The sequence below is a fragment of the Triturus cristatus genome, chromosome 6 (genome assembly GCF_964204655.1).
Source record: "Triturus cristatus chromosome 6, aTriCri1.1, whole genome shotgun sequence".
Lineage (NCBI taxonomy): Eukaryota > Metazoa > Chordata > Amphibia > Caudata > Salamandridae > Triturus > Triturus cristatus.
In genome coordinates, this window is record NC_140589.1 from 185,348,131 (window position 1) to 185,855,350 (window position 507,220).

The window sequence follows — 507,220 nt, forward strand, 5'->3', positions numbered from 1 at the left end:
TCAGTCTACATGTATGAGTGTTGACGTTTCAATCACTCATGCATTATTTCAATGGGTCCTTCATCAGAATTAGACGGATGCACCATAAGGACAGGTTATCTAAGATCCAGCTGTTTGTAAGAGTGTCCCCCACACAGTGTCTGAATTCTGAGCTTTTGCCCTCAGCTGGGTGATTCATTAAGAAGAAGGGATAAATCAATGGGCCCGTGTAGAATAAAACATTGATGGGATGGTATAGATTCAGGCCCAAATGCCGGATCTGGAAATAAAGACACGCTAATGTGTCCATTTAGTCCTGAGGAAGACCCCATGGAAATAATATTCGAGGAGTTGAAATGTCGGCACCCATACAATTAGACAGGCATTCATTGTAGTTTGCTGGAAGTGTCGTACCTGAATTTTAGAAATCTTCTTCTTTGCTATTTACAAAACATCGTGCCCTATACCAAAACCTAAAATGGCCTACAGAGAATATTGTCTTGACATGAAAATTTCACTGTGAATTAACAAATTAATAATGGCTTTGTTTGCAGAAATGGGCACACTGATGTTGGCATTGTTGACTGCTCTGACTGCTGTGCTGCATCCATCCATCGGGCAGGTATGCATTTTAAGTTCTATTTAAAAGGGGACAGTTGCAAGCTTGATTAAGAAAAGAAGTGTACGAACAAAACAGTGTTAAATGCAGTAGACAGAATCCTCTACCCTTCCCCAAAATGTAAGCATGTTTGCTCTGTTAGCAATGGGGTTACAGGGGCCTGTTTATTAACGTACCAATATGCACATTTACATCAAATAAGAGCTAAGGAGAGTTGCATTCTCTCAAGGTGATGTCAAACAGGAGCACTTAGCTGCAGCCCCAAATAAACAGAAAGGCTGTTCACAAACATCAATTTAAAGGCAATCATCTAGTACATAGCGTTAATGGTTTTCAGTGCTGTGCTAACCGCATGGCTTTAATATAGGTGACTCAACTATGAGTGAAAAGAAAAGACAAGGCTAAAGAAGCCATGACATCCCAAAGGATTGTTTATTAAATTCCCATTTTCTGTTTATTTCTGTTTTTTATCTTTCATTAGGTAGGAATGCATTCATGCCTACTTTTAGAGCCTGCATTGCAGTTGGGGACAGTACATTTTTATTTGCTTCTCCTCTAGACACAATGGATCTGTAACTGAATTTAGGCCAAGATTTACTAACGCTTTGCATCTGGTTTACATTAATTTTGTAATGGAAAACCAACACAAAGGTGCCGATTCCGATCCGGGTAAAAAAAATTGCGTACGACTCGTATCCGTATATTTTCACGTACGAATCGTACAAGTACCGTACAAACAGCGAAGTACGATTCGTACGTGAAAAATACATACGAATTGCGTCGTGAAAATGGTACGAGAGGGAGGCGTAAATTTTTACGTCCAAATAGCGTCGGGAAAAGTGTCCGATAGGGAGCCGGACATTTTTACGTGCAAATCGTAAAACAGAAGTCTGAGCGCGCAAGTACGATCCGTACCGCCCGTCCGAATACACAACCGCATGTAAAAGGCCCTGTACGGAGCGAATGCTGTAGCACACATGTACACGGGTAAACTTGTGCCTGGATACGAGTCGTACAGCCCCCCCTTACCCCGCACATGTCAACACCGTACCCCCGTATGTCAGCACCGTACCCTCCTCTGCACCGTACCCCAACACCGTAGCACAGCCCCGCACCTGTACGCGCCGTACCCCCACCCCCCGTAGGTACACGCCGTACCCCCAGCCCCCGTAGGTACGTGCTGTACCCCCACCCCTGTATGTACGCACCGTACCCCCAGCCCCCCGTAGGTACGGCGCATACCTCCACCCCCGTATGTACGAGCCGTACCCCCAGCCTCCCGTAAGAACGCGCTGTAACCCCAGCCCCCCGTAGGTACGCGCTGTACCCCCACCCCTGTATGTACGCGCCACATCCCCACCCCCGTATGTACACGCCGTAGCCCCAGCGCATAACTTTTTCATTATATTACATCCACATTAAAAATAAAAAGTAGTCTGGTGAGACAGGTAACACATTCTCTAAGGCCTGACTTAAAACCCTGTAGGCTGTAACATTTTGCCAGCCTTCATATTGCAGTGTTATTTAAGACTGCTGTGTACACAGAAAGGGACTAACTTGTTTATTGTGCTCTGGTGGATAATCTGGTTGTTGTTTGTTCAGAATGAGCAGCTGAGGATGAGGGAGGACATAAAAGCACATGGACACATTACTCCCAATCCTCAGTGGCTTGTAAGCCGGGATTCAGGCGTAAACTCCTATCTGTTACTAAATCAGGACTGTCATTTTAGCCCAGTGAGCCCACAAATGAGTATTTGTCTGTGCGATTTTTACCACATAAAATCAGGCACAATATGTGCAGGCAAACTACTAACTAAATCCCAGTGTTTGTGCACCTCAGTACAAGTAACGTTATGAGGCCTTGGTGAAGTCATTAATGCACAATTTAACTGCCGCACCAGGGGCCAAATTACACATACGGCACAAATGCGCCGCATTGGAGTGAATTTGTTGCCCCTAGGGCAGCCAAGAACTCGCCCTGCCCAAGGACAGTGCATTGTCATGAAAAAAAGAGCAGCTGCTTTGAAGCCGCTCTGTGTTTTCACAGTGCAGGTGGCAACCTGTTTGCACTTTGAAAGGGGATTGGAGATTACCTTGCAGGTGTGTGCAGTGAATGACTGCACCTGCCTGCAAGGGGATGTCTGGGGGTCATTCCTCCCGCCAGAGGGCTGCAATCAGTGGGTGCACTGACAGTGCGTCTCCTGAGTGCCTCTTTGCCTCTGCCTCCAGAACTGTAATACGACGTGGACGCAGAAGCAAAAATATGACTTAAATTCCATGGGGCCTCATCTCCATGCAAATGAGGAAGAACTGCAGATGTATGTGCGCCAGCGCAATTATTTTTAAGGAAGGGGGCGCACAAGCGTCTGCGGCCCCTTCTGTAATACCAAAGTGCCCCAGGGTGCAAACACCCATTTTGACCCTGGGGCCTATCTATAATACAGCCCCTAACTGATCTCGGTTCTTACCAAGTGCGCATTTGCCACACGGGATAGCGCAGGGCCCGTATTGAACCCAACCGAATATTACTTTCTCCAAACGTTATATAGGCTGCAAACTGTGGAGTCAAAATCACTGCAAAGTCTACACTGCACTCCATAAAGATAGATATGTCTTCTTTTTTTTGTCTGATGTAGAATCTGCAGAAAGATTTTCCTGAAAAGTACAGTTATGTGCCTCCCAGTAAGACAGTCCAATAGTTCAACTTTCACCACTGCTACAAAGCTTTGAAACACATTGCGAGAATGTGTGCCTTGTGGCTTCAATGAAAAACGCTCTTTGCACTATAGAATAGTATTGTATAGAATGCTATGTGAAATGTTGCCTTTAGAAGTTCTGCAGAGAATTTAACATGTTCGAGGTCTGGACACTCAAAAATATTTTAGTCAGTGACAGACCTGAATGGTCAATAAGGTACTTCGGAACAAGTTGCAGGGCTAGGTATTGCAGAGGCATTTATTACATATCCACTCAGTTACTAAACACAACAAAAGAACTGCCAATTCCGCATCCTGGCAGTACCATGTTGATTTAGAAAAATAATCTTTCATTACTTTGAGAGGGAAAGTGTTTCATGGAACAACTGTGTATATTCATTTAGCATCACAGTTGAGTCCACTCATGGACTAGTCATGGAGAGTTCAACATGGCCTTATGAAAAAAACAAAGCAATACCAAAGGGGATGATGGATGGAGTGTTTGAGCAAATCAAACACTCGCCCCCAGTCAACTGATCTGGGTTTAATCCATCGTTATTCTTTAGCTCACTCCACCACCCCAGTTCAGACATGGCCATATGCAAATCAGTCTGACCCTGTGGCTCATGAGAACAGTGAATGTATGAATGAAATGAATTTTATAAAGCGCACGTAGCTGCCCTGGGGCGTCCAAGCGCTGAGAATACCAACTGAGGCTAAAATTGTTTGAGGAAAGAAAACCAACCTAACTATTAATTAATAAACAAAAGCGTTTTCAGCTGTTTACGGAAAGAACTAAGGTCGGGGTTGGATCTTAAATGTTGGGGAAGAGCATTCCACAATTTGGCCACGTTAAAAGAAAAAGAGCGGCCTCCCGATCTTGATTTCTTTATCTTCGGGAAAATAGCCAGATTGGCAGAGGATGAGCGCAGATGTCTGACAGGCTGATAAGGTGTAATAAGGGGAAAGTTGCTGGGCCTGAGGACCAGAAGGCCTGATGTGCAATACAAAGTGATTTGAAATTAACTCTTTCCCTAACGGGAAGCCAATGCAGTCTCCTTAGGCCGGACTTTACTGATGATCTGCGGGGGATTTGTAGAAGAGTCCGTGCTGCGCAATTCTGTATCAACTGCAGTTTGCGTAGAGTAAAGTCGGGAGCTCCCAGAAATAAAGCATTCCCGAAATCCAACCGTGATTGGATCATGCCCAGAACCACGGTCTTTCTTGCTTCGAAAGGGAGTAGAGGAAGGACCTTCCTGATGACTCCAAGAATGCCGAAACAGATAGCAGATAGTCTTATTGCCTGCTGATCAAATGACAGGGACCTATCCAGCCAAACACCAAGGCTCTTGATGGTAACTTTAGGCACCGGGGCCGGTCCCAAACTGGGTGGCCAAAGAGTATCAATGGAAGAAGGAGCGAGACGACCTAGGAGCATGAGCTCAGTCTTGTCTCCGTTGAGTGTGAGACAAGACTTGGTCATCCAACTCTTAACCATCTCCAGACAGACTGCAAGATCCGCACACACTAAGGATCCCCCTTCCTGTGCCAGAGAGACCACCAGCTGAGTATCGTCCGCGTAGGTAATGATCTTAATGCCATACGTATGGACGATCTCAGCTAGTGGCCTCATGTAGACGTTAAATAACGTCGGGCTCAACGATGATCCCTGCGGGACTCAACATCCCAGAGGCTTACTGGTGGAGGTGACATTGCCCTCATATACCTGGAAGGATCTATCACTCAGGTAGGACCTGAGCCACTCCAAGGCCTTGTCAGATATTCCGGTGTCCAGGAGACGTTGTAAGAGGATATCGTGATTGACGGTATCAAATGCCGCGCTCAGATCGAGGAGGATTACAGCCCAAAACCCCAAAACCGGTCCTAGGATGCTGGTTTCCAGTCCAGGGAAGACCTGGCTTGGCATTTCGGGCTGGATTGTTCCCATGAGGCACAGGGTCAAGACTGATTTGCATATGGCTGGATTCAAACCAGGCACGTCACTAGGGGGGTGCGGGGGGTGCAGACCGCACCGGGTGACACCCTCACATGGGGTGACACCAATCTGGTTACGCTGTGTTGGCTGCAGTGCTGGCCAAACTTTCTCCACTCTATCAATAGACAGCTCTCTGCAGCGCAGTCTCGCCTTTGCTTTATAATCAGGAGAAACCCCTTAGCCGGCTGCCGGGCCAAGATCATTATCCAATTAGGCTATAACGACGTGAGGTGACGTCGACGTTCGAAACACGTCAATCACGTGGCTCCCGCTAGTCCTTCCGGGTTTCCTGCCCAGGGTGCTTTAGTTCCTTCAGGTATGGCTCCTTCTTAAAGATGTCCTTTTTAATCTATGGTTGATCGTTGCGCCTGTTCACTGCCTCTGTTGGTTCAGCCCTGCAGTATCCCCAAGGTACAAGTTTCCACACAGTGAAGGTGAGGAGGGGGGGGGGGGCTGCAGCACTTCAGCGAGATCTCACCGCCCCCGTCCCACACGTAATTCCCAGTAAAAGCAGCTGCCCACTGTCCCGTGGTGGAGCAGCTGCTGAGGATAAAAAACGCCGGCGGCACCCTGTTAGCACTCCGGTCGGGTCCCTTGCTGGCAGGGGGGCTTTAATCCCCAAAGAAATACCCCCACGACTCAGGCCCGGTTCTAGACCCTGGCCCACCCAAACAGGAGCCTTGGCCCTCGCAGTGAGGACTTGAAGGCAGGCGCGCAGCTTCCCGGGCGCGCACACACACAGTTTTAGAGATTATCGCAGCCGCACCCGAGTACTTCACAGGTCTTTAAAAGACCATTTACATGTTAACGAGGCTTTGTTTATTTTTTCACCCCTTCATCTCCACATGGCAAAGGCGACAATGTTCTGCTGCGTGGATATTTCGTTTTCTATGCAGCGCAGGAGAAAATAAGTTTCTTTATTCCGATTCACCTTTCCTGACCCCTGCAGCTGTTTATCACATCAGGCTGTGACACAAAGTTTGACTAATGGAGTAGGTAAGAGAATGTGTTACTATTTAGTTTTTTTTTATGCACAGGCCCAGCAGGACGCTTAAACAGTTTTTATCATTATCATGGCCGATGCAGATGCAGGACAACAATAAGACAATACAAAATGCCCAGATAACGCTGGTGATTAATGATCCTGCTGGAGAGCAATCATTTGTCTGTTAGTTTTTAAATGCAGATGAACTGTATTTTATGTGGAAGCTCAGTAGGTTACTGCCTTTGTCACATCGATCCTTGTGCTACTCGCAGTTCAGAAGTTACAATCCTAACGTAGGACAGTGACCAATGAACTGTCATCAAAGAGCTGCAAACAAACATGAATGGTATACTTACAACTTCGCTTTCTATTTTTGTGACATAGTTAGAACTTCCCCAGTCTTTCATTATTCTGATGTTGCTAAAATGAGTATGTTTGGGAAGATATACATTTGTATCAGTAAAGCTGACCCCCATGGAAATACTCTTTAAATCCTACGGTTGTTTCCCCAGACCAAACCCTCTTAAAATATACTGCCCACCAGTATGGATGACATGTGATTCATACACCCTGTAATACTCATTGGCTTATGTGGCATTCCCTATAGACTGATTTACATACTTGTATGATTCATTGTCTGTATAATGTGTGCGTGGTGTAAAGTACTGACACACACTACACTGATATGAGTAGCGCTGTACAACAAATGAAATGCATATGAGAGAGGGGCTACGTAAAGATGAGGGGCACTTTTGGAGGGTGGCAGTGAGGGAATCCGAGGAGGAGGTCAATAGGGGAGGGGCCATGGAGCTGTGGAAATATGGATTTTTATGATCAGTTATGTCCCCTATCTTGGACCCCAACGGTTCCATGTGTATGCTACAAGTACATGTATGTTCCCTCCAGTTCCAGTTATGAAGACGCAAACACATGTGCGTCCACCGTCAACATGTCCTCTATCAGATCCGCCATGAATGGGCCGGATATTCTATTTCTAAGTATGAAAGGCCACCGGCTTTATATGGTCCATTTACTATATTTTACAGTCCAGGCGAGTAGGCCCTGATTCTGCCATCAAGCCTTTTTCTGCCTTCTGCCTCTGAAAGCTCCAGTCTGAGCTCGCATCTGTATCCATGAACTTTGTCCTACTCCCTGCGCGGCTAACGGTGCCTGACTCGACCTGTCTGCCTGCCAAAAACTGTATTTCACCTTCAAGATTATCTGCTCCGCTCCGCTCCTCATCCAATGCATTCCTGTCTAGTAGTTTAAATAAACATCCTTCCAGCTACCGAGCTAAGGGCCCGGCTTCTCTGTCTTTATGCAAGTAATTCATAGCCCTGTTACTATGGAAGATTTCTGCCCTTGCATCTCACGTAGACACTTAGACGCTTGTACACGCACTCACAGTTAGTATAGAATAGATTTTGTTCGAGAGACCTTTCCTTCTGGATAACATAGTTCTTTAAACATAGGATGTTAGATATGATTTGGGATTAGATTGACCTGACCCCCCAGACTTCTGTCTCCACATGATGAGCTGAATGTCAAGTCCCCTTCACCCCCTAGTTGCACGTCAATCACACGTCATGCTGCTGCGCGCGCATCTCTGCCAAGTATTTCTGCTGACATTGCGAAATTCTTTCTTGGAACCACCCATTTGTGACATCACACCTAATGACGTTTTCTAGTTACGCCTAGTTACACCCATTCTAGTTACGCATGTATGTCTTTTATCTCTGTTATCAACTGTTACGCCTCCTACATCTGTTTCACTGTAATGCCTTTTCTATAAAAATGATTACCTGTCAATAATGTATGGCCCTTCACTTCCTGAACCTCCGTGGTGATGGAATATGAAGACCACAATTCGAATTGTCATTGGAATAAAGCCCGTTCCTAACCTCTAATACCACGGATTCTGCCTCTTGTTTTTCTGAGCTATTCTTATTAATTTTCCGCATCAAATTAAGTACCGGTAATTAAATTATTTACCACAAAATTGGCGCCCGAACAGGGACACTTTCTCATCTCACGCGCCGGCGGTGCGTTGCAGGCCCGGTCTCCTGCCACAGCTGAACGGACAACAAAAACGCGTATCTGCAGGATTTCCTGTGTCTCCTTCCGGCCAAGCGGGGACGACTGAGGCTGCGATCAACACCCAGACGAGGCGGTGAGAAGTGCGAAGTATCCCGACCAGAGCCTAGCTGAGAGAGCAAGATCCGAGGTATACAGAGACCCACCAGGTTCCGAAGTTCCGAGTACAGTCGAGTCGAATCCAGTCCGGTCCAGTTTCAAGTTCCGTTCCGAGGCCTTCCGTTCCGAGCTACCCGGTGAGTACCATTACCGGGGAGGCATTTAACGTGCACATAGTCTGTGCCGGTCAAGACGGGTTTGGGTACACAAATCCGGTCTACACTGTTCTAGCAGTGTATCTGTACTGTTTAGCAGTATATATAGTAATATAGTATGTCTTGCATATAAATAAGTATTATCCAGTGTCAGTATAATGTCAGTAACCAGTTTTCTATTAGTTATCATTGTTCATAAAAACTGTTAAACGTTAAATGTTTTAAATACGTTTTATATATTGTGGTGTGAATGACTGTTCATTATTGTGTTTTTTGTATAAAGTGTGTTCTAGTAATAAGGTCTGAAAAATGCCGCTCTTTTCGAAACTAAGACAAATCAAAACTAGAAAAAGTGTACTCGAAGAAGCTGTTCCCATCCCACCGAGGGACACTCCAGGGTACTTCATGTATCATAAGCATGGCCTAGATGCCGTATTATTTCTTGATTTATGGGTAGATTACACCAAAGAATTACCAGAGAGTAAGAGATGGCCCGCAGCGGGGACCTGGGATGCAGATTGCATCATGAGAGTAGAAGAAGAATTATGGAAAAAGAAAGCCAGACAGTCACAGAAAGATGCCATTGAATTATGGCGTAAAGAATCATATAGACGTACAGAAAAAGCACACCGACAGGAAGAGAAAGGTAAGGAGAATACAAATAAAGTCCGAGAAAATCTATTACTTGAGGAAGGTACCCGAGTAAAATCAGAACAAGTAGATAGACAAAGAAACGCTCTTATGAATGGTATGTATCCTCTTCTGGCCGAAGGGTTACCTAAGGCTACTCCGGAAATACCAAAAGACTTGCCAACCCCATTGTTTCCGATAAAAGCACATCCCAAGGGACATCCCAGAACCGCAGAAGATGTTTTCCTCTCCCGCTATTTAGATGACGCAGCTCCCGAGTATGCTAATACCGCACCACATAGACCGCATGCCGGTGATGCTCATCACCAAGATCTTTCGTCTGTACCTCCGCAACAACACGCTTCGACACACATTCCGACAAGCACATCTGTTTCTACAGCTTTTCCCACAACGACGGTTGCTGTCTCACCCTCAACAAATCCTTTCACGTCCAGCACCCCAGACGGTGCTACAGGAGGTACGACAGACATTTTTTCTACACCACCCAGAGGAAATACATTTTCCCTTAGAGATTTAGCCCTCCAACGTACGCCCAAACTAGCCACTCCTGACATGCTTAAGGAACTTCTAGTAGATTGTAGATATGACCCTGTGCCCGGTAAACGGGACGAAATGCTGCTGTCATCATTACGTATCCGACGAGCTGCAATATATTTAACGAAGTTACCAGGAATGAATACACATTTAGAAAATATATATCACTTTGTCCAGTCAGGGCGAGGCCCTGAAAGTATTAGCAGAGCCATGGAGTACCAGAAAGCGGAGGTACAGGGACAACTGTTACGTTTTCTCATAAACTGTGTAATTAGAAATCAAGACCGGCCTGGGTTAAATCCGGAAGAAATGCAAACACTTGTCACTTGGGGTCGGAATATATCAGAAGGAAGACATGATAAACAGTTATGTATAGTAGCTATGTATCGAAAGATCCGCAAAGAGGTAGAACGAATACACGAAGAAAGATTAGAGGTAGACGCCGCTGATCTAAACAGAGAGGAGGAGGAGCAAGAATCAGAGCAAGTAGACACGATAGCTTATGTAGGTAAAGGAAGACCCCATAATAATACCAGAGGTTTTAACGACCCAATACGTCAAATACGTCCAGAATATAATAGACATTTTCCAAACACTATGCTAAATACAAAATCCCCTGAACACCTATTCCAAGCCGCTGATAAATTACTCCGAGATCGAAGGGGGTACCACGTGCTCGATTCCATGGACGAACAAGAATTAGCCAGGTCAGCAGTACAATGGGCTGACAGTCCCGGCGAATACAATGATGATGTACTTGCACACACGTTTCTGAATCTAGACCCATATGAACAGCGTTTGGCTAGTATATACATGATTCAACACCTCCTTATATTATATAAAAGCCAACACTCCGATCCAGGACCCTTACCTGACATATTGACAGAACTACTCACGAACATATGGAGAGGGTCAGGTACTGATTTGATTAAGGAAATACTAGAATCCCGAAACCAATATTTAAATTTCGTATGCCCAGAACACGTCTCAGTTCCCATAATGGGAAGAAAAATGTATCACATAGATAGACAGAACCCGTTACGCGAAGTGCACCCGATCAGAGGTGCCGACGATAATTTCACACGTGTGTTTGTGTACACGCCTATAACTAAACTGGAATTATTGGAAATGAAGAAAGTAGTACCCAGTCATGATAAAGATCCAGCAGGTTTCCACCGTGAGATAAAAGACATGTTACTCATGGGAGAGTATACCTACCCCGACATTATGAAAATATTAAAAGTCCTATTACCCGCAGGAGTTTATGAAAAACTCAAAGAAAAAGAAAGGGAGGTAGGAGACCAAAAGATAGATTGGACAGCATTAGAAAACGAAGAAAAGGCCCGAGCTGCAGGAGCAGGGCTTGGGGATAAGACTACAGCACTAGCAGGATTACTAATACAGGTATTGCCACGTTTATTAACTACGAAAAAGGAAGACTGGGGTGCAATCTCAGCCTGTAAACAAAAACCAGATGAAGACACTAGTGATTTCTATTCCAGATTTGAAAAATGTTTCAGTATAAATAGTGGTATAAAAGCCAGTAGTGAGTCATATCCACATCTGTTTGTGACAAAATTAGTTGAAAATTCTCTGCTACAAGTCAAGAATAGAGTATTGAAATTCGAAAGTACCTGGCAAGGTAATACCCCATCACAGATGCTACAGATGTTACAATATCATCACAATAGAATTAGAGAAGAACAAGAACACGAACAAAGACGTATGAAAGATACGAAAATGAAAATGCTTGTTGCACAGTCAGTTCCAGCCGATAGTCATCAAAAGGGTGATTCCGCAGGCCCTGCGAAAGGGACATGCAACTATTGTAAACAACCAGGTCATTATATACACGATTGTCCAGTCCTGAAACATAATATTGCTACAGGTAGAACACATGAGAGACCACGTCCACCTAGACAGGATCAGAATCAACAACAGACGCCTCAGCAGGCACAACTTAGGTTAGCTCCGCAACAATTAGCTCCGCAACAGGCAGCTCCACAACAAATTGTAGTACCACCACAAGCGCAGCCTACTGCTGCAACTCAAGCAACAACACAACAAATGTATCAGTATGCACAAACAGATTATCCCGATTATCAGCGATACTCATGAGATAGCCTAGAGAGGGAAGTTGGCTTACCCCTTATTGAGGTTCCTGTAGACCAAGAGGGACCTTATGTACATAGTGAACTATTAGGGGAAGACAGAAAGTTTTTACTTGATACAGGGGCAAGCAGAACAACTATAAGACGTAGTGAAGTTCCAGGGGCACCCCTCTCAGGCTCACAGAATATTTCCCTTGGATTTTCAGGAAAACCTATAATTAATGACGTAACACAACCTCTTGCACTCACAGTAGGTCCATTAACACGTACAACAGATTTATTGCTTACTAAATCATGTCCAGAAAACTTGTTAGGTATAAAAACATTGAAAGCTCTAGGAGCTATAATATGTTGTTCTCCGGAAGGAGTACGACTATTTTTACGTGACTTTAAAGGTCACTACGTATCCAGAGACATGGATCACCGACTGCAGAATTTACCTACACATTTATGGGCACAAGGCCCCACTGATGTTGGTTGCATGAACATTACACCATATCGAGTTACACTGAAATCAGGAATAATACTACCACGAATACGACAATACAAGTTACCACCAGATGCTGTAGGGGCTTTACTGCAAATCATTGACGAGCTCATGGCACAAGGAGTGGTTGTCGAAACTGACTCCAATGTATGTAATTCTCCGATAATTCCGATTCTTAAAAGAACAGATCCAAAAGCTCCACCAGTATATCGATTAGTTATTGATCTGCGCGAATTAAATAAATGTATTGTGCCACAATTCCCCGTGGTCCCAGATATCTCTTCATTACTCACAGCTATTGACTCAGAAGCAACGTTCTTCACTGTAATTGATCTCAAGAATGCTTTCTTTAGTGTCCCAATTGATCCGGAAAGTCAATATTTATTCGGATTTAGTTTAAATGGACGAAGTTTTAAATTCACACGCGCACCTCAAGGATTTACAGAAAGCCCCAGCATCTATAGCCAAGCACTGAAACGAGAACTTGACAGTATCCATATGCCAGTTAACACTGCCTTGCTTCAATATGTCGATGATCTGCTGATCACCGCCCGAAGCGAACCTGAATGTGAAAAAGCGTCACTGACGGTTTTAAAATTTTTGGCTGACAAGGGGCACAAGGTGTCCCCCTCTAAGCTGCAATTCTGTGTCCAGCGAGTTGTTTACCTTGGGCACTCGCTGTCCAAGGAGGGAAGGCAGCTTACATCCGACCGCATCCAGTTAATCGCTAACATGCCACCACCCAAGACACAAAAGGAGGTACGGGCTTTTATAGGCCTCACTTCATACTGTAGGCAGTGGATCCCTCAATATGCATTTCTAGCAAAACCACTCATCCAGTTGACAACACAGGAGGCAGCCACATCGACTGTCCTCCCTTGGACTCCAGAACATACACACGCCTTTGAAAGCTTAAAGAAAGCTTTATGCCAAGCACCAGTCCTAGCAACACTATGTTACAGTAAACAGTTTACACTCTTCGTTACAGAACGCGAAGGTACTGCTTTGTCAGTACTCACTCAGGAACAAGCAGGATCACATAAACCATGTGCTTATTTCTCTAGTACATTAGATCCAGTAGCTCAGGCACTTCCAGCGTGCCTGAAATCAGTGGCAGCAACAGCTTTAGCAATCAGACAAAGCGATGCCATAGTGTTAGGACATCAATTAACAATACAAGTACCACACGCAGTAGAGGTTCTCTTGAACCGCACACAAACACAACACTTGACGATAGCAAGACTCACTGGTTACGAATTAACATTGTTTGAGCCACATATAGAAATCAGACGTTGTAATACGTTAAATCCTGCCACACTGTTACCAGTGGGCGGAACAGATCCATTGGCACATGATTGTGTCGAAGTCATTACTATCACGACGAAACCCAGACAAGACTTGACAGATATCCCTTTGACAGATCCAGACTTGACATTGTATGTAGATGGGTCATGTATGAGAACAAGTACAGGAGAGTTAGTGGCCACTTACGCAGTCACAACAGACACTGAAGTCATTGAAACAAATTGTATTAACACTTTGTCAGCTCAAGCAGCAGAGCTCACCGCTCTGACACAAGCCTGTATTCAAGCCAAAAATAAAAAAGTCAACATATACACAGATTCACGTTATGCCTTTGGAGTTGTCCATGACTTCGGCGTACTGTGGCGAGAGAGAGGTTATTTAACTTCTCACGGTGCCCACATTCAACACGGACCCCTCATTCAAGCCCTATTAGACGCGATTCATCTACCTACTGCAATATCCATTATGAAATGCAAAGCCCACACAAAAGTTACCGATATCATTTCTCAGGGTGATGACCTAGCTGACAGAACAGCTAAACAGACTGCTCAGAATCAGACTCACACAACTGACATGACAAAGACAATAGTTCCGACACCAACACATTGCATGACAGTTAAGGATCCCGCCCTTGATGTAATTGACATACAGACACATGCTACACCAGAAGAAATAAAGAAATGGACTGAATTAGGAGGGATCCAAACAGATCACGGATGGATGACGAAGGAAAAATCTATATGGTTTCTTCCCGACTCAATGGTCCAAGTCATCATTAACACTATACATAGTCCAGCGCACCTAGGAGAGAAAGCTATGCTAGACAGCATTCAACACATTTGGTTTAACAAACACTTGCGAGCCGCAGCTAAACAAAAGGTTCGTACCTGTATGATATGTTGTCAGTTTAATCCAGGTAAAAGCATCCCCGTAGAACAGGGTGGATTCCAAACTCCCGATCATGCTTTTGAAGTCCTCCAGATGGATTATATCCAGATGGAACGATGTCGAGGATTCAAATATGTTCTCGTAGTTGTCTGTGCTCTTTCCCGTTGGACAGAAGCATACCCGGTTTCAGATTACACTGCCCCGACTACTGCCAAACAGTTAGTTCGAGAATTCTTCCCACGGTACGGTTTACCACGTGTTGTCTATTCAGATAACGGCCAGCCGTTCTCATCCGAACTAATGAAACACGTTTCCCTTCTATTAGGGTATCAATGGAAATTTCACTGTGTCCGACATCCCGAGGCAGCAGGTCTCGTAGAACGCCATAATCAAACTTTGAAAATTAGATTGTCCAAAATATGTAGAGAAAAAGGAGTCGATTGGATAGTAGCCTTACCAGTTGCGCTCTTTTACATGAGAATGGTAGCACATTCTCGAACAGGGCTATCTCCGTATGAGGTGATCTTCGGTAGACCACCAAATATGTGGGGGACGCCTATACCCCGTAAAATAACTGATGTTGACTGTAATATGCTGACAGATTACCTGGCTTCCTTGATGTCTGCACTACAATCTTGTCGTTCACAGGTAGCTGCAGCCTTTCCTGACAACACCGAGGTGAAACCCCATGACGTGGTCCCCGGGGACCTGGTGTTAGTGCGAAATTTTGACCGGAAGACTCAGCTGGACCCCAGGTGGAAATCGCCTCAACTTGTACTGCTCACCACGAGGACAGCCGTGAAGATCGAAGGTCGCAAGGGCTGGTTACATTCCAGTCATATCAAGAAATTTCATGGACTACCGTCAGATGTAAACGTCACACCTCGCGTGTCTTCACTGATTGACTCAAAGCTTCCTTTGGTTGAACCAAGCGACAAGGAACTATACAAACTAAAATTACGGTCTAACAAGTCAGACAATTTGATTGTTTAAGTCCTCTCCAAGGTGAATCGGTCGAATTTGTCTCTGACATGTATCCCCTAGACCTGAATAGAGAAAGAAACCGAAAGATGAAGTTGAAAAAGCATGCGTATTGTAAATCACTGCGTAGTCATTGCACAGTGACGTTATTAATTTTGTTTTTCTTAAGTCTTATAATAATCGCTGCAAGTATATTGTTGCACATATATTATCCTATTTCTAAACATGTTTACAATGTTACTGCTGAACATTCTTTTAGTGAATTACCCCCGCATGAGTTGTCCTATAGATTTGCGCTGCGCAATAACACTTTTATTAGTATGTTACATCATTCTCATCAGACTAGTAATGCTACCAATTGTTGGATATGTGGCCGACTCCCTCCCTATCAGAACTATAAGGGAATTCTGCCTCTCTTTCCATATCCGTTTACACACAATGGCTCCTGTGGAGCATGGTTTAGTTTAATCAATTCCTTAGATTCAAATTCAGTAGTTTATCAAGACAATTGGGTATGGGGAAACCTGAACCTAGTTTTACTCAAAGTCTGCTACCCTGACAAGGAGGGACTTCCCAAAAGAACAGGAACTGATCTAGAAAATGAAGTATATGGATTAGGGAATTTTACGCTTAATCTCATGATCCTGAATGTTGAATCCGAAACCGCACCAATTTTGCCCGCTATGTCAGTATTTCCAGTTAAAGGTGAATTGTGTGTAAGAAAGAATGGTTCCATACATATGGGCCATAGTAGATGCACCACTGTAATAGAATTTAGTGATCAAGGCAAGTCTACATTTAGAGCTTCTCGCCATTCCTACTTCGTATGTGGTCAGACTGCATATATACGTTTGCCTCTAGACTGGGATGGTACCTGTTACATCGGATTCCTTTTGCCACCTGTTTTCCTAGCCCCTCCTGATTATCACAGAAATACTCATTTAGTACACAGTAGAGAACGGAGAGATCTCCCAGTTGTCGATTACACTGAGACGGCATGGGAAAAGTATACAGATTTCAATAAAGGTCTCTTTCCCTATATAGGTACAGTTACCAATAGTAAGCTGATACGTAGATTAACTAGGACTCTTGAAGCCGTAGTGAATGAAACTATTTCCGCCTTAGGCAACCTGACAGAGGAGCAGTCTGCGATGAGGATTGTTGTTCTTCAAAATCGTCTTGTCCTTGACGTCATCCTGGCCGATAGGGGCGGAGCTTGTAGGGTCATCGGATCAAGTTGCTGCGTATTCATTCCAGAAAATTCGCCATCTGTATATAAAGCTATAACTCGCCTTCATAAGATTGTAAGCCAGATACACCAGAATTCAGGCACTTGGACTTGGTCCGGGTGGTTCTGGAGCGTGTTGTCAGCCTGGGGATGGAGAGTCCTATCCTTCCTAGGTATTGGCCTTCTCATACTATTCAGTTGCTGCTTATGCCTACAATGTGGACCAGCGATTTGTGGTCTGTGTGCCACATCGTGTATTCCACCACCAAGATTTCATTCATCCCGGAAGAAGAAAGAAGAACAAATGATGCTATATGAACAGATCGATGGATTAATGAAGATTGATATTTCCTAAGGGCCAGTAGGGGACAAGGAGGGAATGTGGAAATATGGATTTTTATGATCAGTTATGTCCCCTATCTTGGACCCCAACGGTTCCATGTGTATGCTACAAGTACATGTATGTTCCCTCCAGTTCCAGTTATGAAGACGCAAACACATGTGCGTCCACCGTCAACATGTCCTCTATCAGATCCGCCATGAATGGGCCGGATATTCTATTTCTAAGTATGAAAGGCCACCGGCTTTATATGGTCCATTTACTATATTTTACAGTCCAGGCGAGTAGGCCCTGATTCTGCCATCAAGCCTTTTTCTGCCTTCTGCCTCTGAAAGCTCCAGTCTGAGCTCGCATCTGTATCCATGAACTTTGTCCTACTCCCTGCGCGGCTAACGGTGCCTGACTCGACCTGTCTGCCTGCCAAAAACTGTATTTCACCTTCAAGATTATCTGCTCCGCTCCGCTCCTCATCCAATGCATTCCTGTCTAGTAGTTTAAATAAACATCCTTCCAGCTACCGAGCTAAGGGCCCGGCTTCTCTGTCTTTATGCAAGTAATTCATAGCCCTGTTACTATGGAAGATTTCTGCCCTTGCATCTCACGTAGACACTTAGACGCTTGTACACGCACTCACAGTTAGTATAGAATAGATTTTGTTCGAGAGACCTTTCCTTCTGGATAACATAGTTCTTTAAACATAGGATGTTAGATATGATTTGGGATTAGATTGACCTGACCCCCCAGACTTCTGTCTCCACATGATGAGCTGAATGTCAAGTCCCCTTCACCCCCTAGTTGCACGTCAATCACACGTCATGCTGCTGCGCGCGCATCTCTGCCAAGTATTTCTGCTGACATTGCGAAATTCTTTCTTGGAACCACCCATTTGTGACATCACACCTAATGACGTTTTCTAGTTACGCCTAGTTACACCCATTCTAGTTACGCATGTATGTCTTTTATCTCTGTTATCAACTGTTACGCCTCCTGCATCTGTTTCACTGTAATGCCTTTTCTATAAAAATGATTACCTGTCAATAATGTATGGCCCTTCACTTCCTGAACCTCCGTGGTGATGGAATATGAAGACCACAATTCGAATTGTCATTGGAATAAAGCCCGTTCCTAACCTCTAATACCACGGATTCTGCCTCTTGTTTTTCTGAGCTATTCTTATTAATTTTCCGCATCAAATTAAGTACCGGTAATTAAATTATTTACCACAGAGCGATGAGGGACACTGTTGGAGGGTGGCAGTGAGGGAATCCGAGGAGGAGGTCAATAGAGGGAGGGGCTACAGAGAGATGAGGGGCACTGTTAGAGGGTGGCAGTGAGGGAATCCGAGGAGGAGGTCATAAGGGGGGGGGGCTATGGGGAGATGAGGGGCACTTGTGGCATGTGGCAGTGAGGGAATCAGAGGAGGAGGTCAATAGGGGGCCATGGAGAGATGAGGGGCCCTGTTGGAAGGTGGTAGTAAAGGTATTTACGGAGAAAGAGGTTTTTAGTGCGGCGCCAAAAAAGACTTTCGCATCAGCGCTGAAGCCGGCCCTGTCATGGCCTTTCTGTTCTTGTTTATTTAATTAGCAGTTGGGTCGTTAGGGCAACTGTGGAACATACTTTAAAGTGCGTGCTAATTATATTTACCGCTATATTCAATGTTTTAAGTTTGAAGGTGATTTTACTAATGTTTTTAGAGGGAAAAATGAAAGTGGAGCCTGATGGTGCCTGATATAGGGCTGGGGCCCAAGGTCAGCTGTGAGATAAGGTGCACTGGAGAGGAGTAGTGGATAATCAAGCCTGTAAGGGAGTGCGTTGCAGAGTCCGGGGTCAGGTGGAGGTAGTAATGAAGAGGGATTCTCACTGAAGGCTCGCAGAAAGGGAGCCTGAGAAGTGTCACTTGCCTGATACTCCCACCTCAGAAACCTCCTCTTCCCATCAAAGGGACATTACATGGAAAAAACACTTTTTGAGAGTGATAATATTTAGAAAGAGATTTGGAAAAGAGTGCGTTTTACTGGGCCTTGTAAGACTAAGAAGAGATAAAGGAGGGCCCTGAAGCAGGCCTGGCTAGACATATATGCGACAAATCGAGCCCGCAGTGGCCCACCCAAATGCACCCTTGGCCCACCCAAATAAAAATTCCTGGAGCCGGGCCTGCCACGACTGTAGGCACCCTATGAGGGTAAGAAAACACAAAGGATCTCACCTCTGGAGATCAGCCTGGCAGAAGGTCTGTATGCCGCCACAAGCACATCGTTCCTGGGTGATTCCGAGTGAGCAGGACAGCTCCTGCACTGGAAATAAACTATTATAATATCAGCTTGGCTGTACTCTGTGAAGCCTGTGGAGAGATGATATGTGCAGGGGGGGGGGGACCAGGAGTGCATACATGCCAACATTTCAGAAGAGCAAAGTGGGAGTTTTTGGGAAAAAATCGGGAGAATATGGCCTTGAATCGGGTTACTGTCATATATGGGCTTTGGAAGTGAGCTGCTGCAGGATCAGAAATTTGAAACGCAAATGTACGTTTTATTCTTACCTTTCAGAAGCATGGCGCGCAATGGCAGGCAGAGAGAGGGTGATGCAAGTGTTGTGCACTGGCCTGGCAGGTTGCTGGCAGTGCATACACCAACCCCCCCTCGTGTGTGGCAGCCGCATCCGAGTACTTCACAGGTCTTTAAAAGACCATTTGTTTGTTAATGGGGCTTTGATGGTTTTTCACCCCTTCTAGAGCCCCTGCATCGCCACTGACTATTGCTGGAAGAATTAGCACGTTATACAATACCAAGCCCTGTCAGCTGAAACGCCGAGGAATCGGGTTTCTGGATGCTTGATTCGGGAGGCGGGAGACTAGCCTTGAAATCGGTAGTCTCCTGCCTGAATCCGGAGGGTTGGCATATCTGCAGGAGTGAGTGACAGCGATGGCAGACATTTCGTTCAAAATGGAAGCTTACACAGATATGTGGCCTATCTAAACCACATTAATAACTTCATTTCTAGACATCAGAAGAAATTTGTTTCAATTGCAATTATGTAAATATGTCTATACATGTAGAATCATGTGTAAGAATGCGTAGTACATGTTATTATTGAAACATAACACTCGAAAAACCTTTCCACAAGTGCACATGTAAGATGTTTACCTATAAGCCTCCCGATTTGGGAGTCCACATGTTAGATAAATCCTGGAATGAGCGCATTTGACCAACCTGAGTTTCCTGTACTAAAGGTGCCTATGGTAGAGTTTACTGTGTTATTATGGATGCTTGTGATGCATTTTTTCAATAGACATCTTTTATTGGTTTTTATCAAAATAACAGTAACAAATACATAAACAAAAGCCATCTCCAACCATTTGACATAGAGAAGCAAGCACATCACAGCTCTTCTCATATAATAACACTGGAGTATTACTCCCAGGTCAAAAGTACGGAATAAGTCACCAGGCATCTGTATCATTAGATTTCACTTTGTCATCTGAGGAGAGTACCTGTAAGCCCCTCAGGTCTACGAAGACATGGCTTGGCAGTTCGGGCTGGACTGTTCCAATGAGGCACAGGGTCAGACTGATTTGCATATGGCCATGTCTGAACTGGGGTGGCAGAGTGGGCTAAAGAACGGTGATGGATTAAACCCAGATCAGTTGACTGGGGCTGAGTGCTTGCAATGTTCAACACTCCGTCCATCATTTCCTTTGGTTTTGCTACGAAGTTACCCCCATACTCCCAAGTCGCTCTCTGCCTTCTCATCACGGCTACATTTTGTTAGGTGCGCCTCATCTGCCACAGCCCATTCAATCACATCCTTCCCCCATGTTTCCACACTGGGACCAGCCTGAACCATCCAGGTAATTGCAACCCTTCTCTTAGCCAAAAATAACAACAGGTGTAAGAACTTATCCATCTCACAACAGGCAATCAACCAGATTCGTCTCTATTGGCATTCTCTCTATGGTCCCGTTATTTGTCAACTGTGTCCACTGGCGGACTCGGAGCAGAGGAGGTTCATGTGGTAAGTCATGAGGGGGTGACACCATGAGTTACCTGCACCGGGTGACACCAGCCCTAGTGACGCCACTGATTCAAACTGGAACGGCATGGTGAGCAAAAAAACGATGGATTTAGGCCCAGATCTCTGTACTGTGGTGAATGTATGACATTGTTCCACATTCTGTCCATCAACTGTTGTTTTTGCATTTGTCACCCCGAGTGGGAAGGGTATGCCTAGACGTGGGTCCCGTGCTCTCCATGCCACTGGAATCAAGTTATCCTGGCTGAAAAAGGGTGAAATCCCGAAACCGGTCCTAGGATGCTTGTTTCCAGTCCAGTGAGGACCTGGCTTGCCAGTTCGGTCTGGACTGTTCCCATGATGCACAGGGTCAAGACTGATTTGCATATGGCTGGGTTCAAACTGGAACGGCATGGTGAGAAAAAAAACACGACGAATTTAGGCTCAGATCTCTGTACTGGGGTGAATGTATGACATTGTTCTGTATTCTGTCCATCAACTGTTGTTTTTGCTTATGAAAAAACATACAGAAACCAGACCAAAATGTCACATCTCAGTACAAATGTTTCAGAGATACGTTTATTAAACGGCAAAAGTGTGTGGTGGTGCCAAATACAGCTCAGAGTCGTTTAGCAAGTACAATTCTAGAGAAAACTCGGTCATCTTTGATAATTTGGGATGACACAATAAAGACAATAGATCTTTTAGCAAAATCACAATTATTGTGAGTTATTCTTTGGGGACATACAGTGAGAGGGACAGTACATGCAATATGCAGAATCCACACGGATGTACATTGGTGGAAGTCTAGTCCGGGCCTAATGTGCAATCTCATAGCATCCAAATTGGAGAGGCCACTCTGGAATCATTAAAGCAGCACAATGTTTGATGCACACGAGAGTGATATCTTTTATTACGAATTTATAGATCCACCTTATCAACTGGCTAAGACCTTCGTGAATTTCAAATACCATAGGGCAATTTATAATGGATACAGGCAAGAAATCATTCGTAAATAGCTACAAATTGGGCTGTGAGATCCGTTTAATAATGGAAAGGGACCATCTCTGAAGCACGATGCTCAGGTCAGTTTTAATGTTGGTAGTGTTGCTCAAATATGAAATTACCTTGAAAAAAATTAAGACAAAAGGGCGTTGACAAAATAGGAACAGTTGGTTTACTTAAACACTTAGGAGCACAGTTACAGAAGCGGGTTTGAAAGCTGTCTCTAAGTACAATTGAACGGAGCAGTATTTTATACATTCCTCTGGGCATCATAAAAGAATTTTGAGATCTTTTTTTAGTAAAGAATATGAGCCTTGTCTTTGGAGTCATAAATAATGCCACCTGATAACAAAGGGTGGTGGGCCTCGATCTGGTGTGAACACAATGAGGGCCAGTGGGTTACATGTCCATATGTCTGTGTGAGGGGCGCAGTGATCACTGCGTGTACTGTGTGTGCTGTGTCCTGATTGGCTGAGTGTTCCTAACTTCAGTGGTTATGACTTTATGGTGTTTTATGAATGTGCGCACCCCTACGGCCATGTGTGCTATATTGAGGCCAATCTCCCTGAACTGTTGTGGTGTTGCTGTGCCTATTGTGGGATTGATCTGAGTTTCCTGTTTGCGCGTTAGTCTGCCAGATACGTGCCAGTCCACCTGTGACCTGTTAATCAGTAACCTCAGGCCTAGGTTCCAGAGCCTGTCTGACCACGTATTTCTGATTTGGGATTGATGGAGAGTTCATAACGGGCGTATATGCGAATGTATCATTGTGCATATCGACTTTTCCAATGTTAACAGTAGTGCTGGTGTTAGTTATTCAGCTGCTACCCCACACCATAAATGAATGATTATATCCAGGAACATAACAGAAATCTTTATTTAGCAAACATCTTATCAGACCTTTATAGAAGTAGAAAGGTTATGATTAATATATTGAATAATAGATGGGTAACAGTGAATAACAGAATTGTTCGAAGTAAGATCAAATAGACAATGAAAGTGAAGTTTGAGGTATCTATGATGTCACACAGAACACTGAGGTGAAAATCTGCCCCAATATTCATTTTTTACCCATCTTTAAGATTTTGTCATGCATCGCCCTCAAAATCACCTGCACCTACGTCAGCTACAAGGAATAAGCATTGGAGAGATGGAGAAGCCATTAATAATATGTCCTCTCCACCCTGTCTCAAATGCAAAAGAAACATATATCAGGCTTCCTGTACCCCCACCTTCAGCACTCCCTGTACTTTCTCTTGCCTTCCTGAAGCTGTGCTCTCTGATGTCCATTGGAGCTAAGAGCTAGGCAAGCTCTTTGAGAGCCCTGTCAGCTTCTTTTTTTTTTTTTTTCTTTTGACACTTATAAAGCGCGCTACATACCCATAGGGTCTCAAGGCGCTGGGGGGGGGGGGGGGTGCCGCTACTGCTCGAACAGCCAGGTCTTCAGCTTCTTCCTGAAGGAGAGGTGGTCTTGGGTCAGGCGCAGGTCGGCATGGAATTTACAAGTAGCAACAGGAAGAAATTATGGGCCATATTATCAAGGAACAGCGATAACATTATCGCCGCTTTAGCGGCAGGAAACGGCTGCTAAAGCGGCGATAATGGGCTTGATAATATGCCCTTGTGAATTCCCATAGAAGCCCAGGTTCTGGTGTGAACATGGGCTTCTATGGGAATTCACAAGGGCATATTATCAAGCCCATTATCGCCGCTTTTGCAACAGTTTTCTGCCGCTAAAGCGGCGATAATGTTATCGCCTTTCCTTGATAATATGGCCCAATATTTGTTTCCCACTGTTGCTACGTCATAGCAGTGAATAGCCAGATTTAGATTCTGATGTTCACTATAGAGGAACTCTGAGAGATGTACATAAAATATAGAATTATAGAGTGTATCAGTGAATAATGGGGATGTTTTTTCACGGGGGGATTCTGAGTGGTATCAAACAGACAAGCTTTCGGTGTCCATGAGGTTCCTCAGAATTCCAAGGTGAAAAACATCCCTGTTATTCACCTTTGAGACAAGTATAATATTATGCTATGTATGGCCCCAAAAATCATCTGCCTCCTCTTTCCACTGAGATGCAGTGACAGATGAGTAATAGGGATTCAAACACAACATGGCTTCTCCTTCCTGCCTCCTACTCCAGCCACCCAACCCACCACTACCTTTGCAATCCCACTTCCTCCCTTCCCAAAACAGTGCCCTCTGCCCTCTACCAGGACAGAGAGCCAGCGCTGCACTGACTGCATCGCCGAGAGGCAATCCTTTGTGATATGGAAACATTGGGTAACAACTTTAGGTACCCACAGTTGGTGCACCATAGCCATGAGTAGCCAGATTTAGAATCTGGTGTTCCTGCTAGTGACTCTGTAAGTATGTTTATAAAACTATGTTCAGGAAAATAATTGAATCACACAGTCTATTCACAAAATATCAGGTCCTGGGTCAAACCGTATGGAATTACAACCCGATATTACAGTAGACATTTCACAATTGAAAAAAAAAGGTTTAGCTATGTTTAGCTGAAAAAAAGGTATTCACAGTGTATGTATGGAAAGAGTGTCCAGTAGAATTACGTTTGTTGGAACAGCAACGTAAATCTGACCAGACCTGTCAGAACAAAAAGCACAGAGAAGAATGAAGACAATGCCCAGGCACACTGAGGGGCTCACCACATTAATATCTGGTCCTTAGTGTGTCCATACACACTACATTTTAAAGAAATGTATGTCAAGAAAGAAAAGTTACAGAATGTTCATGTGCAGGGCAGGGATTGATGACGAGTGGGAGAGAGATGATGATTTGTGTCTAGTAATTCGTAGGTGCCTGTCCACTGTGAGGTTCCCTGTTGGATTTATAGTGCACAGAGAGAGGGATCACAAACAGTGGCTCAGAAGCACTATCATATTCATAATGCTGTTCAATGCGGAGCACAGATAGCGTCAGTGCATGCATTTTCCTGAAATGCTCCTAGCTGCAGCATATGTATTACCTCAGAACAAGTCTGAGTTAATGCAACATACTTAGGGGCAGATTGACAAGAAGTGACGCATCTGTAAAGATGCGTCACTTTCCCTGCGCCACCATGAGAAACCCTTGCGCCACTATGGATGCACCGTATTTACAATACAGCGCACCATGGCTCACGGATTGACAGATGCGTCCGAAATTCGGACGCATCTGTTGATGCAAAAGTTGATGCAAAAGTCACGCATTGCTGGAGTCGTGTCACAAGTACGACGCAACTTCAGCAATGTAAGGAGAGGCCTATCCTCATTGTGCTGCATCACTCCTTACGCTTGCTTCAAGCAGGCGTAGGACTTTGATGCAGTGGCGTCCTAGAAGTGGCACAGTGAAATCTTGTAGATTTCACGGCGTCACTTCTATGAGGCTTTTTTGCGTTGGAACGCCCACCCTGCATACATTATACCTGATGCAGGTATAATGTGACGCAGGGCTTTACAACGTGACGCATATCCCTAGATGCGTCACGTTGTAAATGGGCCGCATTTTTACGCTGCTGCTGCGTCACAAAAAGTGACGCAACGGCGGCGCAAAAATGACGCAAGGCACTTGTAAATCTGCCCCTTAGAGAGCAGAGCTCAGAAACATGGGGCGGCAATTACTGTTCTGTGTTATGAAGAGGCCCTTACGTTTTGGAAATGGAAAGACGAATATACCAAATGTTAATTTAAAACAACTTCAAATACACTTTAAAATAAAGCTATGAAAATAGTTTGAATCAACTAATTGTAAACACTATACATTTATTTGTAAGAAAGCACATCATATGTGTCATGGTCCCCTTATTTATTCTTTGCTGGCCCTATGATTGTTTGCTCTATGCCACTGCTAATCCATAACAAAGAACAAGTGATGGAAGGAATGCTTGAATTACTCTCAACCACTGACAACCTGTCCAGCCGCATTGCTGGCCATCCTTTATTAACCATTTTGCCAAACTAGAGGGACACCCAAGATATGCAAATTAGTCTTGGTCCTGCTGCAATAGGGACAGTCGTGCCCTAAGTGCCTGAAAGGTTTCCTGCAGATTGGCGCACAAACTACCCCAGTTTGAAACCTGAATGGGGCTCATTGTGTTACCCTTTAGAGTAGGCCTGGCCCACAGTTTGGACTTCACAGTCCCTATATGGCCGGATTCACTTCAACATCGACTGCATGGTTTGCTGTGAGGCCCCGGTGTAATCCTGAAAGTTTGGAGCTTCAGAGCTTTCAGCAGGAAGAACCTGAAATCCAAGGCAGTTTCGGTTGCTGGTTGCCGGTTTGTCTTTCAATGTGGATTTGGTCACGTTATGGAGCTTTTCCACCAAAAAGTTCTCACATTTCAACAAACTACTGGATATTCTTACAGAAGGTTTCCTTGAATGTTCAAAGTATCCACAACACCGATCCAGGGGTCTAGAATCTCTGAGATGGTCCTTTGGATGTTTGGACTACAATTCCCACAATGCACCTGACCAAATTCTCAAATGTCCACTGGAAGCACTTCAGGATGGGGACTTCTTGGTGGAGATGATGCATGTAGGCTCAGTTAACCTGTAGCTTGCAGGGAATCCACTCTTTAATCCTCCTTGAAGTGAGGGAAAGTCCTTAGGGCTGTAGTCAGATTGTGCTGCAAGTGCAGTTCTCGAAAGTACAGACCTCTGAGGTGCTGATCAGGTTTCCAGCAGGATAGTCCTTCTTCTCTTTGTAGTATCGAGTGGCAGATCTGAGTTGCCATGCAGCTCTTTCATATTTATGCAATGTTCCTGGACATCAAGCAGGGGGTCACCCCCGATCAATGGCCTGCTTCCTCCAAAGTGTGGCATATTCTTGCCTCATAAAGAACAATTCTTCCAAAATAGACAAATGTTCTCCTTGGCGCATAGATCAGTCTAAGCCAACCCACTAGAGTGGTTAAAATTGCTTAACACTCCCCTACCAGCCTTCTCCTTAATCTAATTATAGAGCCTCCTGTGTGACTGGGTCTCCTCAAGCGTTATTCTTCCTTTGAAGACCAGTTTGGCTACCCCCAGGCTAGTCAAACACGAGAGGGCAGCTGGAAGGCTGGATTTTGGCTTCTTTCTGTGGCAGTTATTATAAATCTAACAGTGGCCAGTGGGGAACAACCTTTACAACGCAACTTTTACAACGCACTACCATTACAACGAATTTTTTACAACGCATAATCCATTACAACGCATGACATTACAACGCATGACACTACAACGCATTTTTAAAAACTACCTTTACAACGCATTCCATTACAACGCATACTACCATTACAACGCATACCATTACAACGCATAATATTACACTATACTATCCAACACTTACCCTACTGATGCACCCCCTGGAGTTAGAATAGTAATTTTTACCCCTATACTATCCAACACTACCCTACTGATGCACCCCCTGGAGTTAGAATAGTAATTTTTACCCCTATACTATCCAACACTTACCCTACTGATGCACCCCCTGGAGTTAGAATAGTAATTTTTACCCCTATACTATCCAACACTTACCCTACTGATGCACCCCCTGGAGTTAGAATAGTAATTTTTATCCCTATACTATCCAACACTTACCCTACTGATGCACCCCCTGGAGTTAGAATAGTAATTTTTACCCCTATACTATCCAACACTTACCCTACTGATGCACCCCCTGGAGTTAGAATAGTAATTTTTACCCCTATACTATCCAACACTTACCCTACTGATGCACCCCCTGGAGTTAGAATAGTAATTTTTACCCCTATACTATCCAACACTTACCCTACTGATGCACCCCCTGGAGTTAGAATAGTAATTTTTACCCCTATACTATCCAACACTTACCCTACTGATGCACCCCCTGGAGTTAGAATAGTAATTTTTACCCCTATACCATCCAACACTTACCCTACTGTTGCACCCCCTGGAGTTAGAATAGTAATTTTTACCCCTATACTATCCAACACTTACCCTACTGTTGCACCCCCTGGAGTTAGAATAGTAATTTTTACCCCTACACTATCCAACACTTACCCTACTGTTGCACCCCCTGGAGTTAGAATAGTAATTTTTACCCCTACACTATCCAACACTTACCCTACTGTTGCACCCCCTGGAGTTAGAATAGTAATTTTTACCCCTATACTATCCAACACTTACCCTACTGTTGCACCCCCTGGAGTTAGAATAGTAATTTTTACCCCTATACTATCTAATACTTACCTTAAATGTAATTTAATATTATGCTTTGTAATGGTATGCGTTGTAAAGGTAGTATGCGTTGTAATGGTAATGCGTTGTAAAGGTATTTTTTAAAAATGCGTTGTAGTGTCATGCGTTGTAATGTCATGCGTTGTAATGGATTATGCGTTGTAAAAAATGCGTTGTAAGTGCATGCGTTGTAAAAGTGTGCGTTGTAACATCATACATCCGTGGCCAGTTGTTCGATTTATCATACCTATCATTTTAAGTCCTTGAATTATATTTTCAGCTCCCTCCTGTCAATATATATAATTAAATCAAATATTCCGATGTTAGTTTATGGAGCTAATTATCTATAATGGGGAAAAACGAAATTGGCATTTGTTCCCTCACCAGGGAATATAAAACGTTTTTAATAATGTCTCTGCTTATAGTTGCATGGTACCCTATCCCTGGGGCACCTAGGGGAGACCTTAGGGGTGACCTATATGTACAAATAATGATGAGCTAGCCTGCCTGCCTGCTGCTCCCTTTGTGCCCCCCAAGTGTTCTCCAAAGTTTAGTTGGCTTGCCCCTTGTTTTGCAATCTCCAGGCCATCAATGATTGTACCTGCATGCTTGCTGCGGGACTCGGATCTCACCCTGCTTGATTTATTTCAACAAGGACTAACAGTCAGCGCAGAGCGCCTGCAACCAAGTATTTGTTCTGCCTTGTCTGCCCCGACATGGGACTCTACTCTTCATGAGTCTGGCAATAGGGCTCTGACTTGATCAGTGCAGGGCTGATTTGCATTGGATGTCCGGCCTTCTTGCTTATGTAAGGTTTCAGCACTTTTTCTGTGTAAACGTGGTTGGGGGCTCACTTAGACTCAAGGAGAGAGACCAAACCAACACAGTGCACCAGACACGTTGCTGGGGCAACACAGAAGCCGGCAGCCACGTCAACTCACCTTACTGCAACAAGAATGTTGCCAGGGAGATGGTTGTACCTCAGGCACTCGACTCAGGATCGATGTATTTTTGGGACAATTCTGGGTCACACAGCCAGGGACAACAAGCCATCTTTCTTTGTGACACACTGCCCAGACAATGTGGCAGCCCTTTGAAGATGTGCCTCCAAAAGCCACACCGCCTCCTACAGGGAAAAGAGCAGCGTGTTCTCCAGCTTCTCCAATCGACGAGGGCGCTCCTGGATGGCCTAGTGCTACACCGCTTATCGAGAGCAACAGCTCCCCAGTGATGGGTGGACTGGTCTAACTGAGAGAAGGTACTGTGCATCAGAGGGTAGTCCTGCAGGGTACTATGAATGCTGGGGACTCGTAGCTGTTACGCATATCTGAGGGGTTAATTGTGCAATAAGGGGACGTTAGCTCAACTGAGACCGCCATGATGTGAATACTCCCATGATAACAACCATATGTCTCCTAAAGGAAGCAACTATCTTGCTATTTTTTTAATATATATTTCTTTATTAGCATATTAAAACACAGTACAGTGTTCAATACAATATAATTGAGAAGAAATTCCTGAGCAACAAGTACATGCTTACAGCTATAGCAATAGCTGACAATCAGTAATGCCAGTAAGCATATAACAAATGACACAAGTAATCCAATAGGCAAACAAGGATATATGGTCAGACCGTTATGGGAATACCCCCATCATCCCCATCAAGGCACCTGAACACCGTACATGCTTCAACCAACAAAGTCTTAATTTCTAAAATGAGGTATAAACTGTTTTTAAAAGAACTCCCCATCCTCCCCATCCTATCCCACCCCATTTAGCTTCCATTTGGTATCACTGTTGCCATTAAAAAAGTCTGTTTCTGATCTGACCACAGTTACGCCCTTACAATCAATTAAGTGTAATGGTTCCCATTAGTGCAGGTGATTAACCACATTCCATCGGGGTCTTTCCACTCCCCATGCCCTCTCTCCACCTCCCCAAGACTGTTCTCTCCAGGGCTTTCCAGTAATGCTTGTGTCACTGCACCCCAGGCCAGCAGTGCATCAGTCGCTTCGCATCTCTGCGCATTTATGTGCCAGCCCACTCAAGCAGGTCTCTTTTCCGAGCCTCTTCTGTCGGGAGTCAGGGTCTGTACCAACTGATCACTATACGCCGTGTTGCCACAGTGAGTCCCAATCCTTGTATCCCCTGCTTAGCTTCTTTTCTGAGTTGTCAGTTATGCTACCCAATACACAAAAGACAATCTGTAGGGGGATGTCCTGACAAGTAATATGGTTTATATGGGTCAGGACTTCCTTCCAATAAAGTATAATAGCAGTACAATGTCACAGCATACGCAGAAAGTCTGCTGTCGCCAAATCACAGCGTGGGCAATACTACTCCCTAGTTTTGTATGTAGAGTGCAGTCTCTTAGGGGGTAGGTACACAATATGAAAAATTTTATACTGAATCTGTTTAAATCGCGTCAATACTGACATCTGTCGGACCCCGATAAACTAACAGAACAAACCTTGTCTGGTAAATGAGGGTGAAGAGTGCATTAAGTCAAACATCAGAAAGTGCAAAAATCGTAATCTAGCCCCAACAAAACAAAATCTCAATGCTCAAAGCTTTCAGACCCCAGCATGGATGTTTAACAAGTCTTTGGGAGTAATAAGTTTGTCACTAACGTGCAACCAGGCTTCCTCTATTCGTAAGTGATGTTAGCCGCCTTAGCACCAGCAGTAGGCAACTCTCCCCACCCCCCCACAATAGCATGCATGTTCTACGAATAAATAAAACACACCACACAAATTTTGTTTGGGTAAAAACTGCTGCAGGTTAATTACATACACCGTTATGTAATATGGTCGGTTATCTTACGGGCGATCCAAGGGCAGGCAACCATCTGGGCCGCCTGCCCGCCTGATGAGCCAAGCAGCACTGGGGCGAACCCCATCTGTGCTGCCCCTTCGATGATCCTCTTCCCGGGTCACGGTCCCTTATTACTCACGCCCCTTTCAGGGCGGAGCATAGCAAGTAAAGGCCCCGGTTGTTCAGGCCCACAAGCGCCCGAAGGAGTAACGGGGTGCCAACACGGTTTTCCAGGGACCTCCCATGAGGCTCCTGGGCTCTGGCACCCCCTATGGTGCCGCACAGAGGTACCCTTCGGTAACCATTTGCTTCCAGATCACCCTGTAACTCCGCCACAGCTCTGGAGATGGCCACCGTCGCCGCCAGAGCCACCCACCAAAACAGCTATAGTCTTGCCCACTAACTCTCCTGTCTAGAGCCTCCTGCAAATCTAGATGAAAGAGAACATCCCTACTGGTTATCGATGCCCCATCTATATCCCAATAGCCCTAGACGTTAGCTTGGATCAGCTGGTGTCTGAAGAAACAAAAACGCCCTTTATGCCTGTGAAGTTGTGCCAAGCACTATTCACCTCACGCCACAAAGTTCCACTGCGTCACATGACTCAGCCCTGTCCCACTCTGGGCGGGACAATTGCAGACACCCTGGCACACGATGCCCCACCTATTTGTTGATCACACTGGCAGCCACCCATCTAGCACCGTGTGTGACTGGACACATGTGTCTCCCATCTCTGGGACAGCTGCTCACATGTTAGAAGACCATTCCTGCCCCCGCTTGCCAGCTTAGGCTATACGGACGAGGGGGATTATGCTTAACCCTGGCACGGTCCCTTTACTTGCTAAATCCATGCACACAGGAATATCCATAACAGGCGTATGAGACAATGAGCACGGCTGCCCTCCAGCACTTACCCTGCATACCTTATTCCTTATGGGAATTTCGGACGCTCAGCTCCCTCTGGTGAAGCTCCCTAGGCCTACCCGCTCAGAGAATCTGTCTGATTCAATACAGGGTGCACTGTCTGTAATCCAGTGCCTAACACTTGATGTGGGAGATGCCACACACTGCCTAGGTCAAGGGAACCTTAAGCTAGCCCTCCACATAAAGTATGAGAAAATGTGCATGCATGTTTAATGCAGGTACTGGAGGATGTAATTTTGCGGTTCTTAAGCTATGGTGGGCCCCTACATAAACCTGCATTCGATACTGTACTTTAGCAGTAGTGGACAATTGCAGCACTTTTAAAACTTCCGTGGTGTCATTCTCCCTTGCGGTTTTAACTCAAGGAGGCTGTACATAACAAGCCAGGTGCAACATTAAAAGGGGGCTAGATCACTGAAACTCGTGGCAGGGGTGAAATATGTGAGTCCCTCCCACTTAGCATTCCCTATCCAATGGCATAGCAACTAATAATATGTAGATGAATGACTGAGCTAGACGTCCTGTACAAACACAATGTTAATCCCAATAAGGGACAGGCGATAGGTTGATTTTATACCTTTCTATTACTTAAGATTTTGGGTCTCCCTTGGTGTTACTCTTCATTACACTTATGTGCTAAGACTTCCAGAGCAGCTGGCCCGAGCTCTGTCCCTTGTACATAGATCTGTGCGCCTGCCCGTTTACAACTTCCCCTCAAAGCTTTTGCACATGCTATAATTGTAGAAGGCAGGGTGCAGTAGTCTAGTTACTCTCCTGAGGCCCCCATGCCCCTGCGCTTGCGGCGGAAATGAAGACTTTGTCATTTTGGATGTGTCAATGTTGTTGCCTGCGCCATCCTCCCTTCTTACTAACACACTATTAGGTGCTATGGATGAATGAGAAGCACCTCCTAGCCAGACCTCAAAATGCCACTCGCTGAGTCTACCTATGAGGCAAAAATGAACTCGATAAGTTTAAACAACTGATGCAATCAGATGTCCCGGGTTCTACTACCGTTGCCAATTTAGTGGCCACAAGAGTGTGTGCCAACACTGTGACTAGCTAGGGCACCATAGCTGTACTGCACGGCAACGAATATACCTGGTGAAGTCAGCGCTGTGCTTTCGAGTGGGAAACGTTGCATTGGCGCAAGAAGGACAAACCTACTATCCGTTAAAACCAAAAGTAACAATACTCGAAGAGCAAAGGTGAACGATTTAAACGTTGCCAAATATCAACACCTGTGCAAACAATGACAACTAGCTGGGTGACCCCTTTCTTTAACTTTTCCAAAGTGACTTACACCAGGTACGAGTTATATCACCGGTCACGTGGTATCCTCCTGTACTTAATTTCACAACCCTTGGACTGGACACTAGGGCGAACCAAGGGGTGGAAAAGAAGACACTGCATCATCCTTGCCCAGATGAGCACTGGTTGCACCATCAACCTCCGTCTTTTAAAATAAATGATCCTTCTGGTTGGCAATGCAAAAGTATTTGCGGAGGACAAAACAAGTTAGTACCATTACATCCGTTTCACCTTCACACTGGTCAGAGTTTGACTCCTTCACACGGGCAGTTCAAATACTGACACCTCACTCCTGCATGTAAGCAGCATCAGCCTCCATAGCAGTAGGCGTGAATTCTTAAAGACAATCAATTCCGTGTACCAGCGGGGTCTAGTGCGAGTCACCAGGGCGATCATCGCGCAACTGCATTACGTTTATATTCAAATTATTAACATTAATTTACCAGGGCCTGCCTGACTGCCCAGAAAAGTATACATCGGCCCGTATGGGAATCGCACCCATGATCTAGGTGTAACCAGCGTCAGGCCCTTACCAACAGAGCTAATAGGCCTCGAATGCGAACCCTCCCCCGCATCTCCTGCCCTGGGCCACAAGGCCACTTCCTCGCGGCCCATCGGCATGCGACAGCTGCTAGAGCTGTAGCGGGGACACATACTACATACCCCAGGCATGGGGTCACCGCTACAAAGCTGTTGCAGAGGATCTGTCTAATGCCCCAGGCAGGGGATGTGAAGCGGGTCGGAGGGGGGGGGAAGTGGCTGCTGCACCGGCAAAATCACCTCCCCAACTCCATACGGCTGGCCCGCGGTGGGCATCGTGCTTTCTGTGAAAACATGCCAAATAGATTCAAACAAAGGCTTCAACATCAGGCTCTGCAACAGCATCGAGACAGCCTTTAAAAGTCAACCACTCATGATACACCTTTGTCGGCAAATAGCTGGGGAATAGAGTCGCCATGTCCTCTAGCGGCCTGCAAGCTTAAAGGCTGAGTCGCGGTGGGCTCTGTGCTTTCTGTGAATACCTGATAGATAGATCCAATATAAAATCTTCAACATCAGGTGCTGCAAGAGCCTCAAGACAGCCATTAACGGTGTTGTCTAGTTGGTACAATGTGAGCCACCCACCTAACTTGGGAACGTGGTCACGTAAGTGGCTTGAACATCTTAGTTAAACTGTTTGCACGACCCGCATCGCAGAGGAACAGTGAAAGGATTCGAGGACAAACTCACTGCACAAAGGCCCAGGCTTGCAGGAGCACATGGGGACAGTCCACAGCGGCGACGCGACCCGCAGGGCAAAGGCAGAAAGCCAGACAAAAGCAAAAAGAGGCAAAAAGTCCACGCAAAAACGGAACACACAGTGAGGCCTGCTCAGAGAGTCTGTTAGTCCTTCATACGGGCAGTTATTGCTTCGGTCCTGCCTGCCGCATTTGACCTTCCCATACATAACACCTCTTACTCCTGCCCCAAGACTTTTCCACGCAGGACCAGGTTCTGAAACAAAATTCAGGCCCTTGATCCCATCTCTACCAGTGCCTCTATTATTGCCGCAGCACTTGAGGCCTATCAGAGCACGCATGACTCTGTAGTCTTGCCGAAGAGGGACTTCACCCCTACCGCAAACCGTGTACTGTTACCCGCGACCCTAATGCCGAGCCGCCATGTCTGCTGCTCAAAAACACCCAAAAGAACGAGCCACGTTCACTCCGCCTCAGTTGCTAGTGGGCAAAACATTGCACTAGGGTGCTAAAACCGGCTCCAGTCACCTGCTGCGCCACAGAATACCCAATCAACCTCCCCAAAATGAGGCACTGCAACCCCATGAGTCGGGGCTGCACACAGACTTGTCCCCTTGGGAGCTCCCTTCCGCATCCAACTCACAATAGGTTCCCTTCGGTGACTGCAGGCCTCCTATTTGTATAATCTTATATCGATATATACCAGATTAATGAGCCCTGCAAAGAATCACCGTCGACCCGCCATTAGTAGTCTATACATTTATACCCTGGCCTCTGTCTTTTGAACAGGGCCAGAACCTGCCTCTTAGTACACAAGAGCGAGTGCAAATCAAATTAGTTTGCCATGGTGAACCAAAACCGGAACGCCTCACTCCGCACCGAGTTTGGGCTCCAAGAGACAGTCCTATTGGTTCATCCCGACCCTGGGCAATCAAGACCACCAAGTCCGGGGTGCCATTAGTCCTAAGACTGGTTCTAAGAGCGAGGACCGAGGTACGCCTTTTCATGAATTTCAGGAGAAAACCATTAAAAGGTCAACTTCCAATATTCTAGATAGGAAGGAGAAACCAAAACCAGCGGGGAAGTGCCACCCGGTGGCGCAAACACCTCATTGCCCTCTGAATTATACATGGACTAACAATAGGTGTATTACCACGTGAGCCCGTGTTGTCATCCCAAAGTGGGGCCCGAACCCATGACCTTGATGATGAGTCGATGCTTAGCACAGAGTTATGTGACAATGAGGGAAAGCTCAGGGATCAAACTCACACCCTCTGAAACCCAACTGAAACCCAACAGGTCAAGTACCATAAGCCACTATCAGGCCCCCTCCCCAGCATGCTATACAGGAGGAGAAGGATGGGCTTGGGAAGTGTTCCTCCACGAACCGAAGGCCGTGGCCAAATGCAGAGAGGACTACCATAAACCTCCCTTACGCATTATACAGACCCGACCCGGTAGCGAAAACACGGTGTGCACCCCCCGCCCGACCGCGAATCCGTGAAACACATGCAGGCAAGAGCTACCTGCCCCGCACGCCATCCCCTGGGGAGGCGGTGTTAACCCTTAAACTGTTCCATATGACGGTCTCCCCAGCCACGACTTACAGATGTCGACCTCGGCGCCCATAAAGCGCCCCCCCCCCTGGGGAGGAGGTGGCGGAAGACTACAAAGCTCAACGCAGTAAACCCCGGACTCACCACGAGAAATCCCCGTCAAACATCGCGACGTGGCACAGTGAAGGCAAACACACCCAATGGTTCCCCGGTCCTCAGCAACAAGCCGCTCCTCGCCTGGAAATCCCGTGAATGAAACACTTATGCCATGCCAGGGCCTCCGACCCCCAAGCACAGCACGCGGCAGAGGCCGGACACGCCGACAAGACAACCGGCCCTCCACTGGGACAGACGCCCCGACAAACCTAGCCACAGCGCCCAGCCCCATAGACTGCGCTCAGTTCTCATGGCCCAGACCACGTGGCCAACCAAACTCGTCACATAGACCGTAGAGGAAGCCCAACCCCCGCCGCTCAACCCGGCCCGGCCACAACACCCCAAGCCCCCCCCCCCAGGGGAGGATGGGTGCATTACAGGGATGATGCGTCCACAAGATGGACAACTCAAACAGACGGCGTGTCTGCCCATCGAGCCACCAGAGTGGGCGCATGATCACCCCCCCTTCACTGGGAGAGCACAGACCGAGGGAAGGAGCGGGTCGCGAGCCCGGCAGAGGGCACCATATCCCCAGAGCCCCTACTCCTATGCTCGCTGCCTTCTCTCCCCACGCCACGGTCACAAATTACTCCTGCGCCCCCGCCCTAAGCCCTACCGACACCCACAGGGACCCGGCGGGGCCTGGTCCTAGCCAGCGCCGAGCGCGTGGCAGAGCACAGGCCACAAACTTGGAGACGGATGCTGCCATGTGCTCCCGGGAGTTGTCCTAACCCCTTCTCCCTACCCCGGCGGCCGCAGCCCCGGCAGTGGCCAGGCTGAGGAGCCTTAACTCCACCGCCAAGGGACCTAAAGTGGAGGGAGGCAGGGGGCTGGGCAATTCACTCGCCACTTGCAGCTCCCAGGATCACCAGGCCCATCTGAACACATAAAGGCCAGCAGAAACTAGATGGCGTGGCTGGTGCCATGGACCGGGCACGCCGCCGACCCCTTGGTCCTGGGTACATGAAGCCTGGGGCGTGCTGCAGACACAGCGCATCCAGCGGGGGGTAAAGAAGCCGCACCAACGCCAGCCGACGCGAGACAACCAAGACGGCATGTCCAAGGCGCCGAAGAGGAAGGCCAGTGGGTTGGGGAGGCCTATATACCCCCCGTTCCTCACGCCCCGGAAATGACGCGCGCTGCAGTCCCTGGCTGCCAGAGTAGGGGCACTCCTCCCCGAGGGGTCCCCACACTTAGAAGAAGGGGGGTGGTCTGGTGCATTGCTGGCACTAGAGGCCCGCCCTCCTTAGGATACCCTGCGGGCGCCTCGGGCAGCCGCATTCTGTGCGTAGCGCCCTGAATAAAATGTGCCAACATGTAATGTAATGAACCGACATCCACCCGCCATAGACACTAAAGAGACCAGTGTGCGTCAAGGTTCAGGGGCATCCGGGTATGTGGGCCGCAGGCGGAGCACTGTGGTCGCAATTAAGGCATACTGTAAGAAGTATCCCCCTCAAATGCAGAGGTTTCCATTGCCTCCTGCATGGTGACGAAATATCCCTCCAGGTATAGGTCCAATAACATTATGCAACCACCCGTCTGTCATTTATCAACAGCCATAAGATCTATAATTTGGGAAAAAGGGGGAGGAAACCAGATATCTAAATCCAGGGCATGTGACATACGTCAGATTACCTGGTGTACCATCTTGTCCCATAGTCTACCCATAAGGCGGATCAAGTGTGGAAAGTGTTCTCAGAGCTCACCACATAGTAACAATTCTCCGAGCTTGTGCTTATTGTGTGTGCCATGAAGTAAGATCCCTCACAATTAGGTTCGCCATCCAGCCAGCGCACGGCATGCTGCAGCTGGGCTGCAACGTCATAGAGCTCCAGATCTGGGACCTCCAAACCCACCTTTGTCCCACTCTCTTAAGTGTTTTGAGGCCTAATCTACACCTCTTACCTTAACGGAGGAGCTCCACTAACCGGGAATCGAGTTTTCAAAATACCCCCTGAGTAATCTTGTACAAAGCCACCTGTAAGACATATGAGCACCGGGGTAATACCACAATTATAATTAGTGCAATTTTACACATCAGAGAAAGTTTATGGTAATTCCAAAATGCACTTGAGGACTGCAGATGACGCAGCACTCTGCCCATGTTCACATCCTAAGAAACGCTGTTGCCCATGTGTAACGTGTGTGCGGAGAAATGTAATCTTATCTGCCTTCAAGGGCAGGCACGCCTCAGGGAGCTGGTCGGTGGGGTGTCTAGTAATAGTCCCAACGGGAACAGGGCCAAATTAGCATGATTATTCCGAAAATTAGAGTCTTCCCAGAATGCCTGCATAATGTGAATAGCGGGCCTGAAATATCAGGTTGTCTGAGATAAATCATGGCATTATCAGCATATGGTGACACTACATGCTCCCTATCGTCAATCTGTATTCCCCAACCATGCAGGGCCGGGCTAAGTCTGCAGGCCAGCGGCACCATCCCTTTGGCAAACATTTTGGAGACAAGAGGCATCCCTGCCTAGTACCTCTTTGTAAATCTATGACCTCTGATATACACAGTCCTGATCGGAGCTGGCCTTTGGGGGCCTATAAAGCAGCTGGACCCACTTAATGTAGGTGCCACCCAATCCCAGGCTGTCCCAAACATAATCCCAGCGCACCGAACCAAACGTCTGTTCAATATCAAGAAAGGCAAGTACATGGGAGTCTCCATTCAGTTGTGGAGCATGTAGCACATGAGCCAGTCAGCGCAGGTTGCGCAACATTCCTCTGTGGGATAAATTCTGACTGATCAATGTGGATCAGTCGTGGAAGATGTGGGAGTAACCTAGCATCCAAGGTGTGACTAAAGATCTTTTGATCCATGTTTAACATGGAGAGTCGTCTCCACCCCGTTTTGGTAGCATTACGATTATGGCCCCCCACAGTAAATCTGGGAGGAGGGCTCTCTCCAGAGCTTCTGCAAATACAGGCACATTTTTATCTATCAGGGTATCAGGGAAGAGTTTATAAAACTCTGCAGGGAGCCCATCGCTCCATGGTGCCTTAACAGACTTCAGTGAGCTCACTGCATTTAAAAATCCCTGTTGCTCCAGGGGTGCCTCCAATAACTCACGTTTTCCTGGAGAGAGACTTGAGAACGGCAACCACCAAGATATTGGCCAGTGTATTAGCTGTAGCTTTGTGCCAGCTTTCCTTATACACCTCCCGCAGACGTAATGCAAAGGCATTATTGACGGCCAACTGTATGTGTGCTAATCAACTTCTAGAATGGGGTGCAGTTCAGTTTTGGACCCTATCAATCGAGCCAGCAGTTGTCCTGCCTTATCCCCATGCTCAACCACTTTCATTGCGTCCCACTCTATCGCTCGATTACCGGTGCTGTTCCAGCTGTGCTCCAAGTATTGGGAGAGGGCCTCCGATAGAGTGGTCTTAAAGGTCTGATCCATTAGAATGTCAGTAGTAAGCCACCACAAGGGCACCCAAGGTCTCTGCCTTTCCAGAGAGTAAGCGACCAACAATGGTGACGTATAGCAGGCCAGATAGTGTGTGCCTTGTACCCTATGAACTGCTGTTGCAGGTATGAAGTAATCTAAGGGACTATGTCTATCTGCCACAGGGGTGTAACAGGAATATAGGAGTGCATGTGGGTGACAGAGGTGCCAGCTGTAAATAAGAGTCAAGCTCATCTTTGTTGGACGAAGTGCCAATGCCATTCGGGCTTGGTATCAAGTCAAGGGAGGGCCCTATCTATCTGGCCATCCAATACACAATTGAAATCACCTGCTAGAATTACTTTAATTGTCGGTAGGACCTGGGCATCTGCTAGCACCTTGCCATGAAAGGCTCCATCATCGATGTTAGGTGCATAAATTGATGAAACAGAGGTCATGGGCATCTAGAGTACCCTCTTATACAACAGATATGCCTTCCCCATCTAGGATCTCTCCTGTAATCTTAAATGACACCACAGGACCTACCTCTGTAAGGACTTCCCTGGCAGAGCCAGAATAGGTCATGTTGTAGATCTGCCCTCTCCAACGTCTCCTCAGACTTTCAATACAGTTTCCCATAAATGTGTCTCCAGAAGGAAAGCCATCACTACATTATACCTGTGGAGGTAAGCATGCACTCTACTTCTTTTCTGTGGGCTATTCAAACCTAGCACATTCCAGGTGATCAATTTATACCTGCCCCCCGACATGATTTATAAGAGCGTTTAGTGTGAATAACTCTTCCCTACTAGGATATATCCCAGGAGCCAGGGGACCATTTCTATGAAATGCAGAAGCTCCACCCCCCGCCCCTGGATTATCAACAGCCACAACATGATATTAAGCAACATAACAAAACAACCCCTCTCCCTAGATCCCATCCACGGGCATTGGTCACACATCCCTCCAGGCACAAACAACAGACACGAGGAAGCAGAGCCAGCCCCAGACTCCTCCCATGCCCCAATAATTCAACTATGTAAGAAAATCATTACAGTATTCAATGTAAATTCTGTCCAGGAAATCTAGACCCACGCAGCCCACAAGCCCAGAAAGAGCTCAGCAATCAGTGCCGGCACAGTCTCTGGATTGTTTGCAGCAAGGGGTGTAATGCATCCATCCCAGTATCATTGCAAAACAGAACAGATTGAAAACATTATCAGCCCCCTTAAGAGCATTGAGAGTTTATTAGCCTCAACCAGAGTCTGATGTCGCTACGTCAACCTTGATACCTGTACCATAAGAGGCAACGGTATTCAACATCTAGCCAACCTCCAGTCAGCCCGTTCCAGCTCCATCACTCTGGACCAGGCACAGCTGCGAGAAGTAGTTCTGTGTAATCAGTCTCAGAGTCCACCTGCAGGGTACTGTAGGTGTGGGTATTCAGCCAGAGACAGACACAATAAGTGGGCTAGGAAGACTTTTATTCAATCTTCTTTTAAGCCAAAACAAAAAGGAAAAGTCAAGGACAGTCCATCCAGTTTTGTGGCTCCTTATCGTTAGGATTTGGATATACTCCCAATGGTTTGTCCTCCACTTCCGGCAGGTTGAGGTCAGGTTATCAAATGAAAAACAAAGAAGAGAGAAACAGCCGTCACTCTGAGATCCTGTAACACTTGCGTGATCAGGGGGAAGAAGTGAGGGAAGAACACCCGAACCGTCACCAATACCATACGAAACGTTTGTGTAATACAAAAAAAAAGAAAAGAAGAAAACAAAACGTTCTTCCTGGGAGTTAATGTCTCAGGGTTCTCCTCCCTCCCCTGCGCTATGGACAATTATGGGAGACCCCATGCGAAACCAACCACGCTCTCGAGCACGTACCTCTGGGAGCCACGCTCCCCATTGAGCGTGGCTGGCGTTCTCGTGGTATCGGATCGGGTCCGGCTCCCGTTCGCGGTTCCTCCCTGGATGGCTGCGTTGAGGCTTCGGTGTTCCTTGCTCTTCGTAGTGCAGCGGGGCTTGATCAGCATCTTCCCTCTGTTCATCGGTTCCACTCTGGCTCCTTCTGAACCCGTAACATCCGTGGTCCCAATACGTGACGACTTCCTCAGTCTCCACATTGGTTAAAAAGGCTGCCTCCTCATTATCCTGTGAGTCTATAGGCGCATGTGACCCCGTCACGTGGGACGTCTGCTCCTCCAGGAAGTGGGAAGGTATTGGATTAAAGGGACCGCTACAATCCTGGCCAAGCGTATCCCATGGCGACTGCAAGAAAAGTACAGGAGAGACATAAGGAGGTAGCTGGTCATCCTCCTCTTCTCGCATCGGGTCCCGGGTGGGAATATCGTGACAGTAGGACTTGGCCCTGTTTGGCTAAAGTCCCTAAACTTTTTGCTTTCCCCCTAGACCTTTTTTCTGACATGGTGTTGCCAACTTAGATGCTTTGGACACTTTGCCACTGCTAATCAGTGTCAAAGTGCAAGTGCTCCCTGTATAAAGTGTAATGGTAATTGGTTGTCCATGATTGGTATGTTTGCCTTACTAGTAAAGTCCCTAGTAAAGTGCACTATGTGTGCCAGGGCTGGTAATGCAAATGCTACTAGTGGGCCTGCAGCACTATTTGTGCCACCCACACAAGTAGCCTTAAAAAGGGAACTCAGGCCTGCCAATGCAGTGCCTGCGCTCAGTTTGTTAAACTGCCAAGTTGTTCTGACAAGTGCACCCACTTGCCAGACCTTACCCTTCCCTTTCAATGCGCATCAGACTCCTCTATGGTAGGTCTAGGGTACCCCCTGGACAGGGTGCTGTGCATGTGAAAGGTAGGACATGTACTAAGCTGTGTATCATGTCCTGGCAGTGAAATAATCTTAATTTCATTTTTCACTGTTGAAATGCCATCTTGCCAATCGGACAGAATGGGGAGGCTGTGTAATATGTTTTCCAGACTGTCTTCCCAAAGGCTTAAGATAGAAAGGTGAAGTTTAGTGTGCCTGAACTCACAATGTAATAACACATCTTTTTATGAAGGTGTTTTTTGCATTGTGTGTTTAGAAGCCACTCTTTTAGAAGTGGCTGAGTTTTTGTGCTTCAACCTCTCTGTGTGTCTCTGCCTGGCTGTGGATTGACTGTCTGGATTTGAAAGCGATAGGATCTGGGGAATGTCTTGACGCAGGGGAGGAGGTGATACAGCAACAGGCTGACCTACATCTGGAGTGTAGTGGGAGGAGAAGCCCCTAGAGGTGAAGAGGCCTGAGTTGGTACCATAAAACAATTGGCCCATCTCCTGCTGAGTGATTGAGAACCCAGACCCCCACTAATCAAAGGAAGAAAGATGTCACTTGCAGGGAGGCACCCAGGACTAGTTTGAACAGGGGTCAGTGCCCTCTGAAACACAAAGTCTTTAAAGCCATGGAGGGGTATAACTATGAGAGATGAAGCTCCTGAACTTTGGAGAATGGCTTGATCATGGAGCTACTTCCTGGTCAAGAGGACCTTTGCCAAGGAAGAATCAACTGAAGAGACTGAAGGATAGGACTGACCCTTGCTGTGTGTTCTTCATGCAGCCTGAGACCTGTGTGTGGAGTGCCCAGTGATCGTGCACCCAAAACTTAAGGAAGACTCAGCGATGCTGTGTTCTTGTGCTCTGTGGCAGCTTGAGATCTTCGTAACTGTAGCAGCCCGGACCAGCAGTCCCAGAGGAGCTGAGTCACCGGCCGAGCCCGCTGTTGCCAAATTCAAAAAGTTTGCATCAGAGGCCCAGCCACTGGACAAGGAGAGGAATGAATGAATGAATGAATTTAGACTTGTAAAAGCGCGAACTTAGCCCAAGGGCATCAAGGCGCTGGATGCAAAACATCAGGAGACGAGAGGAAAAAAAGGATCCTGCTCATACTGAAGGACAACGAAAGAGCCAGGTCTTTAAGGCCTTACGAAATATAGGAGGCGAGCTGTTGCTAGAAATTTCCAATGGAAGAGAGTTCCACATTTTGGGCGCCATAGTGGAAAAGGCTCTGCCACCCCATTTAGCCTTCTTGAACCTAGGAACAATAAGAAGGTTATTGTCCGAGGACCGAAGAGATCTGGTGGGAGCATAATGAAAAACGATCGACTTAATGCCCTCAGGACCAGAGTCATAGAAGGCTTCATGAGTCAGGCATAAGATCTTGAAAATGATCCTATAGTTCATCGGGAGACAGTGCAGAAGCTTAATCGAGGCTGTAACTGAATGATATCTAGGAAGGTTCAAGAACAACCTGGCCGCCGCATTCTGCACCATCTGCAACCGATGGATAAAACTTTTAATAATGCCCAAATAAAGGGCATTAAAATAATCCAGTCATGACGTTACCAAGGCCACAACTGCCTGCTTGCGTGCTTCAAAAGAAAGATAGTGAGAGATCTTTCTAAGAATCCTGATGATACCAAAACAGGTGGAAAAGGTCCTGTTTACCTGCAGCCTCAGAGAGAGAGCATTGTCCACAATCACCCCTAGGTTCTTCCCATGAGAAACTGGACATGGACAGACTTCCAGAGTGGCCAGCCACCAATCACTGGACCAGATTTCCCGATCACTCCCAAAGATCAAGACCTTGGTCTTCTCTCCATTCAGTTTCAGGAAATTTTCCACCATCCAGAGGGAAACTACCTCCATGCAGCTCCTAAAATTAAGGGCCGAGTCTTTTACAGTATGTGAAATAGAGACCAATATTTGGGTGTCGTCTGCATAGGACAACACCTCCAGCCCAAAAGATCTCACCACATTTGCAAGTGGGGCCACGTAGATATTAAAGAGTGTAGGGCTCAAAGAAGAGCCCTGAGGGACACCACACTGCAGAGCTTTAGGGGCTGAAAAAAACTGGCCTAACTTCACCCTCTGTTCACGTTCACCAAGGAAGGAGGCAAGGAGACTCAGAGCTGTACCACCGACACCCATCTCTCGAAGGCGAGCCACCAGCCTATGAGGAGATAAGGTGTTGAAGGCCGCGGTGAGATCCAAAAGCACCAGAAGAGTAGTACCGCCAGCATCGACCTGAGTCCGGATATTGTTAAAGACTGCCATCAAGGCTGTCTCCGTACTATGATATTTCCTGAAACCATGTTGAGAGCCATCCAGGAGATGATGGTCTTTCAAGTATGTGCTGAGAGGGAGATTTAAATAGGCCTCCAAGATCTTGGCAGGGATGGGAAGCAGGCAGATCGGTCGGAAATTTTTTAATTCACCAGGGTCTAAAGAAGGTTTTTTCAATAGTGGTTTAACTACCGCTATCTTCCACAATGACGGGTAAACTCCTTCAGAAATGGAGACATTCATGACTTTCATGAAAAAAGGAATCACAATCTACCGGCAGTTTTTTAACACCTTGAGCGGACAAGAATCTAAAGGGGAACCTGAGTTGACGCGATCCAGGAGCCTATCCGTCACCTCCAAGGACATGGGGGGGGAAGTAAGGAGCCTAGGGGTCTCCCACAAGGGGAGGCCCTCACCAGAGGGAATAGATGTCTGCAATCCAGACCTAATACTGGAGTTCGCTATTTCCAACAGAGCATACATTTCGGAAATTTTAGCTTGAAAGAAATCCGATATTTTGTCACAGAGTTCCTGCAAAGGCTCTGAGGGATCAGATACCTGCGGGGAGATGAGGGAATTAATGATCTTAAAAAGATCCCTAGAGGATTTCAGGGAGGCGGGAACCCTGGAAAAGTATAATCTCTTTGCCTCCATAATAGCTGCCTTATACTCTTTCAGGCATTGCTTATGTCGTTCCCTCTCCGGGGGTTCTAATTGAGCACGCCACAACCTCTCCTGTTTACGACAGCCCTGTCTCAGTATTCTAAGTCTTTCTGTAAACCAGGGAGCCGAAGGCCTTATTCTTGCCGAATAATGCTTTTTGACTGGAGCAAGGAAATCCATTGCTGCTGTCAGAGTTTGAGATAGCTCCGCGGTAGCGGAATTGGTGTCAAGCTGCTTGGCGGGCTCCAACTTATCAAGGAAATGCAAAAGTGCATCCTTGTTTATATGGTTAAAATTCCTTCTTTCATCTAGTTTCTTATCACTCAAGGCAGGTGATATTGAGGCCTGAAAGTATAAATCAAACGGGACAGCAAAATGATCAGACCAGGCTAGGGGGATTGGCTGCCCCACCTTTAGCCTAGGATCATTAGAAAAAACCCCATTGAGGATATGCCCCGCAATATGCGTGAAACTTCTGCCCACAGCAGCCCAGAGTTTCCAAGAGTCCTTGAGTATCCCTACAGGAGGTGTTTTCTAAATGAAAATTAAAATCCCCCAAGATCGTAATGTTGGATCTATCCAGATAAGGTTCTGCCAATTTGCTAAAGTCCTGACTGAAGGATGTCCTATGTCCCGGTAGTCTGTAGTATTAAATGCCCGAAAAGCTTTCCGTAGGGTGAAGATTGATCGAAAAATAGTAAGCCTGATAAGAGTCAGAGGGAGTAGTCAGAGTGTTTATACAGGATTCCCAACCCTCCTCCCCGCCGACCATCTCTATCAAGTCTGGACAAAGTGTACCCCAAAGGGATAGCATCTACCAGGTCGGGGCCTGAAGCATCCGTCGCCCAGGTTTCTGTAACAAAAACCCAAGTGGGCTTTCTAGCTGAAATAAAATCTCTGAAAGCTATTTTGTTTTTAATAATAGATCTGGCATCTAGAAGAAGGCCATGTGCAAACATCTGATTACAGGGAAACTTAGAAGCAGTGATATCTGGGCAGTTCTTACTAATCTGCTTCCAGCTGATGTTGCAACCCATGCATCCTTGGTATAGCTTCCTGGGGAGAAGCTTGGGGTCCCAAATATGAGGACAGGGCAATGCAGCCGGTCGAAGGTTTAGCAAACCCTCTCTAGAGTGGCAACTCCTAGGGTGAAGATCTAAGGTAGGACGGGCAGCATCCCTGGCCCCTGGCACGGTCGTGGCGCGGACAGGGGCAGACGGGCTTGCCTTAGGCGTGCCTTTGGCACGTCAGCGGCGCGTCCGCTGCGCCACGTACCAAGCATGAAATTTAAATAGAGAGGAGCGCTAGAGCGCTAACGATCACCTAGCTCCGCCCACTAAATCAGGAAGAAGCCTAAATGTATGCCGGCGCCCTCCACAACAATCGGGAGAACCCATGGTGGAACGGGGCGCTGGCAGAAAGAAATTAGCAACCAGAGGTGACTCAGGTAATTTAAACACAAGGGCACACACTAAAAACTATTAAAACAAACATAACGTGCAGTTCAATATTCAGCAAGTAATTTTTCAACGCGTCCACTCGCGGCGAGCCGAGCAGGTAGTTTAAATAGAGAGGAGCGCTAGAGCGCTAACGATCACCTAGTTCCACCCACTAAATCAGGAAGAAGCCTAAATGTATGGCAAAAAGAAGTTAGCAACCAGATGTGACTCAGGTGATTTAAACACAAGGACACACACTAAAAACAATTAAAACAAACATAACGTGCAGTTCAATATTCAGCAGGTATTTTTTCAAGGAGAGTGAGTTTGCACCCCCCAGGTAACATGTGTCGACTCCTGGGGCGGAGCGCGGGCTCGGAGGGAGACGCTCTTGACCTCTATTTTGTTCCAGCAGCGCCAGCCTCTTATTCGGCTTGTATCACAGCCCGTATTGCCAAGGGAGTGGCAGTACAGGGACCGGAGTGTGGAGCTGCACTTTTTGATTACATCGTACCCGTGTTGGGGGCAACTGTTGAGAGGCTGACTGCAAGTCAGAAGGAGAGGCGGAGAGACCGCCTAAGGCACAGTGATCGGTGCCTGAGTGTATTACGCATTATTCCATTTCTGCATAATGGAGTACCTGACTGTTGTATTACACATTGCATCATTTCTGCATAACGGAGTACCTGATTAGAGTATTACGCATTGCATTATTCCTGCATAACAAAATACCTGATAGTGTATGATGCATTGCATTATATCTGCATAACGAACTACCTGATTGTTGTATGACGCATTGCATTGTTTCTGCATAACTAACTACCTGATTAGCATATTGTGCATTGCATTATTCCAGCATAATGAATTACCTGATTAGTGTATTACGCATTGCCTTACGACACACCTGGTGGTTGTATTACGGATGGCATTATTTTACCTTGCAAAGTGCCTGTTTGTTGCGTTACGCATTGCATTCTTTTTACATTGCAGAGTGTCTGATTGCTGCGTTACGCCTTACAGTATTTTTACATTGCAAACGTGCCTGATTCTAGCATTACGAACTGTATAACATGATATTAGGATTACAGGAGATTGTTTAGAAGTGCTCATTAATACCACCAGAATTTACAAGGGCTGGCTGGCCTAACAACCGGCCAGGAGGAATATTACAAATACGCATATGTTGGATTTATATCATATGGTCTTATCGTATATCTTTTTATATAAAGTTTATAATTGTTTTTATAAAACTCTTGTGGAGTCTATTTGTGGTGTCATCATTGGGATGTTGTGAGCGTGGTTGCAAATACTTTACATATTTGCCTTGAAGGTAAGCCTGGCTGCTCGTGCCAAGCTACAGAGGGGGTGAGCTAGGCTATATAAGAAGGTGACCTTCCTTTCCCTGACGTTGGAACGCGGGTCCCTACTTGGCCTAAGGTACCTACCTCAGCCAACCAGGGATCTCGGGTGTAACAGGTACCATACGGGAATACCAGGATACATTTACCTCCTGCCATATTCTTCAGATCCTAGCTGGGTGGCAGATGCTGGGCACCTCCTAGATGATCAACATGCCCCTCAGCATCTCTGTTCTCTCCATTCAATGGATTGTCCTCCAAATACTAACCCAAAGAACTCCAGCCAGTCGGCTGCCTCCCAAAGTGATTCATAAAAAAAACACGTTGCCCTCATATTGAACACAGAGCTTTGGCTGTAAGAGCAGACCATATTTGATATTGTGCCCCTGTAAATGTCTCTTTACTTTCATAAGTGATTTCTGGAGGTCCTGGACCCTCCTCGTATAATCAGGGAATATTTGGATGGCTTTATCTCCATAAAGAGAGGGGCCACGCGCACAGTCATGCTGGGGTATTGAGTCCCTATCCCTATAATTAAAGAATCAGGCAATAAGAGCATGTGGTGGTGCAACAGGGCGGGGCACATACACCAAGGTCCGATGCACACGTTCGATGGAGAAAAACTTTAAAAGCCTCTTAGGCTTGAGGTCTGTGGCAATTCAGTCCTCCAGGAAGAGATCTGCCACTGGGCCTTCCAATTGCTCAGGAAACCCAAGAAAGGGAAAATTATTTCTTTGTGAGCATCCTTTGACGTCCTCCAGTCACTCCTCTGTCTGTGTTGTGCTACATTTTAAAACTTCAACCGTAAGCTGAAGTTCTTTAACTTGCTGTTTTAAAGTAGTGACCTCTGCCTTAGTATTAGTGACTTGCTCCAAAACTTTGCGCAGGTCAAAGTGAAGTTAGTTTAGGTCTATGGCCATAGAGTCCATTTTTGTTTTCAGTGCTACTCCGGAGTCCCATAGGGTTGCCAGTATATCAGAGGTGCCCTGAGTCTGGTCATGGTACTCATAGCCAACCCGGCCCTACGGCTTCTCCACCAGAGTGCACAGGCCTCGTGACAGTACATGAAACAATTATTTTGGCTTGGACACCTTTTTGCACTTTGTCCCTCACCAACATGATGAGCCCAAGGTTAGGCGGCACTCAGTTCGCAGTACAGTCAACCAATACGTGCTCACCTCAGCACTCACTTCAGGTATATAGTCAATGCCTGGTAAGGCTTGGACTCTAAATAAAATAAAGCACCGGCTCCTTTGGAGCATCCTATTTTGGCATTCAGGGTAGAAGCCAGTCGCAAAGTCCATGCACTTGCGCTGTTGTAACTACTGGTGAGGTTCCACGAACCGCCTTTTCATCACCTCCAAGGACCAGCTTGCTGCCTATGCACCAAGACAATTTTTCAATCAAGAGGTTTGCTAGCCCAGGTGTGATAAATGGTAACAACATGCATAACGCTATGTTATGCCACCCAGTTATGAGTTTGACTGCATTAGCTTACTTCTGAGTAACTTGTCAAAGGCCTCCGAGTTCATACCCGGGGTCACTACTTGATATCAGGCAATCACAGGCAAGAGATACTTTAGTGAAGGGCCAGAAAAGAGGACACCAACCAAGTCTCCATGGTCCTTTACAGGCTATAGTCTGATGCCTTTAGCCAGGAGCACACTTCATCGGAGCCCTGACATTCCCAACAGCACACACACCACCACCAGATCCCACAATAGCGATGGTCAGTGTTTCACACAGTGGAGGTGTGGGCCGGAGAGTATGGGGCTGCTGCACCCCGGGCTCTTCTCCTCCACCTGGGCTGCTCTGCACTCCAAGTTCGTTCCATGAAAGCCCTGCGCCATGGGACTAGTGTGGGATATCCCTGCCAAGGACCCCCTCCACTCACCTGTTTGTCCAAGGGGGGAGGGCTTGAGAATGTCCACTAGCAGTCAAAGGGTCCCCAGCCCAGACTCCCGAAGTACACCGCAGGTGCCTCTACCATGCCATTTCCATTGGGGGGGCATCATTTTGTGAGGCTAGATGTACCACTCTCACTGCTTGTCACAGTAGTCCAGAGGTGGCTCATGGCAGGTCTCCACTCCTCCCGTCCTCAGGACACCCACAGTCGCTGACTCACCTCTAATGCTTCGCCCAGCCTTTTGGGTATTTGTAGTGATGTTCACCCTCCCAGTGGTCTGTAATGCCGTACTGCAGGCCCTCCACACAACAGGTTGTCCTTCAGCCCACTCCGCATGGTAGGCTGACAAACTACAATTTGACTGCTATTATCAAAATTCAGAAGCCCCACTGGGCCGTCCTGTGTTCCAATATTGTTTTTTCTTAGATGAGGGATGGAGAGGCAGGGATTCTGCAGGGTAGTGTATGATTACATACCTCCTCGGTGGGTGGCGATTCAGGGCATGTGGACTGTGCTGCCACTATTACCGTATCCTGTATAGTAGGCGTGCAGGTGCTTCCATGACCTATGTTCTCATTGTAAGTTGTGTGATTTACTCTGACAGTCTACATTACCGGCACTACTAATGTGATTTTCATTGTTTTACTTTGCCTGGGCCAGAATAACGAGCAATACATTTAAAAGTATATGCACTGTAATGTTGGACGCTTGCCTAGGGTACAAAGTATTTCTGGTTCATGCATAATGGGTAAAGCATTTATGATTCATGTAGGTTTTGGTCTTGTGATATATACAATATACAAAGCATATTTTGATATATAGGCCTGTGTGCAGTCTCTTTTGTGGTGTATTAATTGTGTTGCTTTACACATTACCTCTTTAAATAAGCCTGGCTTTCCTGTGCCAAGCTACCAGAGGGTGACCACAGGTTTTTTTTGGTGTCTAACTGACTTGCCCTAACTAGCTTTGTTGGTTCTGCCTGGCTTAGGTGCATACTCTAACCAACAAGAAACACAATTTCTAATGAAGGTTGAAGAAGTAAAAATAGGGATACACCATGGCATGACCCCATAAAGGTTATAGAGCAACAACCAAAAGCTGTACCTGATGTGTGGCATGAAACCTAGCCACAACAATCACCATCTAAGTTTCAGGCAGGTTAGTGCACTGGAAGCACCTCATAACCAAACTAGTGCACACAGCATGTTTTTATGCAGGAGCAATCCCTCACTGTCCTATGGCACACTTAATTGTTGGAAGGATTCTTTCGATGACAGAATGTTCCTAGGATAGACAGCCTATCAGAATGATCTTCATAAATCTGATGGACAGATGAGATATTGTTGCATTGGTATAAGAAGTATGGGGTAGTACCACCACCAGCTGTGATAGGAGCCATTCATATCTCTCAGTAGCTGGTCTTTTGGGGTTGGCATAGGTCACAGATAGGATAGGTACCTTGTCAACTGCAGCAAAAATAGGGAAGAGGAGAGAGTCCTGTTAGTTTCTAAGAAGAGGTTGTGTTTTGGCTGAGGTAAAATTGTATAGGTTGTTCAAGTTACATTCCTGATTGTCTCCTCTGAGAATAGTGGCAATTAGCATGCACATACCCAGTTTCATCAGAAAAGTCCTGCTTAAGTCTCTTCAGTGTGGTGCTTGTTCTGAATTAATAATTAGATAAATAGGACATCAATAATGAGAATTCCAAGCCAGGACTTGGTGAGCTACTTAAGCATGGACCTGAGAAACTAGTGCAGTGCGTTTGCCTATCACAACACATAAACCTCATATGCAGTACTATGGCCACAAGGACTGTGATCTTCTCTTTTGTATGCATGCCTCATTTGGGATCCACAATGCACTCTTTTCACTTTTTTCACTTTTTCCACTTTTTTATTCATATTTCTATTCCTTTTTCACTTTCCTTTTTTTAAATGATTTTGGGCACTTCTGGCACTTTTTGGATTGTCAAAGGTTATTACTCATTAGCCTTGGAATATTGTTGCAAGTGTTAGGATCTGGTATCCACGCCCCCTCTTTTTATTCTTTCAAATCTTATTTCATTACTTTTTTATTCTTTCAAATCTTGTTATTCTGGTTCTATGTGTCGAGACTTTACTATGGTGCTAGAGATATCTGACACTAAAGAGCCCCCTTTGCCTTAACGTCAATTTCTCCCACCTTTTGAAATTTCATTTCTATCATGTGTTTCAATTTGTGGTTAAATTGCATTATGATATGTCTTTATTTGTTAAAATGATATGTATAATTTGGTGTGTTCATTTTTGGTTGTTGTTGTTATGTTTGGTTCATTTTTGTATTGGTTCTGGGTCTCTTCATTATGATTTTTCTTATGCTTTGTGTTGCTGATAAATTTTTCTATTCTATATTTTTAATGTATATGTATTATATATGTGTATTTATGTCAAGTTTTTTACAATCATTACAGCCCTGATGAAGTTCCCAAGGCACTAGGGAATGAAACGCATTGGCTGTGTGCCGGTGGTTTTTATCAAACAACTTCAAATAAAAAGATTTTTTTTGAATTACAAGCGTGTTCCCTGTCTGACTCCTATCAGAGTGCACAGACCTGGCATCCTTGGTGTGGTTTCCTCTAACTTTTTGCCTTCAAACCTCCTGTTTTTGCTGACTTCATTTTTGCTGGCGTTAAGATTCTGCACACCTTACCACTGCTAACCAGTGCTAAGGTATTTGTGCTCTTTCCCTAAAATATGGCAACATTAGCTTATCCACAATCAAATCCTTAGTAATGCGCACTACCTGTGCCCAGGGCCTGTAAATTCAATGCTACTAGTGGGCCTGCAGCACTGATTGGGCCACTAAAGTGGCCTTGCAAACATGTCCATTACAGAGCTGTTGTGTGCAGTTTTAAGCTGCCATGTGGACCTGGCAAGCTAAACCTCTTGCTGGGCCCTAACCTTCATTTTTAATACATAAGTCACCCACAGAGTAGGCCCTGGAGAGCCAAGAGGGCAGGGTTCAATGATTTAAAAAGCAGGACATGTACCTTTTAGTTTTAAATGTCCTGGTAGTGAAAAACTCCTACATTCGTTTTTCACTACTGTAAAGCCTATATCTCTCTTTGGATAACATATGGATTACCTTATTACATTGTATAAGTGTAATTTCTGAATGGCAGGATACAATTCCTTGTTTGGTGTCTCTAGAATCCTAGTTTAAAATCTTAACTTATGGTAAAGTCAGATTTTAAAGTAAAATCTTTTAAAAAGTTGGTATTTTCTTGCCTTTGCCAGATAGTTTCTGCAGCCTGTCTCTGGTCACATGACTGGCTGTAGTTGGCAGATTGACTTTGTGTATTTCCCCTAGACAGCCACACACAAATTGAGCTTAGGTGTGACTAAGTGGACTATCTGACAGGTTGGGAGGGAGGATTTGGACTCAGCCTCACTTACACCTAAATAGGCTGTGTCCAGTAATTAGTCAGGAACTGGGACAGGCAGGGCAAGGCATCTGTGCACTTCAAAGGCATGTCTCTAGACGTTTCTCCCCACTCCAAAGGCTCAACTGTGTATAAAGGGACCTCAGACACCACCACTTCAGTGCACTTCTGGACCTGTCGATACTTTGCCAGGAAGAAGGACTGTTGTGCTGCTGAAAGGACTGCTACTCTGATCGACTGCTACACTGCTGGATTTATGCTTTAATCTGCTGACCTGCAGCTCTCTTGCCTGGGTGAGAAGAACTGGACCTGCCCCTCTTAAACTGAGAACTCAGAGTGACTTCAAGAGCTAATTCTCTGCTGAGCAGCGCATCCTCGAGCCGGACTAAAGCATCTCCTTGGCTAAGTGATGAATCCTCTAGCCGAATTGACTCTTCTCTGCTTCTGGATGGATTGTGCCCAGTGCAGAAGGTCTGCATCAGCTCTGCAGTCTTCAGAACTGATGGATCGCTGATGGTGCGGTGCATCTTCAACCCAGGTCATCACATCCCACGTTGGCAGCAGTTCGATGACGCCCGCCTCCACATTGCAGCCTCACAGCCCCCCAGAACCACTGTGTCGCCAGGTGTTTGCCGCATCCCTAGTGTCTGGGCTTTGCATCACAAGCCCCATCAAATGAATCCTCGAAAGTGGTGCAACAGTACTTCATATCACGACTGCGCAATGCTTCTTCACCTCCGATCCATGCAACTCTCTGTAATTAGGATTTAAGGTACTTTGTTCAGCAGATGTAATTGGGTCCCTGTAGCTAGTCCATATTCCATCGTTGTCAGCCTGAACTTGTGATTTGTCCTGGTCTGGAATGACCAGATATTCCTTGTTGGTGCTGTGTGCTGTACGGCGCTATATTACCCTAAAAGTTTCAAATTCAATATCTCCAGTTTCACTGAATGGATGTTTGTCATTTTGGTATTGTTTATTTGTTAAAAGCTACTATATTTTTCTAAACCTGGTGTTGGATATTTTGTGTGGTGTCTTCACTACTTTACTATGTAAAGTGTTGCAGAACTACTTTACACCTTGCCTCTCAGTTATGCCTGACTGCTTTGAGCAAATCAACCAGAATATGAATGCACATTAATTTGGGGTTTGCTGGTGCATTACCCTGACTAGTATTGTGTTTGCTGCTTAACCAGGGCTCACACCCAGTCAACCAGTAACCCAATTTTTAACAAACAGGAAATTAAAAGTCACTTTAGGTACAAGCATTCATTTGCACTTATTTCAGCATTTAAGATCCACCTCAGGTTGAATGGCTGTGTCTTTAGAGGAAGGGCATAGAGAAGTAGAGGAGGATTAGAATGTAGCTGTCCTTTTACAGGTATAAAAGAGGCCTCCAAGAGTGCCCACAATCTTTGACCTTTCTCCAGCTACTTATATTTTGTAAGAATACAAAGTCAAAATTCTCTTGTTCTGTAATTATGTCATGAGCATAGTGACCTCCATTGATAGTCAAAATACAAATGCCCTAAAAAGCAACAGGAAATTGTGTGATATCGCTAATAAAAGTTGACTTGTGAAATAAAAATAAAATGCTGTACTATCCTGATGGTCCTAAAATGAGAATTAAAAGCTGTTCCTCATTTGAACTCCTGATTCCCTCTCCTTGGGCCGATTATTGTTGGGTATTTTTGCCCCTATCTCAAGTTCTCAATAGCAGAGGAATCTGTAACTCCAGGGGACCAGAAATACTCCAGATTTTTGGAGACCTGTGGGAATATTATACGGGAGTTTGTATTTTGCAGTGGTTCTCACATGTTGTTGCCATGTATTTCAGGTTACTATCACCATGATTTCAAGTGCCAAGTGCTCTGAGTGAAATACTCCCTTGTGTAAACCCATCGATGGCTGTTACCCACATCATTGGGTTTGCAGGGTCTCTCAGAATAGGAGCTGACAGAATTCAGCCAGATAGGCTATTGATTTTCAATGTCTAACCTGCAATATCTGAGGGTCAGTTTTGAAAACTTTTGAAAAAGCCTCTTCATGGTTTGCTGCAGGAAGGCTTGCGGCACTGCTCTATGCCAAAAATAAGTAAAAGAGACTTTTGGGTTTTTATGGTAATTTTACACTATATTCACAAGTCAATATCAATACCGCCATGTTACATGTACACTTAATAATGAATTTGTATCATTGCTGTTGAATCCAACTGAGATTGTGTGTGAAGAGTCCAAAGTACCATATTGATAGTTAGATTTTACTTGTCCAGAAAGATGACTTAATATTAAACATCAAATAACTTTATTTCATAATATTGAGTTGATAATTCCGTGAATAAAACATGTCAACTTAAGCACTGCACATCAAAGAGTTCACGTTTTTAAATAACGGGTGGCAACGGAGCATAGTGTGCTTTATATAGGTGATGTGTAATTTTACTGATCATCTATTCATTTACAATTCATTTACAATTATGATATTTTTGCAGGATCTGCCACGTTTTCTGGATACCAAACATGCTTTTGTTCAGCATGAGATTGTTAACAAACATAACGAATTGAGAAGACATGTAAAGCCAACTGCAACTAATATGCGAAAAATGGTAATACGGGATTTTATTGTATAAATACAATTGCCTTTGTAATTTAGAACTACAATATTAATTGTCTGAACAAATAATGCATTATATTTCGGCGCTATTATTCTGAATTGTGTTTTAAGGCATCCTGTGCTACTGTGATCCCAGTACTACATATGCATATATGTTTGACACCATATTTTTAAGTCTGGTACACACACCTTTATCTGTCTATCAAGCTCATGTCATCAGTTATAGTCAAAAACAAAGAGAGTGTAATTATGGTTAGTCCCCTTCAACCATTGCTTGTTTTAAGTCTCTTTACATTTTGCAGTGAATGACAAAGGAGTTCCAACATCATTGTTGATGTAGCACTGATCAGAAGTCAAACCAACTTGTTATAGGGAACCCCCCACTCCACTGCTCAGGCACTCTTGGCATGTGGGCTGCCATCTTGGAATGATGTGAGGAAAGTGATTTAATATATGGTGTGGTTGTGCAATCTCACAGTCTAATACAGGCACAATCCCATATCCGATCCAGCTAGGTTCATTCATAACACCTTAGCTCAGTCCTGGGCAGTTGTGGCTCACAGTAGTCAGGTTTTATCAAAGGAACAACTGCAAAGCATAAGGGAGTACCAAAAAAGTTGAATAAGATAAAAAAGCAACAAACACAAATCTGACGGCAATTTATGAACCTCAACGACAAAAATCTAACAGATTTTTCCATTGGCATGAATTTTCAAAGGGACAATAAATCACTGCTATTCACTAGATGAATTAATCCAAATAGGCTGCAAATATATCAGTCTGAATTTAATGAGAAAGAACAGATTATAAGTAAGTCTCCCAGTTTTCCATTTTTACTGGTGTCTACAGATAAATACGACCAGAAAACAATTATTTTCTGTCTGTGTTTATTTTTCAAAGTGGAAAGATAAAGAAAATTGTGCTTCTTGTGAGTGACCCTCCTTGTTGTCCTTCATTAAATCCATACCACCTGTTAAACAGATTGATACACACCGTGGGGATTTGAAAGCAGCATGAAATTCCCTAAATATGGTCTCAATGTTTATTTAGCTAGCAGCTGTCCACTAAGGTTCTAGATTTCACTTTTAGAATGTGTAGAATATGATAACCAAAAGCGAAAGCATACACATTCTAACGAGGTGACACTATGCACTATTGTCACTTTGTCATATGACAAGAATTGCAGAAAAAATCACCACCACAGAGGCAGACCGAATGCATTTCAGAAGCCCCAGTCTGTCTGTTTTATTCCCAAAAGGTCAACTGTACCAACAATGGCCAGTCTGTAACTCCAAATATTCCAGGGCAAAACTATTTAAACCAGGCCCACGCTGCGGGAATCTACAACAAGAACGAGGCCATGAGGCCATGAGGCCATGAGGCCATGGTTGGGCCATGGCAAGCCAAAATGCACAGAAAGTAGGCCCTAAGTCAGTAGTCTAGCTTGGAATGGCCAGTTGTACTCATGTACCAGCTGCACTACTTGATCCCTCATGGTTCATTATATACATGGCAGTTTACAGACATGATCTCACTAGCATGCTAATCAAAGCACTCATAACAAACTAATATCTCTAGGCGTGAAGAGAGGTTGTAGAGAAGATCCCACAATAACATACCAAGCACCACATCAGTTAAGCACCCAAGTCTGCATTTTAATCTGCCATATGTATGTTACATAACTTATAACTTACCTTTTAGCATAAGTAAATCCCACTGTGCAAAGTTCTCAAATAACACTCACCTCAAATAATAATCAAAATCTTTGTCTGGATGAACCAAAACGGTCACTAAATAAACATGTGCTTAATATTCTGGTAGCTTTGCACACAGCAGTCACACTTAATTTAGAGGCCAAGTGTAAAGTGTTTATGCAGTATAATAAATTGAAAGAATAACACAATCAAAATCCTAAATCAATTTAGATAGGTAGAGCAAAGGTAATTAAATAAAATTACACCAAAATGTCAAAAATGCAATACATTGAACCAGAAGGTATTAATTTTTAGCTGGTTGTGAGTAAGAGTGAGTGAGTGCAAATCAATAGCTGGAAATGAATAAGTCACAATGAGTGAGAATTAGTAAGGTTGAATGAGTGTAAATATGAATGGATGCGAGTGAGTAATTCAGAGTAAGAATGAGTGATATTAAGTATAAATGAGTGAGAATGTGACTGTATGAGTGCAAGGCAATGTGTGCAAGTGAGTGAGAATGAATGAGTGTGTGTGAGTAGGAATGAATGTGAGTAAGTACTAGCCTTGTTGCTCTCATGTGCCTGATGGTGGTCCTGGAATATAGTAGTATTGCTGGCTCATCGATGTAACCATGGCAAAATTCTTGAGCTGGTATGCTAAGGTAATTCATAGCATGACAGACAACTGTAACACAATACTGGCACTGACACACTAGAGGTAAAAACTGGCATACATGTGGGGACACCCTATGCAATTCTCTGCCACTGGCATACTGGATAGAATTCTTGGCATAGGGGCGCTTGTTTACACTTATTGCTGGCACATTGCAGGAAATACTGCACTGGCACATTGGAGTTAATTCTTGGCATAATGGAGGACAACTATGGCATTAGGAGAGGGGCAGCAATGGCAAAATGCTGGCCATGACATTCCAAAACTAAAGTTTTTATAATTTAGACATAAGGATCACCCATAGTACATGGGGATCATATGTGGCAAATTTCTGGCACCGGATTATTTTATGTAATGTTTGGCCGAAAAGGCCACCTTTTGTATATTGAGGCACTTATGACAAAATCCCGGCCTTGGTAAATGGAAGGAAGTTTTTGAGGCACCCTTAGCAAATTTTGAAAAAAAATGGGTAAAGTCCTCAAAGGGTCAGGTTCCATTGGCCCAGCACACCACAAAGGAACTTAATTATTTAATGATTGCTTTTTCAGAAGCTATTGCTTTCTCGCAATTTATATGAACATTGTGCTTTTTAATTCACTATTTGGCCCTTTTAATTTTCAACATATCCTCGGGGGAGAACCCCTATAAACCCAACGTGGAAGAGATTTGGCTCACTCACTTCACTTGCTCACTACAATTAAAGGCAAGTCTTATGCCACTAGCTGCCTCCAGCTGGTAAGCACTAACAAGGGTGAAACCCGGTCTGGGTTGCTTGAGTTCTTGTTCAGGGAGGACCTGGACTGGCAGTTAGTGCAGGACTATTCCCATTGGATGAGGATCAAGACTGATTTTTATTCAGTAGATGTATTAGCAGCTGCCCCTACCATGATTAGATGTGAAAACTGCTCCCAGGGCATAGGTAATGGATTGGGCATTTTGGCATGTAGACATGGGTATGAGGTATATGACTCATTTCCTTTCTGAAAATTCAGTTGGGGAGAGTTCAGGAACTTAAATAACTTGAAAGGGACCAGAGTGAAGACTGCCCATTCACAAGTATATCTAAAAAACAACGCAGGCAAAAGATTTAATTTAATCCCAGTGTCAGGCGCGGATCTAGGGCGCCTACCGCTTTTACAGTCAAAGGAGGACTACATCCCCCAGAATCCCCGGCTGTAAGGAGGCGTGGCCAAGAAAGGGTAAATACGAGCGAAGCGAGCCAATCGAGGCGCGTAATACTGGAAGGTGGTTTGAGGCTGATCAGGAAGCTCATCGGAGAGAAGGACGACGCGGGTGTTCGCGTCTAACACCCTTGTGGAAGCAAGTACCTGGCCGTGGCAGAGGTTAGCCGCGAGGTACGCGGCTTCGGGAAGTCAGTTCCGACTTCTAAGAAACTTCACGCGGGACGCTGACGTAAGCGTCGCCGCGTTTCTCAATCGCTGGAAGCAAAGAGGTTGGGAGCAGGAGCGTTCCGTCGGACGGCGAAGGAGACGCATTGGGAACCGGGAAGGAATCAGGTATCTCTGGAACCCGGGAAGGGAGGCTCATTGCGGGACAGTATTGTTTGGCCAGAGGAGCTAGGAGGAAATATGGAATAGGATTACGAGACATTTGTTTATCTATTACTTCCGTTCTGTCGAGAACAGGGGAAGCCCATATACAACGCTACATGAATTCAATGGTGGAGTAGTGACGTTGGGATTAGAGCTCATGTGTATAAATCATATTGGCGCTTAGTAGCGTTAAGGGGAAGCTGATGAGGGAACGAAGGGGAGAGAACGGTCTGACAGAGCATGCTGGTATGTGAGAGGGCTGATCCTCTCGAGTCTGAGGTTAAGGCTCCAGAAATACAGAGTGCATGGCGTGCCTGAAGAGACACACTTGGTTCAACACTTAGTGAGACTTAACTGAGAGTAGGTTACCTTGTGATTGGTTGTATTTTCTTTCATGTAATTACTTTGCAGGACTCCCACTAAATCAACTGTACCCCTTACATTCCTAGTCCCTCGCCTGATTGCCCTGGTACTCTGTGTGTCTTTGAACCAGAGCCGGGGACGTTGGGAGGTGGAACCCTTGTGCTTCATTCGAATCTGCCGGAGCCACAGTGGAACGTGACAGAATTACGCGCCCAAGAAAACACTCCTGTGGGTTCGAATAAAGCACGAGCATGGCGTCGTTAGACGAAGTGTTGCAGGCTCTCCTGTTAGTGCAACAGGAATTGGCCGCCTCAAAAGCAGAAACGGCCGCCCTAAGAGACAGGGTGGATCGCCAGGGTAGAAATCAGTTTGACGCCACTCTGTCTTCATCGCCTATACAGGTGAACGTGTCTCCTCCCATACCCCTGGCTAGCCCGGAGAGGTTCTCGGGGGATCCCCTCAAGATCCAAACCTTTCTGACGCAAATAGCCTTGCATTTCTCTTGCAAACCCGCTTCCTTTCCCTCTAACCATTCACGAGTGGCTTTTGCAATTTCGTATATGACGGGGGACGCCGCCAATTGGGCGGTGCCCTTGGTCAAATACGACGACCCTCTGTTATCGGATTGGAACGCATTCCGTAGCGAGTTCGAGCGGGTATTTGATCGAAGGGCTACCACTTTCTCGGCTGACCGAGAATTGTTAACTCTCCGCCAGGGTAAACAAGATTTGGTATCATATCTGACCCCTTTTAATCGTCTCATAGCTGAAACCGCATGGCCCGAGGAAAAAAGGATGTCCCTCTATTACCAAGGCTTGTGCGATGACATGAAGGACGTGTTGGCCCAGATAGATCCGCAGCCCTCCACTTACACGGATTTGATGAATCTCACGTTGCGACTAGATCATAGACTGTCGGAACGAAGGGGAGAGAGAGTGTATGCCCATGTAGAGAGACCAGAGAAGGGCAGCAGACACGCTGGAACCCCTTCTGAGGTCCAGCCGGAACCCATGGAGGTGGGGGCTATCTGGGCCCCATTATCTAGGGCAGAAAGAGAATCCCGCAGACTAGCAGGGTTATGCATGTACTGCGGCAAGAAGGGACACTATGTCAGGGACTGCCCCATAAAACCCAAGAAGAGCGGGTTCGCGGGTATGAAGAAAGTGGCGGTGACCACGATGCATTCCTCCCTCCCAGACGCTCTGGCTCCAGAACAGAGTGTACAGGTATCTGAACCCAGAGCGTTACAGTTGCCTTCTTTGGCGGTCATAGAATCAGTCGCTTCTGAATCACACGTTCTGTTAGCCATGCGATTGTCGGTGGGAACGCAAGACCATGAGGTCAGAGTGATGGTTGACTCAGGGGCCACCGGGAATTTCGTGGATAGCGGGTTGGTGAAGAGGCTGGGGTTGAGGCGCATCCCGAGAATTAGTCCCGAAACGGTATGGGCGGTTGATGGGAAACCCCTCATTTCTGGGCCTATCACGGAGGTTACAGAAGCACTGACCCTGACCAAACCGGGACCTCTTTGGGATCATGTGGAAGAAGTAGCCCTGAATATCATCGAGGCTCCCCAGTATGAGGTGATTCTAGGGATGCCTTGGTTAACAACTCATAATCCCAAGATAGATTGGAAGAGAAAAACGGTGGACTTCGAGACAGAGTATTGTAAAGAGGAATGCGCTAACGCGCACCGAACACATCTCCTTGCCCTCACCCATGGGTATCACATTCTCACGGCAGCTGAGAAGGAGACGGAACTTCCCGCAGTATATGCCCAGTTTAGGGACGTATTCAGCGAGAGTAAGGCGGAAGACTTACCACCAAACCGCATTTATGACTGCCAAATAGAGCTAATCCCTGGGGCTATCATGCCCTCGTGTAGGGTGTATGCCTTATCAGAGCCGGAAACAGAACATCTGCGAAAGTACTTAGAACACTTTGTAGAAATAGGGTTCATTAGACCTTCCCGCTCCCCTGCAGCGTCACCTCTTTTCTTTATCAAGAAGGCTAATGGCGACTTGAGGACGTGCATCGATTATCGCGTCTTGAATAAAAACACGGTTCGCAACCGTTACCCTCTTCCGCTCATCCCGGTCCTGCTGGACCAGGTGAAGGAGTCAACCATTTATACAAGATTGGACTTGAGGGGGGCCTATCACCTGGTCCGGATACGGGAGGGGGATGAGTGGAAGACGGCGTTCAAGACGCGATACGGTCTCTTTGAGTATAGAGTAATGCCGTTTGGGCTGTGTAACGCCCCAGCGGCATTCCAATTCTTTCTCGATGACGTTCTCAAGGAGTATATCGACAAAACAGCTGTGGTATACATAGACGATATACTGATATATTCCACAGAACGAAGAACCCATAGCACACATGTTTTCGCAGATACTACAGAAGTTGAGAGAGAACAATTTGTTTTGCAAGTTGAGCAAATGCGAATTTCATGTTGAGAAAGTGGAGTTCCTGGGAGTGATCCTGAGTCCTTCAGGATTGAGTATGGCTGAGAGGAAGGTGTCCGCTGTACAGGAGTGGCCTATACCAAAGACAGTGAGAGATGTACAGTGTTTCCTGGGCTTTTCTAACTATTACAGGCGATTTATCTCTCACTTCTCACAGCTCGTCTCTCCTCTTACCCGGTTGCTCCGAAAAGGTCACCAGTTTTCATGGACTCAAGAGGCTATGCAGGCGTTCTGTGAGTTAAAACAAGCATTCACCACCGCACCGATTCTACAGCATCCCAGATCCGATTCACCGTTCATAGTAGAAGCAGACGCTTCTGACATAGCAGTGGGTGCGGTTCTTTCGCAACGGGAAGCGCTGTCCGGCCAACTGCACCCCATAGCATTTCTGTCTCGGAAACTGTCCCCGGCTGAAACACACTACACGATCACCGAGAAGGAGTTGCTAGCTGTGAGAAAGGCGTTTCAGGAATGGAGGCACTACCTGTGGGGGGCTATGCACCCAGTAACGGTGTATACGGACCATCGCAATTTGCAATACCTGAAAACAGCCCGGCACCTCACGCAAAGGCAGATGCGGTGGATGCTGTTTTTTGCAGGGTTTGACTTTGTCATCACTTTCAGACCGGGTTCGGAGAACCGAAAAGCTGATTCGCTATCTCGACAAAATGGGGACCATCCGGCTCGTAGGGAAGTCCTAGAGGCCATCATTCCCCCAGAAAAGGTGATATGTGGGATCAGAGCGGACACCTTCTTGAACACCGTAAGAAAACAACGAACCCTGGTGCAATGGCTACAATGGGAGGAACAAGGTTCGGACCGGCGAATGAAGGGAGGATTGCCTTTTGTTAGAGACCGGTTATTTGTTCCGTCTGTGGCGCTGTAGCACCAGGCTTTCGAATGGTGTCATGAGTCGCTGATAGCAGGTCATCCAGGGTGTACGAAGACTCTTCATCTCCTACAACGTTACTTCTGGTGGGACCACATGAACGAGGACGTCCGACGGTGGATACAACAGTGCGACGTGTGCGCCCGAGCCAAGGGCGACCGCTCGAAAGCCAAGGGCAAGTTGGTTCCCATGCCAACTCCAGCAGGGCCCTGGCAGCACATCAGTATCGACTTCGTCGTGGGGCTACCGATGGACCAGGGATGCAACGCGATCATGGTGGTAGTGGACAGCCTCACCAAGCTGGGTCATTTCATGCCGTGCAAAAACCTACCCTCAGCCAGTCAAACAGCGCAGTTAGTGCTGTCTCATATGGTGAGACTGCACGGAGTTACTGGGGTCATCGTTTCGGACAGAGGCCCGCAGTTCATTGCACGCTTCTGGAAAACATGGTGTACGGCCCTGCAGGTGGAGGTAGCCACGTCAACCAGCTTCCACCCACAGACGGATGGCCAGACCGAGCGTCTTAATCAAACACTCAAGACGTATCTCCGTTGCTACTCCAAAGAAGCATGCGCTTCATGGGTATCGCTCCTCTGGTTGGCTGAACTCTCATACAATAATGCGTGGCATAGCTCCATCAGGGAATCACCCTTTCGGGCTACCTACGGATATCACGCCAAGATTCTTCCGTTGTCTTTCCCCGTGGAGGTGCGGGACCAGCCCGCTCTGGCTGCCCAGCTGCGGGTTCTGGGGAACTTGCACAGGCACCTCAAGAAGAATCTGGAGAGAGCGAAGGGCCTTTATAAGGCATGGGCGGACCGCCGTCGGCAGGACGGCCCGTCCTATCTTCCGGGCGACAAAGTGTGGTTATCCACGAAATACCTCCGCTTCAAACTGCGCAGCATCTTTCATCCTCGCTTCATCGGCCCATACCCAGTGGTTCGTCGCGTGGGTTTGGTGGCGTATCGGTTGGCTTTACCCGCCTCTTTGCGCATCCACCCGGTGTTCCACTGCAGCTTGCTGAAGCCGGCGGTGGGGGCCAGGAGGGTGGCAGCCCCGCCGATATATCGGGATGGACAGTTGGAGTACGAGGTACGGAAGGTGTTGGATTCCAAATTGAGGAGGGCTCGTCTGTGGTATCTTTTGTCCTGGAAGGGGTACTCGGCGGAGGAAGATTCCTGGGTCCCGGCCTCGGACGTCCACGCTCCGGAGGCGGTCCGTTCCTTTCACGCCTGCTGCCCGGGCAAGCCTGGTCTTAGGAGGCGCACGGCGAGGGGGGATACTGTCAGGCGCGGATCTAGGGCGCCCACCGCATTTACAGTCAAAGGAGGACTACATCCCCCAGAATCCCCGGCTGTAAGGAGGCGTGGCCAAGAAAGGGTAAATACGAGCGAAGCGAGCCAATCGAGGCGCGTAATACTGGAAGGTGGTTTGAGGCTGATCAGGAAGCTCATCGGAGAGAAGGACGACGCGGGTGTTCGCGTCTAACACCCTTGTGGAAGCAAGTACCTGGCCGTGGCAGAGGTTAGCCGCGAGGTACGCGGCTTCGGGAAGTCAGTTCCGACTTCTAAGAAACTTTACGCGGGACGCTGACGTAAGCGTCGCCGCGTTTCTCAATCGCTGGAAGCAAAGAGGTTGGGAGCAGGAGCGTTCCGTCGGACGGCGAAGGAGACGCATTGGGAACCGGGAAGGAATCAGGTATCTCTGGAACCCGGGAAGGGAGGCTCATTGCGGGACAGTATTGTTTGGCCAGAGGAGCGAGGAGGAAATATGGAATAGGATTACGAGACATTTGTTTATCTATTACTTCCGTTCTGTCGAGAACAGGGGAAGCCCATATACAACGCTACATGAATTCAATGGTGGAGTAGTGACGTTGGGATTAGAGCTCATGTGTATAAATCATATTGGTGCTTAGTAGCGTTAAGGGGAAGCTGATGAGGGAACGAAGGGGAGAGAACGGTCCGACAGAGCATGCTGGTATGTGAGAGGGCTGGTCCTCTCGAGTCTGAGGTTAAGGCTCCAGAAATACAGAGTGCATGGCGTGCCTGAAGAGACACACTTGGTTCAACACTTAGTGAGACTTAACTGAGAGTAGGTTACCTTGTGATTGGTTGTATTTTCTTTCATGTAATTACTTTGCAGGACTCCCACTAAATCAACTGTACCCCTTATATTCCTAGTCCCTCGCCTGATTGCCCTGGTACTCTGTGTGTCTTTGAACCAGAGCCGGGGACGTCGGGAGGTGGAATCCTTGTGCTTCATTCGAATCTGCCGGAGCCACAGTGGAACGTGACACCCAGAGCCAATTGGTAGACACGCTGGCTCAATTTCATTTAGAGCGGGAGTTGGTCCCAAAGCCAGTTTGGTTTGTTTGCGGAGGAGAGGGCTGCTCATTTTCCCAGACACATCCCTTGGTGGGCTGCCAATCTCCTCCAGGTGCAGAACTGTACTGACATCAGAGTAAAATCACAAGAATAGGAGAAATATATCATATCCAATGGATTTACAACCCAGGGGAATCAGATGTTTATTGGTGAAATAAATTGTATATACCACTCTGGGGAACTCACAGCCAAACTGAAAGCTCACATTACAACGGTGGGGTGAAAGTCTGATCCATATCTAAATACAAGTTTGCACAGGGATAAGATTCATGAGTTGTGGGAAAATTATCCCAACCGTAGCTGTTTTCACGTGACAGACTTCGGCAGGGCAAACCTGCAATGTTTAAACATGAACATTGGTTCCCAGATAACCCTTCCAAGCACAAGAGTGTTTTTAAAGGTGTCTTTTAGCGTGATGCATGATAACTTAATGCCTCTATCACAACAATGGTGAATCTGCTACTTAAAATCGCTTCAGTCCCTACGTACATTTAGATACAAGTTGAAACGTGAATATTGATCCAGTTAACCCTTCCATCCACACGTCTGTTTGTAAAGGATTCTTTTAGCGCAACTCGTCGATAAAAAAACTTAACGCTACTATCACAACAAAGAGTCTGTTACTTACCATTATTTTCTTTGGTGTGTGACTAGACGGGGGACTCCCTCCTATCCACACCATGATGTACTGAGATTTTCCAAATTGGGTAAGTCATGTAGGTATAGAGATGAGAAGCAGACACCTGCATGAGATGACAAACCGATTGCTTTGTATATAAGGTTTGCATGTGCATAATAATCCCACTATTGATTTAGAGAGCACAGTGCACACAAGTTTGGTGAGTATACAATAATAGAGAATACATATTTTCATTAAAATTGTGTTATGATATCTTACAATACTGATGCAAGAAATGTGTTGTAACTAATGACCATCTTTCTATATTTATATTTCAACCACAGGAAGCTCATATTGAACAAGAATAGACAGGTATGAGAGCCTTACGCCTCACCTTCTTTTGAATGAGTTATGCACATAATTTGGCAGGGAGTTTCATAGCCCTGAAGAAGACCATAGACAGGTATAGGCAATATAATTTGGTTAAAACATGTTGGCAATAATAATGGTTGGCTGACTCATTGCTGTCAGCATAGAACTCCAGCGCACATTATCTTTTAAACATATCAAGGGTACCCATGAATGGAAGGATACTTTTGGGTATATCCCAAGATAATTTTAAACCACAGCTGTATACGTGCGTCCTGTTTAAAATAATATCTAAGAACTCCTTTTATTGTTAAATCCTCTGAAGTGGCTCTGTCATACTTCAGTGTGGGGGCCGCCTATGATGCAGCATACCATGAGACGTTGTGGGTGAAGCGACCCCTAAAATATCTTGTTTGATGTAGGACACCATCAAGGACCTTTATTTGAGCTTCAACAATGATAACAGACTGACCCAAGTGCATTTTTGTAAACTATAAGTTTATATTGGAGGACATGCTGGGGGATTTTTTCTCTGTCTCTCCATTTTTGCTTGATTGGGCCTGATTCACATAGGGCCTCCACACTCATGGCAGAGGCCCCACAGCCGACACTGCCTCAGCTCACACACAAACGCCACACTAGCCTGTTGTGTTTGTAGACATACTAGAACAAGGAGAAGGAGGCAGGAAATGCCAAACACTTCTGTAAGGGGAAAATTCCAGAAGTTTTTTCCACTTCACAGAGGAAACCAAGTTAAAAAGGGAACCCTCAGACTCACTCTTCAGTACACCTCTAGCCCTGTGGATATTTACAGAAAAAGGACTGCCCTACTACCAGAGGAATATTCTGCTGCTTAAGGCCTGCCCTGCAGTCTGAGAAGAAAGGCTGGACCTGCACTCTTCATCTCATTCTGACGTAACTCCAAGGGTAAGCCGAATTACCTCCTGCTCTGAGTTACAGGGACACAACAAGCTCTAGAGACCTTTCTTCAACAGCCCAGCTGACCAGCTGTACAGGACGTGCAATTGGACCTGCCTGAGCCCTGCTGGGCTCTGCTGGAGTGAGTTCCTGTTCCCCAAAAAGGTCTTGGACCCTTGGTGTGGCATCAGCTGAGAGCCTCCAAGAAGAAAAGGAGAAATCCTGAAGTTTTAGGCACTCATGAATTTTAACTGGATCATTCGCACCAAGATCTTGCTGTCCATGCCGATTGCCAATGCTAGGCTCCAGTGAACCTGAGTCTTCATGCTACATTGACCACTGGTGATGTACGGCAACGCAAGAGCTGCACTTCACACTATAGTATAGACAGTCCGTGGTAGTCACCAATGCGAAGCTTATGCAACAAACATTAGTGACACCCAACAGGTTTTTTGCACTACAGCTACGATTGTCCACGATGTCCAGCCTGCTCTTCGTGCTACAGCGATGACCATCTGTGACGCTCTTCCTGCTCCAAGTGGCCTCCTCCATCATAAATGGACATCTTTATGCTGGTCCTTAGGTGGTAATTTGTTCAGCAGATCTAACCTGGTCCCTGTATCAGGCCCAAGCTTCAAGGTGGTCGGCCTTAAAGTGTGAATTTCACCCTCTCTCACATAATCAGATAGCTGCAAGGGACGATTTGTGCTTTCAGGTGTTATACTTACCTTAAGTCTTTGAAATTGCATATCTCCAGATCAACTTATTGGATTTTTGTGGTTTGGATGTCTAATAATGTATTAAATGTTACTCTATTTTTGTAAATCAGTGAGAGTTTTTCTTGTGTTGTGTTTTCAGTTTGAAGGGGAGAGGGTCTAGCCTTATGACTGAAGCAGTCATCCTCAAAGCGGGGGAACAGGGTTGGAGTCTCGGCAGGGATGCTTAACATACTGTGATTCTGGGCAAATCACTTAATCTCCCAGAGCCTAACAAAAATGAATGTGTCCGTCTGTAACGAAACTGGTGCTCATGTACAGCGCTCTGACACCCGATATCTACAGGTCGAGTCAGCTCTATATAAATCTTAAAAAATAAAAATACTGTTAGTGTGCCGCAGTAAAACATAACACATTGCCTGGAAGTCAAGCATGACTACTTTTGTGCCAAGATTCGAAGGTTAAGCACAGGTTAATTTAGTAACTTTGTGGTTCACTCAGACAAGAATTGTGGATCTTGCTTTAAAATGGGTCACCTTTCCCTAAACCAACAAACAAGTTTCTCACATCGTGGTCATGGTGAAAATATTCACTACATAGTTCTCACACTTGGCAAAAGGTTAGTTGTCATTTCTTCAGCACTTCTGAGACAGAAAGCATAAGGTGCCTATTTATGATGAGGCCCTGCATTGCCCTGCTGTTTTTGATTTTATGAAACATGTTATTTTATAGCCAGGTTTGTAAAGTAGACTTTATGATTGTTTCACTACTGAATGATGAAATACTGTAAAGTAACTTGACCTTCTGTGGCGTTTTGTGGTGACATTGTACAGCTGCACTACTGCTTACACCAGTGGCGTAGCTAGTTTCAGTTTCAGTTTATTTTATTTGTTTTGGTACTCTACTGAGGACCACAAATTTTATACAATAAAATTCAGTTACATATACTTTTAGAGTTTCATATTAATACAAAGCTAAAAAAGGTTTTAAAAATTTATAAAAATTATAACAAACTAGTTCATTAGGAGGAAATTTGCATACTGTGATCAAATCCTTTACGGTGGAGATACGGCAGTTAATGTATATAGGATACAGATGTTTTGTCCTAGCTGCCACTACTTTTGGGTTAGGGCATATGAATAAAAGATGTTCTACATCCTGCTCCCCTCCGTGGCAGAAGTTACATAATGAAGATCCGTTTGGGTGCCATCTTGATGTTGTGGTTAGCACTGGTAAAATGCCAAGCCTTAACAGGATAATTGATCTCCTTGCTCCGTGCGAGAGATTGAAGTATGTATATTGTTGCACTTGCTTAGGTGCGATTATTTCCGTGAAACTTTTATACAGAGTCAATTTCGCACAGTGTGAAAAATCAAGGTCATAACTGAGTCTGGGGGTGAAACATTTTAAAAAGAGTTTCAATTGTAACGGAGTCCACGTGAGCAACAGGTTAACATTAATCTCAGCTAGTTTAAATACAGTGGACATGTTGCTGAAGAATACTTGTTTCGGAGCGTCACAGTCAAAGGTCTCGATTTTAAGTAGTGAACGAAGAGTTCCAGCCTTTGCGTGCAGCAGATTATATGCCCACCTGATGACGTTTGCAATAGCTCTTGAATAGGAGCTCGTGATAGAGATTTCGATGCGAAGAGCTTGCACCGGGGTGGAATGTGATACCTTCAGCATTTTCCTCAGTATCTTCCCTTCTTTTTGGTCCAGGAATGACCACTGTTTTATTGGAATATATTCCAAAGCAAATGATAAAACTGGAGGTATCTTTGTAATATATACTTTGAGAAGGGATGAAAAATGTCTGTTGCCTGAAGCCACGTATAGTCTTTGAAGGGCACCGGCATGCACCTCGGATTTCCTAGTCAGGTTATTAACCTGTAAATTGTTTTTTAATGTCTCAGTGAAAATCCTACCCAGGTATGTATATTCCTCTGTCTCTTCCATTATTCCGGCGCCGAGTCTCCAACAAAATTTGGTGCTTCTTTTTCTTCCTGAGAAGGAGACTATTTTTGTTTTGGTGGGATTCGGGATTAAGAAGTTTTCCTGGCTATATTTGTTCAGAGTGTCTAGAAGTCTTTGCAGGCCAAAGGGCGTAAGATCTAACATTACGATATCGTCTGCATATAAGAGGGCGTGAATATTATGGGCTGCGATCTTTGGAGGCAGACTTGGCGTTTGTTGCAAGTGCTGAGGCAAATCACTGAGATATAGTGAAAATAACAAGGGGGCTAAGAGACACCCCTGTTTAAGACCATTTGCTGTTGGAATTATATTGGTCAGGCCCTTTTCACTCCCTATTTGCACTTGACACCACGTGTGCGAATGCAGTGTAATTATAATTTGTAATAATTGTTCAGGGATTTTTAACTTCCTCAGTTTTTTCCAGAGTGATGGTCTGTCTACTCGATCAAATGCGGTAGAGAAATCGATGAATGCTGCGTATACCGGTTGGGATTTTCCTACAACGTATTTGTCGAGGATTGTTTGTAGTGTCGCGATGTTATCGATAACCGAATGGTTAGGCCTGAAGCCGGCCTGATATAAGGGGATTAAATCCTGAGAAAATGCCCAATTTTTAAGTCGGTCCAACACTTCGGCGGCGAAGATTTTCCCCGTGGCATCTAGTAATGCTATTTGGCGATAGTTGCCAGCCTGATGTCTTGACCCTTTTTTGAAGATCGGTATTATGATACTCCCCTTCCAGGATTTTGGCACTGATCCTGTTTTGAAGATGAAGTTAAAGAGGGGAGAAAGCATCTTACTCCATCCCTTAGGATCTGCCTGCAAGACCTTGATTGGAATTTGGTCTGGGCCGGAGGCTCCTGTGGATCTCGCCTTTCGGATGTGCGTTTCTATTGAGAACGGGGAGGCGGTTCCGATCAGAGCGTTGTTACCTTCGCTGTTATTCCCAGGATTTACAGCCTCTTCATTACTCGTGTTTGCTCTGTACAAAGCTGTCAGGTAGATTTCCCATTCTTGAGGTAGAACTGGAATGGGATGCAGGGCCTTTTTTGTTCCGGTTTCCTTTGCGATTAATGACCAGTATGATCGTTGGTTGCGCTGTTTTGCCGCAATTTGTAGATCGACCCAGTTTTTGTCCTGTGTTATTCTTTTTAAGCGACACTTTTCTCGTTTAAGTTGATTTTTCAGTTTGTTAATTTCTGCCTGTCTTGTGATTGAGCGGTCCACATATTGCGCTCTGATAAGTTTGTTTAATCTTTTTGTAGTTACGGAATTTGAGGTTTTATTTTTGTTTTTATTCGTTACTGGTACGACTTGTTGCAATTTGTTTCGAAAAAATTGCTTTAAGGTCTCGATAATGGATTCAAAGTTTGTTATTATATCAGCGGAGAATTCTGTAGTTAGGAGATGATTTGTATTGATTAGAGTAGTTATTTTATCTAACATAGATGAATTCCAGTAGAGCCTCCTTTGGTTTGTTTTTGCCTCCACGGTGCTATGTTTATACATTATTTGACTAGGAGAGCAGGTGCTTATCTTCCATTGCGTATGTAATAGCAGGATTGCGTGGTCACTCTCTTCAGTGAAGTAGATGCGGAGATGTGAGGCGGACTCAAATAACTCCATACTGCTGATCATATAATCTAGGATTGAGAGGGTACTATTTCCCCGTCTGGTATGCGATGCTGGAATGTCGCCTTCCACGTTCCCATTCAAACTAATTCCATTTAGTATTGGGAGTGACGCTAATAGCATTTTCCCCCTTTTATCAGCCCTGCTTCCAGTCGGGATTGTCGGCGCCGGTATTTCTAGAACTTCATCTTTGTACCGGTTCGCCCAGTTGGAGATTTCGTTGTTTGATATTTTTCCGTTGAGATCCCCCATTATCAGGAATGGCAGGTAAGATTGAGCTTCGATTATTTGCTGAATAATTTCAAAGGTTTCCTCAAATTGGACATCGTTCTTTGGTCCGGGAGGGACATATACATTGAAGAGTAATAAACCTTTTTGGGGGTCTGAGGAGTGAATCTCCAACCTAATTTTTATACACTGGAATTGCTTAGAATTGGTGTCAACGATCTCTTGAGCCCAGAGATACTCTTCCCTTAGTAGGATAGCTATCCCTCCCTTTGCGTGTCCCCGTTTAGCTTCCTGCGCAGGGGTGTCATAAACGGAATATCCATCCTGGTAAAAGGTTTTTATGGACCAAGTTTCCTGTAATGCCAGTATGTCCGGTCGATTTTTTAGGACTTCCGTCATTTTTTCTGTGGTTTTCCCTGCCATATTCCAGGATATTATCGAAAGGCCGTTGCTAAACGGGTTGAGTCGGGTACTTCGCATTTTTCGTACCGTTAAGTGACTCTGAAATCCATGACCATGACTGGAATGAGTTTGCTTCTTCCTTTGCTTCTGCATCATGGCTCCAAACTTCTCTTTCTCCGTTCTTTACTGAGATCCTTAAATTTTGGTCTGAATTTGAGTTTGTTTCTGAGTCTTCAATGCTGTAGGGAGTTTTGTATTGAATTTGAGGGTTTTCCCGTAAGGGTCCTTTGGACAGTTTTTTCGGGTGGTTGACTGTGGTTTCCTATGTAGGGACCAGATCATAGCCACATTTTTGAAAGGTCTCTTGTTCTCTTAGGATGATCCCTGGTAACACCGGTGACCGAAATGCTACCACCGCTATTTTGGTATTTTCTTTGTCTGGGAATATTACTAAGTCGATCTCTTTTCTTGTTAGGGTTTGTAACGGAGTTATGCGTTGAAGAAGGTTGACTATTCTGCCTCGATTTAGGGGAATGTTGTCTGTTGGAAAAAGCTCTGTTATTTGTAAAAGTTTTGACGATGTTTCTTCCCCTAGAGGGGCTTTTTTGTTGTAATCAACTGGCCCTTTAAAGCGCTCCCTTGACCCTGTAGTTGTTAGATTGAGGTGAAATTCTTCAGCTCTTGGATTTAAAGTGATATATTGTCGAGGAATTTTATTGTCTGTGTTTTCCGCCGCGTTTCGGTGTGTTCCCTTTGTGGGAGTAGGTATTTTTGTGCTTTCTTCATGCTCGTACTGGGATGCGGGGAGAGTTATTACTTTCTGGAATTTGAGTCTACGCGCTTTCTTCTTTTTAATTCTACGTTGCGGTTTTCCTCTTTTTTTCCTAGCTCCTTCTTGGTTCTTCTTGATTTCTTGTGTGTCTCCCCGCTTGTTCACCGTCGAGGATGATGTTTGCCTTCTTTCCTTGGTCGTTCACCGAACCGGGCGTTGATGATTTATTTTTGGTGTTTGTGAAAATAGGATATAGGTTGTGAGCGTCAATTGTGTCTTCTCTGAAGAGTTTCTTTAGGGAATATTTAATTGGTTCCTGGTGGTTATTCTGGGTTCCCTTATTTGGTCTTCCTTTCGTTTGAGTGCCTTTCGTTTGAGTACCGGTGTCGCTTTTTTCCTGAACTTGCAGCATGTTGGTGATTTTATTATCCCCTTTGGTGAGTTTCATTCGCGACCTCAGATATTTTTATGAAACAAATGGGAACTGAAGAGGCAACCAGGAAGTCCTCCAATAAAGCGGTGAAAAGTGGACGGATAACAAGGACTCCCGCAATAACTAATTATTTTTCCACACTTACCAATAAAGACCAAATAGAAAGTCAACTGCAAAATAAAGGAACTAAACCCGAACTTAAGGAGGGTGGTAAAGACATATCGGGAGTATTACACGACCAATCAAGTGAACAAAACCTAACAAACCCTGAATTTGACCCAGAACAAAATTCTAGCCCTTCTGTTATAGAGGAATCCCCTCTGGAATCAGACCTATCTGGTCTTATTACTCCGAGTCTATTAAACATCCAACGCAGTACTGATTGTAACAACTTATGCCCAGAAACAATTGTCAAGGAGGACGATAAGAAGCTCGAACCGCAAATAAGGCCAGAGGAGATACTTACTAGTACACTACAAAAATCCCCGGACCGAACAGTTGAACTCGAATACTCACCAGACCTTTATATGTTTAAATCCTCCAGCATAACTAATCACAACACTCCTGTGTCCAAATCACTCTTTATCTTGCAAGAAATTTTAGAATCAGTCCTCTCACTCTTAGGCCATATTCTGGAGAACTCAGACCAAGCCCTTGATGCTCAAATAGGAATACTAAAATTCCTAGTCGAAGAAAAAAGAAAAAAAGATCACTCCGAGTCAACAAAAACACAAGAAAAGCCAGTAAACCCTCAAGGGTTTACTGGCTTTTCTTGTGTTTTTGTTGACTCGGAGTGATCTTTTTTTCTTTTTTCTTCGACTAGGAATTTTAGTATTCCTATTTGAATGAAACTCGCGAACCAGTGGCGTAGCTAGACCTACTACCACCCTGGGAGGACCCTAAGCTTGCTGGCCGGTTCAGGTAGGAGCGGGGGTGGTGGCCGACGGATGCCTTGTTCTGGGGCGGGTTGGCGGCTAACAGACTTGTTCTCTGGGGATGGTGGGATGGTGGGATGGTGGTAGTCGACAGACATGACTTGCTCACCTCCGCCACCCCTAAAAGCTGTGCCTCCCCCATAGCTACGCCACTGGGTACTCAAAGAGAAATGTGTTACTCTGCACATGCAGGTCTATGACCTCGCACAAGTGCAACAGTATGCTCAAATGGCTTTGTGGTTCTGGTACTTTGGGGCATATTATCAAGCCAGACGATAAAATTACCGCCGCTTTAGCGGCAGAGGACTGCCGCTAAGACGGCGATATTGGGCTTGATAATATGCTCTATGGAATTCCAATTGAAGCCCATGTTAGATGTCCTTCACATCTAACTTGGGCTTCAATTGGAATTCCATAGAGCATATTATCAAGCCCATGATCGCCGTTTTAGCGGCAGTTTTCTGACGCTAAAGCGGCGATAATTTTATCGCTTGGCTTGATAATATGCCCCATGGTTCTCATACTACATTGTGTAAAAGGGGCTTTCTGGCTGGAGGTTCCTGCTCTTCATTATGAAATCAATTGCCTAGATAGTTCAACGCTCTTACCAATTCTGTACAAAGTATTCTAAACTGTGGAAATAAAAATGAAAAACTGCATAAAACGTCAAGTAAGTAAATAACATATTCAGAATCAGGGACTCTTGGTATATTCGGCAAAAAGACACAACCCATTTAAAGAACAGTTAGTCGGTGGAATGAACTGCTAATTATGATGGAGGAAATACAAACGCAAGCAGAGACCAACATGCAAACAATCACAGTTAAAGCATTTATTTAAATGTCTGACAACCAACTACCAATTTGCCAAATTCAAATTGAAGAAACGCAGATGTAGAAAGAACACATAAAGGGGTGCTCGAAGAATACTGCACTGTAAATTAAAGGCACTTTACCCACCCAATATTTGAAAAGGTGTTCTCCTTAAGTAAGCACAAAACCAATAATTCACCACAAATCAAAAACCACTTAGTTCATGCCCAGTGTTTGAAAACAGGAAATTCAAGTTACGCAAACAGAAAACTACTGATGGTGCACTCTGTGACACAATGCAAACAAAATCTCTTCTGCTTTACTAATCTGTTGTGTGGTATTTTATCCGATATTGGCACTGCACAACTGTTACTGTATGTACATTGGTCGTAAAAAAGAAGAGCCATCCAAAACCAGCTCACCATTCTGCAATGTTTTTCTGTAAACTGCTGAAAACATGCAAAACAAACATATGTCTGTCTTTTATTAACCGTTCGAAACCTGGTCAACCCCCTTGTTTCACAGAAAATGTTTCAAAAACTATCTGCAGCAAATAAAGCAAAGGTGTCTCACTGCGGCGAAGTTCTAGTTTTAAGTCAAATTTGGTCTAATTTCATTTAGTGATTGCTGTTGCAGTAGAGGGAAAAAATTCCTTCTTTTTATGCATCATCTTATGAAACTTGACATTCCAAACCTTTCTCACATCTGATATATGATAGCCAGATTTAGTAAAGATTTGCCAAATGGCAATCAAAGTAATAAGCAATCACAAAATTCCTTTTCAATGGAATTTGGAGGAGTCCTTTATGGATTGGCAGGCTGTACTTCAATGTCATTCTGCAACAGCACCAGAGGCATATACTCCTGTACCCTGGTGGACTACAGCCTGACAAATTTAGAGATCTCCACCTGTCTGGTAGAGATCTCCATGTCTTCAAATAACTTGTCACTACAGCAGCTCCCCTGATGGCACTGGACGTCTGATGAGTGGCCGCCAGTTTTCACAATATCATTCAATCAATCAATCAATCAAGCATTTGTAAATGTAAATGTAAATGTAAATGTGCAGGAATTTATATAGCGCAAATCACCAAGCGGTCTCTAAGCGCTTGCTTAGGGAACCCGTCCTGGTATTCCCCTGTGAGATAACCCAGCAGGGCATCCGCAAGGTGAAAGCCAGGCATCCCGCCGCGAGGGGCCCATGTGGAGATTAAGCAAGCTATTGCCCAGAGTCGCAGAGTGTGAACCCATGAATCGAGTATGCACTGGAGCGAGAATTATCGAGTCCATGGACATTTATGGACTCAAGACCCAGCCGAGCCGGGAATTGAACCCTGGTCCCGGGCTGACCTCTGCTTCCAGGTCTGCCTCCTCTAACCAGTGAGCCACACTTCTATAGCGCGCTACTCACCCGGAAGGGTCTCAAGGCGCTGGGGGAAGGGGGTAAGTTACTGCACGAACAGCCAGGTCTTGAGTTGCTTCCTGAAGGAAAGATGGTCCTGGGTCAACCGAAGATGGATGGGGAGGGAGTTCCAAGTCTTGGCTGCCAGGTAGGAGAAGGATCTTCCTCCGGCGGTGGCTCTGCGGATGCGTGGTACGACGGCGAGGGCGAGGCTGGTCAATCGTAGCTGGCGGGTGGGCGCGTAGAAGGTCAGGTGGTCGTTGAGGTACTTGGGGCCCAGGTCGTGGAGAGCCTTGTGTGCGTGGTGAGGAGCCTGAACGTGATCCTCTTGCTGACGGGGAGCCAGTGCAGGTCTCTCAGGTGGCCGGAGATGTGGCTGTGTCGGGGGATGTCCAGGACGAGTCGTGCGGAGGCGTTCTGGATGCGTTGGAGTCTTTTCTGTAGTTTGGCTGTGGTTCCGGCGTAGAGGGTGTTCCCGTAGTCCAGTCGGCTGGGGACGAGTGCCTGGGTGATGGTCTTCCTGGTCTCGGTGGGGATCCAACGGAAGATCTTACGGAGCATACGCAGGGTGTTGAAGCACGATGAGGTGACGGCGTTGACTTGTCTGGTCATCGAGAGGGAGGAGTCCAGGATGAAGCCCAGGTTGCGTGAGTGGTCCGTTGGCTTGGGAGTGGTGCCCAGGGCGGGGGGCCACCAAGAGTCGTCCCAGGCAGAGGGTGATGATCCCAGGATGAGGACTTCCATTTTGTCTGAGTACAGTTTCAGGCGGCTGTTCGTCATACACTCGGAGATGTCTTTCATCCCTTCGTGTAGGCTGGTTCTGGCGGTGGCGGGGTCGTTGGTGAGGGAGAGGATCAGCTGGGTATCGTCGGTGTAGGAGATGATGTTGAGGTTGTGTTGGCGTGCGATGGCTGCGAGGGGGCTCATGTAGACGTTGAAGAGGGCTGGGCTGAGTGATGATCCTTGTGGTACGCCGCAAATGACTTCGGTGGCCTCGGATCTGAAAGGGGGAGGCGGACTCTCTGGGTTCTTCCGGCGAGGAACGAGATGATCCACTCTAGTGCTTTCCCTTGGATTCCGATGTTGCTGAGGCGCTGTACTAGGGTGCGGTGGCAGACAGTGTCGAACGCTGCGGAGAGGTCCAGGAGGATGAGGGCTGCTGTTTCCCCGTTGTCGAGCAGGGATCTGATGTCATCGGTGGCTGCGATCAGGGCGGTCTTGGTGCTGTGGTTGGCTCGGAAGCCGGACTGCGAGGGGTCGAGGGATCCATTCGTCTTGAGGAAGGCGGCGAGCTGTCTGTTGATGGTCTTCTCGATGACTTTGGCAGGAAAAGGGAGGAGCGAGCTGGGGCGGAAGTTCTTGAGGTCGGTGGGGTCCGCTGTTGGTTTCTTCAGGAGGGCGCTGAGCTCGGCGTGCTTCCAGCTCTCCGGAAAGGTGGCGGTGTGGAAGGAGGTTGGGGTGCGATGATGGAGTCGGCCTTGTTAAAGATGTGGAGGGGCAGGGGTCGGTGGGTGATCCGGAGTGGATGGCGTTCATTGTGCGGGTGGTGTCTTCGGTGCTGACCGGGGTCCAGTTGCAGAGGGTGGTGGTAGGGGGCGTTGGTTCGGCGGTTGGGTATATGGTTGGTGCGCCGAAGCTGTTGTGTATGTCGGCAATCTTGCGGTGGAAGAACGAGGCGAGGGAATCGCAGAGGTCTTGCGAGGGTGTGATGTTGTTGTTTCCGGCGCTGGGGTTGGAGAGCTCTTTGACGATGCTGAAGAGTTCCTTGCTGTCGTGGGCGTTGTTGTCCAGTCGTTCTTTGAATGCTGTCTTCTTGGTGGTGCGGATCAGCTGGTGGTGCTTGCGGGTGGTGTGCTTGAGGGCGGTCATGTTGTCTGAGTTCTGATCGTGGCGCCAGGCTTTCTCGAGGGTGCGGCAGTTCTTCGTGGAGTCCTTGAGTTCGTTGGTGAACCAGGGGGCTTTCTTGCTTCTGGGCCTGCTGGGAGGGTTCCTTAGTGGTGCGAGGTCGTCGGCGCAGTTGGTGAGCCACTGGGTGAGGTTGCTGGCTGCTTCGTTGGGGTCCGTTGTGCTGGCGGGGGGGTTCTGGCGGAGGGAGGTGGTGAGCTGCTCGGCGGTGATCTTGCTCCAGCTCCGGCGAGGGATCTGTTGTGGGTGGTGGTGGGTCGTGTTTCTCCTGAAGCTGAAGTGGACGCAGCTGTGATCAGTCCAGTGAAGTCTGGTGGAGTGGCTGAAGGAGATGTGCATGCTGGAGGAGAAGACGGGGTCAAGCGTGTGGCCAGCGTAGTGGGTGGGGGTGTTCACCAGTTGCTTGAGTCCGAGGTTGGCGAGGTTGTCCAGCAGGGTGGTGGTGTTGCTGTCCTTGTTGTTCTCCAGGTGGAAGTTGAGGTCCCCTAGGAGGATGTAGTCAGAGGAGGCGAGGGTGTGCGGGCTGATGAAGTCTGCGATGTCTTCGCTGAATTGTGTGCGTGGTCCCGGGGGTCTGTAGATGAGGGTGCCTCTGAGGGTCGTCTTGGGGTCGGTGTGTATCTGGAAGTGGAGGTATTCGGCGGCGGTGAAGGTGTCGTTGGAGTTGGTCGAGATGCGGATGGTGTTCTTGTGTACGATGGCGATGCCTCCTCCAGTCTGGTTGAAGCAACCTTTTCTGTTATTCAAAGACAAACTCTTAAAGCAGGAGTTTATTTCTGTAAAACAAAAAAACTAATTGTACTGACAACTTGGGAGTTATCTCCCAGGCAGTGGGTGTCATTTTCTTTTTTCTGTTTGGGACCGCCAAAATGTTGCAGCTCCTCAGCAAATTTTCGGGGCCTCATTTATGAAAAGTGACGTATCGCTGCGAGAAAACAGCAATGCGTCACTTTTCAGTGCGCCCTACTTGCAACACCAAGGGGCATATTTAAGAGCCCCTTGCGCCACTTTTGTGTCACTTTTCCCATGTGAAAAGTGATGCAAAAGTGGTGCAAGGGGCTTGTAAATAAGCCCCCAAAGGCATAAGATATTGACGCATTTGCGTCCTAGAAGTGGCGCAGTGAAATCTCATAGATTACACTGTGTCACTTCTATGACCCTTTCTTACTTCGGAACGCCCCCCTGTATACATTATACCTGGTGCAGGTATAATGTGGTGCAGGGGTTTACAAAGTGACGCATCCACCTAGATGGTTCACTTTGTAAATATGGTGCAACAAAGCGCCTTTTTACGCCGCTGGTGTGTCAAATAAAGTGATGCACCGGTAGCGCAAAAATGATGCAAGGGCTCATAAATAAGCCCCTCAGTGCCTTCAGAAGAGCCATGATGGTGGCAGCTTCAGGCATACAAATCTCCTCTAAGCTAGCAGAGATCTCTAGATAGTGTTGGCAGTAGTCTACTAGGGTGGACAACTTTGCCAGAGGGTCACTCTGAAGATCAGGAGATCATGGAAGTTCAAAGGAACTTTTTCCAACTTTTTGAAGCAGCTCCTCTTGGTCATTTATAAGGCTCTCAGGACCTCGAAGACAGCACTTAGGAGCAAGGACTTTCTCAACCATATGACACTAGCTGAGTCCAGTCCATGTCCTGTTGCTTCTAGTCAGTTGGCTGCTACAGGAAAAGTGCCTCTTGCAGCTTTTGATGTCTCTGTAGCGACACAGCATGTCAGCCAACTGACCCTTACAGTCCACTACTTAGCCAAGGTCCAGTCCTCCTCTATTCTTCGGCAGGTCCAGATATGTTCTGATGAGCTCGGTGTAAAGTGCCACTTTATACTTTTCCATTAGCCAGTGAGTTGATACAACTCCTGGACACTCCCTAACCAATGAGCAAAGAGGTCCCAAGGGCAAACCTTCCCCCTTTTTCAGTACATACTGTTTGCTATACTGCAAACTATTTAACAACACCCATTCAACAATGCACCACATGGGTATAACGGGAAATATGGGGCCTTTTTTCCACGGTTACTTCTGTTAGAATTGACTGGGGGTTATAGACATTATCATACCTGAGAAAATGTCTGTACAACTTGGAATTCTGAACAAACAGGGGTTAGAGGAAGAAGTGGAGCTTGACAGGCTCATTTTGAGGTCCTAAATGTGATCCCAAAGCTAGACAATTAGAGGCATCAGGCCCAGCATGTACAACAACATTTTTAAAGAGTTTTACTATTAGGAAATTTGATGTTAAAGATGGGTCGCATAGCTGGCTCCTTCTGTGCGAGGCTTTTTAAAGTGATGTTGTTCACTACAACTATTACAACAAACAAATGATGGACGGAATGCTGACAATGCAGACATTCTCCCCCAGTCAAGAGATCTGGGTTAAATCCATCGTTCTTTTGCCCACTACACCACCCCAGTTTAGACATGGCCATATGCAAATCAGTCTTGACCCTGTGCCTCATGGGAACAGTCCAGCCCGAACTGCCAAGCCATGTCTTCCCTGGACCGGAATCAAGCATCCTAGGACCGGTTTCTGGCTATCAGCCGTCATCAGCCAGGATAGCTTGACTCCAGTGGCGTAGTGAGCACGGGTCCCACGTCTGGGAATACCCATCCCACTTAGGGCGAAAAGCGTTACAACAAACAAATGATGGACGGAATGCTGACAATGCAGACATTCTCCCCCAGTCAAGAGATCTGGGTTAAATCCATCGTTCTTTTGCCCACTACACCACCCCAGTTTAGACATGGCCATATGCAAATCAGTCTTGACCCTGTGCCTCATGGGAACAGTCCAGCCCGAACTGCCAAGCCATGTCTTCCCTGGACCGGAATCAAGCATCCTAGGACCGGTTTCTGGCTATCTGCCGTCATCAGCCAGGATAGCTTGACTCCAGTGGCGTAGTGAGCACGGGTCCCACGTCTGGGAATACCCATCCCACTTAGGGCGAAAAGCGTTACAACAAACAAATGATGGACGGAATGCTGACAATGCAGACATTCTCCCCCAGTCAAGAGATCTGGGTTAAATCCATCGTTCTTTTGCCCACTACACCACCCCAGTTTAGACATGGCCATATGCAAATCAGTCTTGACCCTGTGCCTCATGGGAACAGTCCAGCCCGAACTGCCAAGCCATGTCTTCCCTGGACCGGAATCAAGCATCCTAGGACCGGTTTCTGGCTATCAGCCGTCATCAGCCAGGATAGCTTGACTCCAGTGGCGTAGTGAGCACGGGTCCCACGTCTGGGAATACCCATCCCACTTAGGGCGAAAAGCGTTACAACAAACAAATGATGGACGGAATGCTGACAATGCAGACATTCTCCCCCAGTCAAGAGATCTGGGTTAAATCCATCGTTCTTTTGCCCACTACACCACCCCAGTTTAGACATGGCCATATGCAAATCAGTCTTGACCCTGTGCCTCATGGGAACAGTCCAGCCCGAACTGCCAAGCCATGTCTTCCCTAGACCGGAATCAAGCATCCTAGGACCGGTTTCTGGCTATCAGCCGTCATCAGCCAGGATAGCTTGACTCCAGTGGCGCCACTACAACTATGACACAGCAGTGAGAAACAAAACTTTATTTCACTTCTGTTCTCCCTCTTATTGTCCATTTCATGACAAACAAATTTCCTGGCGAAAAATGTCCCCGTTATTCACAGTTACCTATCGATACATAATTTGTGCTCCTTTTTGTCATCAATTTTGACTCTAAAGATATGTAGGATTACCCGTACAGGTTGCCCACAGCATTAGCAGATTAAAACAACGAATGAGCCTTTGCTAGTGTATTCCTGAATTTCTATGCTTTTGTACCGATATTGTTTCCTTTGTGGGCGAGACCTAACATAAAAGTTTGGTGCATGGAAATTTCATGTAAAATGCAAGAATCGTTTTTTCACTGTGATCTCAATGCCATATTTACAAACTAGCAATAGAGTCTTTATTGGGTGCAGAATCAGAAAGAGTGTTGATTCGCTTTCCTGCCCTGAAGACCTGAGACATGATCAATATTTTGATCACCCAAAATCAGTCCGTATGGAAGGGGCTGTTAACCTTCTAAACAGTGAAGTCTCAAAATACCCTCGCGTGTGCCCACTCGCTAGCCCTGTGAGGACCTTCCTGTGTTCCATGCAACGCAAGCAAGTGAAGTCGAAGCAGTGATTTCTGGTTCTGTGAAGGTGGCCTCTCTGCAAGCGTGAGTGGCGTGCAATATGTGATATCACATCCGGGGTGCGCGAGGAGTGCACAGGGCCGGACTGACTACCGGGCGTTTTGGAATTCTGCCGAGCAGGGGGCTGATTTCACTGCGGTGGGGGCTGATTTTGTTCATGGAGACCTGCGTGTACTTCGAAATAATTAAAGCAAAACGAATTTCGTTCAGTACACGCAGGTCCCCATCAACGAAGTAAGCCCCCAGCTCAGCAGCATTCCAAAACGCCCGGTAGTCAGTCCGGCCCTGGAAGCGCATGCACTCTAGCCACGGTGATTTCACTCATTAAAGCACACAAATGGAGTCCAGTTCCGTATTCTGTCACTTTCATGTGTGCTGCTTCATGCTGCACACATGAAAGTGACAAAATTGCATTTTTTTAAAGGTTTGTTGGTGTACAGGAAGGGACACATGGAAAAAGCAAAAAACGAGGAGAAATAAGGCATTTCTCCTCGTTTTGCCAACTTAATACCAGGGTTTTCCTGGTCATAATTTTGCCGCTGCCTCCTATGTACGTCACATTGGGTGTTGCGGTGGAACGGCCACCACAACATCCACTGCATGCCCCTTTCACGCTAACCATAGCGTGAAGGAGCAGCCCCTATCGTCACCACAACGTCGGTAAAAGTGAGGTCGTGGTGGCGATAGGGGTTTGCACATACATATGTCCCTTAATTTTCAATATATAGCCTTAGGATGGGTCGGTAGGGGCTTGTCTCAGCGGCAGAATGCGCTTATGTCGCCTTTACCAAGGCACTTCGTGGTGGTTTCTGTGTTGTAAGAGGCGCTTTGTGTGTCTTTCCACTTTGATCACGTGTTTTTGTGTGAGTTTTAGAGGATGTCCCTGTATATTGTTACAAACAGCCCTGCCTTAACCCAGGTAACGAAGGTAGTAAAACAGATTCAGAGGGAGGTGGCGTCTGTACGAAGAGCTGACAGAAGGTGGCTGGCATTCACCGTGTCAGATGTTAGACACTTGCACAAGGAGAAGAATTGCTCATGTGGCTTCTGTTTTCTGATTATTTCTGGGCTGGGGTCGCTTATTAAAGGAGGCATTTTTTCCCCTGGCAGGGCAATGCTTTGACCAGCAGAAACCAAGGCCTGCTCGCCCTTTGGGATACAGAACTCAGCCGTGACGTCGTCTTCCCTGGCCAGACAAAAGAATGCAAATGGGACAGTCTGAGGGGCGGGAGACACAGCAGCAGATCCCAGTATCCCCCCTGCGCTCCCAGCATGCTCATGTGCGCTGGAACCTGGGCGGATGCTTCCAGAAGGATCTATGACATGGCAGAGGCAGGTCTCCCCCCTCGGGGTCTGTGGAACTGGGAAAGACGCGACATCCACGTAAAATAAAATTGAATACATGCACACCTGCCTGGAGTTTCTCTTCTGCGCATGGTGCACAGATTGTGATGTCATATAGACGAGGCTATTTTAATTCTGCGTCAATGGGGGACCAAATAATGGTGAAGGATTGATGAAATTATGCGTCAAGAGAAACACAGGATGTGCGCGTTGAGTGGCAATATTATCTCTCTAATATGTCTCTTCAACACATATTGATGAAAAAGATGTTGCACAGCATAGACACCCCAAAGAGCAGAAAGAGGGCGGGGTTCAAGGAGAGGGACTGCAGATGCATGCACTCTCTAGGAGTGCATGCTGAAAAGTAAAAAAGTACATACAGGAGCCTGGAAGGGCACTGGCTACAGGTAGCTAAGTTAAGACAAGGGGGAGATTTACCAAATCTCCACGGAACACAGCGCAGCCCCGCGAGGCTGTGCTGCGTTGCGCGACAGGGAGAGAGCAGGAGAGCGATATATATTTTTATAAGATATAGCTTTCTCTTCCCTTTCCCTTGCACCGTTGCTGATTCCAGCTGCAGTGCGCCACCCACACACCTTAGCGCCATAGCACTAGGGGGGGGTGTGTGAGTCCAGCATATGTTTTGTCCAGGAAGGATACCCTTCCTGTACAAAATACTCTGCCTAGACACAAGGGAAAGCTGTTCCCACTTTGTTTGTGTGTTGCACAGTGCAGCACGCATGCAAAGTCGGAAAAGGAAGGAGAAATGAAAGCATTTCTTCTTCCTTGTGCCTAGTTGAAGAGGGCACAGTTTTCTCACCCTAAACCCAATCTTCTGTATTCAGTAAATTGGGTTTACCGTGAGAAACCTTGGGTGGTTGCATGGAACCGCATGCACCACCCTTGGCATGCCCCCATGGCGCAACGAAATGCGAAGCAGATCTATGCGCTGTTTCGTATTACTTTTATGCTATTTCCAGCACTAAACAAGTTTAGCGCTGGAAAGTAAATTAGGAAAAAAACATATGCGTCCCTTTTGTGACGCAAACACGGTGTAAAATCTTAGCAAATCTCCCCCAAAGTCTATACACAGCTTTGGACTGTCTGATGGCTTAAGTAGTTAAAGAGCTGGAGAAGCACTGTTTTACCACTCTAGACGTTGGTGAATGATTGCTTGTCACAGGAACTTTCAAGGCAAGTGCTCCTCTGTCTGTAAAAGTAGCATCATCTGTTGACCTCTCTGAAGTAAACCGCAGAACACAACAGAATACAATGCAAAAATTAACATAACAGCATACTCTCAACATAAAAAGGCAGATCAGTTGAAAAAGAATGCAGCACTATAACAGCAGCACAACACCACAAAATCACACGGCAGTAACACATCACAAAAACGCAGCACCTCAAAAACAAGAGAACACGTCATCATCACAATGAGACGTCACACAACAATTATTCACAAATGTTCTAGTCCAACATTACTACATTCAGAATCCTGTCTTCATAATATAGTGGTAAAAAGTGTTTGAAGTAAACACTGCCTTAACTTACCAAGGGCATGAAATAGCACCAATTAAAAATGTTTTATGAATATATTTTCATGAAATCCTTGCCATTTTCTCATGTTTTTTTACATTGAATCAGATATTCTACTTCACCTTTATAACTAGAAATATCTTTTGAATAAATGCTCTTAATGCCCAAAATGATTTTACAAGAATAACATATTTCTTTTTTACATAGGTGTGGAACAAAGAAGCTGCAGCTAATGCTGTAAATTGGACCCTTAAATGTGTGTTTGAGCACAGTGCTGCTTCTGACAGGGCAATAAATAGTAAGTATAAACCTATCAGAATTTTAGAGCAATAATATGTGCACTTTAATTTCTTCCTCTTGTAAAATAAGTGGCTTTTTTAGTCGCTCAGTAAGTATAACAAGCATTTGCAATGCAATCAGTCTCGCTTTTGGGACCTTATATGTATTTAGCTATGCAGCACATTAGCCTGGGTGCTGAAACATCTACTGTTGTTTAAGATGGAGGAAAAGTAAGCACCGAACTCGCAACACGCCAGGTATGGGAAAACATGGAGTGAAATATTGCCTTTTAGAGGGAAATGGTATAGTTCAAAGCTCTGTTTGGAAAATGCTTCAAAGGGTTGCCTTTGGAGAGGAAGATGTCCCTTCCTGCAGTAAAACAATCCTGCCTCATACTATGGTGCAAGGGTGTCTGTGTGGTGCACTTGGCTGCACACAGTGCGTTAGTGCACGGAGAGAGCAGAAATGCTGTGCACAGTCCTACTCTAAAATGTTACCAAACACTTCAAATTTTCATGATCCTAACTGACCAACCCACAACATACTGAAAGTATTTGGAGGTTACAGAGGTACACTGAAACATAATCACATGAACGTGCATTCCAAGCATTCTACACAGAAAGAAGTATTATCAGGAACCTTACTGTAGATGTTGCACCAGTTTATATTTCCTTTCAAAATTCTCTCTGTCGTGTATGCACTCATTGTGAAAACTTTGAATATTGGCGTACTTGCCATTCCACCTATGCATAACTAATTCATTTCAAGTATGCTGAACTTTCAGCAAAAGTTGGGAAACATATTGCAATATGCTTGTGAATGCGCACAATGTTTTATTACATTAATGTACACCACATTTTCACTACATTTCCCAACCACCAATCTGACATTTTAGTGGCATAAGTTCAAAACAACGTGTGCATAGTTGACACATGCATTTTGCTGTAAGCACATAGACCTTACCTGTGCGTGTTTTAAGTACCTTAGCAAATCACTCACACAACGCAGGGCTTCAAAAAGCTCTCTCAATATGCCCGTTAATTTCTAGGCTGAAAGATGGGTACAACTGTAGTATCATCACAATTGGTCATCACAATTACTACTTCAAACTCTTTTTCCGTGAAATAGCAAAAGGCAATTGCCTGGAATTCATGTGAGCAATGAATAACAATTCATCTATTCTGCCAGTGCACATGACCTTAAGGATCAGTGTAGATCATTGGCCTGCTGATAAAGGGAAGAACTGTGTCACCACTGTTCCTCTTTCCACAGTTAAACTTTATTTAAGCAACTAGTCTCTACAAAGATTAAATTATAGAATAATTACTTTCAAAAAGTAATGTATTTGAATACATGGACAATGTAATGTATTACTGGCGATTAGAGCAGTGGTTGTTAACTCGTGATCTGTGGGGATTACTCATGGGGCCTGTAAGTGTGTTACAAAATCAAATAATATAAAATAAAAAATAAATAAATAAATATTAACGTTTATACAAATAAAGAAGTAAAATAAAAAATGAAAATCTCTGTTTGACTGTGAATTAAACAAAATATTTCTATATTTGAGCATTTGTGTATACTTTTTTTGTGTATTATTTTGAGCTTCCAAACATAGAAATTGCTTATGTGGGAGGCCCCCGACGTCCAATAATGACTGAGGATGGCAGAGTGCACCTGCCTCCTACTCATGCTAATTTCCTGCGCGAAGGCCAGCGAGATAAGCTGGATTGGTACCCCAAAGGCCATGCAACTGATGATCTTGTACAGGGCCAGCTCCTGCCGCAGCCCCTTGTATTTGTTCTCAGAGGCGGACTCCTTCAGCATGAAGTCCGAGAACAAATACTGGGTGGCAATGGTTGCGATGGCCATGGCAGTGCCTGCCGATCCCGGGGCAGAAGGGATACCTTTGAGCGGGCTGGTTCAGGTTGTCGCCGCCGGGGCACTGACAGAGCATGTGTCTGTCACACACACCTTCCACAGTTCTTTAAGAGCTCGCTGCTCTCGGCCCCCACGTTTTCACTTTCACCTCGTCCTGGCAAGCATTACCGCTTCCCTGTGTCCCTCCCTTCTCCCAGTCAGGAGCTGCCCTGGACTGCATTGCCAAGCCCGTTAACCAAGCACAAAGCGTGTCAATAACGCCAAAGCTCTTCCAAAACATGCCCCAAACAGGCTCCGCCCACCCATCGAGGGAGATGTCAGAGACAAGAAAACATTACCTCTACTTAACCATATTCCAAACAGTAGCGAATCCGAAAGTTTGCATAATTTCCGTCCTCTTATCCGTAGTACGTGGCATGTTCATATCAGACCGTCTTGGTTTTATTTTACGCCTAAGGCTCCGTTCACCATCCCTCGGACAGGCGGGATGCTCAGAACCAAGTAGTGCCACCAAACAAGCATTTGCAATGCAATACAACTCTCATTTACGCAAGACCTGTTGCATTGAATATGGGAGGGTGGGTGTGCGAGAAGGCTCGAATGGGAGTGGGAGATGCGGGGGCTCCAGAAGTCATACACTGAGGGAGGGGGTGGAGGGAGATAGGGAAGAAAATAGAGTTTTGGGTAAAGGGGCCAGTAGCCATGGAAGGATGCATGGCCGTCATGAGGCGGGACTAACAAGCCTAAAACCAATTGGAAGGCAGCATTTAGGACCTAAGCCAATGGGTGGAGAGTGGGCGGAGCTTCCACGAAGCTTCCACGCTATAGTCCATACTCCATGCCTCCAAAAGCGAGCAGCGCATGCGCTGCAACGCTAGGTGAGACCTAAAAACGAAGTGGGTAATTCGAAACATTTATGAGCCCGGGAACTAGGACTGCAGGAGTAGTTTTTTACATTTTCTTAGATGCATTTATGAATCCACACCCATGTTTATGGGACTGTTTAGGTTCAGGCAGAAAGCATTTTGACACAACGCAAAAGAAAGTCGTTTGAAGTCATCATAAAGCATGGAGACCTTATATGTGATAAGTTGCAAAATTACATCTTATAGAATAGCATTCATTATTTCGGTGAGCTTCTAACCTTTCTTATAATGCAAAAACCATATGGTAAAATCATGATAATGTATCTACCTTGTTCATTTACATGCAGAATCTTCCTCCATAGCCCTAACTCCGCCTGTTGGCTACAGGTTATGTGAGTTAAGTGGAAATTTTCACCAGCATATTTAAAGGTTTTATAAAGTATTTTTTTTAATGAAAGGATACTTTCTTATGGAGAAATGCCTTCCTTCACAGTCTCCTGTAGTACGGCAGAGTGTTATTCATTTCCACCACAACTACATATTTTTCTTTGTTCCTTATTCACTAAAAGACTTTACCTGCCGGTAAAGTCACAAGAACAATATACGGAAACTTACACCTGGCATAGATCTCCCTGTGTGCACTGAGGAATGTTTGTGAATCATGTAACACATGAACCCAAGGAACTCCTAGAGGAGGGAACTAGAGGCGCGAGGCATTTGGAGAGAGCTGGCCTTCAAGCTAATATGAATACACAACAGAACTGCTCCTGAATTTTTGACCGAAACTCTCTTAAATTCTAAGTGCTGGCATTTCACAAAAAGTGAAGGACTGTAGTAGTGCTTCCCTGTCTTCAGATGAAGGCCCTCTCTCTATCAAACCTAGTTTTTAGAGAGCGATGACTGCTGATGATGAAGCATGACACCTGGTGGTATGTGAGGACAGTCCTTCAATTTTTGTGAGATGCCAGCATCTTCACTAAGAATTTAAGAGAGTTTTGGTCAAAAATTCAGGATCAGCTTCTGTTGTGTAATATTTGTGAATCCCCGTAAACAGTCAAGCTACAGATGAGCTACTTTTTTATGTATTAGGTTGTATATGCGGCAACTGCGGTAAAATACACAGTTTGCGAATTACATGAATATTGGCAAAGTTACAAATTTATGAATTTCCAATAGTTACTCCTTATTCTTCTCACACTTTTGTCACACCCTAAACCTGGTGCGGAGGATAATTTTTCATACCAACATACAAATCAACTGCTGCTTCTGAAACTATGAATTGAGACTCTCTGAATTAAAAATGCAGGTGGTTTTTTAGAATGTGTAAAGTAAGTCTAAGTGCACAGGAAAATCCATGAACTGGATCTCTTTATTTCAGTCCCCTCCTGCACACATAACGAAAATACTTTTAATCTGGTCATTTGTATCATTATGTTCTTTGCTTGCTATAAGATATATATTCATTAATCAGTAAAATGAGACTGTAATTATATACTTGTTTGCAGTCATATAGAATGTGTAGTTTTATACAGCACGCTCTGTGAATAGATTCAGTTCCACATTTAGTTGAAAAGAAAATTCGAAATCAAAATTGAAAAGTGAAAACAAACAATAATTATCATTTTGAAAACTATGCAAAAAATGCAAAATAGAAATAATATAGATGCACTAAATATCGGAATAAATGATTTAATATCATTCAAAAAAAGGTTCTGCCACCCAATTGAAATGTTATACTTCAGAGGTTTGCAGTTCTTAATGGAGGCCACAGAAGAAGTGCAGAACTGCTATACTTTGTTAAATCTAAAATTTTCTGGATAATTTCAGTTAATTGTGACCTAATGAGTGACTTCTCCTTCGAGAGAAACAACAATAATGCTACCAATCAAAATAAGTTTATATAGGATTATATGTTTAAAGGAGGTGCAAAAAACATCAGCAACAGCTAAATTAAAAGGAAAAATGGCATTAAGGTTTAATGACACATTCAAAAGTAAAACATACCAGTCTCCACTCCACTAGGAATTCCTATAAAGCATTCAGGATTTGGGATCTGCAAGACCCCAAAGACAGCTCCCAGGTATATAGTTGTAAGGGGGGATGGAAAAACCACCACCAGTCCTCTGGGCCTCATGGTGATGCTTGGAGGCCAGGGAACACACTCTCCATCCACAGGTTGTTCCGCCTTTTCCTAAGTTCCTCCTGTGTGTACAGGCTGGTTTCTACAGCATTCACTCTGTCAACTATTCTAGCCCACATTTGCATTTTCTGAGCTATAGTTGTATTTTGTACTTTGGCTCCAAACTATTGTGGCTCTACTCTAATCCTTTTATCCACCATGACAATTCTCTATCAGTAAAAATTAGATTTTGCCTCACTGCCATTATCAAATAATAAACTTAAATACATTTAATAAACCACAAGAAAAAAATGAGCAAGAAGCAGACAAAGCAAAAACAAATCTGACTTTACTGAAAAAGTTCTCATGAACAATATTCTGCTGAAGTGGAATTGCAAGGGAAGGGTCATAGTCTGAATTGCAGTGTGTTTTATAGTGTGGTATTCAGTGAAATAAATTAGCCAAAACACAGCAGGAGTGTGATACTAGCATCCATCCAAAAGCCACAGTGTTGGACTTGGCCCTTCTGGCAGGTTCACCCCTGAAACTTTTTGCTTTTACTGGTGACCTGGTGGTAGTGATTTTTGGTTTCTGCGCACTTTACCTCTGTGTCCCAGGGTAAAGTGCGTGCGTGTAGTGAGGTGGGCCTGCCCTCCCATAGGAATGCATGGGGGAATGTATGTGTCCCTGGTGGTTCCTGATGCGTGGGGAGTGCAGGGCCGAGTTTGGTATGTGCAGACTCGTGTGATTAAATGCTGCGCAATGATGTGTGCGGTGTCCATGTAGCTAGTGTGGAAGTGCCACTTCTAGACGCTGGCATAAATGTGCAGAGACTGCCTGTCGCGTGATTGGCTGACTGAGGTCATGTGATGGGCTAGGGAATCCCCAGAGTCAGGAGGAGTTACCCAGTGGTGAATGGGGAGATCAGCAGCCAGATGGGTGGGAGGAGTACACCTAGGACCTGAATAGGGCTGGGCTTTCCCCACACAATGCTGGCTCCGCCCCCTGTGGTGCGACGGATGACCCTGGCCTGCTCTCTGAATAGGGAGAGGGGCTGAGCAAAACAAAGTGCTCAAGAACCAGTTGCATCTGGTTCGCCCCTCCCCTGCACCTTGAAACAAAGGTAAACCTGTGTATAAAATGGGGCTGTGACCCCAAGTAAAATGTTCTCTTCCAGGATCCTATCTGAATGGGCTGCTGCTGCTGCTGGAGGCCAGGAGGAACCGCCACTTGGGACTGCCTTCCTGCCTGGAGGGCCCAGTGAGCTGGCCCCTGGCCCAGCCTTGCCCCCCTGCCTACCTTCCTGAACTTTGCCAGGACTCTGTTGCTGGACCTTGCTCAAAGTGCCTGGGAAGCGCTATCTCTTTATTTACCAGGGAGCACCTGCATTATGGCCAGCAGCGCTGAGCTGCGATAATTTGCGAGGGAACCCCGACGTAGGGATTCCCCCGCTGTGTGCCCGTGTTTGGTGGCGGGTGCCCACACTGCATTGTGGTGCTCGAGCGGGAGCCTACCCCGCTTTATTGGAGAATTAATATCCCTAGCGGGTGCCCACCCCGCCAGGGACTTTGCCGTTTTTGTTTCATCCCCCTCGCGGGTGCCATCACCGCGATCGAAAATCACCACCGCGGCCCCCGCGAAACCGGAAGTCAGTCAACCGGAGTTAGGACGTGGGTGGGACATCGAGCAGGAAGCGGCGGGAGCCTACCCCGCGCATCTGCAGAGGAAGAAGGAAGCGAGGCAGCGAGGCAGTGAGACTCTGCTGCCCGCCGGAGTGCTGCCGGCAAGAGCGAGAGAGACCCCGAGGAGCGGGAGCTCTCTTGTGACCCATCGCGTTGTCCTGCATCCAAAGAATCCGGTGTGCCTGGAGCCTCGGAGGCTCTCCTGGAGAGGAGCTCCGGTGAGGAAGGCTCCAGCGCGCTGTCCGCCCCAGGAGCCGAATCTCGGTAAGTGGAGCTCGGCGTGACTGGGGCTGGTGTGAAGAGAGACTGAGTGGTCCCGCTGTGCAGGGACTGCTCCCGCATACCCGGGGACAGATACCCGGGGACAGTGTTGATTTGGAGCCCCGAGAGGCTCCTGCTGCGGGGGCATTTCTGTTGTGCCTGCACAAGGCACCAGGGCATCACAAGTATCGGGCGGCCCTGGAAGGCAGCGGGCTGCCCCCACGTGTTTGGGGACAATGGTTAAGAGCCCGGAGAGGCTCTAAACATAGGGGGCCATCTGTGTCATCAAAGAGTCCCCCGAGTGGGACTCCACCGAAGGAGGCAGTGTTCCCGAGCCCCGAGAGGCTCCAACGAGGCCCACATTGTTTGTCTAAAAGCCCAGGAAGGCTCCCACGCTGGTGGGCATTGTGTATTTTAGAGCGCTGGTGCGCTCCAACGAAGGGGCGATTATTGTTGTTCTGAGTCCCAGAGGGGACTCCAACGCTGGCCAATCTTGATATTTAGAGCCTAGGTGGCTCCCGGGCTGCATATTGGATTTAAAAGGCACAGTGGTGCCTAGATTCACTCACAGCTGCCCAGCACTTCGTGGGCAGCTGCAACGTTTAGGTTGTGCCCCCCCTTTACACTTTGGCTTGCGCAGCCTGCGCAGTCTTGCCCTGACTCTGCTGGACAGGGCGTCCTAGCCCCAACAAGGCCAGTTGGCCTAGGGACAGTCACAGATGGTGACTTATGTGAGTTGGGCGCAATTGTGTTGTCCTGCACCTCTGAATGTGTTTTTATGCGTCATGTGCCTTGTTCTTACACCGCTGAATGTATGTTATGCATCATGTGTTTTCCTTCCCTACACCTCTGAATGTGTTGTGATGCATCATGTGTAATGTGCTTATACCCCTACAGGTATTGTGATACTTAGGTGGTTGTTTTTCTCCTAGTACAGGTGGTGCTAGTGAGGTCCTGGTTCCCTGCGCAATATTCTCCTAAGGTGGTTAGGGTTGCGTAGGTGGTACTTAACAGTTACCAGTGGTTACTGGTTGTGCGCTACATTTTCTAATTGGTGCTACAGTGATTATATGTGCTATGTTCTAAAGTGATATTTCTACAACGTGCTAGTTCCAAAAGTGCTTATTCCTGACAGTGGTCCAGGTAGCCCTGTCTTGTACATATCCCCTGTAAATTCTGCCCGTGCCTGTTGGCACATTGTAAAGTGTGTGTTTTTATCTAATGTGTTTTGGTATAATATAAAGGCTATTTTTATATAATACCTTGTGTGGAGTTTCCTTTGTGGTGGGCCTTGGGTGTTGTTGCTGGGTGCGCGCGCAAACGCTTTACACATTGCCTCCGTGATTAGCCTGACTGCTCGTGCCAAGCTACCAAGGGGGTGAGCAGGGGTTATCTTTGGTGTGTAACTCCCCAGCCCTGACTAGAGTGGTGGTTTCTGCCTGGCTTTGGCGCAAGCCCTAGCCAACCAGAAATCGCCATTTCTAACACACAGGAATAGTATAATGTTGAACACATCACGCAATGGAATCCCTCTTTCAGGAATCGCCACTAGGACAACACCAGGACAACTGAGAAGTTTAAATAGGCTTTGCACAATCCCGCCACCCTGATGGAGATGGAGTAATACTAGCAAGCAGAGCAGTCTGCCTCGTCATAGAGGTGAGCCGCTTACACAATGGAAAACACTCTGTGACTGCAGAAAGAGGGTCACCTATCCCTCATCTAAATAGGGTGGGTGGGAATCTGTCAGCTTGATGGAGAACCTGCTCAAGGAAAAACAAATGTGCCATAGAATGGAGAGGCGCAGGAGAGCAAACTACGACACAGCAGAAAAAGGGTTGTATAAAACTGTTGTAAGTCATTGCAAAAACTCATTAGAAACTGCAAAAAGGGTCTATTTTACTAAACAAATCAAGAAAGCTAAAAATACCTCCAAAGAATTGTTTAGGGTAGTAAATTAATTAGCGTCGCTACCAAAGATTGAAGCAACAAAATGTGACCAAAACGTCTGTGATTAGATTGCATCGGCCTTTAAATCTAAAGTTATGGATGTCTACGGCGCTTTTATAGCCACATCGGGCCACAGTTCCACGGAATCTCTCTTATGTGCTGAATCTAAGAGGAATTACTTTTGTTTGTTTTTCTCAATTTCCTCTGATGTGGTAGTAAAACATATACTAGAAGTTAAATCCGGGTCGCCAACTGACCCCTGCCCACCTGCAGTTCTTAATAGTAGAGGTGGTAAGCTCTGAATTTACACAGATTTTTAATATCATGTTCAGCTTAGGCAACTTCCCATCCATATGGAAAGATTGCTCCATTCTCCCCTTGTCAAATAAACCCAATTTAGATGTGGCTAATCCATCTATCGTCCTATTGCCCGTCTACCACTCGCGGCAACATTTTTTGAAAAAACTATGAATAAGCAACTATCTCAATTCATTCAGGACAATGATTTGCTCGATCAGTCTTAGTACAGATTTTGACAGGAGCACAGTACTGAAACTGCTCTGATCAATGCCACTGAGGGAATGAGAACGGATGGACAGAGGGGGGACAGCCACCCTGGTCCTCCTCGATTTATCAGCCACATTTGACACTGTGGACCATCATTTGTTGCAACAGCGGCTGGAAATGATGGGGGTCCAGGGAATGGCATTGACCTTACTGGCCTCCTTTCTGAAGGAAAGGAGATTAACAGTCACAATGGACAGTTTTCAATCAGAGCCATATGTTTACCCTGTGGAGTCCCTCAGGGATCTTCCTTGAGTCCAACTCTTTTTAATATATATGTCGCGGAACTCACCCCTTTGATTTGAAAAATGTGGTTTCAATCTGACGTCCTATGCGGATGACACCCAGATAGTCGTGGCAGCATATAGGAAACAAGTTTCGCCCACCCTACAGTTTCAGAACTGTATGAGAGAAGTAAACAGATGGATGGGAATGCATTGTCTGAAGCTAAACTCTGAAAAGACCGAGGTCATAATCTTCGGTAGTCTGCCACCTAGATGGGACAATCTTTGGTGGCCGGCAGAGATGGGTGAAGCACCCAAACCTGTGCGAAAGGCCAACATTTTAGGAGTGTGGATTGACACCAAACTAGCACTATCACACCAAACTAACGCTATTGTCTCAGCCTCCCACTTCCTGATAAAAAAACTGAAGAAAATCCTGCTTACATTCCTACGGATTCCAGAAAGTTGGTGCTTACTGCACTGGTCCAGTCAAAACTGGACTATTGCAATGGTCTCTACCTTGGTATGCAAAAGCAATATAAAAATAAAAACTTCAGACGATTCAAAATACAGCTGCTTGCCTGCTGGGAAACATCCCCAAGTATGACTCAATGTCCAAGGAGATTCGCAGACTTAACTGGCTCCCAGTGCCTCAGCGAATTAAGTTTAAAGCTCTCTGTTTAACATACAAGGCTTTGAACAACACAGGACCTTTCTCGCTTAGAAATCTCTTTGTCTGGTATCAACCATCCAGACAGCTGTGGTCCACAGGCGTAAGACTGATGAAATTGCCAAGAATACGAACTACAGGTTGGGGCGGCCGAAGTTTATCTTACTGCACTGCAAAACTGTGGAATACGCTACCAGACGAGCTCAGAGGGGCTGCCTCCCTCACCATTTTTAGAAAGAAGTTAAAAACATGGCTATTCCAGAACTGATCCCCTGGTGGTGAATACTGCATTCATAGCACCTAGACACCTTTAGGTATTCGCGTGCTCAACAAGTCTCATTAACATTAACATTAACTTGTAAATGCCACCACGGAGGGACAACGGGAGTCCCACCAAGATATAAATCAGGCCCTATGTCTTGAGTGATTGTTAATGAGTGCCAGAGCTGAAGAATGTGCGGATAGACAAGCTGCTGACATGGAGGCCGAAGGTGCCCAGAAGAAATCAGCCATGAGTCTGAAAAGTAAGCCACAGCAAAAGACTGAAGGACACAAAATGATGTTTACTCGTAAAAAGATGTTGTGTTATAGATGTGGATTTTCATTTCCACATGAAGGTAAATATCCCACCATTTGACAAATATGTAAAGGCGGTGGGAAGAAGAACCATTTTGTGATGATGTCAAAAGCAAAAGAAAAAGCAAGTGCGCCACGGCGTGAAGACAAAATGGCCACCGCAACGTTCCCCACTAAGCCAAGCGGCACCATCAGTTAAGACAAATCAACACTGAACTAAGTCAATTGTCATCTAAATCATTGTCAAAGAGTTCTTCTGTATCAGTATCAAGTGAAAGTGCAGAAGATGATTGTGCCATGTCAATATTTACCCCAGAAAAGAATGCGCAAGTGCTACTGACTGCATGAGAAGAAACATGTCAGTCAAAGAAAAGTTGACATACCAAAGCACCAAAGTCATTCAAACATTGTCCGAAGATTACACTAAAAGTAAATGGTTATTCAATACCTTTCATCATAGATAGTGGTGCTTCGATAAAGATTATGCCTGATGGGAAATATAATGAATTGTCTCCCGTACCACAACTTATATCATTCAAAACTAAAGTGTATACATAGGCTGCCTTGATGCCCCTAAAAAGTCAACGTTCATTTGTAGCAACTATTACACACAAGAAAACAAAAGTGCAAGAACCTATCCATGTGCTTCAAGATACAGCGTCACGCACCTGTCTACTCATTTTCAGCACAGTTGCTGATATGAGACTGATTTCCATAAACTAAAACATGAATGCTCACCATGAAATAGTAATGCAATTCCCTTCATTGTTTCATGGTTTAGGAAAGCTTAAGACTATGACAGTAAAGCTGCATATTAATGAGGATGTTCGTCCTGTAGCTCAAAGACAGAGGAATTGCTTTTCATTTACAAGATGCTGTTGAAGAAATCATTACTTTAGCATGATATCATTGAGCGTTGTACTGATCCAACACCAGGGGTTTCTCCTACAGTAGTAGTGGCCAAAAAAGGGCAGTGAAGGCGCTTACCTACATTTGCTTTGACATGCGTCAGGCAAACACGGCTATTGAGTGAGAACAACATCCATGTTTGCACATATCGCTGACATGACAACACAATTAGACAGGGCAAATGTCTTCTCTAACCTTGATTAGAATAAGGGTTATCATCAGTTGGAACTCGATGAGAACTGTCGGTACTTTACAACCTTTTCCACACATGTTGGTCTGTTTTGATATGAAACACTAAGGGCATGATTATGAGATGGACAGCCGAACCCGTGGTGGAGGTGAGGTGGAGGTCTGAGACAGCCGTACCAGCAGTCCGACCACCATATTACAAACAGGTAGAAGTGCCTACAAGGGATTTGTTTGTACCATTAATTTGGACTGATTCTTGCTTTTTACTTGGGGCAAGCTCTTTTATATATTGCTTGCCAATTAATTTCTTTCTGAATTGTTTAAATTGCTGGTACACAAACAACTGATATGTAATTTAGTTTTCTAATGAATATGGAAACATCAGAACATATCCGAAAATATCAGAAACATGGGTGTGTATTGAAAAAATAAATGTTATCTTAATATAAAATATTGATAAACGGTACTAGTTCTTCAAACACACAATGAAACAGAAAGATGCGAAGGAATACAGATGATTTTTGTGCTTCACAGTAACAATTGTATGCACTTTTTTCAAATCATAATAAGGCAAACCAACACATTAATGACGATGAGTATAGCCTAGCGTAATACTCTACAGAAAAAAGTGCAATTGTCGACGTTTCGGTCTTTGGGCTGTCGTCTATCAGACCATCTTCAGGGCTATAAGAGTTTAAAATGGTAGACCCCTAATAAAACACGGAAAGAAAGTCATAGTTACCGTGTGTTTAGTTTAATTTAAAAAAAAATATATATATATATATCACCCGTGTAGAAAAAAGAGAGAGAAGTGATTTTATTATCAAAAAGTACAAATTGAAGCAAAAGCAATAGTCAGTGCAAAAATCAGTATAAACCCCTCACACAAGTCCAAATCGAAAAGTGAGAGCATCAAAGATCCAGAGTGTCACAAAGGATAGACACTTACTCGAAAATCGAGTTTTGCTTCAATCTGTACGTTCTGTACTTTTTTTTTAAATTGCACTTTTTTCTGTATAGTGTTACTAAAAGCTATACTCATCTTCATTAATGTGTTGGTTTGACTTATTATGGTTTTAAAAAAGTGTACACAATTGTTACTGTGAAGCACAAAACATCTGTATTCCTTCGCATCTTCCTCTTTCATTGTGTGTTTAAAGAACTAGTACGCTTTATCAATATTTTATATAAAGATAAAATTTATTTTTTCAATTTACACCTTGTTTCTGATATTTTCTGATATATTCTGATGTTTTCATATTCATTAGAAAACTAAATTACATATGAGTTGTTTGTGTATCAACAATTTAAACTATTCAGAAAGAAATTATTTGGCAAGCAATATATAAGAGCTTGCCCCAAGTAAAAAGCAAGAATCAGTCCAAATTAATGGTACAAACAAATACCTTGTAGGCACATCTACCTGTTTATATTGTATTGCCCAATCCGTCAAGGGTCAATTGGGTCCCCATTGTACTTTTTATTATTATATTGCAAGTACCGCAATTGGAGCGGTTTGGGACCGCTGCAACTGCCAGGGATCTGCGATCCTTGGCTATGGCACGACGGTCTGGGGAAGCAATCTGCAAGCACCGACATGCATAACATGAGTTTCCCCACTGCCAGCTTTTTCATGGTGGGATCCTGCAATGAAAACACTGGTGTTCGGGAAACAATGGGGGCCAGACAGGGCCCACTGTTACCCTTGTGCACAGGGATGCATGCGGGGGGACATGTTGTGGCCCCATGTCTGCATGCACCCCCTTTCCTACAGGGCATGGACTGCATAATCCATGCTGTCCAGGAACAGCCTTAGGTGCTCCCATTGCGGTACCTTTTCAAGAGCCTCGGAAATGGGACCTCAGCGCTGCCCGACTGCCCAATTTAGCTGTCCCTGTTGTGCTAGTGGTATCCTGGTGGCAGATTACTGACGGAGTGATTCCCTGGTGGTAAGAAGAGAGGTAAATACTACTCATTATTGCCTCACTACACGCATATATTTTTAGTGGGTGAAAATGTATATGTATATGTAGGTTATGTGTAGTGCCCTTGTTTTAATAAATAGAATAGTACACCAACATCACACACACACAATTGAACCCATACCCACAGGCACCAAAAGCACAATACCAACAACCATCACCACCAAATGGATATTTTTTCAAGTATTAATAGAGGTGTATACATTTTACCATGATGAGTTGCAAGATGAATACGTATTCATGACGCATAAAGAATTTGCATGTTATTATTATTATTATCATTTGTTAGGTGGTACAAATCATCCCCGAGGGTATCTCGCGGCACCGTAACATCAGACAACAGTTAGCAGAACTATGTCAGGGTGAAAGATTGAACAACCACGTTTTGAGAAATTTTCTAAACTGAGTCAGGTTAGTACAAGAGCGAATGTATAACGGCGTCTGATTCCAGTGGTGGGGAGCCAGTAAAGAGAAGGAACGACCACCCAGTCTGGTTTTATAAATCCGTTTGGGGCACATTAGTTATTGATCACTACATCTGAGCTGCCGGGTAGGGATATATGGCAGTAATTTATTTTTCAGATAGCATAGTCCCTTTCCTTGCAGGATTTCGAAGACCAGACATAAGAGCTTGAATAGTGCCCAATTTTTTGCGGGCAGCCAATGAAGAGGGCGCAGTAGAGGTACAGATGGGGAACGTGGAGGAAGATTGAGGGCAAGGCGTGTCACAGTGTTCTGTACCATCTGAAGTCTAGAGAAAAGGCCTTCATTCATACCGACCATTAGAGAATTACCATAGTCCAGACGGCACACTATTAACACCTGGTCAGGGTTTTTCTGGCATGTAGAGAGATCCAGTGAAACAACTTCGGTGTATAAGTCATGCACATCACGCAAAAACACGTGCCCAATTTCATTTGCACATGTTTATCCATAGATAGGCCATCATCCAATAGGACACCTAACAGTTTTACTCATTTTTTGGGAGTCAGAGGTGGTCCCAATTCTGGGGGGCACCAGTCTGAGGACCATACTGAGTGGGCTTTCCTAAACAAGAGAATCTCAGTCTGATATGTATTAAGCTAGAGGAAGTTCGCTGTCATCCACGCAGCAATCTTCAGGATACAAATTTTTAATTTTGTCTTAATGAGAGTTGGATCAGTGTCCTTAGTGATGATCAATTGTGTATCATCAGCATAGGAGATGGTATCAAAGCCACATGATCTGATGTGTTTTGCCAGAGAGGATACCTAAATGTTAAAAAGAGTGGGGCTAAGAATCGATCCCTGTGGCACCCCTTTGTCTAAGATCATTCACTTTGAAATAAAAGAGTCAAGCTGCAGTACATGGGTTTGTTCTGATTAGAAATTTTCTAACCATTTTAAAGCGTTCCCACAGATGCCAATCTCCCTCAGTCTTTGGACTAGAATCTGATGGGAGATGGTATCAAATGCAGCTGATAGGTCTAACAGCATTAGCATTGCTGGGGTCCCCTTGTCTAAAGCCAGCTTGATAGTATCTGTGACTTCAGTTAAGTCTGATTTCGTGCTATAGGAGGCATGGAATCCGGACTGAGAGGAATCTAGCAGATTGTCAGCCTCTAGATAGGATACCACTTGGTGATTCACCAATGACTTCAAAATTTTGGAAAAGTAAGGTAGTAGTGAAATGGGTCTATGATTCAACATATCCAAAGGATCAGCCGAGGATTATTTAAAAATCGGTCTGATCCATATAAGAGCAATGTAAAAATACACAAGGCTAAAGCAGATGTTAACACACTATTCATAGCGACACAAATGTAAAAATACTTACCTTTAATCCCTGCGACAATGGAGTGGATTGGCATTATGTTCAGGTTGTAGTAACAGGTATATTTTTACCTCATTTCTTTCTAATCCACCAACTCCAAGTAGGAGGTTTCCTGCCACAGTTTCCCCAACAGAAAGGCACATCATGATTAGCTTGGCGGGAATCTAGTCTGGACTCCTGCTGACAGCTGCTTTTGCCTCTGACGCCATCGAGGTGAGACCCGCTAACATCTAAATAAAGAGGGCGGACCTCCAAGTAAGCAGGTGGTCAAACCATCGAAAAAGTAAGGACCAGATACCGGGAACAGGTTAGTCCGACTGAGGATTGTGCCTTGTGTCCTTAATGCGTGCCGTTGCTTCGCCGTGTGCCAGTTCCAAAGAGGGCTGCATTGCGAGGCCCTGCAGTGAGTTTCATCATACTCTGTTGGTTCTGAAGGAACCCAGAGTTGGCCCAGGAGAAGTCCACTCTGATACCAGCCAAGGGTCCAGTACTTGGAAGGTGGCATTTGGAGATCAGGGCTCACTGTAGTAGAGGCCAGCAGCAGGGCACAGACAGGTCCATTTGAGTGTGGGCAACTGGGAAGATGAAGGACAGTTCTCTGGAGCTAATTATGTCCCAATACCACTGAACAGGGGGGCAGTCATCTAGCCCTTGGAGTCACTCTAGTGTTTCCGGGTTCAAGGAGCAGGTCCAGTCATCCTTCCTCAGGCAGCAGGGCAGTCCTTCCTGCAGCAGAGCAGTACTTCTTCTTAGTCTTCCACAGGTCCTGAGTGGGTCTGAGGATCTGATTTTTCTGCATGGTGCTGCCCTTGAAATGGGAGAAGCTTGTGGAATTTTCCCCCAACAGACGTGTGTGGAATTACCTGCCTCCCTGGCCTTGTCCAAGTTTGTCTAGTATCAATAGGCTAGTGTGAGGCTCATGTGTGAGTAGAGGCAGTGTATATGAAGTACAAGTGTGACAGGTGACAGTTCTGCCCCTCATCAAGTCAGGATAGCCCATGCCAAAAAACAAGGCCCTCTATTGTAATGCTGTCTGGGAGGAGTACACAAAGGCCAACTGCCAACTACACCAGGAATCTGGTTGCTGGTACCAAATTACAATTCCTCAGACACTAAAACATGACATTCCTGTCTGCAACACACAAACGTTATCACACATTAAATGTAATAAGATAACCGAATGTTATCCCATGGGAGAGGTTGGCCTCGCAATATTGAAAAATGAATTTTGGAATTATTCACTACCAGATCATGTAAAACTTAAAAGTACATGTCCTGCCTGGGTTGTGCAGGGCCTACCTTAGGGGTGGCTAATATGTATAAAAAGGGAAGGTTTAAGCTTGGCAAAAGGTTTTGTTTGTCTGGTCGACATGGCAGTTAAACTGCACACACAGGCTCTGGAATAAGAGACATGGTTAAAGGACTGCTTAAGTGGATATCACAATCAGTGCTGAAGGCCCACTAGTAGTATTTAATTTACATCCAGGACCTGGGCACATGTGGCATCCTTTTCCTAGGGACTGATAAGTAAATTAAATATGCTTATTGGCAATGAACCACTATTATCATGTTCAAGTGAGAGGGTACAAGCACTTCAGTATGGGTAGCAGTGGTAAAGTGCACAGAGTCCTAATACCTGCCAAAACAAGTTCAGAAAAGTAGAGGAGAAAGAAAATAAATTGGGGCAAAGACCACTCTAGGGCCGTCCGACTCAACACTAAAGAATGTGCAGTGGAACTAGCAGGTGAGTGCATTTCATAGTACCGACTCTCTACCTCCTTACATACCCTATTAGCTATCAAGTCCCTCATCTTTTTGGCTGTCTCAACTAAGAGGCTGTGTGCACAACATGCCCACCGCCGAGCAAATTTGTATAATTCAAAGACATTTTCTGTATATTTAAAGACTGCCTCAGCCAAGGGGGGTATAAATGATAAGGTTTGTCCTTGCCTGTTTACATGCAGGAGTGTTTCCATGGCATGGGTTCTAGGGAAGGAGATCCAGGTAAGGAGCAGGCTATAGTCCCATCATCGGCAAACTAGATGGACATTTTTATCTTGGTCATCAGGTCTCGCCCTAGTATATTAGATGGGGATGAGGGAAAATATATCAACTGTTCTCTCACACTATTCCCCCTATCTCTAACTCAAGGTGTTCTGTGAAGGGATTTCCCTGTCACCCTTCCCAAAAATCCCTGTATCATTGCAGTGCTTTTTGATAAGGGGGCTGTCCCTACCCTCAGGTGTGATCTGATCTCCGTATCTATCATAAAACTGTATGGTGTATTGTCCACGAGCACTGTGACCACAGGCTCTTCCTCTAATCGGCCAAGGGTAGACAGTAGGGTTTGTGTTTAGGTGCTTCTTCTGCTTCTGGCATTAGTTCCCTATTTTTCCCCTTGGTCACCTGGGCCAACCCTGTAGCCTCATTCTCGCCATCAGGTCCCAGGGCACTGGTGCCCTCTTCCTCACCCTAGCTAGTTATATCACTGTTCAGACCTGCTATGAATCTCCCTGTCACTAGAGTGTGTTTGCCTAGAGCTGTGGGAGTTCATGTTCTCCACGTCACTGGGGTTTGATGGGTTGAATGCGATGGATGGGGTGTTTAACTTTGGCAGCTCTAGCACTGGGCTGGATTGATGCTGGGATTGCCCAGGCCTGTTGGCCTTTTAGACTCTCTTGCCTGGACCTAACAGTTAATTGTTTGATACAGGCCCTCTGTCTCCCTAGACCGGTGGGTTGTATAACCTAATGCGAGTATAGCGGGCATCAGGGAGAGAACCTCCATTCCTGCACATGGCAGGTGGAGGTGCAGATGCCTTGCTTGCTGATTGTGGGGTAGGATTATTGGTCCAGGCCTCCTCGAAGATGCCCCACAGGTCTAAAAGAGTCTCTCTCCTGTCCTCCTGTCCTGTGTTTTTGGTCTGTATGTGTGTCCTCACGTGTTTCAATATGTTAGTGTCAAAGGCTCCCTCTTTTGGCCAGGGAAATTCATGTGCTTAGTGTGTACGTGCCATTCGTGGCAAAACTTGTTATGTTTTTTTATCCTGTGTGGGGAACCCGGTTTGCTTGTGCTTTAGTGGCGACTACCTGAGAAGCTGAGTGGCTTTTAAAGGACAGATGCCCCCTATCTTTTCTGGTTTTAGTGAATCTTAAGTTCTGATCTTGTCATAGAGAAATATATACATGGGATTGCTAGTTCTAACTATGTTTGCACGCAGTTATTTACAGAAGCATCAACATTAACATTTAACAAGCACAAATAGAAATGCATGTGAAGGGTCACAACCTAGAAGAAAATGCAATTGTTAAAACATCATGAATTTTGGCAGAAAATAGCAGACTTTACTTTGATATGAAATAATGATTGTGAGAAAAAAGCAACGCTTTCACATAGCAGTTGGAGACATTGACAAAACACAATACTTAGACAAAATCATCACAACATTGTGAAAAATACCTCAGCCCGCTTGTAGCGCTTGCTAATCTGTGACCAGGGGAAGCCCTGCAAGGTACACAGGCTGATATCTTTTGGTTTGTAGAATGCCCCTGCAACATTCCAGAGGTTAGCTAAAAGGGTCATAGCAGGATGCCTTCTTTGTTGACTATCTGGATGACATCGCTGTCTACAGCTCCAGCCAGGAGGAACACCTGCGCCACCTCCAGGAGGTGGTTCAGGCCCTGCAGCAGGCAGGCCTGAATATCATGGCGAGTAAGTGCCAGATTGGGCAGGGTTCTGTGGTGTATCTGGGCCACCTGGTGGGTTGGAGCAAGGTCCAGCCTCTCAAAGCTAAGATTGAGACTAGCATGGCCTGGGAATCACTTAAAACTTAGGGTGAGGTGAGAGCCTTCTTGGGCCTCAATGGATACTATATAAGATTTTTTAATGGATATGACCCCATTGTTGCCCCCTCAACAGTGCTGACTTCAGAGAAGCAGCCCAGATTGGTGATCTGGACACAGACCTGTCATAAAGCCTTTAATATCATCAAGGAGGCCATGTGTACAGTGCCCATACTTAAGGTTCCAGACTTCTCCAATGAATTCAGGGTGAAGACGGACACTTCAGAGCATGGCTTGGACGTAGTCTTAGCTTTCATCCGCAGGAGCAGAGGTGGAGTGCGATTGAAATAGAAGCTATTGCTGTGGTATGGGCACTGAAGAAGTTTAGACCATACCTGTTGGGACTCACTTATTGGTTCAGGCAGACCACAGACTCCTCAAATGGCTTCCATGCAGATAAGGGGTGAAAATTCCAACTGTTGGGGTGGTCCATCTCTCTACAGGGAATGGACTTTACAATGGAGCACCATCCGAGGTGAGGCCAATCCTGATTGTATCTCCAGGTTCTTCTGCCTTAGTGAAGAGAACTCTCTAGGGGTTTGGTAGCTCTCCCCACTTATAGCTGTGGGACACGTCTTAGACAGGACAGCCTTATGGTGGTCTTCTCCACTGACTTTTGCTTTTCTTTTCCAATTATCTGACCTTGTTTCTGCTTGTATTAGGACTCTGCACCCTTTACCACAGCTTAAATTGTTAAAGTGCTTGTAATCTCTCCTCTAAACAGGGAAATATTGGTTCATCCCCAAATGGCATATTTAATTTCGCTATAAGCCCCTAGGAAAGTGGTAATACATGTAGCCAGGGCCTCTAAAATAAATGCTGGATGGAGCACCCAACATATTCCCCTAACTTAATGATCACAATTTTACAAAGATAAATCTTTCGTCCTTGGCTACCCAGGAAACTGCCCTGATGTGGGTCCCTTGTTCACTTTGCCACTGGATAGAAAATTTAGCCTCGCTGTTGTGGGATGATACCATGAGATTGGTCCCAGGATGCTTGTTTCCAGCCCAGGGAAGACCTGGCTTGTCATTTTGGTCTGGACTGTTCACATGGGGAACAGGGTCACAACTGATTTGCATATGGCTGAGTCTGAAGTGGGTTGGCGAAGTGAGCTAAAGAACGATTATGGACTTAACCTAGATGTGTGACTGGGGGTGACTGTCTGAAAAGTCTCAGCGCTGCGTCCATCATCTCCTAGTGTTTACTTTATTTGCCCCAAGTTGGCAGGGTATGCCCAGATGTGGGTCCCTTGCTCACTTTGCCACTGGATTCAAGCTAGCCTGGCTGATGAGCGGTGTTAGTGCAAAACCGGTCCCAGGATGCTTGTTTCCGTTCCGTGGAAGACCTGGGTTGGCAGTTTTGGCTGGACTGTTCCCATGGAGAACAGGGTAATGACTGATTTGCATATGGCTGGGTCTGAGTTTGGGACGTGAACGGACACACATGGGTCCCTTGCTCACTTTGCCACTGGATTCAAGCTAGCCAGGCTGATGAGGGATGTTGCCTCGAAACCGGTCCCAGGATGCTTGTTTCTGTTCCAGGGAAGACCTGGGTTGGCAGTTCGGGCTGGACTGTTCCCATGGGGAACAGGGTCAAGACTGATTTGCCTATGGCTGGGTCTGAGTTTGGGACGCGAAGTGAGCTAAAGAATGATGATGGATTCAACCCAGATCTGTGACTGGGGTTGAGTGTCTGAAAAGAATCTGCACTCCGTCCATCATCTCCTTGTGTTTGCTTTGTTTGCCCCAAGTTGGCAGTGTATGCCCAAACATGGGTCCCTTTCTCACTTTGCCACTGGATTCAAGCTAGCCTGGCTGATGAGGGGTGTTACCCCAAAACCGGCCCCTAAATGCTTTTTCCGTTTCAGGGAGGACCTGGCTTGGCAGTTCGGGTTAGACTGTTCCCATGGGGAACAGGGTCAAGACTGATTTGCACATAGCTGGGTCTGAACTGTGGTGGGGAAGTGAGCTAAAGAACAATGATGGATTCCACCCAGATCTGTGACTTGAGGTGAGAGTCTAAAAAGTTCCAGCGCTCCGTCCATTATCTCCTTGTGTTTGCTTTGTTTGCCCCAAGTTGGCAGTGTGTGCCCAGACGTGGTTCCTTGCTCACTTTGCCACTGGATTCAAGCTAGCCAGGCTGATGATGGATGTTACCTCGAAACCGGTACCAGGATGCTTGTTTCTGTTCCAGGGAAGACCTGGGTTGGCAGTTCGGGCTGGATGGTTCCCATGTTCACAATTATTGATTTTGGTCCAGCACTGTGTGGTGGAAGGGGCATTGATGCTCTGTGTGCTCTTCTTCACACAAAAATGTGTCAAATCTGTGGCTGTCACAGTCCTCTTGAACCAGTCTTCTAATAACAGGTCCATGGACAGGCCCTCCATTTTCTTTCTGGCAAATTCACTTGATATTGGCTTCATCTAACTGTGGTGTCTTCCTCCATGTGTTTCTTAGATAAGACTCTTTCATACAAAAAAAGCAGTGAGCACACAAATCTAAAGTCTCAAGTTCAATTGTCTTTAGTTTAACTGGTGCTTTGGTGACTCTGTCTACTAGTTTATGTTGTCACTGCACCTATTTTTGTATCTATGGTTCCTCTGGCCTCAGGGGTTTAGTTCTGAACTTCCCTGTGATGCAATTAGTGTTTATCCAGTTTTCAATTGAGTGTATGTCCTCTGTATCAGTGTCTCTCAGCACACAGCTATGCTGGTATGAATTTGGTATGACTGCTGAAAGTTAAGGAATATTTGCTTGCACAGGTGTAATGCATACCATCTTTCTGGGTTTATATTGTGCTTTTATGGTCCTTGTTGGCCGAATAAAGAGCTATGACTGAATGACTGCTCATAGTACATTATTGTCAATGTGGTGGTTGCAGCCACCAAATACCTACAGACAACACTTAATTCATTTTCTCTATGGATTGTGTTAGAACTGACCCCCTTAGCTTGGTACTCCCCCAAACTTTGCTCCTTCACTTCTGTTTTGCTGACTCCGCTCTTGTTGGCATTAGGGCTCTGTGCAGTTCACCACTGCTAATCAGTGCTAAAGTTCTTGTGCTGTCTCCTTCAAACATGGTAACATTGGCCTACACTTAATTAGCAGATTTAAGTTACTTGCACGTCCATAGTAAAGTGGCACCATGAGTACCCGGAGTCTAATAATTAAATGCTGCTAGTGGGCCTGCATCACTCATTATGACACCCACAAGTAAGGCCTTTAGAACATGTCTCAGGTCTGCCACTGCAGCCTCTAGTGCAGTTATAAACTGCCATTTAAATCAGACAACATAGCCCTTTGCAAGGCATAAACCTTCCTTTTTAATGCTTATAATTCATCCCTGTGGAAAACTCTAAAGGCTCATGGGGAAAAGCACAATGTATTTAAAAAGTGTGACATGTGTTTAAGTTTTATATGTCTTAACAGTGAAAAATCTCTTAAGTTGTCTTGCTCTGTTGTAAGGTCTATCTTTCCCATTCACTAGCACTTGGTTATCTTATTAAATTTAGTAAGCAATTACTCTGAACTGGGAGGAAATAAACATATTTTGTCTTTAATTGTGAAGTCGGATTTCAAGTCACAGGTCTGAAAATGACATTTTTAAAATGTTTGCATTTTCCTGCCTCAACCATTTGTATCTTCTGTCGGTGTCCACAGTTACATGACTGTGAATTACTCTGACACCGGGGTTTATGTATTCCTGCCACACAGTCACACAAAGGGGAGTAGGTGTGGAGAGGTTCGGCCATCGTACCAGGAAGGCTGGGAGCAGAGCTGTGAGCTGCCTCATTTAAAATTTAAAGGGTTTGCTTCCAGCAAGCACACATTAGGGACCCTTACACCAGCCTGTTGTAACACTAGACAGTTTCAGTCCTGGACAGGGGAAGGGAATAACTTTCCAGTACCAGATGTGGAGGTAAGACACACAAAGACTTCTATCAGGTAAAAATATTGGACCTCCTAAACCACAAGCAGAACACTTCTGGGCCTGTTGACATTGCAGAAGGGCTGACCTGCGGCCAGAGAACTGCCCTGCTGCTAGAAGACTGCACTGCTGCTGTGGACTGCCTTACTATCTGAGAAGGAAGACTGGGCCTGATTACCTTCCGGTCATCCCAGGCTAACCTGAGTGACCCCAAAGGTTATTTGGAAGACATCCTGTCTACGCTCCGGGGGCACAACAAGCTCCAGAGACCTCCATCTAACTATCCAGCTGACATGCTGCACTGTACCGGTGACTGTACCTACCTGAGTCCAGCTGACCTCTGCTGGAGTTAGTTCCTGATCTCCAAGAGGTATCTTCCCAGGTCCTAGACCCTTGTCTGGCATCAGTTGTGCTCCTCCTGAAAAGATCAGTTAAAATCCTGAAGTTTGTACTCTTTGCGACCATGAGGGGACCTTTTTGTGCCGAGAATCTATGCGCTACAGTAACTGCCAGTGACAATCAGTAACACTAGATCTGCACTCGGCGCTACAGCAACAACAGTCTGTTGAGACTGACAATTCGAATCTCCAGCAGTGACTGTCCACGATGCCCATCCGGCTCTCCTTGCTTGTGTCACCTGGCCTGCTCTTCGCACTATAGTGATGACCATACACAACGCTCTCCCTACTCCTCAATCCCTTCTCCACTGGAAATGGAACACTTTGCACTGAGATTTGGGAAGGTAACTTTTTCAACTGGCCTGACCTGGTGCCTGTATACAGCCCATGCTCCATAACCGTCAACAGAGACCTGTGACTTTCCATCAATATAGCACAACCAGTAGACAGTGTGTATTTCTTAATGCTTTTAGACCCTATAGCTACCCAAAACTTTGAAAATACATATCTGCGGTTCTACTGATATACGTTTTGTTGTTCTGGTATCATCTTCTTTATTAAAATGCACTCTCTTTTTCAAAATTATTTTGGGAATTTCTTGTGGTGTGTTTTCACTTTATTACTGTTTGTATGCTGCATAACTAATTTACACTTTGCCTCTATATTACGACTGATTGCTCTTTGTGATAAGCTAGAGGGTTAAGTTCAGGTTAATTTAGCGACATCGCAGTTTACACAAATATTTTGACACAAATTTGAGGATTTATTTAATTTTTTAGTACAGTTAACTGCTTTAATAATTAGTTGATGGTTATAGTGGGGTATACGCGTGTGATGACTCTCATGCCTGAAGTAAAATTTGACAAAAAAAGGGAGAATTCATTATTCACAATGTTAGTCCACAGCTGGTTGTCAAGGCAGTTAAAAATAAAAACATTTGTTTTGAGAATTTGTTTTTGAACAACAGAAAAGCTTGCTAAGCTGACTCATTAAACACGGTGGACTTTAAGCAAACTTTCAGGGTAAATTACTATCATCTCACACCCTTGCAGTTGTTGATCTATCTGGTAGTCTGTCTTTCATACTAGGACATGGCATGACAGACCAAGCAAACTTCTTATATAATGTTTTTTAAATGTTTGTTATTGTTTTAATGTACTGCCAATTGCCAAAGTGGAAACAAACGATTACAACTATTTTTGATTCAGTTCCAAGGAATTTCAAACAAATTATTTGGATTACAGCTTCCTTTGTCAAATCTCATTAATTCCAATTTGTGCTTTTTGCACCATTTATCACATTATTTTTCAAATGTCGTGGACACTCTCTATTGTCTATTGTCTTAAATCTCTTCTCCTGCCTGGTTATTGTTCCATGAACCCCTAAGCAAAACATGTATGATCATGTATGATGTTGGGGTTCCTATTGGCAGCTGTCCAGGTTTAATTCAGGCTTCTTGTTAGTGTAAAGTTACTCAATGATTGTTTATTGCGGGTCCTTGATTTTGGTACTGTCTGCCTCTATTTGATCATCAATTTTAAGAATAAAATCTCATCCTGTTACTAGTCATTTGGTAGGCAGGTTTATTTGCAGTTTGCTTAATCAGGTCATAATTGTTTTCAATATTGTTGGGTGTAGGTATACCAATACCGTTGCAATTGTGTCCCCATCCCAGGCTCCCGATACCACTGTACAGCAGCCTTCTTTGGCTGTCCATGAATTTTTGACTACGTAATGGATTGCCATCCCTCTGAGCTCAGGGAGAAGCCCACATGTGGCAGTAGTTTGTAGGAGAACTCATAGTGATCAAAGAGGCCCGGAGACGAACTGGTTGTTTTAGATTGTAATGCGCTTAGGAAGAGTCTTCCCTCTTTATTAGAATGCCCCTTAACCTCCAACGTGAGGTCAGTCATGCGGGAAGGTCAATGCAGCATCACAGGGTGTGATCCTGTGATGCACCACATTTCTCCAAAACTTTCAACTGAAAAAACAATTGCTTAATACAGCATAACTTCATTTAAAGTTCAGGCGACCAAAATTCTTATCCCCTCTAAAGTCACTCACAGACATAGTCTTCCAGTCTTTTTGGTTTCTGGATATTAGGTCTTAGCTGGGATGGGTATCGTCGACCTGCCATGGGTGTAAAACCTGTTATTGTTGCTTGTGGTGGCTGGGCTTCTCCTAAACAGGCTGGAGTTGTCAGGAGAAGTGCTTCCGCATTGGACTGTTGGGAAGACCTTGGCTCATCCTCCTACTCTTCAAAGGGCATGGATGGGAGATGTGCTTCTAACATGTCAAGTGCTTGCTTGTGGCACTTGGTGAAAGGTGGTATGTTTCTCGTGATGCAGTCAAAGTTGTTCTTGGCTGTCACCATCGCCCCTTCTTGTAAATGACTAGGAGAGGTCCTGTCGCAAAAGGGATGTTGAAACTTCCTTGCTGGGCACCAGCCACACACAAGTACTCAGCCTCCCCTATGGATATCAGATTCTCGAACTGCACAGGCTAAGCTAGCACTTTGATTTTCCTTAGTCTGACTATGTTATTATGAGGTCACTTTGTTTAGAGGTTCGGTAGCCTATCCATAAGCATGCAGGATATTGTCTCGTATGGCCATGCCAAACAGGACGTCTGCAGGTGCTCTTTGGGTGGTGCTGTGAGGGATGTATCTGTACGTATCAAGGGCTTTGCGTATGGAATCTTCCACATCAGCTTGTTGTTTGCATCCAATGTGGATTGCTTTGTTGAGTGTGCAAATTAGCCTCTCAGCCTCACTGTTAGCATGGAGCCAGCAGGGGTGATGTTCTTATGAGTTATGACAAGAGATTGTAGGTATTCTTTGATGTCCTGGCTCTGAAACAGAGGGCCATTATCACTTTTGAGGGTGATCGAGACTCCAAATAGAGCACAAATCTTGTTGAGGTACTCCACGATAGGGAACACCACCAGCATCTGGTGCCCATCTGGCAGGGTTCCAAAGTCCTCATTGATGTCACACTAGGAGCTGGCACTAGAGCTGTCAGTGGCAATAAGAGGGGTCGATTCAGGGGCTTGCATACTTGGCACCAATGGTGTTGGGCAACCATGCCAACCACCTTTGTGCCCAAGGTGGAAACCAGACTTTCTGTTGCAGGTGTACTTTGGTTTTGACTGATCCCAGGTTTCCCGTTTATGTGAGGGTCAGAATGGCTGTCACAGCAAGCTGGGGATGACAGTTCAGTGGCTTCTCAGTAGAACTACCTGCTTTGTGGCACTGAGTTCATGCCGCCGATTGTTCCTAAGAGCAAAGATGTAGTGTTGAGCTCTGTTATCGTATTTCCCCCGAGGAAATCCTTGCACTTGCTAGACCTGGTTGCTTCCAAGCTCTTTTCGGAGGCACAGGTCTAGAACAGTGTCTCGAATGGGTATTGTTTTCAAGCAGCCACCCCTGTGATCCAGTGTGCCTTTATCAGACAGAGGGCTTTTTGAACCATTGGGCGACAGCTGTGGGGTCCTGGAGAGGTAGTCCGCAGGATGATCACATCCTGGAATGTAGCTTACTGACAAATATTTTTTGATCCATTTTTTGATGGAAGGAGGGGGGTGTGGTGCATTACCTGCAAAGAGTGGTATGAGCAGCGTGTGGGCAGTTATCACCCTAAATGGAAGTCAATAGAGGTAAAGCTAAAATGGTGCCAGCCCCATTTGAAGGCAAGTGCTTACTTTTCTATACGTGCATACCATTTCACATTGTCCGTTAGGACCTTGTTGGCAGACGTGACAGGTAGCCACTGATTGTCAACAGCACGATGCAGTAGGACTGCTCCAATGCCGATGGGACTGGTATCTATCACAAGCTCAGATACTTTTGCAATAACAAAGTACACCATATCAGTGTGCTGGAGGTGCATTCTTGATGACCTGAAATGTGTCATCCTCTGTCCCTCGTCCCATGTCCAGAGGGTGGATGCTTAGGTGAGGTATCTTAGAGTGACTGCCAGGTTGGGAATAAATCTATGATATTTGTTTCAAAGACAGAGAATGATGGTGTGGCAGTCGCTGCGGGCTGTTGTTGCTGTAGTGCAGAAAGCAGATATAGCATTTCCGGTTGTCGCTGGCAGTCATCTTAGCAGAGGGCGGAGAGTTTTGGTGCGAAGAGGCCCATTCACATTTGCCAAGAATCCAAACCTCAGGATTTCACTTGTTCTTTTAAGGAGGAGCTCAACTTATGACAGTCAAGGGTCTAGAACCTGGGGAGGCACCTCTTGGGAATCAGGAACTCACAGCAGCAGAGGCCAGCAGGGCTCAGCGAGGTTGAGTTGCAGGTCGTCCTAGGCAGCAGGTCAGCTTGTCAGTTGCAGGGAGGCCTCTGGAGCAGGTTGTGTCCTTGTAGCTCAGACAGAAGGTCAGCCAAATGACCCTTGGAGTCACTCAGGTTAGCCTGTGATTAAGATAGCCAGGCCCAGCCTTCCTTCTCAGACAACAAGGCAATCTTCTGGCAGCAGGGCAGTCTTCTGGCAGCAGCAGGTCAGCCCTTCTTCTGTGATATCCACAGGTCCAGGAGTGTTCTGATGGTGGCTCTGGAGGTCCAATATTTATACCTGGTGCCAGCCTTTGTGTGTGGGGTAACACTCTGTCCTAACCCTACATCTGGTTCTGAAAAGGTCTTCCCTTTCCCTGTCAAGGCTTCAAAATGACCAGGGTTATAATAGGCTGGTGTCAGGATCCCTGGTGTGTGCTGGAGGCAATCCCTTTGAAGATTAAGTGGGGCATGTCACTACTCCGCTCCCATTCTGCCCAAACATATTCAGCTTTGTGTCACTGTCTGACAAGAATACAAAACCCCCACCAGAGGAGCCATTCACATTCATGTGACACTGGACACTGACAGAAGTTACAAGAAGTTGGGGCAATAACATTTCAACTTTGTAAAAGTGTCATTTTTAGAACTGTTACTTGAAATCTGACTTCAACATTAAAGATTTTCAATTGCAATTTGTTTGAGTTTAGACAGCATGGGCCCGATTCACAGAACAAACTTAAGACAAAATCCTAAACTTAGTACCATTTTGGTATTCACAGAATGCACTTACTACTTCTGGTATTCACAGAATGAACTTACTACTTTTGCGATTCACAGAATAAACTTACTACTTTTGCTATTCACAGAATGGATTTAAGACTACTAACTTTACGTCCGCACTCGGGCCGGAAATTCAGGCCCGGAGGCGGAGCTTCCGGCTCGGAGGCGGAGCTTCCGGGCCGGAGGCGGGGCTTCCGGGCCGGAGGCGGAGCTTCCAGCCCGGAGGTGGGGATTCCGGCCAGTGGCGGAGATTTAAAATCTCCACCTCTGGGCCGGAAGCTCCGCCTCCGGCCCGGAAGCCCCGCCTCCGGCCCGGTAGCTCCGCCTCCGGGCCGAAAGCTCCGCCTCCGGGCCGGAATTTCCGGCCCGAGTGCGGACGTAAAGTTAGTAGTCTTAAATCCATTCTGTGAATAGCAAAAGTAGTAAGTTTATTCTGTGAATCGCAAAAGTAGTAAGTTCATTCTGTGAATACCAGAAGTAGTAAGTGCATTCTGTGAATACCAAAATGGTACTAAGTTTAGGATTTTGTCTTAAGTTTGTTCTGTGAATCGGGCCCCATATATCTATCTGGTCACAGTTATAAGTGAGCACCTTAGGAGTTTTACTATGTTAGAAAATCCAAAACTTAAACACAAGTCCTACTCTTTAAATACAATGCATGTTGCCTTATGAGCCTGTAGGGTTTACCATAGTGGTGAATTATAAGTATTAAAAAGGAAGGTTTATGCCTGGCAAAGGGTTAATTTTACCGGATCGAAATGGCAGTTTAAAATTGCACTTGAGGCTGCAGTGGCAGACCTGAGACATGTTCTAAAGGGCTATATTAGTGGTGCCATAATGCGGGCTGCAGGTCCAACTTCAGCATTTAGTTATCAGATCCTAGACATTGATATTATTGATATAGGGGTACATGTAGCATGATTGTACTATGGTCTTGCAAGTAAATTGAATGTGCCATGTTTAAAGTGAAGAGCATAAGCCCTTTAGCACAGTTTATCAGTGGTAGACTGCACTGTCCTAAAGCCAACAGGAAAGAAGTCAGCAAAACAGGCTTAATTCATACAAACTATCCAGAGTGCCCACCTGGGATCTCAGGACCCTCTGACCAGAGCTCCTACTCTTGTCCTAGGTCTTGTCTTATGGAAATGGACATCTACCTCAGCCAAACATCCCCCGACTATACTGGAAATCAGTTTCCTCCGAATGTAAGCAGAAACAGTATGAATGAAGGGACCATTCATTCAAAAGCCTTCCTCCCACCATATAGTGTGGATACATTTTTCAATCATTGTCAATGGCAGAGACCCACAGTCGTATAATTTGCAATGGTACATTTCTCTCTACATCAGTGAACACCTTTAGGACAATATTTAACAAGGATGGTTAATGAGGTTTAACAAGCAGAGTACATGGAGGGATTTGTAATCCTTTATTTAAAAAAATGTCTTGGGCACGAATTAAACAGAGGATGCTTCTGTATTTTACACTTCTAAATATTTGAGTCAATATGTGTATTTTATTGCTGCAGGTTTAGAATACAGTTCCAATTGTCATAACCAAAAACAGCTAAATAATCACTTTTAATTTAGATGTGTGTAATTACGTATACTGGTATCTCCTTATCTGTCTCTTTAATTTTTCTGTGATGAATTAAGTTCTTAAATTCCAACGACTTCCATTTTAAATTCGTTATCAATTCATCAATTTCGATTAATTGAAAAGCTAGAGTGCAGCATATCTTATACTCTAGGGCTTATCCTCTAGTTCATTCCATAGTTCTTCGATCTGCTAATCATGCATGAACAGCTGACAGCTGTTGCCACAGACCCATTGTGATTTTGATAAATACAAAAGCACTTTAGTGTTAATTACAATACAACTAATGTTTCAAAAGCACTGTTACCTGCTGGATCAGATATGAGCCACAATTTTTAGTTTTTTAACAGCAAAGACAATGTATATTGTCTGCCTATTTGGCCTGGTGAGGTACATGATTTATCTCAATACGTTTTTCTCATTTGTGTCAAAAACCACTATTTGGTCCTGGAGAAGACGAGTTCAATAGCCAGGGAGGGGGAGGGGGCACTTGGTTCGTTTTACAAAAGCAACAATCTTTGTGATTCAGCCCCTCTGTTCTTCCCATGTTTTCAATTTCAACACATTTTTGCCCAAACAATATAAAAGATGTGGCAGCATATTCTTAAAGACCTATCGCCGAGTTAGCAGCACTTTATCTCTGCCAAAGTGGCGATAAATTCATCGCACTATTCACAAGCTGGTGCTAACAGTCGATATCACCAGTTTTTCTGCGATAGCGGCCGTAAAAAACATCGCCACATATGACACCGGCAACTAACACTAATGAGATGCAGAGTAGGCGTTCCCATGCAAAAAGCCACAACAACACCACTTCGCAACATTCTCAACAACCAGCCACATCGGCGATAAGTTCACAAAACATGCGATAAGGTGTGTTAGCAGCAGGGATTTAACACCTGCTCCGACCTGGTGTTAAGTCGGACGACACCCAGCACCATAAAGGGAGCCCAGCCCAGAGCCACACCTGAAGAATAACAGATGCCATGGAGCTACTCATCATGCAGCTCGGAGCCCCAAGAGGTGCCACATCACCTACCGCCACCACCCCCAGGCTCACCATCCCCCCCGGATCCCCGCCCCTCCCCCGGTCTACCACAGAGGCAGCGCAGACAAAGACAGCGGACCTTCAGAAACGCACCAGCCTCACAGACTTGACACCAGAGGATATCATTGCCCACTAGAGGCTCAAAAGGACAACCATTCTGTGCATCCTGACCATCATTGCCCACAGGCTGACGGTCCCAACACAGCAGACAACCAACATCCCTCCGCAGATAAAGCTGCTGGCTGTGCTGCACATGTTTGCCTCTGGGACCTTCCAACCAACAACTGCCAGAGTCGGAGGAGTCTCACGGCCAGCCCTATCCAAGTGCTTCAGACCTGTCTTGGATTCCATCAGGTTGGTAGTGGTACCCCAGTACCTTCACTTCCCACACACTGTGCAGGAACAGCTGGAAACCAAGCAAGGCTTCTACGCCATAGCTGCCTTCCCGCACGTGTTGGGGGCAATTGACTGCACACATGTACTCCTCGTGCTCCCTGCCGCCACTGCACACAATTACCACAACAGGAAGCACACACATTCCATCAATATGCAGGCAATAGTGGACCACCATGGACTCTTCATCAATGTCGTCGCCAACTATCCAGGCAGTGTGCATGATTCCTTCATCTTCTGACAGTCCATCATCAACCAGCGCTTTGAGGCTGGCACCTATGGGAATGCAGTGCTCGTTGGTAAGTACCAAATGAACACACCACATACCTCAACTCCACAATCATGCAACTCACAACTCTGGGAATGCACACGTTACAAACTCACATACAACATGCCAAACAACATGCTCACCTACCAGACACGACAGCACAGCTTACTGTGGTGACCTGGGCAAGCCATGTACACGAGCCATCAATGGCATGGCACCTCAGTCACACAATAGCAGAAAATGGGGAGAGGTGGGAACCATGCATGTGCGAAGGAGGCAAGTGACCCATAAATGAGACTGTACACAACGCCAAGTGTGGAGTGGATGCGCTGGCCAGACTGCAGTATGCAGACCACAGACATGCCCATGTCGATATATACTGCTGGTGTTTGGAGTGTAGTGAACACTGGACACAACCATGTTACCCCAGGCAGTGGGGAAGAGCCTGGAAAGTAGCTCATCACGTCCCCCCCTGCAAGCGTGAGCGGAGTGGGCTGGCCCAGCGTACGCCAGGCCAGCATTGGGGTGTGAATAATAAGCCCGTAGCTCTGAGTGTGGTTCTCTCCTGGAATGGCCAACATGTCTGCCAGGGCGGTGCCTCCCAGCATGCCACAAGACCGACCCCGTGAGCGGCGGTGTCTGTGACCATGTGCAGCTGCTGCACCCCAGTCTGCAGGTCCCCAGACCCATCTTGGCCGCCCCTGCGAAACCAGGCCACACCGCTCACCTTCCGACACCGGCGTGTGTCAAAGAGGGCCACCACATGCCTGTGCAAGCTCCAAGCCCGGGGCTGCAACCTTGGCAGCCTCCTCAGACCATCGCTGTCCTCCCTGAGACAGGCCCGCAGCACTCCTTTTTCGTTGACGTACTCTACCGGCCTACACAGCGGTCAAGTAGGTCACACATTTGGAACTGAGTCTTGATTATACAATGGCTGAGTACACATATTAATGCAAAGTTTAAATCACTATACTCCCTTCGATGTGGTGCCACCAACTCTGTGCATAGCATTCCAACCACACGTGTCTGTGGGCCCTTGCTGACTACGCCTTAGGCCAACACTGTGGTCAAGCACCGTGGGGTCACCTGTGTGCTGCCTACACTGTGGTCCACCAGGCCTCACACCAATCCAATCCAGTCCGTACCAGGCAGGACACAGCATCGTCGCAGGCTGCACACCCACTCAGCTCTGGTGCTTCTTCCTCCATCAACCACAAGTCATCTCCACATGCCATTTCAACATCTTGTGTTAGAGTTCCAGGAGGAGCTTGCTCAACAGTGGTTGGCCCACGCTGACCGCTGCCTCCGGCCTACACTGCGGTCAAGTAGGTCACACATTTGGAACAGAGTCTTGATTATGCAAAGGCAGAGTACACACTCTATGGCTGAGTATATCACTGTACTCCCTTTGATGAGGTGCCTCAAACTCTGTGCATAGCATCCAAACAACACCTGTCTGTGGTCCCTTGCTGACTGCTGCCTTCGGCCTACACTGCTGTTGAGTAGGTCACACATTTGGAACTGAGTCTTGATTTCTGTATGGCAGAGTTCATATCATTGTACGGAAGGAGAGGAGTAAGAGGAAGACATGGTTCAGTCCGGAGGAAAAAAGGATCATCGTTACGGAGGTGGTCGAACACTACCAACAACTGCTCTGGTGCCACTAACTTTGTGCATCGCAAGCCAATGACATGTGGCTGTGTGCCCATGCTGACTGCTGCCTCTGCCTACAGTGCTGTCCTGTAGGTCACACATTTGGACCTGACTCTTGATTTGTCCATTGCAGAGTTTACATCATTGTACAGGCATCATTGCAGAATGCATCCCCTTCCAGCTCTGGTACCACTGACTCTGTGCCCCGAAAGTCATGGACACTCTCTGGTTGGACATTGGTGGTGTCTGAGTATATGGCCTGGGGGTTGTCTTCATCAGCATATAGCTGATACTGACTTGGTGTTAAGAATGAGTCTGTAGTATTCATCTCCATTTTGCCTGTTTCTGCTTGGTACTGCCCTCTGCATCATGCCCTGGAAGAACAGCTTTCACTGTCCCCCGAAACACTCCGCGACATTCACCTTGGACATGGACGAGGACCCGCTCAGCTCTCGTGGCCCTACCTCAGTGCACCGCAAGTCACCGTCCCTTGCGGGTGTGCCGGTTCCACTGCATCCGGGTCCACTAACTCTGTGCAGCTCAAATCATTGACCCTGTCTGATTGAATATTGGATGGCCTCTGGGTCGATAGCCTGGGGGTCGTCAATGCCATGTGTCTGTGGCCCTGCGCTGACCGCTGCCACCGGCCTCAACTGCAGTCCACCAGGGTTCACACATCAAATCGACCTGCCCGGTTGACGCATCACCACAGGAGGCACATGCCACCACCGCCAGAACCACCTCCAACCAACAACTGCCAGTGTCAAAAGAGTCCCACAGTCAGACTACCAGAGTTGCTCACACCTGTCGTGGACGCCATCATCAGCTTGATACCCTGCTCAGCTGTTCATGTGCCACTGCCTCAGTGTACCACAACTCATGGGCCCTTTCTGATTGAGTTTTGTGCTGTGGACAGCTCACGCAGCAATGTCACCTCAGGCAGTGGGGAAGGCCTGGGACGATGATGGGGAAGGTGAGGCAAGTGTAACACACCCCACTGCATCTACAGCAGGAATATCCCGAAGGGACACATCCCTAGACAATCACTTAACATGAGCACGCTCGGCTCCGGTGCCCCAACATAAATGCACTTCGACTCACCGACCCTTCTGATTGCATATTGGGCGACCTCTGTACTTGCTCCGGCTACCACCATGAAGCTTCACAGTTGTTTATGTTATGTTGGTGTTTTTGGTTTCCGCTTAAATAGTGATCACTGTTCAAGTTGTTGCCAGCAGCAACCACTCCATGAGGGCTGGCTAACACTCACCCCACACCTATCCAGCACAGGCGTCACTGTACATGTGACCCTGGCAATAAAAGGGGCCGGGCGCACGTGCCAGTAGCCAGTTCCGCAAACTATCTAAGTGTGCCCATGTGGTCATTATGTATGCATGAGGGACCCCGGGGCTCTGGGCATGGTTAAGTTATGGCCTTGCCAAGGCAGTAACTAATGCGTATGTCCCTGTTGTGGTGTCGGCGTCACCCGTCACGCAATGGACAATGTTGCAATGTATCATGCCCCCGGAGTTCGGGCTCGGCCAAAGCTGTAAATGAGGGAGCACAAGCCCGCTCGGGGTCTGGGATCATACATGCCAACTGCTGTGTATGTTGCTGTTGGAAACGGGTAGCGTGGTGCAGAGCAGGTGGGCCAAACTCCGGAGGAAATGTGTAAAGCATCCACACAGTACACACAGACGACACACAAGGCACACTCCAAAAAGAGACACTACACGAGTTTGTGTAAGAAGAACTTTTGTATTGCAGAAACACAAGGTATTTTTAGTAATCTCTCTACTGCGCCAACCGGCGCGAAGGCAATATGTACATACAGGGGGGAATTATCTACATGGCAGGGCCAATCGGGCCTTCCAGAACCAATGCGAAGCACAGATTGAATAAATGTACGTGAGGAATAAAGGTACAGTCCATCGGCCTCAATCCTGCAATAAAATAAATCAGGGCATAACATTAGGCATTAGTCCGGAACATCTGCAATAAAACATCATGACATCACCATAAGTGTAAACGGCATGAACACCCCTGAGGCAGGAAAGCTGTAAGGGAAAAACCTTAGGCATCCACCTGTGGGCATAAACATAGCAGGCATGAAGCGTTCTCATTAGGGTAACACACCAGGCAACATCCCCTTAGGCATTAGCAGAGGAGTAAGGCATTACTCTCGAGCCTGAACCTGTGGGCATAACAACTAGGCAGAGCTCCTGAGGCAGAACACCAATGATGTAGGCCTACGGGGAAAGGAACCCATTCGCTTTAGGCATGAGCATGTTCAGTAGCATCCTCATCTGCACTAGACATCCCTGAGGGCATAAACATGAAGCCTGAAATGAACACATCCGGTCAGGCATATAAATACTCTACGTGCCAGCTCCTATCAGACGGGGGCCTAAAACCTATGCACATGAACACATTGGAAGGGGCCCTCAACCATGGGCCTAACTCACATTTGTGTAAATAGATTCACACCCCCACACGTTAGCCGTAGGCATGGGAGGAAACCATTGTTGCCTGACATTACGCAAAGGCACGTGGCGTTAGGCCTATTCACATTTACATTGGCAGGAAGTCATTATGCCTAATCTCATTGTCGCAGTGCACGCATGGTAACGCCCACAGTCTTTGCTTCTGACGCTACAGATGAGTTGCTGGCGCCACTGCGCAGTCACCAGGGGACTCTACATTCACGAATACCCCCACACGTTGCAGCTGCGGTAAGGAACTAAAACTTGGACATTGGTGCCCCCTCCTCGGGGGGCTCGGAAAGTACACAAGGTCCCGCCCGGTGCCGCTCCACTCGAGCCCCCACCACACCCGCGGGGCTCTCCTCGATTCACGAGAGCCCCGTCAGCAACGGCACCCCTCCCGTCTTCACCCGGGCCCCCTCCTGTGACCCGGGACTTCAATAGGGAGGGCACGAGGCTCCAGACGACTCCTGGGGCCTCCCTCTTCGCACCTCCGGTGCGGTGTCACTTGGGGGGCACTGACCAGCGGGGTGGGCTCCCGCTTCGGTCTCTCTCCACGGGCTCAGGACCCAGGAACCAATTCTGGCGCGGCTTCCAGGGGGCACGGCCAATGACGCGGCCGGCGCCCCGGTTGCTGAGCAACGCTTGCTCGCGCGTCCCAGGCCTCAGACAGCCCTCGCTGAAGCCGCAGCGGCCCTCCCTTGGCCTCGGGGGCCGCGGCAGTGCACTGGGCACAGCGCTTCCTTTCTCGGCGAACGCCCGCGGCAGCGGTGATCCTGGGCGCCCGCTTCTGGTGCGCTGAGATCCGGGCCGGCGGCGGTGAGTACCGGCAGTTCCTCTGTCCCACAATGAGGGGTAGGCTCCCTCCGACGTTAACGCACACACGCGGGGTGGGCTCCCGCTACTTTATTATGCATAAAGCGGGGCAGGCACCCCGCCAGTCCAAACAAAGCCGATGCGGCGACCCTGCACTCAGGCCGCGGCAGTGACCATCACTCTTGGCGGCAATATGCGGGGTGGGCACCTGCTTCTGCAGCAGATAGTGGGGTGGGCTCCCACTCCGTTTTAAAGAATTTCAAGGGTGCCAGAACCACGGGGTGGGCTCCCGCTGGTTCCCAGACGTTCCGAGGAGGCACTCACGTGACTCTTGCAAATGGACCAGTTCTTCTCCCCACACAGTGCTACCGGGTCATTAGGGATAGCGCTTCACAGGCGCTAGGCAGTCCCACCAGCTTTAGGGGCAAAAGGTAGGGCTCCTCTTCTCCTGGGCAATCAGTACCTAGCGCCGCCTCTGCCAAGCGCTAGATAGAAGGCAGGATAAAGTCAATTCAGCGTAGCGGCCACCAAATATAGCGCTCACCTTGCGCAGGGCATGCGGTCAGAGTCCCACGAGGCGCTTGCTGGTTCCTGCCCCCTTGGTTGAGGGTTTCTTGAGGGGTGGGTTGAGTTGGTGGCTGAAGGCAGATTAGTCAGTCTCTGCAGGCCGTCCCTGGGTTCTCCTCCCGCCGGTCCAGATCAGTGGGCTAGTCCAGTGTTCCTCACACAGCTTGGAAGGCAGCACCTAAGCCCTGTCAATCCCAGTGGTATAGGTCCCTGACTAAGCCCTACCGCCTAAGTGTCCTGCGTAGGTTCCCCCAGGTCAGCGTCGCCCCAACTATGGTTCTCCCTCGCCCTGTGGACAGCAGAGGGGTGCAGATAAGCTCAGGGCCCAGCACACAGGCCCACGTGGCGGTAACCCCTGGCAGCAGGTCCCCTCTCTCTCAGGTCCACGCTCTGACTGAGCACATGGCAGCCCAGCTCCGCCTACCAGACAGTGCCAGAAGCTTCTAGAAGCGTCTGGGGAAAACCGGTTCTAACTGGCACAGGGGGAGGGGGAGAGCACCCTGGGTGCCAGGCTTCCCTCCAAAATCTGGGGTTGCTGGGAAATAACAACTAGACTGTTAACCCAGCTCAGTCACAACCACACAGCCGTGGCATCCATTTTAAAAGTTACATGTTTACAATGGAGAAACTCAGTCTGCATACACCATCGCACAGCATTCAATATTTGCATTTACATAACCTGTGGTTTCCCATAAAAGCGAAAAAATTCAGGGAAAAGGGCCAAGTCCAACAGTCGCCATTACCGCAGCATAAGCCAAAGGTCTACCCTTAACCACATCGCAAGTTCAGCCAGCCATGAACTCTACATCTGTTTCTGCCCTGTCCTTACCATAGGCCTACACACACGTGACTGCTCACCTTCAACGCACAAAATCACAGTGTTGTAGTCGGGCTTGTGGACATGCATAGACAGGCATGACAATGGGGCGCAGTAGGATTACGTGATGCAACCGCGCTGTGAACAGTAGTACATAGGCTTGGGGGGAGGAGCAGCAGTGAGGCTACGTAATACACATTGATGTCACTCATTTGCTACAATCAGTACATGTCAAACAGGAATCACTAAGACACACATATCACACACCAATGAACCAGTGAACCTGCCAACACATCATGCTGAACCAACTATTGACTCATGTCTTGGCACTGTCACAGGTGACCAAGGATATGCACTATGCCCTTGGATGATGACACCCCTCTGAGCCCCGAACACACAGGCCCAGAGGCAGTACAATGCGGCCCACAAACACACCAGGGGCATTGTGGAATGCACATTCGGTGTGTTGAAGTCATGTTTCAGGTGCCTGGACATCACAAGTGGAAGGCTCCTGTACAGCCCAGACATTGTGTGCAAGATGATCGTTGCATGTTGTGTGTTGCACAAAATATGTGTACGCACCAATGCCCCATGGCTACTAGTGCCAGATGCACCGGACGATGATGAGGAAGATGAGGTATGTGGACCACACCCCACTTTAGCTGCAGCAGGAATAGCCCGTAGGAACACCATCATTGATAAATTCTTCACATGAGCACGTCACATTATCACAGTCCTTAGCAGACATGGGACATTACAAAATGAGCACAGGCACAGCATGTGCAAATAAATTCTTTCTTACACACATTCCTGAGTGCATGTCACTCCTGTGTACAGGCACATCACTCTGACAAGTGTAAGTGAAACATGTAGTGATAACAATTTCGAAAATTTGGTTTAGGTTTTGGGGGTGTCACCTTTGTACAGAGAGGCTGTTTGTGGTGTCGTGTATTCGAAATACCATTTCTGTGTGCCAGGGATAGAACGGAATCCCACACATCAGCGCCTCACATGTGTCCCACTAAATTGTATATAGGCTGTCATTTGTGACCTACAATTGACACCAGGGCTTCTTTTGGGGTCAGATATGAACCACCATGATGCAGGGATGCACCCTGTGACTCAAATCCTACAACATGTGCAACATGGACGTAAGGGGGTATCACTGCCCCTACATTTGTACATGCTTTCATACTTGATTAATCATGTACATGACACATCTGTGTGTATTGAAAGGTATTATTCACGTACAGTGGAGTGTTGAAGCCGTCTTAGAACTGGGCCGTGCAGACAACACTTTACAATGTTGCCCCGTGGAGGGTTAGCCAGACTCCTTTAGGGATTGACAAGTTACTGGGAAGGGAAAGAGTCCAGTCCCATCTACATCTTTCTCGTGTGCAGCCGTGGTAGCCATTCTTTGCGCCTGCATCCGCTCTATGTTCTCCATGACCCTCCTTATGTTTCCCAAATCACGAATGACATCTCTGTAGCTACTCTGACTGGACAGTTGTTGTCATCTCTGAGTCATGACTCCAGCGATGCCAGCCATGGATTGTTGGAGGGCGTGAGGCGGACTGTGTGTGACCTTTAGGGAGTGTAAGTGGTCCTTGATGGTACTTCGACACCCACGTATGGCATCCAGTTTGGCTGCCATGAGTTGGAACCCAAGCCGCACCTGTTCAGCCAGCCCCCTCTGGCAGTCTAACACATGGCGTTGGAATGCCATGTGTTCTTCGGTGAGGTGCTGGGAGCCAGACGTGGTGGTGGGTGCTTCCTGCTGTGTGGTCTGAGCAGGGGGTGGGCTCACCTCGATGGTGCTGGGTTGACCTGCTACCGGAGATGGGGTGCGGAGGGTGTCCATGAACTGTTGGATTTCGTCCTGGTCAATGTCCTGGTGGTTGTCTCCATTATCACTGACGTGATATAGGGTCTGCTCTGCAGGAGGTGTTGATTGTCCCTCTGCAATGTAAAGGGGAGATGCAGTTTCACAGTGTATTACATGTATGTTGACGCATTGGTGTAGTTTACATACAGACCGCATGACAATGTACATTGTGACTGTTTGAAGTGAGTTGCCTATTTGATGCAGGACACTGGACATTTGTACAACATCAGGGATCTGAAGTTGTGCTTGTACCTTGTCATCTCACAGTTTTCTGCTATGGAAGGAGTGATTTTCCATTTTGTACACCCATGCGGCACCAGTTGTGTCCTGTGTACTGTTGTGAAAGTGTTGCAGTTTGTACCACATTGTTGTCAATGGTGAGGTGCTCTTATTCTTATGTGTGTGCGCAGCATTGTGGGTGAGTTGCCCCTGCAGCTCTGATTTTGTGGCCCCCTTATCCCTTTCAGGCAGTGTGCCTTTGCCTTCTATGCCTCTACAGTGCTGAGATGTACCAGACTTGGTTATTTAGGGCTGTTGGTCGAGTTGTGACTCTTGGGCATGGTGTGTCCGCAGATGTGTTGTTGACGTCAGGGGTTGTTTGTGCACGTGGATGTGTCAGAGTGTGACCTGCTCCTTTCCGGATGTGGTCCACACTCAGCCACCTCAGTGTCGTGGTGTGCACAATGTCATTATGATTGGCTTGCAGCCATGCTGATCGTCATGTAGTGTCACATGCATTGTCAGTGTGGCTCACAAATGTGCATCTTTGCCAGGTTTCCCCCAGTCCCCCCAGTCCCTGGTTGGTACTCACCCTGTTGATGTTGTGTCAGGTCATGTTGAGCAGTGTCCAGATCCCCAACTCCTGGCACCATGTCCTGACTGATGACTGTGGCCACCATTTTCTCCATGTCATCCAGCTCCTGGTGTGCCGCTGGTCCCCCACCTCCAATGAGCGTTACTGCTTTCATGTTGGCATCAAGTTTCTTCTTGGTTTTGCCCTTGACATCATTCCAGCACCACTTGACCTCTTCCATGTTCCTCCTCAACGCTGCAACTGCATTCACATGGTCCAAGATAGTCTGACATATTTGTGTGACGTAAAATCTGACGTGTTGCCACTGACACGTTTGCGGTGCCGAACAGTTGTTGGTAGTGTTCTATCACCTCCGTAACGATGAGCCTCTATTCCTGCGGACTGAACCGCGTCTTCCTCTTCCTCTTCTCCTTGGCCTTCCCCGACCCCGAGATTCCTTGCTGGTTTTCTGTGGGGCTTGTGGGGTTTGTGTTGTCCCCTGCACTCGGTCCGGGTGCATCCATGGTGCTACGCAGTTTATTTTTTTCGCCCTTTTTTTTTTTTTGTAGTGCATTTTCCTGCATGACGCATGGAATTTGCAGGCCTGTCGCTGGTTATCTCTGATTTTTGTAACGCGATTGGCCACATCGCAACTTTTTTCGCGTTCGTGATTCGCGTTTTTCCTGCATCACGTTAGTTTTAACGCCGTCATTTGGCGCATTATCGTGAGACTATCGCATGGTGCAGCCGGGCTGAGAATACAACATTAACACGCGATAGACTACAATGTGCAAATTTTGCGATAGTTATCACACGTTCTTGAGAATATCCCCCTTAGTTTTCCTCTTGACGAAAAACACCCTTTTGCCAAATTATCGCAACAGGTGTCAAATTTATGTACATCGCACAACCACACAATGCAACATAGACTTCTAAAGGAAACATAAAAAACATTACAACTAAGTTCAGTAAAAAAAAAAATCTTCTGAGGTAAAAACACACAAAGAGGAGAAAAATAGGCTCTTTGTCAAAATAGAAATCAGCACATTCATGAGTTCTAGCATACTGGAATTGTAACTTTGGCAATCACTGAGTATGAGGGGACATTTAGTCTCCAATATTATTCTTGATCTGCTTATATCACTACCACCCATTGAGAATTCTCAGATAGGCAATTTGAAGCTAGCACTATCTGCAGAGACACCCCATTTGTTTTGCCTTCAACCCTCCTCTTTTTTTAACCCTTTTGTATTGGCTTTTAGGACTCTGAACACTTTATTACTGCAAACCTGTACAAACTTCATTGTGCTCTCTCCTTTAAACAGCATAAAAGTGTCTTACATCCAATTGGCACATTTAATGCACTAATACGTCCCTAGCACAATGGTACTATAGCTACCCATTGCCTGTAAATTAAATGCTACATGTGAGTATGCAGCACAAATTATGCCAACCACAGCATTAATTATGCCATCCATTTATGTAGCTCTTGAAAACAGGTCTCAGGCCTGCATGCAATTTTAAACTGCAATTTCAACCTGGCAAAATAAACCTTTTTCCATGCCTAAACCTTCCATTTTAATACTTATTAGTCACCCCTACATTAGGCCTTAAACAGCCCATAGAGCAAGGTGCATTGTATTTAAAAAGTTGGACATGTAGTTTTAGGTTTTGCAGGTCTTGTTAGTAAAAAACATTCAGTTAGAAATGTGGTTACTAGTTGGCTGAGGTATGCACCCAGACCAGGCAGGAACAACCAATCTAGTCAGGGTAAGCTAGATATACACATATACCATTGCTCACCCTCTGGTAGCTTGGCACAGAGCCGTCAGGCTTATCTAAAGAGGCAATGTATAAAGTATTTGAGCAACATATGCACCCACACACACACACACACACACACACACACACACACAGTAACACAGTAACACAATGAATACATCTCATAAAGACTCCACACAGGTTTAGACAATTAGAGAATATTTATCTTATGAAAATAAGACCAAAACATCAGAAATCCAATCAGTAGATGTTGATATATGATTTTTAAAATCTAAATGCAAAAACTGTGCCTAGAAGTCATTAGCTTGCAAAAGGTTACTTGAGTTCTTGAGGGACTGGTGCAAATCCAAAGTTCAGGTCGACCAAGGTGGAGGGCAGGCAAGTTACAGGACCCACGCAGGGCCCACTGAGAAAGTACCTTGGATGGAGCAAAGCATCAACACTGACGGCTTGATGCGTTGATCTTTTCAGGTCACTGCTTTGTTGCCGAGCTTCACTGAGGTGTAGGTAATGCGTAGTTGGTGAGCCGCACAGAGCATCAAAGTCGGGCTGCACAGGCTCTAAATACACTGTGTTCGAACAGCCTTTGCGTGGTCGTCAAATGGCGATGTGTCGGCTCAAACTGGCAGAGTGGTGACGGTGCATTGGTTTTGTAGAAAACAGCTGCAGAATCCATTTCTGAGGTCCAGAACTTGGAGGGGGTACCTGAGGCAAGGGCAGGACTCACTGATAGCAGAGTCCAGCAGCACCAGACTGATTGCATAAAGTATTTTGTGTCCCTAAGACTTCAGAAAACAGGAGGCAAGCCAGCAAGCCCTTGGAGATCGTTTGGAGGGAAGGCAGAGTCCAGTTCTCCATCCAGCAGAGTCAGGGAGCAGCAGGCAAGAGGGCAAGAAGCAGAGAAGCAGTCCTTTCAGAAAAGCAGTCCAGTTAAGTCATTTAAGTAGCAAATCAGTCTTTCTGACAGAGGTCCATTTCAAGATCCAGAAATGAACGATTTTAGGGCATCAAAGACACAGTACTTATATCCCAAAGTGCTTTTCACATGGGAGGTAACCGCAATGCAATTCTCTGAAGTGCACACAGATCCCTTTCATCCCAGAACTGTATGCCAAGCTATCTGTGGGGGGTAATCAGTATTTTGTGTGGGGACCGGAAACAGGCCAATCAAGTGAAGTGTTAGCCCCTCCCTTCCATCCTGCCCAGGCAAGGCCATCAAAATGTTAAGTGGCATTTCTAAAATAGTAATGTCAAATTCAACTTTACCACTAACAAGGATTTATTGTTACCTTTCCAAATATATGAAACATGATTTAGCTACTCCTTTCTTATCAGGAATTACAGCTTAAAAGTGTTTTGAGGAATTCCCAATGCTAGTCTATGGGAGGAGTAGGCCTCAGAATAGTAAACATGAATGTAGCTGTTTTCACTACCAGGGCATACATTAAAAGTACATGTCCTACCTTTCAGTTTCACAACACCCTTCCAATAGGGCTATCTAGGGCCTACCATAGGGGTGAGCTAAGTGCAATGAAAGGGAAGTTTACTGCTTGGCAAGTGGTTTTAATTGCCAAGTCAAAGTGGCAGTAAACTGCACACACAGGCCTTGCAATGGAAGGCCTGAGACAGGCTTGAGAGGCTACTTCTGTGGGTAGCACAATCAGTGTTACAAGCCCACTGGTAGCATTTTAAGACTCTGGGTAAATGGTATACCACTTTACAAGGAAATTACAAGTCAATCAAATATGTCAAACAGGTGCAAATCAACTATACCATGATTCGATGAGAAAGTACATACACTTAAGCACTTGTCAACAGTGGTAGAGTGTTTCGAGTCCTAAAGCCAACATAAACATCACCACAATTAAGGAGCACACGTGGGTGGTCTATTAGTGAAAAATATGTGTCATTCATACGTGTTAACACGTATAAGGAGAGACAAACATGTCTCTCGCCGCTAACCCTAGAACACTATCCTATTTACTCTATAGGAGGTCAAGGGTGGAAGAGCCTACTGTGACATTCTGTAAAAAGAGACATAGGTTCATGGCCTGGTTTTGATGGAACAGGTCCATGAAGGGGAAAGAGAAGCATGCACGTAATTACATATTTAAGCAACTTTAAAAAAAAACAAAAAACGGTGCATTCCTCGTGGGAGGGGTGGAATAGCACCGACAGCATAAAAATGCGCTCTTTCAACCGTCTGTAAACACACACACTCTTACTGTCATCTTCAGTGCTTCCAGCCGTGTCACCTATGCACATCCGCATCGCCTCCCCATCGTTGAGTAATGATGTGAGAGGAGCTGCTTTTTATACTCTCCTTCAATGCCTAATTGCTTGGTGAATATTAGGCTATTGGTGGCACCTGAGCGGGATCCGGTGTATCGCTGGAAGGCTGCCTGTTTGCTTGATTGAGGGCGTTTACCTCCTATACCTCCTCCGCCTCCACAACAGTGGATGTGTTCTTACGCATGCATCCTTAGATGCTAGTAAGATGTTGGTGCATGCGCGCACAGACTCTATTACGCGCGCATGACCGTGTACTATAGAGCACGTACATTACTAAGTGGGGCAATTTAAAGTATCAAAACAGGTCCCTATACTATTGTCAATTATCGCAGAAGGCCCATATGTGGAAAGGCCCAACTACTATTTGTAGGTGCTTCAATCAAGACACTGAAGTGCTTTCATCTGGTGTATCGCTAGAAGGCTGCCTGGATGCCTGTTTGAGGGCGTTTCCCTCCTGTGCCGCCTCCACGTAGTGACTCTATAATGCGCACATGTGCGTATATTATTGTGTACGTGCACTGTCACAGGGTTCCATTCATTATTGCCTAATATCGCAAAAGGGTCAATAATGGAAAGGGGGACGGCCCAAATAATATTAGAAAGTGCAGTGCTTCCGGAAAGGCAGGCATTCATATGTTTCACCATTGGTTGTATTTCCATAAGCAGCGTTAAATGTCAATGTCCCATGTGTGGTGTTGGCAGTTTGCTAATACACGGGTGGTTTCTATATAAAGTTAGACATGTATGTATGGCGTGACTGTTTGGCGCGCAGAGTAAGGTGTGTGTTTAGTGCAGGGTAGGTTCCTACTCAGGCATGACGGTACTTGAATTTATCATTGTTGTATAATAGTCCTGTATTAGAGTCATTGTGACAGTTGTAGCCATGGGATTTCATCATTAAGGCCTGTATCCCATGTACGTGAACTGAATACCTAGCGTTGTTCCCTTATATGCAGTTGTCTGCTGATGTTTACTTTTTGTTTCCTCATCACCTCCAAAACCACCCAACGGAGATCTGATTCAGTGTGATTTGCATCTAGAAAGTGTTTGTTAGCCTGGTATTGGATTTTTTGCAGCGGATTGTACTGCGGTGTTCGTCAATCCGTGTTTTGACTTTCCTTGTCGTCATACCGATGTACTTCAGGTTACACGGACAGTTCAGCAGGTAGATCACATTTTCGGTGTTGCAATTACTGAAGTTTTTAAGTTTCCATGGGTTGTTTGTGCCAATTTTCACTTCTTTTGTAGTGGTGGTAAGTGGACAGCACACACAACTGCAACATGGAAAATGACCTATTGGTTTTGGCTGGCTCCATAGTGTGTTCTGGCCGTTGCCCTCTTCGTGTGAGATTTTAGAGTGTACAAGGTCATCCCTGAGGTTCCTGCTCCTTTTGTAGGCAAAGAGGGGAGGTCCCCACTGTCGTTGTCCACTATTCAGTATCAACCATTTTTTCTTTATGATGCTCTGAACTTTATTTGATGCAGGGGTATACGTAGTCACGCATACCATGTGTTCAGATTTCTCTTTAGGTGTAGTGTCCAGCAGTGCTTCCCGATTATTATTCCTAGCTCTTTTCTTGGCTCTCCTGATCATCTTTTTCGGGTAGTGTCTCGCCAGAAGTTTGGTTTCCAGATTGTCTGCCTGTTCTTGGAATGTTTCTAGCTCAGAGCAATTTCTTTGTACCCTGAGAAACTGTCCCACTGGTAGATTCTGTCATAGAGCTCTTGGATGGTAGCTTTCGTATAGTAACAGGCTGTTCCTATCTGTCAGTTTTATGTGTACTTTAGTGGAGATCCCCTCAGTTGTCATGGTGATATCCAAATCGAGGAATATCGCATGATTCTTCTCGATGGTGTGGGTGAAGTTGAGATGATTATCTCAGCTGTTAACCTACTCCACAAAGGTCGTGGCATCTTCTGATGTACCATGCCACACAATGAAGATATCATCTATGTATCGTTTCCATGTTTTCACAGGGTGGGTAAACAGGTTGTTAGCATTGAAGATGTGATCTTCCTCAAACTGATGGACATACAGGCACGCCATACGGGGTGCAAAAGTGCTGCCCATAGAAGTGACCTTGACCTGATGGTATAGTGTGTCCTCGAACTTGAAAAGGTTTTCGGTGAGGGCCAGCTCAACACACTCCATAATGAAGTGTGTTGGTGTCATGTGAGGCCATTCTTGGTTCAGAAGGATTTGTTTTACCACCTCCAAGGTGCGTCTTTGGGGGATGCTCGTATAGAGCACTTCGATATCCATAGTTATGAACAGCTCTTCTTCGATGTTGGTCTCCAAATTCCTCAGGTGGACTGCTGCACCTTCCAGTTCCCTACAAACTTCAGGTTCCCACCCTTCTTTTTTTAATGTGCCTGCAGAGGAATGCTTTAATGGGCCTTATCTGGAGGAGAAGATTGCTGACCTCAAGCAGGATCTCCCGATTGTCAAAGATATCATGCAGTCCTTTCTACAGTTCTCCATGAAGATGGAGAGGATATGGAATCTACACCCTACATTTGTGAATGTGCATTGCAACACACCTGGAGTCTGCAGTGTTGGGGATGAAGAATCCTTTGCCCGAACCCCAATTAGTTCCAGGTGGATCTCTGGGCATCTGCCTAACCATCACTACAGACCTCATAGGTTTCAGCCCCAGATGTCGGCGGAAGACATCCACGCTCTTCTATTCTCGTATAGTAGTCCGGGGTCTTTCACCTCCTCTAACTCCGTTAGTAACATCCCCGCTATTTCCCCTGACCCTGACTGGGAACTCAGGGTTAATTCCAGATTGGCCATTAAGGAAAACCTACTCCAAATAACTACTGCTCATACTGAAGAGACTAACACCTCCCCTCACATTAATTCTATGATGTTCAATTGCAGACCTGATGTGAAACAAGCTGTTGACATCTCTGCACTCATCTTAGCGCAAGATTTGGACCTACTGATTCTCACCGAAACATGGCTCAATGATGCCTCATGCCCTGGTCGGCCAGGGAAAATGGAGGTTGGCATTGCCTGCATTCATCACTCCAACCTAACTGTAAAGCAATCTCAGAAGGCACCGCCATCTTCCTGTGAGCTACTAATGACAGAAATTTAGAATAAGGGCAAGATTATCTGTGTGCTCCACACGATTTAGCATCCTCCTGGTGACAATTTGATCTTCATAGAGCAAATCATTGAGCTCATTAGCTCATTTTCTGATCAACCATACCAATGATCTCATAGTCAGCTCCTTTAAGACTTTCCTCTCTGATCTCAACTTCTCTCAGTTCAGTAGGGGACCCACCCACAACAAAGGTGCCACCCTTGAGCTCAATATTGCTAGAACCAATCTCATTCAAATGAAAGACACACTACCTTGCGACTGGTCGGATCATCATCAAATTGCCTTCCACATAATAGAAAAGACCACTACCAGAAAGGGACAACCTTTTAAAGCGAAACAATGGTCTTGCAACATGCAGAGACGTCAACACCAATGATCTTACCTCCATCACCATGAATTGACTTCAGCCTCCCCCTAACATGACTAACCTGGATGATCTTTCTGGCATTGCATTAGCACTGTGACTAATATCTTTGACACCTTTGTGCCGAAACAATTTAAAAGGATTCCTCTCAAACAATCCAAACCTTGGTTTAACGGGTTCCCTAAATGACGAATGCCGCAAACGTAGGCTTTTAGAGAGGTCCTGGAGAAACCAGCCGTCCACCTCCAGCCTCTATCAGCTAAGGAAAGTGAGAAGCGCTTACAATAAAAAAATCTGCATCGCTTAAACTCACCATATCAGAGCGCAACTGGACTGCGCCGAAAACAGACAAAAGATGCTATTTGAAATCTTAAAACAACAAGCCAACCATTCTTCCAACCCAAACCTGTCCTCAGTGACTCCACTTCCTAGCGGGGTGGACTTCACAGTGCACTTCTCTGGACAAATTGAACTGGAGCTCCAACCTGTCACTCCCTAGGTGCCACCTCTAATCCTCACCACATCTCCAGAAGAGTTGGTGGTTCCTTCGGCAGTCTCCTTTTTCCTCAACGGTTCTCCCAAAAATGACCCCTCTTGGAATTCCTTTATCCTGCCAGATTACACAGAATTACTCCACGAGATGGCAACTCTAAAACCGGCCAATCACTTCAATGATCCACTGCTAAATTTTTTAAAGACCTCAACTTGGCCATTCTACCTCTTTGGTCGCGGATTATTCAAGAATCTCTACTGCAGGGGAACATCCCTGATTGCCTAAAAATCGGGCAAATTACTCCCATCCCTAAGAAGCCCAAATTGGATTTATCTGATCCCAACAACTTCAGACCTATCACAAACATAATGACGTTAGCCAAACTTCTCGAGAAATGCATCCACAAGCAGATCTGCATCCATATAGAGAAAGTTCAATTACTGGACCTCTATAAATCCCGTTTCAGAGCTGGGCATAGTACTGAAACAGCACTAACGCACATTGTGGATGACGCTCTGAAATCCCTTGATCATAATGTCCCTTGTCTTCTGATCCTTCTGGACCTGTCTTCTGTTTCCGACACCATTAAACATGAAACCTTGATTAATCTTCTACAACGCAGGATGGGTTTAGCGGGAAGGGTCCTAAAGTGGTTTACCTCTTTCATACACACTGCACTCAAAGGATTAAACTCAACCAGCACCTTGCTTCCAATACCCAGGTCAAGAATGGAGTTCCGCAACGATCGGCACTGTCGCCCATGCTCTTCAACCTTTTTATGGCACCTCTCACTGTCATTCTAAACCAGTTTACCATTCATTACCACATGTATGCGGATGACACACAACTCTACTTGAAGATCTCCTCTCTAGATGACATTAAAACTTTAAATGAGGCTCTTTCTCAAACTCAACAATGGCTATCCCAGACCCTCTATTGAATACCCTCAAAACTGAATTCCTGCTGATTGTCCCCCACAATCACTCTGCACCCACCCTGGACTGGCTAAAGCAACTCACAGGCCTTAACTGCACCACTCACGTGGTTGATTACGCGAAATCATTAGGCATTACCGAGGACACATTTCTTAATATGCAAGCTCACATCAGTGCCACTATTAGGGGTGCCAACTTTCATCTTAACACTCTCAAGAAAATCAAACCTTTCCTTCCGACCGAAGACATACAACCTGTAGTACAATCCCGGGTGATCTCATGTCTTGAATATGGGCTGGTGACCCTTTGCGGGGCTGCCTAAACTGAGCTTGGCCCCCCTCACAGCCACTCTCAACGCATCGGCCAGGCTCATCACAGGCTCCAAAAAACATGATCACATTACACCGGACCTTGTGCAGCTGAACTGGCTGTCTATTGAAGCGAGGATTCGTTTTAAAATAGCTTGCCGCACACATAAAGCCTTGCATTATAACACCCTGGCCAATCTGGCGAACAAGCTCGTTCTTTCAGGTTTGAGTTGGAACTTAAGAAGTACATCCACCCTTCTCTTGAAACCGCCCAAATTTAAGAAGAAAAGTACGTACAAACGTGCTTTCTCCAGCCTTGCACCTAGAACTTGTATCGCTCGTCCTACTGAGATTAGAGCCAATCCTTCCACTGCCTATTTCAAGAAACAGGCCAAATTGATTTTCCTGAATGATCATTAAGTGCATCATCGTGTTCTCTTTTACATGTCCCCTTGTTGACAGATCTGACATTTATCCCAACATAGTGTTCTCTATTTATTTCATGTTTGGTTGTTAATTGTTATGTTACCCGAGGGCCCGCACCCTACAGTTTTGTCAATTATTTTATTATGTTGTGCCAAGTTCACTTTTACTTGTTTAGCTGAAGGTTACAGGAAATATTTTACACCTTAGGAGAAATGGATCTAGTGTGGCCCACTACCAGGTCCCTGATCTTGATTGTGTACTCCTTGTGGTGTCACTGTGCTGATCTCTATTGTACAGAGTTTATTCCTGCTTTCGCCGTGTGTACAGCACTCTGATACCCGCATGGGTCATGTTCGCGCTTTATAAAACTATCTAAATAAATAAATAAATACATTATACGTTTTTATGTTGGAGCAGATGGAAATGTAATGTTTGGTGTCTGAGGAATTGTAATTTAAAACTCTCTTTAATGAAAAAGTCGGATTTTAAGTCACAATTATGAAAATATATCTTTTATAAAGTTGCCATTCGTTTATCCTAACCATTTGGTGCCTGCCACCTATTTCCTTGCTCACATGATTAGGTGTAGTTGACAGTTAGCCATTGTTTATTCCTCCCATCCAGTCTCATAGTAGAGGGCCAGGGTGTAAGCAGGATGGGCCATCCTGACTTGACAAAAGGGGCAGAGCTGTCACTTGCACTTCGAAATCACTGCCTCAACTCACACAGAAAGATCTACACACTAGCCTATTGTGACTGCAGACAGACTGGGACAAGGCAGTGAGGCAGGTAATTCCAAACACTTCTGTTTTGGGAAAAATCCACAAGCTTGTCCCATTTCAAGGCTAGTACCAGGTATAAAAGTAGAACCCTCAGACCCACTGTTCAGACCACTTCTCGGCCTGTGGAAGATTTGTTTGAAGGACTTTTCTGATGCCCTGCTGCTGAAAGCATTGCCATGCTGCCTTGCTGCAGGAAGGACTGCTCCTGCTGTCCGGTTGCCTGAGAAAGGAAGACTGGAACTGGTCCTTGAACCCAGAACCATCACAGAGACTCCAAGGTCTAGATGACTGGACTCTTGTTCTGAGCTACTGGGAAATAATAAGCTCTGGAGAACTGTACTGCATCTGCCCAGCTTTCCAGACTCACCTGGACCTGCCTGGGCCCTGATCCTGGCCTCTGCTAAAGTAAGTCCTGGTCCCCAAGAGGTGCCTCACAGGTTCTGGATGCTTGGCTAGCATCAGAGTATACTCCTCCTGGACCGGCTCTAGCTTCCCTCAGAGCCAACATAGAATAGACATAACTTGATGTTCGACCTCATATAGCAGCCCTCGCAGCTACTTCTCAGAGCCAATGCAACGTAATGCAACTCAACACAAGACCTCACATTACAGTCCTCTCAACTGCTGATCGGAACTGACTCAGTGCGATGCAACACCCCATATCAGGTACATAATGTAAAATCCTCAGTGAGACTACCCTGGTCCCTGTATCTCACCTGCACACCATTGTGGTATGGCTGAACTTGTCAGTTCGTCCTGGTCTGGCACAACCAGATAACCACAGTTGGGTCTGTGTGCTTTCAGATGCTACACTTACCTTAAATATTTGAAACTGCACATCTCCAATTCAATTGATTGGATTTTATTTTGGTGTCAAATAATTTATTGAATTGTACTCTATTATTTTAAACTGGAGTGGAATTTTTCTTGTGTTGTGTTTTTACTATTATACTGTTTGTGAGCTGCATAAATACTTTACACATTGCCTCTGTGTTATGCCTGACTGTTTTTGTGCCAATATACCAGAGGGTTACGCAGAGGTTAATTTAATGACCTTTGTGATTCACTTTAACAAGGATTAGAGCTGTTGCTTGAGAAGGGTTCACACCCCTCTCCTTAACCAATAACCCTTTTTTTCACAAGCAACTTGCAAAGAGCTCAATAAATAGGATACTTGTTTCCATTGCTGATGCAAGGTTATTTTGCAGTATTAGCATGCATTTCTGAAATGTTTATCTTATCAGAAAATGGGTTAATAATTTGGGAGCGAGTGATCCTATTATGTTAATATGTTATGTTATGTTATGTTATATCAGCTTATAGAGCGCTCTAATACCCGAAGGTGTCCTGGCGCTATAGCAGAGTGTCTTGAGAGGCAATGAACAGAACTCGTAACCAGAAACGATGTGAGTGCCTAGACTGAGAACAGCCAGGTCTTCAGACCTCTTCTAAAGGAGAGGAGATCAGAGGTGGACCTGAGAAAAAAAGGAAGTTCGTTCCAGGCATAGGAGGCCTTACGCACAAAACTCTTACCACCCCAGTTAGCCTTTTTGGCCCTGGTGATAACAGCCAGTTTGGCATCACTGGAGCGAAGAGCTCTCCCCGGAAAATACCACTGGAAGCGATCTCTAAGGTCCTGAGGTCCAGCTCCGCGTAGAGATTTGTGAGCTATACAAAGGGCCTTAAAACGAACCCGAAGTTTCATGGGTAGCCAATGCAAATCCCGTAGTCCTTTGCTGACGGACACAAATTTGGGAGTATTTGTTAGCAGCCTAGCTGCCGCGTTCTGTTCCATCTGGAGTCTGCTTAGATGTTTATTGTGAACCGTAAGGTAAAGGCTATTGCAATAGTTCAGATGGGACAGAGCTAAGGCGGACACAACAGACCTGAAGCTATCAGTGGTTAAGTAAGGTTTATTTTCCTCAGTGTCCTAATGGTTAAAAAGCAAATGGATATCACTTTATTAACCTGATTCTCAAAGGAGAGCCTGTTGTCAACAATCAACCCCAAGTCTTTTACTTTCATAGCGGGGGGGGGAGCCCAATTCGCTAGGCCACCAGGCTGGGGACCAGAGGCAGTGATTATTCCCGAACAAGATAACCTCTGTTTTGCCAGTGTTTAGTTTCAAACAATTGGCAGCCATCCAGCTGGTGATGGCGGCCATACAGTCCTGGCAGGAAGAGGCTCTAGTTGCTTCAATCCCTTTGTTTAGGGAGATCACGATCTGGGTATCATCGGCATAAGAGGTTAACCTAAGGCCAAAAGATCGTATGAGAGGTGCAAGAGGTTTAACATAGACATTACAAAGCGTCGGGCTCAAAGAAGACCCCTGCGGAACTCCACAGGTAAGAACAAAAGACTTGGAAGAAAAAGTTCCCATGTCCACGTTTTGAGTTCTGTTGGTCAAGAAGGACTTCAGGAGGGCCAGGGCAGAGCCCTGTATACCGGCCTTAGATAGTCGATCTGTTAAAACATCATGGTGTACCGTATCAAAGGCCGCCGACAAGTCCAGCAAAATCAAGATAGCTGACCCTCCCTGGTCGACGGCTTCCCTGATCTCTTCCGTAGCTTTCAACAGGGCCGATTCGGTGCTGTGCCCAGCCCGAACCCGTATTGAGAATGGTCCAACAGAATGTTTGTGTCCAGAAAAAGGCTGAGTTGCGCATTCATCGCCTTCTCCAGGATTTTGGCCAGTAAGGGAAGACGGGATATGGGCCTGTAGCTGTTAGGATCTTTTGGATCGAGATTGAGTTTTTTTAAGAGAGGTAAGATCGAAGCGGTTTTCCATGACATGGGGTAGTGCCCTGATACCATAATGTGATTAAGAAGTGGAGTAAGGGTACTAGTGATAATTTCAGGGGACAGTTTGATTATTGAGGCAGGACAGGGATCTTTCGGAGAGCCAGATTTGCAGCCCAGCAAAAGATTGGCCACCACCTGAGTGGATAAAGGCGCGAAATTATCTAATGTAGGGAAAATGTTGGAGGGCATCAAGTCAGAGCTTGTATCAGAGGGGGGGCCTGAGGACTTATTAAAGGATGAAAAAATGGCATCTACTTTAGATAAGAAGAAGTGTGCCAGAGTGTTGCAGAACTCAGAACTGCTGTGCGGGGTGGGTGTGGGGGGGGGGGGGTGAGAAGGGCAGTAACCGTTTTAAAGAGTTATTTTGCGGAAGATTTAGCTTCAAAGATTTTTTTAGAAAAGTAGGCCTTTTTCTCGGTTAGTAGCAAGTTCTTGTAATCTAGGAGGCGGGATCTGTACCTATCTTTGTTGATAGAGTTATAACCGTTCCTCCATGACCGCTCTAGACGCTTACATTCTGATTTCAACTTTTGGAGAGTCTGCGAGAACCAGGGGGCAGAGGGAGTTCTGCGTTTGGGGAAGCACCATTTAACAGGGGCGAGAACACAACAGGCCGAATTAATCCAGTCATCATAGGCTGCAGTGGCTTCCTCTATGTTGGGGTAAATCAGGGACTGAGATAGTCAATGCTTTACTAAGGTTGAGTGAATTGATATTTTTCCAAGGCCTGGTAGCTAACCCGTCCCTGTGATTTAAGTGGACTTGTGGAGAGGCTGACTGGGCAATATCAAAGGGGATTGCCGAGTGGTCGGTCCAGGGTAAAGGCATATTGCCCACGATTGACAGGCCGGGGGAGTTAGTAAAAATCCCATCCAAGGTGTGGCCGGCCCTATGAGTAGGTCCAGATACCTGTTGCCGAAGGTCAACGGCACTCATAATGTCAACCAATCGAGCTGTTTCGGGGTCCGAGGGGTCATTTAAATGAAATTTGAAATCGCCTATGGCTGTGAAAGATTTAGCACAAAGACCATCTTCCAGCAATAGGCCAATTGAGTCGAGAAAGCCCCCTTTAGTGCCTGGGGGACGATAGATAAGCATCACCTTAAGTGTGTCATGAGGGCCGAACCGCACATTAATAGATAATGCTTCACATGAGCTGTTAGAAGCGTCCTCAAAAGTGGGGCTGGGGCTATTGTGATAAATCACTGCCAAGCCCCCACCTCTCCTTAGGGGGCGGTCCAGGCTATAACTAAGAACGTCGGGAGGGGCGGCCTTCACCAAATCCGGTCCAGACGCATTGTCTGTCCAAGATTCTGTAATAAAAGCCATCTTAACGTCCTGATCTTCAATCAGGAAGGAGCATTCTTGGCTGTGCTTCACTAACGACCGAGCGTTCACCAAAAGGCATTTGAATGGAGAAGCCATCTTAGGTAACTCGGCTCTTGAGCAGCCAGGTGAAAGGGTTTTGATAGGAGCGGCCAGTATTATAGGAAGTGCGCCAGATCAATCTCCATAATGTGCAGGAAGAGTATTAGGTGGTATAGAGGAAGAGAATCTGGGGCAGGGTGGAAAGCCGGTAGCAGGATTGAGTAGCAGGAGAGTCTCCCTAGCGTAAGATCTGTGGTCCTGTTAGTTAACAGCTAGTTTACTGAAAAAACTATTCTAAACTCCTGTGGCATTGGCACAAGCCGCAGGATTTCTCTAAAGAAATGTTTGCAATGTTCTAGCAGTACTAAAGAACATGAAACTCATGAAAATTCACAATACAGTTCCCAAGCCAATTTAAAAAATAAGCAGAATCACTCAACAATGAGTAACTCCAAGTTATTTTTAAAGAACAAGATATACAATCAACTGTTTGTAAAAAGGTCACTTGTTTACATTAATTGATCGACCAGAGATGGTACAATGTTTTATCGTACAGATTAGGGGAACAATTACAAACAGATGACAAAAATATTTATAATCATACAATCATTACATATCTGACAAATCAATTTGTGAGTCGTCCCTGAAGGAAATTAGGATACATTTAAAACAAGAGAAAGTGACAGAGGGTGTCCTGCATACGTGGGGAAGTGATGAGGGCTTGGTACCTGCAGACAGGGAGATGGATAAGAAATGTATTGAGCGAACTTATGACGTGCAACAGGTTGTTGCATGAGAGCCTTCGTACAGAATGGCATAAATTGTGGTAAGTTGTTTGAGCTGACCAAGGTTGACTAGCGGTGTAGGGCAAGAGGCGGGGTAAAGGGGGTGGTGGATAGGTCTGGCTGCCTGTTAGGTCAGGGTGGTTTGTTTGTGGCAAAGTAGTTATCCAATTTGTCACAGATATGGTTAACTGGTGATTTCCAGGGAGAACATTGGAGGATGATATTGTCTGCACCTCTGAGGCTCATAATCCAGTTAAATCAATTTTTAAAGGAGACTTTTTTTTGTATATTTCCAGTTATTCAAGACAATTTTTTACTGCAGAGGTAAGAAGGAGGTCTAATAGAGATTTATCTGATTGTTTTTTAATTTCATTTTTGAGAAACCCTGCAATCAGGAGGGAGACATCTTTTTTAAACTGGCAGTTAAAGAGGCTAGGCAGGAACAGTAAAATATTATCCCAAAATTTTGACAGACAGTTGCAATGGATAATAGGATGAGGTAAGTCCCCTTGCAGTTATAGCAGGTCAGGTCTTGGAGTAGGTGTTGAGAGTGAACGCATGCCTGAGTCCAGTAAGCTTTGTGGATTAACCATAGTTTTGTTTGTGAAATGACAGGGGAGATTTTGCATTGGGTGGTTGAGTTAAAAATATGCAACCATTTTGATTCACATGGAGGGCTCGAGAAGTGTTTTTCCCAGAATGTAATGATATTTTTGTTTAAAGATGAGGATTTTGACCTAGTTTGTAGATGTGAGAAACCTGATGTCCAAATGTATTAATTTTATTGGTGCAGATCGGTAGTGATGGAGAGGATTTATGGAGTTTAGCCTTTGATAAGGCCATTAGATTTTGTAGAATTCTATCATGTCAAAGACATACTTGTCCTGTATTTCCTTAAAGGATAAGGGATATGAGGATTGTTCTAGTTGGTAAGGAAAAAAGATGTCCTTATTAATCCACGACTCATAGTGGAAGGATTTACCTTTGTATTTAATATTTTCGATTGTTCCATAGGGACTCTAGATTAGAGAGTCTGATGCTTGAGTTGAGCATTTTATCCAGTTGTAAGAGAGAGGTTTTTGTCTTTTTAAATATAGATTTAGATTTTAATATATTTAGAGTGTTAGAGGTAAGTAACGTGCATAGATTTTGGATTATAGCTTTTTCCACCGTTAACTAGACTGGAACGTAGTGATTGGGGGTTTAGAACCAGTAAAGACCTTGCTTTGCTGAGAATGCAGTTTGGTATGATTTAAAATTGTGCCTGGGCAGTGATCTTCGCTAAGATTGCGGAGTTTTCTGCACTCCGCACTCTGCAGAGCTCGTGGAGTGCATAAATCTCCGCTTCACGATGTGCAACAGAGTTTTTTACCAGCTTGCGATCGTGAACAGTAAGTTCGCGATAGTGCCGCTCGGGTGGAATTTCTGCCCCAGCGGCAGGAATGCCAGCACAAGCTGCGGTTCGCAGTGCACTCTGCCACTCGCGGAACTACGCGGAGTTTTTTGTAACTTCGCGGAGTTTCCGCAGTGCAAAACTCCACGAAATATGCCCAGGCTTATTTAAAATCAGCCAGGTTTACTCCCCCTAGAGATCTGTGAAGCCTATTTTTTTTTAGGGAAATCCTAGCTTTTATGCCTTAGGTATTTAACTAGCGGAGAGAGCATTATCTTAACCGTTTCTATTCTGCCCCACCAGGTGATAAATTTGGGTGACCAATTGTCTAATAACTTCTTAATCTTTTCTAGGGTAGATTGTTCATTGTGACGTAGTGTATCGATGAGGTTGCTGCCAAGTTTGATCCCCAGGTATTTGATGTAGCCAGTTTGGCAGCTCAGACCAGAAGTTCCTAGTATCTCTCTTGTGCATTGAATATTTAGTGGCTTAACTTCCGATTTATCCCTGTTTAACTTGTAGCCTGAATGACGGGAGTAAGTGTTTATTGTGTTCATCAGGGCCTGGATAGAAGGTTCAGAATTTTCTGTGACGATCAGGATGTCGTCCGAGTATGTTGCAAGCTTGTCCTGAGTGTTATCGAACTCCATCCCAGCAATATCAGAGTTCCTTTTTATGTCTGTTATGAGGAGCATGGCTTGGACGGCAGAACTAATGGCTGACTGAACCTGTCGCTCTGCACAACGAAGAGACACTAGTCCTCCGTTTTGGAACATATCGAGAGCCTAGGTACAATGGACAATGGGCTTCATTTCCAGATATAAAGCAGCATCCTTTGTTGCCTCCAATGTCCGTGGAAAGTCCTGGTAACCACCTCTAATCGCTGCCAACTCTGCCGATGTCCGTGAGAGGCGGCTCACCAGAATGGCAATGCAGTGATTTCCACCCATGTCGCTGGGGACGCCACATTGATCTTTGATCACCTGCATTTTGGTCCGCTAAGCTAAGCGGAACATACTACTGACCACCGTCAAGTAAGATTTGTCAAAAATTGCTTCAAATGTATAGCTTCTACAACACAGTGACCCTACCCTCAGGATCTGCCTGATCCCAAAATGGCGACTTCATTTAATGCAATGATGCACCTTGCGCCCCTGATAAACAACGCGGCGTGCTATGCAGTAATTTGTTAACTCCTAGTTTTTGTTCTGTTCTCCTGACCTTCACTGCTCAAATAAACGAGGTACATCCACAGAAACCCAAGCTCTGCGTTTTCCATGAGGTGGCTCCCTCTTAATGCTGGCCTGACTTCAAAATGGCGACGGAACCGGACTCTTTGGTGATTTGAACGCCAATTAATCCCTCCATGTTACTCACGCCTGATTAACGCCTGATCTATATAGCTATTACACACACTTGGCACATTTATTAAGAGCCCTCATTCTCTTACCATCTCTTGCCATCGCTACACCCGATCTGTAGCCAGGTGGGTCTTGTCACTGGAGTTCTCTTACCAATCTCAAACCAAGCGCATGACGATCCTGGCTCCTCAGTGGAGATCATAAAATGGCGTCTTCAATGGCGGCTACGAGGAAGTCTCAGATGCAACGAGGGCCTTAAATCCTAGCACCTATTATGGCACAGGGTTTCTCAGCCTACACAGTGTCCCTCCATCACACACCACATCAGCCTCAAGAGCCAACTAGTAGCTACCAACCAGCGCTACTGCTACAGTGCTCCCACCCAATAGTCAGAGCTACACAGTGTCTCTCCAGTGTGTATTGTACCATCACACACTACATCAGCCCCCAGAGCCAACCAGCATCTACTTGGTCCTACCTCTATGACTGGGTCTCCTCCAGGTACTGCGTGCACTGTGCTTTTCACCCGGGATGAGTCAGCTTAACCCTTCCCGCCGTTCAATGAAGAAATAATACCGGTCAGTGCTACCTCTACTCATCTACAACCCAATACCAGTTTGTTACTACATTACTGTTCTAAGGTTTCCAGCCCATCTGCTAGTCACCTACGTGCCCTGCATCGACTTGCACCACCATGGTTGGTAAGGAACCCAGGGCTCACTACAAAAAATCTAAAGCTGAACCTTCTCTATCAGACTCACCAATCAAGGTTAAAGAAGATGTTAGCAGCACAATGGAAATGATTCTTAAAATGTTAGTCGATGACCATGATCTGGCAAAATCAACTAAACAAAACACAGACACCATGCAGTTAGAGATAAACGCCATACCATCGAACATGAGCACAATTAACTCTAAAATCGTCGCCGCAGAACAAAGAATTAGTGACATCAAAGATACTGCGTTTCAAGCCAACAAAGAAATTAAAACCTTTCTAGACATTACCAGAAATCTTAAAAGACATGCAGCCGAACATGAAGACTATAACAGGAGAGGCAATATCAGAATTTTGGGTGTCCCGAAGGGCTCAGAAGACTCTGCTGAGTCATGTGTTGCTTTTCTGAAATCCTGGATTCCTCAGATTATGAGTATTCAATTTCACCAAAGTCTAGAGCTCGACCATGCACACAGAGTACCATTGTTTAGCTCATCTACAAGGAAAACGACCCGTCCTATCATTTGCAAACCTCTGAGATACCAGCACACAGAAGCCATTCTTAACTTTGCCCGCAAAAATCACCAGATCTCCTGGAAAGGACAAAACATAACATTTACACAGGATTACTCAAAACCTACCGTCGACACGAGAAAAGGTTTTCTCCTACCAAGGGAAAAATTAAGAGACAAAAACATCCTATTCTCTTTTGCTAGTCCTGCGAAATGTAAACTTTTTGAAAATGGAAGACCACACTTCTTCACTGACCCAAACAAACTAGCAAAACACCTAGACACTCCGACAGCTCAAGATATGGATCTCTCTACCTCTGCTTCGAATAAAAGAAAGACTTGATATCCTTTTTGTATACCAGTTCAGCCTACGATTTTACATTAAAAACCAAGGTTTAGTCGGGTTTGTAAGTTGGTAAACCTTAACACTCTCATGGCAATATATCTACCCAACTATTGCCAACTACCTACAACTTAACTGAACTCCTATTAGCCAAAATGGCTGTTCACCACTTAAACATTTAAGCTGACGCACTTTCAGAACAATGAGATTTTAAAAACGTTTTACAACGTAAAGTGCCATTAAATTGGAAACTGGCAATCAAAGTCAACTTTCAGAGAAGACCAGGACCTTTACAAGATTTCAGGCCAACTGTGTTGGAGCGGGGTCTGTATAACCCTTGAGGGGCAAAGGATTTACCTTGGGCCATTCTTACTTTCTTTGTCAGTTTCTTTAAAGTAGTTAACAGCAGGATACTGAAGAAAGCAAGTGACGAGCTTAGTCAGTGTCTCTTTCTGAAGTTTTGACTCTAATGGATCCACGTTGGCAAAAGCTGATTTTCAAAGTGTTGTTCGGCTTCAAGCATTGGCTCTGGAATGAATGCATCAACTCTCCCTCACTGCAAGTCAAATGCTCATACCTTTTGCAGAGGCAATAACTGATGAGTGTTGCACAGAGTGAGACACATCTTTGCAGTGGTCTTATGGTAGCCTTGAACTCCTACAAAAAAGAGTGGCCCACATTGGCAAAACATAGCCAGCAAGATCATCCCTTTTTCATCAAGCTCTTAAGGATAGAAGCATCTCTCCAGTTAGAACTCTCACAGGGTCCAGTGTAGTTTACTCCAAACTGGGTACCAAGTCTCCCACTAGGATGAAATCCTTTTTCAGCCTTTTGTGCCCCTTATGCAGTTTCAGGAGGCCAGCCACCTGATCCTTGAAGAGCAGACCTTTTGTTCAAGTGGAGAGCTGGACACAACTCTGCCCTCATCATAGGCAAGTCAATAGAATTTTCTTTCTGATGTTTTTTTCTATATCCATTGATGTTCTACTGAGCTACGGGTAGGATGCCATTGTTTCCAGTACATTAGCCACAAAATGATGACTTCCCTAGACCAAATAATGCAGAATTCCCACAAATACTCAACCTTATTTTCAGCACTTTCTATTACCCTTTAAAGTAAGCCTTCCCAGATCCCTCTGTTCAATATAGCAGAATCTAGCTCCCATTCAGAAGCACCATGTCCACATCCAGATCCAGCCCTCTGACAAAACGCCCCACCCTTCTTGATCAAGGAACATATGTCCTTTTGCTATGGGGCAGATATAAATAATTGAGGGAAACCTCTGGATTAAAACCTCTGCATTTAAGCTTTCCTATAGTAACTGTCAAAAGGAGAGCATCTTCTTTTTTCCATTGTGATGTCATCTATTCTGGTGCTCTTCCTTTCTCTATCAATTTAGGACCCAATGACTGCCTCATAACAGTCATCCTGGTGTTAGAAGTTGTATTTGTTTCTTAAGGGGACACCTTTACATACCTTTTTTAGAACGCTAGTTACTCACTTTGACGGGAAAGCAAAAGCAGCAGAACAGATTCTTACTCCCTCCATAAACTTTCCAAAAAGAAGCACATACACATCAGGCCTCTTCAGAGAAAAATATCACCATGGCCAAACAGTGACAGCATTTGGTTGCTATTCAATGTAGGGACATACTTTTCTAATTGTTTAGTTTGTCCACTTTTATACATTAAGCAATCTACTCAGTAGGCTAACTGGCCACACCTAATTGTGACTTGCTAAGGAAAAATTGTAGGAGAACCTTTGTCTGTCACATCGATATATCTGGAGGCTTATGATTTAACTCATACACTTGTGTAGTTGTAGTGTAAACATGAACTGTATCCCACATGTGGCCCGTGGCTTCCACTCCACAGGTTCATTTCCTGAATCCAAATTACCAAGGCTTTAATGAAAAGAACTTTTAAGCATGTTTCTACCATTTCCCAAAAAAGGCATAAACATTTATTCAATGGTGCTTTCATAACACCAGTTAAAACTGATGAAAACAACATCTTCTAGAATGTGTATCCAGAACTAATCTAAAAAACTGACTAAGAATTACTGTATCCTAGGCAATGTTCAGCTATACAGACACTAATCGCATTGAGTCATTTCTGTGCTTTGCCTTCTGCTGACTGTTATAAATAAATTGTTAATAGGTTTTCCAAGACAATTTGAATACACCATTTGCATGTGGTACTCAAATCATGTTCCTTAACAGAAAAAGCATATTTCCAGTGGCATAGCTAGGCACTTGGCCACCCGTGGCGGTCCCTGCCATTGCCGTCCTAAGTCCTCACTAAGGAGCGGGGGTGAGCTGATAAGATTTCCCACGTCTGCCGCCCCCACAGCAAATTCATTTAAGAGCGGGGGAGCCCCCTAACCCAAAACTTGTGGGGACCCTCTGCCCCTCTTGTTACGCCAGTACATATTGCCTTCTTAGTGAAACTGGGGGTACCACATGCTTAACCACCAATGGTTATCGAACAAGAGTAGAAAAGAAATCAGCATTTACTAACCATACAAATAAATAGTAATTTTAATTGGCTCAACCATCTTTCTCAAATACATTTGAAACAGTCATCACAAGCTCACAGTGATTTCACTTCTGATTTATAAACATTTGGCCACCTGGACTAGGCTCACAGATCCTTACAGGTCCTCGTACACCAAGGAAACACAAATAGGCCTAAAACACTAGCTAAGTGACAGAATGTAGTTGAATGAACAGATAAAGTCTCTTAAGTGAATACGATCCATCAGATTGGCACCACACTGTTAGAACTGACATTCTTTGGTGTGGTATTCTCCCAAACGTTTTGCCTTCTACTCTCCTGTTTGCTGGAATTTGTTTTTGTTGGCTTTAGGACTCTGTTTACTATACCACTCTAACCAGTGCTAATGTGCTTGTGCACACTCCTTTAAATATGGTAAACTTGGCTTACGCCGGATTACTACATTTAATTTACTTATATGCCCCTTTTAAGCTGGTAACATATGTACCCAGGGCATGTAAATGAAATGCAAATAGTGGGTCTGCAGCACTTAGAATGCCACCCACTTACATAGCCCTTTAAATCATGTCTGAGACCTAAAATTGCATCCTGTGTGCTGTTTACAATGCCAATTCAACCTGGCCAAATAAACCTTTTGCCAGTCCTTAACTTCCCTGTTGGACCTATTAGCCTTAGGCTTATCTTTCCCCAAACGTTTTGCCTTTCTCCTCCATTTTTTCTGATCTCGTTTTTGCTGGCCATAGGACTGGGCACTTTACCACTTCTAATCAGTGCTAAATTGGATTTGTTCACTTCTTACAACATGGTAACATTGGCATATTCAATTTACTTGTAAGTCTCTAGTAAGTTGGTATTACACGTACCCAGGGCCTTTAAATGAAATACTAAAAGTGGGCCTGTAACACATATATTGCCACCCACTTAAGTGGTACTTTGAACATATCTCAGGGCTACCATTGCAGCCTGAGTGTGCAGTTGAAAACTGCCATTCCCACCTAGCAAGATAAATCTTTTTCAAAACTGGCTGGCACATCATTACGCACCTGTTGCAAGCTGTACATCACATAGGTAAAAAAAACAAGAATCCAATATTTGTCGAAAAAAAACCCATATTTATTCTATGGTCTTCAGTGATTTTCAAATTCGCAATGGAGGTGACGTAATTCCAAGCGTCAAATGTTAAAGAGTTGCCCATACAGGTTTTATCCTACAGCACGATGGTATTCACAGTGCATTCTGGTTAACCATAAAGATATTCACCCAATGCATTTCGGGCATACCTGAGATAAGATAAACCTTTTGCAGATCCAAACTCTCCTTTCTAATACAGAGCCACCCAAAGGTGAGGCTACAGAGTATTTAAAAAGTTGGACATGTACTTTTAAGTTTTACATGTCCTGGTAGTGAAAAACTCTTATATTCCCTTTTCACTACTGCAAGGCTCTGTCTCTCCCATTGGATAATATTGGATTTACCTTGTTACATTTAATAATCTGTTACCTCCAAATGGGAGCAGGAAAAGCTTTATGTTTTGTGTCTTTGGAATTGTATGAAAAATCCTGTTATGCTGGAGTCGGAATTACAATTTTGAAAAATCCACTTTTAGAAAGTTGGCGGTCACCTGCCTTAGCTCTTTTGTGCCTGCAGCCTCTATCTGGGGCACATGACAGGGTGTCATTAACAGTTGGGCTTTGTTTATTCCTTCTAGGCAGCCACTCACAATAGAGAGCTTTGGTGTGCCTAGATATGACATCACTGGCAGGATGAGAGGAAGCAGCTGGGCCCTACTTATACTTGAATAGGCTATGCCCTGTCTCCACATAAAAGGCTGCATACCCCCTGTAGTTAGTCTGGAGCCAAGATTGAGAGGACACATGTGCACTTCAAAGTGATACCTCTAGAAGCTTCTCTCATTTCAAAGGCAGAACTTGGTATAGATAGTGGACCTCTGACACCAACTCTTCAGTACACTTCTGGACCATTGGAAGACTCTGACAGGAAGAAAGATGCTGTGCTGCTGAAAGGACTGACACTGTGCTGGACTGCTGCTTCTTGCCTGGGTGAGAAGGACTGGACATCCAATCTGAACGCAGGTCCACCAGAGTTACACCAAGGACCTGTCTCTTGTAACCAGCGCCCGGACTCTGCAACTATTAGATCTCCTCTTCCAAGTTGTGCCTCCCCAGTCCTGGACCCTGGAAAATGGGCCTGAGGGTGCTCTGCCAGCCATCTGTGGACCCAGCAGAAGCAACACAACTCCTCTGCTATGCAGCACAATCCGGAGCAGAACCAATGCATCGCTCTGCTGCAAGGGTTCTCTCAGCGCACGGACACTGCATCAATCTCACAGCCCATATCAGAACTCCCACCTGTGCAAAGATTTCCTGATGCAGGCCCTCACATTGCAAATCTCTCGTCGCCAGCAGTCTTGACAACAACGCAGGTTCTCACATCACAGCCTTACAGCCCTTGGGAATCGATGCATTGCCTCTAATGTGAGACTTACCCTTGACATCGACCTTCTCATTGCAAAGCCCTTGTCGACAGGGCCCTTGACGAGGATGCAGGTTCTCACATTGCAGCTTCACAGCTCTTCAGAACCGACACATTACCTCAGCTGCACAACGCATCCTCGCTGCGGGAACTCACAATGCTCCAAAACCAGGATTTAAGGTACTCATGTTCAGCTGGCCTAACTGAATCCCTGTAGTCGGCCCAGGACTTGTGACTTTGTACCACTCCCACGCAATCAGATATTCACAGTTGAGTATACTTTTTGGAGATATTTTCAGTGAAATCTTTAAACCTTCAAATCTCCGGTTCAAATGATTGAGTTTTGTCATCTTGGTCTTCTTTTATTTATTTAAAACGACTCTATTTTTCTAAACTAGTGTGGATTCCCTTTGTGGTGTGGTTGCACTGTGCTACTGTTTGAAGTGTTGCACGAATACTTTCCACATTGCCCCTGAATAAAGCCTTACTGCTCTGCACTGGCAACCCGAGGGTTGATCACAGGTTAATTTGAGGTTTGCTTGTGACTTTATACTGACAAACATTGTGGTTCCTTCCTGAGCAGGGTTGCGCCCCACTCAACCAGTAAGTAACCTAATTCCGTACACTCCCTTTTAATACATATAAGTCACCCCTAAGCGGGTGCTATAGAGCCCCATAGGGCAGGGTGCAGTGTATTTGAACAGTTGGACATGTACTTTTGAGTTTTTTATGTCCTGGTGGTAAAAAACTTCCAACTTAGTTTTTCAACACAGTGAAGCCTACCTCTTCCATCGAATAACATTGGGTTGCCTTCTTACATTTATTGTATGCTAAGTTTTAATTGAGAATGGATAGAAATGTCATGTTTGGTTTCAACAGAATTGTAATCTAAAACTGTTTTTATGAGACACAATTCATAAAATGTCACTTTTAGAAAGTTGGCATCTTCTTGTCCTAAATATTTGGTGCCTGCAGCCTGTTGTCCTCGGCAAGGAAATATCAAAGGATGTATTTGAGTATTCCTTCCAGACAGTATGACAAAGGGGGACTAGATGTTTATAGGATGGGCCATCCTGCCAGAATGGGTAGAGCGGAGTGGTTCCCTGCACCAATTACATTTCAAATGGGCTACCTTCAGCATATTGGCAAAAAAATTGACACCAGTCCTTTGTCATCCTAGACCTGCACAAAATTCATCCTTGCATCCAAAATAGACGTAAGGAGGCATTCTTGCACTAAGGACTAACACTAAATGCAGCAGAACATGATTAGCAATCAGCTACTCGGCTCGCTAAATGTGCGCTAGCAGTAGGATTTCCCCTCAAATTATGCAAGCAGGAGTAATTGTGCAATTATCGATAATTCCACGTCTGCCAAATTTCAGAATTCACTTTAATCACTCTGACATAATTGAAATTCCACACAGGCCTAGTTCTAGGAGATTGGTGAATTATGAACAATATATAGTTATCACTTTGTGCGATCATAACTGCCATGAGCGATACCATCCAAAAATATTTTAGTGACTGTGAGGGTTCTACAGGCAACACCATGAATGAGAGGTGGTAAACTTGTGTTACAGGTGCATTTATCAGAATGTTTTCTGGTGCGCGGCCTCTGTTGTTAAGAGCCATGAGCAAGCTAGCAAATATCATCCATAATTGTGAGATCAGATTTAAATCAAACCCTATAATAGATACAGTGCTCCTAGCAAAGAGAGCCAAATATGCCTACCTGATGGAAATTATAACCTGCTTGGGTTATTGCTCTTGCCCAGCATACGGCACTACAAGATATATAATGCAGGGATATTCCTTGCAAGGTTAAATTCGAGCAAAACCACCATCAGGGAGCTAACTGGGGTATTTCTGAGAAATGCACCCCCTAATATGAGACAGAACAACATTACAAGTAGTATTTAGGGTGTCCCTGTGCAGCCCGAAATAAAAACAAAACTTTCCTCAGCAAAAGATAACAATAAGCATCCACTTAAACAGGTAAACGAACAACAAGCAACATATTTCAATAAAATGCTGACTCTGTGGGGCATGCTTTCATTAAGCAAAACTTAACATTTTGTATTTTTTAGCATCAGGTTGTGGAGAGAATATATTTTCCTCAAACCAGCCAACCAACTGGTCAACAGCTATTATGGCCTGGTACAAAGAAGTTGATAAATTCACCTATGGTACATTAACTGGACCATGGTACGACGTTGGCCATTACACACAGGTAGGGAAACATTCTTCTTTTACTTGTTTTTGAGTTCTGCTGTTTCTAAACATAGTGAATTAAAGTAGATCTTAGTGGACGGGAAGCTCAAATTGAAATTACCTAGATTTAACCATGACTTCTAAATCTGTCGATGTCAGAAGCAATCATTTAACTCACTGAGCCATCTCACTAGCAGATAAGATGTATTTGTTATGTTATGTTATGTTAAAATTATTTGTAGAGCGAACTTATATCATACAGTTTCTTGGTGCTAATTATAGGAAATAGCCTGAAGCACGTTGATTCATTCACATGCTATAGAGAACAGCCATGTTTTTAAGAGTCTCCTGATTTGAAGATAGCACGGTAAGGGTCTGGTATACAAATACAGTGAGCTCCAAAAATGAGTGGCTAGAACAGTGAATCTGGCTCCACCTAATCTCTTCCTTTTAAAGGGTGGGATAACCAGGAGGTTATGGTGGAATGACCTTAGGGTTCCAGGCAGGGATATACCTCTGGTTGAGGGTGGAGCCAAATTCCGGGCAGGTGCCATGCAGGGATTTAAAGATAAGACACCCAATCTTAAATGCACTTCGTTGTGTTACTGGTAGCCAGTGCAGTTCCCTCACTAGGGGAGTGATGTGGCACCATCTACACTGATGGTAAATGTAGGGATTTGTTAGGATCCGACAGCTGCAAATGTCCATATATTTTTGATTTGCAAATCCAATGAAATTATCAAAATCAATTCACTAATGGGTTTTCTCTGTTTGTATATTTTATATAAACCTGAAGTTAGAAGTAATTGAAGTGTTCTCACAGACCTCTATTACATGTTTACTACTTCACTTAGATAGTTTTTTCACAATGGAAGTTTATATGTTGGAGTTTCCAATCTAGAGCCTATTGTATGTACAGAAAGGTCACATATAGTGGGTGGAAATTGCAGTTTGTGCCCCATTATAAATCACAGTGAATGCAGGGATGGTGGCATACAAGGAACAGCAAAACACCATCTTCACGTTTTCTTTCCTACAAGGAAAACATTTTGCATTTTTAAAAAAGCAGCCGTAATCCACTACAGGGATAGGTGCTGCTTTTAAAAATAAAATGTTCTCCGTTTGGAAAGAGATCAGCGGGCGCCTAAAGTGGTCACAAAAGACCTCTGCATGTTCTCCCTGGTTCTGCCTGAAATGATACATACATTTTCTGTTTGTTTTACATGGAGATGGAGTGTTCAATTCTTTAAAGCAAATTAATTAATTGATTTTGGATAAGGTAGATCATGTACAGTAGTGCAAAAAATCCAAAGGCCTAATTCCCAAAGGTAAATGTATACGTTTTTGTAAGTTTAAGAATGTTTGCTATTCACAAATGGATTTATAAGTAGCATCTTTATGTGCGGAGTCTCCACACATAACATAACATATCTTTCAGCACATAAAAAGATCAATCAATTAATCAATCAATCAATCATCATTTGTATAGTGCAGCACTGTCACCCCGGGTGCTGTAGATGCAACGTCAGAATAAAAGTAAAAAACGAGCAGAAAGAAGCACAACAGGTCAGAAACAAGCATTAGTTGGCAAAATAATGGTGAAGAAAAGGCAAAATAGAGGGCAGGAGCGAGCAGAGAAGAGGCAGAAAAATTAGTAGAAAATCAGCGGAGGCAGCACAACCCAAGGCACCAGAGGGTAACAGACTGCGGGCAAGCTGGACAGGAGGACCGTTGCAGAGAGAGCTGGCATGAGGACCAGCTCATGGGGTCATGCTGTGGCCTTCATTAAGTAGGTCCTGGGAGGAGGTCGGGGCACTGGGTGTCATCAGTGATGTTCTCAGTGATGTCACTGACCATGTCATGAATGATGTAATATGTGACGTCATGAGCAGTGCATTGCGAGGGCGCAAGTTATAGTTAGCTGAACTAACTATAACACCTGAATTTCTATGGTTTTGTACGAGTGAAATGTCCAACTAACTATAACGTTTCTGAAACCTATGGTTTTTTCAGTGAATTTCTGTGTTTTTTTAAATGCTAATTTCTAAATATAACGTGCTTGAAACCTATGGTTTTTTTAGTGAATTTCTATGTTTTTTTTAAAATGCTAATTTCTAACTATCACGTGTCTGAAACCTATGATTTTTCAGTGAATTTCAAAGGTTTTTTAAATGAAAATTTGTAAGTCTAATGTACCTCAATCCTATGTTTTTTAAATTTTCTATACATATATATATATATATATTAAAAAAAATTGTGAATAATTTTTAGTTAGGAAAAGTATATTCATTCTTTTCTTTTTTGTAATATTATACAGTAGTCGAGCACCCTTCGCGCATCCTACACGATGGCTGGCGCATTCTAGTAGCCATTTTGAAAAGTCGCGCTGGGGTCGCGACTTTGGTGTAATTTGTAAAGTATGAAATATCTCTAAATTAATTATAAATAAAAGTTTGCCTTTAAGTGTTTGTCTAAATTTATTAATAAAAGTATTTTTAAAGTATTATTTTCAATATAATTTCGATGAAAGTAAAGTTACGAAATGCGCGGTGTAGCCACTTAATGTGTGCCACATTTCCCCACGCGTATTTCCGGGGTCGTGCCGTGATCTCGCTGAGATCGAGCCGTACTTTTAAAGTTGAAAAAATTACTATAGAAAGTTTGAATATTATATTAGACTGAACAATTTTGCTACTATACTTATTAAAAGTTTATAGAAATTTTTATTTATAGTGTATATTGATATATATGATTTTTGCGGGTGCGTGAAGGGTGCGTGACGAGTACGTCAGCAAAAGAAAAAAGGAATTGGATTGGTTGAAATCAATTTCATTGTTAAAGAGGGAGGAACCATCCTTCTGATATTTCCCTTACTTTTTGTCCTCGATAGACAGAAGACCTGTTTGTTGCTTCTCTTTATATTGATATACCATTTTTGTGTGTTTGTTTATTTTTAATACAACTATGGCTTCTAGTTTTGCCGAAGTTGATCCACTTGCAGTAGAGGAGGAAGAACAGATGGTGCAGCAGAAGAGGAAAAGAAAGGAAAGCATTGTTTGGTCCTTTTTTAGTGTACAAGAGGACCTGCGATGGATGCCGCTTCTGCCTCCCGTAACCTAGAACGGCACAGTACGGTCAAACTGCGGTGGGACGCAAACTCGTTGTCCTCTCATGGCTCTGCTCCACACTTCGGGGAGGACGCTTTCCATTAGCTGTGTTTTCTGATGACGTGTCACGCCGGCCACGTACAACAACAGAACTCCTTTAGATCTAAACCGACTCTTCCACTCTCTCACTGGAAGTTAAACCAGGTCACGCGAACACTTTCACAATACAACAGCCGGGAATGCACTTTTCGGTAAAAAAACACATTCCTTCCTCCTAATCAAATAAAAGACTCACTGAAGAACAGGGGCCAGCTTCGATCGGTAAACAGCTCTTAAAACGACTTTTTTACTTCGCAATACCATTACAACGCATGCATTCCCATGCATGCGTTATACATCGTGAAGTAATTACTACGCATTTTTTTAGAACGGATGGTCATTTACCACGTATGCCTTTATAACAAATTTCATTGTAAAGATATGTATGGTAAATGACCATGTGTTCTAAAAAAATTTTGACAATCCACATCGTTGTAAGGAAAAATAGGCTGTTTCTTTTCCTCACAATGACATGCACCGCCCCTCAGAGACAATGTGAAGCAGGAACCACGAGGAGTGACAGGTAAGGGGGATCTGGCATGGGGTGGGGGTTACTTTTCTAGGGTTTAGGGTAGTGCAGTGGAGTTTGGGTAGTGTAGGGGGTTGTGGTGGGGGTAGTGTTTTAGGGTTTAGGGTAGTGCAGTACTGTTTGTGTAGTGTAGGGGGTTGTGCTGGGGGTTGTGTTTTAGGGTTTAGGGTAGTGCAGTGGTGTTTGGGTAGTGTAGGAGGTCATGCTGGGGGTAGTGTTTTAGGGTTTAGGGTAGTGAGGTGGTGTTTTGGTAGTGTAGGGGGTCGTGCTGAGGGTAGATTTAGGATTTAGGTTAGTGCAGTGGTGTTTTGGTAGTGTAGGGGGTCGTGCTGGGGGTAGATTTAGGGTTTAGGGTAGCGCACTGGTTGTGTAGTGTAGGGGTTGTGCTGGGGGTAGTGTTTTAGGGTTTAGGGTAGTGCAGTGGTATTTGGGTAGTGTAGGGGGTCATGCTGTGGGTAGTGTTTTAGGGTTTAGGGAAGTGCAGTGGTGTTTGGGTAGTGTAGGGGATCATGCTGGGGGAAGTGTTTAAGGGTTTAGGGTAGTGCAGTGGTGTTTGGGTAGTGTAGGGTGTCATGCTGGGGGTAGTGTTTCAGGGTTTAGGGTAGTGCAGTGGTCTTTGGGTAGTGTAGGGTGTCATGCTGGGGGTAGTGTTTCAGGGTTTAGGGTAGTGCAGTGGTCTTTGGGTAGTGTAGGGGGTCATGCTGGGGTTAGATTTAGGGTTTTAGGGTAGTACAGCAGTGTTTGTGTGGTGTAGGGGGTCGGGTTTTAGGGTAGTGCAGCGGTGTTTGTGTAGTGTAGGGGTAGTGCGGAGGGTAGTGTTTTAGGGTTTAGGGCAGTGCAGTGGTATTTGGGTAGTGTAGGCGGTCGTGCTGGGGGTAGTGTTTTAGGGTAGCACAATAGGGTTTGGGTAGTGTAGGGGGTCGTGTTTTAGGGTTGAGGGTAGTGCAGTGGTGTTTGCGTAGTGTAGGGGGTCATGCTGGGGGTAGATTTAGGGTTTAGGGTAGAGCAGTGGTGTTCAGGTACTGTTGGGGGTCATGCTGGGGGTAGTGTTTTAGGGTTTAGGGTAGCGCAGTGGTGTTTGGGTAGTGTAGGGGGTCGTGTTTTAGGTTGGAGGGTAGTGCAGTGGGGTTTGCTTAGTGTAGGGGTCGTGCTGGAGTTAGATTTAGGGTTTAGGGTAGTGCAGTGGTGTTCGGGTACTGTAGGGGGTTGTGCTGGGGGTAGTGTTTTAGGGTTTAGGGTAGCACAGTGGTGTTCGGGTAGTGTAGGCGGTCGTGCTGGGAGTAGTGTTTTAGAGTTTAGGGTAGTGCAGTGGTGTATGGGTAGTGTAGGGGGTCATGCTTGGGGTAGTGTTTTTGGGTTTAGGGAAGCACAGTGGTGTTTGGGTAGTGTAGGGGGTCATGCTGTGGGTAGTGTTTTAGGGTTTAGAGAAGTGCAGTGGTGTTTGGGTAGTGTAGGGGGTCATGCTGGGGGAAGTGTTTAAGGGTTTAGGGTAGTGCAGTGGTGTTTGGGTAGTGTAGGGGGTCATGCTGTGGGTAGTGTTTTAGGGTTTAGAGAAGTGCAGTGGTGTTTGGGTAGTGTAGGGGGTCATGCTGGGGGAAGTGTTTAAGGGTTTAGGGTAGTGCAGTGGTCTTTGGGTAGTGTAGGGGGTCATGCTGGGGTTAGATTTAGGGTTTTAGGGTATTGCAGCAGTGTTTGTGTAGTGTAGGGGTAGTGCTGGGGGTAGTGTTTTAGGGTTTAGGGTAGTGCAGTGGTGTGTGTGTGGTGTAGGGGGTCGGGTTTTAGGGTAGTGCAGTGGTGTTTGTGTAGTGTAGGGGTAGTGCGGGGGGTAGTGTTTTAGGGTTTAGGGCAGTGCAGTGGTATTTGGGTAGTGTAGGCGGTCGTGCTGGGGGTAGTGTTTTAGGGTTTAGGGTAGCACAATAGTGTTTGGGTAGTGTAGGGGGTCGTGTATTAGGGTTGAGGGTAGTGCAGTGGTGTTTGCGTAGTGTAGCGGGTCATGCTGGGGGTAGATTTAGGGTTTAGGGTAGAGCAGTGGTGTTCGGGTACTGTTGGGGGTCATGCTGGGGGTAGTGTTTTAGGGTTTAGGGTAGCGCAGTGGTGTTTGGGTAGTGTAGAGGTCGTGTTTTAGGTTGGAGGGTAGGGCAGTGGGGTTTGCTTAGTGTAGGGGTCGTGCTGGAGTTAGATTTAGGGTTTCGGGTAGTACAGTGGTGTTCTGGTACTGTAGGGGGTTGTGCTGGGGGTAGTGTTTTAGAGTTTAGGGTAGCGCAGTGGTGTATGGGTAGTGTAGGGGGTCATGCTTGGGGTAGTGTTTTGGGGTTTAGGGAAGCACAGTGGTGTTTGGGTAGTGTAGGGGGTCGTGCTGGGGGTAGTGTTTGAGTGTTTAGAGTAGCACAGTGGTGTATGGGTAGTGTAGGGGGTCATGCTTGGGGTAGTGTTTTGGGGTTTAGGGAAGCACAGTGGTGTTTGGGTAGTGTAGGGGGTCGTGCTGGGGGTAGTGTTTGAGGGTTTAGAGTAGCACAGTGGTGTTTGTGTAGTGTAGGGGGTCGTGCTGGGGATAGTGTTTTAGGGTAGCACAGTGGTGTCTGTGTAGAGTAGGGGGTCATGCTGGGGCTAGTGTTTTAAGGTTTAGGATAGCGCAGTAGTGTTTGGTTAGTGTAGGGGGTTGTGCTGGGGCTAGTTTTTTAGGGTTTAAGGTAGCGCAGTGGTGTAGGGGGTCATGCTGGGGGTAGTGTTTTAGGGTTTAGGGTAGTGCAGTGGTGTTTGGGTAGTTTCTGGGTCGTGCGGGGAGTAGATTTAGGGTTTAGGGTAGCACAGTGGTGTTTGTGTAGTGTTGGGGGTCGTGCTGGGGGTAGTGTTTTAGGGTTTACGGTAGTGCAGTGGTGTTTGTGTAGTGTAGGGGTTTGTGCTGGGGTAGTGTTTTAGGGTTTAGTGTAGTGCAGTGGTGTTTTTGTAGTGTAGGGGGTCGTGTTTTAGGGTTTAGGGTAGTGCAGTTGTGTTTGGGTAGTGTATGGGGCCGTGTTTTAGGGTTTTGGGTAGTGTACTGGTGTTTTGGTAATGTAGAGGGTCGTGCTGGTGGCAGTGTTTTAGGGTTTAGGGTAGTGCAGTGGTGTTTGTGTAGTGTAGGGGGTAGTGTTTTAGGGTTTAGGGTAGTGCAGTTGTGTTTGGGTAGTGTAGGGGGTCATGCTGGGGATAGTGTTTTAGGGTTTAGGGTAGTTCAGTTATGTTTGGATAGTGTAGGGGGTCATGCCGGGGGTAGTGTGTTAGGGTTTAGGGTAGTGCAGTAGTGTTTAGTCAGTGTAGGTGGTCATGCTGGGGATAATAATAATTAATAACTATTTATTGAATGATTAATTAAAATCTTACAATTCAAGAATCACCAATACTCAATCACTAAAACATATCTATACAAAAAAGATCATAAAATACATTAAATACACAAGTTCAATTAATCATTATTACAATTCATTTGTTACTAATATAAAATTAACAATCATTTACAGTTATAAATTGATTACTTTTGTGCAGAATCTCATATGCGAATGATGCTCTAACTGTCAGCAGCTTCCCTTCTTAATAAGCTTCAATCGTTAACTTTCAACTTCTTTCTTATAAGCGTAATAAATGTAGTGAAGTTCGCAATCATTAATATATCCCTTGGGTTAAAACAAGCTAACAGAGCTTGTCTACATGATCGTATCCCTCTTTCATTAAAACAGACTTTTACATATCTCTTTCTTTCAACCTTCAATGATGTACAAATGAAAACCAAATGTATAATGTTTTCTTTCCATCGGTTACATAGTCTACAAAGAGTTTGTTCAGTTGGTCTCATCCAGGGCTTAGCATGTATTAGTCCCGGGAGACTACCAAATCTTGCAGTCATAAATACGTTTTTTATTTGGGTTGTCCGTGATATTTCTAGATTAGGTTGCACTTTAAGGGTAGTGTATTCATTCACCATCATCCAGGCATGTGATCTTTTAATAAATAACTCCTTATCCTTTAAAAGTGATAGATGTTTTGTTAGTCTATTAATTAGTTTTTTAAAGGATAGTGGTGTTGTTGGTATCTCCCAAAACTCGTGCGCAGATAGTTCTGTTAGTGCAATTTGAATGTATGTAAAAAAATGAGAACTTTTGTTCTGTTGCATTTCTTGCCAGAGTAGACAGCTCATTGGATTAAGAATATTATTTTAGATTTGTTTCCACACCTTTACATCCTGGCCCATCCTCGCAACTTGCTGATTACAAAAGCCAAATTCCAGTCAGATCTGGGCTGCTGATGCGTTAGTCGGCAGTCGAAACATCATTTTAAATGTTTTTGTTATAACATTGTTCAAAAGTAAAGAATCCATACCAAAAAGAACCTCACTTCCATAAGTAAGACTCGGCATTAATTTTGCTTTTATAACCTTTAGTAGTGGCAGATAAGTTGGAACACCCAAAGAGCAATGCAGTGAACGAAAAGCCGCAATCAGGCAATTGCTTCTTTTCTTCAGCTCATTTTTGTGTTGACAAAAGGAACCCTTCTCATCAAACCATAATCCCAAATATTTATATTGTTTTACTTGTTCAAGATGCCGACTTTGTAAATACAATTTTTGCTTGCTGTGGCTCGATGCCCTATTGCAGACTACCCTTATTTTTGTTTTTGTTTCATTTATCACCATCTTATTCTTTGTAGAATACATTGATATTTTATTTATAAGTCGCTGCAGCCCTATCTTTGTTTGGCTGAGTAAAATCACATCGTCAGCATACAATAAATGTGAAATTAGTTTATTAGCCAATTTTGGTGGGTGAGCCAACTCATCGTCCAGTTCTTCCATTAGGTTGGCTAAAAATAGATGAAATAAGTACGGTGCTAATACGCATCATTGTTTTAGACCTTGAGATGTCTTTATTCCTTTTGATCAGCGTGAACCATCACCTAATCGAACCCTTGTCCAGGTCTCGGTATATAATAATTGAATCGCTTTTAAAAGGCCAGCGTTAATCCCGTAATTTTCCAACTTCCTCCATAAAATGTGTCTGTCTACACAGTCAAACGCTGATTTAACATCAACGAAACATAGATAGACCGGCTGTTTTTTCATTTTGTATTTTTCCATTAACATTCCAAGTGTTAATATATTTGTTGTTGTGCCTTGTCCTTGTCTAAATCCGGATTGGTTCAGGGGAATTAATTGTTTTTCCACTGCCCATTCAGTTAGATCTTTTAGAAGAATTGAGGCAAAGACCTTAGCTGCGATGTCTTGCAGTGTTATTAATCTATAGTTAGCAGGATGTGACCACGCGCCACTCTTATAAATAGGTGAGATTATGGAACCCCTCCAAGAGGAAGGGATAGTTGATGTTTGCACCGCTTGGGTAAATACTAATGTTAAGTGTTTGGACCATAGTAAATCATTCTCTTTATAAAAAGCAGCTGCAATACCGTTCGGTCCAGGAGTGCCATCAGTTCTCTGTTTCTTTATAAGTTTGGATACTTGACTTTCCGTAATAAGAATGTTGGTATTCTTTTCGTCCTGTGATTTTATCAAATTATTTATACCGGGGTTCCAGTCCATGCTTGTGTTTATATTAGAGTTTAGGTGTGAATGAAGGAAGTTGACCCACTCTGACTCAGGAATAGCAGAGGACGTAGTTGTTCTACTAGATCTACTTAAGTTGTTGATTAGAGACCAAAATTCCCTTGCATTGTTCTTTTTACTGGTGTAAAATGCCTTAGCCCAGAGTTCTTGTTTCTTTTGCATTTTCTCTGCCCTAATTCGTTTTCTTACTTCGTAATTTATTTTCTTTAATTCATCTCTGTAAATTTGATTCCCTGGGTGTTTCTTAGCCAATCTCAAGATTTTGTTACGATCTTTTTTAATAGGTGGCGTTCCGAAGACAATTTGACTGGCGCCATTGATTTTATGCCCTTATGTTCTTTATTTTGAACTTTTTATTTTTGACTTAAAACTAATTTGTTTATGAAGAGCGACCATTTTTCGATAGCATTCAGACCCTCTTCATCAAGACAGGATTCATCCATTATTTTCGATGTTACTGTGATCGATTCTTTAGTACTTTATGTCCAATAAAGTTTCTTATAATTTACCGTGTTTATATCTCCCTGAAGCGTCATGTATTCTCCGTGCCTTATACAGTTTAATTGTAACTCTAATATTTGTTGATTGTGGTCACTTCCATACAATTCACCGATCTGGTAGGATGAAATCTTTTGAAATAGGTTTAATGACGCTATTGTATAGTCTATCCGTGATTTGTTACCCAAGGCTTGATAAGTCCAGGCAGGTGGTGTATCTTGCGGAAAACGTCTGTTTAACACCCTTAAACCAAACGCTTCTAGGTCTTTTAGAAGGTTATTCCCAATTTTCCCTTTCCTCTTTTCCCTAGCGTCTGATGTAAGGCAGGGACTTGGAATTGCCCATATATAGTTCTGTTCTTGTATCTCTTCATCTCTCACATACGACCATAACATATTCATATTAAAGTCACCCGTAATGATGACCTCAGGATGCATGTCCTTTTCCAGTTGCTGAAGTATTATAGTCGACATGCCGCTAACCATTGCGTTTGGGTAATCTAGGGGGTCATGCTGGGGGTAGTGTGTTAGGGTTTAGGGTAGTGCAGTTGCGTTTGGTTAGTGTAGGGGGTCATGCTGGGGGTAGTGTTTTAGGATTTATGGTAGTGCAGTGGTGTTTGGGTAGTGTAGGGGATCGTTGTGCTGGTATTAGTGTTTTAGGGTTTAGGGTAGTGCAGTGATGTTTGGGTAGTGTATGGGGTCGTGCTCGGGTAGTGTTTTAGGGTTTAGGGTAGTACAGTAGTGTTTGGGTAGTGTTTAGATGGTCATGCTGGGGTATTGTTTTAGTGTTTAAGGTAGTACAGTGGTGTTTGTGTAGTGTGCAGCACATGCGCTGCGTCGCTAGGCGAGACCTAAAAAGCATTGCACCAAGATGGCTGCCAACACTTCTAGTGTTGGCAGCCAATTAGAGCCAAGCTTGTGCTTGCGTAGTTAGGTCCCACCCAGACATATAAAGATGCTTTTCCTTTAATATCTCAAATACTACTGAACGGATTTACACCATTTTAAAAAAATGGTGTAAATGTAGCCGTGCCTAAAGTTTCCTATGGGAAATGCATTTTTCGACCTCTTTTTTTAAAATTTCTCAGGAACTACTGAATGGATTTACACCATTTAACAAAAAGGTCTCTTTCTGAACCAAGGGCTACCTTTATGCCAAATTTGGTGTAATTCCGTTCAGCAGTTCGAGCTGTAGCCATGTCTAAAGTTTCTCATGGAACATAACATGGAAAAAACACGTTTTGGGACACCCCTTTTTTCTCGGCACCCTGCTAGGCAAATCATCCCGAAACTTTCAGGATAGGAGCTGACTGGAGTGGGCCATAGGTTTTGAAAACTTTGTGAAGATTCGTCAACCGGCGCCAAAGTTATTGGGAAAACAAAAAATGCTTTTCCTATGGAAACTGGGTCCTAACTATAACTATCTACTGGCGACCGCCTACTAGTAGGTAGTTATAGTTACAACCTAGTTTCCATAGGAAAAGCATTTTTCGATGTGCTAATAACTTTGGCGTCGTTTAACGAATCTTTATGAAGTTTTTCAGAAAGTTGCACTTTGTTGGTCAGCTCCGATCTTGAAAGTTTGGGGGTGATTCGTCAAGTGGGGGTTGAGAAAAACGGGGGCCCCAAAACGCGTTTTCCCTATGTTAATTTCCATAGGAAATTTTGCGACTAGCTGGTAGAGCTTGGTTCAGAAATCGTCCTTTTTTTTAAATGGTGCAAATCCGTTCAGTAGTTTTTGAGAAATTCAAAAAATAAGAGTAAAAAAATAAATTTCCCATAGGAAACTTTGTGCAAGGCTACAGCTGAAACTACTGAACTGAATTACCCTGAATTTGGCACAAAGGTAGTGCGTGGGTCAGAAAGTGACCTTTTTTTTTAAATGGTGTAAATCCATTCAGTAGTTGCTGAGAAATTAGAAAAATAAAAGTTTCGATATCTGGGCGGAGCCTAAGTCCCGTGCACGAGCTTCACTGTGATTGGCTGCCAACACTCCAAACCAGGAAGTGTTGGCAGCCATCTTGTGGCTTGGTAGAAGTGAGCTGCTATAAAACAGAGAAAGAAAGGTAGAAAACAAGAGAAGGGGGCAGAGTAGAAACACCCTGACCCCCTAGGCCTGGTCAGGGGGTCCCAGAAGGACCCCCAGGGCCCCAAAAAGTATTATTATTTTTTTTAAATCAGCATAATTCGCGCTGGGGTCGTGGGTTCCCGTGTTTTATTTTAATGAGACCCCGGGGTGGGTAGGTCCAAGGGCATTTCTTAAAAAAAATAGCGAGGGCTCGCTGCGGCTGCGGGTGCCCGCTGGGGTCCCCTTAGACTCGGGGCTTCACTCATGTCGGGAGGGGGTTGCGCGTCCCCCCTCCTGGAGCTCTCCATCTGCTTATAACTTTGGCGTCGTTTGACGATTCTTTATTAAATTTTCCAAATAGTTTCTCTTTTTTGATCAGATCCTATCTCGAAAGTTTAGGGGTGATTGGTCAAGGGGGGGGGGCTGAGAAAAAAGGGGGGGGGTGTAAATGTGTTTTCTCAATGGATTTTCCATAGGAAACTATAGACAAGGCTACAGGTCAAACTGCTGAACGGAATTAGGCCAAATTTGACAGGGAGAAAGGTCTTGGTCCAGAAAGCGTAGTTTTGTTGAAATGGTGTAAATCTATTCAGTAGCTTTTGAGATATTAAAGGGAACAAAATATATATATCTGGTCGGTGCCTTACTCCCGAGCACGAGCTTGCCTCTGATTGGCTGCTAACTCTTCAAAGCCGGAAGTGCCCTCTGATTGGCTGCTAACACTTGAAACCAGGAAGTGTTAGCAGCCATCTTGTGCCTCGCATCGAGTGAAAATATAAAAGAAAGGTTCCAGGGCAATTTAATATAGCGTAGCTCAGTGTAATGATGATTTGGACGCAGTGAAGGTTTAAGATTTATTAACAATAAAGTAGAAACAGGTGAGCGCCAGGCAGCACGACTTCCACTCCAGGACACTAGTAGGAAGATAACCCTTTCACGCTCCCTGTGCCCAACATCACCACTTCAGAGGTATGCCTTTAGAAGCCAGTCCGTCGGCTCGCAGCTGTCTACCTTTGCGATCTAGTTTGCTGCTGTGCCTGTACCTCTGCGAGCTACTATGCTGCTGTTCCTTTAGGAGTGGACGGCTCGTAGTTCTGCCTCTGTGAGTCGAGTGGACGGGCCACAGTTGTCCCTCTGCGAGCCTGGGTATGAACTGTTCATAAGTCTTACTATATGAGCATTGAAAAGCCATTTTGTGATTCAGTCCATCAGCTGGCATCTGTCCGAGGCATTTCTGAAAACATACCGGAACTCTGTTTTCAGAGATACCCCTTTCATGCTGCCTCTCCCCACATCAGCAGGTAATGCACCCTCTTCCCACATCACTAGCATACCGTCAACAACCTTTTAGGGCCCACAAGTCTCCCTCTGCGAACCACTGGTCGGCTCGCAGCTCTTCCGGTGCAACTTCTCGGCCCGCACTTTTACGAGCCAGGCCGCCCGTTTGCAGGTCCCTGAGAAGAGATGCAATGAAGGCAACAATGATGCAGGTCAGACACCCAACAGTACTCCGACATCCCCCAGCAGCAGCTGCTTGTCCGCCATCCCCGCTCACCCCCCACAAACAAATGTGTCAGGAACGTGATTAAATGTGGAGCCTAACAAATCGGCTGGTGTTGCAGTTATATTAAAAAGATGCTTGTGAGGTTGGACAAATAAGAATCTTAGTCATGTATGGATTTACATATAAAACATTTTATTAAAACAAAACAACAACAAATAAAACTATGTGTGTAAAATATTTTATTAAAAGAAATAAACAACAAATAAAACTATGTACAGACACGGCATGTCATCCCTCAAAAATTTGTGAATCACAGTCTGCAAGATAGAAAGCAAAATAAGATGGTGCGTTATGCACCCAGCAAAGGAGAGAGAAAGAGAGGAAGAATAAGATACAAGGGAGATAGAAAGAGAGAAACAGTGTGAGAGAGAGGAAGAGAGAGAAAGAGTGAGAGAGAGAGAGAGAGAGAGAGAGAGAACGAAAGAGAAAGAGAGAGAGGAAGACAGAAAGAAAGAGTAAGACTGAGAGGAAGACAGAGAAAGAGAGAAAGAGTGAGAGAGAGGAAGAGAGAGATACAAGGAAGAGAGAAAGAGAGAAACAGTGTGAGAAAGAAGAGAGAGAGAGAAAGAGAGCGGGGAAGACAGAGAGAGAAAGAGAGGAGAGAGAGAGAAAGAGTGAGAGAGAGGAAGAGAGAAAGAGTGAAACAGTGTGAGAGAGAAGAAGAGAGAGAGGAAGAGAGAGAGACTAAGTGTGAGAGAGAGGAAGAGAGAAATATTAAAAAAGAAAGAAAGAAAGAGTGAGATACAAGGAAGAGAGAAATAAACAGTGTGAGAGAGGAAAAGAAAGACAAACAGTGTGAGAGAGAGGAAGAGAGAGAGAGAAGAAGTGAGAGAAAGAATGAATGAGAGAGAGAGGAAGAGACAGAGAAAGTGAGAAATTGTGAGAGAGAGATAAAGGAAGAGATGGAGAGGGAGTGTTGACACTGGAGAAAATCTTCGCAGCTCACCTTTGTGTCACCGGTGAGTCTCCAACCATGTGCCGGGACATACCCTCAAGTGTAGTTATCTGAAAGACAGTATAGAATTAGTAATTGCAGACTATATACAACTGCACACCTGTAATTCTCTGTTTCGGCTCTGCGCACCCAGGCAGCTGCATCCCATCCACTTCCACTGCCCAGAGGTGTCTAACAGCCGCCGCGCATCCAGGGCCATATTATCAAGAATGGCGATAACATTATTGCCACTTTAGCGGCAGGAAACTGCCGCAAAAGCGGAGATAAGGGGCTTGATAATATGCCATTGTGAATTCCCATAGATGCCCAGGTTTGATGTCCTTCACACCAGAACCTGGGCTTCTATGGGAATTCTCAAGGGCATACTATCAAGCCACTTATCGCCGCTTTAGCGGCAGTTTCCTGCCGCTAAAGCGGTGATAATGTTATCTCCGTTCTTGATATTATGGTCCCCAGTCTGCTGTAGCCCATACACTTACACTGCCCAGAGGTGTATAACAGTTGCTTTGCACCCAGGCTGCTGTACCCCATGCACTCCCACTAGACCGGAGCTGACTGCCTGCCGCTGAGCATCCAGGCTGCTGCACCCCATCCACTCCCACTGCGCAAGCAAGCCTCTCTGCTCACCTTCTGCCACCGGCGTGTGTCAAACAGAGTCGACCACGTGCCGAAGGAACCTCCTCAGCCTCAGTACACATGGTCAACAGAGCTAACAATTCAAAATGGGTGTTGATTGCCAGGAAGGCCACGCATCATCGCAGGTTCTACACATGTTCAGCTCTGGTGGTGTTGGGGGGCGGGGACGTCAATTTGTGAATCAGAATCTGTTAGATAAAAAGCAAGATAAGATTGTGCGTCATGCGTCTATCAAAGTAGAGAGGAAGAGAGAGAGAGAGAAAGAGAGAGAGTGACACTGGAGAACATCTTTGCAGCTCACCTTTGATTCACCAGTGTGTCTCCAACCACGTGCCGGGACATATTGCACCCTCTAAAAGATAGTACAGAATTAGTAATTGTAGGAAAGACCAGTGTGCAGGAATGAAAAGATAGAGACGGTAATTCTCCTGATGTGGTTTAATCCTCAGAACATGTTTTGTAAGCAGCAAGTATAAAGCAAGAATGACTGAACCCCCAATAACTTCTACCTCCCAACCTTCTCACATTCAAAACATAACATTCCCAAAGTGACGCGAGGCAGCCACGAGCTGTGAGAGGAATGTCACGCTCGTGCCTGCATGCTTCGATGCTCCCAACACCTTACCTCTTTAAAAAAAAACAGAGAAAGGAAAGTTCATCAAAATTTGATGATAAATTTAAGGGTAAAAAGTAAGAAAAAAAGAAATACTCAACTACTTTTCTACAGATGTGGGAGCGACGGACATTTGGCCGACTGTAAAAACTGTTCTGCTATTGGAAAACTTGTTCAAAATGCAATAAGAAAGGGTAATGGCAGGGTATATACAACTGCGTATGCCTAAATCGCTGTGCAGCCTTTCTGCATCCAGGCTGCTGCACCCCATCCACTCCCGCCGCCCAGAGGTATCTGGCTGCCGCTGCGCACCCAGGCCTCACTGCTCACCTTTTCGCGGTCACGGCACCCTCCACATCATGCAGCTCCGTTCTGGAAGGTAATAAGTCTCACATTGGGTACTGAGTCTTGATGTTGTATTACATTAGCGATAAGGTATTGAGTGAGTTTGTGCCATTTATCAAATGGGCTGACTTAGGTTTAATTTGGGAAAGAAGTGACATGACTTTTAGATGCGCCATGGTTACTAACTCATAAAAAACTATGCATAGATAGCCATACTTTGCGTCTTTGTGTTTGCAGAACCATCGAGCTATACCTATTTAAGCCGGCGGACATTTATTCCAGATGACAAAAAAATCTGGGATCATTTAAAAAGATTGGTAATTATTGATCTGATTTTGGTGTCCACTTGATATGAGAATTTTGGCACTACATAGATCCTCTGTCTCCTTATGATATATTCTGATTGGAGAGTCTTTGAGTTCTTTTACTTCGTGATGAGGAGATCGTTGATTTTTCTAAAGAAGTTTCTCCTTTTTTTTGTTTATTTTCTTTTTATGGTTTAATCACGGGTGATCTATTCTTTATGGTGTTATGGCGCCTACCTGTATTCGCACTGTTTGACACTGTGCCATGCATGTTGAAAATATATTCACGGACTGCCACTTCTAGAGAGGACTAAGAAATACATGCGGTTATTACCTGTATAAGTTCCTGTGTATTAGTTTATGTGTATATATATGCAATTATATGTAAATACATGTATGTATATAAGACAGTTTATTTATATTTTAGGTGTCCTTACTGAAAGATATCCTTATGTACCCCAGTCCTGATTAGGCCCAAAATAAGTGGGCTGAAACGCGTCCACTTTATGAACTGAAGAAGCCCAAACTAAATTAAAATGTTTGCAAAAATAGATAAAAATGTACTAAAAAATGTTATAGAGGGTGGAGTGTTTTCCTCATAGTACTTAGTCTAGGGCTATCTCTGACAAATGGAATGCCCCTGTTAAAAAGTGAGAGCATCCAGATTTACCAATAGGGTAGTAGGGAATAGGGGATATTATCCTATTTTTGATTTACAGTTTTGTTTAAAAATGATGTACTGTATATAATGGTTTTGTAATGTATGTATGTATATATAGTTAAATACTAAAAGTTTTGTTTCACTTTTTTTGCATATAGATACATAAAAAACTCTGCTTGAAATTCTTTTTGTCAATGATATTAATTTGAATAAGATTAATCTGGAGAATGAATCTCGTTGGAAGGATTAATTGAAGTATTCCTTCGATTTATTTATTTAATTGCAGAGTTTTATATAGCGCAAACTTGACCTGAATCCAATCAGGTATCAGAGCGCTTTACATAGCACCAGTTACGTTACATGAGGACACACATTCATTTTTTTTTTTTGTTAGGCACGTTGTTTAGTATATATTGGTTCCAACACATTATTTGTATTTTCATGTGCTTGTTTACCCAGATGTGGTTGGATTAATTGGGTTAACCCCTTGAGTATACAGTTGGATCGAGTAATCCTGGCGGAGCATGCCGGTCATTTCAATTGTTAGTAGACTCCAATAAAGCGATCACTCAGGGGATTTGTAATACCAGCAGTTGTTTTATTTTCCATAACATGTTTTGCCTGACCACGCAGGCTTGCTCTCACACTGAAATGTTTGGACTGACAGTCCTACATAGTTATTAGAAAGCAAAAAGGGACTCATCGTAATCTGAGTTTCATGGCATCCATATTGGAATGGTAAATTACACAGCAAAAGAATCCAATTTTGTTATATAAGTTTGCATAAATCAGTTACATTCACTGATCACATGTTCATGTTTGAATAGCAAGTTTAGTACATTCTGTAAGCATTTGTCAACACTGTTAAGTAATTCCTCTACTTTAGACAGTTGCTATCTACATCATAAAGAGATTCAGCATCCATTTTGGAATGATCAAACTTAGTATAAAACTAATATGACAAAAATTCACAGACTACGTATATACTGTGTCTGAAAATGCAGACAATGACTTTATTGCACATGTAGGGTCTACTGCCTGTGACTGCATTATACTTTTGGCCTCATACCCTCAGTGGGTTATTAGTCTTTTATCTTTTAGTTCTATATGGCTGATCAAATTCTCCTCGGCATAGTGGCTGAAGAATTTTGCAGAACTGAGGGGAAAAGGGGATGCCGAACACAAGGCGGATGTTTTTTCTAGAAGGCATGTAACTGTCACTGTGTGCATCTATTTGAAACAAGCATTGATAAAGGCCAATGCTGAAACGTGTCTGCTTGACAATAAATGATTATACCATGCCCCACGAGTGCCCGTGGTTTGTTTGGAGCATGATATATATATAAAACCTTAATTTTTATGGTTTTGTACGATTGACTATGCATTTATATGCATATTGGTGCCGATTAGGATCCTGGAAAAACCGGGTACGAACCGTCGGTCGGAGCGTTTTCTCCGTCCGACTCGTACCCGGGACAAAAACATTACAAACATGGAAGTACGATTCGCACGGAAACACCATTTCCGTACGAGTCGTACAAAACACCGACCGACGAAAATATACATACGAATGTGATCCGGGAATGCTCCGACGTGATGTCGGGACGCTTTCAGGCAGCGCTTCACGACCCAGGAAGTACGAATCGAACCGACAGCAGTCCGGACGGCAATATTTTTACGGCACCCAAAAAGTGCCAGAAAAGCAATGTACGCCACGAAACGACCAGATTAGGGGGCCCGGTACGCGCCATACCCCCCCAGCCCCCGTGAGTACGCGCCGAACCCCCCCGTGTATGTACACCCGTGTATGTACGAGTCGAACCCCCACCCGTGTATGTACACCCATGTACGTACGAGTCGAACCCTACGACTCGTACGTACGCGCTGGGGGTACGCACTGTACATACATGGGTGGGGGTTTGACTCGTACGTACACGGGTGTACATACACAGGTGGGGGTACGACTCGTACGTACACGGGTGTACATACACGGGTGGGGGTTCGACTCGTACGTACACGGGTGTACATACACGGGGGGGGTTTGACTCGTACGTACATGGGTGTACATACACGGGTGGGGGTTCGACTCATACGTACACGGGTGTACATACACGGGGGGTTCGGCACGTACATACGGGGGCAGGGGGGGTGTTCGGCGCGTATGTGGGCACATGTCTCCATGGTTGCTATGGGAGTTCGGTGCGGACGGTGTTTTTTCCATACGGTTGTGACATCGGACGCACGGGATGGATCGTACTTGCGCGGTCGGACTTCACTTTTCACATTTGTACGGTAAATCGTCAGGGGACGTGTCGGACACTTATTCCGACCCGAGGACGTGTGGGGAATTATTCCCAATGCGATTCGTATGGAGTTTTTCCCATGCGAATCGTACTTGGCAGTTTGTACGGCACTTGTACGATTCGTACGGTAAAAAGACCGGATACGAGTCGTACGGGCACATTTTTTCCAGGATCCTAATCGGCACCATTGTTTGGAAAAAACCAAGGTTGCAGGGGCATAATATTAGGTAAGATAAAAATATATACACCAGTACCTTATGCGGTCATTAAGTCAAAAAACAATGATACCGCATTTTTTCAGTACTGTATATATATGATTTGTATAGATGTATTATACAACAACAGAGGCTGTTACAGCAGGAGTACTGGTATAAACATGTAGTATTTTGTTTACGTTTATGGCTACAAACCTTCTTTGTACATGTCACTTTACAAACAAGGTAAAAAATGGTATAAAAAGCATTTGTTGACTGTGATGCACGTCATGTGATCAAGGCCCTCCGGGAATGATACAGGTCATGGCGGCTATGTTTATGGTACAATAAAGAAACTTACCAGCACCAATTCTGTGGTCCATGCTCCATCAGTTGGGAGAATCGTCAAGTGGCGGGTAGAGTTTTCCTGATATTTTCAGCCGCTTCTGTCTCCTCTGGCTACTCACGGACCCCCTCTCGAAGCAGGTCAAGACGGCTCACAAAGGAGGTATTGTCTGGCGAAAGACGCGGCAGAAGCAATCCGGGAAGATTAACAGAGAGCTTGCCCCCCAGCAACGACCACGTCGGCCCTCTTCCATCCCAAGTGTGGCAGGCTTGAGTCGGAGGGCGTGAGGCATGCCGGCATTAGAGTGAAGGTGGGGCTGCTTCACGCAGCACTGGGTGAGAGGTGTGCAAGTATACGAGTCGAGTGCATGCAAACTGCTTAAGCCCATCAAAAGTATCCACAATCACAGTAATATTTCCACAAACATGTCAGCCAACGCACTAAAGTATCGAAAGGCTGCGGCGGCAGAAATGCTCGATGACACACTCGCGCCCAATCTAAACTCACTCTCCCACAATGCACCGTCAGGCAATAGCAACACCAGCCTTAGGGATAAGTTCAGGCATTTGGAGAAATTCATGAAGAATGAACAAAGGAAGTGGTGGGAAGGCAGGGAAATCCCTTCAGAGATACTTAGACGTGGGAAGGATCCCACGGGGACTCAGAATATTAATAGCACCCAGCTATGAAACCCCTGATCCCAGGATGATGAAAGAATGGGTCGAAACAAACCTTGAATCGTCAAGAAAGTTGGTCAACATCCTTTTGAAGTATGCAGAATTGGACCGAACAAAATTACAGGAGCAAATCGAAACACTAAATGACAAATTAAGCCAAATGGGACACAATGAAGAGGAAACAAAATTACGAGATGAAATGACCAAAAGACTCCAGAAGGAGGAGGAAAAGATTTGTGAACGCAAAACATTCAAATTCCACAGGGATAAGGCAGACCACGAGTGCAGCAGCATTTTTACGTTTGCCAAGAAATACGACTCGCTAAAGATCTCAAAATATAGTGGAGCAAGCACTACAAAAACAGGCACTGCGAGCATTATGGGAAGACCTGCAGATTCCTCTACTTCTGATTTAAGCTCAGCTTTGGAGAGCGAAACTGAAACAGAACCCAGAAATACAAGAGGTGCACAAATCCCATACAAATTGTCATTCGAAGAAGAACATGATTTTTTATGTTTAACCCCTTCGATGCTCATGACGGAGCGGTTCCGTCATGAGCATCGGTTGGGCTGTGCTTATGACGGAACCGCTCCGTCATGAGCACAGCCCCCGGGGGAAGCACTGGCGCTCCCCCCCTGGGGCATCGATCGTGCCTCCACAGAGGGGGATGGCAGCGGAAGAGCTTCTGCTGCCACCCCCGAGCCCCCCCACGCTTCCCCATGACCTCAGCGCGCACAGTGCGCGCCGGCGTCATCAGGAAGCGTTGGACGCGCTGGAATCCATTTCTTCCAGCGCGTCCAAGGGGGTAGAGGTAGGTTTGCTTGTCCGTTGGGGGCCGCGGGGGTGATATTTTTAGTATTGAGGCATCGGGGGAGAGGAAAGAGTATTTCCTCTCACCTGATGTCTCAATACAGGGCATTCCTGCTCCACGATCGCGCACCGCGTCGCGATCGTGGAGCAGGGATGCCCCACTAGACACCAGGGATGTGTGTCGTTGAATTTGGGAAGCGACCCCTTGGACAAGGGTCGCTTCCTAGGGGTGCCACATTTTTTGAAGTCTTTTCTGCCCCCCCTGGGGGCAGATCGGTCGTCTTTCTGCCCGTTTTCTGCCCCCAGGGGGGGCAGAAAAGCCCACTAGACACCAGGGATGTCTTTTATGTTATGTAGGAAGCGGCCCCTTGGGCAAGGGTCGCTTCCTAGGGAGGCAAAATAATTCGAAGACTTTTCTGCCCCCCCTGGGGGCAGATCGGTCGTCTTCCTGGCCATGTCTGCCCCCAGGGGGGGCAGAAAAGCCCACTAGACACCAGGGATGTATTTTTCTTTATGTAGGAAGCGACCCCTTGGGCAAGGGTCGCTTCCTAGGCGGGCATAATAATTTGAAGCCTTTCCTGCCCCCCCTGGGGGCAGATCGGTCGTCTTTCTTCCCGTTTCTGCTCCCAGGGGGGGCAGAAAAGCCCATTAGACACCAGGGATTTCTTTTTCTTTATGTAGGAAGCGACCCCATGGGCAAGGGTCGCTTCCTTTGCGGCCTAATTATTTAGAAGACTTTTCTGCCCCCCCTGGGGGCAGATCGGTCGTCTTTCTGTCCGTTTCTGCTCCCAGGGGAGGGGGCAGAAAAGCCCACTAGACACCAGGGATGTCTTCTTTTTTATTTAGGAATAAAAAAGACTAAAAAATGTTATAGAGGGTGGAGTGTTTTCCTCATAGTACTTAGTCTAGGGCTATCTCTGACAAATGGAATGCCCCTGTTAAAAAGTGAGAGCATCCAGATTTACCAATAGGGTAGTAGGGAATAGGGGATATTATCCTATTTTTGATTTACAGTTTTGTTTAAAAATGATGTACTGTATATAATGGTTTTGTAATGTATGTATGTATATATAGTTAAATACTAAAAGTTTTGTTTCACTTTTTTTGCATATAGATACATAAAAAACTCTGCTTGAAATTATTTTTGTCAATGATATTAATTTGAATAAGATTAATCTGGAGAATGAATCTCGTTGGAAGGATTAATTGAAGTATTCCTTCGATTTATTTATTTAATTGCAGAGTTTTATATAGCGCAAACTTGACCTGAATCCAATCAGGTATCAGAGCGCTTTACATAGCACCAGTTACGTTACATGAGGACACACATTCATTTTTTTTTTTTGTTAGGCACGTTGTTTAGTATATATTGGTTCCAACACATTATTTGTATTTTCATGTGCTTGTTTACCCAGATGTGGTTGGATTAATTGGGTTAACCCCTTGAGTATACAGTTGGATCGAGTAATCCTGGCGGAGCATGCCGGTCATTTCAATTGTTAGTAGACTCCAATAAAGCGATCACTCAGGGGATTTGTAATACCAGCAGTTGTTTTATTTTCCGTAACATGTTTTGCCTGACCACGCAGGCTTGCTCTCACACTGAAATGTTTGGACTGACAGTCCTACATAGTTATTAGAAAGCAAAAAGGGACTCATCGTAATCTGAGTTTCATGGCATCCATATTGGAATGGTAAATTACACAGCAAAAGAATCCAATTTTGTTATATAAGTTTGCATAAATCAGTTACATTCACTGATCACATGTTCATGTTTGAATAGCAAGTTTAGTACATTCTGTAAGCATTTGTCAACACTGTTAAGTAATTCCTCTACTTTAGACAGTTGCTATCTACATCATAAAGAGATTCAGCATCCATTTTGGAATGATCAAACTTAGTATAAAACTAATATGACAAAAATTCACAGACTACGTATATACTGTGTCTGAAAATGCAGACACTGACTTTATTGCACATGTAGGGTCTACTGCCTGTGACTGCATTATACTTTTGGCCTCATACCCTCAGTGGGTTATTAGTCTTTTATCTTTTAGTTCTATATGGCTGATCAAATTCTCCTCGGCATAGTGGCTGAAGAATTTTGCAGAACTGAGGGGAAAAGGGGATGCCGAACACAAGGCGGATGTTTTTTCTAGAAGGCATGTAACTGTCACTGTGTGCATCTATTTGAAACAAGCATTGATAAAGGCCAATGCTGAAACGTGTCTGCTTGACAATAAATGATTATACCATGCCCCACGAGTGCCCGTGGTTTGTTTGGAGCATGATATATATATAAAACCTTAATTTTTATGGTTTTGTACGATTGACTATGCATTTATATGCATATTGGTGCCGATTAGGATCCTGGAAAAACCGGGTACGAACCGTCGGTCGGAGCGTTTTCTCCGCCCGACTCGTACCCGGGACAAAAACATTACAAACATGGAAGTACGATTCGCACGGAAACACCATTTCCGTACGAGTCGTACAAAACACCGACCGACGAAAATATACATACGAATGTGATCCGGGAATGCTCCGACGTGATGTCGGGACGCTTTCAGGCAGCGCTTCACGACCCAGGAAGTACGAATCGAACCGACAGCAGTCCGGACGGCAATATTTTTACGGCACCCAAAAAGTGCCAGAAAAGCAATGTACGCCGCGAAACGACCAGATTAGGGGGCCCGGTACGCGCCATACCCCCCCCAGCCCCCCTGAGTACGCGCCGAACCCCCCCGTGTATGTACACCCGTGTATGTACGAGTCGAACCCCCACCCGTGTATGTACACCCGTGTACGTACGAGTCGAACCCTACGACTCGTACGTACGCGCTGGGGGTACGCACTGTACATACATGGGTGGGGGTTTGACTCGTACGTACACGGGTGTACATACACAGGTGGGGGTACGACTCGTACGTACACGGGTGTACATACACGGGTGGGGGTTCGACTCGTACGTACACGGGTGTACATACACGGGGGGGTTTGACTCGTACGTACATGGGTGTACATACACGGGTGGGGGTTCGACTCATACGTACACGGGTGTACATACACGGGGGGTTCGGCACGTACATACGGGGGCAGGGGGGGTGTTCGGCGCGTATGTGGGCACATGTCTCCATGGTTGCTATGGGAGTTCGGTGCGGACGGTGTTTTTTCCATACGGTTGTGACATCGGACGCACGGGATGGATCGTACTTGCGCGGTCGGACTTCACTTTTCACATTTGTACGGTAAATCGTCAGGGGACGTGTCGGACACTTATTCCGACCCGAGGACGTGTGGGGAATTATTCCCAATGCGATTCGTATGGAGTTTTTCCCATGCGAATCGTACTTGGCAGTTTGTACGGCACTTGTACGATTCGTACGGTAAAAAGACCGGATACGAGTCGTACGGGCACATTTTTTCCAGGATCCTAATCGGCACCATTGTTTGGAAAAAACCAAGGTTGCAGGGGCATAATATTAGGTAAGATAAAAATATATACACCAGTACCTTATGCGGTCATTAAGTCAAAAAACAATGATACCGCATTTTTTCAGTACTGTATATATATGATTTGTATAGATGTATTATACAACAACAGAGGCTGTTACAGCAGGAGTACTGGTATAAACATGTAGTATTTTGTTTACGTTTATGGCTACAAACCTTCTTTGTACATGTCACTTTACAAACAAGGTAAAAAATGGTATAAAAAGCATTTGTTGACTGTGATGCACGTCATGTGATCAAGGCCCTCCGGGAATGATACAGGTCATGGCGGCTATGTTTATGGTACAATAAAGAAACTTACCAGCACCAATTCTGTGGTCCATGCTCCATCAGTTGGGAGAATCGTCAAGTGGCGGGTAGAGTTTTCCTGATATTTTCAGCCGCTTCTGTCTCCTCTGGCTACTCACGGACCCCTCTCGAAGCAGGTCAAGACGGCTCACAAAGGAGGTATTGTCTGGCGAAAGACGCGGCAGAAGCAATCCGGGAAGATTAACAGAGAGCTTGCCCCCCAGCAACGACCACGTCGGCCCTCTTCCATCCCAAGTGTGGCAGGCTTGAGTCGGAGGGCGTGAGGCATGCCGGCATTAGAGTGAAGGTGGGGCTGCTTCACGCAGCACTGGGTGAGAGGTGTGCAAGTATACGAGTCGAGTGCATGCAAACTGCTTAAGCCCATCAAAAGTATCCACAATCACAGTAATATTTCCACAAACATGTCAGCCAACGCACTAAAGTATCGAAAGGCTGCGGCGGCAGAAATGCTCGATGACACACTCGCGCCCAATCTAAACTCACTCTCCCACAATGCACCGTCAGGCAATAGCAACACCAGCCTTAGGGATAAGTTCAGGCATTTGGAGAAATTCATGAAGAATGAACAAAGGAAGTGGTGGGAAGGCAGGGAAATCCCTTCAGAGATACTTAGACGTGGGAAGGATCCCACGGGGACTCAGAATATTAATAGCACCCAGCTATGAAACCCCTGATCCCAGGATGATGAAAGAATGGGTCGAAACAAACCTTGAATCGTCAAGAAAGTTGGTCAACATCCTTTTGAAGTATGCAGAATTGGACCGAACAAAATTACAGGAGCAAATCGAAACACTAAATGACAAATTAAGCCAAATGGGACACAATGAAGAGGAAACAAAATTACGAGATGAAATGACCAAAAGACTCCAGAAGGAGGAGGAAAAGATTTGTGAACGCAAAACATTCAAATTCCACAGGGATAAGGCAGACCACGAGTGCAGCAGCATTTTTACGTTTGCCAAGAAATACGACTCGCTAAAGATCTCAAAATATAGTGGAGCAAGCACTACAAAAACAGGCACTGCGAGCATTATGGGAAGACCTGCAGATTCCTCTACTTCTGATTTAAGCTCAGCTTTGGAGAGCGAAACTGAAACAGAACCCAGAAATACAAGAGGTGCACAAATCCCATACAAATTGTCATTCGAAGAAGAACATGATTTTTTATGTTTAACCCCTTCGATGCTCATGACGGAGCGGTTCCGTCATGAGCATCGGTTGGGCTGTGCTTATGACGGAACCGCTCCGTCATGAGCACAGCCCCCGGGGGAAGCACTGGCGCTCCCCCCCTGGGGCATCGATCGTGCCTCCACAGAGGGGGATGGCAGCGGAAGAGCTTCTGCTGCCACCCCCGAGCCCCCCCACGCTTCCCCATGACCTCAGCGCGCACAGCGCGCGCCGGCGTCATCAGGAAGCGTTGGACGCGCTGGAATCCATTTCTTCCAGCGCGTCCAAGGGGGTAGAGGTAGGTTTGCTTGTCCGTTGGGGGCCGCGGGGGTGATATTTTTAGTATTGAGGCATCGGGGGAGAGGAAAGAGTATTTCCTCTCACCTGATGTCTCAATACAGGGCATTCCTGCTCCACGATCGCGCACAGCGTCGCGATCGTGGAGCAGGGATGCCCCACTAGACACCAGGGATGTGTGTCGTTGAATTTGGGAAGCGACCCCTTGGACAAGGGTCGCTTCCTAGGGGTGCCACATTTTTTGAAGTCTTTTCTGCCCCCCCTGGGGGCAGATCGGTCGTCTTTCTGCCCATTTTCTGCCCCCAGGGGGGGCAGAAAAGCCCACTAGACACCAGGGATGTCTTTTATGTTATGTAGGAAGCGGCCCCTTGGGCAAGGGTCGCTTCCTAGGGAGGCAAAATAATTCGAAGACTTTTCTGCCCCCCCTGGGGGCAGATCGGTCGTCTTCCTGGCCATGTCTGCCCCCAGGGGGGGCAGAAAAGCCCACTAGACACCAGGGATGTATTTTTCTTTATGTAGGAAGCGACCCCTTGGGCAAGGGTCGCTTCCTAGGCGGGCATAATAATTTGAAGCCTTTCCTGCCCCCCCTGGGGGCAGATCGGTCGTCTTTCTTCCCGTTTCTGCTCCCAGGGGGGGCAGAAAAGCCCATTAGACACCAGGGATTTCTTTTTCTTTATGTAGGAAGCGACCCCATGGGCAAGGGTCGCTTCCTTTGCGGCCTAATTATTTAGAAGACTTTTCTGCCCCCCCTGGGGGCAGATCGGTCGTCTTTCTGTCCGTTTCTGCTCCCAGGGGAGGGGGCAGAAAAGCCCACTAGACACCAGGGATGTCTTCTTTTTTATTTAGGAAGTGACCCCTTGGCAAAAACTGTTTGCATTTGTGCTCGATGTGTATTTTGTTGTCTTGTGAGTAATTTTTTTTTTTTTCTTCTTTCTAGTTGGATATCGTTGGTTTTTGCTGTGTCACTGCAAAGTAGGTTCTGGTGAGTGTAGCTGTCTCTTGTAATTGAATTCTATAGTTTTTGAGTACATTGATCATTGTGATAAAGGTACACATTTCTTTACTTACTTGGTTTGCACATTGTTGGTTGTTGTTGACTGGTTTGTAGAGTCTTCAATCTTAGTAAGTATAATGGCTAGCCGCAGGATTACTGCTCAGCAGGTTGTTGGTTTGCTGTTTGAGTCTTCCTCTGATATTGGTTCAGAGACTGACTCTGCATCTGAGGGAGAGGAGGCAGGGGACGATTCTGGCAGTGAGTTGTCTCTCCGTATGGAGTCATCGGATGATGAAGATACTCTTAGTGCGGATGAAGTGCCTGTGTTAGAGGAGGAGACTGATGTGCCGATAGTGCGGCAAGAGGCTTCTGGGCTGCAGCCTGCGGCTGCAAGGCTTCCCGTTGGTGTAGTGCAGCAAGAGGCATCTGGGCTGCAGGCTGGGGCTGCAAGGCTTCCCTTTGAAAGTGATGACCTCTGGGTTGCCCCTGGCATGGTGCAGCCGGCATTGCCAGAGTTTACTGGTGTTCCAGGGTCTAGAGTGAATACTGAGAACTTTTTGCCGGTCAATTTGTTTCAGTTGTTTATGGACGATGTGTTTTTTGCAGAGATTGTTGAGCAGACTAATTTGTATGGCGAACAGTTTTTGAGGGACAACAGTGCCAGTCTTAAGCCACACTCTAGAGCTACCCAGTGGACTCCTACAAATGTTGAAGAGATGAAGAAGTTCTTGGGATTAACTTTTTTGATGGGCTTGCTAAGGAAGCCATCAATGTCTTCATATTGGTCTAGCAGTCCCTTGATGGCAACGTCTATTTTTCCGGCAGTCATGAGTCGTGACAGGTATTTGCTTCTGCTTCGGATGATGCATTTTGTTGATAATGGTTTAGCGTTGCCACGAGATCAGCCTGACTGTGACCGTCTTTTTAAGATTAGGCCTGTCCTTGATCACTTTGTTGATCGATTTTCTGAGATTTATGCCCCTGGGAAAGAAATTGCAGTGGATGAGTCTTTGGTGTTGTTCAAGGGCCGCTTGTTTTTTAGGCAATACATTCCTAGTAAGAGGGCACGCTATGGAATAAAGCTGTATATGCTGTATGACAGTAGGACTGGATATGTCTCTAATTTCAGGGTGTACACCGGTAAGGAATCTAGGTTTAACCTCCCTGGTTGTCCGTCCACTTTTGGAGTGACTGAGAAAATTGTTTGGGAACTTGGAAGAGGATTTTTTAACAAAGGCCACCATTTATATGTAGATAACTTCTACACTGGTGTGCGGTTGTTCAGGGAATTGGCCAAAGTGGACACTCTTGCTTGTGGAACAATCCGCTCTAACCGTAAAGGTTTCCCGAAAGAACTTGTTTGTCAAAAGCTTGTGCGGGGACAGTGCAGTGCGTTGCGTTGCCAGGAGCTTCTTGCTGTGAAGTTTACAGACAGGATTGATGTCTACATGCTGACTACCATCCATGATGAAAGCACTGCACCTGTGACTGTTCGGGGTCAGGTCGCTGAAGCGCGCAAACCTGTGTGCATTTTAGACTATAATAGGCACATGGGTGGTGTTGACAGAGTAGATCAGAGGTTGGAACCTTACACTGCTCTTCGTAAGGCTTACATTTGGTACAAGAAGTTGGCTATCCATCTTTTCCACTTGGCAATGTTTAATGCTTTTGTTGTGTTCCAGGATTCTTGCCCTGAGTCAAAGATGACTTTTGCTAAGTTTCAGGAGTCTGTAATAGGCAGCCTTGTTGTAGTGGAACAGACAAGTGTTCCTAGAGTTGGAGTGGTGGAGGATGTTGCTAGATTGAAAGAACGCCACTTTCCAGATCACATTCCTCCCACACCCGCAAAAGATTTTCCCAGTAGGAGATGTAGAGTCTGTTGGCGAAGAGGTTCACGGAAGGAGAGTCGTATGTACTGCCCCGACTGTCCTTCTCATCCTGCACTGTGTCTCCCTGCTTGTTTCAGAGCGTACCACACGCGAAATAATTTTTGGGAGCATTCATGAGTGGTAAAGTGAACTGCCTGGTCTGTATTCTTTGGATAATTTGATTCTGTTTCAGGGTTGGTGTTAGTGCAATGTATTTAGTTGCTGATTTTCTGATAGAAGATTTGTATCTATTTGCAATTTGTTTGTGTTTTTATTTTTTTCTAAAAAAATCCTAAATGTGATGGCGGTGTGTGTAGGCTTGCGCTTGGCTGTTGGTGTGTGTGGACTGGCACTTGGTTGGTGGTGTGCGTGGAATGGTGCTTGGCTGGCGGTGTGCGTGGACTGGCGGTGTGCATGGACTGGCGGTGTGCGAGGACTGGTGCGTGGTGTGCGTGGACTGGAGCTTGGCTGGCGGTGTGCGTGGACTGGTACTTGGCTGGCGGTGTGCGTGGACTGGTGGTGTGTGCGGACTGGTGTTTGGCTGGTGGTGTCCATGGACTGGAGCTTGGCTGGTGGTGTGCGTGGACTGGAGCTTGGCTGGCGGTGTGCGTGGAATGGTGCTTGGCTGGTGGTGTGCGTGGACTGGTACTTGGCTGGCGGTGTGCGTGGAGTGGTGGTGTGTGCGGACTGGTGCTTGGCTGGCGGTGTCCGTGGACTGGAGCTTGGCTGGCAGTGTGGGTGGATTGGCGATTGGCTGCCGGTGTGCCTGGACTGGCGATTGGCTAGCGGTGTGCCTGGACTGGCGATTGGCTGGCGGTGTGCCTGGACTGGCGCTTGGCTAGCGGTGTGCGTGGACTGGCGCTTGGCTAGTGGTGTGTGTGGACTGGTGCTCGGCTGGCTGTGTGTGAGTAGTGACTTTCTGCTGGTCACTACACACACTGCTAGCTGAGTGCCACTCCACGCAATCCATCAGCCTGTGTAGTTGCTGTGTCTGGATTGTGGGCGTGTGAAAGTGATGGGCCCTTGAATGGCGCTGTGTGCTGGTGTGAGTTTTGTTATGTGATGGGCCCGCGGCTGGTGGTGTGAATGGTTTTGTATGTCTCACACGTATGAAAGGTGTATGAATGGCCTGTAAAGAGGTTGGTGCCTTGTCGTGGTGAGGCGACATCAAAATGGCCTATCGCAAATGTCGCCTAAGTGACCCCCCTTGCAAAACCAGGTGGTTTTGCGATAGGCCATTTTGATGTCGCCTCACTACATTTTGGGACCTTGCCTGCCGCGGGTACTTGGGCCTCCCACACAAGTGAGGCACCATTTTTACCGGGAGACCTGGGGGAACGCTGGGTGGTGGTAAATTTGTGTGAGCCCGGTGATGCCACAACTTTCCCACCCCAAAATGTGTGAAAAAAGTGATTTTTTCTGCAAAAATTGAGGTTTGCAGGGGATTCTGGGTAAGGAAACGTTGGGGGATCCACGCAAGCCATACCTCCCTGGAAGCCGCTGGGTGTCTAGTTTTCAGAAATGTGTGGGTTTGGTAGGTTTCCCTAGATGGCCGCCGAGCACCAGGTCAAAAACCAAAGTGACCCCCTTGCAAAACCAGGTGGTTTTCCGATAGGCCATTTTCATGTCGCCTCACTAGGTTTTGGGCCCTTGCCTGCCGCGGGTACTTGGGCCTCCCACACAAGTGAGGCACCATTTTTACCGGGAGACCTGGGGGAACGCTGGGTGGTGGTAAATTTGTGTGAGCCCGGTGATGCCACAACTTTCCCACCCCAAAATATGTGAAAAAAGTGATTTTTTCTGCAAAAATTGAGGTTTGCAGGGGATTCTGGGTAAGGAAACGTTGGGGGATCCACGCAAGCCATACCTCCCTGGAAGCCGCTGGGTGTCTAGTTTTCAGAAATGTGTGGGTTTGGTAGGTTTCCCTAGATGGCCGCCGAGCACCGGGTCAAAAACCAAAGTGACCCCCTTGCAAAACCAGGTGGTTTTCCGATAGGCCATTTTCATGTCGCCTCACTAGGTTTTGGGCCCTTGCCTGCCGCGGGTACTTGGGCCTCCCACACAAGTGAGGCACCATTTTTACCGGGAGACCTGGGGGAACGCTGGGTGGTGGTAAATTTGTTTGAGCCCGGTGATGCCACAACTTTCCCACCCCAAAATGTGTGAAAAAAGTGATTTTTTCTGCAAAAATTGAGGTTTGCAGGGGATTCTGGGTAAGGAAACGTTGGGGGAACCACGCAAGCCATACCTCCCTGGAAGCTGCCGGGTGTCTAGTTTTCAGAAATGCGTGGGTTTGGTAGGTTTCCCTAGATGGCCGCCGAGCACCGGGTCAAAAACCAAAGTGACCCCCCTTGCAAAACCAGGTGGTTTTGCGATAGGCCATTTTGATGTCGCCTCACTACGTTTTGGGCCCTTGCCTGCCGCGGGTACTTGGGCCTCCCACACAAGTGAGGCACCATTTTTACCGGGAGACCTGGGGGAACGCTGGGTGGTGGTAAATTTGTGTGAGCCCGGTGATGCCACAACTTTCCCACCCCAAAATGTGTGAAAAAAGTGATTTTTTCAGCTAAAATGTAGGTTTGCAGGGGATTCTGGGTAAGGAAACGTTGGGAGATCCACGCAAGCCATACCTCCCTGGAAGCCGCCAGGTGTCTAGTTTTCAGAAATGCATGGGTTTGGTAGGTTTCCCGAGATGGCCGCCGAGCACCGGGTCAAAAACCAAAGTGACCCCCCTTGCAAAACCAGGTGGTTTTGCGATAGGCCATTTTGATGTCGCCTCACTACGTTTTGGGCCCTTGCCTGCCGCGGGTACTTGGGCCTCCCACACAAGTGAGGCACCATTTTTACCGGGAGACCTGGGGGAACGCTGGGTGGTGGTAAATTTGTGTGAGCCCGGTGATGCCACAACTTTCCCACCCCAAAATGTGTGAAAAAAGTGATTTTTTCAGCTAAAATGTAGGTTTGCAGGGGATTCTGGGTAAGGAAATGTTGGGGGATCCACGCAAGCCATACCTCCCTGGAAGCCGCCGGGTGTCTAGTTTTCAGAAATGCATGGGTTTGGTAGGTTTCCCGAGGTGGCCGCCGAGCACCGGGTCAAAAACCAAAGTGACCCCCCTTGCAAAACCAGGTGGTTTTGCGATAGGCCATTTTGATGTCGCCTCACTAGGTTTTGGGCCCTTCCCTGCCGCGGGTACTTGGGCCTCCCACACAAGTGAGGCACCATTTTTACCGGGAGACCTGGGGGAACGCTGGGTGGTGGTAAATTTGTGTGAGCCCGGTGATGCTACAACTTTCCCAAAAATTGAGGTTTGCAGGGGATTCTGGGTAAGGAAACGTTGGGGGATCCACACAAGCCATATCTCCCTGGAAGCCGCCGGGTGTCTAGTTTTCAAAAATGTATAGGTTTGCTAGGTTTCCCTTGGTGCCGGCAGGGCTAGGGTTCAAAAACTACAGCTAGTCACTTTGCCAAAAAGGGGTCATTTTTCACTGCAAAATTGAGGTGTGACCACGTTGCGTTTTGTACCGTTTCCTGTCGTGGGCACTAGGCCGACCCGCACAAGTGAGGTACCATTTTTCTCGTAGGACTTTGGGGAACGCGGGGTGGGTGGAAATTTGTGGATCCACGCAGATTCCAGAACTTTCCATCCCAGAAATGTGGGGAAAATGTGTTTTTTTTGTCATTTTTTTACGTTTGCAAGGGATTCTGGGTAACAGACCATGGTGGGAGGCAGTCAAGTCACCCCATCCTGGATTCCCCTGGGTGTCTAGTTTACAAAAATGTATAGGTTTGCTAGGTTTCCCTAGGTGCCGGCAGGGCTAGGGTTCAAAAACTACAGCTAGACTCTTCGCAAAAAAAGTGTAAATTTTCAGTGTGAAAATGTGGTGCGTTCACCTTAGGTTTTGAGCCACTTCCTGTCGTGGGCACTATGCCTACCCACACAAGTGTGGTACCATTTTTATCGGGAGACTTTGGGTAGTTCAGATTTATAAAGCAACTGTTATTACCTATTGATTTTTGATGCATTTCTCCCTTCCAAATGAAAGACATTGTGTAAAAAAAAAGTCATTTTAAAAAATGACCAATAATTGTCATGCAAGTATGAGTATTCCCAATTTCGAAAATGTGCAAATATGCACTGTTTCTAAACTCTGTAATCTGTTCCCATTTCAGAAATACATAGGTGTCTTTCATACCAATTTTTCCATGTATACATTTTCCCACAATAATTGCTATATACCCGGAACAAAAAAAAAACATTACAAAATGCTGCTCAGTTTTTTACTCTGGGTTCGTTGGGCTCTTGGTGAACCTACAAGTCCTATATATCCCCACAACCAGGAAGGTCCACCGGATGTAACGGTACATTGCTTTCAAAGAGATGTCATAATTCGAAGAAGTTACAGGTGAAAACGTTGACTCAAAAGGCTGCTTTTTTCAACAAATTTTTAATTTTTCCTATATTTACCTGTTAGTTTCTATAAAGAAACCTTGATGGATCTACACAAATGACCCCTTGCTGAATTCAGAATTTTGTCTATTTTTCAAAAATGTATAGCTTTCCAGGATCCATTATTGCTTTTCTACCCATTTTTACCATTATCTGGAAGGAGGTTCAAAGCACAAAAATAGCAAAAATAGGGTATGTCCCAGAAAAATATCAAAACTGTGTAAAAAATGTTGGATTTCTAACAAAAAACTGTCATTCCCTTAAAGCTGGAGAAATTGTGATTTCAGCCCCACAAACCCTTTTTTGATATCATTTGCAGAGAAAAACCCAGACGCTTTCATTTGCAGCCACTTTTCCCCATTTTTCACAAAAAAAACAAAATTTTGCTGTATTTTGACAAATTTCTGGGAACCCTCTAGGAGAATCCACAAACCCTGGGTACCTTTAGAATCCCCATGATGTTGGAAGAAAAGGACGCAAATTTGGCGTGGATACCTAATGTGGTCAAAAAGTTACAGGGGCCTAAGCGCGCACTACCCCAAATAGCCCAAAAAAGGCTTAGCACAGGAGGGGAAAAGGCCTAGCAGCGAAGGGGTTCAAGCGGAGACAGACAGTACGTCAAACAGACAGGGAAAAACAGAACAACCAAGCGCAGGGAAAGGCGAAAAGCCAAACGAAGGAGAACAAAAGAGACAAAACATGTGCAGATGGAAACGCAACTAAGCACAAATCCAGTTTCAAATAATACAGTTATTGACCTGGCAAATGTGGATTTAAATAAGGCAGAGGAACAGCTACTATCTCTTGGGCTGTCATAGTGCCCGACGTTTACGGAAGGCAATGTTCGTCTGTCCGTCTCAACACAAGACGGACGTTTTGCGTTCCGTAAACTGTTGGAAAACAAGGGCTAGTGACTTATCAAGGTCCTGTTCTCCATTTGTACACTGATCTATGGCACAGGAAGTTTTGGTCCTTTAATGAAAGCTCAATAAAACTGTGTCGAACTGAACGTATTATCTTTGGATGAGAACTAAACCAGCTCATGAAACCACATGCCACATGGTTAAGCCTTGAAAAGGTCGTCATTCGAAGAAACTTGTGTCAGCTGTCTGCTCAAGCTGAATTGTGAACAATTAAAGGACTTAAAAAGTGCTTTTCTTTGTATACTTATTGATGTATACTGCTGGACACAACTGATAAGGAACCACAAAGAACATGGACCTTGCTACTGATGTGTAGTGGTAGTGCTCTGGACAAACTTTGCTTGACATTTTTTATATATATTTAAATATTTTTGATATAAGAATAATTATTTAATACTTATATAAAAATATATACATATTTATGTATATATCTGTATCATCGCATACCAGACGGTGTCCTTCGCATTTTGTATGCGAACCCATTTATATATTTAAAAGTGTAAAATATAGTGACAATAATACTTTATGTATATCTTAGGGGTAGTAGTTTATGAGTAGAGTAAAATAATGAATACGTAGTTATGCTAAATGCAATCTAAAAATGAAATGTATGTATTTTGTGGGTTTGTGATAGCATTGCGCACACCGGGCCTTATTTCAAGATCGGCATACAAATCACGGCTCCAGTGTGATTTTTAATAGTTTATATTTCACATAACGCACAATTTAGATTAGATTATTACTTTAATATTTTGGATTAAAATATGTTGAATCTCCTTGTTTCTTTCCAAGATTAAAATGCGGACTTGCAGTCCGGACGCGACTCTTTGATTTTTATTTGTAATATTGATACATATATATAAACAATAATAATCTTAAATTCAAGGTTACAGTTTTGCTAAGATAGTGAAGAAACGTCTTTAGTAATAAAAGAAAGTTATCAAAACTTTTTTTAATAATATATTCAGGAATCGCGGTATGTCTCCGTAGATCGCAACTTTTGGATTTGCGTATGGGCCTTAACTTCAACAGATGTCTCCTGAAAAGCTCATCAGCAAACAGTATTAAAACATGCAAATTTGCGGGTAAAACATATACCATGCCATAGGGCTCTTTATAAGTTATCCCAGTGGTACTACATCACCTTTAGTAGCTCCACATTTCCACGTTACAATATTCTGTATTTCAAACAGCAACATAACTACCTCCCCCACACCCACCCCCGCCCTTGATTAACAGTCCGAAATCAAACAGAAATCCCCCATTCCTAGTTGCGCCCCTATACCCATACACAGGCTTAATTTTAACATGTGTCTAACGGAATACTTATCAGCAAAAACTATTCGAACATGCAAATTGGCGGATAAAACATAAACCATCCCATAGCACTGTTTATAAATGGGCCCAGTGAAACTACATTACCTTTAGTAACTACACATGCCCATGTTACAAATATCTGTCTTATAATCAGCAACATACGCACCTCTCCCACCCTCACCCATCCCTTGCTTAACCTCACGAAATCAAACAACGAGCCCCAGCACTCCCGTTACCGCCACCATAGCCATACATAGACTTAATGTCAACAGGTGTCTGCCGGAACACTCATCAGCAAAACCTATAAAAACCTGCAACTTTGCAACTCAAACATACACCATACCATAAGTGTCGAACTGAACGTATTATCTTTGGATGAGAACTAAACCAGCTCATGAAACCACATGCCACATGGTTAAGCCTTGAAAAGGTCATCATTCGAAGAAACTTGTGTCAGCTGTATGCTCAAGCTGAATTGTGAACAATTAAAGGACTTAAAAAGTGCTTTTCTTTGTATACTTATTGATGTATACTGCTGGACACAACTGATAAGGAACCACAAAGAACATGGACCTTGCTACTGATGTGTAGTGGTAGTGCTCTGGACAAACTTTGCTTGACATTTTTTATATATATTTAAATATTTTTGATATAAGAATAATTATTTAATATTTATATAAAAATATATACATATTTATGTATATATCTGTATCATCGCATACCAGACGGTGTCCTTCGCATTTTGTATGCGAACCCATTTATATATTTAAAAGTGTAAAATATAGTGACAATAATACTTTATGTATATCTTAGGGGTAGTAGTTTATGAGTAGAGTAAAATAATGAATACGTAGTTATGCTAAATGCAATCTAAAAATGAAATGTATGTATTTTGTGGGTTTGTGATAGCATTGCACACACCGGGCCTTATTTCAAGATCGGCATACAAATCACGGCTCCAGTGTGATTTTTAATAGTTTATATTTCACATAACGCACAATTTAGATTAGATTATTACTTTAATATTTTGGATTAAAATATGTTGAATCTCCTTGTTTCTTTCCAAGATTTAAATGCGGACTTGCAGTCCGGACGCGACTCTTTGATTTTTATTTGTAATATTGATACATATATATAAACAATAATAATCTTAAATTCAAGGTTACAGTTTTGCTAAGATAGTGAAGAAACGTCTTTAGTAATAAAAGAAAGTTATCAAAACTTTTTTTAATAATATATTCAGGAATCACGGTATGTCTCCGTAGATTGCATCTTTTGGATTTGCGTATGGGCCTTAACTTCAACAGATGTCTCCTGAAAAGCTCATCAGCAAACAGTATTAAAATATGCAAATTTGCGGGTAAAACATATACCATGCCATAGGGCGCTTTATAAGTGCTCCCAGTGGTACTACATCACCTTTAGTAGCTCCACATTTCCACGTTACTATATTCTGTATTTCAAACAGCAACATAACTACCTCCCCCACACCCACCCCCGCCCTTGATTAACAGTCCGAAATCAAACAGAAACCCCCCATTCCTAGTTGCGCCCCTATACCCATACACAGGCTTAATTTTAACATGTGTCTAACGGAATACTTATCAGCAAAAACTATTCGAACATGCAAATTGGCGGATAAAACATAAACCATCCCATAGCACTGTTTATAAATGGGCCCAGTGAAACTACATTACCTTTAGTAACTACACATGCCCATGTTACAAATATCTGTCTTATATTCACCAACATACGCACCTCCCCCACCCTCACCCATCCCTTGCTTAACCTCACGAAATCAAACAACGAGCCCCAGCACTCCCGTTACCGCCACTATAGCCATACATAGACTTAATGTCAACAGGTGTCTGCCGGAACACTCATCAGCAAAACCTATTAAAACCTGCAACTTTGCAACTCAAACATACACCATACCATAAGACGGTTAATAATAGTCACAGTACCACTACACCACCTCAACACCCGCCCTTGCTTAACTTTACGCAATAAAAGAAAGAGCCCCAGCAAATGTAGAAGCGCCACTATAGCCAAACAAAGGCTTAATTTCAACAGATGTCTCCCGAAACGCTCATCAGCAAAACATATTAAAACATGCAAATTTGTGACTAAAACATATCCCATGCCATAGGGCACTTTATAAATGGTCCCATTGGTACTAGATCACCTGTAGTAGCTCGACATCTGCACGTTACTATATTCTGTTTTTCAATCAGCAACATAACCACCCCCGCCCTTGCTTAACCGTACAGAATCAAACAGAAACCCCCACCATTCCCAGTAGCACCACTATACCCATATACAATGTTAATTTTGACAGGTGTCTGCTGGAACACTTATCTGCAAAAAGTATTCAAAGATGCAAATTGGCGGGTAAAACATAAACCATCCCATAGCACGGTTTATAAATGGGCCCAGTCGAACTACACCACCTTTACTAGCTAGACATCTACATGTTACGAAAGTCGTTTAAACACTCTGTAGAGTGTATAGCAGGGCATGGGGAGAGTAAACAAAGTTCTAATTCCCAAACTTTTGATATACAGTCCCTTTTCTGTATCTATATTAAAGATATTAAATGGAATGAATAAATTGACGAGTGTCTTAAAAGGGATAGTGAAGCTTACCATCAGTAAAACACAAACCACTTCATCACCTACATATATCCGCCACAGCGACACAGCCTGACAAATAGTATCACTTATAATCACATGTAGTTCTCTAATGTCAACATAGTCACACAGAAAATATACCGCACATTTACATTTTTTTTTATCTCTCACACATTTATAAAACATCTCTTGTAAAGAAGCACTCCCCAACTACTTCTATTCCATAAGAACAGACAATAATTAATACGTTTACTACCATATATTTTAGTATATCTACCTTTTTATTATTCACTAGTCAGAAACTACAAAAACAATTCAAACCAGAAACCATATTTATCTCAACTTAGGATCACATGATTCAAACGATGCGTACATATAAAAGGAACGTATCACTTTTACTATCTCCATCTCCTCGCATGTAATCAGCCCCACTGTACAACAACCTACCCTGACTTACATTCAAACCTACCTCGCAGTGTCAAAAATAAGACCACAACCTGCCCACATAACATTTCTGCATTTCGTTTTATCGCTCCTTCCATGAGACTCTAGAAAATACCTCATGTATTTTCCATACCCAGGACTTCCACACCACTACGGGTCAGTAGTTCATCCTAGTAGGTATAAACACATGGTGACACTACTTCCACAACTGTACTGCAGCGGCCAGGGCATATGACTTCACAGCATAAGACACACAGTGGGGGCTCACGCTTTAATCCTCGAGTCGCGCACAAGCTCACCTTAGAAACATCACACACTAGCCAATACCTCACTTAATTTTCATAGCCTAGAACTTTCAGACCGGTAGGTATGATTAGTTCACTTCGCACCCCCTCTATAGCACACCCTAAACACCCCACAAAGGTTACAGTGCTCCTACCCTCCTCTTTCCCACATTTTCCACCCTTTTCCCCCCTTCCAACGGAATCACAAAATTGTGTCCAACACTTCCTAGTTGCAAACGCTTGCAGCGCTCGCAGCCAATCAGCAGCAAGCTCGTGCTTGTAATGCCCCAGCCAATCAGATGGCAGAATTCCCAAATATCGATATCTGTAAATTTTGATACTTCTCAAAAACTACTGAACGTATTTACACCAAATAAACAAAAGCGTACTCTCTAGACCAAGACCCTTCTCCCTGCCAAATTTGGGGTAATTCCGTTCACCCATTCCACCTGTAGCTTTGTCTAAAGTTTCCTATGGAAATTAACATTGAAAAAACATGTTTTGGGACCCCCCTTTTTTCTCGGCCCCCCCCTTGACCAATCACCCCCAATCTTTCAACATAGGAGCTGATCTCAACAAAGAATTAGTTTTGAAATTTTCCAAAATGTTGCCATTTTCCTATAGTAACTAGGTCCTAACTATAACTACCTACTGGCGACCGCCAGTAGGTAATATAAATATATATGTATGTAAACATAAAAATATAAATATATAAATATAAATATAAATGCAAAAAATATCTTTATATATATAAATATTTTGTATATGAATATATTTTTTATATAAAATTATACATATTTATATATATCTAACAACGACCTTTTTAAAAAACATATAAAAATGGAGTTGCGTACTGGATGCAGTGCTCAGCATTTTGCGTGCGAACCCATTTATATATTTACAAGTATAAACTATAGTGGATTTAATACTTTATGTATATTTTAAGGGTAGTAGTTTACATCTAGGGTAATACAATAAATATGTAGTTATGCTAAAGGCAATTTGAAAATGAAAGTTTTGTATTTTGTGGGTTTGCGAAACCATTGCACGCACTACTGGGCACTACTTCCAGAACGGCATAGGAATCGCAGCTCCAGCGTGATTTCTAAAATTTATATTTATGATATTGCACAATTTAGAATTGAATATTACTTTAATATTTTGGTTTAAAATATGTTGCATATCCTTGTTTATTTCCAAGATGTAAGTGCGGAATCGTGGTCTGGACACCACTCCATCTTTTTTATTTGTGATATTAATACATAAATATATATACAATAATAAGCTTAAGTTCAAGGTTACAGTTTTGCTAAGATAGTAAAGAAACTTGTATATTAATGAGAAAAAAATATGAAAACACTTTTTAATAATAATTTCAGGAGTCCCTCTATGTCCACGTAGATCGCGTGTACTTCTGGATTAGCATATGTGACGCGATTTTAAAGATTTTTTTACAATAATGTTATATATAGATATATATTCATTTACTTTATTTTAAATGAAGAGGTCCACTTATTTGTAAATCAAATATTATAAGATACAACTAAATATAATTTAAATGTAAAATTAAAAAGTTGCGGAATCGCGTTGCATAATGTGGTGCCACTGCATTGGGGATGTGCACACCGTGTGACACCAAAAAAAGAGATTTGATTAGTTAAACATCCTGTCATCATTAACCTAGGTACATCCCACCCTCTTTCTTCTACATGAGGGTGTGGTTTACAACAGACACATGCCTTCTAGAAGAATCTATTTTGGAGGGGTGTTGGTGTTTTTTTTTTGTTGCTTTTACTTTGAAAATTGAAAATGGCAGCTTCTGCTAACTTTGAAGAACAGGAGGAGCAGGCTCTAACAGAGAAAGAAGAGGTGCCACCCAGAAAGAAGAAGGAGAGTGTTGTCTGGGAGTTTTTCTCTATTCCAAAAGGGCAGAAAAAAGTCAATGCCCTAAAGGTAACTTGCAACATTTGCAAAAAGGTGCTTTTGCATGGCTCTAGAAAAAATATATTTGTGCAGAACATCATCAATATACAAGCACCTGAAGACTATGCATGCGAACCGGCTTGCTCGAGTGGAGCTCACCAGGTTTAAGGAGAAGGAAGGTGCCCAAGATGTGCAGCCAGGAACATCTCGGCAGGGCGACAGGCTGCAGAACATTCCTGCCACACTGCCTGATTTTGCAAAGGTAGGACTATTTTTGCCCAAAATGTGTGACAGTTTTGATTGTGTGGGACCAGGTTATCCAAACCATGTTGTACACCAACGACAACCATTGTTGATTTTCTTTGTGCTTGATTTTCGTTTACTTTTTCATATAAAAAACTAAAAATGTTAGACAAAAGCATTTTTTTTAAATAGTTAAAAAAACTGTTATGGAACCACTTAGTCTGGTGTAAAAAAGAAAAAGTATATGTTGTGTGAATGGATGAGTGCATGGGTGGTGCGTGGGTGACTGGATGAGTGCAAGGGTAGTGCCTGGGCCATAGTATGAGTGCATGGGTGGTACCTGAGTGAATGGATGACTGCATGGGTAGTGCCTGGGTGATTGGATGAGTGCATGGTTAATGCCTGAGTGGATGGATAAGTGCATTGGTAGTGCATGAGTGAATGGATGAGTGCAAGGGAAGTTCCTGAGTGATTAGATGAGTGCATGGGTAGTGTCTGGGTAATTGGATGAGTGGAATGGAAGTGCCTAGGTGATTGGTGAGTGCATGGATAGTTCCTGGGTGATTTAGTGAGTGCATGGATAGTGCCTGGGTGATTGGATGAGTGCATGGGTAGTGCCTCAGCGAGTTTACAAGTATGACAGTAGCATCTGGGTGATTGGATGATTGGATGACTGCATTGGGTAGTTTTTGTGTGAATGAATGAGTCCAAGGGTAGTGCCTGAGTGATTGGATGAGTTCATAGGTAGTGCTGAGTGACTGCATGAGTGCATGGATAGTGCACGAGTGATTAGCTGAGTGCCTTGATAGTACGTAAGGGAATGGATGAGTGCATGTGCAGTGCATGAGTGAATAGATGAGTACAAAGTTAGTGTCTGACTGAATGGATGAGTTCGTGGGTAGTGCATGAGTAAATGGAACAGTGCAAAGTTAGTGTCTGAGTGAATGGCTGAGCACATAGGTTGTTGCTTTGGGAATGGATGAGTACATGGGTAGGGACTGAGTGAATGCTTCAGTAGTACCTGGGTGATTGGATGAGTGCAGGGGTAGTGTCTGGGTGACTGAACAAGTGCAAGTGTAGCAACTGGGTGATTGGATGACTGCATGGGTAGCATACCATTGAATGGATGATTGCAAGGGTAGTGGCTGGGTGATTAGATGCATGTATTTGTAGTACGTGAGTGAATGGATAAGTGCATGAATAGTACCAGGGTAAGTGGGTGAGTGCATGGGTAGTACATATGTGAATGGATGACTGCATGGGTAATGCATGAGTGAATAGATGAGTGCAAGTTTAATGTCTGAGTGGATGGATGAGTGCAAAAGCAGTACCTGGGTGAATTGATAAATGCAAGGGTATTGACTGAGTGATTGGATGGGTGCATGAACAGTGCCTGGGTGAATGAATGTGTATATGGATAGTGGCTGAGTGAGTTGATGAGTACTGTGGTAGCAGCTGAGTGAATTTATGAGAGCATGGGTATCATCTCATTAAATTAATGAGTGCAACAGTATCACCTAGGTGATTAGATCAGTTCAAATGTAGTGCCAGAAAAAGTGAGTGTGATACTGCTCCTCAGGAATAGGATGATACTTTTCAAATAGTTTAAAAGTTGTAGATTATTTATATTAGAAACAAAAACCATATAAATACATTTAAGGCATTTCTCCAGTTTATCATGAATATTGTATTATGTATTCTTACCTTTGAAGTAATTTAGATACATCATTCAGTAAATCTATTTTCGAGTAGTATTATCCTAAACAGTATTAAATCTGTTTTCAGCATTGAACAGTACCTACTCTAAAGAAGAAAACTTTAATTTAGTGATAATATGTTAGAGAAATTATAATATTATGTTAAAAGAAAACCCAAATCAGCATATTAGATATTACATCATGATCAATATGTGTAACTATGCGTTTTCCTATCTACACATTGTTAATCACTGCTTTCATCTAGATTAACTCTATTATTTATCACAAATATATTTTTAAAAATGTACGATTTCATTTACCGGTACAGTATTGACAACAAATATATATAGTATTTGCTTTTTAAATACATTTTGCAAAATGTTATATCTATTGGGCAAAATAATAATCAAAACACAGAGGGGCCGACTACTATCTCGTTAGGAAAGCATTCCTACCGGATCGGTTCCGGATGTTTTCCGAACGACCCGACAGTGAGCTGCCCGAATGATGAAAAATGATGCAATGCATGTTAAATCCCACCGAGTCGGTCAGAACGCAATATGTCTGACCGAATCAACCGGACACAAGCCAGATGCGACCGACTCATTCACAAACGCTGAAGATTAGTATTTCTTTTAAGAATCAGACTCGGTTTTCCCCGTGAACAGATGACGATGTATCCGACGCGGTTACTGAACTATGTCTGTTTGTGTTACAAATGGCAAGTGGAAAATGTCAAATACAGTATAAACAAGCATCAGCAATGCCAAATGAAAAAACGTTAAAAAAAATTAGCCACACCCACCAATCCACCTATATAAAGGACCAAGCACATGACCATTATCCTTTGGTCTAACACAACTGCTGCCAGCTATCAGAAGTCTGTCCACATTCCATGCTCTCTGCTTCTCCGCCTCCCACACTCACACTTCACCCAAAACACAACTTGCACAGATTTCATTAAAAAAAAATCTTACTCTCTTTTTTTATATACACTCTCACCTTCACAGTCAACCTCACCTTCACATTCACACTCAACCCCACCATGGCCCCAAGGAAGCAGCAAAGGTTCACAGATAAGGAGTTAGAGTTGCTTGTAGATGAAATAGTCAGAGTAGAGCCACAGTTATTTGGGAACCAAGTCCGACAGACCCCCTGTCTCAGAGAAATGAGATGTGGGACAGGATAGTCAACAAGGTGAACACTCAAGCACATTGCCTGCGCACAATGGATAATATCAGGAACAGGTACTATGATGTGTAAAGGAGGGTAAAAAAACTGATGGCCTGAGAACACGCCCAGAGTCAGCAGACTGAAGGCGCCCTCCTGTACCACCCGATCACTATACTTCCTGGGAGGAGAAGGTGCATGACATCTTTTCACCGGAGGGCCTCCATGGAATCACAGGAGAACCAGAGTCTGGTTAGTTCTTACTGCACATTTCAATATTGTTACCAATTGCACCTCCATAGGCATCACTGTCAAGGATACAGTGATACAAATGACTGTTTTCAACCTTTCTAAAAACAGGTGATGTGTATGCCATATTAACAAACAACATTCCTGCAATGAAAATTAAGTTATTATATACACACTATGTACAAACTACTTACAAACTCACAGCACAGCTTTTTGCTCCAAACACCAGTCATCCGCATCAGCCATCTTGCCAGCACAGTTACACACATTCTCAGGAAAGCTGAGTCACAGCTAGGCTGGTTGGGATGGCTGGGAAGGTGGGTGTGGGCACAGGCCTGATGGGAGTTGTAGTCATAGCAAACACTCCTCCTCCCACACAGACAAACAGGCCCACCTGGGACCATGCTTGCCTGATAGTGAGTGGAAATGTACTGGCAAGATGGCTGACACTGCTGCATGGTGTCTGGAGCACAAGGCCTCCACAGGAGTTGTACTCAACTCAAACAGCAGCCACCACTGTCAGCCATCTTGCCAGCACAGTTACACATACTTTCAGGAAAGCTGAGTCACAGGTAGGCTGGTTGGGATGGCTAGGAAGGTGGGTGTGGGCACAGTCCTGATGAGATTTGTAGTCACAGCAAATATTCCTTCTCCCACACAGACTAACAGGCCCACCTGGAACCATGCTTGCACGACAGTAAATAGAAATGTACTGGCAAGATGGCTGACCCTGCTGCACCTGCTGCATGGTGTCTGGAGCACAAGGCCTCTACAGGAGTTGAACTCAACTCAAGCAGCAGAAACCACTGTCAGACATCTTGAATTTACACTCCCCACATTGTCAGGACAGCACTCTCCCTGGTGATCTGGTTGGTCTGCCTGGGAGGAAGAGTGTTTACACTGACTAAAACTCCCATCAGGCTTGTGCCCATACCCACCTTCCCCCCCAGCTCAAACAGCACAACTGGGACTATACTGTCCCTGACGGTGACACAAAATGTACTGGCAAGATGGCTGACACTGGGGACTGCTGTTTAGAGCACAAGGCCATGATGGGAGTTGTGGTCAACTCAGTCAACAGGCACCCCTGTCAGACTCGTGAGTGTACACTACCCCTCATTGTCATGACCTCAATCTCTCTTGTGTGCTGTACGAGCTGTGTGGGAAGGGGGCCCCGGCCTGATGGGAGTTGCAGTGAGAGTAAATAATCCTTCTCATACCCATCTCAAATAGCTCATCTGGGCCTATGGCTACCTGACAGTGTGGGGAAGTGTACTTGCAAGATGGCTGACAATGCTGCATGGTGTTGAACTTGAAGGCAAATACCATCATGGCCGAGTGCCACAAACACCAGGCCCCAGTGTCAGCCTTCTTGCCAGTATGTTTCCATTAACTCTCAGGGACTGCATAGTTGTAGGTGTGCTGTATAGGCTGCCTGGCAAGGTGTGTGGAAGACAGGGCATGAAGGGAGTTGTAGTTAGTACAAGCACTCCTCCTCCCACCCAGTACAAACAGACACCCAGGAAGCATGCTAAAATGATAGAGAGTGGAAATGTACTTACAAAACGGCTGACACTGTCAACTGGTGTTTGAACAACTACACCCTGCTCAGAGTGGTGGACAAATAGGTACCAGTCATCAGTGACAGACATATTGCATGTACATTCCCACTCACTATCAGGGAAGCAGAGTTACCAGTAGGCTTTTGGTGCTGGGTTGGAAGGTGTGTGGGGGACAAGGCCTTATGGGAGTTTTAGCCATTGCAAATACTCCTCCCACCCAGCCCTGCTAACTGGGGAGATGAGTTGGCTGACGGCAAGGGCGGTCGACCTCTAATCTGGGGAACCGGGTTCGAGTCTCACCAAAGACGCGGAACATCCTGTGATTCTGGGCAAATCACTTAATCTCCCTGTGCCTAAGAAAAATGAATGTGTCCTCATGTAACTCAACTGCTGCTCGTGTAAAGCACTCTGATACCCGATACCTTCTTGTCAAGTTTGTGTTATACAAAACACCCTAAACAAAAACTCCTCTGTGCCTATGCTTACCTTACACTAATGGGAAGTGTACTGGCAATGTGGCTGACACTGGTGACTGGTGTTGATCTTGAAGCCAACTCCCATCAAGGCCCTGTGCACCAAATACCATACAACTGTGTCAGCTATCTTGTTAGTACACTTCCATTAACTGTCAGTTAGCCATTGGCCCAGATGAGCTTGTCTGTGCTGGTTGGGAGAAGCAGTGTTTGCTTTCACTACAACTCCCATCAGGCTCTGAGACACATAACTTTCTTCCCATGACGGGAGTTGTGGCCAACTCTGACAAGTGTCAGACATCTTGATAGTACATTGCCACTCACTATGAGGTAGGCATAGTTCCAGGTGTGCTGCTTGGGCTGTCTGGGAAGGTGTGTGGAGGACAGGGCCAGATGGGACATAGAATCGGTACAAAACATACTCAATCCAAATTGCACAAGATCATCTTGAACTATGCTTATCTGAAAGTTAGTGGAAACGTACTAGCAAGATGGCTCACACTGGGGACTGGTGTGTGGACAACAAAGCACTAATGTTATTTGTGGCTAGCTCAGACACCAGGCACAAGTGTCACACATCTTGATAATACCTTCCTAACACTGTCATGAAACCATACTGCCCTGTGGTCAGTTTTCTCGAGGGTGTAAAGTGTGTGTGTAGGACTAAACCTGATTAGAGTTGGGTTAATGGCAAACACTCTTCCACCCACCCATCCCGAGTACTCCATCTGGGCCTATGTCTGTCTTACAGTAAATGGAAGTGCACTACCGAGATGGCTGATACGTTACATGGTGTTTGGGGCAAAAGCCCTTGTTGGGATTTGGATTCAAGATTAACATCATGCACCATTCCTTGCGAGTTCACTTCCCCTCATTGCCAGTTAGCCACAGTCTCAGAGGAGTTAGCTGGGCTTTTTGGGAGAAGGAGTATTTGTAATGGGTATAACTCACATCTGGCCCTGTCCAATATACACCTTCACACCCACCACAAACAGCACAACAGGAACTAAGCTAACCCACAGTGTCTCAAAATGTATTAGCCAGATGCATGACACTGGACACTGGTCTCTGACATTTCCTCAACTACCAACATGTCCTTGTGCTACAAACACCATGCACCAGTGTCAGTCATCTATGTAAGTACATATCCACTCACTGCCAGGAAACCATATTTCCAGGGGTGCTTTTGTGCATAGTGGAAAGAGTGTGCCCCGTACAGGGCCTGATGGGAGATCTAGCCATTGAAAACACTCCTCCTCCCACCCAGCGCTACAGGCTCACCATGAAGCATGCTTACCTGACAGTGAGTGCAAATGTGACAATGAAAGGCCTGGGAGTGGGGACTGGTGTGTGGAGCACAATGCCATGAGTGGATTTGTTGTAAAGTCAGATGCCAGTGCCCAATGTCAGGCATACTGCAGGTACATTCAGACACACTAAGCGGTAAGCCTAAGTCCTGTTGGGCTGTTTGTGTTGGTTGGGAAGGTGTATGTAGGACAGGGCCTGGTAGGAGATAGAGTCAGTGAAAACACTCCTCCTCCAACTCAAACTAAACATCTCATCTGGGACTATGGCTACATGACAGTGAGGGGATATGAGCGGATGTGTACTAGCAAAATGGCTGACATTGGGAACTGATGTCTGAACCTATCATAACTACCACATTTGCCTCTGGGCTACAAACACCGGCCACCAGTGACAAAAACTTGCAAGTACATGTAGCACAATTGTCTGGACAACACTCTTCATGGTGGCCCCTTGGGTCTGGGTGGGAGGAGAGTAAGTTTCAGAACTAGAGCACACACACATAAACCACACTTCATCAAAGTTCATTGACACAAAATTATGTGAGAAATCATCTGACTATGGAGTCAATGTACAAAATACGTGATCTGTGTAGGCACTAAGCTAAGCAGTCATACATTTTGCTAATCACAGCCAATCTCATGTGTAGAATGAGATGAGAGCAAGAAACGCATCACTCAAACCATTCCCCAAAAATATCTTGGAAGATTAACAGACTGTGAGTGTGTAGGCAGCCACACCAATGTGACTGCTGAAGACATGCACTAAGCCCAGTACCCTGGCCACAAAAATACATACATTGGTAGAAAAAGTGAAATTAAAGATGTGGACAACAACAACCCACCAGTGCCATTCACAGGGTGTCAAAAACCAGTCAATGTCAACTAAACACGACATGCCCATTGATACACATAGCTGGACATGTTCATTAATACCCATCTTGTCAGAATTTAATTGTGCCCCCAAAACATAGGCCAGCAGCATGGATGAAGGAGTCCTATCTATGTATATTAACTCACAGTTTGGTTCAGTGGCCTATGTAATGTGTATGAGTTGATGGGAAGTGGACATTCACATCAATCATTGTGTCTTTCATGTCCCCACAGGTCGAGCTGGGAATACCACTGGAAGAAACCAGGACAGACAGTCTCAGACTCTGGTCGACCAGGAGCTCTCATGCTTTGAGGTCTCTCAACCATCTCCGGATGACGAATAACAACCTTGCACATCAGGTGTGGTTCACCCCACAGCACCAGCAGGGACTACCTCAGGATACTCTGTGACCACTCCCCCATCACCTTATAGAGCAGCCCAAGCCACCACTGACAGCTTAGCAACACAATGCACTCCAAGTTGGCCGACAACAACATCCTTGTCAATGAGGAAGGAGGCTCAGTGTTAACTGGGCCAACACCAACTGCGTCTGCTCAGGTGGGTAGAAGTGGTCGGAGGGGACAAGGGGACCTGGACGAACATGCGGCTGGTGCTGCTGCTGAAGATCACCTACACCCATCCAGAATAATCCACACATATGTGGGTTGCACCTGAGATTTTGGCCCATTTGTTGGGATCCTCAGGTCAATCCAACAGCAGCAGGTGGCACTAAGAACAAATTGACATGTACATGACCAAAATTGATGACCTGACTGGTGCACAGGGACATTATCAACTGCCTCTGCTAGATTGCCACCAACATGGCCACACCTCCTTGTGTGCCCAAAACATTTGGTGCATCGACATCTGCACCAGCTTCAGGGAGGTATGTGGACTCTGGCAGAGAGCCCCCTGCACTTGATGGCCCCCCTGCAAAATTTGGAAAGGGTCACCCGAAGAAGAATCCTTGACAGACAGATGGCTACGCATCACCCCCAGTAAGTGACACCCTGCTCCTGATATCCTCCATAGTGTGCTAAGCAGTCAATTTGGTGACTGTCATTGTACTGTCCCACATTGGCTGGAGGGTCTAAGTTGGACTAAGGACTCAAATAACTGTGGATCTACTTTGGAATAATTCATCTACAAACACTACCAACTTCTATCTGCACTTTGTTTTGTAGTTTTTTGTTGAGCACTCCACCATGCTGTGGAATGATTTCATCGCATCATGCACGAAAATAAATCACTTTTCCCAACATACTAGCTCATGTTGTGACTTTGAATCCCAAATGTAGAAATTGGAATGATGCACAAAATCACAAAGAAGAAAGTGGCAACAACAGTGGTAACAAATTACTTCATACATTTTATTACTGGCATGTGAGTAAACGTACCTTGTTGCAGCATGATAGATATACACAACCAGATTATCACACAACCCATAGGACATGGTACAGATTCAATGGAAGTCTATTGCCTAAACAAGTAGCACCATTTGCAAGCACAATCTACAATAATCATCGGCAAACCAGGTCATCATGGAACATGTATTGTTTTCTAATATTTGGATGTGTGAAAACAGACAGCGCACACCTCAATGTGGAGCACAGTTTATTTCTCCAGATACAACCTGGCACATTCACACAAAATAAGATCACATCACACTGTGTCAAAAAGCACAAAAGAACACAAGATGACCCTAAGGTCTGAAGTAAGTGTGTGCCAGGGAATTCCAATACAGTCCAATGTTGGAATATGTCACTGCATCATGGGTCTACGAGGTCACAAGTCTGCAGATGACAAGGCAAAGTACCTTGGTAAGGAGAAACATAGAACAGAGTCAGGAACTCATAAATCAGTTGGCCAAATTTACAAGAGATTGTCATCAAAAGCATAACATTGTCTGAACACTAGCTAGGATTACTGTCAGCACTGTACCTGTTAACCTACAAAGTTAATTGAACCATTTCCTTTGTAAAAATTCATGTTAATTATCATACACACACATGGATACAAACACATTGTACACCATCAACACACAAGCAAACAATTGGACTTTTTCACGTTCTCTGATTGCATACTTAAACTCATGAAAAAGTTGTGGATGAGCTGTCATCGTGAATCCAAGCCCTCCTCCTTATCCCCACTGGCAACATGTCCCAGTCCTTGATCCTCCCTCACTGGTGGCTGCTGCCATCCGACGTCCTGTATGAGAGGTATTGCCTTTCTTATCACCAGGTTGTGGAGCATGCAGCAAGCTGTGAAGATTTTGCACACCTTAAATGGTGCATATTGGAGGGCTCCTCTTGTGCGGTACAGGCAGCGAAACCGGGTCTTCAGTAGGCCAAAAGTTCACTGCACCACTCACCTGGTCCTTCCATGAGCCTCATTAAACCGATCCTCTGCAGGGGTGACAGGGTTATGGATGGTGTCAGCAACCAAGCCTGGTTGGGGTATCCAGAGTCTCCAATAACAGTGAATACAGAAAAGACTTCAGTTCTTTGACAACAGAGCACTATCTGACATACAATCAACACACACTGCAACATGAACGTACAAAAGTACCTACCAACAAGCCAGGCATGGTTAGGTTGCAGCTGCGACAAAAAAAGGGGGCTGACACTGTTCCTCATGATGTATGCGTCTTGTGCAGTGCCAGAGAAACGTGGGCAGACGTGGGATATCAACATGTTAGCCAGACATACCAGCTGGATATTGACCGAATGGTAAAGTTAGCAGTTGCGGTATTTCTGCCCATTTGCTTGAGGTGGTATGAAAGCAACGTGTGTGCCATCAGTAGATCCAATGTGGTATCCGTCCCAAGGCAAAAAATTCACCCCTGATGTCTGTCAACTCTTCAGGTTTTGGGAGCTGAATGTGCAGGTCAATGTACTGTAGTAATGCCTCCAGCACATCCTGAAGTACATTGCTAAAAATGGTTTGGGACATGCCACCAGATGAAGCCACTGTATATTGGAATGACCCAGTGGCAAAGAAATGTAGGGCTGCCATTACCTTCACCTTTGGGGTCAACGCAAGAGGATATGTGCTTTGAGGCTGCAAATGCTGTGCAAACTGCTCTCACAACTTCTCAATAATTGGCCTGGTGAAACTGTATCTTCTGATGGTATCCCATTCTTCCATGATCTGCATGTCGGGAAACGGCCTGAAGACTGGCGGTCATCTGCGATACCTATATGTAGGGTGTAAACATAGTTGGTGTCACTTTACAATATACAAAGCAACTTGCATTGAGACAAAATGAACATTAATGCTGAACACAAATGTAGATATAGAACATTGGAATCACAGATTTCTATGAAAAAGGCTGGCCCTAGATACATATCACAGCATTAGTACTCATCCCAGACATGTCACCAAGATATGGTGACACAGCAATTAGAGTGCTGTACTGTAAAAAGTCTCCACGTCTGTCACTGTTCATGTGATCAAGCATCACATACTCCACAACTCCCCACCCAATTATCCAAGATATATGTTTGTGACAACAATTACATGGTTGAAAGGTACCCAGAATAGGATCATGTAATGACAGATATGGGGGATACATGATACACACAGTGTCTCACAATGACACTGTGTGTATCATGTGTATCATGTGGCAGGGTGGACACTGTCATGTTCTCATGTCTCCCTAACACACACAATCACATACACAGACCATGAACATTGTAGGTGTACCATATATTACCCCCATCAACCACTTAAGTGTAGAACACAAAGATTCACTATTAATTTAAATAACAAAAACAAGCTCATGTGGCTGCTTAATGTCACTGTCTACTTATTCAAAGCTAAAGGCTTTCTCCATGACTTCAACACACAACATTTACAGTCAGGAATCTCACAGAAGGCACATTGGGTCACACAGTCCCCAAAAGCAGTGAACATGAACAAAAAACACATGTGTAGTCCCCAAAACTCATTGGCACTGTGATCAAGCCTAGGAGGGTAATAGGGGTAGATTTGTCATAATGTTGTTATTAGTCTAAAAAAGAGTGTGTACTGTGCCCCTCAAGAATAGCTCCTCATGCGAATGTGAGATAATTATTTAATGGTCCATCTCATCATGAGAAAACTGTCTACATACATGTAAAGCACAAAAATACATCAATTACAGAAGTGTCTGTCCGGCCGACCGATTATTGAAAGGAGGCGGTATCCGCATCCTAACCGATTCCGACTGAGCCATATGCTGAAAGTTGTTATGCTGACCAACATGGGTGAATATTCAAAGGACGCGGTAGCCACATCCGAACCGATTCCGTCACAGCCATTGGCTGTTGGTTGTTATGATGAAAGATACGGTTAAGTATTCAAAGGACGAGGTAGCCGCATCCGAACCCATTCAGTCACAGCCATTGTCTCTTGGTTGTTATGTTGACCGACACGCATTTCTTTTCGTGTCCTCATCGCGTGGAAACCGACTCGGTAACCCCCATCACCAATGTTTCAAAGTGAGTCGCAGTCAGATGATGAGTTTTTGAACGTCGAGGTAGTTGTGTCGTCTGCAAGCAATGTTGTGCATTGGACCAGTTTGGATAATGCGACTGACGTGAACCTATCACTACGTCTGCATGGATTTAAGATGCCACTGCCTTTTAAATATGTCTGTCTGTTCCCTAGAGACTTCACTTGGCTGCACTACCTGCAACCTTCCTGCACCTCCCCATCTCTCTGCTGCTGTTACCATATCCTCTGGGAGCTACTATGGCACGTACAGTAGACAGGGCCCCAGCTTTAAGTGAGGAGGAGAACCAGACCCTCTTGTACACCCTCCTGCCACTACAGCCAGCTCTATGGCAAACCAGAGGAGCAGGTGAGTGATGATTTCACTGCATTTTATATGGAACATGTGCAATCACCATGCAACACTACCATTAGGAATCGCATTGGCAAGCCTGTAAAAATGTTTATGTAAGTTTTAAAGTGAGTAGATAAATGTTCTGGGGAGGTACACTGCTGTAGAAGTGTGTGTACTGGGGTAAACATCTCATCACTGTTCTCATGGGAAGGAGTCAACATTGAATCCAGGACAACTGTGAAGTGTGGCTCAATGATTAGAGCGGCAGACCCTGATGCAGAGGTCTAGCCTGGGACCAGGGTTCAATTCCCCGCCTCGGCGGGTCTTGGGCTAAAAAATTCCACGGACCTGATAATTCTCGCCTCGGTGCCTATTCCAATCATGGAGTCCCACTCTGCAACTCTGGGCAATAGCTTGCTTAATCTCCACAAAGGCCCCCACAACGCTAAGGATGCCTGGCCTCCACCTTGGGGGTGCCCAGGAGTGGACGCCTCACAGGGAAAGCCAGGATGGGTTCCACAGCGGTATTCGTACAAGTGCCTTGAGACCCTTGCGGGTGAGTAGTGCGCTATACAAGTACCAAATTTACATTTACATTTCCCTAGGCTCTTAGACATTGATGCCAAACCAACCCTGACCAATATGTACAGGTGTCTGAATCAGAAACATGTTGCATTTGAACTAAGGTTCTGTCACCATGTCACCCTTACAGTTCAACCCCCATGAAAGGCCAAGCTGTGGAGGATCATTGCCGGGAAGGCGCGCTCCATGGGGTTGGAGCTTCGGAGCATCCATCATTGCTGCAAGAGGTAGCAGGACCTTTGTGGCTGGACCAAGAAGATAGCTGAAGTCCAGCTGGGCCTGTCACGTTCAGGCAAGAGGGGTGGACGCTGAACACTGATGTCCCACATGCTCCACATCTTAGCAGTGGTCTTCCCTGACCTGGATGGTCAGTTGAAAGCCACACAGCAGCAAGGAGGGGGTGAGTATGTGCCTTGTCAGACACCTTTGTTAAACATGCATGTTACAGTACCTTAGCCTGCTGCACATTTACCAGGTTGTGAGTCATCCAAACCCATTGATCAGATTTGAAAAATGCATATGCACAAGGGTAATTCAATGTCCAGTAATACCCCTTTCATCAGGGAAATGTGAGTCAGTTATGTTCAGGGAAGTGACAGCAGTGCTATGCTCATGTGATCACCAAAATTCACAACAGCATGTGCATGGAGGAAACCTTCTGGAGTAATGCAATTGAACATTATGTGCAAGCACATTGACTAATGTATGACCTGTTCTCAGTGTGGTTTCCACAAATCTGTGAAGCATGTTGTTATTGGAGCACACAAGTGTGAAGAGGCCATGCTATACATCCTTGCAGCCGGTGATATCAATACCGAGGCCTTGGTGAGATTTGCTTGCTCATTGTGCCAATGTTAGGTCCCAGTCGCGGTGCTCAGTGTTAACAAATGTAACCTATGAGTCAATTACAGGTATGCTAACTCTGGCCTATCACATGATTGTGTGGAAGATTCCATTCTCTCATTTCATAAGAGTGAATCCATGTGTCTAATTCTGTAACAGTGACAACACTGACATCCAATTACAAACACATGTGGTCGCTGGTTGAAACTTGGCTGAAAAAATGAGATATGATGTTAGATACACCTTCACAACAATTACCATGTGTGTAAATGCTGTTCACTATACATACTTGGGGCATTGTAAACCATGTGTATGAGGCATCACTGTCACCCTGAGAGGTGTAAAATATGCATCATTTGAAGTAATTCACCAGAATGAGATGTAAAAGAAGAGCAATCTAAGCTGTAGGAAGTGTGCAATATGTCTAATTGAAGTCAGGGACATTCAGAATTTGGCCATACAAATGGGGATATCTGCAGTCTAGACAGGATTGGCACACAGTGTTGACAGGGCTCATGAAGCATGACAGTTCAGTAGTGATAGTCTGTACAGACAATCTACACAGATGGACCAGTGGCATTGTGTTTCACTAGAAGCATTGTGAAGATGCAGTCATTGGATTTAGAAGTGTGTTGACCATTGTTCACATTTGCAAATGGTGAGCTGTTTACAATGTGTACTACATTCAGATTCATCTTCATGACGCCGTTAGGCCTGGGCGGTGAACTTTGCTCCGTTTGTGGAGTTTGCAGAGTTTTCTGTACTCCACACTCCGCAGAGCTCGTGCAGTGCAGAAAGCTCCGCTTTGCGATGTGCGAGCTGCCTCTCAGGTAGAATTTCTACCTCAGCAGCAGGAATACCAGCACAAACTGCAGTTCGCACTGCACTCCGCCACTCACGAAAATTCGTGGAGTTTTTTTGCAACTTCGCGGAGTTCTGTGTAGAAACCTCCGCAAACTAAGCCCAGGCCTACTGTGCATAGATGACACAAGACAGTGGGCCATGTGCCTCTCACCCAAGCTATGCCTCTTACCTTGGTGAATCCTCAATAAGAGTCTGATGTGTGACCCAACAGTAGAGAACCTGAGTTACAGGACAAATGAACACAATCACTGTTATCTGTGTCACATGAGTCATGGAATGAGTATGCATTCATAAAGTTTAACAAGGATGCCATTTGACCTGTGACATTAGAACAAAGGGTTACCAATTTGATGACTAGGGATTGCAGAATGAAAACCATGTCTCAATTCAATTCTGTGAAGCCTATTCCCATTGTGAGCTCTGAACTCCCTTGCAGAAGATAACACAGGTGTGTCATGGATCAAGACCATCAGGTGCAAATGACACTACACCAATAGGTTCATAGTTGGGTGTTTGGCATTGTGGTTGTGGCATTTGATGTTGATACACGCAGTGTTGCATATTACATCATGTGTGAGGGAGAAATGGTTACCATGCAGACTGACAAGTGCCATATATGTAAATGTATCAAAAGATGATAGCACTAGTCAAAATGATGTAGTTGTTTGAACTGTGAAGATCTGTGATGTTACCTATGGTTACTGATAGAATATCGATGTCACAAACATCAGTGTTCTAAATATCGAGTTAGAAATAGCGACTACAAAAATATCGACTCCCATACCTCAACAGGTAAGTACAAAAATATAGACGCAAAAATATTGAGGTTAAAAATGTAGATGTAAAAAATATCAATTTAAAAAGATATATTAAAATAAATATATAAATATATTAAATAATAATATTATTTTTAACAAAATAAATTACATCTAATATACATTTTAACTAAATATAACAAATAAACTTAATTAAAAAATATAAATGCACAAACGTAATGTATACTTATACATATATTTACTAATCATAATTTATTAACTATTATCTGTATTTAATTTGTGAATTTAATAAATATATGTCAATAATTTAAATTAAATTAAAAACATTCTATAATATTTTAAAACATTAAACTATTTAAAAAAATGTAAACTATAATCTCCCAATACAATAAGTGCAACAGTAGGGAAAGTGTTGGATAGCGGAGAGGTAAACCTTACTATTCCAACTCCAGTGAATCCAACAGTAGGGAAAGTGTTGGATAGCAGAGAGGTAAAAATTACCATTCCCACTTCAGTGATAGCAACAGTAGGTAAAGTGTTGGATAGCGGAGGGGAAAAATTACTAGTCCCACTCCAAAGTGTGCAATAGTAGAGAAAGTGTTGGATAGCGCTGGGGTAAACATTTCTATCCCCACTCCAAAGAGTGCAACCGTAGGGAAAGTGTTGGATAGCAAAGGAATTCAATTTACTATTCAAACTCCAGTAAGTGCAACCTTAGGAAAAATGTTGGATAGCGGAGGGGTAAAAAATACTATTCCCACTCCAGTAAGTGCAACAGTAGAGAAAGTGTTGGATAGCGAAAGGGGTAAAAATCCCTATTGCTACTCCAGTGAGTGCAAAAGTAGGGTAAGTGTTGTCTAGAGGAGGAATTACATTTTATATTCCAACTCCAGTGTGTGCAAAAACAGGGAAAATGTTGGATAGCGGAGGGGTAAAAATTACTATTCCCACTCCACTAAGTGCAACGGTAGGGAAAGTGTTGGAAAGCAAAGGGACAAAAATTACGATTCCCACTCCAAAGAGTGCAACAGTGGGTAAAGTGTTGGATAGTGGAGAGGCAAAAAATACTATTACAACTTTAGTGAGTGCAATACTAGAGAAAGTATTGAATAACGGAGGGGTAAAAATTACTAGTCCCACTCCAAAGAGTGCAATAGTAGAGAAAGTGTTGGATAGCGGCGGGGTACAAATTAATATCCCCACTCAAAGAGTGCAACAGTAGGCAAAGTGTTGGATAGCGAAGGAATTACATTTACTATTCAAACTCCAGTTAGTGGAACAGTAGGAAAATATTTTGGATAGCAGAGGGGTAAAAATTACTGTTCCCACTCAAGTAAGTGTAACAGTAGAGAAAATATTGGATAGCGGAGGGGTAACAATCACTATTGCCACTCCAGTGAGTACAAAAGTAGGGTAAGTGTTGGATAGCGGAGGAATTACATTTTATATTCCAACTTCAGTGAGTGAAACAGTAGGGAAAATATTGGATTGCGGAGGGGTAAAAATTACTATTCCCACTCCAGTAAGTGCAACAGTAGGGAAAGTGTTGGATAGCGAAGGGATAAATATTACTATTCCCACTCCAAAGAGTGCAACAATAGGTAAAGTGTTGGATAGTGGAGAGGCAAAAATTACTATTCCCACTTTAGTGAGCACAATAGTAGGGAAAGTATTGAATAGCAGAGGGGGGAAAAATTACTATTCCCACGCCAAAGAATGCAACAGTAGCATAAGTGTTGAATAGCGGAGGGGTAAAAATTACTTTTCCTACTCCATTGAGTGCAACATTAGAGAAAGTACTGGATAGTGGAGGGGTAAAAATTATTATTTCCACTCCAGTGAATGCAATAGTAGGGAAATAGATGGATATCGAAGAGGTACAAATTGAACTATTCCCACTTCAGTGATAGTAGAGTAACAAAAATTATACAGTTGAAAGAAAACACAAAATATTACACAATTTAAAAAATCATAACAATAAAAAAACAATGTTGAAAATATATACATTTTAATCTATTAAACATACAAAAAGAACACATATTATATATTATTAATTGCATATTAAAAATCTACACATAAAATATCAAATACATTAATAAATACATTTATAAACAATAACTATTTAAAAGTAGCAAACATTAAAAAACAGAAAAATTACTTTAAACATAAATGTATTTATTTTATTTCATACCTTATAACACCACACCAATAACAAAACAGTGCAACATTTTAAATTACATTTGTTTAAATAATTAACATAATTATTAAGAAATAAAAAAACACCCTATTAATAAAAGAAATAACATTAATTGAGTGCACAAGCTTTAACACTCTAATATCCACAATACACACCTTAACCCCTTCGACGCGCATGACGGAACGGTTCCGTCATGCACGTCGGTTGCGCTGTGCGCATGACGGAACCGTTCCGTCATGGCCCCGCCCGCGCATGGAACCTTCAGCGTGGCGCGGAAATCCGCGCTGAAGGGGTCAATTAAACTATAAAATATTAATATTTTTTAAAGAAAAACTTTTACTATAAACACCTAATAATTAAATAACATTTTATTTAATGTCCACCCTTTACCCCTTTAAAAGTAAAAACAAAACACAAAAAATAAACATATACCTACAGTAAATATAAAAAAATTAACATTAATTAAAACTGTAAATTAATTAAACACAAATTACTTCCCACCCTTTACTCCTATAAACATCACAACACACACATACAATTAATTACACAATTACCATAATTAGTTACCAATTAATTGATTAAAATTAATTAACAACCAATTATTAATTAATTAATAATAAATACATTTACACACTTAACACCATAACATCTTAATTAAACACAAATTAATAAATAAAAATTAATCAATAAACTAAATATAATTACTTCCCACCCTATCCCGCTATAAACTCACAACCCGCTGTGGAACTTAAAATGCAAAAGTAAAATAAAAAAATAAAAAATGTAATATAATGAAATTACTTCCCACCCTATTCCGCTATAAACCCGCAACCCACTACAGAACTAAAAATGCAAAATTAAAATAAAAAAATTTAAAAATGTATATAATTAAATTACTTCCCACCCAATTACCTTATAAACCCACAACCCGCTACAGGACTAAAAGTGCAAAATTCAAATAACATTTTTTTTTAAATGTAACACATATATTAAAAATACAAACAATTCTTATGCAAAAAAAATACATCACATTCATATAAAATATATATTAAAATACATATCAAAATAAAAAACTATATTTTTAACAGCTTTATTTTTGCAAACGATATTTTTGAAAGCAACATTTCTTACCTTAAGTCGATATTCTTGACTACAATATTCTTGCTGTCAATATTCCTGACTCATGATATTAATAACTCAATATTTGTGTAACTCGATATTTTGTACTCGATATTCTGTCTCTGCACCGTTACCTATGTGTCAAGTACAGACAGATGACTTATGTGGTTCTTTTTCTTTTTTGTCCACATTAGGAGTACCGGCCAGTGTAGGAGGCAGTACCATAGATGTAGGGGGAGCAGCTCGCCAATCTGGGTCCAGTGCGAAGTCGTAGTGGAGGCATGCACTGATGCGGAGGAGGATGGGGAGCCACACTGACAGCAGGTCTGCAACAACATCTGAAGACCAGTCTAGCTCCAGTGATGACTCCCTGGTGGTGGAGGAGAAAGGGGATGATTCCTCTACATCGGAGTCCACCACCACCACCACTACCATCTCCACCCTCCCAGCTGCTCCCAGGCCCAGTGTCTGTGGTTGGTCCCGTGGCAGGGAACCCGTCTGCTTCGGGCCAGGCACCTCACCCCCTGCCCCTGTGTCCCCTGCTGTCATCAGTGTTGAGGCCATCGACATCCTGAGGCAGATCTCTGTGGGGCATACATCATTGCTGAATGTCCTCCATGCACATACCACTCTTTTGACACAAATGGCATCATTCCTGGAGGGCATTCACTCTGAAATGTCTGCCCTACACAGATCCAATGAAATCAGGCTTTGGCCTCCACCCTGACGGCAGCAGCATCCCAGCTCCAACAGTCCCTCCCTCCTCCTACCTCTTCCCCATCCACCTTCCCAATTACCCTCCGTGACCCAAGCACATGCAAACACACACATGCACACACCTCAACAGCCACACGCAGCACACAGACACATAGACACAGGGGCAAGCCCACACACAAGCACACTCAGGAGACATACAGCACACTCACCTCCACAGACATACCAGCAGACGACACACATGCATCCACAGACACTCCACATACCTCACAACCCTCTGTCTTCACAACCCCTACCCTTTCGTCTTCTGTTCCCTCTCTGCCCAGAAAGTCTTCCTTTGTGACCTTGGTCTCTTTCCTACTGACCCATCCAAACCCGCTCCCAAGAAGAAGAGGCAAACCACCCCCCCCAGCCTTGACTTCTAAACCTGCCACCTCCACCCCCTCTAAAAAGCCAAGCCCAAACCCCCCACCCTCATATCCTCCAGGTCTTCCAAGTCCTAACCACCTCCACCAACCCATGCTTAGTCAGACCAGCCCAGTACCTCCCATAACCCCCAAAAAACCCTCCCAAACATTCTTTGTCCCTCCCTTTCACTTTACTTACCATTGCCGGTTATACCATCCCCAAAATGGTAAAACCAAGTCCATCCCATTCTCAATCAAGGCCTCACACTCCACCCCAACAGTCTGATATTACCACTGCAGTGGATCCACCCCACTCAATCTGCCCCAACCACTGCAGTGATCCTATCCCACCTAAAACCCAACCCAGTCCTCCCTTATTTTGTCCCTGTGGTGACAGCCATGCCCCCTATATGCCCTTCCCAGGGGAGGTGCCCATCAGCAGAGATTGAGCAGGCAAGACTTGATGGGCATGACTCCTCTGGCCCATATTTCATGGACTTTTGGAGTGGCCATTCGCCTTTTTTTATTCATCATCTTCAGTTCTCATGCAGAATAAAGCAGATTGGAATTTGAGTTTGCAGATTTTTTTATTTTACAAATTGTTTTTTTAAGTCAACCGTAGACATGTTCAATTAGTAGTGTAAGTAAGTATACACTGATGTTAGTATGGCATGAATTGCATATGGTCCATCTAGTATGAGCACTTTAATAGTATGTATTTCAGATTTTTGTGTGTACATTTGCTTTGTCATTGTTCACATCAGTTTGGGCTATGAGCGTGACATGAAGTCGCAAACCTTTCCTTATTTACATCAAAATTGCACATGGGTCAGGCGTTCATATTTCATCATTGTGAAAGTGTTTCAAAGTTTAACAGTTTAGGAGAAGCATGCTGTATATGTTTTTGATGTGCAAAACGGCACCTGTCTTATCGCCACACCAGGGTACATATGGATTTTGACCACAAGGTTGTGACTGATGATACATCCATGTACTCAGAGTAATGATACAATACATATATGTGACTTGATAGTGATGGATCCACATCTGTGTCTTCTTTAGATCTGGCAGACTAGTGGCAATGACAACCTTGCCACAGATGATATGCCACTGTGGGCAAATACCCTTCTTGGCTGTGTACTCATCTGATACATTTTCTGAACCCATGGTGAGTGTAAGGTGAGCAGTGTTCTGACAGTCTTCATACCCTGTTTACTCCAAGGTCTCCACTTTCTGCAAGGATTTGTGTTCGGCAAGGTGTGTGTTGCCTTAATAGTACATTCTTTGCTACTTGATATGTCATTCATGCCCTCCTGCTTTTGTTTTGGAATATCACGTGTATGAGTTTTTTTGTCCAAGCTTAGATTTCATATTCACAGCCACACACCAGTCACAGTTGTGCATTTGAATTTTGTGTAGTTTTTTACTATTATGGATGACTGACAATGGGGTCCTTTTAAGCAGTGATTGATGTTGTTCCAAGTCATGCAGAGCTGAACTAGGAGTGTTGTTATGCCTGCTGGATTGTCCAGTGCTACATGTGGAAAGCCAAGTGGACAGTGGGTGCACAGAAGGGAAGTGTGTCTGTCTAATTGCAAATGCTACAGGCACCAGTGTCACATCCATGCTCTTAGTTGCCACACACGGGAGTTTGTGTTGTTTTGAACATACATGAGGCCTAGTTGCAGATGTGGTTTTTTTTAAAGTTTTTATTTGTCAACGAGAGGGTAATAAACAGAAAGCAAAATACACATAATTAGATATTTACAGGTATCAAGAATAATCCATGTGCATTTTTTTAACAAGAAAAAAGAAAAATAGAAGAAATACTAAGAAAAAGAAAAAAGAAAAGAGAGAGGGTAGATTAATAAATAAATTTATTCGTGAGCCGAGAAGCATAGTTAAACCAAAGTAGACCCCATGCATAACTGATTATACAATCTAGAACAGAGATCCCCAAATTGCATTACATTTGACTACAGATTGAATACCTCTTGTCTTAGCTAGCGCTTGTTTATATCATACGTTTGTCTTACTAACACCCAAGAGTCCATAACAGTAGGGTTTTTTGTGATATCCACACCCTGGCAATTGTTAGTCTTGCAGAGACCAACAGAACAGCGAGCAAGCTATTACATTTAGAACTCACTGTCCTGCATCCTAGCATAATTTCCCAGGTCGACAGAGGTGATACTATCCCCAGCTTCTGAGACAGAACATTCCCAACCTTCTGCCAGAATACTGCTAGTTCTGGGCACATTATAAACATATGCTTGATATCAGCCGCATGGAGGTCACAGCTTGGACCTTTAGGGGTCGATTCCGATCTGGGTCGGACAGCTCTCCGAGAGCTGTTTGTAGCCTTACCTTGCGACCGACTCGTACCCAGAGCCGGTCCGTCCGGGCGATGAAGTACGGTGCGCATAACTGACAAAAATCCGACCGACACGTAAGCTGTGATTCAAGCTTCCTTCTCTGTCCGAGCCGTACCTCCGAACACCGCACCGAGTCGCCAGGAAGCAGTATCCATAGCAGTTTCTGGCCGGACAAGTACGATGCGCAAATCATACGCGCCTGACGGGTCGCCACGTACGGCACGTCACAGCATCCGGAAAAGAAGCATATCAGGTACGATTCGCGCCAGAACACAATCCACGGCTACGAGACGGACCAGCTTGCAACGGGTACAAGACGGAGCAACAAGCACCGTGTACGAGATGAACACATCATGAATCCCATCGCGCAGGTCATACCTGTACTGTACATCTATGACCGAATCAGGAACCGACGTGGACGGCACGGACGGTAAGTCAGACACCCACCACACAAACAAATGACACGTACCTGCAAAATGTTGCATACACACAGGGGATCTATATCCTGGCCACTAGCAACAGTCCACCATAGGAGTTGCATGGCCAGCACCACTACCACCCCCACTCATAGGGCTTATGTTGCCCATCACTCCTGGCACCCCCACTCATAGGGGACCTGTTGCCCATCACTCCTGCTACACCCACTCATAGGGGACATGTTGCCCATCACTCCTGCCACCCCCACCCATAGGGCTTATGTTGCCCATCACTACTGCCACCCCCACTCATAGGGCTTGTGTTGCCCATTACTCCTGCCACCCCCACCCATAGGGCTTATGTTGCCCAGCACTCCTGCCACCCCCACCCATAGGGGACCTGTTGCCCATCACTACTGCCACCCCCTCTCATAGGGGGTATGTTGCATATCACTACTGCCACCCCCACTCATAGGGGACCTGTTGCCCATCACTCCTGCCACCCCCACTCATAGGGGACCTGTTGCCCATCACTCCTGCCACCCCCACTCATAGGGGACCTGTTGCCCATCACTCCTGCAACCCCCACCCATAGGGCTTATGTTGTCCGTCACTCCTGCCACCCCCACCCATAGGGGACCTGTTGCCCATCACTCCTGCGACCCCCAGCCATAGGGCTTATGTTGCCCAGCACTACTGCCACCCCTACCCATAGGGACTATGTTACCCATCAATCCTGCCACCCCCACCCATAGGGGACCTGTTTCCCATCACTCCTGCCACCCCCAACCATAGGGCTTGTGTTGCCCATCACTCCTGCCACACCCACTCATAGGGGACATGTTGCCAATCACTCCTGCAACCCCCACCCATAGGGCTTATGTTGTCCATCACTCCTGCCACCCCCACCCATAGGGGACATGTTGCCCATCACTCCTGCGACCCCCAGCCATAGGGCTTATGTTTCCCAGCACTACTGCCACCCCTACCCATAGGGACTATGTTGCCCATCAATCCTGCCACCCCCACCCATAGGGGACCTGTTTCCCATCACTCCTGCCACCCCCAACCATAGGGCTTGTGTTGCCCATTACTCCTGCCACACCCACTCATAGGGGACATGTTGCCCATCACTCCTGCCACCCCCACCCATAGGGCTTATGTTGCCCATCACTAATACCACCCCCACTCATAGGGCTTGTGTTGCCCATTACTCCTGCCAACCCCACCCATAGGGCTTATGTTGCCCAGCACTCCTGCCACCCCCACCCATAGGGGACCTGTTGACCATCACTACTGCCACCCCCTCTCATAGGGGGTATGTTGCCTATCACTACTGCCACCCCCACTCATAGGGGACCTGTTGCCCATCACTCCTGCCACCCCCACTCATAGGGGACCTGTTGCCCATCACTGCTGCCACCCCCACTCTTAGGGGACCTGTTGCCCATCACTCCTGCAACCCCCACCCATAGGGCTTATGTTGTCCATCACTCATGCCACCCCCACCCATAGAGGACCTGTTGCCCATCACTCCTGCGACCCCCAGCCTTAGGGCTTATGTTGCCCAGCACTACTGCCACCCCTACCCATAGGGACTATGTTGCCCATCAATCCTGCCACCCCCACCCATAGGGGACCTGTTTCCCATCACTCCTGCCACCCCCAACCATAGGGCTTGTGTTGCCCATCACTACTGCCACCCCCACTCATGGGGCTTATGTTGCCCATCACTCCTGCCACCCCCACCCATAGGGCTTATGTTGCCCAGCAATACTGCCACTCCCACCCATAGGGACTATGTTGCCCATCCCTCCTGCCACCCCCACCCATAGGGACTATGTTGCCCCTCACTCCGGCCACCCCCACCCATAGGAGACATGTTGCCCATCAGTCCTGCCACCCCCACCCATAGGGCTTATGTTGCCCATCACTACTGCCACCCCCACTCATAGGGCTTATGTTGCCCATCACCCCTGCCACCCCAACCCATAGGATGGGTGATGCGCCACACATCCATCATACACCAACATTAGGTATGTCAGCAAAATACATCCCCCTAACATCATGACAACAGTGTGTAGTCTGTGACAAATGCCCACAACAGTGATTATGACTTTGAGCATACAATGTAACTACCATCACATGTGTGACCAAAAACTGAGTGTGGCCTACACAAGGCAAGCATCACTATAGCACTGTGTCAATGTAAAACTAACACCCCCTCACTGTGTAGAACAAAAGTTAAGTGTGTGGTTCCAAACTGCAGCAAATGTTGAGCATTGTGGTTATGGGGTCCAAAAGAAACCCCCCTCATCATAGTGACCAAAAGGTAAGTGTCATCATGGTCAAAGCTGCAAATGCCAAACAGCATGTATGATTCCTGGTCCCAACACATGAAACACTTTTGGGGTAAAGTAGTGGTTGTGTCACATACCCACAGAGATGTGGTGATGCTAACAGTGCTGTGAAACCCTAGCATACTCTGGGCCATGTGCAGACAAGCACCACCCATGGGGGCTGACAATGCATACAGTGTACAATGACACACAAGCAGAAGTGACCATCACAAAGCATAAACACATCTTGAAAATAGACACACAAATCAAAACATCCTGTGTAAACTGTAGGTGTCAGGTCACAAACTCCCATTCCATGCCAGCAATGGGACCTAACAACCAGGATGAATGTGCAGAATTATGTGATATGACTGACAGGGACAGCAGGGTAAATCACAAAAACAACAGCCAGACAATGGCCCACAACAGCAATACCAATGCACTGGTGCAGATGCACAAACAGGCAACCTCACACTGCACATCTGACACACCATGTGTTTGTGTGTGTGTCTCAGTATCCCCAGGCAACTACACAACACATGAGGGTGGCTGAACCACAGTGAGACAGATGTGGACACAGTGCCATACAAAAGTAACCCATCAATGGGCCCCCCTTAGTCACTCAGCATGGCCCGTCATCCATGGACAAACGGTAGCTAGGGGCCCATCCATGCAAACATTTACATCAGTCAACCCTCAACACCACACACCCTGAACTGCACCAATGTGCATCTGTGAAGCCCACATGGACAGGTGACAATGCACACACATCCATGACAAACACAGTAATGTTGGGAGGAACTAAGGTGCACAGACTCATCACACAAGGACAGTCTACAACCCTGGTGAATGACAGACATACTGCAGAGTATGCGGTACATGGCCATGACGTCAAAGCTCCCGTAACCTTCGGAATACCTGCCACAGTCCCAGGACAATGCAGAAGCCAAGGAGAACCACAAGGCACACATGCTGACACCTGCCGACTTTGCAGCCCTGGACCGGACAAGTGGGAGCAGTCACACACACATACACATGTCTCAATCACTGAAAGGTACCACCTAGGGACAACTACATGATGTTGCGAACAAACAAGTGCCTTAGGGACCCCTGACTGTGTCCTATCTGTGTTTGACCACATCATCACCACTCAGAACTGACAAATCCCAATGATGAAACACCAATTAGCAGTAGTGTGTCATGCACCACCACATCTGGTAGCCCATGGCAAAGTTGTGGGATGAACACAGTACAACTCAGTAAGCATCAACAACTGGAACATATCAAGGGAACACTGCTTGTGTATGAAAAGGGATGTGGACACACACACACATGCTCGCACAACACACACCATGGGCCCAGACAATGTCACGGAATAACACACTTACTTGAGGGGACTCAACTCTTGTGGAAGCTCAGCTGTGCCAAACATAGTCCCAGCAGGTCTGTCATGTCAGCAGAACACTTTGTCAGTCAGCCATCAGTTACCACACAATGGGCCTCATGTAGGTAGCATACAAGTTACCACTTCTTAAATACCGAACGTTACCGAATCGGTATTTAAGAAGTGGTAACTTGTATGTAGGTAATCATTTGGGAAATATTACCGAATCGGTAAAATTCGGTAATTACCGAATCGGTATTTACCGATTCGGTAATGAGGCATACCTTCCCATTGATGGGAAGGTATGCCTCATTACCGAATCGGTAAATACCGATTCGGTAATGGGGGGAACACATGCAAGGGTGGCAGGGTGTCACATTGACACCCTGTTGCACCCCTGATTCGGCCATGTGTGCACATGTGGCACACATACATGCCCTAAGGGCATGTATGTCTGCCACATTGCACACTTCTAAGCGCTTTAAAATGCTTAAACACATCCATTCATTATTTACCACCAACTATTAGTTGTTGGTAAATACCGACTCCTAAAAACACCCACACACTCCCCCTACATCTCATTTCTGTATTCGGAATTTACCGAATCGGTAAAATTACCGATTCGGTAATTTTACGGATTCGGTAAATTACCGAATACAGAAATTAGCCCCCTACATCTCAAAAGCCAAAATACCGGTCGGTAACGGTATAATTACCGAAAATCGGCCGTTACCGACCGGTATTTGGCTACCTACATGAGGCCCCATATAGGGTCTGATCACAACAGCCTGTGTACGGGAATGTCCCTAAAGTCATCTGCACATACTCAATACATATGTCCAGCAAGTTGCACAGAGGACCCAGTTAGTCCTACACCAATGATGCCCACACTTACATGTCCAGTGGAGATACGCCCACAGTCGGGGAAATAGACAAATTGGACAGTGGGGAGCACATCATATGTGCGTGCGTGCATACCACAGATGTGCCCATGCAAATGAAATGTTTACAGAGATGTTCACAAATTGATAATCATGACACACCCAGTTAGCTGCAAAGGATGATATGGATAACGACCAGAATAGGATACATATCTCATGGACCACATGGAGTACCTCACATCAACACCTCAGTATTTAACATGGGAAATCGAGTATTACAACTGCAAGTTCATGCTAAACATCATCAACATAATGTACAGCTAAATCAAATTCACAAGGATAAAGACAAATGCTTTATTCAGCAATTTTTAAATTCAAAATCCTTTCCAAACAAAGGCCTATTGCCAGTCCATATCCAAATGACAAAAAGTTAACTTGAGTGACAACTGTCACACATTGCTTGCCTGCACTGGTAAGGACAGGGGATATCCCCTCGGAGAGGCATACATGGGGGCAGGCCAGGACCCGCAAAGACAGGATCAGGGTGCAGCAGAAGGAGGCAGTGAAGGGGTGGTGGATGCAGGAGAGTCACTGGCAACTGCAGTGGAGCTGACTGAAGTAGTTGGTGCAGTCACAACTGTGGGGCACAAGTCAGATAAGGTGGGTGCCGGCACAACTGCAGTGGGCTGGTAAGATGGAGTGGACTGGGTCCCCACTGCAGTGCCCAAGTCAGACAGGGTGGTCGTGGACTCCACTGCAGTGCCTAACTCAATGGGAGCAGAATGGGGTTCAGGTGAGGTCGACTGGACAGAGGGGGGGACACGATCCCCACATCAGTGGCACAAACTGTCTGACCGGGGGTGGTGGGGGTGGAAGAGCAAGTGGTAGGGGGGAGGGCCTCAGCATTTTGGGGATGGTGCATCTGTGGGTGGGGGAACCTGGGGCAGGGTGTGGCAGGGGAACCTGGGGAGTGGTGGCCTGGGGGATGGAGGACAGAGACTTCGTCGTGGAGCTGTGGGGCGGGGTTGGGGTCTTGCTCTTCCGGCTCCGGGGGGGACTTGCAGGTGGGGGCCTCAGTCTGAGTGCACCTGGGGGAGGTTGTCCGGTGTGAGGGGCACTCCCCTCTGTGTGTGGGGACTTCCTCCTCCCCTTGTAAGCTGGATCTGCTAGGTTGGTGGGAAAGAGGCCAAGGTCACAGAGGAAGAGCTTCTGTGGAGATGGGGTTGCAGGTGAGGCAAGGGAAGGGGGCTTGGAGGGAGAGGTATCGGAGGACTGCGGAGTGGTTGTGGATGACTGTGTGTGTGTGTCTGCAAACCATCCCCTGTGAGTGTGGTATCAGTCCCCTGCGCTTGCTTGTGTGCACGTCTAGCCCTTGGTTTGGGTGTTTGTGTGCTGCCCGTGTGTGCTTGGGACAGGTAGGGTGCTAGGAATCGTGGGTGGTGCAGGGGTAGGAGGGGTGCTAGACTGTTGGAGGAGGGACACTGCTGCCGTCACGGAGGAGGCCACGGACTGATTGGTCCTCTGTAGGGCAGACATGCCAGATGAAATGCCCTCCATGAACGACACCAGTTGTGTCAACAGACTGGTGTGTGCATGGAGTACACTCAGCATTGATGTCGAAGCAAGTCCACATACTCCTCACTCAGGGCAGCGGGGGACACAGGGGCAGGGGGTGCGGTGCCTGGCACAAAGGAGACATGCTCCCGAACACGGGAGCCTCCACAGACCTCTGGGATGGGAGCCAATGGGAGGGTGGGGATGGTGGTGGGGGCGGTGGTGGGGACAGCCTCACTAGCTGGGGTTTGGTGGCTGCTGACACCCGCCTCCACAAGGGAGTCATCCTCCAAGCTGCTGTGGCCCTCAGTTGGGGTGGATGTTGCCGAGGACTCCTCAGTGTGGCTCCACTTGCCCTCCGGGCCACTGGGTCCCTCCGACTCCTCGCCTTCTGTCCCTGTCAGGCTTTGTCCTGGTCCATGGAGCTGTCCCCTCCTGTTGCCATGGATGTATATGGATAGAATTAGGAAAAAAGAGAACAACATCAGTCACCTGCACTGACTGCACACACCACAGTGAGTACATTGCATCACAGGGCAAGCCCTGGCATCATCAGCTGAACACTGCTCAAAGTGCTCACACAGTTTAGAATAAGCCAATTGTCAGTCTCACCATCAACCATGTTACTCATATCCCTCCTGGACTTGCACCCATATGTCTGTTGCATGTTGGATGCTAAGACCCCAATGTGCCAACATGCACCACCTACACATTTGTTGGACATGCAAGTGAACATGTAGGAGTATGTCACTATACACACATCACATCTCTTGCCACTGACTCAGTACAGGTGTCAGGATGAAGGGATGGGCAGACTCTCATTTCACATGCTTGTGATGCATGCCAGCAACACACACTATAATGTTCTCATGTCCTGATAGTCAATGCCACAATGGGGTGCATGGAGCACATTTGAACAGAATGCAGGATCACTCATAGCAAGTTAAATGCCATGGCACTGGCATGCCTGGAAAGTCAGTCAACACTGTCTCCTGTCACAGGGGCAGGGCATCCAGACAACAACAGTATGCACTGTGTCATAATCATAGCTCATGGGTAAAGCAAACTCTGCAGCTGACAAGTGCACTTGCCCATCCCCTGCAAACAACATATCCCGGACCAAGAAGACTCCACATCATACAAAACAGACATATAAGTCTCTGCGAACACAACTCCCTGTACATGAGAACATCACAGTCTGCTGTGCATGTAACACAGCTGCCTGAAGTGCACAGTTGCATACACCATTGTGCACTGACAAGTGATCACACACCTATATGTCACACAGGTATTGTCTCTCATAGTCACATCTCAGATGTCCTGCTGACCCTAAAACTCATGAACACCCCAGTTGTACGGAAAAGGAAGCCACACCACAATGACACAGAAACCTGAAGGCACATGTCACTAAGCACAACCTGTAAGTTGATACACAGGAGTGGGATTACAGAGTATTTCTAAATGCCCTTGAGTAGGCATGACTGCCCAGGTCTACGAGAAACAGTGTTTAGCCCTGGACAGTAGTCAGGTGGCTAAGCAAGTGTGACACACTTGATATACATACTCCTGAGGCACATAAATTGGAGTCCCCTGCTGCATGTGTTTGTTTGAAATACCCCAGCTACATGTGGTGAGTCAGACCAGCAATTGTAACACATATCAAGGGCACACACAGATCACATGTCAGATCTCAGGCATTGTGTAAACTATTGACACACCCGTGAAACCCACAACAGAGTCACTGAAGCATAGCTGACTGCAGGGACACAGTGCCCTAGTGACACAAGCAACAGAAATGAAATGAAATGAAAAAGGCTCTTATATAGCGCATGGCTACCCGTAAGCATCCCATCGCTTACGACCAACGGTGAGTTGAAGCGGAGAGCATAAGGCCACTGCGTGGCAGATAGTTAAGTCCGAGGGAACAGCCAGGTCTTTAGTCTTTAGCGAAATGCGAAACAGACTGTAGGATCCACACCTGTGGATCAGATGAGGAGGGTGCATCACACAATTGAGGGACATGAGTATTGGACTACAAGACCTACGTAATGTGGAAGTGTGACCAGGCCAAAAGACAGCAATTAGCATGTCAGACATAGCATGGACTTACCCCCACCTTGCTGCTGTCTGGCCTTCAGCTCCCCATCCAGTTCCGGGAAGACCACCGCCAGGATCCTGAGTATGTGGGGGGTCAGGGTCCGTGTCTGCCCCTCCTGCGAGGAGGCGACAGCTTCAGCTGGACCCTTGCGATCCTCCAGGTCCAGGCCCGAAGGTCCTGCCACCTCTTCGGGGAGTTGCGGATCTGGCGCTTGTAGACCCCCACCGATCAAACTGCCCGGGCGATGGTCAGCCATATCTCCTGCTTCTGGTGGGCATCAACCTGTGAGGATGACAAAGTTAAAAGTCCATTAACACACATGGCCCATATTTGTGCTGCACACAGTTGGATATACATGTCATCATCACAAAGGAAAATGAGTTACACAGGTAGTGCACCCATGGAAAAGGACAAATGCCCTGCATGTCTGACATGTCAACAATACCTGGGAAGTTTAAGCTTGCACAAATGCACTTTAGCTGCAGAACACCTATTCATTACATGTACCTACACACTTTGGGGGATGAAAGTACTCAGTGAGTATGCTTGCCACTGGTGTACACACTCCTAGTACTGCTAGTCAGACAACATGCACAATTAGGAAGGCAGTGGACTGCACACTCACCTGCTCCCCTGGTTTCCCATACAGCTTGCTGTACTGTGGAAGGAGCCCATCCAGCAGGGCCTGGTTCTCCTCCTCAGTGAAGGCTGGGGCCCTCTCCAGAGTACGTGCCATATCAGTAGCCAGTGGATGCAGAGACAGCAGCAGTGGTAGCAGGGATGTGGTCCAGTAGCATGTAGTGCAGGCAAGTGAGCTCCCTGGGGGCCAGCCAGCCTTATATCTGTGCTTCAGAGGCAGAATCTGGGCCATGTGTCCCAAGTGATAGGTCCAACACGGTTGCATTCTAGGAATCTGGCCAATCCATGGAAATATACGACTCGTACACGTCTTCCACATCGTTCAAATCTTCACCTTCATAAAACCCTAGGAATTGCAACATTGTTGTAGGCATCCAACTGAATTTCCAGCGCACGACTCGTACAAGTTTTGAATCCGCATCCGTCTCCATGACAGTCCAGAGCCAATGGGTGCGCACGGCTCGGTCAACTGACTGTAGAACGAAAATACACATGCACCCGTCTCTATAACATTCAATGGCCAAGGCGTACGCCGGTCTCTTTCCATTCCTGCCTGACGCGTGTGCATGATAGTCACCCGCGTGGGTCCTCATTACAGTCAATGGCTAAGCGTACGCACGGTTCGGTTCTGAAATATGCAATGCGTACGCATAGTCACCCGCGTCGGGCCTCATTGCAGTCAATGGCTAAGCGTATGCACGGCTCGGTCCTGAACTGTGCAATGCGTACGCACAGTCACCCGCGTCGGTCCACATTGCAGTCAATGGCTAAGCATACGCACGGCTCGGTCCTGAACTGTGCAATGCGTACGCATAGTCACCCACGTCGGTCCTCATTGCAGTCAATGGCTAAGCGTACGCACGGCTCGGTCCTAAACTGTGCAATGCGTACGCATAGTCACCCACGTCGGTCCTCATTGCAGTCAATGGCTAAGCGTATGCACGGCTCGGTCCTGAACTGTGCAATGCGTACACATAGTCACCCGCGTCGGTTCTCATTGGTGTGACTTTTTGACAGCTTCCACACACATTTACTTGCCAGGGACTCAGGTGCACACCTACCACACTACAGCATGTGCCACACTGTGTCCCATGGCATGTAAGGCTGCATTCCCTGTATGTTTGGGGGGGCAACATTTGGTTTGTTGTGTGGCACTTTTGTGCAGCCACTCCCAGGCTGTGCATGTGTTCATGGGGACAGAATCCTTTGTGTGTTGTGCACATTACCACTGTGATGTGCAACTGAACAGTAATGGGCATGAGTCATGGACACAGTTTCAGGTTGGATATGTTTAGGACAAGTCACATACACCCTGGGTCCTGGGGGTGATGGTATGTACATCACAGTGAGACCTATAGCCCCAATTCTGATGTACACCCACAGTCTGTGTGCATGTTGTGTCTCAGATGTGTCTGATCAAATGTGCCCAATGGGAGACAGTCTCCACATCCATGTGGTTTGTGCATCAACATTGATGTTGTGTGTGTTTCTATGAAACGTACATGTAGGGCCTGCAGAGACAACAGTGGCCACTACCTGTGGGACTCAAGGTTGTCCTGTGGCATGTACATGACACGCCATGTCATGCCAGTCTCCATGTGGCAATACAGGGACCCTGGGTGTCTGCATTGCAAAGATCTGTGATGCCTGGGAGACATCAGGCCTCACTTGTCACTGTGGTGTGTGTTTGTAATGTGACAGCAGTACATAGGTACTGTGACACAGCCCAATGATTGGCCATTGCACTACATGGGACTTATGTAGACATGTGGACTTGAGATGTGAGGTGATGGGCATATGTGTCAATGCCCAACAGCACACACCTCAGTACATTGTGTATTGTCATGATGTATCATGTGATATTTTGCTTGGTCATAGCCACATGGATGGATGAATCGACAATCTTCCTTTGTTCATTTCTGTACTGCAGGGCAGCAGCTGTCCATAGACCGTTCCCAGACCTTGAAACCATGCAGGAACGTGACTGCATCCGACGGTACTGCTTCACCAGGCCACTGATTGAGGAGTTGGCGGAGCAGTTGGCGCCACATCTGCTACCTGGCCGGATATGCCCTACAGCACTGACCCCAGAGGTGAAGGTGATAGCTGCCCTGCACTTCTTTGCTACTGGTACCTTCCAGTAAACTGTGGCTACTGCTGGTGGTATGTTGCAAACTATGTTCAGTCGTGTGCTATGCGATGTCTTGGAGGGGATGTTGCATTTCCTTGACCTGTATGTCAAGTTTCCTAGCCCAGGTCAACTCACTGAAATTAAGGATGCTTTTTATACACTGGGGAGGATGCCGAACGTCATCGGATCTATTGATGGTACACATGTGGCCCTGGTACCACCACAGGCACATGAGCAGTCATACCGGAACAGGAAACATTTCCACTCCCTCAATGCTCTGGTGGTATGTCTTGCAAACATGTGTATCACACATGTGTGTGCACATTTTCCCGGTTCTGCGCATGGTGCCTACATCATGAGGAGTAGTCGCATTGCAACGCTGATGTCACAGATGCCAGACCAGCGTGCCTGGCTTGTCAGTGTGTACTGACTGTTTACCATTGTGTGTGTTTGGCAATGTTGTATTCCATCCTCTTTCAAAACTCAGCTAATTGTTCAATTGTTTGTATGTAGGTGACTCCGGATACCCCAACATGCCGTGGTTGCTGACACCCCTCAGGAACCCTGTGACACCAGCCAGGATGCGCTACAATGAGGCACATGGTCGGAGCAGGAGGGTGATTGAGCGGAAACTTGGTCTTCTGAAAAGCCGCTTCCGCTGCCTGGACAAGACCGGAGGGGCCCTCCCATATGAACCTGCAAAGGTGTGCAAAATGATCCTTGTATGCTGCATGCTACACAACATGGCAGTGCGGAAGAAGTTGACACTCATCCAGGATGACAATGACCTACCTCCGCCACCTGTGGAGGATCCAGGCCTGGGCCACGATGCCAGTGATGATGATGATGAGGGTGACGTCCGCACACAGCTCATCAACAACTTCTTCACCTGAATGTGAGTTTACAGGGTTGTTATGTCAATGTATTGAGTTAGCCTGAAATGTGTTAGGGCTGCTTTGTTGCTGTTTGAGTGTGTCTGTGTGCCACTTGACTGGATGTGTGCAGTAATGTGTCCTTTCAGGTGGTCTGTACTCGACAATAGTGTTGAACTGCTAACTTGTTTCTGTGTAGGTTTCTTTTGACATGTTTTGTGCATGTGTATTGCATTTCTCTCCTGTTCTGCTGTGCTTTTGACTGTGTCTTGTGTCTGTCCTTCCCAGGGTACTTTGCCTGTTGTTTGGTCAACACTGACCCCCAACACCCAGAATCCAACACCAGTGTGGAAGTTGTCAATCCCCATCAAGTGATGTGCCACATACCCCTGGACTTCAATTCTCCGACACTTTGTGACTGTGTGTCCACTGTAACGTACAATTACCTTGCAACTATTGTGGAATAAACATGTTGCTGATGTGTAATGAACCTGTGCTACGCTTTGTTATGTGCGTTGTCTGTCTTCCCACATCTGACATTTGCTTACCTCACCTGTGGGCTTCTTCCCACTGACTGTGGATAGGTGTGGTCAACATCATTGTGTGGGATGAGTAACATGAACATGGTGAGTATGTGTTGTGTTGCCATAGTGGTGTGTCTCCCTCACATGTGTCACATCACCATGACTCACATAATGGTGGTCACATTGTTGTAGTATTTGGCATGCACTGTGTTGTTTAGTAGATCAACATCTCCATGACAAATGACAAGTTGGAATCACAACAGAGGCATGTGTGGTGTACTGGTGAATTTATTTACAAACATGTGTGAGGATAGTGCACAGGATGGTGTGTGCTGTACATTGGGTTTTGAATCCAAAGTTCACAGTAGAGTTGGAAGTGTTGGTAGCTGAAATGTCCACAGTAAAGTCCACAGTCATCTGTTACATTGGACCAACATGAACCCTCCGTGTCATGTAGGCGAGTTGTGTTGGATCCGACAAGGTGAACGGGTTGCGCATAAAGAACATGGTCCAGAACAGGTTTAGAGGCCCTGGGGGATGTGCAGGGACATCTGCGTCTCACTTGTCCTTCTTCGGACGACCCCTCTTCTTCGGGGGGATCCTCAGGTGGAGGCATCTGCGGTGCAGGGAACTCTCCGCCAGAGTCATCCTCCCTCCATGTGGCACTGGCAGATGGTGTGGCAACAGATGTTGTGGCCACACAGGGAGGTGTGGACATGTTTGTGCTTATCTGGCGGAGGCATTGGAGTAAGTCCCGATGCATGTGGGCATGGTGGGCAGCCTGCTCCTGTTGAATGTCCTTGAGGATCCCCACTACCTGGCCGAATCCTCAGGTGCTATCCTGGTAAGCATCTATGATGCGTGCCAGTTGGGTGTCGTCATGCAGTCCAGACCCCTCTGCAAAACGCACCCTCTGCCTACCACCCCTCCCAGCACCCCTATGCACATGGGCAGGACCTGCGGCGGCATGCACAGGTGACACTGGGCCCCCTTGGGTGTTGTTGCTGGTGGTGTTGTCCGTAACTTCCTGGGGCTCCTGTGTCCCTGTGCTGTCGGTGTTCTGTGGCCATGGTCTGTCCGTGTTGGCGGGGGTGCTCTATCTGTTGCCAGATGCTGGAGGCATGGGCACAGGGGGTGCAGATGTTGGTACTTCTGGTGCTGCATGATGACTCACACCGGAGGTGCCAGGTTGTTCGTCGTCATCCGAAGAGGACAAAGACGGATCCACACCAGAGAGCTGAGGGTCCACCAGAGTCTGGGCCTGGGATTCCTCTTCATTTGATGCTGTGTCCCCAGCACCACGTATGTTTGGAAGAGACACACAATGTAAATTATATTTCTACAGGCATCAATGGTTCACATACATGACATTTTCCACTGTACGTCAGGATGCGTGCCTGTACACTGCTTTGTCCAAGGTTGTCACGGATAGCAGTTGATATTGTTGTGGCACATTGCCCAGCCAAAATGAAACATTTCAATGTGCATGTCGAAGTGTGTGCATGCCAAGCTCATGTATAGATTTGTCTGTACATGGCCATTACTACTCACGGGCCATCACGTTGCTGACACAGGTGTGTCATCCTTGTACACATTTGAGCTTTAACAAGGACATACGTGCAATTCCACTAAGAAGATGTTCTTAGATTGGGGCATGTGTGGTAGCAGATTTTGCTAGTCTTTGTGTGTCACATTGGTGTATTGGTACGACATGGTCACAGTCCGGTATGCCTGTGATCTCTTTGGAGAAAGTGTTTTTTTACAGTGTTCCTAGTTCCCATCTCATTTCATACAAGTGATGATATCACCATCATTAATGAGTCTGGTGCTGAGTTTTGTACGTGCATATGTGATTTAACTTGTCAATGTTCTCCATGGTGACATGGATTGGGCAAGGTAGCACTCTGGCTTTTCAATGCTCATGACAGCGAGAGTCGGTGGTGTGTGTGTTGCAGTTTGGCTGCTGTGAGTAGCATGTCCCCTCCAATGCAGTCCAGGTTAGTCCTTGTGTCTACAGTGTCTATGTCAGTGAGTGGTGTGTTGTGTGAAGGATGCATATGTTGCAGCACGATGTAGGAGTGGAATGCAGCTCACAACAGCACTGAGTGTGAATGAGACCATGCTATGGTGTCGGCTATATTGGTGTGTCCATTCCATTCACTGTCGGATGTCCCCTGTCAATGATGTATATGTGAGTTCCTTTGTGTTTTGTGCAATGTACTATATATGGCTGTCAACACTTGTCATCTGCAAGACACACCTTCCCAGCCAGGCCAGGAGGCACCCCTGGACACTGCATCCCCAGACAGTGAGTTTGAACATATGGTTGCTATGGCTGTGTGTGCGACCGTGTTTTTTTTGGCCAGTGCATATGTGTGATTTTCAGCAACATCATTTCTCAGGCCCACGTGTCAGACATCTTACCCGGGCATCATCTTTGTGACTGACTGGTACCACGTGTGCTATGTGTTTTAGCATAGAAGGTGTGTGTATGGCCAGCATCGGTGTTATTTGTTTTCAAGTCAGGGCCTCCTTCTCCCCCAGGCCAGTTATCCCATCATGAAGCGTGCCACCATTGCAGTGGGTGCAGGTTAACTTTCAGGATGTCAGTCAGTGCAGTCCTGGTGTTTGTTTTTGCCCAGATCCCAGCATGGCCTTGTGCTCCCTACAACAGAGCCCAGTGTCAGACATCTTATCAGTCCATTCCCACTCCCTGTGATGTGAGCATGGTTCAGTGTGAGCTTGCTGGGCCATGTGGGTGGGTGGGGAATGTCTGTGACTGCAACTCCCATCATGCTCTTGGCTACAACCCCTTCCCAGCATGCCCATACTTCCTTCCTTTTGACCCTGCTTTCCTGTGAGGGGGTGTGACAGCAATGGGAAGATGGCTGACTGTGCAGTTCTGATGTTTGTTGGTGCCCAGTTCCCAGCATGGCCTTGTGCTCCCCACAACAGTGCCCAGTGTCAGACATCTTGTCAGTCTATTCCCACTCCCGATGAGGCAAGCATGGTTCAGTGTGAGCTTGCTGGGCCATGTGGGTGGGTGGGGAATGTCTGTGACTGCAACTCCCATCATGCTCTTGGCTACACACCCCTTCCCAGCATACCCATATTTCCTTCCTTTTGACTCTGCTTCCCTGTGAGGGGGTGTGACAGCAATGGCAAGATGGCTGACTGTGAAGTCCTGGGGTTTGCTTGGCTACAAGTCCAAAGAGAGACCCTGCGCTTCACACAGCAGCACCCAGTGCGGTGTATCTTTGGGTGATATTTCACTGCAGTGTGAGTCAATGCATTCTACCCAGTGAGTTGTGTGGAGTTTGTGTTGAGGGGTGTGTGTGTCTCCACATGCTGGCAAGTATGGTCAGAGATGTCAGTCCTCCTTTCCACCCGGCCAGACATTCCACCATGAAACGTGCTTCTATTGGAGGGCGTGCAAGTTGTCTTTCAGGATGTCAGTCAGTGGTGTCCTGCTTCTGATCTGCGCACAACCCCTACCAGGGCCTTGTGCTCCCCACAGCAGGACCCAGTGTCAGCCATCTTGTCATTCATTTTCCACTCCCTGTGATGTGGGCATGGTTCAGAGAGGTCTTGATGGACCAATTTGGAGGGGTAGCATTATCTGTGACTACAAACCCCATCATGCTTTTGGATACACTCACTCCACCTGCATACCCACTATTCCTTCCTGTCAGTCAGCTGCACGGTGAGGTAGTGTGTTTGTGGTGGCAAACTGTCCGAGTATTTATTTGGCTTTGTGCCACTGCCTTGCTCTATTTGTTGGTAGGTTTGTACATGTCATGACACAGTTGCAAGTCACTATGAGATGGCAGCTATTGTGTTTGTCTGACTAGCATACACATCTTGGGATGATTATCTATTGGTTACTGTGGCTTTGCTAACGGTGCATGGTTTCACTGTCCCCTTGCCACACAATATTGAGTATGTTGGTTGTGTACTCACCAGGCTCTGGTATGTCTGCTAGACAATGGACGCTCTCTGGTGGTAGGATGTCCCGCACCTTCTCCTCCCAGGACCTGAAGTATACTGGTTTGGCAGCATGGCCACCGCCAGTGCGCTGACTCAAGGCGTGATATTTCTCGATGAGTTTCTTGACCCTCCAGCGCACGTCAGACCACCTGTTCTGGATATCGTCCATTGTGCGCAACGTTGGTGCTTGTGCTTTCACCTTGTCCACACTCCTCGCCCACATCTTTTTTTTCTGTGACATGGGGGTCCTTTGGACCAACGAACCAAACAAATGTGGCTCTACTCTGATGATCTCGTCTACCAGCAGTTCTAACTCACTATCTGTGAACTTTGGATTCTTCTTTGGGTGCATGGTGATAGGTGGTGGTGGTGAGTGATGTGTGTGTGAGGGTGCAAGTGAGGGTGGGTGAGCGTCGGTTTTGCTAGCTGTATGTGTGGGTGCTTTTGATGAGGTGCTAATGGTGTGAAAGTTGTGTGATGGGTGAGTTGTGAGTGTGTCTGTTGTTGCTGTGTGATGCTGTTTTCTGCTGGCTGTTGTCTTCTATTTGCAAAGGATCATGGTAGTGATTGATGTCCTTTATATAGGTGCAGTTGTGGGTGTGTCTTTGTGCAAAGTTTAAAAAATATATTTATTGGCTTTGTCGTTGCTTGTTTGGTCCTTTTTTTGTATTTTTTCCTTTGGGTTTTCTAAGCATGAAGGAGATGTTCTTCTGACCGAGACGGATGCTGATGTTGGCTCGTGCTGGCTTCTCCGGGTCTTTCATGCTGACTTTCTTCTGTGTTTCATAAGCGTAGGTCGCGGAGGTCTCTATTGCTTCAGGTCCCTGTTTTCTGTGCGTGTGGGTCATGCGGCTTGGGCTCCGTGCGTGTCGGTCTGGGTTTACACGCATTGCATCGTAGTGCGCGGATCGCACATCGCGGGTACGTGTCGGTCGGGTTCACTCCTGGTACGTGTCGGTCAGTGCTACTCGCGTCCGTTTTCTGGGCGAATCAATGTTTTCCCTATGGCTCGGTCGTACGGCTTGTATTCCGTACGTGTCGGTTGTAATTCAGACGTGTTGCATCGTACTGCATGGGTCGTACGGTGCCGGTCCGTGTCGGTCGGTCTCCGTTCTGTGTCCGTGTCGGTCGGTACGTTTTGCGGGCGGACTCGGAATCGGACCCTAAGTCCGATCGCTGTTTACCTTGCTAGTTGACCATTTAGCTATTCTTTCTGGAGTGTAGTATAGAAGACATATCGTGCGATATTGCGGTAATCACAGATTAGTTGAGTGCACAACTTTATCTATGGTACTAAGCGCTTGCGATATAGTACTAGCTGCTACCGGCATCTCTAACACCTTACTCCAATGATCAGCTAATCTCTCACAATTGTCTGATCTATATCTGCTTAACCATTTGAACGCCCTACTTATGAGAAATTTTGACTCTACAGCATGAAAAAAGTCCCATATATCAGAACCCAATATCTCCCTCAGATTTAAAGTTCTGAAAAAGTAGTCCTGAATCTGATAATATTTAAACAGTGTATGGTCTGGTAATGTATGCTTTATCTGCAGTCTCAGCTTTTACCCGCAGCATCATGGAATATCTCTGGCAAGCCTGGATTGTACCAAAGGGGGAACTTATCATAATAAATAGATTCATTGCCCCTGAGCAAAATAGCTCGCCAATTATACTGTCTCGAACAGTGTTAAATTTGCCCCTTTTTAAATAATTTGGGTCAGTAATTCGATAAAGAAATATATCGCTATCCCCCCCTATATAAACTCATGACAGAAGATAGTGCTAACAGGATTAATGAGACTACGAAGACAGCCAAAGAAAGAAGACCAAAAGTAAATTTTAAAATCAGGGAACTCGAGACCACCCTGGTTAAAAGGGAGTTTTAACCAATCTAACGCTTGTCTTGCTTTCTTGTATCCCCATATAAACTTATAAAGCTGCTTAACATTCCTTCTAGTTGTTTAAAGAATGAATTAGGAACCCGTAATGGAATGGACCGGAAAAGATAGAGGAACTTAGGAAGAATCTTCATTTTTATAACATTGATTGTACCAATAATACCTAGTGGCAGCTTGTGCCAGTTTTTTAGAGACTCAACTGTCTCTTTAAATAATACTTCATAATTTAAAGAAAATATCCTATCTATCTGTGCCGACATCCTGACCCCCAGATAAGTGGCTACTGAGCAGACTCCTTGTACAGAGGCTACCATTTTATATTTAAGCAGAACTTCGGTCTTATTAACATTTAATTTATATCCTGAAATTGAACCAAACCCACCAGCTGCTGCTGTTATCGCTTTTAATGCTTCTCCTGGTTCTGTGGGACCGCTATATCATCTGCGTATGCGATGACCTTGAGGGAGCTTTCTCCTGATATAAAAGCACAAATCTGAGGGTTATTTTGCAAAACCGAAATAAATGGCTCTATATACAGGGCAAATAATAAGGATGAGAGAGGGCATCCCTGACGAGTACCACAAGAATCTGGAAATATAGACGACTGTAAACCCAAATATACTAGTTTGGCACAGTGCTTTTCATTTCATTAGTCTTTATTCGATTAAAAAAATCATAAAAGACACAACATCGACAAGATATACAATACTATATCATAGAATACAATTAAAAAGAAAAAAACCATCATCAATAAGTTACGTTAAAAAGATATTAAATATTCCAAGACTAATGTAATAACAATAAAAACAATACAAATCAATAATCCATAAGATCCTAATGTTAAATTTTTATGTCTGAAGAAATGTTCTTCTTATGACCCAACACGAAGACCAAAACTTCGCCACTGCAACTACAATAACTTCCTTTGTGTCGCACTTAAAAATGTGCAGGGCTGTTTGTGCAGAACTTATACCTATCTGATTACACAAGGGCTTGATCCACTTCATACGTGGAACTCTATATGCAGGACAAACAAAAAGAGCATGTGGAATAGTCTCTGGAATCCCTGGGCAACAATGACAGGAGGTATCCATACTTGAACCCAAATTCTGACCCCATTTTTTAATAAATGATTTTAAAGGTAGGGATCCGACTCTGAATTGATGATACATCTTCCTATCTCCAGTTCCAATGATAATGTCCCAATAGGGTTCCAGAGAGTAATCAAGCTTATGGTCCATAAAGAGGTCAGTTAATGAGCCCCCAGTGATCTGGGCGTAAGATTTAAGTTGGAACATCTCAACATACAGTCTCTTAAGCTCTATCTTCGACGGGAAGGGATTCCCTACTGGGTCTAACCAAAGTTGTCCAAGGTTCATTGCCATAAGGAGAGCTCTAATTTTATAGAGCCAAGGGATTTGGCGAGACTTGTCCACCCCTATAAGATGTTTAAGAGCCAAAGCATAAGATGCTAACTCTGGGGTGGTCCACAAGCGTCTCCAATAAGCCAGTGGTCTAAAACCTGCTATCTCGTCAAATGATACACTCCCTAGGTCCTGCAGCAATGGTTTTAGGGGTGTAGATTGAGGTAGGCCAGTCAGGGAACTAAGGAACTTATTTTGGGCAAGTACCAGGGGTTGCAGGTTTTCGAAACCCCAAAGTTCCGCACCATAGAGTATTGACGCTCTAACCTTCCCATGATACATCTTCATTACTGGAGCTATAGGTTTAGTTAAGGAGGATCTGTGTTCTTTTACGAGTGCTCCCGCTAATTGGTTATGTTTAATTACTGAGAGATCCAACTGGTGGTTCCAATTAAGTCTCCGTCCCAAGGTCACCCTTAATAAGCAAAAAAATCTGTTTGTTCAATAGGGGCATTATTCATTCTAAGAGATGTACTAATTTTTTTCCTCTTATGAAGGACCATAAATTTAGTCTTCCCAACATTAACCTCCAACTCATTATCACTACAAAAAAGTTGGAAGCGATCCAGGGCACGTTGGAGGCCATTTTTAGTTTTGGACAATAAAAGAGTGTCATCCGCAAACATTAATATCGGTATTCTAGATCCAGCGAGTGTGGGGGCATCCGTTGGGTAATCAGTGAAATAGGGGACGACATTGTGAATAAAAAGGGAGAAAAGAGTGGGAGCAAGCACGCACCCCTGACGCACTCCTTTAACCACTTTAAAACTATTGGTAGTCTCCCCTTGCCCTCCCCATCTCACACAGGCAGAGTTATTTTCATGGAGCCTAACAATGAATGATAAAATTTCTAGAGGCACCTCAGCCCTTTCCAAAGATTCCCAAAGCTTATTCCGTGGAACCAAATCAAAGGCAGATTTAAGGTCCACGAATGCTGCATAAAGAACACCGCCACCCAACACTACTGTGTTCCAATACAGCATCATGAATCTGAATACCTGGTCAATGGTGCTGACATGGCTCCGGAAACCAGCCTGGTATTCTGATAATATGTCATTATCATCTATCCACCCTAATACCCGATTTAGTACTATTTTAGCCACCAGCTTCTGGGTGGTATCAATCAGGCTGATGGGCCTATAATTAGATGGCAGGGCCCGATCACCCTTTTTATATATTGGGATGATTTCAGCCCCACGCCATGAATCGGGTATGGGGGCTCCTCCTGCAATACCATTAGCCAATATATGGATATATTTTACCCAATTTGCACGATCGATTTTTAAAGATATCAGATGGAATTCCATCTGGCCCTGGTGCTTTCCTGGCCGGTAGGCCTTCCAATACATGCTCCACCTCTGCATGGGAAAATGATAATGCCCTCACTCTTGAATAGGACAATAAGAAAAACGGGATCTCCGGATTAGTGCAAGCAAACTGGGTCTCAAAAAAGACAACCCAGTCTTCTGGGGATACATGATTTACCGGATTAGGGTTATCACTGCCACTTCCCCATTTAATTAAGTGCCAAAATTTACACCAATTCTTATCCCTACACGATGACAACAAATCCCTCCAACGTGCCTCATCAAACATCCTCTTTGCCAAATATTGGATTTGCTTATATGCAGCTCGACATCTCCTAATTTCTGGAACTTGCCCCACCCTGATTGCACAAGACAGAGCCCTGAATGCCCTCCAGTGCTTTTCATATAAAGCTTGTATTCATTTCTTGAATTGGCCCGTAATCCCAAAGGCTGAGAATGTTGCCCAAAGAAAATCTCACCCCACTCAGTCAAATGCTTTCTCTGCATCTAGCAAAATCATACCGAGTGAAGTAGATCTTGTATTTGCCACATCAAAGGCTGTCACTGCCACATTAACGTGAGCCGTAGTGTCTATCCCTTGATTGAACCCATGTTGATGGGGGGAGACCAGACTAGGCATTACCGGGGCAAGACGATTTGCAAGGATTTTTGCAAAGATTTTTGCATCAGCGTTGATAAGCGAGATTGGCCGATATGACCCACATTCATCCGCTGGTTTTCTTTTTTTTCAAGAAAAAAACTATTTGGGTTACATTCCATGATTCGGGGACTTTACCGTTTGTCCTGATAAGCCGTATTACCTGTCTGAATGGCATCAACAAGACATCTTTAAACATTTTATAAAATTCCAGAGGTATAGAGTCTTCCCCTGCTGCCTTGCCTGATGGTTGAGCACTAATTGCCAGTTCTATCTCTTCGCTTGAGATGCCCTCATTCAGAGAATCAGATATCTTGCTACCCATACTTATTAAAGAGCTATCCTGGATATACTTAAGAATATCTTCCTGCTTCGGTTGAATCGTTGGAGTATACAGCGTTCGGTAGTATAGAGCAAATTGTTGTGTATGTTCGTACAATATACCTGAAGCCCCCTTAATGGCTTTTATATGAGCCTTAGCCCTATCATCTGCTACTTTAAACGCAAGCATCTTGCCTATTTTCTCCTCATATTCGTATTGTGACAAGCGATATTTACTGAATCTTGCCATACTTTTCTCCCTAAATGTCTTCTTCAGGGCTCATCTAAGATCAATTAAAACAAACCCCAGCTGTTCCATGTCATCAGTGCCCGTCAAAACTGCCTCAGCATGTTGGTCTTCTGCCACAGGTATCGCTTGAGTTGTTTCTTTAATTGCATTTCTTCGATCTTTATTTTGACACCAGATATATTGCTGGGTATAGCCTCTAATAACAGACTTACATGTATCCCAGACCACTATATGTGAAGCTGAACCTATGGTTTCCTTAAAAAAAACTTTAGGTTGGTCCTTAGTCCTGGCCACATATTCCTAATCTGTTAATAGATACCTGGGAAACAAAAAGGATCTATGCACCTTGTTCTCGTCAATGACCTTAAATGTAAGAAGAATAGAATTGTGGTCAGAAGTGACTTTTGGACAGATTTCCGTATCAGCTGACCATAGGATTTGATCTGATGCCCAAGCCATATCTATTCGAGAATATAACTTGTGTGGAGCAGAATAATACGTATAACCCGGTATATTTGGGTATAACATTCTCCACACATCCCTAATGGCCTGTAGCCGACCCAATTCCCCGATTGTACCCTGTGTCCTTTGCATCCTATGAAATGCGTCCCGTCTTGTTGTGTCAATACCATAGTCTATAATACAATTAATATCACCCATCACCACCCGTTTCCCTTCCCAGTTCAACATTTCGATATTTATCACATCACTGATAGTAGGATCGTCTGTATTAGGGCCATACAGTGCGCAAAATACGTATTTCTTCCCCTTTATCATCATCTGTGCTAAGGCGAAACCCCACTTTTATCAGACATTGTCTTGCAAACTACCCCCTGAAACGTTTGTGCTTTAAAATGGCGACCCCCCTGTATAGAGGAACTGTGCGCAGAACACACTATCACTTCATACCCTAATTGATTTAACAATCCACGATCCTTATAAGAAAGATGCGTCTCCATTAACATAATTATTTGAGGATCATACATTTTTAACTCTTCAGCTGCTAGTTGCCTCTGAATCCTGCTATTTAGACCAGCGACATTCCATGCTAAACATTTAAGCCAATCCATGTCGATAGTAGTACCCTCTGCCACCTTCAATTTCTAACTTTATCTCTAACTTAATTAACTTGATACAACTTTCATCTACCCTATTATCACTTTTGCTCCTTATTTCCCCCCTCTGACCTTTTCCTTTTTTTGCCCCCGTCCACACCCACCCACATCCCTTGCCTCCACTGGAGACTTACCCACCCCCTGCATCTAGAAGGAGGAATCATCCTCTTCCCACGCTGCCATTGAATTGGCAGTAAACTAAGACCCAGACTCCATGACAGCTCCCGAGGCTAACTCACCCTTCATCAGTTTCGGAATTTAGAGAGCGGAAAAAAAAACAGTATGAAGAAAAAGATTTTAGCATAGCTACCCCTCAGCATAGATCAGGCCCAGCCCCACGTCCTTTATGCAGTACCCCCTTTCTGCCATCTATGAAGTGCTTCATTCGCTTCTGAATCAGACAGAAAGAAGTATGATTGCCCCTCCCGTACTGCCTTCAAACGTGCCGGTTCCTGCAAATATACTTGTGCCCCAATAGTTTTTAATGGGTCAATCAATTGTCAGAGCTGCCAACGCCTATCCATTGTTGCTTTGCAGAAATCCGAACAAAATAAATAGAAAAGGATTCAACAGTAACGGGTGATCTAGGACTAGCTTTCAAATAAACAGCTTGTCGGAGCAGAAAGTTTCCAAAATAAATCAGGAAAGTGGGTAGCGAATATCTTGTCTACGTTGCACCAGTGGTAGTCTATGGGCCCTTTGTATCTGGAAGTCCCAATCCCAGTCCCAGCGATCTGGGAAAGCCTTCTGTAGTACCTGTACTATAAAGGCCCTGGAGTCTGACCCTTCTTGCCCTTCCGGAATACCAAACAGTTTCAGATTATGCCTCCTCTGACGATTCTCCAAATCTTCAATTTTGAGTTGCATTGTCACGAGCAAGTTATCATGATGTTGAACCATACTGGGTACTTTAGAAGTTACTTCTTCCGTGCTGACTACTCTTTGCTGTAATTCCGTTATCTCATTTGTGAGAGTCCCAACTTTGGAAGTTACTTCCTTTAGAGATTGCTGTATGTAGTGATCGTCTGACCTGACTTGAGCGAAAAGCTCCTGCGTTTCTTCTCTTTGGTCTTTGAGGGTTTGCAGAAATAATGAAATTATTGGTGCTTCACCAACTTGAGCATCTTTGCCTTGAAGATCTCCTTCCTCGCGTGTCATATAAGCTGTTCGATGAGAGCATGTTTCCTCAGGTGTCCCACCCACTGATAGTCTGAGTGCCCCGCAGACATCATCCGCTAAGCCGACATCTGACAGTCTGGATATCAAGGTTTTGACCCCACCTTTTGCTTGGACCCATCGTCGTATGGGGCTAACCGCTTCTGCATTTTTTGATTGCGTCGACCTCTCAATGCCTGACAGCTGGTCCGACCCTCTAAGAGCTTTCTTCACATCCCTCAGTGTTTTAGGTTTGGAATTTTTCTTTCTACCGCCCACTGGACGTGGAGTTTACTTTTGCCTTGTCCCGGTTGGGTTTTGAGGTACTGTGGTGCTTTGTCCCTTTTTTTGTACTCGATCCACGACGGGCCTCCCAGATTTAAAAAGCGACATATTATGATTGTCCAATGTTGGATCATAAATGGGAGTAATAGGGGGGTGACATTTTCCTCTGCAATGAGAGGGTTATATTCAGATAGTCCATTACTCTGTTCTAAAGTGTCACAGTCCGTACTATTAACACTGCCCTCTGTTACCCTCAATTCTGCTCCGCCATCTACAAGAAAAACAGCCATAGATTCTGATTCTATTAATGCAGCGGTAGGCATCAACGTTTCCTTCAGACCCAGTCCCCCTGAGATAACATCTAAGGACAGCACCTCCTGCTTCTCTTTATTGACAGCTTCTGATTCGGATTCAGCAAACACTGCAGATTGATTGCCCCTATTTAGAGAAGTGTCCAAACTTTCCCCATGATTATCAGGCCAATTGGAACTATTAGGAGCCCCCCTCTCGGTGACCTCGGGAGTCCTGACAGAACTTCCACAATTATCAAGTCTATCTGTTTCCATAACCTGAGGTTGAAGCTGATTAGTCTCCAGCAAGTTATTTATTTTATTAAAACAAGGGGGCACGAGCACTGTGTTACTTTGTTGCTCACAAATGGCAAGACTCACAATTTCTGCTAGTTTGTTGCCAGCTCTTGCTTCAGTTACACCCTAGGAAGAAAATAACTCTGCTGACTGCTTTGACTATAGAAAGCGTAATACCAGCTTTCCAAGCTTCCCAAGCCCTGTAGCATGGCTAGAGGAATCCACCTTCTGAGCCTCCGTGCCTCCCATACCCGGATTGCCCCCCAGAGTCACTGCGACACTCACCGGCAGGTGATTAGCTGCTCGGGTGTTCCTGGCTGTGTATGTCATCAGCACAACACATATGGCTCATTGTCACACTCCCTGACTGTCAAACACAAGTAGGACCTTCACACATACCCCTCCTCTACCCACCTCAGACCTGCAATACTCAACAACTGTGAGAAACACAAATAATGGTAAAAATGATGTCCTGTGAGTTCAATAAGAACCAATCACACTCCCTGTGGTGCATCCACAAACATCACACTCACACTCAGGGATGCCTGAACCAATGTTGAGACAAACACAATAGCCAAACACAAAGCTCACAAAAACATGCACAGAAGTCCAACAAGCCCAGACATGTGCAGACAAACAGTGGAAAGGCAAGGTGACCCTAGACAGAACAGGAGTACACAACATTGTCACTCAGGGCCTATGCGCAGACCCCATACCCCAACACAAACACGAATTGCATCATCTAAAAACAATCATAAATACCACTGGGATCAATGGGACAATCAGCTAACACAGACAGAGACAACACACCACTCATCAAGTGAACATGGTGTCATAGTGTACCACAAACATGCGCATGCACAATCCTGACAAGAGACAGGTCGAAAATAAGAGGACAAACCACCAGTGTGCACTCAAAACAAGCTCTGGACCAAGATTCCACCTTGCTGCATATGACAGTCACACAAGTAATGCACACTGCACTTGCAACACTCATCTGAATGTTTCACACAGCAACAACTACTCACACACAATTTCATGCAAATAGAATACCACATACACATAGCATCTGTCAGTAGAAAGAGCCAACACAGGCCAAACACTGCATACATCCACAACAAAAACACAACAGATGCACATACCAATCCATCACATTGCAAACTCAGCTGGACATCAGGGGGATGCACACCAGGCAAGTACAAGGCAACATACGCTGACAGCATAGCAGGCACACCAAGCAGTGTGTGCACACCAACCAAACCAGTAGCACACATATCTGAGTGCCACACCATGAACTCCCACAACACAAATCATCACAGCACACAGAGAACATCACACTCAGGAAGGGTAGCAGTACCTCAGCAAACACACATACAGCTTAACCATCACCCACAGATGCATAAATAAGGGAAACCCAGATGCAAACAACATGACTAGAGGACAGTGATGCTCAAACATATGCACTGCACATGAGCATCCATGACAGCAAACCACACTATGAAGTGCTGGGGAGGTTCACACATGCAAGCCATGTGGCGGAAGACATTAGATTGAAGTGGTGGGTACTTCAGTAGTGGACAGGTGAGGAGTGCACAGTACACAAACACATAGAGGAGTTACTCCCAATGTGTAGATATCAGAAGCACATATAGGTGATGGCATGACTCCACATACCACATACCATACTGGAGCCAAGAATGGGTCAAGTGACAGCAAAGCATGAGAAAACTCACAAATAATGTCAGTGTGGCTGAGCAGGTCTGCACAGTGAGCACAAACAGGAACAAGACACATGGCTGATCAACAAAACACAACACAAACTTGGCAGACACACACTCACAACTGGCAGCAACAACAAGTAGGTGTCCCCCAGGAGTGCAAGGACACACCAACACACTGCACAGTGCCCAACCTACAACTCCTACATGTGCCCACAATCTGAAGCACATGCCAGACAATTGAAACAAACAGGCACTCATTACCTGGATCATTCATGTGTGCAGTTGGCATTGCAGGGGCAGACACACATCAACACTGCTGACAATGACAGCCCATTCACACTATATGACCACTCAAGTTCACATATTCAAATGTACCCATATGACTAGGAAGACAGGCCTACACATGATGACCACACGTCAACACTGCTGTTCACACATCAAGAAAGATGACACAGATATGATGGACCCTGGCCACCCCACTAGTAATCCTGCGGATAGAATTCACCTCTGTTCTGGTATTGCATCCTAACATGACGTGTACAATTTAGCAAAGCTGACCTTATAATGATTAGGATTAGAGTAGATCATCACAAACATCCATCATTGCACCATCAAGCCTCAGAGTCAAGAGTCAAGAAGAACTAAAGTGCCTGTCACCTCTGGCAAACTCTGAAAAAGTAAAACAAGCAATTGACAATGTTAAAGTGGCATACAGAGCATGCGTCACATGAAACCATACCCATACATAAAACATTTTATTTACCAAGGACATTGACAAAGCAGACAACAGGAGTAACTGTCTTTATTACATATCACCCAGATAGGCATCACAAGTAGAAAACAGCAAGTCCATTGGCTCGTCCATAGTTCAAAGTTTGTACAAGTGTGCATGAGAACTTGCACAGGGAATGGGCATCGAAAGTGACAAACAGCAAGGCCATTGGCCAGACCATAGTTCAAAGTATGTACATGTGTGCATGGGAACCTGCACAGGGAAAGGCCATCCAAAGTGACAAACAACAAGGCCATTGGCCAGTCCATAGTTCAAAGTATGTACATATGTGCATGAGAACCTTACCAGGGAATGGGTAACACCGTACACTGCCATGGGAATCACCACAGCTCCGGGGATACCAATGGGTATTTCAGGCACCACTGTGGGAGAGATGGGTTTGGGAGGGGGACTTTGCCTCAGACGTGGCTGTCAGTTGAACTTGGAGGTGGCTGATTGTCGGGGCCAGTTGGAGGACTGGATCTGGGAGAGAGAGGACCAGCTGAGGTAGAGGCATCAGTGGCTGTGGGAGCCAGAGCGCTGCTTGGACCGGGTGGCATGGTGGCACGGTGAGGCGGAGAAATGCTGCTGTGAGACACAGTGTGTGAGGGTGAATGTGGAGGTCTACCTCTCCACTTCTTGGGGATTCGTTAGGTAATGGATAAGAAGTGGGGCAGGCACAACAGCCGCACTCTCCGCCAAAGGTGCATCAGGTGCAGGTGGCTCACCCTGTAGGGATCAGCTGGATCTGGTGATATGCTTGGGCTGGCCTTGCCTTTTCCCCTCCATCCCCTGTTGACCAGGTGAATCCCCCACATCGCTCTCCTGTCCCAGCTTCACAGGGGTGTTGGTAGGAATTGAGGTTATGGGTGAGTCTGCCTTAGAGAACTGTTTGTGTGGACTCTTTGCAGGCACCAGCTTCACAGCAGGCAGGGCAACTGTTTGTTTGTCTTTGGGAGCAGGTGTGGTGACAGGAGTGTCCTTGGATGGGGGTGATTTGGATGTATGTGAGCCTGAGGCCTGCTTCTTGGCCTGATGCTCCTGAGTGTCACATGAAGGGCTTTTGCCTTTGCGCTCCTGTGTGCCTGTTTTTGGTTTTGGGTTGGGGATGGTGTCTGTGCTCTGGGCCACTTGGAGTGCTGCTGTTGTGTGATGAGTGTGGAGTATTTGGAGCCTGAGGGCTGTGGTGTGTGGTCACTCTCGTCAGATGTTGTCACTGGCAGGGTGGTTGCTGTAAGGACTGGAGCTGGACTCTGAGCCTGTGACAGCTGAATGACAGCCGTCACTGTGGAGGACAAAGACTGGACAGTTCTGTGTAGCCCACCCACATCAGAATGAATGCCCTCCATGAAGGCAACTACCTGTGCCAACTTCTTGCCATGATCCTGGATTGCATTCAGGAGAGTAGTCTGACCCAAACACAGCTGGCGCAAAAGGTCCACCGCCTCAACACTGAGGGCAGCAGGGGAGACAGGGGCAGGGGCAGCAGTGCCTGGCAGACACCCTACCCTTCTTAGTGCTGCGGGCACAGACAGCACTAGTGGTAGTAGCCAGGAGGGTGGGCACTGGACGATGTGTGTTGGAAGAAGAGGCAGATTTCCCACTCCCTGTGCCCGCCAACATTGAGGGGTCACCATTGGAGTCAGATGATGTTGAGGTTGGTGTTTCTGGGCGTGATTTTTCAAGGGCACTCCTGTCCCCTTTCGAGACGCTGGTTACATCAGTGTCAGTGAGCTAATGTGTAGCAGTCTTACCAGATGCCTCACCACTGGTGTCCGTCCCCTGTCCTTCCATGCCCTCGGTAGATGCTGCAATAGACAGAGATCTAAGTTCAGTATAGTGCCCTGCTCACAAACATCATATGCAAGCAAAGCACACAACTAGAATATGATACCCCCATGTTGCCCACCACCCTGTGCAGTCTGCATGTGCAAACTTAAGGCAAACTTAAGGAAAAAGTCAGAAGATGCATGGAAACATACATAGTTGGCATTAATGACCCATGTGACGTTCACACAGCCAAATAGCTTGCCCGTGCCACCTTGTAACCTGACATACTGATCTCTGTAAGCATACCTACGTGCCTGTAGGTGAGATAGATGTACATACCAACATGCTGTCACAGTCATATATGGAGTCATTTTAAGGGGACCAGACAGAAACAGACTCCAAAATGTCCTTTTGCAATGGCCATGAGCTACTGATGTCCACCATGTTGTGCTTTGAAGCACAATGACCTTTGCACATTGGTGTCAGATGTGTAGTTCTCACAATTTCCAAGTCAGGCACTGCACACATCGACGATAGCACACTAAGATGAGGCACACTGGTGTTCACTGCCCAGTGATGTCTATGACACCCATAATGCAGCAGATGTCATAAGGCCACATCTCATCTTGCAATGTCAGGGGCCATTATATTAAATACATGAGAAAGTACATGTAGCGAAAATGCATGACAGCTGCACTCAACAAAGAGGCCACTTACAAGCCATTGCATCACACTGCAAACACCACAGAGCTCCACACTGGCTCCGGGTTGGGATACATGCAGTCACTCAAACCCAAAGTCCCCCTTCACAGAATACTCACCCCCAACTTGATGCTAATGGGCCCTCAAACACCCATCCAGCTCTGGTTGTGTCACTGCTAAGATGCGGGCCATTAGTGGTGTCATGCTCCTGCACGCCAACCTTCCAGTCCAAGGGATCAGCCCCAGCAGTATCTCTGCCACATTTTTGCTCAGCCAGCAGATGTCATCCCACTTCTTGTGACAGTGTGTGTGCCATCGGTTGGAGACACCCAGAGCCCTCACCTTAAGTGCAATGGCCCTCCATAAGGTCTTACGCTGGCCGACTTTAAGCTGCAGGTATGGGAGACAAGGGGAGGAAGTTTCAGTGACACTGTGTTCTGTACCACTGTGTCTCAGCACAGGAGCAAGCAAAAACTTAGCACAGCTATACAGAAACCTTGAGCAGAGGCCATACATCATGACACGTAGTACATTTGCATCAGGAAATTGGATTGAAATGCATGCAGGTATGAGGATGGACACAGTACCTGGCCATCTCATACACATGCAGAATGCCAGCATAGAAAGCAATGTGAAGAAGGCCCTCATCTGTGATGCAGTATGTGAGGGAGCAAGGCATGCATTACATTGGAAATGATGTGTCGGGGCAGACTCACTGTGTCCAACACTACTCACCCCTTAATGTCCTTGGCCTGTCAATGGCTCACTGTGTCATGGAGGTCACATTTAGGGACATGATCTTACATTCTCACACCCTTCCCACAAGGTCTGTCCTGGGCAATCCTCAGGCCTAAGATAGCTCATTGAGATATAGGGTGGCAGACATCACATATGTCTCACTCTGTCCATTGACTGATGGGTCCCTGTCAAATTGGGCAGTATCTTTGCAGGCCAGGGGGACTCACACTGAGGTTAAATGTGGGCCATCAGAACATTCACATGCATGTACAATATGAGAGGGCAAACAGTGCCGACACATGTGAGTCAGTACACATAATGACTCATATCAATCTGATGTGTCATAGGTGATTTTCCACCATGAGTGTCACCCTCAGGCATTTCAATCTTGTGCAAAATGCTCACATATCCATGGTGGCAATATGAAAAGTGTATACACACCATTCAGTACCCTCTGGACTAAACACATTTGTAATGTCACAAATGAGCAAGTGAAAACCTCATGCACTCTGCCATCCATTAGCACAGGCAATGTTTGTTCTGACTTCCACTTTCCAAATCAGCAGTGTTTCTGTATGGCTGCTAAAACACTGCAGGGCAGATTTACAATAACTGGCGCATTCCTGCATAGTAGCAGGGATGTGCCAATTATTTTGCGTGACTCAAACCCCCTTGCGCCACCATGGATGTGCTGCATTTACAATGCGGCACACCGTGGCGCAAGGATAGCCAGATGCGTGACGCATCTGTTGGCGTAAGTGTGATGCAGTGCTGGAGTTGTGTCGCTAGCGCGACACAACTCCAGCACTGCTCAGGGGTGCCCTATACCTAATATGCTGCGTCACTCCTTTGACGTAGCAGCGACGTAAAAGTGACTGCGTCACTTTTACAGGGATTCCTTGTGACGGAACGCCCACCCTGCATACATTACACCTGACCCAGGTATAATGTAGCGCAGGACTTTACAACGTGACACATCTCACTAGATGCATCACATTGTATATATGTCACATAGTGGCGCATTGTTTATGCCACCGCTGCGTCGATGCAACAGCGGCGTAAAAGTGTTGCAAGGGGCTTGTAAATCTGCCCCTGCATGTCCCTCCCATCCTGAAATGCTGTCATGGATCTGTGGATATGAGGCTACAAACCCCCTTGACATAAAGTCAGCATGCTAGGCAGTGTATCACACAAACTTGCACTCACAGGCACATACTACAGCAGATCAACTTCATGTGTGCACTCTTTGCACTTTCCAGCTTTCACTCTGAAACACTTACCATTACATCAGGAGCACCATATAGCCTCTCATACTGTGAAAGCACCTCGTCCACCAGGACCTCCAGCTCTTCTGTGGTGAAGGGACGGGCCCTGATGTTCTCAGTTCTCGCCATCACTGGGTCCAGGAGACAGGAACAACAGCAGTTGCTGTTGAAGAATGTCTGGCAGCAGTGACTGGATGCAGTGGAATTATCTGGTTCTCTCTCAGACATATATATCCCCCTGGGGTTGTTTCAGTGGTACTCAGCTGCTGCAATTGGTGTTCCAGGTCAGCTTTTTTCAAATGTGACCAATGACCGGCCCCGCGGTGGCGGAGCACGCCTACCGCGTTTTTCAAAAGTGTATTTCACTACCGCGATTCCGGTTCCCATTGGCTGAAAGGGCATGGGAATTGGCGGTGACACACCGCGGGGCCCAGGCAGTCGCTACCGCAATCGTGAGTCTTTTAATTGTATCCAATGACTGGCCCCGTGGTAGCGGAGCACGCCTACCGCTATTTTCAAAAGTGTATTTCACTACTGTGTTTGTGGTTCCCATTGGATGAAAGGGCATGGGCATTGGCAGTGTCACACCACGGGGCCCAGGCAGTCGCTACCGCTTTAGTGCACCTTTCAATTGAATCCAATGACTGGCCCGGCAGTAGCGGAGCATGCCTACCGCAATTTTCAAAAGTGTATTTCACTACCGTGATTGCGGTTCCCATTGGATGAAAGGGCATGGGCATTAGCGGTGTCACACTGCGGGGCCCAGGTAGTCGCTCCTGCAAATTGGCATCTTGAAATTGGTGCCAATGACCGTGATTGCGGTGGCGGAGTACGCCTACCACGATTCTCAAAAGTGTATTTCACTACCGCAATTACGGGTCCCATTGGCTGAAAGGGCATTGGTGGTGTCACACCTCGAGCCCCAGGGGTTCGCTGCCGCGAATTGGCATCTTGAAATTGGTGCCAATGGCCATGATTGTGGTGGCAGTGCATGTCTACGGCACCTATGAACACATCATGCTGTGGCAATGGCAATGGCCAGTTCTCAGTATTGAACAGTAGACACTTAATATGAATCATGCACCAGATAGTGTAATTCAATGCTAGTGTGACATTTAACTCACTGATGACTACACATGGCATGTCAATGCACAGGATTACATGCATTGGCATGTACTTCCTCACATATCCCTTATGATGTTGTTATGCATGTACACAGATCTGTTGTGAGATCGACTCATACATATGTACACATGTCAATGTGTGAGATGGCTAATCAATCCACAGTAATGATGGACTGACTACATAATGTGCCTATTTCACTGTGTATATTGCTGAACTCATGTTTATATTTGATCTTTATGCACACACTGTGCTCATTGTGTTTGTAATGGGCGCCCTGTCTGACTCACACAAGAAGGTGTGGCAGGTACACCAGCTACATAGAAGGCAGCAATGTTGCTGTTTCAGACATGTGCTGTGTAAACTACTCTCAGGGCTGGTGACACAAGATGTTGGAATGTACCATTTGGCATTCACATAATCTGAATCTGTTTTGGGGATACTCACTATGTACATACTGGACACATGTACAACTACTTTAGATCAATGTGTCTCTGCATGTGACTTGTGCTGTAAGCTGTTGTTTCAGGCCAGTCATTGTTAGCGCTGTGTCAGTCAAAATGTAAGATGTTGGACACATCTCATAGGGGATTTGAATTGACATGTGTCCCCTTTCATCTCACCTAGAAGGTGACCAAAAGTGCATCGTCCATTCACATTGCTTGAGGACATTAAGGATGAGGACATCATACGTAAATTCAGTTTGGATCGACCTACCCTTCAAGACCTATGTGGTCAGCTGGAGCCCCATCTGAGGCCTCGCAGACCCTATCCGACTGCTTTGACACCACCATGTAAGGTGGTGGCTGCCCTGCATTTCTTTTCAACTGTTCGTTCCAGTACACGGTGTCCAGCACAGGTGGGATGTCTCAAACAATGTTCAGCATGGTGATACATGATGTCATGTCCACTGTGATGACCTACAAGGACAGCTACATCCATTTTCCCAGGAGACATGAATTGGCAGCTGTGAAGGGTGATTTTTATGCCCTTGCCCCCATCCCTAATGTTTTTGGTGCCATTGACTGCACACATGTTGACCATGGTTCCACCACATGCACGAGAGCACATCTACAGGAACAGGAAGCATTTCCATTCAATTAATGAGCAAGTGGTATGCCAAGTGGATAGGATCATCTCCCATGTCTGTGCCAAATGTCCAGGCTCAGCACTTGACTCCTACATACTGTGTAACAGCATCGAACCACAGTTGATGGCAAATCTGCATCCGGAGCGTGCGTGGGTTGTGAGTAAGTACGCAGAGTCAAGTAGCGTGCTGTATGTGTGACATGCTGACCTCAGCCACAGTTATATTACAAATTTGCTCTGTGAATCTCATATCTTTGTGACTCTGTGTATCCCAACTGGCCTTGGTTGCTGAGCCCACTGAGGAAACCCAAGAGCCCGGCTGAAGTCTGCTTCAATGAGGCCCATGGGAGGACACGTCGTGTGGTGCTGCGTACTTTTGGTCTTCTAAAGTCTAGATTCCTGTGTCTGGACAAGAGCAGAGGTGCACTACTCTACTCTCCCTAAAAGATGTGTTAGATCGTAGTTGCATGCTGCATGCTACACAACCTGGCCTTGCGCAAAGAGATACCCCTGATCCTGGGCGATGATGAGCAGCAGATGCCCCTGCCTGAAAACCCACGCATGTCCAGTGATGTGGATAGTGGAGAGGAGGAATGTGTCGACCTGCGTCAACAGCTCATCAACCGCTACTTCCCTTGAGTGTGAGTGACATTGTACAACAGTGCCATTGTCTGCTGTCCTTGATGCTAGTGAAAAGGCCTTGGGGAACTTTTTGACTGCTGCCTGTTGAAGCTCTGTGCTTATGGTTGATGTTTGTGGCACAGTGTATTCATGACCAGCCACATGATGTCTATGTTGATATTTTTTCTTATTGTAAATGTGTGCTGGTTTGTGTACCTTGATGACTAGTGTTGTGTCCTGGCTGTGATGCCATCCCCTGACAAGTAAATGTTGTTCTCTTGTGTCTTTGGAATCAGAGTCAACATTGTACATCCTGTATTAAACATGGAAATGACACAAAGACCGTGGGGCCGATTCACAGAACTAACTTAAGACAAAATCCTAAACTTACTACTTTTGGTAATCACAGAAGTTAGGAATTTGTCTTAAGTTTGTCTTAAGACAAACTTAAGACACACTTAAGACAGACTTAGAAAGACTTAAGACAAAATCCTAACTTAAGCCTGTCTTAAGTCTGTCTTAAGTTTATCTTAAGTCTGTCTTAAGTCTGTCTTAAGTCTGTCTTAAGTTTGTCTTAAGTCTGTCTTAAGTCTGTCTTAAGTTTGTCTTAAGTCTGTCTTAAGTCTATCTTAAGTTTGTCTTAAGACAAACTTAAGACAAAATCCTAACTTCTGTGAATACCAAAAGTAGTAAGTTTAGGATTTTGTCTTAAGTTAGTTCTGTGAATCGGTCCCATAGTGTGTAAAGAGTTTTTATTCACAAATAGTGTTTGTGAGAGACAAGTGATGTTTAAGAAAATGCTGCAAAGGGAACCAAGTTGTCAGTGATGGTAGACGAGACAAGAGAGTAGTCACCACATTGATGTGGTGACACAGTCCAACAGACACCTGGCATCAACATGGCAGTGTGGGTAAGGATAGTCAAATAAGTCAATGTCAAGGTGAAGAGAGGTGCCATCATGGCTGGCTCTTTGACTTGCGTGTGGCTGGTGCTTTGCCAACGTGATCCTCCCGTAGTGTTTCTCGGACGGCCCCTTTTGCATTTTCCAGGGGGGGCATCTGCTGTGGGCTCAGCAGGGTCTGAAGAGTCATCCTGTTCCAGCTCACCCCTCTCTGTGGCTGCACCTGAGGTGGTGGGAGAGTCAAACTGCGGGCCACTGGAGGGAGGTTGAGCTGTCCTTTGGGCCGCATGACTGTTCCACAGAACACCCACAAGCTGGCACATGAGGTCCACGATTTGGCCCATACGCATGTCCATGGACTCAGCAGCAGGCGGAGCTCACGCTCTTCTTCCAGAACCTGGCCCATGTATTCCCGGGTTTGTTAATATGCCCCAAGGACTCTGGCAATGTTGTCCAGGGCTTCAGCCCCAGTGTCCTGTTGATTTTGTCCTCCAGTTGCCCTTCCACTTGCCCAGCTGTCCCTGTGGTGTTGGCACTTGACGCACCCACAGACTCGCTCTGCCCTCCTCAGATTGTGGAGTGATGTTGGTATCCTCTGAGGAAGGGGGAGTGTTGCAGGCAGCACTGGTGGTGGTGGTTGAGGCCACACAGGTTGTTGCAGCAGGGGTCAGTGTGGTTGGTGTTGCTAAGGTGGTGGTGGTGGGGACAGTGGGGGCCTGGGACGTACTGCATCCTGGCAGTCCTGATGGGCCAGGACCAGGCTCACATCCAATAAACTTAGGGAGTCTGCATCCGAGAGTCCATGTTCCGGGGGGGGGGGGGGACAAGGGACCGGCTCTGCAGGTCGGTGTTGTCATCTGCAGCAGTCAATTGGTGATCTCCTGTTGGACAGAGGTGAAATGGTCAGTGAAGAACACCCCACAAGCTTGGTGTTAGATGTTTGGATGTTACATGAGATACACCACACAGTTTACATTGCAATCACTTGGTATGGCTGCAAGATACCGAGCATCATGACATGATTTTGAGTTACATACATTACATGTCCATGGTGTGACATGTCAATAGATTTCATGTTCCATGTGCAAATTGTGTGATTACAAGGACTTGTCGTCATCTAACGACTAGCAGCCCAACAACTTTATGTGAAGTGTCTTTTTTGTTTACTCTGCATGGAAGACATTACATCTGAGCATGAACTAGTCATTGTAATCTTCTGCATACCTTTGTCATATCATGTACTTTACTTTCTTTTACCAACTGACCATGCATGTTTTGTGTTCATATGGGCCTTCATGCCCTGCTACCATGGCATTTACACATAGCATTCAGTGCTGTGCATGACTGTGCCCTGAATTTCTTCAACATGTGACTTTGTGGTTCAAACTTTAATTTCTGTGACAGTTACATACGCTTAGCTGTCTGCACACTGGAAGTGTCTATTGGATCTATGCCAAGTTCGGTGACATGTGAGGGCTGGTGTGGTCATATGGCTCCATGCTTTTTTAGAGGAATGGCAGGGTGACACATTTGAGGGGAATTGCTGCCACATGATTCTGGCTGAGGGGGAGTGCTCCATCCTACTGAGCTTTGGGACAAGTGGGCCTTGTGGGAGTTGTATTGCAGGCTTCCCACCCACAAACACCCCTCCCTGTTTGGATGGCTGCCTCCCTGTGAAGTGGAGCAGAGGAAGGGAATAGGCTACACATGGCTCTTGGATGGGGGAATGTTCCATCCTGCTCAGGGGTGGGACTAGAAAGCATAAAATGGCTACCTACCTGTAAGTTTGAAGAGTGCAATGCAATGTCTGTCACATGGTTGTGGGTGTGGGGAGTGTTCGATCCTGCTGAGCTGTAGGACAAGGGGGCCTTGTGGGAGTAGTAGTGCTGCCTTCCCTCCCACAAACACCCCTCCCTGTTAGGATGGCTGCCTCCCTGTAAAGTGGTGCAAAGTAAGGGAATAAGCTACACATGGCTCTTGGGTGTGGGAGTGTTCCATCATGCTCAGGGGTGGGATAAGAAAGCATAAGTTGGCTACCAACCTGTTAGGTGAAGGTGAGCAATACAATGGCTGACACATGCTTCTGGGTGTGGGGAGTGTTCCATCCTGCTGAGCTGTGGGACAAGTGGGCCTTGTGGGAGTTGTAGTGCTGCCTTCCCACCCACAAACACTCCTCCCTGTTAAGATGGCGACCTAGCTGTAAGTTTTAAGAGAGCAATGCAATGTCTGTCACATTCTTGTGGGTGTGGGAAGTGTTCCATCCTGCTGAGCTGTGGGACAAGGGGGCCTTATGGGAGTTGTAGTGCTGCCTTCCTACCCATAGTCACCCCCCCCCCGTTAGGATGGCTGCCTCCCTGTGAAGTGGAGCAGAGGAAGGGAATAGGCTACACATGGCTCTTGGATGGGGTAGTGTTCCATCCTGCTCAGGGGTGGGACAAGAATGCATAAAATGGGTACCTACCTGTTAGGTGAATTCGAGCAATGCAATGGCTGACACATGCTTCTGGGTGTGGGGAGTGTTCCATCCTGCTGAGCTGTGGGACAAGTGGGCCTTGTGGGAGTTGTAGTGCTGCCTTCCCACCCACAAACACACCTCCCTGTTAAGATGGCTACCTACCTGTAAGTTTGAAGAGAGCAATGCAATGTCTTTTACATGGTTGTGGGTGTGGGGAGTGGTCCATACTGCTGAGCTGTGGGACAAGGGGGCCTTGTGGGAGTTGTAGTGCTGCTTTCCCACCCACAAACACCCCTCCCTGTTAGGATGGCTGCCTCCCTGTAAAGTGGTGCAAAGTAAGGGAATAAGCTACACATGGCTCTTGGGTGTGGGAGTGTTCCATCATGCTCAGGGGTGGGATAAGAAAGCATAAGTTGGCTACCAACCTGTTAGGTGAAGGTGAGCAATACAATGGCTGACACATGCTTCTGGGTGTGGGGAGTGTTCCATCCTGCTGAGCTGTGGGACAAGTGGGCCTTGTGGGAGTTGTAGTGCTGCCTTCCCACCCACAAACACACCTCCCTGTTAAGATGGCTACCTACCTGTAAGTTTGAAGAGAGCAATGCAATGTCTTTTACATGGTTGTGGGTGTGGGGAGTGGTCCATACTGCTGAGCTGTGGGACAAGGGGGCCTTGTGGGAGTTGTAGTGCTGCTTTCCCACCCACAAACACCCTTTGCTGTTAGGAGGCTGCCTCCCTGTGAAGTGGAGCAGAGGAAGGGAATAGGTTGCACATGGCTCTTGGATGGGGGAGTGTTCCTTCCTGCTCAGGGGTGGGACAAGAAAGCATACGATGGCTACCTACCTGTTAGGTGAAGGTGACCAATGCAATGACTGACACATGCTTCTGGGTGTGGGGAGTGTTCCATCCTGCTGAGCTGTGGGACAAGTGGGCCTTGTGGGAGTTGTAGTGCTGCCTTCCCACCCACAAACACTCCTCCCTGTTAAGATGGCGACCTAGCTGTAAGTTTTAAGAGAGCAATGCAATGTCTGTAACATTCTTGTGGGTGTGGGAAGTGTTCCATCCTGCTGAGCTGTGGGACAAGGGGGCCTTATGGGAGTTGTAGTGCTGCCTTCCTACCCATAGTCACCCCCCCCCCTGTTAGGATGGCTGCCTCCCTGTGAAGTGGAGCAGAGGAAGGGAATAGGCTACACATGGCTCTTGGATGGGGTAGTGTTCCATCCTGCTCAGGGGTGGGACAAGAATGCATAAAATGGGTACCTACCTGTTAGGTGAATTCGAGCAATGCAATGGCTGACACATGCTTCTGGGTGTGGGGAGTGTTCCATCCTGCTGAGCTGTGGGACAAGTGGGCCTTGTGGGAGTTGTAGTGCTGCCTTCCCACCCACAAACACACCTCCCTGTTAAGATGGCTACCTACCTGTAAGCTTGAAGAGAGCAATGCAATGTCTTTTACATGGTTGTGGGTGTGGGGAGTGGTCCATACTGCTGAGCTGTGGGACAAGGGGGCCTTGTGGGAGTTGTAGTGTTGCTTTCCCACCCACAAACACCCCTCCCTGTTAGGATGGCTGCCTCCCTGTAAAGTGGTGCAAAGTAAGGGAATAAGCTACACATGGCTCTTGGGTGTGGGAGTGTTCCATCATGCTCAGGGGTGGGATAAGAAAGCATAAGTTGGCTACCAACCTGTTAGGTGAAGGTGAGCAATACAATGGCTGACACATGCTTCTGGGTGTGGGGAGTGTTCCATCCTGCTGAGCTGTGGGACAAGTGGGCCTTGTGGGAGTTGTAGTGCTGCCTTCCCACCCACAAACACACCTCCCTGTTAAGATGGCTACCTACCTGTAAGTTTGAAGAGAGCAATGCAATGTCTTTTACATGGTTGTGGGTGTGGGGAGTGGTCCATACTGCTGAGCTGTGGGACAAGGGGGCCTTGTGGGAGTTGTAGTGCTGCTTTCCCACCCACAAACACCCTTTGCTGTTAGGATGGCTGCCTCCCTGTGAAGTGGAGCAGAGGAAGGGAATAGGTTGCACATGGCTCTTGGATGGGGGAGTGTTCCTTCCTGCTCAGGGGTGGGACAAGAAAGCATACGATGGCTACCTACCTGTTAGGTGAAGGTGACCAATGCAATGACTGACACATGCTTCTGGGTGTGGGGAGTGTTCCATCCTGCTGAGCTGTGGGACAAGTGGGCCTTGCGGGAGTTGTAGTGCTGCCTTTTCACCCACAAACACCCCTCCCTGTTAAGATGGCTACCTAAGTGTAAGTTTGAAGAGAGCAATGCAATGTCTGCCACATGGTTGTGGGTGTGGGGAGTGTTCCATCCTGCTGAGCTGTGGGGCAAGGGGGCCTGCAGGAAGTTTTAGTGCAGGCTTCCCACCCACAAACACCCCTCCCTGTTAAGATGGCTACCTACCTGTGAGTTTGATGTGAGCAAACAACCCTCCCTGTTAAGATGCCTACCTACTTGTAAGTTTGATGGGGCAATGCAATGGCTGACACATGGGTGTGGCTGTGGGGTGGAGTGTTACATCTTGATTAGCTTTGGGACTGGGGTGCCTGGTGGGAGTTGTAGTGCTGGCTGCCTGTACACATGCCCCATGGTAATATTGCTTGCTACCTTTGGGATGAATCAAAGGGAGTGAATGTTGGATCTGTAAGACATGTGTTGGGGAGAGTGTGGTGCACATGAGTGCATTTAGGCATAAGAGGTGTCGCTTTGTAGTTGTGTAAGACAGTACATAGCAGTGTAATGGGAGATATGTGTTGGTACTTACCAGCCTTTACTCCCTTGGCTATTCCTGTGAGACTCTCTGGATGCAGTGTAGCAAGCACCTTCTCCTTCCATTTGGTGAATGTTTGTAGTGGAATGGGAGGGCTACCACCAGTCATCTGAGCCAGCTTAATGTTCTTGCTGTTCCTCTCTTTCACCTTGCTCTTGAGGTCATTCCACTGCTTCCTGATCTCCTTCTGGGAGCGCGGAATGGTTAGTGGCTTGAGGTGTCTGTTGGACCAGGCTTCCAAACAAATGTGGTTCTACTCTGATTACCTGATCTACCATCACTGACAACTCATTGTTAGTGAATTTGGGCATTTTCCTCTGTGACATGATGTGTGATGTGCAAATGGGTTAAAGGTGCAGGTGTGAGAGTGGAGGTAGTGATGTGTGTGGCCTGTGTGTGTTGTTGTGATGGTGTGATGTGTGCAGATGTGCCTCTCCTTTGTGCTGTGGGGTTGGTTCCTTCAGTAGTGGAGTAGTGCAAAGGATTCTGGTCAGGGAAGGGGCTGGTTTTATGCTCAGCTATGTGGGTGAGTCACAATGGTGTATTCCTGTCAGGTGTGTTGGGTAGGTTGACATGGGATTTGTATTTTTTATGTGCCATGGGGATGTGTCATTGGGGTATGTTAGGTGTTTCTTGAGGCTAAGCCAGGTTAATGGCCAAACTTGGTGGCCTTGTTGAGGTTTTTTTGTGAACGCCATTACTGTGCGTCCGCAGCAGTCAAAATACAACAGCCCTTCCACCGGCTCTCCCATTCATCAATAGTCGCGATCTCACCACAATGGTATCCTAATTTTTTTTTTTACTTTCTTTTTCCAATTTTCTCATTATAAATGATGCAGAAATGATGGTTCCCTGTTGTACAAGGTTACATATGATCAGTTAATGCTGTCACATGTTAGACAAAGTTACATATCATTTTTCACCGTAGTCTCACGTTCTTACAATGAGCTGTCATCCCGCCTTAGCCATTGGAGGATCCGAACCTGCACCTGGTTAGTGTCCTAGCCTGAACTGCCTAGTCCTATTTTATTTACATTCCCATATCAATGGATTCCCTCCAACCTAGACCCCACAGTGGTGTACGTGTGTCAGTACGGTTAATGGGCAGGGACGAGTCAGCGAAGATCAGTACCAAATACATGTGGTTACCAGTCTGGCTGTCGTTTCCCATCACCCCACTCCCTATGGAACCAAGCCATTTGCCAGTTGTGCGTTTGCGTCCTGTCGTCGAGATTCTACTTTATGCCCGGTAAGGGCCCCATATGTATTTAGGGCGCGACAAACTCAGCATGATGCTGGCATAAACCTCGCTGTGTATGTTACAGTATGCCAAACTATATAGCAATCCCTGCAGGGTGGGAACCGTCCTGTGGCCCCATACTAAAGCTATTTCTCGCTTGGCCAGTAACAAACCTAGCAATGCAAATCTTCTGACTTTCTTGGGGAAGTTCACGGTGTATCCTAGCAGCGCCACTTCCGGCGTGGGGATAAGGGCTAGATTAAGCATGGAACCTAGTGCGGTGTGTGTTTGTTCCCAATAGGTCTGCAATCTAGGACAGCTCCATGCTAAGTTTGCAAAGTCGGCGTGAGGGGCATTGCATCTCTGGCAGTTATGTGGTCGGGAGGGATCTAGCCTGTGATTTGGCTGGAGTGCAATAAATGCGACAGAGGAACTTGAAATGTAGCAGCTTGTGTCTGCTATTGAGGGAAACTTCCCGTGTGACTGTGCAGCATTTTTCCCATTGTTAATAAGTAATGTCTTTACCCAGGTCCCCCTCCCATCCCCTGCTGACCCTGTCATTGTGCACCGGGCCTTGGCCTGCGCACGTTTTATAGAGTTTCGAGATAAGATGTGCATTTGTTACTCCCTCAATGATCAGTGTTAGCGGTGTGAAGGAATCGGGCTCAATAGGATAGGTAGATAGAGTGGCTCGCAGGGTTGAACGAATTTGACCTAGTACGAAATTGTCCATGAAGGGGACGTTTTTTAAACGGGCGTCTTCTGTTACGGAGAAGACTTGTCCCTCCGGATACAAGTCCCCCATTTTTGTTATGTCAAACTTGGCTAAAGTACGTTGCACCAGTTTTTCTCCCGTAATTGGTAACCAGGGAGGATTAGGGAGTGGGAGAGCAGAGGAGTACAATGAGGAGGCACCAGAAAGTTTCCACAGTTTATTCCACACCCAACTAGTGGTGGATACTCTCTGTATGTCTTTTGGGTCTCTGGGTACAGCCTTCGCAGCACCGTAGCCAACGTCTCGGGAACTAAAATGTCTGCCTCCGGGCACAAGTACGGAATTCAGGCATCCGGATGGAACCATGCGTATGTGTAGCAACTTTGGACCACTAAGTAGTACAACTGTAGGTCTGGGACTCCAAACCCCCCTCTGTCATATGGAAGGATCAAGAACTGCCAGCGAACCCTCGCCTGTTTCCCCCCCACACCAGTCGAATGAGGTGGGTGCATAGCGTTAAAAAGAATCAGTTTGTGGGAGGTATAAGAATATTATTAAAAACCCTGCCAGACATGGATAGTGGCAAATGCAATCAGCGTGCTACCTGGATCTCCAAGGCACTAACCGCACGTCCGTAATTCAGGCTGATGATTTGGGCCATGTCCAGATTTATGTGTATGCCCAAATATTTAACTGAGTCTCTGCGCCACTCAAGCGGGAACTCGCAATCCCATGTATGTGTGCTGGTAGTTAAGGGGAAGATCACCGATTTGTGTCAGTTGATGCCTAGCCCTGGGAAGCGGCCAAATCTAAGTATTTCTCTGATTAGCGGTTCGAGGTTTACCTGGGGTTCTCTGACATAGAGGATAGTATCATCTGCATAGAGCAAAACTAGCAGGGGGCCAGTATTAATCTGCAGTCCACTATGTAAATGTCTCTCCTGGAAGTGGCAGATGAACGGGTCCATGGCTAGGATGAACAGGAGAGGAGATAGCGGGCAGCCCTGCCGGGTATCACGTGAGAGGGAGAAAGGTCCAGACAGAGTGCCATTCAAGCAAAGTCTAGCCATGGGTTTGTTATACTATACAATAGAATGCGTCTAAAAGTATAGTAGTGGGGGGAACGGCAGGATCTATTCTATGGAGCACAGAGAAAAGCGTTCTTAAATTTATTGAGGTGGAGCGATGAGGGGCGAATCCTGACTGGGCCGGGGAAATGATAAACTCCATCAGCTGGGAGAGGCGGTTAGCAATGATATTAGCTAGTATCTTATAGTCTATATTTAGAAGGGAGAGAGGTCTATATGAGGTGCAAAGGGAGGTATCTTTACCTGGTTTGGGCAGTAGGACAATGTCTGCCTCACGCAACATAGGGGGAAGGGTCTGTTTTTCGAGGGCCTCGGCATATACCTCAATCAGCTGCGGCACCAGTAAGTCTTTGTACGCCTTATAAAAGTCTCCAGTGAACCCGTTCAGGCCAGGCGCAGGGAATCTATGACACCAAGGACATCTGCCTCTGATATGGGTTCCACCAAGAAATCCTGCATGTCCTTTTCAAGATATACCAGTGCAAGTTTGGACAAATAAGTCTCCTGAGCTTTTAATTCGTCCCCAAGTATGGTGGAGTACAAAGTCCTGAAATAGTCCAAAAACTTGTCCCTAATGGCAGTTGTGGAGGTGAGTGTTTGATCTGTAGAGGAGTGAATTTCAGTAATGTAAGCTTTTCTATACGGGGGTCAGAGCATCTGTGCCAAAACACTTCCAGGGCTTTCTCCCTCCCCATAGTGCCTAGCCGTCTGGTAGTTACCCAAGTGTAGGACCTCATGGTCTGCCATCTCTCAGAATTCGATAAGGGAGCCAGTCGTTTGCCCTCCTGCCCCTGGTCAGTAGTGTGAGCAGTGGGGTCGTCAAGGTCAGTGAGTTCACGTTCTAATCCTGCCAGTGTGCTCCAGAGATCTTACAGAACCCTGGAGTGCTTCGCAATGCAGACTCCCCAGATGTATGCCTTGAAGGCCTCCCATAGAACTGCCCAGGTATCTACTGATCCTGTTTTAAGTGAAAAATATTCTTCAATAGCTTCCCGCACCTTTGCATTAAAGAGGTCATCATGCAAGCCGCGGTTTGGTAATTGCCACTGCCTCTTGAAGCCCACAGGGCCTGGGACTCGCAGACGGAGTTGTATCGGGGCATGGTCAGAATATGTCCTTGGCAGTGTCACCAGTGACTGGAACCAGCCGGCAACGCCAGGGGAGACCAGCCAGAAGTCAATTCTGGTCCAAGTATTATGTTGACCGGAGTAATGGGTGTATTCTGTGTGCGCAGGATTGCGTTGACGCAAGATGTCTAGTAGGGAAAAGTATTCACATGTCTCTAGTAGTGCGCAGGATTGCGTTGACGCCAGATGTCTAGTAGGGAAAAGTGTTCACATATCTCTAGTAGTGCTCGCGGTTTTGTATCCGGGTTCGTTGCAGTACTGTCCAGTCCTGGGTTCAACAGCAAAATTAAATCCCCCCAATCAGCAAAAGTCTTGATTCTAACCTGGTTAATTGGGCTTGTAGTGTATAGAAAAAGTCAGGTGAGTCACTGTTAGGGCCATATACACAAACCAGTGTTGTGTAGTGTCCCAAGGCGGGTCCCGTGACTATTACATATCTGCCCTCCTTAGCCCCAATCATGGAACTGAGACTGAAGGGGACCCTCTTGTGGATAAGGATGGCCGTGCCCCTGGCGTAGCTGCTATAATTGGTGAAATATCTATGAGCCCTCCGACTGGCGGAGGAATGGGCTCTATTCAATGGTGGTAAATGCGTTTTCTGCAAATAGGCATTAACCACATTTGCCTCAGTAAATAATGAAGGACCTGCCTCCGCTTGTGATTGTCCTTTAGACCCCACACATTCCAAGACATTAAGGACAGGCAGGACGGAACATCAACGTTACCTAACTGGGCTACACAGTATAGTCGTAAAATGAGGCGAAAATGCGAAACAGTGAACAGCGGAGAATCGTGACAGTGACCATAGTTGCATACTATCAGTAACAATGAACCAAACAAACATTGACCCCCCAACCCACCCTCACTACTACCAATATGAGGAAAAACCATAACCAATAACAAAAGATGAATACAAAGTACCAATGGACTTTACAGCAAAAAGAAGAACCTCAAGAAGGGCACCTCCGTAAATACAAGAATAAACCCACGGTTTACACCATGAGGGGTGGCAATGCCACGTAAGTAGACCAGCAATCTGCAGTCTAATAGAAAAAATAATGTACCTTATGCCCATTCGGTGGCTGTCCAATGCAAAAGAGAGCGATAAAGATCATAAGTCTGCAGTGGAGCTGGAGAACAGTTCAGCACTGGCATCCGCTATGCGGCGGGGAGGGATTCCCACCCCCGGCCCCAGTCCGGTTGTTATTCTGCTTGTACATGTGGCAGAACCTTGTGCCTCTGTGGGCGTCTCAAATATACGAGCTCTGCCTCCAAATTCCACCTTTAACCTGGCTGGGTAAAGCATACCATACTTCAATCCTAGGTTCCTCAGGGTGGCCTTGATCTCATTGTATTTCCATCAAACGTCCTGAACCATTCATTACAGTGAAGTTGGGTCATAAAGATAATTTGAAGCCTTGACAGATAGTGTCGCCATGTTCCCTAGCAAGGCATAATGCCGTATCGCGGTCTCTGAAGTTCATAATTCGGATGATGATGGGCCTGGGGGGACAGCCAGGGTTAGGCCGTGGCCCCAGAGACCGGTGAGCATGTTCTACCACAAATTCCAGGGTGAACGAGTCCCTTCCCAACAAATCAGACAGCAGAGTCTCGACGAAAACATCCATGGGGCCCACAGCAGTGGGCTCAGGGACACCTAAAATGCGAATGTTGTTGCACCTACTGCGCGCTTCGAGGTCTTCCGTCTTAATGGCCACCTCTTTTAGGATGCGTTCTCTAAACATTTCAGGGATTGGGCTGTAGTGTCTTCGATATCCGAAATGCGGGGCGCTTCCACGTCTAGGCGTCAATCATGTACTTGGATTTGAACCCCCATGTCTGCCAGATGTTTGTCCAGCATGTCGAACCGCCCGTCCAGGGACCGGAATCCAGCCCTACTTTACTGTAGCATGGACATCGTCAGGGCAGGGAGGTCATCGTGACGTTCTGTACTTTGCGCGCCGTCTGCCATACCAGCGCCATCCTCAGCAGGTTTGTCGTCTAGTTTCTCGAACAGCAGGGTCTTCTGCTTTGGGTCTTTATGGCCCGTACCTCGGGGCCACAGCAGGGGAGCAGGCGCTGAAAAGCCAGGTGTCTACAGTGCCTATGGGGACGCCGGAGTGATCCTCCAGGGAGTCAGTCTGCCAGACTTCATGATGTGCCAGAGCTAACGAGGTAAATGGTGCAGGACCTCGCAGGGCCAGAAAAAGTTTTTTAAAAAACCAATTCAGCAGTATTCTGCAAAAATTAAAATGAAGTGTGGTCCCTCACGCTTTATTTATCGTCCCCTGAGTGGGCTAGGTCCTGGATGCATTATTTTTAATAATGGAGGGGGGTGCACTGGCCCCCATCCTGGAGCTGAATATTGCTCAGAGGAACGCCACCTTCCTGGGGGTTCTTCAAAAATGAAAGCAGGGGGACTTTACGTCTTTCCCTGCTTCCCTGGGGACCACCACCTCCCTGGGGCTTACTTAATTATAATTGGGGGGTCTCTTGGACCACCTTAGACCTGGTGACCGCCACCTCCCGTTGTTTCTAGAAAAAGCTGCATAAGTTGACAGACCGGTTGTCAAGAGTCAAGCCCGCAACGTAAAACTGTGACTCTACTCTTGAGTTTTGCCCCACTGAAAGCTCAGGAGCTCTTCACTATCGACGATGAGAACCAAGACCTCCATGATTGACTGAGGACTTACACTGAAGCAATCTGCTGTTATCTAACAACAACCCAGCCTGCTGAGGAGACTCTCTCAACATCAAGAGAAAAGAACTAAAAAGTGACTAAGTGCGACTGTACAATTTTAACTGGCCTATGGTATTCGACCTGCTCTCCATGGTGGTCAGCCTGAAACTTTGATTTGGTCGCAGTCAAGTGCAAGCAGATGTCCCCGGGTAGCGATTTATGCTTTTATGCTTTGGAAACACATTTTTACATTTAATCTTTAAAAATATATATCTTTGGTTCCTTACATTGGATTTGTGTCATTTTGGTGCCATTATGAATGAATGAAGTAGTTTTATAAAGCGCACATCACCCGAGGGTATCTTAGCACTAGGCGGATCAGGAGCCGAGGAAGAGAAAAAAAAAAGCACGCTGAATTAAGTCTGGATGACTCTCTTATTTGAAGTGGAAAATAGCCAGGTCTTTAACTGCTTTCTGAATAACTGCAGGCTGGGTTATGACTGGAGAGTAGGAGGAAGGGAGTTCCATAGCTTTCCCCCCAGGTAGGCAAGCATTCTACCCCAGTTTACTCGTTTGGTTCTGGGGACCAGGACTATGTATGCCATGCTAGATCTGAGGATCCTACTGGGCGCTTACCAGGTGAATTGTTCTTGAAAATAGGATGGACCAGTACTATGAAGAGCCTTATGCATTAGGCCCAGAGCATTGAATGAGATTCTCTTCTCCACCGGCAGCCAGTGAAGGCCATGTAATAGGTGAGATACTGGTTTGAACTTTGGGATTTTCAAAAGAGTTCTTGCTACCGCATTCTGAATAGACTGCAATTTTTTTTCTCAGGTAATTTGAGGTGCCCAGATAAAGGCCATTTTGTAGTCTATGAGGGCCAGCATTAAGGTCTTCTGTAAGTTCGTCGGGATGAACGGGAAGATTTCTTTGAGAACCCATAGCATAAAAAAGCCCACAGAGATCACCGCTAAGGGTGGGCGGAATTTGCGAAATTGACTTTCGCAAATTATCGCGTAATTGCGCAAAATCTCCACGAGCACGCGAACTTTCGCGAAGATGCGGAGATTGCTTTTCCCGCCCGTTCGTGATGTGTTTTTGCGTGCTCACGGGGAAATATATCTCCAACTTGCCCATGCCGTTCGCTAATGGGTGCGGCCATCTTGCTCGTGATGCTTAGGGATAGCGCAACCGGCTACCAACAATCTCGCGGCACACGCGAACGGATAGGAAAACTCGTCGCGAACGCAAGGACCCGGAAAGTCGCAACCGCACGCGCGAGAACGAATTTTTATAGCGCGAACAAGAAAAATACTTCAGTTTCGCGGCAGATTGCAAAAGTTTTGACATTTTCGCGTTCTCCGCGGAATGCGAAAATGGCAAAATATCGGGAAGATTACCCAGCTCCTGGGGCCACCAGGATGCATTCCAAAAGGTGGTCTCTTTCCCAAAGAGCAACACCTCTGTTTTGTCCAAAGCTAACTTGAGACAGTTACTCTGCATTCAGTTTGTGACTGCAGTCATACATCTGCAGAAGTTGTTTGCATCATTCTTAACCTGAGACAAAACGGATACCACTATCTGTGTGTTATTTGTGTAGGATACTACGGTCGGACCAAAGCTCAAAATGAACTTCACCAAAGGGGTGACATACATGTTGAAAAGAATGGAACTGAGCGCCGATCCCTGAGGCTACCCGCAGGGGAGAGAGAAGGGGCTGGACTTTTCCCATCTCTACCCACTGTTTTCTGTTTTCGAGAAATGAGCTCAGCAGAGTTAGTGCAGTGCTCCTAAAGCCTAAGGAGTGCAGACGTTTAATAAGAAGTGTGTGGTGGACAGTATCAAAGGTGGCTAAGAGATCTAGTAACATTAATGTTTTTTGTGTGTGTTGTGTCTTAGTTATTTACTGTTATTGGTGTCTTAAAAGCTTTTTGCCCCTGTCTCCTAAATTTAGGCTGACTGCCGATGGACGAGGGTTGAGCAAAGACTAGTTTAATGAGACTTTACTGATTGCTCATTGTAGTGTTGCTACTAGCTGTAGGTACCTACCTGTACATACTAACAAACCATCCTCCAACAAAGGGGCCTATTATGATGCCCACCGTAATGGTAAACGGGACCGACTGACCGAGGTGCGGCGGTCCCGCTATGGCAATTAGGATGCGACCGCTACCCTGGCAGTCGCATCCAGCACATTTTACATTGCGGCGGGCGGTGCTGTCAGCAGCACCTGCCACAATGCAAAATTTGCATGTTGTTCATTGGCATGCACAACGTGACAGGCACCGCACGGTGCCTGCCACCTTGTGCATGCCAATGAAGGGGGGTACCATGGGTACCCCCAAAGTGCACACATCCACCCCCCACCTCCCCGGGGGCCCGCAACAGGCCCACAAAGTCATTCTCTGCATGCCTTTCCATTACGGAGTCTCCGCCATGGAAAAGCATGTCACCGCAGGCATGCTAATATCGATGGTGGTGCCTGCAAGGCACCACCACCATATTGGCTGCCTTTTCCACCCAGCCGGTGATGCGACCGGAGGAAAAGCGGCAGACGGTCTTTCCGTCCACCGTGGTGCCCCTCGCCATTCTAATATGGAGGGGGTGAAAAGGATATTTGGCGGGTGGATTGCCACCGCTGGCCCGGCGATGGCGAGCCGCCAGATATCCTAATAGGCCCAAAATGTATATATATGTATATATGTATATACATATATATATATGTGTGTGTGTGCATATATGCATGTACATATATATATTCACTGAAAAAACAATAGGTTTTACAGACGTAGTTAGGTATTAGCATTTAAAAAACCTTAGAAATTAACTGAAAAAAACACAGGTTTCAGGGACGTTATAGTTAGTTGGACATTTGACTCATATAAAACCAGAGAAATTCGCCCATTATAGTTAGTTGAGATAACTATAACTTGCACGCCCGCAATGCACTGGTGATGATGTCACATATTACATCACTCATGACATGGTCAGTGACATCATCACAGATGACATCTAAAATAACATCACTGATGACATCATCCAGTGAATGTGTGTTTCTGTAAAGTGTAAATATTTTTCATATATATCTATGCCAAGGTGTATTGAAGAATGAGTGGATTTACAAGTGCCTGAATGGATTATTTAATAGGTGCGTGACTGACTATATAAGTGAGTTATTGAACATGTGTTACTGAATGTATGGGTTAGTTACTAAACTGTGTGAAAGTCTGTATTAGTGTCTCAGTTGGTGTATAAGCGGCTGCATGGGTTGGTGAGTAGCTACATGAGTGTCTATATGGGTTATTGATTTGTTGTCTGAGCATCTGTATGAGTGCCTGAGTGTCTGTGTGGTTGGGTGGGGGTGTGTGTGACTCTGTGCATACATGTCTGAGTGGGTGATTCACTGGTTGTATGGATTCAAAAGTACATCTGGGAAGGGCAGTATGGGTGAGTTAGGGTGTGTTTAGGTGTGTTGGTGAGTGAATAAATGTCTCACCGGTATATGTGTGAGTAACTACATATGTTTTAAGGCAGTACATGTGAGTGTTGGAGTATATAAATTACTATACGTAAGAGTAAGTTATTTGAAGAGTGGGTGTATAAAAGAGTGTCTGCATGTATCAGTGATTGTATAAGACAGTAAGTATATTTTAGTATCTGCATAAATAAGTGATGTGGTGTGTGTATAAATAACGCAGTGGGTGTGTATAACTGTATACATGAGTAAATGGATATGTGATTGATTCTTTGCATAACTGACTAGGTGTGTGAGTAACTCAATGGATGAGTGGTGGACCATGACTGTATGTATAGGTGTATGAGTGCATATTATAGTACTGTATTGATGAGTAACTGCATGTATAAGTGAGTGGATGTGAGTGTAGACCTAGGAAATGTAGTATCTGGCATTGTTGTATGTATGGTTTCAAAAATAGTGGTCTGTATTTTAGAGTGCGTGTATCAAAGTTTATATTAGGCCATCAGTATGTGAATCATATTAACACGTGGATGATGTCATCAGTGATGTCATTTGAGATGTCATCAGCGATGTCACTGACCCTGTCATGAGTGATGTAATATGTGACATCATCACCAGTGCATTGTGGGCGCGCCTGTTCTAGTTAGCTCAACTAACTATAACGGGTGAATTTCACTGGTTTTATATGAGTCAAATGTCCAACTAACTATAACGTCCCTGAAACCTATGGTTTTTTCAGTGAATTTCTAAGGTTTTTTAAATGCTACTTCCTAACTATGACTTCTGTAAAACCTATGGATTTTTCTGTGAATTTCAAAGGTTTTTTAAATGCTAATTCCAAACTATCACGTCTGTAAAACCTATGTTTTTTCAGTGAATTTTGAAAGTTTTTAAAATGCTAATTTCATATTTTAATATTTATAAAACCTATATTTTTTTCTACATTTTTTGTAATATTTTGGAACTCTATTATCCTTTTTTTTATTCATTTAGAAAAATATGTAATGTTTTATAACTTCAAAAAACAAGTATCTATACCGGTAGTGTACCAAGCTCGATCAGCACGTGAATCCTATCTGCCATATCGCAAAACTCGTAAAGGATGTGCATTTTGTATCCGACGGGTTTGTGGCACCGCGTCCTGCGTAACATCATATGCGTATGTGGTCGCGCCAGCTGCTACTTTGGTATGCGATGGGACCCCATACGTCATGTACGTATGGGGGTCACGCCCGCTACGCATTGCGTATGCGACGAGTGCACGTTGCCAGGCCCTGTGTTACGTCATAGACGTATGGTGTCGCGCTGGGTACGCCATTCCAACATTTTTTTTTTGTCTCAAAACTATATCTAAATAAGTTTAAAGTGTATATGAGAACAACGATAATCTAAAATATTGTAAACATTTATACATTTCTGACTGTAATAAATTTATATTATGGTAAATATATTTTCTCAAAATCGCATCAGGTGCGGCCTCCTTGCACGCTCGGTGCGCGATTGCCTTGTGACCTTAAGGAAAAGCATTTGATTGGTTCATAACATTTCCCATTGTAACAGTTGGAGGACCCCACCCATTTTAGTCATTCTCTCTACAGTGTTTGTTGAGAGACTCCTCTTCTGCTTATTGCTATATACACATATCTGACACTACACACAACATGCAACCATGATCTTCATCAATATTCATGCTCTGTAAAGTATCCTTCCACCTGTAATAGCCATGCATCTAAAGGCTACATAACAGAACTTTTCCCCCCTGCCAGAGGTAACATGGTTGCATACGCTGTCCACTGCACAATGTAATGTGGTACGGCCCCGGGGCAGTTTCTTGCATAGAGAATGAACACACAAACACAGATAGATAGGGTAAGTGGGTACAGGCACGTGCGCTTGACTCCTTTTTATTACCAGGGTCACATATCCAGTGACTTCTGTGCTGAATGCGTGTGGGGTGAGTGTAAACCAGCCCTCAGGAAATGGTTGCTGCTACAACAGTAATCATTGGATCACACACAGAGATTCGAGAATAAAAGGGTCAATAGTTTGTGCAGCAGTAAGGAAGGGACACTAGATGTGAAATAATACAGAAAAGATTCTATCATAAAAGAACCGTAACTTGTGGTATGCTGAGATACAGGCAGTAGATCTGAAATAATACACAAAAGATTGTATCATAAAGGGTCCATCAGGTCTAGTGCACTCAGATAGCCAAATCAAAAGCATTCAGCATGTGCACAGCCAGCGATGATGCGTGCTGCGGGCGGGCCGTACTGGGAACAATGTCTGTTGCCTACAGGACTGCCTCATCTGCAATATCGACTCGATCTGAATTGTAAACACTGCTGTCTGCAGTGTAGGCCAGAGAGCGGTCAGCAAGGGCCCACAGCCACGTAGCGTTGACTTGAGCTGTCCTGTTTGCCATACGCGAAGCAACAAAAACCGTGTGCGGACCCTGTGATGATGCGCATGCGTGGTGTGGACAGAGCACACTTGAGCAATGTCTTTTGCCTACAGGACTGCATCATCTACAATAGCAACTCAAACTGAATTGTGAACACTGCTGTCTGCAATGTAAATTGAAGGCAGTAGTGAGCACAGTCATCCATGAATACTTTTTCTCACTGTCTCTTCACAAAATGCAACAACATAAATTACAAAAAACTCTGCAATAAATAAATCAAAACAATTCGAATTGCGATCTCTGCTGTCCACAGTGTAGACTGTTATTCAGTGTTCTTTACCACTGCCAAGAAGAATTTGGTCATTGTACTAGACCTATAAGTCATCTAAAAAAAGTTCTTCAAGCAAGTATACTAAAAGGATACTGTGTATATTTCAATAGACGTTGTAGTTAGTTGCCTACTAGATTCTGTAATTAAACAATCACCACTCGATCTGAATTGTGAGCCCTGCTGACCGCAGTGTAGGCCAGAGGCAGTGGTCATTAATGCCTCACAGCCATGTGCCGTTGGATTCAAAAGCAAGGAGTTGGTTGCAACTGATCGGAGCGGGTACACACAAATCATCACAGACTTTAATTTCTGACATCCTCAATCACAGAATCAAGACCCCGTTTCACTGTTCCGACCTGCTGTACCAAGGTGTACTCCACTGACTGCAGTCAGCCAAGCCCAATAATCATGTGCAGCAGTTAGCTAAGGAAGCACAGAGTCTGATGCACCTCAACGGAGGGAGTTCTGTGAAAACCAAGCAGCAGGTAATATCGGACATCGTCCATTTTGGGATCAAGACACCATTCCACTGTTGGGACTTAGAGTTAGTTGTACCTGTTCGAAGGGCGTACCTTCATCTCCACTCTAAGATGCAGTTCTAACATCTTACATCGTGGGATCAAGACCCCATTTCACTGTTCGGACCTGCTGTACTCCAGCGACTGCAGTCAGCCAAGCCCAATGATCATGTGCAGCAATTAGCTAAGGAAGCAGAGTCTGATGCACCTCAACGGAGGGAGTTCTGCAAAAAACAACAGGCAGCAGGTAATATCGGACATCGTCCATTCTGGGATCAAGACACCGTTCCACTGTTGGGACCTAGAGTTGCTTGCACCTGGTCAAAGGGAGTACCTTCATCTCCACTCTCAGATGTAGTTCTAACATCGTCCATTGTGGGATCAAGACACCGTTCCACTGTTGGTACCTGTTGGACTACTCTGTTAGTAGTATACAGAGCACTCCACGGTGCTGGGCCTCAGGCTGGGCACTGTCTGCCTGTGTCACGGTAGCCAGCATTGATCTCAGGAGCCTTCCCAGCTCGCAGATCTTGGCCCAAAAGCTTCCACTGGCACGTGGTGGGCCCTCTTTCACATACGGCGTGTCGAAAGGTGAACCTTGGGCCATATGTGCGTCGCAGCGGCCATGACGGTATCTGGGTACCAGAAGGCTGAGAGCATTATTCCCGCAGCCACCTTCACTCACGGCGTCAGCCTCATGGTGGTGTAAGCTGCGCAGACCTAACCGACATGTTCGCCATTCCAGTAGAGAACCGCACCCAGAGAAACGTGCCTTTTAGTCATACCCCTACGCTAGCCTTGTATACGCCGAGCCAGCCCACTATGCTAAAGATTTGGAGGGGGAGGGGGCACGTACGCGCTATGTTTTCGTAATCTTCCCTACTGACTGTACTATCATGGTTGCGTCCACTGTCCACTTCACTCAATAGACCATCAGTGTATGTTGCCATGGACATGTCTGTGCTCTGCATTCTCAAGTCTGTCAGGCACATCTCCTCAACACTTTGCATTGTATACTTTTATAATCGAGAATCACTTGCTTCTTTCGCACATACTTTTCTCCCATCTCTCCCCGCATTTTGCATTGTGTGGCAGAGGTGCTATGTTTGGTTTGTGTACATGGCTAGCCACGGTTCCCACAGTACGTAGTGTAGTTGTGTCTGCTAGGTGTACATGTTGTTAGTCATGTTGTATGTGATTATATATGGTAGCACGTTTATTTACAAGCAGTGGTTTCTCCCATTTACATATTGCTGTGTTAAAGAGGATACAGAACATTCTCACAGGTGAAAAGTGGGACCACAATGGCAGTCATTAATTACTATGCAAGAATGTCCAACTGCACAATGCTTCTAACCTTACAGCCCCCAATTTTGCGTGCTTTCTTAAAAGCATGCCAACTCCCACAATCAGACCAACATTCACACAGCTTTCTAACAGCAGTTATCTGCTTCTTAATAATATGGCTGGCATACCGTATGTCCTTACGGTTTCCAACCGGATAACTTCCTCTGGCAATCTCTATTGCCACCCACACAAAGTAACTCCAAAGTTCAACTTGGCCTTCAATACCTACTTTGAAAACAGATTTTATTAAACGGAGCAAACTGAAAGCTCTTTTGTTTCAAACAGAAGTGTCCCTCACGTTTCCAAAAGTAATTTATCGACTACAGATAGCACGCACTTCAAGTAAAATACGCTCCCTTTTATATACGAACCTCTCATTACACTTTGTGAATTGTTACACAATTTTCAACACATCTGATATTTAAGCTCTGGCACACGTTTTTAACACTGTCTCCTCTGGCCTTGTCACAGGCTTTCAAACTGTTTTTAGTCTAATACCAGACTTCGTTCATTCGATCATCTCTGGAATAACAGGAACAGTGCCCATAATTCTCGCTCTGTTTGCGGCTATCCTAATTCTATTTTAGCTTGTTAAATATGGCTGCGCTCCCTTTGATAACAAGCATGTCTGACAGAATCCGCCTCTACGCGAAGCTACATCAATACCGTGAAAAAAAGGAACAACTTTTCGGCTGACTGCTCCTATTTGTTATCGGAGCCAGCTACAACATGACATTTATTTACACATATACAATCTGCGTGCAACCATCTTTTTATTGCAAAACTTGCCCAATCGACTGGCGAATGGATCTATGCCTTGCCAACATCCCAGCAAACGCTTCCTATATGTGGCAGGTAATGTAGTATCTTGAAAACCATGAACTTGATAGTTCGGGCAGTGGAGCAATGGCGGATGCAACGCAAAAAGGTATTCTGGTGGAATGGGATTTCTGCGCAGCCGCGAAAGATCTCCTGCCATGCGCGACCTTTGACAACATCGCAGATTGCCTGCCAATTCAAATTGCCGCTCCAACATTCGAGGAACATTACCGTCCCTTCGAGGATATGAATTGGATCGCTTCGCTTTTCTCACACGATGGCAACAATCGCCTCTTGGAACATTACACATATCAAGCCGCTGAAGAACTTCCGAACTGCAATCTCCAAGACTTGTAAGAAATTCACTTTATTCTTGGATTGATTTTTACCAACTTTTTTGACTTTTTCCTATAAAATTTTTTAATACACTTCAATTGAACTATTTTCATATAATAACTTTCTAAGTATGCTTAGGCATTTAAACTCTGTTTTCATTATTGGCCCTTATATCTCCAGACTAACCAGGGATGGATGATGTATGGCCTATGCAAATACGTTATTTACTTGCTAAATTAGCCTAAACCCGTCATCCATTTTGAAACCATGTCTATTCTTTGTACACACGTCTCTCTGCCTACCTGTTATCCACGAAACCCTTTCACACAAATTAGGTCATCCTGAGCCTCTGCTCATGAGCTGGCGATCAAGATAAAAAAACACGGCATTGTTTAGGAACTGGTTGGCACAGTGTGGTAATCGTATCCTACCTTTATTTTCATTCTACAATTTACAGTCATTCATGTCTAATAGGTTTTGTTTATGTCACATGGAACTGTAACATGTAATGTGGAATTGACTGATGCAGGAGCTTAGGTTTGAATACAGCAGAAATGGTTGGAGTTTGCCTCAGCTGGATGCATTAGCTCTTGCACTAATGGGTCCATTTATGGCACTTAAATAAAGACACTTTTTATATAACTTGCAGATTCCATCGCTTTCTCCCACACAGCCACTTTCTTAAACACACCTGATTTCGCCATTTATCTTCTGTGGCATTGCAACATTCTGCATTATATTCTTCACGATTATTTCTTTATTCCTGCTTGCTAAAACACTCCATTTGAGTCTTCAGACTGGTAGGGGTGAGTAGTTTGCTTCCCACTCCCGCTATAGTCTAAACCCATACCAACACCACTTGCACAGCTATGTTACAGCGGCCAGTATGCTACAGCGGCCAGAGCACATCAGTTTACAGCAATTAGCTCACAGTTTCATCCCCGAGTGTACCGGCACCTCACCTTAGCACCATCTCACTCTGGGCAAACCAGTACTTTCACACCGCTAGGGGTGAATACTTCGCTTCACACTCCCTGTTTCGCACACCCTAACCACCCCACAGAGCTCACAGCGCTCCTACCCTCCTCTTTCCTACTCTTTTCATCCTTTTTTCCCCTTACTCACTTCAACAGAATCACAAAATGGCTGCCAACACTTCCTAGTTGCAACCGCTCAAACCAGCCAATAAGCAGCAAGCTCGTGCTCGTAACGCCTCAGCCAATCAGATGGCAGAATTCCCAAATATCGATATGTAAATTTTGATATTTTTCAAAAACTACTGAATGGATTTACACAAAATAAACAAAAGCATGCTTTCTAGACCAAGACCCTTCTCCCTGTCAAATGTGGGGTAATTCCGTTTACCTGTTCAACCTGTAGCCTTGTCTAAAGTTTCCTATGGAAATTACCATGGAGAAAACACATTTTGGGACCCCCTTTTTTCTCAGCCCCTCTTGACAAATCACCCCCAAACTTTTAACATAGGAGGTGATATGAACAAAGAATTAGTTTGGAAAGTTTAATGAAGATTCATCAAACAACGCCAAAGTTATAAGCAAAACAGATATGCTCTTTCCTAACTATAACTACCCACTGGCTTCCGCCATTAGGATATATATATATATATATTATCTACTGGCGGTCGCCAGTAGATAGTTATAGTTAGGACCGTGTTTCCATAGGAAATCTGAAAATTCTATTTTGAATAACTTTGGCGCCAGTTGACGAATCCTAGCGAATTTTTCAAAATAGGTGGGGCGCTCTGCTCCGCTCCTACCCTGAAAGTCTCGGGTGATTAGTCAAGCGGGGGCCGAGAAAAAATGGTGCCTCACTTGTGTGGGAGGCCCAAGTACCCGCGACAGGCAAGGGCCCAAAATGTAGTGAGGCGACATCAAAATTGCCCATCTCAAAACCACCTGGTTTTGCAAGGGGGGTCACCTGGGTTTTTGACCCGGTGCTCGGCGACCATCTAGGGAAACCTACCAAACCCATACATTTCTGAAAACTAGATACCCAGGGGCTTCCAGGAAGGTATGGCTTGCGTGGATCCCACAACGTTTCCTTACCCAGAATCCCCTGCAAACCTCAATTTTAGCTGAAAAAATCACTTTTTCACATATTTTTGTGTGGGAAAGTTGTGGCATCACCGGGCTCCCTCAAATTTTCCACCTCCCAGCGTTCCCCTGGGTCTCCCGGTAAAAATGGTGCCTCACTTGTGTGGGAGGCCCAAGTACCCGCGACAGGCAAGGGCCCAAAACGTAGTGAGGTGACATCAAAATTGCCTTTCTCAAAACCACCTGGTTTTGCAAGGGGGGTCACCTGGGTTTTTGGCCCGGTGCTCGGCGGCCATCTAGGGAAACCTACCAAACCCATACATTTCTGAAAACTAGACACCCGGGGGCTTCCAGGGAGGAATGGCTTGCGTGGATCCCCCAACGTTTCCTTACCCAGAATCCCCTGCAAACCTCAATTTTAGCTGAAAAAATCACTTTTTTCATACATTTTTGTGTGTGAAAGTTGTGGCATTACCAGGCTCCCTCAAATTTTCCACCTCCCAGCGTTCCCCTGGGTCTCCCGGTAAAAATGGTGCCTCACTTGTGTGTGAGGCCCAAGTACCCGCGACAGGCAAGGGCCCAAAACGTAGTGAGGTGACATCAAAATTGCCTATCTCAAAACCACCTGGTTTTGCAAGGGGGGTCACCTGGGTTTTTGGCCCGGTGCTCGGCGGCCATCTAGGGAAACCTACCAAACCCATAGATTTCTGAAAACTAGACACCCGGGGGCTTCCAGGGAGGTATGGCTTGCATGGACCCCCCAACGTTTCCTTACCCAGAATCCCCTGCAAACCTCAATTTTAGCTGAAAAAATCACTTTTTTTCACACATTTTTGTGTGGGAAAATTATGGCATCACCGGGCTCACTCAAATTTCCCACCTCCCAGCGTTCCCCTGGGTCTCCCGGTAAAAATTGTGCCTCACTTGTGTGGGAGGCCCAAGTACCCGCGACAGGCAAGGACCCAAAACATAGTGAGGTGACATCAAATTTGCCTATCTCAAAACCACATGGTTTTGCAAGGGGGATCACCTGGGTTTTTGGCCCGGTGCTCGGCGGCCATCTAGGGAAACCTAAGAAACCCATACATTTCTGAAAACTAGAGACCTGGGGGCTTCCAGGGAGGTATGGCTTGCGTGGATCCCCCAACGTTTCCTTACCCAGAATCCCCTGCAAACCTCAATTTTAGCTGAAAAAATCCCTTTTTTCAAACATTTTTGTGTGGGAAAGTTGTGGCATCACCGGGCTCACTCAAATGTCCCACCTCCCAGCGTTCCCCTGGGTCTCCCGGTAAAAATGGTGCCTCACTTGTGTGGGAGGCCCAAGTACCCGCGACAGGCAAGGACCCAAAACGTAGTGAGGTGACATCAAATTTGCCTATCTCAAAACCACCTGGTTTTGCAAGGGGGGTCACCTGGGTTTTTGGCCCGGTGCTCGGCGGCCATCTAGGGAGACCTACCAAACCCACACATTTCTGAAAACTAGACACCCGGGGGCTTCCAGGGCGGTATGGCTTGCGTGGATCCCCCAACGTTTCCTTACCCAGAATCCCCTGCAAACCTCAATTTTAGCTGAAAAAATCCCTTTTTTCACACATTTTTGTGTGGGAAAGTTGTGGCATCACCGGGCTCACTCAAATTTCCCACCTCCCAGCGTTCCCTTGGGTCTCCCGGTAAAAATGGTGCCTCACTTGTGTGGGAGGCCCAAGTACCCGCGACAGGCAAGGACCCAAAACGTAGTGAGGTGACATCAAATTTGCCTATCTCAAAACCACCTGGTTTTGCAAGGGGGTCACCTGGGTTTTTGGCCCGGTGCTCGGCGGCCATCTAGGGAGACCTACCAAACCTACACATTTCTGAAAACTAGACACCCGGGGGCTTCTAGGGAGGTATGGCTTGCGTGGATCCCCCAACGTTTCGTTACCCAGAATCCCCTGCAAACCTCAATTTTAGCTGAAAAAATCACTTTTTTCACCCATTTTTGTGTGGGAAAGTTGTGGCATCACCGGGCTCACTCAAATTTCCCACCTCCCAGCGTTCCCCTGGGTCTCCCAGTAAAAATGGTGCCTCACTTGTGTGGGAGGCCCAAGTACCCGCGACAGGCAAGGACCCAAAACGTAGTGAGGCGACATGAAAATTGCCTATCTCAAAGCGACCTGGTTTTGCAAGGGGGGTCACTTGGGTTTTTGGCCCGGTGCTCGGCGGCCACCTAGGGAAACCTACCAAACCCACACATTTCTGAAAACTAGATACCCGGGGGCTTCGAGGGAGGTATGGCTTGCGTGGATCCCCCAATGTTTCCTTACCCAGAATCCCCTGCAAACCTCAATTTTAGCTGAAAAAATCGCTTTTTTCACACATTTTTGTGTGGGAAAGTTGTGGCATCACCGGGCTCACTCAAATTTCCCACCTCCCTGCGTTCCCCTGGGTCTCCCAGTAAAAATGGTGCCTCACTTGTGTGGGAGTCCCAAGTACCCGCGACAGGCAAGGACCCAAAACGTAGTGAGGCGACATGAAAATTGCCTATCTCAAAACGACCTGGTTTTGCAAGGGTGGTCACTTGGGTTTTTGGCCCGGTGCTCGGCGGCCACCTAGGGAAACCTACCAAACCCATACATTTCTGAAAACTAGAGACCTGGGGGCTTCCAGGGAGGTATGGCTTGCGTGGATCCCCCAACGTTTCCTTACCCAGAATCCCCTGCAAACCTCAATTTTAGCTGTAAAAATCCCTTTTTTCACACATTTTTGTGTGGGAAAGTTGTGGCATCACCGGGCTCACTCAAATTTCCCACCTCCCAGCGTTCCCCTGGGTCTTCCGGTAAAAATGGTGCCTCACTTGTGTGGGAGGCCCAAGTACCCGCGACAGGCAAGGACCCAAAACGTAGTGAGGTGACATCAAATTTGCCTATCTCAAAACCACCTGGTTTTGCAAGGGGGGTCACCTGGGTTTTTGGCCCGGTGCTCGGCGGCCATCTAGGGAGACCTACCAAACCCACACATTTCTGAAAACTAGACACCCGGGGGCTTCTAGGGAGGTATGGCTTGCGTGGATCCCCCAACGTTTCCTTACCCTGAATCCCCTGCAAACCTCAATTTTAGCTGAAAAAATCACTTTTTTCACACATTTTTGTGTGGGAAAGTTGTGGCATCACCGGGCTCACTCAAATTTCCCACCTCCCAGCGTTCCCCTGGGTCTCCCAGTAAAAATGGTGCCTCACTTGTGTGGGAGGCCCAAGTACCCGCGACAGGCAAGGACCCAAAACGTAGTGAGGCGACATGAAAATTGCCTATCTCAAAACGACCTGGTTTTGCAAGGGGGGTCACTTGGGTTTTTGGCCCGGTGCTCGGCAGCCACCTAGGGAAACCTACCAGACCCACACATTTCTGAAAACTAGACACCCGGGGATTCCAGGGAGGTATGGCTTGCGTGGATCCCCCAACGTTTCCTTACCCAGAATGCCCGGCAAACCTCAAATTTAGCTGAAAAAATCACCTTTTTCACACATTTTTGTGTGGGAAAGTTGTGGCATCACTGGGCTGACACAAATTTCCTACCACCCAGCGTTCCCCCGGGTCTCCCGATAAAAACGTTGCCTCACTCATGTGGGAGGCCCAAGTACCCGCGACAGGAAAGGGTCCAAAACATGGTGTGCCTCAACAGGCAAGGGTCCTAAACGTAGCGCGCCTCACTACGTTTTAGACCCTTGCCCGTGGCGGGTCCTTAGGCCTCCCACACGAGTGAGGCACCGTTTTTATCGGGAGACCCGGGGGAACGCTGGGTGGTAGGAAATTTGTGTCAGCCCGGTGATGCCACAACTTTCCCACACAAAGATGAGTGAAAAAGGTGATTTTTTCAGCTAAATGTGAGGTTTGCAGGGCGTTCTGGGTAAGGAAACTTTGGGGGATCCACGCAAGCCATACCTCCCTGGAATTCCCCGGGTGTCTAGTTTTCAGAAATGTGTGGGTTTGGTAGGTTTCCCTAGGTGGCCGCCGAGCACCGGGCCAAGAACCCAAGTGACCCCCTTGCAAAACCAGGTCGTTTTGAGATGGGCAATTTTCATGTCGCCTCACTACGTTTTGGGTCCTTGCCTGTCGCGGGTACTTGGGCCTCCCACATGAGTGAGGCACCGTTTTTATCGGGAGACCAGGGGGAACGCTGGGTGGTAGGAAATTTGTGTCAGCCCGGTGATGCCACAACTTTCCCACACAAAAATGTGTGAAAAGGTGATTTTTTCAGCTAAATTTGAGGTTTGCAGGGCATTCTGGGTAAGGAAACGTTGGGGTATCCACGCAAGCCCTACCTCCCTGGAATCCCCCGGGTGTCTAGTTTTCAGAAATTTGTGGGTTTGGTAGGTTTCCCTAGGTGGCCGCCGAGCACCGGGCCAAGAACCCAAGTGACCCCCCTTGCAAAACCAGGTCATTTTGAGATAGGCAATTTTCATGTCGCCTCACTACGTTTTGAGTCCTTGCCTGTTGCGGGTACTTGGGCCTCCCACACGAGTGAGGTACCGTTTTTATCGGGAGACCCGGGGGAACGCTGGGTGGTAGGAAATTTGTGTCAGCCCGGTGATGCCACAAATTTCCCACACAAAAATGTGTGAAAAAGGTGATTTTTTTCAGCTAAATTTGAGGTTTGCAGGGCATTCTGGGTAAGGAAACGTTGGGGGATCCACGCAAGCCATACGTCCCTGGAATCCCCCGGGTGTCTAGTTTTCAGAAATGTGTGGGTTTGGTAGGTTTCCCTAGGTGGCCGCCGAGCACCGGGCCAAAAACCCAAGTGACCCCCCTTGCAAAACCAGGTCGTTTTGAGATAGGCAATTTTCATGTCGCCTCACTACGTTTTGGGTCCTTGCCTGTCGCGGGTACTTGGGCCTCCCACACGAGTGAGGCACCGTTTTTATCGGGAGACACGGGGGAACGCTGGGTGGTAGGAAATTTGTGTCAGCCCTGTGATGCCACAACTTTCCCACACAAAAATATGTGAAAAAGGTGATTTTTTCAGCTAAATTTGAGGTTTGCAGGGCATTCTGGGTAAGGAAACGTTGGGGGATCCATGCAAACCATACCTCCCTGGATTCCCCCGGGTGTCTAGTTTTCAGAAATGTGTGGGTTTGGTAGGTTTCCCTAGGTGGCCGCCGAGCACCGGGCCAAAAACCCAAGTGACCCCCCTTGCAAAACCAGGTCGTTTTGAGATGGGCAATTTTTATGTCGCCTCACTACGTTTTGGGTCCTTGCCTGTCGCGGGTACTTGGGCCTCCCACACGAGTGAGGCCCCGTTTTTATCGGAAGACCCGGGGAAACGCTGGGTGGTAGGAAATTTGTGTCAGCCCGGTGATGCCACAACTTTCCCACACAAAAACGTGTGAAAAAGGTGATTTTTTTCCAGCTAAATTTTAGGTTTGCAGGGCATTCTGCGTAAGGAAACGTTGGGGGATCCACGCAAGCCATACCTCCCTTGAATCCCCTGTGTGTCTAGTTTTCAGAAATGTGTGGTTTTGGTAGGTTTCCCTAGGTGGCCGCCGAGCACCGGGCCAAAAACCCAAGTGACCCCCCTTGCAAAACCAGGTCGTTTTGAGATAGGCAATTTTCATGTCGCCTCACTACGTTTTGGGTCCTTGCCTGTCGCGGGTACTTGGGCCTCCCACACGAGTGAGGCACCGTTTTTATCGGGAGACCCGGGGGAATGCTGGGTGGTAGGAAATTTGTGTCAGCCCGGTGATGCCACAACTTTCCCACACAAAAATGTGTGAAAAACTATGATTTTTTCAGCTAAATTTGAGGTTTGCAGGGCATTCTGGGTAAGGAAACGTTGGGGGATCCACGCAAGCCATACCTCCCTGGAATCCCGCGGGTGTCTAGTTTTCAGAAATGTGTGGGTTTGGTAGGTTTCCCTAGGTGACCGCCGAGCACCGGGCCACAAACCCAAGTGACCCCCCTTGCAAAACCAGGTCGTTTGGAGATAGACAATTTTCATGTCGCCTCACTACATTTTGTGCCCTTGCCTGTCGTGGGTACTTGGGCCTCCCACACGAGTGAGGCACCGTTTTTATCGGGAGACCCGGAGGAACGCTGGATGGTAGGAAATTTGTGTCAGCCCGGTGATGCCACAACTTTCCCACACAAAAATGTGTGAAAAAGGTGATTTTTTCATCTAAATTTGAGGTTTGCAGGGCATTCTGGGTAAGGAAACGTTGGGGGATCCACACAAGCCATACCTCCCTAGAATTCCCCGGGTGTCTAGTTTTCAGAAACGTGAGGGTTTGGTAGGTTTCCCTAGGTGGCGGCCGAGCACCGGGCCAAAAACCCAAGTGACCCCCTTGCAAAACCAGGTTGTTTGGAGATAGGCAATTTTCATGTCGCCTCACTTTCTTTTGGGCCCTTGCCTGTCACGGGTACTTGGGCCTCCCACACGAGTGAGGCACCGTTTTTATCGGGAGACCCGGGGGAACGCTGGGTGGTAGGAAATTTGTGTCAGCCCGGTGATGCCACAACTTTCCCACACACAAATGTGTGAAAAATATGATTTTTTCAGCTAAATTTAAGGTTTGCAGGGCATTCTGGGTAAGGAAACGTTGGGGGATCCATGCAAGCCATACCTCCCTGGAATCCCCCGGGTGTCTAGTTTTCAGAAATGTGTGGGTTTGGTAGGTTTCCCCAGGTGACCGCCGAGCACCGGGCCAAAAACCCAAGTGACCCCTCTTGCAAAACCAGGTCGTTTGGAGATAGACAATTTTCATGTCGCCGCACTACGTTTTGGGCCCTTGCCTGTCGCAGGTACTTGGGCCTCCCACACGAGTGAGGCACCGTTTTTATCGGGAGACCCAGAGGAACGCTGGGTGGTAGGAAATTTGTGTCAGCCCGGTGATGCCACAACTTTCCCACACAAAAATGTGTGAAAAAGGTGATTTTTTCAGCTAAATTTGAGGTTTGCAGGGCATTCTGGGTAAGGAAACGTTTGGGGATCCACGCAAGCCATACCTCCCTGGAATCCCTCGGGTGTCTAGTTTTCAGAAATGTGAGGGTTTGGTAGGTTTCCCTAGGTGGCCGCCGAGCACCGGGCCAAAAACCCAAGTGACCCCCTTGCAAAACCAGGTTGTTTGGAGATAGGCAATTTTCATGTCGCCTCACTTTCTTTTGGGCCGTTGCCTGTCACGGGTACTTGGGCCTCCCACACGAGTGAGGCACCGTTTTTATCGGGAGACCTGGGGGAACGCTGGGTGGTAGGAAATTTGTGTCAGCCCGGTGATGCCACAACTTTCCCACACAAAAATGTGTGAAAAATATGATATTTTCAGCTAAATTTGAGGTTTGCAGGGCATTCTGGGTAAGGAAACGGGGGATCCACGCAAGCCATACCTCCCTGGAATCCCCCGGATGTCTAGTTTTCAGAAATGTGTGGGTTTGGTAGGTTTCCCTAGGTGACCGCCGAGCACCGGGCCAAAAACCCAAGTGACCCCCCTTGCAAAACCAGGTCGTTTGGAGATAGACAACTTTCATGTCGCCTCACTACGTTTTGGGCCCTTGCCTGTCGCGGGTACTTGGGCCTCCCACACGAGTGAGGCACCGTTTTTATCGGGAGACCCGGAGGAACGCTGGGTGGTAGGAAATTTGTGTCAGCCCGGTGATGCCACAACTTTCCCACACAAAAATGTGTGAAAAAGGTGATTTTTTTCAGCTAAATTTGAGGTTTGCAGGGCATTCTGGGTAAGGAAACGTTGGGGGATCCACACAAGCCATACCTCCCTGGAATCCCCCAGGTGTCTAGTTTTCAGAAATGTGTGGGTTTGGTAGGTTTCCCTAGATAGCCGCCAAGCCCGGGGCCGAAAACTCATGGGACCCCCTTTGCAAAACCAGGTTGTTTTGTGATAGGTAATTTTGATGTCTCCTCAATTGGTTTTGGGCCCTTGCCTGACGCGGACACTAGGCCTACCCATGCAAGTGAGGTTCCATTTTTCTCGTAAGACTTTGGGGAATGCGGGGTGGGTGGAAATTTGTGGATCCACGCAGATTCCGGAACTTTCCACCACAGAAATGTGGGAAAAATGTGTTTTTTTTGACAATTTTTTAGGTTTGCAAGGGATTCTGGGTAACAGACCCTGGTGGGAGGCAGTCAAGTCACCCCATCCTGGATTCCCCTGGGTGTCTAGTTTTCAAAAATATATAGGTTTACTAGGTTTCCCAAGGTGCCCGCAGAGCTAGGGTTCAAAAACTACAGCTAGACATTTTGCCAAAAAAGGGTCATTTTTCACTGCGAAATTGAGGTGTGACCACGTTGCGTTTTGCGCCGTTTCCTGTCGTGGGCACTAGCCCGGCCCACACAAGTGAGGTACCATTTTTCTCTTAAGACTTTGGGGAACGAGGGGTGGGTGGAAATTTGTGGATCCACGCAGATTCCGGAACTTTCCACCACTAGAAATGTGGGGAAAATGTGGTTTTTTTGACAATTTTTTAGGTTTGCAAGGGATTCTGGGTAACAGACCCTGGTGGGAGGCAGTCAAGTCACCCCATCCTGGATTCCCCTGGGTGTCTAGTTTTCAAAAATGTATAGGTTTGCTAGGTTTCCCAAGGTGCCCGCAGAGCTAGGGTTCAAAAACTACAGCTAGACATTTTGCCAAAAAAGGGTCATTTTTCACTGCGAAATTGAGGTGTGACCACGTTGCGTTTTGCTCCGTTTCCTGTCACGGGCACTAGGCCGACCCACACAAGTGAGGTACCGTTTTTCTCGTAAGACTTTGGGGAACTCGGGGTGAGTGGAAATTCGTGGATCCACGCAGATTCCGGAACTTTCCACCACAGAAATGTGGGGAAAATGTGTTTTTTTTCAAAATTTTTTAGGTTTGCAAGGGATTCTGGGTAACAGACCCTGTTGGGAGGCAGTCAAGTCACCCCATCCTGGATTCCCCTGGGTGTCTAGTTTTCAAAAATGTATAGGTTTGCTAGGTTTCCCAAGGTGCCCGCAGAGCTAGGGTTCAAAAACTAGAGCTAGGCACTTTGACAAAAAAGGGTAAATTTTCACTGCGATATTGAGTTGTGACCACGTTGCGTTTTGCGCCGTTTCCTGTTGCGGGCACTATGCCTAACCACACAAGTGAGGTACTATTTTTATCGGGAGACTTAGGGTAATTCAGATTTGTAAAGGAACTGTTATTACCTATTGACTTTCGATGCATTTCTGCCTTCCAAATGAAAGATATTGTGTAAAAAAGAAGTCATTCTAAAAATGACTGATAATTCTCATGCTAGTATGAGTATTCCCAATTTCAGAAATGTGCAAATATCTATTGTTTCTAAACTCTATATTTTGTTCCTATTTCAGAAATACATAGGTGTCTTTCATACCGATTTTTCCATGTACACATTTTTACAGAATAATTACTGTATACCCGGTACATAATAAAAAACCATTGCAAGTTGCTGCTCAGTTTTTGGCTCTGGGTTCGTCGGGTTCTTGGTGAACCTACAAGTCCTATATATCCCCACAACCAGTAATGTCCAGCGGATGTAATGGTATATTGCTTTCAAAGAGCTGTCATAATTAGACGAAGTTACAGGTGAAAACGTTGACACAAAATGCTGTTTTTTTCAACTAGTTTTCAATTTATCCTATATTTAACTGTTAGTTTCTATAAGAAAAACTTGATGGATCTACACAAATGACCCCTTGCTGAATTCAGAATGTTGTCTTCTTTTTAAAAATGTATAGCTTTCCAGGATCCATTATTGCTTTTGTACCCATTTCTGCCATTAACTGGAAGGAGGTCAAAAGCACAAAAAATAGCAAAAATAGTCTATGTCCCAGAAAAATGCCAAAACTGTGTAAAAAATGTTGGGTTTCTGACAAAAGTCTGGTATCCTGGAACAGCTGGGAAAATGGTGATTTCAACCCCACAAACCCTTTTTTGATAACATTTGCAGGGAAAAACCCAGATGCTTTCATTTGCAGCCCGTTTTTCCCATTTTTCCGAAAAAAAACAAAAGTTTGCTGTATTTTGGCTCATTTCTGTAACCCCTCTAGGAGAATCCACAAACCCTGAGTACCTTTAGAATCCCCATGATGTTGGAAGAAAATGACGCAAATTTGGCGTGGATACCTAATGTGGTCAAAAAGTTACAGGGGCCTAAGCGCACACTACCCCAAATAACCAAAAAAAGGCTTGGCACAGGAGGGGGAAAAGGCCTGGCAGCGAAAGGGTTAAGAAGTTCCGCCATCCCAAATCATGTCCTTGATAAATATATTTTATCCATTAAGAAACTCATCAAGAAATCAACACTTAAAAGGATTTTTTATAACATCACCGAGAAGAAAGAAAAGCTTGCCACCTCCTTCAACAGAGAATGGATGTCATTATAAAACTGGCAGACAAAGGTGGTGCAGTGGTTGCCATGAAAGTAAGTGATTATATTGAGGAAAGAATGAGATAACTAATGGATACCAACACTAAAAACCTTTAGAAACTAATCCCACAGAAGACTTGTACAAAGAAATTAAGAACATGGGTGTAAGATACAGGAGCTTAAACCTCATTGATGAAACAACAGCAGATATACTTGTTCATCCCAAACCAAGACCTGGGAGATTTTATATGCTTCCCAAAATTCACAAAATGAACAATCCTTGCCGTCCCATCACCTCTGGCAATGACACAGCCACTGAGAGACTATCTTTATTTGTCGACCTGCACCTCCAGCCCATTGTACAGGAACTTCCATCATTTGTTAAAGATACCAGTCACTTCCTTCAGATTATTGAAAAATTAAACCAAACCTACACATTTGATGATGATACTCTTCTGGCTACAATTGATGTTACATCATTATACACCAATATACCACATGAGGATGAGCTTATGGCATTATCTGAAGCTCTTAATAAAAGAGATGTGAAAAAGTCATCAACAAATGTGCTTACCAACAATTTTACATTCAATGGTAAACACTATCTGCAGATACAAGGGACTTCCATGGGCACTCGGATGGCTCCATCCTATGCTAATATATTCATGGGCAAACTAGAGAACTGTATACCATCAAACCACTGGTATGGCTACGATACATTGATGACATATTTATAATATGGAATGCAGGAAGTAGAACATTGGAACAATTTACAGCTTATATCAACAATATCCGTCCCACCATCAAATTTACCTGCAGCAATACTAAACAGAAGCCTCATCTCCCTTTTCTGGATGTGCTACTCACCATTCATGAACACAAAATTACAACTGATTTGTACCACAAGCCTACAGATGCTCATTTGTATCTAAACTGGACTTCATGTCACCCACACCACACTAAACTGAGCATCATCTACAGCCAAGCACTCAGAATAAGACGCATCTGCAGCAATGAGGAAAACTGCAAAGACCATCTACAGGAGCTTGCTACATTATTTAAAAGGTGAGGCTATCCTCTGCATATCATACAGCAACAAATTGACAAGTCTTTGCAGTTACCCAGAGAAGCACTTACTTGGAATACCAACGGCAGAAACAAAAGTGACAGAACTCCATTTGTAGATGACTATCATCAATCAGCTCCTAACTACAGAAATATAATGCAAAAAAAAATTCCCTTACTGTCCACTTGTGAAAAATTGCAAAAGGTTTTTCCAAAACCACCACTCATTGCTTACCGCAGAGCTCCAAATTTACGATCTCTTATTGTGAGAGCTGAACTCAAGCAAGCTGTAACAAATGCAGGGGTTCATTGCCTTGACTCTAAAAGGTGCATCACGTGTGAATATCTTTTACAAACATCATCTGTAACTAGTTCTGTTACGAGAAGGACCTATGCAATAAGGCAGCATCTTACATGTCGCTCAACATCCATTATTTATGTGATTCAGTGACAACGGCAAAGCTGTAAAAAACAATATGTAGGCCAAACAGTGAATGACCTCCGTACACGATTCAGGAACCACAAATCTGCAATAATTAATAAGAAAATTTACCAGCCTGTAGCCAATCATTTCAACCTTGTGGATCATTCACTATCAGATTTGAAGATTTTCCCAGCGGAACTTGTTTCAAAGGAAGAACTACTGGACTCCAGTGAAAACTTCTGGATGTACCGTTTAAAATCACTGCATCCAGATGGACTGAACATTACTGACAACACAACCTGATTACTGCATATCTCAAGAGCTCTCAGAACTGCATTGATTCCACATTCCAAATGGAATCTTCACTCATGATGCTTTTTGAAAATTCAGCTGTGTCATCTGTGCAGCCACAGAGCAATCCATCTTATACTACCTGAGGAAGGGGGAAGCTGAAACGTTGTAGTGGAAATATATTTTTGTTCTTTAGTGAATCTATCTGTTTGAGTCACTTCTTTCTTGGATATATACACACACATGTATATATATATATTTATGTATATATAGCACGATGCAAGGAATAGCAAAAGACAAGATCTCCACGAGCCCACTGATCGAGTTACAAAGGTATTTATTTGAATAACAGAGAAAGACGCATTTCGACCATGTCTGTGGTCTTTGCCATGTATGTATTTATATATACATCGTCCTCCTTTCTTCCGAACATATCCAGAAAAGGCAACGATACACGCAAGCAGGTTTCTGTCTTGGTCTAGAAAGCACGCTTTTGTTTATTTGGTGTAAATCCATTCAGTAGTTTTTGAGAAATATCGAAATTTACAGATATCGATATTTGGAAATTCTGCCATCTGATTGGCTGAGGCGTTACGAATACGAGCTTGCTGCTTATTGGCTGCGAGCGGTTGCAACTAGGAAGTGTTGGCCGCCATTTTGTGATTCTGTCGAAGCAAGTAAGGGGAAAAAAGGGTGAAAAAAGAAGGAAAGAGGTGGGTAGGAGCACTGTAACCTCTGTGGGGTGTTTAGGGTGTGCTATAGAGGGGGTGCAAAGCAAACTACTCATACCTACCGGTCTGAAAGTGCTGGGTACGGAAATTAAGTGAGGTATTGCATAGTCTGATGCTGCTAAGGTGAGATGCTGCGGGAGTCGGGGATGAAAGCATGAGCCTAAACTGTGTGTCTTATGGTGTGAAGTCATGTGCCCTGGCCAGTGCAGCACACCTGTGGAAGTAGTGTCAGCATGTGTTTATACCTACTAGGATGAACTACTGAGTCCTACTGGTTTGAAAGTCCTGGGGTACGGAAAATATGTGACGTATTGTCTAGAGTCTCATGGTGCTAAGCTGAGGTGGTGCCGGAGTCGGGGATGAAAGCGTGAGTCCAAACTGTGTGTCATATGCTGTGAAGTCATGTGCTCTGGCCGCTGTGCCACATCTGTCAAGTAGTGTCAGCAATCAGGATGTAGTTATACCTACTTGGAGGAACTTTTGTTTTGAACATTGTAACTTGTGTATGGTTCTTAGGGGGTGTTATACAGGGAGTGCGAAGGTAAATTTGCACGTATCAAATCAATACGGTATTTATAAAGCGCAAACTACTCACCCCTATGGGTCTGAAGGCCCTCGTGGAAATTATGTGAGCTATTAAGTGAGCTATTGCCCAGAGGCACATGGTGCTGAGCTGAGGTGTCCAAAGGTGTCTTTCATAAGCATTTCCAAATCTACCCTAGTCAATGTGCCTAGGTCATTTCCAGCACAGTCATGAGGTCAGGGTGTGGAAGATGCAAAGAGGTTTTAACCAAAGGTAGCAATTGGTGCCACTTCAATCTTCTCTGTGCAAACCATTTAATGTCCACATTTTGTAAACCTAGGTCTAAGTCAATACGTCTGTGTTCTGCATACCTCTTGCACCAGAAAATATAGCTATGTCCTACGATCCACACTAGCATTTTGAAGGTATGGCTGGAAGGTATGAAAAGATGTCTATAGCTCATGCAGTTCCTTGGTAGAATAAGAGATATGTTTACAGATGGTGAACTACTTTTTTTTGCCATACAAAAAAATACGTGATTGGGAGATGAAAAGCATTCTTTTTTAAAAGTAGGGTGCACATTCGTTTTGTGGAAAAGCATCTTTGTGATTGGTTAAGAAAAAGCAGTTTCAACGTGGAGTACATATCATAGGATAAAATTTGCTCAACTGAATCACACCTGCTACTTGCATTTGGAAGGCACTTTTCGAACTTAAAACAATCGTGAACTTTTAACCTGCACGTGCAATGTTCGAGAAAATGTTGCAAAAAAATATTGTTACGTTCTTAAAAAAATTGATGAACTTTTAACCTGCACGTGTTGTAGAATGTTCTAGAAAGTGTGTTGATAGAATACGTTGCACTTCTTACTTCTATGTGTTGTTAAATATTTAAAAATCGGTTTATATGGAAAATTAAAAAGAAACCACTAGAGCAGTTTTGAAACCTAAAAGAATCAAGGAACTATTCTAATTTGTTTTTTCATGTATTTTTGTGTGGAGCAACAAAATTATAGACACAACAGCACCAGGAAGAGGAAGAAGTAGGGAGTGAGGGGACGGGGGAGATGGGCAGAATGACACACATGCACAATTAAGTACAGCACAAGTATAGACAAACAATGGCCAAAATGAAACACACCAACAAGGAGCACAAGTCACACAACCCGCCAACATCACACCACTGAATGAGCATAGAAGTGAAAACCACGCTGCATTCATACAGGATGTGTACAAAGGCTGGTCGTTGGTGTTGTGGGATGTCTGCGACCGTGGTCATCATGGATGAGATGCCTAGCAAGTTCACTGTGTGTTACGTTACCAAACAGCTGCTCCTCCCTCCCACGAGCCCCCACACTTTTCTACGGCACGCTGTTGTATCTCGTGCACTTGTACGGCACACCATTGTATGCCTATTCGCACATGTCCTGCTACATTCAAACTACACCATCACAGTGCCGTTTGGAGGTGGTGCATGCCACTTAACAACATCGCAGGCCACACCAGAACACAGAGACACACTTACTGCACTTCCTGTACACAGACATGTCCGAGACACCCGTTCCCCTTGCCGGATAGGTACACCCCTATGCTGACCTGTGTACTCCGGACCAGCACACGCCGGTTGTGCATGCAGGAGGATGCGTGCGTAGTTACATGTCCAGGCTCACTGCCAACGCTGAGGTGACAGCACACTGTGATGTTGCAGGGCTCTTGCCTATCATGCTAAGACAATGACCACAGAGACACAATTGCTCAGATGCGGGTTTGAGGGGCGTTGGCAGTCCTGGAGTTGTTGCGATGAGTCTTGTGGCACTCATGGGTATCCCTGTATCATGCTCATTGGCTCTATGGCACCTGTGGGTGTTCTGGTGTGGCTCTTGGCTGTGTTCCCTTTCATCGTGCAGGTAGTCGTCCTGCTTAACACCAGCAGAAACCGGTGTAAAATCCCTGGTGCTAACGTGGCTTAGCGCCGGAATTTGTTTCACATTGAAGTTGGTGTGAAAGTTGTGCTGTGAGTTTTTGTTCAAGTGCAGAACAACATACAAACTGAGCAGTGTATCTCGTCAAGATCCAGCACCGGACGCACTATTCCCAATCAATATAAATACAATGAGATTTCTTAATTGATTTTGTGTGTACACTGTAAGTGCAGCCACTACCTCAGTGCAATTCAATACAGGATTTTAGTATTTAAAATAAATTGCAAAGGTGCACCTCGTGTCTTTTTGTAAGGAAACGGCTGGTCTGCATTTCATTATCAGCCCTTTAATGGAAGTAAAGTTGAGATAAATCTGACACACTATTCAGAAGTTGGTGCAAACTGCAGACATCATCAGTATTCCCACGATAAGTGCCCCAAAATTTAACACTGTGGTGGACTCCATCAAATAACAGTAATAAGAACAAGAAAGAGTCACACAGCAGTGAAGAGAACAACCAAAAACTTTATTAATTTTTGTTTTCAAACTTTATTTTTTTATAAACATATATGTAAACAATAAACGATAAACTATTTTCAAACTTTATTTTTTTATTGACATACATATATGAATGATAAAGTAATAAACTAAATTTTACAAAAATAATAGAAAACAACAAGGGCATATCAAAGGAGAGAGACACAGAGAAACAGAGAAAGAAAAAAAAGCCAGAGAGAAAAAGAGAGGGAAGGAAAGCAAGGGAGTGAGAAAGGGAGAAGGAAGGGAGAGAGTTAGAGCGATAGAAGGAAAAGAAGGAAGAGAGAGAGAGAGAGAGAGATAGAGAGAGAGAGAGAGACAGACACTGCTGCCTCTGCGCATCCATGAGCAAATAATTACCTGGTGCCACCGGAGTGTGCAGCAGTGGGCACTCCATGTGCCCGTCAAAACTCCGCGCATCCCAGATATGTCGCTGAGTCCTGAGTCATGAATGGCGGAGACCAGATCAACTTCTCCGTGGATCTCAAAGATGTGGCTGAGTCCTGAGTCATCAATGGCGGAGACCACATCAGCTTCTCTGCGGCCCGGCAGATCTCACACATGTCACTGAGTCCTGAGTCATCAATGGCGGAGACCACATCAGCTTTTGGGGCCGCTAAGCCTGTGGAACTCAAGTTCGTGCCACGTGGTGGTAGGCTCCTGATGGCCATATGAGCTTCGGGTGGTACTAACCCTGTGCATCTGAAGTCCGCGCCAAGGGGGTGGTAGGCCCCTGACGACTATACAGATCAGGGTGCGACTAACCTTCTGCGCAACTTTTCAAAGACTCTTTATGGTTAAAACACGTGGAGCGTCCGCCATCTAGTCAGCACCGGCAATAAAGGATGTGACGTTGTCGATCTATTATATTTGTGTGGTCACATGGCCTGTGACACTTGTGCCGGATGGGTGTGGTGTGTGTGCAAACCTGCCCTGAGGGAGTGGCCGTGAGTGGTTGACACCAACAGTGAGTGCGCCTGCAACAGGTAGCTATGTGGGGCCAACGTTGGAACGTAATCGGAGGGGCGTGGCGTGGCGTATGACGGAACAGGGCAGGGATAGCTACAATGACACGGACGGCTCGTAGGACTGAGTCTGTGAGTCGAGCCGACGGGCCGCAGCTGGCCCTCTGCGAGCCTGGGTGCGAACTGTTCATAACTCACACTACATAAGCATTAAAAAACTATTTTGTGATTCAGTCCGTCAGCTGGAATTTGTCCGAGGCATTTTTTTAAACATATCAGAGTTCTTTCTGTGATAGATACCCCTTTCACGATGCCTCTCCCCACATCAGCAGGTAACGCACCCTCTTCCCACATTACCATCATACCCCCAACAACCTTCTTGGTCCTGGAAGTGTCCCTGTGCGGTTGGACAAAGAAGATTTAATCATGTAGAGATTTACATAAAAAAAAAATGATTTAAAGAAAAGAACAACAATTAAGACTGAAGGGAGTCTGGTGCTGTGGTCGCTGCCACGAAGTTGGGGTCACTGCCATTCAGGACTCAGGACACAGTTACACATGTGGGATCAGCTTGTGTTAAAGAGGGTTAGTGGGACTACGTGTCGCCGGCCTTGCACATCGAAATATGCCTCACTGATCGAAGGGAGTGTGGTGCTGTGGTCGGTGCCACAGACTTGGGGATCTCCGCCATTCAGGACTCAGGACACAGTTACAAATGTGGGATCGGCTTGTGTTAAAGAAGGTTAGTGGCACCAGAAGCATTGAGACTGTATAAGTCTGTGATGTTGCTTGGTGTGGATGGGCCGCACTGGGAGCAATGCGTCTTGGCTACTGGACTGCGTCATGTGAATCAGGACTCTATCTCAATTGTGAGGCGTGCTGACTGTACTATAGGCCAGAGGTAGCGGTGAGGAAGGGCTCACAGCTACGTGCATGCGTTGGTGGCCCCACCGGCCTGCGTAGTGAGGGTTCAGTGGCACCACTTGTCCCCGGCCTTCCATATGCAAATACCCCTCACTAATCGAAGGGAGTGTGGTGCTGTGGTCGCTGTCACGAAGTTCGGGTCACTGACGTTCAGGACTCAGGACACAATTACACATGTGGGATCGGTTTGTGTTGAATAGGGTTAGTGGCACCATGTGCTGTTGTCCTTGCATATGGAAGTATGCCTCACTGATGAGAGGGAGTCTGGTGCTGTGGTCGCTGCCACGGACTTGGGGTGACTGCCATTCAGGACTCAGAACACAGTTACACATGTGGGATCAACTTGTGTTAATGAGGGTTAGTGGAACTACCTGTCTCTGGCTTTGCATATGGAAATATGCCTCACTGATCAGAGGGAGTCTGGTGCTGTGGTTGCTGCCACAGACTTGTGGTGACTGCTACTCAGGACTCAGGACACAGTTACACATGTGGGATTGGCTTGTGTTAAAGAGGGTTAGTGGGACTACGTGTCGCCGGTCTTGCATATGGAAATATGTCTAACTGATCAAAGAGAGTATGCTGCTGTGGTCGCTGCCATGGACTTGTGGTCACTGCCATTCAGGACTCAGGACACAGTTACACATGTGGGATTGGCTTGTGTTAAAGAGGGTTAGTGGGACTACGTGTTGCCAGCCTTGCATATAAAAATATGTCTAACTGATCGAAGAGAGTATGCTGCTGTGGTCGCTGCCACGGACTTGGGGTCACTGCCATTCAGGACTCAGGACACAGTTACACATGTGGGATCGGCTTGTGTTGGACATTGTTAGTTGGCACCACATGTCCAAAATTCAAATTGCAAGGTCTGCTGCCTGCAGTGTAGACTGCTGAGTGTTCATTTGTACCTGAAAATGAATTTGGTGATTGTACTAAAGCTATAACTGATGTAAAAAATGTTCAAGAAGAAAGGATACAAAAAGGATATTATGTAGATTTGAGGCCTATAATAGTTACTTGCCTAGTGGACTCTGTAGTTAATGAATGAAGAAATAATTTTCATTGTGAGCCCTTCTGAGTGCAGTGTATGAGTATGATGAAAAGATGAAATAAGTATAGAATACATTGACAAAGTGTTGTATTTTCTGAGTACAATCTTGTTGTTAGAAATTAGAATTTAAAATTGGAATTGTGAGCTGTACTGCCTGTAGTGTAGAGTGCTATTCCATGTTAGTTTCCATTTGAAGATTAATTTGGTCATTGTAGTAAAGCTATAACTGATATATAAAATAAACTTCTTGAAGCGAGGATACTAAAAGGATAATATGTAGGGTGTAGGACTGTGATAGTTAGTTGCCTACTGGAGTCTGTAGTTGCATATGGAAATACCCCTACTGATCAAAGGGAGTGTGGTGCTGTGGTCGCTGCCATGGACTTGGGGAGACTGCTATTCAGGACTCAGGACACAGTTACACATGTGGGATCAGCTTGTGTTAAAGAGGGTTAGTGGGACTACATGTTGCCGGCCTTGCATATCGAAATATGCCTCACTGATCGAAAGAAGTGTGGGGCTGTGGTCGCTGCCACGGACTTGGGGTGACTGCCATTCAGGACTCAGGACACAGTTACACATGTGGGATCGGCTTGTGTTGAACAGAGTTATTGGCACCACGTGGCACGCCATTGCTTATGGAAATATGCCTAACTAATCAGAGGGAGTATGCTGCTGTGGTCGCTGGCATGGACTTGGGGTCACTGCCATTCAGGACTCAGGACCCAGTTCCACATGTGGGATTGTTCGGCTTGTGTTGAACAGAGTTATTGGTACCACGTGTCGCCGCCGTTGCATATGGAAATATGCCTCACTGATCAAAGGGAGTCTGGTGCTGTGGTTGTCTCACGGAGTTGGGGTCACTACCATTCAGGACTTAGGACACAGTTCCACATGTGGGATCGGCTTGTGTTGAAGACGGTTAGTGGCACCATTTGTCGCCGGTCTTCCACAGTGTAGGCCAGAGGTAGCGGTGAGCAAGGGCCCACAGCCACATGCATACGTTGGTGGCCCCAATTTACACATCCCCCGAAAAGCAATAAAATACCATTATATCACTCCTGCATGTGTGATACTAAAAATGTTGTGTACGCCATTAAGTGTCCATGTGGTAAAATTTATGTTGGACAGACCGAAAGAAAGATTAAGATCAGAATGACAGAACATAAAAGTAATATCAGAATGAAGAATGTGAAGTCCACTGTAGCTGCACATTGGCAGGAGTCTGGTCACCAAATTGCTCAAATCAGGTTCACGATTCTGGAAGCCATTCAACTATGCTGTGACAGGGATCCACACAAACAATTGTTAAGAGCAACATTTTTTTGTATCAGAAAATTGCATTCCATGCAACAGTATGGAATGAATGACTGAGTGGAACTAGCGTGTTTTTAATAAAGCGAGACTTGTGATCTTCTTCGTTTAATTGTTCATACATTTTTTTCCATTTAGTGTTTTGGTTTTTGTTGGACTCTGCACAACATATGGGGTTTCTGTGTTTGCTTTCATATGGGTCTATGCTATTGCAAATTTCGTCACACGTTATTGTCAGATATGTTAATTTTCGAAATGAACTTAGATGATTTGGAGAGGGTTTATAATAGCTAGTGATTGCCACACTTTTTTACTAGAAGCAATATGTATGTAGCAGTGCCAGTATACACAGCATGTTAACGATGTGAATTGGATAAGAAACTTGTGCACGCACGAGATCATGTGTAGAGGGAGAGCGGATTGTTGTAAGCTGATTGGTATATAGCTTTACGTGAGTGAGCTCAGCGTTGAAGCGGCTCTCTCATATCACGTGATTCGTTAATACGAAAGATTGAAATATGATTGGTTCACATATCATTCTGAAAGTTCAGACACGGAAGTGCCACTTTGACGATTTCTCCAGGTTCTCAACTGGCGCAGACACGAACGCTTGGAAGTAAGTACGCGGGAGGCAGCAGGTGAGAGCATGGAGCTATCTGAGGGTTAATCATTAGGGGGTAGTGCATGGCGTCACAATTTTAAGAGAACGTCGCCCCGCTCTTAATGACATGGGTAAGCTTTGCCCTGTAAGTTTGGAATTATCTCTGTAATATAAATCTGCCGATGTTCCGCATATTCTGGCATATGTGTTTGTTTGTATTGTTTTGGCGCACATTGCACTTGTCCTAGGTTAACCAATGATGTGGTTACATTGCAATTTGAGTGATCATAAGATTCATTCATGTTAATCTGTTGATGTGCTTGAGCATTTCCTCGTAGGATCTTTTTGCATATTTGACCTATGTTTCTCTATGATGTAGATATTTGAGGCATGACTAACGTCAGCCTGATCAGCTTTTTTGGTATCTTTCTTAGACCCCCTGAAGAAGGGTCGATACTTGACCCGAAATGCATTGGGTATCATGAAAAGCATTGTGTTGTATGCACCATTTTGGAAGTTGGAAATAACGTTCCATGAGTTAATGGATGAATTAATAAGTGAATAAAGTAATTGAATTCCCAGAAACATTGAAATTATTTCTTTGATGAAAGTGGAACGACAATAGGAAACATTACGTTTCAATAAAAGTGCACACATCCCAGGGACTGGTTCTACTGACCCATGGAGTTTAATAGTGCTGTGGTCGCTGCCACAGACTTGGGGTGACTGCCATTCAAAACTCATCACACAGATACACATGTGGGATCGGCTTGTGTTGAACAGAGTTATTGGCACCACGTGTCGCAGCCGTTGCATATGGAAATATGCCTAACTAATCAGAGGGAGTATGCTGCTGTGGTCGCTGCCATAGACTTGGGGTCACTGCCATTCAGGACTCAGGACACAGTTCCACATGTGGGATTGTTCGACTTGTGTTGAACAGGTTTAGTGGCACCACGTGTCGCCACCGTTGCATATGGAAATATGCCTCACTGATCGAAGGGTGTCTGGTGCTGTGGTTGTCTCACGGAGTTGGGGTCACTACCATTCAGGACATAGGACACAGTTCCACATGTGGGATCAGCTTGTGTTGATGACGGTTAGTGGCACCATTTGTCACCGGGCTTCCACAGTGTAGGCCAGAGGTAGCGGTGAGCAAGGGCCCACAGCCACGTGCATACGTTGGTGGCCTCACAGGCCTGCGTAGTGCAGGTTCAGTGGCACCATGTGTCGCCGGCCTTCCATATGGAAATACCCCTCGCTGATCGAAGGGAGTCTGGTGCTGTGGTCGCTGCCATTCAGGACTCAGGACACAGTTACACATGTGGGACTGGCTTGTGTTGAACAGGGTTAGTTGGCACCCTGTGTCGCCGGTCTTTCACACTGTAGGCCGGAGGCAGCGGTCAGCAAAGACCCACAGGCAGGTGACATTGACTTGAGCTGCACAGATTGGGAGCATTTGGTCTTCTTAACCCATTATAGTCTCTTACACAATTTGCGTCACTACTAATCTTGAATTGTGAACCGTGTAACCCCAGTGTAGGGCTGAGACAGCGGTCAGGATGGGCACACAGCTATGTGGCGTTGAGTTGAACTTCACAGTTAGTGGCACCTGGAGTACTCAGCGCGTGCGCACCCTGCAATGATACGTGGTCCCAGCGGGCCGCACTGGGAGCAATGTGTTTTGTCTAATGAGTTGTGCCGTGATGAGGCCACGTGGCAAAGATTTATGGTGCAGTGAGTTAGTAGCACCTGAAGCACACAGCGTGTGTGCACAATGCGATGATGCGTGGTCTGGGCAGGCCGCACTGGGAGCAACGTGTCTTGCGAACTGAACTGCAACATCTGCAATCACCACTGCATCTGAATTTTGAGCACTGCAATCCGCAGTGTAGATCGAAGGCAGTAGTCGGTACAGACATAAGTCTGCGGTGCTGTGCTGCTGGGTTCGCAGGGGGCCTGTGTCGAGGAGGACTGCAGTTATGGCGGCAGCCATGTGCCAGGGTGAGGGCTGCCGCTGTGACAGACTCGTTGGCCTTCCCTCAAGTGAACCACGCCTGGGGCATGGCCTATTTATTCATACTCCTATGCTGGAGTGGTGTACGTTGGAGCAGCCCACTCCGCTTCCGCTTCCAGGGGGGGACAACACAGCTTCATGACCGAGATCTTCCCCGCTGCCTGAGGTAACATGGTTGCGACCACTGTGCACTACACTACAAGTATCAAAAGTATATCTCCACATGGAGAGGTTTGTGCTTTGCATAGTGAGGTCTGTGCAGCACATCAGCGTTACACTTGGCATTGTGTGCTTTATTGTTGATGGGTGACTTGCCTCCTTCATATATAGTTGGTTGCCACACCTCCCAAAATTCAGCTATTGTGTGGCTGAGGGGCATGACGTTTTGGGAAGGTCCGTTGTCCTGTTTTGCACTGCCTTGGTGATAGTAGGGGGGGTGGTGCGGGGGAAGGTTCTGGTGGTGGTGGTGCTGGGTGTTGTGGTCTTGTTGCGTGTCGGACCTGCATGGTCAGTAGCTCTATCACATGTTGGTCTTTAGATGTGGCTGTAAGTTGGGTCCAATTCACAGAGTAGATAGTCGACCTCCTTACACCAGTTAAAGGTTGATGTTAATTTGTTACTGCTAACTTGGCTTATCGCCTGCTTTTTGGATTGCATTGCAGATTTGGCTGGTTGTTGAAAATATGTGGAAGTGGTATTTTTTTGATTTTTTGCACTGTAACGCCTACTTTGAATTTCATTAGCGTTAGTTGTGGCTCTCGCTTGTGGCGATTTTGTTGGCGTAAGGTATCGATGGAAGAGTGGTGAGATTTACAGTTTTCACCAAGTTGAGAATGGGTTGATAATTAAAAAACACAGAAAAAAGATAGGTTTAATGAACATTATAATTAGAAATTAGCATTTAAAAAACCTTTGAAATTCACTGAAAAAAACATAGGTTTCAGGCCCTTTATAGTTAGAAATTAGCGTTTAAAAAACCTTACAAATTCACAGAAAAAAAACAAAGGTTTCAAGCATATTATAGTTAGAAATTAGCATTTAAAAAACCTTAGAAATTCACTGAAAAAACCATAGGTTTTAGGCACGTTATAGTTAGAAATTAGCATTTAAAAAACCTTTGAAATTCACTGAAAAAAACATAGGTGTCAGGGATGTTATAGTTAGTTGGACATTTCACTGATAGAAAATAATAGAAATTCCCCTGTAATTGTTAGTTGAGCTAACTATAACTCACGCTCCCGCAATGCACTGCTGATGATGTCACATATTACATCATTCATGACATGGTCAGTGACATCACTGATGGCATCACTGATGACATCTCAAATGACATCACTGATGACATCATCCACATCAAAATCTGATGCACCTCATCAGACCCTAATATAACACTTGATACACCCACTCTAAAATACAGACTATAATTTTCGAAACCATGAACACACCAATACCAGTTAGTACATATCCACTCACTAATTCCTAGGTCTACACACCCATCCATTCATTCACACATACAGTCACTCATACATACAGTCAGCCATCAATACAGCATTATCATATCCAGTCACATATCTATACAGACACTCACACACGGCCCCTCATTCACAGAGTTATTCACACACCTAGTCTGTAATGGAAAAAGTCAATCACACTTTCATTTACTCACCTGTACAGTTATACACATACCACGCCACTTATTTAGACACATACTAACACATACTTATACTCTAATACAATAACTAATACAAGCACACACTGATCCATACAGGCACTCTCACAATCACTCACTCTCACATATAGTAATTTATACAGTCCAACACTCATATATACTCCTTTCACATATGGAGTTACTCACACAAGTACCACTGAGGCATCCGTTCACTCACCAAGACACTCATACACACACTCACCCAGCCATACAGCCCTTCACAGATACAGACTTGAACACATATACCCAGAGAATTATCCACTCACATATCTATGCACAGAGTCACACCCCCACACACCTACACAGATGCTCAGGCACCCATACAGGTACTCAGACAAGCAATCAATAGCTCATATAGATCCTCATTTAGTTACTAACCAAACCATGGAACTGATTACACACCAACTGACAACCTAAACTGTGTGAATGTCTGTATCAGTCGCTAACACATGCATTAAGCAAGACACAATTAATCACTCACTTATACAGTCAGTCACACACTTACTTAATCATCCATCCTGACTCTTATACACCCATTCATTCTTCAATACACCTTGGCATATATATATATATATGTATATATTCACTGAAAAAACCATAGGTTTCACACATGTTATAGTTAGCTGGACATTTTACTCATAAAAAACCAATGAAATTCCCCCGTTATAGTTAGTGCAGGCAACTATAACTCACGCGACCGCAATCCTCTGCTGATGCTAATACTGTATTTAGACACTTATTTGCCCATGTCTTCTTCCATTAAATGTTATCTATACATATATTACAAATATTTTTTTTTCATAAAGACACATATGTCATCAGCAGAGGATTGCGGTCGCGTGAGTTATAGTTGCCTGCACTAACTATAACGGGGGAATTTCATTGGTTTTTTATGAGTAAAATGTCCAGCTAACTATAACATGTGTGAAACCTATGGTTTTTTCAGTGAATTTGCAAGGTTTTTTAAATGCTAATTCCTAACTATAACGTGTGTGAAACCTATGGTTTTTTCAGTGAATTTGTACGTTTTTTTAAATGCTAAGTTACTTTACGCCGTTCGTGGAGTGCGCGTCCACTTAACGCAGTACGTTCCGTGCGTGCACGGTGCGCTTCGTGCACCGTGCGCGCACAGTGAGCACGCGGTGCGCTTCGCGCACCGCGCGCCCACTTTACGCAATTAGTGCCATGCACCGCGTGCCCACGTTACGCTGGATGGGCCATGTACGCACGATGCGCTTCGCGCACCGTCCGCACACGGAGGACATATTATGCGCGACGTCGTGAAAGGTAAACTATTCAATTTTCGAATGTTTCATATGCAATGCACAAAAGGTGCCCTGTGGGCACCGTTTGCACACGGGGGGGGGTAATGTGGATATTTTTTTTTTATAATGAATTTTTACCGTACGCGTACGGTAAGCTTAATCGCCGTTTTTTCGAAAAAATATAAAATTGAATTTTTGGTCTTGGGGGTTCTTATGGGACACCTTAATCAAGGCTAGGTGGTTAGGAGCTGTCTAACATGACCCTTTACATGTTTTGAACCTTTGTTTGCTTCCCCCCCTCAGAGTGGGAGAGAGAAAATGGCGGCCGCCGCTTCCTGGTTTCGACCGATTCGAATGTTTACTAAGATCTAACAGCCAATCAGAATCGCGCTCGCGCACGGCGCCGTACGCGTACCGTAAGCTTACCGTAAGCGCACGGTAAGCGCACCGTAAGCTGCCACAGATATATATATTGATTTAAATGCTATTTTCTCAGGAACTACTGAACAGATTTACACCAGACCTACAAAAGGCACTTCCTTGACCTGTAGACTACCTCTCTGCCAAATTTCAAGTAACTCTGTTCAGCCGTTCAGCTGTGTCTAAAGGTCCTATGGAAAAATGCATGGGAAAAACGCGTTTTGGGACCCCCCTTTTTTCTCTGGCCCCGCTTGACGAATCCCCCCGAGACTTTCAGGGTAGGAGCGGAGCGTAGCGCCCCATTAGTTTTGAAAATTTTGCGAGGATTTGTCGACCGGCGCCAAAGTTATTCCAAATAGAATGTTGCGGTTTTCCTATGGAAACAGGGTCCTAACTATAACTACCTACTGGCGACCGCCAGTAGGTAATATAAAACATATTTACATTTTATAGAAACACACATTCACTGGATGATGTCATCAGTGATGTCATCAGTGATGTCATCAGTGATGTCACTGACCATGTCATGAGTGATGTAATATGTGACGTCATCAGCAGTGCATTGCGGGGTTGCGAGTTATAGTTAGCTCAACTAACTATAACGGTGGAATTTCTATGGTTTTCTATGAGTGAAATGTCCAACTAATTATAACATCCCTGAAACCTATTGTTTTTGCAGTGAATTTCAAAGGTTTTTTAAATGCTAATTTCTAACTATAACGTGCCTGAAACCTATGGTTTTTTCAGTGAATTTCTAAGGTTTTTTAAATGCTAATTTCTGACTATAACGTGCCTGAAACTTATACCTAACGTGCAATCAGGTACAAGATCGGCGACGCCTTAAATCTAGACTGATTATTCAATATCAAACAATGGCCCCAGGAGGTCATAACTGTGATGAGGAACTTTCAGTCCAATTGGGTTAAGATATCTTCTGAAGTTCTCTGGGTTTTTCTGCTGGGCTGTTCATTGTGTTTCAAGGTTGTCTTACTAAAACTGTATTAGATTTTAAAGAAACTTGATCATTGTAATAATTGAAAGGATGAACTACTTGTGTCTTGACACTTAGGGCATTTGTATGTGTGCCGACTAGGTGAATTTTATCAACATCAAATTTGAATCGATGTGATTGAATTGGTTGCCTCGCAGCATGATTTTAAATGAATTTCAATTTTTTGTGTTTGTTTACATTATAAGTGAAACAGAATAAACAATTTTTGTTTTGTTCAGATCTTAGGAGGAATAGAACACTGTTAAGAAAGAGAAAAACATGAAGCATTGTTCACTGTCTTGAACACCAACCTCATTTTGCCACCTGACAGAGGCAGTCATTGAATGAAGTACTCTAGTAAGAGTTGAAATTGGCCAAATAAATTAGAAATGATTATATGTTTACTTTAGTTTAATTTGCCCACTGAGGCGGAAGTGTAAAGATATTTTATGAAAAATGTATATCGTGACATGTTAGAAAATGCCCACTGGGGCAATGTTACTAAAGTGAAAGCCAACTAAAATATACAACCTCTTGTAGGCTAATGCCTTGATGAATAAGCACTACATCGTTGAAATGGAATGTGGAGAATAAAGCTTTGTTTGAAGTTGTGGACGAGATAGAGTTGACTTAAAATACTATTGACAAAAATCATGTTTAAATAATCATGCTGAATATTCCAAACACAAGAATAAAAATGTTTGCAAAGTTTGTTTCACTTTTATGTTGAATAATTGCGAGTGATGTAACTCGTTGAAGTCTGTTCACTATGTTGTTTACTCACATGACTGTTTATTTAAACACCCAAAATAATGACATTTCCTACTCGTGATCAAGGGGTTTCCCCGAAGCGCGTTGAGTTTTGTCAGAAGCCTTAATTAAAATACCGCTTTTGCAAGTATTGAGGTCTACGGCGTGCTGTTTTAAAAGGAGGAATCAGCATTTGTTTGGATTTATAGGCGCTCGCCGTCCAGCCGTAGAATGCCGCTGCGAGAGGCAAGGGTGACATGGCAACGCTCAGCTGAGGAATATATATATATACACACACACACATATGACACATACATACATACCTAAAGTGAGAGAGGCAGAAAGAGAGAGCGATCGAGAGAAATAATCACATTTCCTCATCACTTGCAAATGCCACACTGTTTTATATGCAGAAACCTATATTTGTGATGCTCAGGGTGCAAAAAATCTGAAATCTTTGAAGAGCTTCACATCTGAATCGAGCATGATTGGCACTTTCTTTGGAAAATAAAACAGTGACTCACTTGTGCTATTTTCCAATGCCATGTGTTCATAGGGCTATTAAACCATCACTGAAGCCTGATTTCAAGATTTCTCCCTATTTGAAAACATATGTATGTGCCATGCATTTTAGGCATTACTCTGAACCCACGTTCCTCATCTTCCTACTTGCCACTTGCTGCACATCCAACAATCATTACTTCAAAAGCACCCTTTGTTTTTATTACTGCTTTAAGACCAACCCCTTTTGCTCTCTAAAGTGGTGCCTGATTTCCCCAGGACTTTTTGATGTTTATACGTTTTTGAACCCACAAAGAACAGATAAGGTAGGCGGGTAGACATGTAAGTGATGGGACAGGGAATAACAACATGGACTAATAAAGATTAATAATAAGTAAACTAGACGTTGCCTCCTTCTCCAGATACCTCTTCCCATTCCTTATTACTAGCAGGAATTTGCAAATATAACTCATTTCCACCACTTAAAGTACATAATACACAACAGGCACTAGTCATGCCAGTAAAATACAAACAATCTGACTATATAGTATATCTTAAAATACATTTTCTCTATTGACATTGTTCAAAGTTTCCGATTCCTTTAGTCAAATTCAACCTTTAATGTTTGACAAAAGTCAATTGATTTGACCAAGTTGCTGCAGTTTAAATGCCTATCATAAACACCCCTGCATATTCTGCCCATATTGCAGCTATTCCTCTTGTAGAATGGACTTGTATACAAACTGGAAGGAGATGGCTAGCATTGTTTGTTCCTGTATCAAGACATAACAGGGGACATGCAAAGGTAAAACAATTTCTTGATTCTTATAAAATGCTGTTTCCTTTTTGAATAAAGTTTGAAGCCATCTTCAAAGATATTCTAGTATCAAATATACTTACATAGGGAGGACTACATAATAATGCTATCAACTCACCCAAACAACTAGCCTTAGTTAGGACAAGCAAAAACACCAACTTTAGCTTTACAAATTCCCAGCAACCTGATGAAAAAAGTTCAAACAGTGGCGTGACAGTGCCACCTTTAAATCCATGAAGCAGCCTTTGACACGGTTTCCCACAGGATCCTCCTGAATAGACTTCACTATTTAGGAGTAACAGGAACTGTTTTGGCATGGTTTTTTTCATTTCTTGAGGGTCACTCGCAACATGTGTTTCTTCATCCCTATGTCTCCAGCTCCTGCCCCATGTTATGTGGTGTTCGTCAGGGCTCTGCTTTAAGCCTCACCCTTTTTAATGTTTATCTGACTCCCCTTGCGGCAATTGCTGAAAAATGTGGGGTGAAGGTTGTCTCGTATGCAGATGATACACAACTGGTGTTCTCTTTTAAAGAACACAACGAGACAGCCGTCGTCAATTTTAGACAGTGTCTTTTAAATATCTCATCATGGATGACGGGCAGCTGCCTAAAATTGAACACTGATAAGACGGAGGTCTTATTTTTTAACCAACCGACTCCTCCGTGCTCTGCGCTGTGGTGGCCAACCGAGTTAAACCCGCCTCCGCTACCAGTTTCCTCTGCCAGGAATTTGGCTTTCAAGTTTGACGCCCAACTCACTGGCAAGGCACAAATTGCTCATGTCTCCTCTCGGTGCTTTTAAAAACTTAATGCTTTGCGCAGATTTCTTCATTTCCTGCCGATGGAGTGCAGGAAGTTAATTGTGCATGCTTTAATTACTTCACAACTAGACTATGCCAATAGCCTTTATATTGGTCTTCCTGAGTACTTGATGAGGAGACTACAGCTTATACAAAATGCGGCAGCTGGGTTGATCAGGAATGTGCCACTGCGACATCATATTACCCCCCATTTACGCAGCCTACATTGGCTCCCTGTTAGGAGAAGAGTGCAGTTTAAAGCTCTAGTACTTGCACACAGAGCAATCAGAGGGGCCGGACCTCAATATCTGAAGCGGAGACTTCAGAAATACAGCCAAGCTAGGGCACTTAGATCTAATGGTCGTAACTTTTTGGTAATTCCTTGTTTTGTGAAGGCAATGACCGGTGGCCATACGTTTTCTGTAAAAACTGCTACCCTGTGGAATACTATGCCCAATCACCTGAGAAAAATAGATGCGGAAATCCTGTTCAGGAGAGCACTAAAGACATGGCTTTTTGGCCTGCCCTATATACGACGGTCTTCTCTGGTCTCTTCTTCCCTTAGGTAGGATGCTAGCGCCGGGACACTTCCGTTGGAGGTAGCTGTGCGCTCTACAAGCTTCAATAATAATAATGATAATAATGAAGAAATAAACTTGTCACTCGTGCTCTTAAAACATCAGGGCACGGATTTACTAACTGCTCACTCATAGCAGCACAGCAAAACAAGTTGCTGCACTGCATTGTGTGAAGGAGAGAGAGCTGACTTGTGCTATGCTTCCAAAGACATGGCTCTGTTCAGCTCTCTCCCTCGGCTGGCACACCTGTGGCTACTTAGTATACTGCCGACCCTTTTTGCTCCATGGTGCAAGGGTGCCAGTGTTTTGGGCAGGAATGTATTAGCACAGTAAAGGATACTTTCCTCCTGCATAAAATGTATGCTTAGAGGCTTCTTACGCTTTGATTATGTGATGTACTATACAGCCAAATGAAAAGAGGAAGTAACCTGAGAAATAAAGAATGAACTTTAGTAAATCTGTATTTACTTCAAAATACATAGGTGGATGCACAGAAATGCCAATGCTCCACACATGTAACACCTCTCCAACACAAGGTAACACATGGCAGCATTAGAGGCAGCATTAAAGTACTTTGCAGTTGAAAAGTGACACATCGCAACGCAAATATTCATTCGCGATGCTTTGCAAATGCCACTTAACCCTTTGTGTGCGTCGGACTGCCCTCGGCCATCCGATGTCACGGTGGGCATGTGCGGAGGACGGCCGGGGGCCGTCCTAACCACACCCAGTCATAAATCACCCGCACCACAGCGGAATTTACGCCGTGGTCAATGGGATAAGCAGTTTGCTGTGTTGACACAAGGACAACGCAAGAGCTTAGTAAATCTGGGCCCAGATCCTTTAAATAAACTAAATACCAAACCCTCAATATTCAAGAGAGTGTTCCAAGAGGATCTAAAAGCCTTGATGGCTGCCCATTGTATCTTCAATGTTGCTAGATTCAACCTTTGTCGATGCCCACTTGAAGATACGTTTCTGTAGTACAATATATGGGAGAACACTGATTTGAAGTTGCAGTAAAGGAATGTGAATGTGTTGGATAATACCCATTGTATACTTGATCCTTTTGCTGGTAATTGATGGATAATACTTTTTGTGAAATGGGATCAATAAGTGGCCTCAGTTTATTTTGTTTGAAAGATATTAAAGGTATTCCGACTGAACCATGTGTGACTAAATGTAGAAATACAATCAGGCAGGAAGCCAATATAATTTATTAAAAAAGGCTGATTTCATTTGCTATCTACAACACAAGCATGTTAATATAGCATACATTTTAAAACCAAATTTGATACAAAGTTCTGTTGTAATGCATAATACATAACAAAATCAATTTCTTAGACCAATCCCTTCCTTTGTTGGTTATTCATTTCATTTCCATTTGAATATATTTGATAATTATGTTTTTTATATCCTAAACAAGGGTGCATAGATATTCTCCCTTCTTATCATAAACAGAAGAGATGAAATAACCCACTGTTGAGCCTGCTCCATGAAAGGTAAAACTTACTACAGCATTTTCTTTTTACATACAGATTGTTTGGGCAAATACTTACCAGATCGGATGTGCAGCTGGAAACTGTGAAACAAGCTACTACCTTGTTTGCCAATATTGCCCAGCGTAAGTATTTTCTATATTATTGGTAAATCATGTATTATTGAAAATGATAGAGGGTCTTTGGGCCAGATGTAGTAAGAAAGCGCTTCGCGATTCCCTAATTGGGAATTAGGAAATCGCAAAACTGCATGTATGAAATTGTGCTGAACACTTTCTGCGATTCTCAGTGGGTCGGAAATGGCCTACCTCATGAATATTAATGAGGTAGGTCGCAAGGTGCGACCCAGTAGGAATTGCAAAAATCACAGGGAGGTGGCCTGCTGAGGTCAGCAGACCACCATGTCTGTGATCGCTATAAACTAAAGCAATCTTTTTTTTGTATGCAGCCCGTTTTCCTTAAAGGAAAATGGGATTCTTTACAAAGAGAAAAATTAAACTTTTTCCTTTCATTTTTTAGGAGCAGGCAGTGGTCCGTTGGATAAGGCTGATTGGGTGGTAGTTGGCTGGGTCAGATGTTTGGGCCTTTATTATATATGGGGATAAGACAGAATATCACCTCCAGTTAAATTGGCATTCAAAAGTCATGTAATATAGGGTGCCCAAATTGCCGGTTCAGAATCAAAAATATTATTGTTATTTCATAAGATGATTAAATATCAAAGAAGTGCATAAATGCTCTCTTCTCTGAACATTAGGCCAACACCTCATTTTGGCGAAAAATAGTCATACAATAAAATATTCTTTGATTTTCCTTTTCAATGGCATAATAATACAGGCAAAAGTTAATGGTTTGGCACAGCATCTGCAGAGTGACCCCAAATGGGTCTCAGACTTCATGACATAACTCTCAGTGTGAAAAAACTAGAATGCATTTGCGTTTAGTGACAACTAGCATTCATAATGCATTAAGCTGAGACTACAGAGGAAAACTGTGCCGTGGCATGAATGAAGAAAATCAGAAATGCCTATGAACCTGTTCCTCAGAGATTAACTTTTCTGTAAAATTACAGGATTAAATATTTAGTTTCGACAATGTTTCCAACCATCCAAAACTGGTCTTCTAGTTCCAAGTCCATTGGTTAAAGTTGCATTACTGATAAAAACTATGTCAGTGGTGGTGCACAACAAACTGCATTATTCCAACTAATTAATTTCTCTGCATTAGCACTCACTTTCTTTTTCCACAGGGTGGCTTTCACTCCAGATGCTACAAGGGAAGATGTTTCATATGGACAGGCATGAGAAATGTCTATTTGTAACACACACACTGATGTAGTTCTTGTCAAGCCAGAGCTTTTCAAGTTTCCAGACATCACTTTCTTGAGCCATAGCAGCAAAGTTACAAACGGACAAGCAGGCATCATTGGCCGACCCGTGGTTTGTGCCACTAGTCACTGAAGCAAATCTAGAGACTCAACACTTCACAAGCTTCTCTCATAATGTCTGGAATTCTTAAATAAAACAGTATGGAGGTTCTTCTGTCTCCTTCTTGTTCAGTCCTCTGTCTTCTGGAGGTTGTTCAAACAATGCAATTTAAAGGGTAAAATCAGTTAGGGAATTGTGATTATTTAAAAGCAAATAAAATAATTCTACCTTTTTCCTTTGCCACGTTGTGCAAAATATTTTTTTCTGTTGAATGCTCAACCAATAGTCCCTATACTTTTATTTCCATTTTCTTTTTCTTTTCTTTTCTTTTCTTTTCCTAAGTTTTCTCCCTGGGGTAAGTCCATTTATGTCTATGCAGATCACAGCAAATCCTCACCCCAAATCTGCACTAGATCCATTGTGTTTGGCCAAATGTCTCTTGAAAATTTGTCTCTAAAGAATCAGGTATAATTCAGACATATTCAATCTACTTCTCAGTTAACAACTGAGGAGCCTTTCTGTACTAGTACATATAGTTCACTGCTTGATGGTTATTAAAACTGCATGTTTGACATTTTAAACGCAGCGTCCTGATTCACCCTAAGTTAACCAGGGTGTCTGGAAAGCATCTTCCATGAACAAACAGCAGCATCACTCCACACAAGAAGCTCCCAGAATTATTCTGTAACAAAATCAGTTCTGTATACAACAACTTTAACCCTTAATCATACCACGTCTCTATGGCAAATCAACTCAACTTCCCATCACAGCAGAAGAACAAATGTCACCACCATCATAACTACTGCCACATCTGATCCTACCCCCCACCATGCCTTATCCAAAGGACTCCTAACAGTCAGTGCAACACTAGCACAAACCTCAACACTGCCACTGACTAAGCCATATTCCTGGACACCAGGAAACAATCCACTGTCACGCCCTCTGCTCAGGAAACCAACTGCTGACCCAGCCACGCTCTCCAACTACATTCCCATAAAGCTCCTTTCATACCCGTTAAGGTCTTAGAGAAACTAATTAAAAGAAATAGCACTCATTGCTGCCACAGACAACATCGCTTGATCCTTGACCAAGTAGACACAAAATTCCTCAATCCACTGAACCTCTGTGCAGCATTTGACACAGTCTCACTCTCTATCCCATGGGTACTCACAACATTTCTGTGGGGGGCCAAAATTACAATGTGGTTTGAGGGCCACACCGGTAGGGGTGGGGTCAGTGGGGGGTGGGGTCAGTAGGGGCGGGGCTCAAGTAAAAAAAAATCAAACCTGTTTCAAAACATTACACAACGCGACAATGCTGTTTTCAAAAGCAGATGTAACTACAAAGAGCACATTGTGATAATACATTTCTATTAGCAGACAATAGCGATCTTAAGAAGTTTTGCATAGCTTCATGCACTCTTTGACCCCAATTCCATCACAGTCTCTACCTCTAAGTCAGTCTCTCTCTTACTCTCTCAGCCAGTCAGTCTATCTCTCAGTCAGTCAGTCTCTGTCAGTCTCAGTCAGTCAGTTTCTCTCAGGCAGTCTCTCTCAGTCAGTCCGGCTCAGTCAGTCAGTCAGTCAGGCAGTCTCTCCCTCAGTCATTTAGTCAGTCAGTCTCCCTCAGTCAGTCTCTCTGTCAGTCAGTCTCTCTCTGTCAGCTGGTCTCTCTCTGTCAGTCAGTCTCTCTCTCTGTCAGTCAGTATCTCTCAGTCAGTAAATCTCTCAGTTAGTCAGTCTCTCTCAGTCAGTCAGTCAGTCTCTCCTAGTCTCTCTCTCTCTGTCAGTCAGACTCTCTCAGTCAGTCTCTCTCAGTCAGTCTCTCTCTCAGTCAGTCAGTTTCTCTGTCAGTCTCTGTCTCTCTCAGTCTCTCTCTCCGTCAGCCTCTCTCTCTGTCAGTCTCTCTCACTGTCATTCTCTCTCTTAGTCAGTCAGTCTCTCTCTCTCTCTCAGTCAGTCAGTCAGTCTCTCTCAGTCACTCGGTCTCTCTCTCTCTTAGTCAGTCAGTCTCTCTCTCTAAGTCAGTCAGTCATCCAGTCTCTCAGTCAGTCAGTCTCTCTCTCTCTCAGTCAGTCTCTCGCAGTCAGTCTCTCGCAGTCAGTCAGTCTCCCTAAGTCAGTCTCTCTGTCAGTCAGTCTGTCTCTGTCAGTCAGTTAGTCTCTGTCAGTCAGTTAGTCTCTCTCTTTGCCAGTCAGTCCTTCTCTCTTTGTCAGTCAGTCAGTCTCTCTCTCAGTCAGTCAGTCTCTCTCTGTCAGTCAGTGTCTCACTCCATCAGTCTCTCTCTCTGTCAGTCTCTCTCTTTGTCAGTCAGTCTCTCTCAGTCTCTCTCCCTCTCTGTCAGTTTCTCTCTCTCTGTCAGTCATTCAGTCAGTCTCTCTCTCAGTCAGTCAGTCTCTCTCTGTCAGTCAGTTTCTCTCTCTCAGTCAGTCTCTGTCAGTCAGTTTCTCTCTCTCTGTCAGTCAGTGTCAGTCAGTCTCTCTCTCTGTGTCATTCAGTCAGTCATTCAGTCGGTCAGTCTTTATCTCTACATCAGTCAGTCTCTCTCTCTGTCAATCAGTCAGTCAGTCTCTCTTTCTGTCAGTCAGTACCAATCTTCTCAGTCAGTCAGTCTCTCTCTCTCAGTCAGTCAGTCTCTCTCTCAGTCAGTCAGTCTTTCTCTCTGTCAGTCTCTCAGTCAGTCTGTCAGTCTCTCCACTCTTTCCCACTATCCCTCTCTCCCCACTCTCTCTCCACTTTCTCTCTCTCCACTCTCTCTCTCCACTGACTCTCTCTCTCTCCACTTTCTCTCTCTCCATTCTCTCTCTCCACTCTCTCTCTCTCTCTCTCTCCACTTTCCCTGTCCACTTTCTCTCTCTACCCTCTCTCTCCACTGACTCTCTCTCTCTCTCCACTTTCTCTCTCTCCACTTTTTCTCTCTCTACTGTCTCTCCACTCTCTCTCTCTCTCTCTCTCTCTCTCCACTCTCTCTCTCCACTGACTCTCTCTATCCCTCTCCACTTTCTCTCTCTCTCTACTGTCTCGCTCTCCACTGTCTCTCTCTCTGGCGGGCCATGGGTACATTACCTGCAAGGTCCGCAGGCCGCCAAGGAAGTCAGTATGGCCGTACTATGAGTAACACAGCTCTATCCTAATCAGGTGCCAACATGAGAATGGCATCCAAGGACCTTCTCTATGCTAGATCTGCTCCTTCTTAATGAACAGAACACAGTCTTTCAGCCTGGCACCTTCTTCCTTGGAAGCCTGCAAACTCATCTTCGGAGTGCCTCATGGTTCATTGTTCAGCCCCACTATTTTGAACGCATACATTAACCCTCTGGCCAATTTCTTCAGCGCATACAACTTCAACATCCTCTCCTACACTGACTACATGCAACTCATACTTTCCTTCTTAGACAAGACCCCCAACACAAGAAACAATTTGACTACCTGCATGATGCAACCGCTAGATAAAAAACCCAACTGTCTCAAGCTCAACATCAATAAGACACCTTGCCTTTAGACTCCAAATTGTGGCTGTATGAATTTGGACCCACCATCCACTTCAGGAACCTCAGAAACATCATCAATGGCAAACTGCACATTGCTGCAAAAGTCAACGGTGTCACTGCATGCTGATTCCACACCCAGAAGATATTGAGGAAGTTTTTCAAAAGACTTCCGAGAAACAGCAAAAAAGCATCACTCATGCCCTTGTCACCAGAATGCTAGACTATGGGTACACCCTCTATGCTGGGATCACCAAGCAACTCCCTAGAAGACTGCCAACCATCTGGAACTGGCCAGCCAGACTCATCCCTAACATCCAACACAGAACTCACATCACACCACAAGGAACTGGGGAGAGGAGTTGGCCTAACGGCTAGGGCGGTCGGCATCTAATCTGGGGAACTGGGTTTGAGTCTCGGCAATGACACTAAACATCCTGTGATTCTGGGATATCACTTAATCTCCCCGTGCCTAACAAAAAAATGAATGTGTCCTCATGTAACGCAACTGGTGCTATGTAAAGCGCTCTGACACCAGATACCTGCAGGTCAAGTTCGCGCTGTAGAAAACTCCGTATAATAAACTCAACGGAGTCCTAAAACACAAATTTGCTAATTTCAAACCCCTTAAGCACACACTCAAGGCATTACATTTCTATTGTGTTAAATTAAAGTAATATATTTTAATTATTACATCATTTAATGGTCATTTAATTTGATGAGTTAATGCTCTGTAACAAATAACTTTATTGGGTTTAGGCTGGGTTCACTGACACAACATCGATGTAAAAAAATATTGATGGTAAAAATATAGAGTAAAAATTACAGACAAGCAAAATGTCAACTCCTATACTTGAAGAGGTAAGTGCGAACATGTTGACTAAAAAATATTGATGTAAAAAATATAAATGTATAAAATATCAACTTTAATATAAATATAATATAAAATAATTAATATTAAATGTATTAAATATTAAATATAATTTTAACAAAATAAAATACATTTGTTATACATTTTTACAAAATATAACAAATAAACAACAACAAAATAAATGCATAAACATAATAATGTATTCATATATATATTTTCTTTAAACAATTAATGAACTATTATTTTTAATTTATGTTAAAAGTTTATAATAATATAAAAAATAAAAATATATATTAATGATTTACAATATAAAAAAACAAAAATCTTTAAAAAATAAAACATTAAACTATTAGAAAATATTTAAACCTAAATTTCACAATACAATCAGTGCAAAGGTAGGAAAAGTGTTGGATAGTAATGGGGTAAAAATAAATATTCCCGCTCCAGTAAATGCAACAGTAGGGTAAGTGTTAGATAGCGGACAAATTAAATTTACTATTCCAACTCCAGTGAGTGCAACGCTAGGGGAAGTGTTGGATAGCGGGGGGCTAAAAATTACATTTGCACTCCAATGAGAGGGACAGTAGGGAAAGTGTCAGATAGTAGAGGGGCAAATATTACTATGCTCACTCCACTGAGTGCAACAGTAGGGAACGTGCTGGATAGGGAAGGGGTAAAAACTACTATTTCCACTCCAGTGAGTACAACAGTAGGGAAAGTATTGGGTAGCGGAGGGGGCAACAACTACTATTCCCACTCCAAAGAGTGCAACAGAGGAGAAAGTATTGGATAGAGCAGGGGCAAACATTACTATTCCCACTCCACTAAATGCAACATTAGGATAAGTGTTGGATAGCGGAGGGGTAAAAAATTGTATGCCCACTCTTGTGAGTGCCACAGTGGGGAAAGTGTTGGATAGTAAAGGGGTTACTATTCCCACTGCAATGACTGCAACAGTAGGGAAAGTGTTGGATAGCGGAGGGGTAAAAATTATTATTCCAGCTCCAGTGAGTGCAACAGTAGGGGAAGTGTTGGATAGCAGAGGGGTAAAATTAACTATTCCTACTCCAGTGAGGCTTATGTCATCTCCCACCGTGGGTAAAGTCAGAAGAAGATACATTATGTAGGCTATGTAAATTAGGAGAGGAGAACATTATTCGCCTGCTGTGTCTCTGCCCAGAACTGAAAATCGAAAGAAAAACCATACTCAAGAAACTTCTTAATGCTCGAGGAGTACGAACATGCAGGCAAGCTTTGATAATATGTCTAGACTCCGATGATATATTAATGAATTCCGCCTTTGCAAAGTTTTTTTGTAAGAATAGGATCAAAATTAGAATAGCATAAATTAAAATCTATAAGTACTGTATGATATTTATTAAAATGTAAATAGCATTATGAAATTGATTTTATCAAACTTAACTCAGCTAAAAAAATATATATTGCCTTATTTATTCTTGTTTTTACCTGTCTTACATTTATGAATCAGATTTTTATAGTTGGCTGTGTTTGTTGTCCCGTTGTAAGAATTAATCAAACAATTAAGAATAATATTATTCCCACTGCAGTGAGTGCAACAGTAGGAAAAGTGTTGGATAGCGGAGGAGTAAAAAACACTATTCCCACTCCAGTGACTGCAACAGTAGAGAAAGTGCTGGATATTACAGAGGTAAAAATCACTATTCCCACTCCAACCGTATTTTTTTTTTTTAAATCATTAAAACAAATCATGAAAATAAAAAAAATGTTTTTAAATGAAATATTAAATATATAAAAAGAAAACATATTATAATATTAATTACATATGACAAAAAACAACAAATATTACATAAAATAAAACTAGAAAATATTTACAGACAAAAAAATTAATTAATACATACATGTATTTATTTTATTCCCTACCGTTTAACACCACACCAAAAACAAAACACTTCAACATTTTAAATTAAATTTACTTCCTTCATTACCATAATTAATAATCAATTAAGAAAATATTATTAATAAAAAGACGAATAAACATTGATTGACTACACACACTTTAACACTATAATATCCGCAACACACACCTAAATTAAACTATAAAATAATAGACCACAATTAAAACATATTTTTAAATTTAAAACTATTACTATTAACAACTTAGGGCCCGTTTCCGATCTCGCTTGGAAAGCCCTCCATACGACTCAGAGGGCTTTCCTAGTGAATCGCGCTGTGCAAGTCCAGCCAAATGAGTATGATGCAGCTGTATGCAGTTGGACTTGGTTTGCTCGGACTCTATTGGAGCCTGAATACCCAAAGTCCGATTCCGATAGCCATTTCGTCTCGCTGAGACCGAGTCGATACGGCTGTCCAAATTACGCATCGAACTCGCTCGTTCAGGAGCTGGGTCCATTGCATGGCACGATTTGGCTCTGGAAGAGTTGGACGGGGAGATTCGAGTTTGAAAACGATTTAGTCGGCGAACGAGATCTTCGCATCGTACTTGGTCGTTCAGAATGGGGGACGATTTGGAAGAGAACAGTGGCTCGAATCAGATTTGGTCATTCCAGATCCCGCCAGGAGCCCTTGCGACCGTGGTCAGAATCTGGCCCTAATATTAAAGTAACTAAAATGTATTTAATACCCACACTTTACCCCTTTAAAAGTAATAACAACACACAAAAAATAAGCAATTACCCAAAATAAATATCAGTTAATTAACAATAATTAACAACTAAGGGGCCAATTCTGATCTGGGTCGGAAAGCTCTCCGACCGAGCCGGATCCGGAGTGTTTTCCTTCCGAGGCGGACTCCTGCAGTCTGACCGAGCGAGTACGATACGGCCGCATGCTGCCGGACTCGGTTCGGTCGGACTCCCATAGATGTCAATGGGAGCCGGTCGTACGATGTGTACATGGGCTCCCATTGACTGAAAGGGTACGTCTCACACAAGGGCGCCCCCTACAGTGGGTACGCGTCAGTGCCATCCGCACCATACATGCCTGTGTTGGGGAGACCCTTGGGTCTCCCCCTGTGTCCGAGTCGTAAGGCTCCAACGCGGACCCCCAAAGGCTGCTTCCCAGACGTTTTGGGAGCCGAAAACTTTGGCTCGCTCCGGCTGTCTGACGCGTGCATCGTACTGGCTCGGTCGGAATTCGCCTCCATTGCACGGCACGATTTGCTTACAGACGAGGCATACGGAGTGGTTCGAACTCGGAAACGATTCGGTCGGCGATTTTGCGTTTCTCGCATCGTACTTGCTCGCTCATACAGCTGTACGAGTCGGGTGGAGAACACGCGTACTGCTCATACTTTTTACGGCCGGATCGCGTTTGGAGCCCTTCCGAGCGAGAACGGAATCGGCCCCAATATATTAATTTTTTAAACACAAATTACTTCCCACCCTTTACTCCTATAAACACCACAACACACACCTAAAATGTATTACACAATTACCATAATAGCATTGTAATGTATTAAATTAATAACAATTAATAATATTAAATACATAAAACATTTAACACCTTTTACCCCTATAAACCCCAAAACACTCTCCTAAAATTAATTACACAAATACCATAATTAATTAGCAATTAACTATATTATTTAAAATGAACTAACAACCAATTGTTAATTAATCAATTAAAAATAAATTACTACCCACCCTTTACACCTATAAACACTACAACACACACCTAAAATTAATTACACAATTGCCATAATTACCAATTAATTAATTAAAATTAATTACAAACAATTATTCATTAATTAATCATAAATTACTTTACACATTTAAAACCATAAAATCCCAATCAAACAAATATTAATAAATACAAAATTATCAGGTAATTTAATATAATTAAATTACTTCCCACCCTATTGCCCTATAAACTTGCAACCCGCTACAGAACTAAAAACGCAAAATTCAAATACAAAAAATTAATAACTACTTAAAATGTAACATATATATTAAAAATACACACAATTAATATACAAACAACATACATCACACACATATAAAATATATACTAAAATACATAACATTAATTGAAAAAACTATATTTTTAACAACTATAATTTTGCAAACGATATTAAACACTTCGATATTTTTTAAATCGATATTACTTACCCTAAATTGATATACTTGACCACAATATACTTGCTGTCGATATTTCTGAAGCACAATATTTATTGCTCGGTATTTATCACAGCTAGATATTCACCCCAGTGGTTGAGATCGCCACCCATAAGTGAAAAGCTACTGGTGGTAACTTTACATTTGTAAAGTTAGTCTTAGATGTTTCTATCCCCGGGTTCAGGGGAGGAAGACTTAGAGGACCATTAGGATGGGCCCGCCACCCTAGCGGTGCTGGGACAGGCCGCCAATGGTGCGGCGGTCCCGCACCTGCAATTAGGATGCCACCGTGGCGGTGGCATCCTCCATTCCCATCATTGTGGCGGCTGGTGCTCACAGCACCGCCCGCCACAATGCTGGGAATGCACTGTGTGCATTGTCATGCACAAGGTGACAGGCACCGCAAGGTGCCTGCCACCATGTCCATGACAATGCAGGGGGGTACCATAGGTACCCCTCCTGTGCACCCCCCACCCCCCGAACACCCTGGGGGCCCACAACGGGCCCCCAAAGCCAAAACCGCCTGCCTTTCCATGGCGGAGTCTCCTCCTTGGAAAGGCATTTCCCCGCCATCACCCATATTCCTGGGCTTTTCCTGGGCTTTTCCGGCCAGTAGGCAATTGTCTGCTGGGTTCCCCCCGCCATCATAATGTGGCAGGGGAGAAAGTCATGCAGGCAGAGGAGTTTAGTGGGCAGATTGCCACTGCCATACGGGTGGTGGTGATACGCCCGCTATCTTAATGACCCCCCTAGGGGTGGGTGACAAATTCTGCTCCTCCGGCAAAGTTGGCGTCTTTTGGCCACTCCACGTTCGGCATGTAACCTGGAGGTCTGGCCAAATTCTCATGTGTGGCTCACCAAAGGTAACTTGGCGAGCACAAGTGAAATTTGGCATCCTCTTACATGATTTTTGGTCACATGGAGAGTAAGGGTGGGCGTAGTTCGCGAAGTAGCACTTCGCGAAGCTACGCAAAGTGAAGTTCGCACTACGCGAGCTACGCGTAGCACTTCGCGAACTGCGTAGTAACATGTTCGCACTGTGCAAGATGTTGTTTTCAATGATTGCACAGTGCGGACAAGCAACCGGCACTGTGCAATCATTGAAAATGGCATCTTGCACAGTGCGAGCTGTAGTTTTCTGCTGCTCGAGTAGATTTTTACTCGAGCGGCAGCTTTCTCAACGCGAACTGGTAGTTTCTCATCGTGAGCGGTCGCGAGCATACGCGACCCCTCGCAATGAGAAACCTGACCTCCTCGCGTTGGGAATCTCGCCGGGAGGTTTATTTTCCATGCTCGCGATCGCCAACTTGATGTTGCTGATCGCGAACAAGGAAAAAGTCTCGCCGGGATGTAATTTTGCTTGCTCGCAGTCGCCAACTTGACGTTGAGGACCGCGAGCAAGCAAAAAATGACCGCAGCACTACGCAACACTACGCTACGCGTGTTCGCACTGTGCTACGTGCAGTTCACATAGTGCGAAGTAGCGCGAACTTCGCAAACTACGCGAGCGTAGCGTAGTGCTTCGCCCAGGCTTAATGGAGAGCTCCCAGTGAGATTTTACCAACAAGGAAGATAGGCAAATAATTTTAAGAAACAATTTACCTTTATTTTTTAAATATAAAGCTTATTAAGATATGTTCTCAGAAATGTAATTTTATATATGTATATGTGTATAGAGACATTTTGTTCTTTTTGTTTCAATGAAAAAGCTTAGTTATAGTTAGGGAAACCTATTTTCCCTATACCAACCAAGTTTAAACTACACAAACGTTACAGTCATAACTTTCATTTACAATTTGTCGACCACCTTCAAATTATTATATATTTCAGACTTTGTTACAGATTCAACTCACTCACCAGATTACACTAACTATAACTGGGCACTCTACCATGCACTGTGCTGTGACAAGAAACATCATTCGTGAAGTTATAAGTGTGGTTATGAATGCCATGATTTTACATGCAATGGTATAAGCGGCGAATGGAAAAGGCATGAGTTGTAGTTAATGTAATGTGCCGAGTGAAGGGACAAGACTGTGTTTGGAGGTGCACAACTTGTAGTAATTTGAAGGTAATGTTCTCGATCCTTCTCTGGAAATGCCCCCAAAATCTGAAACTCCATCCCAGTCCAGATCAGGACTACCCACTCCTTTTCACAATTCAAAAGGCAACTCAAAGACCTCTTCCTCGACCGTTCTCTCCCGAATGGATAGCCTCTCCCGAACCGATTAAGTCTGGACAGTGCAGGACTGAGACACTGCCTCACAAAGACTCCTCCCTCATCCTCTACTTCCCCCTTCCTCTTTCCCCCATCCCCATCGGAGGCTCGGCTCCAGTCAATTTGCTCAATATTGATTCCCAATGTCTTCCCTTCCTGTAATGCTGCTCAGTGCGCGTCAATAGCGCCATGAATCAATTTGTGAACGATTGCTAAATTGTGTGTTTTAACCCTTGCTGTCAAGAGCTCTTATACCTTTGGGTCTGGCTAGCGCTATATAAAACTCTTCAATAAATAAATAGATGACAAATTGAAGTTATAATTATAGGTTTACAATTTTAATTGTTTGTGTATTTTAAGTTGGGTTTGTATAGAAAAAATACATATGCTATTTCTAACTATAAAATATCCTAAAGTTTTTTTTTTCATTGTATGTTAATGTTTTTATTTTTTTAACGAAAATGTGTTCCAAATTTCCAAGTGAAGTGTCATTGATAGGAGTATCGTAAAGTGGGGTGTAATACAGTACAGTGAAGGAGGATGTTGTAGAATATGCTGTCATAGAGGGGAGCATTGTAGAGTGGAATAGAGTAGAGTGGTGTAGAGTAGATTGATGTAGGGTAAAGTGGAGTAAAATGTTATACAGTGGAGTGACGTGACGTGTCATATCATGGAGTGGACTATCATATAGTAGAGAGACATGTACAGTACAGTGGCATGTGGAACAGTACAGCTAAGTGTACAGTGTAGTGTCCTCAACTGGAGTGAAATTAAATGGCATGTTGTGGAGTGGAGTGTCATCGAGTAGAGTGTTGTAGAATGGCATAGAGTGGAGCAGAGTGTTGCTGAGTGTAGTGGCAAAGAGTTCAGTTCAGTGGAGTAGAATGCCTAACAGTGTTATTGAGTGTTGTGTTGTACAGTGGAGTGGAGGAGAGTCTCTGTGAGAAGTTGACCTGGTATATGCTATCCACTATTTAAAGTGGACACCTTTCACCAGTCCAAAAACCCCTTACCCCAAGGAACCACCCAAGGTGAGTAAGTAGGGACCCAACGGAGGATGGGTGCAGTGTAGGAACATGACCGGAGGTGCCGTGCAATTCTATGGGAGAGTTGTGGTTGCAGTTTTAAAGTTTAAGAACCCCATGGAACTTAGGAGATTGGAGAGCAATCCACCCGTGGATACGTTAGTACCAGAATTACCTATCCCAGGGGAGACTAGTGCATGGGGCTGAAGTGGCGTCGGAAACCGCAGTTGATCTCTATGGAGGACTGCTGGGAAGAAAAAAAGTGTTTGTTGGAATCCAAAGGTGGATTCAAGATGAAGAGTGGCTGAAAGCAGAGGGGATAGAGGCTGGGTCATCAGGAGTGACCAGGGGCTCGGTAGACGAATTCCCACTGATGTCAGGTGCTTCAGGTGCGTTGAGGGGGTTCTTGACTCTGCAGTCACCGAGGCCAGGAGACATCTAGGACAACCAGGAGATGGATACGAGCTGTCCCACAAAGGATTTTGAGTGCTGAGGGGTCGGTGTCCGGCTGGATCACTAACAAGCCTTGGCAGCGGCAACCCATGAAGATGGTCAAGAAAGGTTACGGTTCAGACCAGCAAGGTCCAGGAGACTCACCAAACATAGGGAAGTCCTTCCCATCTCGGTTGACGCCTCTGCTGGAGAATAGGGAGTTCTCCCGGTAATGGCGATCACAGACTTTAAAGCTTGGCAGGACACGCCAAGCAAGGCGGCAGGACACCTGTTTGATTTAGATGGAATCATTTCCATTACGCAATTGAGACAGGACTATGCATTACCTGAGACAGAAAGATACCATAACATGCAGATGCCGCATTGGCTGCTACACTCTGACATATTCCCCCATGTAAGTAGAAGGATGACAAAGTACGAAAAATGGCTGATCACAAAGACATCGGACAAGAAGTTGATTTCAGAGCTCTATGATATACTATGCACGCCAGCCCCCAATGAGTTTACCCCCAGTCAGAGGCGTTGGGCAAAGGAGCTAGAGAGGGACCTCTCGAAAAAAGAATGGGGAGAGATTTATTACAGGACCAAAGGCACAGCACGGAACACCGCGGGTAAGGAAACCGCTTTCAAAATAGCCACGTATAGCTACCTGACACCAGTGCACCTCAAACAAGGGAATCCGGACAGTAGCTCTACTTGTTGGTAGGGATGCAGTGAGGAGGGGACACTTCTACACCTGCTGTGGGAATGCCCGGTCCTTTCTAATCATTGGCCTCAAATCCTGGATGAGATCGATGGGCAATTTGAGATACAGATTCCAAGATTCCCAGTCTATGTGGTACTGGGGTTGCCCAAACCCCTCACATTCCCACTGAAGTCCTGCAAAGGAAAAGAGACTGGCCTGGTACTGGGGGCAGCGCTCCAAAACATTTTAACACATTGGGGCACACAAATAGCACCCACTCATACGGGTTGGCTCCATAAATTGTGGTACACTTTAGGGATGGAACGCATACAGGCCACACTCACAGAATCGGGGCTCAGTTTTGGAGAGGTCTGGAAACCGCTCGTGACCCTGCTGTCCACCGAATTCAATTAGATCACATGTCCAAGATACCTTTGCCTCCTGCGATTAACAGCTACAGAAAACGCTCCTGAGACACAGTGAAGTTCAGTGCTTACTCTCTCCGCAAGGACGACACAGGGAATAATGAAATTCTGCATACCAGTGGGGGGGAGGGGGGAGGGGTTGGGTCATGATAAGGGGGGGTTATTGTTCAATGGTAATGGGGTGAGTTTCAAGCTCCTCAAGTTTGTTTGAAGCCCATCGACGCACATGCACGGACTCACATGTCAGGGGCTCAACAGATAGATAAAGCGGGTTATGCTAGAGCTATATTCAACGTAATTTTTCTTAAGCGTCCTGGTTTACTAGGCATTAAATGTAAAAGCTACAAATGTATGTACAATGAAATGCTAATAATACCAATAAAAAAGAGTTTCAACTAAAAACAGTGTAACATGAAGCAAAAAGTGGGGGGTAACCATAAGAAGCAGATTCTACTTTCCTACACAACCCCCCAAAATGTAAGGAGATGAGACTAACATTGCCCAGTTGAGTCTTCATTTCATAAGTGGAAATATCTGGAGAGTTCATCTGCATTGGCATGGTTACTCCTTGGTGTATATTCCACTGTATAGTCCATACCCTGTAGGGAAATGGACCACCTCAAAAGTTTGGGGTTTTCACCCTTCATCTGTTTTAGCCATAGGAGGGGCTTATGGTCTGTCTAAACAATGAAGTGAGTGCCAAACAGGTATGGCCCCGGCTTCTTCACGGCCCAGACCACAGCAAAGGCTTCCCTCTGTACAGATGACCAATGTGTCGTAAATAAAATATTACGCTCTCAGAATTTCAGTATATAAATAAGATCATGCATAAAGCAAGAGGCTGAGTCTGTGGTATCAGGTTCATAAAGGGCTTTATTCCAATAACTCGAGTCAAAGGGAGAATATTACCATCACCACAAGGGATCTGGAAGGGACTCAAAAGTATTCTCAAAACATTATTCACAGAGTACAGTATATATACATCGGAAACGAAAAGAGCGAAAGAGAGTAAGATAAGAGCATGTGGGCGTGTAAGTAGGTGTGAAGGTGGGCGTCCATGTGGGCGTCCACTTGATGATAATGGGTAATTTGTCATGTGTGGGTGGATACCTGGAGGGGGTTGCGTGATCTGCTGGAATTTTACTGGAACTTTGCCTTACTTGTGCTCAACTCGAGCATGACGTGTAACTGACGTGGGGAGGGTTGCTATGCAACCGGACAAGTCTGGAAGTGAGGCCTTCAGTAAGTGAGGCCTTCAGTGTCAGGACGACCAGCACATCTTGTATTATCTGATATCTGATGTCTGGAGCAGGGACTGATTTGTGACATAGGTTGCTCATCACCAAAAGCCGATGTGGCATCTATTTCTTCATTTACTTCATTTACTGCAGAGGCCGTACATGGGGGCTATGGGCTTCTTACTGACGTGAGCTTTGCAATCTCACAAAGAGAGACAAAAAGGCTAGGCTTTCTCCTTTGCTGATCCCTCCTTCTCCAGGCAGGAATGCGGCTCTGTAGGAGTAAGCAGATAACCGTGCTCAATACTGTCTCGGCACCTTGTAGCAGGGCCCCTTTGGCTGAGGCCCAAGTGTGTAAGGCCAAGGATACGCAGCTGCAGCTTTATGAACGTCCGAGGCCTGAAACCTCTGTTCGAGTCTAGCTGAGCCACAAACACGGGTTTGTGTGTGGTGCAAGAAAACATGATGCAAAACGTGTAGGCCTTAATACAGATTTGTCGTTTCTCTCATGGGGAACTGAATGATGACAGGCCACGTTATAGCATAAGTAACATGATAGGAAAGGCCATGGAGGGGAAATGCATAGGTTACATGCACGCGCACATAGGCGTTGGGGGGCACATGGGGACATATAGGCCTCATAGATTTTTATTTTCCACAAATGTTTCTCTCTGGGGGTCAACCTTCTGCTGATAAAAGCTACTGGTTGATCCTAATCCTGAATCCTGATTAAGTTCTGACAACACAGCCCCTACACCCAACTCAGATGCATCTGTTTGGATAATAAATTGCTTGGAGTAGTCAGAACCTTGCAAAAGGGGAGCAGTGCACATGGCCTGCTTTAGATCATCAAATGCCTTCCAACAGCTAACTGTCCACTGAACCTTCTTGGGCAATTTTTTTTGATGTGAGATCATTTAAGGGAGTCACTATAGACCCATATCTTTTAACAAATCTCCTGTAATACCCAGTCATGCCCAAGAAAGCTCTGACCTGAATCTGGGTAGTGGGAACAATCCAGTCCATTATGGTCTTGATTTTGCTCTGTAATGTTTGAACCTGACCTCCACCCACAAGGTGACCCAAGTACACAACCTTGCTCTGCCATTTCTGGCACTTAGTAGCCTTGATAGTGATCCTCCCAGGTGGAGCTAAGGACAGCTATATCATCAACATATGCTGCACTATATGCTTCCAGACAAGTTAGGACTTTATTCACCAGCCATAGGAATGTGGCAGGTGCATTCTTCAAACCAAAGGGCATCGCAATAAATTGATAATGCCCACTAGGGGTTGGAAATGCTATTTTTGGTTTGGCATCCTCAGCTAGTCTGATTTGCCCATAGCCATAGGTCAAATGTACTTAGATACTTGGCTGAGGCCAAAGTATCAATAGGCTCCTCTGCCCGAGAGATTGGGTGAGCATCAGTTCTAGTGACTGCATTGAGTCCACTGTAGTCCACACAAAACCTCATCTCTCTCTTCCTATCCTGGGTGTGAGGTTTAAGTACCAGGACTACTGGGCTAGCCCAAGGGCTAACTGAGGGCTCAATTACTCCCAATTCCAGCATCTTTTGGACCTCTGTCCTGATGAAATATCTGACATAGTCAGGCTGCCTGTAGATTTTATTCTTCACAGATAGACTTTCACCTGTGTCCACTTCATGCATATACCAGGTGGTTTGACTGGGCTTCTGAGAAAACAAATGCCTCTATTGATTGAGGACCTTCCTACAATCAATTTGCTATTGACCGGTGAGGCTGTCTGCCAAGACTACAACATCAACTGATCCATCATCAGGGTTCTGTGAGAGGAGGTCAGGGAGTGAGTTACTCTCCTCCTCCTGTCCCTCATCGGTTACCATGAGCAAGCTCATGTCAGCCCTGTCAATGTTTGTAAACAGGCAGTACAGCCTTTTGGTCATGCCAAGCTTTTTGCAATTCTTGACTTGTCTCAAGGTTTTTACTTGCCTTCTTCATGTACTCAGCCATCCTGAAACAGAGACCAAGTACATAGTCCACTATGCCTTGTTTGGGTAGTTTTAGAGGTAACTCCCGTCCCTCCTTCACCAAACACAAGGAACCGCTAACTGGATGCCCAAACAAAATTTCAAAAGGGCTGTAGCCAACCCTCTTTTGTGGGACCTCTCTGTACGCAAAGAGAAGACAGGGCAACAGGACATCCCATTTTCACCTGAGCTTTTCTGGCAGGCCCATGATCATGCCCTTAAGGGTTTTGTTGAACCTTTCAACTAACCCATTGCATTCTGGGTGATAGGGTGTGGTGAACGTGTAGTTCACTCCACACTCCTTCCACATTGCAGTGATATAACTTGACATAAAGTTTGAACCTCTGTCAGTTAAGACCTCCTTAGGGAAACCCACACTGGAGAAAATCCCCAGGATGGCCCTGGTCACCACAGAAGCTGTGGTGGTTCTCAGGGGAATAGACTCTGGATAGCTAGTGGTATGGTCTACCACCACTAGAATATAACTGTGTTCACATGCAGTTGGAGCGTTCATGGGACCAATGATATCAATCCCAACACTTTCAAGGGAATCCCCACTGTAGGTAGTGGTATGAGGGGGGCATTTGTGGTACCACCTAACGTACTACTGGCTTGACAGGTGGTACAGGAGCGACAAAACTCCTTTGTGTCTACTGACATGTGAGGCCAGTGACAGTGAGGGACAAGCCTGTCCCAAGTCTAACTTTGGCATAGGTGTCTTGCTAAGGGGGATGTCATTTGCTAGGGTGAGTAGGAAGCCCCTAAACTTCAGAGGTATGACCAACCTCTTGGTGGCACCAGGCTTGGGGTCTCTACCCTCTGAGTATAGGAGTCCCTCGTCCCAATAGATCTTGTGAGATCCACTGATACTCCCAGCAGCCTCAGCAGCAGCTTACTGTTTTAGGGGTTCAAGAGAGGGGCGGGTGTGCTGGTCCAAACTCAAATCTTCCCTGGAAGGCCCCTTTGTCCCCAAGAACTCAACCTGATCAGGTTCCAGTTCATTTGAGACAGTTCCTTCACAGGGAATGAGATCATCTCCCTCAAGAGATTGATCCTCACTCTGAGTCTGGGGGAAAGACAAAGCTTTACCCCTCCTGCTCCTTCTCTTGGAAGGCCCTTGGTCCATTGTTCCATGATCCAAGGCCTGTTCAGTGTAAGCCAGCTTGGCCTGTAACCTGGTCCCAGCAAACTCATCTGCAGTGATGGCCAGCATTGCTGCATGAGTCCTTAACTCTACTTCAGTCCAAGCTGAAGTTTCCAAATCATTGCCCAACAAACACTCCACTGGGAGGTCTGAGCTTTCTTAGGGCCAGTTACCCCTCCCCAGCTGAAATTAACAACTTCCAAAGAATGATCAGTCCTGACATTGTAAGCATTGGTCACTTGGTACATTTCTCCAAGTATGATTTGGTCAGGGCCCAGACGAATCTCTGTTACCATAGTGACACATGCGCCTGTGTCACTGTATGCCATGGCCTCCTTACCATTGATCAATGGTTGTTGTCTGTATTTGCCCAGGTTACTGGGACTAACAAATAAAGTGGCAAGGTCCATGCCACCATCACAGACTAGTACAGCCTGAGCTGGAGTTCTGACTAGGCCTCACCTAAGAGCCCAGGGTTAACCCTACTAATCCCTTATTCCCTGTACCACCACCAGTACTTGTGCTAGGGGGTGCAGTTGCCTTTGGACAATCAGCATCCTTTGTCCAATGTGTCTTCTGTTTACAGAGATAACACCAAGGATTATTTTTTCCTTTACCTTTGTTGTATTGTGACTCCCCCCAGATGCAGGTTTTTGCGGCCCTGGTGAAGACTTTTGATCTTGACCCTTATCCCCCCCTTATCTGAAGTTCTTGCATCTTGCTTCTTCTGGTCACCACCATTGTTCTAGTTTTTCTGCTTCACCCTGGTTCTGACCCACTTATCTGCCTTCTTTCCCAATTCTCGGGGAGAAGTCGGATCAGAGTCAACCAGGTACTGACGCAACAACTGATTTGGACAGTTATTAAGGATCTTCTCCCTCATAATCAAATTGTACAAACCTTTAAAATCATTCACTTTGCTGCCAAGCAACCAGCCTTCCAGAGACTTAATGGCACTATCCACAAAGTCCACCCAATCCTGATGCTGGGTTTACTGGGTATCTCTGAATTTAATCCTGTACTATTCAGTGGTTAAGACAAACCCATCAATGAGAGAACTCTTCAAGATTGAATAGTGGTCAGCATCCTCTTCTATAACAGCGAGGGACTTAACTCTACCTTTGTCAGCAAAGCGGAGCCACAATATAGCTGCCCACTGCTCTTGAGGGACCCTCTGAACTTTACAGGACCTCTCTAAAGCAATTATCCATTTATCTTGCTCAGGTTCCTATTATCAAAGGAATGTTCCTTAATTCTAGGGGCACTGTTGCTGCCACCATGGGACTCTAGTCCCAACTGTTTTCTAGCTCTCTGGACTTCTAGGGACTCTTTGTCCAGGGCCAATTGTTGTTGCCTGAGCCTAAGCTTAGCTTTCTCAAGTTCCAGAAATGGTACTCCCTGTCATAAGAGTGGTCCCTCTTGCTAGATACAGAGGTCCCGACAGACTGCCCTGAGTTATTTGACTCTGCAGAGGGAGATCTAGATCTCCTTGGTAAACTCTGCACTCTTCCAGGAGGGGTTAGGGAGGCTCTCCAGAGCCATCTCCCTGACCCTCTTGAAGATCTGAGCTATCTAGGTGGGAACCATCTTGGTCCTCCTGCCCAGGGTTTGAGTGTAGGGCATAAAAGGTGGCTCCTCCTGACCTGTCCTCATTCCGTGTCCCACCCACTCTGTGCTGTTTAAATGACCCAGGGGTCTTCCTAAGGACATCTCTATTAGACGTTGAGTGTTGGCACTTCTCCCTGTCTTCAGCTTTCTTTCTTGTAATGAAAGCTCACTCTATCTAGAGGGCAGAGAGCCACAGGCATCTCCTATAGTAGACATACTAAGTGTGGTAAGGTGTTGAACCTTCCTAACCTAGTGGGAACCAAACTCTCTGAGGTAGGAGAAAGGGTGTGCTAAACCCTTGACTTACCCAACACTAAGTTTAGTAGAACTTACTTATTCTAAGCTAGTATTATATGTGCCTAGTACTTAGTGGTTTTCGGTTATTCAATACAAATATTTATCTGGTAAAACAATGCAGGCTTGAATCCCAACCGCTGCACACCAATGTGAGAGGTTGGCCTGGTGTATGCTGTCTACTAATTAAAGTGGGCACCCTGCACCAGTCCAAACAACCCTTATGGTGATTTAAGAGGTCAAAGATAACCTTAGAAAGCTATCCAAGATGTAGCTGTGAAGATCAGTTTTCAGGCTTAGACGTGAAGGAATGTTAAGCTGCTTCTGTTACCAGAATGCAACCTTATTGTATTGGTTGAATGAAAGGAAAACCACACAGTAGTTATAAAAATATGTATTCATTATTATAATACACTCTAAATACCTCACAGTATCTGCTACATGCAGATAAACACAAAGTACACAATACTGTAGCACAGAAACAATCGTAAGTAGCACTAATACACAGTGGCTCCAGGGGTAGACAAAACCATATACTAAAATAGTGGTATAAGAACCATGACTCGAGTCAAGACAGTGTCCACAGGATGTAGATTTGCTGTGAGCCCAAGGAACCACCCAAGGTGAGTAAGTAGGGACCCCATGGAGGACGGGTGCAGTGTGCGAACACGACCGCTGGTGCCATACAATTCTATGGGAGAGTCACGATTACAGTTTTAAAGTTTAAGAACCCTTCTGAGTGGACTTCAAGAAACCCCATGGAACTTAGGAGGTTGGAGAGCAACCCCACCTGTGGATACCGTAGTACCAGATTTACCTAACCCAGGGAAGCCAGGTGCATAGGGCTGAAGTGGCATCGGAAACCGCCATCGATCTTTATATAGGACTTCGAAGAGGAGCCACTGCTGGGAAGAAGAAAAGTGTCAGTTGGAATCCAACGGTGTATTCTAGATGAAGAGTACCTGAAAGCAGACGGGACAGAGTCTGGGTGACTCAGGGGTGACCAGGGGCTCGGTAGACGAATGCCCAGCGATGTTAGGTGCTTCAGGTGTGTTCAGGGTGTTCTTGACTCTGCAGCCACTGGAACTAGGATACATCGAGGACAACCAGGAGTCGGATATGAGCTGTTCCATGGAGGGTGTCAAGTGCAAAGGGGTCGGTGTCTGGCTGGAGCACCAACAAGCCGTGGCAGTGGCAACCCACAAAGATGATCAACAAAGGTCACGGTTCGGACCAGCAAGGTCCAGGAAACTCACCAAACACAGGGGAGTCGGATCAAGCCTGGAGCAACCATGGGAGCCCAAGAAATGCAGTGTTGACCCTCAAGAGGTCCCTCAGGCCGGAGGCACAGGAGTCGCGAGGGGACGTTGAGCAGATTTACAAAGCAACAGCCCACGGAGCACTCAGTGTGAGGAGGCCAATGTTCTTTTGTAGAAATGATACCAGAGGTTGGGGCTTCTCGGAGCCCAGTGCATAGTTTTGGGAATGCCAACAAGCATATGCACTTGCAAAAGTACGAGGTGCACAGGGGTACGGGTATTGCAGCCCCCACGAGGGATTCTGACCTCAAACTTGGAGAGAGGGCAGCTCAGACCTCAGGGAACTTGGAAACCTACCTCCTGTGTTGCTGGAGCCTTTGGAGTCTGTAGGAGCTCAGGAGCAGCAGACAGTCAATCTTGATGTGGTGCCTGGGGTTGCAGGAGAGTGACTCGTTCACTCCAAGGGAAATGTCTTCGGTTGTCCTTGATATTCCTCAGGTCCTACTCGGATTCTGTATGGTGCACAGTCACAGACGATGCTTCAGACTGAGAGGGAGACAAAGTCGGGCTAAAATGAAGTCCAGCGAAGTCCAGTGTCCAGACGGTCGAAGTTCAGTGGTTTCTGGTTCAGAATCTTGTTCACGTCAAATCTAGGGTCTTACAGCCAGGTAAGCCCTTTTCTACCCATGGGAGATGGTTTAGACAGATTCAGGGGACCCTCCTAGGGGACGGTCAGGACAGTGGGGAGGTTACTCCCATGTCCTTTGTCCAGTTTTGTGCCGGAGCAGGAGCCAACGGCTCCCAGGACTGGTTTGAACTGGACTAAGCACAGGGACACCAAATGTGCCCCTCATGCAGATTTTCAGTTGCTGGCAAGCTCACCCACCCAGGCCTAATACACTAAATCCAGTCAGGGAGGTGGGCAAACCTCCCTGTGGCAGGATGCCTATTGTTCTGCCTTCCCCTGCTCGAGCTGCAGGACGGTAGAAATGTGTCTTTGGTCTGCAGCAACCATTTTAGGCAGCCCGGGACTAAAAGGCTGGTACAGGGAACACCAGGGACCTCAAAAAGCTTGTTTCTGAGGGGTGGAATCATACCTCCCACAACAGTTACCGATGTGGGGGTATGATTCCACAGTGTTTGACACCAAACCGATAGGGTTACTTTCAGCCATTTTAGAGTTGGTCATCGCGTGGTCGCATGATGCTACTCTATGGGGGCGAATATGATCTGGGTCGGATGGGCACCGAACGCGATCCGGCCGGAAAAACTATGAGACGCACGCGTGTTTTCCGTCTAACTCGTACAGCTGTAAGAGTGAGCAAGTACGATGTGAGCTACGTGAGATTCACCGACCAAATTGTTTCCGGGTTTGAACCGCTCCATATGTCTCGGTCGGACGCTAACCGTGGCGTACAATGGATGTGTTTTACAACCGAGCCAGTACGATGCACGCGTCGGACAGCCAGTGCGAGCCAGTGTCCGACTCGCAAAACGTCCGGATGGTTGCCTTTGGGGGGTCCGCGTCGGACCCCCTGACACCCGCAGCCCTACGACTTGGACACAGGGGGAGACCTATGGGTCTCCCCAACGAAGGCATGTACGGTGCAGATGGCACCGATGCATACCCACTGTAGGGGGCGCACTTGTCCACGACGTACCGATTCAGCCAATGGGAGCCCATGTACGTGTCGTACGACCGGCTCCCATTGACTTCTAAGGGAGTCCGACTGAACCGAGTCCCGCAGCATACGGCCGCATCGTACTCGCTGAGTCGGACTGCAGGCCTCAGGCTCGGTTGGAAAACACTCCGGATCCGGCTCGATCGGAGTCCTTTCCGACAGGAATCGGCCCCTATGTGTCATAAATGGCTGCAGCACTAACAACCCGGGAGAATGGACTCTGTAGGCTGCAGGAGTGTCTTGCTCATGCAGTTGCACCCTCTCACTTAGAACCAAGCACCCTGCCTTCAGGATTGTAAATGCCTGCTGTAGGGGTGACCTATAGGTTTTACGTGTTTTGACCCTTAGATATAGTAAACATATATCTTAAGTAAGTGGTGCATGCACCAACTTACGCAGGCTGCAATGGCAGACCTGTATATCCATTTTACATGGCCTGTCATGGGCGGCATAATACATGCTTCAGCCCATGGGAGGCCTCTGGGGTACCTATGCCCTGGTTATATGGTTACCATAACTAGGGACTGACAAGGGTACCTCAGTATCAAATCTGGAGTGTACCTAAGCAGATAGACTGGAGTCCTGATTAGCAGGATCCTAGTCAAACTAGTCAGAAACAGTGTAACATGAAGCAAAACGTGGGCGTAACCATAAGAAGCAGATCCTACTTTCCTACAGTCTCATACACTATAGTTTTGTACAGTGGAGTATAATTAGTTTTGAGAACGTAGTGCGTGGTACAGTGGCGAGTTATAGTTAGTATTGTCAGTGTGGCATGATGGAAAGAGTGTGCAACAAGGTCTGCTACCTATAATAATTTGAAGGTGGTGGATAAATTGTAAGTGAAAGTTACAACTATAACTTTAGAATTTTTAAAGTTTGTGTAGTTTAAATATGGTTTGTATCGGGAAAATACATTTTTCTAACTATGACTAAGCATTAACTTTTGTTTCTTTTCATTGAATTTGAATGGTTTTCACATTTTCTTAATACAAATGTGTTTCAAATCATAAAGTTCAGTGTCACATGTGGAGAGTAGTTATGTAGAGTGTCCTACAGTAAAGTGGATGATAGTGTTGTAAATACTATTTTCAAAGCCTGGAGTATTGCAGATGTGAATTAAGTGTACTAGAGTGGAGTAGGGCATCGTACAGTGTAGTAAAGTGCTATATAGTGTAGTGGCATGGTGTTTCATATAGTGGACTCAAGTATCCTAGACTGGAGCAGTGAATTGTACAGTGGAATGGTTAGTTGAACAGCAGAGTTGGGTGTCGTACACTGTCATAGAGGAGAGTAGAGTGTTTTAGAGAGGAGCGGGTAAAGTAGAGTTCCACAGAGTGGAGTATCAAGTGGAGTGTTGTAAAGTACAGTGTAGGAGAGTATTTTAGCGTGGAGTGCCTTATCATATAGTGGATTGACGTATCACAGAGAGAAGTTGAGTGTCATGTCGCTGAGTGTCATACAGTATAGTACAGTGGCTTAGATTGGGTGGGTATAGAGTGGAGCAGATGGCATAGAGTGTAGTACAGTGTTTTAGTGTAGAGTGGCATACAGTAGAGTAGAGTGTGGGCCAGTGGAGCGGCGTAGAGTGGAACATATTACATTGACGGAGAGTGGGATTAAGTGTAGTCAAGTGGAGTATGGTGGAGAGGAGAACACTGGAGTAGGTTAGTGTACAGTATATTAAAGTGCCATAAACTATTGTAACATGGAGTGCAGTAAAGTAAAGTGGCATAACATACAGTTGAGTACAGTGTCATAAATTGGAGTATTGTGTTGTGCAGTAGTGTGCAGTGGGGTGTTGTACAATATTGGAAAGTGATGCAGACTACAGTAGAGTAGAAAGGCAAACAGTATAGTTGATTTTTGTAGAGTGGAATGGTGTACAGTACAGTGTTATAGAGTAGGGTAGAGTGGATTGGCATACAGTGTTATGGCGTACATTGGCATTTAGTGACATTGAGTGGAGTAGCATACAGTGGAGTATTGGAGTAGCGTGTAGTACTCTGTCAGAGTAGAGTGGAGTAAAGTGCAGTGCAGTGGCATACACTATAGTACATTGTTGTACAGTGGACTGAAGGGATATAAATAGGAGTAAGTGTCAGAGAGTGGCATACAGTGTATTAGAGTGTTGTAGAGTGGAGTATCATAGAGTACAACAGTTTGTGAAACAGTGGAGCTGCATGGAGTGGATTGTTGTATGGTAGCTGTTAGAATGGGGAACCTCTGGTTGGCACAGGTAGGTACTTGTGACAAGCAGCGGTCCCTTCTTCTATTCAGGGCGAGGGAATTACCCCTTCAGAACAACCCCTGCTCACCCTATAGGTAGTGTGGCGCGAGCAGTCAGGGCTAAACTTCAGGGCGCTAGTCAGTTAAGCATTTATGATCACACACAGTAAACCACAATGATCCCCCACAAACGGACACCAGGCGTAAGTTGTATCAAAAATACGGATGCTTTATATAAAAGATTCTTTGTTACGCAGGCATGTACAAGACCATCAATAACGGTTACGAAATGGAAGCCACAAGATGATAATTAGGCACTGTTCTTGTCTTTGGTAACTTATTCGATCACGAGCGCTTCACAGGGCTCGGTTGAGTCGGTCCAGTCACGATGATGCGCAGGGCACCCAGGGTACAGTGATACGGGGAAATCAGAACGTTGCGGACCCCGAGTCCGATAGAGAGTTCACTGTACCTGGGAACGTGCGATGTGCTTGGACGAGTCTTCAGGAGAGATGCAGGTTCTGCACCTCGTGGGTCTTCCGGATCAAGAATTCAGCGGGCGGCTTTCGGTAGACAGGTGCGGCCCAGGGCCTCCGACACGGACTGTGCGGGAGGTCACTGCGGAGGGCGGCACGGTCAGACTCAGGCTGGGAGGTGAAGCGGGGCGGCCGGATACGTTACGACGTACGGGCGGCCGTCCGAGGCTGGATTTCACTTCCCCACTAGAAATCCGGCGGGAGGGCGAAAGGGCACCAAGCGCGCTCCAGTAGCAGGCAGGTGACAGGGAAGCGGGACGGCCAGACTCGTGGGTCCAGAGCGACTCAGGTAGAGCGGGGCTCTCGGCGAGTGGAGGCGGCCAGGCTTCTGGGTGTCACGGCCCTAGGAGGGATGCGAAGGTGCGCAGGGCACTCCGGCGGGAGAAAGCACACGGCTCGAATTCTCAGACGAGCGGAGACACGGTGAACCCACTGGTCCTGGGGTTCAGTTCAGGGGGCAAGCTCTTCTTCCAAGCCCTTGGAGATAGTTGAAGAACAAAGTGCAAAAGTCTCTTTCAGTCTTTTTCCTCTCCTTCCTTAGCAAGGCACCTACTGCAGGCCAGTCCCTCAGGTCAGGGAAAGTTACTCCTCCTTCAGCTTCTTCCAGGTCCTTCTAGTCAGGCAGAGTTCCTTCGTGGTTCAATCTGGATCTGATTTCTTAGGAGCCAGGCTCCTACTTTTATACAGGGATTCTTTTGTTCTTTAGCGCCAGGGGGCCTGGGCCTGGCTCAGTCCAGTTTTGGAGCACTCTGTTGTGGTGACTTGGCTTGTTCCTTTCAGCAGCAGGGCAGAGACATCAGCCGCTCCACAGGGGGCGGCGCCGGCTTTGTGGTGGCAGAGCACAGGTCTATTCAAGAGTCAGGGTGCACTCCTCCCACCCATCCTGGGGTAATCTCCCTACCCACCACCTGGCAGCCAACCTGTCTCCTGGAATCCCCCAGCCCTGCTCCTGTACCGTTGCTAGGCAGAACACACACACACAGCAGAGGCAGACTGAGATGGTTAGGCACGCAAAGGCTAACTTTCTAAAAGTAGCATTTGCAAACCCAGGATATTAAAATAACCTTTACTAAAAGACGTATTTTATTATCCTGAGTTCAGGCATACTAAACATGACTTTCTACCATGCTCTCTGAGTCCACTGGGGTCACAGCGTGTAGCGATCCCAGCAGCCCATTCTGGCCTATGGAGAGCAGGTAGCCTTCAATAGTGAAAAACGACAATGGCTGTAATTCACTATTAAGACATGCCACACCATCAGGGCATGTCCTACCTTATACCTACAATGCACCCTGCGCTCAGGCCTACCAGAGGGGTGACTAACATGTAGTTAAGGGAAGGTTTAGGGACTGGTAAGTGGGGACACTTGCTCAGTCAGCGCGACGGTACCAGACCGCGCGCAGTGTCTGCAGTGGCAGACCCTAGACACATTTTACCCCGCTGCTTCGGTGGGTGGCACAACCAGTGCTGCAAGCCCACTAGCAGCATTTGGATATACAAGCCCTTGGCACCCCTGGTGCACTCTACTAGGGACTGATAGTAAACCAAATAAACCAAACGTGGAAGTCAATTCACATAATACATTTTACCATAGAGAGCACTTGCACTGTGGCACTGGATGGCAGTGGCACAGTGCCCTGAGCAGCTAACATCAACACAAAAACACATTGAGGCACAGACAAAAATGGAAGGGTGACCCACGCCAATGGTGCCAGGTCTAACACGTGTCCCCTCCAGCTGAAAAGTGGGGAGAACTACCCTACCCCAGGGAGTTCGGCATCACTAAGGCGGAAAAACCTGGACAGACCGTCAGCATTGGCGTGATCTGTGCCAGGGCGATGCTCCACCGTAAAGTCCATACCCTGTAGGGAGATGGACCACCTCAACAGTTTTGGGTTCTCACCCCTCATTTGCATCAACCATCTGAGGGGCCTGTGGTCGGTCTGAACCCGGAAGTGAGACCCAAACAAGTAGGGTCTTAGCTTCTTCAGCGCCCAGACCACAGCAAATGCTTCTCGTTCTATCGCACTCCACCTTTGTTCCCGGGGAAGTAGCCTCCTGCTAATAAAGGCTACGGGTTGGTCAAAGCCCTCCTCCGTGATCTGTGAGAGAACAGCCCCTACACCATGCTCTGATGCATCCGTCTGCACCAGGAACTCTTTGGAGAAGTCAGGAGCCAAGAGCACGGGCGCCGTGCACATGGCAGTTTTCAGGGTGTCGAAGGCTTTCTGACAGGTGTCAGTCCATATCACTTTTCTGGGCTGCTTCTTCGAAGTCAGCTCTGTCAAGGGGGCAACGATGCTGCCATACCCCTTGACAAACCTCCTGTAGTACCCGGTGAGTCCTAAAAAGGCCCTCACCTCCGTCTGGGTCTTTGGGGGCTCCCAAGCCAGGATGGTTTCAACTTTGGGTTGGAGGGGCGCCACCTGGCCGCTCCCCACTTGGTGTCCCAAGTACACCACTGACCCCTGCCCGATCTGACACTTGCTTGCCTTGATCGTGAGGCCTGCTTTGCGCAGCGCCATCAACACTTCCCAGAGATGTTGCAGGTGTTCTTCCCATGTGCCGCTGAACACTGCGATGTCGTCCAGGTAGGCGGCGCTGAACTCGGTCAGCCCAGCCAACACCTGGTTGACCAACCTCTGGAAGGTGGCAGGGGCATTCTTCATCCCAAAGGGCATCACCCGGAACTGGTAATGCCCATCTGGCGTAGAGAATGCGGACCTCTCTTTGGCCCCATCAGTCAAGGCGATCTGCCAGTACCCAGACGTTAAGTCAAACGTGCTGAGGTACCGTGCAGCCCCTAACCGATCGATGAGCTCATCAGCTCTGGGGATGGGGTGCGCGTCAGTCCTCGTGACTGAGTTGAGTCCTCGGTAGTCCACACAGAACCGGAGTTCGGGCGTGGCACCCGGCGCTGCAGCCTTTGGGACCAAGACCACTGGGCTGGCCCAAGGACTGCTGGAGGACTCAACCACCCCTAGGGCAAGCATCTTCGAGACCTCCTCTTTGATGCAGGCCCTGACCCTGTCAGTTACCCGGTAGGCCTTGTGCTTCACAGGTAAGCTGTCTCCCGTATCCACGTCATGGACGCACCAATTTGTGATACCGGGAACCAGGGAGAACAGGTCGGGAAACTGCCCCAGCAGCTGGCGGCAGTCACCCTGTTGCTCAGGGGTCAGGGTGGGTGAGAGGTTAACTCCATCCACTGACCCGTCTCGCTCTGAGGCTACCAAGAGGTCAGGAAGAGGCTCGGACTCCTCTTCCATCCCATCATCGGTGGCCAAGAGCATGCCCACTTCGGACCTCTCCAAGTGGGGCTTCAGTCGATTGACATGTAGGACCCTTAAGGGGTTCCTCGGAGACCGCAAGTCCACCAAGTAGGTGACAGAACTCTTGCGCTCCACAATCTCAAAGGGTCCTGTCCACTTGTCCTGGAGTGCACAAGGCTCCACAGGGGCCAGGACCCACACTTTTTGGCCAGGTTGAAGCTCAACCAGAGTGGCATTCTGGTCGTACCACCGCTTCATTTCCTCCTGGCTGGCTTCCAGGTTTGCCTCAGCAAGTTGCCTGAAACGCCTAGTCTGGTTCCGGAAAGCCAGCATGTAGCTGTATACATTCTGGGGAGGTTTCCTGGGAGATTGCTCCCAGCCTTCCTTGACCAGACTAAGAGGTCCTCGTACTGGGTGGCCATACAAAAGCTCAAAGGGACTGAACCCTAGAGACTTTTGTGGCACCTCGCGGTACGCAAAGAGAAGGCATGGTAAGAGGACGTCCCACTTACGCCTCATGGGTTCCTCGAGACCCATAATCATGCCCTTCAGGGTTCGGTTGAAGCGCTCAACCAACCCGTTTCCTTGGGGATGGTAAGGTGTGGTGAACTTGTAGGTCACACCACACTCTTGCCAAAGGGACTTCATATATTTCGATATGAAGTTGGTCCCCCTGTCAGACACCACCTCTAGAGGGAATCCTACTCGTGAGAAAATTCCCATCAGTGCCCGTCCCACCACGGGGGCCGTCACTGTCCTCAGAGGGATGGCTTCAGGGTACCGGGTGGCATGGTCCACCAAGACCAGGATAAACCTGTTGCCCATGGCTGTCTTGGGGTCCAGTGGCCCCACAATGTCAATCCCCACCCGCTGGAATGGGGTACTGACCACAGGGAAAGGTTGGAGTGGAGCTCTCAGCTTCCTTCCACTCTTGCCACTTGCCTGGCAAGTCTGGCATGTCCTGCAGTGAGTGTCAGAACTCCTGCGCATTTGGGGCCAATAAAAGTGGGTGACAAGCCTTTCAAAGGTCTTGTCCTGCCCCAAATGTCCTGCTAACGGTACGTCGTGAGCCAGCCCCAGTAGGAAGGCTCTGAACCTCTGGGGTACCACCAGCGCACGGGCTGACCCAGGTTCAGCAACCTTAGGCTCGGAGTATAGGAGGTCGTTCTCCCAGTAGATCAAGTGAGTTCCGGACTGATCACCATTGGCCTGGGCTGCAGCCTGCTGCCGCATACCCTCTAGAGAGGGGCACTCTTTCTGCTCCCTGCAGAATTCCTCCCTGGTGGGGCCTCCTTCTTGCTGCCAATGGGTCAGCTCAGGCAGGTCCCCCAGTTCGGCTATCTGTTCCCCGGTAGGCTCCAGGGCATCCCCCTCAAGGTCTGCTTCCTCCTGGGCCGTGGGAACGTCAGGAGCCGGATTCCCGTGCCTCCCTTGCCCTCTCTCTAAGGCCGGTTCCTGGGCCTCTCCCTCAGGCTCCAGGGTTCCTTCAACACCCCTACCGGCTGCCATCGACCGGGTGGTCACACACGCCCAATCAGGCAAGCCCACCATCCGCAGGTGAGTCGTCTTCTCCACCTTTTCCCAAGGGGAGCTCTCCAAATCGTTACCTAGGAGACAATCAACAGGCATGGCCTCTCTCACAGCCACTTGCAGAGTACCAGAGACCCCCCCCCACTCAAAGGGAACCTGAGCCATTGGACACTGACTCTCTGTGTTGTCAGCGTTGACAACACGGCAGAATGCGTGCGGGACAACCTGCTCTTGAGACACCAGGTGTTGCTTGATAGCAGTCACACTGGCTCCAGTATCTCTAAGAGCCCCCACCCTCTTGCCATTTATGGTCACCCACTGCCCATACTTTTGAGTATTGGGGGGCAGCTGGGCCTCAGCGACCATCTCACGGTCTCCTAATGAGACTAGGGTCATCTGTACGGGATCCCCCGCCCCTTGGACGTCCATCTCCCTCCCCAAGGCTACACTATTCACCTGCTTGGGGGGTGGAGCACCAGAGGGTGCTGGTTTACCATACAGGGGGCACTTGGGATCCACGGAAATGTGCCCCAGGTTGTTACACTTGTAACATCTGAGGGGCCCTCTTTGAACAGGGTTACCTGTCGGGGCCCCGGTCTGCTTCGGGGGTGGGGGTGGCTGAGAACCTTTCCCTTGGTTCCCTTGGGAATTACGTTGGGGCCCTTGGTAGAACTCCCTCTGTTTACCCTTGTCCCCCCCACTCTTCTGCTGGGGACCCTGAACACCCTTGGCGGGGCCTCCCACGGGACCCTTGTGGACCCTGGTGCTGATCCAGCGGTCCGCCTCCTCAGCAAGCTTCCTCGGGTTGGACAGCTTGCTATCGATCAGGTGTTGGCGTAGCTCAGGAAAACAATTATCCGACAAGTGCTCCCATGCGATTAAATCAAACAGCCCTTGGTAATCATCCACCTTGCTACCCTTCACCCAACCATCCAGCGCTCTGCAAAAAAAGGTCACATATTCTACATAAGTGGTACCAGGTTTCTTGGTGCAATCCCTAAATCTCTGTCTGTACAATTCAGGAGTCAACCCATACCTTGTCATAAGAGCCTCCTTCATGTGTGGATAGGATGTGTGGACATCAGAGGGGAGGTCTAGCAGTGTGTCCCGCCCCTCACTCAGGAACCTTCCCCACAACCCCGCTCCCCAATCCTTCTCAGGGACCCGGTGGGAGGACATGGCTACTTCATAGGCCCTAAACCACTGCCCAATATCATCCTGCTTATAATATTCTTTGACTACATCTTTAGGAATGTGCACCCTTGACTCGGTTGAATTGCTGCCACCAGAGGGTGAGTTGTCTAAACTCCTGGCCTTGAGATCCAACTCCCTCATTTTTACCTCATGCTCCATGGCCAGTTTCTGCCTTTCTCTCTCCATTTGCAGTTTTGCCATCTCCACCTCGTGTGCTCGGGCGGCACTCCTGTCGGCCAACTCCTCTGGCGACAGGCCTCTGCTAGGCTCAAACACACCTTCGGGGGGTATCACCTCCCGGGCATTCTCTGGGAACTTTGATTCGTGCCAGGCTCTCAGTGCTGTCACGTACTGATCCTTGTTGCTTAGTCCACTTTGCTTGATTCTGTACTTGGAGAGATATCCCTTCAGGACATCATTTGTGCACTTCCTCAGTGCCTCGGGCTCCCAATCGATGTCATCTACTCCAGAGAATACAGAGGGCGCTCCGCCTCCGTTGACTGAGCTAGGCATGGTTTCTTAAGGTGGAGATTTTTCTTTAGCAACCACTGTCACTCAATCTGTGGCTGCGTTATAGGTCTGCTCTACGTGGTGATCAATAATTCACTGTATGTAAATCATAAATGCAAATTCGAAATCCCACCGCTGCCACCAATGTTAGAATGGGGAACCTCTGGTTGGCACAGGTAGGTACTTGTGACAAGCAGCGGTCCCTTCTTCTATTCAGGGCGAGGGAATTACCCCTTCAGAACAACCCCTGCTCACCCTATAGGTAGTGTGGCGCGAGCAGTCAGGGCTAAACTTCAGGGCGCTAGTCAGTTAAGCATTTATGATCACACACAGTAAACCACAATGATCCCCCACAAACGGACACCAGGCGTAAGTTGTATCAAAAATACGGATGCTTTATATAAAAGATTCTTTGTTACGCAGGCATGTACAAGACCATCAATAACGGTTACGAAATGGAAGCCACAAGATGATAATTAGGCACTGTTCTTGTCTTTGGTAACTTATTCGATCACGAGCGCTTCACAGGGCTCGGTTGAGTCGGTCCAGTCACGATGATGCGCAGGGCACCCAGGGTACAGTGATACGGGGAAATCAGAACGTTGCGGACCCCGAGTCCGATAGAGAGTTCACTGTACCTGGGAACGTGCGATGTGCTTGGACGAGTCTTCAGGAGAGATGCAGGTTCTGCACCTCGTGGGTCTTCCGGATCAAGAATTCAGCGGGCGGCTTTCGGTAGACAGGTGCGGCCCAGGGCCTCCGACACGGACTGTGCGGGAGGTCACTGCGGAGGGCGGCACGGTCAGACTCAGGCTGGGAGGTGAAGCGGGGCGGCCGGATACGTTACGACGTACGGGCGGCCGTCCGAGGCTGGATTTCACTTCCCCACTAGAAATCCGGCGGGAGGGCGAAAGGGCACCAAGCGCGCTCCAGTAGCAGGCAGGTGACAGGGAAGCGGGACGGCCAGACTCGTGGGTCCAGAGCGACTCAGGTAGAGCGGGGCTCTCGGCGAGTGGAGGCGGCCAGGCTTCTGGGTGTCACGGCCCTAGGAGGGATGCGAAGGTGCGCAGGGCACTCCGGCGGGAGAAAGCACACGGCTCAAATTCTCAGACGAGCGGAGACACGGTGAACCCACTGGTCCTGGGGTTCAGTTCAGGGGGCAAGCTCTTCTTCCAAGCCCTTGGAGATAGTTGAAGAACAAAGTGCAAAAGTCTCTTTCAGTCTTTTTCCTCTCCTTCCTTAGCAAGGCACCTACTGCAGGCCAGTCCCTCAGGTCAGGGAAAGTTACTCCTCCTTCAGCTTCTTCCAGGTCCTTCTAGTCAGGCAGAGTTCCTTCGTGGTTCAATCTGGATCTGATTTCTTAGGAGCCAGGCTCCTACTTTTATACAGGGATTCTTTTGTTCTTTAGCGCCAGGGGGCCTGGGCCTGGCTCAGTCCAGTTTTGGAGCACTCTGTTGTGGTGACTTGGCTTGTTCCTTTCAGCAGCAGGGCAGAGACATCAGCCGCTCCACAGGGGGCGGCGCCGGCTTTGTGGTGGCAGAGCACAGGTCTATTCAAGAGTCAGGGTGCACTCCTCCCACCCATCCTGGGGTAATCTCCCTACCCACCACCTGGCAGCCAACCTGTCTCCTGGAATCCCCCAGCCCTGCTCCTGTACCGTTGCTAGGCAGAACACACACACACAGCAGAGGCAGACTGAGATGGTTAGGCACGCAAAGGCTAACTTTCTAAAAGTAGCATTTGCAAACCCAGGATATTAAAATAACCTTTACTAAAAGACGTATTTTATTATCCTGAGTTCAGGCATACTAAACATGACTTTCTACCATGCTCTCTGAGTCCACTGGGGTCACAGCGTGTAGCGATCCCAGCAGCCCATTCTGGCCTATGGAGAGCAGGTAGCCTTCAATAGTGAAAAACGACAATGGCTGTAATTCACTATTAAGACATGCCACACCATCAGGGCATGTCCTACCTTATACCTACAATGCACCCTGCGCTCAGGCCTACCAGAGGGGTGACTAACATGTAGTTAAGGGAAGGTTTAGGGACTGGTAAGTGGGGACACTTGCTCAGTCAGCGCGACGGTACCAGACCGCGCGCAGTGTCTGCAGTGGCAGACCCTAGACACATTTTACCCCGCTGCTTCGGTGGGTGGCACAACCAGTGCTGCAAGCCCACTAGCAGCATTTGGATATACAAGCCCTTGGCACCCCTGGTGCACTCTACTAGGGACTGATAGTAAACCAAATAAACCAAACGTGGAAGTCAATTCACATAATACATTTTACCATAGAGAGCACTTGCACTGTGGCACTGGATGGCAGTGGCACAGTGCCCTGAGCAGCTAACATCAACACAAAAACACATTGAGGCACAGACAAAAATGGAAGGGTGACCCACGCCAATGGTGCCAGGTCTAACAGTAGCATAGAGTGAGGTAGAGTCTTGTATAGTGATATAGTGGAGTAGAGTTAAGTGGAGTGGGATAACATACAATACAAAAAATACAAAAGTACAATAGAGCACATAGGTGTGTTGTAGAGCAGAGTAGAGCAGCATGGAGTGGAGTTTACTACTGTAGCGTAGGAGGTAAACTGTTACCGATTGGAGTGGGGTCTCCTACAGTAGAGTGGAGTGCTGTGTTGCAGAGAAAAGTGTTGTATAGTGGAAAATAGTATTTTACATTGAATTGTATAGACATACAGTGGAGTACAGAGTTGGACAGTGGACAGCACAGGGATAGAGTGGCATACAATGTCATAGAGTGTCATAATGTTTAGTAGACATTTAAACAGTGGAGATATATAGAGTGGAGGAGAGCATACTACAATGAAGTGGCAAAGAGTAGAATGGGGTACACTGTAGTGGCCCAGAGTGTATTACCATAAAGTGGAGTAGCATACAGTGGAATAGCATACATTAGAATACGGGACAGAGTTGAGTGGTGTACTGTGGAGTGAAGTAGAGTGGAGTAGGGTACAGTGGATTAGAATAGAGTGGAGTGGTATACAATGAAGGGCATAGTGCAGAGTTGAGAAAACTGGTATAAACTAGAGGGGTATGTTATACAGCAGTGATGTGTTGTATCTTACAATGTTGGAAACTGCTATAGAGTGCTATACAATAGTGTGCAGGCCTAGAGTTGAGTGTAAATTTGGAAAGTGAAGTTACCGGGATAGAGTGGAGTAGAGTCTAGTAGAGTGACATAGAGCTGTTGCTCGAATATGAATTTATATTGAAAAAACAGAAGGCAAGAGGCGTTTTTCAAAACAGGAACAGTTGGCTTAATGAACCACTTCGGCCAGGTGAACAGTTACAGAAGCGGGTCTGAGGACTGTCTCTAAGTACAGTAAACTTAAACAAATTGTTATACATTTCCCTGGGCAACATAAAGTACTTCTGATCATCCTTTTTTTGTAAAGGAATGTGGGCCTTGTCTGTGGAGTCATAAATAAGGTCCCTGATAACAAATGCAGGTAGGCCTCGAACTTGCATGGACACAATGGGGGCCAGTGTGTAACATGTCTAGATATCCAGCATGAGGGGTGCGTGATCACTGCATGTACTGTGTGTGCTATATCCTCTTTGCCTTTGTGTTCTTAACTTCATGTGGCATCTGACTTTATGGTGTTTTGGAATGTGCACACCCTTCCAGCCATATGTGCTTTAGTGGGGCCAATCTCCCTGGACCATTGTGGTGTAGCTGGTCATATCTGGGGCATTGAACTGAGTTTCCTGTTCGCTCATTCGTCTGCTGGCTACATGCAACCCCACCTATAACCTGTCAGTCAATAACCCCAGACCTGGGTGTCAGAGCGTGCCTGGCCATGTACTTCTGAGTCGGTGTTGACTGAGGGTTTAACTCAGGCCCATTTGATAATAGTGATGTGATTTAATTTGTGTATGCGAGTGCATCATTGTGCATGTTGACATTGATTGTATCAATATTAACAGAGCATTGTAGATTTTTGGATAATGATGCTTCATGGAGTGGAGAAGAGTACACTGGAGTGACATAGAGTAGAGTTGTGTACAGTGGAGTGGCATGAAGTGGAATAGCCTAGAGTGGAGTAGCGTAAACTGGAGTGGTGTACAGTGGGGTGGCATAGAGTAATAGCGTATAGTGTAGTAACGTACAGTGAAGTGGCATAAAGTGTAATAGCTTATAGTGTAGTAGAGCACAGTAGAGTGGTGTATAGTGAAGTGGTTTAGACTGGAGTGCTGTATTGTGGGGAGAGGTAAAGTGTAATTGCATACAGTGGAGTGGCATACAATGGAGTGGGTTAAAGTAGAATATCATACTGTAGAGTGGCACAGATTGAAGTTGCGTACAGTGTAATAGCTTAGAATGGAGTGGTGTAGAGTGGAATAGCGTACAGTGGAATACAGTGGAGTGGAATAGAGTAGGATAGGATAGAGTGACATAGAATAGAATAGCATAAAGTGGAGTGGCATACAGTGGACTGGCGTAGACAGGAGTAGTGTACAGTGCAGTGGGTTACAGTGAAATAGCATATAGTGGGGTGGCATCCAATGGGCTAGCAGTGCACTGCAGTGACATAAGTTATAGTTAGCTCAGGTAACTATTTATAACTGCCAAATTTCACTGATTTTGCACAAGTGAAATCTGAGCCTAACTATAACAACCCTGTAACCTATGTTTTTTTCAGTGAATTTTTTAATTCTATCTGTTAACTATAACGACCATGTAACCTTTGGTTTTCAGTGAATTTCTAAGGTTTTTCAAAACCTATTTATTAACTATAACATCCCTGTAACCTTTGGTTTTTGTTAAGTGAATTCTTATGTTTGTTTAACTAGTAGTCACTTTTGCAGAGTGGTGGAGAATGTGGGCGGGGCCTCTGATCAGCTCTCAGGAATCCTGCTTAGTCGCACTTACTAGAGGTAACAGGAAGGCTTCTGGATCCCTAAGAACCCTCAGTATCCCAGAGGACGCTATCCCCCAACCAGCAGTGTGCCAGGAGGAGCTTTTTGAGAGTGGTGGAGAATGGGGGTAATGGCCTATGAACACCTCTCATCAATCCTGCTGTGTGGGACTTACTGGAGGTAACAGGAGGGCTTGTTGGCACCCAAGAATCCTCAGCATCCAAGATGACCTCATCCCCCATCCAGCTATGTGCCACTTGCAGAGTGGTGGAGAAAGGGGGCGTGGCCTTCGGCGACTTGATGGTCTTTCTTTTTTCTATTAGGGCAGGGGCCATATGGCCTCCCTTCCCTGGGCCAATTTCTGCCTGGTGTACCCCTTCCACTCGTGCCAGGTTGATTTTGAATGGGAGAGGGGAGCCATGTAGCCCCCTTCCCCTGGCTGATTTCGGCCTTAGGGACCCATCCATCATCCCCCAGGACTGGCCTTTTTTTAAAACAAATATAATAACCCTCCACGGACTGCTTTCAGGAGCAGGAACCCCATCCCCCAGGGCCTGCCTTTTTTTAACTTAAAAAAAAACCAACAGGGAGATTGTCTGAGGGGGACACCGTCCTGGGTCAATTTTGGCCCTGAGGACCCCACCCGCTGTGGCCCAGCCTCACTTGTGGGTGCCCTAGTGCCCACCCAGTACACCCACTCTAATGGGGACCATGGAGGGAGCCTCAAGGCCCCCACAGTCCCTGCCGGCTTGCCGTCTCCTGCAGGAGCCAGCATTGCTTTGACAGGAAGGTAGCTAATGAACATGCAGCTCCCTTCTGTGAAAGAAATTGTGCTCCGCTTTCAGCAGGCAAGAGCAAAATCCTCACACTTGCTTAAAGTGCAGCACAGTTTGCTTGGCAGAAGTGGTAAAGGCTTTACCGTAATGCTCCAGCCAAGCCATAACATAGAGCTATGTCCCGGGAGTGGACACACCGCGAGATAGTAAGAGCCGGCCCTGGAGGGGTGGCCGTCCCCAGGCCCATGTTAACTCCAGGAAGGGTCTGTGCAGCTGCTTTCTTTGTTTCTGTTTGCCCTGGGGGGGGTGATGGTCCCCAGGGCTGCAGGGGGTCTGCAAGACCGCTCTGCATTTTTTCCAATGAAAGCCTCCTCCATTTAAAAAAAAAAGAAGCCCCAGCAAGATTGTGGTCTTGTGGGCATTACTAAGCCCCAGGAGTGGGGGGCGTGAGCCCCCTCCTATAATCACTAAGTGCCCCGGACCTTGGCCCACCCGGGGGCCAATTAGAAATGAAGAACAGGGAACCCCTGCTTTGTTTTTGTTTTTAATTTCAGTGGGATTTGTGGACCCAGTGTTGCTAAGGGCAAATGTTTTTACAAAAATGCTTTCTCGGGACCCCGCAAAGAGGCCTAGGGGTCAGGGGGTTTCTACCTTGTCCCCTTTTCTTTATTTGTATTATTTTTTTACTGTGAGTCAGTTCAAACGAGTCACAAGATGGCTGTCAAGACTTCCTTGTTGAAGTGTCGGTAGCCAATCAGATCTCAGCACGAGATCGGGATGGGTTGCGGATCCTCTCCGTCCCTAAATATACAACTGGAAATTTCTTTAAATAACTCAGCAACTACTGACCAGGTTTACACCATTTAACAAAAGGGTGCTTTCTGGGACAACAGCTACCTTTCTGCTAACTTAGGTGTAATTCTGTTCAGCAGTTTAGGCTGTAGCTGTGTCTCAAGTTTCCTATGGATATTAAGATGGGGAAAACACATTTTTGGACTTCCCCCTTATTCTCAGCCCCCGCTTGATGGGTCACCCCAATATTTTCGAGACAGCAGCTGAAGTGAGCATCAAACTAGCTTTGAAAAATTCAGAGGATTTATTAAATGACACCAAAGTTATTGGCAAATGAAAAAATGCTCTTCCAATTGAAACTACATCCTAACTGTAACTACCTATTGGTGACCGCCAGTAGGTAATATATAGCAGTTTGACAGCTCAAGTTTGTTCTGAGCAGAGTTAGTGTTTGCTCTCACTTGGTAGAAGCTGTTACAGCTCCTGCCAAGCAAAAGCAAACAGTTATCTCCTGAAGGTGGGCAATATTAATATATATATATATATATACAGACAGACAGACAGCAAAACTTTATTTTGGTCTTTTACGGCCATAAAAGTATACAAAAACAAATTACAATCCATTAAAAGAATAAAAAGATAAAGTTACAACGAACCCTGGAATTCAGTACAGGCCCAAATTCAAATCCAATAAGCTCAATTCAGTGCATGTGCAAAGAGTATACGGTGCGGAAGACAATAACTAATAGTTACAACACTATGTAGGAAATTCCAATAGGATCAGTACAAATACAATTAATTAATTATAAGCGGCATTAAGAATTTTATGGATCGTCATACATTCATAGTACGGTTGAAATTGCATCATAGTCACAATATAAAAGAATTTATATATTTAAAAAGGATTAAACACTGATTTCATTTTGGGATTAAAACAATAAAAGAAAATTAGGAACCTAAAAGAGTAAAAAATGATGTACCGCTTACGGCTGGGCTAACAATTTTACAAAGGTCCAGCACCTACGCCATATTGAAATCAAAAATCGTGAATAGGCAAATACAATGGGATTACAAGTGTCAGACTTCAGAACGCTGAACGCCTCAGCACAGTGTACAAATCCTAGGTTCCTACAGATTTAGAGAAGCCTACGCTTTCTTGCTGGTCTATAGGCAGGGCAAAAGAAAAAGACATGGAGCTCCGACTCTTCCTCCCAATTACAAGCTGGCTACTCACGCTTAGCAAGATTTGACCATTTACATTCAAAACACAAAGCGGCAGGGTGCCTAGTCGAAACTGGACATAAAGTTTCCTTGCAAAAAATGGCTGGATGTCATCCAAGAAGGGTTCTATTCTATAGTCATCTTTCAAGAGCAAGAATTGGAGCGTCAACTGACCTGTAGACAAACACCCATGTACAACAGCTAGCTTGCTCAGTTGGTAGGCTTTTACCACTTCTTTACGTGAAGTTACAGAACATGCTTCCTCTGGGTTGCTCCACAGTGTCAGTTTTCCCAGCCTATTGCATTCTTCCTTTATATGTGCAAACCAGGAAATTTTTGCAGCTTCAGGGAGACTCAATATCTCTTTTAATTCTGCTCTAAAGGTTGCCAGTTCCGGGGTCACCCATAATCTGCGCCAATAAGTTAGGGGGTTTAAGGCCCAGCTCCTCCCCAATAGGTCTAATTGCTAAGTCCAACCTCAAGGGAATGAGAGGAGTAGTAGAGAGGAGGCCCAAGATCTGACTCATGACATTGTTTTCTACTTTGCTGACTTCCCTAGAGCAGAAATGCCCCCAAAGTTCTGCCCCATACATTATCACAGCCCTGGCCTGCACATTATAGATCTCTACTATAGGCTCAGTGGGTTTGGAGGATGAGTTTCTCAGTAAGTTTGCAATTCCTCCAGTGGTCTGGGCTAGCCGGAGCTTGACTTTGGCTATTTGTGGGCCCCATTCCATATTTTCTGTCAGGGTTAGCCTAAATAGTCGACACCCTTTCCAGCACAATGCCCTCCAAGCTGGGGTTGGGACGAGTTGTCTTTGTGGGATTAAAGACCACAAACTTTGTCTTCAGAGTGTGAATCTCTAATCCCCTGTTGTTGCAGAAAGTGGCAAAGCTGTCCAGAACCCTCTGTATGCCCATAGGGGAGTTTGACAGTAGAAGGGTGTCATCTGCAAACATCATTGCAGGCACCCTGGTACCTGCCAGTTTTGGGGTGTCATTATCCTTAACCTCCGTGATTTGGGAAACCAATTAATTGACAAAGAGGCAAAACAGGGTAGGGGCAAGCACGCATCCCTGCCTTACTCCATTGTCAACAGGAAATCAGGGGTCAGGTCAGGAGGTAGGGGGGAATCCCCATATCTCTAAGCACCCCCCACAGCTTTATTCTCTGCAACAAATCAAAGGCCGTCTTTAGGTCCACGAAGATCAAATAGAGTCTGTCACCCTCCATTCTCACTGTTTTCCCTAACATTAGTTGAAGTCTAAGTGTTTGGTCAATGGTGGAGATGTTTTTCCTGAATCCAGCTTGGTAGGGGCTTAGAATATCATGGTCATCTATCCACCCCTGCAGGTGGTCTAAGACTACCCGTGCAAAATGTTTTTGTGAGACATCGATCAAACTGATCGGTCTGTAATTTGCTGGCAGAAGTGGCAAGCCTTTTTTGAGAACTGGGACTATTTCTGCCCCTGCCTAAGTTTAGGGGATTGGCATACCCTTCATAATGGTGTTGAATATAAGCCACAGATAAGGTCCCCAGATTTCCGGTTCATCCCGGTAGAGATCCCCTGGAATCTTATCTAATCCAGGAGCTCTGCCAAGGGAAAGTTTGTTTATTGCGTTTACGACTTCAGGGAGGGTAAATTCAGAGGCTTCTTCATTGACAGCACAATCCCTTATCATGGTTGCATTGTCGTGGAGGACAGGGTCTTTCTTTGTGGTGTATAAGGCCTGAAAGTGTACTTCCCACGCTTCTGCTGATATCTGGGGTTCTATTGCTGACTTGCCCTCACAGCTTCCTGAACTAACTATAAACCAGAACTTTTTCTGATCTTTATTGGCCAGAGCAGATTTAGGAGCATCCCATCTGTCCAATTCCCACACCTCCTTTGCTGTTTTAGTAGTCTTAGTGTGCAGTTCCCTCATTTGTTTTATTAGTGGCTTGTCCTTATCTTTAATGGCCTCCAGTAAAACCCGCTTTGCCTCCGGCAACTATCATCAAACCATGAGCGGGTGGCCCTTTTTTCCCCTTGGCGTGTATTTTCGGATGGAATACATCAGCCAACTTAGAGACCAGACTGGCGTGTAGGGCTTCAACTTTCTCAATGGGGACTATCTTGGTCGCCACTGCAACCACTTCTCCCAATTCTGCTAGTACCAGGACGACAGCTGCATATAATGCAGACAGCTTTTCTGGATTGCCCCCCATTTGATTCTTCTTCTATTATTGGAAAGGATTCGACTATTGTCTACAGGGGTTCTAGTAGTCGGAGCGGTTCCCAGTTCCGGCATGTTCAGTGTTAGAAATAAGGCATTATGATCACTGTCATGTCTTCGGAGAACTGCAAAGTCAAGAGCTCTATGCCACAGCCTAGTCTCAACTAAGATATAATCCAGGAGAGATGCTTGTCCTATTTTATTGAATGTTAGATATATATACAGTCCCACTCACCCACCCACCATATATATGTAGATGTACTGAAAACAAAGGTTACAGGGACGTTATAGTTAGGCTGACATTTCACTTGTACACCAGTGTAAATTCAGCAGTTATAGATACCTGAGCTAACTATAATTTATGTCCCCACAATGCACTCCTTATGCCCTCACATATTATATCACTTATGACATGGTCAGTAAGATCACTGATGACATCACTGATGACATCTACAGTGAGTATGAGAGGGCTTGTATGGTTGAATGACTGGCTGTGTTGATAGGCTGCTTTGGTGAGTGAGTGAGTGGGTGTGAGTGACTGTGTTGGTGAATAAGTGGGTGTGTGAGTAGCTGTATAGGTGAGTGTGTAGCTATAAGTGTTGCTGTATTGGGAAGTGAATGGTTGTGTGAGTGGTTTTACAAGTAAGTGAGTGAGTGCATGAGTGCCTCTATGGAGGAATGAATGGGTATGTGAGTGTTGGTATGGGTCTGTGAATGGGTATGTAAGGGGCTGTGTGGGTGTGTGAGTGGGTGTACAAGAGGCTGTAAGGGGGTGTGGGTGGGTGAGTGGGTCTGTGGATGATGTCATCAGTGAAAGTCATTTGAGATGCCATCTGTGATGTCACTGACCATGAGTGATGTTTCACCCAGACAGGGGTCCCTTGCTTGCTGTTCTACTGGTTTCAAGCTAGCATGGCTGATGAGGGGTCCCAGACTGTTCCCAGGATGCTTTTTTCCAGTCCAGGTAGGACCGGGCTTGGAAGTTCAGATGGGACTGTTCCCATGAGGAGCAGGGTCAAGACTGATTTGCATATGGCTGGGCCCAAACTGGGCTGATGTAGTGAGCAAACGAATTATGCATTCAACCCCAATTTCTTGACTGGGGAGAAAAATTGATTTATTCATCATTCCGATCATCATTTTTTGCTGCAGCACTTTTTCCGCTCTTAGCCCTGAGTGCCTACAGCCTCCAATACACATCTGGGGTGGGTGATAGCTGGACCTTGTGCATCCCCTCTAAACAGCCACACACAAAGGGAGCTTAGGTGTGGCTGAGTGACCATCCACATCCTTATGGGCCATCCTGAGCATGATGGGAGGGAGGAGCTGTCACTTACACCTGAATAGTCCGTATCCTGTCCCCACTCAAAGGGCTGCATCTCTCTCTATAGGGAATCTGGAGCCAGAGCTGGAAGGGAGGACCTCTGTGCACTTCAAAGCCCCTCTTGAAGTCACCTCCGCTTTAAATGCACAACTGGGTATAAGTACTGGATGGGTTTCTGAGCCCACCAAATCAGACACTATTGGACATGTGAAGAACTCTGCCAGGAGGAAGGACTGCTGTGCTGCTACAAGGACTACCACTCTACTGGTCTGCTGCGCTAGAAGAATTGCTTTTCTGATGTTCTGCATTGCTGACTGCTACCCTCTGCCCTGCTGAGATAAGACTGGACCTCTGTCACTAGAATCCAGAGTGACACCAAGGGCATGCTGGCTTTCCCCTTGTTCTAAGTCTCAGTCATTTTGACCTTGTTTTATTCATAAAAACATGCACTATAGTTATGAACTGGTGTGGAGTCTTTTTTGTGGTGTTTTCACTGTGTTACTATTTGAAGTGTTGTACAAATACTTTACACATTGCCTCTTAAGTTAAGTCTGCCTGCCTGTGCTAAGCTACCACTGGGTGAGCACAGGTTAATTTATGGTATGTATCTGATTTATCCTGACTAGAATTGTGGTTTCTGCTTGGTCAGGGTGCATACCTCTGCAGGGACCAGAAACCCAAATTCTAACAAACATGTTCTGAAGAATTGTCCACTTATGAATTCACATTGTATAATATTGAAGATTTCAGTTTTTGTACTGCGTGCAAAGTGAAAATAGAATAATACAGAAGTTTCAAATGTACTCAGTCTGTTATGCTGTGAAATAACAGCATTCGAAAAGGAATTAACGACAGCCTAGGCAGGAGACAGGCGCTCTACTCACATCTGTTAAAATGTCCTGCTATCACATCAGGCTCTAAACATAAAGACAACAATAAAGTAATTTTAAAGTAAAAACAAATACACTGGCACTGATGGGAAAAACCATGTGTGTGGATGTTTTAATTGCGAGAAAGCAAAATGCATTCTCTCAAAGTGAAATCAACTAGTGGCTAAAGTAGGCTGACCCATTGCCCCTTGCTGTATGCTGTAGGGGGTTGAAGCAAAATGTGGATGTCACAATAACAGAACAACGGACGACGAAAGCTAATGGAAATGTCCTTTAAGTAAGTATACATATAGTTTTAGTGAAAACAGAAGGTCTTTGCTAATGGGGAACCTAAAAATGAACCTAACACCATGGGAAAAAACTGTGATGGTGAGGGGGGTCATAGTTTTTATTTTATAAACAAACTCTCACTTTGAGAGGTTTTTGTTAAAATAGCAATGCTTGGAAAAGTTAAACGCTGTCCATCATGTTTGACAGAGTCATCCATCAATATTGTCTACCATTGACAGTCCCCACCATGATGGTAGTTACTGTCAATTTATAGAGATATCCATTGGGCTAGGTAACATCTCTAAATTTGGCAGATGCAGTAAAGGCAGGGTGGTGGATGTAAAGTTCCCACACCACCCTGTCTGCCTTTACTCTGTCTGCCAAACCTTAGATTAGGCACTGAATTCAGAAGGTAAAATATGTGACCAGGAGAAAACCACTTGGTGTATCCAATCCATGCTCCATCGCGGTCTAAAATTGTGCCTAGGTTCTGGTCCATAGACCATCATTGGTGCTTATTGCCTTTTGACAGTATTTTTACTCACAACCTTAATAATCCATATCTCCATTTACCTTTATTGGCTATTTGTTGATTTGGTGTCATTTTGTTTATTAAATCTTACTCCAATATTAGCATTTGGTTTGGGATTTTTGTAGTTTGGTGTTTTGACTTTTTACTGATGAGGAACTGCATAAATACACATTGCTCTTTGTTAAGCCTGTCTGCATTGTGCCATAGTTACCAGGGGGTGGGGGTGATCTAACAATAATTTAGTGACTTCAGGGTCGGCCCAGACAAGTTATTTGTATTATTACTTTAGGTGGGCCACCGCCCGCCCCAAATAATAATCCACTTTCTTACAATTGTTGTCTATTCAAAGTTGTTAATGGATGGATAATCGAACCTTTACAAGACATTGTTTGTAATGTGTTATATGTGTATGCTTTTCTGTGATATTGTAATGTATCTTCTTTCCCTAAATTTGTAAATAAAAGAGAAAGTGGAACCTCTGGAATATTAAAAATATATGCAACAGGGTAGCACAGTGATATTCTAAATTGTAAACTGCTGCATCATTGAGATTGCAAAAAGAACTATTGATGGACAGAATACAGAACAATATCATACATTCACCCCAGTACAGAGATCTGGGCCTAAATTCATCGTTTTTTTGCTCACCATCCCATTCCAGTTTGGACCCAGCCATATGCAAATCAGTTTTGACCCTGTGCCCAATGGGAACAGTCCATCCCAAACTGCCAGGCCAGGTCCTCCCTGGACTGGAAACAAGCATCCTAGGACCGGTTTCGGGGTTTCACCCCCTCATCAGCCAGGATAGCTTGACTCCAGTGGCTTGGAGTGTCTTTTGATTTCTCGCCCTAAGTGCACCGGGTATGCCCAGACGTGGGTCCCGGGCTTACTATGCTACTGGATTCAAGCTATCCTGGATGATGAGGGGTCAAATCCCGAAACCGGTCATAGGATGCTTGTTTCCGGTCCAGGGAGGACCTAGCTTGACAGTTCGGGCTGGGCTGTTCCCATGAGGTACCGGGTCAAGACTTATTTGCATATGGCCAGGTCTAAACTGTGGTGGCATGGTGATCAAAAGACTGATGGATTTAACCAAGATCTTTTGACTGGGAGTGAATGTTTTGATTTGTTCTGCATTCCGTCCATCAATTGTGTGTCTTTTGGTATCATTGAGATTGGTCATTCTTGTTTAAGTATTCATCTTAGTCCCGAATGATATCAAAGTTTTCAGGCTTTCATCTAAAGATAGAAAGAGATACTCTACTTTGCTTAGTATCAGATTAAATGTCACTTATAAATATTGCTCCATTTATATTTATATAATTTCAGAGGCAATTATGCTGGTCAGATTGAACGACCATATGAAATGGGCAAGACATGTTCTCAATGTCTGAAGGACTGCGAAAAGGGACTTTGCAGTAAGTTTGCTAAAACTACTTTCTCCAAACATTACAATTTATATTCCATTAATGTGTATGTCTATTTTGGGAAATGTTAAAAAAAAAAGCAGTGCTGATTTTTTTGTTTTTATATGCTTCTGACTTCAGTTTGCCCTGTAGAACAACAAATACTTAAATCCATTCAACCGGACGACCGGGCTCAGGCGGCGGCAATGGTATGGGAGGTGATGGTGCAGGCCCTGCGAGATAGCCCAGCCAGTGGGGAGGAGGGTGAGAGCTCTGAGGAAGCAGCGGACGAAGTCGTACCACTGGCCCCCCTGCCAAGCACGCACGATTAGGGATTACTCAATTTTTCCTGTTACCCGCCACACATGCTATATGTTCCTGACCAGGCGCAATCGGGAGGGCACTAGGGAGGGGTGGGTGGAGGGGGAGTTTTCAAGTTTAAGGTTTGCTGAAAGTAGGTTGTAAGTTCTGTAGGTAGTTAGGGGAGCAGAGGGACAGCGATCAAAAGCGGGCAGCGGGGTTCTTCACCGGAAGTATGCTCCTGACAGTTTCGTATTAATGTGCCATGTTTCTATATGACGCCGCCCGGCCTCTGGGATGTGGGCAGTACGGCTGTGTATACTACACGGATTAATGATTAAGGGGAGGATGGGAAACCTGCATTATTGACATGCATCCTGGTTGCTGTAAGCTGTACTTTATCCTGCAATAAAAATGGTTTGACAAAAAAAAAATACTTAAATCCATTCAATCAGGGCGATTTTACAAGCTACACAAATAGATGGACACTTAATAAGAAAGCAAACGTAAACCTACCTAGTCGATTCATGGTCAGGTAGGATTTAAAACACTTACAAAAATAAATATGAGAGCTGAAAGTTAAGTGGTAATGGAACATTTATTAGAACAATGGAATGTTGAGAGCTCCATTGAAGACAATGGAGTAACAACAGCCTATGAAACCTGATATGGGCCCGCTGCTCTCAACATTTCAATGTTCGTTTGTAACAGTCTCTTCCTTTCTCTTTTCTTTGCATCTCCATTATAAATGAAGTGTGAAGGGGAAGGTGATAGGCAGAGGCTGTGTTACAGGGTACACCAGAGCCTTCCTCATCCTTCCTCCCATGGCTCACAGATTCACTGGAACCTCAGGAGGAGGGACAAGGAATGTTACTCAGCTCCGTTGGCTACCTGGCTTGGCTGAACGAGAAAGGAAGTGGGAGCCAAGCACAGTGAGAACCAGAGACTGATCTTAGCCGCCTTTAACAGCTATTGCTGTGAGTTCTTCAGCAGCTAAAATCAGTGGCCCTGCACGCAGGTCTTAGCTGTTGAATAATCACAGCAATAACTGTGAAAAAAGGTTTCTGATCCTTGGGGGTTTCCAGACCCTTGCTCTCTGTTGCCTTTGATTTTCTAATGAGGGCTTTCTGACCTCAAAGGGTGGAATGTCTGTATAGACCACTGTAGGTGGCTATAACGATCATTAAAGGCCTGTTTCCTTGTTAAAGGCCCTTACTAGAGCGGGTCTTTTTGGGCTGGTATAGTCCACTATGATCAACTATGAGGCTACATTAGTACATCTGCATGATGTTTTGGTATTTCAACTGTGTAGGAAAGTCATCCTTTTTGCCCTGATCACCCCTATTTTGTGACTGATGCTGGCGGTTACTGACATTGAAAGTGCCCTGGGCTCTGCTAACCAGGCCCAGGGACAGTGATTTGTCCTCTAAAGGTATATGGTAATTGTCATAAACAAAATTGAGTCGCAGTGGTCAATTGACTGAACTTGCACATCACTGATTCAGGGTAAGGCGAGGAACACAGTCAAAGGGAAATGTGTGCTATACAAGGACTAATTACACTATGTTGCCCACCTAGGGTTAAACAGTATCAGAAAGACCTCCTGATACACAATCAGTACTACTATGTCCAAAAGCACCACAGAGTTCAAAAATCTTGGTCTGTCAATCTGGCAGGTCCCAATGTTTGTCCTCAAAGAAGATATAACTTTTATCCATGATATCGACGAGTGGGAGGGATAAGAATGCAAGGGTGAATTAGAATCGACATGCTGATGTAAATAAAACTAAAACAGCGCTCTGAGGCAGCACAACTGTAATCTCGGGATTGAAAAGGTTTATTCTCAGCATTTACCCTTCAGTTACACTCCATTCAAAATGGCTGGAGATGGGAGTAACTCTAAAAGATAAACACCACCCTCCTCCCACCACAACATGGACAAAGACATAGAACTAACAGGCACAGCAACCACAACATGGACAAAGACATAGGACTAACAGGCACAGCAACTCCAACAGAGAAACGGACAAAGGACTATCCCAAAATTAGGCTTGTAGCACGGAAAGAGTGATAGGACCAATAAGATTTGTTTCACCCCATCTACAGCCAGCTGGTTACTCCTTTATTCTAGGCACTTTCACCTGATCATACCCACTCTTCCCACACCTAGTCGTCCTAACCCATTATTCCAGCGATGCTTACATCCTATAAATATTAGGAACTGCTAGTATCTAATTCGATGGATGCCAGACCATCACTGAGGAAGATGCATACGAAGATGCCGTCGCTGACACATATTAGTAGCTGCTAGGATTTGATCGGATAGGCCAACAGGTGTAAGTTACATAGATACAGAAGCCTCTAGTTCATCCTCTATATACCAGCTCTCCCACTCCTGTACCCGACTACCCCTTCCCACTAAGCCCCCTATCCCACCAGCCCCACACTATGGAGCCCATAGGCCTGCACACCTACTCAATTAAATACCCCCTGGCCTCTCAAAAAAGGCGGCCAAAGACTTTAAACATAGGCAGTTAAAATCTCACCCCAAAACACCTATTGCTGACACATACTTCTCTAATAACACAGGACGCACAACTAACGACATCATTTTCAACACCAAAAAAAGAGCACAATGGAGGAAAGCCTTTCTCACACTACTCGCGACTGCATACACCAAAAAAACTGCACACGGTCTCACATTACACATCACTCCTTCCCCGTTCTTCATAGCGAATGCCACTATCACCATCTATCATAATGGTATCATCCTCATGCAGGCCTCAGACCATAATCTTCACATTCTGGATAACATCTTCCCGATCATCAAAGCAAAGGTTGCAAGTCCCTACCTCACCTCACCATCTAACCATTCCCCCAACTATCGGACTGACCCCCCGCGGATTCCGCACCTGGACTTCCCCTAGCGTTATCCCACAACAATAAAACTCACAGCCCTAGCGTAGCCGACAACCCATTAAGCAACCTACACAATTCATATTCGGCCCCCAGCACCATCTCAATTTCTCCTATACCCACCTCGCCTTATATTGGTTCTATCTCGCCCCCAGCCTTCACACACGCCCCCTCGCCTACCACTAACACTCCCTATCCCACTTATACTACTCCCCTCCCCACTTCCACCCCCATACCCAACAACCTCGCGGCTGACCGGGCCCTCATTGCTCCCCCCTCCCCCTGCACCACTCCCGATCAGCATGCAGTCCCACCTTCCCCTTTTACCTCAACCACGACAACCCCTACATCAGACCACAGACTGGATAGGATACTTATATCCCTTCACCAAATCAAAGATGACATCCAAACCCTTCACGACCTGATTCTCCAACCACACAAGCCACAAACTAAATACCCTCATCAGCCATGCATTAGCCCCTTGTCTCAGTCGCCCCCCAGTTGGAAAACAGTACCGTAACCCAATGCCCCATCACGTCCCAACAGAAAAACATCCACACTATCTGAGAAAGATCTTACCTCCCTTCTTCGCTCCTACATACCCCCACCCCCTCCCTTGGAACCCATGCAGACAGACGACCTGCAAAAATTGTCCTTTATGCAACCCATGCAACCCAATGCCTCTAGAGTCTCGAAATGACATACTCCTAGAGGTATTGTTGAAAACAACCTCAAGAGGATACCCATCCTCCACAACCATAACACTACTCCCTCTATATCCCAGCTCAAATGTATCCTACTAAACTGTAGATCTGCATCACGTCATGCCACGGATATAGCTGACCTCATATTAACCACTGAACCCGATCTCATAATCTTGACTGAAACCTGGCTAAACAATTCCTCCACGCCCCTCTTAGACATACTAGTCCCCCCTAATTACTACATCACTAGACTTGATAGACTAGATAGGCCAGGGGGTGGCATTGCCTGCATCTATAAGAATCACCTGTCGGTGAACCGCATCAACTCACCGGTGCTTTCTTCATGTGAGTACCTTTGCCTAGACATCACGAACAATAACAAGCTCCTATGCTCTCTACATTCTTTTTACCACCCTCCTGGAAACAATCCCATCTTCATCGAACAAATAATGGATATCATAGCCGCAAATGTCGGACAACAAAATACGCAAATCTTCCTGGGGGACTTCAACCTCCACTGGAATGATCCTGAAGACTCAGAGGTCAATACCCTCAAAGCTTTTCTGTCCAACCTTAATCTGGCCCAAATATGCGATTGCCACACCCACGATAAGGGTTCCATCCTCGACCTAGTAATTGCCAAAATAGACTCTACTCAGCTGGTTTCGATCCTCCCTTGCGACTGGTCTGACCATCTCATAATTACTTTCCACATCATCAAGGAAGTCAAGCCACTCTCTATCCAACCAATGAGAACAAAAATGTGGAAGAGGAACCTAGAAAACATCACCCCTGCCTCTCTCACAACCGCTAGTCACACCCTCACACCCCCACTGGAGGGTCTAAAGGATGTACATGTTCTAACCAACCACTACTTTCACTCTGTGAACCAGGTACTAGACAACTTAGCCCCACTACAACTGAAAAGAGCCACCGCAAAAGGATCAAACCCCTGGTATGATGCTAGGCTAAATGAAGACAGAAGATCTCTAAGAACAGCTGAAAGACATTGGAGAGCTGCTCCATCTGCTGCCCACCTCAAATTGCTAAGAAGTAAAAGAAACTCCTACTATAGAAAGATTAGACGATCGAAAGCTGACTTCATTCGTCAACAATTAGACCAAGCCAAGCATCGTCCCAAAAGACTATTCGAAATAATCAAAGCCCAATCCAAGGGTGTCTCCCACTCCCCCCAAGCTGATCCCGAAACACTGCCCAATTGTGAGGATCTTGCATCCTTTTTTTCAACTAAGACTGAAAACTTAAAGACAGTCCTACTTAATGATCTATTATCTCATACTGACCCACAAAGGAGTGGTGCACCGACCACACCTAGCATTTCATTAACATCCCCTCCAAAGCTCGCACTCAAGAACAATGCCTCCTGGACCGACTTCAGCTTCTACAATGAAGAAACTATTTTAAAAATAATCACAGCACTGAACCCTTCCAATCACTTCACAGACCCTCTCCCAGCAACCCATGTAAAAACCTTCATTCCACTGCTATTGCCCCTATGGACCAGGATTATAAACACTTCTCTTTCACAAGGAATCCCAGACATCCTCAAAGTTGGTCAGATATCCCCCATCCTATAAAAACCATCGGCGGACCCATCTGACCTGAATAACTATCGCCCAATTTCCAACATCTCAACCCTCGCCAAACTGCTAGAAAAATGTGTCCACGTGCAGCTTAGTAATCACATAGATCACTTCAACCTGCTCGATCAATACCAATCAGGCTTTCGATCAGGGCACAGCACAGAATCAGCCATGGCCCACATAATTGACGACGCGCTACAAATCTTGGATCAAAACAAGGGATGCTTGCTAATCCTGCTTGCCTTATCCTCAGCCTTCGACACAGTCAAACATGACAATCTTCTAGACCTCCTGAAACACAGGATGGGACTATCTGGTACCGTGTTAAACTGGTTAACGTCCTTCCTCCAAAACAGAACTCAAAGATTCAAGATTAACCAATCGCTATCCAACCCCTCCCTGGTCACTCTGGGAGTACCCCAGGGTTCATCCCTCTCCCCGACACTCTTCAATATGTTTATGGAACCTCTCACTGAGCTACTCAATTCATCTAACATCCAATATCACATGTATGCCGACGACACACAACTCTACATTAAGATCCACTCATTTGATGACATCAAGTCCCTTAATTCAACACTCCATAAAACACAGATCTGGCTGGCAGAAAATCATCTAAAACTAAACAGTCTAAAAACTGAATTTCTGCTAATCGCCCCTCCCAACCAAACAACCACCATCCTTGAATGGATGAAGCACATTACAGCACTCGGTGGTCAACCGATCATCATTGACTCAGCTAAATCACTGGGAATAACCTTGGACAATAAGTTAAATATGCAGAAGCACATCAGCGCTGCAACCAAAGGAGCTAATTTTCAGATTAACACCTTGAGAAAACTGAAACCCTTCTTACCGGCCAGCGACTTTAAACAGGCAGTTCAATCTCTAGTAATTCCCAAAGTGGATTACGGAAGTATTGCTCTCTGCGGCCTACCCAGATCAACGACCGCTCCTTTAAGAGCTACAATCAATACAGCTGCTAGGCTCATCACAGGCTCCAAAAGAAACACCCACATCTCCCCTGACCTTCGTGCCCTCAACTGGCTTCCTTTTGAGGCCAGAATTAATCTGAAAATTACTTGCATGACACATAAGGCCTTACACCACAAGACACCGAGATACCTAGCGGAGAAACTGGTACTATCGGGTGGTAACAGATCCACTAGGAGCTCCAGCAATCTTCTACTTAAGCCACAATGGTTCTCCAAGATGAAAACATACTACCGCTCCTTCTTAGGAATGGCTCCCAGGATTTGGAATGCCTTCCCCAAGAAACGAGACTTAATCCATCCGCAGCTTTTTTCAAAAAAGAAGTGAAATCTATTCTTCAAGCCAAATTTACTTGACTCTTTGATATTCCCTTGTAAATACATGCTATTCGTGTTTGCTCATCTTTACTGTATTCACCGACTTCACAATATTTATATGTTTTTATGTTGATAGCTCTGTACTGTAAAGCGCTCTGATACCTGCAAGGGTCTTGTTCGCGCTATACGAAACTGCTAAAATAAAAATAAAATTAATAGAAATACAAACAGTAATTGGGGTCCAAACACAAGCCACCTTTGGGGTCTGAAGTTACAAATATTTAAATTTTTATAGAGAAAAAACCTGGATTATTGCTACTTATTCAACTTTCATCCTCGGGGCTCCGTGGCACGTACGTTATGACTTCCACATAATGATTTGGAGCACTTGAGATTAATCAAAAATACTTTTGAGCCTTGAAAAAGTTGTCAAACGACGAAACACGTGTCGGCTGTTTTCACCTTTGGCGGTACTCTCCTCTGACGCATGCTCCGGGACCGAGTCTTGTGAAAAACGTCTGGGCTGTAGCCCCTGCTACCATGTCCCAGAGCCAGGGAGAGGTAGCAGCAGCGTTACTGTCGTTGATCTCCAGTTACAGAGTAGGGCGCTTGCCGCTGCGGGCTGTGCCACTCACCCAGCCAGTGTCAATAATCGGGAGAAGGGGGAGGGGAGTGGCCATGCAGGGCCTGCCCACACAGCCGATCTGTTCTTTGTCAATATGACCCAAACATTTGTGGTACACACTAAAAATAAATATTACAGCGATCAAGGAAAGAACATGAACACCTGATTGGCTGCTGGAGAAGCAAAGACAGAGTGGAAGATCAAGATTGATTCTGATCTTATGGACTTAATGGGTTTTGATTGGTTCATTTGAAACTATCTTTGCCCCTGGTGCTCTTGGGAAAGGTAGTTTTGCTTACTTGTTTACCTGGTCAAAGCTGCTGTTTTTTAATAACACAGAGTCTGATAGCATTATCCGAGCCCCTGTTACTGTCATAGAATGCAATACATTTTAATGATAAAACACGCAAGGTCAGGGTCACGATCCTGAAAAAAAAGCACTTTGTTGGCTTTAGCGTTTCAGGGATACCAAAGGGAGAGTGTATTTTGAAAGTGCACCAGGATTTTACTTACCTCAGACTCTAAGACAGGCATGCCTTCAAAGTGTATGGTTTATAAAAGCAGGCTTCCCAGGCTGTGGTATTATGGTCGCAATGTGTGGCCCGTATTATTAATGTTGCTGCTGAAGAAAAGCAAAAGGTTTTCACTGGGATATGTTGAGGCAGGTTGAGTAATAAACTAAAAACACAATTGATTTGGAACCGTTGGGTTATCTGGCTTTTATGTTCAACAATGCAGGTCTGGATGTCCCTTGTTTATTCGGGGACATGTTGATTTGTAGTCTCTGGATTTCAATTGGAGGAGGATATCGATGTACCATTTCCTGTTATTTAAAGGGTTTAATTTGTGGGTGGAGCCAGGGTGTCAGGAGCCGTGGATTAAGTGATGTAGTTTATCAGCAAATGGACCAGGGCTGTATTTTATTTAGGTTTCTTCATGGGGAGAAGGGCCGATTTCAGAAACATTCTTAGGTCTGCTACCTTGCCTACTGTCAGTGTAGAAATAGTTTAAATAGTGGCATGTTGAGGAGACTTGTTGAAACCCATAAAGTCAATACTATGCCATTAGTAGGTTTGTCGACCAGCTGGTGACTAAGGACTAGTTTATAGCCATGGGAATAGGGTCTAATTAAGAGTTTTACTTGGAACTCTTAGGGCTTCTATTCCCCTTGTTCAGGTTCTTTTTCTTACACCAGACTCTAACACCTCCCTTTCACCGTCCCCTTAATCATGAATGTTCATGGCTCTTTCACTTTGAATGCGCTTAAGTAAAAAACAGGTTCTTCCTCCCTTCCATTTCAGACTATTCCGTCTTTTAGATTCTTCATCTCTACCCATTGAAGGATACCTTTCTACTTGTGGTGGCAAACTTCTGGGTATATTTTGGCAGATTCCATTGATGGGCTAGGTTTTTAAGTTAAAAGTGAGAAAATAAAAGGTGCGTATGAGTCGATCAACGTGCTAGTATATAATATAGCTTTAGAGTTCGACCTAGGGGGCTCTACCTGCCATTAAAGGCCCGCTCCAGCGTTAAAGCCCTGAGCTGAAGGTGAGGGCCTTTAATAAGGGAGCAAGCCTTCAATGGCCGGTAGAGCAGCTATGCAGGGCTCTAAGTAAGACTGGGCAAAGCACTACGCTACGCTCGCGTAGTTTGCGAAATTTGCGCTACTTCGCACTACGCGAATTGCACGTAGCACAGTGCAAACATGCGTAGCGTAGTATTGCGTAGTGCAGCGGTCATTTTTTGCTTGCTCGCGGTCCTCAACATCAAGTTGGCGACCGCGAGCAAGCAAAAAGACATCCCGGCGAGACTTTTTCTTTGTTCGCGATCAGCAACATCAAGTTGCTGATCGCGAGCATGGAAAATAAACATCCCGGCGAGATTCTCAACGCGAGGAGGTCAGGTTTCTCATTGCGAGTGGTCGCGTATGCTCGCGACCGCTCGCGATGAGAAACTACCAGTCCGCGTTGAGAAATCTGCCGCTCGAGTAAAAATGATGCTGTTTTCAATGATTGCACAGTGCCGGATGCTTGTTCGCACTGTGCAATCATTGAAAACGGCATCTTGCATAGTGCGAACAGGGTACTACGCAGTTCGCGAAGTGCTACGCGTAGCTCGTGTAGTGCAAACTGCACTTTGCGTAGCTTCGCGTAGTTCTACTTCGCGAACTACGCCCAGGGTTAGCTCTAAGGCGATTAGAACAGTGCGCCCCTAGAGGGCAGAATGTTCTAATTTGTAAAACAAAGGCCTTACGAAGCCCAAAGGGGTTGAAATCCCCTCAGGCTCGTGAGGCCTCTGTTAAACATTGGAATGTTGATGCTTTGGGCTTCTATTGGCCATTAGAAGCCCGGCGCACTCCATTGTCTTCAATGGGGCGCTGAACATTAAAATGTTTTAATTACATTTCCAACTCAAAACGAGTTTATGAAATGGAAATTAAGTTTTTCTTTTGGGTGTGGGACAGAGGAAACAAGGGAATGATGCTTTCCTTGTTCCAACTAAATTCCTTTTTATATTATAAAGAGAGAAATAGGATAAGAGCATTCATTCTACTGTATAACTGCTGATATATGGAGTACATATTTTAATTACTGACGTAAGAATTTGTATTTTTTTGATGACCAAGAACCATAGTATCCTGTTTTGTTGGGTAAACCTTATTGTCTATCATCATCCGAAATTGCTCACCACTTGGCAATGTGACCATGTAAAAGGAAGCCTGAGGCACATATATGATGTTCGTCCATCACAGGAGTAGAGGCAATGGGCTGTTCGGGAGTTTCACGAACCTGAGCGTGATGTGCTGCAAATGGTCACATTATGCATATTTCTGAAAGATTTCCGGAAGAGAAATGCATGTGAATATTTGACCTTCATTCCACAACCATTCCCACCCCCCAAGTTTGTTCAGTTAGCATGTGTTGAAAGTGCGAGCTTTAGTACTATAATGCATTGTAAGTGAGGTTTTGAATACGGTATAACATTGTGAGCAAATCCGGGAGTACTGTGGTAACATATGTTTCTTTCTCTTTTAGAAAAAAAAAATATAACCTGACTGCAACAGGCTCTACGTGCAGTCACACGACGTCAGGACGTCCGCAACCTCTTTGGAGAGAAATGCTGCAAGCTCCATGGCTCATGCTGTATTTTCTGCCTATCCAGGCACACTGTGCTTGTTTATCTCGATGGATGTCTTGTTTCCTGTTTAAGTACCGAGTCATGTTTTCAGATTTTTGGGGGATTTAGAAATCATATTATCATCTTTAATGAGTGTAACACTTTTGAGTTTTCTTTTATCTGATAATGTATTGCTCTCTGGGCTCCTTGTACATTTATACAAACTATTCTGACTGTAATGAAGTTCTGCTCGGTTGTTTTATGTAAACATTTCATTTAAACCAGTGACCTCGAGGACGTGCTTCAAAATATTTTTTAATCTCCTGATGTTTTTTTCTCATCATTGGTTCACCTGTGCTTGACAACCTTCATCATTAGAGTTCCCTCCATTCTCGACCCTTGTAATTCTTGCCAATTTTCTTCTGGTTATGTCTTTACAAGTCTAATAGTTGCAGAGAAAGCTGACTAACTGTTAGGGCTGATGGTGTTCAGATATTACATGCTTTAAATGGCATACGTTTGCTAGCGAATGACTGCGTTTTGCTCACTGATGTAGGCCTGGTCTAGTAAGCTTGGATGGGAATGTGCCATAAAATGATCTTGATTTCAATGACTCTTCAGACATCTCTGTGCTGTCATTGCCGCATCCAATGTGCTTCATAGGAATGTTAACCTACAATGTGAAAGTGAAAGAGGGAATGTGGGGGATTTCACAAGGTTCCTGATAAAATTTGGAACCTCAGGTAGCAAGTAGATGTTGTTTCACCATGTATAGAAGAAAATAAATCAAGGACAACGCCAGGGGAAGAAAGGTGTGTGGTATCATACGTGCCACTTAAACAATTACGAGATATTGCATAACTACGAGGAAATAAGGGTTAAAAGTTAGAATGAAATATTCACGCTCGAAATTCCATAACATGTGGACACCTGCACTTTATTTGGAATAGTTTCTAATATCACAACATAATCTGTCAATTGCAGTGTTGATGAGTCACACTCTAATAATCCTCTGGGGGTTGTAGTCATTGTGAAATCTTCAGATAGTTTTCAAACGAATTCTAAAGTGAAATATAGTCGAGTAATTAGTGGAAAGTTTTCAATGCACATTTCATACTTTTTTCCATTCATCAGAACAGAGTATTCATGATTGTTTCCGGAAGATGATGCCAAGATGCTGTTTCCTTTGCGGGGTAATGTGGCCCAGGACACCTAGGTGTACATCATTAGATGCTGAGTCAGTACCAGATGTTCTAGAAATACAGATTCAGCACAATCTGTAACCAGCCTGGAACTGCTAACGTCAAGGTGTATGGTAAAATATAGCTAATTGCAACATAAAAATAGATGCTACATAGCATAGCAACAGTGAGAAAGTCATTGCACTTTTCATCCATTGGTACTGAGAAAAGAACGTGAAAAATAGACTTTCAAAAAAATGGTGGCCAGGTCTGCATCCATTAATTGTAGGCCTCTGGGAGCCCATTTGGGGGCCATATTCATTTAAGTGAGGGGAGCCATGTGGCACGCCCCCAAGTAATTAACGGCCCGGGGAGCCAATCCCCGGGGCCGCAATCATGAAATATAAGGAGGGGTTGCACAGCCCCCTCCCTGAGCCATTTAAGGCCCTGGGAAATCAACCTACAGTCCCAAATTCATGAAAAAGGGGAGGGGGCAATGCATCCACCTTCCCTCAAATTTCAGCCCCAGGAAGCCCAACCCCAGGGCTGAAATATGCATAGAAGAGCAGGGGGCTGTGTGACTCTCCTCCCAATCATCCACAGCCCTGGGGACCCCATCTCCCAGGGCCAATTTCAATACCAAAGGGACCCATCAGAGGTATCAGGGAACTCATACCCTTGGGCTGAAGATTCTCAAAAAGGAGAGGGGGAAGATACATACCAGAGTCAAAGGCTCCAGGGACCCAATCCGCCCGGGTCTGTGAAAATCTTTTAAAGGAAGGTAGGCTGCACAGCCCTTCTCCCTGAGCCATAAATGGCCCGGGTACCCCACCCTTTAGGGCTGGCTCACTAGCTATGTACCAGGCATCCCATTACCAATCCCAGAATGTCATGGTTTTACTGCCTGCAAATGCATGGACAGGGAAATCAGTGTTTGCACCCATTTAGGAGTGGGCAGGAAAATCTGTGTTTGCTCCGGCTTGGCTGAAGCAGTTTTGAATCTCCCACCATGCAGGAGCCATCACAAAGTCTGCTGCCAGTGGCAGGAGCTTTAATAATGCTCTCACCAGCTGGGAGAAGACTTTTGATCTGTTTCCCTGACTGCACTAATGTAGGCAGAGAAACAGATCAAAATATTGCTACTTCCCATGGGGAGCAGCATACGTAGCTCCCTCCTGTGGGTAGGAGTAATATCAACTCCTGCTGCATGTGAGGAGCTGCGGGGGCCTTGGGGCTTCCCCCATGGCCCCCAATGAATGTGTGGTGGGTACCATGGGTGGGCCCAGGTCACCCACCTTTTAGAAATGCAGGATGATAACAGCTCAGGAAGGGGGGACATGCGGCCCCCTCCCCTTTACTTTAAGTAGTTGCCCCAGTGGATAGGGTCCCAAGAGCCTAATAGGGCTCAGGGAGGGGGAGCATGCCACCTTCTTCTATTTAATAAAAAATGACCCTAGTGGATAGGCTCCTCATGGCCTAAAAAGGATTGGTAAAGGAGGTCACACATCCCCAGCCCCTTTTCATTCAAAAAGCCCTGGAGGATGGGGTCCCCAGGGCCTAATAAGGCTTGGCGAGGGGGACAAGCAGTCCCCTACCTTTCAATAAAAAAATCTCCCTGGAGAATGTTGTCCCTCGGTCCTAAAGAACTTGAAGAGGGGACTGCACTTCCCCCACCCATTTTTTGTAAGTCTTGGCCCTGGGGGTAGGCTCGAAGGGCTGGGGCTGGTGTTCCAAGGGCCTAATAAGGCTGGGGGAGGGGGGCCACTTGGCCTCCCTCCCTTTGAAAATACGTAGTACCCTGGGGAATGGGACTCCCCGGGCCCAACAAGGCTCATGCATTATATAGGAAATATGGCCCTGGGCGATGCTGTCCACAGGGCCTTTTAAAGGCTTGATGGGGTGGCTGTTGGGCTTCCTTTCCTTACAAAACATATTGCCCTGGGGATGGAGCCCTCAGGGCCTAATAAGGCTCAGAGAGGGGGCCACGTTACCCCCTCATCTTTAATTTTTTAAAAAGGCCCCGGGAATGGGGTCTCCAGATCCTAAAGAGACTGAGGGATGGGGTCCCCAGGGCCTGGAAAAAAGCTCAGGGAGGGGGTCATGTGGCCTCCCTCCTCTTTAAATGATAAAAACTAGCCACATGGCCCCCTTCTCTTCATGACACATAATCTGGGGAATGGGGTCCCCAGAGCCTAATAAGGCAGGCCCCCTCCCCTTCAATAAAAAAAGTTCTGAGGGATGGGGTCCCCTGGTCCTAAAGAGACTGAGGAGAGGTAGGTTGGGAAGCCCCTGGAGTGGACCTCTTAGGGCCTGTAATGGCTTGTGGGAGGGGACCCTATGGCCCCTGTCCCCTTTGAAAACAGGTTCTGGGCGATGGAGTCCCTAGGGTCTAATAAAGTTTCAGTTTCCGCTACCTATAAAAAAAAAGGAAAACAGCAATTGGGGAAGGAGTCCCCTGGGCCTTTTAAATGCTTCTGTAAGGGGGGCATGCAGCGACATCCCCTTAAAAAACAAAATGACCCTGGGGCATGGGATCCTCAGTCCTCTTGAAATAAATAAACATAAGGCCCTCTCGGATTGGGTCCCCAGGGCATACTGATGCTCGGAGAGGGAGGAATGCGACGTGGCCCTCATTCGCCTTTAAAAAAAAAGCCCTGGGTGGATTGGGTCCCTAGGGTTTAATAAGGCTTGGGAATGCATGCTGGGAAAGGTATTTTACAATAAACTACTGATTACATCATTTGAGTGTTTAAAGGCCGGTTGCCTTGATTAGATAACCTTCACAACCTGTGATCAAGGCTCGCACCATTATAATGCCCTGAATGGGCATTTGACATCTATTAATCTAGATGCCCCTCATGCTGCACAACTCTATAATTTCATTTATTTCGCCCTGTATGGGCATAGCAAGTGCTCACACAACCACTTCATCATGAAACAAACTCACAAACAATATGTGTTTTCTGCATTGCGATATTACATTCTGCCTCTCCATTTAATCAGGTGTGACCACACGGTCTCAATCTCATAATTTCATAATTGCAGTGTTAATACCTTCAAACTTTGCCTCCTTGATTATAATTGTATTGCCATTTCCTTCCTACTTTTCAACCCCGTTGGTATTTTTGTTTAGGTGCCGATGATGTACCTTGATTAGGCCTGGGCTAAATTTCCGTTCCGCTCGCGGAAATTGCGATAATTTGACATTTCCGCATTCCGCAGCTTAGCGATAATTTGTTTACCTGAATCCCCGCGTTCGCCGACAAGTTTTCCCGATCCGGTCGCGTTCTCCACGAGATGTTGGATTGTTGGTAGCCATTTGCGCTGTCTCGCGACAGTTCGCACCCGCAGTAATGTCATTGGTCGTGCGATCACGTCTTTCTTCTCGCAATCATGCACCGCGAGAAGAGTGAAAACAAGATGGCCGTGCCCGCGAGCAACCACATGGGTAAGTTGGCGAGCCGCGACCACGCAGAAAATACCGCTAACGGGCGGGAAAAAATCTTCTGCATCTTCGTGATATTTCCGCGTGTTTGCGGAGATTTTTAACGTTTTCGCGATAATTTGCGAAAGTCACTTTCGCAAATTCTGCCCACCCCTAACCTTGATTCTAATCTACAGAGCAACAGCTGTCCATCTCCTCCCCTTATATCTTTGGGTACATAATCCATACAAAATAATCTCAACAGGTCCCTGTTGCTATCATGATGACTTTCAAAATATCTCGTCACCAGATACGTTACATCTTTGGTGGTGATGGCTCTGAGGTGTTCTAGGATCTGTACCTTAACTGGATGTATTGTGCTTCCAATATACCTCAAACCGTACGGGCATACTAAACAGTACACCGTGTAGCTGGTGTTACAGTTCATGAACTTTCTGATTTTCTTAGGTACCTCAAGACCTGGCAAATAACAGGACAAGACTTTTAGCAAAAGTACGCTCTGGTTGGCAACAAAAGTGGGGGCTGGTTGACACCTGGAGAGCACAACATTCTGAGGACCGTGATTATTCCTTCTATTTAGCCTTGCATGACTTACACGTCAGAATGGATACCATATTGTGCTCACCGGATGTTCACGAGGGAATTCGCAGCAGTGAATATCTCACAAGGACGCTGTCTGATCACAATCCTGAGCTAGTAGATTTGCATTGGTGTAGAGCTCGCTCTAAGATCCCTACCTGGTGATTGCGACCGGAAGCATTAGAAGACCCTGGGTTTAGGTACAGCTATTACCACATATTTTCAAGACAATGAGAATTCTGCAACTTCCTCCTTAATTGAATGGGATGCCTCCAAAGCCATCATTAGGGGACGATGCAAATCAGAGATGATGGGGGTGCGGAAGTCATTGCTTCGAGACATAGAGTAAGATGACCAACAACTGCGAGAACTAGAAATAGAATGACCTGAACGGCTGGAAAGGCAGGGGGAGCTTTTGGAGGCTAGAGAGGCGGTATCAGTGCAGGTGGAACGCCTGCGTTGTTTTGACCATAAAGAATACCTTGCCAGAGCTCATTCAGAAAGAGATAAGCTGGGGGCTCTGCTGGCTTGGCTGGCAAATCCTTCCAGGAGGGGGTCAATCATATTGGAGCTCAGGGATCTAGAGGGGACAACTAGACATAGTCAGCAGGACATAAGCGATATCTTTTTAAACGATTACACAGGCCTCTACCAGAGCAAGTTACACCCAACGGAGCTGGACTTACTAGAGTTTACGCGGGAAGTAGAGTTGCCGGCGCTAGATGAGGACACGGCGGACAACCTGGGGCGCGCTATTGAGTTTGGAGAAGTGAGGGGGCAGTAAAGGCCATGGCTAGAAGGAAAACACCAGGCACAGACAGCCTCCCAATTGAATCCTACTCAACATACCTTGATTTATTAGCCCCCAGACTAGTGAAGTTATATAATGACGCTAAACGGGTTGGCCACCTACCTGTCACTACTAGAGAAGCAATCATCATACCGCTGCTTAAACTGGGGAAGCCGCCATGGGACAAAACAGCCTACCACCCACTCTCAATGCTTAATCTGGATTACAAAATTCTCAGTAGGATTTTAGCTCTGCGCCTGTTCCCTCATATGACTACCCTGGTGCACAGTGACCTGTCTGGGTTTATTCCCACCAGAAACAAAGCGCGTAACATTAGGCGCGGTCTGTGGGTTTTAGAGGCAGACACCTACAGCGCGGACTCGGCAACGATCTTCGCCGTCGATGTAGAGAAGGCCTTTGATAGCCTGGAATGGCCTTATCTATTTCATGTGATGTGGCGGCTGGGACTGGGAGCTGAATTTGTGGGCTGGATGGTGCACCTGTACACTGACTCCACGGCCAGGGTCAGAACTGGGGGGTTTATATCGGATATTTGCCATGTGAGGAGAGGGACACGACAAGGGTGTCCCCTCTCCCACTTGCTGTTTACCCTGGCGGTGGAACCCTTAGCGGCGAAAGCCCGGACTGGTCGAGCCTACCAGGGACTTAAGGTACATGGGCAGATCCACTACATTACACTATACGCTGACGACCTGCTCCTGTTTCTGGCTGATTCGGAAGCGGCGCTTGTGGGGCCAAAAAACCTCCTGCATGACCTTAGCAGAATTGCAGGGTTAAAAGTAAATTGGGCCAAATCCTGCCTGTTTCCTGCAAAAAAGGGCTGAGCGGGTCTGCAGATGGTGGAGGGGGTGAAATGGGAAGATAGGTGCCTCCCATACCTCGGTACATACATATACCACGACCCGGAAGATATACTAGAAGGTAACATAGGGAAGGCCATCAGGAGAGTTAAAACCAACTTTACTTTCTGGGACTCCCTGCCACTGTCTGCAGCTGGCCGTGTGGCACTCCTTAAAATGAAAACTCTCCCGCGACTCTTATACTTCTTTGGGACCTTGCCTATCTGGATCCCAACGAAGTACTTTGTTCAGCTCCGTTCATTGGTTACCGGCTTTTTATGGGGAACGGGCAGGTGAAGGGTAGCGCTTACTGTCCTAATGAGATCCAGAGCAGAGGGGGGTTGGCGGTGCCAGACTTTGAGGCCTATTACCTGGCTGCACAATTCCAATGGCTAACGCAGTGGGTGGCGACGGCTACTAGGGGAAGCCAAGACTAGAGGGCGGATTTTGTGAACCTAAACCAAATAGCCCGAATCATTTTGCAACTGCCTGTTAGTATGGCAACTCTCACCACGGAACTAAGCACGGCACGTAGGTGCTGGAATAGGTACCTGAAGAGGGCCAAAATTAAGCATTCTTATGTGCCACAAATTCCGTTAACCATGTGCGAGGCTTTGCCTCATGGAGGCAACTGCCAGAGACTGACAACCTGGTCGGACCAGGGACTGTCCTGTGTGGGAGACCTTTATGAAGATGGGAACATGATTCCGTTTAATGACCTACAATCCCGATATGACCTGCCTGGGGGGGACTTTCTGTTGTACAAATTCCAGACTACTGCCGTCTGGAAACACTGGGGAGAGATTGCCTCACCGGGCCAACAACGTAAATGGGCTGCCAATAAGCAGTTCTGGTGGCAGTCACATTTAAAGCAGTAACATGCTTGTATAAGCGCATAACACAAGAAAAATTACTCCCCTTAACAGCGCTGAAGCTCAAGTGGGAGACCGACCAAGGAGAAGACATCCCAGAAAAGACCTGGGTGGACTTAGTTGAGAGATCATGGAAGAGTACCCGGATTGCCAGATTCCAGTTAGTACACTATTACATCCTACACAGGGTGTAACTCACCCTGGCAAAAATAAATAAGTACTTCCAGACACAGACGGCGGTGTGACCGCGCTGCAGCACAGAAGGTGCAGATCTCAAGCACACGTTATGGGACTGCCCATTCCTGGACAACTACTGAGAAGACATGATGACACTACTGGATGCCATTACGGACAGAGACGTAGCACAGACTCAGAAATACTGCATACTTTATTGGTTTTCACACACATCTAAAAAGAAAGTCACAAGTAAATTCTTAGATATGCGGCTGCTCTTAGCAAAACGGAATATCACCATGAACTGGAAGGCGAAGTCCAAGTACTGCACAATGGAGGGCTACTTAAATGGGCTGAGTGTGAAGTTGTAGTCTGGCTGCAGATGGCTACGAGACTAGGAAATGACTAGGAAATGGTGCTAGAGGAAGCAAGAGCTTGGGAAAGACTAGTTGCAGAACTGAAATCTCCCACAAACTATGGGGATGAAGACGGGGTGGGAGTCTACCCAGAGGTAGTAGGCTAAGTAATAGACACAGGTGGGAGGATTGGAGACCGACGCATGGACGCCAGGAAAGACGCCCTGCACCCTGGAAGGCTAGGGATCCCCTATGGTACTACCCAGATTATGCCCGCACACACACTAGAGACTTGCGCTGATATAGACTGAAGCCCTTAATGTACGTGATACGCCTGAGGGGAGGGGGAGGGATAGGGGCATCTGCGGTGAGGGTAGTTGTGGGAAGGAGTTTTATACCTGGAGCTGCATTACTGCAGGGGACCAGTAATGTGCATCGCTATTGAGCTACTAGAATATTCCCATCGGTCATTGCTATGTGGGGCACTTGAGGTGCTAATTGTAACCTGCACTGTCTAATGCATATGATACTGTTCAATATCATGATGGCATAATGCCCCCATGTAACTTCTGTGAAAACTAATAAAGTTTGATAAAAAAATAAATAAGTCATAGGACAAGACTTTGTGGCTATTTTTACAAGCCTTGCATTTTCCGCAAGGAAAGAAACCTTTTAATTTTCCAAAAACAGATAGTCTATTCTCTTTTGGACAGTGACTCTCTACTAGAAGATCTTTCAAAGAACATGCCTTCCTAAATGAGGGGTGATCCAGGTAGATCTTCCCCTATAATAGGGTCTTATTTAAGGATGCACCAATTTCTTCGTAGCACATTCCTAATGTCAGTGGCATTGCTTGAATAATTCGTAATCATTCTAAAATCTCTTTGGCCTTTCACTTTTGTACTTTCATTTCTTAATTTGTCAGTTTGGTTACCATTCACCAAATCCAATCTAGATTTAACTTCCACCTTACTTTTCACCTCTGTTAGAACTTCTCTAGAAAACCCTCTGATCATAAACCTTGCCATGCTCTCTGCTGCTGCTACCACCTGGAAATCACACTCCTTGGAGCAATTTCTCTTGATACGTAATAGCTCCCCATAAGGGATGCTATTCTTTAATTTCTCAAGGTGAGAGCTACTCGCATGTAATAGTGAATTCCCTGCCGTTGGCTTTCTGTGCAAAGTGGTGCACAGTTTGCCATCTGAGGCAAACCCAGTTCAATCTAGAAAATTCAGATATTTTACTGATTTCCCCTGTGAATCTAAGATTCAAATAATTTTTATTAAGAACTCTTAAATAATCATTAGCTGATTGCCCAGTATCTCTGTATATGACAAATAAATCATCAATATATCTGTTCCAGCTAATCACATTGCCGGTCCACTCATGACTGGTATCCGACCAGCCCACCCGCTTCTCCCACCAGCCAATGAATAAATTCACATAGGTGGGGCAAAGCAGGAACCCATGGCCATAAAACGTACTGGATTAAACAGTTGGTCCCGGAACAGAAATTGTTTATTGCTCAAACATAAGTAAACAAATTCCGTCAGCATACTGTTGTGCTAAATTAATTTCAATAAACATCCATTCAAGAAATAATGGACCTCCTCAAGGCCATTCTTGTGTTCAATGTTAGTGTAGAGACTTGAAATGGAAAGTGTGATCATCACAAAGTCTGGCTCCCAGATCACCCCTTCAATTCGCCTAAAAAGTTCTTTGGTATCCTGTATGTAAGAGATCAATTGGGTCACAAACTCAAACAGAAAGTAATCCACATAGATCGACATATTAGCTGTTAGATATCCTTGTGACAAAACTATAGGATAGCCAGGAGGGCTTGTTTTGTTCTTTTGAATCTTAGGGAGGTAGCAAAAGGTTGGTAGGCGTGGATGTTTCCAGCTGAGAAAGGCATATTCTTCATTCTCTAACATGCCCCTTTGACACCACTTGGTGATAAGCTTTTGATACCCTTCCACACTATTCTCACATATTCTTTCTGTGATCTTCACGTAGCTGGAGGTGTCATTCAATTGTTTAAGTGCTTCTTTTCGATAATTCTCAGCTGTTAAGAGCACTATATTACCGCCCTTAGCGGATGGTTTACATACGATGGTTTGATCTTCTTGTAGACCTTTCACTGCTCCCTTTGGTGCTTTGTAACATTGCTTTTGATTCTTCTCATTTCATTTTTCGTTCGTAATTTCATCAGATCCTTCATTGCAGTCTCTGAGAATATATCGATGGCATCCATAGGCATTTGTGAAATAAATTTGGATGTGGGTTTAAATGGACTTCTTGGACCCACTTGTGTGATTCCTAACTGTTCAGCTCTGTCTCTATCTCTAGAAGTTTCATCTCTTTTAGGATTCTCTTCCTCCTGTAAATCTTCCAGAATAGCCAGTTTCTCCAGATCATTCACTGTCAGGAGATCCATGTGGGTATTTACGGCAACGCCCTCTACGCAGAAACCACATCCAAACTCCAGAAAAGACTTCAACGCATACAGAACGCCTCCGCATGCCTCGTCCTCGACATCCCCCGCATCACTGCCCACCTGAGAGACCTGCACTGGCTCCCTGTCAACAAGAGGATCACCTTCAAGCTCCTCACCCACGCTCACAAAGCACTCCCTGACGCCGGACCAGCATACCTCAACAGAACTATGGAACTATGGACCCCAACAAATGTATCCCTGGCCGAACCCCTTTGGGCCCATTCCATTTCATGGCCCACCACAGTATCCTACAGGACCTTACTTCCAACCAGAATTTAACCAACATTTTTTAGGACAGGGCTGAAGACGCGGCAGAAGAGGTCGACGAGGCAACAGGAGAATACAATGGGAGGAAGACAGACCAGGACCACACACGAGAATCAACACCAGGGACCAACAACTACCATGAACGAGCACAATGAGGGATTAATAGTGAATCTCACTAATATCACTCTGAATATCGATGAAACAGCCGTCCTGGAAAAAGGCTTAGGCTTTGTACCTACAACTCATCTGAATAAATTCCAACTACGATGTGAACTAGGTGAGTTCTTTAGAAAAATCAGCCTAAAAACCTTCTTTCTTAACAAAGAAGAAATAACAAAAGAGGGTAACTATACAGATTTGAAACTCAAATCCACCTTCTTCCCTCCATCCAACCTGATGCCCCCAGAAGTACTCGCCTTTGAGGAGGCGGTGATTAAAGAGGTTGAGGAACTTGAACCTCAGAGGAACACCTATAACAATTTGACCAATAAAGAACCTGAGAAACAGGACAGATCTGATTATAAACCCAACAGACAAATGAGGAACAACAGTTATTCAAGACGTCCAAACCTACCGAACCACGTGCCTCACCCTCTTCACTGATGACAAATTCTAAAAAAAGATCAATAGGGACCCCACACCGAGATTGAGGAAAACCATCTCGTCCATAACGGCAGATGCCCTTGCGAAAGGTTGGGTCTCTAAAAAGGAACATGACTTCTTGAATCAAGATGACCCATGCATCTCTCTCTTTTATACTATTACCAAAATCCACAAAGGGAAGATACCCCCACCTGGCAGACCTATCGTATCTGGCATTGGCTCAATCCTGGAACCATTGTCCCAGTATACGGATTGGTTTCTACGTCCTCTAGTGAAACATATAACATCATTTGTCCAGGATACCAAACACCTACTCAACCTCCTTACCGAGAGTATATACAATCCAGAGGATCACATCCTAGTCTGTCTTGATGTTGAGGCACTATACACCAGTATACCTCAGAACGAAAGTATTACAGTTATTGAGGAAGTACTCAAAAAAGAAGATTGGCAATGGACTGCCCCCATAGAATGGATCATAACCCTTATACGGTTAGCACTTACAGAAAACTTCTTTAAGTTCGAAGAACAACTATACCTTCAGGTCCATGGTACTTCTATGGGCAGCACATTCGCTCCTAGCATTGCCTGCTTATACATGAGTTACTTTGAGGACCAACACATCTGGACCATGAACCCATACAGTGACAACATCCACAAATGGTACCGTTATATAGACGATGTCCTCATGATCTGGAAGGGAGATGAAGAGACGTTGTTAGAGTTCGGTAACTGGATTAATCAGCTGAACCCACACTTGCGGTTCACTCTAAACAAAGACAGGGAGAAGATCTCCTTCCTTGACATCAATATAATTGCTTCCAATGGCACACTGAGCAGTTCTCTGTACAATAAACCTACCGATAAAAACAGCCTATTGAGGTTTGATAGTTCACACCCACGATCTCTTAGAGAGAACTTACCAGTGGGACAGTTTTTACGCATCCGCAGGAACTGCTCCGCAATCAGTGATTGCAAAAAGGAAGCTGATATACTCACAAAAAAACAGAGGCAAAAAATCATTGAGAATGCCAAGAAAAGAGCACGCAACACCCCGAGAGAGGCTCTCTTAGAGACCTCCGACACAACTCAACCTCAAAAAATCATTTGTGTCACTACCTTCAATTCCTCGTCCAACAACATTAAAAGAATAATGGACAATTCTCACATCCAATAAACTTAAATATGGGAAACCAATGTTCTCATTCAAGAGGAATAGGAACCTAAAAGACTCCCTCGTCCATACTGACACATACAAACAAAAGAGCGACAACCAACCTACTGTGTGGAACACAACCCCAGTCACTGGTCACTACCCATGTGGGGCGTGTGTAGCATGTCAATTCACTGTAGCCACCAAGAGCATCGATTTGGGCTTACGCACCCCTTGGGAACAAAGATCCCATACCAACTGCAACACAGAAGCTGTCATCTACCTGATCAAGTGCCCATGTAACCTACTGTACGTAGGTATGACGAGTCGCAAAATAAAGATCCGCATAAGCGAACACAGGAGTACCATCAGGAGAGCTGTCGCAGCAAACAGACTCACAGCTCATTATGTGGAAAAAGACCATAAAGACACAGATATAAGATGGACAGTGATTGAGAAAGTGAAGGAAACTGGTAACCTACAAAAGAGATTACTTGACAAAGAACAAAGATGGGTTTACCGTCTGAAATCCCATGAGATAGGACTGAACGACGGCATCCCATGGAGCCAACTCAACAAATAATCTGGTTGTCCATTGATATAGATAGCACATTGTTACAACTCTATTTGAACGTGCTTCTATGAACTTTATAACCTATAAGGGTTAACTTTCCACTGTCTTACTCATGATCATTGATCATTGTCAATACAACCACTGAGTATTCCATCTATCCATGGTGATCAGAACTCCTGACAATACATAATTCCACATCTCCCCTTTCTCCTCTTTTTTCCGCCTCTCCCTTCTCTTCCCCCCCTAACTCCCCCCCACTCCCCCTCCCCTTCTCTCCCCTTTTTCTCTCTACTCTGGATGTGTATCACATACTGAAACACATGTATTTCCATATGCCTGAACACCAAATATCACAAACCCATGATGTGAATGTAACCGCATCACATCGTAAGGCATCACACGCAAAAGGAGCATTCCTCTACGGGTCCATCGGAGCTAATGAATATACGAGACTATCCAGATTCTTTGTGTCAATGCCTGATCTTGTAACCCGCACACATCTCGTGGCGGTTCTAGTTGGAGTTCTGTGGCGAGCCCCCTGACACCACATCAATGAAGAATTATGCATTTCAATGGTATGCCTCATTGTGCACAACACCACATTTGCAAACATCTTTCATTTGCCGTTAACCCATTATACGGCCAAGGCGTGCATTTGCCGCGTTTCGACATTGTCACCACCGCGGTGATGCTTGTATGCCGAAGTCATATTTTGAATCCACACCAATTTGACTCCATGCACAGTCACCCTGGGTCTGTGTTTTTCCGCTCCGTTAGTTCGTTGTGCATAGACATTGGGACCACTCTAAAGATAATAACAATTTTTACTTGAGACTACAATTCCCATCATGCGCTATGACTTCCTTACGCATAGCTACGGCTGGCCTGCGTCATTTCCTCCCCTCCTGTAGTAAACGCCCCTCATATCCTCAACAAATGGCGCCATCCACTAGATATATAATCGGCTTTTTCTTCCAGTTCCTCGTACCAGCCGAGGACCGGGACCACAATAGGTTGATTTGCCGGGTGAGATCATTGATTGAAGTAAGTGTATGAATGGGTTTTAGACACGTCCGGTGTCTACACGTCGTGCTTACATTATCATTCAGGGGATACCTACGCTTACTCTGCTCCCCGCTCACGTCCTTCCTTTTTTCTCTTGTCATTACTATCAACAGGACCACCCACATTATCGTACCGGTCCTACATGATATATATAGCCTTCCCGAAATTGGTAAGTGTGTAGAACAATATAAAGATAATATGAATACGAATGTTTGAGTGTGTTTTTCATACCTACTAGGTGGTTGATCTTGTACATTTGCATAAGATCGATTTAACCATTTAATTTTTAATCAAAAACGATGATTCTACTACCATGATCTGAGATTATTCTACCTCTGGTGCGTCACTGTTCACTGACCTTACTACTTGCAGCTAACACATAGCTAGTGTTTGAATGCGAGTAAAATCGCCACCCCACTAGACCTGTCACATTACTCACATATGTCGCAGAGTTGTTTTGGGATGTGTGGCACTATCAGGAGACATCTCCTTCGCCGTAAGCATGCATCTAATGGTTGGCTTGCTATCACCATACACCGCATGGGTATGAGTTCGATACAACGTTTTTTGGTTTTGGTTTGTTTTGATTTTTCTTCTTTTATGTAGTTCTGTTCTACATGATGTATCCATCTCCTTCTCTCATTTTTTTCAGATGGAGTCTGGCTATAAACTGATACATGTTTTCCACAAAGAGCTGCTGGAAAACATTTATAGTGGAGGCTGCTAGCTCCTAGAACCCCATGCCTCTTATTCCCCCCTCCACATATGTAGTGGAGTCCTTTTGTGATTTAATTTATAAACTGATACACACATACTTCTAACACAGCGGGGATTAGCTACTCTACCCCGCCACACAGAAAGTATAGGGTAATTCCCTCCTCTGTAAATACCTCACATAGGGGTCACTGTCTGCCCTGAAGAAAGTCTGGGACCTTTTTTTAGGCCATTCTAGACTGAAACATGTCGGCACTAGGGTCTTAGGACCATTATACTCCATAACAGACCCGTATTTTAGATTTTTTATTTACCCAGACAGACCCAAGAATAAAGGGAAACCAGGGGTCTGCTGAGGTTTTTTATCTTAAAAAAACCCCCTAACTTCATCTATCAAAAGAGCTCCCAACACTGTGGTTGAGCCTACCCCGACTTATAGGGGTCGGGGTGACCCGATGATGAAGCATGACACCACTAGGGTGTGTGAGGGTAACTGAAACAAGAAGCGCTGTCTCTTTCACATAACCTTGTGCTTAGCACAAGGATTCACTACAGAGGTTTACGTCTAGTCCCTTTTTTAGATTGTTCCCTGTCTCATGACACGAACATCTTTGACCCTCTTTTTGGTCACCTGGAGTATTTTTTGTGCATTAGTATTTCAAAGGAGGATATGCTCCAAGTATATAATTCCTCTTTTACCCCCCAGGTACTGGAAATGTGTCCCAGCACCACTATGTGTTAACATACCTCAACAAATGCCTCACCTTCTACACTCCCAACCACTAGCTTCGATCCGCTGACCTTGCCCTCGCCACCCTTCCACGCATCCACCGAACAACCACCGGCGGCAGATCTTTCTCCCACCTCGCCCCAAGACATGGAACACCCTCCCCATCCACTTGCGACAGACCCAGGACCTGCTGACCTTCAAGAGACTCCTCAAGACCTGGCTGTTCGAACAGAAGCAGTTTCCCCCCCCTTAGCGCCTTGAGACCCTCAGGGGTGAGTGGTGCGCTCTACAAATGTTTGATTGATTTATAATTCTGGCTTTTCTTTCTCTACATCCAGGTCCTTTTAATGTAAAGAATTCGTACTACTTGATTTTCCTGGAAAATTTTACAAGGTCAATCCTTGTTTGAGTATGCAAAACATTTATTGAGGGACAAAAGGTGAGTCCTAACCGCAAAACTGATTCTTCTATTGCGGTCAATTTCCTTGAGTCAAATTTACAATTGTCAGGTATTAGGTAATTAGCGTTTGTGCCCCCGTTTGCTTCAGGTGACTCATGGTGACGCACTGTTGTCGCTTCCCCCAACCGCCCCTCCTCGTTGTACATTTACTCTTTGGTCTGGTGGTTTTCCTCTTCCTCCTCTGCTCCACTTCTGTCCGATCAGAGTAAATTACTTGTGAAAAGGGGTGGATGGTTCATTGATTCCAGATCGTGCTCCGCTCTCCTCACTTGACTGGTCTGTATCTGTGACGTCAGATTCAGATATCTCCCTAACTCATTATCTCTTGCATCACGTTCAAATTTTTCTTGTATTGTATGCTTGATCTTCTGTTCATAACTTAATAGAAGTTTCTTCATTCCTGGTTTCAATTCCTCTTGTTTGTTTTCATTATCATTTTTGGCAATTTCACTCTCCAGAATACTTATTTCCTGTACGGCATGTTCCCGGTTGCTCCAGGCGAATTTCACCAGGATAAGTAGCATACCTTTGGAGGAGTTGGCTGTGTGGTCAGCCGACTCTTCCAGCAATAACGGGTCTGGATTCTCATACGGTGGAACTATGTAAATCCGCAATCCTCACGGTACAAGTTGAACATCAATTTAATTCTGGAGGGACGTTTCCTCCCACCATTTTCTGGTCTTCCACTCTTAGAGCCTTTCCGATTTCATAAACTTTTAGCTCATCCCCTCCGTATGCTATGTGACCACCACTGCTCTCTTTCTTTTGAGAATCTCTTTTCCTTTTAAAAATGTCCACTGATGCCTCACAGCGCGTCGCTTCACTAAACATATAGAGAATTTTGTGTACAAATACACTCAGTCATGTACTTCTGCTCCCTCACCCTACCGCCTTACTCCCCGCGCTCAAACATTTGAATATGTGAAAATCTTCTTACCGGTACTCAATGCCGACACTTGAAGCTAACTTCTGATTCATGGTTTTCGGTACTTAAAAAATATGGCCACGGGTGAGCTAATTTGTTGCATTCAATACTTTAAGGCGGCAGTGAAGGAAAAAAAATCTACCGCTCCATCATGTCGCCTCCGTCCCTGCACTCACGGGTGGGTGCTGTGTGCGCAAGGGCGAAATCTCGCTACAATATGAAAGCTGCAGGGTACAAAATTACCAGCACTCGCAGGAGCATACGCCATCTTACCTGAAGTTGTTGCAACCAAGTGGTTTTAGCCGTAGTAGCGGTGATGGCCATTGTAAGCTGGTGGTTCACAAGAGTTAAAATGGTTTCTTGTTTAGCTCTCAACATTTTCTTTTCCAGCCTTATCTTTGGGAGACTGCGTCCAGGATCCATTTAGTTCAATTGGGCCTCAGGACAATTGGTGATAGATTTATATGCTTTTGGTCTATCCAGAATACTCAAGTGTTTATTGTGGTGTTAATGAACCCCTTTCTGTACAGGAATTGGTATGCTCTTGACTTACCCTAGCTGCTGGAACAGCTTTGTTCTCTCCACCTACCATCACCCTGTTTCCACTTGGCCTTCATCCTCAACTCCTGTACTACAAACAAGGTTCAGATCATTAATAATTTGACGGCTTGTGGGGAATCTGAGCAGGCCTCAAATCTAGTCAGACAGATTCTTACAGCAAGTTCAACTGATGCAAAATGCTGCTGCTCATTTTGTAACTGAGTCTAGGTGTGAGCACCTCATCCTGAGAAACCTTCATTAGCTATCTATCTGAAAAAGAGTGGTCTTCAAAACTTATTGCAAGTTTTGATATTTTCCCTCCAGCATTCTTGACAGTTCAATTTACTCATCCCTCAAGGATCTGTGCTTTTTTCTTACAATGTTTACTTGAAATCCCAAGGACTAGAACATCTTTTTTGGTGATTAATCTTTCTCTGTTGCAGCAGAAGAGGAATAGAGATTTCCCATCAACACCTTCCTGGAAAAACCTTACAACTTTACTTTTAAATCAAAATTTTCCAACATTGTTTAAGTTCCTTTCTCCTCTTAATATCTCTTGAGTTTTTTCTAAAGTGTTGAGATATCTAAAGGATTTGTGAAAGTTGTATATTTCCATGATAACGAAAAACTGTATTCTGTTTCTGAGTTCGCCTCATTAGCTTTTTAAATTGTAAAAGATATTGAGAATCCTATAAGAGGGAATAGGACCAATCTGTTTTTTAAGATTTAGATTATTCTCGTGTATTGATAAGTCCAGCATACTGTGGTAATTCATTAGGGGCTTCACTAATTTGTCAACCACTAGCATTGTATTCAATTTCACAGTTCCAGAAGTCAATCATTTCTGAGACTTTTACATTCTTTAAAACTAGATCCTATTGGATTGCTCTCCCAAAAATATGTTGTTCATTATATGCTAAGAGCGGAATGAGGGGAATGCATGTGCAGCACCATCTTTATTCATTTTTGGCCATGTTACTATGCATTGGAGGCCTTTATGTAAATTAACCTGAGTGAGATAAAAAGTGTGCTCGCGTACTATAGGTGCAGTAAGCCAAAAATTATAGGATGCCTAAGTGCAAAATTGACTCATTTCTTTTTCAAAGTTTCCTCCGTTAAAGAGGAATGGTCTGTTTTCTTTCTGAATGTTAACAGTGTTGAATGTGAAGTAAAGATCCTCTGTTCTTACATCTAATATCAGCTCTGAGCTATAGTTTACAACTCTAACAAGAGCAAATGAGCTTGTGATTCTTCAAATTGAAGCATTGCTTTCCAATTAGTATTGCAAAACGCAGGGTTTGGAGTGAGAAGGCCCCCATCTGTTCCACAAAAATGCATAGAAAAGTAGGGTGTAGAAACTTTCCATTTGTAAGAAGGGAAAAAGGGGAGTCATGCTCTCTGTCTGGACACCTAGCTAAAGATCCTCTAGGTGTGCAGGGAATAACATGACTCGACAACAAACGAAGTAATCATAATGCAATGCTGCAAGGCCACTATAGAGATTTAGATTAACTGTTTAAAGAAATATGATAAACAATGTTTGGGGTTTATATTTTATTCACTTTTCAACATTTGTAAATCACTGAAGTAATTATTATGATAATCCTTTTTTATTTAACTTAAATAGGATTAGCATATAATACATTGTAATCGTTATAAAATGCCAACATTTGTGTGTATTAATTTGGGTGTTTATGGTGGGACCCTCTTACCTAAATCCTGCAAGAGTAAGAAATCCGTTGGATTATTAACATCACTTTCAGAAATAGAACCAGGACCACTCCCCAATTGGAACAATTAATGGAAAGAGTGAGAGGACTCCCCTCTGGAACAGCTCCTAGTGGTAAACGTAGAGGCCATCTTGAACTGTCTCACTCATAATGGTTTGGTTCCCCATAAACCACAGATATCTTCCGCGCTTCCTTACTCAACCAGCTCCCAGGTGAGAGCACTTGACCCAACCCAACCCCACCTAAACCTCCTAGTACCCTTATCCCACAAACCCCCTACCCCGCTCTATCCCCCCCACAAGCTTCAATTCCACTATGGAGCCCACTGGTATACACATATATTCCATCAAATACCCCCGAACCTTACAAAAAAAGCAGCTAAAAGCTTTATACGCAACCAATTAAAATCTCACCCCGAAACACCAATCTCTGACCCTTACTTCCCTTCTAACACAGGACACATAACTAACAACATCATTTTTTATACCAAAAGAAGAGCCCAATGGAGGAAAGTCTTTCTGGCCCTATTCTCAATCGCCTCCACTAGGAAATCAGTACATGGTCTCACGTTATCCATCATCCCCTCCCCAATTTATAATGCCGCAGCCACAATCCCCATTTACCATAATGGGATCATCCTTATACAAGCAGCTGACCATAACCTTAACTTACTGGATAAGATCTTCCCTCTCATTAAGGAAAAAGGTGTAAGTCTCCTACCAACTATCACCCTTCAAGATGATTCACAGCTCTCCAAGTATTCCTCGCCCCCCAGCATTTCCAATATTACTATTGTTACATCCACACCCAACACCCCTATCTCCCCTCATCCCTCCTTCCCCCTGTAACTTCTCCCCTCATCAACACCACTTTTGTCCAAATCTTAGACCCCATTCATACCTCCCCACAACCTTGTGATAACACACATCTGCCCAACGCCTTCTCTGCCCCTACCACCACCAATAGTCTCAAGGTCCCATTCTCACCCCACACTCCTACCTCATTGCATCCCGCCATTCCACCCAGCCCGCCCCTTCTACTAATCTCATTGTCCCACACACATCCCATATCCTCACCCCCTCTCATCTTGTCTCTACACACCCCTCACAGACAACCACAGACCTACCTCCTCACTACCCGTCTACCCAAACGCCCCTTCCCCCTCTAATAATCCCATTGTCCCACATATAACCAACTTCCCCACCTCCCTGCATCTCGCCTCTAGACCCCCCGTCTCTGATAATCTCACACCTACCTCATCACATCCCTCCACCCCACCTGACCCTGCCCCTCCACTGCCAACCCCATGGTCCCACACACAACCCACATCCTCTCCTGCCCACATCTCACCTCCACACCCCCCTCTCTGACAACCACACAGGAAAATTACTTTACTACGAATCAGACTATGATTGACTCCCAAACGTCACACATAGAGCACCTGATCTTCCCCTAACCACAGTCCAGACAGCTAATTTGTTACCTTCAACACCAGACCCCAGACTTGACGAGATACTACTATCTCTACAACAAGCTAAAGAGGACCTGCAAACTTTTCATGACCTGATTCTACAACAATCCAAATGCATGCGCTCCAAACTTGAATCCAGAAATTACCACCACACCAACCACTCGAAACACACTCAACAGCAACACACAAGCTCCCCGAAACTGGTGCCACCCAATTGGAGAACAATACCCTATCCTAATGCCTCATCCCGTCCAAGCAGAATGAATATCTCTCTTTCAGACAAAGACTTAACCTCCCTACTCCATTCTTATGAGCCACCGGGCCTCTCCCTTAACACGGCGCACTCAGACAGCTTACCTATACCTGCCCTTATCCAATCCATTCCTTCCAATACTCATAGAGTTACAAGACACATATATAGAGGTATAGTGGAAAACAACCTCATGCAAGTCTCCACATCAGACGAACCCACCACAACACCCATAAAAAATTTGCTAAAATATGTACTTATAAACTGTAGGTCTGCCATGCAACCGGTATAGCTGACCTCATACTTTCGAATGAACCAGACCTACTAATTTTGACTGAAACATGGCTAAATGAATCATCTACACCCATCCTAGACATACTAGTACCCCCAAACCATTTCATAACAAGACTTGACAGAACTGATAGGCCTGGTGGGGGTATTGTTTGTATACATCGGAGCAATCTCTCAGTGAACCGCTTCCACTCCCCGATACTATCCTCATGTGAACCCCTGTGTTTGGACATCAATAGCAATAATAAACCAATATGCTCTCTAAACACATTCTACCACCCACCAGGTGATAACCAAACCTTCATCGAACATCTTATGGACATTCTATCTACAAAGGGCGGACAACAAATTACTCAAATATTCTTTTGGGGATTTCAATCTCCACTGGGAGGACAGCTTAAAATACTTCCTATCAGGCCTTAACCTCTCCCAAATCTGTGACAACCCCACATATGATAAAGGAACAACCCTGGATCTAGTAATTTCAAAAACCGACTCCACTCAGCTTGATTCGATCCTCCCCTGTGACTGGTCTGACCACCACATCATTACATTCCACATCAACAAACCAGTAAAATTACTTTCTACCCAACCCAAGAAAACTAAAATCTGGAAGAGAAATCTAAACAATGTTTCCGACCTACTCACAACCTACAGTCCTAACATCCTGCTTTCCCCGGATGACCTATCCGATGTACAAGATCTAACAGCCATTACATCCACTCAATAAACACTGTACTAGACAATCTAGCCCTCTTACAACTAAAAGGAGTAGCCTGCCAAAGACTCTAAACCCTGGTATGATGGTAGGCTAAATTAAGACAGATGTTCCCTAAGACTAATCGAAAGAAGATGGAAGGCGGCACCATCCTCTGACCACCTCAATCTCTTAAGGAGCACGAGAAATTCCTACTACAGAAAGATCAGACAATGAAAAGCAGACTTCTTTACTAAGCAATTAGATCAAGCCAAGAAGCATCCCAAAAAGCTTTTTGAACTAATCAAATCGCAATCTAAGGAAGTACCCCACCGCCACCAAGCTAAGCCAGACACAGTACCCATTTGTGAGGAATTTGCCTCCTTCTTTACAAAAAAGACAGAAAACATAAAGAAGGACCTGCTCAATGACCTAATTTCTCTTACCGACCCCCACTTGGACATGCAAATATTGACCTCAAAAACAACGCATCCTGGTCCTCCTTCCACACCTACAGTCAAGAAGCTATTTTAAAAATGCTCACGGCCTCCAGTCACTTCACTAATCCTCTTCCCGCAAACCACATAAAAGACTTCATTCCACTGTTACTGCCTCTCTGGACCAAGACTATAATCACTTCTCTCCTTTAAGGAACCATCCCAGAACTCCTTAACGCTGGGCAGGTAACCCCTATCTTAAAGAAACCATTGGCGGACCCATCAGACTTGAATAACTATCGCCCAATATTCAACATCCCCACCTTGTCTAAACTCTTAGAAAATTTGTCCACATGCAGCTTGGCAAACACATAGACCAATTCAACCTGCTCAACCAATACCAATCCGGCTTCTGTGCTGGACACAGTACCGAATCATCCATGACCCACATAATAGATGACACATTAAAAATCCTTGACCAAAAGATGCCTATCTACTAATCTTGTTGGACCTATCCTTGGCCTTTGACACCGTCAAACATGACAAATTGATAGATCTCCTGAAACGCAGAATGGGTCTATCTGTAGCTTTTCTAAATTGGTTCACCTCCTTCCTCCAAAATAGATCACTAAGATTCAAGGTCAATCAATCATTATCCAAGAACGTCCCAGACACTTTAAGAGTACCACAGGGATCATCCCTTCCACCTACACTTTTCAACCTCTTCATGGAACCACTCACCGAACTTCTCAGCTCATCGCATGTACATTACCACATGCATGCGGATGACACTCAACTATGCATAAAGATCCACTCACTTGAGGACATCAAATCTCTCAATACAACACTTCAAAAAATGCAGACCTGGCTGGCCAAAAACCATTCGAAACTGAACACTCTCAAAACTGAGTTCCTCTTAATCTCTCCCCCCAACCAATCAACCACCATCCTCGATTGGATGAACCACCTAACAGCACTCAAAGGTCAACCTCGCATTATCGAATCAGCGAAATCACAGGGAGTGACCCTAGATAGAAACCTAAACATGCGGAAACACATCAGCGCCTCTACAAAAGGAGCACATTTTCTGATGAACACCTTGAGAAAAATAAACCCTTACTGCCCCCAAATGACTACACACATGCAGTTCAAGCTAAAGTAATCCCCAGAGTGGAAATTGGGAGTATAACTCTCTGCGGACTTCCAAGAGGGACAACAGCCCCTTTAAGAGCTTCAATCAACGCTGCTGCTAGACTCATCACTGGCTCAAAAGGAAACAGTCACATCTCACCCGACCTTCGAGCCCTCAACTGGCTATCATTCAAGGCTAGAATTCACTTGAACTACATCACAAAACTCTGAGTTATCAAGCTCAGAAATTAATGCTATCATGTGGTAATAGATCCACCAGGAGCTCCAGCAATCTTCTACTGAAACCACAACGATTCCTCAAGAAGAAAACATGCAACCGGTCCTTCTCAGGAATGGCTCCCAGGATTTGGAATGCTTTGCCCGCAGAAACGAGACTGAATCCCTCCACTGCATTCTTCAAAAAAGAAGTGAAAACTATTCTCATGGCTAAATTTACCTGATATATTTACATGTACATGTTACCTATAATTTACCTGCTAGTATGGTTTAGTAATATTTTGTATTAGTCTTACCTACATTTTTTCTATTCATGAATTTGTTCACTTACATCGACCCTGTAAAGTGCTTGGATACCTGTAAGGGTCTTGTTCGTGCTATACAAAACTTTCAAACAAATAAATAAATGTCCTTATGCATAGAACTTGGGGAGGGGGACTTGCAGGGGGGGGGGGCAAATCTGCATCTTTTCTTTTTCAATTCGCAGAAGGAAATGCCTTTCGGAGTTAAGGGACTCTAAGTGAGCGTGACTGCTAAAAAGTTGGACTTTTATGACAGAGAGAACACTTCTAAATGTAACATAGGCAGCAGTAGGTTAATATAGGATGAATTATCTCTGACACCCACTCATGACCTCAGCCATTAACAAATTAATGGCCGGATCATAGAAATGCTCCAGGGGCACAATGTGCTGCTCCTGCTTATCTGTCTATTGAACACACAATTGATGGACGGAATGCAGAACAAATCAAAACATTCATCCCCAGTCAAGAGTACTGGATTATATCCATCATTATTTTGCTCACCATGCCACCCCAGTTTAGACCTGGCCATAGGCAAATCAGTCTTGACCCTGTGCCTCATGGGAACAGTCCAGCCCTAACTGCCTGGCCATGTCCTCCCTGGACCGGAAACATGCATCCTACCACCGGTTTTGGGGTTTCACCCCTCTTCAGCCAGGATAGCTTGATTCCAGTGGCACAGTGAGCCCAGGACCTACGTCTGGGCATACCAGGCGCACTTAGGGCAAGAAAGCAAAAGACACACAATTGATGGACGGAATGCAGAACAAATCCAAACATTCATCCCCAGTCAACAGATTTGGGTTAAATCCATTATTCTTTTGCTCACCATGCCACCCCAGATTCGACCTGACAATATGCAAATCAGTCCTGACCCTGTGCCTCATGGGAACAGTCCAGCCCGAACTGCCAAGCCAGGTCCTCCCTAGACCAGAAACAAGCATCCTAGGACCGGTTTCTGAGTTTCACCCCTCTTCAGCCAGGCTAGCTTGATTCCAGTGGCACAGTGTTCCCAGGACCCACGTCTGGGCATACCTGGTGCACTTAGGGTGAGAAAGCAAAAGACACACAATTGAAGGACAGAATGTAGAACAAATCAAAACATTCACCCCAAGTCAAGAGATCTGGGTTAAATCCATCATTCTTTAGCTCACAATGCCACCCCAGTTTAGACTTGGCCATATGCAAATCAGTCTTGACCCTGTGCTTAATGGGAACAGTCCAGCCCAAACTGCCAAGCCAAGTCCCTTGCCCAGACGTGAGTCCCTTGCTCACTGTTCCAATGGATTCAATCTAGCCTGACTGAAGAAGGGTGACATACCCAGAAACCAGTCCCAAGATGCTTTTTTCCGGTCCAAGGAGGACCTGGCCTGGCAGTTTGGTCTGGGCATGGGGCACAGGGTCAAGACAGATTTGCATATGGCTGGGTCCATCTGGGGTGGCGTAGTGGGCAAAAGAATGATGGATTTAACCCATATCTTTTGACTGGGGGAAAATGTTTGGATTGTCAGCATTCCATCCATCATTTGTTTGCTGTAACACTTTTCGCCCTAAGTGGGATGGGTATGCCCAAACGTGGGTCCCTTGCTCACTGTGCCACTGGATTCAAGCTTGCCTGGCTGAAGAAGGGTGACATACCCTGAAACTGGTCCCAGAATGCTTGTTTCCGGTCCAGGGAGGATCTGGCCTGGCAGTTCGGTCAGGACTGTTCCGATGGGGCACAGGGTCAAGCCTGATTTGCATATGGCTGGGTCCAAACTGGGGTGGTGTAGTGGGCAAAAGAACAATGGATTTAACCCAGAATGTTTGACTGGGGGAGAATGTTTGCATTGTCAGCATTCCATACATCATTTGTTTGCTGTAACATCTCTCTATTAGATGCAGAGCTCTGCTGGTCTCAGTATATGTATGAACAAGAACGATAACCCTTGACTGATGTGGGACTACAGAGCTGGGCTCCTCCAGAGCATCCATGTAGTAAGAGATTACTGATCAACAAAAACTCACATGGTGTAATACAGAACACCATAAGTTACGCACTGTGATACTATTGAGTGTTTTAGAGCCCACGCGATTCTGGTTCTGAGGAACGCCATACTGACCCCCAGGGGTAGCAAGACATAATTGCTGAAAACATTTTGACCTATATCAAGGATGTGAGAGGTCATTAGTTCCTCACCACACATCCACCACTGCTTTTAATCTTTGTAAAAGGGCACCATTATTAAAAAATATACCACATTAGTGGGTAAACCACAAGACAATTTTAATGCACCTCCTTGTCTCATTTGAGAATTCCCTCCCCCCCCAAAAAAACAGCTCCGTTCTAATCAGGCATCGAAGCACACCCTTGTAATGCTTTGTGTCTCGGTTAGGACCCCAGTGATGAAGCATGCCACCAAGGAGGTTAGTGGGTGAGGGGTTTTACAAAAAACCTAAAGGTGTTAGTTTCACACTTTGTGTGAGAGACATCTCTAAGGAACTTGGGGGCATATCATCAAGGAGAGGCGATAACATTATCGCCGCTTTAGCGTCCGTTTTCGGGCGAAAAGCGGCGATAATTTTATTGCCTTATCAGCAAAGACACGCTATTGCGTGTTTTGCTGACTTAGCGCCCGTTACTTCAACGCCCAACTTTGCATCGCTAATGAGATGCAAAGTGGGCATAACTGACAGAAATTTCCATTACTCCTATCATCAATCTGCACGCTAACCTGTGCAGCGATGATAAAAGGAGCACTAACCACGCATATCGCAGGTTTCTTTACGCCTGCTTTTCTTTTGACTAAACCATGTTAGCCTATGGGTGTTGGATCATAGGGCTGAGACCACTCAGCCCTATCAACAAAGTATCGCCTGTTGCTGTGCGTTTATTGATGGATTTTCAGTGATTATTGCACCTTTTGCAACTATCGCTGGTTTATATATCGCATCGGAGATAAGCGTTGCTGATAGCACGCTATCTCGGCGATATCAACCGGCGATAATTATCCTCGCGCTAAGCGCACTTAGCGATAATTATCGCCGGCTGTTGCTGATATGCCCCTTGGTAGCTTGCTCACTCCTCTCTTATTTAGTGCCATCCATTATGTTGCATGGATGCTGCTCAGGAGCAGACCTATATGCCTGTTTATGATGGCGGAGGGCTTGCGACGAGAGCCTGTCAGTGGCGGGCCCTTCTCCATCGCAATGCGAATTTTCCCCCGCCATATTATGATGGCTGGGGGAAGCATTGAGGAAGTGTGGAAGTCGGAAAGACCGACCGCAATGGTTCAGACAGGCGGTCCTTTTCCAACCACCTGTTGGAGCAGCTACATTGCCCACATTGCAGCAGTGCTTGCCAGGCACCGCCATTGGGATTGTGATATCCATTTCCACCAGTTGTTTCGAGGCAGTCAACCGGCAACAAGATAGCAAGTGAAAACAGATTTGAGGGGCCCATAGCGGGCCTCCCTGCAACCAAGGGCCTGGGGCAAGGGCGCTGGGAGGGCACCTATTGTGCCCCTCTACAGATCCCTGCACCATGTGGCAGGCATCACATGGTGCCTGTCGCATAGTGCAGGGATATGCAAGTGCCTTTTTTAACGCATTGCGGATGGTGCTACTAACCGCATCCCCGCAGCAATGCACAGTATAGATGATGTGACCGCCGTAGTGGTGGTCACATCATAACTCAGATTGTGTGGAGGCTGCCTCATTGCAGCCAGTCCCAAATCCAAAACGATGGTGGACGGACTGAAGTCTGTTCACCATCGTAATGACCCCCTTTGCTTGGGACTAGAGAACATCAGCATGTAGGGACTGAGGGGGTCATTACGATGGTGGATGGACTTCGGTTTTGGGACCGGCCGCCTATGAGGCAGCGGTCCTGCACATGACATTACAATGTGACCACTACTGTGACGGTCCCATTGTGCATGTTTACCATTGCAGCACGCTGGCTGCAGCACCTGCCGCAATGGTAAACATACATGTTGTGCATTTTCCTGCACTATGTGGCAGGTACCACCTGGTGCAGGGAACTGTAGGGGGGCACCATAGCTGCTGTCCAAGTGCACATACAATCAGTGCCTGCACAAGGGGGGCCTGCAATGGGCCCCCAAAGTCAATCCCTACCAACCTTTCCATGACGGGGGAACCACCATGGAAAGGCTGGAGAGGATGCAGCATCCTAATGTGGCGGGCGGTGACTGCTAGGTACCACCACCATTCTAGGGATGTGGGCAGGTCCGACAGGCAATCATAACAATTGCCTCTGGCGTACCCATGGCAGACAGGTTTTCTGCCTGCCAGCACACCGCCCGCCATCCATATCTGGCGGGCTGGGAATGGCCTTACTATGGCGGTGAGCCCACCACCGGCAGCCTGCCTGTGGTGGGTTTACCGCCATCGTAATCAGGCACTAAATTACAAACTGTCTCTGAAATGGATACCTATTGGGCCCTAAATTAATTTCCTTTACATGCAAATATGCTGCTCGCATTTCCAACATTGACCTTAGAAAATCTTGAGGTAATGCATTACAATGATGCAATTCTTGCTTACATTTCATCTTTACTATTGCATTTTTCATGCAATATATGACTCTTTGGTAAAGTGATTCACCCACCTGTCGTGGTTGAGTGTTCATGACGCTGCATGTGCAAGAAATCTGGAGATTAGGCTAAAAGTAGTGTGAATTTCTCACAGTGTCTATCAGTGGGTCACAGAGGTGTTCAGGCTTCAGGCACATGCAGTTATTGGCTTCTCTACAGAGTGCACAGGTCAGTGGTATCATATGTGCTAATTATAATTGTGACACGTTGGGAAAGTGAACAAAGGTACACAGCTGTCTAAATATTTGTTGAACCAAAGGAAAATAAAATGCAGTGCGTAAAGGTGAGTTGGTGGTTTGTGTGTGTTAGGGGATGGTGTAGCTGAGCGTGGCATGATGATGTGAAGAGGAAAATGATGATGTGTGACATACACAGGTGGAGGATTTCAGAAAGATGTAGGGGAAGGGATTAAGGACCTCATTTACAACAATTGACGCATGGTAACACTGCACATCACTTTGCTTGGATGCCCTACGTCAAAATAAAATGGCTGGAATGCACCATATCAGGTAGAATATAGCTGGTTACATTGCATGTGTTTACAATGCATGCGATTACAACGCAGTTGTTACAACAACTGGGTTGTTACATCGCCGTACCATCATAACGCAAGTCGTTACAATGACTTGTTCTAGGGTCGCACTGGACTTAAGAATAGTATAATTTACTATTCCAACTCCAGTGTGTTCAACAGTAGGGAAGGTGTTGGAATAGTAACTTATACTATTCCTTCATTTAGAGCGCCCCCTAGAGCAAGCCATTGTTACAACTTGCATTGTAATGGTACTGCAATGTAACTACGCTGTCGTTGTAACGACCGCGTTGCAATTGCATGCGTTGTAACGCACGCGATGTGATGGCTGTTTCCCTATCAGATATGGTGCATTCCTGTTATCTTCCACAGAGCTGGTGCACAAATGGCTGCCGTGTGCCATTGTAGGCACCATTGCACAATGGTACAAGGGTGTCCGCATTGTAGGAATTATTGTTTTTACGCAGGAAGGTATACCTTCCTGCACAAAAATAATCAGTGTCAGACTTTTCCTCTTTCTTTGTATGATGCCAAAAGGAGCACACATAGAAAGAGGAAAAAGCGAGGAGAAATAAAGTTATATCTCCTTGTTACACCACCCTTACGGAGCCGCACAGTTTTGAAGCATTCCCATTTGTATGCTGTGTTGTAAATCTGGGAATGTGTCAAATACCATGGGCATTGAGTGGGAACACCCACTACAATGCCAATTGGACACCTCCCCAATGCAGGGTGAGGCAACACAGCAACTTGCACTGTGTTGCCTTACACCAAATCTATAAGGCCATGAAAACCCACGCACTGTCTCTTTTTGTGGCCTCGTAGATATGGCTCTGCAGTCTATGCTGCCAGAATGTAAAAGAAAGTGACATTCCAACAGTGTACAGGGCTTGTAAGTAAAATTTGCTTTTGTGTAATTACACATAATTCTGGAAAAATCATGCAAAATTACTCATAATTTAGCTAAAAACAAAACTGACAATTGCTGCTATTTTTTTTTGCAAAATGCATCCGTGTGTTCAATTTGGAGTCAAAGAAACATTTCTCGCTAAAATTACTGCAAAAAATACAAGTACAACGAGCTGTAGCCGCTCACATTCTGGTCATTCAGGTGTGTTAATTTTTTGCTGCGAACTGTGGGCCATATGTTCAAGGGAAGTGGCAGAGTGTGTCGTTAGCCTCCTTGGCTTAACGACACGGTCCGCCACTTCTGAAATGCAGGGCTGCACCATATTTACAAGAATATGGTGCAGCCCTGCATTTCCCCCTGCGTTGGCGCTATGTTTAGCAGTTTAGTGCCAACACAGGCACCCTTGCACCATAGTGCAAGGATGTCCACGTGCAGGGGAAGATTGTTTATGTATAGGAAGGTCACCCTTCCTGCACATAAACAACTTAGAAATGCCGCTTAATGCAGCACATACAGAAGTTGCAAAACAGCATTTTTTAAAGAATGTATTGTTTATGTTAAGGTAGGGGGCCTTCCTATACATAAACAATCTTCCCCTGCATGCGGACATCCTTGCACTATGGTGCAAGGGTGCCTGTGTTGGCGCTAAGCTGCTAAACATAGCGCCAACGCTAAGGGGGGCCTTCTTGTACATAAACAATCATTGGCCTTTTGCTGTTTTCATTTGTGCTGCACAACGCAGCACACATGAAAACAGCAAAAACGAGGAGATATGAAATATTTTGCCTCGCTTCGCCAGGTTAAGACCAGGTTTTCCCTGGTCTGAATTCTGGCGCTGCCACCTATTTACACCTCCCTTGTAAATAGGAGGCAGCGTAAGAATCAAATATATGTTGTGGTAGAACACTCACCACAACACCCATAGCCCTCCCCTTTCATGCTAAGGGGCCGATCCCGATCCGGGTCGGAAAGCACTCCGACCGAGTCGGATCCGGAGTGTTTTCCGACCGAGCCGGACCCCTACAGTCCAACCGAGTGAGTACGATGCGCATGTATGCTGTCGGACTCGGTTCGGTCGGACTCCCATATAAGTCAAGGAGCCAGTTGTACGACGCGTACATGCGCTCCCATTGACTGAATGGGTATGTCTCGAACAAGTGCACCCCCTACAGTGGGTATGCGTCAGTGCCATCTGCACCGTACATGCCTGTGTTGGGGAGACCCATAGGTCTCCCCCTGTGTCCGAGTCGTGGGGCTGCGGGTGTCATGGGGTCCGACGCGGACCCCCGAAGTCCGACTCCGGGAGCTTTTGCGAGCCGGACAATCCGGCTCGCACAGGCTGTCCGACGCGTGCATCGTACTGGCTCGGTTGTAGATCGCATCCATTGCACGCAACGGTTAGCTTCCAACCGAGACGTACGGAGCGGTTCGGACCCGGAAATGACTCGGTCGGTGAATCTCATGTAGCTCGCATACTACTCGCTCGCTCGTACGGCTGTACGAGTCAGCCGGATAACACGCGTACGGCTCGTAGTTTTTCCAGCCAGATCGTGTTCGGTGCCCTCCCGACCCGGATCGGAATCGGCCCCTTTGTGTAGCGTGAAAGGAGGCCTTATTTACAACCTTAAACCATGTTAAGTGGCATAACGCTGCCTTGTAAATAAGGTGAAGCTCCTATCGCCACAGGAACGTAAAAAAAAATAACGTTCCCATGGCGATAGGGGCTTGTTAATATCCCCCAGTGTGTAATTACACAATGTCACACAATTATGCAATTTTGTTGGGTCTGTCTAATAAGCATAACACTAAATTACACAAGATTACTCCTATGTAATTGAAATTTCATCCATGCCTAGAAATGATGCAGGAGAACTATCCCTGGTGTAGTATATATTTGAAAACAACCTGGCTCTTCTGTGCATAATTCAAGCATAGATGGGTCTGTGGAGTAGCACATTTTTAGACTCTTTGGTATTAGTGGAGCCTATGAACATTTGGAGCCGTCCTATTTTTTAAAAAAAAGCTATTCTATTATTTCGGAAACATTATTTTGACTAATTCCCTAACGTTCGTGCATCGTCCCTACTCGGACTCAATTCTCACAAGATTCAGGGATCTCCATTGCACAGCACCCCCCCCCCCCCCATGCTGGCAGTGTTTCTATGAATAAACCTCAGAGATGATGTATGCACTGATTGTGAAATGGTTCCTTTTATTTTTCTCATGGCATCATACATAACCTTAGCAATCATCTGCAGTAAAGTCTTCTCACAGCACTAGATGGCAGGCCAGGATTGGTAACTACTACCGGCTGCAGCACCACGCGTCATTCAATCTCAGCATACTTGTTTTTATTTTTTGTTCAAAGTATTTTCGTGTTAATTGGTGATGCAAAGAAAAGGAGAAGGAAAAGGTGCGGGGTAATTGACAGTCGCAATTGGAAAGATATTTGTGAAGCATTGTATACAAGAAAAGAACCAAATACAATCATCCGATTACTGATTACAAGGATATTAATTTAGCTGAAGAGGAGGGGGTTGAAAAATAGGGAGGGTGGAAGAGGGGGAGAGGGAAGACATAAGGGAACCCCAGAAAGAGACAGGGATAAAAGAGAGAGAGAGAGAGAGAGAGAGAGAGGGCGATGTCTAGATTTAATTTCAGCATACTTATATCCATAAACATACTAACTGAGGTGGGCTTTCTTCTCACCTGTGGTATACCCCAGATTCTCCTCAATTGATCATAGGTGCTTCAGGTATCATGTCCATAGATCATGTCCTCTATCCAGGGTTTGCTTTAAGGCAGTTCTTTGGTGAGTTCATTGGAAACGGGGTAGGAGGCATTATCCCCTCCCCAGCATGTCTGAGTAGGCTGCACCGAGTCCGGGTAGGCCAGATATTACTGTTGATTTTTTGGGCCATGCAAATAAAATCCAGGTTGTGGGGCATGCAGTGAACTGAGAGACTCCATGCAGCTCAGAAGTCTCCCAAGGCAGAGAGAGGGATGTGACTCCCTGCATCTGTTACACATCTGGAGGGGCAGGACAAAGTAGTGAGCTCATAATTAGTCAATATCAAAATGTAATCGGCTTTTAATTATTGGACTGGAGAAAATGAGCAACGACTAGTTGCAGGAAGAAAATGTGTTCCAACACAGAAAGATTTTGCTTCGTTAGTAGCATGCAGAGTGTCCGGGGTTGAAGTATAAAATGAAACAGCATTTGAAAAATTGTGTGCACATTTCTGTTTCACTCAATATATTGGGGCAGATTTATGTTTCCTGGCGCATCCCTGCAAATCAGCAAGGATGCGCCAGGAATGATGCGTCACGCAAGTTTACCCTTGCGCCACACATGATTTACAATGCGGCGCATCATGGCGCAGGAATAAACAGATGCGTGACGCATCCGATGGCGTAAGGTTGGCGCAGTGCTTCAGTTGCGTCGCAAGCGCGACGCAACTCCAGCACTGTACCAACCTACCCTATCCCTAACATGGTGCGTCAAGCCTTACGCCTGCTTCAAGCAGGCGCAGGGTTTTGGCGCATCAGCGTTGGGAAAGTGACTCAGTCAAATCTTATAGATTTGACTGAGTCACTTTTCAGGGGCGTTACTGCGACGGAACGCCCCCCCTCTGTCGACACGCCCACGTGAAACCTGACGCAGGTTTTACGTGGCGCAGGGCTTTACATCGTGACGCATCTCCATAGACGCGTCACGATGTAAATATGGCGCAACGTTGCGCAGGGTTTACACCGCCGCTGCGTCACAAAAGTGACGCAACGGCGGCGTAAAAGTGGCGCATCTCCAATATAGATCTGCCCCATTGTGTCCACTGAACAAGGAATGGCATATAAAATAATTGAATATATGGTTAAAAAAAAAAAGAAAAGAAACAACTGAAATGAATAACTGCTGTCAGAACATGCAAATATCTTAAAAGACATGTTTTTAAATTCCCCGTTTTGCAATGGCTGCTGTGTTGTTAGCTTGGGTACAGCGCATTTCTACCATTTGGATGCGCATAACATTTGTGGAGTGTTCACAGTCCTCGCATTCAGCTAAATGTATATTTTGCACAACTTTGTCATCAAAAGAAGAGACAAGCATTGGCATAGCCAATAGGTCTCGCCTTTGGGACCTTGTGTGTTCAGCCAGAACTTTTGGCTATGTTGTAGAGCATTGTGGCTGCTGTGCATTATGTTGAAAAGTTATAATAAAAAGTGTTAAGCATGTTTGTTACCTTTATACAAACGAAGACAACATTATATACAAGTGAAAAACCTGATTAAAAAAAGATTTTAACATAAAAAATGTCTTCTACTTTTTTTGTACTTGCACTTCTGGCAACTTCTTCCTGCCTGTTCTCCTGCTGGTTTGTTATAAATAAAAATTGTTATGGTGTATGTTGCATTCAGTACAATGTAATTATGTGGTGTGTAATTATGTGGCACTGAGTGGTATTTGGAGTGTATGTTGCATTGAGTGCAGTGTAATTATGTAGCATATAATGCGGCATTGAGTGGTATTGTGTGGAGTGTATGTTGCATTCAGTAGAGTGTAATGCACTGTGTGAGGGGGTGAGTGCTTCCACCGTTCACCCCGGGGTGCTGCTCTGGGGCTCCGGGCAGGTGTGTCGTGTAAGGAGGCTGTGTGCAGGGAAGGAGTGTCACAGTCCCCACGTCAGAGGCGGGGACGTGGGGGGCATGGTGAACGGAAAGTGGGGGTTCTGTGATTTTCTACTAAGCACCAATCACCACCTGTGTATGGGTGGCGATTTAGATAGCGCACAAACGGTCTCTTGGCGCTTACCATATTGATGTCACTATCGACCATGTTACTGGTGGCAATTTTACCAAACAAATGAAAATAAAAGACCGAGCATGCTCAGCCGGCACATCCAGCTGAGCAACTTCAGCAAGGTAAAATGACTTACACACTCATCTAAGGAGCATATAAGGAGCATTTATAGAATGTATTCATGTGTGATCTCCTATTCTGAGGGTGGGGTTTCCATGGACTGGGTGAGCTTGAAGGAGTACAGGGGGTGGCAGCCAGGAGCATGTGTTCAGCGTGTGGGGGGGGTGCGTTTATAGAGAGGCATGGTGCATGCCGTGTGGGGGTTTGCCGCCATGTGGCGGCGTGGGGTTTCTCTGTAGAGACTAGCGAGGCAATGTCTGTGCGCGCTGGGGAGAGGCGGGGTGGTGTTTTTTGTGGAGGTGTGGGGGGAGTGTTTGTCTAGGTGCAGATGTGTGAAAGACATTATGGGGCCGATTCCAATCCTGGGAAAAGGCTGTACGAATCGTTGTACAGAGCGTTTTCTCCATACGACTCGTACCCGGTAAACTGTCCGTACAACCTAGGAAGTACGATTCGTACAGAAAGCCTATTTCCGTACGTTTTGTACAAAAGACCATACGGGTAAAAAAAAAAAACAATTCTGATCTGAAACAGCTTGTACGCGACGTCCGGACGCATTCAAGCAGCGTTTTCCGGCCCAGCAAGTGCGATTCGTCCCTATGTCACTCAGTACAGCTCTTTTTTTACGGGACCCAAACACAGCCGGAAAAGCAGAGTCCGACGCGAACCGCTACGCAACGGAGTCCCGGTACGCGACGTACACGCCATGAACCCCATCGTACTTGTCATCCCGGTCCTCCTAGCCTATGACCTGGTGCACCGGACCCGGCGCACACGCTGCAGAAGGTGAAAACAACACCCAGGGGCCGGGGGGGGGGGTGAGGGGCAGGAAACATACCCCATACCCAAAGCAAAACCTATAATATGGAGCCCATACATTACCACCAGGGTCTGGTCACTTGGGGGGCATGGCCAGCAACCCCTGCGTACCGCAACAACGGAAGTGGACATGTACGGTGTGTTGCACACGTACCCCTAGCACCAGTAGAACAGTCATACGGACCGTACACATGCAATGAATGCGTGGGTACGGTGCGTTCCACACGTACCCCTACGGCACCAGTAGAACAGACATACGGACCGTACACACGCAATGAATGCGTGGGTACGGTGCATTCCACACGTACCCCTATGGCACCAGTAGAACAGTGATACGGACCGTACACACGCAATGAATGCGTGGGTACGGTGCGCTGCAAACGTACACCTACGGCACCAGTAGAACAGTGATACGGACCGTACACACGCAATGAATGTGTGGGTACAGTGCGTTTTACACGTACCCCTACGGCACCAGTAGAACAGTGATACGGACTGTACACACGCAATGAATGCGTGGGTACGGTGCATTCCACGCGTACCCCTACGGCACCAGTAGAACAGTCATACGGACCGTACACACGCAATGAATGCATGGGTACGGTGTGTTCCACACGTACACCTACGGCACCATTAGAACAGTGATACGGACCGTACACACGCAATGAATGCGTGGGTACGGTGCGTTTCACACGTACCCCTACGGCACCAGTACAATAGTGATACGGACCGTACACACGCAATGAATGCATGGGTACGGTGCGTTTCACGCGTACTCCTACAGCACCAGTACATTTGGGATACGAGGCGTACACATGCGAGGAATGTGGGCTTACGGACTGGCCCTGCATGTTACCTTCATATTGGTGTGTGTGTAGGTTCAGGCCAGCAGTGTACTGCTCCAGGGGGGGGTGGGTGGGTGGGTGGGTGCAGAGGATTCCCAGCAGTGGCCTGCAATATGAGGGGTGTGTGCAGATGAATACCAGCAGTGTCCAGACATATGGGGTGGGTGCACAGGACTCCCAGCAGTGGACAGAGACATGGGGGTGGGTGCAGAGGACTCCCAGCAGTGGACAGAGACATGGGGGTGGGTGCAGATGAATACCAGCAGTGTCCAGACATATGGGGTGGGTGCACAGGACTCCCAGTAGTGGCCTGCAATATGAGGGGTGTGTGCAGATGAATACCAGCAGTGTCCAGACATATGGGGTGGGTGCACAGGACTCCCAGCAGTGGAAAGAGACATGGGGGTGGGTGCAGAGGACTCCCAGCAGTGGACAGAGACAAGGGTGTGTGTGCAGATGAATACCAGCAGTGTCCAGACATATGGGGGTGGGTGCACAGGACTCCCAGCAGTGGACAGAGACATGGGGGTGGGTGCAGATGAGTATCAGCAGTGTCCAGACATATGGGGGTGGGTGCACAGGACTCCCAGCAGTGGACAGAGACATGGGGATGGGTGCAGAGGACTCCCAGCAGTGGACAGAGACATGGGGGTGTGTGCAGATGAATACCAGCAGTGTCCAGACATATGGGGGTGGGTGCACAGGACTCCCAGCAGTGGCCTGCAATATGAGGGGTGTGTGCAGATGAATACCAGCAGTGTCCAGACATGTGGGGGTGAGTGCACAGGACTCCCAGCAGTGGACAGAGACATGGGGGTGGGTGCAGATGAATACCAGCAGTGTCCAGACATATGGGGGTGGGTGCACAGGACTCCCAGCAGTGGACAGAGACATGGGGGTGGGTGCAGACAACTCCCAGCAGTGGACAGAGATATGAGGGGGGTGTACATCATTATCAGATGACCACACCTGCATGGTGGTATGGACGCATCCCTAACTTTGGGCTATGGTGATAGTGCTATGACAACACATCACTGACAGCAGTGTCCCACTCCCAGGAGGATGGATGTCTTTCACACACTGCATGACACACCACATGTGGGTGTGAGGACATATAACACATGCATACCCACCCATGGCGGATGCAGCACAATACACACACTGATATCATGCCACAAGACTGTATAGTCATGTAACTGCCTACAAAACTAAGATAGCCAAAGGGAACACACACTGTCACGCACATCCCAGGCCTGATAGGAATTTCCAGGTGCTGGTCCAGCCACCAAGATGTTGTCTCTCATGGAAGGAATAGGGTGGAAGTCCCCTAGAAACAATGCCAACAATTGTCAGTCAGGTGCCCAAATACCCTGCATAACAAGTACCATTTGTGTGGTAGGCCGTGATTACACACATGCATAGTGCTGAAAAGGGGGAATTTGTCCATGAAGGCATTTCGACATACTCAAAACACAAGTACAGTGACAAACAAGGATGGCACAGACGATTCAGCAGGAGACATCGGTGAGCAGGCATGGCCATTGTTGAAGGGTTGCGTCACCAACAAAGGAAATGTTGACACAGGTCAGCACAACAATTGTGCAACTGTTTGCAGGGAAGATGTCAGGCGCCACAGAGGAAGGAACACTCCTTGGGACAATGTCTCTAAACAAAATTAACACACACTACCAATGATTCTTTGCAGAGACATTGTGATGGCACACAGATACCATGGTCCACCTCATGACCATCATACAAAAACATTTCTCAGAACCCTAACACATTACCAGAACACCAACTCCAGGAGCCTCAGCACTAACATCAAGTACCTGAAATGCAATAATGTTGAAGGTAAAAATAAAGGCTTTATTCAGCACAAAAAAAGATTAGCAAAAATTGACTATTTACAGAGGCCAATGGCCAGTCCATATTTCAAGTCCAAGGGGGGACGTAGGGGACCGCGTCTACCCCTAGCTTGCCTGCACAAAGGAACCTCAAGGTTTGTTGACCGGGGGGTGGCATCATCTGTGGCAGTACCAGGCACCGCAGGGACAGGAGGGGGAAGGGTAGGTGATGCGGGTGCAGGGGGGGATGTCTTCACCACAGGTGGTGGGGCAGCGCCGAAGGTGGAGGCGAGCTCAGCGCTGCACACCACTGCCAGTGCCTCCATCCGAACCCCTGCACCTGAGGATTCCCCAGGGTCAACAGGGTGTGGTGGGTGAGGGATGGGGTGCAGCGCTCTTGGGGGAGGGGGTTCACCTGGTGGGGGACTCAACTCCCGTGCCCGGGGACTTCCTCACCCACTTGTGGGGTGGTCGCTCAGTGGGTGCGAGGTCCAGCTCACTCATAAAGATCTCCTTGGGTGAGAGTTTGGCAGGAGAGCCAAGGGGAGTGGTTTTGGAGGAACAGGGTTGTGAGAACTACGGACTGCGACTGTGGCTGCGTGTACAAACCCCGCGAGAGAATCCTATCTCATCGTCAAAGAACTCCTAAAGATACCACAACCCCCTTCATTGACCAGGGCCCTACCGGACAGGAGTAATGAACTGGCAAAATACTTTGACTCTAAAGTCTCCCACATTTTAACTTCACTTCCACAGCTCAACCAGCTACCCTGCTGGGACAACGTGACACCTGACACCTGTCCAGTAGGCGACCCTCGCCCGCAGCTTAATGCTTTTAGGGCGGTCTCATCGGACAAAGTTAAAAAAACTCTGGCCAAGATGAAAAGTGGCTCTCCCCGTGACCCTGCTCCCATGAGGTTTTTGAAAGCAGTCGCCTCTGCGATTGTTCCTCCAGTTCTGGAGTTGATCAATGCCTCACTGTCCCAAGGCTCTGTCCCTCCTAGTTGGAAGGGGGCGGTAGTTAAAGCCCTTCTCCAAAAACCCCAATTGGACCCCGCTGATCTGGCCAACTACAGGCCGATCTCGCTCCTCTCGGGCATCAGCAAAATTGCTGAAAAACTGGTTAACGTCCAGCTGTCCCAGTTTCTGGAATCTAACAATTTGCTGCGACGTTCCCAAACAGGGTTTCGCCCTGGCCAAGGTACGGACACTGCCCTCCTCGCCGTCATCGAGGAGGCAAGGTGCATTTTGGATTCGGGGGGGTCAGTGGCAGTGATCCTCCTGGACCTTAGTGCAGCCTTTGACACGGTGAATCACTGTGTCTTGCTCCACCGGCTGGCCAGGGCAGGACTCGGGGGCACTGCGTTGGCCTGGATAGAGTCATTTCTGTCGGGCCGTTCGTTCCAGGTCTGGGGATGGCTACTCCCGTTCTGACTCTCTTCCTTTGACAAGTGGGGTTCCCCAGGGTTCCTCACTTAGTCCCACTCTTTTTAACGCATATATGGCCCCTCTGGAGGATGTAGTTGCCCCCTTCGGCATCAAGATTGTGAGCTATGCGGACGACACGCAATTGGTCGTCTCTCTCTCACATCTTGATCAATGCCCAGATAATCTCCTGCACTGCCTCCAGAAAATCCATCTCTGGATGTGCGAGTCATCACTCAAACTTAATGGGTCCAAAACAGAAGTTATGCTGATGGGCAAGAAGTGGTCAGCAATTCCATCATCTGTTTGGCCCGATATTATGGGTGAGGTGCCCGCCCCCAAGAAAGAAATCAAGAGTCTTGGGGTCTGGCTCGAACCGGACTTATCAATGAAAACCCAGGCAACTAAAACAGCTGGAACCTGCTTTGGACTTATGCGGTCAGTCCGCAAGATCCTTCCTCTGCTTCCCCTTCAATCCAGGAAACTCCTGGTTCAAGGACTGGTCATTGCACGATTGGACTACAGCAATGCTGTCTATTTAGGAGCCCCTGAAGCTACTCTGGGCAAGCTACAACGAACCCAAAATGCGGCTGCCCGGATGCTGATGGGTCTTCCTTCCAGAACCTCTGCCAGACCTGCGCTTAAGGCTCTCCACTGGTTGCCAGTGCGAGAGAGGATCGAGTTTGAGGCAATGTGCATCGCTCACAAGCTCCTCAATGGACAAGCCCCTTCGATCCTAGGAGATGTGGTTACCCCGTACAAAGCCTCGAGATCTCTGCGCTCGGACAATGAGCGACTGGCAAATGTCCCCAAGTTTAGGAGGGTGCGTACTGGAGGCCGTCGCTTCTCCGTAAAGGCAGCCATATGCTGGAATTCGCTTCCCCGCAGTTTACGGTTGGAACCCTGCTACTTGCGTTTTCGCAAGCAGCTCAAAACTCTGCTTTTCCCTAAATAAGTTTTTTCCTCCCTTCTTGGCCAATTTCAAGCTCTCACAGCGCGGGGATGCCTCCGGGTCACCAGGCGCTTTACAAATCTTTAAATAATATGTCATCTGTCCCCAGACCCTTTGGGTGTGCCTACATCCCCCTGAGTGTGCATGCCAGGAGGTATGCGCTTTGCCTTACTTGGAGGTTTGCTGGCTGTATCTGGTGGGGTGCGTGCCCCTGACTGTCTGGGTGTGCGTTGGACAGGCATGGGAGAGGGAAGTGTGGATGGGTCTGGGGTAGGGGGGGACGGAGCGCTGCAGGAGACTAACTGCTGCCGTCAGGGAAGAGTCCATGGACTGCAGAATCCTGCATTGGTCAGACATCGTTGCGGACATGCCCTCCATGAACGCCACCATCTGTGTGAGCAGTTGAGTGTGTCCATGGAGGACATTCAGCACCGATGACTGCCCAACCTGCAACTGCTGCAGTATGTCCACAGACTCTTCACTGAGGGCAGCAGGGGTGACAGGGGCAGGGGGTGCGGTGCCTAGGCTGAAGGAGACATGGTGGGCCTCTGCACGGACAGAAGGGTCGGGAGCAACTGGGAGGGCGGAGATGGTAACGGAGGAGGCGGGGACAGATGTGGGGATGCTGCCAGGTGTTGTTGCAGCCTCCGCCTCCCCCAGGAGGTCAGCGTCGGACCCGTCTGCGTCATAGCTGGTATCGTGTCCAGACAGGTCCTCTGACTGACTCCCCTCACCCTCCGTGCCACTGGCTCCTCCTGACTCCACAGCACTGGTGGCACTGTCGCTGGGTCCCTCCTCCAGGTCCGTGCAGGTGTCTCCCTCCATTGCGGATGATGATGCTGTCGTACTTTAGAATTTGGGACCGCGTAGGAGGCAGGGCCCTACCCCTGTCTATCCCGGTATTAGTGAACCGCGAATGGTTAATGCGGTATGTACAAGTGCTTTGTGTAACGTTTTAGCTATGAATGCACTGTGTATACGCTATTATACATCACTACGTGGGTTCCATTTTAGATCGGTGGCCATCTCATGGTTGCCCTCACATAGGCTACATAGCATGAAGCAAATACGGGCCTTTTAGAGCACATGTGCCTTTCCTTTGACTTTTCTGTGACCTGGGCAGCTTGGCTCCGCTGCCCCAGGTCAGTCCGGTCTCACGAGTTCCCCGTCCTCTGGCCACCTGTGATCAGCATCAGGGCTTGACATACCATAAAGTCTTTTCATCCTACACAAGCCTCCAGCTAATCTCTTTCGCACCTGACTGTTCCTGCTTTATGGCTTGTTTTCCAAACAGGAGATGCTCATGTTTATTGGGGCCTATCGATATCTGATGTGGGATCTGAGCCTTGCTGGGTAAATAATTACGGGCTGGCTTAACTGGAATGTGGGATGGTCATCATGACTCTGCCTTTTTGTTTGTAATGTATACATGTAATGGCCATATCGTAAACTAAGGAATGTATGCCTGAAGCAGGATATTCTGTATTTAAGGAGAAGCCCGTTTCTGTGATTTGCAGCAGTCTCCTGAGAACATACACACTGTTGTACTTCTAGGATACCTGTAATTGGTCTGCAGCCAATAAACTGATCTTTGACTTCACCCAGAAGACTCTGTGTTTCTGTAGGTCTGAAACAGGAAGAACCCGAAGTCATAGGGTGTGTTCCCCTGCACCGCTGGGCTTAAAATTCCCAGTACTTCAATGCTGTGGGCAAGGAGAAGAAACCGAAATGCATCACTCACCTGTATACATCTGACACATGAGCACAAAAAGCAATTGGTCACAGTGCATATCAGGCAATGCATCATGAGCAATAGCTAGATTACTCCGCACATATGTAAGCACGGTACTGCCCAGTTGGTAGACCCACTATGCCACTTGGACACAAGGAAAAAAAGAACACACCAGGCCACTACTTGAATGAGAAATACACTGAGAAGCTACTGTCTGTGAACCGGTGAGCACAGCAATACAATGAAGTCATGCCACCTCTTGTTTACCCTAAAAAAAACAGTAGTGGTGCACCCAACGTAAACTGACACACCTCAATACTCAAGGTGTCACCACACTCAGAGACCTGTAAGTACTTTGGAACACAAAACGAAAAAATGTTGGTACCTTGGGACTCACAATACTTTACACAATCGACATGTTTGGAATGTGCCAATTCGCCATTTCGCAAAAAGAACATTCATGTGCCTGCATGAAATATGTCTCACAAGGCAGTGAACACAAAACTACATTTACATTGTCATTGAAGAATCTGGCACCTTTTCTAAATCAGTCTGACCCTGTGCCTCATGGGAACAGTCCAGCCCGAACTGCCAAGCCATGTCTTTCCTGGACCGGAAACAAGCTTCCTAGGACCGGTTTCTGGCATTTCAACCGTCTTCAGCCAGGCTTGCTTGAATCCAGTGGCAAATTGAGCAAGGGACTCACGTCTGAGCATACCCTGCCAACTTATGGCAAACAAAGCAAAAACCAAAGGAAATGATGGACGGAGTGTTGAACATTGCAAGCACTTACCCCAGCCAACTGATCTGGGTTTAATCCATCACCGTTCTTTAGCCCACTCTGCCACCCCAGTTCAGACATGGCCATATGCAAATCAGTCTGACCCTGTGCCTCATGGGAACAGTCCAGCCCGAACTGCCAAGCCATGTCTTTCCTGGACCGGACTGGGGGTGAGTGCTTGCAATGTTCAACACTCCGTCCATCATTTCCTTTGGTTTTGCTTTGTTCGCCATAAGTTGGCAGGGTATGCTCAGACGTGAGTCCCCTGCTCACTTTGCCACTGGATTCAAGCAAGCCTGGCTGAAGACGGCTGAAATGCCAGAAACCGGTCCTAGGAAACTTGTTTCCGGTCCAGGGAAGACATGGCTTGGCAGTTCGGGTTGGACTGTTCCCATGAGGCACAGGGTCAGACTGATTTGCATATGGCCATGTCTGAACTGGGGTGGCAAAGTGGGCTAAAGAATGATGATGGATTAAACCCAGATCAGTTGACTGGGGGTGATTGCTTGCAAGGTTCAACACTCCGTCCTTCATTTTCTTTGGTTTTATCTTTTCTAAGAAGCCACTGTTAGAAATTAATGGTTTTGCAGAAAGTACATATACATGGGCCCACGGAGGTCTGGATGTCTTGAGACTTGTTAGTTTGTATCACCAACAACAAAGGAGTCTCACAAAATCCAGACCACTGTGGGAACATGTATATGGACTATCTGCAATACCATTTAATTCTAACAGTGGTTTCTTTGCAAAGGTGCCAGCGTGTTCCATGAAAGTGGAAATGTCGTTTGGTGTGCACTTCCTTGGGAGACATCTTTCATGCAGGCACATCAGTGTTCTCAACACAAATCATCAAATTACCACATTTTAAACATGAAGAACTGTTGACAAGTGCTGTGAGTGCCAAGGTACAATTTTTTTAGAGTAACAATTTGAATTATGTCAGTTGTCACATGGCCATCCGTCACCTGATTACACAGTTGGCTACACATATGACCTACTGCCTGTCATCTGGAGTGGCACCAATGTCCACACCCAGGACAATGCATAAGCTACTGGGCCTGCAATTGGGTTGTTAAAAAGCATAGCTGTACTGTGGAGACACCCTCATGGCAAGCCAGAATGTCCACACAGTATCCGCACACAAAGTCCAAACTGCGTTGCATCTGAACCACACACAGGTGCAAAAAAATGTATGAGCAGGAATCATGTTGTAGAAAAAATGACACAGGCTGCAAAGCATGAACATTAAGCACTGGCCATCATCACAGGGGCACTGCAAAGTGATCCTGTGTACAGCCAATTCTCACACACAGGTCAGACCTGGCAAGGAAAAATCAGGGGTGCCCATGTAGGCCTCTCCCGCACAACCACCCATACCTGAGTCAATGTGATTGATACAGATCAAGTACTGACACCTCTTATTCAGGGTAACAAAAACTGTGCAGTAAAAATTGCTAGATTTACACAACATCACCTCCTGGGGCTGGCAACACATATTTGTGACGAACAACCAGCAACAGATTTTTGTGAATAGCCACACAGAAACTGCCCAGTGTGAGTATGATGTATCCCTGTCCAGTGGACACATGTAGCACACATTAGAAAAATACAAACTAGGCCAGGGACCAATGCCACAGAGGCAGACCTATGCTGAACCCACAGAGAATGTGCACAGTGTTGGATGACACACATGATTAGGAGGCCAGGGTGTCTCAGGGGACTGTAGTGGGCACACTTCTCTGTGTTCCTGGAATGAGCTGACTGTACCATGAGCAACCGTCATGGCACTATGCATATCTCACACTCATGCACATCATGTCTGAGGCCACCACATTGGTCATGCATGCTGCAAGGGTGTTCAGTTGAAACCTCACACTCCTATGTTGAGAATCATCATTAGTGCCAACAAATATGGACCCCCAACATAGTGAACAGGTCATGGCACAGGCAAGGTACCAACACAAGTCACAGACCACCCTCCCACATGATGCAGAAAGCAATGTGCACTTAGATTTACTGGAACCTTAGATGACCATGTGCAAATGTGATTACACACAGACCTGGGGACACATGTCAAGGAGGGGAAGGGATGAAAAAGAGCACCAGGTGACATTGGGGAACAGAAAATGCACTGCACATATAAACTCTGGAAGTGTATCCAGGCTACAGAGCACTTCCAAAAGCTGATGACACATAACACAACAAACAGCCATGTACCTACCCCCTCCTTGCTGCAGTCTCTCCTGTAACTGCCTATCGAGGTCAGGGAATACCACTGCCAGGACACGGGTCATGTGGGGGGTCAGGCGTCGGCGCCCGCCGTGGGGGTGAGGAGAGTCGATCCTCAGCTGGACCTGGGCGATCCGCCGGGTCCAGCACCGGATGTCCTGCCACCTTTTGCGGACCTGGGGCAGGCTCCGACTACGCTCCCCCGCAGATCTCACGGCCCTGACGATGTCCCTCCAGATCACCCCCTTCTCGTAGGCAGTTACCTGTCAGGATGACAAAGTGACACAACATCAATACACCTGCTCCATGTCCCAGAGACACACATTTGAACATCTTTAAAATGTTGAACAGGGCATAGGATGCTGACAGGAATTGCATCATTCACAAAAAGAAATTAGCCTGTGTGCAAGCCCCAATGCACTACATGGCATTGAAAGTCAACAGGTGGCATGAGGGGTGCGACACACTCATTAATCATCGCTCACTCTGTGCAGCACATGCAACAGCTGGCTGATGGCCAGCACGTGTCAAGCAGTCACATGTCCCACTCTACTGACGCACCCTCAGCAGACTAGACAGACACACCCAGGCACAGATCACTCGCCTGTCAGTCACAACAGCGGATACAACCCTCACTCTGCACATGTGCCACTTGCCAGTGGGGTGTCACAGGCGTCGTGCCAGCTCTGCAAGTCAGACACACAGCACAGCTTAATTGTCACATCAGATGGGTAGATCTGTTGCCTCCTCCATGCAGCTGTGGTGCAACACTTCAGATAGACACACACCCACATGACAAGGAACATTCACACACATCAATGTCCATGAGGTCGTACATATCATTTGGACACTCTCACCACAGGTCCACTCAACTCATACACATCTGTGGGTACAGTCACCTGTCACACCGGGGGGACCACTGAATCACCTCAGGACAATAGGAAAAAAAGCCACCAAGGATTTGCCAGGCTGAATGTGTCATGCACTATGCAGTAAATGTCACAGTAAGCACAATTCATGTGAGGAGTGCACACAGGAACTATCTCATGCTCTGCATGAGAGACATAAGCATGTCCCCCCCTGGGACCCACTCTAAACAACATTGCATGTCAGTCACTCCTGGACACAATGCCAGAAGTGACAGACACAAAAAAGGTGCACAGGCAAAGGTAGTGGAGTCAGCACTCACCTTCTCCCCTGGTCGACCATACAGCATGGGGTACTGTGGGAGGGTCACATCCAGCAGGGCCTCATTCTCCTCCTGGGTGAAAGGCTGGGCCCTCTCCACAGTCCTTGACATGGTGCCAGAGGGAGACAATACAGCAGCAGTGGTATCGACTGACATGTTGTGCAGGCAAGTGCCCTCTCATGGGTTCTGCCTGCCTTATATCTGCATTGCCGGCCTATTTCATTTACAGGAGTACAGAGTGATTGGTCAGACTCATTTGCATCCTACGTTTCCTCCAATCCCTTTAAACATACACCTATGACATTTATTTGCATCGTTCAAATTTTGAGCATCATGTCAAGTCAACAATCCCTTTGCAACATTGTATTTTTTGGCCAACTCCTGATGGACACAAATCAACTGAAAACTCAGTATCCATGACAACCAACATGCATTTAGGTCCTAATACTTGTCCTTTATGTGTCCCCTATGTAATTTTGAAATCCACACACAGGTACGGTGCATTTCACACGTACCCCTACGGCACAAGTACAATGGTGAAACGAAGCGTACACACGCGATGATTGCGGGTGTACGGTGCATTTCACACGTACCCCTACGGCACAAGTACAATAGTGAAACGAAGCGTACACACGCGATGATTGCGGGTGTACGGTGCGTTTCACATGTACCCCTACGGCACAAGTACAATGGTGAAATGAAGCGTACACACGCAATGATTGCGGGTGTACGGTGCGTTTCACATGTACCCCTACGGCACAAGTACAATAGTGAAACAAAGCATACACACGTGATGATTGCGGGTGTACGGTGTATTTCACACGTACCCCTACGGCACAAGTACAATGGTGAAACGAAGCATACACACGCGATGATTGCGGGTGTACGGTGTGTTTCACACGTACCCCTACGGCACAAGTACAATGGTGAAACAAAGCGTACACACGCGATGATTGCGGGTGTACGGTGCGTTTCACACGTACCCCTACGGCACAAGTACAATGGTGAAACGAAGCATACACACACAATGATTGCGGGTGTGCGGTGCATTTCACACGTACCCCTACGGCACAAGTACAATGGTGAAACAAAGTGTACACACGCGATGATTGCGGGTGTACGGTGTATTTCACACGTACCCCTACGGCACAAGTACAATAGTGAAACAAAGCGTACACACGCGATGATTGCGGGTGTACGGTGCGTTTCACACATACCCCTACGGCACAAGTACAATGGTGAAACGAAGCGTACACCTGCGATGATTGCGGGTGTACGGTGCGTTTCACACGCTTACAATGGTAATGCAGGCGTACATATGCCAGGAATGGAGGGCTACAAGTCACACAAGGATAAACATCAAGTACTTGTCATTGCATACTTTCATGTGCAGGTCCTAGGTGTGTCAGCCAGTGATATTGCACATGTCATCTCATTTAGTTGCACAATTGATGTGTGATGACCTGTGTACACATGTCATGTGTGATGGGGCACTATGTGGCACACATCACCTTTACACTTGCCACATGTGTGTCTGTAGTCCAACTGTGTCATGCACAGCAGCAGTGGGATGGCACAGTCATCACCACCCGGACCTGTCTCCTGATGCCAGGGACAGGGACACTCTCTCATCTGACATGTCACGATCAGCGTGCCCCTATGTGACTATGTCAGGTGTGTGTCATGTGTTCCCATGAGCTTGCTGTTAGTGTTCCGTCAACTGCATCTGCTGTTGGTGCATCCAACATGGGTCTGTGTGGAGATGGGCATGGCACACATCTACGCACACCATGCCACATGTGGATTCCCACGGCTGTAGGGTATGTGTGCATTGGGCATCATATTTTCCCAGGCATACATGTCTGCGTCGTCTCAATGGCTGTGTTTAATTGTTGTCACGTGTACCCCTTCATCGCAATGTGTGTCATATGTACATTTGACATTCTTTGTGACCTGTGCGTGTGTCTTGCAGCCAACTGTCTGGATGAGATGACATCCTTCCAATGCATCTATGTGGATGTATGTCACTCCGGTTATATCTCTGTCTGTTCACTCAGACTTGCCCCCAGCTCATTTCAGGGCCTGTCATGTAGACTTGACAATCAACAAGTGTATCTGGCTTTTCGTAGGAGTGCCAGCAAGGTGGCATATGTGTCCTGGATGTATTGCACACACCAGACTCCATAGTTACCTGATGTGTAGTAGCAGTTTAGCATGTGCTATGTTCATTGACATTGATGTTGGCAGACTCTCAATCTTCATGATTCCTAACAATGTCTTGCAGGGCACCGCCTGTCCCAAGAACAATGCCAGACTTGGCTGCCATGAGGGAACATGCCTGCATTCGACGTTACAGATTCACTCAACAGTTAATTGAGGACTTGACCGACAGGCTGGCACCACACCTCCAACCGCGACACAGGTATCCTACTGCACTGACCCCAAAGATGAAGGTGATGGCATCCCTACATTTTTTTGCCACAGGTGTGTTTCAATTGACCATAGCTGATGTTGGTGGGATGTGACAGATAATGTTCAGCCGTGTCCTGCGTGATGTTTTGGCAGCCATGTTGGAGCACCTTGATGAATTCATCAAATTTCCTACTCCTGGGGAGTTGACAGATGTGAAGGGTGATTTCTATGCCCTGGGAGGGATGCCCCATGTCATTTGGTCCATTGATGGGACACATGTGTCTTTGGTATCACCACAGGCACAGGAGTAAGCCTATCGAAACCGTAAACATTACCACTCAATAAATGCCCTTGTGGTGTGTCTTGCTAACATGCTGATTTCCCATGTCTGTGCACGTTTTCCAGGATCAGCACACGATGCCTACATCATGAGGCATAGCAGGGTACCACAAATGATGCTACGGCTGCACAAAGAAAGAGCATGTCTTGTTGGTGGGTATACTCTGTTGATCCTGTGTGTTGCGGTATCTTTGGCTCTTACGGCATCTCCTGACCCACTTATTTACATGATGTTTCCATGTAGGGGACTCTGGATATCCCAACATGCCATGGCTAATGACACTTCTCCGCAACCCAAGAACAGCTGCAGATCACAGGTACAACAATGCACACAGGCAGACCAGGCGAGTGATTGAGAGGACGTTTGGCCTCCTGAAGACCCGATTCCGGTGCCTTGACAAGACAGGCGGGTCCCTCCCATATGCACGGGAGAAGGTGTGCAAAATCTTCATTGTGTGCTGCATGCTGCACAACATGGCCGTTGAGAAGGCAGTGCCACTCATCCTTGATCCTGATGAGGAGCAACACCCACCCATGGAGGATCCAGGGCTTGGTCATGGGGCAAGTGATGAGGAGGGGGAGGATGATATCCGGAGTCAGCTCATACGCAACTTCTTCTCATAATGGTGAGCCACTGGGTATGAGTGTGCAAGCTTGTAGCATTGAGTGGCATGTGTTGCAATGTGTGTGTCCAGCTGACTGAATGCAAAGTGACTTTGATGTGTGTACTGATGTGTCACTCGAGTGATGATGTCATGCCACACAGTTTTGCGGAGAGACTTTCTTTGAAATTTGCATGTGTCCAACATTGTTCATGTTTCGTAACTGACCATGTGTGCGGCGAGATTTGTTTTAGGTGACTTCTTGTGTGTCTGTCATTCCCAGGTTTTTGCGCCTGTTGTCTGCTCGTGTCATCTTTGTCCTCATGCTATTCCTCATGAGGATTGCAACATGTGCTGAATCAGCGTTCCATGCACGGACATGTGGAAATGTCAGTTTGGGTAAGGATTGCAGCAAGGCTTTTTGGTGGTTGTACGGGTTGGGAATGTATGGGGACTGCTTCTGTGCATGTTGTGGTACCATGCATACATGTCTTCTCACCATGGAGCATATAACATGTAGCATCACTCCCATGACATGATAGTCAGCCTTCTTGACAGTCATCTGTAGTGGAGTGTGGAGTCTGATAAAGGCCTCAATGTGCGTAAACCTTGCCTCTGAAACATTGCTGATGCTATGGGTGGACATAGTGTGGGACATCACAACAACTGGCTCTATGGTGATTTGCAGGATCTCCGTGTGCAGCAGGATGTGTTTGGCTCATCCCCTTGACTTGTGTGCCAGTTCATTGGGATTTACAACATCCGTGTTGTGAAGGGGGGGTCCAGCGTATGTCCCACATGTTCTGTCAACTGACCTGTGATTCTGTTCGTATGGATGCATTTCCCTTTGTGTGAGTTTGTGCAATAAAGGTGTTCTGCACAATCCAAAGTGCCTCATCTCTGTCACTGCATATCTCTTGCCAGTTTGCATGTACCATCTATGGCATAATTGTCAAAGATTGAGCATATGAGTGTATGTGTACTTCGGCAACATGCATGCATTTCTTCATGGCTAATAATCTCCATTGTGCAAGAAGTACCTGGTTGTGAATGTATTTGTGCAGGTTGCTCCCCACGACGGGACGTCAACGCCTGCTGACGGTGTGTCTCCTGTGCGCAGCTCCGCATTTTGTTGCCTGATCCTGTAGCCGTCATTTTTGTTGACTCTTCATACATTTTCTCGGAGTGACCCATGAGTAACCTGACACTCCTTCCTTTACATACACCTGTTGTACTGTGCCTTTCTGACCTCCTTGTCTTTGTGTGCTACTTTTTGCCTAGCTTCTCACCCCTTCCGCCTGCTGCTGCCTCACCTGCGGCACCGCCCCACCGAGTGCCCTGATTCGGCAACCCACACGCCTACAAAATGCTCCTCCTTTCCCCCTCCACCCATTCTAAATGCAGCCAGCAGCTTGTCTGTGCCATTGTTGCACCAATGCCGTGCCAAAGGCAGGACCGTCTGCGCCTGCAACGTGCACAGTGCATGACCATCTGGTCCTTGCATGACCCACATCACACAACAGGCTCATGCTGCAGCCACCCTCCAAGCAATGTCCTCCAGGCAATCAACCGCCTGCTATCAGGCAACCCCTAAGCGCACACACGACACCTTTGCATGCTGAGTGTGCAACTCCAACTGCCTACACAGCGCTGCCCCGCATACCAGACCCTGTCAGAACAACCAGGTCATGTGCCTCCTACTCCACACCCGCTCCGTCCACAAGCACGCCATTGGACTCTGTTACCTCCTCAACACAACGGCCCCACACATCACCTTCATGCCAGTATCCTGGTCAAAAGCATCCTCAGCACACAACTTCTTCATTGCCATCTCAGATGGATACAAGATCACCCGCAGGGACGGCAACAACAATCCCGGAGGATGAATTGCAATTTATTCCCAAGTACACCCTCTGAGTCACAAATCCGGTTTTGCTCCAACCACCTGGCAACCCTCAGAGAAACACTCATCTACAGATCTCCAGGCCTACATCCACAATTCCGTAAAGCCATCAACACGTACATCCGCACGCACGCCCTCACCTCCACAGGCTACATGTTGCTGGGGGCCAGTAACTTCTTGCTGGAGGTGAACCACACCACCATCCAACATTGGTCCATCAACATTTGCATCCACGTCTCCGACAAGTTACACACTGGCCCACACCCCGCTACCGATCCCCCAAAGATGCTTGATGTAAGTCACCATAGACAAGCTGCGTGGGACGCTCGAACCAACACCACTGCCACACCCTGCAACCTCACACACTGGATCAGCTACTGATCCAACAATCTTGCCACGTTGACGGACTTTCCTGTGAAGCACAACAACAGTTAAGCCACCTGGGACAAGGCAGACCTACTGTTAGAGGTTGTGTTATTAATGTGGCTCAAACCTGCTTAGAGTTACATTAACGCTCATCACTGTATGCATATATCTGGTCACATAATCCTTTGTTAATGTATCTGCATTAATCTCCTTTTTGTTTCATAAAGCATTGCCTTGTTTTGTACAAAATTCTGTATAACACAACCAGTGTGCAAAGGTATTTTCTGTTGATATTGCTGCATGATCAAATTGTTAGCACGTGTATTTCTCTTGCAAATGAAACAACACATGTTTGGGGGCAAGCACGAGGCACATGGATTCTAGACAGGTGTCTCTGAGCACGTTGTTGGCAGTTACGAGACATTTTAATGCAGGCAGCTGTTTTTAGGCAACACGTTTTGGCAGTTACGTGACACGCGTACAAACGAACTCGTCTTGCACGTGTTCTTCCCTGTGCTTCCGTAAAACCCCACCCGTCTCCCAAAACCCTATTTAAGTAGCAAGCTCCTATGAACACTTGCTTGCGCTCGTTGCATTTCACTTACCGGAGAGCAGGAGTTCCAGCATCGGAGATCTCGTCTTCTCATCGAGGGTCGCTTCCGCGCAGTCGCGCACTTCCTGTCCGTCTTCTGAAATCTTCCCCGCATCCCGGAAAATCTCTTCCTAACGTCTCTTGGAGTCACCACGAAAGGCGTCCCCCGCTGAAAAGGAAACAAGAAGGAAAAGCTAACAAAGTCAAGTTTAAAGTAAGCGCGCCTGGCATAATTTTCCTTTAACATTGCAACAAGGCATTTCATTTGTTATTTCTTGATATTGACGTTATTTACAAGAAAGAATCAGACATTTTAAAAACTTGAGTTTCAACTTATCTTAGAAGGCCACAGACTGGACAGGTTTTCAGCAGTTTACAGATCTAAGTAAAAAGTAAGGAACAAGTCTAAGGAACTGCACAGTGATCTTCTGTAAGTGCAAAGAAAAAGCAAAGGACATTTAACAACTGCCACAAAAACGTGCTAATTAGATGTTAAAAGCTGTTTCTTTTTGTCTATATCATTGCAGATCACACTCTAAATCTAAGTAAAAAGAAAGCATTCTGGCGCAGATTTAAGCTGTGTGTAAAAGGTAAAACTGGCATAAACCTTTAGAGTTTCGCTTATTCAGAAAAAGGAGCACAGTTATCATGCTTATATTATGTTCTTTCTTTTGTCATTGGTTATATTAGAAGCCTCAGATAATACGAAGTGGTTGAGGAGACTGTAAGCTGTACGCAGAAGTCCAGAGTGTTTTTTGTTTATTATTTTGTCCCATGTTCCCCTTCCCTTAGGAAATTACCCTGGGTGAGCTGTGTTCTACATTCAGTTCAATTCAGACGTAAATTCTTAGGGGTGGACAGAAATAATCCTCATACTCTCTCAAGTTGAACATCCTGCTTTTCAGGTGAGTGAAGGTTAACACCTACTGAACTCATGCAGATCGAGCCGGACTCTTGTGCAAACCTTGCAACACAAAGTACCTTCATTTACCTTACAGCCCTGAAAAACGCCACACACAGCCATCACCATATCATCAGCAAGGACAAGTGGAGATCCTTCAGAGAGGGCCGAGACACCAAAACACACAACATCAAGGAGCTCATCAGCATTGTGAGTGAACTGACAGCAGATCTCCATCCAAAAGACACCCCACCCTTGCAAGGGAGATCACATCCCTTGCAACTTTCTACCAATGCAAGCTCATGGCACACAGAGGCAGACAGCACTATTATGCATGTGACAAACCCCCCTCAGGGTCTGGACTCCTGTCAGCAACAAATACACCACCTGGCTCATGTGCACCATCCACTCTGGCTCTCCATCAGGCCCCTTCCCACACAACATCTCAACCACATCATTCCCCATCCTTGAAGCCCACGTCCAGGGTGTCCTGAATGTCTCATTTGACTTTGCAACATTCCATGGGAGCTGGAGGCATTCCGAGACCCAGGCCCTTCTTCAACAACGGATGGCAGTACCGCAGGATCTCCTGGAACATCACCCTGCTTCCCTACCCAGCAAATGTCATCAGGAAGACACTCAACGAGCGACTGACAAACTTCCTCCGTGCAAACAGCTCCAGGCAACCAGCACCAGAACATCTTCCAGAGTAATCACACCACTGCAACCGTCATCATTGCCACCACCAACAACAACTTAGCCCTACTCAACAATGGTAAGACCACCCCCCTTGACCTCTCAACGGCATTGTACACCATGTGCTACCACACTGTCAGCTCACACATCTCCAACACTGGTATCCAGAGGAGGGCCCAGGATTAAATCACCAAGTAGCTCACCAGCAAGGCCCAGGGAGTCGGCCTCCACCCTGCAGCATGTAGTACACTGGGGTCATGTGGCCCATGCCCCAGGGCTAATCTCTCAGCGTGACGATCTTCAATGTCTCCATGACCCCCCTCTCCACCATCACATGCGCACACGACCTCATCATCATCTCGTATGCTCTTGACACCCAGCTGCTCCTCAACCTCAGCAAAGACCCAGCCATTGCCAGATCCAACCTTCAAGAAGGCATGAGATCCGTTGACGAATGGCTGAACATCAGCCACCTGAGGTTGGACTTGGACAGGACTGAGGTCATCATCTGAGGATTGTCCCCTTACAGCTGGGTCAACTCCTTGTGTCCCACCAGCCTGGGCACCGCACCAGCACCCAGTGGCCACGCACGCAAGCTGGTGTTCATCATGGACTCATCGCTCACACTTACTATGCAACTCAACACCATCTGTACCTCATGCTGCGACACCATCCGCATGCTGCAAATGATCCACAGATAGATCCACTCCAAGGCAAGACAGACCGCCCCCCAGGTCCACGACACCAGCCGGGTCAACTACAGCAACACCCTCTATGGAGGATCACCTTCAGACTCCTGAACCACACTCAGGAGGCAGTCCACAAACCCAGACCCAAAACCAACCTTGAACGTCTGTCTTCCAACACCCCGTTGGCCCAACTTCATGCAGCCCACCTTGCCCTGGCCACCATTCATCACATCCACAGAACAACTGCATGCAGGAGATAGTTCTCCCACCTCACAAAACAAATCTGGGACTCCCTCCCCGGACACCTCAGCATGACCCATGACCTCTACACCTTCATGATACCCTGGCAAATTGGTCTGTCTGAGCAGTATTGCAAGCCCCCCTTCAGCAGCTTGAGGCCATCACAGGTGAGTATTGGGCTCCATGACTGTATTTGGTGATACATTGTGACCCATGTGTGTTCTCGACCAGACTCAGATCCAAGTGTATGGATAGCTGGAGCTAGTTCCACACTCAGGCATACTTTGACATATCCCCACACGTATGTTGTGGACTCATGCTAAATGACTGCAACATAAAATTACAATTATAAAAATTTTTATTATAGGTCTGGGGCGTGATTTGTGCACAGAAAAAGGTGCAATACTGGGACCATAGAATCCAAAGTTCACAGGGGGAGATGGGATCCTTGGCATTTGAAGTCATCAGAGTCCAGGCCACAGTATTTGGCATAATTGTTCAGACTGTGACCAGCAAGTCCATGTGGCAGATGATGTCAGTCAATGATCTGATGCTGTCGCACATGGAGGCCAGGTGCCACACCAAGTGACCTGGGAGATGTGGATGGTCCGCTGCCTCTCACGGTCTTTTCCGTGGACGACCCACCTTCCTCCCGGGATGCTCAGATGCAGGCCTTGACGATGCTTGGGACGCTTTGTCGGACGAATCCTCCTCCTCCTCCCTCCCTGTGGCTGGTTGTGGTCTTCGCCTGGTGGCACAGGGAGGGCTGCCCATGTTGTCAACGATCCGACGGAATGAATGGCTTATGTCCCTTTGCACCGCCAGGAGCTCAGCCAGTCTTACCTCCATCCGTCCTTGGTGTTCTTGTTGACTGGCGTGTTGCTCGGCCTGCTGGTTCTTAATCTCTGTGAGGGTCACCACTACCTGGCTGAACTCCCTGGTGTCACGCCGGTATGCGTCCATGACGTTGTCTATGTGTGACATACCGGTCCCTTCAGCTGGCTGGTCAGGTTCTTGCCTCTGCCTGCCTCCACTCCCACCACCCCTGCCCACATGAGCCTTGGCTGCCGTTGTGGGCACATCGGGTCTACGGGACCCCTGAAGGATGGCAGTGGCAGTGTTGTCTGCCTCCTCCTGGGTGCCCGGCGCACCTTGTCCCTCCTGGTCAGACTGGCTCAGGTGTTCACTGCGGGCAGGGCTCCTTGGTGTCTCCTGGGATGTGGCAGGAATGGGGGTGGTGGTTGGCACAGATGTTCCTGAACCAGGTGCTGCAGGGGCTTGGACACCAGAGGGTCCAGGTCGGTCGGGGTCATCCGCGGAGTGTTGTGAGGGGTCGCTGCCAGTGGGATCAGGTTCCTCCCGATGCTGGGACTGTGATTGTTCACCCCCATTGTTGGGGGGAGAATCATCACGTTGCCCTGTGTGTGAGAGACAGACAATGTTAATGCTGTTTCATGCATCATCCATGTTTCATACACATTCAAGTTGCCACTGTTCCTCCAGGTAGTTGTATGTGCCTAGCATTCTCCTCAATGTTCACTTGTGGATGGGTATGTTGCGGGGGACAGATTGATATGTTCTCCTGAGTCTTTGACATGTAGATTTTTGGCTTGGATGCTTCTTCGGCTATATATTGGTGTTGTTGTGTTACATGTCCATTGTGACAGTGGGTAAATCCATTGCCTGTCCCGGGGGTGTCTGCTTGTGTAAGGGGTGTGTGTGACAGGGCCTGCTGGTGGGTGTAGTGTGATTTGGCAGTGGGGCTCCCAGGTGATGTAGCTGTCCCCGCATGGAGCATGCTGTCATGACAGTGAGTTTGAGTTCCTGTCCTAGATATCTTACCTTGTTGTCTTGGTGTTTGTGTTTGCACTGGTCACAGGAGGGCCTTGTGCTGCCTACACCCGGGCCAAGTGTCAGCTATCTTGTCAGTACTTTCCCTATCCCTGTGCATTGCGCATGGTGCATGGGTATGTACCTGGGCCATATGGGATGAGGGCAATTGTGTCTGATTTGGAGTTCAACAATGCGTTTTGTGACACTCACCCTCCCAGCATACGGGATATCCATTCTTGGGTTGGTGCTTCGTGTAGCATGGATTGCTTTCTCAATGGGGCATACACATGTTATTGACATTAGAGTTGTTTTTTACTGTGGTTGTGGCTGGCGAGGGCTTGGGGGTAGTTGCGAGCATTTTGTGTATTTGGGGTGTGGATGCCATTACCCCCATGTTACGTAAGTTGTTTGTGTACTCACCAGGCTCTGGAAGTCCTTGAAGTCCATGTACTCCCACTGGCGGAAGCAGGGCCATCACCTTCTCCTCCCAGGGATGGAAATGTACTGGTCTGCGGGGCCCACCCCCTCCAGTGATGTTGCTCTGGGCGTAGTCGTCATTCATTTTTCGCTTGACCGCCCTCCGCAGATCGTACCACCTGGCTTGGCATTCAGTCCTGGTCCTTCTGATGGGTGCAACAGCATTCACCCTATCGACGATCCTCTATCACAGGCATGGTTTTTCGGCTATGCTGGTCTGTCTGACCAATGTTCCAAACAGCTGTGGCTCGACTCTGATGACTTCATTGACAAGGATCTCCAGCTCCTCCCTTGTGAACTTTGGATTCTTGTCTGTGGGCATGGTGTGGGGTGAGGGTGTGGATGGTTGTGGTTGTGTGGGTGTGAATGTGAAGTTGTGGGTCTGAATGTGAAGAGGGGTATGTGTGAAGGAGGTTGTGTGAAGGTGTAAATGTTAAGGTGGATGGGTGCAGCTGTTGGTGTGTGCTCTCTAGCTGCAGTGAGTCTGTTGCAAATGCTCATGGTTTGTGTGTGTGGGCCCTTTTTATTGGTCCATTTGTGGGTGGGCCTCAGTTTGAATTTTTGGTGGGTGTTTTATGAGGGGTGGTTGTGAGTTTGCACCTCTGTTTGCCTGTTTGGATGTGGCCAGGTTAGTCATTTCCATGTTTTGTGCACTGTAGACGTGTTTTGTGGTGTTGTGCGAGTCGAATAGACCCTCCTTGTGCTGTTTTACATTGCCTATGTACGGTGCGTACATACGTGATGTTGTTGTGAGGTGCGTACATACGCGATGTTGGGGTATGCACCGTACATATGCGATGATGTTGTTGTGAGGTGCGTACATACGTGAGGATGTTGTTGTGGGGTGCGTACATACGCGATATTGGGGTACGCACCATACATATGTGATGATGTTGTTGTGAGGTGCGTACATACGTGAGGATGTTGTTGTGGGGTGCGTACAGTCGCGATGTTGGGGTACGCACCGTACATATGCGATGATGTTGTGATGTTGGGGTATGCACCGTACATACGTGATGATGTTGTTGTAAGGTGCGTACATACGTGATGTTGGGGTACGCACCGTACATACGCGATGATGTTGTTGTGAGGTGCGAACATATGTGATAATGTTGTTGTGGGGTGCGTACATGCGCGATGTTGGGGTACGCACCATACATACGCGATGATGTTGTTGTGAGGTGCGTACATACGTGAGGATGTTGTTGTGGGGTGCGTACATACGCGATGTTGGAGTACGCACCGTACATACGCGTTGATGTTGTTGTGAGGTGTGTACATACGTGAGGATGTTGTTGTGGGGTGCATACATACGCGATGTTGGGGTACGCACCATACATATGCGATGATGTTGTTGTGAGGTGCCCACATGCGCGATGTTGGGGTATGCACCATACATACGCAATGATGTTGTGATGTTGGGGTACACACCGTACATACGCGATGATGTTCTTGTACCGTACATACCCGATGTTGGGGTACGCACCGTACATACGCGATGATGTTGTGAGGTGCGTACATACGCGATGTTGGTGTACGCACCATATATACGCGATGATGTAGTTGTAAGGTGCGTACATATGCATGGGGGGGCCTGTACGACTCGTACCCCTGTACGACTCGCACCCTGGGAACTACTTTTCCTGGGATACGAGTCGTACAAAGTTTGATTTGTAGCAGGTAAAGTCATTCCCCATGTACAGGACGTTTTCCATACGAATCCTAAATCGGAAAGCCGGTCCGGATCGTACTTGTACGGTCGGACTGTATTTTTAGGTTTCGTACAGAAAAGTGGCCGGGTCCATCTCGTACAACTTTTCCGATCGAATTTGTACGGTTCGGGCTGATCCGTATGTGTTTTTCGCGCACGAATCGTACTTCACGGGTGGGACGGGACTTGTACGATTCGTTCGGGGAAAATTACGGATGCGAGTCGTACGTGAAAAAAAATACAGGATGGGAATCGGCCCCATGATGTAGGAATACATGTAAACCAGTTCCAACATGGCGGCCACTGATCCCAAGTCTGGGAGAGGCCCTGCTGTGCAAAGTCCTTTGTCTATGGCAATGTATTACGTGGAGGTGTATGTGTACTTAATGGTGACTTGGTTTTTTCCTTCCATCGTGTGAACAAGGCTTTATTGCCGAAACACGTAGCATAAAAGCACAATAAACTTCCTGATCTACTTATTTCATTGGAACCTGAGAGTGCATTATGATCGCAAAGCGAAGACGGATTTAGGATATATATGTAGCACTGTGCTAGTCCTATGCTTAAAGATTTTGCTGTAGAAATTGGCTTGGTTGGTATTTTACCAATTCAAAGCTGTAATATTGTGCCTGGAGTGGTAAATGGCTTTTGTCATTTTACAGCTCAGCAAGGACAGCACTGTGCTAGTCCTATGCTTAAAGACTTTGCTGTATAAATGGCAAAAGACTTTGTCCATTTCTATCTTGGCGTGGATAGCACTGTGCTAATCATATGCTTAAAGACTTTGATAGAAAAACAGACAATTGAGGTGAGCAGATCTAGAGTGTCGCTGGTGTTGAGAGTGCTCTATACAGGAGCTGCATTCCACCTAAACTTGAGAACTATCCAGAGTTCTCTGCTTCTTTTTTGCATAATTTATTCATCACTCTATGCCTGAAGGGGTATTTTCTGACTTATCCTGGGTGCTCCCTTGTGTCTGGACAAAGCTATACCTCTCTGAAAAGCTCTAATTAGAACGAAACACTGTGTCAGGGGTTGCTTTTACTCATTTCAGGTTGGCTTGGTTGGTATTTTACCAATTCAAAGCTGTAATATTGTGCCTGGAGTGGTAAATGGGTTTTGTCATTTTACAACTCAGCAAGGACAGCACTGTGCTAGTCCTATGCTTAAAGACTTTGCTGTAGAAATGGCAAAAGACTTTGTCCATTTCTATCTCAGCGTGGATAGCACTGTGCTAATCCTATGCTTAAAGACTTTGATAGAAAAGCAGACATTTGAGGTGAGCAGATCTAGAGTGTCGCTGGTGTTGAGAGTGCTCTATACAGGAACTGCTCTCCACCTAAACTTGAGAACTACCCAGAATTCTCTGCCTCTTTTTTGCATATATATATAGTTGGACATTTTACAACAGGGCAGAAGGGATACCTTGAGACCTCGCAACCAAGGACCTACTACAAAACAAAATCCCAAAGGAGAAGGGGGAGACGGCAAGCCTGCCGGAAGAGAAGAGGCCAGGAAGCGGGGTCGGGGCCGAGCGAAGCAGAATTAGAAAAATCAAATGGGGGCTCGCCATGTACTGACAGTGAAATAGACAAGCAGGAAGAAAACACAATTGCCAATTTAGCTAACATCAACCCGTCAGCAGGGGAAACACAACTATTATCTTTAGGGTTGTCCTTTTGCCCAGAATCCAACTTTCAATATACTAGAACAAGAGCTGATGTTTATCAATTTATCAGAAAACTTAAACTTAAGAAATTCCACCAACAAAGAACTTCAGTGGATTCAATGGCTCCAAAAATAACAGCCGCACACAACAATGACTCCCCAGGGATATTAGTCTCAGATATAGGCCTATACCGGGACATGTGCCAACTGGGCAGTGGAGTACAACTGAACAGTCAGGATATTAGTCTATTGGGGGGACAGGCAAGGCCAGAAACACCATTCAAAATAAAATCAACATTTGTTCCGTTAATGGCCCGAGATGGACTTGACACTTTTAGCGATCATGTAGTCAGTCAGATTAGCAAATTGAACTATGCCATCAACAGATCGAAAAAACATATTCAAACAGAGAAAGAAAATACAATCAATTAATGGTTAAATTACAAAATGAAAATGTGGTTATAAGAACCTCCGACAAAGGTGGAAATATTGTCCTGTGGCCTAAGGAAGACTATATGAAGGAAGCATACAGTCAGTTAAATGATCTTCAATGCTATAGAAAAAGTACACCACTTAAGTATAAAAGTATTCAGGAGTCTTTGTTCAAGAATTTATTAGCTTGGAAAAGTTTGGGGCTTCTCAGCGGGGATGAATATGGTTTTATTAAAAGAGAACATCCGCTAGTGCCCACCATCTATTTTATACCAAAAGTCCACAAGAATTTCAAGAATCCACCTGGCAGGCCCATCATTGCAGCATGTGATGGGCCACTAGAAAATCTTTCCAGATGCATTGACTTTTTTCTACAGGTCCATATGAAGGAACTAAAGTCATATGTACAAGACACAAGTGATGTTTTAAACAAAATCAAAGATTTGTCTTGGGACTCAGATTTGCTGCTTTTGACACTGGATATATGTTCGCTATATACTTGTATTAGAAACAGGGATGGGCTAAGTGCCGTGGAGTACTTTCTTAGCACAAGACCAATGATATATGCACAACATACACGCATCCTGTTAGATATGTTGCTTTTTAGTCTTGAAAACAATTTATTCCTTTTTAATGGCCAGTTTTACCAACAGATTCAGGGAGTCGCAATGGGGGCCAGCTTCTCCACGAGTTATGCCTGCCTTTTCATGGGCTGGTGGGAGGAACTGGTCCTCATGAGGAAATATGAACAACGATATACCACCAACATTGTCTCTTGGTTGCGTTTTATTGACGATCTCTTCATTGTATGGCGAGGAAGTGAAGAAGATGCTATAAAATTCATAGATGAAATCAATCAAAATGATTTTAATCTTAAATTTACTTTTAACATCAGAAGGCACTCAGTGACCTTTTTAGATGTTCAAATTTTATTACAATATAATGTCTTCACGACCACCCTTTTTGGAAAGCCAACAGCAGGTAATACAGTTTTACATGAGTCCAGCGCTCATCCTCCACATTTGATTAGGAGCATCCCGTATGGGGAGATGCTCCGCATTCGACGCATATGCAGCAATACAGAGGATGTAAGAATCAAGCAAACTGAAAGCTGCTAACGGTTTCTAGCTAGGGGTTACAGTACAGGAATAGTTCAGGCCGCTATGAGAAGATCTCAAGCGAGGGCGAGGGAGGATCTCCTAGCCTACAAGTTTAAACTACCTGAAGAATTATCCCAGCAGAATACACAACCTATTTTAACATACTCTAAACAGGAGAAACAGTTGAGGAGCATCATGAGACGCAATTGGCACTTTATTCTAGAAGATCCTGTAATAGGTGACCAGATGCCCTCTAACCCCTCTATTACATTTAGAAGATCTATGAGTATGGGGAACATGTTGGTCAACAATAATCAGGAGAGTTGCCGTAAAAACATGTGGTTGACTATTAGAAAAGGATTTTTCAAATGTCTGTCATGCAAGGCTTGCCAGTTTGGTATTAATGTAAAAACTTTTAAAACTGCTTTCTCTGACACTGTCAGAGAAATTAAGCAACATTTAACATGCAAGACAGAATATTCTATCTATGTATTAGAATGTGACTGCCATTTAAAATACATAGGGAGTACCAAACTGGCCGTCCATAAACAAATTCTCCAACATATCAGGGCAATAATTAATAAAGATCAACATTATCCTGTTGATAGACATTTCCAATCAGTCCATAATAGCAATCCACAGTATCTGAAATATTACGCTATAGAAGCTATCCCAATTACAAAAATAGGAGGTGACAGAGAAGCAAAATTGAGACGCCTGGAGACTAGTTATATATTAGAGTTTGACTCTAAATACCCAGGCGGACTCAATACCGCGGAAGATCTTCATACTTCCTTATGATTAACTTTTGGAGTCTTCATAGAGAATAACATGACGAGGGATCGGTCAACTCAAGACCAAATTGAACCAAATTAAATTGAATTGAATCAGATAAAATTGAGGTTCAGGTTGTCCTTCATTATTTCCCTTTAGGATAAGTCAATACATTGTTGGTGTTTTAATCTATTCTCATTGGTTCTGTATTAACCTGGTTTTAATGATTGGTATTAGACACAGGGTATTTTTATTATTGTAATTTTATGATTGTGTTTTATCTCCGATCATTTTTATAGGGTTTTATAACATTTATGATATATGGAATTCTAACATTGTATGTTCATTGTTCCTTTATTCCTCTCAAATCTTCTTTGGTCTTTTTTATTTGGAAAGAAAACTCTTGATTGGTTATGTCAAAATGGAAAATGAAAAATTATTTCAGTATCAAGAATGCGGCATTTGCACAATTTTGTCCTTTAGAATTCATGTTTTCCCTCGATTTTGAAGTTTTTTTGCTTTTATGCTTCTTTGCACATTGATCCGAGGTACTGTAGCACTAAAAGCACGTTACTGATCAATATTAAGTTGTTTGGAAAAAATATGGGTCCACCTCAATGCATAATATGCACTATGCGAATAATGAAAATGCATGACAGTGGATTGACCCAAACTAAATATTGATATCAATTGTGTCTATACACACTGGCTTGAAAAGTTAGTATGCCAATAGGAAGTGACGCGATTGACTGGCTATTAGGTAGCCATCAGTAGATTTCTCATTCTCTACATATATATGTTAAGACATGCACAGGCATATTTTTTCATATTTCTGCAAACTTTTTCATTTATTACAATTATGTCATATGTTATTGTTTTATTTGGGTGAGCACATATCTTATTCATATTTATTTTATTTTACTTTTCATGAACAATGATTCACAAATGGTCTCACAGCATTGCTCCAGACGGCATTTATGCCGGTATTTTGACGATGACCTTTGGATCATATAGAAAATGACATTGAAATTTATATCTAAATATTGGTTTATATATTTTAATACCAAGTATATATGATCAATGGGAGCATCTAAAATGATTATTAGCATTTATGCATGTATAAAATTAAGAATACGCTGAGGATCACCAAATATTTTGTTTATGTTCATGAATTCATTTTAGCATTAGCACTTTAAAAGGCGGGACACTGTTTTGAGCGCTGTCATGTGATCAAGGCCGAAACACGTAATGGCAGAGGAATAAATAATAAACAAACTTTGCACAACAGAAGGTCTGCACTCGTCTTTTTCAAATTGGAAATGCTACGAGTTAAAGATATATATATATATAAATATATATAAATATGTATATATATATATATATATATATATATATATATATATATATATATATATATATATATATATATATATATATATATATATATATATATATATATATTACCTACTGGAGGTCGCCAGTATGTAGTTATAGTTAGGACCTATTATCCATAAGAAAATCGTAACATTCTTTTCCCAATAACTTTGGCGTCGGTTGACGAATTTTCGGGAAATTTTCAAAACTCGTGGGGCGCTCCGGTCAGCTCCTATCTTAAAAGTTTCAGGGTGATTCAGCAAGTGGGAGCCAAGAAAAAAGGGGGGTCCAAAACTTGTTTTCTCCATGTTAATTCCAATAGGAAACTTTAGACACGGCTACAGCCCGAACTGCTGAACGGAATGACACCAAATTTGGTGAAAAGGTAGCCCTTGGTGCAGAAAGATCACTTCTTAAATCCGATCAGTAGTTCATGAGAAAGTAGAAAAAGAAATAGTTTCAATATCTGGGCGGAGCCTAACGACACATCTCATCATGAGATCTAATTGGCTGTCAGCACTTCATCCTGGAATTGCTGGCAGCCATCTTGGGACCAATATACATGATAGTACCCCATTGACATGCATTGTAGTGAATCGAAGAGCCATTGAGCTAACGAGCTTGTGGAGATGCACCTGTGCACCTGTGAGAGGGACTGAGCCCTGGAAGGAGTGTGGCAGCCTGCTCAGCACCCCCATATAATATTTGTTGTTATCTCTACTGATGACGGATGAAATCCAGAAACATGTGTCTAGAGTTGTACAGCACTAACCTGCACCAACTTTGGTAGAAAACTCCAGTAAAATCTCAAGTAAGCATGTATTAAGAATTTCATTTAACATAATGCTAAGGGGCTCACTGTGCTGGGAGGTGAAGCAGTGTGCTCCCACCCCTTCCTGTTTTGAAAAGGCTCCCTTGAGCCATTGAGCTGACGAGCTTGTGGAGATGCACCTGTGCGCCTGTGAGAGGTACTGAGACCTGTAAGGATTGTGGCAGCCTGCTCAGCTCCCCCATATAAAATTATTTTTTATCTGTCATGATGACGGATGAAATCCAGAAACACATGTCTAGAGATGTACAGCACTAACCTGCACCAACTTTGGTGGAACACTCCAGTAAAATCTCAAGTATGCAGGTATTAAGAACTGCATTTACCATAATGCTAAAGGGCGAACTGTGCTGCGAGGTGAAGTAGTGTGCTCCCACCCCTTCCTGTTTTGACAAGGCTCCCTTGAGCCATTGAGCTGACCAGCTTGTGGAGATGCACCTGTGTGCCTGAGAGAGGAACTAAGACCTGTAAGGCTTGTGGCAGGTGTGCTCCCACCCCTTCCTGTTTTGACAAGGCTTCCTTGAGCCATTGAGCTGACGAGCTTGTGCCTGTGAGAGGTACTGAGACCTGTAAGGATTGTAGCAGCCTACTCAGCAACCCCATATAAAATTATTTTTTATCTCTACTGATGACGGATGAAATCCAGAAACACATGTCTAGAGATTTACAGCACTAACCTGCACCAACATTGGTGGAACACTCCAGTAAAATCTCAAGTAAGCATGCATTAGGAAGTGCATTTACCATATTGATAAGGGGCAAACTGTACTGGGAGGTGAAGCAGTGTGCTCCCACCCCTTCCTGTTTTGAAAAGGCTCCCTTGAGCCATTGAGCTGACGAGCTTGTGGAGATGCACCTGTGCGCCTGTGAGAGGTACTGAGACCTGTAAGGATTGTGGCAGTCTCCTTAGCAACCCCATATAAAATTAGTTTTTATCTCTAATGATGATGGATGAAATCCAGATACACGTGTCTAGAGATGTACAGCACTAACCTGCATCAACAATGGTGGAACACTCCAGTAAAATCTCATGTAAGCAGGTATTAAGAACTGCATTTACCATAATGCTAAAGGGCGAACTGTGCTGCGAGGTGAAGCAGTGTGCTCCTACCCCTTCCTGTTTGGATAAGGCTCCCTTGAGCCATTGAGCTGACGAGCTTGTGGAGATGCACGTGTGTGACTGTGAGATGTACTGAGACCTGTAAGGATTGTGGCAGCCTGCTCAGCAACCCCATATAAAATTATTTTTTATCTCTACTGATGACGGATGAAATCCAGAAACACATGTCCAGAGTTTTACAGCACTAACCTGCACCAACATTGGCGGAACACTCCAGTAAATCCTCAAGTAAACATGTATTAGGAAGTGCATTTACCATAATGCTAAGGGGCAAACTGTACTGGGAGGTGAAGCAGTGTGCTCCCACCCCTTCCTGTTTTGAAAAGGCTCCCTTGAGCCATTGAGCTGACGAGCTTGTGGAGATGCACCTGTGCACCTGTGAGAGGAACTGAGACCTGTAAGGTTTGTGGCAGCCTGCTCAGCAACCCCATATAAAATTCATTTTTATCTCTACTGATGACGTATGAAATTCAGAAACACGTGTCTAGAGATGTACAGCACTAACCTGTACCAACTTTGGTAGAACCCTCCAGTAAAATCTCAAATAAGCATGTATTAAGAATTGCATCTAACATAATGCTAAGGGGCGAACGGTGCTGGGAGGTGAAGCAGTGTGCTCCCACCCCTTCCTGTTTTGAAAAGGCTCCCTTGAGCCATTAAGCTGGCGAGCTTGTGGAGATGCTCCTATGCACCTGTGAGAGGTACTGAGATCTGTAAGGATTGTGGCAGCCTGCTCAGCACCCCTATATAAAATTAGTTTTTATCTCTAACATTGATGGATGAAATCCAGAAACACATGTCTAGAGATGTACAGCACTAACCTGCACCAACTTTGGTGGAACACTTTAGTAAAATCACAAGTAAGCATGGATTAAGAACTGCATTTACCATAATGCTAAGGGGCGAACTGTGCTGGGAGGAGAAGCAGTGTGCTCCCACCCCTTCCTGTTTTGAAAAGGCTCCCTTGAGCCATTGAGCTGACGAGCTTGTGGAGATGCACCTGTGCGCCTGTGAGAGGCACTGAGACCTGTAAGGATTGTGGCAGCCTCCTCAGCACCCCCATATAAAATTAGTTTTTATCTCTAATGATGATGGATGATATCCAGAAGCATGCGTCTAGAGATGTACAGGACTAACCTGCATCAACAATGGTGGAACACTCCAGTAAAATCTCAAGTAAGCAGGTATTAAGAACTGCATTTACCATAATGCTAAAGGGCGAACTGTGCTGCGAGGTGAAGCAGTGTGCTCCAACCCCTTCCTGTTTTGACAAGGCGCCCTTGAGTCATTGAGCTGACGAGCTTGTGGAGATGCACCTGTGTGACTGTGAGATGTACTGAGACCTGTAAGGATTGTGGCAGCCTGCTCAGCAACCCCATATGAAATTATTTTTTATCTCTACTGACGACGGATGAAATCCAGAAACACATGTCCAGAGTTTTACAGCACTAACCTGCACCAACATTGGTGGAACACTCCAGTAAAATCTCAAGTAAACATGTATTAGGAAGTGCATTTACCATAATGTTAAGGGGCGAACTGTACTGGGAGGTGAAGCAGTGTGCTCCCACCCCTTCCTGTTTTGAAAAGGCTCCCTTGAGCCATTGAGCTGACGAGCTTGTGGAGATGCACCTGTGCACCTGTGAGAGGAACTGAGACCTGTAAGGATTGTGGCAGCCTGCTCAGCAACTCCATATAAAATTCAGTTTTATCTCTACTGATGACGGATGAAATCCAGAAACACCTGTCTATAGATGTACAGCACTAACCTGCACCAACTTTGGTAGAACACTCCAGTAAAATCTCAAGTAGGCATGGAGTTGCACCTAACATAAAGCTAAGGGGCGAACTGTGCTGGGAGGTGAAGCAGTGTGCTCCCACCCCTTCCTGTTTTGAAAAGGCTCCCTTGAGCCATTGAGCTGACGAGCTTGTGGAGATGCACCTGTGCACCTGTGAGAGGAACTGAGACCTGTAAGGTTTGTGGCAGCCTGCTCAGCAACCCCATATAAAATTCATTTTTATCTCTACTGATGACGGATGAAATCCAGAAACACGTGTCTAGAGATGTACAGCACTAACCTGCACCAACTTTGGTAGAACACTCCAGTAAAATCTCAAATAAGCATGTATTAAGAATTGCATCTAACATAATGCTAAGGGGCTCACTGTGCTGGAAGGTGAAGCAGTGTGCTCCCACCCCTTCCTGTTTTGAAAAGGCTCCCTTGAGCCATTGAGCTGACGAGCTTGTGGAGATGCTCCTGTGCGCCTGTGAGAGGTACTGAGACCTGTAAGGATTGTGGCAGCCTGCTCAGATCCCCCATATAAAATTAGTTTTTATCTCTAATGATGATGGATGACATCCAGAAACATGTGTCTAGAGATGTACAGCACTAACCTGCACCAACAATGGTAGAACACTCCAGTAAAATCTCATGTAAGCAGGTATTAAGAACTGCATTTACCATAATGCTAAAGGGCGAACTGTGCTGCGAGGTGAAGCAGTGTGCTCCCACCCCTTCCTGTTTTGACAAGGCTCCCTTGAGCCATTGAGCCAGCTGACGAGCTTGTGGAGATGCACCTGTGTGCCTGTGAGAGGTACTGAGACCTGTAAGGATTGTAGCAGCCTACTCAGCAACCCCATATAAAATTATTTTTTATCTCTACTGATGATGGATGAAATCCAGAAACACATGTCTAGAGATTTACAGCACTAACCTGCACCAACATTGGTGGAACACTCCAGTAAAATCTCAAGTATGCATGCATTAGGAAGTGCATTTACCATATTGCTAAGGGGCAAACTGTACTGGGAGGTGAAGCAGTGTGCTCCCACCCCTTCCTGTTTTGAAAAGGCTCCCTTGAGCCATTGAGCTGACGAGCTTTTGGAGATGCACCTGTGCGCCTGTGACCGGTACTGAGACCTGTAAAGATTGTAGCAGCCTGCTCAGCAACCCCATATAAAATTCGTTTTTATCTCTACTGATGACGGATGAAATCCAGAAACACGTGTCTAGAGATGTGCAGCACTAACCCCCACCAACTTTGGTGGAACACTCCAGTAAATTCTCAAGTAAGCATGTATGAAGAACTGCATTTACTTTAATTCTAAGGGGCAAACTGAGCTGGGAGGTAAAGCAGCGTGCTCCCCCTCCTTCCTTTGTGAGAATCTTAACTGGTGTGAGGTTTGCCATTTATGTTTTTCAGATAAGGTCCGGTATTTCCCCTCACCTGGAGAGGTGGGAGCCCACCATCATTCTCCAGTTTTGTAGGTCTTGGCATACGTCATCTGCAGATCCCTTAACTAATAACCCTATAATGCCCCAGCACCCCCACCCCAGGACAAGTTTGCAAACCCCTCTGATCCTAACATATGCAAAGAGTGCAACAGTAAAAACTTGTGATGTTCTTGCAAGCCTCTTATGAAAAGGATTAACCCCTCACCCCCAGCTCCTCGGGGCCTCTTTCCCACGCAGTGTACATAATACTCGCTAAGAGTGCTGGTCACTGGGGCCCCACTCAGTCATTCTATCACAGCCCTGGGCTTTCTGTCCATGTGGCCTGCCCCCCCCCCACATTCCCCTTATAATACTTGCGATTCAGGACAGTTTTCAGATGATCTTGTCAGCTGTTCTGGGAGTTAATGTCAGCAATTCTTGGCTGGATTCTCCAGTGTACAAGAGCTGTGGTCTGACTCCAAGTCTTTAGCGTTGTCCCCAGTCACCTCGCCAGTTCTGGAGAAGCTCAGTGAAGCGACCGCTGCTACCACTCTATCTCGTTCCTGTTGCATTTCAGCACGAGAGGGGGGCCACCAAGGACATGACCCTACCTCCACTCTGTCAACCTCTCCTCTTCGTACATTACTCCTGTTTAGTCTGACTAGGATTCTGGGAAGCCTGTTGATCAATTAAGTCCCACACCTCCTGTGGTGAGTTAAAGAAACGAGCACCAGTCTAGGTCACCACCCTGAGCTGTGCGGAGAACAGCATTGTGTACTGGATCTTCTTTTGTGTAGATTCTTCTTCGCTGCCAGATGAGATGAACGTTGTCATTTGACCACCCTTGGGAAGTCTGGGAATAACCTGACTGTGCTGTTGTTGACCACCAGCTGCCTTTCTGCCGGGCTCGTATGAGCACTTGGTCCCGATCTTTGTAAAACAGCATCCTTGCCACCACCGAACATGGCGGTCCTTCCGGGGGCGGGGGCCTCAAAGGTACTCTGAGGTCTTTCTCTAGAGTGTAGTATGGGGACAGGCCTTCCTCCGCATCATCCTTCCGGATCTATTGCTCCAGTTATTCCACCATATTGCTGCGTTCCACTTTTATTGGAAGAAGTCCCATTATTCTAATGTTGTTTCGGCATTTATTTTATTTTTATTTTCATTTATTTATTAAGTGCCAGAATCGTTCCCCGAAGGGGTATCTCTGCGCTTGGACGGGCGGTTTGAGGCAGCAGTCCATTATAGACTAGAAACAAAAGAGAGAGGTCTTGAGCTGTTTCCTAAAGTAGAGATGGTCCGTACACTGCCTCAGCTGTAGAGGAAGAGAATTTCAATAATGAGGGCCCAGATAGAAAAGGGACTTACCCCCCAGACGGGCTCTTTTAATTCTAGGTGCCTCAAGTAAGAATTTGGATTCAGAGCGGAGAGACCTCCGGGGCTTATAAAGAGTGAATTTGTCTACAAGGTAAGTAGGGCCAGAATTGACCAAAGCCTTGTGTACCAATACAGCAAACTTTGAACTTCACTCGCTCCCGCACAGGGAGCCAATGAAGCTTATAAAGCAAGGGATGGGAAGCAGTCCTTGGGGGGGCATTGACAATCAGGTGTGTCGCAGTGTTCTGGACAACCTGCAATCTGTCAAAGGCGGCCTCATTAGCGGAGGCGAGCAGGCCGTTGCAGTAATCCAAGCGGCTTAAAATAAGAGCCAATGTTTTCCGGGTCAGGTCAGGGAGCAGAGGGAGAGTACGGTGCAGCAGGTCCAACATTTGGAAACATGAGCCGGCTGTCTGAGTGGCTTTCTCCTTCATTGTGAGGGTCTGTTCAATACAAACGCCGGGATTTTTAACACAAGTTTTCGGGGTGGGAGGGGAACCAAGATCTGTTTTCCACCAACTGGGGATCCACAATAATTGGGCCTCCCTGAAAAGCAGAATCTCCGTCTTACCCACATTACACTGAAGGAGATTACTCCTCATCCATTGAGAAATGGTTCTCATTCCCGAGGAGGTTTCCTGCACTGATGGAGTGAACACTGCAAATGGAAAGAGCAGCTGAGTATCGTCAGCATAAGAGAAGCGGGTAAACCCACAACTCCTTAACAGATTGGCCAAGGGAGCTACATAGATATTAAACAGGGTCGGGCTCAAGCAAGAGCCCTGAGGTATGACCTTTGTCAGTTCTGTAGGTGCTGAACGATACCGCCCAAGAGTGACAGCCTGTGAACGAGAAGAAAGAAACTCGTCATCCAATGAAGGGCCAAATCTCTAAGTCCAATCTCCTCCAACCTCCTGAGCAGTATTTGATGGGATATTGTGTCGAACGCGGCGGAAAGATCCAACAGCACCAAGATAGTTGAATGACCCCTGTCTAGGGTCATCCTGATGTTGTTGGTGACCGCTAGCAGGGCTGATTCTGTGCTGTGATAGGCATGACATATTTCCACATCTTCGCCGCTTTGTTCAAGTATGCAGACTTGTGTCTCTGTGCTGCCTGTCTGCTGCAGTAGATAAAGTCTGGCTTATATCTGCTACATCAGTCTCGGATGTAGCGACCTCTTCCGCTACTCGGTTGTGGTCTGCTCTCAGGAGCCCCATATCTTCTCTAAGAACATCGATCTTAAGTCTCTACAGACGTCCTCAAGGTTGCTATTACCAGAAGAATATCCTGTAATGCTTGCCCAGCAGCAGTCGGGACTGCAGGCTCAGGATCTCATTTTCTGGTAGTCTTCCCCATTACGCCAGCAGCCATGGCGAGAGCCCCAGCTACAGCAGCACGAGGCACTCCACAAGGGTCAGAACATGCCCAACGTATAAGGCGTGTGGAGGTCAGCATGGGCTCTTGATCAGATCGGGACTCAGTGTGCAAGCTGTGGGTTCCAGTATCATCCAGTATTCTGCATAAGTGGGAATAATATCCTGTTGTTTGGGGCATCTATCTGTCTCTGGTGGCTAAGGAGCCCCCTGACATTGATGCATATCCCTCAGGCTCGTTAGGGTCTAATTCTCATCCACAGGGGGAACCGTCCACATCCCTCACGGCTGAGTTTCCACCTCCAGAGGCGGGATCGAGTTGACAAAGGGCACTCAATCTTCATTCACTCCTCATATCAGAGCGCGGATGTAGGCAAAGTCACTGAGCTAATCGACGAAAAGCAGTGTAAACAACCAGATCTTGCACATCCCTCTGTAAGGTGACTTACACTAGTGGATGCACCTTGGAGGTAGCAGGCCACCCCAGCATGTCCAGACTTTTTTTTCTTTTTTTACTTTATTGAACTAGTTGGCAATGTTACAGACATTATACTGAATAGCGATCAGGGTGACATAACACATGCATTATAAATACCATTGCATTTGTGAACATTTACAGTCAATGGGTGATTTACATAAAGTATGATGTTGTCTGCATAGAGAGACATGACTAGCCCACAGGTGGAGAAGCCGAGTCCCCGATTCGCTTGGTGTTGCAGTATTTGTGCTGCCAAGGACTCCATGGTGAGGGCAAACAGTACGGGGTAAAGCGGGCATCCCTGCCTCATGCCTCCGCCTATCAGGATGAGATCTAAGGTCTGACCATTGAGGCGTATGCGAGCCATGGGCGAGGCGTAGAGAAGGCGGACCTGTGTAAGAAAGAAGCAACCCAGCCCCATTCTTTCTAGTAGTGGGATCATGTATTTCCATTCCAGCATTTCAAACGCTTTTGTCGCGTTGAGCAGCGCGGCCACAGCAGGTGTCTGGGGATTTAAATAGTGCATCACCGAAAACATAGTTCGGAGGTTATGTGTTGTTGACCGGCCAGGTATAAATCCCAATTGGTCAGGTCTGATCCTTACTGGAAGCAATAAGTGTAGCCTGTGTGCTAAGACCTTGGCAAAGATTTTATTATCGATGTTGATAAGGAATAGCGGCCGGTAGGAATCACAGTGATGGGCAGGTTTATCTGGTTTTAGAAGTGTAAAGATTACTGCCTCTCACATGGTAGGAGGAATCAGGCCAGTCTCTAGAGTGTTAAGGTATATGTCTAGGAGTTTGAGGGCTAGGATGTCTGAATATTCTTTATAGAAAGCGGCTGTAAGCCCATCTAGTTCCGGAGTTTTATCTGGGGAAAGCCCGGCAATTGCTTTTCGGACTTCCTCTACTGTGATGGGGGAGTCTAGGAATTCTCTATGGGAATGCAACAGCCACACCAGCTCAATGTCATCTAAGTATGCCTGCAGGTCGGGGGTGTTTTCCCCTGCGCCGTGGAGTAGAGTCGCACATAGAAGTTGACCATGATCGGCATCAGTTTGAATGTGGAGTAGGGCTATGTTCTCCTGGTCAAGCAGTTCCGTGATATAGGATGTGGCACATGGGTTTTAGAGCAATCGGGCTAGGGTCTTGCCAGATCGATCACCCTCCCCGTATCTGCGTGCCTGGGTCTCTTTACCCAGGAACAAGGTCTCACTCATCACCTCCTCCTGGTTCGCAGCCATCTTCTCACGGATCCATGCTAAGATGTCTGTGCTGCCAGAGCTATGAAACTGGGCCTCCAAAGCTGAAAAATCTTTTTCAAGCGATGCAATTGTGTGGCGGACAGACCTTAGCACCCCATGTTGTTTGGCTAAACACTCCTCGCGAATCACCGCCTTGAAGGCATCCCATAGGCTGGCAGGGGAGCTAACTGACACAGAGTTGTGTTCGAAACATGTTTGTATATCCTCGTGTATTTCTTCCCTGAAAGCGGAGTCTCTCATGGCTCCGGGGGGTAGTCGTCATGTGAATGTGTGCGGGGGTGGAGTGTCAGTTACACAGGGGCATGGTCTGAGAGGGTGCGTGGTAGGTTAGTGGCTAGAGGGCGCCAGGGAAGGAGATCTCTTGTAGTCAACCAGTAGTTTATTCGGGACCATTTTCTGTGTTGCAGGGAGAAGCATATACCCGCTCGGATGTTTGGGTGTGTGTTCCACCAGATGTCCATGAGGAGGTTGTCTTCGATAATTGTGGCCAAATCCGGGCTGCCTGTGGGTGTGGGCATCTGGAACTGCCCTCCCTGTCCAAGGAATCTATTAATGGGACATTGAAGTCACCGCACCAGATCATGATCTGTGCACTTAAGCATGAGATCGGGTGCCAGATCTAGGTGAAAAATTCTGGGGTGTCTTGGTTGGGGCCATAGACTGTGGTGAGGTTGATTGCATGATTACATAGTGTGCCTGTCAGGATAAGGTATCACCCATCGCTATCACAGATGCATTGTTTTGTAGTCCAGGCCAGAACCTGTCTAATGATAATGCATACGCCTCTAGCATAGTTGGAGCATGTGGCTGAGTGTGTGGTTCCCCAACCTTTTGTGAGTAGCAGAGGGAGGACCTGACCAACAAGGTGTGTCTCTTGGAGTAGGCAGATATCTACCTGGTGCCGAAGTAGGTAAGCATGCACCAGACAAATTTTCCTATTTTCATTGAATCCCCTAACATTCCATGTTATTAGCTTAACTGTGGCTAAACTACCCATCTTTGTCCTGTAATGGCAAATGGCATGGTGCATTGTAGCAGTTGGGTGTTGTTCTGTGTAGGTGATGTCGTAAGTTGCATCCCCTCGAGTGTATAAAACAGTGTAGAGGATGCCTGCATATATCATGTAGCCAACATTTTTAAAACAAGCTAAATAAATTCCCTACAGTTGAACATTGCTGCCGCCGTCCCATACCCACCAAACCCCACCCACACCAACCCCCACCCACACCAACCACCCCATTTAGGTTGAGAACAAACCTCCCTCTCCCATATCAAAAACATCTGGGATTTATCCCTGGGGGTAGCGGAATCGCCACGTGAACTAGCCTGCCAATAAAGGCTGGGTGGCCGAGCATATTGCTGTGGAAACAGAAGCCATAATTAGAGCGTTGCATGCATATGAGTTCTTGAATCACCCAACAAGTTTACGAACAGAGATTACAACACCCACCCAAGTGGAGTGTGACATATAAAAGTATTAACAGCTTGAAATTTACATAAAAGTCACTGGCCCTCCCTCAGTGTTACCATGCCTCAATCTACATACGGCTGACTCAAGGAGTACCAGTTTTGGGTCTGGGAGGATGCCCCATGTAAGTTCTTGGGTTGTATTTGCTTTCTCCTCGAGTGGGCCTCTAGTTCTTCATTCTATTGCTTGATCAGGTCTAGGAACTTGTCCTTGCGCAAGAGATGTTCGGATGTGGCGGTCTGGCAGTCTTCCGCTCCACTCATGCGTGTTTTTAGTTGTCATGAGCGTCGACTCTCTGCTTCACTTTGTCTAGGCGTACAGTGAAGAGGTCTCAATTGGCGTCAATGTATTTCAGACTGGGCTTAACCTCCAGCAGGATTTCTTTAATGTCTAGATCCTGGTCATCAAGTTCTTCCGGAGGACTTGCAGTGGCACCTGTTTCTGCCTCAGGGTCCATCTGTCTGACATTGCGTTTCTTCTCGAAGGAGAGCTTGGATTGCCTTTCCTCTGACTTGTTCATGATTGTCTGCGGGTGAAGTGTGGCGGGCGGGCATGCGCGAAGAATGGGAGTCCGGCATGCTCTGGTGCCTCGCTTGTGTTCAGGCAGCTTGTTTGGCTATGCAGCACCTATAATTCTCTGAATGGCTTTTGTCCCCCATTGCCTGGCAGTTGTGTAGGTCTTTGGCTCCCCGGGGGTGTGCCTGGCACTCACCTTTTGTGTATAATAGAGTGGATTGTATACAATGGGGAGCCTTGGTGCTGCTTGTTGCTCTGGGAATGCCGGTGTGGTGGTTTCTCCGCAGCCAATTGCTGGTTCCCCGCAAGTGATTATGCCTCAGGGGCCATCTTGGTCCAGGCGTTCAAGCTGCCTAGCGGGCTCTCACCGTCACTTAGGCTGGCAGGATGGACACTTTCAGGTTCCCAGGGTGAGTTGTGTGGTCCTCCAGGTGTGTCTCTGCCTCTGGCACCGTGTGGCGTGCACAGAGTGTTGTATGGAAGCTCAGTGGGCCCCCCGGCCTCCAATGCTTATACAGACTGCCCTTCCCCAAGTGCCGGACCCGGGCAGCCCACATCTAGGGTCCACCTGCTGCCCATCGCGTGGAGTTGGTTGGCCTCACTAAGCAGCGACCGCCGTCTGCGTTCTCAACTCTGTATCTGCCTGTACGGCAGTCCTTCCTTCATTTTCTTTTCACCTGATTGGCCCCTGCATTGGCATGCTTGCTTTCTCGGCTAGATTGGCTTCTGAAGTGAGTGTTTTGTCAAGGACTGTGTGCTCGGCCGGAAGAGTTTGCACTCTATGTGGCCATTTTGCAACTTGGCCAAGCCACGCCCCAGCACTTCCAGACTTTATCGCTATGTGGCTAATCCCTCCAGGGGGTCCCTCACTCGCAGTAGCTGCCCACGATAGGGCAAGTTCAGGAGCCTCCAATGCCCCAGTGTAGGTTAGGTATGTAAGTGCAGTCTACATGGCAGTCCTAAATTCACCACCTGCAAATGCAATGGACAGGCTCCAGCTTAGCCTGCGGGCCCCGCGTGGGTGACAGCCTCCCCATCTCCCAACTTCATCCCAATGAGTGAGGCCTGCTGTTATCTTCATCTTGCAAAAACAACAATTGATAGACAGAATGCAGAACAAAGTCGTAGATTCACCCCAGTACAGAGATCCGGGCCTCAATCCATCGTTTTTTTGCTCACCATGTCATTCCAGTTTGGACCCAGCCTTATGCAAATCAGTCTTGACCCTGCGCCCAATGGGAACAGTCCAGCACGAACTGAAGACATGGATTAGCAGTTCGGGCTGGACTGTTCTCATGAGGCACAGGGTCAAGACTGATTTGCAAACAGCTGTGTCTGAACTGGGGTGGCAAAGTGAGCTAAAGAACGATGAAGGATTCATCCCAGATCTGTGACTGGGGGTAAGTGTCTGAAAAGTTTCAGCGCTCCTTCCATCATCTTCTTGTGTTTGCTTTGTTCACCGTAAGTTGGCAGGGTATGTCCAGACGTGGGTCCCTTGCTCACTTTGCAACTGGGTTCAAGCTACACTGGCTGATGAGGGCTGTTAGCCCGAAACCGGTCACAGGATGCTTGTTTCCGGTCCAGGGAAGACATGGCTTGGCAGTTTAGGCTGGACTGTTCCCATGAGGCACAGGGTCAAGAATGATTTGCATATAGCTGTGTCTGAACTGGGGTGGCGAAGTGAGCTAAAGAACGATGAGGTGAGTTTCTGAACATTTTCAGCGCTCCGTCTATTATCGCCTTGTGTTTGCTTTGTTATCTTCCTCTTGAGTGTCTGCCAGAACACAGGCCAAACGTATGCCAGTCAAGCTCCACACTCGCCGTCTCATCTCTTTTTTTCATGGCAGTTGGACAGTATTCACCCATCTCTGCAGGTGAGCCACTACTGGCCAGGGAGTTGAGGGTAAATGCAAGACAGAGTCCCCAGCACAGTCAGCGGCCCCCTGCAGGCCCCAGCCTGCTTGTCCACCGACTCCATCCAATGTGTGCTTTAATCTACCTTTTGGGTACCTGCTTGTACACAAGCACAATGTGCTCCAGCCCCGGATGGGGTCCCTGGAGCAGTATTGGCCTGGGTAGGGGGGTCTTGCAGGCCCCCTACCTATTTTTTCTTTAAAAAAAGGATAATGCCTGGCCTTGGGGGATGGGATCTCAGAGGTTAAATTTGCGTATGGAGGGGGGGCACACGGCCCCCCTCAAAATATATAGATAAAAAAATATAGGGCATGCCCCGAGGGATTGGGTCCCTGGGGCAAAAGTGGTCCAGGGAAGGGGGTCCACGCGGCCCCCCCTTCATGGTGGGAGTCGTGACCCTATCGCGGCTCTCAACGGAATATGACACTTTACAACACACGGGTTACAACGCGTGCATTACAAAGCATTTTTTACATCGCAAAATCCTTTACAACGCATGTCGTTACACACATAATCCATTACAACGCAATTGCTATTCTAACGCGCTGGGGCGTTACTTTGGGTAATGCGTTGTAATGGATTATGCGATGTAATGACATGCGTTGTAATGGATTTTCTGATATAAAAAATGCGTTGTAATGACACACGTTGTAACGCGTGCGTTGTAAATGATGTTTCCCCTCTCAGAGTGGCTCCTCAGTCTTACGTCACAGTGGATTTGCGGATTGACCTACAATAAATAATTAAGTAGTTTACAATTCAGAAGGTAGTGTTGCATTGTGAACTTTTTTATACAGGTGGTGAGATTGAAGTTTATGATCCCTTTAAAATTGAGAGAGTTAGAAATAATATTAAAAAATATAAATTAAAAGTTAGAGTTGAAAATTGAAATGTGTTGTAGTACATTGCAATTCTTGCTTTTGTTTTGTGGATTTGCAACGGGTTCACGAATCTGGGAAATAATTAGAAAGAGTATATATGTTTAAAAATATATGTTTCACTGTTGGGTTATAGGTTGGATCTAAAAAAAGCCCTTGTGGTCATTATGATTTTCTTCCAGCTACATCAAGTCCGTATGCACAGCTTAAGGTTGTTTAGAAACACTCTGTTTCCTTTATCTGTGAAGTGAACTCCATCACTTCTGTAGATGTTATGCATGTCAAAAGGTAGATTGTTGTTCTAGAAAGGGCCCATGTTATGGTCTCTGAAGTAAGCAGAAACAGCTTTATTGACAGGCTTCCGAGCTTTGTCAATCTGTGGACAGAATTGATTTCTCCACTTCTATTTCTGTCTTTGGCATATACAAAGACAATGTGAGGGAAAAGCAAGATCAGTTGTGCAAAGGTATCCTTCATTAGGATTTCCAATCCTACCACAGTCAATGTGCCTAGGTCATTGTCATCACAGTGCACAATCATGAGGTCAGGCGGTTGGAGATGCAAAAAGGCTTTAACCAAAGGCATCAATTGGTGCCACATTTTACACACCTAGGTCTTTGTCAATACCTTTGTGTTCAGCATACCTTTTGTTCCAGAAAACATAGCTGTGCCCTACAATCCATACTGTTAGCATTTTGAAGGGATGCGTGGAAGGATTCAAAAGAAGTCTGTAGCTGAGTAAGTCAGTTAGTAGAAGGAGAGGTATCCAAAATGGTGGAGAAGATGCTGTTTTACAAAAAGAAGACAAGTGATTGGTTGTTTCTAAACAGTGTCCCCTCAAAGTATAGGATGCATGCCTAACAAGCATCCTTCTGACTGGTTATAGAAAAATGTTTGAAAGGTACGGTAGATAGGATAATCTAATATTTTGCAAAAGTCAACCAAACCTGATATTTGCATTTGTAAGCTACTGTGCTGAATTTGAAAATATGGTGAACTTGTGACCTGCTGTTACAGTTGAATGTTGGAGAAACTGTTACAATGGAAACTAGGATTAAGTAGAATGGGGGAAGGGTTGAAACTGTACTGTGGTTTTAAAATATGAAATTGCGTGTCATATATAAGTGATATAGAACCAAATGGTCAGTAGCTGTTCCTATATTGACGCTGTTGTTGTCCACAGGAAAAGAAAAGAAGAAACAGAAGAGGCTAAGTCTAAACCTCACAGAGTGGAGACAAGCACAAATCATGTCTCTTGTTGCCCTCACTCATCCTGAGGGATGTCATGCTTCATCATTGGGCGTTGCTCCTTGTCAGGCCGGCGCTGCAATGCCCTATGGGTCCCCTGGAGGGTCGATTTAGCTGAGATCTTTTGGTAATGCCGTATGATGAGTGAGGGATGAGATTTAAGGTTCGTAAGAAAGGGTGACTGAGTGAATGATTAAAACTGCCTAGGGGATACCGAAAAAGCTAGCAGTCCTCCTTGTGAAAACTACAAGTTGGCCTAAGCTCAAATAGTGACTGCTCTTGCTGTGACCTAGTTGTAATTATAGATCGCTGCATAAGCTACCGCGTGTTCGCCTGCACCGTAACGGGGGTTGTAGTTGGGTGCATTGTGCTCCGACACCTATCCCTCACACATGTGCCTACATATTCAATATCGCTAATCTCTCTACAGCAGGGTTCTTCACCTATTCACTTTTTTAAACTTTTTATATCTACTTTATTGGTCCTGAGGAAGCGCTAGGGATCGTTATGACCATTGAAGGGCACAAAACATGTCGATCGAAAAGTTACTGAGGCACATTACCCCTTAGTCAGTAACACACAACCTACGGGTTTTGTAACCTGTCAGGGGAACCCACACATTAAACTAGCTTTTTCAGTATCTCCTAGCCAGTTTTAATAATCCACTCACTCACCCTTCCTTCCTTATAATTCCTGATCAGAGAAGAGTAGCTTTTTCATATTTCATGTGTTTGGAATGGTTATGATAAATCCTCCTTACTGGTGAAGTTGAATTTAACATTACTGTCCTAGAAGTGCCACTGTTAGAAAGTGGACACTTTTCTGTACTTATAACTCTATGTGCTTAGCAGCCTATCTCCAATAGACGTTTGGGTTGGGCTACAGCTACACTCCGTGAATTCCCTCTAGACAGCCATAAACACAGGAAGTTGAGGCTCATGTGCATTCTGTGCACTCATCTGCATTCATCTGCATTCTGATGGGTTTTCCTGGGCATGGAGAAATGAGAGGAGCTGACACTTACACTTCAATAGGTAGTGTCCTGTTCACACACAAATCAAACATTTACCCCTAGTGTTAGCCTGGCAGACAGGAATAGGTTGAGGGGGATCCTTATGAACTTCAGAGAGCTCCTTTGAAGTTATCGCCTACACCAATGGCACTTTTAGGTATAAGTACTGGGTCTCTGACCCCCTGAAATCAGACACGCCTGGATCTTGAACTGAACCTGTCAGACGGACTGCTGAGCTGCTTAAAGGAATCAACTGGACTGCTTTTCTGCTTGTTGACCTACTGCCTGCTACTCCCTGACTCTTCTTGATGAGAGCTGGACTCTGTGCCTTTCCTCCAAGTGATCTACAAGGGCTTGCTGGCTTGCCTCTTATTTTCTGAAATCTCAGAGAAGCAACAGACATCCTACAATTCTGCTGGTGTTGATGGATTATGCCTTCTGTGAATCCTACCCTTGCCTGACGTACCCCTATCAAGTTCTAGGCCTCAGAAGTGGGTTCTGCAGTTGTTTTCATCATATACAGCTCCTGGGCCTTTGAAATCAAGCTTTTGGACTTTTCATGACCGCGAACGGGCCAGTTTGCACTGGGACTACACTATTTGCTCAAAGTATCAGCGTGAACCATCACAACATCGTCTCCTCGCACAACAAGCACCACTGCCTGCGGCCGCGATGTCCGGGCTGCCGTATCCGCGTCACCCAGCTGACTCTTCATGCCTGCAAGATCATCACTAGCGACACTCTACTTGCTGCCCGCAACAATCTCCCCTGCGAACGGGACTCATTTTTCAGCTTGAGAATGGAAAACTTCAGTGGGACCTGTTTGAAATTGTATCCGACAAACGCTTCATTGCAGTTGTCTTGAATTTTGGATTTACCCCGGTCCAGCGCAACCTAAAGTAACCTTTTAGTGCTGTGGACTTCTAAGCACTGTTTTTGGTTTATTCTTCAAACATTCATTACTCTGGTTCTACTTATTGGAATTTTGTCATTTTGATCTTGCTTTATTCATGTTAATATGTATGTGTGTGTTGCACACACACCTTACACATTGCCTTGGTAGATTAGCTTGACTGCTCTGTGCCAAGCTACCAGAGGGTGAACACAGGTTATCTTATTGTGTATCTAGTTTACACTGATTATAGTGGTGGTTCCTCTTCACTTGGGTGCTGTTAGACCTGGCACCTTGGCGTGAGTCTCCCTTCCACTTTTTGTCGCTGTGCCTCATGTGTTTTGCTGGTGTTAGCTGCTCAGAGCACAGTGCCACTGCCAACCACTGCCACAGTGCAAGTGCTCCCTATTTAAAATGTATATGTTGGTTGGATTCCATGATTGGCTTATTTGGTTTACTGTCAGACCCCAGTAAAGTGCACCAGGAGTGCCCAGGGCTTGTAAATACAAATGCTGCTGGAGGACTTGCAGCACTGGTTCTGCCACCCACAGAAGCGGCCTAGTAAAATGTGTCTAAGGTCTGCCATTGCAGAACCTGCGTGCAGTCTGGTACTGTCATGCTGACTGGGCAAGTGCACCCACTTCCCAGTCCCTAAACCTTCCCTTAACTTCATATTAGTCACCCCTATGGTAGGCCCAAGGGCAGGGTGCATTGTAAGCATAAGGTAGGACAAGCACTGATGTGTGTGGCATGTCCTAATAGTGAATTACAGCCATTTTCGTTTTTCACTATTGTAAGGCTACCTGTTCTCCATAGGCCAGAATGGGCTGTTAGAATTGTTACATCCTATGATCCTAACAGACCCAGGGAACATGGTAGAAAATCGAGTTTAGTATGCCTAAACTCAGAATAATAAAATGCATCTTTTAGTAAAGTTTATTTTAATATTCTGTGTTTGCAAATACCACTTTTAGAAAGTTGATATTTGCTTGCCTAACCATTTCAGCCCGCCTCTGCTATGATGTGTATCTGCCTGTCTGGTTTGTGTGAGTGACAGGGCTGGGGAAACCCAGAGGGGCAGGGCTAGGTAGCCTGGTGGTGAATGGAGAGATTGACATCCAGATGGGTGGGAGGAGTGCACCTGGACTCTGAATAGGGCTGTGCTCTGCCACCACAATGCTGGCTCCACCTCCTGTGGAGCGGCTGATGTCTCTGCCCTGCACCCTGAATAGAAAGGCAGAGTCATGTCAACAAAGTGCTCAAGAACTGGTTTGGACTGGGCAAAGGCCCCTCTACCCCAGAGGAACAAAGGAATTAGGGGTATAAGTATTGGGACCCTGCTCCCAAGAAATTAGATCCTGCTTGACAAGAAGAACCTCTGCCTGAGGAGAAGGAACTGGGAAAGCTGCAAGGAGGAGTACTGTCCCTGACCTGGGGGATTGGCCTGCAGTGGTTGCCTTGCTGCTGGAAGGAGAGGAGAAAGACTACAAAGACTTTATTTCAACTTGTGCTTAAAAGATCTCCAAGGGCTTGTGCTGAGCTTGCCCCCTGAACGAAGTCCCAGGACCAGTGGTCCCAGCTCCCCAGAGTTCTTTGGAAGTGCCTGCTGCTGTTGTTGGGCCTTCTGAGGGACTGCGTGTCGCAAGAAGCTGGAAGCGCGAATCAAGAAGGAGAAGCGTGCCGCCGTCGGAGCTGTTGTCGTCGCATCTCGCAAAGGGTGTCGCCGCTGCAGCATCGCATCGAGCAGAAGCGTCTCGCATCATTCCGGAAGTGTCTCGCAACGCCGAAGAAGCGTGTCGCCATCGCAGCCATCGTAGCTGACGCATTGCACCGCATCAAGAGAAGAATCTCGCATCGAGGAAGAAGCGTGTCACCATCGCAGCCATCGTAGTTGTCGCATTGCACCGCATCAAGAAAAGCGTCTTGCATCCATGGAGAAGAGTGCCACCGTCGGAGCTGCTGTCTTCGCATCGCGTAAAGGGGTGACGCCGCTGCAGCATCGCATCGAGCGGAAGCGTCTCGAAAACGTCGGAGAAGAGTGCCGCTGCCAAGGCCGCTGTCGTCGCATCCCGTAAAGGGGTGACGCCGCTGCAGCCGACGCATCGAGACGAGTCTTCTCGCAACATCGGAGAAGCATAACGCATCTGGAAGATCTTCACGTCTTTATTTCTTTGCACCAAAAACTTCATCGCATCAGCATCGTTGCAACACTTTCGTTGCCCTGCGTGTCGCATCTAAGGTACATTGACTTAAAGTGTTGCATTTAAGAACTTAAGAGAACTAAGCAAACTTCTACCATCTTAAGTAACAGTATTGTGTATTTTTGTAGTTTAATGGTCTTGTGGTAACTCTATATAAAGAATCCTTATTTTTAATATAAAAACCTGTGTGGTGTCCATTTGTAGTGTTGTCACTTGGTTACTGTATGTGTTCACAAATGCTTAACCTATAACGCTCTGAGATAAGCCTTGTCTGATCGCGCCAAGCTACCTAGAGAGTGAGCAGGGGTTATTTTAGGAGTGTAACCCCTTACCCTGACTAGAGGAAAGGTTCCCTGCTTGTCACAAGTACCTACCGGTGCCAACCAGAGAACCCGGATTCTAACAGGTGCATACCTCAGCCAACCTGGAATCACATTTCTAACACTGGACCTTATTTGTGATTGCTGGGTTATTACTAACTGTAAGTACCTATCTACACCTACCAATAAACCAGCTTCCAACACTCCTAGTGCATAATAGGTGTGTAGAGGTACTGAATATGTTATAAATCATTGTACTGAAGAGTAACTATATGTGCAGGTGACGACTTGTGTTCAGCATGTTCCACACATGTTTTTTCATTCTGTAGAGAAAGTTTCCAACAGGGCAAAGATTCTACATAGAAGATAGTAAGTAGTGTAAACAGCCTTGAGTTATTAGACAAAGGTTTCTCAGCATGACAGTTTATACATAATGTAGAAGACTGTGTGCAACAGGTACTAACTTATGTACATGTGCTTTTGCTTTAGAAGATATGCTATCTGTAAGGTTTTCATCACAGTATGAAGCCTGCAGGAAGTATGATCTTTGGTACCTTCAGACCTTGGTTATTTCAAGTGAATAGTGTATTTTTTGACAAGGGAAAACTCCAGCTTTGTGGCCTCAGTGCTTAGTGGTGTGACCCTTTTCAAACATTGCCTTAAAGGTGCTTTGGAAAGCCAGGTAGCATTGATTTACTCAGTCAATGCGTTCTGAATGGTAGAGAGCTACAGGAGCCTTATAAGTGATAGAGGCCTGCAGCAGCACAAGATATTTCTAAAAATGCCTTCCTAGGGCTTAAGGCTTCCAGGTACACTCAGCTTGTCTTAACAGGGCCTTTGTGCTGTAGGATCTCATTGGTGTGAGCTTCTACCTGGAGGATTGAACCATTGCTTATAGGATTTATCAGTGTAATCTCTCCCTGCCAATATTTTCTCAGTGATGCTTGATTTCAGGTTGCATTACCTTCTCCTAGGCTTGCCTGCTCCTTGTCACAAGACATTCCTGTAAATAATAATTACTCCACACAACAGTTTATCCTTTCCACTAGTTTAATTCCAAATCCATGATTAATCAATGTCTATGTCCTTTTAGGGGATGTATGCTGTAGCAGTAAAACCACCAGCAAGTTGGCTCATATCTCAAATCTCTTATTGCCCCTTCAGAATTGTAGTGTCTTCTTTGCCCAGGTCCATTAACTGTACCTTTCAACAGAACACAGTGGTGTTACATAAATAGCATATTCCTTTGTAAAGATGTTGTACGCTGGAGCAAGAAGTAATGTGCATTACCTGATTAGGAACTCTGAGTTTACATTTCATGCACTCCAATTGTAAGGTAATCATTTCCTGTGCTGGTGTCAGGCAATAAATTACAGGTAAAGGAAGCTTTTAATACAGTGAGAAAGTGGATTAGTTGGGGTGGATGGCACTGCACCACGAGGAATATTGCTAAACCATGCACACGTTGAAATTCCTTGAGAAACAGTGAGAATGCTTGAGGTTCATCTTAGAGAACAGTGGGGCATATCCACAAGGGCTTTATCTCTGCTTTTTTGGCTTTAAAAGCCAAAAAAGCAGAGATAAAACTAGCGCCCTATCAGCAACAGGGTGCTAACACGTAAATTTGCATGTTAGCACCCTTTTATTCTACGCTTTCCCTTGCATCTCTAAATGAGATGCAAAGGGGGCTTTCCAGAGTAAAATAATAGGAGAAATGTTGCTAAGCGACATTTCTCCTATTATCAAGGATATCGCTAACCCTATTAGAGATAAAAAAAAAGCAGCGCTAACTGCGGTTAACGCTGCTTTTTTACGTCTGGTATTTTTCTGATTTAGCCATGACATCCTATGTAAGGTGGATATCATGGCTAAGTATGTCTATCCCTATCAGCAAGCTATCGCCAAACCTTGTGGGATTATCGCTGTATTTCCAGCGATAATCTCACAATTGGCGCTTGCGCTCTGAATTTTATCGCTTTGGAGATAAGCGTTGCTGATAGCACGCTATCTCCGCGATAAAATTCACTGTCCCCCTAAGCACCCTCACATCACCCTTTTCGGCCTTTCTACCGCTCCTTCCCCCACCCACACCAGGAATTACCTACCCTGTGCCTCCTTTGATAACAAGAACGAGAGAATCATATAACAAGTGTTTACATCTCAATATAGTGCAGTGGTCTTCAAAATAATTCTATTGAATTGACAATGTATAAATATGTCCAGACCTATGTAAATATTGCAATGGAGTAGTTGCCATACGGTTTTAAAAATGCAATCCAATACTTGCATACTACTCTGGTCAACTGGGCCTTATTAACATGTAAACGTATCCACAGTGTGATTATTAGAAATGGGGATGGGGGTTTTGAAGAATACTTGGAGTCCCTTCCCTTTTGACACCTACCCCCAGCTAGGATATAAATGACAACAGATGTTAGTGATGGCCCATTGCAGAGCGGTGCCACTCCCTAAAATGAAAGGTCTTGTTATCAGCATAATGCTTCTTTTGGTCAGAGCCTGCCCCCCTCTGGGATCACTTGAGGCCCCATTAAAGGGGCCTGACCCTAGTTTGAAGACCCCTGATAGGGGGATCTAGTCCTCATTTGAAATCCAGTTATTTCAAACAATGCTTGAAGTTTGCCTTTGAACATTGTTCCTCATTACCCCTTGTGGTTGTTTGATCTGAGTGGAATAGTTTCTGTCATGCTGTTTGTATACTCATCTGGATCTTAGGTCTCTTCACTGTACTTACCTTTAATGAGTGTGTTGCACATTGTTCAGCACAGTGTCTTCCCTCATTAACTCTGCCCTCTTTATAATAAATGGATGCGCGCTGGTAATTGTATGGGTTCGCTATTGGCAGGGCAGAGTGCCGTCATTTTCACTTCTTTTAACTGCTCATTAAATGCAATAAGATAACCTTTCTTCTAACCGGCTTTACCTACCTTAAGACGCACACGTCATACATTAGGTGTCCGACGAACATGTTCTGGTAAAATAGAGCGGTATAAGGAGCATATTAACAAGGGCCATATCTCCGCCATATCTCTGCTTTTTTGGCTTTAAAAGCCAAAAAAGCGGAGATAATAATATCGCCCTATTACCAATGCAGCGCTAACAAGCATTAGCGCATGTTAGCAGCCGTATTCCACACGCCTCGCATTGCATCTCTGATGAGATGCAAAGTAGGCGTTCCCTGCCAAAACTAACAGGAAAATATCGATAACTGTCCTTCGCCGTATTTACAAGACGGCCCAGGACACACATAGTGTTACAAAAAACCACGCTAACCGCGGTTATCGCCAGGAATTAACATCTAAGAAAATCCTGACTTGCCTATATGTTACATGGGAGGTGGATTGTACAGCTCAATCCACATCTCCCTATTAACAAGGATTCCCCTTACGCTGCCGGTGTATCGCTGGATTCCCAGCGATAAACCCATATTTCGCCGCTATCGTCAGATTTTTGATCGCCATGGAGATATGCATTGATAATACCGCGATATCTCGCCGATTGAATCCAGCCGGCGTTGTGCAAAGTCGCGCTAAGCAGGAAATGCGATCATTATCGCATTCCATTGGTAATATGCCCCTTAGTTTTTACCTGACCTTACGTTGTGGTTTCCGGGAGCAGGTTGGCATTATTGTAGGTAAGGGTGCTTCATGGAGAGGATCCGTTCATCAAGTGGAAGAGAGAGGTCTGCCTCCAGGAACAGAATTTGCCACTTAAATCCTGGACAACGACATCACCTTGGACCACAAAATGTACACCTCGGCCTTTGACCTTGACTGGGGGGTCCTCCGTGAAAACCAACGAAAACTGCACAACTGGGCACAGGGATCTTCCTCGCACTTCAGGACGTTGGCCCCAAAGTGGAAGAAGATACTGTAAAGTTATTTTACTTGGAAGACGGAGTGAAAACTCTGGAACATCGGCCCGAGGATGCAGATGGAAGTCCCCGTCACAACATTATACACCTAGTGGATTTCCATGAAGGAGTGGAGGGGTGGATGACACTGCATACCTTGAAGAGAAGCTTAGGAACCTGGTGGACATGGCTGGCCTCTCACCGATGTATGGAGCGGAGTGCGCACATAGAGTGCGAGGAAGAGGCCCCCTTCTGGCACATACCCCAGCCCACTGGTGGCTAGAATTCTGAACCACCAAAGTTTGTGATTACATTCCTCACTAGGCCGGAATTGCGGAGCCAATATCGGTGGACTCCTCTAGAGCGATACTCTTCCCTGAATTCACCCTGGCAGTACAAGGGTCCAGAGCATCCTACCAGGAAGTTGTGCAGAGAATTACGTGACCTTGGTTTCCAGCATGCTCTCCTCTTACCCTTCCAGCTCTTAGTGGTGGTGGATGACCGCACCCACTTCTTTCACAACCCTGGGGAGGTGTGGGGCTAGCAGGAGCTCCATTATGGTCGAGCCCCCCGTTGCCCGATGCAGCCACCCTATCCCCAGGAGGTGCGCAAAGACCGCATAACTTGCTGATCAATGTTCACACCTAAATCAGATCAGGTGTTAGAGGGGTGACGGCCCACCTTGAGATTTGCGGAGGCGCTCGGGTCCACCCATGCCTACTCGCATGGTGGGGAACCCCCAGACTCCCTGTCTAATTCTGGCTCACAGTCCTCACAGCCATGGCAGGCTCCCGTTACACCTCAGATGGCGGATGATCTTGTTTGACTGCTCCCAGGAGCATGCAACTCTGTGGCCCGCTTGGACTTGGGGAGCAAACAGTCTCATGCTTTTGCATTTCCATGGGTTGATGCTTCCACCTTCTCCGCATTGACGGTTTGCTCTGGATGTCCCGTCATGCTGGCCTTCTCCTCCTCCTTCTCCTTCCCCTAGCAATGACCTCTGGGCTCTCTTTGTTCCCCTTTTTTGAAGCTCAGTTTGGAAGTTTGACCCGGTGCCACCAGTTTTGAGGGATTTTTGTTATATTTGTTGCTCACTGGAATCTCCCATGTTTCTTGACATCTCACTGTAACAGCTGCGGCTTAGTGAACCTACTGCCCCCCAATCAGAGGATGGGCATTCCTCCCTACACTGTGAGGCCACTGTGAGGCCTCTGATGTAGACCGAGAGTTGTAGACTTCTAACATGGAATGTCCGAGGCATGGGATCTGTGGCCAGGCGAAATCACCTCTTCTCCTAGATTAAACAATCTGGGGCCCACCTTGTGTTCCTGCAAGTGACTCATTTGGATCGGAGGGAGGGACAGAGGCTTCATCAGGCTCAACTTTTTTCTATGACACCTATTCCTCCTATTCGAGGCGCAGCTATCCGGGAGTTTCCCAGAAGGTAGTAGGCTCAGTTATAAACAAAGATCACCATTATGTATTGCTCCGAGGCTGTCTCAACAATCAGTCAATAGTTCTGGGATGCCTCAACACTCCTGAATTCAACCAAACCCATTATTTCACCTCCCTCTCTTCACATTTGGCGGCCTGGGTAGACTCTAAGTGGGTAGACCCACACATGGAAATGGTCTGGGGAGTGTGAGGAAGATGCATGCAAGTGTGTGTGCGCTCCTTCGCTGCCTGGAATGGATGTCCTTCATAGCCCATTCACATGCCGATGCAGATCGGCCCGGGAACTGCTTGCCCGAGACCAGACAGGGACACACCACCATACTCAGAGTGGAATTATGAAGCCTTTCATTCGTACTATTCCAAACTATACAGTCCGGCAGATGCTATTGCTACGGCAGCCCAGTAAGGCCCTTTAGTGGATATCCCATTACCCCGGATACCTGATGAACCCCCCCATGGCTTTTGAGGACCCCAATACTAAACAGGAAATAAGGGAGGCAATCAGCACGTTTCTCAGAGGCCTGTCACCTCAAATTTTATGGGGCCACAATTCATCAATGACATTGCACCTCCACAAAAAATTTCAAGCGGCAAAGAAAGTGGGTTCCTTGACTCCCTCCTTGCTAGAGGCCCCCAGGTTGTGCCAACCCTAAGACCTGGCCAGGACTCCATGCTACCTTCCTCGTCCCTCCTCTCGTCTGACAGTAAGAGCCTTAGTAAGGTTTTGGCAGTTTGTATTCTCCCCCATTCTTCCTGATTTGGTTCCCTCCGACCAAAATGGCTTTGTTCCCCGCTGCAGCACTTCCATAAACATATGCCGATTATATGTCATTATGGAACAGACTCTACAGGTGTGGCCTCGAGCCGTGCTCCTGTTACTCAACCTGGAACAAGCCTTGGATACGCTGAACTGAGACTAAATGCATGGGGCCCTTGAGTGCTCTGGCCCACAGATGCTGAGCTGAATCTGACTCTTTTATTCCAAACCCACTGCTAGGACTAGAACTGACCGCCACATTTCAGACACTAGTACTATCAATGGGGCCACTGTTAAATAAAAACAATGGGATAAATATAGAAGCGATAGCTGGTTTATTGGTAGATAATCGGTGAGGTACAGCACGCAGCAAAAAACCAAAGATGCAAAGTTTAACTGTCAACTCTAGAACATAGAACATAAAACGTACACGCAGGTACTATGTTCTATGTTCCAGGTTGAGGGAAGGGAGCAAGGGAAACTACAAAAGAAATGAAAGAAAGAATGGAATACACTTCCTCTCTAACATAAAACAAAATAAATCATTACAATCAAGTTAAGTATCTACCGGGTAAAATTCTTGGACGAACATTTTCTTTAACTCTTGACGCAACAGATTGCGTATGCACCAAAGTATCAGCAGAAACATTTTTTGAATTGTGTAATGGAGATGAACCAGCATTGTTTAATGCTTTGCATTTAGCAACCCTTCTCATATTCCAAACCCTACCGTCTTGGGTAATAACACTACTCTTACAAACCTTCACAATCCTAATAGGTTGGTAGAATTTAGAATAACCTTTTATCAAAAAAACAGTTTTTTTTATTCTGACCCACTCTCCTACCACTTTCATTTTTTAATCAAATGCTAATTTCATTATATTTTGTTTTTCTTCCACACGTTTGGCAACAATGTCAATATCAAGCGTGTTGTTATTAGTGTTAATTTTCTTTATCCAGCAAGGACAAATGTCAGAAGAGGGTTCCCTACCCTTCAACAGTCTAAAAGGACTTACACCAGTAACAGAATGCGGAGTGATGCGATACATCCAAAACTTCCTCCTCACTATATCCGCCCATGGTTCAGAAGATCCATTAACAGACTGAATACCATCTTTAAGAACACGATTAAAGCGTTCTACTAGACCGTTTTCTCTTGGTTCGTATAGGGACGTGGTATGGTGTTTAATGTTGCACTGTAAAAGAAACTCTTTCATTTCCTGTGAAACGAGTTGAACTCCATTATCAGTTACCATCATTTCTGGTGCACCTTCACGGGCAAAGACCTCTTTAAAAAAAATAATGATCACCTGAGATGAGACACTTGCAACAAATTTAACCTCAGGCCATTTAGAGTGATAATCCATAATGACTAAAGCAAAACGAGCATTCAAAGGTAATTGTTTGAAAGGCCCAGATATATCAAAAGCCACTTTCTGCCAAGGATGAATTGGCCAACTGACTGGATTGAGAAGGGCAGAAGAAACTTGGAGCATCTTGTCACTACTAATACATTCTGGACACTCCCTAACTGTTTTGTCTACCATCTCGTCAAGTCCAGGCCACCAGAAATTTGCCCTAATAAGTCGTTTCATTGACGACATACCCAAATGTCCCTGGTGAGAAAGAGACAAAATCTTTTTTTGCAACTTAACTGGAGGAATAATATTCCCCCCTTTGAAAAGTATACCACCAATTTCTTCAATCTCAGAAGATATACGACAATACGGAGCAATTTCAGCGGACACAAGCCTTTCCTTGGGCCACCCTTTTTTATGAACTCGGAAATTTGTTGACACAAAACATCATCATTCACTTCTCTAGACCACTCACTTTCGGACAGGTTTGTAAACTCATGTGAAACCAAATCTTTCATAGTGGCAATAATGTCCACATCTTGTGCAATAGTGGACACACATTCATCAGAACATGGTAACCTAGAGAGAAAATCAGCCGTGACATTATTCCTGCCCGGGACATACACCACCTCAAAGTCATATTCCTGTAAACGGGACGTAAGGCGGGCTATGCGGGCAGTGGAATTCCACCCACCTCCAGGAGATAAAATTCCAACAAGAGGCTTCTGATCAGTCCTGAGTATGAATCTACTACCCCAGACATAATTGCGAAAATGTTCAATGGCCCAGTTGCATGCCAGTAATTCCCTCTCAATTACCGCATATCTCCTTTCCGTTGCCGACAGTGTTCTGGAAGCAAAGGCTACACACCACTCATCTTTCCCAGAGCTCTGACTAAGAACGCCACCCAGTCCAGAAAGACTGGCATCCACAGTGATAATACACTTCTTATTAAGACAAAAGGATTTAAGAGTGGGTGCATTGACAATCTCTTTTTTGATTTCTCTGAAAGACATTTCTTGTACATCAGTCCAAATAAATTCAGCTGATTTTCTAGTTAACTCCCTGAGCGGCTCCATTTTAGTAGCAAAATTTTGTATAAACTTGCTGTAGTATTCACAAAGACCAGCAAAAGAAAGAATTTTTTCCTTGTTGTCAGGAGCAGGAGCCTTTATGATCGCATCAACCAAAGCTTTTTTTGGTACAACACCTTCACCTGAAAGAGTATGACCAAGATACTCTACAGATTTGCAAAAAAATTTGCATTTCGAATCCTTAAGAGTTAAACCATATGTACTCAATCTAGAACATACTTCCTTTAAGTGAAGAAAGTGTTCATCCACATTTTTAGAAAATATGAGTATATCATCTTGAAAACATTTGACAAACATGTTTACATCTTTAAAAATATCGCTCTCTGAAACACAGACGCAGCTGAAGCTAGGCCAAAAGGCATTCTTTTAAACTGGAACAACCCATGGGGTGTGATAAATGCTGTGAAATGTTTCAAATCATCAGTGAGATCAATTTGGTAATAAGCAGACCGAAGATCTATAGTAGAGAAAATACAAGCACCATCTAACATACATATCATTTAATTAATGTTGGGAAGAGGATGACAGTCAATAATCAAGTTAGCATTTGACGCCCTCAAATCAACACATAGTCGAATACTATTATCAGGCTTACGGGCCAAAACAATGGGAGAAACCCATTCAGATGACTCAACCTCTTCAATGATATCATCTTTAACCATAGAATCTAGCATCTCTTTAAGTTCCGCTCTAACACTAATGGGTACACCCCTCAACTTTTGTCTTACTGGAACAGCATTGGCCTTGACTTTGATCCTATGACTAAAACCATCAAGTTTGCCTAATTTATCTGAAAATACTTGAGGATATAACTTCGTAATTTCTGTTCCGGATAGTGACAATGCAAGTACCGAAACTGGTTCTTTGCTTCTAGGATTTAAAACAATGCCCAACTTAGCCTGGTCATGCCAACCTAAGATATTGACACCTTTGAAAGCAATATATAGTTTCATGACAGCAGAATTTCCTCTAAACTCAATAGGTACCACCTTAAACCCTAATAAATCAATTTTTGAACCATCAAAATTGAATGCAATGATATCTGGTTGGCAGAGGGAGTCACAATCGATCAACTCTCCTAAGCATTCATTACAATAATCTTGTGTAATTATGGTCCAAGGTGATCCAGAGTCTGCCATAAGTTCCAACTGTTTTCCCATGACGTAGACCATGCATTTGGGTGAAGAAATTCTGTCCATCTCGGAATCCTCAAAGTTGTTTTGAATAGAAACTACAATACCAGACTCTGTATCAGCCTGAGACCTGTCCTCCACAGATATATTATGAGAAACATAAGAAACGTTACCCTTATTTGGAACAGATGGTGAAGATTGAATATTTTTTGTTAAACAACTTGGGTACAATCTTACACATTTTTGAAAAGTGCTGTGTGCATCCACACTTATTGCATTCCTTACCTACTGCAGGACAATGTGGAAAGGAAGCAATATGATCAGGGTTACCACATCTGTAACAATAGAACTGTTTAGGTTTAACGCTATTTTTACTATTAAAAATAGGCTTTGATGTACTAGAATTAACAACACTAATCTCACTAGATGTATCCCATCCTCGTTGCCAAATTTGTTAAATAAAAACAATGGGATAAATATAGAAGCGATAGCTGGTTTATTGGTAGATAATCGGTGAGGCACAGCACGCAGCAAAAAACCAAAGATGCACAGTTTAACTGTCAACTCTAGAACATAGAACATAAAACGTACACGCAGGTACTATGTTCTATGTTCCAGGTTGAGGGAAGGGAGCAAGGGAAACTACAAAAGAAATTAAAGAAAGAATGTAACAGCCACTCATCAGGGTAGTCCCCTGTCCCCCCTATTGTTTAAGCTTGAGCTGGAGCCGCTATTGATGCAATTGAGAGCTAATGGCAATGCCTGGGCATCCCCCTGGACGCCTGAATGCACATTGTCTCACTCTATGCTGATGACATGATTCTCTATCTCTGGGACGTCTCTGGAAACCTGACTGGTCTGGTTTCCATCTTATCCACCTTCTGAGAAGTGTCAGGCCTCAAGATTAATTATACCAAATCTCCTGTCTTTCCCCTGGTGGAACACATCCCTGCGCAGCCAGTCTTGATGGCTGCCGTCGATCTTACCTGCGCACCTTTAAATATTTGTCTCTTCAGATATATGACTCAATGATGGATCTCTCAGAGGGAAACCTTGGTTGGAGGCTGAGATTCCTGGGCCACAGGTCTTTTTTTGGTTTAGCCTACCCCTTTCTGTGGCAGGCCGTGTATCTCACTCCAAAATAGCAATGCTACCACGACTATAATATAATTTCACTAAAATACCTATCCCGGTTGTCTAGACTCTGCTAGTAGACCTGCTCAGGAGCTCAGGTCTGAAAAGAGCTGCTTTGCATATGCTCCAAGTGCTACCCTCTGGAGGAGGCATGGGTGCCCTGAATTTCGCAAATTAAATCCTGGCTGCCCAGCTACAGTGGGTGGTCTGTTGGCTGGCAGGCTGTCATACGGAAGAAACCAGAATCCTCTGGACTGAAGTCTATAAAGTCTTTTGCTACGATCGCTCCTTCTCGGTCACTAGACAAGAGGTCTCTAAACGATACTCCACTGCATGGCTCGTGAGTGCTTGTGGAGCGGTTTCCCTGGCCACCAATGCCACTCGGCCCTATACCCTGCTGATTCCACTCCTGGAGCAACCCTGGGGAAGGGAGATACTCTGACCGGTTCACGCCTGGAGGTCTGGGAGGGGGCTGGTGCTGCAACGCTTGATAACATGTTTAGAGAGGGACCACTTCTGTCCTTTCAGGGACCTCCATGAACTCTATGATTTATGAGGGATGCTACAGACATTTTGGGGGGTTCGTGGTCTGGAACCACCACAACACTGTTGCTCCGTGGGCTACACTCACTGGGACATGGTCGGCGCCTGGTAACTCCGATATACCGTGCCTCTGGAGACACCGTCTCAGCTGCGGTCTGTATGGGAGGCCTCTGGAACAACCTTTCCTGGACTTCGACTGGCTCAGAGCAAAATCCCTCGAAACCCCAATTTAAGTACATGCAATTTTGTCTATTGCTTGGGGCCTACTTGACTCCCCAAAGACTTAACCGCATATACCCACCGGTGTAGAGTGGAACAGGCGGATCTGGTACGTATTTTCCTGACTCTCAGGCCCGTATGCCCATACTGGGATACTGTAATCTCTGACATATCAAGAACCATGGGTATGGACCTATTAACCACCACCAACCAATGCCAGTTGGGTCTGCTCACAAACTCCATGACTGGCAAAGCGATTGCTTGATTCACAATCCTCGTACTGCTGGTGGCCAACAGGGTGATAGCAATGTGGTGGTAATCAGCCTCTTCCCTCAGCCTCACCATGGTGCACAAGGTGCTCAAATGGGCAAAGGCAGAGGGCACCGCACTCATTGGTGAGGAGTATCATGGACTGAGAAAATGTCCCTTTGTTGACCGTTGGGACATGATCCTTCATGATTTTATACCTCAGCACACCGAGGGATCCCAACCCCTATATTCGCTAACACCATGACTTCTGCCCAGGTGACGGACACCCGGTACTCCCCTTTCTGCCATTTTCCTCAATCTCTTTGTCTTTCCCTTCTGCAGAGGTGCATGGTCTGATCCTTTTCTTGCCCAGCAATGTCTCTTTCGTTCGGACAATGGCAATATTCAATGTTCCTTCTCTCTCTGTTCTTATTACTGACCATAGGAGAGATTCCCGGGAGGAGGGAGTGGGGTTGTGGGGTAGGGAGAGGTTGTTTTTACTTTCATTTCTTTGTTGTTAGTACTTACTATTTAAAAGGACACTGTTCCATGAACAATTCACCACCATGCCCTAGACTATGATTTTGAAAATTCTCCTGTTATTATACTTAGCTATGTGCATGTATATGACTATACTGCACTTTGGTTGGAATGTGTGAATAAAACAAATAATAAAAAAATGTACACTCCTTTCACCTCAATGCTGTCTTAAGGTGTTTCCTGAATTTAAGAAGTTCTGTATCAAGTCAATCACATCACAAGGGCAGTGCAGAGTTTGCAACTTGTACTGAGTGACGTGCCTTTTTGTTTCTAAAGTTTAAATCCATGTGGATTGATCTTTAGTGCTGCTGAAGATCTCTGGGATTGGGGTGGATAGTTTGTGGAGATACACTGGACCTATGTTTCAACAGAGGCTTATCAGTGCATGGGATATTTATTTTCATTCATCCTGATAGTGAGAGCTTACTTATGGATTTCAAGGTAAGGATTACGTGGACACATATTTAATTGAGGCAATAGCTGGCCACTTTGTTATGGACTAATAAAGCAAACACAAGGAGATGATGGACGGAGTGCTGAAACTTTTCAGACACTCACCCCCAGTCACAGATCTGGGTTGAATCCATCATCGTTCTTTAGCTCACTTCACGACCCCAGTTCAGACCCAGCCATATGCAAATCAGTCTTGAACCTGTGCCTCATGGGAGCAGTCCAGCCCGCAATGCCAAGCCAGGACTTCTCTGGACCGGAAACAAGCATCCTGGCACCAGTTTCGGGGTAACACCCTTCATCAGCCAAGCTAGCTTGAATCCAGTGGCAAAGTGAGCAAGGGACCCGGGTCTGGGCATACCCCGCCAACTTAGGCAACCGGGATTTGAATCTGTGACCATGAGATAGAACATAGGCCCTACCTTGGACACATTAGTCCACTAAGCCACCAGACCTGGCAGGTGTTGAAATCATACTGGTCCCAGAGGTCCTCCAAGCACAAAGAACACTGACTGCACTGTGAAACATTTGCCATGAACTGGGTGAGGGTGCTGATGAGTGTCACCTATGAGGACCCTGTTTTGTTATTCCAAACAGCCTTGTAGTTTGCATGGTCCAGCTGGCACATGGTGGGCATCAGGGCATGATGAAGACAAAGAGACGTTTATGAAGCAAAGTCTGGTTCCATCATTTAGAAGAAGTGGAGACTACCATACGTTACTGCATTCTGTGCGAGCCACAGGAAGCTCTGCTCCACCTGCGGCAATCATCATAGAAGAAGGGCCCCGCCAATCCTGGGTCTGTGACAGTATGGATATCAGCAGCCTCTCAGATGGTTCGCAAATGATGGTTGTGAGTGATGGCCATTCTAAATGTAGTGAATGGTGACTGTTACAGCGGGAGAAATATTGCCAAATCTGGAGAGAATGGTTACCCATGGGCTATTGTAGGAGTTGCGAATGGACAATTGGCCACCATTCAATAGGCTGAATTTCTCAGATTCTATGGCTGCAGAAGAATGGAGAAGCTGAACGGGTCACGAGGGGCACAAACAAAGCAATGTGCATTGTAGAAGACTACACTCAACCCCTAGAGTGGGCCATCTACTCTTTTCTCCAAGAATATCAACAGACCTCTAATGCCACCACAGGCCAGGCACCATTCCAGGTGTGCATGGAAGCAGGTCTCAGACTTGCTCTCCCAGCACTTCAGGTCTCCCAGGCTCTGATACACACCTCTGCTGCCTTTGCACTGCCTTGTGCTTGGGTTGTCTGCCTGTAAGTTCAGCAATTACTGTATTGCATTGCTGTGTCCATTAACTCTTCCTTTCCTGTGTTACCGCTGTAAATTGTAAATTGTATTACAATGTAGCCTGCCATAATGTTGTACTCTGACAGTTAGCCTGTTTGTTTCTCAGTACCCTGTAAGTTAGCTAGTCGACTTCTGCCCAACTTGTTTACTTTTCTCTGTTTTTGCACTTTTCTGTACTGTGCAGCTTTTGGAGCCAAATGCTCCATTTTCACTCATTTCGCCACTCCTGCCACCCAGCACCCCACCCCCTCCCAGGACCTACTTAATGGAGGCCGCAGCATGGCTGCATGCAGCAGGCATGCCAAAGGCAAGCCCTTCTGCACCTGCCCGCACCCGGGTAACACCAAGCACCAGGAACCCATGCCAGCCGGCCACCCACCAATAATCCTCCATTGAGCTCCATGCCCTACCTCCTAGATGATGTAACAACAACTGCTGCATATCCTCCCCATGATCTACCAAAGGACCCTTGACCTGCTGCCGATGCTGCTTCACATGCAACACTGTAACGCATGCCACTTGTGTCATGCCAACCTCCCATGCCCCTGAACAGATCCAGCGCATGCTGCTCAATGCCAATACCCTCTGCAAATGCCACAGAAATCTGGGACACCATCACCACTCTCACCCCTGACGTGATTTTCATCACCGAGACCTGGCACAACTTGTCCTTAAATCCCGACATTGTGAACTGCAATGCCCCTCAGCTACAAGATGATACACAGAGACTGCACCAACAAGCACGAAGGAGGCATTGCAATCATCCAAAGAAACACACCGCTGCACCTCTGAAGACAACACCACATCAATCATGGAACTCCTCATATTCCAAAAACACACTGAGGTAAAGACCACCATCAGAGGTACCATCACCCCTACAGACCCCTGGGTCCCCACCACTTTTTCTGCAATGCCATCTCTGAATTCATCTCCCCTCAAGCAATTGACTCCAAGCACTACATCTTCCTCTGTGACTTCAACTTCAACCTCAATGACCCGAAATACTTCAACTCCACCAACCTTCTGGAAATCTTGAGCAACATCAGCCTAGCACAGATGGTCTCCGGCCCCATACACAATGCAGGGCACACACTACAACCCATCTTCACAGCCAGCAACAGAGTCACAGAGCTAACCTAGATTGACCACAGCATCATTGACTTCACCATCCAAGGCCCCCCAGACTCCACCACCTAGCCCCTCAGCTCCTCTTGCCACATATGGAATAAAGTCACAGTCCCTAGTGGACAACCGCCCCTAGCAGCACCAGGCCTGATACCAGCAGCAATCTAGAACTGACCTGCCAGCACTTCCCCAACTGGATCTACAACTGCACCGACACAGTCGCTCCCATGAAACCGCCTAGCAGAAGCAGATCCAGCAAACACGCCAGCTGGTTCGCCCAAGAACTCTGGTCCATCAAACACAAGTGAAATCGACTGGAAAGATGGTGGCACTCCAACAATAACCTCACAGACCGCACCACCTTCAAGGCAGCCATAAGTAAATACTACAAATACCTCAGAGAAGCCAAGAATGATACCATGACAAACTGCATCGAAGCAAACACCAACCACCACAAAGAACTTTCCAGCATTGTCAGAGAGTTCTCCTGCACTTTACCCACCAATCATACTCTTCACCCTACATAAGAACGCTGCAATACCCTGGTGAACTACTTCTATAACAACATATCTGACATCTACTGTAATTTCGATCCAAATCCCACTGACATCGGCCATCTCCTGACACCTACAGACACCGCTCACCACCACCCTCTTTCTCCTTGGATTACGCTCACCATGCCCTGCACCCCAACTGTTATGACATCCATCCACTCTGAAGCACCAACTTCCCCCTGCCCCCACCACTTCTTCAATCTGGGACACAAAGAAATCAGCAGTGCACTCACCGACACCCTCAACACATCCATCACCACGGCCACTGTTGATGACACATGGAAGAAACCCTCCACTGACCCCTGCAAACTCAAGAATTACAGCCCTATTTCTCTGCTCCCATTCCCCACCAAAGTGCTTGAGAAAGCCATCAACTGTCAGCTCACTGAATACCTGGAAGGAAACTACCTACTTGACACCTCCCAATCTGCCTTTGTCACCAAACAAAGCACCGAGACAGCCTTGATCGCAGCAACCAAAAACATCAGAACCCTCCTTGACCGAGGTGAGACAGCAGCCCTGATCCTCCTAGACCTCTCAGCAGCAATCAACACCATATCCCACCACACCCTCACAAGAAGTCTCCACCACATCTGCGTCCAGGGAGACACCCTCAAATGGATTGCCTCCTTCCTCACAAGAAAAACTCAGAGAATCTGCCTACCGAGTCCAAGAGCATCATCTGTGGCGTCCCCCAATAACCCTATTTCAGCCCCTTCCTGTTTGACATCTACATGACTCCGCTGGCCAACATCATCCGCACCCATGTACTGAACATTATCTCCTACGTAGACAACACTAAACTCATCCTCTCCCACATCAAAGACCCCACCATCACTAGAACAAATTTCCAGAACTCCATGATAAATGCCTCAGACTGAATGAGGTCCAACTGCCTGAAGCTGAACGCAGATAAGACAGAAGTGCTTATCTTTGGGAGAAACACCTTACAGTGGGACCACCAAATTTGAACCTACACCCACCCCCATAGGCCATGCCCACAACCTCTGTATCATCCTGGATAGTAAACTCACCATGAAGCACCAGGCCGATGCATTAGTCTCCTCCTGTTCCCACATCCTCTGCATGCTTGAAAAGATCTTCAGATGGATTCCAGTAAACACCATGAAGGCAGTCACTCAAGCTCTTATCACCAGCTGACTGGATTACGGAAACACACTCTACACCGGCACCACCACCCATCTCCCCAAGCAACTCCAGACCATACAGAATGGCGCAGTCAAACTCCTCATCAACCTCCCCAAATAGACCAGCATCACTCCCTACCTCAGAAGCATCCACTGGTCAGTTCAAGATTGTGGTAAATTTAATTACCTAGACTTAATTTATGCGGTAAAATTAAATAAGAATAACTCAGTAAAAATAAGAGGCAGAATCCGTGGTATTTGAGGTTTTAAAATGGGTTTATTCCTTACAAAGGAATTGGTTCGAACCAGGCAATCGTATTCCGTCACCACTAAGGTTCGGGAAGGGATAGAAGCCATACTTTATTGACAGGTTGTCATATTTATAGTAAATGCATTACAGTGAAGACATATGCAGAAGGCGTTACAGCTGAGAAGAGAGATAAGAATACACATACGTAATGAAAAGGCGTTACAATAGGCGTGCATGAGGGCATGTACTAGAAACGTCATTTATGATGATGACACAAGTGGGTGGATCCATAAGAGAATCCTGCAAAGTCAGCAGAAATACTTGCCAAATATGCGCGCACAGTAGCATGACGTGTGATTGACGTGTAACTGGAGGGTAAAGGGGACTTGACATTTAGCCCTACATGAGGAGACAGAAGTCTGGGATGTCAGAACAACCTAATCCCAAATCGTATCTAATATCTTGTGTTTAGGAACTGTATTATCTGGAAAGAAAGGTCTCTCAGGCAGAGGCTATCCTATACTGACTACCAGTGCGTGTATAAGCGTCTACATGTCTGCATGAGATGCGAGGGGCATGGGCCTACCATGGAAACAGAAACCATGAATTACTTGCACGGAGACAGTAAGGCCGGGCCCTTTGCTCTGTAGCTGGAAGGATGTTTACCTAAACTACTAGACAGGAATGCATTTCTCGAGGAGCGGAGCAGATAACTTGAAGGCTGAATACAGTCTTGGCAGGCAACAGGCCGGGCCAGGCACCGTTAGCCGCGCAGGAAGTAAGACAAAGGTCATGGATACAGATACAGGTCCAGGCTGGAGCATTCAGAGGCAGAAGCAGGAAAAGCTTGATGGCAGAATTCAGGGCCTACCTTGCCAGAGCTGGAAAACGTGAAAAGTATACCATATAAAGACGGTGGCAAGGCATACTTAGGAACGGAATATCTGACCCATTCATGGCGGATCTGAAAGAGGACATGTTAACGTTGGACGCATATGTATTTGCGTCTTCACAGCTTGAAGTGGAGGGAACATACATGTACTTGTAGCATGTACATGGAGCCGTTGGGGTCTAAGATAGGGGACATAATTGACCATAAAAATTCATATTTCCTCATTCCCTCCTTGTCCCCTACGGACCCTTCATGAGATATCGATCCTCAGGAATCCATCAATCTGTTCATGTAACATCATTTGCTCTTCTTTCTTCTTCCGGGATTTTGAACGAGAACTTGAACGTGGAATACATGATGTGGCACACAGGCCGCAAATCGCTGGTCCACATTGTAGACACAGGCAACAACTGAATATTATGAGAAGGCCAATACCTAGGAAGGATAGGACTTTCCATCCCCAGGCTGACAACACGATCCAGAATCAACCGGACCATGTCCAGGTGCCTGGATTCTGATGTATCTGGCTTGCAATCTTATGAAGACGAGTTATGGCTTTATATACGGATGGCGCGTTTTCTGGAATGAAAACACAACAACTTGATCCGATGACTCTACAGGCTCCGCCCCTATCGGCCAGGATGACGTCAAGGACAAGACGATTTTGGAGAACAACAATCCGCATCGCAGACTGCTCCTCTGTTAAGTTGCCTAGGGCAGAGGTAGTTTCATTCACTACTGCTTCAAGGGTTCTTGTTAATCTACGTATCAGTTTACTATTAGAGACAACACCTATGTAAGGAAAGAGACCTTTATTGAAGTCTGTATATTGTTCCCATGCTGTTTCAGTGTAGTCAACAATCGGGATATCTCTCTGGGGTCTATTGTGTACTAGATGGGTATTTCTATGATAATCAGGAGGGGCTAGGAAAACAGGTGGCAAAAGGAATGCAATGTAACAGGTACCATCCCAATCTAGAGGTAAGCGTATATATGCGGTATGACCACAAATGAAGTAGGAATGACGGGAAGCTCTAAATGTAGACTTGCCTTTATCACTGAATTCGATCACAGTGGTGCATTTACTATGACCCAGGTATACTGAACCATTCTTTCTTACACATAATTCACCTTTGACTGGTAATACTGACATAGCAGGTAAGACTAGTGCAGCTTCGGATTCAACATTCAGAATCATGAGGTTGAGTGTAAAATTACCTAATCCATATACTTCATTTTCTAGGTCAGTTCCTGTCCTTTTGGGAAGTCCCTCCTTGTTAGGGTAACAGGCTTTAAGCAAAACTAAGTTCAGATTTCCCCATACCCAGTTGCTCTGGTAAACTACAGTATTTGAACCTAAAGAATTAATCAAACTAAACCATGCGCCACAGGAACCATTATGTGTGAATGGATACGGAAAGAGAGGCAGAACTCCTTTGTATTTCTGATAGGGAGGGAGTCGGCCACATATCCAACAATTTGTAGCATTGCTGGCCTGATGGGAGTGATGTAACATACTAATGAATGTGTTGTTGCGCAGCGCAAGTCTATAGGGCAACTCATGAGAAGGTAATTCGCTAAAAGAATGTTCGGCAGTAACATTGTAAGCAGAATGAGCACGCTTGAAAATAGGATAGTATATGTGCAACAGTATACTTGCAGCAATAATCAACAAATTTAGAAAAAACATAATCAACAATGTCACTATACAGTGACTATGAAGTGATTTACAGTATGCACGTTTCTTGAGCTGTTTCTGTCTATCTCTCTCTCGATTTCGGTCTAGAGGATACATGTCAGAGACTAATTCAACCGATTCACCTAGGAGAGGACTTAAACAATCAAATTGTCTGACTTGTTAGACCTTAGTTTCAGTTTATAGTTTTGGGAAACAGTGTTCTCGACCAGGGGAAGTTTTGAATCAGTCTGTGGATGGGGGCAGGGCTGAGAGTTCAAATCAGAAGGTAGTCCATGAAATTTCTTGATATGGCTCGAGTGTAGCCAACCCTTGCGACCCTCGACCTTCACTGCTGTCCTCGTGGTCAGGAGTACTAGTCTCGGCGTTTGCCAGCGTGGCTCCAACGGGCTCCTCCTGTCGAAATTTCTTATGAAGACAAAATCTCCGGGAACCACTTCATGGGGCTTCACCTCGGTGTTGTCGGGAAAGGCTGCAGCTACCTGTGAACGGCAAGATTGTAGTGCAGACATCAAGGAAGCAAGGTAATCTGTCAGCATATTACAATCAACATCAGTGATTTTACGAGGTATAGGCGTCCCCCACATATTTGGTGGCCTACCGAAGACCACCTCGTACGGGTATAGCCCTGTGCGAGAATGTGCTACCATTCTCATGTAAAAGAGTGCAACTGGTAAGGCTACTATCCAGTCGACGCCTTTCTCTCTACAGATTTTTGAAAGTCGAATTTTCAGAGTTTGATTATGACGTTCCACGAGACCTGCTGCCTCGGGATGCCGGACACAGTGAAATTTCCATTGATAACCTAACAGGAGTGAAATGTGTTTCATCAGCTCGGATGAGAACGGTTGGCCATTATCTGAGTACACGATACGGGGCAAACCATACCGTGGGAAGAATTCACGAACCAGCTGCTTGGCAGTGGTCGGGGCAGTGTAATCTGAGACTGGATATGCTTCTGTCCAACGGGAAAGAGCGCATACAACTACGAGGACGTATTTGAATCCTCGACATCGTTCCATCTGGATATAATCCATCTGGAGGACTTCAAAAGGGTGATCAGGGGGTTGAAATCCACCTTGCTCTACAGGGACACCTTTACCTGGGTTGAACTGACAACAAATCATACAAGTACGGACTTTCTGTTTGGCTGCAGCTCGTAAGTGTTTATTAAACCAAATGTTTTGAATACTGTCTAACATAGCTTTTTCTCCTAGATGTGCTGGACTATGTATTGTGTTAATGATAACTTGAACCATTGAGTCGGGGAGAAACCATGTAGATTTTCCCTTCGTTATCCATCCCTGATCTGTTTGGATCCCTCCTAGTTCAGTCCATTTCTTTGTTTCCTCTGGCGTAGCATGTGTCTGTATGTCAATTACATCAAGGGCGGGATCCCTAACTGTCATGCAGTGTGTCGGTGTCGGAACTATTGTCTTTGTCAAGTCAGTTGCATGAGTTCTATACTGTACTGTTTGCTTAGCTGTTCGGTCTGCTAGGTCGTTACCCTGGGAAATGATATCGGTGACTTTTGTATGGGCCTTGCACTTCATGATAGATATCGAAGTAGGCAGATGTATTGCATCTAACAGAGCTTGAATGAGGGGACCGTGTTGAATGTTGGCACCGTGAGAAGTCAAATAACCTCTCTCTCGCCAAAGGACTCCGAAGTCGTGTACAACTCCGAATGCATAACGTGAATCTGTGTATATGTTAACTCTCTTATTTCTGGCTTGAATACAGGCTTGTGTCAGAGCGATGAGCTCTGCTGCTTGAGCTGATAATGTGTCAATACAATTTGTTTCAATGACTTCGGTGTCTGTCGTGACTGCGTAAGCGGCCACTAACTCTCCTGTACTTGTTCTCATGCATGACCCATCCACATAAAGTGTCAGGTCTGGGTCTGGTAATGGGACATCTGTCAAGTCTTGTCTGGGTTTTGTCGTAATAGTAATGACTTCAATGCAATCATGTGCCAGTGGGTCTGTTCCACTTAATGGCAAAAGTGTGGCAGGATTTAATGTACTGCAGCGTCTGATTTCTATGTGTGGCTGAAACAATGTTAGTTCGTAACCTGTCAGTCGTGCTATAGTCAAGTGCTGAGTCTGAGTTCGGTTTAAAAGAACTTCCACGGAGTGTGGATCTTGCACTGTCAATTGATGTCCTAATACTATGGAATCGCTTTGTCTGATCGCTAAAGCTGTCGCTGCGACTGATTTCAGGCATGTAGGCAGAGCCTGAGCTACTGGATCTAATGTGCTGGAAAAGTAAGCACACGGCTTGTGTGAACCTGCTTGTTCCTGAGTGAGTACTGACAAGGCAGTACCTTCGCGTTCTGTAACGAAGAGTGTAAAAGGCTTACTGTAACATGGTGTCGCTAAAACAGGTGCTTGACATAAGGCTTTCTTTAAGTCTTCAAAAGCTTGTGTATGTGCCTGAGTCCACGGGAGGACAGTCGAAGTCGCTGCCTCCTGGGTTGTCAACTGAATGAGTGGTTTTACTAAAAATGCATACTGGGGAATCCATTGTCTACAGTACGAAGTGAGACCTATGAAGGCCCGCACCTCCTTTTGTGTCTTGGGTGGTGGCATGTTTACAATTAACTGGATGCGATCAGGTGTGAGCTGTCTTCCCCCCTTGGACAGCAAGTGCCCAAGGTACACAACTTGCTGAACACAGAATTGCAGCTTCGAAGGGGACACCTTGTGCCCCTTGTCGGCCAGAAAATGTAGAACCGTCAGTGATGCTTTTACACATTCGGGTTCGCTTCGGGCGGTGATCAGCAGATCATCGACATACTGAAGCAGTGCAGTGTTAACAGGCATGTGGATACTGTCAAGTTGTCTTTTCAGTGCTTGGCTGTAGATGCTGGGGCTTTCTGTAAATCCTTGAGGTGCGCGTGCAAATTTAAAGCTTGGTCCATTTAAACTAAATCCGAACAAATATTGGCTTTCCGGATCGATTGGGACGCTAAAGAAGGCGTTCTTGAGGTCAATTACAGTAAAGAACGTTGCTTCTGAATCAATAGCTGTCAATAATGAAGAGATATCTGGAACCACGGGATATTGTGGTACAATGCATTTATTCAATTCGCGCAGATCAATAATTAATCGATAAACTGGTGGTGCTTTTGGATCAGTTTGTTTAAGAACCGGAATTATAGGAGAATTACTCACATTGGAGTCGGTTTCCACAACCACTCCTTGTGCAATGAGCTCGTCAATGATTTGCAGCAAAGCCACTACAGCATCTGGGGGTAACTTATATTGTCGAATTCGTGGTAATACCACTCCTGTTTTGAGTGTGACTCGATATGGTGTAATGTGCATACAACCTACATCAGTAGGGCCTTGTGCCCATAAATGTGCAGGGACATTCTGTAACCTGTGATCCATGTCTCTAAATACGTAGTGACCTTTAAAGTCACGCAAGAATAGTCGTACCCCCTCCGGGGAACAACATATTACTGCTCCTAGAGCTTTCAGTGTCTTTATACCTAACAAGTTTTCTGGGCATGATTTTGTAAGCAATAGATCTGTAGTCCGTGTCAATGGACCAACTGTAAGAGGCAGAGGTTGCGATACTTCATTAACAATAGGTTGTCCTGAAAATCCAAGGGAAACATTTTGTGAGCCTGAGAGGGGTGCCCCTGGAACCTCGTCGTGACTTATAGTTGTTCTGCTTGCCCCTGTATCAATTAAAAACTTTCTGTCTTTCCCTAATACTTGACTCTGTACATAAGGACCCTCTTGATCTACGGGAACCTCAATAAGGGGTAAGCCAACTTCCCTCTCTAGGCTATTTCATGTGTATCGCTGATAATCTGGATAGTCATTTTGTGCATACTGGTACATCTGTTGTGTGGTGTTTTGTGTTGCGGCAATAGGCTGTGACTGTGGTACCGCTACGGTCTGTTGTGCAGCTTGCATAGGCTGTACATTCTGAGGTACTTGTTGTTGGATCTGATCCTGTCTAGGCGGACGTGGTCTCTCCTTGGTTTTACCCGTAGAGATATTATGTTTCAGAACTGCACAATCGTTTATATAATGACCTGGCTGTTTACAATAGTTGCATGTCCCTTTAACAGGAACCGCTGAATTACTGGACTGTGTCGCACCCTTTTTATGATTGTCAGCCGGAACTGACTGGGCGACGAGCATTTTCATCTTCGTGTCTTTCATACGTCTTTGTTCGTGTTCTTGTTCTTCTCTAATTCTATTCTGGTGATACTGTAACATTTGTAACATTTGTGACGGGGTATTAGCTTGCCAAGAGCTCTCTACTTTCAATACTCTGTTCTTAACCTGAGGCAAGGAATTTTCGACTAGTTTTGTTACAAAAAGATGTGGATATGAATCGCTACTTGCTTTCAGGCCGCTGTTAATACCAAAACATTTTTCAAATCGGGAATAAAAATCACTAGTGTCTTCATCAGGTTTCTGTTTGCAAGCTGATATTGCTCCCCAGTCTTCCTTTTTCGTAGTTAATAGACGTGGCAATACTTGTACTAATAATCCTGGTAATGCTTTAGTTTTGTCTCCAAGCCCTACGCCTGCAGTTTGGGCATTTTCTTCGTTTTCTAATGCTGTCCAATCAATCTTTTGTTCTCCCACCTCCCACTCTTTTTCTTTGAGTTTCTCGTAAATACCGGCAGGCAATAATACTTTCAATATTTTCATAATGTCAGGATAGGTATAATCACCCATGAGTAACATGTCTTTTATTTCACAGTGAAACCCTGCCGGATCTCTGTCATGGCTGGGCACTAATTTTTTCATTTCCAATAGTTCTATTTTAGTTATAGGCGTGTACACAAACACACGTCTAAAAGTATTATCATCATTTCTAACTGGGTGTACTTCGCGTAAAGGATTCTGTCTGTCTATGTAATACGTTTTTCTTTCCATGGAGGGAGCTGGATCATGTTCTGGACACAAAAAGGCACTATATCTGTGTCGATATTCTAGAATTACTTTAATTAGATCGGTACCTAGACCTCTCCATTTATTCATGAGTAGTTCTATCAGTATATCAGGTAGGGGACCAGGATCGGAGTGTTGGCCTTTATATAATATAAGGAGATGTTGTATCATGTATATACCAGCTAAGCGCTGTTCGTCTGGTGAGAGATTCAAAAACGTATGTACTAGCGCGTCATCACTATATTTATCAGAACTGTCAGCCCATTGTACTGCTGACCTGGCTAATTCTTGTTCATCCATAGAATCGAGTACATGGTACCCCATTCGTTCTTGAAGTATTTTATCAGTAGCCTGAAACAAATGTTCAGGGGTCCTTGGGTTTGACATAGCTGCTTGAAACATTCTCTTACTTTCTGGACGTATCGGACGTATTGGAGTATTGAAGGATCTTCCTTTTCCTACATAAGCTATCGTTTCTCTAGCTGGTAATTGTAATTGTCCTGTTGTCATTTCTAGTTGTTCCTCATCTCCTGAGGACTCGGTTTTATCTGCATCTGTTTCTCTTTCAGGCTGTTCTCTTTCACATATTTGTTCTACCTTTTTCCTAATCCTTCTGTACATACTTTCTATACTATTCTGTTTATCATGTTTTCCGTCTGCTATATTCTGGCCCCATTTGTTAAGGGCTCTCATTTCTTCCGCGTCTACGCCTGGCCTATCTCTGTGTCTTATCAGGCAGTTTATGAAGAAGCGTAACAGCAGTTTCTGCGTGTCCATTTTCTGGTAGGCCATGGCCTCGCCAATACTTTCAGGACCTTGCCCTGTTTGGACAAAGCGATATATTTTGTCTAGATGTTCAATCATTCCTGGTAATATCATTAAATAGTTCGCAACTCGTCGTAGACGTACTGATGATAGCATCATTCTGTCGTCTTTACCTGGTACTGGATCATATCTACAATCTGTAAGAGGCTCTTTAAGTATGTCATAATTCGCTGTTTGAGGTGTACGTTGGTGCGCTAGATCCCTATAAGTCAATCGACGCACTGATGGTGGCGTATGAAAACTTCCTGTCGCACCTCCTGAGGTGCTAGGTCCAAAAGGATTCGTTGGGTGTAAGGTAGGTAGAATAGATGCAGGAAGAAGTGGAGGAACGGGCGAAAGGTTTTGGACGGACGGAGGAGTATGTTGCTGCAGAAGCGGGGACAGATTTTCTCGGGGTCGAGCACCATTTGCAGGTGGTGTACGTGGCGGCGGAGCATTAACATATTCGGGGGCTACATCGTCTAAATAGGAAGAAAGGAAAATGTCCTTTGCAGTCTTGGGGTGTACTTTAGTCGGAAGCAATGGAGGTGGCAGATCTTTCGATACTTCCAGGGTGGCCTTAGGTAAGCCCTCGGCCAGAAGAGGATACATACCATTCATAAGAGTGTTTCGTTGTCTGTCTACTTGTTCGTCTTTTGCTCGGATACCTTCCTCAATTAATATATTTTCTCGGGCTTTTTCTGAATCCTCCCTACTTTTCTCTTCTTTTCTGAGCGCTTTCTCTGTGCGTCTATGCGATTCTTTACGCCATAATTCAATGGCATCTTTCTGTGACTGTCTGGCTTTCTTTTTCCATAATGCTTCTTCTACTTTCATGATGCAATCTGCATCCCATGTCCCAGTAGTGGGCCATCTTTGATTCTCTGCTAAATCCTTGGTGTAGTCTACCCACAATTCGAGATATAATACGGCATCTAGGCCATGCTTATGATACATAAAGTACCCTGGAGTGTCCCTAGGTGGAATGGGAACAGCTTCCTCGAGTATCCCTTTCCTAGTTTTTATCTGTCTTAATTTCGAGAATAACGGCATCTTGAACCTTGCTACTTGGTTCTTACTCGGACTTGAACACAATTAATACAATAAACACAGTAATGAAGATCGAACAATCACTCATACCACGACATTTAAAACATATTAAAACATTTTAGAACGAACAATAATAATTAGAATAAAACTAGTTAACTGCATAATACTAGATGTACTGCTAAACAGCACAGATACACTGCTGAAACAGTGCAGACCAGGTCTGTGTACCCAAACCTGTCTTGACCGGCACAAACCAATGTGCACGTCTAGATGCGTCCCCAGCAACGGTACTCACCGGGAAGCACGGAACGGAACAGAAGGCCTCGGAAGTCTGGACTGGACTAGACCAAACTGGACTGGACTCGACTCGTGACTTAGATACTTCGGAACTTCGGAATCTGGTGGGCCTCTGTATACCTCGGATCTTGCTCTCTCAGCTAGGCTCTGGTCGGGATCCTCCGCACTCCTCACCGCCTCGTCTGGGTGTTGATCGCAGCCTCAGTCACCCCCGTTGGCCTGAGGGAGATACAGGAAATCCTGCAGGTACGCGTAGTTGTCCGTCCGGCTGTGGCAGGAGACCGGGTCTGCAACGCACCTCCGGCGCGTGGGGTGTGAGAGGTGTCCCTATTCGGGCGCCAATTATGTGGTAAATTTAATTACCTAGACGTAATTTATGCGGTAAAATTAAATAAGAATAACTCAGTAAAAATAAGAGGCAGAATCCGTGGTATTTGAGGTTTTAAAATGGGTTTATTCCTTACAAAGGAATTGGTTCGAACCAGGCAATCGTATTCCGTCACCACTAAGGTTCGGGAAGGGATAGAAGCCATACTTTATTGACAGGTTGTCATATTTATAGTAAATGCATTACAGTGAAGACATATGCAGAAGGCGTTACAGCTGAGAAGAGAGATAAGAATACACATACGTAATGAAAAGGCGTTACAATAGGCGTGCATGAGGGCATGTACTAGAAACGTCATTTATGATGATGACACAAGTGGGTGGATCCATAAGAGAATCCTGCAAAGTCAGCAGAAATACTTGCCAAATATGCGCGCACAGTAGCATGACGTGTGATTGACGTGTAACTGGAGGGTAAAGGGGACTTGACATTTAGCCCTACATGAGGAGACAGAAGTCTGGGATGTCAGAACAACCTAATCCCAAATCGTATCTTATATCTTGTTTTTAAGGAACTGTATTATCTGGAAAGAAAGGTCTCTCAGGCAGAGGCTATCCTATACTGACTACCAGTGCGTGTATAAGCGTCTACGTGTCTGCATGAGATGCGAGGGGCATGGGCCTACCATGGAAACAGAAACCATGAATTACTTGCACGGAGACAGTAAGGCCGGGCCCTTTGCTCTGTAGCTGGAAGGATGTTTACCTAAACTACTAGACAGGAATGCATTTCTCGAGGAGCGGAGCAGATAACTTGAAGGCTGAATACAGTCTTGGCAGGCAACAGGCCGTGCCAGGCACCGTTAGCCGCGCAGGAAGTAAGACAAAGGTCATGGATACAGATACAGGTCCAGGCTGGAGCATTCAGAGGCAGAAGCAGGAAAAGCTCGATGGCAGAATTCAGGGCCTACCTTGCCAGAGCTGGAAAACGTGAAAAGTATACCATATAAAGACGGTGGCAAGGCATACTTAGGAACGGAATATCTGACCCATTCATGGCGGATCTGAAAGAGGACATGTTAACGTTGGACGCATATGTATTTGCGTCTTCACAGCTTGAAGTGGAGGGAACATACATGTACTTGTAGCATGTACATGGAGCCGTTGGGGTCTAAGATAGGGGACATAATTGACCATAAAAATTCATATTTCCTCAAGATGCTAACTCACACCTACAAAGCCCTCCAAAACCAGGTATCAGCTGACATCAACCACCGCCTGACCTTCCACCAGCCCGCCAGACATCTGTGCTCCACCTCCCTCACCCACATCCCCTGAAACCACCAAAGGCACAGCAGAGGTCGTTTCTTCTCCCACCTCACTACCAACTCCTGGAACGACCTCCCACTTCACCTTCAAACCTCTCCTTCAATCGCTAACTTAGGGATTTAAGACCTGGCTGTTCGACTAAAGACCTGCGAGACCTCAGCATCTGGATAGACCTAGTGGTGATACGCCGTGCTATACAAGTACTGTTTGATTTGATTTTGACTAGTCCAGGATGACATTCCCCATCACCCCAGCTGGCCCCTTGTACCATTGAAGATCATCAAGTACTCCAGGGTCAGCAGCAGAGAAACCTACAGGCCAGCATTTGACAGTATGCCAAGCAAAGTAGACCGGGTGATATGGGTGAAGGGGTGATATGGTTATAGTGAAGGACCATCCCTCAGGCAGAAACTAATGAATGCTGTTTGAACTGGAGACGTGGAAAGTAGTGCCCCGCAAGTGACTGCTTGAAGGGGACACAATGAGGTCAACCCAAATGTGTCAGTTTTCAAACTCTAACATGGTAGTGAGCCAGAGTGAGAGGGCTGAGTCTCGACCGGTGGGCAAAGTGGGGGTGTGGGAAGCTGAGATTTGGGTGAAGTGAAATCCCCACACCATAACAACACAGAAGAGTCACTTCCTGTAAAACACCAAACCTGGAGGACTGATCTCCGGAAGGAAACTTTAGAGGACTGTGGACAGTTGCTTGCAGTCTCAATGCCATCTGACATGAAAAACACCTCCCTGGACTTAGCTGGGCAACTTCATTGGGTGATGTCGAAACATTACTCTTACCGACTGAAGGTTGTTAATTTGCTTTGTTTGAATTATTATGGGTATGGAGTAATGTAATGTCCGGTGTACATTTCTCGAGCAGAGGGCGTGTACTACAGGGCTGAGGAGTTAGGTGTTGATTATCCCCCTTAATGGTTCATCTTGCCGGTGAACCAGGAAGCTAATAAAGAAGCCACCCCAGTTCCAGGTGTCAGTTCCATATTGAGCTGCAGAGAGCATGTGTCTTTTGCTCTGCACCTGTCCGGGGGTCTCTGAAGAAGGCCACAACAGACACCTTATCTCGTAGGGGAGTTTGTCCGATTCAGAAAATAGGCTTGTGGCATTTGCATTCCAAGGTCTGGCATTTGTTGTTTCTATTACATCAGGGGGGTTACCAGAAAGCTAAATATCCCCCACTTGGACCCCCATCTAAAATTGCTGTAAGGGTGATAAGTTTCTCTCTATAAGGGCTACCCTCATATTTCCTATATTTTCTCTTTTCACTTCCATCTATGAGCACTCGCTCTCTCTCTAATCCCCCCTTTTCCTCTCCCCTCCCCTTCCCATGTTTCCTTTCTATTTTTGTCGTTCTCTTCATTTTACTCCCCCCTCCTTGCTTTTGTCTTATTGTCCCTTTCTCCTCACCAGTCCAGTCTGCCTCCTTCCTATTTCCTACTAGGTTTTCTTCTCTCATCTTCCTTTTCTTGTCTTGCTCGATCTTTGACTTCCAATCACACATTTGTCTCTCTCCTCATTTCTCATTCATCTCTCTATTCCATTTGCTGTCTTCTCTTTTCTCACCAATATTTCCTCTGCCCATTTGTCTCTTTCTCTCCAACACAACCCTCCTTTTGGCCCTGTTCTTCCCGCTCACTGTTCCCTTTTTACTCCCTCTCTCTCTCCCCTCCCTTCTGGACAGCTGAATTAACTTTTAACTAGTTATATGACCAGTGTGGTACCTCTGATTTGTGAAACCTGTTTACAAATTTGGACTACACATTATTTGTTTGTTACAAAAGCTATAAATTAGACAAAAATGACATGTTTAGGGTTCTTCTTCCATAAGGGGGAAGACTAATATGAATACCCTGTGGTTGAAAAATTACTTTTAAAAGGTACAAATGGTGTTCCAACACTTTCCACTGGGAGGTATATGCATTTCTAGTGTTAAAAAAAGTAAATGACATAGCTTTTGCAGTTTTCAAAGCCTTGTAGTGAAAGCAGTTTTTGGTTTAATTCTCCATTTTTAAATAAAAATATTAATTACATAAGATATATTTAGCACTTACAAACAGCAGAACTATTTCGAACCCAAAAGAAACACATTTGAAGTATGTAGGCCAGTCTTACAGCACACTCCAGCATATGCACATCATCAAAGGAGAGAAGGGAAAGAAAGGCAACTATGACCTCGCATGTACTCCTTTTAAACACAACTTCTTGCAAACGGGGTGCTGGAAAGCTTTTTTAAGTAGGTGCGCTGCCATCAATGTTACATCACTGAAGCTACAAGGTTTGTAAAAAATCCAAGCGACACACAAAGAACAAGCAATGCAAATGTGCCATGCTCATTCAGCAGGAGAGTGGTAAGGGTCTGGTATGTAGCAGGTGGTGTCTTTTGGATCACGCTGTCAAAAATATATTTTTAAAGCATTGTGTTGTGGCGCACTGTTATTTATAGACAGCACATTCACCATTGAAATGGCCATTTATCAGTACAGACATTTCACTCATAAAACTATATAGTACAGAAATGATATGTGGAAAATGTTTTTCAGCAAATATTTGTCATTTATGCAACACCATGTAATTGATTTATTTTGATCTTGTTAAAATCTATTTTTGCATCACAGCTTGAATTTACAAAAAAAACTTCTTTGGGCTTTCTTGAATCCTAATACATTCAGAAATAGATGTTTAGTTCTTAATTAGGTTTTTAAATGTTGTTATGTGTACGATAAAAAAAAACACCAAAAAGCATTTCTTTTCACACCAGTGCATTATCAAATAGCTCATATTTAAAAATCCTCTCGCGGTGCAGTTAAAGAAAAGTAAACACGGAGCTCCACCTCAAAATAATAAACATTGATTCATCAGAGACACAGCCTGACTTTTGACCTCTGTCTCTAAATCTACAGCGAATGTCATAAATTGACACTAATTCACCTTCGGAACTCCAGCATGGCTGTTTTGGGGGTGCTAAATACCCGGCATGCTCTTGCTTCCTGTTTGCGCCTATGGGTCAAAACAGAGTAACAACGTAGGTGATGCAAGCCAAGACTAAGTAAGCTGTCCTGATTTCCGTCCCGATGTCTCTCCAGGGAAAAAAGTCAGCCCTTCCATGCCCTCTGGGGCTTGTAGTTCTATACGGACAGGTCTTCTAAAAGAGAAACAGGCCTGTGGACAACGACCCCCAGAAAGCGGCGCACTACAACCAGCGACCGAACAGGATGAGCTTCTTGTCATAGTGACAAGCCAAACTCAGCTCGATGTCGAGTACTCAGTGGATGAGGGCCAGTAGCATCCGCCCCTTCCCCGACAGCACTGAAGTCTTTGCATTGCAGGCCCACAGCTCCTTGGAACCGCCGCTGAGTGGCACATCTCGATGCAAGTCTTCGCAGCGCAGCCCCTCCGAACAGCCACTGTGTGACGCATCCTTGATGCAGGATCTCTCACTGTTCCACAAACCAGGATTTAACGTGCTTTACTCAGTGGGCCTACCTTGGTCCCTGTATTCAGCCTGTGTTCCATGGTGGTCGGCCTGCACTTTGAATTTGTCCCAGTCCGATGTGAACAGATTACTGTTGTGTCCTGCTGGACACAGTATAGTATTTCTGCCAGCCACTCCCTCGAGGGCTGGCCCACACACACCCCCTCACCCATCCAACACGGACGTCACCAGTCAGGTGACCCCGCTAATAAAAGGGCCCAAGTGCACGTGCTCGTGGCTAGTGTTCCAGTACCATACCTAAGTGTCCGTGTAGTCATTCCGACAGTATGTGGGCCTAGGGCCCAGAACATAACACTGGCGACGAGCGGGTTTTGCCCGAGTGTGCAGCCGCCACTTGTGAAGGTGGCGTGAAAGGAATGTGTAGCTCATGTCTAGGGCACCCCCTGCAGCTGGCACAGCTCAGTGGAAGTCCCGCGGGGCGTGCGAAGAGCCCCAGGGTGTAAGTGTGGTGATCGGGAGCCCACTCCGCACCTGAAGTGCCCGTCAATGCATGGCAATGCAAAGTGGCGGCACCCAACCAAATAATTGCTGAGGCTCCGGCGTGGCGAGAGAGGAGCCGGTGGCGAGCCCTGCCACCAACTTGCTGAACCCCCAACAGAGGCCCGAGCCGAGCAGAGCCCACCCGCATCTGCCGCGATGACCCAGCGGATGCGGCCAGCAGGAAAACAAGGCAAGACCCCCATCGTGATACTGGAAGTAAGGAGGCGGTCCTTGGTGTGAAGTGCCTGCAGGGTGAAGGTGGCATGGTGGAAGCCCACCCCGCCTCGAAGCGCCTGCTGGCGAAGAGTGGATGAGCGCGGGACCGGACTACTGTGATGCCGGCCTCCGCCGCTACTGACTGCCGTGAGGCTGAGTGAGGCCCCGACCGAAGAGCCCACGGAAGCAGGAGCCCACCCTGCATGTGAGCAGCACGAAGATCCCGGCGAGCATGAGGTGAGCTCAAGCGGGTGCAGCGAAGGGAGCCTGAGGGCCGTGGACAAGAATACTGGCAGCAAACTGTGGGCGACACCGACGGCTGAGCTATGCCATGTACGAGACAGCAGATCCAGCCCCCCCCACCCCACGCAGCACGTGAGCTAAGTGAGGCTGCTGCGGTGGGGGTGAAGAGTGAAGAGACTGAGTGCGGCCAGCGCCACTGAAGAATGTGCACTGTAAAGTCGGGAGGTGGAGAAGATCTCCCTCCCTGAGCACTTAAAGTACACGTTACCCCCCGCACGGCCCAGTTAAATTGACTCACTGTGAAGGAGGGAAGTCTTGCCGCATATGACGAGTCCCGTACAGTGGCTTCGGGCAGCGGCGAGACCAGCTCAGTGAGTGAAGCAGCTTCAGAGGAGCGGAAGCGCGTGGCAAAGCAAATGCGGCCAAGAAGGTTGTGAAAAATCGAAAGTGACTGTCTGCGGCAGGCGCCGCCAAGACATATACTGCGGAGAGGGGGAAGAAGTGTCCTTTCATGCAGTTAACTGAAGGTGCACCTAGCATCTAGCATGACTGTTCACCCCCAAGAAGAGAAAAAATAAGAGACTCACCGCGGTGAAGATGGAGGTCCTGTGGAGGTCGGCAGTCGGCATGCTTCACGGAAGGTGCCCGTCATGAGGCTGGCAATCAAAGGATAGAAGCCGGTGGAAGAACACTCCTGCACGTGCGCAGTGCCGGACAGGAGGAGCTGTGTGAGGCCCGCAGCATTGGGAAGCTGCAGACAGTGGGGCGTTACAAAAGCAACACTGCCATCGTGTGGCCAATGAGCAGCACTGCACCTGAAAGGGAGGAAAGGGTGACGGCAAGGACTGATCCCGAGAGCATGCTGCACCATTCTCCCTCACCAGACCCAGATACCCTGAAACACAAAAAAAATAAAAAATTCACAGTATCACAGAGAGCACAAAGTGAGGGTGAGGAGAGCGTCATGCACACCCCTATCAATGGTCTGCCACCTACACAAGGAAGTTGCCAAGGATCCTATTTTTCAAGAGCATCCATATCGTAAAGCCTAAGGAGAGCCAATGCACAACTGCACCAGAGGGAGAGAACCCAGACTGTTTTCCAAAAGAGGCAGTGCAGATGAGCTCATTTGGATTATCCATAGAGACTACTAACTCTAACGCCTGACTGCTAGGCCCAACGTTGGCAGCCAAGAAAGCTATCCTAGCAGTGAAGAGGAAACTTACAGACTTTTTCTCCTACACGAGGGGAAGAGCACTTCATGATCCTGATAGCAGGACGTCATCACTACAACAAAGAACAAACTGGGCAAAAGTGTATATAGACAAGAGAAGTATCAAGGGGCCAAACAAGGTCCAGTGAAGGCGACAGGACTGAGAAACAATAAAGCCCATGAAGACCCCCAGGCCGGTGGAGAGAAGAAGAGACCCCCAGGCCGGTGGAGAGAAGAGACCCCCCCAGGCCGGTGGAGACAGTGAGAGACCCCTCAGGCTGGCGGAGAGAGAAGAGACCCCCAGGCCGGTGGAGAGAGAAGAAGAGACCCCAGGCCGGTGGAGAGAGTGAGAGACCCCTCAGGCTGGGAGAGAGAGAAGAAGAGACCCCCAGGCCGGTGAAGAGAAGAAGAGACCCCCCAGGCTGGTGGAGAGAGAAGAAGAGACCCCAAGGCCAGTGGAGAGAGAAGAGTCCCCCAGGCCGGTGGAGAGAGAGGGCCCGATTCACAGAATTAACTTAAGACAAAATCCTAAACTTACTACTTTTGGTATTCACAGAATGCACTTACTACTTTTAGTATTCACAGAATGCACTTACTACTTTTGGTATTCACAGAATGGATTTACGACTACTAACTTTACGTCCGCACTCGGGCCGGAAATTCCGGCCCGGAGGCGGAGCTTCCGGCCCGGAGGTGGAGATTTTGGCCATGGCTAAATCCCCCACCTCACCATAATCATCTTCGTTGTTCTTAGGAAGAGATCAACTGGTTGACACAATACTGCCTTCTATATGCTCGGGGTGTTACGCAGAAGGCGTAGAGAACGTTCAAGCCGACTCGTGACATCGGCTAACTGTACGTCAAGGCAGAGCCTGAAGACAGACTAAACCGTCCGGGCTACAGAGCGTGAGTGGATGACGTGTGATGTCAATACAGTAACAAGCATTAAACAAGCATTGGCCCCACGCGCTTAAAGTTACAAAAAAAATGAAAAACAAGACAAGCCCGGCGGAACGTGGGCGCGAGCGCTTGGGGGCGGGGAAAAGTGAAAAACAAGACAAGCCCGGCGGAGCGTGGGCGCAAGCGCTTGGGCGGGGGAGCGGGCCCTTTGAAGTGCTTCAAAGGAGCCAAAGCTATAGAGAAGGGAGGGGGGAGTGGGAGCAGCTGTGCACGTGCATGTGATCGTGCACTCAAGGTTTAGGCCAGCCAAAACTGTGGGTAGCACTTTGAAAATCCCACATATAAAATGTCTCTTCGAGCCTTTGGCTCAGCGAGACCTAAAAACCTGGGAGTAATTGTAGATGATAAGCTGAATCTCGGGGCCCAAATAAATTCAGTCTCTTCGTCTACATCTTTCGTTCTGCGGACTGTGAAAAAAATTCTGCCTTTCCTGCCTACAGGAAGCCAGAAAACAGTGGTCTCCACCTTGGTGATGTCAAAATTGGACTACTGTAATAGTCTCTATCTGAATATCCAGGAACGTTTCTTGAATAAACTACAGAGGCTGCAAAATGCAGCAGCCAGACTATTGACCAGGACCCCTAAATTTGCACCCATATCGAAAGAAATTCAAAAACTGCACTGGCTTCCAGTCAAGAAAAGGATACTTTTTAAAACATTATGCACTGTTTTTAAGGCTCTCCATGCGACCGGACCTGTCTATCTGCAAAAGCACCTAAAATGGTACATACCCTCTAGAGATCTCCGCTCTCGGGGAGCGAAATTGGCCGCTATCCCCAAGGTAAATAAACTCTCTTGGGGAGGCAGAAGATTTGTTGTAGGGGCGGCCAAGGCCTGGAACGCCCTTCCGGACCAGCTTAGAAACCTGACAGACCTGCTGTCTTTCAGAAGGGCTTTAAAGACATGGTTGTTCACCCTCTAAGGCATGCGCTTTCTTCTATCCTGCTCTCTGTAACGTAGCTATTAAGATTGGTAATAGCGCCAGGACACCCTTGGGTAACCGTTGCGCTTTATAAGTTAATTTAACATAACATAACATAACAGAAAAGCAAGTATACAGCGCCACCGCTGCCAGAGCAGAGGCAAGGAAAAGCGGAGACGGAAGGGCAATTTCCTGCCATCTGCAAAAGGAGATTCCCAGAAGGGAGAGGGGCCCTGGGGGGACCAAAAGCAGGAAGAAGAGAGATCGTAATCACCCCACCTGTACCAACGTCGCCCAGCAGTGGGCCAGAGATTATTCAGGGAGTGCCCCCAAACTGCCTTAAGACTTTGGTGTGCAACAGTCCGATGCAGGCAGGAGGAGAGTCCAGCACTCCGAGTGGCGCATCACCACTACTGACGCAAGAAAAGGGAGATACTTACCTCCCACAGCAACCTTAAATTACAGCCGGAATATACGGATCACTCAAAGCACGCCTACTTCCACTACCGTCCCTGAAATTGGCGGATGCACCTGAGAAGACGCCCCGTCCTCTCTGACAGGACTAGACCAGTGAGAGGTTGGTGGCGGGAGCAAATGCAAAGCTCAGAGAACACGACGGAGTGAGCAGGAGATCCGTACAAGTTTGCGTGGCCTTCTCACCACATTTTTCAGAAAGAATACGGAGTGGAGAAATATAGGACGGTAATGGTCTTAGGACAAGAAAGCAGATGACAACTGGTGCGCAGTGAAAGTCAACAAAGGGACGCCGTTCACCAGAGTGCACCTTCTAACACACGCCAGCCACTGGGGTGCGGGGACGTCATTCTTTTCAGTGACCGTCAGCCATCTGCTGCCGGCTGCATAAAGAAAAGGGCATCCCTGTTCTGCTTACACAAATGCCAAATCGGAAGAGCTGCACCAAGTGTCCGACGGGTATCATGACTGCAAAGATTTGCCAGTCATCCCTACTCACTGCCAGTCAATCAACACCTGTTGTACGAGTCGTCTCATGGCATCCACTCCATCATCTGTCATGTGCATCACTACCATCCTTGGAGCATAAAGTACAATAACTGAAGTCCTACACCACTTGCTAGAACAAGCGACGATCCGAAAAAATAGTGACCATCTGTTTAACCGGCGCATACCCTGATCCTGGTAGCGAGAGCATGTTTCTGACCAAGACACATCCACCCCTGAAGTTTGCACGAGTGCCGAGGCGATGGCCCCAGAGTCAGAGCCCATATGCAGTCCTGGGGCAACTCACCCAAGGGGCCTCCCAGAGCGTGAGAGATGGACGTTACTTTGCCCCACCAATGGATTCCAGGAAGCAGCCAGGCCCTGCAACAGAGAATCAACAGATCACACAATGCCAAGACTGTTGTCAAAGGATCAAGCAACACAATCGCTGTGTTACAGTGGACTCATCTTTATGCTCCTGATGCACCCATGTTGAACAATAAGACACTAATTGCCTCACAGCAAGAGTGCGCTGGACCGATGAACATCACGTAGGTGGACCAGCCCTCAACTGAAGCGAAGCTGAAAGGTCCGGATATCATCAGCACCATGTTCGTCCCCAGATATGTCTGGTTAAAGTATGGACATGTGCCAAGATGTCCTGGTGCTCCCAGCTGCACCTGTCCACCACTGTCCTGCAAGCTACATCTCTGAACTGTGAGACCTCAGTTATTTTAGTTGTTTTCTCATTCCTTCCCATAGGTTGGACTCTTGTTTGCTGTTTTTCGTTTCAATAAAATTTGGGAAGAATGTTGTGTCCTGCTGGACACAATCCAGTAATTCTGCCAGCCACTCCCTCGAGGGCTGGCCCACACACCCCCTCACCCATCCAACATGGACGTCACCAGTCAGGTGACCCCGCTAATAAAAGGGCCCGAGTGCACTTGCTCGTGGCTAGTGTTCCAGTACCATACCTAAGTGTCCGTGTTGTCATTCCGAGAGTATGTGGGCCTAGAGCCCAGAACATAACAAATACCACAGTTGGTGCTTTGTTCTTTTAGACACTATTTTTACCTAAATGTTCAAAATTGCAAATCTCTAGTTTTATCAATTGGATTTTTGATAATAATTTATTACATGTTACTTACTTTTCTAATTTAGTGGTGAATTGTTCAAGTGTTGTGTTTTCACTTTATTACTGCTTGAAGTGCTGCATAAGTACTTTACACATTTTCTCTAACTTAAGCCTGACTGTGCCCAGCTACTATAGGGTCAAGTGGGGGTTAATTTGTGGTTGCTTGTGATTTCATTGTGATAGGTATTGTGGTTCCTGATTGAGTAGGGTTTCAACCCCCCTCAATCTGTAACCCAATTTCTAAACGGATACCATACCTATTGTTTGATTTGCAGATATCACACCTTTTTCTTGGCCCTTAATTTCGAAGTCTCTTTTACTTTATGACAACGTTTTCCCCATCATTAACATGTCTTTAATTTTGAGGTACTGATCTGTTTGCCACCTCTCAAAATCCTTCCCCCCTAGTGCTGTCAAATAGTCCTCTGACATTGCCATAATCTCTCTAGCAGTTTACAGGAAGCATTACGTGACTACCCACGTGCAGCTAAGTGTGAGGTGCATACCTATTTCAATAAAATTAGAGGGTGTGAGAGCGAGAATCCCCCAAAAGAATCAAGGTGCACTCAACTGAAAAGGATAGTGTGCACTTGGGCAGTGGATAGTGGTAATGGACAGGGCTAGGGGTAATAGTTTTCAATTATTAGGAAAAGTAAGGCCAGTGAGCGTAGCACCTCAGTGAGGTAGACTGGAGTATGTATTTCCACAATGGATCTATAGATTGATGATATACAATATAATTTATCAGTATAACTTGACACAATGTACCACTGAGGGAGCACACACTTAGACAAATATAGGGCTTTGATGTGTATTGTGCATATGATGGGGACATCAATTGTATCTAATGTGCTCTGTTTTTGTTGGATGATGTGTAAGTGTGGCATGCGCTTTCTGCATACTGATGTAGCAAATACTGAACCTTAGAGATGGCTTTTAGGTGATTGTGTGCCCTAGGAGTAATCGCCTCAAAAACTAGCATGTGACAGGGCACCATGAAGCAATGACGAAGAAAGATAATGATGAAACCGAACCAGGCTGAGGCAGGAAGAGGATGAGAGACACTGAGTTCAAGCCAAGACCACCACCACAATCCAAAGCACAGCAGATGATGAGGAGCTTTTAGATAAACACAAAAGGAAAGAAGCATGTGGAGGTAAAGGTTACAGAAGGATATCTGTAAGAAAAGCTTTAATCCACTAAGCTATCCTAAATAAACCACACATGTGATGCTCTGCTGCAACATTAACCATTCAAGCTACTTCAAGAGGGCTGAAACTGTGACCATATGGCCAGCATTTTTCATGCAAATTTACAAAAAATAAACATAACTAAAATCATTAAAATCTGGAAGTTTTCCCCTTGGAAATATAAACAATAAAGCAGCAACATAAGTTGGAAGCACTACAAATGTATTTTAGAGCCATCTAGACAAGTGTTAAATATTAATTAATTGAATTGGTGTGTTAAAGAAAAAGAATCCAGAGGCTTTTACACAAACTGGTAATTAAATACAATATAATGGCCCTTGCATAGCCCCAGAACACACACAAATGTCCAGTATTTTTCTAAAGGTGGCAACCCCGCCTGTAGGTCTTCTAAGAAGATGGGGACACCCGCTAAATACTGAAAATCCTGGTTAGAGCCCACAGCCAGGTGCACTCCTATGACACCAACAGACAGGTACACAACAATTGGTGTGATTAGTGTGGAAATATGGATTTTTCTGATCAGTTATGTCCCCTATCTTGGACCCCAACGGTTTCATGTATGAATCACAAGTACATGTATGTTCCCTCCAGTTCCAGTTATGAAGACGCAAACACATGTGCGTCCACCGTCAACATGTCCTCTTTCAGATCCGCCATGAATAGGCCGGATATTCCATTCCTAAGTATGAAAGGCCACCGGCTTTATATGGTTCACTTATGCCATTTTACAGTCCAGGCAAGTAGGCCCTGATTCTGTCATCAAGCTTTTCTTGCCTTCTGCCTCTGAAAGCTCCAGTCTGAGCCTGCATCTGTGACCATGAACTTTGTCTCATTCCCTGCGCGGCTCACGATGCCTGACATCAGCCTGTTGCCTGCCAAAAACTGTATTTCACCTTCGAAATTATCTGCTCCGCTCCCTGCCCAATGCATTCCTGTCTAGTAGTTTAAGTAAACATTCTTCCAGCTACCGAGCAAAGGCCCGGCTTCTCTGTCTTTATGCAAGTAATTCATAGCCCTATTATTATGGAAGACTTCTGCCCTCGCATCTAGTGTAGACACTTAGACGCTTGTACACGCACTAACAGTCAGTATAGTCAGTATAGAATAAGATTCTACTCTAAAAGACCTCTCTTTTGGATAACATAGTTCTTTAAACATAGGATGTTAGATATGATTTGGGATTAGGTTGACTTGACCCTCCAGACATCTGTCGCCACATGTAGAGCTAAATGTCAAGTCCCCTTCACCCCCTAGTTGCACGTCAATCACACGTCATGCTGCTGCGCGCGCATTTCTGCCAAGTATTTCTGCTGACATTGCGAAATTCTTTCATGGAACCACCCTATTATGACATCACACCTGATGACGTTCTTTAGTTACACCCAGTTACACCCACTTTTGCTACGCATGTATGTTTTATCTTCACTATCAATTGTTACGCCTCCTGCATTTGCTTCACTGTAATGCCTATTGTATAAAAGTGATTACTTATCAATAAAGTATGTACTTCACTTCCTGAACCTCCGTGGTGATGGAACTTGGAGTCAACGATTCGAATCGTCCATTGGAATAAAGCCCATTCCGAACCTCTAATACCACGGATTTTGCCTCTTATTTACTGAGCTATTTTTATTATGTTTCTGTATCAAATTAAGTCCCGGTAATTAAATTATTTACCACAGGAATGGCGCCCGAACAGGGACACTTTCTCATCTCACGCGCCGGCGGTGCGTTGCAGGCCCGGTCTCCTGCCACAACTGGACGGACAACAACGCGTACCAGCAGGATTTCCTGTATCTCCCTCCGGTCAAGCGGGGGCGACTGAGGCTGCGATCAACACCCAGACGAGGCGGTGAGAAGTGCGAAGTATCCCGACCAGAGCCTAGCTGAGAGAGCAAGATCCGAGGTATACAGAGGCCCACCAAGTTCCGAAGTTCCGAAGTTCCGAGGTTTTCGATGTTCCGAAGTGTCCGAAGTTTTCGAGTCGAGTCCAGTCCAGTCCAGTTCAGTTCCGTTCCGAGGCCTTCCGTTCCGAGCTACCCGGTGAGTACCATTACTGGGGAGGCGTTCTGACGTGCACATAGGTTGTGCCGGTCAAGACGGGTTTGGGTACACAAATCCGGTCTGCACTGTTTTAGCAGTGTATCTGTACTGTTTAGCAGTATATCTAGTATATCAAGTATATAAATTCAGAATAATTCAGTTAATGCCGAGTATTATGTTTAGTGATTAAGTTTCCTTAGATCGTCATCATCATTGTTGCTCATTTAAATGTTAAATGTTAAATGTGTTAATACGTCCTGCATATTGTGGTATGAATGACTGTTCATTATTGTGTTTATTGTATTAAGTTTGTTCAAGATCAAGTATCAGATCAGTTCTCAATATGGCGCTCTTTTCGAAATTAAGACAGATCACAACTAGAAAAGGGGTACTCGAAGAAGCTGTTCCTATTCCTCCTAGGGACACTCCAGGGTACTTCATGTATCATAAACACGGCTTAGACGCTATATTATTTCTTGATTTATGGGTAGACTACACCAAGGAATTACCAGAAAGTCAGAGGTGGCCCGCAGCTGGGACCTGGGATGCAGAGTGCATCATGAAAGTAGAGGAAGAGTTATGGAAAAGGAAAGCCAGACAGTCACAGAAAGACGCCGTTGAGTTATGGCGTAAAGAATCTCATAGACGTACAGAAAAAGCACTCCGACAGGAGGAGAAAAATAAGGAGAATTCAAATAAAGTCCGAGAAAATCTATTAATTGAAGAAGGTACACGAGTGAAATCAGAACAAGTAGACAGACAAAGAAATGCCCTTATGAATGGTATGTATCCCCTCCTGGCCGAGGGATTACCTAAGGCTACTCCGGAGATACCAAAAGACTTGCCACCCCCATTGTTCCCAATAAAAATGCATCCTAAGGGGCATCCTAGAACAGCAGAAGATGTTTTCCTTTCCTCATATTTAGATGACGCAGCTCCCGAGTATGCTAACCCCGCCCCACATAGACCGTCTGCCGGGGAGGTTCAACGCCAAGATCCTGTATCTGTATCTCTACAGCAACAAATCCTGACACAAGTTCCGGCAAGCACATCTGTTTCCACATCTGTTCCTACAGCTACTTCTACAGCTGTGTCCACACCTATAGTTGCTGTATCGCGTTCAACGAATCCTTTCACGCCCGATACCCCAGATGGGGCTACCGGAGGTGCTACCAACATTTTTTCTATGCCACCCAGAATAAATAAACTTACCTTTCAAGAATCAGCACATCCACGTACCCCCAAACTTATAAATTCCCGCACGCTTAAGGAACTTCTTGTAGATTGTAGATATGACCCTGTGCCCGGCAAAGAGGACGAAATGATCCTGGCATCATTACGTATCAGACGAGCTGCGGTGTATTTAGGGAAGTTACCAGGAATGACTGTGCATCTAGATAATATATACCATTTTGTCCAAACAGGGCGAGATTCTGAATGTATTAACAGAGCTATGGAATACCAGAAAGTGGAGATACAGGGGGAACTGTTACGTTTCGTCATAAATTGTGTGATCAGAAATCAAGACCGACCGGGGGTAGATCCGGAAACAATGGAAACTCTTACCAGATGGAGCCAGAATATATCAGAAGGGAGACATGATAGGCAAAAATGTATAATAGCCATGTGCCGAAAGATTCGTAAAGAAATAGAACGCCTACACGAAGAGAGATTAGCGGTAGACCAGTTCGAACAAAGCGAGGAGGAGGAAGGATCAGGACTGCCCACAGGACAGTCAGAAACCATAGCCTATGTAGGTAGAGGAAGATCTTGTAATAGTACTAGATGTTTTTCTGACCCGATACGTCCGATATGTCCAGATAATAACAGGAATTTCCAAACACCTATAATAAATATAAGGTCCCCCGAGCATTCGTTCCAAGCCGCTGACAAATTACTCCGAGAACGAAGGGGTTATCATTTACTCGATTCTATGGATGAACAAGAATTAGCCAGGTCAGCCGTTCATTGGGTTGACAGTCCCGGAAAATATGGTGATGATACAGTAGCACACACATTTTTGAACCTCACCCCAGATGAACAGCGTTTAGCTGGGATTTATATGATTCAACAACTCCTTATACAATATAAAAGCCAACATTCAGATCCTGGTCCCTTACCTGATATATTGACTGAATTACTCACGAATAGATGGAGAGGTTCAGGTACTAAGTTAATTAGAGAAATACTAGAATCAAGAAAGCAGTACATTCTTTTTGTATGCCCAGAACATGTCTCACTGCCCATCAAGGAAAGAACGACGTATTACATGGACAGACAGAATCCCTTACGAGAAGTACACCCAATAAAAGGCGAGGACAATGAGTTTAAACGTGTATTTGTATATACGCCCATATCGAAAATAGAATTGTTAGAAATGAAGAAAGTGGTACCCAGTCATGACAAAGACCCAGCGGGTTTCCACCAAGAAATTAAAGACATGTTACTCATGGGAGAGTATACCTATCCCGACATTATGACAATATTAAAGGTATTAATGCCTGCTGGCATTTATGAAAAACTTAAGGAAAAAGAGTGGGAGGTGGGAGACCAAAAGATAGACTGGACAGCATTAGAAGCAGAAGAAAAGGCCCGAACTGCAGGAGCAGGGCTTGGGGATAAAACTAAAGCACTACCAGGTTTACTAGTACAGGTACTGCCACGTTTATTAACTACGAAAAAGGAAGACTGGGGTGCAATCTCAGCCTGTAAACAAAAGCAAGATGAAGACACTAGTGATTTCTATGCCCGATTTGAAAAATGTTTTGGTATAAATAGTGGCATAAAAGCAAGTAGCGAATCATACCCACATCTGTTTGTGACAAAATTAGTTGAAAATTCCTTGCCCCAAGTGAAGAATAGAGTATTAAAATTCGAGAGTACCTGGCAAGGTAACACCCCATCACAAATGTTACAAATGTTACAGTATCATCACAATAGAATTAGAGAGGAACAAGAACATGAACAAAGACGCATGAAAGACACAAAAATGAAAATGCTAGTCTCCCAGACAGTTCCAGCTGAAGGTCATAAAAAGGGTACGACACAGTCCGGTGATTCAGCAGGACCTGTAAAAGGGACATGCAACTATTGTAAACAGCCAGGACATTACATACACGATTGCCCAGTCCTGAAGCGTAATATTGCCACAGGTAAAACACAGGAAAGACCACGGCCACCTAGACAGGATCAGAATGAACAAGGAGCCCCGCAGCATGCACAGTCCATGCCAGCTCCACAACAGTCTATACAGTTTGTGCCAGCTGCACCAGCGCTGCCTGTTGCTGCCACACAAACCACGACACGACAGCTGTACCAGACCGCACAGTACGACTATCCTGATTATCAACGATACGCATGAACCAGCCTAGAGAGGGAAGTTGACTTACCCCTTATCGAGGTCCCAGTAGACCAAGAAGGACCTTATGTACATAGTGAATTATTAGGCCAAGATAGAAAATTTTTACTTGATACAGGGGCAAGTCGAACAACCATAAAACGTAGTGAAGTTCCAGGGGCACCCCTCTCAGGCTCACAGAATATTTCCCTTGGTTTTTCAGGAAAACCTATTGTTAATGAAGTATCACAGCCTCTTCCACTTACGATAGGACCCTTGACCCGAACTACAGATTTATTGCTTACTAAATCATGTCCAGAAAACTTGTTAGGTATAAAAACACTGAAAGCTCTAGGAGCTATAATATGTTGTTCTCCGGAAGGAGTAAGATTGTTTTTACGTGATTTCAAAGGTCACTATGTGTCTCGAGACATGGATCCCCGACTGCAGACTTTACCTACACATTTATGGGCACAAGGCCCTACTGATGTTGGTTGCATGAATATTACACCATATCGAGTTACACTAAAGGCAGGAGTGGTACTACCACGAATGCGACAATACAAGTTACCACCAGATGCTGTAGTGGCTTTACTGCAAATCATTGACGAGCTCATTGCCCAAGGAGTGGTTGTGGAAACAGACTCCAATGTATGTAATTCCCCGATAATTCCGATTCTTAAACGAACAGATCCAAAGGCCCCGCCAGTATATCGATTGGTTATTGATCTGCGCGAATTGAACAAATGCATTGTGCCACAATTCCCTGTGGTCCCAGATATCTCGTCATTACTGACAGCTATTGATTCCGAAGCAACATTCTTTACTGTAATTGATCTCAAAAATGCCTTTTTCAGCGTCCCAATAGATCCGGAAAGCCAATACTTGTTCGGATTTAGTTTAAATGGACGTAGCTTTAAATTCACACGCGCACCTCAAGGATTTACAGAAAGCCCCAGCATCTATAGCCAAGCACTGAAACGAGAACTCGACAGTATCCACATGCCAGTCAACACTGCCCTGCTTCAATATGTCGATGATCTGCTGATCACCGCTAGAAGCGAACCTGAATGTGAGAAAGCATCACTGACAGTTTTACAATTTCTAGCCGAAAAGGGGCACAAGGTGTCCCCTTCTAAGCTGCAATTCTGTGTCCAGCGAGTTGTTTATCTTGGACACTCGCTGTCCAAGGAGGGAAGGCAGCTTACACCCGACCGCATTCAGTTAATAGCTAACATGCCAATACCCAAGACACAAAAGGAGGTGCGGGCTTTCATAGGCCTCACTTCATATTGTAGGCAGTGGATCCCTCAGTATGCATTTCTAGCAAAACCACTCATTCAATTGACAACACAGGAGGCAGCCACATCGACTGTTCTCCCTTGGACTCAGGAACATGCACAAGCTTTTGAAAGCCTAAAGAAAGCCTTATGCCAAGCACCTGTTTTAGCAACACCATGTTACAATAAACAGTTTACACTCTTTGTTACAGAGCGCGAAGGTACTGCCTTGTCAGTACTCACACAGGAACAAGCAGGATCACACAAACCATGTGCTTATTTTTCTAGTACATTAGATCCCGTAGCTCAGGCTTTGCCTGCATGCCTAAAATCAGTGGCAGCGACAGCTTTAGCAATCAGACAAAGCGATGCCATAGTGTTAGGACATCCATTGACAGTTCAAGTACCACATGCAGTAGAGGTTCTTGTGAATCGAATGCAAACACAACATTTGACTATAGCGCGACTTACAGGGTATGAATTAACATTGTTTCAGCCACATATAGAAATCAGACGTTGTAACACATTGAATCCTGCCACACTTTTACCTGTAATCGGAACAGACCCACTAGCTCATGATTGTATTGAAGTTATTACAATCACGACGAAACCCAGACAAGACTTGACAGATGTCCCATTGTCAGACCCAGACCTGACGTTGTATGTAGATGGTTCATGTATGAGAACAAGTACAGGAGAGTTAGTGGCCGCTTACGCAGTCACAACAGACACTGAAATCATTGAAACAAATTGCATAAATACCTTGTCAGCTCAAGCCGCAGAGCTCATCGCTCTGACACAAGCCTGTATTCAAGCCACAAATAAAAAAGTCAACATATACACTGATTCACGTTATGCATTCGGAGTTGTACATGACTTCGGCGTGCTGTGGCGAGAGAGAGGTTATTTAACTTCTCACGGTGCACACATTCAGCACGGACCCCTCATTCATGCCTTATTAGATGCAATACATCTACCCACTGCAATATCAATTATGAAATGTAAAGCTCATACGAAAGTTACTGATATCATTTCTCAAGGCAATGATCTGGCTGACAGAACAGCTAAACAGACTGCTCAAACTCAAACATCCGACATGACAAAGACAATAGTCCCGACGCCAACACATTGTATGACGGTTAAAGATCCCACTCTTGACGTAATTGACATACAGACACATGCTACACCAGACGAAATAAAGAAATGGACTGAATTAGGAGGGATCCAAACGGATCAAGGATGGATGACGAAGGAAAAATCTGTGTGGTTCCTTCCTGATTCAATGGTCCAAGTCATTATTAACACTGTACATAGTCCAGCGCATCTAGGAGAAAAAGCTATGCTAGACAGCATTCAACACATTTGGTTCAACAAACATTTACGAGCAGCAGCCAAACAAAAAGTTCGTACCTGTATGATCTGTTGTCAGTTTAACCCAGGAAAAAGCATTCCCGTAGAACAGGGTGGATTTCAGCCTCCTGATCACCCTTTTGAAGTCCTCCAGATGGATTATATCCAGATGGAACGATGTCGAGGATTCAAATATGTTCTCGTAGTTGTCTGTGCTCTCTCCCGTTGGACAGAGGCATACCCGGTTTCAGATTACACTGCCCCGACTACTGCCAAACAGTTGGTTCGAGAATTCTTCCCACGATACGGTTTACCACGTGTTGTCTACTCAGATAACGGCCAGCCGTTTTCATCCGAACTAATGAAACACGTTTCACTTTTGTTAGGCTATCAGTGGAAATTCCACAGTGTCCGACACCCCGAGGCAGCAGGTCTCGTGGAAAGACATAATCAGACCCTGAAAATTAGATTGTCCAAAATATGCAGGGAGAAAGGTGTCGACTGGGTAGTAGCGTTACCAGTTGCACTCTTTTACATGAGAATGGTAGCACACTCTCGAACAGGGCTATCCCCGTATGAGGTGATCTTTGGCAGACCACCAAATATGTGGGGGACGCCTATACCACGCAAAATAACTGATATTGACTGTAATATGCTGACAGATTACTTGGCTTCCTTGATGTCTGCACTACAATCTTGTCGTTCACAGGTAGCTGCAGCTTTTCCTGACAACACTGAGGTGAAACCCCATGACGTAGTTCCGGGGGATCTGGTTTTAGTGAGGAACTTTGATCGGAAGACTCAGCTGGATCCTAGGTGGAAGTCGCCGCAATTGGTCTTGCTTACCACAAGGACAGCCGTGAAGATCGAAGGCAGAAAAGGCTGGGTACATTCAAGTCATATCAAGAAATTTCATGGACTACCATCGGATGTAAATACCACACCTCGTGTGTCTTCACCCATTGACTCAAAACTTCCTTTGGTTGAATCAAGTAATCACGAACAATACAAACTAAAACTTAGGTCTAACCAGTCAGACAATTTGATTGTTTAAGTCCTCTCCAAGGTGAAGCGGTTGAATTTGTCTCTGACATGTATCCCTTAGACCTGAATAGAGAAAAAACCCGAAAAATGTTGAAACGACATGCGTACTGTAAATCACTGCGTAGTTATTGCACAGTGACGTTATTAATTTTGTTTTTCTTAAGTCTTTTAATAATTACTGCAAGTATATTGTTGCACATATATTATCCTATTTCTAGACATGTTTATAATGTTACTGCTGAACATTCTTTTAGTGAATTACCTCCGCATGAGTTGTCTTATAGATTTGCGCTGCGCAATAACACGTTTATTAGTATGTTACATCATTCCCATCAGGATAGCAATGCTACAAATTGTTGGATATGTGGCCGACTCCCTCCCTATCAGAATTATAAAGGAATTCTACCTCTCTTTCCATACCCGTTCACACACAACGGCTCCTGTGGAGCATGGTTTAGTTTAATTAATTCCCTAGATTCGAATTCTGCAGTTTATCAAGACAACTGGGTATGGGGAAATTTGAACTTAGTTTTACTTAAAGTCTGCTACCCTAACAAGGAGGGACTTCCCAAAAGAACAGGAACTGATCTAGAAAATGAAGTGTATGGATTAGGTAATTTTACGCTTAATCTTATGATCCTAAATGTCGAATCCGAAGCTACTCCAATTTTGCCCGCCATGTCAATATTTCCAGTAAAAGGTGAATTATGTGTAAGAAAGAATGGTTCCATACATATGGGCCATAGTAGATGCACCACTGTAATAGAATTTAGTGATCAAGGCAAGTCTACATTTAGAGCTTCCCGCCATTCCTATTTCATATGTGGTCAGACGGCATATGTACGTTTGCCTCTAGATTGGGATGGTACCTGCTACATCGGATTCCTTTTGCCACCTGTTTTCCTAGCTCCTCCTGATTATCACAGAAATACTCATTTAGTACACAATAGAGAAAGGAGAGATCTCCCAATAGTCGATTACACTGAAACAGCATGGGAAAAATACACAGATTTCAATAAAGGTCTCTTTCCCTATATAGGTACCGTTACTAATAGTAAGCTGATACGTAGATTAACTAGAACCCTTGAAGCAGTAGTGAACGAAACTATTTCCGCCTTAGGCAATTTAACAGAAGAGCAGTCTGCTATGCGGATTGTTGTGCTTCAAAATCGTCTTGTCCTTGACGTCATCCTGGCCGATAGGGGCGGAGCTTGTAGGGTCATCGGATCAAGTTGTTGCATTTTCATACCAGAAAATTCGCCATCTGTATATAAAGCCATAACTCGCCTTCATAAGATTGTAAGCCAGATACACCAGAATCCAGGCACCTGGACTTGGTCCGGTTGGTTTTGGAGTGTATTATCTACCTTTGGATGGAAGGTCCTATCTTTCCTAGGTATTGGATTTCTCATACTATTCAGTTGCTGTCTATGTCTACAATGTGGACCAGCGATCTGTGGTCTGTGTGCCACATCGTGTATTCCACCACCAAGATTTCATTCATCCCAGAAGAAAAAAGAAGAACAAATGATGCTATATGAACAGATCAACGGATTGATGAAGATTGATATCTCTTAACGGGCAAGTAGGGGACAAGGAGGGAATGTGGAAATATGGATTTTTCTGATCAGTTATGTCCCCTATCTTGGACCCCAACGGTTTCATGTATGAATCACAAGTACATGTATGTTCCCTCCAGTTCCAGTTATGAAGACGCAAACACATGTGCGTCCACCGTCAACATGTCCTCTTTCAGATCCGCCATGAATAGGCCGGATATTCCATTCCTAAGTATGAAAGGCCACCGGCTTTATATGGTTCACTTATGCCATTTTACAGTCCAGGCAAGTAGGCCCTGATTCTGTCATCAAGCTTTTCTTGCCTTCTGCCTCTGAAAGCTCCAGTCTGAGCCTGCATCTGTGACCATGAACTTTGTCTCATTCCCTGCGCGGCTCACGATGCCTGACATCAGCCTGTTGCCTGCCAAAAACTGTATTTCACCTTCGAAATTATCTGCTCCGCTCCCTGCCCAATGCATTCCTGTCTAGTAGTTTAAGTAAACATTCTTCCAGCTACCGAGCAAAGGCCCGGCTTCTCTGTCTTTATGCAAGTAATTCATAGCCCTATTATTATGGAAGACTTCTGCCCTCGCATCTAGTGTAGACACTTAGACGCTTGTACACGCACTAACAGTCAGTATAGTCAGTATAGAATAAGATTCTACTCTAAGAGACCTCTCTTTTGGATAACATAGTTCTTTAAACATAGGATGTTAGATATGATTTGGGATTAGGTTGACTTGACCCTCCAGACATCTGTCGCCACATGTAGAGCTAAATGTCAAGTCCCCTTCACCCCCTAGTTGCACGTCAATCACACGTCATGCTGCTGCGCGCGCATTTCTGCCAAGTATTTCTGCTGACATTGCGAAATTCTTTCATGGAACCACCCTATTATGACATCACACCTGATGACGTTCTTTAGTTACACCCAGTTACGCCCACTTTTGCTACGCATGTATGTTTTATCTTCACTATCAATTGTTACGCCTCCTGCATTTGCTTCACTGTAATGCCTATTGTATAAAAGTGATTACTTATCAATAAAGTATGTACTTCACTTCCTGAACCTCCGTGGTGATGGAACTTGGAGTCAACGATTCGAATCGTCCATTGGAATAAAGCCCATTCCGAACCTCTAATACCACGGATTTTGCCTCTTATTTACTGAGCTATTTTTATTATGTTTCTGTATCAAATTAAGTCCCGGTAATTAAATTATTTACCACATTAGTGTGATCAATGCTTCCAAAACATGAGCGGGATAGAAGCAGGACAAGCTTTCCTTCTTCACACAATTGGTGCCGCAGACCATCAGCAGTACAATCATGCATACAGATGTGTTGAAGTATGGATGGGTTTTGTGGGTGATTGTTCTTCGGTGCTAATGTAAATGTGGATGGATGTGTGTAAATGACCGTGATGCCGATGCTCCTATTGTACACATGCTGAACTTTAGAAAGGAGCTACAGACTTTAAAGGTATGTACCTCTAGCTACTAGGCAATTAAGCATGATACATCTCTGTAACGCAGAAACACTGTTACTAACTCTCATTAAGAACACTGACATTGCACAGTGACTTGAGCTTGTTTTATGTACACTTAGGAATCTTCCCCAAGAGAAGATTATGCAATGACAAACATGATGTCTTTGATATGACACTGTGACCTGGCCACTACTAGCTGTGAGGCAGGCACATAACATAAAGAATAGCAGTGAGCCATCTCAGAATGATATATAACATGTTGTGTACATGTAGGTTCCAGTTTTAAGGTGACTCCAGCAATTGTGTTATCCATGGGTCCTGATTTAGCAGAACATTCATAATTTATAGGACTTCAGAATATTCCAACATGAAGCATCGTTGAGTGACAGTCCACGCAACCCCTAAGCGAAGCTGATGGCGCAATGATGGGGGTTTTGAAGACCCAACTTTGCATGATGATGCTATGTCTGACACTTATCATATGCATGAGGAAATTCAGAGGAAAACTAAGGCTGCAGCTGAGAACACATAACTGAAGAGCTGATTTCAGTTGCTGAAACACAATGTATCAAGTGTCCAACACCACACTCAAGGCCTGGCCGAGGCTTGAAAGTCCAATGCTATGCATCAATCGGATCATTATGGGCGTTCAACTCAGACAGCCAGTGCTTTAAGTGGGACTAATAATGTGTAAGGGGGGGAGCATTGGCAAAGAAGTGTCACCAGGATTTTTTTTCTTTTAACATGTAAACTGTAAGTGTTTTGTATAGTACTGTTTAAAGACATATAGCACAGCAACAGACATACGCCTAAAAACAAGCCTAACCTATTGCCTTAGCCAATGCTTGTTAGCAGTATCAACACAATGATTTTGTTGTGAAAACAATTGCAAATGCATTAATTCTGAAAATTTGATACTGAATGAAAATTGATAAGATCTTTGGAAGGTGAGGCGTCTGAATCACTTCTCTTTCACTTCATGCTACTAACCTCAGCCATCTCTCACTACTTTAGACACTTACTCCTTTTTAGGTCTCACCTAGGCAGCGCGCATGCGCTGTCTCTCCGAGACATGCAGTATACACTTCAGTGGGGAAGCTTTGTTTAAGCTCCGCCCACTCTCCGCCCATCATTTTTATTGGCTTAGGTCAGTAAATACAGCCTTGCAATTGATTTACAGCTTGTTAGTTCCGCCTCATGACGATTATGTCATCATTGGTAGCCTTCCAAGGCTACTGGCCCCTTTACCGGCGCACTTTTTTCTGGTGTGCAGCTTTATCACAACATCGCGCACGCGATGACGTACTCTCTTCCTGGTTTCCAGTTAAGCAGGACATGCTTTGCTTACATTTGGCGGGTCGTGCCGCGCCCACTTCCACTTTTGAAGCAGGAAGCAGCCCGGACAATGGCGATTGTGGCGGGAGGCAGGGCTGCTGGGAACTGCCCACTTGCTGCGTTATCACTCCAGAAGCACCATAAAAGCGGCGATCCCCCGAGCAGCAGCCCTGGGCAATGCTGGCTGAGGAGATAAGAGACGGCTCCTCAGCTGCCACATGCACTGCCAGCTCCGCGGGTCCTTGTGTCTCAACCTCCTCCCCCCGTGGAACTGCCCACTACAGGTACTTCCACTGTGCAAAATGTAAAATAAAAAACTTTGACAACGCCCTTATTGGCTTTGCCAGTGCTTGTTCCCCCCCAAGGTGCTGAGTCTCACCACGAGCCTAATGTGAACACAATCCCAGCTAGCACTAGTTACGTGACAA

The 507,220-nt window shown here is 45.7% G+C and overlaps 1 protein-coding gene across 1 annotated transcript; it reads left to right on the forward strand.

The window, feature by feature from the left end:
* Nucleotides 1–45,066: 45,066 nt before the first annotated feature.
* LOC146816604 (cysteine-rich venom protein TEL1-like) lies at nucleotides 45,067–358,197 on the forward strand. The gene is made up of 6 exons (XM_085609534.1): nucleotides 45,067–45,213; nucleotides 56,116–56,229; nucleotides 86,650–86,740; nucleotides 154,829–154,971; nucleotides 310,615–310,700; nucleotides 358,029–358,197. Exons 1-6 carry the CDS (start codon nucleotides 45,067–45,069, stop codon nucleotides 358,195–358,197), a joined length of 750 nt encoding a protein of 249 aa, XP_085465660.1.
* Nucleotides 358,198–507,220: the final 149,023 nt, after the last annotated feature.

What these genes read in the sequence shown, in the direction of transcription:
- LOC146816604 (XM_085609534.1), top strand. Translation starts at nt 45,067, where the DNA reads ATGGAGACATTCATGACTTTCATGAAAAAAGGAATCACAATCTACCGG. An exon ending in TTCTGACAGGGCAATAAATA is followed by an intron (nt 86,741 to 154,828) that starts GTAAGTATAAAC and finishes TGTATTTTTTAG; the next exon opens with CATCAGGTTGTGGAGAGAAT. An exon ending in ACGTTGGCCATTACACACAG is followed by an intron (nt 154,972 to 310,614) that starts GTAGGGAAACAT and finishes TTTTACATACAG; the next exon opens with ATTGTTTGGGCAAATACTTA.